The sequence below is a fragment of the Pseudophryne corroboree genome (assembly GCF_028390025.1).
Source record: "Pseudophryne corroboree isolate aPseCor3 chromosome 3 unlocalized genomic scaffold, aPseCor3.hap2 SUPER_3_unloc_21, whole genome shotgun sequence".
NCBI lineage: Eukaryota > Metazoa > Chordata > Amphibia > Anura > Myobatrachidae > Pseudophryne > Pseudophryne corroboree.
The window spans coordinates 535,012-1,111,727 of NW_026967510.1; the positions used below are offsets into that span (position 1 = coordinate 535,012).

The following is a 576,716-nucleotide window of genomic DNA, read 5'->3' on the forward strand; positions in this document are numbered from 1 at the left end:
TAACGGCGGGGTCTGCGCCACCTGTATTACGGTAACGGCGGAGTCTGTGCCATCTGTATTACAGTAACGGCGGGGTCTGCGCCACCTGTATTACGGTAACAGCGGGGTCTGCGCCACCTGTATTACGGTAACAGCGGGGTCTGCGCCACCTGTATTACGGTTACGGCTGGGTCTGCGCTACCTGTATTACGGTAACAGCGGGGTCTTGCGCCACCTCTATTACGGTGACGGCGGAGTCTGTGCCACCTCTATTACGGTAACGGCGGGGTCTGCGCCACCTATGTTACGGTAACGACGGGGTCTGCTCCACCTGTATTACGGTAACGGTGGGGTCTGCGCGACCTGTATTGCGGTAATGGCGGGGTCTGCGCCATCTGTATTACAGTAACGGCGGGGTCTGCGCCACCTGTATTACGGTAACGGTGGGGTCTGCGCCATCTGTATTACAGTAACGGCGGGGTCTGCTCCACCTGTATTACGGTAACGGTGGGGTCTTGCGCCACCTGTATTATGGTAACGGCGGGGTCTGCGCCACCTATGTTACGGTAACGACGGGGTCTGCTCCACCTGTATTACGGTAACGGCGGGGTCTGCGCCACCTGTATTACGGTAACGGCGGATTCTGTGCCATCTGTATTACAGTAACGGCGGGGTCTGCGCCACCTGTATTACGGTAACAGCGGGGTCTGCGCCACCTGTATTACGGTAACAGCGGGGTCTGCGCCACCTGTATTACGGTTACGGCTGGGTCTGCGCTACCTGTATTACGGTAACAGCGGGGTCTTGCGCCACCTCTATTACGGTGACGGCGGAGTCTGTGCCACCTCTATTACGGTAACGGCGGGGTCTGCGCCACCTATGTTACGGTAACGACGGGGTCTGCTCCACCTGTATTACGGTAACGGTGGGGTCTGCGCCACCTGTATTACGCTAATAGCGGGGTCTGCGCCATCTGTATTACAGTAACGGCGGGGTCTGCGCCACCTGTATTACGGTAACGGTGGGGTCTGCGCCATCTGTATTACAGTAACGGCGGGGTCTGCGCCACCTGTATTACGGTTACGGCTGGGTCTGCGCCACCTATGTTACGGTAACGACGGGGTCTGCTCCACCTGTATTACGGTAACGACGGGGTCTGCTCCACCTGTATTACGGTAACGGTGGGGTCTTGCGCCACCTGTATTATGGTAACGGCGGGGTCTGCGCCACCTATGTTACGGTAACGACGGGGTCTGCTCCACCTGTATTACGGTAACGGCGGGGTCTGCGCCACCTGTATTACGGTAACGGCGGGGTCTGCGCCACCTGTATTACGGTAACGACGGGGTCTGCACCACCTGTATTACGGTAACGCGAGGTCTGCGCCACCTGTATTACAGTAACGGCGGGGTCTGCGCCACCTGTATTAAGGTAACGGTGGGGTCTGCGCCACCTGTATTACAGTAATAGGACACTAGAGTGTCAGCCACCTGTACAGGGATAATGCAGCACCAGAGGCTGCTCCAGCTGCACTATAACAAGGCACCAGAGGCTGCTCCTCCTGTAGTACAGAACCTGACACCAGAGCTGCTCAGCCTATAGAATAATAATAATAAGGGCCCTCATTCCGAGTCGTTCGCTCGGTATTTTTCATCGCATCGCAGTGAAATTCCGCTTAGTGCGCATGCGCAATATTCGCACTGCGACTGCGCCAAGTATCTTTGCTATGAAGAAAGTATTTTTACTCACGGCTTTCTCATCGCTCCGGCGAACGTAATGTGATTGACAGGAAATGGGTGTTACTGGGCGGAAACACAGCGTTTTATGGGCGTGTGGCTGAAAACGCTACCGTTTCCGGAAAAAACGCAGGAGTGGCCGGAGAAACGGGGGAGTGGTTGGGCGAACGCTGGGTGTGTTTGTGACGTCAAACCAGGAACGACAAGCACTGAACTGATCGCACAGGCAGAGTAAGTCTGGAGCTACTCTAAAACTGCTAAGTAGTTTGTGCTCGCAATATTGCGAATACATCGGTCGCAATTTTAAGATGCTAAGATACACTCCCAGTAGGCGGCGGCTTAGCGTGTGTAACTCTGCTAAATTCGCCTTGCGACCGATCAACTCGGAATGAGGGCCAATATCATTACCTGCTGCCAGACACAGCAATGGCTGCTCTCTGCTCCTGCTGCCTTGTGGGAATGATAGAAGGAAGGCGGAGCTCAGACCAGGGGAATATGCCTTAGCCCACTTGATTCTAGCATCTACCAGGGGAATATGGCCGCCGCTCCTGACGTCACACGGCCAGGGAAACTATTGCTGCTGCCGGACTGGTCTACAAGAAAATGGCCGCCGGCCTCCTGCACTGAGGACATAAATGGTAATATTCATTACAGAGGGCGGGGGTATAGGAGGGGAGGAACCAGTCACTAGGAATCAGCTTGTGCCAATCACTCTTTACTTCCGGTCTGTGCGTTCCACCTTATTTCCGGACTGTGCGTTCCACATACAGGAAGTGTGTCTTACATACTTCGCAGTGTCTGTGGAGATCAGGTAATGGTGTCTTACTATACAGGGGGAGCAGCCTGTGGTGTCCTGTTATTATTATTATACAGGGGGAGCAGCCTGTGGTGTCTTGTTATTATTTATATACAGTGGGAGCAGCCTGTGGTGTACTGTTATTATTATTTTTATTATTATACAGGGGGAGCAGCCTGTGGTGTCCTGTTATTATTATTCTTATTATTATTATTATTATACAGGGGAAGCAGCCTGTGGTGTCCTGTATTTATTATTATTATTATTATTATTATTATTATACAGGGGAAGCAGCCTGTGGTGTCCTGTTACTATTATACAGGGTGAGCAACCTGTGGTGTCCTGTTGTTATTATTATTATTATTATTATTATTATTATTATTATTATTATTATTATTATTATTATGTCAGCTGCAGAGCATTACTACACCACTGGCAGTGTGTCAGCTGCAGAGCATTACTACACCACTGGCAGTGTGACAGCTGCAGAGCATTACTACACCACTGGCAGTGTGTCAGCTGCAGAGCATTACTACACCACTGGCAGTGTGACAGCTGCAGAGCATTACTACACCACTGGCAGTGTGACAGCTGCAGAGCATTACTACACCACTGGCAGTGTGACAGCTGCAGAGCATTACTACACCACTGGCAGTGTGACAGCTGCAGAGCATTACTACACCACTGGCAGTGTGACAGCTGCAGAGCATTACTACACCACTGGCAGTGTGACAGCTGCAGAGCATTACTACACCACTGGCAGTGTGACTGCTGCAGAGCATTACTACACCACTGGCAGTGTGACAGCTGCAGAGCATTACTACACCACTGGCAGTGTGTCAGCTGCAGAGCATTACTACACCACTGGCAGTGTGACAGCTGCAGAGCATTACTACACCACTGGCAGTGTGACATCTGCAGAGCATTACTACACCACTGGCAGTGTGACAGCTGCAGAGCATTACTACACCACTGGCAGTGTGACAGCTGCAGAGCATTACTACACCACTGGCAGTGTGACAGCTGCAGAGCATTACTACACCACTGGCAGTGTGACAGCTGCAGAGCATTACTACACCACTGGCAGTGTGACAGCTGCAGAGCATTACTACACCACTGGCAGTGTGACAGCTGCAGAGCATTACTACACCACTGGCAGTGTGACTGCTGCAGAGCATTACTACACCACTGGCAGTGTGACTGCTGCAGGCTGAGCCCCCTCATTGCCGTCCCCCCCAGCAGTCCCGTCACTATAATGGTGTAACATGTGAAATGCCCGCTAGGAGGGCGCCACACATATAACGACGGTCATCTGCTGTAGAGACACCGGATTGTATAATATAATGCCAGTATCAGAAGAGACTGATACATTTATTTATACTCATCATTTATATATCATACACCTCAGGGTAACACCCATTAGTATATGTTTTGGTCTATATTACTGTTTATATTGTTTTTATTTTCTTGTGTGTAATAAACAGTGTTTTCATTATTTTCTTGGTTGCATCAATTGGATAGAGCGCTTACCTGGTATTCCCCACATTTGTCTCTGTATGAGGAGGCCGGCTACCCCTCTCCAGGTGGCTGCTAATCCTAAGGTGTATTCCATCACAGACCTGCCCAGCGCCAACAAACCTTGTGTTTTCATGCTCTGTGCGCTGCCAACATCTGCACCCATGCAGCAAGTAGGGGAGGGCAGCATCTAGAAGCAGGCACAGAGATCGGCACTTACTCCTCCAGGGGGCTTCCTCGCTCATCCGGCTCAGGGGGCTCCCAGCAGCTCATCCTTCCTAGGCTGCAGAGGGTGTGGCTAGGAGGCAGGGGGCTGCGGGTCTAGCATGGCAGGAGCCTCTGGTATGGGAGGGCCGGGTTATAGCCTGCAGGCAGCTGGCACTGTACCCCGCTCGTGGCTGGTGCTGCTGACCCTGTCCGAGCCCCATCTCATGTTACTTCATGCGGCTTCTACCCTGTCTGTCTCCTGCCGCGTTTCCCCTGCCTGTCTCCTGCTGCCTTTCCCCTGTCTGTCTCCTGCCGCCTTCCCCCTGTCTGTCTCCAGCTGCCTTTCCCCTGCCTGTCTCTGGCTGCCTTCCCCCTGCCTGTCTCCTGCCGCCTTTCCCCTGCCTGTCTCCTGCCGCCTTTCCCCTGTCTGTTTCCGGCTGCCTTTCCCCTGCCTGTCTCCGGCTGCCTTTCCCCTGCTGTCTCCTACTGCCTTCCCCTGCCTGTCTCCTACCGCCTTTCCCCTGCCTGTCTCCTGCCGCCTTTCCCTGTCTGTCTCTGGCTGCCTGTCTCCGGCTGCCTGTCTCTGGCCGCCTTACCCCTGCCTGTCTTTGGCCGCCTTTCCCCTGTCTGTCTCCTGCCGCCTTTCCCCTGCCTGTCTCCTGCTGCGTTTCCCCTGCCTGTCTCCTGTCACCTTTCCCCTGCCTGTCTCCTGCCGCCTTTCCCCTGCCTGTCTCCTGCCGCCTTTCCAGTGCCTGTCTCCTGCCGCCTTTCCAGTGCCTGTCTCCTGCAGCCTTTCCCCTGCCTGTCTCCTGCCGCCTTTCCCCTGCCTGTCTCCTGCCTCTTTTCCCCTGCCTGTCTCCTGCCTCTTTTCCCCTGCCTGTCTCCTGCCTCTTTTCCCCTGTCTGTCTCCTGCCTCCTTTCCCCTTCCTGTCTCCTGCCTCCTTTCCCCTGCCTGTCTCCGGCCGCCTTTCCCCTGCCTGTCTCCGGCCGCCTTTCCCCTGCCTGTCTCCTGCCTCTTTCCCCCTGCCTGTCTCCTGCCTCTTTTCCCCTGCCTGTCTCCTGCCTCCTTTCCCCTGCCTCTTTTCCCCTGTCTGTATCCTGCCTCCTTTCCCCTGCCTGTCTCCTGCCTCCTTTCCCCTTCCTGTCTCCTGCCTCCTTTCCCCTGCCTGTCTCCTGCCTCCTTTCCCCTGCCTGTCTCCTGCCGCCTTTCCCCTGCCTGTCTCCGGCCGCCTTTCCCCTGCCTGTCTCCTGCCGCCTTTCCCCTCTCTGTTTCCTGCAGCCTTTATCCTCTCTGTCTCCTGTCGCCTTTCCCCTGCATGTCTCCTGCCACCACCTACCCTACAGCCTCATGCCAGTTTACTGCCACCCCCACCCTGCCACCCCCCTGCCTGTCTCCAGCCGCCTTCCCCCTGCCTGTCTCCTGCCTCTTTCCCCTGCCTGTCTCCTACTGCCTTCCCCCTGCCTAGCTCCTGCCGCCTTTCCCCTGCCTGTCTCCTGACGCCTTTCCCCTGCCTGTCTCCTGCCGCCTTTCCCCTGCCTGTCTCCTGACGCCTTTCCCCTGCCTGTCTCCTGCCGCCTTTCCCTGTCTGTCTCCTGCCACCCCTTATACTAACAGAACAAAATGTAAGTTGCTCAAATCAATTAGGAAGTACAATTCAGGTGCATGAAAGGGAGGGGGTAGTCTGGCTAGAAATACATTGGGGATAAACCCCTGGTGTCCCCCAGCACACCGAGCTGTACCTGTACCAAGACATGAAAGACTATATATATATATATAATAGAAATCCAGAGGTCTTAGTTACATACAGTTTGGGTCTGGGGTGCGGTTCCCCCTGGATTGGTGGGGCTGGGCTGCTCTGGGGTAGCACACTGCGAGATCTTATTTAGCACCCCCGTAACACATTTATTAATCCTTCTGGTCTTTTAATTACACTCTCACTAGTATATTAATTTTTGTATATAGATTTTGTTTTCCTTTTATTAACACATACTAACACTTTACCTTCTCGCGTTGTGCTGCCCTGGGGTAGCTGGCCTTTGCCGGTTTGTGGGGTTCTGCACCCTGGGCCCAGACCTAGAATTAGGGACCACCAGCATCAGAAGAGCCTTGTCGGGGCCTGGTGGCTTATCATACGTTTGCAAACTGTATGTAACTAAGACCTCTGGATTTCGATTATATGTATATATATATAGTATTTCATGTCTTGGTACAGGTACAGCTCGGTGTGCTGGGGGACACCAGGGGTTTATCCCCAATGTATTCCTTCCACCCCTTGCCTGTCTCCTGCCGCCATTCCCTTGCCTGTCTCCGGCCGCCATTCCCTTGCCTGTCTCCGGCCGCCATTCCCTTGCCTGTCTCCTGCCACCTTTCCACTGCCTTTCTTCTGCAACCTTTCCCCTGCCTGGCTTCTGCCGCTTTTCCAGGAGACCCTGTCCCTTCACAATGTACTGAACATCAGCTCATTGTGACTGCACCCACAGTAGTGCTACAATCTAGATCAGGCCCACTATGCAGTACAGCCTTATGGGGCTGGGTCACAGGAACCTCGGAGACACTGACCAGGACTCTATAGCTATGAGGGAATAGGAGACTTAATGGCCGCTCTATTCCACATTTACTATGTTACATGTGCAATATGTTTTATGTATTATGTTTATTCCAAGGAACTCCAGCTGTGAGGAACAGAGTCTTTATTACACATCACACGTTCTGTATTCTCTCTGATTCACCGAGGATGGACAAGGACAGGAGTCACAGGACTGAGAGGATAATAAATATCACCCTGGAGATCATCTACCTGCTGACTGGGGAGGTGAGTGGATCTGGGAGCGTCACAGTGACCTTATATCTATAGTAATAATACAGGGACATGACTGGGGAGGTGAGGGGAACTGGGAGCATCACTGTGACTACTTATATCTATAGTAATAATACAGGGACATGACTGGGGAGGTGAGGGGATCTGGAAGCGTCACAGTGAACTCATATCTATAGTAATAATACAGGGACATGACTGGGGAGGTGAGAGGATCTGGGAGTGTCACAGTGACATTACTTATATCTATAGTAATAATACAAGGACATGACTGGGGAGGTGAGAGGATCTGGGAGTGTCACAGTTACATCACTTATATCTATATTAATAATACAGGGACATGACTGGGGAGGTGAGAGGATCTGGGAGTGTCACAGTGACATCACTTATATCTATTGTAATAATACAGTGACATGACTGGGGAGGTGAGGGTATCTGGGAGTGTCACAGGGACATCACTTATATCTATAGTAATAATACAGGGACATGACTGGGGAGGTGAGAGGACCTGGGAACATCACTGTGACCTTATATCTATAGCAATAATACAGGGACATGACTGGGAAGGTGAGTGTATCTGGGAGCGTCGCAGTTACATCACTTATATCTATAGTAATAATACAGGGACATGACTAGGGAGGTGAGAGGATCTGGGAGCATCACTGTGACCTTATATTTCTAGTAATAATACCGGGACATGACTGTGTAGGTGAGAGGATCTGGGAGCATCACTGTGATATCACTTATATCTATATTAATAATACGTATATGACTGGAGAGGTGAGGGGATCTGGGAGTGTTACAGTGACATCACTAATATCTATAGCAATACAAGGACATGACTGGGGATGTGAGGGGATCTAGGAGAGGCACAGTGACGTCACTTATATATAGTAATAATACAGGGACATGACTGGGGAGGAGAGGGGATCTGGGAGCATCACAGAGACATCACTTATATCTATAGTAATAATGCAGGAACATGACTGGGGAGGTGAGGTGATCTGGGAGCGTCACAGTGACATCACATATCTATCGTACTAATACAGGGACATGAATGGGGAGGTGAAGGGATCTGGGAGTGTCACAGTAACATCACTTATATCTATAATAATAATACAGGGACCTGACTTGGGAGATGAGGGGATTTGGCAGCCTCACTGTGACATCACTTATATCTATAGTAATAATACAGGTATATTACTGGGGAGGTGAGGGAATCTGGGAGCATCACAGTGACATCACTTATATCTATAGCAATAATACAGGGACATGACTGGGGAGGTTAGGGGATCTGGAAGTGTCACAGTGACATCACATATATCTCTAGTAATAATACAGGGACATGACTGGGGAGGTGAGGGGATCTGGGAGCGTCACAGTGACATCACTAATATCTAGAGTCATAATAGAGGGACATGACATGGGAGGTCAGGGAATCTGGGAGCGTCACAGTGATCTAACTTATATCTATAGTAATAATACAGGGATGTGACTGGGGAAGTGATGGAATCTGGGAGCGTCACAGTAACCTAACTTATATCTATAATAATAAGGGGACATGACTGGGGAGGTGAGTGAATATGGAAGCGTCACTGTGATGTCACATATATCTATAGTAATAATTCAGGGACATGACTGGGGAGGTGAGGGGGATCTGGGAGCGTCACAGTGATATCACTTTTATCTATAGTAATAATTCAGGGACATGACTGGGGAGGTGAGGGTATCTGGGAGTGTCACAGTGACATCACTTATATCTATAGTAATAATACATGGACATGACTGGGGAGGTGAGGGGATCTGGGAGCATCACAGTGACTTCACTTATATCTATAATAACAGGATTTTAATACCTACCGGTAAATCCTTTTCTATAAGTCCATAGAGGATGTTGGGGACACCAAAAGAAACGTGGGATATAGACGGATCCGCAGGAGACATGGGCACTTTAAGACTTTTAAAGGGGCGTGACCTGGGTCCTCCCTCTATATCCCTCCCCAGACTCAGTTTGGAACTGTGCCCGGAGAAATGGACATTTTGAGGAAATTACTTAAAAAACAAGGTGAGCATCATACCAGCTCACGCCATAAACATGCCGAATAACATGGCATTCAACTGAACACATTTCAACGGACATGAACAAAATTCAGCAACAAGCTGAAGAAACCATAACACAGTATGTGTGTAACCAGAACTAAACTGCAGATACAGTATGCACTGGGACGGGCGCCCAACATCCTCTATAGACTTATAGAAAAGGATTTACCGGTAGGTATTAAAATCCCATTTTTTATTACGTCCTTGAGGATGTTGGGGACACCAAAAGAACCATGGGATCATACCAAAGCTCTATAACGGGCGGGAGAGTGCGGACAACTCTGCAGCACAGATTGACCAAACTTTAGGACTTCATCGGCCAAGGTATCAAACTTGTAAAACTTAGCAAACATGTTTGACCCCGACCAAGTAGCTGCTCGGCAAAGTTGTAATGCCGAGACACCCCGGGCAGCCACCCAGGACGAGCCCACCTTTCTAGTGGAATGGGCTTTTACCGATTTAGGTAACAACAAACTTGCCGTGGAATGAGCCTGCTGAATCGTGTGACATATCCAGCGGGCAATAGTCTGCTTGGAAGCAGGATACCCAAGTTTATTGGGAGCATATAGCACAGACAGAGACTCTGTTTTTCTAACTGGAGCTGTTCTGGCAACGTAAATTTTCAAAGCTCTTACGACATCCAGAGACTTTTCCTCAGCCAAAGTGCCAGTTGGTTAATATGAAAAGAGGAAACCACCTTTGGCAGAAATTGTTGCTGAGTTCTCAATTCTGCCAGTTTCGAAGAAGATGCTTCGCTTGTAGAAGGCCGTTGTAAATGGCCCTCAACTCCAGCACGTTTATGTGAAGAAGAGTTTCCTGACTTGACCATCTTCCTTGGAAGGTCACCCCTTGTGTGACTTCTCCCCAACCTCAGAGACTTGCATCCGTGGTCACTAGGATCCAGTCTTGGATCCCAAATCTGCGTCCTTCTAAGAGGTGAGAGCTGTGGAGCCAGCACAGGAGTGAGATCCTGGTGTTGGGGGATAGAACTCTCCTCCGGTGCATATGGAGGTGGGATCCAGACGATTTGTCTAACAGGTCCCACTGAAATACTCTGGCATGGAACCTCCCAAATTGGAGGGCCTCGTATGCCACCACCATTTTCCCTAGCAACCGAATGCATTGATGAATGGAGACTGTTGGTGGTTTCAGAATGAGTTTTACCAAACTCTGAATTTCCAGTGCTTTCTCCAGAGAGAGGAACACTCTCAGCTGGACCGTGTCCAGAAACATATCCAAAAATGACAACCGAGTTGTTGGAACTAATTGTGATTTCGGCAGGTTCAAGAGCCAGCCGTGCTGTTGTAGAAGCGACAGAGACAGTGTAATGTCCTGTACCAGTTTTTCCTTGGCCCTCGCCATTATCAGGAGATCGTCCAAGTACGGGATAATTGTAATCTTTTTCTGAGGAGAACCATAATTTCTACCATGACTTTTGTGAAAATCCTCGGAGCCGTGGACAGGCCAAATGGCAACGTTTGAAATTGGTAGTAAGTATCCTGGATTGCACACCTGAGATAACTCTGATGAGGGGGATACATGGGAACATGAAGGTAGGCATCCTTTATGTCCAACGACACCATGAATTCCCCCTCCTCCAGGCTGGAGAACACCGCTCGGAGAGACTCCATCTTGAATTTGAATTTCTTCAGGAAAAAATCTAGAGATTTTAGGTTGAAGATTGGTCGTACCGAGCCATACGGCTTTGGCACTACAAATAGGCTTGAATAAAAACCTTCCCCTTTTTGCTCCCGGGGGACCGGGATCACAACCTGATTTTGACATAACTTTTGTATTGCTCCACAGACTAGAGCTCTGTCTGGAAGCGAAACTGGTAAGGGTGATTTGAAAAAACGACGGGGGGGGGGGGGGGGGACGTCTTGAAATTCCAGTTTGTACCCTTGGGTCACAATTTGTAACACCCAAAGGTCCAGGTCCGAGCGAACCCAAACCTGACTGAAAAGCCTTAGACGTGTCCCCACCCGGCGTCATGCTGTTGATTTGGCGAAAGCCGAGGAGGACTTCTGTGAACTCGAGGAAGCGGGAGTTCTCTTGCCCCTTCCTCTACCTCTGGTAGCGAGGAAGAAGTTACCTCGGCCTTTTCTATATTTGTTGGGCCGAAAGCACTGCATTTGATAGTGTGGTTTCTTCTGTTGCGCAGGAGCATTAGGTAAATAAGTAGACTTACCTGCAGTGGCCGCTGATACTAAATCAGTAAGGCCATCACCAAACAGTTCCCCACCCTTAAAGGGAAGGGACTCCATGTTTGTCTTGGAATCCGCGTTAGCATTCCATTGATTAGTCCATAGCGCACGCCTAGCCGCAGTAGACATAGCATTAGCCTTAACCCCCAGGAGGCAGCATCTCTTGCAGCCTCTTTCAAGTACGCAGCCGCGTCCCTGATGTAACCAAGCGTCACTAGGATGCTATCTCTATCCAATGTATCCAAATCAGCAGATAAACTTTCAGCCCATTTTTCAATGGCGCTACTAACCCACGCTGACGCAATAAGCGGTCTAAGCTGCGTCCCCGTGGTAGTAAATATAGCTTTTAAAGTAGCCTCCTGCTTACGATCAGCCGGCTCCTTAAGAGTCGTCGACTGAGCTGCAGGGATCGCTACCTGTTTTGACAAGCGTGCTAGGGCTTTGTCTACTGTGGGTGGTGTTTCCCACTTATCCCTATCTGCTGCGGGAAAGGGGTACGCCACCTTGGTCCTATTAGGAATGAGAAATTTCTTATCAGGTGTATTCCAAATGCCATAAAAAAGGTCATTTAGTTCAAAACAAGGAGGAAAAGAAACCGAGCGTCTCTTTTCTTTGTAAATAAGGACCCTCGTTTCTGGTGTAAAGGGGTCCTCATCAATACGTAATATGTCTTTGACAGCCACAATCATATATTGAATACTTTAGCCAATTTAGGATCTAATCTAGAATCAGCATAATCGGCACCGGTATCAGAGTCAGTGTCGGTATCTGTGTCATCTAATTGGTCAACACTACGTTTCAGTGACCCTTGTAATAAAGCGTCATCTACTGATCTCTTCCAAATCTGCAGTTGAGAGTCAGATTCAGTAAACTTTTGATTTAACAGTGTAACATTAGCATTTAAAGCATTTAACCAATCAGCTGTCGGCGGTCCCGACAGGACCCCTAAAACATTTGGTGTCTCCAATAAATTATCCCCCTGAGAGGAAAATTCGGCCTCAGACATGTTGTCTCCCTAACAGCACCCAAAGAAAAGCCTGTGAGGGAACAAAAGGAAAGGAGCCAGCTCACACCACAGCGCCAAAGTGCAGTTCTGAAAACACCCTCAAGTGTCACAGAGCTGCAACGCTATATATCTGTATAGAAATAATCTGCCCCCCTCATTTTTATAGCCCCTGGTACTTGTCTGCTGTGAGGAAGGACCAGCGCTGCTGCTTGGAGGAGGAAATGGTGTCGAGTGAGCCTGGAGGAAGAAGCCCCGCCCCCAACATGGCGCGCTTCTTCCCGCTTATTTTTACATGTTCATCCTGGAGGGGGTTTGCGGGCAGTGCCAGGGCACTGTACAAATTTGCCAGCCTTATTTATGAGGTATTTCTCTTACGTCCTAGAGGATGCTGGGGACTCCGTAAGGACCATGGGGATAGACGGGCTCCGCAGAAGACATGGGCACTTTAAGAAAGACTTTAGGTATGGGTGTGCACTGGCTCCTCTGTGCCCCTCCTCCAGACCCCAGTTTGATACTGTGCCCAGAGGAGACTGGGTGCATTACAGGGGAGCTCTCCTGAGCTTCCTGTGAGAAAGTATATTTGTTAGGTTTTTTATTTTCAGGGAGCTCTGCTGGCAACAGACTCCCTGCATCGAGGGACTGAGGAGAGAGAAACAGACCTACTTCTGTGAGTTTCAAGGCTTTGTTTCTTAGGCTACTGGACACCATTAGCTCCAGAGGGAGTCGGAACACAGGTCTCACCCTGGAGTTCGTCCCGGAGCCGCGCCTCCGTCCTCCTCACAGAGTCGGAAGATAGAAGCCGGGTGAGCATGAGAAGAAGACTTCAGAGGCGGCAGAAGACTTCAGATCTTCACTGAGGTAACGCACAGCAGTAAAGCTATGCGCCATTGCTCCCACACACCTCACACACGGCAGTCACTGTAAGGGTGCAGGGAGCAGGGGGTGGCGCTCTGGGCAGCAATATAACCTCATTTTCTGGCAAAAGTAGACATATACAGCTAGGCACTGTATATATAAAGAGCCCCCGCCAGTTTTTTATATATTTTAGCGGGACAGAATCCTGCCGCTGAAGGGGCGGGGCTTCTTCCTCAGCACTCACCAGCGCCATTTTCTCCACAGCACAGCGCTGAGAGGAAGCTCCCCGGACTCTCCCCTGCTTATCCACAGTGAAAGAGGGTTTTAAAGAAGGGGGGGGGCACATAATTTGGCGCAAAAATAAATTTAGAGCGCTATCTGGGTAAACATATTGTGTGTTTTTCCCTGGGTCATTAGCGCTGGGTGTGTGCTGGCATACTCTCTCTCTGTCTCTCCAAAGGGCCTTGTGGGGGAACTGTCTTCAGATAAAAGGATTCCCTGAATGTGTGGTGTCTCGGTACGCGTGTGTCGGCATGTCTGAGGTAGAAGGCTCTTATAGGGAGGAGGTGGAGTAAATGACTGTGGTGTCTCCGTCGGCAACGCCGACACCTGACTGGTTGGATATGTGGAATGTTTTAGTGCTAATGTAAATTTATTGCACGGAGTCTTGGGAATGTACAGGCGTCAAACCCTGCCTTTCCCCTATGTCACAGGGACCTCCGGGGGCTCAAAAGCGCCCACTATCCAAAATAGTAGACACTGATGCCGACACGGATTCTGACTCTAGTGTCGACTAAGATGATGCAAAGTTACAGCCACAATTGGCAAATAGTATGCAATATGGACTTTCCAATGGGACCTACTGGACAAGTGGTCCGGGTCACATCTAAAAATTTATCAGTTGATCACTCTGTCCCCCAGAGCCAGGGTATCTCTCCTGTGGAGGCAACAGAGTGCTCACCTTCTAGAAGGCCGCAGGTTCGGCATTCAGGACTGGATCCTGATGACCACGGACGCGAGCCTCCGAGGTTGGGGAACAGTCACACAGGGAAGAAACTTCCAAGGTCTTTGGTCAAGTCAAGAGACTTGTCTTCACATCAATATCCTGGAACTGAGGGCCATATACAATGCCCTACATCAAACGAAGACCTTACTTCGCGAGCAACCAGTTCTGATCCAGTCAGATAACATCATTGCAGTGGCTCATGTAAACCGTCAAGGCGGCACAAGGAGCAGAGTGGCAATGGCGGAAGCCACCAGGATCTGTGCGGAAAATCATGTAAGCGCACTGTCGGCAGTGTTCATTCCGAGAGTGGACAACTGGGAAGCAGACTTCCTGAGCAGAAACGACCTGCATCCAGGAGAGTGGGAACTTCATCAGGAAGTCTTCGTACAGATTGCAGGTCAGGGGGGGACTGCCCCAGATAGACATGATGACATCCCACCTCAACAAAAAGCTACAGAGGTATTGCGCCAGATCAAAAGACCCTCAGGCAGTAGCTGTAGACGCCCTAGTGACACCGTGGGTGTTCCAGTCGGTCTATGTGTTTCCTTCTCTTCCTCTCTTACCCAAGGGTTGAGAATAATAAGGAAAAAAGGGGAGTACAGACAATTCTCATTGTACCAGATTGGCCGCGAAGGGCCTGGTATCCGGATCTGCAGAAGATACTCACAGAAGATCCGTGGCCTCTTCTTCTAAGGCAGGACCTGTTACAACAGGGGCCCTGTCTGTTCCAAGACTTACCACGGCTGCGTTTGACGGCATGGCGGTTGAACGCCGGATCCTAGCGGAAAAAGGTATTCCGGATGAGGTCACTCCTCAGCTAGGAAGGACGTGACAGCTAAACATTATCACCGTATATGGCGAAAGTATGTTTCTTGGTGTGAGGCTGGGAATGCTCCTACGGAAGAATTCTATCTGGGCCGTTTCCTTCACTTCTTACAAACTGGAGTGAATTTGGGCCTAAAAGTAGGCTCCATTAAGGTTCAGATTTCGGCCTTATCCATTTTCTTTCAGAAAGAATTCACTTCTCTCCCAGAAGTACAGACTTTTGTGAACCACTTCAAACGGTGGAGTTGAAATATCTCACTTAGAAAGTGGTCATGTTGTTAGCCTTGGCTTCGGCTAGGCGAGTGTCAGAATTGGCGGCTTTGTCTCATAAAAGCCCCTATCTGGTTTTCCATATGGATAGAGCGGAATTGCGGACCCGTCCTCAATTTTTACCTATCTTTTCATATGAACCAACTTATTGTGGTGCCTGTGGCTACACGTGACTTGGAGGATTCCGAGTCCCTTGATGTGGCCATAACGGCTAGAGTCAGAAAAACAGAAGCACTGTGTCCTGTATGCAGCCAACAAGGTTGGCGCTCCTGCTTCAAAGCAGACTATTGCTCGCTGGATCTGTAACACGATTCAGCAGGCTCATTCTACGGCTGGATTGCCGTTACCGAAATCGGTCAAGGCCCATTCCACGAGGAAGGTGGGCCCTTCTTGGGCGGCTGCCTGAGGGGTCTCGGCATTACAGCTGTGCCGAGCTGCTACTTGGTCGGGTTTAAACACCTTTGCAAAATTCTATAAGTTTAATACCATGGCTGAGGAGGACCTCCTGTTTGCTCAATCGGTGCTGCAGAGTCATCCGCACTCTCCCGCCCGTTTGGGAGCTTTGGTATAATCCCCATGGTCCTTACGGAGTCCCCAGCATCCTCTAGGACGTAAGAGATAATAAGATTTTAAACCTACCGGTAAATCTTTTTCTCGTAGTCCATAGAGGATGCTGGGCGCCCGTACCAAGTGTGGACTACTTCTGCAAGACTTGTATATAGTTTTGCTTACTAAAGGGTTATGTTATAGTTTAATCGGTCTCGGACTGATGCTACGTTGTTTTCATACTGTTAACTGGTTAGTATATACACAAGTTATACGGTGTGATTGGTGTGGCTGGTATGAATCTTGCCCTTAGATTAACAAAAATCCTTTCCTCGTACTGTCCGTGGCACAGTTTCTCTAACCTAAAGTCTTTCTTAAAGTGCCCATGTCTCCTGCGGAGCCCGTCTATCCCCATGGTCCTTACGGAGTCCCCAGCATCCCCTACAGACTGCAAGAAAAAGATTTACTGGTAGGTTTAAAATCGTATTTTTTTACCTCCCCAGGGCACCCCCCCCCCCCCAGCGGTGTGTACAGTCCAGGAGCCTGGCGCGCACTGAGCAAATCATGCTGCGCGATACCTCTATATGCCGTCTTTGTTGAAGAGAAGATGTCTTTTCCTCACATACTCACCTGTCTTCTGACTTCTGGCTTGAAGAGGGGGGACGGCAAGCTCTGGGAGGGAGCATCCAGGAGAGCCTGGCTTTCATCTCCCCTCAGTAGCTGAAGGCATCCTGTCAGCAGCAGCAGAGCCCTGAAACTCATTAGAAGTGGGTCTAGACTGCTCTCGCCTTTTTCCCACGAAGCAGGGAGTCTGTAGCCAGCAGATCTCCCCAAAATAAAAAACCTAACATTAAGTCTTTTCAGAGAAACTCTAAGAGCTCCCCCGAGTGCCTCCATCTCGCAGGGCACATTTTCTAAACTGAGTCTGGGGAGGGATATAGAGGGAGGAGCCAGGTCGCGCCCCTTTGAAAGTCTTAAAGTGCCCATATTTCCTGCGGATCCGTCTATATCCCATGGTTCTTTTGGTGTCCCCAACATCCTCAAGGACGTAATAGAAAATAAGAATAATAAGAATAATAATACAGGGACATGACTGGGGAGGTGAGTGGATCTGGGTGTGTCACACTGACATCACTTATATCTGTAGTAATAATACAGGCACATGAATAGGGAGGTGAGGGAATCTGGGAATGTCACAATGATGTCACATATAGCTATAGAAATACACAGGGACATAACTGGGGAGGTAAGGGGATCTGGGAGTGTCACAGTAACATCACATATCTATAGTAATAACACAGCGACCTGACTGGGGAGGTGAGGGGATCTGGGAGCCTCACTGTGACATCACTTATATCTATAGTAATATAACAGGTATATTACTGGGGAGGGGAGGTAATCTGACAGCATCACAGTGACATCACTTATATCTATAGTAATAATACAGGGACATGGCTGGGGAGGTGAGGGGATCTGGGAGTGTCACAGTGACATCACATATATCTATAGTAATAATACAGGGACGTGACTGGGGAGGTGATGGAATCTGGGCGCGTCATAGTAACAACTTATATCTATAGTAATAATACAGAAACATGACTGGAGAGGTGAGGGGATATGGAAGCGTCACTGTGATGTCAAATATGTCTATAGTGATGATACAGGGACATGACTGGGGAGGTGAGGGGATCTGGAAGCGTCACTGTGATGTAACTTATATCTATAGTAATAATACAGTGACATTACTGGGGAGGTGAGGGGATCTGGGAGCGTCACTTTGACATAGCATATTTATAGTAATAATTCAGGGACGTGACTAGTGAGGTGAGGGGATCTGGGAGAATCACAGTGATGTCACTTTTATCTATAGTAATAATTCAGGCACATGACTGGGGAGGGTATCTGGGAGTGTCACAGTGACATCACTTATATCTAAAGTAATAATACAGGGACATGACTGGGAAGGTGAGGCGATCTGGGAGCGTCACCGTGACATCACATCTATCGTACTAATACAGGGACATGACTGGGGAGGTGAGGGGTTCTGGGAGCACTACAGTGACATCACTTTTATATATAGTAATTATACTGGGACATGACTGGGGTGGTGGGATCTGGGAGCGTCACAGTGACATCACTAATATCTGTAATCATAATAGAGGGACGTGACTTGGGAGGTGAGGGAATCTGGGAGCGTCACAGTGACCTAACTTTTATCTATAGTAATAATACAGGGACATTAATGGGGAGGTGAGGGAATATGGTAGTGTAACTGTAACATCACTTATTTTTAGTAATAATACAGGGACATGATTGGGGAGGTGAGGGGATCTGGGAGTGTAACAGTGACTCACATCTATAGTAATAATACAGGGACATGACTGGGGAGTTGAGGGGATCTGGGATTGTCACTGTGACATCACTTATATCTATTGTAATAATACGAGAACGTGACTGGGGAGGTGAGGGGATCTGGGAGCGTCACTGTGAAGTCACATATCTATAGTAATAATACAGGGACATGACTGGGGAGGTGAGAGGATCTTGGAGAGGGGCAATGATGTCACATATCTATAGTAATAATACAAGGACATGACTGGGGAGGTAAGGTGATCTGGGAGTGGCACAGTGATGTCACTTATATCTATTGTAATAATACAGAGACGACTGGGGAGGTGAGGGGATCTGGAAGGGTCACTGTGAAGTCACATATCTATAGTAATAATACTAGGACATGACTGGGGAGGTGAGGAGATCTGGGAGCGTCACAATGACCTCACTTATATTTGTAGCAATAATGCAGAGATGTGACTGGGTGGGGTGAGGGGATCTGGAAGTGTCACAGTAATGTCACTTTTATCTATAGTAATAATACAGGGATATGACTGGGGAGGTGAGGGAATCTGTGAGTGTCACAGTGACATCACTTATATCTATAGTAATAATTCAGAAACGTGACTGGGGAGGTGAGGGGATCTGGGAGTGTCACAGTGACATCACTTATATCTATAGTAGTAATACAGGGTCATGACTGGAGAGGTGAGGGGATCTGGGAGCTATACAGTGACATTACTTTTATCTATAGTAGTAATACAGGGACATGACTGAGAAGGTGAGGGGATCCGAGAGCATTACAGTGACGTCACTAATATCTATAGTCATAATAAAGGGACATGACTGGGGAGGTGAAGGGATTTTGGAGCTTCATAGTGACGTCACTCATATCTATAGAAATAATACAGGGACATGACTGGGGAGGTGAGATGATTTAGAAGCGTCACTGTGAAGTCACTTATAGCTATAGTAATAATACAGGGACATTAATGGGGAGGTGAGGGAATATGGTAGCGTAACTGTAACAACACTTGTTTTTAGTAATAGTACAGGGACATGACTGGGGAGGGTGAGGGGATCTGGGAGTGTCACAGTGACATCACTTATATCTATAGTAATAATACAGGGACATGACTGGGGAGGTGAGGGGATCTGGGAGGGTCACTGTGACTCACATCTATAGTAATAATACAGGGACATGACTGGGGAGTTGAGGGGATCTGGGATTGTCACTGTGACATCACTTATATCTGTCACAACTGAGGGCCTGAGCTGACGGGAGGCAGCCTCAGTTGTAGGGGCTGAGATGTACCGGAACCTGGGAGGTTGTATCAGACCCCTGGACATGTAAGTAACATGAATAATAACTGCCCGAAGGCGTGACCACGACAACTTGGATAAAAGTCAATGATGTTTATTATGACAACTCCGCAACACAGCAGCAGTAAAAGAAAATGTAAAAGTCAGCAAAGAATAAATACAGTTCCTGAGTACTACAGGATGGCAGGAGCCACAGGGCACTGGTAGTGTGAGATAGTTCTTATGATCTTCTAGATGGAAAGTCCTTACCAGGCCCGACTGTAGCAATGGAGATAACCCAGGATTGTGCCAGCTGGTGTTCCAGGAAAAGCTGGGTTGCTGAAGGTAAAACAGCTGCTGTGGATACTGGCTGGAACCAGACTGTTGTTAGCACGGAGTGGATACTGGCTGGAACCAGTTAAATAATAAATGAACTTGGGAGCGATGAAATATGAACTGAAATGTAGAACTTGAGAGCGGAGAAATAATAATACCGGTGGAGAGTGGTAAAGTGTAGAAAGGACACCGGCCCTTTAAGGGAAGCTGTACTCTGCTGGAAGCTGAGCTGGAAGCAGGTAATGTTGTAGCTGGAAACAGATGAATCCACAATGGATTGGAGAGTCAGGCTACACCGCAGGTGGAATGCTGGTGCGGGTCTCTATGGTGGAAGTCTTGAGACAGGAGCTGGAACCTGGAAGACAATCACAGGAGAGAGACAAACAGGAACTAGGTTTGACAACCAAAGCACTGACGTCTTCCTTGCTCAGGCACAGCTTACTTATACCTGCAGCAAGGAAGGGGTTGGCTAGGCAATTATGCAAATCAACAATACAGACAGCAGATTGGTGGAAATGATCAGATGACAGAATCCAAGATGGCTGCGCCCATGCAGACACTTGGAGGGAAGTTTGGTTTGTAATCCATGTGGTCTGGGAAACAGTAATGGCGGCGCCGGCCACCGGAGACAGGAGACGCCAGGCTGATAGATGCACATTTAACCACGCGGGCACAGCGGAGGCCGCGGCTGATGAAAACACCACTCTGACACTCTGCATGTGGAAACTCAGGAACAGCGGAATCCGGTCCTGGAACGCTGAGCCCGCCTTAGGAGGCATCTGAAGGGTAAGTAATGGCGTCCAGATACCCGGATCGTGACAATATCTGTTGTAATAATACGAGAACATGACTGGGGAGGTGAGGGGATCTGGGAGCGTCACTGTGAAGTCACAGATCTATAGTAATAATGCAGGGTCATGACTGGGGAGGTAAGGGGATCTGGTAGAGGCGCAATGATGTCACATATCTATAGTAATAATACAAGGACATGACTGGGGAGGTAAGGTGATCTAGGAGCGTCACAGTGACGTCACTGACATCTATAGTAATAATACAGAGACGTGACTGGGGAGGTGAGGGGATCTGGGAGCGTCACAGTAATGTCACTTTTATCTATAGTAATAATACAGGGATATGACTGGGGAGGTGAGGGAATCTGTGAGGTCACAGTGACATCACTTATATCAATAGTATTAATACAGGGACATGACTGGGGAGCTGAGGGAATCTGGGAGCGTCAATGTGACATCACATATCTATAGTAGTAATACAGGGACATGACTGAGAAGGTTAGAGGATCCGAGAGCATTACAGTGACGTCACTAATATCTATAGTCATAATACAGGGACATGACTGGGGAGGTGAGATGATTTAGAAGCGTCACTGTGAAGTCACTTATAGCTATAGTAATAACAAAAGGACATGACTGGGGAGGTGAGGGGGGGGTCTTGGAGTGTATATATTGATATTTGATGTCTCCTCCATTACTCAGGATTACACAGTAGTGAAGAAGACATCCAATGAGTGTGAGATACTCAACAGCCATCCCCGTGTGTCAGGAGGACTGAGTAGAACCCAGAGCCCCATCCCAGTGCCTCCACCTGACTCACTAATACATGAGAGACCCAATGACCAAAAGATCCTGGAGCTAACCAACAAGATCATTCAGCTGCTGACTGGAGAGGTGACTGCTGGGAATGGGACATTATACAGTAACACCGGGGGACGTGTCTGGGTGATGACTGGAGAGGTGACTGCTGGGAATGGGGCATTATACAGTAACACCAGGGGACATGTCTGGTTGATGACTGGAGTGGTGACTGCTGGGAGTGGGACATTATACAGTAACACAAGGGGATGTGTCTGGGTGATGACTGGAGAGGTGACTGCTGGGAATGGGGCATTGTACAGTAACACCAGGGGATGTGTCTGGGTGATGACTGGAGAGGTGACTGCTGGGAATGGGACATTATACAGTAACACCGGGGGATGTGTCTGGGTGATGACTGGAGAGGTGACTGCTGGGAATGGGGCATTATACAGTAACACCAGGGGACGTGTCTGGGTGATGACTGGAGAGGTGACTGCTGGGAATGGGGCATTATACAGTAACACCGGGGGAGATGTCTGGGTGATGACAGGAGAGATGACTGCTGGGAATGGGATATTATACAGTAACACCAGGGGATGTGTCTGGGTGATGACTGGAGAGGTGACTGCTGATGATGGGGCATTATACAGTAACACCAGAGGACGTGTCTGGGTGATGACTGGAGAAGTGACTGCTGGGAATGGGACATTATACAGTAACACCAGGGGACGTGTCTGGGTGATGACTGGAGAGGTGGCTGCTGGGAATGGGACATTATACAGTAACACCAGGGGACGTATCTGGGTGATGACTGGAGAGGTGACTGCTGGGAATGAGGCATTATACAGTAACACCAGGGGATGTGTCTGGGTGATAACTGGAGAGGTGACTGCTGGGAATGGGGCATTATACAGTAACACCAGGGGATGTGTCTGGGTGATGACTGTATCACTGTGTGTGTCAGGTTCCTTTAAGGTGTCAGGATATCACTGTCTATGTCTCCATGCAGGAGGGGGAGTATATAGAGGAACACAGGGGTCTGTACAAGGACGTGATGATGGAGAATCACCGGCCCCTTACATCTCTGGATAAGAGGAGACTGTCATGTATTGTACAGGGGAGAGCAGGTATGGGGGCCCCTATATACACACATCACCTAATAATCACATATATACACTGTACTCAGTCACTGTGTGTCTCCTACAGATGGGCCCAGTAACAGAGATACCCCAGAGAGATGTCCCCGTCCTCTGTATTCCCAGGATTGTACAGAGGAGAATCACAGGATCCCACAGGAGGATCAGGTAGGTGGGATTTAGGGTCTCACCAATATACTAAAGTGACTGTCACTATATGATCTGTAGAAAAGCTGTGTGTGTATTATGCACTGATATTATACTGTTCCACCTCATTTTAATCTGACTGTATGCAAATGTTATTATAGTGTTTTTGTTTGTTTTTTAGGTAGAACGTCTGTCTGATATTAAAACAGAAGATACAGGGGGAGAAGAAGAGACGTATGTGACTGATATAAAGGCAGAAGATATAGAGGGAGAAGAAGAGACGTATGTGACTGATATAAAGGCAGAAGATATAGAGGGAGAAGAAGAGACGTATGTGACTGATATAAAGGCAGAAGATATAGAGGGAGGAGAAGAGACGTATGTGACTGATATAAAGGCAGAAGATATAGAGGGAGAAGAAGAGACGTATGTGACTGATATAAAGGCAGAAGATATAGAGGGAGATGTCCCCGTCCTCTGTATTCCCAGGATTGTACAGAGGAGAATCACAGGACCCCACAGGAGGGTCAGGTAGGTGGGCTCTAGGGTCTCCCCAATAAACCAAAGTGACTGTCACTATATTTGTGTAGAGGAGCTGTGTGTCATTATATTTGTCTTGTTTACATAGGGTGAAGCCCAATTAAATAATATTAAAATCAAAGATACAGAGGGAGAAGAAGAGACGTATGTGACTGATAAGAAAGCAGAAGATATAGAGGGAGAAGAAGAGACGTATGTGACTGATATAGAGGCAGAAGATATAGATATAGAAGGAGAAGAGACGTACGTGACTGATATGAAGGCAGAAGAAGAGACGTATGTGACTGATATGAACGCAGAAGATATAGAGGGAGAAGAAGAGACGTATGTGACTGATATAAAGGCAGAAGCTATAGAGGGAGAAGAAGAGATGTATGTGACTGATATAAAGGCAGAAGATATAGAGGGAGAAGAAGAGACGTATGTGAATGATATAAAGGCAGAAGATATAGAGGGAGAAGAAGAGCCGTATGTGAGAGGTGATCAGCAGTGTAAGGAGGAGGAGATCCCTACAGATATCAGCACAGGTGAGTAATAAATACTTATTACAGAAAAGAGTCACATATTCTCCTTCCTCAGTCACTACAGCAATCTCTTATCCTACAGCCTCCTCTGTCAGTACAAACTAATGAGGAATTTGTTTTTTCCCAGTATGGAGTCAGGAGCCATCACCTCTATTATACTCCTGCGTGTGTTACTGTGTGTTACCAGCCCAAAGATCTGACCTGTGTCTTCCCCACACTCTCTGGGGTATATTGTACATCAGTAGCCATCAGCCCCTATTATACTCTCCGCCTCACATCATGTCTGTGTGTTACCAGCCCAAAGATCTGACCAGTTTCCTCCCCACACTCTATGGCAGGCATTCCCAACCACGGTCCTCAAGGCACACCAACAGTGCAGGTTTTAGTGATATCCAGGCTTCAGTACAGATGGTTAAATCAAAATAACTGAGGTACTAATTAAGTCACCTGTGTTCAAACCTGGATATCACTAAAACCAGGACTGTTAGTGTGCCTATAGGACCGATGTTGGGAAACACTGCTCTATGGTGTATCTCATACATCAGAAGACTTCAGACCCTATTATACTCCAACTCTCCCCTTCACATCATGTTACTGTGTTACCAGCCCAGAAATCTGACCAGTCTCCTCCCCACACTCTCTGGTGTATCTCATACATCAGGAGCCTTCAACCCCTATTATACTCCTGTTCTCCCCTTCACATCATGTCACTGTGTTACCAGCCCAGAGATCTGACCAGTCTCCTCCCCACACTCTCTGGTGTATCTCATACATCAGGAGCCATCAGCCCCTATTATACTCCTGCTCTCACGTTCACATCATGTCACTGTGTGTTACCAGCCCAGAGATCTGACCAGTCTTCTCCCCACACTCTGGTGTATCTCATACATCAGGAGACATCAGCCCCTATTATACTCCTGCTCTCCCCTCACATCATGTCACTGTGTGTTACCAGCCCAGAGATCTGACCAGTCTCCTCCCCACACTCTCTGGTGTATCTCATACATCAGGAGACATCAACCCCTATTATACTCCTGCTCTCCCTCTCTCATCATGTCACTGTGTGTTACCTGCCCAGAGAACTGACCAGTCTCCTCCCCACACTCTCTGGTGTATCTCATACATCAGGAGCCATCAGCCCCTATTATACTCCTGCTCTCTCCCTCACATCATGTCACTGTGTTACCAGCCCAGAGACCTGACCAGTCTCCTCCCCCACACTCTCTGGTGTATCTCATACATCAGGAGCCATCAGCCCCTATTATACTCCTGCTCTCTCCCTCACATCATGTCACTGTGTGTTACCAGCCCAGATATCTGATCAGTCTCCTCCCTACACTCTCTGGTATATCTCATACATCAGGAGCCATCAGCCCATATTAATCCCATGGTCTTCTTATCATGTCACTGAGGTCGGGTAGGATTTGTTTTCTGTAACTAACATGGTGTTGAGTCTCAGCAATAAGAAGGCAAGCTGAGAACTGAGCTCTCTGCCCTAGAACGCCAGTCTCCTTTTTCAAGTAGGCCGTGACATTGGTCTTCAGCACACGGATCATAGTAGGAGGTCACTGTATTCAGTGGACCATGCTTAAATTAAGAATTGGAACCTCCTAATAGTTCTTATTTTCTAAAGCAGAGTAATGGGAAGTGTATGTGACAGGATGGTCTTCATTCCTTAATATAGGTACTCCATTCCTAGTATAAAAAAAACACTCTTAGTGCAGCGCCTAACGGTGGTATAAATAATAAAATACTGCTGAGACACTGCGCTTGCCTTGACCACTATGTGAAGAATGGAGAGAGTAGACTGAAACAACAAGAGAGGCTGCGCTGTGTGTCAGTAGTTAAGTACAAAGAGAGCAAACGTGTACTATGAAGGTATTAAATTTATTAAAAATGGCATGTGGTTAATAAAACAAACATAAAATAAGAGCACACCTGTATCTGTCTACAAGGTATATGGAATAGTGATAAATGGTAAATGGTATATGGCAATGAAGGTCCAATGTAAAGTTCAGAAAGAAAAAACTCAATGCGGTGCAGTCCCAGAGAAATGGTTACCTCGTATATGTCACCCGGCAGATGGTGATATATGTATATAGTACCTCTCCGATTGGGCTGGTATGAATTTCGGCCGAGCGTCCCCGGCCAAAACAATCCTGCTTTGCCCAAATTGCTGCACAGCGGAGGGACGATATCTAGTAGGCAGCCTGTCAGTAGTCACTCGTCGCGGTGAGGAGATGGTATAAGCTTGCGGCTGGATGGAAGCAAAGTCCGGTAATGCTCACCAGTTGCAGTGGTGAGATGGACGGCAGCCTGTACGGTGACGAGCCGGTAGTAGGCTGAAATTGGAAACCAAGGAGGGTTTGCACGGCAGTGTAACACCTTGGACCAGGTGTGCTAGTTTGGAGGCGGAGTCCTGACGCGTTTCGTCACGATCACGTGACTTTTTCAAAGGTATGATCCTGCCTTCACATTTACCAGTATTTAAAGCCTGAACTACTGATGACATACAGATGTCAGTGATTAACAATTAAGGCAACTGCCCCATGTAACACATTACATACACGTTCGCTCTAAAATAACACAGTTTAAAAAACACATTGTTATGGAAAACAATCGAAGCATATGGCAGAATTGACCCGTGAACAGAAACAATGTAAATCCACAGATTAACCCTCTGCATAGGGATTGCAATGTTGTGCAGAAGGTTTACTAATGGGCAATTACTACAATGAGAAGCAGGAGCTAATTAGCCGTCACCTGTGATGACATTTCAAAATTAAACATAGTTTACTTATTTGATGTTGACGATCTACTATAATTCTGAGCAAAGGACATATATTATCTAATAAAATAGGATAGAATAAAATAAACATATTTTAAAAAATAATAATAATAAATTGAGAGTAAAAATAGATAAAAAGATAAAGAATAAATGAATAAATGATTGAACTGCATCTATCTGACCATCATGGATTCGAACCAGTTATATTCACATGGTCGACCATGTTATGGTCGACAGTCATTAGGTCGACACTATTGGTCGACATTGACATGGTCGACATGGACACATGGTCGACACATGAAAATGGTCGACACATGAAAGGTCGACACGTGAAAAGGTCGACATGAGTTTTTTAACTTTTTTTTCTTTTGGGGAACTTTTCCATACTTTACGATCCACATGGACTACGATTGGAACGGTAAAGTGTGCCGAGCGAAGCGGTAGCGGAGCGAAGGCACCATGCCCGAAGCATGGCGAGCGAAGCGAGCCATGCGAGGGGACGCGGTGCACTAATTGGGGTTCCCAGTCACTTTACGCAAAAAACGACACCAAAAAAAGTAAAAAAACTCATGTCGACCTTTTCATATGTCGACCTTTCATGTGTCGACCATTTTCATGTGTCGACAATGTGTCCACGTCGACCATGTCAATGTCGACCAATAGTGGTCGACCTAATGACTGTCGACCATAACATGGTCGACCATTCATACCGGAACCGATTCGAACTGGGGTCTGTGGAGGGATGCTATTCAGTGGTCTAACTCAGTGTGCCACTGACCCTGCTGTGTGTGGAAGAGATTCAGACCTGTATTTGAAAGCTGACAGACACTCGGAAGTACATGTAGAACTTGATATTAAATATTATCTCCATAACTAAAATAAAATAAATATAGGAAAAAAGAAAGAGAGACACAAAGAGTGGTCAAAGTAAAACAAACGTCAGGGTAAAGGTCATGAGTTACCTATATTCTTATTAACTCATAACGTAATAAGTCCTTATGTCGCACGTGTATAAACGTGAGAAAAAAATAAAATACATTCTCCATTGGCTGCGCACTGGTGACTGCCATGAGTTCGTATCCCACGTCGAACCGAGGCACCAAATAGTGTCTCAACCCGACGTGCCACCGACCTCACTACAATCCAACATAGCTGCAAGAAGACTATTCATTATGGGTTCTCTTAAAATTTCACAAAGACTTAGGAAGAATGTCAAAATATAGTGCCCATCTATAACATTCATTAACAGAGATTGTGTAAAGGGTTTAAAACATAAAGAAACTGGGTACCCAAAACATCTAAAACATGATTTTTTGGTTAATAGATATTGACTATTCTCATCCTAGATCGAATTCAATGCATTCATTAAGGCCCTCCGGCATTAGGGTCCTCAACTTGTGGATCCAGTAGTTCTCCCTCAGGCATAACTTTCTATATCTGTCTCCTTCGCGCGCTGTCGGTAGTATTGTCTCAATGCCAATTAATTGTTTCTGATCACGGGTCAATTCGGGTCAATTCTGCCCTATGCTTCGATTGTTTTCCATAACAATGTGTTTTTTAAACTGTGTTATTTTAGAGCGAACGTGTATGTAATGTGTTACATGGGGCAGTTGCCTTAATTGTTAATCACTGACATCTGTATGTCATCAGTAGTTCAGGCTTTAAATACTGGTAAATGTGGAGGCAGGATCATACCTTTGAAAAAGTCACGTGATCGTGACGAAACGCGTCAGTACTCCGCCTCCAAACTAGCACACCAGGTCCAGGGTGTTACACTGCCGTGCAAACCCTCCTTGGTTTCCAATTTCAGCCTACTACCGGCTCGTCACCGTACAGGCTGCCGTCCATCTCACCACTGCAACTGGTGAGCATTACCGGACTTTGCTTCCATCCAGCCGCAAGCTTATACCATCTCCTCACCGTGACGAGTGACTACTGACAGGCTGTCTACTAGATATCGTCCCTCCGCTGTGCAACAATTTGGGCAAAGCAGGATTGTTTTGGCCGGGGACGCTTGGCCGAAATTCATACCAGCCCAATCGGAGAGGTACTATATACATATATCACCATCTGCCGGGTGACATATACGAGGTAACCATTTCTCTGGGACTGCACCGCATTGAGTTTTTTCTTTCTGAACTTTACATTGGACCTTCATTGCCATATACCATTTACCATTTATCACTATTCCATATACCTTGTAGACAGATACAGGTGTGCTCTTATTTTATGTTTGTTTTATTAACCACATGCCATTTTTAATAAATTTAATACCTTCATAGTACACGTTTGCTCTCTTTGTACTTAACTACTGACACACAGCGCAGCCTCTCTTGTTGTTTCAGTCTACTCTCTCCATTCTTCACATAGTGGTCAAGGCAAGCGCAGTGTCTCAGCAGTATTTTATTATTTTATTATTTATACCACCGTTAGGCGCTGCACTAAGAGTGTTTTTTTGTCTGGATATATTTGTTGTTTATGCAGCAGCCTTTCTTTATTGATTCTTTGTTGATTCTAATTATTGATATATACACTTGTGTTGTCGGTTGAAGCAATATGGCAGAGTTGACCTGTGTTTCTGAATGCGCCAGAAGGAGACAATGTTATGAAGCAGACTATATTGAAAACCCTGACACCACTGGATCCTCTTTTAGTACGAATGACCATGAAAAAGAATTTAATACTCTATTCTTCAAATTAGAAGATCAGATGAAAACAGAAACCCGCCATTGGTGGGACATGGTCACTTTGCAAAAATACATAAGAAACAAGAGGATACCAAGGGGTCTCAGGATCTTCAAAACTCTATCCTTTGTTGATGATCCCAATTTGAAAAATAAATGGGATTCTCTATTGGATGATTGTTCTTTCTCATTAATGGAGTTGTTAGTTAATTATCGTAGAGACAAAGTAACCTCATTAGCTTTAGAGATAGAAGACACTAAGAAGAAGCTTAGTTTGTTTTCTGGCCATCCTCAATTCAAACATAATGATCTGAAATTAAACAACAAAATACAGATATATGAGAAAGAGATCATAGATGGTAAGAATAGAAAATTCAATAGAGACATAGAAGACTACAGTTTAAACAAAGTTCGCAATTACAACAAACAACGCTACATGACCAATAGGGGTAGATCTAGGAGTATTTCAAATCGGAGATCCAAGAGAACTAACAGTTTCCATAACAGATCAGCCAACAGATATCAGAAACAAAATTCAGACAGGGAATTCAACTCCCCTCATGTCCATAAACAGATTGATGGACATCATCTTACACAGGCAGTCACGTCTACCGATGCAGCAGTGAGACCTAAAGGGGCATTATATCACAACTCCCCCACCAAACCTGGGTTTACAGGCACTTATGCTAACAATTTTTTAGAGAAGGATCAGAGGGTCCACAAATACAGACCAATAGACCACATGTCCAATCGATACGAAGTCCTAAGACACGAATCACCAAAGAGGGCCAGAGAAGAAAACACAGAGGATGCAGAGGAGGCCGTAGGTTACAAAGAAAAAAAGAGAGATTTGAGAACATAAGCACCGATAACATTTATAATTTATCCTCTGCTACTATTGGAGACTCAGAAATACGTCTTTTAGCCAAAGGTCTAAAATTTGCGCCTTCCAAACCCCCCTCCTTTTTCACCCTGTTCATTGAACTAAACACTTACATTCGCACATTAACACGAAAGAGATATTTTGCTACCAAAAGATTAGCACAACGAAAAATAGATGGATTCCCTATTGTACTGGATGATCAGGATAGGACCAGTTTAGAGACATTAGAATCCCTCCTCTGGGAGAATCCTTCATCTGATTCCACTGTTCCCATTTATAGTTTAGACCATAAGAATGAACGTCTCTCTAAATTCAAGAATAAATCACAATTTTTTCCTTTGCATTATAGAAGCCCACCCATAGAAATTTTTTATAAGAAAACTTTGGATGATCTGAATACTCTCTGTCAGAGGGAACATAGGAGATTTAAATTTAGACAAAATCTCACGGTCCAAGAGAGACTTGCTTTACAAAAATTGGTCAGTGACCCCTCCCTTGTCATCAAGCCGGCTGACAAGGGAGGGGCCATTGTCATACAAAACACAGATGATTATCTATTGGAAGCTTTCAGACAACTTAATGACAGTAACACATACACCAAATTACTCAATAACCCCTCTCAGAATTTTCACAGATCCTTGACTATTTTAGTCAAGGAAGCACTGGATAAAGATATTATCACTAAAGAGGAATATAGGTTCCTCATTCCATCACATCCCATCACCCCCACATATTATCATTTACCTAAGATCCACAAATCTCTCACTGCACCCCCTGGTCGTCCCATTATTTCTGGTGTTGGGTCCCTCACTTCTAATTTGTCACAATTTGTTGATTTCTTTTTATAGCCACTTGCATCGTCATTACGTTCACATATAAAGGACACAACTATGTTTCTCAATGCCATTTCTAAGATCAAATGGCAAAGCTCCTTTTTCTTTGTGACCTGTGATGTATAGGCACTATACTCCAATATTCCACATCAGAAGGGTTTATCCGTTATAGCAGATCACCTTTCTAAGACCAACCATGTAGAACCTGAGTTACAAAAATTTTTAGTGGACTCCATTTTTTTAATCTTGTCACACAATTTTTTTGTGTTTGACAGGAAATATTATTTACAAACACTTGGGACGGCCATGGGGACGAGGTTCGCGCCGCGCTTCGCTAACTTATACATGGGTGCCTTTGAAGACTGCCATGTGTGGGGGCGGAGCTTTGGCGCGGACCTCGTCTACTATGGCCGTTACATAGATGACATGTTTTTTGTTTTTGATGGTGATATCTCTCTTTCCTCTGAGTTGATCACACAATTAAATTCGAATGATTTTAATTTATGTTTTACTGGTGAGTCTAGTAATACATCCATCTCTTTCCTTGATATCTCAGTCAATATAGTGGATGGTAGAATTACTACTAAAACGTTCCGTAAAGAGGTTGACACTCTGAATTTTTTACATTACAAAAGTTCCCACCACAAACCATGGTTAAACAATATTCCATTTGGACAATTAAGACGTATTAAACGTAATTGCAGCAGTTTAACAGATTATCATTCACAAGCAGATGAGTTATCAATCGCATTTAAGAACCGAGGATATCCTGAATCCCTGATTAAATCAGCCAGAGATAGGGCAGACTCTATAGACAGGAAGGATTTATTGGTACATAAAGCACATCACTGCAAGTTTGATTCAGATCAACCACACTTTTTAACACAATTTAATAGCTCTTCATCCAAGGTCAAGGATATCATTAATAAATAATTATACTATACTTTTGACAGATCAGATTTTAAAAACAGAGTTGAAAGATAAACCGTCTGTTATTTTTAAAAAGTCTAACAATCTACAACATCTTCTTGCACCTAGTCTTTTTATAGACAAAAGGAAAACAGAGGCGAATATCAACTCCTCTAATATGGTCCAATGGCTCCCCAAAATTGTGGGATGTTTCAGATGTGGAGCCAAGCAATGTATCACCTGCTCATATATTTTAAACAATGTTAAAGTCTTCAACACTCCTAATTCCCTTAAGGTAGAGATCCGCTCACATATTAATTGTAACAGTTCTTTTGTGATATATCTATTGAGCTGCAATTGTGGTCTTATCTATGTGGGTAGGACGACACGAAAATTAAGAACTAGGTTTCTTGAACACAGACGCAATATTCAAAAAGGTTTTGTGTTCCATAGCGTCTCTAGACATTTTTCAGATAAACACCAAAAAAATCCAGAAGATATAAAATTAATTGGCATTGAGACAATACTACCGACAGCGCGCGAAGGAGACAGATATAGAAAGTTATGCCTGAGGGAGAACTACTGGATCCACAAGTTGAGGACCCTAATGCCGGAGGGCCTTAATGAATGCATTGAATTCGATCTAGGATGAGAATAGTCAATATCTATTAACCAAAAAATCATGTTTTAGATGTTTTGGGTACCCAGTTTCTTTATGTTTTAAACCCTTTACACAATCTCTGTTAATGAATGTTATAGATGGGCACTATATTTTGACATTCTTCCTAAGTCTTTGTGAAATTTTAAGAGAACCCATAATGAATAGTCTTCTTGCAGCTATGTTGGATTGTAGTGAGGTCGGTGGCACGTCGGGTTGAGACACTATTTGGTGCCTCGGTTCGACGTGGGATACGAACTCATGGCAGTCACCAGTGCGCAGCCAATGGAGAATGTATTTTATTTTTTTCTCACGTTTATACACGTGCGACATAAGGACTTATTACGTTATGAGTTAATAAGAATATAGGTAACTCATGACCTTTACCCTGACGTTTGTTTTACTTTGACCACTCTTTGTGTCTCTCTTTCTTTTTTCCTATATTTATTTTATTTTAGTTATGGAGATAATATTTAATATCAAGTTCTACATGTACTTCCGAGTGTCTGTCAGCTTTCAAATACAGGTCTAAATCTCTTCCACACACAGCAGGGTCAGTGGCACACTGAGTTAGACCACTGAATAGCATCCCTCCACAGACCCCAGTTCGAATCCATGATGGTCAGATAGATGTAGTTCAATCATTTATTCATTTATTCTTTATCTTTTTATTTATTTTTACTCTCGATTTATCATTATTATTTTTTAAAATATGTTTATTTTATTCTATCCTATTTTATTAGATAATATATGTCCTTTGCTCAGAATTATAGTAGATCGTCAACATCAAATAAGTAAACTATGTTTAATTTTGAAATGTCATCACAGGTGACGGCTAATTAGCTCCTGCTTCTCATTGTAGTAATTGCCCATTAGTAAACCTTCTGCACAACATTGCAATCCCTATGCAGAGGGTTAATCTGTGGATTTACATTGTTTCTGTTCACGGGTCAATTCTGCCATATGCTTCGATTGTTTTCCATAACAATGTGTTTTTTAAACTGTGTTATTTTAGAGCGAACGTGTATGTAATGTGTTACATGGGGCAGTTGCCTTAATTGTTAATCACTGACATCTGTATGTCATCAGTAGTTCAGGCTTTAAATACTGGTAAATGTGGAGGCAGGATCATACCTTTGAAAAAGTCACGTGATCGTGACGAAACGCGTCAGGACTCCGCCTCCAAACTAGCACACCTGGTCCAAGGTGTTACACTGCCGTGCAAACCCTCCTTGGTTTCCAATTTCAGCCTACTACCGGCTCGTCACCGTACAGGCTGCCGTCCATCTCACCACTGCAACTGGTGAGCATTACCGGACTTTGCTTCCATCCAGCCGCAAGCTTATACCATCTCCTCACCGCGACGAGTGACTACTGACAGGCTGCCTACTAGATATCGTCCCTCCGCTGTGCAGCAATTTGGGCAAAGCAGGATTGTTTTGGCCGGGGACGCTCGGCCGAAATTCATACCAGCCCAATCGGAGAGGTACTATATACATATATCACCATCTGCCGGGTGACATATACGAGGTAACCATTTCTCTGGGACTGCACCGCATTGAGTTTTTTCTTTCTGAACTTTACATTGGACCTTCATTGCCATATACCATTTACCATTTATCACTATTCCATATACCTTGTAGACAGATACAGGTGTGCTCTTATTTTATGTTTGTTTTATTAACCACATGCCATTTTTAATAAATTTAATACCTTCATAGTACACGTTTGCTCTCTTTGTACTTAACTACTGACACACAGCGCAGCCTCTCTTGTTGTTCCATTCCTAGTATGTCTGCAAGTAGAGACCTCATAGATAGAAAACTTCATACTTCATGAGCAAACAGATTGATTATGGGGAGAAGGTATCCAGACAATCCCTGTTATACAGAGTGGAGATCATGTAGAGAGGGATAGACACCTTGATAGAAGAATGGTCTGGTTACGCCCCTTGGCTAGAGGATCGGTCCGGTTACGTCCCTTGGCTAGAGGATCGGTCTGGTTACGTCCCTTGGTTAGAGGATCAGTCCGGTTACGTCCTTTGGCTAGAGGATCGGTCCGGTTACGTCCCTTGGCTAGAAGATCGGTCCGGTATTGCCCCTGCGCTAGAGGATCGGTCCGGTATTGCCCCTGCGCTAGAGGATCGGTCCGGTTTTGCCCCTGCGCTAGAGGATCGGTCCGGTTTTGCCCTTGGCTAGAGCAACAGTCCGGTTTTGCCCCTGGCTAGAAGAACGGTCCGGTCACGCCCCTGGGCAGCAGGTGATCACTAAAAAAGCCTAGTTAATTTTCAATTTATAGCGGATCTTTCTTCTGGAGAAAAATGAAATGATACTAAAATTCTCAGGTGAAAATGACTGTGTATTCTCATTATCTATAACGTCCGCAATTTAAAGACCTAAGAAACTGTAGGTTAGTAAGACATTACAATAAGAGACTACGGAGAAAGCCCTTTGAAATGTGTTCTTCTAGCACCACACAACTGCACAGTACGCAGACATTTGGCCACTTTATCAAAAATCAGTGAGAAATGGATAAAGTATTGAAATCCATCAGTATTCAAAGGGAAAAGTCTTTATACAGGACGCCATCAATCCTAGATTAGAGTTAAAGTCTATGCACGGTTGTCGACTGAATAAGTCTTCTCTACATCCTACAGATCAGAAAGGCTGAAAAAATACTCTCTCTAATATCCATTAAGGGATATTGGGGAATTAGTACGATGGGGTATAGATGGGGTCCAAAGGAGCCGTGCACTTTACATTTCTTCCCCTGGGTGTGCTGGCTCCTCCCCTCTATGCCCCCTCCTACAGCCAGTTTATAACAATGTGCCCTCAGGAGAGGATGCCGCTCTGGAGCTCCAGAGGATTTTCTTCCTTTTTATTTTGAACTTTATTTTCGGGATGCTGTTTGGGCGTCAGTATACCTGCACCGTGTGAGTTGGGGGGGGGGGTTCCAGTCTCTTCAGGCGTCAGAGCTGCCTCCCCGCTGCATGACACTGTCCTGAGAGGTTGTTGGTACCGCAGGGCATTGCGCCTTGTTGGTCGCAATTGCAGCATGCCGCACACCCCTAACGTAGCCTGAAGGTCAGAAGAGTGGTGAGTACAAACCGGGGGCCCCGCTAGGGGGGGTCCCCTGGTTCCCGGTGCGGCACTATGGAAGGGGCGGCATACAGGACCCTCCCTTAGGGGGACCCGCTATAGCCCCCCTGTGTACACTGGCAGGGGTGGTGAAATCAATGTGATGTTTTACACTTATAAGGATACTTTGCCAGTATAAATATCTACACAGCTCCGGCGCCATTACACGGTTCGGAGATACCCCAGAGCGGGACCAGCGGCGTTTTGGCGCCTTCCTCTGCTCACTGCTGCAGTAGCAAGGACACACAGTTCCTCCAGACAAATGGGGGAGAGCCGCTATTATTACACAATTAGAGTCCTGAAAAGGACAAGAACTCCGGTGTTCACCGTGATATAAACACAGCCTGCAATCTTACTGAGTCTGACAGGCTTGGGTGTGCTGTCCCTCTCACTCTCTGTCTCCTTCTCACATACAGTAAGGGCAGGCTTGCTATGTAATAACGTGTGTGTGTGTGTGTGTGTGTGTGTGTTGTCTACTCTAAACATGGTAAAACACCAATTATGCATTGTATGTCACAACAGATTCTCTCCTGCTACAGATGGTTCCCTATCATGTGAACAATGCAGTCAGTCTTCCCAAGTTAGTGAGGAGACTGGGGGGGGAGATCAGGCGTCATCCTGGCTCGGTGCCATAAAGACTATGATGGCAGACATGTCATCCCAGCTCACTGCTAATACTCAGAAGACACAACTGTAGCAGGCTGTAACAGACCTGATGCAAAGACCCCCCTCCCTAATTCAGGGCCACATAAACGTGGGCTGCCTGAGTTACTCAGAATCTGAGGAAGTGGTACAGGAGGAGGGGGAGGAATTAGATCCTACTACTGAGGATTCTACTTCTGCACAGGGTATTGAACCCCTCATTGCTATCAGGAATGTATTAAAAATCCCTTTGGATGATGCTGCAGTACCGCAGTCGTTTTTCCTAGCACAGAAAAAGCCACCTTCCCTGATTCTCCGGAACTAGATGACATATTTAAGCAAGCCTGGAAAAACCCTGATAAAAATAAAAAAATATCAGGTTACAAAACGGTTTTTCCACACTTCCCCATTTACACCTGAAGGTATTGGGAAGAACCCCCAGCTGTAGACATATCAGTCTCCCGTTTCTTAAAAAAGGTGGTACTACCAGCATCTGGCTCCTTTACATTATAGAACCCTGGGGATAGGAAAATATAGACTACACTAAAGTCTATTTACACAGCGGCTGGTGTATCACAAAGACCCGTGCTTGTGGGTTCCTGGATGACACATGCCAGTCATACATGGGCAACTCAAATTCAAGAGGGCCTTGCGGGGATATGCTCCTGGTCACTACGGTGACCCTCATAAAACACATTCAAGAGACTGCACGCGTCCTGTGTGACTCTCTCAAGCAGATAGGCGCTATTAATACTAGGACTACTGCCATGGCAGTGTCAGCGCGCAGAGCTTTGTGGCTGCGTCACTGGATAGTGGATGCAGATTCCTAGCACAGTGTGGAGTCTCTTTCTTAGGGGAGTTGGATACATAGATCTCTAAGGTTACTGCAGGAAAATCCACATTTCTCTTTTCTGGGGCCGTCTAACCAGTCCTTTTGGACAACAAGGTTTAGATCTAGAGTCAGAGGCACCTGCACTGCAGCGAGAGGCACCAGAAGTAAAGCAAGAAAACCAGCCGCTGCATGTTCTCAGGAACAAAGCACCAGTTCAGCTTCCACGAAGGCCTCAGCATGGCGGTGCCCCCCCACACACACGAGGGGATCTTGAGGTGGGACCTCGATTGCGTCACTTCAGCTGCATCTGGGAAAGCTCCTGCCGGGATACCTGGGTACAGGACCTCATTGCTCAGGGCTACAAGCTGGAGTTCAGCAGTGCTCCTCCCCAACGATTTTTCAAATCAAGCTTACCAGCATTGGAGAATACACGAGTTACGATGCAACAGGCCATCCTAAAGTTGGTCCAGTCCCAAGTCATTGTTCCAGTGCTGCTACTACAACAAAGAAAGGGTTACTACTCCAACCTGTTTGTGGTACCAAAACCAGACGGTTCGGTAAGGCCCATTCTGAATCTATAATCCTTGAACCCTTACCTAAAGGTTTTCAAGTTCAAGATGGAATCCTTGCAAGCAGTGATTGCGGGTCTGGAAGAATGGGAGTTCATGGTCTTGCTGGATATAAAGGGCGATTATCTCCATATCCTGATTTGGCCACCTCATCGGGCCTACCTGCGGTTAGCCCTGCTGAAGATCACTACCAGTTCCAGGCACTACCCTTCGTTCTGTCCACAGCTCCAAGGGTCTTCACAAAGTGATGGTGGAGATGATGTTCCAGCTCCGAATCCAGGGTGTCAATATTGTCCCTTACCTGGATGATCTCTTGATAAAAGTGACATCCAGGGAACTTCTAGTGCTCAATATAGACTGCACTATTCAGCTTCTGCCATAACATGGGTGGATCCTCAATTTACAGTTGTCCCACCTGGAGAACATTTCAATTGGATCTCCTGAGCAAGTGATCCGGATCACATCTTCAGATGCACTGGATAATACGTCTGTCACCTCAGGCCAGGATCTACCTCTTGTGGTGGGTACAGTCCTCAAACCTGCTGGAAGGTTGAAGTTTTGGGACTCAGAATTGGTTTCTTCTCATGACAGATATGAGTCTGAGAGGAAGGGGAGCTGTCACCCAAGGGGCTCAGTTCCAGGGCAAGTGATCAGCCCACGAAGCCCTACTTCTAATCAACTTTATGGAACGTCGGGTGATCTACAATTATCTGCTTCAGGCCTCTCCTCTGCTTAGGAATCTAGCGATCCAGGTTCAGTCGGACAACGCCATGGCGGTGGCTTACATAAATCGCCAAGGAGGGACAAAAAGCAGAGCCTGCATGCGAGAAGTGTCAAAGATACTCCTCTCAGAAGAAAGAAATGCAATGTCCGCCATCTTCATTCCGGGGGTGGACTACAGGGAAGCGGACTTCATGAGTCGTCACGATCTCCACCCCTCCCGGGGTGTCTCCATCACGAGGTGTTTTAACAGATAATTGACCTGTGGGGCTGCCCACAGATAGACATAATGGCTACTCGACTCAACAAGAAGCTTCGCTGGTATTGCTCAAGAACCAGGAACCCTCAGGCGAGGGCAATAGATTAGCTGACGTCCCCTTGGCCTTACTGGCTGGTCTACCTGTTTCCTCAATTCCATTGCTCCCGAGGGTGCTAAAGCGATTCAGAAATCAAGGAGTCCAGACAATTCTGATTGCCCTGGATTGGCCTCGGAGGACGTGGTACGCAGATCTTCTGGACATGTCCGTCTCAGACTCTTGGCCTCTGCCAATGAGACGATATCTTCTGCAACAAGGACCGTTCATCTACCCGATCTTACGGCGACTTCGTTTGACGGCATGGAGGTTGAGCGGAACATCCTAGCTCACAAAGGCCTTTCCAAAAAGATTATTGCAACCATGGTTCAGGCCAGAAAGCCTGTGACGTCAAAACACTATCATCATATCTGGAGGAGATATCTTTTGGTATGAGGAACGCACGTATCCACCTGCAGAATTCTTGTGCTTCCTGCAGGCTGGTGTGAATAAGGGCTTATGTCTGGGTTCCATTAAGGTCCATATTTCAGCTCTCTCAATGTTCTTTCAGAAGAAGTTTACAGTGTTGCCAGAAGTTCAGACCTTGGGGGTAATTTTGAGTTGATCGCAGCAGGAATTTTGTTAGCAGTTAGGCAAAATCATGTGCACTGCAGGGGAGGCAGATATAACATGTGCAGAAAGAGTTAGATTTGGGTGGGTTATTTTGTTTCTGTGCAGGGTAAATACTGGCTGCTTTATTTTTACACTGCAATTTAGATTGCAGATTGAACACACCACACCCAAATCTAACTCTCTCTACACATGTTAAATCTGCCTCCCCTGCAGTGCACATGGTTTTGCCCAACTGCTAACAAAGGCCCTCATTCCGAGTTGTTCGCTCGGTAAATTTCATTGCATCGCAGCGATTTTCCGCTTAGTGCGCATGCGCAATGTCCGCACTGCGCCAAGTAAATTTGCTATGAAGTTTGGTATTTTACTCACGGCTTTTGCTTCGCTCAGGCGATCGTAGTGTGATTGAGAGGAAATGGGTGTTTCTGGGCGGAAACAGGCCGTTTTATGGGCGTGTGGGGAAAAACGCTACCGTTTCCGGAAAAAACGCAGGAGTGGCTGGAGAAACGGGGGAGTGTCTGGGCGAACGCTGGGTGTGTTTGTGACGTCAAACCAGGAACGCCAAGCACTGAACTGATCGCAGATGCCGAGTAAGTCTGAAGCTACTCTGAAACTGCTAAGAAGTTTGTAATCGCAAAATTGCGAATACGTCGTTCGCAATTTTAAGAAGCTAAGATTCACTCCCAGTAGGCGGCGGCTTAGCGTGAGCAACTCTGCTAAAATCGCCTTGCGAGCGAACAACTCGGAATGACCTCCAAAGTTCCAGCTGCGATCAACTCGGAATTACCAAGAGAGTGTGTATATATATATATATATGTATGTGTATATATATATATATATAAATATATATATATATATATATATATATATATATATATATATATATGGAACAGAGAATAGCGCTTGATGGAAAAAAGCTGCCCAGATAAATTCTAGTGATTCCCAATCACAAATAACAGCTGATACACAACAAACAAATGAATACACCTTAGGCGCTAACACCATATGTGTGGATACCACATAGCAATACTAATGAAATGTTCAGAAAATGTCCTTCAGTGCTGATGAAATGTCCAAAGAAGAACTTATAATGGCTGTTACACTTCTTCAGGACTTTATTTCTCACAATTCTTCTAACTCCACTTCCTCCTCATGGACAAGTATTCACAATATGTAAACAAGAAGGAGAAATTGTATATAGTGTAGTCATTTAAAAATTTACAATTTATTTTTCATATTAAAACAATATAAGAACATTCATTCATCCAATGTAAAAGTGACAGCTTCACTTTAAAGTAAGAATTGGAACCGTACCGTGCAAAGCTCCCTGCAAGGAGCAATGGAAAGAGTATAAATGGGTGGTTCCGGAATTCCTCCCTCCTCCCTCCACGCTTATCTGCCGGCCACTAGACTTGGTAAGTTCCTCTGTAGTTATGGAGGCAGGTAGATGGATCAAAGTATGCCGCCAACGCGTTTCGAGTTATCCTTAACTCTTCCTCATGGCAGAATGATCCCTACCTGCATGCATCCCCTTTTTATACTAAAAATGACCTGGAAGTGAACTCTTCACTTCCTGTTTGTTCATATGTAAAAGATTTTAAAATATTAACATATCATGGTATCAGTGGACATAAAAGATGCCTACTTACATGTTCCCATTTATCCTCCGCATCAAGCTTATCTGAGATTCGCGGTACAGGATTGTCATTACCAATTTCAAATGTTGCCGTTTGGACTCTCCACGACACAGAGGGTCTTCACCAAGGAGATGATGGTCCTCCTTCGTCAGAAAGGAGTCAATATAATTCCTTACCTGGACGATCTCCTAATAAAAGCGAGGTCCAGGGAACGGTTGGTGCAGAATATTGCACTCTCCCCGACAGTGCTTTAACAACACGGTTGGATCATAAACATTCCAAAATCACAATTGGAACCTACAACAAAGTTATCCTTTCTGGGAATGATTCTGGACACAGAAGTACAGAGGGTATTTCTTCCAGTGGAAAAGGCTCTGGAAATCCAGAAAATGGTCAAACATATTCTGAAACCGACAAGACTGTCAATTCATCAATGCATTTGGTTGTTGGGAAAGATGGTAGCGGCCTTCGAGGCCTTGCAGTTTGGCCGATTTCATACCAGGGTATTCCAGTGGGATCTGTTGGACAAGTGGTCCGGATCTCATCTACACATGCACCAGAGGATAATCCTGTCATCAAAAGCCAGAATTTCGCTCCTGTGGTGGCTACACAGTGCTCACCTACTGCAGGGTCGCAGGTTCGGGATTGGGTCCTGGTAACCACGGATGCAAGTCTCCGAGGCTGGGGGGGCAGTCACACGGAGTAAGCTTCCAAGGAAGATGGTCAAGTCAGGAAACTTGTCTTCACATAAACGTTCTGGAGTTGAGAGCCATTTACAACTGCCTTCTACAAGCGGAGCATCTTCTTCAAGATCTACCCGTACAGATCCAGTCCGACAATGTAACAGCAGTGGCGTACATAAACAGTCAAGGCAGAATAAAAAGCAGAGCGGCGATGGCAGAGGCGACAAGAATCCTCCTCTGGGCGGAAAAACATGCAAGCACTCTCTGCAATTTTCATTCCGGGAGTGGACAACTGGGAAGCAGACTTCCTCAGCAGACACGATCTCCAACCAGGAGAATGGGGCCTCCACCCACACATCTTCGCAGAGGTGGCAGATCTTTGGTGAGTCCCTCAAGTAGACATGATGGCATCTCGTCTCAACAAGAAGCTTCAGAGATATTATTCCAGGTCGAGAGACCCTCAAGCAATAGCAGTGGATGCACTGGTGACACAGTGGGCGTTTCAGTCGGTGTTTGTCTTCCCTCCACTTCCACTGATTCCAAAAGTTCTCAAGATTGTAAGAAGAACAAGGGTTCGGGCGATCCTCATTGCCCCAGACTGGCCAAGGAGGGCTTGGTATCCAAAGCTTCAAGAGTTACTCATAGAAGATCCTCGATCTCTTCCTCTTCGCGAGGCCCTGCTGCAGCAGGGGCCGTGCGTGTATCAAGATTTACCGTGGCTACGTTTGACGGCATGGCTGTTGAACGCCAGATCCTACCCCGAAAGGGTATTCCAGAAGTAGTAATTCCCACTCTCATTCGGGCCAGGAAAGGAGTAACGTCTAAACATTACCACTGTATTTGAAGAAAATATGTATCTTGGTGTGAATCCAAGAAGGCTCCAACGGAAGAGTTTCACTTGGGACGTTTTTCTCCATTTTCTACAGGCAGATGTGGATGCGGGTCTGAAACTGGGCTCCATTAAGGTCCAGATTTCGGCCTTATCAATTTTCTTTCAGAAACAATTGGCCTCCCTTCCAGAAGTTCAGACGTTCGTGAAAGGGGTTTTGCACATCCAACTTCCATTTGTGCCTCCAGTGGCACCGTGGGATCTTAACGTGGTGTTGCAGTTCCTTCAATCACATTGGTTTGAACCTTTACAGGAGATAGAGTTAAAATTTCTCACTTGGAAAGTGGTCATACTGTTGGCCTTAGCATCCGCAAGGCAGGTGTCTGAGTTAGCGGCCTTGTCTCACAAGAGCCCTTACTTGATTTTCCATGAAGATAGGGTGGAGTTAAGAACTCGGCAGCAATTTCTTCCGAAGGTGGTCTCCTCTTTCCATATAAACCAGCCTTATATGGTGCCAGTGGCTACTGACACCTTCTCTGCATCAAAGTCCCTAGATGTGGTCAGGGCTTTGAAAATTTATGTCGCAAGGACAGCTCAAATTCGGAAAACAGAGGCTCTGTTTGTCCTGTATGCTCCCAACAAGATTGGGTATCCTGCTTTTAAGCAGACCATTGCGCGCTGAATCAGAGGTACGATTCAGCACGCTCATTCCACGGCAGGATTGCCGTTACTGAGTTTGGTGAATGCCCATTCTACTAGAAAGGTGGGCTCTTCCTGGGCAGCTGCCCGGGGTGTCTCGGCGTTGCAACTTTGCCGAGCGGCTACTTGGTCGGGGGCAAACACGTTTGCCAAGTTTTACAGGTTTGATACCTTGGCCGATGATGACCTCAAGTTTGGTCAATCAGTGTTGCATGGTCATCCACACTTTTCCGCCCGTTCTGGAGCTTTGGTATAACTCCATGGTTCTGAAGTGACCCCAGCATCCTCTAGGATGTATGAGAAAATAGGATTTTAATACCTACCGGTAAATCCTTTTCTCCTAGTCCGTAGAGGATGCTGGGCGCCCGGCCCAGTGCGTACTTTACCTGCAGTTGTTACTTGTTGTTACACAAGAGTTGTGTTACATTTCTTTTCAGCATGTTGCTGTGCATTTGTTCATGCTGTTGACATGTGTAACGTTGAATGCCCTGTTGTACGGCATGGTTGAAGTGTGAGCTGATATGACTCTAACCGTTAACTTTACAATAAATCCTTTCCTCGAAATGTCCGTCTCCCTGGGCACAGTTCCTATACTGAGGTCTGGAGGAGGGGCATAGAGGGAGGAGCCAGTCCACACTCTGGAAAAGTTTTAAAGTGCCCATGTCTCCTGCGCATCAATCTATACCCCATGGTTCTGAAGTGACCTCATCATCCTCTATGGACTAGGAGAAAAGGATTTACCGGTAGGTATTAAAATCCTATTTTTATTTTTATAGTATTACTATTTTTTTTTGAGTGGTCTTTGTAAAAAGCATCTTATACGCACCTTAGAGTCGCTCTAACAACTCCCCTCCTGGTCGCGACAATGCTTACCCACGTGTACAGTGAGGCAGGCACAGGTTCTGGTGAACCTTCATGGGCTACTTTGCACAGACATTATCCAATGTAGCTGAGCAGTTTATACCAGCTCCTATACCAGTGATAGGTTTCCCTATTAACCCTTACATGCAACATTCATTCTGAGGTTTATACACCTATGGAATTGTCAGCCTCTCAAAAAAGCAGGCTGAAAGGCTGGTGGTAAGTAAATCACATAGATATGATACAACATCTTCACAGTCTATACATGCTTTAAATGAGGATTCGTTGGAGGATGAGGACTCATTGCACTTCGGAAGGTCTCAGCTCAGTGAACATATCATCTGAGCTAATTAGTGCTATGTAAGCCATTCTATCCTTAGAAGAGGCAGCAGAGCCTGTGTTAAAAACTAAGGCAACTGTGTTTAAACATCCCAAAACAGCTGATGAAAATTTTGGGTTACGCCCAGTAGGAAGTTAGAATTCCAAGAAATGGAATTCCAATTATCCTCGTCCAGCTGGAGACTGTTTTTTTTAAAAAAAAAGGGAGGTGGCTCCCAAAGTAGATTCGCAGGTCTTAGATTGGTGCGAAAATCTACATTACTTTTGTTTTCAACATCAATAAATGATGTCACGGGGGGGTGTGGCCTGACTGGAAAGGCAGCAGGATAAAGGAGCTCCTGCTTATATAGGTCCTTTCTGCCTTTTATAGCTGTCCTACGGGCTCTTTCGGGCCCTTTCTTGCCCCTCTGTGTGTTTTGTAGGTTGCGGAGCCGGGGAGCCATTCATTTGGCTTTTGCAGGTTGCTGCGTACTCCCGGATCTGAAGCCGCGGACTGAAGTTGTGCAGTGATCCCACCGCGGACCGGACCTCAGCGAGGTAGCTCTGCTACTGACCGAGGGCTGTGCGCCCTGTCCACTCTTGTGCCTAGCCGTGCTGTTGGAGTCGTGTAGAGAGGCTGAATGGGGATCAGCGGTGACCGCGGCGGAAGACAAGGAGCTGCTCTCCCGGCATCTGATGCGGCGCATCCTACAGGGATTGGTGGGCTCAGCAGGGACACGTCAGGTTAGTCAGCTCACCCGGTCACAGCCTGCCTTCTCCTACTGTCCGGCCGTTGAAGCCCTGAGTCGTGGCAGCGGGGAATACACGGAGCGCTTGCCTATCATCACTCCAGCAGTGTCCCGGCATCTCCCCCTCTCCTCCTAACCCATGGTGCTATGGGGGAATCTGGCGGAGCTGTGTTTTATAGAGGACATACATGTGGGGTTCCTATGCAGCCAGATACACTACCCTGTGCCCCTGCATCCTAGTACCCTCTCCTCTCCTGCCTTATTACTGACCTGGTTCACCCACCATAGCCGGCCAGTTTCTTCTGATCTGGGCTTCCCTGCCAGAAGTGGCCATCTTGAAAACTGGCAATATAACCACATGCCCTCCTGAAACCATCCGCTTCTCTGGGAGCTACAGACACTGACAGCCCCTGATCAGTGCCCTTCACTACAGCCTCAGTGATTTCTGGCAGGGACTTCTGCCGCTGCGGCCCTACCTGGGCAGTAAGTGGTCGCCTGAACTGCTTTTATTATTATTATTGCCTGGCCTCCACTCCTGCTCTGTCGACTCCCTCTGGTGGCAGACTGTGCTGACTACATCCTCCATACTGTATGACTGCTGCTGGGGTTTTTTTCCCTCCTGCTCCCCTCAATCCCCGTAAGATCCAATTAGAGCTCTTGGGGCATCAGTATAGCTACGGCGTAACAGTCCATGTGCCCAGGACAGTAGCAGGCTCCAGTTGCTGGCTCCTATAAATTACTTTACCGCTCAAGGATGGCATCTGCTTCCGATTACCCATAAACAACTGACCTCACAATGTTTCTGTAACCGATGGCCACTGGGGGTCTATGCTCACTGATGTCTCCCTATTTCCACACTTCAATACTTCTGCTATGTCGCTACTGGCCTCCTGACCTTGTTCTCTAATCTCCGTAATGTTATGCTGAAGAATGGGCAGAACTGGAAAATCATCTCATAAGAAAGCTAAACCTCGTCCTCAACAGGAAACCTCTCAAACTGACTTGAGACCTTTTCTTCTTCCTAATCAACTAACATTGAGCCCCAGTCCTGATCATTCAGAATCTTCTCCCATTCTGTCTTCTCCTCCAAGTCCTTCCATGATGGCTTAAACCCATTGTTTAAACTCGTTGTTTAAACCCATGGCAAGCCAGGTGGGCTCTCTTCTTCTCTCGGTTCTCCTTCAAACTCTTTAACCGCCCAGGAACCTTAAATTGAAGAGCAGATGCACTTTCTCGTTCTTTTCAAATGGATGATTCACTCAACTCCTCTGAGAAACAATTTATTCTGAATCTGGCTTCATTTGCTTCAACTCGTACTGTTCCTCTACCTCCTCCGGGGAGAACTTTTGTAGCACCAACATTTTGCAGGAAATTGCTTACGTGGGCTCATGTTTCATCTTTCATGGGTCAAGCCGGTAGTCTTAAGACTCTCAAGTTCATTCAGCAATTCTACTGGTGGCCTCATCTTAAAACGGATGTCTTTGAGTTTGTAGCAGCCTGTTCTAAGTGTGTTCAACATAAAAGTCCACGAACATCTCCCTCGGGTCTTCATCCACTTCCAACACCTCAAAAGCCTTGGACTCGCATCTCTATGGATTTCATAACCGATTTGCCAGTCTCCAGAAGGCACAACACCATTTGGGTCATTGTGGAATGATTTTCGAAGATGGCTCACTTCATACCCCTCACCGGTCTTCCCTCTGCTCCTCAGCTATCCAAATAGTTTTTCTCATAGATTTTTCATTTGCATGGCCTTACACAGGAAATTGTTTCTGATCGGGGTCCTCAATTCTTCGCCAAGTTCTGGAAAGGCTCTGTCCTAGGAATCAAGTTGAACTTCTCTTCAGCCAACCATCCCCAGACTGACGGACAGACTGAAAGAGTCGACCAAGATCTGGAGACTTTCTTATGGATGTCCATGTCCCCTGCTCAGGAAGACTGGATGGATTACCGCCCATTTGCTGAGTTTGCATACAATAACCTATATCATTCTTCTACCAATTCCACTCTTTTCTTCATTAACTATAGTTTTCATCCACGAGTTCCTTCCTCCTAATCTCTCCCACCTCTTAAGGTTCCTGTTGCTGAATCCGCTCTTCATCAGTTCACTAAGATTTGGAGACAAATTAATAAGGCACTACTTAAGACTTCCCCGAAATAAAAGACCTACGCTGATCGGAAACATAGGGCTGTTCCTAGTCTCAAAGTGGGAGATCGTGTTTGGATATCTACCAGAGACCTCAGACTCAAAGTTCCTACCAAAAAGTTTGCTCCAAGATTCATGGGTCCGTATCCTATTAAGAGTGTTGAATCCTGTTTCTTACAAGGAGAAACTGCCTCTTATTTGAAAATTCCCAATGCCTTTCACATTTCTCTGCTAAAGCCTCTTGTACTAAATCATTTTCGGGCATCTTTCCCTAAACCTCCTAAGGTTCAAGCTGCTCAAAATGAGGAATTCGGGGTTCATAAGTTTCTTTACTTCCGCAAGAGGGTATGGTCGTCTCCAGTATCGCATAGATTGGAGAGGATATGGTCCGGAGGAAAGATCTTGGGTGGCTGCAGAGGATGTTCATGCTCCAAGACTGAGTTGTGACTTTCATGCCAAGAATCCCACTAAGCAGCATGGGTGTTCGGAGACCACCCTAAAAAGGGGGCACTGTCAGCATCCAGAGTCTTACCACCGGTTCTGGTCCCTGCGGCCTTCCTCTTAGCTGGCTGGTGTGGCTGCGATGGATAGGAGCTACAGCAGCAAGGGGTCCGGGTCCTGGGGAGCGGAGCATGGCAGCTGGAGGTGTCTGTTTCCAAGTGTCCTGTTGCTGGAGTGCGGCGTCTGGGAGGCTGAGGCCAGAGGTAGTGGCTGTGTGCTGGTACCACATGTGTCCTTTGTGCAGGGAGCCACCATGTTGGAGACCAATCCAAGTCAATAGGTATCCCAGTTCGCGTCCAGCCAATCCGGTACAGTCTTCCCTTATAAAGAGGGGTTGATGCTTAGCTATGTTGCCAGTACTTCAAGTTACTTGCTGCTGTAAGGTGCCCTGCGCTCTGCCCTTCCAGGTTAACCTCTGGTATCCTGGTTCTGTTTTGTCCGCCTGGTGGTCAGTTCTGTTATTGCAGTCCTGTCACGATCCGGGTATCTGGACGCCATTACTTACTCTTCAGATGCCTCCTAAGGCTGGCTCAGCGTTCCAGGACTGGATCCCGCTGTTCCTGAGTTTCCACATGCAGAATGTCAGAGTGGTGATTTCATCAGCCGCGGCCTCCGCTGTGCCCGCATGGTTAAATGTGCGCTTGTCAGTCTGGCGTCTCCTGTCTCCTGTGGCCGGCATCGCCATTACTGTTTCAATTCTCACATGGATTACAAACCAAACTTCCCTCCAAGTGTCTGCATGGGCGCAGCCATCTTGGATTTTGTCATCTGATCATTTCCACCTATCTGCTGTCTGTAATGTTGATTTGCATAATTGCCTAGCCAACCCCTTCCTTGCTGCAGGTATAAGTAAGCTGTGCCTGAGCAAGGAAGGCGTCAGTGCTTTGGTTGTCTAACCTAGTTCCAGTTTGTCTCTCTCCTGTGGTTGTCTTCCAGGTTCCAGCTCCTGTCTCCAGACTAATGCTACAGAGACCCGCACCAGCATTCCATCTGCGGTGTAGCCTGACTCTCCGATCCATTCTGGACTCACCTGTTTCCAGCTACAACAATCACCTGCTTCCAGCCCAGCTTCCAGCAGTGTACAGCTTCTCTTAAAGGGCCGGTGTCCTTTCTGCAGTTTGCCACTCTCCACCGGTATTGTTGTTTCACCGCTCTCAAACAATCACCTGCTTCCAGCCCAGCTTCCAGCAGTGTACAGCTTCTCTTAAAGGGCCGGTGTCCTTTTCTGCAGTTTACCACTCTCCACCGGTATTATTATTTCACCGCTCTCAAACTCCAAACTTCATTATTTTTTCATCGCTCTCAAGTTCGTTTATTATTTAACTGGTCCCAGCCAGTATCCACTCCGTATCAACAACAGTCTGGTTCCAGCCAGTATCCACAGCAGCCGTTTTATCTTCAGCAGCCCAGCCTTTCCTGGAACACCGGCTGGTACGATCCTGGGTTCTCTCCATTGCTACAGTCAGGCCTGGTAAGGACTTTCCAACTAGAAGATTATAAGAACTGTCTCACACTACCAGTGCCTGTGGCCCTTGCCACCCTGTAGTACCCAGGAATTGTATTTATCCTCTGTTGACTTTTATGTTTCCTTTTATCCTGGTTGTCGTGGTCACGCCTTCGGGCAGTTATTCTACATGTTACTTACATGTCTAGGGGTCTGATACAACCTCCCAGGTTGCGTTACATCTCAGCCCCTACAACTGAGGCTGCCTCCCGTCAGCTCAGGCCCTCAGTTTGCTCCCAGCCCACCTGCTCTTGTGGTTTAACCACTTGGTCCTCTATCTGGTAGAGGGTCTCCATTTGCTGATGGTGCTTACAGCGATCCTCTCTTCAGCATTGTTTAAAAATCACAAGTCATCTCTTCATTCAGTATTCTTCAGCATTGTTTACAAATCACAAGTCACTTCTTCATTCAGTGTTCTTCAGCATCAAGTCATGAACCTTTCGTCTTTCAGAATTCACTCAGACTTCTCTCCTAGTCGTTGTGTATAATTGAGGTCTCATTAAAACTGAATTCCTCTTTCTTCAGTGTATCATTCTCGGTCAGTGTCCTCATTGCCTACCCCTCTACATCTTCGGCCTAAGTCTTCAATCCATGAGTAAGAACTACATTCAGCCACCTCATTTCCTTCCTTTGCCGATAGCTGCCCTTCAGTCAATTATCAGTCAGATCCCCAACTCAACTCAAACCAAGTGTGACATGGAAGAAGGGGAATTCCTGGTTTCTTTGGCTATTAAGGATGCGTATCTTCACATCCCAATATGGCCGCCTCTTCAGGCTTACCTCAGGTTTGCACTGCAGGACAGTCACTACCAGGTCCAGGCCTTGCCTTTCGGTCTATCAACGGCACCGAGGGTGTTATCAGGGGTGATGGCAGAGATGTTGCTACAACTCCGCAAGCAGGAAGTGAACATTGTTCCATTCTTGGACAATCTCCTCATAATGGCTATATTCAGAGCACAGTTGATGGAAAAGATCAGCCTTTAAACACAACTACTCACAGATCATGGGTAGATTCTAAATCTGCAGAAACCCACCTAAAACCTACACAGAGGCTTCAGTTCCTGGTAATGATATTGGACACAGTGTCTCAGAAGGTGTTCCTTCCTATGGACAAGGCAAAGATAATTCAGACGATGGTATGTTCCATTTTGAAGCTAGGAAGATTCCATGCATGACCATTCCAGCTGGATCTGCTGGACAAATGGTCTGGGTCACATCTGCACATACGCCAGATGATATGCCTTTCACCAAACGCCAGGATTTCCCTCTTATGGTGGTTGCTTATTTCCCTCCTGGAGGGTCGACACTTCAGAATCCAGGATTGGATTCTGTTGACAACGGATGCAAGCCTCCATGGTTGGGGTGCAGTGACCCTAGAGGCTTGTTTCCAATGAAGGTGGTCTAATCAAGAGGCTTCCCTTCCGATAAAAGTTTTGGAACTCAGGGCGATTTACAATGCCCTTCTGCTGACCTCTTTTATATCCTTCTGTATCAGGCCATACAGGTATGGTTGGAAAACGCACCAACTGTGGCATACATAAACCAACAAGGAGGTCCAAACAGCAGAGCTGCAATGAGGGAGGTGTTACAGATACTCCTCTTAGTGGAGCGAAATCCCAAGGCCATTTCTGCCATATTAATTCTGGGAGTAGACAATTGGGGAGCAGACTTCCTCAGTAGACACTATCTGCACCTTGGGGAATGGGGCCTCTACCCGCAAGCAGATATTTCATCGATAGGGCTACCCGCAAATCAACTTGTTGGTTTCTCAGCTTACCAAGAAGCTTCTGCGTTACTGTTCTGGGACGAGGGATCCACAGGTCGCAGCAGTGGACACTCTGGCGACACCGTGGATTTACCGGTTGGTGTACTTGTTCCCTCCAGTTGCTGTAATTCCAAGAGTTCTCAAAAGACTTAAGGGGACAGGGTTCAGGCAATTCTGATTGCCCCAGACTGGCCCCGCAGGGCCTGGTATGTAGACATTCTAGCCTTATTACTCGTAGGCCCCTGGCCTCTGCCAATTCAGGATGATTGTCTTACACAAGGGCCGTTCGTCTATCCAGACTTACCACGGCTACGTTTGATGCATTGGAAGTATATTGGGAGGATTTTTGCCAGAAAAGATTCCGGGCAAGGTTATCTCGACTATGCTCCAAGCCGGCCAGATGGTCGCATCGAAACATTACCATCGCATATGGAAGAAATGTGTCTCTTGGTGTGAGGGTCAACAGTATTCTGCTGTGGATTTTCATTTGGGACATTTCTTGCACTTCCTGCAGGCTGTTGTCGATGTGGGCCTACGTTTAGGCTATATAAAAGTTCAAATCTCAGCCTTGTCTTTTTTTCTTCCAGGGAAGTAGATTATAGTGGTACTATATAATTAGAAGGTAGTTTCACCTCCAGGCAAATGCTTCAATTTAGTGTAGTGACCCTGTTCCAGCCGTCAGGACACTTATTTATATTAAACCTTATTGAAGGCAGAAGGCAAAGCATGCAATGGCCACGCACCAGGATCCAAAATGGCAGCCATTTCCCTCCCCAATATCACCGCTGGGCTCCGGTGACTGTGGGCAGCCCGTTCTGTCCCATGCAGTAGCAGGAGCTACGCACCTGTGTTATCTGGAGAGCAAGTACTCCCATCTGAGCCGAAGCGTGCAGGAAAGACTGGGCGCACATAGCCCCAGAATATAGCCCGTGGCTCCATAGGCGTCACTAGACTGTGACAGTGAACGGTGCCCAGAGTGAGCGGAGTGAGCCGCTATAGGGCAGTAGGAGTGGGGGACTTAATAGATTGGGTCTTGGTCCCAGCAGTGGCTGAGAGCTATCAGGTAGGGTAGATAAGAAGCCACTTAGTGAGGAGAGCTCCAGAAAACACGTCTGGATGGACCACGCTCCTCTTATTTATTATTTTATATACTAACAGGGGTGACAGGTGTGGTACATCCCTGCAAAGGCAGATCCAATCTCTTTCTCATCAGACTCTGCTGTCTTCCCTGCACTCTCACTCAGATGTTCACTGCTGCCAGTAGCACACGTATGAGAAGCAGAAGTATGGCGGCAGCTGTATAGATTCTGATATGTAATTCTCTATATCATACTTACCGTACACACATCATCCTTATTACTAGTGAGAGAATAGAGGTAAGACACTGATGATGGGTATGTAAAAATAGGATTTTAATTACCTACCGGTATATCCTTTTCTCGTAGTCTGTTGGGGATGCTGGGGTCCATTTAGTACCATGGGGTCTAGACGGGTCCTTTGGGACCCACTGGCACTTTAAGAGTTTAATAGTGTAGGCTGGCCACTCCCTCTATACCCCTCCTACCAGACTCAGTCTAGAAACTGTGCCCGAGGAGACGGACATACTTCAAGAGAAGAAAATACACAGATAGTGGTGAGATTTACACCAGCTCACACATAACAAAAAGCCAAACTAACCAACTTGGAACAATTCAGCAACGGCTGAACCAAGTAACAATGCAGTAATACGAAGCACAGGGCGGGCACCCAGCATCCTCTATGGACTACGAGAAAAGGATTTATCGGTAGGTAATTAATTCCTATTTTCTCTTACGTCCTAGAGGATGCTGGGATCCATTTAGTACCATGGGGATGTACCAAAGCTCCCAGTACAGGAGGGAGAGTGCTGAGGTTCCTGCAGAACTGATTGACCTCAGAGTCCAAAGTATAGAACTTGTAAAACTTAGCAAACGTGTTCGACCCTGACCAAGTAGCTGCTCGCCAAAACTGAATAGCCGAGACACCCTGGGCAGCTGCCCAGGAAGAACCCACTTTACGGGTAGAGTGTGCCTGAACAGATTTTGGAATTGGCAATCCTGCCATGGAATAAGCATGCTGGATAGTAAGCCTGATCCAGCCTGAAATTGTCTGCTTAGAAGCAGGACACCCAATCTTGTTGGGATCATAAAGTACAAATAGTGCGTCCGACTTCCTGTGATGAGTAGTTCTCTTCACATAGATTTTCAAAGCCCGCACGACATCCACGGACTTTGAGGTAATTGAAGTGTCAGTAGCCACTGGCACCACAATAGGTTGGTTGATATGAAAAGCCGACACAACCTTAAGGAGAAATTGCTGACACATTCTGAGCTCAGCTCTATCCTCATGGAAAATCAAGTAGGGGCTCTTGTGCGACAATTCCCCCAATTCTGACAGACGTCTGGCAGAAGCCAAGGCCAACAACGTGACCGCCTTCCAAGTCAGAAACTTTACGTCCACCTCCTGTAAAGGTTCGAACCAATCCGATTGCAGGAACTGCAGCACCACATTAAGATCCCAAGGTGCCATAAGAGGCATAAAGGGTGGTTGGATGTGCAGAATTCCTTTCAAGAAAGTCTGAACCTCAGGGATAGCAACCAATTGTTTCTGGAAGAAAATAGACAAGGCCGAAATCTGGAACTTGATGGAGCCCAAGCGTAGGCCAACATCCACACCCGCTTGCAGAAAGAGGAGAAAATGTCCCAGTTGAAACTCCACCGTAGGAAACTTCTTGGATTCACACCAAAACACATACTTTTTCCAAATCCGATGGTAATGCTTAGATGTTAACCCCTTCCTAGCTTGGATCAGAGTAGGAATAACTTTATTCGGAATGCCCTTCCGAGCTAAGATCTGGCATTCAACCTCCATGCCGTCAAACGTAGCCGCGGTAAGTCGTGATAGGCGAACGGCCCCTGCAGTAGAAGGTCCTCGCAAAGAGGAAGAGGCCTCGGAAGATCCGCGTGCCAAACCTGCCTTGGCCAGTCAAGAGCAATGAGGATCGCCGGAACTGTTTATCTTTTTATTAGTTTTAGAATCCTTGGGATGAGTGGAAGTGGAGGGAACACATACACTAACTGTAACACCCACGGAGTCACCAGGGCGTCCACCGTCACTACCTGTGGGTCTCGTGACCTGGAACAGTACCTCTGAAGCGTCTTGTTGAGGCGAGAGGCCATCACGTCTATCTGAGGTACACCCCATCGGCGTGTTACCTCTGTGAATACCTCCAGGTGGAGGCCCCATTCACCTGGAAGGAGATCGTGTCTGCTGAGGATTGAACGCCTACGGCGCCAGCGCGTGTCTTTCTGCCCAGAGGAGGATTCTTGTTACCTCTGACATTGCAGCCCTGCTCTTCGTTCCACCCTGCCTGTTTATGTAGGACACCGCTGTGATGTTGACCGACTGAACCTGCATGACTCAATATTGCAGAAGATGAGCCGCTTGTAGAAGGCCATTGTATATGGCTCTTAGTTCCAGAATGTTTATTGGAAGGACCGGTTCCTGGCTTGACCACTTTCCTTGGAAGTTTTCCCCCTGGGTGACTGCTCCCCAACCTTTGAGGCTTGCATCCGTGGTTAGAAGAATCCAATTCTGAATCCTGAACCTGCGGCCCTCGAGCAGGTGAGAAGTTTGCAGCCACCAGAATAGTGAAATTCTGGCATTCAACGACAGGCATATCCGTTGGTGCATGTGAAGATGCAATCCTGACCAGTTGTCCAGGAGATCCAGCTGGATGAAGCGTGCATGGAATCTTCCGTATTGTAGAGCCTCGTAGGAGGATACCATCATCCCCAGAAGGTGAATGCATCAATGAACCGATACCCGGGGAGGTTTCAAGACATCCCGGACCATTGATTGTATCACCAATGCTTTCTCCGCCGGTAGAAACACCCTCTGCATTTCTGTGTCGAGTATCATCCCCAGGAAGGTCAGTCTCCTTGTTGGTTCCAAATGTGACTTTGGAAGGTTCAGGATCCACCCATGATCCCAGAGTAGTTGAGTTGAGAGCGCAATACTCTGCAACAGCTTCTCCTTGGAAGATGCTTTTATTAGCAGATCATTCAGATATGGAATTATGTTCACTCCCTGTTTGCGTAGGAGTAGCATCATCTCCACTAGGACCTTAGTGAACACCCTCGGTGCTGTGGAGAGGCCAAATGGCAATGTTTGGAAAGGATAGTGACAGTCCTGTAGTGCAAACCGTAGATAGGCCTGGTGAGGTGGCCAGATCAGAATGTGAAGGTACGCATCCTTGATATCCAGGGATACTAGGAGTTCCCCCTCCTCCAGACCTGAGATCACCGCTTTCAGAGACTCCATCTTGAATTGTGAAACCCTCAAGTAGGGGTTCAACGCCTTCAGGTTCAATATAGGCCTTACCAAACCATCCGATTTTGGAACCACAAACAGGATTGAGTAATAACCCTTGGTTTTTGGGTGAGGTGGAACTGGAACAATAACATTTGTTTGTACCAGTTTTTGAATGGCTTCCTGTAGGATAGCACTTTCTGTCAGCGAAGCTGGTAAGCCTGATTTGAAGAATCTGTGAGGTGGGAGTACCTGAAACTCCAGTCTGTACCCCTGGGTAACAATATCCATCACCCAGGGGTCTAGGCATGATGACGCCCAGACGTGACTGAAATCTTTTAGTCTCGCTCCCACCTGTCTGATCTCCAGGCTGAGAGGTCCACCATCATGCTGAATATTTGGAGGAAGCAGAACCTAGATACAATCTCTGGGAACCTGTTGGTGCAGGTTTTTTGGATCTTCCCCGACCTCCTCTAAAGAAGGTGGGAGGGGGTTTGGATTTTTTAAATTTTGCAGTCCGAAAGGACTGCAGTGTAGGTGTAGGATAAGATTATCTACTTGGGGCTGCTGCGGAGGGAAGAAATGTTGTCTTACCCGCAGTCGCCGTGGAAATCCACGAATCCAATGCATCTCCAAATAGTGCCTGACCTTGAATGGCAGGTTCTCCAAACTTTTCTTGGATACTGTAGCCTGAGTCTTCTGCGTGCCGAGACAGCCATGGAAGTAGCAGGCCAATGTCCTTCATGGCCTCCACCATAAAACCTGCAGAATCCTGTATGTGACGTAAAAACAAGTCAATGTCACTCCTATCTATAGTATCAAAGTCCTCTAGTAATGTGCCTGAGCACTTTACTATGGCTTTAAAAATCCATGCACAAGCAATAGTGGGCCTTAAAGTATAGTATACTATCCGTCAAGTATACTATCCATCCATACCTGTGGTGCATTTTAGTTGTGCGCAGTATATATAGTAGGAGGACAGTGCAGAATTTTGCTGACCACCAGTATATAATATATAGCAGTACAGTACAGTAGGCCACTGCTCTACCTACCTCTGTGTCGTCAAGTATACTATCCATCCATACCTGTGGTGCATTTTAGTTGTGCGCAGTATTATATAGTAGGAGGACAGTGCAGAATTTTGGTGACCACCAGTATATATATATAGCAGTACGGTACAGTAGTCTATTGCTCTACCTCTGTGTTGTCAAGCATACTACAAAAGTACAATAAAATGACCCAAAAATCTAAATTAAAAGCATCTGATGAGAAGCGTAAACTTGCCAATATGCCATTTACGACATGGAGTGGCAAGGAACGGCTGAAGCCCTGGCCTATGTTCATGGCTAGTGGTTCAGATTCACATGAGGATGGAAGCACTCATCCTCTCGCTAGAAAACTGCAGTGCCACTCCTAGGTGGGCCAGGTGTTTGTGTTGGCCACTTGGGTCGCTTAGCTTAGCCATCCAGCGACCTTGGTGCACCTCTTTTTTTCTTTGCATGATGTGCTGTTTGGGGACTATTTTTTAAATCGCCCATCCTGTCTGACATTGCAGTGCCACTCCTAGATGGGCCAGGTGTTTGTGTTGACCACTTGGGTGGCTTAGCTTAACCATCCAGCGACCTTGGTGCACCTCTTTTTTTCTTTGCATCATGTGCTGTTTGGGGACTATTTTTTAAATTGCCCATCCTGTCTGACACTGCAGTGCCACTCCTAGATGGGCCAGGTGTTTGTGTCGGCCACTTGGGTCGCTTAGCTTAGTCATCCAGCGACCTTGGTGCAAATTTTAGGACTAAAAATAATATTGTGAGGTGTTCAGAATAGACTGGAAATGAGTGGAAATTATGGTTATTGAGGTTAATAATACTATGGGATCAAAATGACCCCCAAATTCTATGATTTAAGCTGTTTTTGAAAAAAAAAAAAAATCTAAAACACACCCGAATCCGTCAAAACATTTTCAGGGAGGTTTTGCCAAAACGCGTCCGAAACCAAAACACAAAACCTGAAAAATTTCCGGTACACATTACTACTCTTCAGGAAGTTGGTTTCTACCCCCCCCCCCCCCTCCGCCTAAGTCCCACGAAACAGGGAGGCTGTTGCCAGCAGCCTTCCTGTAACCTATCTCTAGAAAATAAAAAGCTAAGAAATCTCCTAGGAGCTCCCCTAGCTGTGACCGGCTCCTCCGGGCATATTTTCTAAACTGAGTCTGGTAGAAGGGGCATAGAGGGAGGGGCCAGCCCACACTATTAAACTTTTATAGTGCCAGTGGCTTCCAAAGGACCCATCTATACCCCATGGTACTAAATGGACTCAAGTGTCCTCTAGGACATAAGAGAAAGTAGAGTATAACCTAGCAGATGATGATGAATACAGGGTATTATATGGTGTATTGCATGTAAGGTACCTTGTTCCACACCTACTCTGCTGTAGCAATATACCTTATATAAGGGTGAGTAACACTTGTACAGGCTTACCAGCGTATGAGCGCACACATAAAGGAATGCTACCTTACCAATGTTTCCAGGAGTAACGTTAGGAGACATTTCTCTGATCCATCAGCTCATATGACTGATGTTATTGTTCATCTAGAATCTCCAATTTATACGATATGTTCCCCATCCATTGTTTTACATTGGTGCTGACATAGGACTTGGCGAGTGACTACATCTCCATTTATACTTCATGGTTAGTTACCAGGGTAAGAGAGAGATATATGTAAGTCTTATTATAATATTACATTTGTTATTGTGAGTGTTCTCAGGAGGGTGGACACAATGATAGTCTGAGACACAATATTATAAAGCCTTCATTAAAAATTATGTTTTATTATACACACACATTTACAATTAAGTGTCCCAGAGCGTCGTCTTCTCCTATTGTTTACAAGATTAATATTGTTACAGAAAATGTCACATTTCCATAATGTATTTTATTTCCAGCAGATGGACACACAAGCAGTAATATCTCAGAAGGACATCTAATGTTATCCCCGGATTGTGACATAAAAGATAATGACAGTAGAGAGGATTCTCCAGGAGATAACCCCATTACCCCAGTTATACATCCAGCTCTATCAGCTGATCCCTGTGATCCTGGGAAATGTTCTCCTGATCACTCTGATATTGGTGCATCTGTTACAGCTCTGAGAGTAGATTCAGTGTTTCCCTGTTCTATAGATGCCAAATGTTTTACACAGAACACCAAGCGTATTAACCCACACACAGGTAAGACAAGTGAGAAGGCATTTCCATGTTCTGAGTGTGAGAAATCTTTTACATACAAATCATATCTTCTTAGACATAACAGAAGTCACACAGGTGAGAAGCCATTTCCATGTTCTGAGTGTGGGAAAGGTTTTGCACACAGATCACAACTTGCTACCCATCAGCAAAGTCACACAGGTGAGAAGGCATTTCCATGTTCTGAGTGTGGGAAATGTTTTGCACACAAATCAGTTCTTGTTAAACATCATAGAAGTCACACAGGTGAGAAGCCATTTCCATGTTCTGAGTGTGGGAAATGTTTTGCACTTAAATCATATCTTGTTAAACATCATAGAAGTCACACAGGTGAGAAGCCATTTTCTTGCTCTGAGTGCGGGAAAAGTTTTACCTGGAAATCCAAACTTGTTGTACATCAGAGAAGTCACACAGGTGAGAAGCCATTTCCATGTTCTGAGTGTGGGAAATGTTGTGTAAGTAAATCAGAACTTGTTACACATCTGCGCAGTCACACAGGTGAGAAACCTTTTCCATGTTCTGAGTGTGGGAAATGTTTTGCATGTAAATCACATCTTGTTATACATCAGAGATGTCACACAGCTGAGAAGCCATTTCCATGTTCTGAGTGTGGGAAATGTTTTACACGTAAATCATATCTTGTTACACATCAGAGAATACACACAGGTGATCAGCCATTTTCTTGCTCTGAGTGCGGGAAAAGTTTTACCTGGAAATCCAAACTTGTTACCCATCAGCAAAGTCACACAGGTGAGAAGGCATTTCCATGTTCTGAGTGTGGGAAAGGTTTTGCACACAAATCACATCTTGTTACACATCAGCGAAGTCACACAGGTGAGAAGCCATTTTCTTGCGCTGAGTGCGGGAAATGTTTTACACAAAAATCAAATCTTGTTATACATCACAGAAGACATACAGGTGAGAAGCCATTTCTATACTCTGAGAAATAAATCATCTCTTGTTGCACACAATAGACATCACTCAGGTGAGGAACCATTTTAATCTTCTGGAGTATACTCATCAATGCCATGCATTGTTCTTCAAGGTTCTTATCCTATCTCCTATGCTTTTTGCAATATACATGTTACCACTGGGTGAAATAATCAGATGTCATGCCCTCATCTACCACTGCTATACAGATGACCTGTCTTTGCTCTAGGTACTGAGAGCCCAGTACCAATCCTAAATGGTTGTCTAGCTGAGCTCCAGGTGTGGGTGATGCCAGTTGGCTGTGATTCAGTCCTGGTGAAACAGGTCTTTAAGCTCACCACCAAAGGGCAGCGCTACAGTTCAGCTTTGCAAACCAACCAGACTTACGCTTGGGGGTTCAGAGTTACAAAATGCTGATCATGTGCAGAATCTTGGTGTCCTGGATAGTGGAGTGACACTTAGACATCAGTATCTGCCACTATCAGATCCTCATCTGAGGAACATAGCCAGACTCCAACACTTTATTCCCTCAGAAGATCTACCTACAGTCATACATGCACTTGTATCATCACACATAGACTACTGCAATGTCCTCTATCTGGGTCTCCCAGCAAAAGAGTTGCACCGCTTGTAGCTTGTACAGAATGCAGCAGACAGGCTGTTACCTAACCAGCCCGTTCCTGCCACATAATACCCATTCTCTGCTCCCTTCACCGGCTGCCTGTAAGATGGTGACTATTACATAATCTTACTGACTCCCAATCCTACATGACCAGGGTCCATGGTACCAGAAGCAGCTTCTGCCTCCTTACTGCCCTGTTTCTTCCATCTGCAGATGAAGGACTGTTACCAGCAGTACCAAGAATCCCCAAGAAGTTCTGAGATGTCAGAGGTGGAGACAGGGTGGGTGGCACTAGTGCCGTAGCGGGGGCTGCCGGAGGCACTATCTGTGGGTAATATTGTCCCCAAGCAGCGCTAAGGTGTCAGAGGGGAGACAGGGCAGTGGCAGTAGTGGGGGGAGATGGGGTGGTGGCAGTAGTGGGGGGATACAGGGCGGGTGGCAGTAGTGGGGGGGAGACGGGGCAGGTGGCAGTAGTGGGGGGAGACGAGGCGGTGACAGTAGTGGGGGGAGATGGGGCAGTGGCAGTAGTGGGGGGGAGACAGGGCGGGTGGCAGTAGTGGGGGGAGACGGGGCAGGTGGCAGTAGTGGGGGGAGACGAGGCGGTGACAGTAGTGGGGGGAGATGGGGCAGTGGCAGTAGTAAGGGGGAGACAGGGTGGTGGCAGTAGTGGGTGGAGACAGGGCGGATGGTCACAGTGCAGTACCGGGGGCTGCTGGAAGCAGTAAAGAGGTGTATGGGTTCCGCACAGAACTAGTTGATAATTAGACTTAATGATGGTTCTGCTTCCTTATGTCTAATTAATCCCTTGTATGTGTTACTGTTATTTGCTGTGTCAGCCTTTATGTGTGTTCTGTGTAATAATCCTGAAAGTAGTGCTGCTACCGATCTCATATCATTTGTAGTAACTTGGAAAAGATGAGATATGAGGTGCACTCTGGAAGCTTATAGGGGGTTATTCAGAGATGACCGCAGATGTGACATCATGCAGCCCCCCCCCCCCTGGAAAATGGTCCCGGCCCACCCGCGTTCACCCCTAGGGATGCGACCACAATGTGTGTGTCTGCGCAGCCGCTGCACATGTGCATTTTGTCACCACCAGCAAACTGCTGCGGGCCGCTTTTGCGGCTGGGTCTGAATGACCCCCATAGGCTTTTGGCTCTCCTGACATGTATCTGTTTTACTTACCTGCAATGCTATAATGTAACTTGAATTGTTTCTGTGCGTTAAGGATATTTTATCCATGTTGTGCAGAGTAAAGTATTTTTTAAGTGTAAAATATAGGGAAAAATCTGTGTATTAAAGATATGAAATAAAGTTGATAAAAACAAAATATTTCCGTTGAGTCTTTTTATGTGTCTGTGTATTATCTTATTTCCAGATAATTGTCGCTATGGTGACAGAAACAATTTCCTGTTAATGTGTCACTTGTATTGTTACTTTTGTGTCCATCGGGTGGGCTCGGAAATGTTATCCTTTTCCTCGCAGCCCCAGTTGCTGGAGAAAATGAAGGAGGAGCTGTTGGCGGGTCACGTTCCGCTTGAGCTGACAATTTTCTCACCAGCAGGTCTTTCCACCTCTGCAGACTTGTGTCCGGAAAGAGAGATACAACGTAGGCTTTAAACCTAGGATCGAGCACGGTGGCCAAAACGTAGTGCTCTGATTTCAACAGATTGACCACCTTTGAATCCTGGCAAAGTGAATGAAGGGCTCCATCCACAAGTATTTCCAGGGAAGACATTAAGTCTGAGGGACTATGCACAGGCCCAAATGATAATTGTTTTATGATCCTTCTATGTATGAACCAACCGATAGAGGGAATAATTCGAAAGTGTTAATACCAAAGATTAGCTAATCTGGTTGGAGGTGCGCCATTAAGCAAATTGCAATGACTGGTTAGGGGGTTTAGAAAAAAACGCTAGTGGGCTTATATCTAAAGAAGCCTTAATGTGTGGCACACTCTTTTCTTTATGTTTCATGAATAAATTAAAACATAACTTTAATTATTTTTATTTAAGAAAGATTTTTCAATAGGCATGACGTAAGGCAATTGATTGTCAGCCTGGAAAGACAAAAAATGAATGAAAGATATACAATAATTTATATACCAGCACTACCTATGTATGGGTATATGTGTAGAGCAATAATTGATATAAGCAAGTAAAATATAAAAGGAATTTAAACACAGGTTTTATTTATCAAATTTATGAGATCCTTTCACAACGAGATTGTGATCTCAGAAAAAAACTGTTTTACAGCTGCTCCCTGCAGAGCGTTACTACTGCATACAACCTAATTGCTCCCTGCAGAGCATCACTACTGCATACAACCTAAGTTCTCCATGCAGAGCGTTACTACTGCATACAACCTAAGTGCTCCCTGCAGATCGTTACTACTGCATACAACCTAAGTGCTCCCTGCAGAGCGTCACTACTGCATACAACCTAAGTGCTCCCTGCAGAGCGTCACTACTGCATACAACCTAAGTGCTCCCTGCTGAGCGTCACTACTGCATACAACCTAAGTGCTCCCTGCAGAGCGTTACTACTGCATACAACCTTAGTGCTCCTGCAGAGCGTTACTCCTGCATACAACCTAAGTGCTCCCTGCAGATCGTTACTACTGCATACAACCTAAGTGCTCCCTGCAGAGCGTTACTACTGCATACAACCTAATTGCTCCCTGCAGAGCATTACTACTGCATACAACCTAAGTGCTCCATGCAGAGCGTTACTACTGCATACAACCTAATTGCTCCCTGCAGAGCGTTACTACTGCATACAACCTAAGTGGCCTTTCCTGGTAACCACTACGTCTTACAATGACCACTTTGTTACTACCCGTAGCATATCACACGTTAAGACAGTGTTACTCCCTATACTGTATAACAGTGGGATCATACTCACAGGCACAAAGAAACATATATGTACAATTCAGCACATATGTAATAATATTGGGATTGAGAGGAAATGTTTTCCTATAACAAGTATATCATTGTAAAACCCTGTACCAGATCAGAATCCTCAATCACATGTGTTACCCATTCAGTACATATATAAATTGATAATTGACCACATCACAAAGATATGCACATGGAATAAAACAATATTGTTGGTAATAAAAGGTGTTCTCCTGTGACTGAGCATATCATGTGTAACCCTGTAACAGAGCACAGTTCTCTAAGGCATGCATATCCAATTCTACACATTTGTATCACTTCTGTGACAATATTGTTATTGAGAAGGGATATTCCCTGTAACAAGGTATACAATATGAAACCCTGTCACAGAGCGAGGTATACATTATATTATCCCAAGGTTAGTGCATAGATAATATCCAGCTTTCAGCCTGTTTCATTCCAAAGGCCTGCTAAGTTGTCCCAACATGTATCTACACAATACTATTGCCAATCACTGAGTGACGCCTGATATAAATATAAATCAGTCAGATAACGAGTAGTAACCAGTGACTAGTAATGACGTCTGTATGTAATGAGTCCACAAATCAGGAGAACCACCATTCTGTATCTCCAGCACCCGCTACAGAAATATAACATCTGAAGAATGAATGAGGCTGGGGAGAGAGTAGCAGCCTGTAATAATGATAATATATGCTGTTATATATGATAGAGATCCTTCCTCTGATAGATATAAAGAAGCTCTGGTGTATATAGGCTGAATCCCCCTTCTACTTTTATCCCATGTGCCGTGGGGCAGTGACTGGGAACAATGAGAGCAGGGAAAGCACCAGCACCAGAGCAGAAGGAAAGATAAAGTGCAGCAGCTTCTGCTGTCCCCGGGATCAGTCGCTTCCTCCCCTGTTGCGGGTACACATTGCAGAGGAGGTGAGCGGTGTCCTGGGAATGAGAGAGCCGCTCTGAGTACCTGCCCGAAATGGTGGCTGCAGTGTCAGAGCCGCTGGGGAATCTGTAGTGCTGTGCAGAGAGCGGTGTCAGTACCACTAGGAGACATGTAACGCTGCGCTGGGAGCTGCTCGAGAGCACAGACGCCGGGTCGGGTTTGAAATCCACACACCCAGAGAGAGTGTACGTCTGAGCTTCCAATGACGTACGTTTCATGTTTGCTTCATCACATCGGTGCCTGGGTTTTACAATGATATACTTGTTATAGGAAAACATTTCCTCTCAATACCAATATTATTACATATGTGCTGAATTGAACATATATGTTTCTTTGTGCTTGTGAGAATGATCCCACTGTTATACATTATAGGTAGTAACACGGTCTTAATGTGTGATACACTACGGGTAGTAACAAAGTGGTCATTGTAACACATAGTGGTTACCAGAAAAGGCCACTTAGGTTGCATGCAGTAGTAACGCTCTGCAGGGAGCACTGAGGTTGTATGCAGTAGTAATGCTCTGCAGGGCGCAGCTGTAAAACAGTTTTTTTTCTGAGGTCACAATCCCGTTGTGAAAGGATCTCATAAATTTGATAAATAAAACCTGTGTTTAAATCCCTTTTCTATTTCACTTGCTTATATCAATTATTGCTCTACCCATATACCCATACATAGGTAGTGCTGGTATATAAATTATTTTATATCTTTCATTAATTTTTTGTCTTTCCAGTGTGACAATCAATTGCCTTATGTCATGCCTATTGAAAAATCTATCTTAAATAAAAATAATAAAAGTTATGTCTTCATTTATTCATGAAACAAACAAAAAAGAGTGCGCCACACATTAAGCCTTCTTTAGATATTAACTCTCCATCCACAAGTCCCACATACTTACCGGAATTGCTCTGTCTTAGATACTCCTTCAATTTTTCCAGCTGCTTCTGCAAAATCCTGATGAGGGGAATGACCTGACTCAAGCTGGCAGAGTCTGAACTGACTTCACGTGTGACAAGTTTGAAGGGTTTGAGAACTTTGCAAAACACGGGAATCATTCTCCATTGCGCTTGAGTCAGGTGTATTCTTCCTCCTTTGCCTGTATCCAGTGGCGCAACTAGGGGTCCACAGCCACTGCGATCGCTTGGAAGTGCGCAGGGCTGCTGGGCGCCCTAGCTCCCACCACTCATTTTTGCTGGGAAAGACATGGAGGGCACATCGCGTGTCTCTCCTGTGTTCCTCCTGGATCTCCGGCGGCAGCGGCGTGTATGTTTAAGGAAGTGCCCATTTGTGAGCTCTGATTGGCTTACAAACTGGCACTTCATTTGACAGACACACCGCTGCCGCCGGAAACGCAGGAAGGACTCAGGAGAGGCGCAGCTGTGCCCTCTGTGTCCTCCTTCCCAAAACTCACAGCACGGCAGCGGGGATAGGGGGGTCCATGGCACGGGGGGAGCATATTTGTCACTAGGGGGCATATTTGGCACTTGGGGGAGCATATTTGGCACTGGTGGTATATGTGTACCTAGCACTGGGGTGGGCATATTTGGCAGCGGGGGTATATGTGTACCTGGCACTGTGGGGGAATATCTGGCACTGGAGGCATATGTGGCACTGGGAGCACAGCCCTTGCAACAATCATTACCCCCTGGTTACAAGCACAACACCCAGCTCATTAAATCCCAGGCAACAAACATTACCCCCTAGCAACGAGCATGACACCCAGTGCATGAAACCCCTTGCAACAAATATTATTACCTGGCAAAAAGCTTGAAACCCAGCACATGATACATCTGGCAACAAACATAACACCTACCGCATGAAATCCCTGGCAACGAGCATGAGACCCTGAGCATGAAACCCCTGGCAATGAGCAGGTAATTTAAAAGTAATTAGAAGCCTTACTTTAGGACTTAATGTGTAATGGGCATTACGGTGTGTGGCATAATGTATCACGGACATTGCGGTGTGTGTCATAATGTGTCAACAGGCATTACGGTGTGTGGCATACTATATCACGGGCACTGTGGTATAATTTCTCAGGGGCATTGCAGAGTGTGGCATAATGTATAATGGGCATTGCGGTGTGTGGCATAGGGTATAATGGGCATGCGGTATGTGTCACAGGAATTACGGTGTGTGGTATACTATATCATGGGCATTGTGGTATGTGGTATAATGTCTCGGAGTCATTGCAGTGTGTGGCATAATGTATCATGGACATTGCAGTGTGTGGCATAATGTATCAGGGGCATTGCAGTGTGTAGCATAATGTATAACGGGCATTGCGATGCCTGTCATAATGTGTCACAGGCATTACGGTGTGTGGCATAATGTGTCAGGGGCATTATGGTATGTGGCATATTGTGTCATGGGCATTATTGTGTGTGGCATAATGTCTAAGGGCCATTGCAGTATGTGGCATAATGTATCCTGGGCATTACTATATGGAGGTAAAATGGCAAATAATGTAAGGGGCATGAATCAGGAGTAATGTTTTCCTGTGGTAGTCAATGTCTGGGCGTGCAGGTTGCAAAACTGGGGTATAAGGTAGTCTTTTCCTGCAATGACACACCCCTTTATGCAAAGCCATGCCCCTTTTTGTGGTGCGCGTCTTTGCTAGAGCCAATTATGGGGGGTGGGGGAGGGGTGCCAGAGAATATTTTGGTTTGGGGGGGAAAAAATTCTAGTTACGCCACTGCCTGTATCATAGGTGGACGTATAGGCTTTAATGGCCTTTTGTTGCTCCTCCATCCTCTGAAGCATATAGAGGGTTGAATTCCCCCTCGTTGCCACCTCTTGTTTCAGATGATGGCAGGGCAGGTTCAGGAGTGTTTGCTGGCACTCCAGTCTTTGGCACACAGTGGCTGAATGTCAAAAGTGGCATGCAATTTTGTGGGCCATCGACAACATCTCCAACACGCCCCTGTCGATTTTAAAAAAATTCTGCACCACCAAATTAATTGTATGTGCAAAACATGGGATGTGCTGGAATTTGCCCAGATGTAATGCATGCACAAAATTGGCGGCATTGTCCGATATCACAAATCCCCAGGGGAGTCGTAGGAAAGTGGGGTAAGCCATTGTGCGATGATGTTCCTCAGTTTCCGTAAGAGGTTGTCAGAGGTGTGCCTCTAACAGAAACTGGTGATACACAGCGTAGCCTGCCTATGAATGAGTTGGCATTTGCAAGATGCTGCTACTGGTGCCGCTGCTGTTTTTGCTGTGGGAGGCAAAAAATCTACCCAGTGTACTGTCACAGTCATGTAGTCCTTAGTTTGTCCGTGGTTAAGTGGACATTGGGTACATCCGCATTTTTAAGGACACGGAGGACAACTTTTCTTAATGTCCCTGTACAGTCTGGGAATCGCTTGCCTAGTGAAGTGGAATCTAGACGGGATTTGGTACGGGGACACAGAATGTCCATCAACTGTCTGAAATCACAGTGCACTAATGGCAGATACCGGACGCACGTCTACCACCAGCATAGTTGTTATGGCCTCAGTTATCCGCTTTGCAACAGGGTGACTGCTGTCATATTTCATTTTCCTCACAAATGACTGCTGGACAGTCAATTGCTAAGTTTAAGAAGTACAAGTGGTCTTCTAACTTCGCCCCTGGGAAGACGATCGACTCCCAGCAGCAACAACAGCAGTGGAAGCAGCAGCAGTAGGCATACCACTCAAGGATCCCCCAGAGGAATCCTGGTTAGGAGAGGACTCGTCAGTCATGGCAGTGACATGGCCTGCAGGACTACTGACGTTCCTGACTGAGTAGGAAATTGACGTTGAGGGAGTTGGTGGTGTGGCTTGCAGAAGCTTGGGTACAACAGGAAGAAGGGATTTAGGTGTCAGTGGACTGCTTACGCTCTCACCCAAAGTTTCTGAACTTGACAATGACTTCTGATGAAAGAGCTGCAGGTGACATTTAAGGGAGGATGTTCCTAGGTGGTTAACATCCTTACCCCTACTTATTACAGATTGACAAAGGCAACACACGGCTTGACACCTGTTTTACAGATTTGTGGAGAAAAAATTCCAAACCGAAGAGGTGGCTTTTTTGTATTTTGCCCAGGCATGTCAATGGGCTTTCTCATCCCATGGACAACAACTGTCTCCACTGGTGCCTTATTCAAACCAACACATCATCATCAGAATCCTCATGGTCAACTTCCTCCTCAGCGCCAGCTACACCAATATCCTGCCCATCCTGGTGTACATCTTGTTAGGCGCGGCGGTCCGTGGCGCCCCTCCGACGGTTGCCGAGCGATGGTCACGGCCGCCGCACCTCCCTCTTCGCCCGCCTGGCACCTAGCAATGCCAGGGCGCCGTGCGTGCTGTAGCCGCCGGTTCCCTGGAAACGCTAGGACGCCAGGCGTCCACAGCCGCCGGGACCATGGCAACGGGGACGCCGCTGGCGGACCGCGTTCCCCGTTGCCAGATACTGATTGTACCTGATTAGTTGTTCGTGCAGCAGGGCAGCTGCACGACAACTATCATTTAGGGTCTGGGGGCTGGTCTTGCTGGCTCTTCTGTTATTGGTCAGCAGGGCCTTTTTATTGGAACCAGCACATTGCAGCCTCGCCGGTGATAGCTTCCTGTATGCTGTTCCTGCCCTGCAGAGTTCATTGTCCAGCGTGCTGTTATCTGGTCGATCCAGCTCCCTGTGGTCCTGAGTCCAGGAGTTCAGAAGCCGGTCGTGGGAATCTTTCCAGTTCTCTAGTCGAGTGTACCTGTAACAGTCATCGCGGGGTTCTCTCCCGGTTTCGTGAGTAGCGGCGTCTGACGCGTCTTGCGGCCTTGGTCGCTAAGTCCTTGTGTTAATTTGTTACTGGTGTTTTTGTGGAGGTTTCCGCTCTCACTGTCCTCCCCGGTACATGACGGTGCCGTGTAGGGTGTGGACAGTGGAACCTTTGTTGTTCTTCTTCTTTGGCGGCGTGCCGCACATATATTTAGTTTTAGGTTTCTTAGTAGCCCCTAGCTCTCTGTTTTGTTTAGTTAGAGGTCCCCTTGTTATTATCCCGTCTCGGTTCACGACTTGTCTCACATTAAGACCGGGGGGCATCGGAGTTGGGCAGACCTAATCCGCCCTCCAAACCAGGCTGCCGTAGGCCCAAGAAACCACAGTCTCACAGGCGTAAACTGACCACGTGGGTGAAACAACGGAGGTAGGTTGCTAGGGGTTACCATCACACCTGGCCATTATTTCAGCGTCACGTTCTGGTGCTTTGGAGTTGCTACACTACACCTCTTTGTTCAGAGCACCAAGAACGTAACAGTCAGAGGTACCGGAAGGTCCCTCTGCCTTCCTGCACTCTCCCCCTGTGTCTACCATGCTGCCGATCGCTAGTGATCGGTCAGCATGGCAGGATCTCCCCCTCCAGTGGCTGCAGACAACGGCAGCCGCTGGGAGTCGAAATTACCCCTCCCCCCCCAAAACCACCCCCAGACCCACCCTGTATACCTGCAGGCTGTACCGACTTTCAAAATGAAAGCTGTAATGTTCCGATGGTCGTGATGTTCCCGATCAATGTTTCGATGTTTGAAAAAATGTAAAAATAATAAGATTTTACTTACCGATAAATCTATTTCTCGTAGTCCGTAGTGGATGCTGGGGACTCCGTCAGGACCATGGGGATTAGCGGCTCCGCAGGAGACAGGGCACAAAAGCAAGCTTTTAGGATCACATGGTGTGTACTGGCTCCTCCCCCTATGACCCTCCTCCAAGCCTCAGTTAGGTACTGTGCCCGGACGAGCGTACACAATAAGGAAGGATCTTGAATCCCGGGTAAGACTCATACCAGCCACACCAATCACACCGTACAACTTGTGATCTGAACCCAGTTAACAGTATGATAACAATGAAGTAGCCTCTAAAAAAGATGGCTCACAACAATAATAACCCGATTTTTGTAACAATAACTATGTACAAGTAATGCAGACAATCTGCACTTGGGATGGGCGCCCAGCATCCACTACGGACTACGAGAAATAGATTTATCGGTAAGTAAAATCTTATTTTCTCTAACGTCCTAGTGGATGCTGGGGACTCCGTCAGGACCATGGGGATTATACCAAAGCTCCCAAACGGGCGGGAGAGTGCGGATGACTCTGCAGCACCGAATGAGAGAACTCCAGGTCCTCCTCAGCCAGGGTATCAAATTTGTAGAATTTTACAAACGTGTTCCCCCCTGACCACGTAACTGCTCGGCAAAATTTTAAAGCCGAGACCCCCTCGGGCATCCGCCCAAGATGAGCCCACCTTCCTTGTGGAATGGGCACTTACAGATTTTGGCTGTGGCAGGCCTGCCACAGAATGTGCAAGCTGAATTGTACTACAAATCCAACAAGCAATAGTCTGCTTAGAAGCAGGAGCACCCAGCTTTTTGGGTGCATACAATATAAACAGCAAGTCAGACTTTCTGACTCCAGCCGTCCTGGAAATATATATATATATATATCTATATATTTTTAGGGCCCCGACAACGTCTAGCAACTTGGAGTCCTCCAAGTCCCTAGTAGCCGCAGGCACCACAATATGTTGTTTCAGGTGAAACGCTGACACCACCTTAGGAAGAAACTGGGGACGAGTCCGCAGTTCTGCCTTGTCCGACTGGAAAAACAAATATGGGCTTTTTTTTAAGACAAAGCCCCCAATTCTGACAATCGTCTGGCCGAGGCCAGGGCCACAACATGGTCACTTTCCATGTGAGATATTTCAAATCCACAGATTTGAGCGGTTCAAACCAATATGATTTTAGGAATCCCAACACTACGTTGAGATCCCACGGTGCCACTGGAGGCACACAAGGGGCTGTATATGCAATACTCCCTTGACAAACGTCTGGACTTCAGGAATTGAAGCCAATTTTTTCTGGAAGAAAATCTACAGGGCCGAAACTTGAACCTTAATGGACCCCAATTTGAGGCTCATAGACACTCCTGTTTTCAGGAAGTGCAGAAAATCGACCTAGTCTAAAAATTTTTCGTGGGGCCTTCCTGGCCTCACCCACGCAACATATTTTCACCACATGTGGTGATAACGTTGTACGGTCACCTCCTTCCTGGCTTTGACCAGGGTAGGTATGACTTCTTCCGGAATGCCTTTTCCCTTAGGATCCGGCGTTCAACCGCCATGCCGTCAAACGCAGTCGCGGTAAGTCTTGGAACAGACAAGGTCCCTGCTGGAGCAGGTCCTTTCTTAGAGGCAGATGCCACGGTTCCTCTTGGAACAGACATGGTTCTTGCTGAAAGCAAATCCCATCTTAGCTCCCGAGGCCATTAGTCCTCTGTGAGCATCTCTTGAAGTTCCGGGTACCAAGTCCCTCTTGGCCAATCCGGAGCCACGAGTATAGTTCTTACTCCTCTACGTCTTATAATTCTCAATACCTTGGTTATGAGAAACAGAGGAGGGAACACATACACCGACTGTTACACCCACGGTGTTACCAGGACGTCCACAGCTATCGCCTGAAGGTCTCGTGACCTGGCGCAATACCTGTCCCGTTTTTTGTTCGGGCGGGACGCCATCATGTCCACCTTTGGTCTTTCCCAACGGTTCACAATCATGCGGAAAACTTCCCGATGAAGTTCCCACTCTCCCGGGTGGAGGTCGTGCCTGCTGAGGAAGTCTGCTTCCCAGTCGTCCACTCCCGGAATGAACACTGCTGACAGTGCTAACACATGATTTTCCCCCTAGCGAAAAATCCTTGCAGTTTTGACCACTGCCCTCCTGCTTCTTGTGCCGCCCTTTCTGTTTACGTGGGCGACTGCCGTGATGTTATCCCACTGGATCAATACCGGCTGACCTTGAAGCAGAGGCCTTGCTAAACTTAGAGCATTATAAATTTGCTCTTAGCTCCAGTATATTTATGTGGAGAGAATTCTCCAGACTTGATCACACTCCCTGGAAATTTTTTCCCTGTGTGACTGCTCCCCAGCCTCTCAGGCTGGCCTCCGTGGTTACCAGCATCCAATCCTGAATGCCGAATCTGCGGCCCTCTAGAAGATGAGCACTCTGTAATCACCACAGGAGAGACACCCTTGTCCTTGGATATAGGGTTATCCGCTGATGCATCTGAAGATGCGATCCGGACCATTTGTCCAGCAGATCCCACTGAAGAGTTCTTGTGTGAAATCTGCCGAATGGAGAAACACCTTTTCCTGGACTGTGTCCAGAATCATCCCTAGGACCAGCAGACGTGTCGTCGGAACAACTGCGGTTATGGAATATTTAGAATCCACCCGTGCTGTCGTAGAACTACTTGAGATAGTGCTACTCCGACCTCCAACTGTTCTCTGGACCTTGTTCTTATCAGGAGGTCGTCCATTCTCTTTGACGACGAATCCTCATTTCGGTCATTACCTTGGTAAGGACCCGGGGTGCCTTGGACAATCCAACGGCATCGTCTGAAACTGATAGTGACAGTTCTGTACCACGAACCTGAGGTACCCTTGGTGAGAAAAGCAAATTTTTGGGACATGGAGGTAAGCATCCCTGATTTCCCGGGACACTATATAGTCCCCTTGTTTGCTATCACTGCTCTGAGTGACTCCATCTGAATTTGAACCTTTGTAAGTGTTCAAAAAAATGTTTTCGATTTAGAATCGGTCTCACCTAGCCTTCTGGCTTCAGTACCACCATATAGTGTGGAACAATACCCCTTTCCTTGTTGTAGGAGGGGTATTTTTATTATCACCTGCTGGGAATACAGCTTGTGAATTATTTTCAATACTGCCTCCCTGTCGGAGGGAGACATTGGTACAGCAGACTACAGGAACCTGCGAGGGGGGAAACGCCTCGACATTCCAATCTGTACCCCTTGGATACTACTTGTAGGATCCAGGGGTCCTGTACGGTCCCAGCGTCATGCTGAGAACTTAGTAGAAGCGGCGAAGGGCTTCTGTTCCTGGGAATGGGCTGCCTGCTGCAGTCTTCTTCCCTTTTCTCTATCCCTGGGCAGATATGACTCTTATAGGGACGAAAAGACTGAGGCTGAAAAGACGGTGTCTTTTTCTGCAGAGATGTGACTTAGGGTAAATAACGGTGGATTTTCCAGCAGTTGCCGTGGCCACCAGGTCCCATGGACCGACCCCAAATAACTCCTCCCCTTTATACGGCAATACATCTTTGTGCCGTTTGGAATCTGCATCACCTGACCACTGTCGTGTCCATAAGCATCTTCTTGCAGATATGGACATCGCATTTACTCTTGATGCCAGAGTGCAATATCCCTCTGCGCATCTCGCATATATAGAAATGCATCCTTTAAATGCTCTATAGTCAATAAAATACTGTCCCTGTCAAGGGTATTAATATTTTTAGTCAGGGAATCCGACCAAGCCACCTCAGGTCTGCACATCCAGGCTGAGGCGATCGCTGGTCACAGTATAACACCAGCATGTGTGTGTATACTTTTTAGGATATTTTTCAGCCTCCTATTAGCTGGCTCCTTAAGTACGGTCCTATCTGTAGATGGTACCGCCACTTGTTCTGATAAGCGTGTGAGCGCCTTATCCACCCTGAGGGGTGTTTCCCAACGCGCCTTAACTTCTGGCGGGAAAAGGTATACCGCCAATAATTTTCTATCGGGGGAAACCCTTCATCACACACTTCATATAATTTATCTGATTCAGGAAAAACTACAGGTAGTTTTTTCACCTCACACATAATACCCTTTTTTGTGGTACTTGGAGTATCAGAAATATGTAACACCTCCTTCATTGCCCTTAACGTGTGGCCCTAAAGGAAAATACGTTTGTTTCTTCACCGTCGACACTGAAATCAGTGTCCTTGTCTGGGTCTGTGTCGACCGACTGAGGGTGTTTGAGACGCCTGGACAGATACTAATTTGTTCGCCGGCCCTCTCATGTCGTCAACCGGCTTACAGCGTGTTGACATTATCACGTAATTCCATAAATAAGCCATCCATTCCGGTGTCGACTCCCTAGAGAGTGACATCACCATTACAGGCAATTTGCTCCGCCTCCTCACCAACATTTACCTCATACATGTCGACACACACGTACCGACATACAGCACACACATAGGGAATGCTCTGATAGAGGACAGGACCCACTAGCCCTTTGGGGAGACAGAGGGAGAGTTTGCCAGCACACACCAAAACGCTATAATTATCCAGGGACAACCTTTATATAAGTGTTCCTCCCTTATAGCATTTTAATATATATGTACATATCGCCAGATCAGTGCCCCCCCTCTCTGTTTTAACCCTGTTTCTGTAGTGCAGTGCAGGGGAGAGCCTGGGAGCCTTCCCACCAGCATTTCTGTGAGGGAAAATGGCGCTGTGTGCTGAGGAGAATAGGCCCCGCCCCCTTTTCGGCGGGCTTCTTCTCCGGAGATTGTGATATCTGGCAGGGGTTAAATACATCCATATAGCCTCAAGGGCTATATGTGATGTATTTTTCGCCATACAGGTATTATACATTGCTGCCCAGGGCGCCCCCCCCCCCAGCGCCCTGCACCCTCCGTGACTGCTGTGAGAAGTGTGCTGACAACAATGGCGCACAGCTGCAGTGCTGTGCGCTACCTGATGAAGACTGAAAGTCTTCTGCCGCCTGGTTCCGGACCTCTTCATCTTCAGCATCTGCAAGGGGGGTCGGCGGCGCGGCTCCGGGACGAACCCCAGGGCGAGCCCTGTGTTCCGACTCCCTCTGGAGCTAATGGTGTCCAGTAGCCTAAGAATCCAATCCATCCTGCACGCAGGTGAGTTGAAATTCTCTCCCCTAAGTCCCTCGATGCAGTGAGCCTGTTGCCAGCAGGACTCACTGAAAATAAAGAACCTAAAAACTTTTTCTAAGTAACTCTTTAAGAGAGCCACCTAGATTGCACCCTACTCGGACGGGCACAAAAACCTAACTGAGGCTTGGAGGAGGGTCATAGGGGGAGGAGCCAGTACACACCATGTGATCCTAAAAGCTTGCTTTTGTGCCCTGTCTCCTGCGGAGCCGCTAATCCCCATGGTCCTGCCGGAGTCCCCAGCATCCACTAGGACGTTAGAGAAAAATAAATATTTTATTTCCTTTTTTTTTTTACTAAAATCTTTTGGAATAGGGTTAAATTCATGTTCTTCACCTAATTCACTCATAAAAAACCCGACAATTTCAGAGAGGTTTTCGGCTAAATAAATCGTCAGTTAAGTGGTTAATGAAGACAAAGATACCTTTATGCACACAGCTGGTGTGACTTATCTGTGAGCTGGGGTACGCTGTTTTTTACACACACCATCCTTCTCTTTCTGGGGATACGGTGGGCTGAGCCAAGACCATCTACTTGCAGACAATTCTACACATTGTGTGTTTCATTTTTTTCTTACGTCCTAGAGGATGCTGGGGTCCAATTTAGTACCATGGGGTATAGACGGGTCCACTAGGAGCCACTGGCAGACTCAGTTTAGAAAATGTGCCTGGAGGAGCCGGTCACAGCTAGGGGAGCTCCTACGAGTGTTCTTAGTTTTATTATTTTATTAAAGTTTAGAGTTTGTTGTTTTACAGGAAGGCTGCTGGCAACAGCCTCGCTGCTTCGTGGGACCTAGTGGGGGAGTAGGAACCAACTTAATGGAGAGATAATGGTTCTCCACTCCGCTGACAGGACACTGAGCTCCTGAGGGTGCTGATCACAAGCCCACGAGGTGACCGATCACTCCCGCAGCACAGCCGCCACCCCCTAACAGAGCCAGAAGACAGAAGAGTGGTGAGTATAGCGCCGGCGTCCCGGTTACTGGGTCGCTGGCGGGTATGGCGGCACAAGGGTTAGAGCGCAGCTCTGGCAAAGCTGTGCTCCTGGAAGGCTCAGCAACACACACATGCAGCGCTTAAGGGACGCCTGAGCCAGCACGTTAACCCTACACTGGTCACATAGTAACAGGGCCTAATCCCACTGTTATCACACACAAATCCTGAGGCCAGTATAAACAATAAGTGCGGGAAGACGTGCGCCATTACAGGGGGCGGGGCTTCCTCAGAGCGGATCCAACACTCACCAGCGCCATTTTCTCCCTGCAGATCATAGGAACATAATGCTGATGGGGAGCGCTGCCCTCCACTTAACTCCAGATATCCTCTGCGGTACTAGGGTGTTATAGACAGGGGGTAGTGTGATTATAGTACTAGTTACCCTATTAAGGTCAGTCAGCACCGGGCTTTTATCATAATAACTGCCTACAGGGGCGCTGTGTGGCTGGCTCCTTATACTCTGTGTCTCTCTGAAGGTACTCTGGGGGAAACTGTGTCCTTTTTCCTGTGTGTGTGTGTATATCCACATTACCATGTCTAAGGACTCTGTGTCCTGTGCTGCAGAGTCTGTATCTTCTCCTGAGGAGTCTATTCCATGTACTCAGGACTGCAATGTGCTGTCTCAGCCTTCTGAATCCGAACCCCCATGGGTGGATTATTTAAGGGGAATGATATACCAGACTTCAACAAGGATGTCACATACTGAGAAAGAGACGCAGGTTTTGAGACAATCTGTAGTGGGTTTGAAGTATTCAGCTCCCACTACTTCATCTAAAACCCAACCTACGTACCCCAAAAAACGTACACTTGCCCAGATAATGCAAGCTGACACTGATACCGACTCTGATACAGGGGACGGTGATGGGGATATGCAGGGGGGGAGGGGATGCATCCATTGCTAAAGGGGTGCAGCTAATGATTGAAGCCATTAGGGATGTTTTGCATATTTCTGAGAAGGTTCCGGAACAAGTAGAGGAATCTTATATTACAGTAAATAAGAAATCCTCACTTACCTTCCCGGCTTCTAAGGAGTTAAACTCCTTGTTTGAAAAATCTTGGGAAAACCCAGAGAAAAAATTCCAGATCCCTAAAAGAATTCTCGTTGCTTTCCCTTTCCCTGAAGAGGATAGGAAGAAGTGGGAAAACCCACCTATAGTAGTCGCTTCTGTATCTAGGCTGTCTAAAAAGGTGGTTTTACCTGTCCCTGGTTCAACCGCCAGAAAGGAGCCGGCTGACCGCACGATTGAGATTACGCTCAAATCACTATACACTGCTACAGGCATGGCTTTAAGGCCCATTATTGCTTGTGCGTGGATTTCTAAAGCCATAGTAAAGTGGTCAGGCACCTTACTAGAGGACTTAGATACTATGACTTGTTTTTACGTCACAAACAGGATTCTGCAAATTTCATGGTGGAGGCCATGAAGGACATTGGCCTGCTTAATGCAAGGGCTACTTCCATGGCAGTGTCCGCGCGCAGTGGACTCTGGGTACGCCAATGGTCTGCGGATGCAGAATCCAAGAAAAGTGTGGAGAACCTGCCCTTTACAGGTCAGGCACTATTTGGGGACGCATTGGATGTGTGGATTTCCACAGCGACTGCGGGTAAGTCGTAATTTCTTCCCTCTGCACCAACACTGGCTAGGAAATCTTATCCTACGTCTACACTGCAAAATTAAAAAAATCCAAACCGACCCCACCTTTAGAAGAGGAAATCCAGTAAACCTACACCAACAGGTTCCCAGGAACAGAAGTCAGGCTCTGCTTCCTTCAAATCTTCAGCATTACGGTGGACCTCCCAACCTGGAGATCGGGCAGGTGGGAACGAGACTAAAAGATTTCAGTCACATCTGGGCGTCATTGTGCCTGGACCCCTATGTGACAGATATTGTTGCCCAGGGGTACAGACTGGAGTTTCAGGAACTCCCACCTCACAGATTCTTCAAATCAGGCTTACCAGCTTCGCTGACAGAAAGTGCTATCCTACAGGAAGCCATTCAAAAATTGGTACGAACAAATGTCATTGTTCCAGTTCCACCTCACCAAAAAAACAAGGGTCATTACTCAAACCTGTTTGTGGTACCGAAACGGATGGTTCGGTGAGGCCTATACTGAACCTGAAGTCATGGAACCCCTACTTAAGGGTTTCCCAATTCAAGATGGAGTCTCTGAGAGCGGTGATCTCAGGTCTGGAAGAGGGGGAATTCCTAGTATCCCTGGATATCAAGGATGCGTACCTTCACATTCCTATCTGGCCGCCTCACCAGGCCTATCTGCGGTTTGCACTACAGGACTGTCACTATCAGTTCCAGACATTACCATTTGTCCTCTCAACAGCACCATGGGTGTTCATCAAGGTCATGGCGGAGATCATGCACCTTCTCCGCAAACAGGGAGTGAACATAATTCCATATCTGGACAATCTGCTGATAAAGGCATCTTCCAGGGCAAAGCTGTTGCAGAGTATTTCTATCTCAACTCAACTATTCCGGGATCATGGGTGGATCCTGAACCTTCCAAAGTCACATTTGGCACCGACAAGGAGACTGCCCTTCCTGGGGATGATACTCGACACGGAAGTGCAGAGGGTGTTTCTACCGGCGGAGAAAGCATTGGTGATACAATCAATGGTCCGGGATGTCCTGAAGCCAACCTGGGTATCAGTTCATCAGTGCATTCGCCTTCTGGGAAAAATGGTGGCCTCCTACGAGGCTCTACTATACGGAAGATTCCATGCACAGTTCTTCCAGCTGGATCACCTGGACAAGTGGTCGGGATTACATCTTCACATGCGCCAGCGGATATGCCTGTCACCGAAAGCCAGGATTTCACTCCTATGGTGGCTGCAAACTTCTCACCTGCTTGACGGCTGCAAGTTCAGGTTTCAGAACTGGATTCTTCTAACCACAGATGCAAGAGGTTGGGGAGCAGTCACCCGGGGAAAAACTTCCAAGGAAGCTGGTCAATTCAGGAATATGTCCTTCCGATAAACTTTCTGGAACTAAGGGCCATATAAACGGCCTTCTACAAGCGGCACATCTTCTGCAAGATTGTGCCCTTCAGGTTCAGTCAGACAACATCACAGCGGTATCCTACATAAACAGGCAGGGTGGAACGAAGAGCAGAGCCGCAATGTCAGAGGTAACAAGAATCCTCCTCTGGGCAGAAAGGCATGCGGTGGCACTGTCGGCGGTCTTCATTCCGGGAGTGGACAACTGGGAAGCATACTTCCTCGGCAGACACAATCTCCATCCAGGAGAATGGGGCCCCCACCCGGATGTATTCGCAGAGGTAACAAGCCGGCGGGGTGTACCTCACATAGACATGATGGTCTCTCGCCTCAACAAGAAGCTTCAGAGGTACTGTGCCAGGTCAAGAGACCCACAAGCAGTGGCGGTAGACACCCTGGTAACTCCGTGCGTGTTCCAGACAGTGTATGTGTTCCCTCCACTTCCACTCATCCCAAGGATTCTCAGACTGATAAAAAGAACAAGAGTTCAGGCAATCCTCATTGCTCCGGACTGGCCAAGACGAGTTTGGTATGCAGATCTTCTGGAATTACTGCTGGAGGACCCAACGCTTCTTCCTCTTTGCGAGGACCTTCTACAACAGGGGCTGTTCACCTATCAAGACTTACCGGTGCTACATTTGACGGCATGGAGGTTGAACGCTAGATATTAGCTTGGAAGGGCATTCCGAACAAGGTCATTCCTACTCTGATCCAAGCTAGGAAGGGGGTAACGTCTAAGCATTACCATTGGATTTGTAAAAAATATATGTGTCTTGATGTGAATCCAGGAAGTTTCCAACAGTGGAGTTTCAACTACAATGTTTTCTCCTCTTTTTGCAAGCAGGTGTGGATGTGGGCCTATGCTTGGGAACCATTAAGGTCCAGATTTTGGCCTTGTCCATTTTCTTCCAGAAACAATTGACTGCTCTTCCTGAGGTTCAGACATTCTTGAAAGGAGTTCTCCACTTTCAACCACCCTTTGTGCCTCCTACGGCACCTTGGGATCTTAATGTGGTGCTGCAGTTCCTGCATTCGGATTGGTTCGAACCTTTATAGGAAGTAGGCTTAAAGTTTCTTACTTGAAAGGCAGTCACTCTGTTGGCATTGGCATCTGCACAAGGGGTGTCAGAATCGGGGGCATTGTTGCACAAGAGCCCCTACTTGATTTTCCATGAGGATAGAGCTGAGCTCAGAACGTGTCAGCAGTTTCTTCCAAAGGTTGTGTTGGCTTTTCATATCAACCAATCTATTATGGTGCCAGTGGCTACTGACAACTTGATTACCTCAAAGTCCTTGGATGTTGTACGGGCTTTGATAATGTATGTGAAACAAACTGCTTGTCACAGGAAGTCAGACGCATTATTTGTACTTTTACGATCCCAACAAGATTGGGTGTCCTGTTTCTAAGCAGACCATTTCACGCTGGATCAGACTTACTATCCAGCATGCTTATTTCTACGGCGGGATTGTCGATTCCAAAATCTGTTCAGGCCCACTCTACCCGTAAAGTGGGTTCTTCCTGGGCGGCTGCCCGGGGTGTCTCGGCTCTTCAGCTTTGCAGAGCAGCTACTTGGTCAGGGTCAAACACGTTTGCTAAGTTCTACAAGTTCAATACTTTGGCCTCTGAGGACCTCAAGTATGGTCATCCAGTTCTGCAGGAACCTCAGCACTCACTCTCCTGTACTGGGAGCTTTGGTACATCCACATGGTACTAAATTGGACCCCAGCATCGTCTAGGACGTAAGAGAAATCAAGATTTATGGTAAGAACTTACCGTTATATCTCTTTCTGCGAGGTACACTGGGTTCCACAGGGAATAACATCGGGTGTAGAGTAGGATCTTGATCCGAGGCACCAACAGGCTAAAAGCTTTGACTGTTCCCAGAATGCATAGCACCGCCTCCTCTATAACCCCGCCTCCATGCACAGGAGCTCAGTTTTGTTAACCAGTACAGTGCAGTAGCAGGTAAAAGAGACAACAACCGTTAGAAGCCACATACACCACGGGGGTCATTCCGAGTTGTTCGCTCGCAAGCGGATTTTAGCAGATTTGCTCATGCTAAGCCGCCGCCTACTGGGAGTGAATCTTAGCATCTTAAAATTGCGAACGATGTATTCGCAATATTGCGATTACACACCTCGTAGCAGTTTCTGAGTAGCTCCAGACTTACTCGGCATCTGTGATCATTTCAGTGCTTGTCGTTCCTGGTTTTGACGTCACAAACACACCCAGCATTCGGCCAGACACTCCTCCGTTTCTCCGGCCACTCCTGCGTTTATTCCGGAAACGGTAGCGTTTTTTCCCACACGCCCATAAAACAGCCTGTTTCCGCCCAGTAACACCCATTTCCTGTCAATCACATTACGATCGCCAGAACGATGAAAAAGCCGTGAGTAAAATTCCTAAGTGCATAGCAAATTTACTTGGCGCAGTCGCAGTGCGGACATTGCGCATGCGCATTAAGTGGACAATCGCTGCGAAGCGAAGATTTTTACTGAGCGAACAACTCGGAATGACCCCCCACATTCTCACGACAGGAGAAGGTGTCCGCAGCTAATGCCATACCAACCCAAAGAAGCTAAGTGCGTCAGGGTGGGTGCCCTGTGGAACCCAGTGTACCTCACAGAAAGAGATTTAACAATGGTAAGTTCTTACCATAAATCTCATTTTCTGCTGCGGGGTACACTGGGATTCACAGGGTAAAACATTGGGGATGTCCTAAAGCATGGGAGGGGACGCACTGTAGCAGGCACAAGAACCCGGCGTCCAAAGGAAGCATCCTGGGAGGTGGATGTATCAAAGGCATAGAACCTTATGAACGTGTTCACTGAGTACCACGTAGCTGCCTTGCACAATTGTTCAAAGGTGGCACCACGGCGGGCCACCCAAGAAGGTCCACCAGACCGAGTAGAATGGGAATTGATAGTTGCAGGAGCTGGACGACCAGCCTGTACATAAGCATGTGCAATCACCATTCTAATCCATCGGGCCAGGGTCTGCTTATGAGCAAGCCAGCCATGTTTGCGAAAACCAAACAGTACAAAGAGAGAATCAGTCTTCCTGATGGGAGCTGTCCTCTTCACATAGATACGGAGAGCCCGTACCACATCCAAAGACCACTCTTTGGAAAACAATTCAGGAGAGACAAAGGCAGGAGCCACAATCTCCTGATTAAGGTGGAAAGAAGACACCACCTTAGGTAGGTACCCGGGACGTGTTCTAAGACCCGCCCAGTCACGGTGAATAAGCAGATAGGGGAACCTACATGACAAGGCACCCAAATCCGACACCAGTCTAGCAGAGGCAATGGCCAGTAGAAACAACACCTTAAGAGAAAGCCACTTAAGGTCAGCAGATTCAAGAGGCTTAAATGGAGACTCCTGTAATGCCTCCAGAACCACGGATAAATCCCAAGGAGCTACAGGCGGGATGTAAGGAGGTTGAATCTGCAACACACCCTGAGTGAAGGTATGAACATCAGGTAGAGTCACCATTTTTCTCTGAAACCAAACCAAGAAGGCAGAAATTTGAACCTTGAGGGAGGCCAGATGAAAGTCCAGGTCCTGTTGCAGAAAGGCCAAAAGTTTGGCCGTACTAAACTTGTAAGTGTCATGATTGTTAGTGGCGCACCAAGCAGAGTAAGAATTCCAGACCATATGATAAATCCGAGCAGAAGCCGGTTTACGCACCTTCAACATGGTATGAATGACCGCCTCAGAAAATCCTTTGGCCCTCAGAACCGAAGCTTTAAGAGCCACGCCGTCAAAGCCAACCAGGCCAAATCCTGATACACACAGGGGCCCTGAACGAGGAGATCTGGGCACTGCGGAAGTAGAAGGGGACGCTCTATCGAGAGACCGTGAAGACCGGAGAACCAATGCCGTCTGGGCCACGCTGGAGCGATCATAAGGAGGATTCCTCCTTCTTGCTTGAACTTCCTTATTACTCTGGGCAGAAGTGACACCAGAGGGAACACGTATGGCAGCCAAAAGTTCCATGGAATTGCCAGTGCATCTACGAATGCTGCTTGAGGACCCCTCTGAATACCGGAACCTTGTGATTGTGTCAAGACGCCATCAGATCCACATCTGGTAGGCCCCACTTGTCCACTAGGAGTTGAAAAACACTTCTGGATGAAGGCTCTACTCTCCGGCGCATACGTCCTGACGACTGAGGAAGTCCGCTTCCCAGTTTAGGACCCCCGGAATGAACACTGCCGATATGGCTGGTAGATGGCGTTCCGCCCACTGAAGAATCCTTGATACTCCCCTCATTGCCATGCAGCTTCGAGTGCCGCCTTGATGATTTATGTACGCCACCGTGGTGGCGTTGTACAACTATACTTGAACAGGTCTGTTTTGTACTAAATGCTGGGCCAAATTCAGTGCATTGAACACCGCCCGAAGTTCCAGAATGTTTATCGGGAGGAGAGACTCCTCCCTGGTCCACCAACCCTGAAGGGAGTGTTGCTCCAACACTGCGCCCCAACCTCGCAGACTGGCATCCGTCGTCAGAAGGGCCCAGTTGGAGATCCAGAAGGGATGACCCCTGCTCAAACAATGGTCCTGCAGCCACCAACATAGTGACAGACGGACCTCCGACGACAAGATTATGTGAGACCTGATCCGGTGAGGCAGGTCATCCCATTTGGCAAGAATCAGTTTCTGCAGAGGGCGAGAATGGAATTGAATGAAAGCCGACACCATGAGACCTAGCACTTGCATTGCCGGGTGTATCGACACTTGCGGACGAGATAGGAAGCATCAAATCCTGTCCTAAAGTTTCAGGACCTTTTCCTGAGACAAGAACAACCGCTGGTTGTGAGTGTCCAACAATGCCCCAAGATACACCATGCTCTGAGCAGGGACCAGGCTAGATTTCTTCCAGTTCATGAGACACCCGTGGGCTTACGTAAACTGGAGCGTCAAGTCCAGATGACGAAGGAGAACATCTGGGGAATTTGCCAGGATCAATAAGTCATCCAGATACGGGAGGATCCTGACCCCTTGATGGTGGAGTACAGCCGTCATTACCGCCATGACCTTTGTGAAGACTCGCGGAGCCGTGGTCAAACCAAAAGGTAAAGCCCGAAATTGATAATGGAGGTGGCCTAAAGCAAACCTCAGGTATTGTTGATGTGACATTGCAATAGTAATAAGCAGGTAACCATCCTGTATGCCCAGGGAGACCATATAATCCCCGGGATCCAAGGCCAGAACAATAGAGCGAAGAGTTTCCATACGAAACTTAGAGACTCTCACAAATTTGTTTAAGGACTTGAGGTTGAGAATGGGCTGAGAGGACCCATTCGGTTTCAGGACTAGGAACAGCGGTGAATAGTACCCCTTGCCTCTCTGAGCCAGAAGCATCTGTACCACCAGCCATGTGTCCAGGAGGGACTATACCACTGAATGCAGAGTTTTTGCCTTTACCTGATCCAAACGAACGTCTGTCAGGCAAAATCGATGAGGGGGACAATTCTTGAAGGATATGGCATAACCGTGAGTGACGACTTCCCATACCCAGGCATCGGAAGTGGTCTCCAACCATTCCTGGGTAAACCCTAGATGTCGGCCTCCCACCCTGGGATCCCCCCAGAGGGAGGCCCGTCCCATCATGCGGCAGGCTTGTCGGTTTTGGAAGCAGGCTGACGGGCAGCCCAGGCATGTTTAGGTTTGGGCTTAGGGGTTTTGGAAGTGCGGACCTGTTTTGGGTATGCTTGACCTTTTGCTTTACCTGAAGGACGAAAGGAAGTACTCTTAACCTTCGGCACCGAAGGGGCAGTACTTGGTAGACACACTGTTTTAGCAGAAGCTAAGTCAGCCACTATCTTGTTGAGGTCCTCTCCAAAAAGAATATCTCCCTTAAAAGGGAGCTACTCCAGGGTTTTCTTTGAATCCAGATCCACAGACCAGGACTGTAACCAGAGAATCCGGCGGGCCAAAATGGACATAGTAGAAGCCTTGGCCGCCAGAATACCGGCATCAGAAGCCGCCCACTTAATGTAATGAGAAGCTGTGACAATATACGATATACATTGTCTAGTATTATCAGAAAAGTTGGAAGGCAACTCCGCACCCACCTCCTGAGCCCACGCTTCAATAGCCTCTCCAGCCCATGTCGCTGCAATAGTGGGCCAAATGCACAGCTCCTGCTAGGGTGTAAATTGCCTTTAAGCAACTCTCCACACGCTATCCATCGGCTCTTTTAGAGAAGTGACGGTAGTTACAGGCAGAACTGAGGATACCACTATCCGCGCCACCTGCGAATCCACCGGCGGGGGTGTTTCCTAATTTTTACTTCGCTCAGCAGCGAGGGGATAGCGAGCCAGCATTTTCTTGTGAGGTGTGAACTGCTTACTCAAATATTCCCTGGATTTCTGACGTATGTCAACTAAATGGTCAGAGTAAGGTAAAACTTATGTAACAACCTTCTGACGTTTAAATCTGTCCGGTTTCTTAGAGGCAGCGTCAGGCTCTGGGTCATCAGTAACTTGAAGAATTAGTCTGATAGCCTCCAATAAGTCAGGAACATCCACCTGTGAGACAGATTCCCCATCAGAATTATCTGGATCAGTGTCTGTGGGGTCAGTATACACGCCATCCTGATCCAACGAGGTGTCTGGGACCTGGGTGGATTGCGAGGAAGTAATGGCTTGCTTAGAGGACCCCTTGGTCTTAGGCGGGCAAGAGGTAGATTTTTGTTTAGTCAATGAGTGGTTCACTTGCTGTAACTAAGTAGAACCTGAACCCTCTGCTGCAATATTTTCCTCCAATGTGTCTGCAGCATCACCACCACGCAATGTGTGATCAGCCCCAGCTCCGTCACCCTGTGTAGGTGACATATCTGAAAGCTCAATTTACGGGCAACCTAGTACAATATCAGCAATCTAATACCTTAACAAGAACCCCCTGTGCAGTGTATTAACACAGAGAACTCAAGAGGTATATGGTGACTGAAAATCACTGAGAAAAAACACACAATGGGGTTTATTTACTAAGATTCGTAATTTCCGAAAAAAGGTCAAAGTTCAATCACGAATGACATCGACAGTGTAAAACTGCAACTTTTTGAATTGATTACGACTAATTTACTAAGCTGTCGTATTCGTGTTTTTCTTTGCTTCCGATGTCGATGTCATTCGTGTTTTTTTTACCTAATTTTACGGCAGTGATTAGCAAAACACTGCCGTTTTTTTTTACAATCAATCTCGGCTGGATCTGTGTGATCCGTGCTGGGGTTCGTATTTTTTAAAAAAAAAATTAAATAATGTAAAATTTAAAAAAAAAATGCGTGGGGTCCCCCCTCCTAAGCATAACCAGCCTCGGGCTCTTTGAGCCGATCCTGGTTGCAGAAATATGGGGGAAAAAATGACAGGGGTTCCCCCATATTTAAGCAACCAGCATCGGGCTCTGCGCCTGGTCCTGGTTCCAAAAATACGGGGGACAAAAAGAGTAGGGGTCCCCCGTATTTTTAAAACCAGCACCGGGCTCCACTAGCTGGACAGATAATGCCACAGCCGGGGGTCACTTTTATATAGTGCCCTGCGGCCGTGGCATCAAAAATCCAACTAGTCACCCCTGGCCGGGGTACCCTGGGGGAGTGGGGACCCCCTCAATCAAGGGGTCCCCCCCCCCCAGCCACCCAAGGGCCAGGGGTGAAGCCCGAGGCTGTCCCCCCCCATCCAATGGGCTGCGGATGGGAGGGCTGATAACCTTTGTTGTAAAATAAAAGATATTGTTTTTAGTAGCAGTACTACAAGTCCCAGCAAGCCTCCCCCGCATGCTGGTACTTGGAGAACCACAAGTACCAGCATGCGGCGGAAAAACTGGCCCGCTGGTACCTGTAGTACTATTACTAAAAAAATACCCAAAAAAAGACAAGACACACACACCGTGAAAGTATAATTTTATTACATACATACACACATACATACATACTTACCTTAAGTTCCCACGCAGGTCGGTCCTCTTGTCCAGTAGAATCCAAGGGGTACCTGTTGAAAAAATTATACTCACGAGATCCAGTGGTCCAGGCTCCTCGGCAAATCCAGGGTTAATCCACGTACTTGAATAAAATAAAAAAACGCTGTCCCGACCACGAACTGAAAGGGGACCCATGTTTGCACATGGGTCACCTTTCCCCGAATGCAAGAAACCCACTTTGCCTTCTGGCTAAGTGGGTTTCTTCTGCCAATCAGGGAGTGCCACGTTGTAGCACTCTCCTGATCAGCTGTGTGCTCCTGTCTTCACTGACAGGCGGCACACGGCAGTGTTACAATGTAGCGCCTATGCGCTACATTGTAACCAATGATGGGAACTTTCTGCCCTGCGGTTGACCTAAAGTGAGGTCACCGCTGAGCAGAAAGTTCCCATCATTGGTTACAATGTAGCGCATAGGCGCTACATTGTAACACTGCCGTGTGCCGCCTGTCAGTGAGGACAGGAGCACACAGCTGATCAGGAGAGTGCTACAACGTGGCGCTCCCTGATTGGCTGAAGAAACCCACTTAGACAGAAGGCAAAGTGGGTTTCTGGCATTCGGGGAAAGGTGACCCATGTGCAAACATGGGTCCCCTTTCAGTTCGTGGTCGGGACACCGTTTTTTTGTTTTATTCAAGTACGTGGATTAACCCTGGATTTGCCGAGGAGCCTGGACCACTGGATCTGGTGAGTAGAATTTCTTCAACAGGTACCCCTTGGATTCTACTGGAGAAGAGGACCGACCTGCGTGGGAACATAAGGTAAGTATGTATGTATGTGTGTATGTATGTAATAAAATTCTACTTTCACGGTGTGTGTGTCTTGTGTTTTTTTGGGTATTTTTTTAGTGGTAGTACTACAGGTACCAGCGGGCCCGTTTTTCCGCCGCATGCTGGTACTTGTGGTTCTCCAAGTACCAGCATGCGGGGGAGGCTTGCTGGGACTTGTAGTACTGCTACTAAAAACAATATCTTTTATTTTTACAACAAAGGCTATTAGCCCTCCCATCCGCAGCCCATTGGATGGGGGGGGACAGCCTCGGGCTTCACCCCTGGCCCTTGGGTGGCTGGGGGGGGGGGACCCCTTGATTGAAGGGGTCCCCACTCCCCCAGGGTACCCCGGCCAAGGGTGACTAGTTGGATTTTTGATGCCACGGCCGCTGTATAAAAGTGACCCCCGGCTGTGGCATTATCTGTCCAGCTAGTGGAGCCCGGTGCTGGTTTAAAAAATACGGGGGACCCCTACTCTTTTTGTCCCCCGTATTTTTGGGACCAGGACCAGGCGCAGAGCCCGATGCTGGTTGCTTAAATATGGGGGAACCCCTGTCATTTTTTTCCCCATATTTCTGCAACCAGGATCGGCTCAAAGAGCCCGAGGCTGGTTATGCTTAGGAGGGGGGACCCCACGCAATTTTTTTTAGCAACAAAAAGCACTTTCCCACCCCTTCCCACTGATATACATGCACGGATCTCATGGATCCCTGCATGCATCTCAAATCACGAATAAAAAAAGCAGGTCTGTTTTTTTTTAGGACTTTTTTGCGAATTGTAATTTTTCACGGCAGTGTTTTGTGTTTTTTTGCTTTGCACTTCTTAGTAAATGACCGAGATTCGTATCTAAACAGGCGTAATTTGACCGATGGTGTATTCATTCGTAATTTTTTACCTGAACTAGCAAAAAATTACGAATGCCCTCATCACTGCCGTGATTAGTGTTTAGTAAATGACCGAGATTGACCGAGATGACACTTTGATGAAAAACGGCATCTCGGTCAAAATCGGGAGCTTTGTAAATATACCCCAATGAGTATATTCTGTGAAACACCTATATTAAACAATAACCCTGACGCACTTATCCCCCTCAGGACACAGAATATAGAGATAGCAGTATGAGTGAGATACACTGAGTAGATATCACACAGCAGCTATATGCACACACAGTCATATGTACAATGCAGAATTTATGACATGCAATAAAACTGCACTGGACTAGCAATACAAAGTAACACTAAGTACAGCTATACACTCAATAGATATAACAATGCACAGTAAATACTGGATGTATATAACATGGTACTTGTACTATATAACCCCGACTAACTGTTTCTTAACTAACACTGTCAGCAGACATGTAGAATACCTAAGTGTCCTGTAATATGCACAGCGCTGACAGGCAGGCGGCTTTACAGAGGAGGATTTGCCCAAACAGTCCCAGGATCAGCTCAGCATGTGGAAATGGCGCCCAGACGCTGACAGGGAGTGAGGGGGACAGAGAGATGCAGCTCCAGGGTGGGAACATTTAATCTAAATGGTGCCCTTGGGCTGGGGGAGGGGCTACAGGTCAAAGTCTTATCCCCCTTGCTGGACTTCACCACCGGGTACTGCAGGCCATGTAACAAATGTTCTTTTGTAAAACCAACCTGTGCCCCTGCCCTGGTGCTCTAGTGGGGTCCCTGTACTACAAACAGTGCCCACGCCAACGCGTGTGGCCCACCTCCCGCCGGCCGCGCCAGATCGCGGTTTCCAGCGGGTTCCGCCTGGGGGACCCTCTTACCTCCTCCCAAAGTGCGGTCACGTGATCCTGGAGAGCTGCGGTGGGGTGTGTGACTGAAGCAAACCAGAACCTTTGCTGTAAGTACCCGGCGACCAGGGCGCGGGAGTATACAGCGCCGCTGGAGGAGGTGATGGAGCTGCAGCAGGGGATGTCTGACTGACATCTAACACTCAGTGTCTCTGCTGCAGCCGTTGAAGTCTTCAAATTTCACTTAAGAAAGCTCTTCTGAGGGCTGCTGGAGCAGCCCACCTGTTGTATGCCTGCACTGCATGGCACCAACTACAAAACTGAGCTCCTGTGCACGGAGGCGGGGCTATAGAGGAAGCGGCGCTATGCATTCTGGGAACAGTCACAGCTTTTAGCCTGTTGGTGCCTCGAATCAAGATCCTACGCTACACCCGATGTTATTCCCTGTGGAACCCAGTGTACCCGCAGCACAAAATAGGATTTTAATTACCTACCGGTAAATCCTTTTCTCGTAGTCCGTAGAGGATGCTGGGCGCCCGCCCAGTGCTTCGTATTCCTGCTTTGTTACTTGGTAATGTATTGTTGGTTGCTGATCATTTCAAGTTAGTTAGTATGGGTTTCCTTTTATTCTGTGTGAGCTGGTGTGAATCTCACCACTATCTGTGTATTTCCTTCTCTCAAAGTATGTCCGTCTCCTCGGGCACAGTTTCTAGACTGAGTCTGGTAGGAGGGGCATAGAGGGAGGGGACAGCCCACACTATTAAACTCTTAAAGTGCCAGTGGCTCCTAGTGAACCCGTCTATACCCCATGGTACTAAATGGACCCCAGCATCCTCTACAGACTACCAGAAAAGGATTTACCGGTAGGTAATTAAAATCCTATTTTTTTCCATACATAATGAAACTGGGAGTCCATCTCTGAAACTTTGTGTGAATACAAGGAAAGTCCGGAGATGAAGGACATTACTGCTCAATATATAAGGAATGTATATCATCTTATTTAATAAGAGCGCTTATAGGAGTGTATTTTTGTAAAAATCACAGGTCAGCGAGACGTTATGGAGCCAATATATTATTTACTATTTGCTTCTAATTCCCCCAATACAACCGGACCTCCCAAATGTAAGTAGAAGGGACTGCAGCAGGTATCTTCCATACCTTCATACATGGACATTTCCAGGAAAGGGTCAGGTATGTTTATTTAAAATACAACAACCCTAATTCCCCTACAGGTAAAAAAAACAACAAAAAAACCTTTGAACAGAAATAAATAATAAAAAAATATACACACACGAATTTGGAAATGAGAGGAAATCACATGATGTAATTGCAGCTTCCTGCCAGGCCACTGCCCCCACTCCGCATAAACGCACTGATATAAAACGTCTGCCACTATTTATTTACACAGAAAGAGACCACCCCCTGTAATGTTACCTCAATATTCACATGAGCTGTCAAATTGGACATAGCCAAAATGGCAGCGTGTGTACCCACCTTTACACACCAGACGGGATATTTGTACACAGCAACACTGATATTATGTGGACACAAAAGTAACACTACAAGTGACACATTAACAGGAAATTGTTTCTATCACCATAGCGACAATTATCTGGAAATAAGATAATACACAGACACGTAAAAAGACTCAACGGGAATCTTTTGTTTTTAAACAACTTTATTTCATATCTTTAATACACAGATTTTTCTCTATATTTTAAACTTAAAAAATACTTTACTCTGCACAACAGCCTATGGGGGTCATTCAGACCCAACCGCAATAGCGGCCTGCAGCAGTTTGCTGGTGTTGGAAAAATATGCATGCGCAGCGGCCACGCAGACAAACACATTGCGGTTGCATCCCTGAGGGGTGAACGCGGGTGGGCCGGAACCATTTTCCGGGGGGCTGCGTGATGTCACATCTGCGTTCATCTCTGAGTAACCCCCTATAAGCTTCTGTACTGTACTATAAGTACTGTACTGCGGCCATCCACACTGTCTCCCCCCCACTACTGCCACCTGCCCTGTCTCCCCCCACTACTGCCACCTGCCCTGTCTCCCCCCACTACTGCCACCTGCCCTGTCTCCCCCCACTACTGCCACCGCCCTGTCTCCCCGCACTTCTGCCACCTGCCCTGTCTCCCCCCACTACTGCCACCGCCCTGATCCCCCCACAACTGCCACTGCCCTGTCTCCCCCCACTACTGCCACCCGCCCCGTCTCCCCCCACTACTGCTACCCATCTTGTTTAACCATCTATTGCCACCCATCCTGTCTCCCCCCCCACTAATGCCATCCACCCCATGTCTCCCCCATTACTGCCACCCGCCCTATCTCCCCCCACTACTGCCACCCGCCGTCTCCCCCACTACTGCCACCCGCCCTGTCTCCCCCCACTACTGCCACCACCTTGTCTTTCCCCACTACTGCCTCTGCCCTGTCTCCCCCACTGCCACCACCTTGTCTTCCCCCACTACTGCCTCCCACCCCGTCTCCCCCCTACTGCCACCCGCCCTGTCTCCCCCACTACTGCCACCACCTTGTCTCCCTCACTACTGCCACCGCCCTGCCTCCCTCCACAAATGCCACCACCCTGCCTCCCTCCACTAATGCCATTCGCCCTGTCTCCCCCCACTACTGCTACCCACCCTGTCTTTCCCCACTACTGCCACCGCCCTGTCTCCCCCACACTACTGTTACCCACCCTGTCTCCCCCCACTACTGCTACCCACCCTGTCTCCCCCCCACTACTGCTACCCACCGTCTCCCCCCACACTACTGCCACCGCCTTGTCTTCCCCACTACTGCTAACCGCCATCTCCCCCCACACTATTGCCACCGCCCTGCCTCCCTCCACTAATGTCATTCGCCCTGCCTCCCCCCCACTACTGCCACTCACCCTGTCTCCGGCCACTACTGCCACCCACTCGGTCTCCTTCCACCGCCCTGTCTCCGCTCACTACTGCCACCCGCCCTGTCTCCTTTCCACTACTTCCACCACCTTGTCTCCCCCTCTGACACCTTAACTCTGCTTGAGGACAAGATTCTCACACAGACACTGCCTCCTGCAGTCCCCACTACTGCCAGCCACCCTGAGTACCCCCTCAGCTATGCTTGGGGATAATATTACCCAGACAGTGCCACCCACCCTGTCTCCCCTCTGACATCTAAGCACTGCTTGGGGTTTCTTGGTATTGCTGGTAACAGTCCATCTGCAGATGGAAGCACGTAGGACAGTAAGGAGTCAGAAGTTGCTTCTGGTACCTTGGACCCTGGTCATGTAGTGCTGGGAGAGTCAGTAAGATTATGTAATAGAGTCACCATCTTACAGGCAGCTGGTGGAGGGAACAGAGAATGGGTGTTATGTGGCGTCTGGTTGGTAGGAAAAGCTGAGCTGTAGCCCTGCCGTTTATTGGTGAGCTTCTATCATAAGGACCTGTTTCACCAGGACTGCGTCACAGCCAACTGGCATCACCCACACCTGGAGCTCAGCTAGACAACCATTTAGAATTGGTACTGGGTTCTCAGTACCTGGAGCAAAAGACAGGTCATCTGTATAGCAGTGGTAGATGAGGACATGACATCTGATTTTTTCACCCAGTGGTAACATGTATATTGCAAAAAGCATAGGAGATAGGATAAGAACCTTGAAGAACAACACATGGCAATGATGAGAATACTCCAGAAGATTAAATGGTTCCTCACCTGAGTGATGTCTATTGTGTGCAACAAGAGCGGATTTATTTCTCAGAATATAGAAATGGCCTCTCACCTGTGACTTCTCTGATATGTAACAAGTTGTGATTTCTGTGTAAAACATTTCCCGCACTGAGAGCAAGAAAATGGCTTCTCACCTGTGTGACTTCTCTCATGGTTTCTAAGATCTGAATTGTGTGCAGAACATTTCCCACACTCAGAACATGGAAATATATTCTCATCTGTGTGAGTTCTCTGATGTCTAACAAGATGTAATTTCAGTGTAAAACTTTTCCCACACTCAGAGCAAGAAAATGGCTTCTCACCTGTGTGACTTCTCTGATGTCTAGCAAGTGGTGATTTCTGGGAAAAACATTTTCCACACTCAGAACAAGAAAATGGCTTCTCACCTGTATGACTTCTGTGATGTATAACAAGATGTGATTTATTTAAACAATGTTTCCCACACTCAGAGCAAGAAAATGGCTTCTCACCTGTGTGACTTCTCTGATGTTGAACAAGATTTGATTTCTGGGAAAAACATTTCCCACACTCAGAGCAAGAAAACGGCTTCTCACCTGTGTGACTTCTCTGATGTTGAACAAGATTTGATTTCTGGGAAAAACATTTCCCACACTCAGAGCAAGAAAATGGCTTCTCACCTGTGTGACTTCTCTGATGTATAACAAGATGCGATTTCCGTGCAAAACATTTCCCACACTCAGAACATGTCAGTGGCATCTCACCAGTGTGACTTCCCTGATGTATAACAAGATGTGATTTGTATGTAAAACATTTCCCACACTCAGAACATGGAAATGGCCTCTCACCTGCCTTAGCTGGCTGATGGGTAATAAGCTTTGTGTTCTGTGTAAAACATTTGGCATCTATAGAACAGGGAAACTCTGTATCTACTCTCAGAGCTGTAACAGATGCACCAATATCAGAGTGATCAGGAGAACATTTCCCAGGATCAGGGGGATCAGCTGATAGAGCTGGATGTATAATTGGGGTAATGGGGTTATCTCCTGGAGAATCCTGTCTACTGTCATTATCTTTTATGTCACAATCCGGGGATAACATTAGATGTCCTTCTGAGATATTTCTGCTTGTGTGTCCATCTGCTGGAAATAAAATACATAATGGAAATGTGACATTTTCTGTAACAAAATTAATCTTGTAAACAATAGGAGAAGACGACTCTCTGAGACACTTAATTGTAAATGTGTGTGTATAATAAAACATAACTTTTAATGAAGGCTTTATAATATTGTGTCTCAGACTATCATTGTGTCCACCCTCCTGAGAACACTCACAATAACAAAAGACTTAGATATCTCTCTCTCTTGTACTGGTAACTAACCATGAAGTATAAATGGAGATGTAGTCACTCGCCAAGTCCTATGTCAGCACCAATGTAAAACAATGGATGGGGAACATATCGTATGAATTGGAGATTCTAGATGAACAATAACATCAGTCACATGAGCTGATGGATCAGAGAAATGTCTTCTAACGTTACTCCTGGAAGCATTGGTAAGGTAGCATTCCTTTATGTGTGTGCTCATACGCTGGTAAGCCTGTTCATGTGTTACTCACCCTTATATAAGGTATATTGCTACAGCAGAGTAGGTGTGGAACAAGGTACTTTACATGCAATAGACCATATGATACACTGCAATCATCATCATCATCATCATCATCTGCTAGGTTATAATCCACTGTTACACCCCTATCATCAGTGTTTTACCTCTATTCTCTCAATAGTAATAAGGATGATGTGTGTACGGTATGATACAGAGAATTACATATCAGAATCTATACAGCTGCCGCCATACTTCCGCTTCTCATACGTGTGCTACTGGCAGCAGTGAACATCTGAGTGAGAGTGCAGGGAAGACAGCAGAGTCTGATGAGAAAGAGATTGGATCTGCCTTTGCAGGGATGTACCACACCTGTCACCCCTGTTAGTATATAAAATAATAAATAATAGGGGTGTGGTCCATCCAGACGTGCTTTCTGGAGCTCTCCTCACTAAGTGGCTTCTTATCTACCCTATCTGATAGCTCTCAGCCGCCGCTGGGACCAAGACCCAATCTATTAAGTCCCCCACTCCTACTGCCCTAAAGCCGCTCCCTCCAGGCACCGTTCACTGCCGCAGCCTAGTGACGCCGCTGAAGCCACAGGCTGTATTCTGGACATCTGACTTGGAGGTGCTTTTGGCTGCAGGGGTGGGATGGTTAGGGTTAGGCTGTGGGTAGGTAGGGGGTTAGAGTTAGGCATCCCCAGAGAGGGATAGGGTTAGGCTGCTAGGGTGGGGGGGCTAGGCTGTGGGGGAGGGAGGGTTAGGGACAGGATGTTGGGGAGGGAGGATTAGGCTGCAGGTAGGGGGTGTTAGGCATCCCCAGGGGAGGGTTAGGCTGTGAGGGAGATAGGCTGCGGATAGGGGGGGTTAGGCACCCCCCGGGGAGGGTTATGCTATGGGGGAGGGAGGGTTCGGTTGTGGGGGAGGGAGAGTTAGGGTTAGGCTTCAGGGAGAAGGGTTAGCACCGCTGGGTAGGGATAGGAACAGGCTGTGGGGAAGGAATGGTTAGGCAGCGTGTAGGGGGGGTTAGGCATCCCCCAGGGAGGGTTAGGCTGTGGGGGAGGGAGGGTTAGACCAGAGAGTGTTGGGAGGAGACTGGTCAGATGTCTGGGCTGGTAACACACAGTGACATGATGTGAGGGGAGAGCAGGAGTATAATAGGGGCTGATGTCTCCTGATGTATGAGATACACCAGAGAGTGTGGGGAGGAGACTGGTCAGATATCTGGGCTGGTAACACAGTGACATGATGTGAAGGAGAGAGCAGGAGTATAATAGGGGTTGAAGGCTCCTAATGTATGAGATACACCAGAGAGTGTGGGGAGGAGAATGATCAGATCTCAGGGCTGGTAACACAGTGACATGATGTGAGGGGTAGAGCAGGAGTATAATAGGGGCTGATGGCTCCTGATGTATGATACACCAGAGAGTGTGGGGAGGAGACTGGTCAGATCTCTGGGCTGGTAACACACAGTGACATGATGTGAGGAGAGCAGGAGTATAATAGGGGCTGATGTCTCCTGATGTATGAGATACACCAGAGAGTGTGGGGAGGAGACTGGTCAGATCTCTGGGCTGGTAACACACAGTGACATGATGTGAGGGTGAGAGCAGGAGTATAATAGAGGTGATGGCTCCTGACTCCATACTGGGAGAAAACAAATTCCTCATTAATTTGTACTGACAGAGGAGGGTGTAGGATAAGAGATTGCTGTAGTCACTGAGGAAGGAGAATATGTGACTCTCTTCTATAATAAGTGTTTATTACTCACCTGTGCTGATATCTGTAGGGATCTCCTCCTCCTTACACTGCTGATCACCCCTCACATACGTCTCTTCTTCTCCCTCTGTATCTTCTGTCTCTATATCAGTCACATATGTCTCTTCTACGCCCTCTATATCTTCTGCCTTTATATCAGTCACATACGTCTCTTCTTCTCCCTCTATATCTTCTGCCTTTATATCAGTCACATACGTCTCTTCTTCTCCTTCTATATCTTCTGCCTTTATATCAGTCACATACGTCTCTTCTTCTTCTATATCTTCCGCCTTTATATCAGTCACATATGTCTCTTCTTCTCCCTTTATATCTTCTGCCTTTATATCAGTCATATACGTCTCTTCTTCTCCCTCTGTATCTTCTGCCTTTATATCAGTCACATACGTCTCTTCTTCTCCCTCTATATCTTCTGCCTTTATATCAGTCACATACGTCTCTTCTTCTCCCTCTATATCTTCTGCCTTTATATCAGTCACATACGTCTCTTCTTCTCCCTCTATATCTTCTGACTTCATATCAGTCACATACGTCTCTTCTTCTCCCTCTATATCTTCTGCCTTTATATCAGTCACATACGTCTCTTCTTCTCCCTCTATATCTTCTGCCTTTATATCAGTCACATACGTCTCTTCTTCTCCATCTATATCTTCTGTCTTTATATCAGTCACATACGTCTCTTCTTCTCCTTCTATATCTTCTGCCTTTATATCAGTCACATACGTCTCTTCTTCTCCCTCTGTATCTTTGATTTTAATATTATTTAATTGGGCTTCACCCTATGTAAACAAGACAAATATAATGACACACAGCTCCTCTACACAAATATAGTGACAGTCACTTTGGTATATGGGTGAGACCCTAAATCTCACCTACCTGATCCTCCTGTGGGATTCTGTGATTCTCCTCTGTACAGTCCTGGGAATACAGAGGACGGGGACATCTCTCTGGGGTATCTCTGTTACTGGGTCCATCTGTAGGAGACACACAGTGACTGAGTACAGTGTATATATGTGATTATCAGATGATATGTATATATAGGGGGCCCCCATACCTGCTCTCCCCTGTACAATACATGACAGTCTCCTCTTACCCAGTGAGGTGAGGGGCCGGTGATTCTCCATCATCACGTCCTTGTACAGACCCCTGTGTTCCTCTATATACTCCCCCTCCTGCATGGAGACATAGACAGTGACATCCTGACACCTTATAGACACCTGACACACACAGTGATACAGTCATCACCCAGACACATCCCCTGGTGTTACTGTATAATGTCCCATTCCCAGCAGTCACCTCTCCAGTCATCACCCAGACACATCCCCTGGTGTTACTGTATAATGTCCCATTTCCAGCAGCCACCTCTCCAATCATCACCCAGACACATCCACTGGTGTTACTGTATAATGTCCCATTCCCGGCAGTCACCTCTCCAGTCATCACCCAGACACGTCCACTGGTGTTACTGTATAATGTCTCATTCCCAGCAGTCACCCCTCCAGTCATCACCCAGACACATCCCCTGGTGTTACTGTATAATGTCCCATTCCCAGCAGTCACCTCTCCAGTCATCACCCCGACACATCCCTTGGTGTTACTGTATAATGTCCCATTCCCAGCAGTCACCTCTCCAGTCATCACCCAGACACATCCCCTGGTGTTACTGTATAATGTCCCATTCCCAGCAGTCACCTCTCCAGTCATCACCAAGACACATCCCCCAGTGTTACTGTATAATGCCCCATTCCCAGCAGTCACCTCTCCAGTCATCACCCAGACACATCCCCTGGTTGTCCCATTCCCAGCAGTCATGTCTCCAGTCATCACCCAGACACATCCCCTGGTGTTACTGTATAATGTCCCATTCCCAGCAGTCACCTCTCCAGTCATCACCCAGACACATCCTCTGGTGTTACTGTATAATGTCCCATTCCCAGCAGTCACCTCTCCAGTCATCACCCAGACACGTCCCCTGGTGTTACTGTATAATGTCCCATTCCCAGCAGTCATGTCTCCAGTCATCACCCAGACACATCCCCTGGTGTTACTGTATAATGTCCCATTCCCAGCAGTCACCTCTCCAGACATCACCCAGACACATCCCCTGGTGTTACTGTATAATGCCCCATTCCCAGCAGTCATCTCTCCAGTCATCACCCAGACACATCCCCTGGTGTTACTGTATAATGTCCCATTCCCAGCAGTCACCTCTCCAGTCATCACCAAGACACATCCCCCAGTGTTACTGTATAATGCCCCATTCCCAGCAGTCACCTCTCCAGTCATAACCCAGACACATTCCCTGGTGTTACTGTATAATGTCCCATTCCCAGCAGTCACCTCTCCAGTCATCACCCAGACATATCCCCTGGTGTTACTATATAATGTCCCATTCCCAGCCGTCACCTCTCCAGTCATCACCCAGACACATCCCCTGGTTGTCCCATTCCCAGCAGTCATGTCTCCAGTCATCACCCAGACACATCCCCTGGTGTTACTGTATAATGTCCCATTCCCAGCAGTCACCTCTCCAGTCATCACCCAGACACATCCTCTGGTGTTACTGTATAATGTCCCATTCCCAGCAGTCACCTCTCCAGTCATCACCCAGACACGTCCCCTGGTGTTACTGTATAATGTCCCATTCCCAGCAGTCATGTCTCCAGTCATCACCCAGACACATCCCCTGGTGTTACTGTATAATGTCCCATTCCCAGCAGTCACCTCTCCAGACATCACCCAGACACATCCCCTGGTGTTACTGTATAATGCCCCATTCCCAGCAGTCATCTCTCCAGTCATCACCCAGACACATCCCCTGGTGTTACTGTATAATGTCCCATTCCCAGCAGTCACCTCTCCAGTCATCGCCCAGACACATCCCCTGGTGTTACTGTATAATGTCCCATTCCCAGAAGTCACCTCTCCAGTCAGCAGCTGAATGATCTTGGTGGTGAGTTCCAGGATCTTTTGGTCATTGGGTCTCTCATGTATTAGTGAGTCAGGTGGAGGCACTGGGATGGGGTTCTGGGTTCTACTCAGACCTCCTGACACACAGGGATGGCTGTTGAGTATCTCACACTCATTGGATGTCTTCTTCACTACTGTGTAATCCTGAGTAATGGAGGAGACATCAAATATCAATATATACACTCCCAGACCCCCCACCTCGCCTCCCCAGGTATGTCCCTTTATTATTACTATAGATATAAGTGACTTCACAGTGATGCTTCTAAATCATCTCACCTCCCCAGTCATGTCCCTGTATTATTTCTATAGATATGAGTGACGTCACTATGAAGCTCCAAAATCCCTTCACCTCCCCAGTCATGTCCCTGTATTATGACTATAGATATTAGTGACGTCACTGTAATGCTCTCGGATACCCTCACCTTCTCAGTCATGTCCCTGTATTACTACTATAGATAAAAGCAATGTCACTGCATAGCTCCCAGATCCGCTAACCTCCCCAGTCATGGCCCTGTATTATTACTATAGATATGTGATGTCACATTGACGCTCCCAGATCCCCTCACCTCCCCAGTCATGTCCCTGTATTATTACTATTGATATAAGTGATGTCACTGTGACACTCACAGATTCCCTCACCACCCCAGTCATATCCCTGTATTATTACTATAGATAAAAGTGACATTACTGTGACGCTCCCAGATCCCCTCACCCCACCAAGTCACATCTCTGTATTATTGCTACAGATATAAGTGAGGTCATTGTGACTCTCCCAGATCCCCTCACCTCCCCAGTCATGTCATTGTATTATTACTATAGATATGTGACTTCACAGTGACGCTTCCAGATCCCCTCACCTCCCCAGTCATGTCCCTGTATTACTATAGATATGAGTGACGTCACTGTGACGATCCCAGATCCCCTCACCTCCCCAGTCATATCTCTGTATTATTACTATAGATATAAGTGACGTCACTGTGAAACTCCCAGATTCCCTCACCTCCCCAGTCATCTCCCTGTATTATTACTATAGATATAAGTGACATCACTGTGCCACACCCAGATCACCTTACCTCCCCAGTCATGTCCTTGTATTATTACTATAGATATGTGACATCATTGCGCCTCTCCCAGATCCCCTCACCTCCCCAGTCATGTCCCTGTATTATTACTAAAGATATGTGACTTCACAGTGACGCTCCCAGATCCCCTCACCTCCCCAGTTATGTTCTCGTATTATTACAATAGATATAAGTGATGTCACAGTGACTCTCCCAGATCCCCCAACCTCCCCAGTCATGTCCCTGTATTACTAAAAATAAGTGATGTTAGTTATGCTACTATACTCCCTCACCTCCCCATTAATCTCACTGTATTATTACTATAGATATAAGTGACTTCACAGTGACGCTTCTAAATCATCTCACCTCCCCAGTCATGTCCCTGTATTATTTCTATAGATATGAGTGACGTCACTATGAAGCTCCAAAATCCCTTCACCTCCCCAGTCATGTCCATGTATTATGACTATGGATATTAGTGACGTCACTGTAATGCTCTCGGATCCCCTTCTCAGTCATGTCCCTGTATTACTAATATAGATAAAAGTCATGTCACTGTATAGCTCCCAGATCTGCTAACCTCCCCAGTCATGTCCCTGTATTATTACTATAGATATGAGTGACGTCACTGTGATGCTCCCAGATCCCCTCACCTCCCCAGTCACATCTCTGTATTATTACAATAGATATAAGTGACATCACTGTGCCACTCCCAGGTCACCTTACCTCCCCAGTCATGTCCTTGTATTATTACTATAGATAAGTGACATCATTGCGCCTCTCCCAGATCCCCTCACCTCCCCAGTCATGTCCCTGTATTATTACTATAGATATGTGACTTCATAGTGACGCTCCCAGATCCTCTCACCTCCCCAGTCATGTTCTCGTATTATCACAATAGATATAAGTGATGTCACAGTGACAATCCCAGATCCCCTCAACTCCCCAGTCATGTCCCTGTATTATTACTATAGATGTGAGTCACTATGACACTCCCAGATCCCCTCACCCTCCCCAGTCATGTCCCTGTATTATTACTATAGATATAAGTTAGGTCACTGTGACACTCCCAGATTCCCTCACCTCCCAAGTCACGTCCCTCTATTATGACTACAGATATTAGTGATGTCACTGTGAAGCTCCCATATCCCCTCACCTCCCCAGTCATGTCCCAGTATTATTACCATAGATAAAAGTGATGTCACTGTAGTGCTCCCAGAACCCCTCACCTCCCCAGTCATGTCCCTGTATTAGTACGATAGATATGTGATGTCACAGTGACGCTCCCAGATCTCCTCACCTTCCCAGTCATGTCCCTGTATTATTACTATTGATATAAGTGATGTCACTGTGACACTCACAGATTCCCTCACCACCCCAGTCATATCCCTGTATTATTACTATAGATAAAAGTGACATTACTGTGACGCTCCCAGATCCCCTCACCCCACCAAGTCACATCTCTGTATTATTACTATAGATATAAGTGATGTCACTGTGACACTCCCAGATACCCTCACTTCCCCAGCCATGTCCCTGAAATATTACTATAGATAAAAGTGACATCACTGTGATGCTCCCAGATCCACCCACCTCCCTAGCCACGTCCCTGAATTATTACTATAAATATGCTATTTCAAAGTGACGCTCCCAGATCCCTTCACCTCCCCAGTCATGTCCCTGTATTATTACTATAGAGATAAGTTACATCACAGTGACGCTTCCAGATCCCCTCACCTCCCCAGTCATGTTCTCGTATTATTACAATAGATATAAATGATGTCACAGTGACAATCCCAGATACCCTCAACTCCCCAGTCATGTCCCTGTATTATTACTATAGATGTGAGTCACTGTGACACTCCCAAATCCCCTCACCCTCCCCAGTCATGTCCCTGTATTATTACTAAAAATAAGTGATGTTATAGTTACGCTACCATATTCCCTCACCTCCCCATTAATGTCCCTGTATTATTACTATAGATATAAGTTAGGTCACTGTGAAGCTCCCAGATTTCCTCACCTCCCAAGTCACGTCCCTCTATTATGACTACAGATATTAGTGATGTCACTGTGACACTCCCAGAGCCCTTCACCTCCCCAGTCATGTCCCTGTATTAGTACGATAGATATGTGATGTCACAGTGACGCTCCCAGATCTCCTCACCTTCCTAGTCATGTCCCTGTATTATTGCTTTAGATATAAGTGATGTCACAGTGACACTCCCGGATACCCTCACCTCCCCAGTCATGTCCATGAATTATTACTATAGATAAAAGTGACATCACTGTGATGCTCCCAGATCCCCTCACCTCCCTAGTCACATCCCTGAATTATTACTATAAATATGCTATGTCAAAGTGACGCTCCCAGATCCCCTCACCTCCCCAGTCATGTCCCTGTATTATTACTATAGAGATAAGTTACATCACAGTGACGCTTCCAGATCCCCTCACCTCCCCAGTAATGTCCCTGTATCATCACTATAGATATATATGTGACATCACAGTGACACTTCCATATCCCCTCACCTCTCCAGTCATGTTTCTGTATTATTACTATAGATATAAGTTGTTACTGTGAAGCTCCCAGATCCCCTCACCTCCCGTCATGTCCCTGTATTATTACTATAGATATAAGCGATGTCACTGTGATGCTGTCAGATTACCTCACCTCCCCAGTAATATACCTGTATTATTACTATACATATAAGTGATGTCACAGTGAGGCTCCCAGATCCCCTCACCTCCCCAGTCAGGTCGCTGTATTATTACTATAGATATATGATGTTACTGTGACACTCCCAGATCCTCTCACCTCCCCAGTCATGTCTCTGTATTATTACTATAGATATAAGCGATGTCACTGTGATGCTGTCAGATTACCTCACCTCCCCAGTAATATACCTGTATTATTACTATACATATAAGTGATGTCACAGTGAGGCTCCCAGATCCCCTCACCTCCCCAATCAGGTCGCTGTATTATTACTATAGATATATGATGTTACTGTGACACTCCCAGATCCCCTTACCTCCCCAGTCATGTCCCTGTATTATTTTTATAGATATAAGTGATGTCACTGTGACGCTCCCAGATCACTTCAACTGCCCAGTTATATCCCTGTGTATTTCTATAGCTATATGTGACATCATTGTGACATTCCCAGATTCCCTCAACTCCCCAGTCATGTCCCTGTATTATTACTAAAAATAAGTGATGTCACAGTTACGCTACCATATTCCCTCACCTCCCCATTCATGTCCCTGTATTATTACTACAGATATAAGTGATGTCAGTGTGACACTCCCAGATCCACTCACCTCCCCAGTCATGTCCCTATAGTATTATTATTATTATTATTTTCTATTACGTCCTTGAGGATGTTGGGGACACCAAAAGAACTATGGGATATAGATGGATCCACAGGAGACATGGGCACTTTAAGACTTTCAAAGGGGCGCGACCTGGCTCCTCCCTCTATATCCCTCCCCAGACTCAGTTTAGAAAATGTGCCCTGCGAGATGGAGGCACTCGGGGGAGCTCTTAGAGTTTCTCTGAAAAGACTTAATGTTAGGTTTTTTATTTTGGGGAGATCTGCTGGCTACAGACTCCCTGCTTTGTGGGAAAGAGGGGAGAGCAGTCTAGACCCACTTCTAATGAGTTTCAGGGCTCTGCTGCTGCTGACAGGATGCCTTCAGCTACTGAGGGGAGATGAACGCCAGGCTCTCCTGGATGCTCCCTCCCACAGCTTGCCGTCCCCCCTCTTCAAGCCAGAAGACAGGTGAGTATGTGAGGAAAAGACATCTTCTCTTCAACAAAGACGGCATATAGAGGTATCGCGCAGCATGATTTGCTCTGTGCACGCCAGGCTCCCGGACTGTACACACCGCTGGGTGCAGAGCGCTGGGGGGGGGGGGGGGGGACTCTGGGGAGCAAAAAATACCTCAAAAATAAGGCTGGCATATCTGTACAGTGCCCTGGCACTGCCTGCAAACCCCCACCAGGATAAACATGTAAAAATAAGCAGGAAGAAGCGCTCCATGTTGGGGGCGGGGCTTCTTCCTCCAGGCTCACTCGGCGCCATTTCCTCCTCCAAGCAGCAGCGCTGGTCCTTCCTCACAGCAGACAAGAACCAGGGGCTATAAAAATGAGGGGGGGCAGATTATTTCTATACAGATATATAGCGCTGCAGCTCTGTGACACTTGAGGGTGTTTTCAGACCTGCACTTTGGCGCTGGGGTGTGAGCTGGCTCCTTTCCTTTTGTTCCCTCACAGGCTTTCTTTTGGGTGCTGGTAGGGAGACAACATGTCTGAGGCAGAACTTTCCTCTCAGGGGGATAATTTATTGGGGACACCAAATGTTTTGGGGGTCCTGTCGGCACCGCCGATGGCTGATTGGTTAACTGCTTTAAATGCTAATGTTACACTGTTAAATCAAAAGTTTACTGAATCTGACTCTCAACTGCAGATTTGGAAGAGATCAGTAGATGACGCTTTATTACAAGGGTCACTGAAACGTAGTGTTGACCAATTAGATGACACAGATACCGACACGGACTCTGATACCGGTGCCGATTATGCCGATTCTAGATTAGATCCTAAATTGGCTAAGAGTATTCAATATATGATTGTGGCTGTCAAAGACATATTACGTATTGACGAGGACCCCTTTACACGAGAAACGAGGGTCCTTATTTACAAAGAAAAGAGACGCTCGGTTTCTTTTCCTCCTTGTTTTGAACTAAATGACCTTTTTGATGGCATTTGGAATACACCAGATAAGAAATTTCTCATTCCTAATAGGACCAAGGTGGCGTACCCCTTTCCCGCAGCGTTTAGGGATAAGTGGGAAACACCACCCACAGTAGACAAAGCCCTAGCACGCTTGTCAAAACAGGTAGCCTTCCCTGCGGCTCAGTCGACGACTCTTAAGGAGCCGGCTGATCGTAAGCAGGAGGCTACTTTAAAAGCTATATTTACTACCACGGGGACGCAGCTTAGACCGCTTATTGCGTCAGCGTGGGTTAGTTGCGCCATTAAAAAATTGGCTGAAAGTTTATCTGCTGATTTGGATAATCTGGATAGAGATAGCATCCTAGTGATGCTTGGTTATATCAGGGACGCGGCTGCGTACTTGAAAGAGGCTGCAAGAGACGCTGGCCTCCTGGGTGCTAAGGATAATGCTATGTCGATTGCGCCTAGGCGTGCACTATGGACTCATCAATGGAATGCTGACGCGGATTCCAAGAAAAATAGGGAGTCCCTTCCCTTTAAGGGTGGGGAACTGTTTGGTGACGGCCTTACTGATTTAGTATCAGCGGCCACTGCGGGTAAGTCTACTTATTTACCTAATGCTCCTGGGCAACAGAAGAAACCGCACTATCAAATGCAATCCTTTCGGCCCAACAAATATAGAAAAGGCCGAGGTAACTTCTTCCTCGCTACCAGAGGTAGAGGAAGGAGCAAGAGAACTCCCGCTTCCTCGAGTTCACAAGAACAGAAGTCCTCCCCGGCTTCCGCCAAATCTACCGCATGACGCCGGGTCTCCCCTACAGGAGACCGCACTGGTGGGGGCACGTCTAAGGCTTTTCAGTCAGGTTTGGGTTCGCTCGGACCTGGACCCTTGGGTGTTACAAATTGTAACCCAAGGGTACAAACTGGAATTTCAAGACGTTCCCCCCAACCGTCGTTTTGTCACATCACCCTTACCAGTTTCGCTTCCAGACAGAGCTCTAGTCTGTGGAGCAATACAAAAATTATGTCAAAATCAGGTTGTGATCCCGGTCCCCCGGGAGCAACAAGGGGAAGGTTTTTATTCAAGCCTATTTGTAGTGCCAAAGCCGGATGGCTCGGTACGACCAATCCTCAACCTAAAATCTCTAAAAAAATTCCTGAAGAAATTCAAATTCAAGATGGAGTCTCTCCGAGCGGTGATCTACAGCCCGGAGGAGGGGGAATTCATGGTGTCTTTGGACATAAAGGATGCCTACCATCATGTTCCCATTTATCCCCCTCATCAGAGTTATCTCAGGTGTGCAATCCAGGATACTCATTACCAATTTCAGACGTTGCCGTTTGGCCTGGCCACGGCTCCGAGGATTTTCACAAAAGTCATGGTAGAAATTATGGTTCTCCTCAGAAAAAGAGGAGTTACAATTATCCCGTACTTGGACGATCTCCTGATAAAGGTGAGGGCCAAGGAAAAACTGGTACAGGACATTACACTGTCTCTGTCGCTTCTACAACAGCACGGCTGGCTCTTGAACCTGCCGAAATCACAATTAGTTCCAACAACCCGGTTGGCATTTTTGGGTATGTTTTTGGACACGGTCCAGGTGAGAGTGTTCCTCCCTCCGGAGAAAGCACTGGAAATTCAGAGTTTGGTAAAACTCATTCTGAAACTACCAACAGTCTCCATTCATCAATGCATTCGGTTGCTAGGAAAAATGGTGCTGGCATACGAGGCCCTCCAATTCGGGAGGTTCCATGCCAGAGTATTTCAGTGGGACCTGTTAGACAAATGGTCTGGATCCCACCTCCATATGCACCGGAGGAGAGTTCTATCCCTCAACACCAGGATCTCACTCCTGTGGTAGCTCCACAGCTCTCACCTCTTAGAAGGACGCAGATTTGGGATCCAAGACTGGATCCTAGTGACCACGGATGCAAGTGTCCGAGGTTGGGGAGAAGTCACACAAGGGGTGACCTTCCAAGGAAGATGGTCAAGTTAGGAAACTCTTCTTCACATAAACGTGCTGGAGTTGAGGGCCATTTACAACGGCCTTCTACAAGCGAAGCATCTTCTTCGAAACTGGCAGAATTGAGAACTCAGCAACAATTTCTGCCAAAGGTGGTTTCCTCTTTTCATATTAACCAACTGGCACTTTGGCTGAGGAAAAGTCTCTGGATGTCGTAAGATCTTTGAAAATTTACGTTGCCAGAACAGCTCCAGTTAGAAAAACAGAGTCTCTGTTTGTGCTATATGCTCCCAATAAACTTGGGTATCCTGCTTCCAAGCAGACTATTGCCCGCTGGATATGTCACACGATTCAGCAGGCTCATTCCACGGCAAGTTTGTCGTTACCTAAATCTGTAAAAGCCCATTCCACTAGAAAGGTGGGCTCGTCCTGGGCGGCTGCCCGGGGTGTCTCGGCATTACAACTTTGCCGAGCATCTACTTGGTCGGGGTCAAACATGTTTGCTAAGTTTTACAAGTTTGATACCTTGGCCGATGAAGTCCTAAAGTTTGGTCAATCGGTGCTGCAGAGTTGTCCGCACTCTCCCGCCCGTTATAGAGCTTTGGTATGATCCCATGGTTCTTTTGGTGTCCCCAACATCCTCAAGGACGTAATAAAAAATGGGATTTTAATACCTACCAGTAAATCCTTTTCTATAAGTCTATAGAGGATGTTGGGCGCCCGTCCCAGTGCGTACTGTATCTGCAGTTTAGTTCTGGTTACACACATACTGTGTTATAGTTTATTCAGCTTGTTGCTGAATTTTGTTCATGTCCGTTGAAATGTGTTCAGTTGAATGTCATGTTATTCGGCATGTTTATGGCGTGAGCTGGTATGATGCTCACCTTGTTTGTTAAGTAATTTCCTCAAAATGTCCATTTCTCCGGGCACAGTTCCAAACTGAGTCTGGGGAGGGATATAGAGGGAGGACCCAGGTCACGCCCCTTAAAAAGTCTTAAAGTGCCCATGTCTCCTGCGGATCCGTCTATATCCCACGTTTCTTTTGGTGTCCCCAACATCCTCTACGGACTTATAGAAAAGGATTTACCGGTAGGTATTAAAATCCTGTTATTATAGATATAAGTGAAGTCACTGTGATGCTCCCAGATCCCCTCACCTCCCCAGTCATGTCCCTGAATTATTACTATAGATAAAAGTGACATCACTGTGACGCTCCCAGATCCCCACACCTCCCCAGTCATGTCCCTGAATTATTATTAGATATATGTGACATCACAGTGACGCTTCCATATCCACTCACCTCCCCAGTCATGTCCCCTTATTATTCTAGATATGTTAGGTTACTGTGACGCTCCCAGATTCCATCATTCCTCGGTCACATCCCTGTAATATTACTATAGATATAAGTTAGGTCACTGTGACGCTCCCAGATTCCCTCACCTCCCATGTCATATCCCTCTATTATGACTATAGATATTAGTGATGTCACTGTGACGCTCCCAGATCCCCTCACCTCCCCAATCATGTCCCTGTATTATTACTAGAGATATATGTGATGTCACTGTGACACTTCCAGATCCCCTCATCCTCCCCAAGTCATATACCTGTATTATTACTATAGATATAAGTGATGTCACTGTGATGCTCCCAGATTCCCTCACCTCCCCAGTAATATACCTGTATTATTACTATAGATATAAGTGATGTCACAGTGAGGCTGCCAAATCCCCTCACCTCCCAAGTCAGGTCCCTGTATTATTATTATAGATATAAGTGATGTTACTGTGACACTCCCAGATCCCTTCACCTCCCCAGTCATGTCCCTGTATTAGTACGATAGATATGTGATGTCACTGTGATGCTCCCAGATCACCTCACCTCCCCAGTCATGTCCCTGTATTATTACTATAGATATAAGTGATGTCTCTGTGATGCTCCCAGATCCCCTCTCCTCCCCAGTCATGTCCCTGTATTATTACTATATATAAGTGACGTCACTGTGCCTCTCCTAGATCCCCTCACCTCCCCAGTCATGTCCTTGTATTGCTATAGATATTAGTGATGTCACTGTGACACTCCCAGATCCCCTCACCTCTCCAGTCATCTACGTATTATTAATATAGAAATAAGTGATGTCACAGTGATGCTCCCAGATCCTCTCACCTACCCAGTCATGTCCCGGTATTATTACTAGAAATATAAGGTCACAGTGATGCTCCCAGATCCTCTCACCTCCCCAGTCATGTCCCTGTATTATTACTATAGATATAAGTGATGTAACTGCGACGCTCCCAGATCCTCTCACCTCCCCAGTCATGTCCCTGTATTATTACTATAGATATAAGTGATGTCACTGTGACACTCCCAGATCCTCTCACCTCCCCAGTCATGTCCCTGTATTATTACTATAGATATAAGTGATGTAACTGCGACGCTCCCAGATCCTCTCACCTCCCCAGTCATGTCCCTGTATTATTACTATAGATATAAGTGATGTCACTGTGACACTCCCAGATCCTCTCACCTCCCCAGGCATGTCCCTGTATTATTACTATAGATATGAGTTAATTGTGATGCTCCCAGATCCACTCACTTCCCCAGTCATGTCCCTGTATTATTACTACAGATATAAGTAATGTCACTGTGACACTCCCAGATCCTCTCACCTCCCCAGTCATGTCCCTGTATTATTACTATAGATATAAGTGGTGTCACTGTGACGCTCCCAGATCCTCTCACCTCCCCAGTCATGTCCCTGTATTATAACTATCGATATGAGTTCACTGTGATGCTCCCAGATCCACTCACCTCCCCAGTCATGTCCCTGTATTATTACTACAGATATAAGTAATGTCACTGTGACACTCCCAGATCCTCTCACCTCCCCAGTCATGTCCCTGTATTATTACTATAGATATGAGTTCACTGTGACGCTTCCAGATCCACTCACCTCCCCAGTCAGCAGGTAAATGATCTCCAGGGTGATATTTATTATCTTCTCAGTCCTGTGACTCCTGTCTTTGTCCATCCTTGGTGAATCAGAGAGAATACATAACGTGTGATGTGTAATAAAGACTCCGTTCCCCACAGCTGGAGTTCCTTGGAATAAATATAATACATAAAACATATTGTACATGTAACATAGTAAATATGGAATAGAGTGGTCATTAAGTCTCCTATTTCCCCACAGCCATAGAGTCCTGGTCAGTGTCTCCGAGGTTCCTGTGACCCAGCCCCATAAGGCTGTACTGCATAGTGGGCCTGATCTAGATTGTAGCGCTATTGTGGGTGGAGTCACAATGAGCTGATGTTCAGTACACTGAGAAGGGACAGGGTCTCCTGGAAAAGCGTCAGGAGCCAGGCAGGGGATGGTTGCAGGAGAAATGCAGGGGAAAGGTGGCAGGAGACAGGCAAGGGAATGGCGGCCGGAGACAGGCAAGGGAATGGCGGCCGGAGACAGGCAAGGGAATGGCGGCCGGAGACAGGCAAGGGGTGGAAGTAATACACTGGGGATAAACCCCTGGTGTCCCCCAGCACACCGAGCTGTACCTGTACCAAGACATGAAAGACTATATATATATACATATAATAGAAATCCAGAGGTCTTAGTTACATACAGTTTGCAAACGTATGACAAGCCACCAGGCCCCGACAAGGCTCCTCTGATGCTGGTGGTCCCTAACTCTAGGTCTGGGCCCGGGGTGCAGGACCCCACAAACCGGCAAAGGTCAGCTACCCCAGGGCAGCACAACGCGAGAAGGTAAAGTGTTAGTATGTGTTAATAAAAGGAAAACAAAATCTATATACAAAAATTAATATACTAGTGAGAGTGTAATTAAAAGACCAGAAGGATTAATAAATGTGTTAAGGGGGTGCTAAATAAGATCTCGCAGTGTGCTAACCCAGAGCAGCCCAGCCCCACCAATCCAGGGGGAACCGCACCCCAGACCCAAACTGTATGTAACTAAGACCTCTGGATTTCTATTATATGTATATATATAGTCTTTCATGTCTTGGTACAGGTACAGTTCGGTGTGCTAGGGGACACTAGGGGTTTATCCCCAATGTATTTCTAGCCAGACTACCCCTTCCCTTTCATGCACCTGAATTGTACTTCCTAATTGATTTGAGCAACTTACATTTTGTTCTGTTAGTATAAGGGGTGGCAGGAGACAGGCAGGGGGAAGGCGGCTGGAGACAGGCAGGGGGAAGGTGGCTGGAGACAGGCAGGGGGGCGGCAGGGTGGGGGTGGCAGTAAACTGGCATGAGGCTGTAGGGTAGGTGGCGGCAGGAGACATGCAGGGGAAAGGCGACAGGAGACAGGCAGGGGAAAGGCGGCAGGAGACAGGCAGGGGAAAGGCGGCAGGAGACAGGCAGGGGAAAGGCGGCAGGAGACAGGCAGGGGAAAGACAGCCGGAGACAGGCAGGGGAAAGGCAGCCGGAGACAGAAAGGGGAAAGGCGGCAGAAGACAGACAGGGGAAAGGTGGCAGGAGATAGACAGGAGAAAGGCGGCAGGAGACAGGCAGGGGAAAGGCGGCCAGAGACGGGCAGGGGAAAGGCAGCCGGAGACAGGCAGGGGAAAGGCAGTCGGAGACCGACAGGGAAAGGCGGCAGGAGACAGGCAGGGGAAAGGCGGCAGGAGACAGGCAGGGGAAAGGCGGCAAGAGACAAACAAGGAAAGGCGGCAGGAGACAGGCAGGGGAAAGGCAGCAGGAGACAGGCAGGGGAAAGGCGGCAAGAGACAGACAATGGAAAGGCGGCAGGAGCCAGGCAGGGGGAAGGCGGCAGGAGACAGGCAGGGGAAAGCGGCAGGAGACAGGCAGGGGAAAGGCGGCAGGAGACAGACAGGGGAAAGGCGGCAGGAGACAGACAGGGGAAAGGCGGCAGGAGACAGACAGGGGAAAGGCGGCAGGAGACAGACAAGGGAAAGGCGGCAAGAGACAGACAGGGGAAAGGCGGCAGGAGACAGGCAAGGGAAAGGCGGCAGGAGACAGGCAGGGGAAAGGCGGCAGGAGACAGACAGGGGAAAGGCGGCAGGAGACAGACAGGGGAAAGGCGGCAGGAGACAGACAGGGGAAAGGCGGCAAGAGACAGGAAGGGAAAAGGCGGCCAGAGACGGGCAGGGGAAAGGCAGCCGGAGACAGGCAGGGGAAAGGCAGCCGGAGACAGGCAGGGGAAAGGCAGCCGGAGACAGGCAGGGGAAAGGCAGCCGGAGACCGACAGGGAAAGGCGGCAGGAGACAGGCAGGGGGAAGGCGGCAGGAGACAGGCAGGGGGAAGGCGGCAAGAGACAAACAAGGAAAGGCAGCAGGAGACAGGCAGGGGAAAGGCAGCAGGAGACAGGCAGGGGAAAGGCGGCAAGAGACAGACAGTGGAAAGGCGGCAGGAGCCAGGCAGGGGGAAGGCGGCAGGAGACAGGCAGGGGAAAGCGGCAGGAGACAGGCAGGGGAAAGGCGGCAGGAGACAGACATGGGAAAGGCGGTAGGAGACAGACAAGGAAAGGCGGCAGAAGACAGGCAGGGGAAAGGCGGCAAGAGACAGGCAGGGGAAAGGCGGCAAGAGACAGGCAGGGGAAAGGCGGCAGGAGACAGGCAGGGGAAAGGCGGCAGGAGACAGGCAGGGGAAAGGCGGCAGGAGACAGGCAGGGGAAAGGCGGCAGGAGACAGGCAGGGGAAAGGCAGCTGGAGACAGACAGGGGAAAGGCGGCAGGAGACAGGCAGGGGAAAGGCAGCAGGAGACAGGCAGGGGAAAGGCGGCAGGAGACAGGCAGGGGAAAGGCGGCAGGAGACAGGCAGGGGAAAGGCGGCAGGAGACAGGCAGGGGAAAGGCGGCAGGAGACAGGACAGGTGAAAGGCAGCAGGAGACAGGATAGGGGAAAGGCAGCTGGAGACAGGCAGGGGAAAGGCAGCCGGAGACAGACAGGGAAAGGCAGCTGGAGACAGACAGGGAAAGGCAGCCGGAGACAGACAGGGGAAAGGCGGCTGGAGACAGGCAGGGAAAGGTGGCAGGAGACAGGCAGGGGAAAGGTGGCAGGGGAAGGCAGCCGGAGACAGACAGGGGAAAGGCGGCTGGAGACAGGCAGGGGGAAGGTAGCAGGAGACAGGCAGGGGAAAGGTGGCAGGGGACAGGCAGGGGAAGGCAGCCGGAGACAGACAGGGGAAAGGCGGCTGGAGACAGGCAGGGGGGAGGTAGCAGGAGACAGGCAGGGGAAAGGTGGCAGGGGACAGGCAGGGGAAGGCAGCCGGAGACAGACAGGGGAAAGGCGGCTGGAGACAGGCAGGGGGAAGGCGGCAGGGGAAAGGTGGCAGGAGACAGACTGGGGAAAGGCGGCTGGAGACAGGCAGGGGAAAGGCGGCAGGAGACAGACAAGGGAAAGGCGGCAGGAGACAGGCAGGGGGAAGGCGGCAGGAGACAGGCAGGGGGAAGGCGGCTGGAGACAGGCAGGGGGAAGGCGGCTGGAGACAGGCAGGGGGAAGGCGGCTGGAGACAGGCAGGGGGAAGGCGGCAGAAGGCGGCTGGAGACAGGCAGGGGGAAGGCGGCAGGAGACAGGCAGGGGGAAGGCGGCTGGAGACAGGCAGGGGGAAGGTGGCTGGAGACAGGCAGGGGGAAGGCGGCTGGAGACAGGCAGGGGGAAGGCGGCTGGAGACAGGCAGGGGGAAGGCGGCCGGAGACAGACAGGGGAAAGGCGGCAGAAGACAGACAGGGGAAAGGTGGCAGGAGACAGGCAGGGGAGCAGCTGCATGGAGTAACATGAGATGGGGCTCAGACGGGGTCACCAGCAGCAGCCACAAGCGGGGTACAGTGCCAGCTGCCTGCAGGCTATAACCCGGCCCTCCCATACCAGAGACTCCTGCCATGCTAGACCCGCAGCCCCCTGCCTCCTACCCACACCCTCTGCAGCCTAGGAAGGATGAGCTGCTGGGAGCCCCCTGAGGCGGATGAGCGAGGAAGCCCCCTGGAGGAGTAAGTGCCGCTCTCTCTGTGCCTGCTTCTAGATGCTGCCCTCCCCTACTTGCTGCATGGGTGCAGATGTTGGCAGCGCACACAGCATGAAAACACAAGGTTTGTTGGCGCTGGGCAGGTCTGTGATGGAATACACCTTAGGATTAGCAGCCACCTGGAGAGGGGTAGCCGGCCTCCTCATACAGAGACAAATGTGGGGAATACCAGGTAGGCGCTCTATCCAAATGATGCAGCCAAAAAAATAATTAAAACACTGTTAATTACACACAAGAAAATAAAAACAATATAAACAGTAATATAGACCAAAACATATACTAATGGGTGTTACCCTGACGTGTATGATATCTCTGGTATAAATGATAATGAGTATAAATAAAGGTATCAGTCTCTTCTGATACTGGCATTATATAATACAGCCTGGTGTCTCTACAGCAGATGGCCGTCGTTATACGTGTGGTGCCCTCCTAGCGGGCATATCACATGTTACACCATTATAGTGACGTGACTGCTGGGGGGGCGGCAATGAGGGGGGCGGCTCAGCCTGCAGCTGTCACACTGCCAGTGGTGTAGTAATGCTCTGCAGCTGTCACACTGCCAGTGGTGTAGTAATGCTCTGCAGCTGTCACACTGCCAGTGGTGTAGTAATGCTCTGCAGCTGTCACACTGCCAGTGGTGTAGTAATGCTCTGCAGATGTCACACTGCCAGTGGTGTAGTAATGCTCTGCAGCTGTCACACTGCCAGTGGTGTAGTAATGCTCTGCAGCTGATATAATAATAATAATAATAATAATAAATAATAATAACAACAACAACAACAACAGGACACCACGGGCTGCTCCCCCTGTATAATAATAACAGGACACCACAGGCTGCTCCCCCTGTATTATAATAATAATATGTATAGTAATAATAACAGGACACCACAGGCTGCTCCTCCTGTATTATAATAATAATAATAATAATATGTATAGTAATAATAACAGGACACCACAGGTTGCTCCCCCTGTATAGTAATAATAACAGGACACCACAGGCTGCTCCCCCTGTATAGTAATAATAACAGGACACCACAGGCTGCTCCTCCTGTATAATAATAATAATAACAACAGTACACCACAGGCTGCTCCCCCTGTATAATAATAATAACAGGGCACCACAGGCTGCTCCCCCTGTATAATAATAATAACAGGACACCACAGGCTGCTCCCCCTGTATAGTAATAATAACAGGACACCACAGGCTGCTCCCCCTGTATAGTAAGACGCCATTACCTGATCTCCACGGACACTGCGAGGCTGCAGCAGTCTATGAAAACTCACTTCCTGTATGTGGAACGCACAGTCCGGAAGTAAGGTGGAACGCACAGTCCGGAAGTAAAGAGTGATTGGCACAAGCTGATTCCTAGTGACTGGTTCCTCCCCTCCTACACCCCCGCCCTCTGTAAGGACTATTAACATACATGTCCTCAGTGCAGGAGGCCGGTGGCCATTTTCTTGTAGACCAGTCCGGCAGCAGCAATAGGTTCCCTGGCCGTGTAGTGACGTCAGGAGCGGCGGCCATTTTCCCCTGGTCTGAGCTCCGCCTTCCTTCTATCATTCCCACAAGGCAGCAGGAGCAGAGAGCAGCCATTGCTGTGTCTGGCAGCAGGTAATGATATTATTATTATTATTATTATTCTATAGGCTGAGCAGCTCTGGTGTCAGGTTCTGTACTACAGGGGGAGCAGCCTCTGGTGCCTTGTTATAGTGCAGCTGGAGCAGCCTCTGGTGCTGCATTATCCCTGTACAGGTGGCTGACACTCTAGTGTCCTATTACCGTAATACAGGTGGCGCAGACCCCGCCGTTACCGTAATACAGGTGGCGCAGACCCCGCCGTTACCGTAATACATGTGGTGCAGTCCCCGCCGTTACCGTAATACAGGTGGCGCAGACTCCGCCGTTACCGTAATACAGGTGGCGCAGACACCGCCGTTACCGTAATACATGTGGTGCAGTCCCCGCCGTTACCGTAATACAGGTGGCGCAGACCCCGCCGTTACCGTAATACAGGTGGTGCAGACCAGTGCCGTAAGTAGGCATTTTAGCGCTGTGTGCAAGAAACGACAGTGGTGCCCCCCCCCCCATGTAAGATGGGGGCAGTTCACAGGGAAGGGGCGTGGCCACAAAATAATAGCAATTCATACTACGGTGCACAGTAGTCTACATTATTCAAATTACGCTGCACAGTAGCGCCACTACACCAGGTAGAGCCCCTTTTATACATTACAGCAGACAGTCTCCCTTTTAACACATTGCGGCAGCCAGTCCCCGTTCTTACACATTGCGGCAGCCAGTCCCCCTTTTTACACATTGCGGCAGCCAGTCCCCCTTTTTACACATTGCGGCAGCCAGTCCCCCTTTTTACACATTGCGGCAGCCAGTCCCCCTTTTTACACAATGAGGCAGCCAGTCCCCCTTTTTACACATTGCGGCAGCCAGTCCCCGTTTTTACACATTGCGGCAGCCAGGACCCCTTTTTACACATTGCGGCAGCCAGTCCCCGTTCTTACACGTTGCGGCAGCCAGTCCCCCTTTTTACACATTGCGGCAGCCAGTCCCCCTTTTTACACATTGCGGCAGCCAGTCCCCCTTTTTACACATTGCGGCAGCCAGTCCCCCTTTTTACACAATGAGGCAGCCAGTCCCCCTTTTTACACATTGCGGCAGCCAGTCCCCGTTTTTACACATTGCGGCAGCCAGGACCCCTTTTTACACATTGCGGCAGCCAGGACCCCATATTACACATTGCGGCAGCCAGGACCCCATTTTACACATTGCGGCAGCCAGGCCCCCTTTTTACACATTGCGGCAGCCAGTCCCCCTTTTTACACATTGCGGCAGCCAGGACTCCTTTTTACACATTGCGGCAGCCAGGACCCCATTTTACACATTGCGGCAGCCAGGGCCCCATTTTATACATTGCGGCAGCCAGGCCCCCTTTTTACACATTGCGGCATCCAGTCCCCCTTTTTACACATTGCGGCAGCCAGTCCCCCTTTTTACACATTGCGGCAGCCAGTCCCCCTTTTTACACATTGCGGCAGCCAGTCCCCGTTTTTACACATTGCGGCAGCCAGTCCCCGTTTTTACACATTGCGGCAGCCAGTCCCCGTTTTTACACATTGCGGCAGCCAGTCCCCGTTTTTACACATTGCGGCAGCCAGGACCCCTTTTTACACATTGCTGCAGCCAGGACCCCTTTTTACACATTGCGGTAGCCAGGCCCCCTTTTTACACATTGCGGCAGCCAGGCCCCCATTTTACACATTGCGGCAGCCAGGACCCCATTTTACACATTGCGGCAGCCAGGACCCCTTTTTATACATTGCGGCAGCCAGGACCCCTTTTTATACATTGCGGCAGCCAGGACCCCTTTTTACACATTGCGGCAGCCAGGACCCCTTTTTATACATTGCGGCAGCCAGGCCCCCTTTTTACACATTGCGGCAGCCAGGCCCCCTTTTTACACATTGCAGAAGCCAGGACTCCTTTTTACACATTGCAGCAGCCAGGCCCCCTTTTTACACATTGCAGCAGCCATCCCCCTTTTTACACATTGCGGCAGACGGTGTCCCCCTGAGAGAGAGAGAAAGAGAGATAAAGAAAGAGAGAGAGGGATATACTTACCTTCTCCCCGCTGACAGGCTCCTCATGCTGGCATCTCCCTCTCGGTGCAGGCAGTGAGATGAGAAGGAGGAGGATGCTGGGAACCGCATCCCAGCATCCATAGCAGCGCCGGGCAGCCAATACAGAAGGAGAGGGGGATGCTGCAGCGGCGCTTACTATCAATCAAATAGCGCTGCTGCGGCTCCCTGCTCCCCCTCCCTCCTCCTCCTTAAACGCTGCCCGGCGCTGGTCTCTTCTCCCTCCAGCGCGGCGCACACAGAGGCGGCATGTAATGAGTCAATTTGACTCATTACATGCCGCTGGCCATTGCGCCCTCAGGGCAACTGCGCTGTGTGCCAAGCCCACTTGGCACACACGTAGTTACGGCCCTGGCGTAGACTCCGCCGTCACCGTAGTAGAGGTAGCGCAGACCCTACCATTACCGTAATACAGGTGGTGCAAGACCCCCCCTTTACCATAATACAGGTGGCGCAGTCCCCACCGTTACCGTAATACAGAGGGCGCACACCCCGCCGTTACCGTGATACAGGTGGCGCAAACCCCTCCGTTACTGTAATTCTATAAACGGGACATTACAGGTGTTGTGTCCTGTGTCATTGTACTATACAGGTGGAGCGGCATATGTTGTATTAATATTCAGGGGAGCTGTATTAGAATACAGGGGAGTGGCATGTGTTGTCCTACTGTACAGGGGGAGTGACCTGGGGCATCCTCCTATACAGGGGTAGTGGATTATGACATCCTACTACACAGGGGGAGCAGCCTGTGTTGCCCTTTTATACAGGGGAAGTGGCCTGTGGTGTCTTGTTACTATTATTATATATGGTGAGCGACATGTATTGTCTTTCTATACAGAAGGAGTGGCCTGTGTTGTCATATTACAGGGGTAGCATCCTGTACGGTCATAGTATACAGGGGGAGCGGCCTGTGTTGTCATAATATACAGGGGCATCTTCCTGTGCTGTCATAGTATACAGGGGGAGCGGCATGTGTTGTCATAATATACAGGGGTAGCTTTCTGTGCTGTCATAGTATACAGGGGGAGCGGCCTGTGTTGTATTTATTATTTCTCTGACGTCCTAGTGGATGCTGGGAACTCCGTAAAGACCATGGGGAATAGCGGCTCCGCAGGAGACTGGGCACAAAAGAAAAGCTTTAGGACTACCTGGTGTGCACTGGCTCCTCCCCCTATGACCCTCCTCCAAGCCTCAGTTAGATTTTTGTGCCCGACCGAGCTGGGTGCAATCTAGGGGGCTCTCCTGAGCTTCTTAGGAAAAGTTAGTTTTAGGTTTTTTATTTTCAGTGAGACCTGCTGGCAACAGGCTCACTGCATCGAGGGACTAAGGGGAGAAGAAGCGAACCTGCCTGCTTGCAGCCAGCTTGGGCTTCTTGGCTACTGGACACCATTAGCTCCAGAGGGATCGAACACAGGCCCAGCCTCGGAGTCCGGTCCCAGAGCCGCGCCGCCGGCCCCCTTACAGAGCCAGAAGCAAGAAGAGGTCCGGAAAATCGGCGGCAGAAGACATCAGTCTTCACCAAGGTAGCGCACAGCACTGCAGCTGTGCGCCATTGCTCCTCATGCACACCACACGCTTCGGTCACTGATGGGTGCAGGGCGCTGGGGGGGGGGGCGTCCTGAGCAGCAATATAAACACCTTGGCTGGCTAAAATACATCACATATAACCCCCAGGGCTATATGGATGTATATTAACCCCTGCCAGATTCCAGAAAAAAGCGTGAGAAAAGTCAGCCGAGAAGGGGGCGGAGCCTATCTCAGCACACTGGCGCCATTTTCCCTCACAGCTCCGCTGGAAGGACGTCTCCCTGACTCTTCCCTGCAGTCCTGCACTACAGAAAAGGGTAAAACAAGAGAGGGGGGGCACTAATTAGGCGCAGTATAATAATAAAAACAGCAGCTATAAGGGGAAAAACACTCTGTATAGTGTTATCCCAATATATATATAGCGCTCTGGTGTGTGCTGGCATACTCTCCCTCTGTCTCCCCAAAGGGCTAGTGGGGTCCTGTCCTCTATCAGAGCATTCCCTGTGTGTGTGCTGTGTGTCGGTACGACTGTGTCGACATGTATGAGGAGGAAAATTATGTGGAGGCGGAGCAATTGCCTGTAATGGAGATGTCACCCCCTAGGGAGTCGACACCTGAGTGGATGGGCTTATGGAAGGAATTACGTGAAAGTGTCAGCTCTTTACAAAAGACGGTTGATGACATGAGACAGCCGGCTACTCAGCTTGTGCCTGTCCAGGCGTCTCAAAGACCATCAGGGGCTCTAAAACGCCCGCTACCTCAGATGGCAGATACTGACGCCAACACGGATACTGACTCCAGTGTCGACGATGAAGAGACGAATGTGACTTCCAGTAGGGCCACACGTTACATGATTGAGGCAATGAAAAATGTTTTACACATTTCTGATAGTACAAGTACCTGTACCACTAAAAAGGGTATTATGTTTGGTGAGAAAAAACTACCTGTAGTTTTTCCTGCATCTGAGGAATTAAATGAAGTGTGCGATGAAGCGTGGGTTTCTCCCGATAAAAAACTAATAATTCCTAAAAGGTTATTAGCATCATACCCCTTCCCGCCAGAGGATAGGGCACATTGGGAAACACCCCCTAGGGTGGATAAAGCGCTCACATGCTTGTCTAAACAGGTGGCACTGCCGTCTCCTGATACGGCCGCCCTTAAGGAACCTGCTGACAGAAAGCAGGAGAATATCCTAAAATGTATATACACTCACACGGGTGTTATACTGCGACCAGCAATCGCCTCAGCCTGGATGTGCAGTGCTGGGGTGGCTTGGTCGGATTCCCTGACTGAAAATATTGATACCCTGGATAGGGACAGTATATTACTGACTATAGAGCATTTAAAAGATGCATTTTTATATATGCGTGATGCACAGAGGGATATTTGCCGACTGGCATCAAGAGTAAGTGCGCTGTCCATATCTGCCAGAAGAGGGTTATGGACGCGGCAGTGGTCAGGTGATGCTGATTCCAAAAGGCATATGGAAGTATTGCCTTATAAAGGGGAGGAGTTATTTGGGGTAGGTCTATCAGACCTGGTGTCCACGGCAACTGCTGGGAAATCCGCATTTTTACCCCACGTAGCCTCTCAACATAAGAAGACGCCGTATTATCAGGCGCAGTCCTTTCGGCCCCATAAGGGCAAGCGGGCAAAAGGCTCCTTATTTCTGCCCCGTGGCAGAGGGAGAGGAAAAAGGCTGCAGCAAACAGCCAGTTCCCAGGAACAGAAGCCCTCTCCCGCTTCTGCCAAGTCCTCAGCATGACGCTGGGGCTCTACAAGCGGACTCAGGCACGGTGGGGGCCCCTCTCAAGAATTTCAGCGTGCAGTGGGCTCACTCACAAGTGGACCCCTGGATCCTTCAGGTGGTATCTCAGGGGTACAAATTGGAATTTGAGACGTCTCTCCCTCGCCGTTTCCTAAAGTCTGCCTTACCGACGTCTCCCTCCGACAGGGAGGCGGTATTGGAAGCCATTCATAAGCTGTACTCTCAGCAGGTGATAATCAAGGTACCCCTCCTGCAACAGGGAAAGGGGTATTATTCCACGCTGTTTGTGCTACCGAAGCCGGACGGCTCGGTGAGACCTATTTTAAATCTAAAATCTTTGAACACTTACATACAGAGGTTCAAATTCAAGATGGAGTCACTCAGAGCAGTAATCGCGAACCTGGAAGAAGGGGATTATATGGTGTCTCTGGACATCAAGGATGCTTACCTCCATGTCCCAATTTACCCTTCTCACCAAGGGTACCTCAGGTTTGTGGTACAGAACTGCCACTATCAGTTTCAGACGCTGCCGTTTGGATTGTCCACAGCACCCCGGGTCTTTACCAAAGTAATGGCCGAAATGATGATACTCCTTCGAAGGAAAGGAGTTTTAATTATCCCTTACTTGGACGATCTCCTGATAAGGGCAAGATCCAGGGAACAGTAGTGCTGCGGCAGCACGGTTGGATTCTCAATATCCCAAAATCGCAGCTGATCCCGACGACACGTCTTCTATTTCTAGGGATGATCCTGGACACAGTCCAGAAAAAGGTGTTTCTCCCGGAAGAGAAAGCCAGGGAGTTATCGGAGCTAGTCCGAAACCTCCTAAAAACCAGGCCAAGTATCCGTGCATCAATGCACAAGGGTCCTGGGAAAAATGGTGGCTTCCTACGAAGCAATCCCATTCGGCAGATTCCACGCAAGAATATTCCAGTGGGACCTGCTGGACAAATGGTCCGGATCGCATCTTCAGATGCATCAGCGGATAACCCTGTCCCCAAGGACAAGGGTGTCTCTCCTGTGGTGGTTGCAGAGTGCTCATCTTCTAGAGGGCCGCAGATTCGGCATTCAGGACTGGGTCCTGGTGACCACAGATACCAGCCTGCGAGGCTGGGGAGCAGTCACACAGGGAAGAAATTTCCAGGGCTGGTGGTCAAGCCTGGAGACATCACTTCACATAAATATCCTGGAGTTAAGGGCCATTTACAATGCTCTAAGCCAAGCAAGACCTCTGCTTCAAGGTCAGCCGGTGCTGATCCAGTCGGACAACATCACGGCAGTCGCCCACGTAAACAGACAGGGCGGCACAAGAAGCCGGAGGACAATGGCAGAAGCTGCAAGGATTCTTCGCTGGGCGGAAAATCATGTGATAGCACTGTCAGCAGTGTTCATTCCGGGAGTGGACAACTGGGAAGCAGACTTCCTCAGCAGGCACGACCTCCACCCGGGAGAGTGGGGACTTCACCCAGAAGTCTTCCACATGATTGTAAACCGTTGGGAAAAACCAAAGGTGGACATGATGGCGTCCCGCCTCAACAAAAAACTGGACAGGTATTGCGCCAGGTCAAGGGACCCTCAAGCAATAGCTGTGGACGCTCTGGTAACACCGTGGGTGTAAAGAAACCAGAAGAAGAAAGTATTCCCTATCATGGGCACACTCGGACCTTGTGACACAAAACTCAAAGTCAAATATCAAATTGACATTTGACCACTGATATTTAAAAAATAACTTTTATTTCGTATCTTAAAACATCTGCGAAAATATTGTGCATGTGAAATTAAGTGCAAAAATAATAAACAAAATGTGAAATAGAGTTAAAAATTCAGTCACTGCTGCCTTTTCATATTTCACTCTCTCAAGTGTTTAAGATGTATCCATTTTTGTTGCTGGAGGATCTTTTCTTTACTATCCTATTGGAAACATATTATCCTTTGAAAGTACCTCTGTGAGAGTTGTGAAGGACTAGATTGTCGTTCTAACTGACAGTCTCTCGTTTATGGTAGTGTGCGCACCACTTTAACCATAGATTGATCAAGTACTTATGCCCTATGTAATATTTATTATAATGGGTCCTTTATTGTGACTGTCTGTCTCACTGATTATACCAAATAGCCTCCTATCACCCAAATCCTAATTCCTAATGCAGTACAATATAGTAATTTGATAATTCTCTTCTACTATATTTGACTCAGCTTGAGATCATCTATTATAGATTTGTTAATATAGGTAATATAATTTGTAGTTAGACTAAAAATAGTCACAGCATGTGATACTGCTAAATCAGTGATCTCAAAGTGCTGTTTTTATATGCCTATATTAATGGTCTTAAATTGTGTCACCTGCATTTCTATCTCACCCGCTGGGAAGATATAGCGATGGTCTATTATTAATACGTTATAATGTTTATATATTATCCTTCTCTTACGTACCCCAGCTTATACCTGCTGGTCGTGGTAATGGTATGTTGTTAGTACGTTGTATCATATAATGCTTTTAGGCCAGGCTAATATTTCAACCTTCTGTAACGTACTCCAGCTTATACCTGCTGGTTATTGTTTGTATCTATGATACAACGTACTAACTAGTGTTGTAGTATGATACAACTAACTAGTCAGGAACCTCCTAAAACCAGGACAGGTCTCAGTACATCAGTGCACGAGGGTCCTGGGGAAAATGGTGGCTTCTTACGAAGCGATTCCATTTGGAAGATTCCATGCAAGAACGTTTCAATGGGATCTACTAGACAAATGGTCCGGATCGCATCTTCAGATGCATCAGCGGATAACCCTGTCGACAAGGACAAGGGTGTCTCTTCTGTGGTGGCTGCAGAGTGCTCATCTACTAGAGGGCCGCAGATTCGGCATTCAGGATTGGATCCTGGTGACCACGGATGCCAGCCTGAGAGGCTGGGGAGCAGTCACACAGGGAAGGAATTTCCAGGGCTTGTGGTCAAGCATGGAAACATCTCTTCATATAAACATTCTGGAACTAGGGGCCATTTACAATGCCTTAAGTCAAGCAAAACCTCTGCTTCAGGGTCAGGCGGTGTTGATCCAATCGGACAACATCACGTCAGTCGCCCACGTAAACAGACAGGGCGGCACGAGAAGCAGGAGGGCAATGGCAGAAGCTGCAAGGATTCTTCGCTGGGCGGAAAATCATGTGATAGCACTGTCAGCAGTGTTCATTCCGGGAGTGGACAACTGGGAAGCAGACTTCCTCAGCAGGCACGACCTCCACCCGGGAGAGTGGGGACTTCACCCAGAAGTCTTCCACCTGATTGTAAACCGTTGGGAAAAACCAAAGGTGGACATGATGGCGTCACGTCTAAACAAAAAACTGGACAGATATTGCGCCAGGTCAAGGGACCCTCAGGCAATAGCAGTGGACGCTCTGGTAACGCCGTGGGTGTACCAGTCAGTGTATGTGTGCCCTCCTCTGCCTCTCATACCAAAAGTATTGAGAATCAAAAGAAGGAGAGGAGTAAGAACTATACTCGTGGTTCCGGATTGGCCAAGAAGGACTTGGTACCCGGAACTTCAAGAGATGCTCACGGACGAACCGTGGCCTCTACCTCTAAGAAAGGACCTGCTACTACAGGGGCCTTGTCTGTTCCAAGACTTACCGCGGCTGCGTTTGACGGCATGGCGGTTGAACGCCGGATCCTAAAGGAAAAGGGCATTCCAGAAGAAGTCATCCCTACCCTGGTCAAAGCCAGGAAGGAAGTAACCGCAAAACATTATCGCCGTATTTGGCGTAAATATGTTGCGTGGTGTGAGGCCAAGAAGGCCCCTACAGAGGAATTTCAACTGGGTCGTTTCCTGCATTTCCTGCAAACAGGACTGTCTATGGGCCTAAAATTAGGTTCCATTAAGGTTCAAATTTCGGCCTTGTCGATTTTCTTCCAGAAAGAACTGGCTTCAGTACCTGAAGTTCAGACATTTGTGAAAGGGGTGCTGCACATACAGCCTCCTTTTGTGCCTCCAGTGGCACCTTGGGATCTTAATGTTGTGTTGAGTTTTCTAAAATCACATTGGTTTGAACCACTTTCCACGGTAGACTTAAAATATCTCACGTGGAAGGTGTCGATGCTGTTAGCCTTGGCTTCAGCCAGGCGTGTGTCAGAATTGGCGGCTTTATCATGTAAAAGCCCTTACTTCATTTTTCATTCTGACAGGGCGGAATTGAGGACTCGTCCTCAATTTCTACCTAAGGTGGTTTCTGCATTTCACATGAACCAACCTATTGTGGTACCTACGGCTACTAGGGACTTAGAGGACTCTAAGTTGCTTGACGTTGTCAGGGCCTTGAAAATATATGTTTCCAGGACGGCTGGAGTCAGAAAATCTGACTCGCTGTTTATCCTGTATGCACCCAACAAGCTGGGTGCTCCTGCTTTAAAGCAGACGATTGCTCGTTGGATTTGTAGTACAATTCAGCTTGCACATTCCGTGGCAGGATTGCCACAGCCAAAATCTGTAAAAGCCCATTCCACAAGGAAAGTGGGCTCATCTTGGGCGGCTGCCCGAGGGGTCTCGGCTTTACAACTTTGCCGAGCAGCTACTTGGTCAGGGGCAAACACGTTTGCTAAATTCTACAAATTTGACACCCTGGCTGAGGAGGACCTGGAGTTCTCTCATTCGGTGCTGCAGAGTCATCCGCACTCTCCCGCCCGTTTGGGAGCTTTGGTATAATCCCCATGGTCCTTACAGAGTCCCAGCATCCACTTAGGACGTTAGAGAAAATAAGATTTTACTTACCGATAAATCTATTTCTCATAGTCCGTAGTGGATGCTGGGCGCCCATCCCTAGTGCGGATTGTCTGCAATACTTGTATATAGTTATTGTTACAAAAAATTCGGGTTATTATTGTTGAGCCATCTTTTCAGAGGCTCCTTTGCATTTATCATACTGTTAACTGGGTTCAGATCACGAGTTGTACGGTGTGATTGGTGTGGCTGGTATGAGTCTTACCCGGGATTCAATATCCTTCCTTATTATGTACGCTCGTCCGGGCACAGTATCCTAACTGAGGCTTGGAGGAGGGTCATAGGGGGAGGAGCCAGTGCACACCACCTGATCCTTAAGCTTTTATTTTGTGCCCTGTCTCCTGCGGAGCCGCTATTCCCCATGGTCCTTACGGAGTCCCAGCATCCACTACGGACTATGAGAAATAGATTTATCGGTAAGTAAAATCTTATTTTTGTTTATTATTTTTGCACTTAATTTCACATGCACAATATTTTCGCAGATGTTTTAAGATACGAAATAAAAGTTATTTTTTAAATATCAGTGGTCAAATGTCAATTTGATATTTGACTTTGAGTTTTGTGTCACAAGGTCCGAGTGTGCCCATGATAGGGAATACTTTCTTCTTCTGGTTTCTTTATGTGTATAACTTATTCCCAGGAGCACCTCCCATAGAATTTGATTAATAGATGTACAACAAGATTTAAATATATGGGAAAGGACTTTGTGTGACTTATTGATAATCATTGATTAATATTTACACAGGTCTGTGCGACCCCTCCCCCCCCCCCCCCTCCCGTAACACCGTGGGTGTACCAGTCAGTATATGTGTTCCCTCCTCTGCCTCTCATACCCAAGGTACTGAGAATTATACGGCGGGGAGGAGTAAGAACTATTCTCGTGGCTCCGGATTGGCCAAGAAGGACTTGGTACCCGGAACTTCAAGAAATGCTCACAGAGGACTCGTGGCCTCTACCTCTGAGAAGGGACCTGCTCCAGCAGGGACCCTGTCGGTTCCAAGACTTACCGCGGCTGCGTTTGACGGCATGGCGGTTGAACGCCGGATTCTAAAGAAAAAGGCATTCCAGACGAAGTCATCCCTACCTTGATAAAAGCTAGAAAGGATGTAACCGCAAAGCATTATCACCGCATCTGGCGAAAATATGTTGCGTGGTGCGAGGCCAAAAAGGCCCCGACGGAGGAATTTCAACTGGGTCGATTCCTGAATTTCCTGCAAACAGGAGTGTCTATGGGCCTAAAATTAGGATCCATTAATGTCCAGATTTCGGCCCTGTCGATTTTCTTTCAGAGAGAACTGGCTTCAGTGCCTGAAGTCCAGACATTTGTTAAGGGAGTGCTACATATACAGCCTCCTTTTGTGCCTCCAGTGGCACCCTGGGATGAATGTTGTTTTGGGTTTCCTAAAATCACATTGGTTTGAACCACTCAACACTGTGGACTTAAAATATCTCACATGGAAAGTGGTCATGCTGTTGGCCCTGGCTTCAGCCAGGCGTGTGTCAGAATTGGCGGCTTTATCCTGTAAAAGCCCTTACCTGATTTTTCATACGGACAGGGCAGAACTGAGGACTCGTCCTCAATTTCTCCCTAAGGTGGTTTCAGCGTTTCACCTGAACCAGCCTATTGTGGTACCTGCGGCTACTAGGGACTTGGAGGACACCAAGTTGCTGGACGTTGTCAGGGCCCTGAAAATATATGTTTCCAGGACGGCTGGAATCAGAAAATCTGACTCGCTATTTATCCTGTACGCACCCAACAAGCTGGGTGCTCCTGCTTCTAAGCAGACTATTGCTCGCTGGATTTGTAGTACAATTCAGCTTGCACATTCTGTGGCAGGCCTGCCACAGCCAAAATCTGTAAAAGCCCACTCCACAAGGAAGGTGGGCTCATCTTGGGCGGCTGCCCGAGGGGTCTCGGCTTTACAACTTTGCCGAGCTGCTACTTGGTCAGGGTCAAATACTTTTGTGAAATTTTACAAATTTGACACTCTGGCTGAGGAGGACCTGGAGTTTTCTCACTCGGTGCTGCAGAGTCATCCGCACTCTCCCGCCCGTTTGGGAGCTTTGGTATAATCCCCATGGTCCTTACGGAGTTCCCAGCATCCACTAGGACGTCAGAGAAAATAAGAATTTACTTACCGATAATTCTAATTCTCGTAGTCCGTAGTGGATGCTGGGCGCCCATCCCAAGTGCGGATTATCTGCAATACTTGTACATAGTTATTGTTAACAAATCGGGTTATTGTTGTTGTGAGCCATCTATCCAGAGGCTCCTCTGTTATCATGCTGTTAACTGGGTTCAGATCACAAGTTGTACGGTGTGATTGGTGTGGCTGGTATGAGTCTTACCCTGGATTCATAAATCCTTCCTTATTGTGTACGCTCGTCGGGGCACATAATCCTAACTGAGGCTTGGAGGAGGTTCATAGGGGGAGGAGCCAGTGCACACCAGGTAGTCCTAAAGCTTTTCTTTTGTGCCCAGTCTCCTGCGGAGCCGCTATTCCCCATGGTCCTTACGGAGTTCCCAGCATCCACTACGGACTACGAGAAATAGAATTATCGGTAAGTAAATTCTTATTTTATTAGCAGTTTCTTATATAGCGCAGCATATTCTGTTGCGCTTTACAAAAGGAACAGCAGTAATAGAACGAAACTGGGTAAAAATAGACAGACATAGAGGTAGGAGGGCCCTGCTCGCAAACTTACAATCTATGGGGGAATAGGCATTGATACACAAGGATAGATGCTACCTGTTGCATAATGGTCCACTAGATTGCTAGGTTCTTAATGGGTTGTATGATATGATCACCCAGCAATGAGATGAGGTACAGACTGAGAACAACAGAGGACCCAAGACTGAGCCTTGCGGTACTCCAACTGATAGAGGTAGATAAGAAGAGGTAGAATCAGAGAAGTGACCACTGAAAGAGCGATTAGATAGGTAGGATGAGAACCAGGAGAGGGCCGTGTCCTGAAGACCTAAAGCTTGTAGTATTTGAGAAGAGAGTGGTCAACAGTGTCATAAGCAGCAGAGAGATCTAGAAGAATGAGTAGTGAGTAGTGGCCTTTAGATCTAGCAGTGACTAGATCATTCACTACTTTGGTCAGTGCAGTCTCTGTGGAGTGTTGGGCATGAAAGCCTGACTGAAGTGGGTCCAATAAATTGTGGGAGTTAAGAAATGTGTGAGGCGAGTGTAGGCAAGTCTCTCAAGTAGCTTGAAGGGACATGGTAGCTGAGAAATGGGACGGTAGTTAGAGAGTGTGTTTGGGTCATAGTTGTGTTTTTTTAGACTGGGTGTAATCACTGCATGCTTAAACAGAGAAGGAAAGATACCAGTAGAGAGAGAGAGATTACATATTTTAGTTAAGGTTGGGATAAGCACAGGAGACAAAGTTTTACTGACCTGTGAGGGTATAGGATCAAGAGAAGAATGTTGATACTTCATCTTCACTTGTGGGATCAAATGAAGAGAAAGTGCCAGAGGGTTCAGGTAGGGAATTGAGCAGGTCACTGGCTGAGGAAGAGCATACCATTTCATCTCAGATTTTATCAATGTTATCCTTGAAGTATGAAGCAAGTTCTTGTGCACTGATAGTAGCTAGTGGGGGAGGTGAGGGAGGGTAAATAAGTGATTTAATTGTTTTAAAAAGTCGCTTGGGGTTGGTGACATGAGAAGAGATGAGAGATTGGAAATATATTTGTTTGGCAGTGTCCAGGGTCTGATGATAGGAGTGGTAGGTGGTCTTATATGTGAGGAAGTCACTTGGATTCTGAGATTTACGCCACTGACGTTCTACTTTACATGACAGTTTTTGTAGGTGTCTTGTTGATTTAGAGTGCCATGGTTGACATCTAAGCCTACGTGGGGTGTGATGGGTAGCTGGAGCCACTTCATCAAGGGCACTCTCTAGGGTTTTGTGCAGGTGGGATACAGCAGTGTCAGGTGTGGTAAATGTAGAGATTGGTGAGAGCAGTTGTTGCAGAGAAGTGGAAAGTTGTTGAAAATGTATATTGTTAGTATTTCTGTGGGTTAGAGGAGGCTTGCTAGGTTTTAGTGTCATAGAATTTAGAGTAATAGAAGAGATTGTGAAGGTGATCAAGTTGTGATCAGAGAGAGGGAAAGGAGTCTTAATGAATTCAGAAACTGAGCAGAGCCTGGTGAACACAAGATCAAGGCAGTGGCCTTCCTGGTGAGTAGAGGAGTCAGACCATTGGGTGGGGCCAAGAGAGGAGGTTAGAGAGAGGAGTTTTGAGGCATGAACAGATTGTGGACTGTCAAGAGCTATATTGATATCGACCCATAATGATGGTGGAGATGTCAGAGAATAAGATGTGTGGGAGCCAGGCAGACAAATCTTCTAGAAATTGTTGTTTGGGTTGCCCAGGAGGGTGATAGATAGCTGCAACACACAGAGAGAAGGGGGTGAAAATCCTGATAGAGTGAACTTCAAATGATGTGAATGCAAGAGATGGAACCTGAGGTAGAACAGTGTATGTGAAAAATTGGGACAGTAAGATTCCAACCCCACCACCTTTACTATTACCAGGCCTGGGGGCGGGGTGAAGTGGAAACCACCGTGTGACAGTGCTGCAGGGGAGGCCGTGTCTGATTGTGTGAGCCAGGTTTCTGTTATAGTCAGCAGATTAAAGTTGTGAGATATGAAGAGGTCATGGATGGATGGTAATTTGTTACAAACAGAGCGTGCATTCCATAAGCCACATTTTAGTGACTTGGAGGGGGATTGGAGACACGTGATATTTATGAGGTTAGATGGATTTCTATGTAGTTTTGAGATAGCTTAGTGTGAGAGGGACAGGTGGTTGCGGCCTGGATTTTTGATATGGCACCAGCTAATAAAAGCAGAAGAGTGAGATAAATATTGGATGTCTGCGAGTGTTTATTCTGGTGGCCAATTGTGGTTGTCAAAGTACTAGCAGAGAAGTAAGTATAAAGCTCATGAGTGGTTAGAAGAGGGGAGTGGAGAATAGAAGCTGTAATGTGCACAGAGGGGTGAGTTTTAGGGTGAGTGTAGAATGTGTTACATTTGGTGAGAATTCCATGAATTGAAATAAGAAACAGTAGTTTGATGAACATGCTGTGGTCGTTTGTGAGATAATTTTGGGTTAACTAGTGTAGGAATAAGTTGTTTAAGTAAGTTACCTTTCCTTGATGGCGCTCAATGTATGTTCAGCTGTTTTTTTAAACTGTTCGGATAACACACTTCTGAATTCCACACTTATTGAATTCCACGCAAGCTACCCCCAGCAAGCTGACCCCTTGACATTATACAGTAACACCAGGGGATGTGTCTGAGTGATGAATGGAGAGGTGACTGCCGGGAATGGGGCATTATACAGTAACACCAGGGGGCGTGTCTGGGTGATGACTGGAGAGGTGACTGCTGGGAATGGGGCATTATACAGTAACACCAGGGGGCGTGTCTGGGTGATGACTGGAGAGGTGACTGCTGGGAATGGGACATTATACAGTAACACCAGGGGATGTGTCTGAGTGATGACTGGAGAGGTGACTGCAGAGAATGGGACATTATACAGTTACACCAGGGGACGTGTCCCTGTGATGACAGGAGAGGTGACTGCTGGGAATAGGGCATTATACAGTAACACCAGGGGACGTGTCTGGGTGATGACTGGAGAGGTGACTGCTGGGAATTGGGAGTGGGGCATTATACAGTAACACCAGGGGTTGTGTCTGGGTGATGACTGGAGAGGTGACTGCTGGGAATGGGACATTATACAGTAACACCGGGGGATGTGTCTGGATGATGACTGGAGAGGTGACTGCTGGGAATGGGGCATTATACAGTAATACCAGGGGATGTGTCTGGGTGATGACTGGAGAGGTGACTGCTGGGAATTGGACATTATACAGTAACACCAGGGGACATGTCTGGGTGATGACTGGAGAGGTGACTGCTGGGAATGGGACATTATACAGTAACACCAGGGGATGTGTCTGGGTGATGACTGGAGAGGTGACTGCTGGGAATTGGACATTATACAGTAACACCAGGGGACATGTCTTTGTGATGACTGGAGAGGTGACTGCCGGGAATGGGGCATTATACAGTAACACCAGGGGATGTGTCTGGGTGATGACTTGAGAGGTGACAGCTGGGAATGGGTCATTATACAGTAACACCGGGGGATGTGTCTGGGTGATGACTGGAGAGGTGACTGCTGGGAATGGGACATTATACAGTAACACCAGGGGATGTGTCTGGGTGATGACTGGAGAGGTGACTGCTGGGAATGGGACATTATACAGTAACACCAGGGGATGTGTCTGGGTGATGACTGGAGAGGTGGCTGCTGGAAATGGGACATTGTACAGTAACACCAGGGGACGTGTCTGGGTGATGTCTGGAGAGGTGACTGCTGGGAATGGGGCATTATACAGTAACACCAGGGGACGTGTCTGGGTGATGTCTGGAGAGGTGACTGCTGGGAATAGGGCATTATACAGTAACACCAGGGGACGTGTCTGGGTGATGACTGTATCACTGTGTGTGTCTGGTTCCCATAATATGTCTAGATGTCACTGACTATGTCTCCATGCAGGAGGGGGAGTATATAGAGGAACACAGGGGTCTGTACAAGGACGTGATGATGGAGAATCACCGGCCCCTCACATCACTGGGTAAGAGGAGACTGTCATGTATTGTACAGGGGAGAGCAGGTATGGGGGGCCCTATATACACACATCATCTGATAATCACATATATACACTGTACTCAGTCACTGTGTGTCTCCTACAGATGGGCCCAGTAACAGAGATACCCCAGAGAGATGTCCCCATCCTCTGTATTCCCAGGATTGTACAGAGGAGAATCACAGGATCCCACAGGAGGATCAGGTAGGTGGGATTTAGGGTCTCACCAATATACCAAAGTGACTGTCACTATATGATCTGTAGAGAAGCTGTGTGTGTCTTATACACTGATATTATACTGTTTCACCTCAGTTTAGTCTAACAATATGCAAATGCCATTGTATTATTTTTTGTTTTTTTAGGAAGAACATCTGTCTGATATTAAAATAGAAGATACAGGGGGAGAAGAAGAGACGTATGTGACTGATATAAAGGCAGAAGATATAGAGGGAGAAGAAGAGACGTATGTGACTGATGTAAAGGCAGAAGATATAGAGGGAGAAGAAGGAACGTATGTGACTGATATAAAGGCAGAATATATAGAGGGAGAAGAAGAGATATATGTGACTGATATGAAGACAGAAGATATAGAGGGAGAAGAAGAGACGTATGTGACTGATATGAAGACAGAAGATATAGAGGGAGAAGAAGAGACGTATGTGACTGATATAAAGACAGAAGATATAGAGGGAGAAGAAGAGACGTATGTGACTGATATGAAGACAGAAGATATAGAGGGAGAAGAAGAGACGTATGTGACTGATATAAAGGCAGAAGATATAGAGGGAGAAGAAGAGACGTATGTGACTGATATGAAGGCAGAAGATATAGAGGGAGAAGAAGAGACGTCTGTGACTGATATGAAGGCAGACGATACAGAGGGAGAAGAAGAGACGTATGTGACTGATATAAAGGCAGAAGATATAGAGGGAGAAGAAGAGACGTATGTGACTGATATGAAGGCAGAAGATATAGAGGGAGAAGAAGAGACGTATGTGACTGATATGAAGGCAGAAGATATAGAGGGAGAAGAAGATACGTATGTGACTGATATGAAGGCAGAAGATACAGAGGGAGAAGAAGAGACGTATGTGACTGATATAAAGGCAGAAGATATAGATGGAGAAGAAGAGACGTATGTGAGGGGTGATCAGCAGTGTAAGGAGGAAGAGATCCCTACAGATATCAGCACAGGTGAGTAATAAACACTTAATGCAGAAGTCACATATTCTCATTGCTCAGTCACTACAGCAATCTCTTATCCTACACCCTCCTCTGCCATCAGCCCTGTTCTCAGTAGGGTGTTTCTCTGACATCCTAGTGGATGCTGGGGACTCCGTAAGGACCATGGGGAATAGACGGGCTCCGCAGGAGACTGGGCACTCTAAGAAAGATTTAGGACTACCTGGTGTGCACTGGCTCCTCCCCCTATGACCCTCCTCCAAGCCTCAGTTAGATTTCTGTGCCCGGCCGAGCTGGATGCACACTAGGGGCTCTCCTGAGCTTCTAGAAAGAAAGTATAGTTTAGGTTTTTTATTTTCAGTGAGACCTGCTGGCAACAGGCTCACTGCATTGAGGGACTAAGGGGAGAAGAAGCGAACCTACCTAAGTGGTGGTAGCTTGGGCTTCTTAGGCTACTGGACGCCATTAGCTCCAGAGGGATCGAACACAGGACCCGACCTCGTCGTCTGTTCCCGGAGCCGCGCCGCCGTGCCTCTTACAGAGCCAGAAGCAAGAAGGTGGTTCGGAAAATCGGCGACTGAAGACTTCTGTCTTCTCCAAGGTAGCGCACAGCACTGCAGCTGTGCGCCATTGCTCCTCATGCACACCACACACTGCGGTCACTGATGGGTTTAGGGCGCTGGGGGGGGGGCGCCCTGAGCAGCAATACTAACACCTTGGCTGGCAAACTGGCACCATATATAGCCCCAGGGGCTATATAGGTGCTTATTAACCCCTGCCAGAACTTTTACAATAGCGGGAGAAAGCCAGCTGAAAAAGGGGCGGGGCTAACTCCCTCAGCACACTGGCGCCATTTTTCCCTCACAGCTCCGCTGGAAGGAAGCTCCCTGGCTCTCCCCTGCGGTCCTGCACTACAGAAAAGGGTAAAAAAGAGAGGGGGGGGGCACTAATTAGGCGCAGTATAACTATATTTATGCAGCTATAAGGGGAAAACACGTTTCTATAGGTGATATCCCTGTGATATGTAGCGCTCTGGTGTGTGCTGGCATACTCTCCCTCTGTCTCCCCAAAGGGCTTTGTGGGGTCCTGTCCTCTGTAAGAGCATTCCCTGTGTGTCTGCTGGGTGTCGGTACTGCTGTGTCGACATGTATGAGGAGGAAAATTATGTGGAGGCGGAGCAAATGCCTGTGAATGTGATGTCACCCCCTGAGGGATCGACACCTGTGTGGTTGGACTTATGGAAGGAATTGCGTGAAAGTGTCAACTCCTTGCACAAAAGGACAGCCGGCTACACAGCTTGTGCCTGTTCCAGCGTCTCAAATGTCATCAGGGGCTTTAAAACGCCCGCTACCTCAGGTGACAGATACAGACGTCGACACGGATACCGACTCCAGTGTCGACGATGATGAGACTAGTGTACCCTCCAATAGGTCCACCCGTTACATGATTGAGGCAATGAAAAATGTTTTACACATTTCTGATAATACCCCAGGTACCACAAAAAAGGGTATTATGTTTGGTGAGAAAAAACTACCTGTAGTTTTTCCTGCATCTGAAGAATTAAATGAGGTGTGTGAGGAAGCATGGACTTCCCCCGATAAGAAATTGATAATTTCAAAACGGTTATTGGCAGCGTACCCTTTCCCGCTAGAGGATAGGTCACGTTGGGAAACACCCCCTAGGGTAGATAAAGCGCTGACACGCTTATCAAAGAAGGTGGCACTACCGTCTCCGGATACGGCCACCCTGAATGAACCTGCTGATAGAAAGCAGGAAGCTACCCTAAAAGCTATTTACACACACACGGGCATTATATTGCGACCAGCGATTGCATCAGCTTGGATGTGCAGTGCTGCTGCTGCGTGGTCAGATTCCCTGTCGGATAATATTGATACCATGGATAGGGACAATATTTTGCTGACGATTGAACATATAAAAGATGCAGTCTTATACATGCGTGATGCACAGAGGGATATTTGCCGGCTGGCATCAAGAATAAGCGCTATGTCCATTGTCGCCAGAAGAGGGTTATGGACTCGGCAATGGTCTGGCGATGCCGACTCAAAGCGGCACATGGATGTTTTACCCTATAAGGGGGTGGAACTGTTTGGGGATGGTCTTTCGGACCTCGTGTCCACAGCTACTCCTGGGAAATCGACCTTTTTGCCACAGGCTGCCCCACAGCAAAAGAAAGCACCGGTATCAGGTACTGTCCTTTCGGCCCCAGAAAAGCAAGAGGGCTAGAGGCTCATCCTTTCTGCCGAGAGGCAGAGGTAGAGGAAAAAAGCTGCAACACACAGCTAGTTCCCAAGAGCAGAAGTCCTCTCCTGCGTCCGGTAAGTCCACAGCATGACGCTGGGGCTGCTCAGGCGGACCCGGGTACGGTGGGGGCCCGTCTCAGAAATTTCAGCGCACAGTGGGCTCTCTCACAGGTGGATCCCTGGGTCCTTCAGGTAGTACTTCAGGGGTACAGGCTGGAATTCGAGACGTCTCCCCCCGCCGTTTCCTAAAATCTGCCTTACCGGCAACTCCCTCTGCCAGGGAGGCAGTGTTGGTGGCTATTCAAAAACTGTATTCACAGCAAGTGATTGTCAAGGTACCCCTCCTTCAGCAAGGAAAGGGTTACTATTCCACAATGTTTGTGGTACCGAAACCGGACGTTTCGGTGAGACCCATCTTAAATTTAAAATCCTTGAACACTTATATCAAAAGGTTCAAGTTCAAGATGGAATCGCTCAGGGCGGTTATTGCGAGCCTGGACGAGGGGGATTACATGGTCTCCCTGGACATCAAGGATGCGTACCTACATGTCCCCATTTACCCTCCTCACCAGGAGTACCTCAGATTTGTGGTACAGGACTGTCACTATCCGTTCCAGACGCTGCCGTTTGGGTTGTCCACGGCACCGAGGGTCTTTACCAAGGTAATGGCCGAAATGATGATTCTCCTTCGCAAGAAAGGTGTTTCAATTATCCCGTACTTAGACGATCTCCTGATAAAGGCGAGGTCCAGGGAACAGTTGGTACTGGGGGTAGCACTTTCTCGGGAAGTACTACAACAGCACGGCTGGATTCTCAACATTCCAAAGTCACAGCTGGTCCCGACGACACGTCTTCTGTTCCTGGGAATGATTCTGGACACAGACCAGAAAAGACTGTTTCTTCCAGTGGAAAAAGCCGAGGAGTTGTCATCTCTAGTCAGAAACATCCTAAAACCGGGTCAGGTGTCGGTACATCAATGCACACGAGTACTGGGAAAAATGGTAGCTTCGTACGAGGCATTTCCATTCGGAAGGTTCCACGCAAGGACTTTCCAGTGGGACCTGTTGGACAAATGGTCCGGGTCCCATCTCCAGATGCAACAGCGGATAACCCTGTCGGCAAGAACAAGGGTGTCGCTGCTGTGGTGGCTGCAGAGGGCTCATCTACTAGAGGGCCGCAGATTCGGAATACAGGACTGGGTCCTGGCGACCACGGATGCCAGCCTTCAGGGCTGGGGGGCAGTCACACAGGAAGAAATTTCCAAGGACTGTGGTCAAATCAGGAGATTTCGCTTCACATAAATATTCTGGAGCTAAGGGCCATTTACAATGCCTTAAGTCAGGCAAGACCCCTGCTTCAGAACCGGCCGGTGCTGATCCAGTCAGACAACATCACGGCGGTCGCCATGTAAACAGACAGGGCGGCACAAGAAGCAGGAGGGCAATGGCAGAAGCCACAAGGATTCTCCGATGGGCAGAGAATCATGTGTTAGCACTGACAGCAGTATTCATTCCGGGAGTGGACAACTGGGAAGCAGACTTCCTCAGCAGGCACGACCTCCACCTGGGAGAATGGGGACTTCATCCAGAAGTTTTCTGAATGCTGGTAAACCGTTGGGAAAAACCACAGGTGGACATGATGGCGTCCCACCTCAACAAAAAGCTAAAACGGTATTGCGCCAGGTCAAGGGACCCTCAGGCGATCGCTGTGGACGCTCTAGTGACACCGTGGGTGTACCAGTCGGTTTATGTGTTTCCTCCTCGGCCTCTCATACCCAAGGTACTGAGAATAATAAGAAGGCGAGGAGTGAGAACTATTCTCGTGGCTCCGGATTGGCCAAGAAGAGCTTGGTACCCGGAACTTCAAGAGATGCTTGCAGAGGACCCTTGGCCTCTGCCGCTCAGACAAGACCTGCTGCAGCAGGGACCCTGTCTGTTCCAAGACTTACCGCGGCTGCGTTTGACGGCATGGCGGTTGAACGCCGGAACCTAAAGGAAAAAGGCATTCCGGAAGAAGTCATCCCTACCCTGATCAAGGCCAGGAAGGATGTCACCGCAAAACATTATCACCGCATTTGGCGGAAATATGTTGCTTGGTGTGAGGCCAAGAAGGCCCCAGCGGAGGAATTTCAACTGGGTCGATTCCTACATTTCCTGCAAGCAGGTGTGACTTTGGGCCTCAAATTGGGGTCCATTAAAGTCCAGATCTCGGCCCTGTTGATTTTCTTCCAGAAAGAACTGGCTTCACTGCCTGAAGTTCAGACCTTTGTCAAGGGAGTTCTGCATATTCAGCCTCCTTTTGTGCCCCCAGTGAGGGATCTCAATGTGGTTTTGGAGTTCCTAAAATCGCATTGGTTTGAGCCACTTAAGACTATGGATTTGAAATATCTCACGTGGAAAGTGGTTATGCTGTTGGCTCTGGCTTCGGACAGGCGTGTGTCAGAATTGGCGGCTTTGTCCTGTAAAAGCCATTATCTGATTTCTCTGACGTCCTAAGTGGATGCTGGGGACTCCGTCAGGACCATGGGGAATAGCGGCTCCGCAGGAGACAGGGCACAAAAGTAAAAGCTTTAGGATCAGGTGGTGTGCACTGGCTCCTCCCCCTATGACCCTCCTCCAAGCCTCAGTTAGGTTTTTGTGCCCGGCCGAGAAGGGTGCAATCTAGGTGGCTCTCCTAAAGAGCTGCTTAGAGTAAAAGTTTTTGTTAGGTTTTTTTAATTTTCAGTGAGTCCTGCTGGCAACAGGCTCACTGCAACGAGGGACTTAGGGGAGAAGAAGTGAACTCACCTGCGTGCAGGATGGATTGGCTTCTTAGGCTACTGGACACTAGCTCCAGAGGGACGATCACAGGTACAGCCTGGATGGGTCACCGGAGCCGCGCCGCCGACCCCCTTGCAGATGCTGAAGAGAGAAGAGGTCCAGAAATCGGCGGCTGAAGACTTCTCAGTCTTCATGAGGTAGCGCACAGCACTGCAGCTGTGCGCCATTGCTCTCAGCACACTTCACACCAATGGTCACTGAGGGTGCAGGGCGCTGGGGGGGGCGCCCTGGGCAGCAATGAAAGTACCTATGCTGGCTAAAAATACATCACATATAGCCTCTGGGGCTATATGGATGTATTTAACCCCTGCCAGGTTGTCAGAAAAACGGGAGAAGAAGCCCACCGAAAAGGGGGCGGGGCCTATTCTCCTCAGCACACAGCGCCATTTTCCCTCACAGAACTGCTGGTGGGAAGGCTCCCAGGCTCTCCCCTGCACTGCACTACAGAAACAGGGTTAAAACAGAGAGGGGGGGCACTTATTTGGCGATATTATTATATATTAAGATGCTATAAGGGAAAACACTTATATAAGGTTGTCCCTGTATAATTATAGCGTTTTGGTGTGTGCTGGCAAACTCTCCCTCTGTCTCCCCAAAGGGCTAGTGGGGTCCTGTCCTCTATCAGAGCATTCCCTGTGTGTGTGCTGTGTGTCGGTACGTGTGTGTCGACATGTATGAGGACGATGTTGGTGAGGAGGCGGAGCAATTGCCTGTAATGGTGATGTCACTCTCTAGGGAGTCGACACCGGAATGGATGGCTTATTCAGGGAATTACGTGATAATTTCAACACGCTGCATGGTCGGTTGACGACATGAGACGGCCGGCAAACCAATTAGTACCTGTCCAGGCGTCTCAAACACCGTCAGGGGCTTTAAAACGCCCATTTACCTCAGTCGGTCGACACAGACACGGACACTGACTCCAGTGTCGACGGTGAAGAAACAAACGTATTTTCCATTAGGGCCACACGTTACATGTTAAGGGCAATGAAGGAGGTGTTACATATTTCTGATACTACAAGTACCACAAAAAAGGGTATTATGTGGGGTGTGAAAAAAACTACCTGTAGTTTTTCCTGAATCAGATAAATTAAATGAAGTGTGTGATGATGCGTGGGTTTCCCCCGATAGAAACACCCCTTAGGGTGGATAAGGCGCTCACACGCTTATCAAAACAAATGGCGTTACCGTCTCCAGATACGGCCGCCCTCAAGGAGCCAGCTGATAGGAGGCTGAAAAATATCCTAAAAAGTATATACACACATACTGGTGTTATACTGCGACCAGCGATCGCCTCAGCCTGGATGTGCAGCGCTGGGGTGGCTTGGTCGGATTCCCTGACTGAAAATATTGATACCCTTGACAGGGACAGTATTTTATTGACTATAGAGCATTTAAAGGATGCATTTCTATATATGCGAGATGCACAGAGGGATATTTGCACTCTGGCATCAAGAGTAAGTGCGATGTCCATATCTGCCAGAAGATGTTTATGGACACGACAGTGGTCAGGTGATGCAGATTCCAAACGGCACATGGAAGTATTGCCGTATAAAGGGGAGGAGTTATTTGGGGTCGATCCATCGGACCTGGTGGCCACGGCAACAGCTGGAAAATCCACCTTTTTTACCCCAAGTCACATCTCAGCAGAAAAAGACACCGTCTTTTCAGCCTCTGTCCTTTCGTCCCCATAAGGGCAAGCGGACAAAAGGCCAGTCATATCTGCCCAGGGATAGAGGAAAGGGAAGAAGACTGCAGCAGGCAGCACATTCCCAGGAACAGAAGCCCTCCACCGCTTCTGCCAAGTCCTCAGCATGACGCTGGGGCCGTACAAGCGGACTCAGGTGCTGTGGGTGGTCGTCTCAAGAGTTTCAGCGCGTAGTGGGCTCACTCGCAAGTGGACCCCTGGATCCTACAGGTAGTATCCCAGGGGTACAAATTGGAATTCGAGACGTCTCCCCCTCGCAGGTTCCTGAAGTCTGCTTTACCAACGTCTCCCTCCGACAGGGAGGCAGTATTGGAAACAATTCACAAGCTGTATTCCCAGCAGGTGATAATCAAAGTACCCCTCCTACAACAAGGAAAGGGGTATTATTCCACACTATATTGTGGTACTGAAGCCAGACGACTCTGTGAGACCTATTCTAAATCTGAAATCTTTGAACACTTACATACAAAGGTTCAAATCAAGATGGAGTCACTCAGAGCAGTGATAGCGAACCAGGAAGAAGGGGACTATATGGTGTCCCTGGACATCAAGGATGCTTACCTCCATGTCCCAAATTGCCCTTCTCACCAAGGGTTCCTCAGGTTCGTGGTACAGAACTGTCACTATCAGTTTCAGACGCTGCCGTTTGGATTGTCCACGGCACCCCGGGTCTTTACCAAAGTAATGGCCGAAATTATGATTCTTCTTCAAAGAAAAGGCGTCTTAATTATCCCTTACTTGGACGATCTCCTGATAAGGGCAAGGTCCAGAGAACAGTTGGAGGTCGGAGTAGCACTATCTCAAGTAGTTCTACGACAGCACGGGTGGATTCTAAATATTCCAAAATCGCAGCCGTTTCCGACGACACGTCTGCTGTTCCTAGGGATGATTCTGGACACAGTCCAGAAAAAGGTGTTTCTCCCGGAGGAGAAAACCAGGGAGTTATCCGAGCTAGTCAGGAACCTCCTAAAACCAGGAAAAGTGTCAGTGCATCGAGTCCTGGGAAAAATGGTGGCTTCTTACGAAGCGATTCCATTCGGCAGATTCCACGCAAGAACTTTTCAGTGGGATCTGCTGGACAAATGGTCCGGATCGCATCTTCAGATGCATCAGCGGATAACCCTATCTCCAAGGACAAGGGTGTCTCTCCTGTGGTGGTTACAGAGTGCTCATCTTCTAGAGGGCCGCAGATTCGGCATTCAGGATTGGATGCTGGTGACCACGGATGCCAGCCTGAGAGGCTGGGGAGCAGTCACACAGGGAAAAAATTTCCAGGGAGTGTGATCAAGTCTGGAGCCTTTTCTCCACATAAATATACTGGAGCTAAGGGCAATTTACAATGCTCTAAGCTTAGCAAGACCTCTGCTTCAAGGTCAGCCGGTATTGATCCAGTGGGACAACATCACGGCAGTCGCCCACGTAAACAGACAGGGCGGCACAAGAAGCAGGAGGGCAATGGCAGAAACTGCAAGGATTCTTCGCTGGGCGGAAAATCATGTGATAGCACTGTCAGCAGTGTTCATTCCGGGAGTGGACAACTGGGAAGCAGACTTCCTCAGCAGGCACGACCTCCACCCGGGAGAGTGGGGACTTCATCGGGAAGTCTTCCACATGATTGTGAACCGTTGGGAAAGACCAAAGGTGGACATGATGGCGTCCCGCCTGAACAAAAAACTGGACAGGTATTGCGCCAGGTCAAGAGACCCTCAGGCAATAGCTGTGGACGTTCTGGTAACACCGTGGGTGTACCAGTCGGTGTATGTGTTCCCTCCTCTGCTTCTCATACCCAAGGTATTGAGAATTATAAGACGTAGAGGAGTAAGAACTATACTCGTGGCTCCAGATTGGCCAAGAAGGACTTGGTACCCGGAACTTCAAGAGATGCTCACAGAGGACTCATGGCCTCTGCCGCTAAGAAGGGACTTGCTTCAGCAAGTACCATGTCTGTTCCAAGACTTACCGCGGCTGCGTTTGACGGCATGGCGGTTGAACGCCGGATCCTAAGGGAAAAAGGCATTCCGGAAGAGGTCATTCCTACCCTGGTCAAAGCCAGGAAGGAGGTGACCGCACAACATTGCGTGGTGTGAGGCCAGGAAGGCCCCACGAAGAAATTTCAACTCGGTCGATTCCTGCATTTCCTGCAAACAGGAGTGTCTATGGGCCTCAAATTGGGGTCCATTAAGGTTCAAATTTCGGCCCTGTCGATTTTCTTCCAGAAAGAATTGGCTTCAGTTCCTGAAGTCCAGAAGTTTGTTAAGGGAGTACTGCATATACAACCCCCTTTTGTGCCTCCAGTGGCACTGTGGGATCTCAACGTAGTTCTGGGATTCCTCAAATCACATTGGTTTAAACCGCTCAAATCTGTGGATTTGAAATATCTCACATGGAAAGTGACCATGCTGTTGGCCCTGGCCTCGGCCAGGCGAGTGTCAGAATTGGCGGCTTTGTCTCACAAAAGCCCATATCTGATTGTCCATTCGGACAGGGCAGAGCTGCGGACTCGTCCCCAGTTTCTCCCTAAGGTGGTGTCAGTGTTTCACCTGAACCAGTTTATTGTGGTACCTGCGGCTACTAGGGACTTGGAGGACTCCAAGTTGCTAGATGTTGTCAGGGCCCTGAAAATATAGGTTTCCAGGACGGCTGGAGTCAGGAAAACTGACTTGCTGTTATCCTGTATGCACCCAACAAACTGGGTGCTCTTGCTTCTAAGCAGACGATTGCTAGTTGGATGTGTAGTACAATTCAGCTTGCACATTCTGTGGCAGGCCTGCCACAGCCAAAATATGTAAATGCCCATTCCACAAGGAAGGTGGGCTCATCTTGGGCGGCTGCCCGAGGGGTCTCGGCTTTACAACTTTGCCGAGCTGCTACTTGGTCAGGGGCAAACACGTTTGCTAAATTCTATAAATTTGATACCCTGGCTGAGGAGGACCTGGAGTTCTCTCATTCGGTGCTGCAGAGTCATCCGCACTCTCCCGCCCGTTTGGGAGCTTTGGTATAATCCCCATGGTCCTGACGGAGTCCCCAGCATCCACTTAGGACGTCAGAGAAAATAAGAATTTACTTACCGATAATTCTATTTCTCGTAGTCCGTAGTGGATGCTGGGCGCCCATCCCAAGTGCGGATTGTCTGCAATACTTGTACATAGTTATTGTTACAAAAATCGGGTTATTATTGTTGTGAGCCATCTTTTCAGAGGCTCCGCTGTTATCATGCTGTTAACTGGGTTCAGATCACAGGTTGTACAGTGTGATTGGTGTGGCTGGTATGAGTCTTACCCGGGATTCAAAATCCTTCCTTATTGTGTACGCTCGTCCGGGCACAGTATCCTAACTGAGGCTTGGAGGAGGGTCATAGGGGGAGGAGCCAGTGCACACCACCTGATCCTAAAGCTTTTACTTTTGTGCCCTGTCTCCTGCGGAGCCGCTATTCCCCATGGTCCTGACGGAGTCCCCAGCATCCACTACGGACTACGAGAAATAGAATTATCGGTAAGTAAATTCTTATTTTTCCATATGGATAGGGCAGAATTGAGGACTTGTCCTCAGTTCCTCCCGAAGGTGGTATCAGCTTTTCACTTGAACCAACCTATTGTGGTGCCTGCGGCTACTAGGGACTTGGAGGGTTCCAAGTTAGTGGACGTAGTCGGGGCCCTGAAAATATATGTTTCCAGGACGGCTGGAGTCAGGAAAACTGACTCGCTGTTTATTCTATATGCACCCAACAAGCTGGGTGCACCTGCCTCTAAGCAAACTATCGCGCGCTGGATTTGTAGCACTATTCAGCTGGCGCATTCTGCGGTGGGACTACCGCAGCCTAAATCTGTAAAAGTCCATTCCACAAGGAAGGTGGGCTCATCTTGGGCGGCTGCCCGAGAGGTCTCGGCTTTACAACTTTGCCGAGCTGCTACTTGGTCAGGGGCAAACACGTTTGCAAAATTCTATAAATTTGATACCCTGGCTGAGGAGGACCTGGAGTTCTCTCATTCGGTGCTGCAGAGTCATCCGCACTCTCCCGCCCGTTTGGGAGCCTTGGTATAATCCCCATGGTCCTTACGGAGTCCCCAGCATCCACTAGGACGTCAGAGAAAATAAGAATTTACTCACCGGTAATTCTATTTCTCGTAGTCCGTAGTGGATGCTGGGCGCCCATCCCAAGTGCGGATTGTATGCAATACTTGTAAATAGTTATTGTTACACAAATCGGGTTGTTATTGCGAGCCATCTGTTCAGAGGCTCCATTGTTATCATACTGTTAACCGGGGTTCCTATCACAAATTATATGGTGTGATTGGTGTGGCTGGTATGAGTCTTACCCGGGATTCAAAATCCTTCCTTAATGTGTCAGCTCTTCCGGGCACAGTGTCCTAACTGAGGCTTGGAGGAGGGTCATAGGGGGAGGAGCCAGTGCACACCAGGTAGTCCTAAATCTTTCTTAGAGTGCCCAGTCTCCTGCGGAGCCCGTCTATTCCCCATGGTCCTTACGGAGTCCCCAGCATCCACTACGGACTACGAGAAATAGAATTACCGGTGAGTAAATTCTTATTTTCTAACACAAGGCTATCCATGACAAATATCACATGTACAGAGTTATTACACACAACACTATAATGTTATTAAAAGTAACAAGCAGAAGTTAATTATTAGTAATTATATATAAATGTGTATATATGTATGTATATAATATAATTTGTATTGTTTTTTGTGGAGTGCCTAATTTATATGCATTTTGTTAGATGATGCAGGTATGAAATATTTCCTGCTATACAGTAGACCTGAGCTCACCAAATACAATTCGTATAAGATTCAGAAATACAATGACATTTGAATCTAGAACTACAAGTAAAACAGATTAAAATCTTATCACAAGTACATATCTGTATAATCATAAGACAAGCGTTTTGCACTTGTTGTCACCCTTGCATGGGCGGGCTTGTTCTTATCCACTCCACTCTAAATCCAAATTGCGTGTCAATAAACGCGTTTCATCAATAGTGACTTCTTCAGGGGTGTTTTCTGTTAAAGGCTTTATCCTGAAATATCAATTGTGTAGACTTGAAATAATTGTGTAACCTTCAGACGGTAATTGTGGACTTGTTCATGAGGAACACATTCCTAATTACTTGTGAATAATAGTTCCTGCTCTGTGCAGTTCTGAGGTTATGACTTTAGGGAATGTAATGGACAGATCCAATATTGCTCAATCTAAGGTCTCCCAGTAGCCTTACTACATACATAAATGTGTCTTGCACTCACTATATTAACTAACAATAATAAACAATGGAGTTTTAGTTAATGTATTGCTCAGTACATTTAAGCCTGCAGCCCCCGACAAGGGACCCCACTATACTGCAGGTCCTACTCTATTGCTCAAAATAATGACCATAAAAACAGCTAGTGTTAAACTTTAGGTATGCTCTCAGTGGCGGAATAGTTGATGAAAGGCTTGGATTGGTTTTCAGAGCACCAGTCTGATGTGCCACATATCACGTGGCCTTCCAATTTCCCCAGATCTGGGACTGCTTGGCTGGCTCTGGCATTGTACTGTTGGTGCAGTTCCTGATGCGTTTGGAACGATTGGTGGTTGCTAGGGGTCCTAAATGCCTGTGATCCCGATTTGTCATGATCTACTTTCGCCCACTGTTCCGCCGCTGAGATTCTTGGTGTCCATGCTTCTTCCACTGTAGATGGACACTACTCACTGTCTACAAGGGATCACCAATAAACAAATGCCGGTCTCGGCCACAACCAGTGGCTCCCTTTTGCCAGTTGCATCACGTGCACGACCCATGGTTCCATCTGAAAAAGAAACAATATCTCAACAAATTTGCATTGTATCAATACCTCAGACATCCACAATGATCATCCAGTAGTTTTAGTGTCACCATCTACACGCATGTACACGTCCCATGTCGTTAATATACCTGGTGGAACCGCCATGTCGCCAGCCGTCACGCGCTCCAGCGCATCAAAGTGACGTCATCTGACACACGCTATGTCCGGGGATATGGAGAGAACCTCGTCCACGTGATCTGTAGTAACCAATGAGGACAAAAGTATTAAGTAACCTACCGATCAAATTCTATCCTCTTAGATATATATATATATATCTTTCTCCGGCAGGGTCCACAGGTTATCCTTAGGATAACATTGGGATATGATGACGTGACAGCGGATTTGCACCAAAAGGTCAAAGCTTTCGGCCTCCCAGCATGCAACGGGCCTGTCCATATATTCCTGGCTCAGGCAAATCAGTTTTTTGTTTGGTGCGGCAGGAGCCGGACCATGGTCAGAGGGCTGCTGTTTTTTAGCAGCCATAAGTTTTCTTATTTTATTTTTATAGTATTACTATTTTTTTGAGTGATCTTTGTAAAAAGCATCTTATACGCACCTTACAGTCACTCCAACAAATCCCCGCTGGGTCGAGACAACGCTTACCCACGTGTACAGTGAGGCAGGCACAGGTTCTGGTAAACCTTCATGGGCTACTTTGCACAGACATTATCCAATGTAGCTGAGCAATTTGTACCAGCTCCTATACCAGTGAAAGGTTTCCCTATTAACCCTTACATGCAACATTCATTCTGAGGTTTATACACCTAGGAAATTGTCAGCCTCTCAAAAAATCAGGCTGAAAGGCTGATGGTAAGTAAATCACATAGACATGATACAACATCTTCACAGTCTACACATGTTTTAGATGAGGATTCGTTGGAGGATGAGGACTCATTGCACTTTGAAAGGTCTCAGCTCAGTGGACATATTATCATCTGAGCTAATTAGTGCTATGTAAGCCATTCTATCCTTAGAAGAGGCAGCAGAGCCTGTATTAAAAACTAAGACAACGGTGTTTAAACATCCCAAAACAGCTGATGGAAATTTTGGGTTATGCCCAGTAGGAAGTTAGAATTCCAAGAAATGGAATTCCAATTTCTCATACGTCCTAGAGGATGCTGGGGTCCACTTCAGTACCACGGGGTATAGACGGTTCCACAGGAGCCACGGGCACTTTAAGACTTTCAGAGTGTGAACTGGCTTCTCCCTCTATGCCCCTCCTCCAAACCTCAGTTTAGAAAATGTGCCCAGGCAGACTGGTCGCACTCTAGTGGAGCTCTACTGAGTTTCACTAAAAAGACTTTATGTTAGGTTTTTTATTTTCATGGAGGCTGCTGGCAACAGTCTCCCTGCTTCGTGGGACTTAGGGGGAAAAAGTAGGAACCAGCTTCCTAAAGAGTTTCATGGCTTTGCTTCTTGCTGACAGGACACCATTAGCTCCGGAAGGGTACTGAACACTAGCTGCGGCTATGCGCTCACTCCCGCAGCACGCCATCACCCCCCTTACAGAGCCAGAAGTCAGAAGACAGGTGAGTGTACAGAAGAAAGAATCTGCAGTCATCGTGACGGCTAAAAGGTACCGCGCAGCGGGCGGGAACGCTGCGCGCCAAGCTACCCATTACACAGGCACAGCAGGGTGCACGACGCGGGGGGGTGGCACTCTGGGCAGCATGAATCCTACTCAAAACTGGCTAAAAGGGGACATAAGATGCCGAGGCACATTCCTAGCCCTCGCCAGTATAAAAAATAGTGTTGAAATTTCTGAGGAGAAACGCACCATTACGGGGCGGGGCTTCCTCCTCAGTCAACCAGCACACTGCTCAGCGCCATTTTCTCCACACAGGCTGCAGGAGAAGAAACGCTGGTCCTTCACTACTGAACCAAGTATCAGGGTGTAAATAAGGGGGGGGCACAGTGTATTTGTATTGTATAATTTGACATTATAAAAGCGCTACAAGTCTCTGTGGACATTTTAGATTACACAGGGATTTAATATTGGCGCTGAGTTTTGATCTGGCTAATCCTTTCTGTGTCCTTCTGACAGATTTTACTGTGGGTCTGTCCCCTATAAGCCCCGGAGTGTCTGTGGTGTGTTTGTGCACGTGTGTGACATGTCTGAGGCAGAGAGCTCTCCCCTGAGGGAGCCATTTTAGGGACACAGAGTTGTAATGTGGTGGCGCTGCCGGCACACCATGAGCCTGAATGGGTGAAAGAATTACGTGATAGTGTGAATCATATCAGTAAGAGATTGGATAAGTCTGAGTCTCGTGCAGAAAACTGGAGAAAATCAGTCGAAGATGTGATTTTTAATAGTTCTGCTTATTCATCCACAGGGGACCCCTCTGGGTCACATAAAAGACCATTTGCACAAATAGTACATACTGATACCGACACGGACTCTGATTCCTGTGTCGACACTAGTGATTCCAGAGGAATAGATCCAAAATTAGCGAAGAACATTCAGTATATGATTGTTGCTATAAAGGAGGTCTTACAAGTTACAGAAGCCCCTCCTTTACCTCAGGAGAAGGCTTACTTTTATAAAGCATGAGCTGAACACTTTGAGGGAGTCTGGGTGAACCCTGAAAATAAATTTGATTCCCAAAAGAATTCAGGTTGCTTATCCTTTCCCGGCAGAGGACAGGAAAAGGTGGGAGTCACCCCCCGATTTAGACCGTGCCCTGTCACGTTTAACAAAAAAGGTGATTCTCCCTGCGCCTGGGATGGCTTCCCTAAAGGAGCCGGCAGACCGCAAGTTAGAGACTACGTTAAAATCTATTTATGTGGCCAATGGGACAGACCTACCATTGCCTGTGCGTGGGTGAGTAGTGCTATTGAAAAATGGTCAGAAAACTTGTCATCAGAGATTGACACAATAGGTAAAGGCCAGATTCTCCTAACGTTGGGTCATATCAAAGACACTGCTGCATATATGCTTGAGGCCATGAAAGATATTGGGCTTTTGGGATCAAAGCCGCTACCATGGCTATTTCAGCAAGGAGGGCATTGTGGATTCGCCAATGGAATGCTTATGCAGATTCCAAAAGAAATATGGAGGCTCTCCCATATAAAGGTGAGGCCTTGTTTGGAGATGAGCTGGATGCTTTAGTCTCTGCGGCTACCGCAGGTAAGTCGACATTCTTGACTTATGCTCCTGTGCCGGCGAAAAAGGCACACTCTCAGATGCAGTCCTTTCGGCCCAATAAATACAAAAAGGATAAAGGTTTCCCTTTCTTTGCATGTAGAGGGAGGGGAAGAGGAGAGGAAAAAAATTCAGCAGCGTCTCTGGGATCACAGGAGCAGAAATCAACCCCTGCTTCTGCCAAATCTTCAGCATGACGCTGGGGCTCCATTGCGGGAGTCTGCTCAGGTGGGGGCACGTCTGAAACTTTTCGGTCAGTTCTGGGTTCAATCTGGCCTGGACCCTTGGATTTTACAAATTGTGTCCTACGGGTACAAACTGGAGTTTCAAGACATTCCCCCAGGATGATTTTTCAAATTGGCCATACCAGCTTCGCTTCCAGACAGGGAAGTAGTAGCAACAGCAATACAAAAATTGTGTCCGGATCAAGTCATTGTCCTGGTTCCCTTGTCACAACAAGGAGAAGGGTTTTATTCAAGCCTATTTGTAGTTCCGAAGCCAGACGGCTCGGTCAAACCAATCCTAAACCAGTTCAAGATGGAATCTCTGAGGGCAGTGATTTCCAGTCTGGAGGAGGGGGAATTCATGGTGTCAGTGGACATAAAAGATACCTACTTGCATGTTCCCATTTATCCTCCACATCAAGCTTATCTGAGATTCGCATGCAGGATTGTCATTACCAATTTCAGACGTTGCCGTTCGGACTTTCCACGGCTCCGAGGGTGTTCACCAAGGTAATGGCGGAGATGATGGTCCTCCTTCGACAGCAAGGAGTCAATATAATTCCTTACCTGGACGATCTGATAAAAGAGAGGTCCAGAGAAAAGCTGGTGCAAAATATTGCACTCTCCCTGACAATACTTCAACATCACGGTTGGATCATAAATTTTCCAAAGTCATAGTTGAAACCGAGGACAAGATTGTCCTTTCTGGTGATGATACTGGACACAGAAGTACAGAGGGTATTTCTTCCAGTAGAAAAGGCTCTGGAAATCCAGGGAATGGTCAAACAAGTCCTGAAACCAACAAGAGTGTCGATTCATCAATGCATTCGGTTGTTGGGAAAGATGGTAGTATTCCAGTGGGACCTGTTGGACAAGTGGTCCGGATCCCATCTAAACATGCATCAGAGGATAATCCTGTCATCCAAAGCCATAATTTCGCTCCTGTGGTGGCTACACAGTTCTCACCTACTAGAGGGACGCAGATTCGGGATTCAGGACTGGATCCTGGTGACCACAGATGCAAGTCTCCGAGGCTGGGGAGCTGTCACACAAGGGGAAAGCTTCCAAGGAAGATGGTCAAGTCAAGGAATTTGTCTTCACATAAATGTTCTGGAGTTGAGAGCCATTTACAATGGCCTTCTACATGCGGTGCATCTTCTTCAAGATCAACCCCTACAGATCCAGTCAGACAGTGTAACAGCAGTAGCGTACATAAACCATCAGGGCGGAACGGAAAGCAAAGCGGCAATGGCAGAGGTGTCAAAGATCCTCCGCTGGGCAGAAAGACGTGCAAGAGCTCTGTCGGCAATTTTAATTCCGGGAGTGGACAACTGGGAAGCAGACACGATCTCCATCCAGGAGAATAGGACAGCCACCAAGAAGTCTTCGCAGAGTTGACAGGTCTTTGGGGAATTCCTCAAATAGACATGATGACGTCTCGTCACAACAAGAAGCTTCAGGGATATTGTTCCAGGTCAACCTCAAGCAATAGCAGTGGATGCACTGGTCGCCCAGTGGGTGTTTCGGTCGGTGTATGTCTTCCCTCCGCTTCCACTGATACCAAAAGTTCTCAAAATAATAAGAACAGGAGTTCGTGCAATCCTCATTGTCCCAGACTGGCCAAGGAGTGCTTGGTATCCAGATCTTCAGGAGTTGCTCATGGAAGATCCTCAGCCCCTTCCTCTCCGTGAGGACCTGCTGCAGCAGGGGCCGTGCGTGTATCAAGACTTAACGTGGCTACGTTTGATGGCATGGCTGTTGAGTGCCGAATCCTAGCCCGAAAGGGTATTCCCAAAGAAGTAATTCCCACTCTTATTCAGGCCAAGAAAGGAGTAACGTCTAAACCAGTGATTTTCAACCATTTTTTAAATCGCGGTACACCAAACAATATATTAAAATTGCCAAGGCACACCATCAGTTCCCCACAGAAAAAAAAACAACAAACACACATTGGCCCTAATAGTAAAAAAAAAAATCCACACATACATTGGCCTACACAGAAAAAACAATCACATTACTTCCCACATAAATCATATTGCTCCCTATATAAATCCTATTGCTCCCCACATGAATTATTCACATTGCCCCCCCCCCATAAATCCTTATTCTCCCCACATAAATCCTATTGTTCCCCACAGGAGAAAAAACAAACAAATATTAGCCCCTACTGGTCAGATGTCCTCCTCCATGTCCCTCAGTGGCGAGGGTTGTTCATAGTGGAGTGCTGCGAATACTGAGCAGCGGGCGGGCGGGCAGGTGTGGATGTGGGTGGGCAACTAAAGCTGTGTATGCAGGCAGGAAGTGGAAGATGTGTATGCAGGTGGGTGGGCTGGCTGGTCGGTGAGACGCGGCGGCCGTGACCTATGATATCACACCACCGTGTCTTCAAGGCATACGTCATGGCCGGAGCACGACTGATCCTCTAAGAAGAGCCTGGGCCAACAGTTCACTTTGAAGGTACAGGAAGCTGCTCTGGCTCCGCGGCACACCTTGCAGCTGGTCGCGGCACACTAGTGTGCCATGGCACACTGGTTTAAAAAGCCTGGTCTAAACATTACCACTGTATTTTGAGAAAATATGTGTCTTGGTGTGAAACCAAGAAGGCTCCAACGGAAGAGTTTCAGTTACGACGTTTTCTCCATTTTCTCCAGGCTGGTGTGGATGCAGGCCTACGATTGGGTTCACTCAAGGTCCAGATTTCGGCTTTGTCCATTTTCTTTCAGAAACAATTGGCCTCCCTACCAGAAGTTCAGACATTCGTGAAAGGGGTGCTACACATCCAATGTCCGTTTGTGCCTCCTGTGGCACCATGGGATCTTAACGTGATGTTACGATTCCTTCAATCAAATTGGTTTGAACCTCTCCAGGAGATAGAGTTATAATTTCTCACTTGGAAAGTGGCCAAGCTGTTGGCCTTGGCATCCGCAAGATGGAGGTCTGAGTTATGGGCCTTGTCTCACAAGAGCCCTTACTTGGTTTTCCATGAAGATAGGGCTGAGTTACGAACTCATCAGCAATTTCTTCCAAAGGTGGTTTCTTTTTTCCATATAAACCAGCCTATTGTGGTGCCAGTGGCTACTGACACCTTCACTGCTTCAAAGTCTCTGGATGTGGTCAGGGCTTTTAAAATCTATGTCGTCAGAATGGCTCGGATAAGAAAAACAGAGGCGGTGTTTGTCCTGTATGCTTCCAACAAGATTAGGTGTCCTGCTTCAAAGCAGATGATTGCGCACTGGGTCAGAGGTACGATTCAGCACGCTCATTCCACGGCAGGATTGCCGGTACCGAATTCAGTGACAGCCCATTCTACTAGAAAGGTGGGCTCGTCCTGGGCAGCTGCCCGTGGGGGTCTCTGCATTACAACTTTGCCGAGCAGCTACTTGGTCATGGGCAAACACGTTTGCTAAGTTTTACAAGTTTGATACCTTGGCCGATGAGGACCTACAGTTTGGTCAATCGGTGCTGCAGGGTCATCCACACTCTCCCGCCGGTACTGGAGCTTTGGTATAACCCCATGGTACTGAAGTGGACCCCAGCATCCTCTAGGACGTATGAGAAAACAGGATTTTAATACCTACCGGTATATCCTTTTCTACTAGTCCGTAGAGGCTGCTGGGTACCCATCCCAGTGCGTATTTTTCCTGCAGTTGTTAATTAGTTAAAAATGCTTTCAGCACGGTTGCTGTAATGTTCATGCCCGTTGGCATGTATTTTGTTGAATGCCATGTGTGCAGATGGTTGAAGTGTGAGCTGGTATGAATCTCACCATTAACTAAAAAAGTAAATCCTTTCCTCAAAATGTCCTGGGCACAGTTCCTATACTGAGGTCTGGAGGAGGGGCATAGAGGGAGGAGCCAGTTCACACTCTGAAAAAGTCTTAAAGTGCCCATGGCTCCTGCGGGACCGTCTATACCCCATGGTACTGAAGTGGACCCCAGCATCCTCTACGGACTAGGAGAAAAGGATTTACCGGTAGGTATTAAATCCCATTTATCCTCGTCCAGCTGGGGACTGTTTAAAAAAACAAAAAGGGAGGTGGCTCCCAAAGTAAATTTGCAGGTCTTAGATTGGTGTGAAAATCTACATTACTTTTGTTTCACCGAGGGCTGTGCGCCCTGTCCACTCTTGTGCCTAGTCGTTCTGTTGGAGTCGTGTGGAGAGGCTGACTGGAGATCAGCGGTGACCGCGGCGGGAGACACGGAGCGGAGCTCCTCTCCCGGCATCTGATGCAGTGCATACTACGGGGATTGTTGGCCTCAGCAGGGACGCGTCAGGTTAGTCAGCTCACCCACCTGCAGCCTACCTTCTCCTACTGTCCGGCCGTTGAAGCCCTGAGTCGTGGCAGCGGGAAATACATTGAGCGCTTACCTGTCATCACTCCAGCAGTGTCCCGGCATCTCCCCATCTCCTCCTAACCCATGGTGCTATGGGGGAATCTGGTGGAGCTGTGAATTATAGAGGACATACATGTGGGGTTCCGGTGCAGCCAGATACGCTACCCTGTGCCACTGCACCCTAGTACCCTCTGCTCTCCTGCCTTATTACTGACCTGGTTCACCCACCATAGCCGGCCAGTTTCTTCTCATCTGGGCTTCCCTGCCAGAAGTGCCATCTTGAAAACTGGCTATATTGCCACATGCCCTCCTGAAACCAGCCGCTTCTCTGGGAGCTACAGACACTGACAGCCCATGATCAGTGCCCTTCACTACAGCCTCAGTGATTTCCGGCAGGGACTTCTGCCGCTGCAGCCCTACCTGGGCAGTAAGTGGTCGCCTGAACTGCTTTTATTATTATTATTGCCTGGCCTCCACTCCTGCTCTGTCGACTCCCTCTGGTGGCAGACTGTGCTGACTACATCCTCCATACTGTTTGACTGCTGCTGGGTTTTTTTTCCCTCCTGCTCCCTTCAATCCCCATAAGATCCAATTAGAGCTCTTGAGGCATCAGTATAGCTATGACGTAACAGTCCATGTGTCCAGGACAGTAGCAGGCTCCAGTTGCTGGCTCCTATAAATTACTTTACTGCTCAAGGATGACATCTTCTTGCTATTACCCATAAACAACTGACCTCACAATGTTTCTGTAACCGATGGCCACTGGGGGTCTATGCTCACTGATGTCTCCCTATTTCCACACTTCAATACTTCTGCTATGTCGCTACTGGCCTCCTGACCTTGTTCTCTAATCTCCGTAATGTTATGCTGAAGAATGGGCAGAGCTGGAAAATCATCTCATAAGAAAGGTAAACCTCGTCCTCAACAGCAAACCTCTCAAACTTACTTGAGACCTTTTTCTTCTTCCTAATTAACTAACATTGAGCCCCAGTCCTGATCATTCAGAATCTTCTCCCATCCTGTCTTCTCCAAGTCCTTCCATGATGGCTTAAACCCATGGCAAGCCAAGTGGGCTCTCCTCTTCTCTCGGTTCTCCTTCAAACTCTTTAACCGCCCAGGAACCTTAAATCGAAGAGCAGATGCACTTTCTCGTTCTTTTCAAATGGATGATTCACTCAACTCCCCTGAGAAACAATTTATTCTGAATCCGGCTTCATTTGCTTCAACTCGTACTGTTCCTCTACCTCCTCCGGGGAGAACTTCTGTAGCACCAAAATTTTGCATGAAATTACTTACGTGGGCTCATTCTTCATATTTCATGGGTCATGCCGGTGGTCTTAAGACTCTCAAATTCATTCAGCGATTCTACTGGTGGCCTCATATTAAAATGGATGTCTTTGAATTTGTAGCAGCCTGTTCCAAGTGTGTTCAACATAAAAGTCCACAAACATCTCCTTTGGGTCTTTTTCATACACTTCCAACACCTCAAAAGCCTTGGACTCACATCTCTATGGATTTCATAACCGATTTGCCAGTCTCCAGAGGGCACAACACCATTTGGGTCATTGTGGAATGATTTTTGAAGATGGCTCACTTCATACCCCTCACCGGTCTTCCCTCTGTTCCTCAGCTATCCATATTGTTTTTCTCATAGATTTTTCATTTGCATGGCCTTCCACAGGAAATAGTTTCTGATCAGGGTCCTCAATTCATTGCCAAGTTCTGGAAAGCTCTCTGCTCTGTCCTAGGAATCAAGTTGAACTTCTCTTCAGCCTACCATCCCCAGACTGACGGACAGACTGAAAGAGTCGACCAAGATCTGTAAACTTTCTTACGGATGTTCATGTCCCCTGCTCAGGAAGACTGGAAGAATTACTTCCCATTTGCTGAGTTTACATACAGTAACCTATATCATTCTTCTACCAATTCCACTCCTTTCTTCATTAACTATAGTTTTCATCCATGAGTTCCTTCCTTATAATCTCTCCCACCTCTTGAGGTTCCTGCTGCTGAATCTGCTCTTCGAAAGTTCACTAAGATTTGGAGACAAATTCATAAGGCGCTACTTAAGACTTCCCAGAAATAAAAGACCCACGCTGATTGGAGACATAGGGCTGTTCCTCGTCTCAAAGTGGGAGATCTTGTTTGGATTGCCACCAGAAACCTCAGACTCAAAGTTCCTACCAAAAAGATTTCTCCAAGATTCATCGGTCCGTATCCTATTAAAAGAGTGTTGAATCCTGTTTCTTACAAGGTGACACTGCCTCCCTATTTGAAAATTCCCAATGCCTTTCACATTTCTCTGCTAAAGCCTCTTGTACTAAATCATTTTCGGGCAGCTTTCCCTTAACCTCCCAAGGTTCAAGCTGCTCAAAAGGAGGAATTTGAGGTTCATAAGTTTCTTGACTTCCGCAAGAGGTATGGTCGTCTCCAGTATCTCATGGATTGGAGAGGATATGGTCCGGAGGAAAGATCTTGGGTGGATGCAGAGGATGTTCATGCTCCAAGACTGAGTTGTGCCTTTCATGCCAAGAATCCCACTAAGCAGTGTGGGTGTTCGGAGACCACCATAAAAAGGGGGGTACTGTCAGCATCCGTAGTCTTACCTCCGGCTCTGGTCCCTGTGGCCTTCCTCTTAGCTGGCTGATGACGCTGCGATGGATAGGAGCTACAGCAGCAAGGTCCTCCGGTGCGGCTGCCGGGCATCTGGAGGCTCGGGTCCGGGTCCTGGGGAGCGAAGCATGGCAGTCGGAGGTGTCTGTTTCCAAGTGTCCTGTTGCTGGAGTGTGGCATCTGGGAGGCTGAGGCCAGAAGTAGTGGCTTTGTGCTTGTTCCATATGTGTCCTCTGTGCAGGAAGCCACCATGTTGGAGACCAATCCAAGTCAATAGGTATCCCAGTTCACTTCCAGCCAATCCGGTACAGGCTTCCCTTATAAAAAGGGGTTGATGCTTAGCTATGTTGCCAGTACTTCAAGTTACTTGCTGCTGTAAAGTGCCCTGCGCTCCGCACTCCCAGGTTAACCCCTGGTGTCCTGGTTCTGTGGTGTCCGCCTGGTGGTCAGTTCTGTTATTGCAGTCCTTTGCTCCCAGTCCACCTGCTCTTGTGGTTTAACCACTGGGCCCTCTATCTGGTAGAGGGTCTCCGTTTGCTGATGGTGCTCACAGCGATCCTCTCTTCAGCATTGTTTACAAATCACAAGTCACTTCTTCATTCAGTATTCTTCAGCATCGTTTACAAGTCACTAACCTTTTGTCTTTCAGAATTCACTCAGACTTCTCTCCTAGTCGTTGTGTATGATTGAGGTCTCATTAAAACTGAATTCCTCTTCAGTGTATCATTCCGGGTCATTGTCCTCATTGCCTACCCCTCTACATCTTCGGGCCTAAGTCTTCAATCCATCAGTAAGAACTACATTCAGCCACCTCGTTTCCTTCCTTTGCCGATAGCTGCTCCCTCAGTCAATTATCAGTCGTCAGATCCCCAACTTAAGCCAAGCGTGACATGGAAGAAGGGGAATTCCTGGTTTCTCTGGATATTAGGGATGCGTATCTTCACATCCCAATATGGCCGCCTCTTGAGGCTTACCTCATGTTTGCACTGCAGCACAGTCACTACCAGGTCCAGGCCTTGCCTTTCGATCTATCAACAGCACTGATGGTGTTATCAGGGGTGATGGCAGAGATGTTGCTACAACTCCACAAGCAGGAAGTGAACATTGGGGGTAATTCCAAGTTGATCGCAGCAAGATTTTTTTTAGTAGTTGGGCAAAACCATGTGCCCTGCAGGGGAGGCAGATATAACATTTGCAGAGAGAGTTAGATTTGGGTGGGTTATTTTGTTTCTGTGCAGGGTAAATACTGACTGCTTTATTTTTACACTGCAATTTAGATTGCAGATTGAACTCACCACACCCAAATCTATCTCTCTCTGCACATGTTATATCTACCTCCCCTGCAGTGCACATGGTTTTGCCCAATTGCTAACAAAAATCCTGCTGCGATCAACTTGGAATTACCCCCATTGTTTACAGAGCACAGTTGATGGAAAAGATCAGCCTTCAAACACGACTACTCACTGGTCATGGGTTTGATTCTCAATCTGCAGAAATCCCACCTAGAACCTATGCAGAGGCTTCAGTTCCTGGTAATGATATTGGACATGGTATCTCAGAAGGTGTTCCTTCCTATGGACAAGGCAAAGATAATTCAAACGATGGTATGTTCCATTTTGAAGCTGAACAAAATCTCTGTACATCTTTGCATACGCTTACTGGGAAAGATAATGACCTCCTACGACGCAGTTCGGTATGGAAGATTCCATGCATGACCATTCCAGCTGGATCTGCTGGACAAATGGTCTGGGTCACATCTGCACATGCGCCAGATGATATGCCTTTCACCAAACGCCAGGATTTCCCTCTTATGGTGGTTGCTGATCTCCCTCCTGGAGGGTCGACACTTCAGAAATCAGGATTGGATTCTGTTGACAACGGATGCAAGCCTCCATGGTTGGAGTGCAGTGACCCAAAGCATATGGAAGAAATGTGTCTCTTGGTGTGAGGGTCAATAGTATTCTGCTGTGGATTTTCATCTGGGACATTTATTGCACTTCCTGCAGGCTGTTGTGGATGTGGGCCTACATTTAGGCTCCATAAAAGTTCAAATCTCAGCCTTGTCTTTTTCTTCCAGGGAACAATTGGCTGTTCTCCCAGTGGTCCAGATGTTCTTGACAGGTGTCCTTCATATTAGACCACCCTTTGTGCTTTCCACAGTGCCATGAGTTCTCAATTTGGTTCTGGCCTTTCTCCAGTCGGTTTGATTGAACCTTTCCACAAGGTGGACATGGAGTATTTGACAGGCTATCATGTTGTTGGCCTTGGAATTAGGGGCCTTATCCTGTAAGTGTCCTTCTCTGGTGTTTCATGAGGATAGAGCGGTGCTTAAAACTCGCTGGACATTCTTGCCTAAGGTGGTGTTAGCATTTCATATCAATTGGCCGATGGTGGTTCTGGTTGTCACTGGCACGTCAATGGACGTGATTCGGGCTTTGGAGATTTATGTCAAGAGGCCAGCTTGTCTCAGAAAATCAGACTCGCTTTTTGTTCTCTATGATGCTTCAAAGTTTGGTTGTCCTGTTTCGAAGTAGTCTATTGTGTGTTGGATCAGGCTTACGATCCAACAGGCTCACTCTTCGGCGGCTTTGCCGCTGCCGAGGTCTGTTCTGGCCCACTCCACACGGTCAGTGGGTTCTTCCTAGGTGGCTGCCCGGGGTGTCTTGGCTTTGCAGTTATGCTGGGCAGCTACTTGGTTGGGTTCGACCACGCTGTTAAGTTTTAAAGGTTCAACACCTTGGCTACTGAGGACCTTCAGTTTGGTCAATCAGTTTTGATGGGGTCTCAGCACTCTTCCACCCGGTTTGGAGTTTTGGAACTTCCCCATGGTACTAAGACCATCCCAGTATCCCCTTGGACATTAGAGAAAATAGGATTTTAATACCTACCGGTAAATCTTTTTCTCGTAGTCCATAGGGGATACTGGGCGCCCGCCTCTGTGCTTTGATATTTTCCAGCACGAGTTGTTCTTGTGTGTTGTAGTTTGGGTCTGCTTTTGCTGTCCCTATTTTCAAGTTGTGGTTAGTGTTGCTATCCTCTTGTTATGTTGTGTGCTGGTTCGTTCTCTCACAACTTTCTTGTCTCTTTTCCGCCTTTCAAAGTATGTCTGTCTCCTCGGGCACAGTTTTCCTAGACTGAGTCTACAGGAGGGGCATAGAGGGGAGGAGCCAGCACACTCTGAAGAAGTTTTAAAGTGCCAGTGTCACAACTGAGGGCCTGAGCTGACAGGAGGAAGCCTCAGTTGTAGGGGCTGAGGTGAAGCTAAACTTTGGAGGTTTAATCAGACCCCTGGACATACGAGTAAGCTGTAGAAAGGTTGCCCGAAGGCGTGACCATGACAACCAGGATTAAAAGTCAATAAAAGTTTATTAACAGAACTCCATGTATTCACAGCAGTGATAAATTAATGAAAATATACAGCAGATATGATAAAACAGTTCCTGGATAACTATGGGTTTGGCAATGGCCACAGGGTACTAGTAGCAGTAGGTACATTTCTTAAGATGGAACGTCCTTACCAGACCCGTCCGTAGTATTAAGTGTAGCCAAGGAACACACCAGCAGATGTATCACTGGAAGCCGGTAACACTGTAGCTGAGGTAGCTGCTGTGGACACTGGATGGAACCAGCAGGTGTTAGCACATGGACTGGATGCTGGATGGAACCAGCCAAATAGTAGAATGAAGCTAGGGAGTGAGGATATAGGAACCGATGGTGTGCGGGTACCGATGGTTTGCGGGTACCGATGGTATGCAGGTAGCCGCTGGAGAAGCACCGGCTCTTTAAGGAAGTTGATCACTGCTGGAAGCAGATGAAACTGTAGCTGGAAGCTGGAGCAAACACAGAAGACTGCAGAGTCAGGCTGCACCGCAAGGTGGTAGGCTGGTGCGGGTCTCTTAGTGGTAACTGAACACAGGAGCTGAAAACCTGGAATGACAACAACCACAGGAGAGAGAGACTGGAAACAAGGTTTGACAACCAAAACACTGACGATTTCCTGGTGCAGGCTCAATCCCTTTATACCCTTAGGTATGCAGGGATTGGATGAACAATTAGGCAGACTTCAGCGGAGCTATGGATTGGAGGTCAGGATCATGTGACTGAAACTAAGATGGCTGCGCCCATACCGGCCAGTGGAGGGAAACCTTGTTTGTAACACCACATGGAGATTCCTCTGTAATGGCGGCGGTGAACACAGAGAACGCCGACTTGCGTCTCAAACCTCCAGCATGGATGGCCGCGGCCGCAGTAGGTCAAGAGTGCCACATACCCTGTAGTACGTTGAGAATAGGAGACGATGCCCGAGGCCCCGCCGGCAGGTAACGCCATGCCAGTCGCCCGGCATTGGAAAGACAATATCCATGGATCAGCAGGATGAGACATGACATATGAATGCTAGCAACATAGCTGGAAACCGGGCCTAGGACGCTGAGCCAGCCTTAGGAGACACCTGAAAGGTAAATAATGGCGTCCAGATACCCGGATCGTGACAGCACCCCCCCCCCCCCCCTTTAGGAGTGGCCCCAAGACACTTCTTAGGCTTCTGAGGAAATCTGGAGTGGAAATTCCGGACCAAGGTAGGAGCATGGACATCTGAAGCATTGGTCCAAGAGCGTTCCTCAGGGCCATAGCCCTTCCAATCAATAAGATATTGTAACTGACCATAACGGAAACGTGAATCCAGAATCTTGGCAACTTCATACTCAACTCCCCGTTGAGTCTGGACTTTAGGGGCCGAAGGTAGAGCAGAATGGAATCGATTCAGGATCAGCGGTTTCAGAAGGGAAACATGGAATGTCCTAGGAATTTTCAAGAATGGGGGTAACTGGAGTTTGTAAGCAACAGGATTGATAACTTGTTCAATTTGAAAAGGACCGATGTAACGGGGCGCAAACTTCATGCTTGGAACTCTCAATCTCAAATTCTTTGTAGACAACCACACACGATCACCCACTTTGAGGGCAGGAACTGCCCCACGCTTCTTATCTGCAAACTTCTTGTATCTAAATGATGTTTTGAGCAGGGCCGCTCGAACATTTTTCCAGTTGTCTGAAAACTGGCGCAAGGTTATAACAACTGCTGGTACAGAAGTCGCTGGAAGCGGTTGGAATTCTGGAACTTTAGGGTGAAATCCGTAGTTGATGAAGAATTGTGTTGAAGAAGATGAGGAATGATATTGGTTATTATGGCTGAATTCGGACCAGGGAAGAAGTTGAACCCAGCCATCTTGAGAGGAAGACACATAGATGCGGAGGAGGCCTCCAAGTCCTGATTCACCCTCTCAGTTTGACCATTGGTCTGAGGATGGTAAGCTGTAGAGAACTTTAATTTGACTTGGAGGGCTTGACACAAACTTCGCCAGAATTTGGCTACGAATTGTACTCCTCTATCAGAGATGATCTCCTCGGGAAGACCGTGTAATCGGAAGATTTCCTGAATGAATACTTGAGCCAACTTGGAAGCTGACGGAAGACCGGTGAGGGGAATGAAATGTGCCATCTTGGTAAACCGGTCAACCACTACCCAGATGGTATTAAACTTGTTGCACATAGGCAGGTCTGTGACGAAGTCCATCGACAAATGGGTCCATGGTCGACGGGGAACAGATAATGGAACCAGTTGCCCTGCAGGCGACTGGCGGGATACTTTGTGTTGGGCACACTTTGGGCAAGAAGCAATAAACTCCATGACGTCCTTCTTCAGAGTTGGCCACCAATAAGACCTAGAGATGAACTCAAGGGTTTTCTGAATGCCTGTATGTCCGGCAAAACGGGAAGCATGGGCCCAATGCATGAGCTTCTTCCTTAACACCGACTTCACAAAACTTTTCCCTGGTGGGGGCGTAGAGTCCATCCTTACCGTGGAAAATGCCAACGGATTGATAATAGGATGCTTGTCAGAAGACTCCGACTCATTTTCTTGCTCCCAATAGCGGGAAAGGGCATCGGCCATGCGATTCTGAGAGCCCGGACAAAATTGGAGTTTAAAGTCGAACCTAGAAAAGTGCCCATCTGGCCTGATGAGGATTAAGACATTGTGCGCCTTTCAAATACAAAAGATTCTTGTGATCGGTAAGTATGGTAACAGAATGAGAAGCTCCCTCCAGCAGGTATCTTCGCTCCTCCAGAGCGAGTTTGATTGCCAGCAACTCCTGATCGCCAATGGCATAGTTGCGCTCAGCTGGAGAAAACTTCCGGGAGATGAAGCTGCAAGGATGTAGATGACCATCTTTAGCTCTCTGGGATAGCACCGCCCCTACTCCAACGGAAGAGGCTTCCACCTCAAGGATGAAAGGTGAGTTGATGTCGGGCTGTTTCAAAACCGGAGCAGAGATGAATCGTTGCTTTAATAGATGAAAGGCTTGCATAGCTTCTTCAGACCACTTGGACGGGTTAGCACCCTTGATAGGTGCCACAATGGTGGAAAAGTCTCGTATAAACTTTCTGTAATAATTGGCGAATCCTAAAAACCTCTGGACCCCTTTAAGTGTTAAAGGTATCGGCCAATTCTGGATTGCTTGTAGTTTCTCAGGATCTATCTCTAGTCCGAAACTGGACACAATGTAGCCTAGAAACGGAATGGATTTAACTTCAAAAACACACTTCTCCAATTTGCAATAGAGATGATTGACACGGAGACGGGACAGAACTTCCTTTATCCAGAAACGATGTTCTTCCAGATTGTTGGCAAAGATAAGTATATCATCTAGATAAACCACGACATGGCGATATAAAATGTCTCTGAAGATCTCGTTCACGAAATCCTGGAAGACAGCTGGAGCATTACTTAATCCGAAAGGCATGACGAGGTACTCATAATGTCCATCAAGGGTGTTAAATGCGGTCTTCCACTCGTCACCCTCTCGGATCCGGATGAGGTTGTAGGCACCCCTCAAATCTAATTTCTTGAAGATGGTTGCTCCGCTAACTCGATCGAAGAGTTCTGTAATCAAGGGTAAAGGATATCGGTTCTTGACAGTGATGTCATTCAAGCCTCTGTAATCGATGCATGGCCGCAGTCCACCATCTTTCTTCTTAAGAAAGAAAAAACCTGCGCCAGCTGGGGAGGAAGAAGGTCGAATGAAACCCTTCGCCAGATTCTCCTTAATATATTCTTCCATAGAATGCGTTTCTGGTAAAGACAACGAATAGGTTCGGCCTCGAGGTGGAACCTTCCCCGGGATGAGATCGATTGGACAGTCCCATTCCCTATGAGGAGGAAGAATATCTGCAGAAGCTTTACTGAACATGTCCGTGTAATCTTGATACGGAGGAGGTGGAACATCAAACGACTTGGAGGAGGAAGAACATACAGGAAGCACTTTGGACAAACAGGTCTCAGTACAGGAAGGACCCCATGCCAGGATTTGAGTAGTCGTCCAGTCAATCGATGGGTTATGGAGACGAAGTCATGGAAGGCCCAAAACCGCTGGATGTGTGGCTCTTGGAATAACTAGAAAATAAATTAATTCTGAATAATGAACTCCTACTCTCAGACGAACTGGTAGAGTTCTTAAAGAAATAACTGCATCAAAAATCTTACTGCCATCCACGGCAGTCAAAGATATGGACGAAGAAAGTCTCTCAGTGGGTAGGGACCACCGTTTAACATATGCTTCAGTTATGAAATTCCCAGCTGCTCCGGAATCTAGGAGGGCAATGACGTTCCTATAACGTTGAGCAATTTGAAGCGAGACTGGGAGATTACAATCTTGAGGAGATGGAGAGGAGAGCATTACTCCTAGCCGGCCCTCTCGGCGGGCTAGGACTTGAAGTTTCCTGGACGTTTGGGACAGGCATTGATTACATGAGACGGAGCTGCACAATAAAGACAGAGGGACTCAGAAAGACGTCTTCGACGCTCAGCTGGAGATAGACGGGAATGACCAATTTGCATGGGCTCATCTTTGGATGGAGACGGTTGACGAGGAGGAGGAGCAGAAGATTTTGGGATAGATGACCTTCCTCGCTCGGTTGCTCTCTCTCTGAACCATAGATCAACTTTTGTACATAGAGATATTAGCTCATCCAACTTAGAGGGCAAGTCTCTGGTAGCTAATTCGTCCTTGATGCGTTCAGGTAAGCCATGCCAGAATGCAGCATACAGGGCCTCGTCGTTCCATGCCAGTTCGGATGCCAGGATCTTGAACTGTATTAGGTACAGTACGCGTTCCTTGGCGTAAACAAAGAATCTCAGAAGAGGCTGAAGTTACATGGCCTGGCTCGTCGAAGATGCGCCTGAATGTCGTTACAAAGTCAGTATATGAGGACAACAGGGTGTCGGATTTCTCTCATAAAGGTGATGCCCAATCAAGGGCTGAGCCACTGAGAAGGGAAATAATATAGACAATTTTAGTGCGTTCACTGGGGAAACTGCCAGGTTGTAGCTCGAAATGTATTTCACATTGATTGAGAAATCCCCTGCAAGATCTTGGAGATCCATCAAATTTTGCTAGCCTTGGAAGATGAAGACGTGGATCAGAAATGGGCAAGGTGGGTGGGGTCACAACTGGTGTCACTGTGGTGGACGCACCGGACGCCCCTGATCCACAAGCATCATTTGGATCCCATCCAGCCGAGTAGAGAGATCCTGGAGACAGCGGATGATGTTCGAGTCTGGCTGCCAGTTCTTGCATTGGCCTGGTCGCTTGATCCTGATCTCCGGCTGGATTCATATGGTCAGTGCTTACTGTCACAACTGAGGGCCTGAGCTGACAGGAGGAAGCCTCAGTTGTAGGGGCTGAGGTGAAGCTAAACTTTGGAGGTTTAATCAGACCCCTGGACATACCAGTAAGCTGTAGAAAGGTTGCCCGAAGGCGTGACCACGACAACCAGGATTAAAAGTCAATAAAAGTTTATTAACAGAACTCCATGTATTCACAGCAGTGATAAATGAATGAAGATATACAGCAGATATGATAAAACAGTTCCTGGATAACTATAGGTTTGGCAATGGCCACAGGGTACTGGTAGCAGTAGGTACAGTTCTTAAGATGGAACGTCCTTACCAGACCCGTCCGTAGTATTAAGTGTAGCCAAGGAACACACCAGCAGATGTATCACTGGATGCCGGTAACACTGTAGCTGAGGTAGCTGCTGTGGACACTGGATGGAACCAGCAGGCGTTAGCACATGGATTGGATGCTGGTTGGAACCAGCCAAATAGTAGAATGAAGCTAGGGAGTGAGGATATAGCAACCGGTGGTGTGCGGGTACCGATGGTTTGCGGGTACCGATGGTATGCAGGTAGCCGCTGGAGAAGCACCGGCTCTTTAAGGAAGTTGATCACTGCTGGAAGCTGACCGCTGGAAGCAGATGAAACTGTAGCTGGAAGCTGGAGCAAACACAGAAGACTGCAGAGTCAGGCTGCACCGCAAGGTGGTAAGCTGGTGCGGGTCTCTTAGTGGTAACTGGAAACAGGAGCTGGAAACCTGGAATGAAAACAACCACAGGAGAGAGAGACTGGAAACAAGGTTTGACAACCAAAGCACTGACGATTTCCTGGAGCAGGCTCAATCCCTTTATACCCTTAGGTATGCAGGGATTGGATGAACAATTAGGCAGACTTCAGCGGAGCTATGGATTGGAGGTCAGGATCATGTGACTGAAACTAAGATGGCTGCGCCCATACCGGCCAGTGGAGGGAAACCTTGTTTGTAACACCACATGGAGATTCCTCTGTAATGGCGGCGGTGAACACAGAGAACGCCGACTTGCGTCTCAAACCTCCAGCATGGATGGCCGCGGCCGCAGAAGGTGAAGAGTGCCACATACCTTGTAGTGCGTTGAGAATAGGAGACGATGCCCGAAGCCCCGCCGGCAGGTGACGCCATGCCAGTCGCCCGGGCATTGGAAGTACAATATCCATGGATCAGCAGGATGAGACATGTTGAATTCTCCTTGTGAGGATAACTAATTTTACCATCTTGTTGCTGTTTGGGTTGTTAGGTAAAATTAATGAATTGAAAATGGATTTATAAAAATCAATTATTATTTATTCAACGGGCCACGCCCGTATACAGGGAAGAGAGACATCCTCTCTTCCTGTGTCAAATCATTTTAACAACGACATACACGTATCAACAATGAGTTTTATATAATACAAAGTAACGCCCATTTTGTATATCCCTCCCATATGATTTCATTCTTCTGGAATACAATGTTAGGCAATAGAGTTATGCAATATTGGGACAATTATCAAGAATACTAAAATGATACTCGTGATCGTCAACTGTGTTCATATTAGGAATTACATCTGGTCTCTATGAGCTTTTAGAAAGTGCGTATGTGGAAACAATACTTAGCCAACAAAGTTGTTTTTCTCTCAGGGTGTGTATAAAGTTCAATATGAATTTGCTATATCATCTAACTAGAATCAAAATGGATTCTGTTATGCTTTCAGATTATACTAGTGAATATGAGAACCCTTTGCTTATTGAATGCCCTGTGATTATTGCGTGTATACATAATGGCCCTCATTCTGAGTTGATCGCAGCAGCAAGAAAGTTAGCAATTGGGCAAAACCACGTGCACTGCAGGGGAAGCAGATATATCATGTGCAGAGAGAGTTAGATTTGGGTGGGTTATTTTGTTTCTGTGCAGGGTAAATACTGGCTGCTTTATTTTTACACTGCAAATTAGATTGCAGATTGAACACACCCCACCCAAATCTAACTCTCTCTACACATGTTATATCTACCCCTCCTGCAGTGCACATGGTTTTGCCCAATTGCTAACTTTCTTGCTGCTGCGATCAACTCAGAATGAGGGCCAATATACGTACTATCCCGTAGTGCACACACATAACTGTTAGGCCTTCAGCCGGTTGCCTCAGTCACAGTATTCGACAGCTCCACCCTTTGATCAGGGACATTATCCATGTGCCCTGTCATCTCAGGAGAATTTCTGGGAACGTATAGTTCGCTAATAATCATTTCATGTAGTATTGCTATTCTGCGTTTGACAGTAGCCTTCTAAATACAACATAGGCCGCACCTGTATGCGGTGAACATCAAATGAATATCTATAATCACGTCGGGGTCACCAAAGAATAAACCTCATCACAGAATACATCATCACATACAATCACATACAATATATTTAAAAAACATTTTCCTAATCCTGAAAATTGAATACTAGGATTTAAACATTTATCTTTTCCAGTCCATATCATAATGCCTTGGTTAAAGTTCTTTTTTTATCATGGGCCTCCTTTATATACTTGGCATTACACGTATCAGGATCCGTAATGTCTTTGGTCAAATAAGCACAGCAGTAAGCTCAAAGTGCTGTATCCGGACATCAACAATATCCTCCAATTTGTGGTATTAAAAAAAAAATGTAGAACAATATGGTATCGTAATAGTTCATGTCCAATGTCCTGGAATCATCACAAATGTCCACAGTTCTGGAATATCCTATCATAAAGTTCAATCATGTTATCAATAGTTTAAACGGAAAAAAAACGTCAACTTCCAGTTGATTAATCATACGACTTCATTAGCCATAGGAGAACTTATTAGCCCCCTTTACCACTTCAAGGTTTTATTGATACTCTGGTGGCAGGAACATGTTTCCTGATTACTGAGTCAATTACTCTTTTTAGGAATAGTTCATCCTGCAAGAAAACTTTTCTCAAGTTAATATATGTTTTTGTATAAAATTGCTAAATCAATCTTCTTAAATACCAAACATTTTTAGAATTAATAGGTAACCAATTATATATCATGTCCTAAGGACATGGTGACAACTACCATTCCCCGTTATGTATGATATCTTCTTTTAACCTTTGAATCTACTCCTAGTAAAATACATTTATTAAATCATAAACTTTAATGAACATCCTATGTAACCATTACTATTTATATATATATATATATATAACTCATTATATCTAGCACATCTAGAAACCTTAGGTTAGTATATTGTAACAATCCTTTCACATTCCCTTAAATCAACCTTTTCTATCTACATAAGATCATTTTTTTTTTTTTTTTTGTATTATTGACCTATTTTATTTCCACTAACTGAAATACACCCGATATGTGTAGCTAATATTATCACCAGTGGTTATTTCTTGAGATACTATTGTATCTATACACATGTACCGTGTTTCACTATTATCACGACTCTATAAAGTTTTGGTAATCACATCAAATGTAACTTGCATAGAGAACTTTGGCCTGCTAGTGTCTATGTATACATATCTAACAATTATAATATTCTTAAATAATTATTAGCAATACAATTTATATAGCTGCAGTACTTAAAATCTTTCCAACAATTAATGGTATTGCTGGACTGGATACTCCTCAGAATAATATCCTAAATTATTTAAATTATCCATGCATTAATCTATACATCTGTCTTCAAGTGGAGTATAATACTCACAACCACGTTTTTCAAAGTATGTGTTCGTTACACCAGTCATAAATCCCTCTGGATTTCCTGCTTAGAAAAGAAAAGAGGAAGGAAGGGTCTTATTGAAATAATTCCCATCCACAATAATGGATGAGTACTCATACCTACACCACACGTTTGCTCGCTCTCTCTTCAAAGAAAAATAAATAAATTAAGTCCTAATGCTGTTATAAATAACGTCGCTCCCGTATACTTTCAAAAATGTTAAAAGTTCTGTAGGATATTAGCTTATAAGCACATAGTCTATTATCAATGATCATAATCATCTCTATCTTGATTGAAGGGTTCATTCAAATACAACTCTGTGGTAGTAACAGTAGTAACAGTCTCTGTATTGTATCTCCATACAATTGTTTTTAGTGTTAGGTTCCTTTAAGCTCTGGTCTCTGACCTTTTCATTTCATTGCAAGCTCATGGATCTAGGTGTCCTTCTTCTGCAGCCTTTGCAACGGCTGTATCAGAGTCAGCGGTACTTGCCCAGGACCATCCTATGCGATCTGTAATGGAACCAAAACATTAGCAACTTCTCATCATAACACCGTCTTCACTCTCTTTAGTGATTGTCCTGTGTGTTTTCGTGTTGGTTAAATATCTTTCCAAGGTTCTTGCAGCTTTTGATATTCTTGTAACTGTTTAAATAATTTGTGTGACACATTTGAATCATCAAATCATTTTGTAGTTTTGAATCAGTCTCTGGATAATATATCTTTGCGGGATAACATATCTTTGCTGGATTCCAAAAAGAATAACAAAAAAATGATATAGAAGAGAGACAAAGCAAAGGCTTAGGTGTAATTCTACCACTATTGAACCAACGATTGGACCATGCCATGATTCAAATTTTGCCTTTTCCTGTCTCTTTTGTAGATTAATAATGCTTAATTCTTTAAACTTTCCTTGTCACATTATGACTTTTTATTCTCAACATTACACATATTAAACACAAAATCTTTTTTTCAAACTCCTATAAACTCTTTCTATCAGTAAAGAAACTTTACTGTCTTTGAAACACTATCTCACACCTCTGGCCTTATTATTCATTTTTCAAATAACCCCTTAACACCTGTTACACATACTATAGTTCCTTTATAGCATTACACTATGTTGTATTAAAACAATGTTGTTTTTAATCAACCCAATCATCTGCAGTAAACATGCTATAGCTTTCTTTATCACCATCACAATCCCTCTTATTATCACATAAATTATTTTGGTCCCATGCCAAAACACAATGTACACTTCTCCATTAAACTTCATCCCACCATAGAAAGCTTGTGAATCTATTTCATGACATTTCCCCTTAATGAAAATTGGCAACAACACTTTATTATTAATAATACTAATTCACTAATTCACCATCCCATTATCCCCTATGGATGCTCGAGATGCTTTTTTTTTTTTTTTTTTTCAATTCCTTTAAATGCAATGTAAAATGCGATGTAATCATTATAATTGTCTTACTCATCCACATTATATTCCTTATACTCCCCACTTTTGGGGGTGAGGAAGACAAGTATGCAGCTGTATCTAAGTTGTGGTGGATCCTGTGAATCATTAGCAGGAAACACTCTGAGCTGGGCATCACTGTGCCACCAGAGGAAACCCTACCAGGATAGGTTCTTGGACAGGGGAATCGGGTGACGAGGGTCAGTGAAGCAAGTAATAGGACTGATACGCTGAATAAACCATCGGCGGTGGTGCCTAGGCTATTTTCAGCCTCGGACCCATGTTGCTTCTTTAAGCTAGCCCACCGCAATCCCATTATATGGTGAGAGATTTACATCTATCACACGGTCACTTTAACTGGTCCAGATTCACCCATGCACTTTATGTATGTAGTATGTCAGTGAGTTTATGTGTCCTAATAAACACATTTTTCATGGAACAAATCATTTGTTACAATTTCCCTGTTGGTTCATATATCCCCTATTGAGTGAAGGGATATATCTTTAAATCTGAAATCTCTCCGTAAGCTACACTATTGCATTTTATATTTAAGTTGTATACTGTCAGAGGTAAAATGTACACATCATATACTATCTACTGCTTAACCTCAGTATTAAACATATATGTTCTTGCTTATGCATAAGTGGATGGTTTGGCTCTGACTGTGTATCCATAATGTTTTATTCATGATAAAGTGTAATATTGTATTACCTTCTATAATTTCTTTGGTTATGAACTTAAATGTGAATGGAGGTAAATGGAACTCCTCACTAGTGCGCAGAATAGGCTGCCTTAACAGTATATATCGAAAGAGGACGTTCCCACTCCTCAAAAATATAATGCAGTAAAAATTTTGATATATACTATATGGGGCGCCAAATGACAACGAATAACACTTTACAGAATAAAAATATCGAGGTTTGATACGTCCCTTATGTATGCTTGGTTTTCAGGCACAAATCGGTTTCTTTATGTTCCTCTTATGTGGACCAGCTTATACAGTGGGGCTCCAAACAGCAGCATATGTGAATAGAAAGATTGGAGAAAGAATCTAGTGTAATACGATTTTTTTATTCATATAAAAAAAAAGGTATGAAATTCCTTTTTGAAACATCAAAAAACCAAAGTAAAAATGATCCCATAAAATAGAGCACATAGAACATAAAAGGTATTCTCCAGACTGTATGTGTAAAAATGAAGAATTACCGGATGGTTTGAGGATAAGAATATCCTCAAACAGGCGTGATCTTAATACCAGGCAACCTCCCGGGAAGCGGTGTCCTGGACTCTCCGGCAATACTCCTTTACACAGCCGTCAAAGAGATAACTCTGGATGCGCCGACGCGTTTCAGACCTCTCCGGGTCCTTCCTCAAGGCTAATGTGCTCAATTTAAAAACCGAGGTGTTTTTATTTCCAAATGCACCAATCATATCACTGATTGAGAGCAATTTGGAAAGTCACTATAAAACCTGTGCAAGACATGGCTGCCTCCATATGTTTACTTTTATTGTTATGGTTACCACTTCCTGTTTCGTAACCATAACCATTCCTGACACAAACAAACTTTCTGAATGTATATTCTATAAACCTAGTTTCCCCACATTTCGTCCTTGCTGTTGGACTTAACGTTAGATGTTTTTTTATTTATCGGTAATCACGAGATCCGATACACTTGATCGCTCCTTAGGTGCGGCTTCGTCCGGTTGCTAGGTGACGTCACTGGCCTGTTGCTATAGACGAGGCGTCACTTCCGTTTTCGGAGCTTTCTTTACAGACGGGACGTCACTTCCTCCATTGAGTCTCATTCTTCACTTGGGGACGGGACGTCACTTCCTCCAATGAGTCCCGTTCTTCACCCGGAACGTCACTTCCGCCCTTAGTGTAACATCAATAGATGTAAATGTCGTAGCATGATTACTGATTAGATAGTAGGACGTGGCGGGGGGCGTTTTATAAGATTTTACATACACCTTAGGGCAAAATCATGCCCTCTGTCTTTTCCTACCATTTTTCTTAAAGGATAAAGAAACCCAATCCTAACATATTGTTACTCCTTCTGATCTCTTTCCTTTTGTCCATGTGTAACAAATTGTTTATGATCAGAAAAAATTTATCAGAAAAAATTTTTTTACAATTAAAGTTCATAGTTCAAATCCATCCAATGTATATAGTGTATCTCAAAGTCCATGGTGAACCTACCAATTAAAAAAATGAGTTTTAATATAAAATCTTATCATAAAGATAAGAAATACAGTTAGCATCTAAACATTCATTGGGGCTTCCAAACTGAAAATATATATATTCCCCATAAGGTGCAGTTGAAATATTTCAAATAATAACGACAGTAAAAATGGACAAATTAATAATATTCACAGAAACCATTTGACCTCAAAGTCTGAATTGAGGCCCCCTGGTATTAATGTATTATATTTGTAAATTAATTGCATTTCTGTCTTAGCTAATATTTTGGACGTATTTTTTTGACGGTGGCTGGCTTCTATCCGTTTAATACCTACAAATCGTAGGATATGTCCTACATCACAATTATGTATTTTCTTGAAGTGGTTCGACAAGGCGTGGGTATCCAACCCTTTTCTCACGTTTCTCAAATGTTCACCTATACGTATTTTCAAAGGTCTGGATGTCCTGCCGATGTAAAACATATGGCAGGAACATTCTACAGCGTAGATCACATTCTTCACATTACATGTGATGAAGTCGGATATTTGATGTGTCTGTCCATTTATATCTAATTTTTCAAGTTTTTTCCCACTATCTGTTTTAATGGTTTTGCATCCTATACAGGACCCGCATCGGTGGAAGCCTTTAGTATTTATTCTCCCTTCTTTTTTTAGAGTGGGTAAGTCGCTTCTAACAAGGTTGTTTTTCAGGTTCGGCGCTCTTTTGTAGATAAATGCGGGTTTGTCTGGTAGAACTCCCATTAATATTGGGTCTTTTTTCAAGATAGTCCAATGTTTTCTAACAACCTTTTCCATGGCTTTATGTTGGATGTTATAATTGGTTATAAATGCGTATTCAAAGTTGTTTTGTTCACTTTTCGCTTGCTCTTTCAAAAGTTCTTCTCTGTTTAGTTCCATGGTTTGTTCTTTTATTTTTTTGACATGTTCCACCTCATATCCACTTCTTTGGAACCTTTTCTCCAGTTGCTCTGCTTGTTGTTTATAAGTGGCTTCTTCCGTACAATTGCGTCTAATTCTCTTGAATTGGCTATTCGGTATTGACTGAAGCCAATTCCTATGATGACAGCTATTCCTATTGATGTATGTTTGGGAATCTGTTGGCTTTGTGTAGGTTTTTGTATATAGATTACCCTCCTTGGTATATATAGTAACGTCCAAAAAATCTATACTTTCTACACTTATATTGAACGTGAGTTGGATATTGAATGGATTATCATTCAAATACCTACAGAAAAGGTCCAAATCTTCCCTTCTTCCCTTCCATACAAAAATGATATCATCAATGTACCGCCGCCATGACACCAGGTTCGCCCCAAATGGGTTCTTTGTTCCCCAGACATAGTCTGATTCCCAACTACCCATAAATAAGTTCGCATAACTTGGGGCGAACCTGGTGCCCATGGCGGTTCCAACCTTTTGGAGGTAGAAGTCATCATCAAACATGAAGTAGTTATTGGTCAAAATAAATCCAATTGCTTCAATGATAAAATTTTGTAGACCGACTTCCATCTCACTATTATTGAGAAATTCAGAAACTGCTTTTATTCCCACCTCATGGTCTATAATAGTATATAATGATTTCACGTCAGCTGTAATCATTAACATATCTTCCTCCCATTGGATAGTGGGTAAATGATTTAACAAGTCCTTGGTGTCCTTTAAATGAGACCTGTTTTTTAATACTAAAGGCTGTAGATGGTAGTCGACCATTTCTGACAGACTCGCAGTAATTGATCCAATTCCCGATACAATCGGTCGTCCTGGTGGATGTTGTGGATCTTTGTGAATTTTTGGTAATAGATAGATTACTGGAATGACGGGTTCCTTATTCAAAACGAACTCCTGTTCTTTCTCATTCAGCACCTTTAGATTACCATATTTTTTCACAAGAATTTCTAACTTTTCTTGAGTTTTTATTGTGGGGTCAGCTCTTAATTTGTGGTAGGTAGTCCTATCCGCTAGATGGAGTGTCACTTCATTGATGTACCATGTTCTGTCCATCACCACCACCCCCCCACCTTTATCGGCGGGTTTTATCACCAGATCTTTGTTATCTTTAAGTGATTTTAGTGCCGCCCTCTCCTTGAAAGTTAGATTACATTTTACCCCTCCAGTATTTATTTTTCTTATGTCGTCCTGAACCAGGGTATTGAAAGTCTCTATATAATTTCCTTTTACATGATGTGGGTAAAAAATGGACTTAGGTCTAAAAGGAGTATTAGACACCAACTCTATTTCACCCAAATCACGTACCGTCTCTTTGGTTAGAAAAAACTTCTTCAAACATAACTTCCGGATGAACTTTTGAACATCGATAAATGTAGAAAATTTATCGATCGATGCAGTGGGGGCATACTTCAGACCTTTTTCCAAAACCGAGACCTCAAACTTTGTTAAGACATGTGTACTGATATTAAATATCTTTGTTTTTCCTGTCTTATTTACTTCCTGATTGGGGTCTTCTATTAGGTCCAAGTTTTCATTCTCCTGATTGGCTATAAGTGAGGGATCCGGTATATTGATTTTCGGTTTATTCTTAATTTTCTTCTTTCTTTTTCGGTTTTTATTGATACCTCCCCTTTTTCCCCTGTGGGTCTTTTTATGTTGGTTCATCTCTGGTTGTATCGTGGACCTCGCCTCTCCAAAAAATGGTGATTTCTTCCCTCATTGGTGTCTAATGGTGCAAATCTATTCCGTTGTGGTAGTGGTGAGGCCTGTCTTTGTACGTCATCTTTTCTCCATCTTTGAAATCTCCCTCTATTTTCAAAACGAGTGTAATTAGACCTAACTGGAGACCTATAGACTCTCTTTCGTGACCTAAATGGGGAGTTGTCTGTAAATCTTTCGTTTCTTCTGTCTTGTCGATAAAAGGTCCTTGTTCCTTGGTCTCCTCTATATCTGTGAATCTGATTGAATTTGTTGTTTGCCTCTCTTCCATTTCTACTCCTTTCCCTTGAGATTCTTTCTCCTTGCTCTCCATTCATTCTTAATGGGGTGGGGCTTGTCGGTTCCCTATCCTCCTCGTCTTGATCCTCTCTGTGTTCCATATCCTCATTCTTTTGTTTTTTGTCCCTAATATATTTCCTAATTTTTCTGTCTATGATGGTTTTTTCTATTTTTTTAAAATTGGTCTCTATCCTCTGTTCTAGATCTTTGAAATCATTAAGATCAGAGAAAGGTACCACTAAATCTCTATAGATTTTAATTTCTTTGTCCAATTTTTCTAGATCTCTCCTTCTCTCTTCCACAATTAAGCTCATGAGGGAGAAAGAGCACTCACTGATTATTCTTTCCCATTCCTCCTTGAATTCTCCTGTTGAGCTTTCAAATGAAGCTTTCTTGTGGATCTGGAGACCTTTAGGGATTATTTTATTTTTGATATACTTTTCCAGCATAACTGTCTCCCACCATATTTTATTCTCTTTTAAAAGAGTTTTTTCCAGCTTCCGCATGATGTCCTCTAAATTCTCGTCTAACAACTCAATATGTTCACCGTCATCTTTAAATAGACTATCTAAGGTGGATCTTCTATTTTCCCTATAATTAAACATTATCACCGCTGCACTTTTGAGGTAGTTCCCTGGGAACCTGAAGTATTGTGAATGGAGGTAAATGGAACTCCTCACTAGTGCGCAGAATAGGCTGCCTTAACAGTATATATCGAAAGAGGACGTTCCCACTCCTCAAAAATATAATGCAGTAAAAATTTTGATATATACTATATGGGGCGCCAAATGACAACGAATAACACTTTACAGAATAAAAATATCGAGGTTTGATACGTCCCTTATGTATGCTTGGTTTTCAGGCACAAATCGGTTTCTTTATGTTCCTCTTATGTGGACCAGCTTATACAGTGGGGCTCCAAACAGCAGCATATGTGAATAGAAAGATTGGAGAAAGAATCTAGTGTAATACGATTTTTTTATTCATATAAAAAAAAAGGTATGAAATTCCTTTTTGAAACATCAAAAAACCAAAGTAAAAATGATCCCATAAAATAGAGCACATAGAACATAAAAGGTATTCTCCAGACTGTATGTGTAAAAATGAAGAATTACCGGATGGTTTGAGGATAAGAATATCCTCAAACAGGCGTGATCTTAATACCAGGCAACCTCCCGGGAAGCGGTGTCCTGGACTCTCCGGCAATACTCCTTTACACAGCCGTCAAAGAGATAACTCTGGATGCGCCGACGCGTTTCAGACCTCTCCGGGTCCTTCCTCAAGGCTAATGTGCTCAATTTAAAAACCGAGGTGTTTTTATTTCCAAATGCACCAATCATATCACTGATTGAGAGCAATTTGGAAAGTCACTATAAAACCTGTGCAAGACATGGCTGCCTCCATATGTTTACTTTTATTGTTATGGTTACCACTTCCTGTTTCGTAACCATAACCATTCCTGACACAAACAAACTTTCTGAATGTATATTCTATAAACCTAGTTTCCCCACATTTCGTCCTTGCTGTTGGACTTAACGTTAGATGTTTTTTTATTTATCGGTAATCACGAGATCCGATACACTTGATCGCTCCTTAGGTGCGGCTTCGTCCGGTTGCTAGGTGACGTCACTGGCCTGTTGCTATAGACGAGGCGTCACTTCCGTTTTCGGAGCTTTCTTTACAGACGGGACGTCACTTCCTCCATTGAGTCTCATTCTTCACTTGGGGACGGGACGTCACTTCCTCCAATGAGTCCCGTTCTTCACCCGGAACGTCACTTCCGCCCTTAGTGTAACATCAATAGATGTAAATGTTGTAGCATGATTACTGATTAGATAGTAGGACGTGGCGGGGGGCGTTTTATAAGATTTTACATACACCTTAGGGCAAAATCATGCCCTCTGTCTTTTCCTACCATTTTTCTTAAAGGATAAAGAAACCCAATCCTAACATATTGTTACTCCTTCTGATCTCTTTCCTTTTGTCCATGTGTAACAAATTGTTTATGATCAGAAAAAATTTATCAGAAAAAAATTTTTTACAATTAAAGTTCATAGTTCAAATCCATCCAATGTATATAGTGTATCTCAAAGTCCATGGTGAACCTACCAATTAAAAAAATGAGTTTTAATATAAAATCTTATCATAAAGACAAGATTTGTGCCTGAAAACCAAGCATACATAAGGGACGTATCAAACCTCGATATTTTTATTCTGTAAAGTGTTATTCGTTGTCATTTGGCGCCCCATATAGTATATATCAAAATTTTTACTGCATGAACTTAAATGTATGCATATAACATTTCCAAAAAAAAAAAATTACTGTATCTAGAGATTTATCATCTGGTCATACATATCTATCTATCCATAAATGTATACCAAGGCTCCACCCTCTAAGGGTTTTAACTATCTTTGGCCTAGTGCCAAAAATCATCTAGGTAGTTAACTATGTCAGCACACCGTTGACTTTTGTCTTTCGACACCGTGTGTCCTTTTCTGTAAGAAAACACAACTGTTTAGTACCTGACACCAATACTTCAAATAATTTGTAACACAAAGGTATATCATCCACATACTGGTTACATTTCTCAACATATCATTCAGACTGGCCAGTCCACACAACTGTACGTTTTTTTTTTTCATGCACACTCTTATTTGCTTCCAAGCAAACTTTTCTTGGACTGTGTCCATCCCATGGATGTTTTGGCACATATACATATTCACTGAAAAATCACTTACAAAACTGAACAACGCTCCTGCTCACATTTCTATCTGTATAACTATTCTATACAATCATATCCCCACACTTCCTGGCTACGGAACCTGGTTCATCACCGCATATTGTGCAGTCCACTAAGAACTTTTGCAATGTATTATATCGATGCCTATACAATGAGATGGATTTTAGCAAGCATATTTTTTTACCTCACGAACCCAGGGTAAGTGATATATAGATATGCTATGCATCCAACTTAATCTGTTCCTACTTTATTCTTCCTGGAATCTTTAGAAATACCCAGGGTAACTTTTAACATTAGGATTCTTCCAAATAACTTGGAAGAATTGTCTAAAAGTATGTTAATACTGGAATCGTAGTGATTAATTGCTTGTCGCAATGTTTGATTTACAGCATATACATTAAAGAATGCGTATTCCTTTATCTTTCCTTATGACTTTAGCTCACCAGAGATAGGGCGTTGTCTTCTTGACTGTCTGCCAGATGCAGATCTGTCAGCGATAACGCTGTTAGCGCTGACATCTCTAGCCCATATCTGTTGCTGGGATTTTTTTTTTTTTCTTATATTTTCTGATTACAGTTATGCTGTAGAAAGAAATTGGCAGCATTTTCTACAGATTATCTGGTAAAGATATTAGTTCTTATATTAAACTGGAGTAGATAGTTTGTATAACAAACATTTCTAGAGTATTGCTTATGCAGAGGTTCCCAAACTGTGTGCCGTAGCTACCCGGGGGTAGCTACCCGGGGTGCCTCGGACACTTGCAGGGGTTTCCTGGGTCGGTGGTCCAGGACCAATTCAAATTATCCAGTGCTGGTGGCTGCCAGTCATAAAATATGTGGCCAAACAGAAGCAAATATTGTCCCTCACCACACAACTGACTCCAAGGATGACATACAAACGCCATCCACCTAATGTAATATCTACCTTTACATTTCTCAATAATACATTCTCCTTTCCTAGGGGTGCTGTGAAAAAAAATTCTGATATTCTAGGGCCACATGATTAAAAAAAAATTTGGAATCACTGACTTATGCTTATTATGATCTATCTTGTTAGATGAAAAAAAATTAAAGCTCACTGAACACTTTTTTTTTTTTTACTGCGTCATGGCTTACACTGCTGCTGGAAAGGAGGGGGCACGATTCTGCGCTGTTACAGCCCCCTAGCTCTCTGTGCTTCACACAGCATTGGAAACTGAAGGGTTTTTTTTTTTTTTTTCTTTTTTTTCTCTTTTTGCTGGCAGACCTTCTCACAATATATTGCATTAAAGAATATTTACGTGTTAAACAATACCATATGGAAACTTCACTTCATAGTTAGATAGTAACATTAGATAAACACATATTTTTAACTACAGATCTGCCAAAAGCCATTTGAACACGGACATCAACTTTTGTTTCCTCCGTTCACAAATATATATATATATATATATATATATAAACTTTATTATTTAAAAACTTGTAACCATGCCAATCACAGACATAAGGTTTCTATTAGACCCAGATCTGAGAATATACTTAACTGAACATTATGTTCCACCCACAAAAAACCATAACACAAAAAATTTAAATAGTTTGCAAACTTCAATTTCTTACAGATTTCAACAGTTTTGCCGATTTCAAAATACGCTTAGTATTGGTTGATCAGGCCAATATTATACAGCATGATTGAAATGCAAAACATATACTGTACCCTTTGTCACAGTACTATACAAAATTTGTGCTTCTATGGAATATTTCTTCCATACATGATATGCACACTTAGGGTTAATCCTCCCTGCCCTTCCCATACGCTGGAAAAATTCGCAATCCCTGCAATTTTTCACACACGCGACACGTCTGTCACTGGGAAGCTGCAGTAGATCCTCTTATCACAGACTACTATCACAAAGCAACATGCTTAGGTTATGCTTAAAACAACCAGCAACTCTTAGCAGCTCAGTATTGCAATATATAGTTACACTCAATTACATATAATCCCTACAACCTCGGGTTGTTCACTCTATTTATTTCATGTATCCTTCTTACACGTATAGCTGACTAACAAGGGGAGGTGATCTATGTGCTTTTTACTTTATTTTATTTGGCTCTTGGTCCAAAGCACTTATTCACGCAATCATTCATAGAGTGAAAAACACAGGTCACTGTTTCTTTGCTCAAATCTTTGAATTCATTTTGGTATTCTTATTTACATGCAACAGCATCTGTCAATCATCATTTCCGAGTTACTTGGTCCTTCAACCGATTTGGACATAATTTTGGTATTAATTTTACAAACAAACAACAACAACAAACAGGTCCCTGACTTATTGTACTAGTTTGTCAATCTCTCCACTTATAATTCTCATATTATAAAAAATACAATCACACAGACAGCTGGCAGGTATAGAAACAGCATGTACTGGAATATAGCACATACCATGGTATTCTATACTTACCAGTGCTGTAATGACTTGGTATGTTCCATCCATCATCAGCTGCTGGCTGGCACACCCCTTTGAGAATTTGATGAAGAGATCGAGATCTATAGTTCCCGGACGAGCCCCCATCTTGTTGAATTCTCCTTGTGAGGATAACTAATTTTACCATCTTGTTGCTGTTTGGGTTGTTAGGTAAAATTAATGAATTGAAAATGGATTTATAAAAATCAATTATTATTTATTCAACGGGCCACGCCCGTATACAGGGAAGAGAGACATCCTCTCTTCCTGTGTCAAATCATTTTAACAACGACATACACGTATCAACAATGAGTTTTATATAATACAAAGTAACGCCCATTTTGTATATCCCTCCCATATGATTTCATTCTTCTGGAATACAATGTTAGGCAATAGAGTTATGCAATATTGGGACAATTATCAAGAATACTAAAATGATACTCGTGATCGTCAACTGTGTTCATATTAGGAATTACATCTGGTCTCTATGAGCTTTTAGAAAGTGCGTATGTGGAAACAATACTTAGCCAACAAAGTTGTTTTTCTCTCAGGGTGTGTATAAAGTTCAATATGAATTTGCTATATCATCTAACTAGAATCAAAATGGATTCTGTTATGCTTTCAGATTATACTAGTGAATATGAGAACCCTTTGCTTATTGAATGCCCTGTGATTATTGCGTGTATACATAATATACGTACTATCCCGTAGTGCACACACATAACTGTTAGGCCTTCAGCCGGTTGCCTCAGTCACAGTATTCGACAGACATGACATATGAATGCTAGCAACATAGCTGGAAACCGGGCCTAGGACGCTGAGCCAGCCTTAGGAGACACCTGAAAGGTAAATAATGGCTCCAATGGACCCCATCTATACCCCATGGTGCTAAGACTATCCCAGTATCCCCTACGGACTAAAAGAAAAAGATATACCGATAGGTATTAAAATCCTATTTTTTCAGAATAGCAGGGCCATCCTCGGTTGAAGGTATCACTGCAAAGGTGCCGTTTTGCATTACAATAACCTTAGTAGGAAATACCCATTTGTATTGTACATTTCCTTGGGTGGAATAGACGCCTTTTGGTCAGTGTCACAGGAGAAATATCTGCAGATTATCCAGTCACTCAGCTGTGGATGAGGAAGGCAAAGCAGCCTGTAAAATGTGTTCTTTAATATGATAAAAGTGGACCCTGAGCAGAGTGTCCCTCGGTGCTTGGATAGGGGCCTGTTTGGACTTTGGGAGTCTATGGATCCTATCAATAAGAAGGTCCGCGGCAGAAGCCTTCGGTGAAAGTTTCTGAAAAGAGAACCGTGGCATAATCATAAAGCTCAGCATTTGTAGCAGAATCCGGAGCGCCCATTATTCTGATATTATTTCTCCGAGACCTGTCTTCTAAATCAATGACTTTATCACGAATAGAGACCATGGGGTAAATTTACTAAGATGGGAGTTCTATTTAAGATGGGATGTTGCCCATAGCAACTAATCAGCTTTTACGTCTCATTAATCTAGCACCTTCTAGAAGATAATACCTGAAACCTGATTGGTTGCTATGGGCAATATCCTATCTTAAATAGAATTCCTATCTTAGTAAATTTAGCCCCATGTCTTCCTGAAGGGTGTCATGTGCTGAAATCAGATCTTTGTGAGATGCAACAATCTCTTTCATCTTAGTCTGTACGAGTGCCAATCTCACTGATATCTGACCTCAAAGCTTGAATATTAGAATTCAATTCTGAGATTATTTCAGTCCTTAAATGCAGATAACATAATGTATAGAGCACAGGTTCTCAAACTCGGTCCTCCGGACACCACATGGTGCATGTTTTGCAGATCTCCTCACAGAATCACAAGTGAAATAATTAGCTCCACCTGCGAACCTTTAAAAATGTGTCAGTGAGTAATTAATACACCTGTGCACCTGCTGGGTTACCTGCAAAACATGCACTGTGTGGGGTCCTGAGGACCGAGTTTGAGAACCACTGGTATAGAGCGTAGAGTAACAGGACCATCTAGGATGTCTTAAGATGTCTTCAGCCATTACAGCTGGGCTGTGCGTCTGACAAGAAGAAGCAGATGATGTAGCGGTCTCAGAAGGACCTCCTGAATTCGAAGTACCAAAGAGATGGACAGGTTGGGCCAATTTGGTACCTTTTAACCTTTTTTGGAGGCATGGTATACCGGCTACAAAGAGACCGACCTCTCAGAGATAGGAAAATACAAACGGTCTATAAATAAAAGGAGCAGTAGTACGCTGTCAGGAGGTTACATCAAGATGACTCAGTTCAAAATGACATTCTTAATCGGTGTGACGGGGGTATCCGAGCCAAAATTTCAAGTAAACATGATGTAATGCAAGTCAAATAACACAGTAATGACCGAGAAATTCCACTAGAGGTCAGCGTGATCACAGACGTGAAGTACTCAGCACAGCGAGACACAAATGGCAAAATATATTCAGTGAATAAATTCACAAAATAATATACTGTGAGGTTGTAATCAGAGTGTAATGAGCTGTACTCAGACGATACTTGATAGTGGGCTCTGCATGTAGACTGAGAGGAAGTAGATTATAGTGGTACCATATAAATAGAAGGTAGTTTCACCTCCAGGCAAATGCTTCAGTTTAGTGTAGTGACCCCGGTCCAGCCGTCAGGACACTTATTTATATTAAACCTTATTGAAGGCAGAAGACAAAGCATGCGATGGCCGGGCACCAGGATACAAAATGGCAGCCACCTTACTTCCCAATTTCACCACTTGGCTCCGGTGACTGTGGGCATCCCGTTCTGTCCCTAGCAGTAGCGGAAGCTGCGCACCCGTGTTATCTGAAGAGCAAGTGCTCCTGCCTGAGACAAAAGCGCCTTCAAGTCAGGTGTCTGGAGCGTGCAGGAAAGACTGGGCACACTTAGCCCCAGAATACAGCCCGTGGCTTCATAGGCGTCATTAGGCTGCGGCAGTGAACAGTGCCCGGAGTGAGCGGCTTTAGTGCAGTAGGAGTGGGGGACTTAATAGATTGGGCCTTGGTCACAGCGACGGCTGAGAGCTATCAGGTAGGGTAGATAAGAAGCCACTTAGTGAGGAGAACTCCAGAAACCACGTCTGGATGGACCACACCCCTCTTATTTATTATTTTATATACTAACAGAGGTGACAGGTGTGGTACATCCCTGCAAAGGCAGATCCAATCTCTTTCTCATCAGACTCTGCTGTCTTCCCTGCACTCTCACTCAGATGTTCACTGCTGCCAGTAGCACACGTATGAGAAGCAGAAGTATGGCGGCAGCTGTATAGATTCTGATATGTAATTCTCTGTATCATACTTACCGTACACACATCATCCTTATTACTATTGAAACTATAAAGGTAAGACACTGATGATGGGGATGTAAAAATTGGATTTTAATTACCTACCGGTAAGCCTGTAAATGTGTTATTCACCCTTATTTAAGGTATATTGCTACAGCAGAGTAGGTGTGGAACAAGGTACTTTACATGCAATACACCATATGATACCCTGTAATCATCATCATCATCTGCTAGGTTATAATCTACTATCTCTTACGTCCTAGAGGATGCTGGGGTCCATTTAGTACCATCGGCTAAAAATGGGTCCTTTGGTAGCCACTGGCACTTTAAGAGTTTAATAGTGTGGGCTAGTTTCCCTCTATGCCCCTCCTACCAGACTCAGTCTAGAAACTGTGCCCGAGGAAACGGACATACTTCGAGAGAAGAAAATACACAGATAGTGGTGAGAGTCACACCAGCTCACACATAACAAAAAGGAAAGCCAAACTAACCAACTTGGAACAATTCAGCAACGACTGAACCAACAATACTGACTCAAGTAACAATGCAGGAATACGAAGCACAGGGCGGGCGCTCAGCATCCGCTATGGACTACAAGAAAAGGATTTACCGGTAGGTAATTAAAATCCTATTTTCTCTTAAGTCCTAGAGGATGTTGGGGTCCATTTAGTACCATGGGGGTGTACCAAAGCTCCCAGTACAGGAGGGAGAGTGCTGAGGTTCCTGCAGAACTGATTGACCAAACTTGAGGTCCTCAGAGGCCAAAGTATAGAACTTGTAAAACTTAGCAAACGTGTTCGACCCTGACAAAGTAGCTGCTCGGCAAAGGTGAATAGCCGAGACACCCTGGGCAGCTGCCCAGGAAGAACCCACTTTAGGGTAGAGTGGGCCTAAACACATTTTGGAATTGGCAATCCTGCCATGGAATAAGCATGCTGGATAGTAAGCCTGATCTAGCATGACATTGGCACCACAATAGGTTGGTTGATATGAAAAGCCGACACAACCTTAGGTAGAAATTGCTGACGCGTTCTGAGCTCAGCTCTGTCCTCATGGAAAATCAAGTAGGGGCTCTTGTGCGACAATGCCCCCAATTCTGATACGCGTCTGGCAGAAGCTAAGGCCAACAACGTGACCGCCTTCCAAGTAAGAAACTTTACGTCCACCTCCTGTAAAGGTTTGAAGCAATCCGATTGCAGGAACTGCAGCACCACTTTAAGATCTCAAGGTGCCATAGGAGGCACAAAGGGTGGTTGGATGTGCAGAACTCTTTTCAAGAAAGTCTGAACCTCAGGGATAGCAGCCAATTGTTTCTGGAAGAAAATAGACAAGGCCGAAATCTGGACCTTGATGGAGCCCAAGCGTAGGCCAACATCCACACCAGCTTGCAGAAAGAAGAGAAAATGTCCCAGTTGAAACTCCACCGTAGGAAACTTCTTGGATTCACACCAAGACACGTACTTTTTCCAAATCCGATGGTTATGATTAGATGTTACTCCCTTCTTAGCTTGGATTAGAGTATGAATAACCGTATTCGGAATGCCCTTCCGAGTTAAGATCTGGCGTTCAACCTCCATGCCGTCAAACATAGCCGCAGTGAGTCTTGATAGGCAAACAGCCCCTGCAGTAGACGGTCCTCGCAAAGAGGAAGAGGCCTCGGATCCTCCAGCAGTAATGCCAGAAGATCCGCATACCAAGCCCGCCTTGGCCAGTCCAGAGCAATGAGGATCGACAGAACTTTTGATCTTTTTATTAGTTTGAGAATCCTTGGGATGAGTGGAAGTGAAGGGAACTTATACACTGACTGGAACACCCACGGAGTCACCAAGGCGTCTACCGCCACTGACTGTGGGTCTCGTGACCTGGAACAGTACCTCTGAAGCTCCTTGTTGAGACGAGAGGCCATCATGTCTATCTGAGGTACACCCCATCGGCGTGTTACCTCTGTGAATACCTCAGGGTGGAGGCCCCATTCTCCTGGATGGAGATTGTGTCTGCTGACGATGTCTGCTTCGCAGTTGTCCACACCCGGAATGAAGATTCAGACAGCGCCAGCACCTGTCTTTCTGCCCAGAGGAGGATTCTTTTTACCTCTGACATTGCAGCCCTGCTCTTCGTTCCACCCTGACTGTTTATGTAGGACACCGCTGTGACGTTGTCCGACTAAACCTGAATGGCTCGATCTTGCAGAAGATGAGCCACTTGTAGAAGGCCATTGTATATGGCCCTTAGATCCAGAATGTTTATTGGAAGGACCGATTCCTGGCTTGACCACATTCCTTGGAAGTTTTCCCCCTGGGTGACTACTCCCCAACCTTTGAGGCTTGCGTCCATGGTTAGAAGTATCCAATTCTGAATCCTGAACCTGTGGCCCTCGAGCAGGTGCGAAGTTTGCAGCCACCAGAGTAGTGAAATTCTGGCTTTCGGCAACAGGCATATCCACTGGTGCATGTGAAGATGCGATCCCGACCACTTGTCCAGAAGATCCAGCTGGAAGAACCGTGCATAGAATCTTCAGTACTGTAGAGCCTCGTAGGAGGCTACCATCTTCCACAGAAGGCGAATGCACTGATTAACCGATACCCGGGGAGGTTTCACGACATCCCGGACCATTGATTGGATCACCAAAGCTTTCTCCACCGGTAGAAACACCCTCTGCACTTCCGTGTTGAGTATCATCTCCAGGAAGGGCAGTCTTCTTGTCGGTTCCAAATGTGACTTTGGAAGGTTCAGGATCCACCCATGATCCCAGAGTAGTTGAGTTGAGAGCGCAATACTCTGCACCAGCTTCTCCTTGGAAGATTCTTTTATCAGCAGATCATCCAGATATAGAATTATGTTCACTTCCTGTTTGCGTAGGAGGAGCATCATCTCCGCCATGACCTTGGTGAACATCCTTGGTGCTGTGGAGAGGCCAAATGGCAATGTCTGGAACTGATAGTGACAGTCCTGTAGTGCAAACCGTAGATAGGCCTAGTGAGGCGGCCAGATCAGAATGTGAAGGTACGCATCCTTGATATCCAGGGATACTAGGAATTCCCCCTCCTCCAGACCTGAGATCACCGCTCTCTGATACTCAATCTTGAATTGGAAAACCCTCAAGTTAGGGGTTCAACGACTTCAGGTTCAACATAGATCTTACCGAAACAGCCGGTTTTGGTACCACAGGCAGGTTTGAGTAATAACCTTTGGTTTTTGGGCGAGGTGGAACTGGAACAATGACATTTGTTTGTACCAATTTTTGAATGGCTTCCTGTAGGATAGCACTTTCTGTCAACGAAGCTGATAAGCCTGATTTGAAGAATCTGTGAGGTGGGAGTTTCTGAAACTCCAGTCTGTACCCCTGGGTAACAATATCAGTCACCCAGGGCTCTAGGCATGATGATGTCCAGAAGTGACTGGAATCTTTTAGTCTCGCTCCCACCTGCCTGATCGCCAGGCTAAGAGATCCACCATCATTCTGAGTATTTGGAGGAAGGAGAACCTGGTTTCTGTTCCTGGGAACCTGTTGGTGGGGTTTTTTGGATCTTCCCCGACCTCCTCTAAAGAAGTTGGGAGGGGGATTGGATTTTTTAAATTTTGCGGTCCAAAAGGACTGCAGTGTAGGTGTAGGATAAGATTTCCTAGCTGAGGCTGCTGCGGAGGGAAGAAATGTTGACTTACCCGCAGTCACCATAGATATCCACGCATCCAATGCATCCCCAAATAGTGCCTGACCTGTGAATGGCAGGTTCTCCACACTTTTCTTGGATATTGCATCCGGAGTCCATTGGCGTAGCCAGAGTCCTCTGCGTGCCAAGACAGCCATGGAAGTGGCAGGCCAATGTCCTTCATGGCCTCCACCATGAAACCTGCAGAATCCTGTATGTGACGTAAAAACAAGTCAATGTCACCCCTATCCATAGTATCTAAGTCCTCTAGTAATGTTCCTGACCACTTTACTATGGCTTTAGAAATCAATGCACAAACAATAGTGGGCCTTAAAGCCACGCCTGTAGCAGTGTATAGGGATTTGAGCATAGTCTTAATCTTGCGGTCAGCCGGCTCCTTTAAGACGGTTGAACCAGGGTCAGGTAAAACCACCTTTTTAGACAGCCTAGATACAGAAGCGTCTACTACAGGTGGGTTTTCCCACTTCTTTCTATCCTCTTCAGGGAAAGGGAAAGCAATGAGAATTCTTTTAGGGAACTGGAATTTTTTCTCTGGGTTTTCCCAGGATTTTTCAAACAAGGAGTTTAACTCCTTAGAAGCAGGGAAGGTAAACGAGGATTTCTTATTTACTGTAAAATAAGATTCCTCTACTTGTTCCAGAAACTTCTCAGAAATATGCAAAACATCCCTAATGGCTTCAATCATTAGCTGCACCCCTTTAGCAATGGATGCATCCCCCCCTGCATATCGCCATCACCGTCCCCTGTATCAGAGTCGGTATCAGTGTCGGCTTGCATGATCTGGGCAAGTGTATGTTTTTGGGGTATGTAGGTGGGGTTTTAGATGAAGTAGTGGGAGCTGAATACTTCAAATCCACTACAGATTGTCTCAAAAACCTGCGTCTCTTTCTCAGTATGTGACATCCTTGTTGAAATCTGGGATATCATTCCCCTTAAAGAATCCACCCATGGGGGTTCGGATTCAGAAGGCTGAGACAGCACATTGCAGTCCTGAGTACATGGAATAGACTCCTCAGGAGAAGATACACACTCTGCAGCACAGGACACAGAGTCCTTAGACATGGTAATGTGGATATACACACACACAGGTAAATGTCAGACACAGTTTCCCCCAGAGTACCTTCAGAGAGTCACAGAGTATAAGGAGCCAGCCACACAGCGCCCCTGTAGGCAGTTATTATGATAAAAGCCCGGCGCTGACTGACTGACCTTAATAGGGAAGGCAGCGCTCCCTGTCAGTGTCCTAGTTCCTATGATCTGCAGGGAGAAAATGGCGCTGGTGAGTGCTGGATCCGCTCTGAGAGGAAGCCCCGTCCCTTGTAATGGCGCGCGGCTTCCCGCACTAATTGTTTATACTGGCCTGAGGATTTTAGTGATAACAGGGGGATTAGCCCCTGTTAGCTGCGTGACCAGTGTAGGGTTTATCCGCTGCTGGCTCAGGACGCCCCTCAAAGCGCCTACACTGTGTGTTGCTGAGCCTTCCTGGAGCGCAGCCTGTCAGAGCTACGCTCCCACCCTTGTGCCGCCATACCCGCCGGCGACCCGCAAACCGGGTCGCCGACGCTGTACTCAACACTTTCTTCTGGCTTTGTTAGGGGGTGGCAGCCGTACTGCGGGAGTGAGTTGTCGCCCGTGGGCTTGTGATCAGCACCCTCAGGAGCTCAGTGTCCTGTCAGTGGAGTAGAGAACCATTAACTCTTCAAGACGTTGGTTCCTTCCCCCTCCCTAAGTCCCACGAAGCAGGGATTCTGTTGCCAGCAGCCTTCCTGTAACCTAACTAACTCTAGAAAATAAAAAACTAAGAAAACTCCTAGGAGCTCCCCTAGCTGTGACCGGCTCCTCCGTGCACATTTTCTAAACTGAGTCTGGTAGGAGGGGCATAGTGGGAGGGGCCAGCCTATACTATTAAACTCTTAAAGTGCCAGTGGCTCCCAAAGGACCCGTCTATACCCCATGGTACTAAATGGACCCCAGCATCCTCTAGGACGTAAAATAAAGTAGATTATAACCTAGCAGATGATGATGATTACAGGGTATCATATGGTGTATTGCATGTAAAGTACCTTGTTCCACACCTACTCTGCTGTAGCAATATACCTTATATAAGGGTGAGTAACACTTGTACAGGTTTACCAGCGTATGAGCACACACATAAAGGAATGCTACCTTACCAATGCTTCCAGGAGTAACGTTAGGAGACATTTCTCTGATCCATCAGCTCATATGACTGATGTTATTGTTCATCTAGAATCTCCAATTCATACGATATGTTCCCCATCCATTGTTTTACATTGGTGCTGACATAGGACTTGGCGAGTGACTACATCTCCATTTATACTTTATGGTTAGTTACCAGTACAAGAGAGATATATCTAAGTCTTATTATAATATTACATTTGTTATTGTGAGTGTTCTCAGGAGGGTGGACACAATGATAGTCTGAGACACAATATTATAAAGCCTTCATTAAAAGTTATGTTTTATTATACACACACATTTACAATTAAGTGTCCCAGAGAGTCGTCTTCTCCTATTGTTTACAAGATTAATATTGTTACAGAAAATGTCACATTTCCATAATGTATTTTATTTCCAGCAGATGGACCCACAAGCAGGAATATCTCAGAAGGACATCTAATGTTATCCCCGGATTGTGACATAATAGATAATGACAGTAGACAGGATTCTCCAGGAGATAACCCCATTACCCCAATTATACATCCAGCTCTATCAGCTGATCCCTCTGATCCTGGGAAATGTTCTCCTGATCACTCTGATATTGGTGCATCTGTTACAGCTCTGAGAGTAGATACAGAGTTTCCATGTGCTATAGATGCCAAATGTTTTACACAGAACACAAAGCCTATTAACCCACACACAGGTAAGGCAGGTGAAAGGCCAATAATATGTTCTGAGTGTGGGAAATGTTTTGCACACAAATCAGCTCTTGTTAGACATAACAGAAATCTCACAGGTGAGAAGCCATTTTCTTGCTCTGAGTGTGGGAAATGTTTTGTACGTAAATCACATCTTGTTATACATTACAGAAGTCACACAGGTGAGAAGCCATTTTCTTGCTCTGAATGCGGGAAATGTTTTACACAGAAATCAGATCTTATTGCACATCAACGAACTCACACAGGTGAGAAGCCATTTCCATGTTCTGAGTGTGGGAAATGTTTTACACAGAAATCAGATCTTATTACACATCAGCGAACTCACACAGGTGAGAAGCCATTTCCATGTTCTGAGTGTGGGAAATGTTTTACACAGAAATCAGATCTTATTACACATCAGCGAACTCACACAGGTGAGAAGCCATTTCCATGTTCTGAGTGTGGGAAATGTTTTGCACACAAATCAGCTCTTGTTAGACATAACCGAAATCACACAGGTGAGAAGTCATTTTCTTGCTCTGAGTGTGGGAAATGTTTTGTACGTAAATCACATCTAGTTATACATTACAGAAGTCACACAGGTGAGAAGCCATTTTCTTGCTCTGAATGCGGGAAATGTTTTACACAGAAATCAGATCTTGTTAGACATCACAGAAGTCACACAGGTGAGAAGCCATTTCTATACTCTGAGAAATAAATCCGCTCTTGTTGCACACAATAGACCTCACTCAGGTGAGGAACCATTTTAATCTTCTGGAGTATACTTATCATTGCCATGCGTTGTTCTTCAAGGTTCTTATCCTATCTCCTATGCTTTTTGCAATATACATGTTACCACTGAGCTAAATAATCAGATGTCATGCCCTCATCTACCACTGCTATGCAGATGACCTGTCTTTTGCTCTGGGTACTGAGAACTCAGTACCAATCCTAAATGGTTGTCTAGCTGAGCTCCAGGTGTGGGTGATGCCAGTTGGCTGTGACTCAGTCCTGGTGAAACAGGTCTTTATGATAGAAGCTCACCAACAAAGGGCAGGGCTACAGCTCAGCTTTGCTACCAGCCAGACTTACGCTTGGGGGTTCAGAGTTACAAAATGCTGATCGTGTGCGGAATCTTGGTGTCCTGGATGGTGGAGTGACACTTAGACATCAGGTATCAGCCACAATCATATCCTCATCTGAGGAACATAGCCAGACTCCAGCACTTATTTCCCTCAGAAGATCTTCCTACAGTCATACATTCATTTGTATCATCACACATAGACTACTGCAATGTCCTCTACCTGGGTCTCCCGGCAAAAGAATTGCACCGCTTGTAGCTTGTACAGAATGCTGCAGCCAGGCTGTTACCTAACCGGCCCGTTCCTGCCACATAACACCCATTCTCTGCTCCCTTCACCGGCTGCCTGTAAAATGGTGACTCTTTTACATAATCTTACTGACTCTCCCAGCCCTACATGACCAGGATCCATGGTACCAGAAGCAGCTTCTGCCTCCTTACTGACTTACTGTAGGCCCCTATTACATAATCTTACTGACTTTCCCAGCCCTACATGACCAGGATCCATGTACCAGAAGCAGCTTCTGCCTCCTTACTGACTTACTGTAGGCCTCTATTACACAATCTTACTGACTCCCAGCCCTACATGACCTGGGTCCATGTACCAGAAGCAGCTTCTGCCTCCTTACTGACTTACTGTAGGCCCCTATTACAGAATCTTACTGACTCCCAGCCCTACATGACCAGGGTCCATGTACCAGAAGCAGCTTCTGTCTCCTTACTGACTTACTGTAGGCCCCTATTACATCATCTTACTGACTCTCCCAGCCCTACATGACCAGGGTCCATGTACCAGAAGCAGCTTCTGCCTCCATACTGACTTACTGTAGGCCCCTATTACACAATCTTACTGACTCTCCCAGCTCTACATGACCAGGGTCCATGTACCAGAAGCAGCTTCTGCCTCCTTACTGACTTACTGTAGGCCCCTATTACAGAATCTTACTGACTCTCCCAGCCCTACATGAGCAGGGTCCATGTACCAGAAGCAGCTTCTGCTTCCTTACTGACTTACTGAAGGCCCCTATTACATAATCTTACTGACTCTCCCAGCCCTACATGACCAGGGTCCATGTACCAGAAGCAGCTTCTGCCTCCTTACTGACTTACTGTAGGCCCCTATTACAGAATCTTACTGACTCTCCCAGCCCTACATGACCTGGGTCCATGTACCAGAAGCAGCTTCTGCCTCCTTACTGACTTACTGTAGGCCCCTATTACACAATCTTACTGACTCTCCCAGCCCTACATGACCAGGGTCCATGTACCAGAATTAGCTTCTGCCTCCTTACTGACTTACTGTAGGCCCCTATTACAGAATCTTACTGACTCTCCCAGCCCTACATGACCAGGGTCCATGTACCAGAAGCAGCTTCTGCCTCCATACTGACTTACTGTAGGCCCCTATTACATAATCTTACTGACTCTCCCAGCCCTACATGACCAGGGTCCATGTACCAGAAGCAGCTTCTGCCTCCTTACTGACTTACTATAGGCCCCTATTACATAATCTTACTGACTCTCCCAGCCCTACATGACCAGGGTCCATGTACCAGAAGCAGCTTCTGCCTCCTTACTGACTTACTGTAGTCCCCTATTACATAATCTTACTGACTCTCCCAGCCCTACATGACCAGGGTCCATGTACCAGAAGCAGCTTCTGCCTCCTTACTGACTTACTATAGGCCCCTATTACATAATCTTACTGACTCTCCCAGCCCTACATGACCAGGGTCCATGGCACCAGAAGCAGCTTCTGCCTCCTTACTGCCCTGTTTCTTCCACCTGCAGATGAAGGACTGTTACCAGCAGTACCAAGAATCCCCAAGAAGTTCTGAGATGTCAGAGGTGGAGACAGGGTGGTGGCACTAGTGCTGTAGCGGGGGCTGCCGGAGGCACTGTCTGTGGGTAATATTGTCCCCAAGCAGCGCTAAGGTGTCAGAGGGGAGACATGGCAGTGGTAGTAGTTGGAGGAGACAGGGCGGGTGGCAGTAGCAGAAAGAGAGGGTGGATGGTCACAGTGCAGTGCCAGGGGCTGCTGGAGGCAGTACAGAGGTGTATGGGTCCCGCACAGAACCAGTTGATAATTAGACTTAATGATGATTATACTTCCTTATGTCTAATTAATCCCTTGTATGTGTTACTGTTATTTGCTGTGTCAGCCTTTATGTGTGTTCTGTGTAATAATCCTGAAAGTAGTGCTGCTACCGATCTCATATCATTTGTAGTAACTTGGAAAAGATGAGATATGAGGTGCACTCTGGAAGCTTATAGGGGGTTAATCAGAGATGAACGCAGATGTGACATCACGCAGCCCCCCCGGAAAATGGTCCCGGCCCGCCCACGTTCACCCCTCAGGGATGTGACCACAATGTGTGTGTCTGTGCGGCCGCTGCGTACGTGCATTTTGTCACCACCAGCAAACTGCTGCACAACGCTATTGCGGCTGGTTCTGAATGACCCCCATAGTGTTTTGGATCTCCTGATATGTATCTGTTTTACTTGCCTGCAATACTATAATGTAACTTGAATTGTTTCTGTGCTTTAAGGATATTTTATCCATGTTGTGCAGAGTAAAGTATTTTTTTAAGTTTAAAATATAGAGAAAAATCTGTGTATTAAAGATATGAAATAAAGTTGTTTAAAAACAAAAGATTTCCGTTGAGTCTTTTTATGTGTCTGTGTATTATCTTATTTCCAGATAATTGTCGCTATGGTGACAGAAACAATTTCCTGTTAATGTGTCACTTGTAGTGTTACTTTTGTGTCCATTGAGTGGGCTCGGAAATGTTATCCTCTTCCTCGCAGCCCCAGTTGCTGGAGAAAATGAAGGAGGAGCTGTTGATGGGTCACGTTCCGCTTGAGTTGACCATTTTCTCACCAGCAGGTCTTTCCACCTAGTGTTCCCTCTAGGCTGTTTTAGCAGGGCGCCGCGCCCTGCCCGTTTTTTAACAGGCAAAACCCGCCCTTCCCCTTTTGCGGCGCCCTGCTAAAACAGCCACCCGCTCCCTGCCCTCCCGGCGTGTATAGATGCCGTGCGCATGCGCGCGGCATCCATTCACGCATTGGGAGAGGGCTGGGGGAAGCCCAGCACCGACGGAGGTGCTGGGCACGCCCCCAACAGTGACGTCGCCGGCCACAGACGCTCTCTATAGTAGCGTCTGTGGGTCGCACCGCCCCCTAAAATGACGGAGACGTGGCCACGCCCCCTAATTTGCGTGGCCGTGCCCCCATTTCGGGCGCGCGCATGTGCCCCCCTGAGTCCGGCGCCCTGCCCCAGTTCACTCCTAGAGTGAACACTACCACCTATGCAGACTTGTGTCCGGAAAGAGAGATACAACGTAGGCTTTAAACCTAGGATCGAGCACAGTGGCCAAAATATAGTGCTCTGATTTCAACAGATTGACCACCCTTGAATCCTGGCAAAGCGAATGAAGGGCTCCATCCACAAGTATTTCCAGGGAAGACGTTAAGTCTGAGGGACTATGCACAGGCCCAAATGATAATTGTTTTATGATCCTTCTATGTATAAACCAAGCGATAGAGGGAATAATCCGAAAGTGTTAATACCAAAAATTAGCTAATCTGGTTGGAGGTGCGCCATTAAGCAAATTGCAATGACTGGTTAGGGGGTTTAGGAAAAAACGCTAGTGGCCTTATATCTAAAGAAGCCTTAATGTGTGGCGCACTCTTTTTTTCTTTATGTTTCATGAATAAATTAAAACATAACTTTTATTATTTTTATTTAAGATAGATTTTTCAATAGACATGACATAAGGCAATTGATTGTCAGCCTGGAAAGACAAATGAATGAAAGATATAAAATCATTTATATACCAGCACTGCCTATGTATGGGTATATGGGTACAGCAATAACTGATATAAGCAAGTGAAATATAAAAGGGATTTAAACACAGGTTTTATTTATCAAATGTATGAGATCCTTTCACAGCGGGATTGTGATCTCAGAAAAAAAATGTTTTACAGCTGCGACCTGCAGAGCGTTACTACTGCATACAACCTAAGTGCTCCCTGCAGAGCGTTACTACTGCATACAATCTAAGTGCTACCTGGAGAGCATCACTACTGCATACAACCTAAGTGCTCCCTGCAGAGGGTTACTACTGCATACAAACTAAGTGCTCTCTGCAGAGCGTTACTACTGCATACAACCTAAGTGCTCCCTGCAGAGCGTTACTACTGCATACAACCTAAGTGCTCCCTGCAGAGCGTTACTACTGCATACAATCTAAGTGCTCCCTGCAGAGCGTTACTACTGCATACAACCTAAGTGCTCCCTGCAGTGTTAATACTGCATACAACCTAAGTGCTCCCTGCAGAGCATTACTACTGCATACAATCTAAGTGCTCCCTGCAGAGCATTACTACTGCATACAACCTTAGTGCTCCCTGCAGAGCGTTACTACTGCATACAACCTAAGTGCTCCCTGCAGAGCGTTACTACTGCATACAACCTAAGTGCTCCCTGCAGAGCGTTACTGCTGCATACAATCTAAGTGCTCCCTGCAGAGGGTTACTACTGCATACAACCTAAGTGCTCCCTGCAGAGCGTTACTACTGCATACAACCTAAGTGCTCCCTGCAAAGCGTTACTACTGCATACAACCTAAGTGCTCCCTGCAGAGCGTTACTACTGCATACAACCTAAGTGCTCCCTGCAGTGTTACTACTGCATACACCCTAAGTGCTCCATGCAGAGCGTCACTACTGCATACAACCTAAGTGCTCCCTGCAGAGCGTTACTACTGCATACAACCTAAGTGCTCCCTGCAGAGCGTTACTACTGCATACAACCTAAGTGCTCCCTGCAGAGCGTTACTACTGCATACAACCTAAGTGCTCCCTGCAGAGCGTTACTACTGCATACAACCTAAGTGCTCCCTGCAGAGCGTTACTACTGCATACAACCTAAGTGCTCCCTGCAGAGCGTTACTACTGCATACAACCTAAGTGCTCCCTGCAGTGTTACTACTGCATACAACCTAAGTGCTCCCTGCAGAGCGTTACTACTGCATACAGCATAAGTGCTCCCTGCAGAGCGTTACTACTGCATACAACCTAAGTGCTCCCTGCAGAGCGTTACTACTGCATACAAACTAAGTGCTCCCTGCAGTGTTACTACTGCATACAACCTAAGTGCTCCCTGCAGAGCGTTACTACTGCATACAACCTAAGTGCTCCCTGCAGTGTTACTACTGCATACAACCTAAGTGCTCCCTGCAGAGCGTTACTACTGCATACAACCTAAGTGCTCCCTGCAGTGTTACTACTGCATACAACCTAAGTGCTCCCTGCAGAGCGTTACTACTGCATACAACCTAAGTGCTCCCTGCAGAGCGTTACTACTGCATACAACCTAAGTGCTCCCTGCAGAGCGTTACTACTGCATACAACCTAAGTGCTCCCTGCAGAGCGTTACTACTGCATACAACCTAAGTGCTCCCTGCAGAGCGTTACTACTGCATACAACCTAAGTGCTCCCTGCAGTGTTACTACTGCATGCAACCTAAGTGCTCCCTGCAAAGCGTTACTACTGCATACAACCTAAGTGCTCCCTGCAGAGCGTTACAACTGCATACAACCTAAGTGCTCCCTGCAGAGCGTTACTACTGCATACAACCTAAGTGCTCCCTGCAGAGCGTTACTACTGCATACAACCTAAGTGCTCCCTGCAAAGCGTTACTACTGCATACAACCTAAGTGCTCCCTGCAGAGCGTTACTACTGCATACAACCTAAGTGCTCCCTGCAGTGTTACTACTGCATACACCCTAAGTGCTCCATGCAGAGCGTCACTACTGCATACAACCTAAGTGCTCCCTGCAGAGCGTTACTACTGCATACAACCTAAGTGCTCCCTGCAGAGCGTTACTACTGCATACAACCTAAGTTCTCCCTGCAGAGCGTTACTACTGCATACAACCTAAGTGCTCCCTGCAGAGCGTTACTACTGCATACAACCTAAGTGCTCCCTGCAGAGCGTTACTACTGCATACAACCTAAGTGCTCCCTGCAGAGCGTTACTACTGCATACAACCTAAGAGTGCTCCCTGCAGAGTGTTACTACTGCATACAACCTAAGTGCTCCCTGCAGAGGGTTACTACTGCATGCAACCTAAGTGCTCCCTGCAGAGCGTTACTACTGCATACAACCTTAGTGCTCCCTGCGGAGCGTTACTACTGCATACAACCTAAGTGCTCCCTGCAGAGCGTTACTACTGCATGCAACCTAAGTGCTCCCTGCAGAGCGTTACTACTGCATACAACCTTAGTGCTCCCTGCGGAGCGTTACTACTGCATACAACCTAAGTGCTCCCTGCAGAGCGTTACTACTGCATACAACCTAAGTGCTCCCTGCAGAGCGTTACTACTGCATACAACCTAAGTGCTCCCTGCAGAGCGTTACTACTGCATACAACCTAAGTGCTCCCTGCAGAGGGTTACTACTGCATACAACCTAAGTGCTCTCTGCAGAGCGTTACTACTGCATACAACCTAAGTGCTCCCTGCAGAGCGTTACTACTGCATACAACCTAAGTGCTCCCTGCAGTGTTACTACTGCATACAACCTAAGTGCTCCCTGCAGAGGGTTACTACTGCATACAACCTAAGTGCTCCCTGCAGAGCGTTACTACTGCATACAACCTAAGTGCTCCCTTCAGAGCGTTACTACTGCATACAACCTAAGTGCTCCCTGCAGAGCGTTACTACTGCATACAACCTAAGTGCTCCCTGCAGAGCGTTACTACTGCATACAACCTAAGTGCTCCCTGCAGTGTTACTACTGCATACAACCTAAGTGCTCCCTGCAGAGCGTTACTACTGCATACAACCTAAGTGCTCCCTGCAGTGTTACTACTGCATACAACCTAAGTGCTCCCTGCAGAGCGTTACTACTGCATACAACCTAAGTGCTCCCTGCAGAGCGTTACTACTGCATACAACCTAAGTGCTCCCTGCAGAGCGTTACTACTGCATACAACCTAAGTGCTCCCTGCAGAGCGTTACTACTGCATACAACCTAAGTGCTCCCTGCAGTGTTACTACTGCATACAACCTAAGTGCTCCCTGCAGAGCGTTACTACTGCATACAACCTTAGTGCTCCCTGCGGAGCGTTACTACTGCATACAACCTAAGTGCTCCCTGCAGAGCGTTACTACTGCATACAACCTAAGTGCTCCCTGCAGAGCGTTACTACTGCATACAACCTAAGTGCTCCCTGCAGAGCGTTACTACTGCATACAACCTAAGTGCTCCCTGCAGAGGGTTACTACTGCATACAACCTAAGTGCTCTCTGCAGAGCGTTACTACTGCATACAACCTAAGTGCTCCCTGCAGAGCGTTACTACTGCATACAACCTAAGTGCTCCCTGCAGTGTTACTACTGCATACAACCTAAGTGCTCCCTGCAGAGCGTTACTACTGCATACAACCTAAGTGCTCCCTGCAGAGGGTTACTACTGCATACAACCTAAGTGCTCCCTGCAGAGCGTTACTACTGCATACAACCTAAGTGCTCCCTGCAAAGCGTTACTACTGCATACAACCTAAGTGCTCCCTGCAGAGCGTTACCACTGCATACAACCTAAGTGCTCCCTGCAGTGTTACTACTGCATACACCCTAAGTGCTCCATGCAGAGCGTCACTACTGCATACAACCTAAGTGCTCCCTGCAGAGCGTTACTACTGCATACAACCTAAGTGCTCCCTGCAGAGCGTTACTACTGCATACAACCTAAGTGCTCCCTGCAGAGCGTTACTACTGCATACAACCTAAGTGCTCCCTGCAGAGCGTTACTACTGCATACAACCTAAGTGCTCCCTGCAGTGTTACTACTGCATACAACCTAAGTGCTCCCTGCAGAGCGTTACTACTGCATACAACCTAAGTGCTCCCTGCAGAGCGTTACTACTGCATACAACCTAAGTGCTCCCTGCAGAGCGTTACTACTGCATACAACCTAAGTGCTCCCTGCAGAGCGTTACTACTGCATACAACCTAAGTGCTCCCTGCAGTGTTACTACTGCATACAACCTAAGTGCTCCCTGCAAAGCGTTACTACTGCATCCAACCTTAGTGCTCCCTGCAGAGCGTTACTACTGCATACAACCTAAGTGCTCCCTGCAGAGCGTTACTACTGCATACAACCTAAATACTCCCTGCAGAGCGTTACTACTGCATGCAACCTAAGTGCTCCCTGCAGAGCGTTACTACTGCATACAACCTAAGTGCTCCCTGCGGAGCGTTACTACTGCATACAACCTAAGTGCTCCCTGCAGAGCGTTACTACTGCATGCAACCTAAGTGCTCCCTGCAGAGCGTTACTACTGCATACAACCTAAGTGCTCCCTGCGGAGCGTTACTACTGCATACAACCTAAGTGCTCCCTGCAGAGCGTTACTACTGCATACAACCTAAGTGCTCCCTGCAGAGCGTTACTACTGCATACAACCTAAGTGCTCCCTGCAGAGCGTTACTACTGCATACAACCTAAGTGCTCCCTGCAGAGCGTTACTACTGCATACAACCTAAGTGCTCCCTGCAGTGTTACTACTGCATACAACCTAAGTGCTCCATGCAGAGCGTCACTACTGCATACAACCTAAGTGCTCCCTGCAGAGCGTTACTACTGCATACAACCTAAGTGCTCCCTGCAGAGCGTTACTACTGCATACAACCTAAGTGCTTCCTGCAGAGCGTTACTACTGCATACAACCTAAGTGCTCCCTGCAGAGGGTTACTACTGCATACAAACTAAGTGCTCCCTGCAGAGCGTTACTACTGCATACAACCTAAGTGCTCCATGCAGAGCGTTACTACTGCATACAACCTAAGTGCTCCCTGCAGAGCGTTACTACTGCATACAACCTAAGTGCTCCCTGCAGAGCGTTATTACTGTGTACAACCTAAGAGTGCTCCCTGCAGAGCGTTACTACTGCATACAACCTAAGTGCTCCCTGCAGAGCGTTACTACTGCATACAACCTAAGTGCTGCCTGCAGAGCGTCACTACTGCATACAACCTAAGTGCTCCCTGCAGAGGGTTACTACTGCATACAACCTAAGTGCTCCCTGCAGAGCGTTACTACTGCATACAACCTAAGTGCTCCCTGCAGAGCGTTACTACTGCATACAAACTAAGTGCTCCCTGCAGTGTTACTACTGCATACAACCTAAGTGCTCCCTGCAGAGCATTACTACTGCATACAACCTAAGTGCTCCCTGCAGAGCGTTACTACTGCATACAACCTAAGTGCTCCCTGCAGAGCGTTACTACTGCATACAACCTAAGTGCTCCCTGCAGTGTTACTACTGCATACAACCTAAGTGCTCCCTGCAGAGGGTTACTACTGCATACAACCTAAGTGCTCCCTGCAGAGCATTACTACTGCATGCAACCTAAGTGCTCCCTGCAGAGCGTTACTACTGCATACAACCTAAGTGCTCCCTGCAGAGTGTTACTACTGCATACAAACTAAGTGCTCCCTGCAGTGTTACTACTGCATACAACCTAAGTGCTCCCTGCAGAGCGTTACTACTGCATACAACCTAAGTGCTCCCTGCAGAGTGTTACTACTGCATACAAACTAAGTGCTCCCTGCAGTGTTACTACTGCATACAACCTCAGTGCTCCCTGCAGAGCATTACTACTGCATGCAACCTAAGTGCTCCCTGCGGAGCGTTACTACTGCATACAACCTAAGTGTTCCCTGCAGAGCGTTACTACTGCATACACCCTAAGTGCTCCCTGCAGAGCGTTACTACTGCATACAACCTAAGTGCTCCCTGCAGAGCGTTACTACTGCATACAACCTAAGAGTGCTCCCTGCAGAGCGTTACTACTGCATACAACCTAAGTGCTCCCTGCAGAGCGTTACTACTGCATACAACCTACGAGTGCTCCCTGCAGAGCGTTACTACTGCATACACCCTAAGTGCTCCCTGCAGAGCGTTACTACTGCATACAACCTAAGTGCTCCCTGCAGAGCGTTACTACTGCATACAACCTAAGAGTGCTCCCTGCAGAGCGTTACTACTGCATACAACCTAAGTGCTCCCTGCAGAGGGTTACTACTGCATACAACCTAAGTGCTCCCTGCAGAGCGTTACTACTGCATACAACCTAAGTGCTCCCTGCAGAGCGTTACTACTGTATACAACCTAAGTGCTCCCTGCTGAGCGTTACTACTGCATACAACCTAAGAGTGCTCCCTGCAGAGTGTTACTACTGCATACAACCTAAGTGCTCCCTGCAGAGCGTTACTACTGCATACAACCTAAGTGCTCCCTGCAGTGTTACTACTGCATACACCCTAAGTGCTCCATGCAGAGCGTTACTACTGCATACAACCTAAGTGCTCCCTGCAGAGCGTTACTTCTGCATACAACCTAAGAGTGCTCCCTGCAGAGCGTTACTACTGCATACACCCTAAGTGCTCCCTGCAGAGCGTTACTACTGCATACAACCTAAGTGCTCCCTGCAGAGCGTTACTACTGCATACAACCTAAGAGTGCTCCCTGCAGAGCGTTACTACTGCATACAACCTAAGTGCTCCCTGCAGAGGGTTACTACTGCATACAACCTAAGTGCTCCCTGCAGAGCGTTACTACTGTATACAACCTAAGTGCTCCCTGCTGAGCGTTACTACTGCATACAACCTAAGAGTGCTCCCTGCAGAGTGTTACTACTGCATACAACCTAAGTGCTCCCTGCAGAGTGTTACTACTGCATACAACCTAAGTGCTCCCTGCAGAGCGTTACTACAGCATACAACCTAAGTGCTCCCTGCAGAGCGTTACTACTGCATACAACCTAAGTGCTCCCAGCAGAGCGTTACTACTGCATACAACCTAAGTGCTCCCTGCAGAGCGTTACTACTGCATACAACCTAAGTGCTCCCTGCAGAGGGTTACTACTGCATACAACCTAAGTGCTCCCTGCAGAGCGTTACTACTGCATACAACCTAAGTGCTCCCTGCAGAGCGTTACTACTGCATACACCCTAAGAGTGCTCCCTGCAGAGTGTTACTACTGCATACAACCTAAGTGCTCCCTGCAGAGGGTTACTACTGCATACAACCTAAGAGTGCTCCCTGCAGAGTGTTACTACTGCATACAACCTAAGTGCTCCCTGCAGAGGGTTACTACTGCATACAACCTAAGTGCTCCCTGCAGAGCGTCACTACTGCATACAACCTTAGTGCTCCCTGCAGAGCGTTACTACTGCATACAACCTAAGTGCTCCCTGCAGAGCATTACTACTGCATACAACCTAAGTGCTCCCTGCAGAGTGTTACTACTGCATACAACCTAAGTGCTCCCTGCAGAGGGTTACTACTGCATACAACCTAAGTGCTCCCTGCAGAGTGTTACTACTGCATACAACCTAAGTGCTCCCTGTAGAGTGTTACTACTGCATACAACCTAAGAGTGCTCCCTGCAGAGTGTTACTACTGCATACAACCTAAGTGCTCCCTGCAGTGTTACTACTGCATACACCCTAAGTGCTCCATGCAGAGCGTCACTACTGCATACAACCTAAGTGCTCCCTGCAGAGCGTTACTACTGCATACAACCTAAGTGCTCCCTGCAGTGTTACTACTGCATACACCCTAAGTGCTCCATGCAGAGCGTCACTACTGCATACAACCTAAGTGCTCCCTGCAGAGCGTTACTACTGCATACAACCTAAGTGCTCCCTGCAGAGCGTTACTACTGCATACAACCTAAGTGCTCCCTGCAGAGGGTTACTACTGCATACAACCTAAGTGCTCCCTGCAGAGCGTTACTACTGCATACAAACTAAGTGCTCCCTGCAGAGCGTTACTACTGCATACAACCTAAGAGTGCTCCCTGCAGAGGGTTACTACTGCATACAACCTAAGTGCTCCCTGCAGAGCATTACTACTGCATACAACCTAAGTGCTCCCTGCAGAGCGTCACTACTGCATACAACCTAAGTGCTCCCTGCAGAGCGTTACTACTGCATACAACCTAAGTGCTCCCTGCAGTGTTACTACTGCATACACCCTAAGTGCTCCATGCAGAGCGTCACTACTGCATACAACCTAAGTGCTCCCTGCAGAGTGTTACTACTGCATACAACCTAAGTGCTCCCTGCAGAGCGTTACTACTGCATACAACCTAAGTGCTCCCTGCAGTGTTACTACTGCATACACCCTAAGTGCTCCATGCAGAGCGTCACTACTGCATACAACCTAAGTGCTTCCTGCAGAGCGTTACTACTGCATACAACCTAAGTGCTCCCTGCAGTGTTACTACTGCATACACCCTAAGTGCTCCATGCAGAGCGTCACTACTGCATACAACCTAAGTGCTCCCTGCAGAGTGTTACTACTGCATACAACCTAAGTGCTCCCTGCAGAGCGTTACTACTGCATACAACCTAAGTGCTCCCTGCAGTGTTACTACTGCATACACCCTAAGTGCTCCATGCAGAGCGTTACTACTGCATACAACCTAAGTGCTCCCTGCAGAGCGTTACTACTGCATACAACCTAAGAGTGCTCCCTGCAGAGCGTTACTACTGCATACAACCTAAGTGCTCCCTGCAGAGGGTTACTACTGCATACAACCTAAGTGCTCCCTGCAGAGCGTTACTACTGCATACAACCTAAGTGCTCCCTGCAGAGCGTTACTACTGTATACAACCTAAGTGCTCCCTGCTGAGCGTTACTACTGCATACAACCTAAGAGTGCTCCCTGCAGAGTGTTACTACTGCATACAACCTAAGTGCTCCCTGCAGAGCGTTACTACTGCATACAACCTAAGTGCTCCCTGCAGAGCGTTACTACTGCATACAACCTAAGAGTGCTCCCTGCAGAGGGTTACTACTGCATACAACCTAAGTGCTCCCTGCAGAGCATTACTACTGCATACAACCTAAGTGCTCCCTGCAGAGCGTCACTACTGCATACAACCTAAGTGCTCCCTGCAGAGCGTTACTACTGCATACAACCTAAGTGCTCCCTGCAGAGCGTTACTACTGCATACAACCTAAGAGTGCTCCCTGCAGAGCGTTACTACTGCATACAACCTAAGTGCTCCCTGCAGAGGGTTACTACTGCATACAACCTAAGTGCTCCCTGCAGAGCGTTACTACTGCATACAACCTAAGTGCTCCCTGCAGAGCGTTACTACTGTATACAACCTAAGTGCTCCCTGCTGAGCGTTACTACTGCATACAACCTAAGAGTGCTCCCTGCAGAGTGTTACTACTGCATACAACCTAAGTGCTCCCTGCAGAGCGTTACTACTGCATACAACCTAAGTGCTCCCTGCAGAGCGTTACTACTGCATACAACCTAAGAGTGCTCCCTGCAGAGGGTTACTACTGCATACAACCTAAGTGCTCCCTGCAGAGCATTACTACTGCATACAACCTAAGTGCTCCCTGCAGAGCGTCACTACTGCATACAACCTAAGTGCTCCCTGCAGAGCGTTACTACTGCATACAACCTAAGTGCTCCCTGCAGAGCGTTACTACTGCATACAACCTAAGAGTGCTCCCTGCAGAGCGTTACTACTGCATACAACCTAAGTGCTCCCTGCAGAGGGTTACTACTGCATACAACCTAAGTGCTCCCTGCAGAGCGTTACTACTGCATACAACCTAAGTGCTCCCTGCAGAGCGTTACTACTGTATACAACCTAAGTGCTCCCTGCTGAGCGTTACTACTGCATACAACCTAAGAGTGCTCCCTGCAGAGTGTTACTACTGCATACAACCTAAGTGCTCCCTGCAGAGCGTTACTACTGCATACAACCTAAGTGCTCCCTGCAGTGTTACTACTGCATACACCCTAAGTGCTCCATGCAGAGCGTTACTACTGCATACAACCTAAGTGCTCCCTGCAGAGCGTTACTACTGCATACAACCTAAGAGTGCTCCCTGCAGAGCGTTACTACTGCATACACCCTAAGTGCTCCCTGCAGAGCGTTACTACTGCATACAACCTAAGTGCTCCCTGCAGAGCGTTACTACTGCATACAACCTAAGAGTGCTCCCTGCAGAGCGTTACTACTGCATACAACCTAAGTGCTCCCTGCAGAGGGTTACTACTGCATACAACCTAAGTGCTCCCTGCAGAGCGTTACTACTGCATACAACCTAAGTGCTCCCTGCAGAGCGTTACTACTGTATACAACCTAAGTGCTCCCTGCTGAGCGTTACTACTGCATACAACCTAAGAGTGCTCCCTGCAGAGGGTTACTACTGCATACAACCTAAGAGTGCTCCCTGCAGAGCGTTACTACTGCATACAACCTAAGTGCTCCCTGCAGAGCGTTACTACAGCATACAACCTAAGTGCTCCCTGCAGAGCGTTACTACTGCATACAACCTAAGTGCTCCCAGCAGAGCGTTACTACTGCATACAACCTAAGTGCTCCCTGCAGAGCGTTACTACTGCATACAACCTAAGTGCTCCCTGCAGAGGGTTACTACTGCATACAACCTAAGTGCTCCCTGCAGAGCGTTACTACTGCATACAACCTAAGTGCTCCCTGCAGAGCGTTACTACTGCATACACCCTAAGAGTGCTCCCTGCAGAGTGTTACTACTGCATACAACCTAAGTGCTCCCTGCAGAGGGTTACTACTGCATACAACCTAAGAGTGCTCCCTGCAGAGTGTTACTACTGCATACAACCTAAGTGCTCCCTGCAGAGGGTTACTACTGCATACAACCTAAGAGTGCTCCCTGCAGAGTGTTACTACTGCATACAACCTAAGTGCTCCCTGCAGAGGGTTACTACTGCATACAACCTAAGAGTGCTCCCTGCAGAGTGTTACTACTGCATACAACCTAAGTGCTCCCTGTAGAGTGTTACTACTGCATACAACCTAAGAGTGCTCCCTGCAGAGTGTTACTACTGCATACAACCTAAGTGCTCCCTGCAGTGTTACTACTGCATACACCCTAAGTGCTCCATGCAGAGCGTCACTACTGCATACAACCTAAGTGCTCCTTGCAGAGCGTTACTACTGCATACAACCTAAGTGCTCCCTGCAGTGTTACTACTGCATACACCCTAAGTGCTCCATGCAGAGCGTCACTACTGCATACAACCTAAGTGCTCCCTGCAGAGCGTTACTACTGCATACAACCTAAGTGCTCCCTGCAGAGCGTTACTACTGCATACAACCTAAGTGCTCCCTGCAGAGGGTTACTACTGCATACAACCTAAGTGCTCCCTGCAGAGCGTTACTACTGCATACAAACTAAGTGCTCCCTGCAGAGCGTTACTACTGCATACAACCTAAGAGTGCTCCCTGCAGAGGGTTACTACTGCATACAACCTAAGTGCTCCCTGCAGAGCATTACTACTGCATACAACCTAAGTGCTCCCTGCAGAGCGTCACTACTGCATACAACCTAAGTGCTCCCTGCAGAGCGTTACTACTGCATACAACCTAAGAGTGCTCCCTGCAGAGTGTTACTACTGCATACAACCTAAGTGCTCCCTGCAGAGCGTTACTACTGCATACAACCTAAGTGCTCCCTGCAGAGCGTTACTACTGCATACAACCTAAGTGCTCCCTGCAGAGTGTTACTACTGCATACAACCTAAGTGCTCCCTGCAGAGCGTTACTACTGCATACAACCTAAGTGCTCCCTGCAGAGCGTTACTACTGCATACAACCTAAGTGCTCCCTGCAGTGTTACTACTGCATACAACCTAAGTGCCCCCTGCAGAGCGTTACTACTGCATACAACCTAAGTGCTCCCTGCAGAGCGTTACTACTGCATACAACCTAAGTGCTCCCTGCAGAGCGTTACTACTGAATACAACCTAAGTGGCCTTTTCTGGTAACCACTATGTCTTACAATGACCACTTTGTTACTACCCATAACGTATCACACAATAAGACAGTGTTACTACCTATAATGTATAACAGTGGGATCGTTCTCACAGGCACAAAGAAACATATATGTTCAATTCAGCACATATGTAATAATATTGGTATTGAGAGGAAATGTTTTCCTATAACCAAGTATATCATTTTAAAATCCAGGCACCGATGTGATCAAGCAAACATGAAACGTACGTCATCGGACGCTCAGACGTACACTGTCTCCGGTCATACGTGTCGGTGCATCATTAAGATTATTAGCATTATCAGCAACATGGTAAGCACGGGATCCGGTGAGGATCCTGACAGTGTAAATACCTACACTGGAGTCCGACACTGCTTGGAATGCTAGTGTTGGTATTCCGAATAAGATTACAATCCCGGTGCCGGAATACGGACCGCCAGGATCCTGGATGTCTGTGTGGTGGGCCCCCGGAGAAGTAAGCTGCAGAGGGTGAAAGTGGGGGGTTGGAGGAGGTTAGGTTTAGGTTGCGAGGGGGGGTTAGGTTTAGGCTGTGGGAAGGGGGGGGGGGGTTAGGGTTAGGCACCGCTGGGGAGGGTTAGGCTGCGGGAAGGGGAGGTTAGGGTTAGACACCCCTGGGGAGGATTAGGCTGCGGGGTGGGGAGTGTTAGGCTTGGGGAGTGGGGTTAGGTATAGGCACCGTTGGGGAGGGTTAGAGTTAGGCTGCAGCAGGTTGGGGGGGTTATGGGTTAGGATTAGGCTGCTTAAAGGGAGGGTTGAGGGGTAGGGTAAACATACTTTTCTTCCCGTCGGGATTCTAACTATTGGGAACACCGGCATATCAGCCCCAACCTGTAAACACAGACAGGGGTTCAACAGGTATATGACAGGAAGATGTGTGGGGGCATTGCTATTATTAGTAACTGCAACATGGTGACTAGATGACAGAGGTTCAGCAGGTAAATGACATCTTTGTGACCTCCACGCCAAACATCAGGCAGAGCACCACCAGCAGCAGGTTCTTGTGCATGATATCTGGTCGAGAAGCATCTGCCGCCAGTTCTCCATCATCTGGCTTCCCCTTTTCGATTTTTCACAGAGACACCCTGCGGGCATTTGCAGGATATATATATATATATATATATATATACAAAAACAAAAATTGGCGGCACTCACTGACTTTTCAGAAGCTAAAGGACCACAGAAGCCTTCTAGCGCTATATAAAACCAGATCCATGAGTCTGGCACTCACAAGTGGTGACAGGTATACTTGCTACGGTGCCCTCCTGGGCATAGAGATGACCGTTTGCATTCTGCAGAATTGTTACCAGTTTAAAAAAGTCCTTTATTCATACATTTCGGTCCTGCATCCATCGGCAGGCACAATACTTTGATTGATAATGGGCGCAAGGCCGAAACATAGAAATATAGGGTGTCTACAGAGGCAAGCGGTCATCTTTATGCATATATATATATATTCTATTATGTGTACTATGGGGGTCATTCCGACCCAATCGCTCGCTGCAGTTTGTTGAAGCGCAGCGATCGGGTCAGAACTGCGCATGCGCCGGTACCACAGTGTGCTGGTGCATGGCAGCCGTCGTTGCCTAGCGATCACCTCTGAGGCTGAGGCGGTCGCTGGGCGGGAGCAGCGTTGACCGTTGCAGGGGCAGGCCGCGGTGGCTGTGTGACGTCACATGCAGCCGATGCGGGCTGGGGAGCGATGAGTAGCTCCCGGACAGCACGCTAAATCTGCGCTGGTCGGGAGCTGCTCTTGAAGTGCAAAGGCATCGCCGCTGTGTGGTACCTCTGCACTTCTGTGGAGGGGGGGGGGGGCTAACATGCGGCGTCCCCCCACATGTCAGTGTGCATGATCGTAGCTGCTACAATCAACTCGGAATGACCCCCTATATATGCCCACATCTTCCTATTATATATACATGTGTGTCTGTAAAGTCTGTCCAAGTCCATATATGTGTGTGTGTGTATATTTATATATATATATACACACACACACACACACACACACACACACTCTCAGCACATCAGCCCCTTAACGAACACCCCATCCCTTACATATGATCCCCCACAGATTAAATATTTAATGATCCCACCTCCTCCCCACCTTGTATATATTTCATTAACAGCACTCACTATCACTTATAGAATATATTTAATGAACCCCCCTCCCCCGTGTCCTCATACACTGACCTCTGCTGACTGGAGTGCACCCAAAGTCAGGCAGCTTCCCGCGCTCCTCCTCCACAGCCCCAATGTCAAATGCACAGCGCCGGCGTCTTCTTGTAGTCACCAGTGCTGCAGTAGCACCGGATCACAGCGCTGCCTCCCGCGGCGGGTACAGGGCCGGCATCGGGATGATTCTCCTTTCCGCCAGGCTCCACCGTCAGCAGCAGCTTCAACAGCAGCTTCCGCTGCTGCTGCTGGGAGTCTGCTGGATGATCCCTATACAGCAGCTCCGGGGAGCTCTTAGAGAGTAGGGCCCAGGGTACTTACCCCCTGGGACCCCCCTTAATCAGTACTGAGGAGGATACAGAGCTGTCCGCAGATGCGCAAGGAGGTGTCCAACCACAGCATTCCCAGTGCCAGCATGAGCGGGGGCAGAGGCGCTAGTACACATGTGCGTCACACCTAGCTGCCCGCCGCTCCTCTGCCCCAGTATTGACGCCTCTCCCATGTTTGGGGGGAGTGAGTTGCCCCCTTGCCCCCCCATTCCGACACCCCTGAGTGTGAACAAGTAATGCGTGTGGATGAGAGACGCAGATCTTGTGCAGAGCGGAGAGGTCGGGTAGGTAAAAATTTTGAGATGAGTGAAGAGATGTATTTTGGTGCAGTTTGGTTAATAGCCTTGTATGTCAGTAAAAGTATTTCTGCAGCGGGGTACACTGGTATAGGCACAGGGAATAACATCGGGGTGTAGAGTTGGATCTTGATCCGAGGCACCAGCAGGCTAAAACTTTGACTGTTCCCAGGATGCACCGCACTGCCTCCTCTATAGCCCCGCCTCCAGGCACTGGAGCTCAGTTTGTAAGATGGTGCCTGCAGTGCAGGTCACTAACAGGTGGGGCTGCGCTAGACAGACCTGACGAAGAGCTTTTAGAAGACTTCAAGGGTCACAGCACTAGTAATGTCAGTCTGATATTCTGTGCTGTGACTCAATCACCTCCCTCCACAGCGCTGCATGCTCCCGCAGCCTATTCCCGGGTACTTACAGCGGAGGCGCACCGGCTCCCATCAGGCACACACAGCGCTGCTGCTCTCCTGGGGGAGGAGGTAAGAGGGTCCCCCAGGTGGGACCCGCCGAAATCGTGATCCGGTGCGGTCTTAGGAGATGGACCGTGACGCTGGCATGGACACTGTGGCCGGGCAGGGACCCCACTATATCCACCAGGGCATGGGGCACAGGTCGGATTTATTCAAATCCTTTTATATTAGGCTCCACAGTACCCGGTGGTGAAGTCCAGCAGAGGGGATAAGGCTCTGACCTGTAGCCCCTCCCCCAGCCCCAGGCGCCATCTACAGCAGATGTTCCCACCCTGGAGCTGCATCCCTCCCTCTCCCTCTGCCTATCAGCGTTTGGGCGCCATTACACAGAGTGGCGCTGATAAGAATAATTTATTGTCACTATAGCATGAACATGTATAGTGGAAGTACATACAGTTTTTTTGTCATAAATAAAATTAGCAAAGCTGAGAATTCAAGCCAATAATCACAGAGGGGAAGATGCTATTCCTCAACCTGCTGGTTCGACATCCTAAACACCTATAACGTCTCCCCGATGGCAAGATGGAAAAACCACATTACAAGGATGACCCCTATCTTCAATCATCTTAATTGCCTTCAGCAGACTCCTTGCAGTGAGTACATCCGCCAACCTAGGCAAAGGTTGGCCAATGGTCCTCTCTGCAGATTTAATCACTCTATCCAAAGCAACAAGATCAGAACACTTGGCATTACCTGTTAGGCGCCGGGGTCCGCTCGTCGCTGCGGCCCGGCGCCTAGCAACCAGGGACGCCGTGCGCGTTCAGCCGCCGGGCGCACGGAGCCGCACGGACCCTAGCAACGGGGACGCCACTTGCAGACTGCGTTCCCCGTTGCTGGGTTCAATTGAATTAATTAGAGATCTGTTTTCCTGGCCATGCAGCTGGTCTTCCTGGCTTGGCAGCTGCATGGCATCTAATCCAATCAGCCTCCAAACAGCTGATTGGAGGACTCCCTGTTAAGAACACTTCCTGGGCTTCTCACAGACGCCGGTAATAGCTTCCTGTATGCTGTATCTGTTTGCAGAGAGTGTTCCAGTCCTGCTGTATCCGGTCGCTCCTGTCCTCAGTTGTCCAGTACTCAGAAGTTGTCATCTGTTCCTGGAGTCTGACCGAGCACCTTTTAACATCTCGTGGTGTTCGTGAGTCGCGGCGTAGCCGTGTGTTGCGGCTTGACCGCTTACTATTTATTATTTGTTATTTGTGTTTCGGAGCTTTTGCGGAGGATTCCGCTCCCACAGATCCACTCTGGTATCCAGCGGTGCTGGGTAGGAGTAACGGACTAGTGGATTTTGGTTGTTCTTTTCCCTGGCGGTTTGTCCGCACATACTTCTGGTTTTGTTAGTTAGCTTGTAGCCTCTGGCCTGGTTGTTTAGTCAGAGGGCCCCTTGTTATCACCCTGTCTCGGATTTCCCTTTGTCTCCCATTAAGACCTGAGGGGGCATCGAAGTTGGGCAGACATAATCCGCCCTTCAAACGCGGCTGCCATGGGCTCAAGCAACCATAGTCTCGCAGGGGATTTCTGATAACACGGGCGAGACAACGGAGTTAGGGTGCCAGGGGTTACTAGGCTCTCCTGCTCCCACAACCAGCATATCTTTCCAGTACTCAGACCTCTGCCATAAGATCTCCTCTGGTCAGAAGTACTGGAATCATAACATTACCATACTACACTGTGATCACGTACGCCAGCAAGCTCTCAATCACGCAGCGGTAGAAGTTAACCAGAGTCGATTGCTGCAGACCTGCTGCTCGGAGCTTCCGTAAGAAAAAAAGACGTTGCTGAGCGTTCCCTACCACAGACGTGATGTGTAAAGACCATGATAAATCCTCTGTAAATGTAATCCCCAATAATTTCACATTGGTAAGCCTGTTCACCTTCTCACCATTCAATATTAATGGGCAAAATGCTGGTTTTCTTAGATTTCCTGAAGTCTATCACAACCTGCTTAGTTTTCTTACCATTTAATAACAGGTTATTATTTACCCCCCACTCAGCGAGCCTTCTCACTTCCTCTCTGTAACCACTCTCATCTCCGCTAGTTATCAAACCCACTAAAGTGGTGTCATCCGCAGACTTTATCACAGATATTGTTCCGAATTAGACTCACAGTCGGAGGTATACAAGGAGTATAAAAAGGGGCTTAAAACACAACCCTGCGGAACCCCTACATTTAATACCAATTCCAAAGACAAGTCAGAGCCCAGTCTGACTGCGGGCGATCCGTCAGGAAATCCAACAGCCAATTGCATATGGCCATGTCATATCCGATCTCTAAAATCTTATTTATTAACACCGCCGGCATTACCCTGTTAAAGGCGGAACTGTAATCCACGAATAACAGTCTAGCATAGGAGTCTCTGTTTTCAAGGTGACAGAGTACCCTGTGAAGCACCATAAGAGCTGAGTCTTCAGATGATCTGTTCGGACGATAGGCAAACTGATTGGGGTCAAATCTCAATGGTATAACGCTTTTCAGATGGGCCAGAACAATTCTCTCCAAACATTTCATAATCAATGTAGTGAGATTGTCCTGGGACTGCTGGGCTCTGTCTCCTCTGTAAAGCCACCTGTCTCATCAGCGCTGTGCATTTACAGGACACTTACGTATTCTACAGGTTATGTTATTTGATAGGAGAGGAGGCTGCGCTCACAATGGGGGGTATTGGCTAAGAGTGCAGCTGACCTGGAGGTGTCCCACCTCCTATTGAAATTCGTATTTGGTGTTGGTCAGCGCGCTCTGTGGGGGATAACGAGGGGTTTGTTTGATATGGAGTGTGAGTGTTATCTAGTTGGATGATGTGTTATCTGTGTACCTCATGTGGAAGGATGCGATAATGATCACTCAGTATTGATTATATCACAATGATTTATTAATGAATGTAAACGGATCTGAGTCCTATAATGTCAGTAAGTATTTGTCCCAGGTTTCCTCACCACTTTCAGGTATGTCCTGCAGACTACCCTTTTTCCCAGTATACCCTCCTGATGGTATACTGATGAGGCTACAGCTCAGGAAAAATGTCAGGTGTGCCCTATGGGCCACCTTTACCATAGGTGTGGTTATGCCTATGTGTCCTCTGATGCTGTGTCTAATTACGAGGTTTGTGGTGTGACTAGTGCGGCGTCCCGCCTGTCAGACCCCTCTAATGTGCGGCAGTGAGCGGTGTGGTCATGGGCTGTGTTATACACACTTACCGCCGGGGGCAGGTGCTGCCTGCCGCCGGTGACCGAGTTTCTGCCGTCCTCAAGCCTGCTCTCCTATGTCCGCTTTCTCTGCGTGTCCTCCGTGTCTGTTAGACCGCACACTCCGTTTACAGTTGCCGGTCTCCTCCGTCTTAGGTCCCGTCCTGTGGCTTCCTGGTTCGCGTGTCACGTGCCGGGTCACGTGAGCGCGCTGTACACAGAGATTGCCGCTGTGTCTCCTTCTCCAGCCGGAGAGAGGAGAGTGAGTGTTGGCAATGTAGGTAGTGATGTCTGTAGATTTCCAACGCGTTTCAGCACGAGTGCCTTTTTCTAGAAAAAGGCACTCGTGCTGAAACGCGTTGGGAATCTACAGACATCACTACCCACATTGCCAACACTCACTCTCCTCTCTCCGGCTGGAGAAGGAGACACAGCGGCAATCTCTGTGTACAGCGCGCTCACGTGACCCGGCACGTGACACGCGAACCAGGAAGCCACAGGACGGGACCTAAGACGGAGGAGACCGGCAACTGTAAACGGAGTGTGCGGTCTAACAGACACGGAGGACACGCAGAGAAAGCGGACATAGGAGAGCAGGCTTGAGGACGGCAGAAACTCGGTCACCGGCGGCAGGCAGCACCTGCCCCCGGCGGTAAGTGTGTATAACACAGCCCATGACCACACCGCTCACTGCCGCACATTAGAGGGGTCTGACAGGCGGGACGCCACACTAGTCACACCACAAACCTCGTAATTAGACACAGCATCAGAGGACACATAGGCATAACCACACCTATGGTAAAGGTGGCCCATAGGGCACACCTGACATTTTTCCTGAGCTGTAGCCTCATCAGTATACCATCAGGAGGGTATACTGGGAAAAAGGGTAGTCTGCAGGACATACCTGAAAGTGGTGAGGAAACCTGGGACAAATACTTACTGACATTATAGGACTCAGATCCGTTTACATTCATTAATAAATCATTGTGATATAATCAATACTGAGTGATCATTATCGCATCCTTCCACATGAGGTACACAGATAACACATCATCCAACTAGATAACACTCACACTCCATATCAAACAAACCCCTCGTTATCCCCCACAGAGCGCGCTGACCAACACCAAATACAGGTTATGTTAGACAGTGTTAGTTATGAACAAGTGCTCTGCTATCTGAATATTTAGTACACGTATTCTGTGATCAGGAGCGGTTCTTGGTGCTGGCAAGCAGTGCTGCGGCCACAGTCACCCTGCAGGTGCCCGCCGCCAACCCGCACCTTGCTCCCCGGCTGCAGCAGATGCCTTGGGCTGTGCGGGCGTCCGCTGCAGGCGGTGCACCTGTCAGACGCTAGAGGTCATTATTGACCTCTAGTGTCTGTGTGGCGCTGCTATGGGAGAGACATCATGACATCTTTCCCATAGAGAGGAGCCACAGGAGGCCAGATGGACGGAGCAGCAGCAGCAGTTGGGAAACAGGAGCGGGGCAGTGGTAAGTATTTTTTTATGTGTGTGTTTGTAAGCGGCTACTAAGTGACACAACTACTGGGGGCACAGTGACAGGGGGCATAACTACTGGGGCAAATCTACTCTATGCAAATCTACTGGGGGCATATCTAGTGGGGGAAAATCAACTGGGGGGCACAACTACTTGGAGCAAATCTACTGGGGGCCCAGGTACTGTGGGTATATCAACTGGGTCGCACAGCTACTTGGGGCAAATCTACTGGGGGCACAGCTACTATAGGGAACAACTGTGGGCACACCCCTCCCCTATGAAGCCACGGCCCTCATTTTTTGCACGCGCCTTTGGTGCACACTAACTGTTTTACCGCGGCTGTCAGAGATAAGCCTCCTTCTATCAAGTCCCTTCAATTGTCTGTTCGATACCGTTTGTTTACCAATGCATTGGGAATCCCAGGAAGCAGACAACACACAGGGATATGTCGGCAAGATGAGACTAAAGCTCATTTATTCAGCAAAGCATTATATAGCAAAAAGTTACTTGCATGGAAACTTGATACACGTCACAGAGTAAAACAAGATGCATCTTCTCTCAGAAATCCTCCCTAGCTGGCCCTCTCCTTTGTGTCCTTCAGGAGAAGTCTAAACTCATGAGAAACTGTCTGATAACATATTTCCAAGACTATAGCTACAACCTTGCTTCTCACAGAATGTACCTACTATGAAATGTCAGCATTCTTACGACTTCTTAACAAAGCATCTTTCTTATTCACTACAACATGGCTGCTACTTATACAAAATGGCTGATAGCTGCACAAGCTTAATAAATCTCAGTCCCTCCTTTCATAATAATATGACATTACAGTTGAGCTACAAGGCATTACACAATCTCTACCTAAAAGAGTCTAGGCAAACAGTCTAGCTATAATGGTGCTAAAGGCTATGTTCCCATAGGACGGTGCTTGTCACTCTATCCCACGGAAGGTAAAGAACCGTTTGCTTCATATCCATTAAGATAGACTGCTCACGGCTCCTTCTTGCCAAGCTCTTCTGTATTTTCTTAAACTTGGAGGTTTCACATCTTTGAGTTTACAGACTTCTTACAAGCTGAAAGGAAACAAAATAGCATCTTAAAACACAGATATATAAAAATTGCTAAGCCAACAATTTTTAATAAAAAAAAACAATTTCATCCCATTAAACCAATTGGCAGGATTAACCCAGGAGAGGAAAACCATCCTCCCTTTCTACCAAGTCCCCTCCAGGAAGTTAGGGGTATTATGTTTGTTGGCATATGCCTACCTTTGAGTTTCCACTTCTTGGACATATTTCTAAACCATAAAACAAAAAGTGTGGGGTGGTGTATCTGGGGCGCCCTCCTTCTGTTGTCATAAGCTTGGACCAGAGTGATGGTAGCTTAACCAAACAAATGGTGGAAAATGCAAGAAATTTTGTATATTGGGAACATTCAAGTTAAAACATGTTACACAGGTTTAATACAATCTCATACATATAAAACAATATACACAATAAAAAGCATACCAAATTGGTAAGCTAGGAGCCGCAGGTGGTAATGATGCAGGGTGGTTCAAACTTCACCCTGCTCTGGCTCCTAAGCTTATAGGGGTCTTCTACCCTGGATGGTGTTCAAAATGTTCAGGAAAATTCAAATTGTGCTTAAATGAAAGAAAGCATATCGGAAAGATATGTTCCCAATATACTACATTTCTTGCATTTTCCACCATTTCTTTGGTTAAGCTACCATCACTCTGGTCCTAGCTTATGACCACAGAAGGAGGGCGCCCCAGATACACCACCCCACACTTTTTGTTTTATGTTCTAATTTTGGGGATAAGAGGAGAAACCCAGAGGTGTACCCTAGGCTGCCCCCTTTTGCTTCTTGCACCCAATAAGCTTTCCCACACCCTTCAGCAATATTTCTAAACCACTTCTTGCGCATTATCTATTCCATTAGTGATAAATGTACAACACATTCCTGGAGTTCTTTTCATACACATTTTAAAAATGTCACTCTATTTTGTAGTATGTATTTACTTCAAAGAAATCTAAAACCCCTATATGCTTCTATGTAGTGGGGACAAATGTCTATTACCCTCCTTTTCCAGGTGTGGGCCCATGTGATCCCAGCATCTCTTAACTAACTGGTATCTTTGAAATCCTTGAGATTTCATGATCTTTACTTTAATTTGCTTAACACAAGATCTAGTGGCTTTGATGCCACACTTCTTACATACTAAACACTGGTATGTAACGTTGGATTGATGGACATGCCAATCCCTGCCCTCTCCTATGAGGGATATAGAGTATATTATGATTACAATGAGTACTGAAGTTCCCAATATAATGACCCATAGTGGCCTGTCTAGTTTAGGTCCAATTAGCCTCTGCATGTTTGTGTATTTCATTGTTCAAACTTAATTTGAGCAAATTTGCAGTGGAACCCAAGTCTCTCTCTCTCCTTAATTTTCACAGAAGTGGGCGTGGTCAACAACATTTGATATGGACCATCAAATCTGGGCTCAAGTGACGTTTTCACGTGTCTTTCCAGATACATCCGATCTCCTGATTAAAGCTTGTGGGGATTCAGTTCTGCTCCTGGAACTGGGAGAGAGGCAAAAAACTAGAGAATACAGAGGTGTCAGTTTCTTCAGTAAGACTTTTTACATATGCAGTCAAATAACCATATTTATGCTGTAACTCTTGTGGATAATAACATCCTATCTTAGGTATGCTATCAAACAATATGTCATAAGGTGAATAACCTGGGGTTTTACTGAGTATGGTTCTACTATTAACCAGTACTAAAAATAAACACGTTTCTGTGACACATTCACTAATCTGCGGACGATACAACACATGGAATGCCTGTTGTATCCCCAAATCATACGTTATGTACTACATTATTTCTTCAATGAAATGAATACCGCTATCTGCTACTATAACTTCTGGTATTCCATATCTGCAAGTAACTTTTAGCTATTGATTTTGCTGTGGCTTTTGCCATTGGCCAATAACTGAAAATGTCTGTGGCTACCAATACATCTTTGGCAGTTAGATATAGTCAATTTGCAGTCTTTTAAATGGAAAATAACTTTTGGGGATTGCTCCAAGGGTTGTCTTGACCTTCTGTCCTGGATTGGACATTTACTCATATCCAGTAGGCACGTACAAACTTGGTTGCGTCTGGACAAAATTCTGGAGCTATCCATCTTACATTAACTAAATTTCCCATTTGATCCTTTTCTAGGTGTGTGAGTCTATGGCTGACTTGACACATAGGTGGATATAAGCTTCTGGGTAAGAATAACTTCTCTTCTAATTTCCATAAGCTAGTTTCTTCTTCTTGTCTGGCTCCTCTTCTCTGCCATGCTGCTTTTTCTTTAGGACCTGTTTGTTCCTGAAATTTCTTCAAATTCTGTAGATCAGGCATTTGAGGCTTTACTTCTGTTTCTTCTGTCTGTGTGGTGTAGACTGCTACCTTCACTGGTTGTTTGGTTGTGTAGTGTAGATTGCTACCTTCACTGGTTGTTTGGTTGTGTAGTGTAGATTGCTACCTTCACTGGTTGTTTGGTTGTGTAGTGTAGATTGCTACCTTCACTGGTTGTTTGGTTGTGTAGTGTAGATTGCTACCTTCACTGGTTGTTTGGTTGTGTAGTGTAGATTGCTACCTTCACTGGTTGTTTGGTTGTGTAGTGTAGATTGCTACCTTCACTGGTTGTTTGGTTGCTTTTCTTTTTTCACAGGCTTCTTTCTCACCCTCTCCTGCTTGGTTCTGAAGTTCAATCAGTGTAGCATAATCAGGCATTTGGTCTGGCACTGGAATGGTTACTCTATAGGTTTGCCTTTTCTGCTGGGGGCATCTTGTTACCCTCTTGGCTTCAGCATCTTGCCAGATTGTTGCCGCTTGTTTCAGGAGTGTCGTTTCTTGCGTGTGCCTGGATCTTCATTACTGCAACCTTTTCTGTGGCCCTTGCAGAGCTCTGAACCGGTGTCTGATCAGTGAAGCATGTTATATGTCTTCGTCACTTGCCACCTTGAATCCTCTGCTTTTCCATATCTGGCCCACAATCCTGTGCTGGGATGGTAAGTATCCTGAATCCACAACTTCATGTTCAGTGGTTACTGCATATCCTGTATAAGGAATCCCATCCTCATAGTACCTTGATCCATTCACATATGCTCATGCTAAGCATAAGGTAGTTCTTGTTCCAGTAAAGCCACACAATCATGGGAATTTATTTTTTATTAGAACTATCACCATCCCTCTAGTCCTGCATCCATAATGATCTGTCTGTATCTTGCTCTTCTGGACCACCTTCCTGGTCCTCATCATCATCTTCTTGCTCTCTCCCCCCTTTTGAATCTTGATATTCAACACCTTTATTAATGCTGGTAAAAGGGTTGCTGGGTTGAAGGTAGAACTCTTCTGATGGTTACATTGTTTGCACTTAGCAGTGCTACTTCATACTTGGTCAGCTGTGCTGCTGACAGGTGTTTGGTTCTTGCTTGTTGAAGCTTCTCTGTACCTGCATGTGGTACCTGGATGATAAGCTCATGGTTCAGCACTATATCCGTGCTCTTGTCCTCTTCTAGGACTGCTGCTGCTGCCACTGCTCTGATGCCGGTAGGTGCCCCTTGAGTAATGTTGTCAAGCTTGCTTGAGTGGTAGGTCACTGGTCTTTGCCTCAGTCCATATTTTTGCATAAGGACTCCCATGTATGGCCTCCTTCTTCTATAGTCAGGTAGTCCTAGGGCTGGAGATGAGGAAACTGCTGCTTTCAATTGTTCAATTGCTTCATTCATCTTTTGCTGTGTAGGATGTGGACCCACTCTCCCTTTCGGTGTTGTTAATGCTTGCATGTAGACTGATGCTAGAGGTATCCATTCTTTTCAGTATCATACTAAGCCCAGGAATGTTCATCTGACTTGCTTGACACTAGTTGGCATCTTTAGCTTGCATTATGAATTTCTTTCCCTTTTCTGTTAGATGTCGGGTACCTTGAGAATCCTAGGAAGATTACCTTTTGCTTTGCTAGCTGCAATTTCTCCTTTCAAGGATCTGCAGTCTTGCTCTTCCAGAAACTTCAGTAAGGACACTGTCTCTTCTTGGCACCTTTTTTTAGTGGTGGTGGCAATCAGCAGGTCATCCACATACTGTATTAGCTGTGTGTCTTCTTGATAAACCACCTGGTGATATAGCCCCTCCCTAGGCTAATCTGGTCTAGCAGTATTGCACCTTTTCTTTCACAACTGGTATTGCGGGAATGAGCCAATACTGAACTTCTGTTCCAACTTGCTTCTAAATGGATCCATACCTCCTTTGATAAGTTACTGGAAAGTTCAACTTCAGCTGGTGTGTACTTTATTCTAGCTTGGATAAGCTTCAGTACATTGTGTCCCAGCAAAGTCACTGGACATGTACTTGAGGTCAAGAACTGGATTAGTATTGGTGACTGTAGTTCTTGCATCTCCTGTCCCTCCAAGTGTTTTTGATATTATGAGTTTCTGTGATACCTCCCTCTGCTGTCTTCTGCTGGCTCCAGTATGATTAGACACAAACATTCTTCTCCAGTGGGCAAGGTGCCTGGACCATACCTACTGTCATTTCCTCTGGAGACATAATGTTCACTGGGAGGTACCTGGAGAAGCCTGCACTTCATGATGGCAGAAGAAACATCATTCATTTGTCTTCTGGGGCTTCTTCTGTCTTGTTCCTTATTATTTGCTTTAATTTGGGAGCTGCTGGTGCTTCAAATTTTCTGATCATGGCATCATGTCTGTAATCTTGCCATGTAATACTGACCAATGTCACTGACCTCCTAATCCAGTTGCTTTGATGGCCTGATCTGTAAGTAAATGTGGAGGAATGTGGTTGTGCATAAAAACAGTTCTAGAAGCCCCTGTGTCTCCTGTGAGTAAAGTCACTGTAATGGTACCTTTTGTAGAAATGTCAGTGGTGGCTGCTGCTGACACAGGGGTTGTACACTATCATACTCTGTCATCTCATGTGTGCTACTTCACATATGGCTGGTCAGAAGCCTGTTGCCGTGCTCTTAAAACCTGTTCTAAATCTACATAACAGGGTCTATATATATATATATATATATATATATATATTCTACAATTGTTGTATTTGCTTAAAGAATGCAGCAGGATTCCTTTTACTCATATCTGGTAACTCATTTACAATTCTTAACATATTAGACTGAAACCCCATGGTATGTAATGTTCTCAATCAATATGTCTGGGGTTGTAATGCCTAACTTATTTTCCCCTGCATTAAAAATGCATTACCAGAACTTTTAGTATTTCAAGTAATAGCAAAGTCCTAACAGCTGAGAATTATTTTCTAAAACAAAACTAAACTACACACTGCATATATGTAAAATGACTTATGGAAGTGTGTATATATATATATATATATATATATATAAAACAATCCACTGTAGGCGGCACACTGGTCACAAAAGATACAATACAGTAGGTTGCAGCAACAACGTTTCGAAGTTTATTCTTCGTCCTCAGGTTACAAAATAACAGCAAAACAACATACCTTTTTATTCCCCCTGCACATGTGCAGTGAGCTCCGGCGTGGTTCTGGCGTTCTGACGCCCATCAGTGACATCTTTCAGCCTCCCCGCTTACCAGAAGCATCACACTAAGATAGTATCAAAATACCATCTACAAGTAAATTGGTGAAAATGACTCAAAATATATTTAAAAACATTTCAAGACTCACATTTAAAAACAACACATAAAACAGTCACAGATACGGTATATATGCAAAACAGCTTGTGCAGTCACCTTCTAAACTCCACAGCAACCTCCACAGGTGCTGATAATCGTCAAAGCTTTCACATTAACTCATTCAATGCTGCACACAAAGGGTACTCACTGCATTGGCTATAGAAAACTAACAAATTTCTTTTTTTTTGTAAAACTGTTTTTATTTTCTCATTTTTGTAATATAAAATCTTTACATACAGTGGTGATTCAACAAGAAGAAAGATATGAATGACCAAGATAGATACATACATACATATATTGCAGCATCGACAGCATTATGGACATCTCTGTACTTTGCAGCATGTATCGCTTAGTATCGCGTAGTCTATGCTAATAACCCTTAATCTGTTGTCATCCACATATTAATATCTTAAAACAATAAGGGGAAACAGAAAAAAGATACAAAGGGAAGAGGGGGAAGGAGACAAGACAATACATTTCACTCCTTAGGCGTGTGGCTTACATACCTACACAGCTTCCATCCATGCCCTCATCAGCCCTTATATTACAAGTTGCCAGCTCTACAAGTTAGCATCTACGTGTTTAAGGAGGACCCAGGAGGTATTTTCAAAGAGCTTTTCTATATGACCCTGTGTGTCTATGTCTAGACTATTGATGTACGGCTCCCATTTCGAGTAAAAGCGAGTGACACCCCTCTCAATGTCTGGTAAGGTGGCTTGTCTCTCAAAATAGAGAACCCGTAGAAGTACATTTTTTAGTTCCCCCATAGAAGGAGATGACTTTTTCGTCCAATGATTCAGTATAACCTTATTAGCCACCGTAAGTATGACTGTGAGAATGGGTGTGACTCGCTTCCTATCCGGACCCAGGGCCCAGCCCTCAAAGCAGCTACATAGACAGGCTACGGGGTCCTTAACAACCCTCAAAGAGAAAATTCTGTTGATGAACCCAATGACTTTATTCCAGAACGTGGCTATCTTACTACATGTCCAAAAGCAGTGGAAGAAGGAGGCCCTTGCTATGTGGCATTTTAAACATTCGCTATTCCCGTCCGGGATCATATGTGCTCTTTGGGCCGGGGCTATGTAGGCCCTATGTAGTAACTTAAAGTACACTTCCTGCAGCTGAGCTGAGTGTAGATATTTAAATGTATACTGACACGATTTCAATAGAATTGGTTGTGCCGGGAAGTCCGGTATATCCCCTTCCCAAGTGGAAACCGTACGTTTCCATAGCTTCTCCGCTTGTATCACCCTTATGTGGTCATAAAAATAAGATAAACGATAAGCCGAGGCCTTTGTGATAGTAAGGAGGGTGGCTATGGGGTCCTGTTTGTCTGGTGAGATCATAGGGGCCGCCATAGTGATAACAAAATGTCGGGCCTGCAGGTACATGTAAAAGTTTGAGTTCGCTATACCATACTTAGATTTCAAATCCTCGAAGGAGAGCATATGCTTCCCTCCCGGATCGAATACGTCTCTGATAGAGGAAAGTCCCCGCTCCCTCCACTGTTTAAAGTTGGCATTTTCCAGCCCAGGGCTGAAGCAGGGATTCCCCCAGAAAGTTGTGTAGCGGGAGGAGGTCGGGTTTCGATGTGATTTTGAATTAGAATAATGCCATGCTCCATATGTATCTGTGAGAATAATATTCGCCTTGAGCGAGGCCGGCAGCTTGTGCCTTGGGGTGTGAAGGATGGCGCTAGGAGAGAAGGGGGCAAACAATTCCTCCTCCAATGTATAATTGGTGAAGCAAGAACGCTGCCATAACCAGTCTGTAACATAGCGGAACATCACCGCTCTGCTAAACGTGTCTAAGTCTGGGATCCCTAGCCCCCCCTCCGCCTTTGGCATCTGAAGTTTGGCATAGGAGATTCTTGGTCCCCCCCCCCCCCCCCATAAAAATTTCGAGAACATGGAGTTCACTAACCTACAATCTTTTTTTGTAAGGCGTAATGGCAGCATCTGTAGAATATAGGAAAGTTTCGGGACCACTACACTTTTAAGGACCGTGGCTCTTCCCAACAAGGAAAAGGGCAAATTAACCCACCCGTCTAGGAGGGCTCGGATCGCCGACAGGGCCGGGTCAATGTTAACTGTATACAGCTTTTCCAGTGATGTGGGTATCTTTGTCCCCAAATACTTAAGAGTCCCCTGGGTCCTAGGGAATTGGGACAATATCTGATGTTTGGTAAAGAGGGACGCATCTCCCGATAGAGGCATTAGTTCTGATTTAGAGAGATTAACCTTGTAACCCGCAAAGGATCCAAAGCTATCAATGATAGAGACTATTGGTCCTATCGACCTGCTGGGGTCTGCGATGAATAGCAACATATCATCAGCAAACAGCGCTATCTTAACCTCCAGGAGGAAATATAGCCATTACCTAGTACCTGCGTGGCCGGCTCAGTGTACAGGTGGGCCAACACCTCCACAAAGGCCGGCGGGGTTCCGAATCTATGTAAGGTATCAAATAAATGGTCCCATGTCACCATGTCAAACGCCTTTTCGGCGTCAAGTGATAGAATGACGTTAGTGCCCGTATCTGAAGAAGATTGTAACCTCTGCATTACTGTTAGGACTTTTCTTATATTAACCACCGCCTGGCGTCCCCAGATGAATCCCGACTGATCTGGGTGGATAATGGAGGGTAATATGAGTTTTAACCTGTCAGCCAAAATTTTGGTAAACAGCTTATAGTCCGTATTCAGCAGGGAAATAGGTCTATAAGATTCTGGGAGTTCCAGATCTCTACCAGGCTTCGGCAACACCCTGAGGAAAGCTGAGTTGAAAAAATCAGGCAGGGCCCTGCCGGAGAGTAACTATTAAAACATACCAGCAGTGTGTTCCGAATATGGGGTAATAGTATTTTATAATAATCATTAGAAAGGCCATCTGGACCAGGTGCCTTTCCTGTCTTCAGTGCCTTAATCACCCTCTCCACCTCCTCCCCCAAGATGGGTGCCATAAGGGACGAGGCCTGGCTATCAGACATCTGAGGTAAGCACGTATCAGCCCAAAAGGCCTCTTTGTTGGGTAAATTACTGGGAGGCTGAGAATATAGTTGGGCGTAAAAAGAACTCAGCACTTCAGTTATCTTGGCATTAGACCTGACCCTAGTACTGTCACCAGCTCGGAGGGATTTGATTACAGAGGAAGCATGGCGCCCTTTCAATAAGAATGACATTAATTTCCCCAGTTTATTACCATATCTATGAAAAGAAGCATTCCTATAAAAAGTGTGCTTGGCCTCTAAGTGGTTCAGAATGTTATCAAACACAGCCTTTTTGTTATTATAATCAGCTCTATTAGTTGGAGTAGGTGTATGCTTAAACTTCTGAAAGGAGGTCGTTAAATTACCCTGAACCTCCAGGTATGAACCGTCTAATTGCCTATCCCTGTGTGCATAGTACGACATAATCACCCCTCTCATGACTGGCTTTGATGCCTACCAAAATGTCAGAGGCTTCTCGGACTCATGGCTTGCATTATTACTCTTATAGTCTAGCCACGCCGCCTCCAGCATGTTATGAAATTTCAATGAATTAGCCAGATGTGCCGGGAACCGCCACTGTCGCACTGGGCCCTTATCCACCTGCACCGCTAACTTAATCCAACATAGGGCATGGTCCGAGATACTTATAGGTTCAATCCCAGCATCCATAACCTTAGGGAACATATGCTCCGACAGCAGCAAGTAGTCAATGCGGGAGAGCGTGCCATATGCAGCCGACAGGCAAGTATAATCCCGTTCCAGTGGATAACACGCCCTCCACACAACCACCACCCGCAGCCGGCGGGTCACATAATTTATTCCCACCTTAGGGTCACTAAGCCCTCGGCTGGAGGCCACATTTCTATCCATAACATGAGACGCAACCACATTAAAATCCCCCCCTAACACAATATTAGAATCTATATGACCATACAGTTTGTTCAGTGTTTCGAGAAAAAACCCTTTGGGGCGAGTATTCGGAGCATATATGTTACATAACAATAGGTGAGTGCATTCAACTGTTACATCTGCAATAATATACCGACCCTGCAGGTCCACCTTTACAGAATGACCGTCATAAGCAAGAGACTGTCTAATTAATATGGCTACTCCCCGCGCCTTTGACGAATATGGGGCCGAAGCCATCACCGACCACCTAAGTGTGTTAAGTTTGGCCATCTCTATAGGGAGGAGGTGTGTTTCCTGCAGGAAAGCTATATCCGTACGGAGCTTGTTCATATACATAAGGATTTTTTTCCTCTTAGCCGGGGAATTAATACCCCCCACGTTCCATGTGCTTATTTTTAAAGACGATATATAGTCATTCTAAATATGTCTATTAAGAGAAAGACGAGCACATAAATGCAGTGGCGGACCGGCCACCACTGCCCTACCCACCACACTACCTGAGCAAACATACAGGGGGGATTAGACAAGACACATAAGGGGTAACAACATATAACAACAAAAAAGCAGAACAGAACAGGAGGCACCAACTCGCCTCCATCATTCAAGAAATAGGGGCTTCCAGCCATGTAGAAATCTGTGCTTTTAACTGCAATAATGCTAACCCCTAGCACCCCCCGGTCAATATCAACCTTTAATAAAAATATTTGAAACTCCCAGCTTCTCCGCAGCCTAACGAAACAAACTGAGCTGAGATTAAGGAAAAGAGGGTGATCATCAATGTTAGACTAGAAGAGTGTCACTCAAGCAACATTTTCCCCGCCAAGGGAAATCATACAAGTGTCAGGCATATAAGCATTCCCAGCCGGGGCTACCAGGCCTCTCAACGATTAATGCAGGACTCTCCCAGCTCGGGACCTATAATGCAGAATGTGGAGAGGCAGGGGAGGAGGAATGTCCTGACCGTCTTCCTTCAGACAGGAATCCCGCTGCATCAGCCGCATTGGAAAAGTCACGAAAAGAATCCCCTTCAAAGAGCCGTAATCTCGCAGGGTACAGCAATGCAAATTTCTTGCCCTCCTGGACCAGGCGTGAACATATCTGGGAAAAATCTCTGCGGGCTTGGGAAACTTCTGCAGAGTAATCTTGAAAGAGACGAATGTCCTTGCTGTCCCATGCCAGAGTCCTGTGTTTCCTGGACGCTGACCAAATAGCTTCCTTATGTAAAAAGTTTAAACATCGAAAAATTACTACCCGCAGCCTCGTGTTCTGACCCGTCCTGGGCGGTCCAAGACGATGGGCCCTCTCCACTACCATGTCTGCACATGTATCCTTTAAGCCCAGCAACTCCGGAAGAGATTCCTGTAGAAAACGATATAGGTCTGGCCCTTTAAGAGTTTCTGCTAGGCCCATAACGCTGAGATTATTTCTTCTCAATCTATTTTCTAGGTCGTCTAATTTATTCATAACCTGATAATAAGATTTTTGCATGGTGTCTGCATTCGTTTTCAATTCTGCCACATCTTGGAACACTTCCCCCAGTCACTGTTCTGTGGCTAATACCCTCTGGGACAGCTGTTTCATCTGAGATTTAATGTCCTGTGCCACCTGTGTTAACTTAGCAGCGTGTGTGTCCATGAGTGGTCCCATCGTTACCTTGATGGCTTTCACAATGTCCTCATATGAGACTGGAGCTGTAAGATCTGGGGAGACAGGCCGGGACCTATCCTCTAGCTGCGGGCCTTCCTGCGTGTCTGGTGCGGCGGCCATGTTGGATTCTGCTCGGCGCCGCTCAGAGCGAGATCTTTGCTGCTTTGCCGGCATTGAGGGAGTGAGGAACTTCTCCATATGATGTAGGAGACCTTCCCCTCGCTGAGGCTGCGGGAATCGCCGGGTTTGTGTCCGCGAATGCGGCTCTGCTTGCTGTGCTGGCCGGGGTTGCAACGGAGCTCACACGCCGAGCTCCCGATCACATGGGAGCCGGAACCGGAAGTCATAAAACTGCATCTTTAATATGCTCTACGGTTAGCAATATAGTGTCCCTGTCTAGGGTGTCAATATTCTCCGACAGGGAATCTGACCACGCAGCTGCAGCACTGCACATCCATGCTGAAGCAATAGCTGGTCTCAGTATAATGCCTGAGTGTGTATATACAGACTTCAGTATAGCCTCCTGCTTTCTATCAGCAGGTTCCTTTAGGGCGGCCGTATCCGGAGACGGTAGTGCCACCTTTTTTGACAAGCGTGTGAGCGCTTTATCCACCCTCGGGGGTGTTTTCCAACGTGACCTATCCTCTGGCGGGAAAGGGTACGCCATTAGTAATCTTTTAGAAATTACCAGTTTCTTATCGGGGGAAGCCCACGCTTCTTCACACACTTCATTTAACTCCTCAGATGGGGGAAAAACCACTGGTAGTTTTTTCTCCCCAAACATAATACCCGTTTTTGTGGTACCTGGGGTAACATCAGCAATGTGCAACACATTTTTCATTGCCTCAATCATGTAACGAGTGGCCCTATTGGACATTACATTAGTCTCCTCGTCGTCGACACTGGTATCAGTATCCGTGTTGACATCTGTGTCTGCCATCTGAGGTAGCGGGCGTTTTAGAGCCCCTGATGGCCTTTGAGACGCTTGGGCAGGCACGAGCTGAGAAGCCGGCTGTCCCATATTTGGTATGTCGTCAAACTTTTTATGTAAGGAGTTGACACTTTCACGTCATTTCTTCCACAAGTCCATCCACTCAGGTGTCTGCCCCGCAGGGGGTGACACCACATTTATCGGCATCTGCTCCGCCTCCACATAAGCCTCCTCATCAAACATGTCGACACAGCCGTACCGACACACCGCACACACACAGGGAATGCTCTGACTGAGAACAGGACCCCACAAAGCCCATTGGGGAGACAGAGAGAGTATGCCAGCACACACCAGAGCGCTATAATAATACAGGGATTAAATGAATTATTTCCCCTTATAGCTGCTATATAAATTATACTGCGCCTAAATTTAGTGCCCCCCCTCTCTTTTTTACCCTTTGTAGCTTGATACTGCAGGGGAGAGCCAGGGAGCGATCCTTGCAGCGGAGCTGTGAGGGAAAAATGGCGCCAGTGTGCTGAGGGAGATAGCCCCGCCCCTTTTTCAGCTGACTTCTCCTGCTTTTTTCAGGAATTCTGGCAGGGGTAATTTATCACATATATAGCCTCTGGGATTATATATTGTGATGATTTTCCAGCCAAGGTGTTTATATTGCTGCTCAGGGCGCCCCCCCCACTCAGCGCCCTGCACCCATCAGTGACCGGAGTGTGAGGTGTGCATGAGGAGCAATGGCGCACAGCTGCAGTGCTGTGCGCTACCTTGTTGAAGACCGAAGTCTTCTGCCGCCGATTTTCCGGACCATCTTCTTGCTTCTGGCTGTAAGGGGGATGGCGGCGCGGCTCCTGGACCGAACGATCGAGGTCGGGTCCTGTGTTCGATCCCTCTGGAGCTAATGGTGTCCAGTAGCCTAAGAAGCCCAAGCTAGCTGCAAGAAGGTAGATTTGCTTCTTCTCCTCTTAGTCCCTCGCCGCAGTGAGTCTGTTGCCAGCAGATCTCACTGTAAAATAAAAAAACTAAAATATACTTTCTTTCTAGGAGCTCAGGAGAGCCCCTAGTGTGCATCCAGCTCGGCCGGGCACAAGATTCTAACTGAGGTCTGGAGGAGGGTCATAGTGGGAGGAGCCAGTGCATACCAGGAAGTCCTAAAGCTTTCTTTAGTTGTGCCCAGTCTCCTGCGGAGCCGCTATTCCCCATGGTCCTTACGGAGTCCCAGCATCCACTTAGGACGTCAGAGAAATATAAATTAACCCCCAGGAAATCATCCCTGTTCACAGAATTATAAGGGTAAGTGATTGTAACAGTCTTATCAACAACAAGCTAAGGAGTTAAAGTGTAGATTGGAAAAAAGTGGCTATGACAGTAAGAGAATTGAGTAAGCACTGGGTGATGTAGAGGTACTGGACAGAAAAACTCTATTATTAGGTAATGATATAAAACATCATAAGAAAGGAAATTATGAATGGGCTTTTATTACAAGTTTTAACACACAACATAAGTTATTAGAAAGGTCTTTTAGAAAAACTTGGAACATGCTAAAAAAGGACCCAATAGTTGGGGATGTAATTCCAGACCACCCTATTTTTATTTATAAAAAAGCCCTGAATCTGAAAAACTCCTTGGTAAGAAGATATCTCCCACCAAAAAGGAGAGAAGGCAGGATTTTAACAAAAGGGTTTCACCGATGCGGGATTTGCATCGGGTGTAGGGAAATAAAATATGACGGTTCCAAGAAATTAGATTCAATATGCATTAATGGGAAAACTGCCAAAATACATGATTATATAACTTGTAATGTTAAGAATGTTTTATATTTTATTGAGTGCTCTTGTCATTTATTTTATATTGGCCGTACCACCAAACCACTCAAAGTACGAATAAGCGAACATTGCAGAAATATAAAAAAAAATGGATTGACTACACACGCTCTGTTTAACCACTTTAAAATCCATCACTACAAATCTCTAAACCACATCATTAGATTTGCGGGTTTTAAATTAATTAAATGCACCAACAGACAAAGGGATAATATGTCGTTTTTAGCGAAAACTGAAATGCAGGCTATATATGAATTTAATACACTACACCCATCTGGACTGAATAATGATTTTGAATTGAAATGGTTTTTATAATTTTTTAATAAAATGTATTTTTATGCATTTATTTCTGGATATTTATGTTTGTCTTTTAAATTCTAGCCTATCTGGACAGAAGCCAAGAAGAAACTCTCTTACAGTCCCCTTTTTAATTTTGGAAGTATGTTCTATGAGGGCTGATATGATTGTGAAGAGGCACTTCCGGGTTTGGTTGGCAATCCTGCTCCCAGAATGGTTGGCGGAAGCAGGGATCATCTAAACCACAGCCCTTCCAGCCTTGGTTGGCGCAACAAGGCGGGCGGAAGTGAATGGCCGGGATCATCCAGCCTCAGTTCACCATGGATACCATCGGCGGGGCTGACGGAAGCCGGTGCCCGAGACTTCCAGTTGGCGAACATGCACTGGGGAGGTTGGCGGAAGCGGGGACTAGACTACCAATAAGGGAAAGAAATAGTCCTTTCGATAGATGTGATTGGCCTCCACAGCCTCCCCAGAAGGGACACGACGCAATCGTGATCAGCCCCTTAATATGATTGGAGGAGATTGTGACTATGGGAACACACATTAAATAAATAAAATAACCGCGCTGTGACTGGGATTTAAGTGCTTTAGCTGCTTTGTATGGAAAAATAATTAGTAAAAGTTGTAAAACAAAGCGCTTGAGATTGTATGTAAACAATGTGTGTGAGTTGTAACCGTTAAAAAGTGTAAATGATTAGTGCAATACCTGAAAAAAAAAAAAGGGTTAGATAAATGTTTACAGCCCTTTTTAATAAAATGTGCTGCGGTCTCCAGATGGAATTCTGAGGTTCCAAGTATGCCGTTTAAGTAAAGGTAGATCTAGGTATAGTCCCGGTCACCTAACTTTCCGTATACTAGCAACCTTAGCAAGGTGGTGAAGTCCGTCTACTTCTGTCCTCCTCCGGCTGGTTCCCCCGCTCCGTCTTCCTGCTTTCTCCGGCCGCCCGACTCGTGCGCTGTGCAGTGCTTGATGACTAATTGCTGTCCCGGTCTGAAAGGCGGCTTTTGAAGAGAAACCAGCAGTGTGCTGGTGAAGAAGCAAAGGAGTCTTTGTTTTGTTGTGGAGTCCGTGAAAATCAGCGCTTCCTCCAACGCGTTTCAGGCTGCAAGCCCTTAATCATCTGGAGACCGCAGCACATTTTATTAAAAAGGGCTGTAAACATTTATCTAACCCTTTTTTTTTTTCCAGGTATTGCACTAATCATTTACACTTTTTAACGGTTACAACTCACACACATTGTTTACATACAATCTCAAGCGCTTTGTTTTACAACTTTTACTATGGGAACACACAGCTGTTCAAAATAATTGCACAAAAACGAGGATTGGTTGAACATGTTTAAATTCTGTATCATCAGACTGCCCCTCATCTCACCTTGAAAAAGACCTGCAGCAAAGCAGGTGGAAACGCGTTGGTTATTGAGGGACCAGCAGTGGACCTTGCAGCTTCTTTGGTACATTTGGGTTGCAGAACTTTTGCCAAGAACGGAGTCCGGTCCGCTTATCCGGAGAGGCGACTGGACATTTTAAGAACTTGTTTGAAAACTATTTCATTGGTTCTCAGACCTGCTGGTAATTTTTCTGACTCCCCTCATACTGAGACTGGTCCTTTCTTGTTATATTTGCATATCTATGTCATGTTTGTATGTCAGTATTAAAGTGTTGTTACTGTGCTACACATGATATTTCTTTCTCTTTTTCACATGTGAACCTGTGAATTGAAATATATTCATTGAGGAAAAATTACACCTGGCTATCTATTTTCAAGATAAGAAATTCTTTTATTGCTTCACCTTGTTCACTATAATGCTGGATTTGTGATTTCACTTAGTCACTCTAATAAGTTAAGATCATCATTAGCGCCTGAGGTGATACATCCCCACCAGCCATATATACCCTTGTGACTTTGGCGTTATCTGGAGAAAGACTCCGCAGGGTTTGTTTTACCTCTGGGCTGCTTCATTTTTGGTTTGTTGCGCGATTCCAGATTGTCCAATTAGAACATTCCTATATTGTATGCAGTATAGATATTGCCAGTCTGTACACCGTCATTCCCAGTGAGGCTGGTATATGCGCTGTACGAAAATTACTGACAGGCAACACGTTATATGTTGGTCCAGATATTGAGTTTGTACTAGATCTTCTAACTATGACGCTAACATATAATTATTTCAGTTTCTATGGCAGGTTTTACCTGCGGACAGCAGGTTGTGCAATGGGGTCCCCTGTGGCCCCATCATATGCAAATGCTTACATTTTCTCTGCAGAGCAAGATATCTTTTTCAGTGACAGGTCTGTCTCGGAATCCATCGTCGTGTACTTACGGTACATAGATGACGTGTTTGTCATTTGGTCACAGTCAAAGATGTTCCGGGAATTTATGAATTTTCATAACTCTACGGAACATCCAATCAAATTTACCTTTAATATCAGCAAAGAGTGTGTCAATTTCCTTGATGTACTAGTACAGTGTAAGAAGGGCATTTTGTCCACCGACCTGTATCACAAAAACACTGACCGCAATACGCTGCTTCACTTTGAAAGTTTTCACCCCCTCTCATGCAAATTGGCTTTACCCTATTCTCAGTTCCTGTGGGCGGTGAGAATTTGCAGTGATAAATCCAAAGCTACCATACAAATCAACATGATTAGCAAATTTAGACAGAGGGGATACCCTCTTGAAACGTTTTTTGCGCTAAGAACAAAGCTCTCAATATGAATCGGGATACTTTATTGGCCAAAAAGAGAAAAAAATTGGCAGCACCCGGTTTCCATGGGTTAATCACTATAATGTTAACAGTAGGGCAATTGCCAAAACTACCAAATCCCTGTGGCCCATGGTAGAGACTGACAAGGATCTGAATCTTATGGGAACAGCCATCATGCCCACATACACGAGAGGTTGTAATTTACGTGACTGGCTAGTCAGATCTGATGTGACTGGTCTGAACTCCAAACAAAGTGAACAAAACATCTTTTTGTCTTTACGAAAGGTTGCTTTAGATGCCTTGATTGCACCACATGTAGATCTCTCCTTACCGGGAGCACGTTCAGGCATCCGTTCAGTGGCAGAAAATACACCATTAAGCATAGGGTCACGTGCACTACTAGATTTATTATATATCTTATCAGCTGCCCATGCGGATTGCATTATGTCGGTGTAACCGACTGTACACTAAGGGAACGTATGGCTAATCACAAATTGGTCATTCGAAAAGGCCATACAAAGTGGGACTAGCACCAGCCGGTTGCTCGACACTTTGCCCTAGCCAAACATAACATCGCCTGTTTAAAATATATCATTATAGATCACAAACCTGCGAATCTGAGAGGTGGGAATAGATCACTTTATTGCAGAAAGAATCCAGATGGATTCATGAGCTGCAAACTCTTTCTCCCAAAGGCCTTAACGAGTCTCTTGGTCTTCATTACTTTTTATAATGATGTATAGATGTGGTCAGCAACCTTTATATTCATAATCATCTAGAAGTATGTATCTACATATATGATCTGTATTTATTACATGGCATCTGTACTTGTTCCTGGTCTGTTTAAATTTTGTGTATAACAATTCTTGTTTCTATGTTTCAGTTTGTATCTATTATGAAATCTCCGGTAGGCGGGGCGGCATGATGACATCATCTGTGGGCGTCAGAACGCTGCAACCACGCCGAAATTCATTGCACATGAGGGGGGATATAAGGTATGTCTGTTTGTATTTTCTGTGACCTGAGTGCCGCCCATTGCTTTGTATGTTTGTCCCGTCGCTGCACGGGTACCGGACTTTAACTCATGTCGTGGGAGTGCTGCCACAAATTGACTTATTTATATAATTGTGCCCAAGGCTGATTACTGCATATACAACAGATATAGGGGCTTATGTGACAGCCTGTGAGATACAGATGTGGGGCGACACTGGCACAGCTGCCCATATGTAAAGTGGCACTCATTATTTGGCAGAGCGGAGGTGTAGCAGGAACATGACAATCAGACCGTATCCCTATCATTAGGTAATAAGCGCTCACCCCCGTCACCTCCAGGATGGTACTCCCACACTCCTCTGGGTGATCCAGTTCCAGAAACTACCACTCATGCTAGAAAGTGACCCCCCCCTCCCCTCACACAATGACAGCAGGAGATCTTACAGAACAGGTAACAGGGAAACAACAGAAACATAAAACTACAGGTATAAGATGTAATGTAACACAAGTGATAGATGTGAGAGGTCACATAGAGCCGGGATCAGGATACCTTGTGTAATGAGAGGTCAGAGAGAAAGCTTCCCCTATGTTGGTTGGTAACGCCTTGCCCTTTGTAGGTGTGACTTCTCTCATATCTAACAAGATTTGATTTTTGTATAAAACATTTCCCACACTCAGAACATGGAAATGGTTTCTCACCTGTGTGTATTCTCCCATGTGTAACAAGTTCTGATTTCTGTACAAAACATTTCCCACACTCAGAACATGGAAATGGCTTCTCACCTGTGTGACGTCTCTCATGTCTAACAAGTTGTGACTTAACTATAAAACATTTCCTACACTCAGAACATGGAAATGGTTCTTCACCTGTATGACTTATCTCATGTCTAACAAGTTGTGACTTATGTATAAAACATTTCCCACACTCAGAACATGGAAATGGCTTCTCACCTGTGTGACTTCTGTGATGTGTAACAAGATATGATTTCTGTACAAAACATTTCCCACACTCAGAACATTGAAATGGTTTCTCACCGGTGTGTTTTCTCTCATGCATAACAAGATGTGATTTCTCTAGAAAACATTTCCCACACTCAGAACATGGAAATGGTTTCTCACCTGTATGACTTCTTCTCTCATGTCTAACAAGATGTGACTTATCTATAAAACATTTCCCACACTCAGAACATGGAAATGGCCTATCACCTGTATGGATTTTCACATGTCTAAGAAGATGTGATTTCAGTGTAAAACATTTCCCACACTCGGAACATGGAAATGGTTTCTCACCTGTGTGACTTCTCTCATGTATAACAAGAGCTGATTTTTGTATAAAACATTTTCCACACTCAGAACATGGAAATGGCTTCTCTCCTGTGTGACTTCTCTCATGTCTTACAAGAAGTGATTTGTATGTAAAACATTTCCCACACTCAGAACATGAAAATGGCCTCTCACCTGCCTTAGCTGGCTGATGGGTAATAAGTTTTGTGTTCTGTGTAAAACATTTGGCATCTATAGAACAGGGAAACACTGTATCTACTCTCAGAGCTGTAACAGATGCACCAATATCAGAGTGATCAGGAGAACATTTCCCAGGATCAGAGGGACCAGCTGATAGAGCTGGATGTATAATTGGGGTAATGGGGTTAGCTCCTGGATAATCCTGTCTACTGTCATTATCCTTTATGTCACAATCCGGGGATAACTTTAGATGTCCTTCTGAGATATTCCTGCTTGTGTGTCCATCTGCTGGAAATAAAATACATTATGGAAATGTGACATTTTCCTGTAACATTAATCTTATAATGAAAAATGTCTGTTTACTATAAAATGAGTAGACGAGACCCAGGGTGTTACAGTGTACAATATATAATTATATAAGTGACATTATTACATGTAAGCATTGCGGTTATGTTTATTATTTTTTTAAACTAGGATGATTGGACTGGAGTATAACTAACACTGAGAGATAACGTGGGATTACTACAGGTGACATGAGCTGCTGCCATAATGTCTACTTGAAGAAGCCCAAATCTTTCTATCAGTAGCTGGAAGACTTCCTGATGTAGGGACCAGTCCCTTGGAAAATCCTGCCTCAGTCTCAGCTATTCGGCCACTCTATACTCTTAGCCTGCTACATGGAACGCGTGAGGTGACTCTCTCTACACAATATATCAGCTTTCCCACCTCTGCCATAATCCCATTGCTTTCCTGGCACACCCAGTGTCTGAGAATACTCGGAGAAGCTTCTCCAGTAACTACTGATGGAAACATTGATCTACTGTCCATGCTGCTCTGATGTACATTACATTTATGTGACACATCTCTTCCCGTGACTATATACCTTATACTATCGTCCTGTAACACACAGTGACATGATGTGAGGGGAGAGCAGGAGTATAATAGGCGCTGATGGCTCCTGATGTATAAGATACACCAGAGAGTGTGGGGAGGAAACTGGTCAGATCTCTGGGCTGGTAACACATAGTGACATGATGTGAGGGGGAGAGCAGGAGTATAATAGGGGCTGATGGCTCCTGATGTATGAGATACACCAGAGAGTGTGGGGAGACTGGTCAGATCTCTGGGCTGGTAACATAGTGACATGATATGAGGGGGAGAGCAGGAGTATAATTAGGGCTGCTGGCTCCTGATGTATGAGATACACCAGAGCGTGTGGGGAGTAGACTGGTCAGATATCTGGGCTGGTAACACACAGTGACATGATGTGAGGGGGAGAGTAGGAGTATAATTGGGGCTGCTGGCTCCTGATGTATGAGATACACCAGAGAGTGTGGGGAGGAGACTGGTCAGATCTCTGGGCTGGTAACACATAGTGACATGATGTGAGGGGGAGAGCAGGAGTATAATAGGGGCTGCTGGCCCCTGATGTATGAGATACACCAGAGAGTGTGGGGAGACTGGTCAGATCTCTTGGCTGGTGACACACAGTGACATGATGTGAGGGGGAGAGCAGGAGTATAATAGGGGCTGATGGCTCCTGATGTATGAGATACACCAGAGAGTGTGGGGAGGAGACTGGTCAGATCTCTGGGCTGGTAACACACAGTAACATGATGTGAGGGGAGAGCAGGTGTATAATAAGGGCTGATGGCTCCTGATGTATGATATACACCAGAGAGTGTGAGGAGGAGACTGGTCAGATCTCTGGGCGGGTAACACACAGTGACATGATGTGAGGGGGAGAGCAGGAGTATAATAGGGTCTGATGACTCCTGATGTATGAGATATACCAGAGAGTGTGGGGAGGAGACTGGTCACATCTCTGGGCTGGTAACACATAGTGACATGATGTGAGGGGGAGAGCAGGAGTATAATAGGGGCTGCTGGCCCCTGATGTATGAGATACACCAGAGAGTGTGGGGAGACTGGTCAGATCTCTGGGCTGGTGACACACAGTGACATGATGTGAGGGGAAGAGCAGGAGTATAATAGGGGCTGATGGCTCCTAATGTATGAGATACACCAGAGAGTGTGGGGAGGAGACTGGTCAGATCTATGGGCTGGTAACACACAGTAACATGATGTGAGGGGGAGAGCAGGAGTATAATAGGGGCTGATGGGTCCTGATGTATGAGATACACCAGAGAGTGTGGGGAGGAGACTGGTCAGATCTCTGGGCAGGTATCACACATTGACATGAAGTGAGAGGGGAGTGCAGGAGTATAATAGGGGCTGATGGCTCCTGATGTATGAGAAACACCAGAGAGTGTGGGGAGGAGACTGGTCAGATCTCTGAGGAGGTAACACAGTGACATGATGTTAGGGGGAGAGCAGGAGTATAATTGGGGCTGATGGCTCCTGATGTATGAGATACACCAGAGTGTGTGGGGAGGAGACTGGTCAGATCTCTGGGCTGGTAACACACAGTGACATGATGTGAGGGGAGAGCTGGAGTATAATAGGGGCTGATGCCTCCTGACTCCCTCACAGGGCAGATACATTTCCCTCATTAGTTTGTACTGACAGAAGAGGGTGTAGGATAAGAGATTGTTGTAGTGACTGAGGAAGGAGAATATGTAACTCTGTTCTGTAATAAGTGTTTATTACTCACCTGTGCTGATATCTGTAGGGATCTCCTCCTCCTTACACTGCTGATCACCCCTCACATAAGTCCCTTCTTCTCCCTCTATATCTTCTGCCTTTATATCAGTCACATACGTCTCTTTTTCTCCCTCTATATCTTCTGCCTTTATATCAGTCACATACGTCTCTTCTTCTCCCTCTATATCTTCTACCTTCATATCAGTCACATACGTCTCTTCTTCTTCCTCTGTATCTTCGGCCTTTATATCAGTCACATACGTCTCTTCTTCTCCCTCTATATCTTCTGTTTTAATATCAGAGAGAAGTTGTACCTAAAAAGAAAAAAAACACTATAATGACATTTGCATACAGTCAGATTAAACTGAGGTGAAACATTATAATATCAGTGTATAAGACACACAGCTCCTCTACAGATCATATAGTGACAGTCACTTTGGTATATTGGGGAGACCCTAAATCCCACCTACATGATCCTCCTGTGGGATCCTGTGATTCTCCTCTGTACAATCCTGGGAATACAGAGGACGGGGACATCTCTCTGGGGTATCTCTGTTACTGGGCCCATCTGTAGGAGACACACAGTGACTGAGTACAGTGTATATATGTGATTATCAGGTGATGTGTGTATATAGGGGTCCCCATACCTGCTCTCCCTTGTACAATACATGACAGTTTACTCTTACCCAGTGATGTGAGGGGACGGTGATTCTCCATCATCACGTCCTTGTACAGACCCCTGTGTTCCTCTATATACTCCTCCTCCTGCATGGAGACATAGTGACATCCTGACACCTTATAGACACTGGACACACACAGTGATACAGTCATCACCCAGACACATCCCCTGGTGTTACTGTATAATGCCCCTTTTCCAGCAGTCACCTCTCCAGTCATCACCCAGACACGTCCTCTGGTGTTACTGTATAATGTACCATTCCCAGCAGTCACCTCTCCAGTCATCACCCAGACACTTCCTCTGGTGTTACTGTATAATATCCCATTCCCGGCAGTCACCTCTCTAGTCATCACCCAGACACATCCCCTGGTGTTACTGTATAATGTCCCATTCCCAGCTGTAACCTCTCCAGTCATCACCCGGACACATCCCCTGGTGTTACTGTATAATGTCCTATTCCCGGCAGTCACTTCTCCAGTCATCACCCAGACACGTCCCCCGGTGTTACTGTATAATGCCCCATTCCCAGCAGTCACCACTCCAGTCATCACCCAGACATGTCCCCTGGTGTTACTGTATAATGTCCCATTCCCAGCAGTCACATCTCCAGTCATCACCCAGACACGTCCCCTGGTGTTACCGTATAATGTCCCATTCCCAGCAGTCACCTCTCCAGTCCTCACCCAGACACGTCCCCTGGTGTTACTGTATAATGTCCCATTCTCTGCAGTCACATCTCCAGTCATCACCCAGACACGTCCCCTGGTGTTATTGTATAATGTACCATTCCCAGCAGTCACCTCTCCAGTCATCACCCATACACATCCCCTGGTGTTACTGTATAATGTCCCATTCCTCTCCAGTCATCACCCGGACACATCCCCTGGTGTTACTGTATAATGCCACATTCCCAGCAGTCACCTCTCCAGTCATCACCCGGAAACATCCCCTTGTGTTACTGTATAATGCCCCATCAATATCATTGTAAATACTACCAGATCCCCTCACTTCCCCAGTCATGTCCCTATATTATTACTATAGATATAAGTGATGTTATTGTGACACTCCCAGACCCCCTCTCCTTCCCAGTCATGTCCCTGTATTATTACTATAGATATAAGTGATGTCACTGTGACACTACCAGACTCCCCCGCCTCCCCAGTCATGTCCTTGTATTATTACTATAAATATAAGTAACATCATTGTGACGCTCCCAGATCCCTTCACCTACTGTCATGTCCCTGTATTATTACTATAGATATAAGTGATGTCACTGTGGCACTCCCAGATCCCCTCACCACCCGTCATGTCCCTGTATTATTACTACAGTAGTAAGTGATGTCACTGCGACTCACCTCCCCAGTCAAGTCCCAGTATTATTATTATAAAAATGTGATGTCACTATGATGCTCCCAGACCCACTCACCTCCCCAGTCATATCCTTGTATTATTACTAGATATATAAGTGATGTCACTGTGACACTCACAGATCCCCTTACCTCCCCAGTCATGTCCCTGTATTATTACTATAGATATAAGTGGTCACTGTGATGCTCCCAGATCCCCTCACCTCCCCAGTCATGTCCCTGTATTATTACTATAGATATAAGTGCTGTCACTGTGACACTTCCAGATCCCCTCACCTCCCCAGTCATGTCCCCGAATTATTACTATAGATATGTGATGTCACAGTGACACTCCCAGATCCTCTCACCTCCCAGTCACGTCCCTGTATTATTACTATAGATATAAATGATGTCACTGTGATGCTGCCAGATCCACTGACCACCCCAATCATGTCCCTGTATTATTATAGATATTAGTGATGTCACTGTGACACTTCCAGATCCCCTCACCTCTCCAGTCATGTCCCTATATTATTACTATAGATATGAGTGATGTCACTGTGACACTCCTAGACCCCCTCACCTCCCCACCTCCCCAGTCATGTCTCTGTATTATTATTATAGATATAAGTGATGTCACTGTGACACTACCAGACTCCCCCACCTCTCTAGTCATAATCTTGTATTACTATAAATATAAGTGACATCATTGTGACGCTCTCAGATCCCTTTACCTCTCCAGTCATGTCCATGTATTAATATAGATATAAGTGATGTCACTGTGGCACTCCCAGATCCCCTCACCTCCCCAGTCATGTCCCAGTATTATTATTATTATTACATATATAAGTGATGTCACTGTTACATTACCAGATCCCCTCACCTCCCCAGTCATGTCTCTGTATTATTACTATAGATATAAGTGATGTCACAGTGACATTCCCAGATCCCCTCACCTCCCCAGTCATGTCCTTGTATTATTATTATAAATATAAGTGACATCACTGTGATGGTCCCAGATCCCCTCACCTCCCCAGTCATGTCCCTTTATTATTACTATAGATATATGTGATGTCACTTTGACACTCCCAGATCCCTTGACCTCCCCAGTCGTGTCCCTGTATTATTACTAGAGATATAAGCAACGTCACAGTGATACACCCAGATCCCCTCACCTCCCCAGTTATGTCACTTGGATACTAAAGTTTCAACAATAAATGGATACAAAGTATTTAAAAGAAACAATAATGGTGAATTTTATCAGTTAAAGAAAACTATTTAGTATTATCCTGTATTTATAAGGTGCCATAAGGGATCCACAGCACCCATTACACAGTACATAAACAAATGAGCAAAAATAAAATAAACTTACAGTTTGAGACAATATAGGAAAAATACAAGATATATACAGAATACCCGGGGGTTAGGTGCCATCAAAGGGAGTATGGAGTATAAGATAGTGTAAGTAAGAGAAGGCAAGGCACATGATGGAGAAGGCCCTACTCTTGCGAGCTTACAATCTAAAAGATGAAGGGCTAAGACACCAGGGTGACATAGAAGGGTTAGACTGTGAGCGTGGACAAACGGTTAGGAGGATAGTTGGCTGGGGTTGGTGAAGAAGTGGGTCTTGAGAGCCCAATTGAAGATTTGTAGGAAGGTGGAGAGTCGGATGGGGAGAGGTAGAGAGTTCAAGAGAAAGAGAGCAGCTCTTGAGAAATCTTGTAGGTAGGAGTGGGAGGAGGTAAGGAGGCGGCGTGCATTAGCAGAGCGAAGAGGACAGGTGGTGGTGTAAAGGGAGATAAGGTCAGAGATGTAAATGGGAGAGGAGTGGGTGAGTGCTTTGTAAGTGAGTGTGAGAAGTTTGAATTGGATTCTGAAGGGGAAGGAGAGCCAGTGAAGGGCTTGTAGGAGAGGGGAGGTGGACGTAGTACATTTGGTGAGGAAGATGAGCCAGGCAGCAGCATTGAGGGTAGATTGGAGTGGAGTTATGTATGTGTTAGGGGTGCCAGTCAGGAGGAGATTACAGTAGTCCAGTCTGGAGATGACCGGTGAGTGGCTCAGGGTCTTGGTGGAATTCTGGGTGTGAAAGGGTCTAATCTTGGAAATATTTTTTAGATGAAAACGGCAGCACCGTGAGAGATGCTGAATGTGTGGTGTGAAGGAGAGGGAGGATGGAAGGATTACTCCAAGACAGCGCACTTGGGGGCTAGAGGAGATAGTAGTGCCATCAATAGATAATGAGATTGTAGGAGGTGAGGTTATGCGGGAGGGAGGGAAGATGATCAGCTCGGTCTTAGACATGTTAGGTGTAATAAAGCGCTGGAACATCCAGAGACAGTTGGAGATACGAGTAAGGAGAGCAGGAGAGAAGTCCGGAGAGAGGAAAGATAGATTTGAGTGTCATCAGCATAAAGATGATATTGGAAATCAAAAGAACTAATGAGCTTACCTAGTGAGGACGTATAGAGAGAGAAAAGAAGAGGACCAAGGACAGAACCTTGGGGGACACCTACAGTTAGGGGAAGAGGGAGGAGCTGGAGTCATGAGAGGAGACAGAGAAAGAATGGTCAGAGAGGCAGGAACACAGCCAGGAGAGGGCAGTATCACGCAGACCAATGGAGTGAAGGATTTGCAGTAGGAGAGGGTTGTCCACAGTGTCAAAAGCAGCAGAGAGGTCAAGAAGAACAAGTAGAGAGTAGGATTTAGCAGCATGGAGGTCATTGCAGACTTTTGTAAGGGCAGTTCACTGGAGTGGGGAGGACGGAAGCCAGACTGGAATGGGTCAAGCAGTGAGTGTGAGGAACGAAAAAAAGTAAATATTATAACACAGGCCGCTGCCCCTGTAGAGTAGGATGCCACAGGCCGCTCCTCCTGTCTATTATGACAACACAGGCCTCTCCTCTTCTCTATTATGACAACACAGGATGCTACCCCTGTATATTATGACAACACAGGCCGCTCCCCCTGTATATTATGACAACACAGGCCACTCCCCCTGTATACTATAACACAGGATGCTACCCCTGTAAATTATGACAACACAGGATGCTACCCCAGTATACTATGACAATACAAGATGCTACCCCTGTATATTATGACAAGACAGGCCACTCCCCCTGTATATTAGGACAATACAGGCCGCTCCCCCTGTATACTATGACAACACAGGATGCTACCCCTGTATACTATGACAGCACAGGATGCTACCCCTGTATATTATGACAACACAGGCCGCTCCCCGTTTACTATGACAGCTCAGCATGCTACCCCTGTATATTATGACAGTACAGGACACTCCCCCTGTATATTATAACAACACAGGCCGCTCGCTCTGTATACTATGACAACACTGGCCGCTCCCCGTGTATACTATGACAGCACAGGATGCTACCCCTGTATATTATGAAAACACAGGCCACTCCCCCTGTATATTATGACAGCACAGGATGCTACCCCTGTATATTATAACACAAGCCACTTCTCCTGTCTATTATGACAACACAGGCCACTCCTTCTGTATAGAAAGACAATACATGCCACTCACACTATATAATATTAGTAACAAGACACCACAGCCCCCTTCCCCTGTATAGTAGGACGTCACAATCCACTACCCCTGTATAGGAGGATGCCACAGGCCACTCCCCCTGTAGAGTAGGAAAACACATGCTGCTCCCCTGTATATTAAACAGCTCCTCTGTATATTAGAACAACACAGTCCACTCCCTCTGTATAGTAATAAAACACAGGCCCCTATCTCTGTATAGCAAGACAATACAGGTCGCTACCCCTGTATAGTACAATGCCACAGGACAGAACACATTAATGTCTTGTGTGTGCGGTAACGGTAACGGCGCGGTCCGCGCCACCTGTATTGCGGTAACGGCGGGGTCTGCGCCACCTGTATTACGGTAATGGCTGGGTCTGCGCCACCTGTATTACGGTAACGGCGGGGTCTGCACCACCTGTATTACGGTAACGGCGGGGTCTGCGCCCCCCTGTATTACGGTAACGGCGGGGTCTGCGCCACCTGTATTACGGTAATGGTGGGCTCTGCTCCACCTGTATTACGGTAACGGCGGGGTCTGCGCCCCCCTGTATTACGGTAACGGCAGGGGCTGCGCCACCTGTATTACGGTAACGGCGGGGTCTGCGTCACCTGTATTACAGTAATAGAGTAACTAGAGTGTCAGCCACCTGTACAGGGATAATGCAGCACCAGAGGCTGCTCCAGCTGCACTATAACAAGGCACCAGAGGCTGCTCCCCCTGTAGTACAGAACCTGACACCAGAGCTGCTCAGCCTATAGAATAATAATAATAATAATAATAATATCATTACCTGCTGCCAGACACAGCAATGGCTGCTCTCTGCTCCTGCTGCCTTGTGGGAATGCAATGATAGGAGGAAGGCGGAGCTCAGACCAGGGGAAAATGGCCGCCGCTCCTGACGTCACTACACGGCCAGGGAACCTATTGCTGCTGCCGGACTGGTCTACAGGAAAATGGCCGCCGGCCTCCTGCACTGAGGACATGTATGGTAATAGTCATTACAGAGGGCGGGGCGTGGGATGGGAGGGGCCAGACGCCAGGAAGCAGCCTGTGCCTATCATTCCCTACTTCCGGCCTGTGCGGTCCACCTTACTTCCGGTCACTGTATTCCGTTCCACACAAAGGAAGCCTCAGTGTCCGTAGAGATCAGGTAATGGCGTCTTACTATACAGGGCATACTTGCCTACCTGCCCCTCTCCATGAGGGAGAAAATGCTCTGTCAGGTAGGTATGATACAGGGGGAGCAGCCTGTGGTGTCCTGTTATTATTATTATTATTTTTATACAGGGGGAGCAGCCTGTGATGTTCTGCTAATATTATTATACACGGGGAGCAGCCTGTGGTGTCCTGTTGTTGTTATTATTGTTATACAGGAGGAGCGGCCTGTGGTGTCCTGTTATTATTGTTTTACAGGGGGAGCGGTCTGTGGTGTCCTGTTATTATTGTTTTACAGGGGGAGCGGTCTGTGGTGTCCTGTTGTTGTTGTTGTTGTTATTATTATTATTATACAGCGGGAGCAGTCTGTGGTGTCCTGTGATTGTTTTACAGGAGGAGCAGTCTGTGGTGTCCTGTGATTGTTTTACAGGGGGAGCAGCATGTGCTGTACTGTTGTTGTTATTATTTTACAGGGATAGTGGCCTGTGGTGTACTGTTATTAATATTATACAGATGGAGCTGCCTGTGGTGTCCCGTTACTATTATTATTATACAGGGTGAGCTATCTGTTGTGTCCTGTTGTTGTTATTATTATATAGGAGGAACAGTCTGTGGTGTCCTGTTGTTGTTGTTGTTGTTGTTGTTGTTGTTGTTGTTGTTGTTGTTATTATAATAATAATACACGGGGAGCAGCCTGTGGTGTCCTGTTATTATACACGGGGAGCAGCAGTGGTGTCCTGTTATTATTATTGTTATACAGAGGGAGCGGCCTGTAGTGTCCTGGTGTTATTATTATACAGGGGGAGCATCCTGTAATGTCATTTTATTATTACTATAAAGGAGAGCAGAATGGGGTGTCCTGTTGTTGTTGTTATTAGTGCTGTACGGGGGGGGCATTTTTTTTTGTACGGTTATTATTTTACAGTGACAGCAGCTTGTGGAGTCCTGGTATTATTATTACTATTATTAATTTTATTATGTAATTGTTGGGATTGAAAATATTGCTAAAATTCTAGATTATATTAAAGCAGAGACCATAATATCCCTGGCATGTGTAACAGATGATAATTGGAGCAGTATGAAGCAAATGTATATCATACTCCTGGGAATGTCACTGTGACATCGCTTATCTCTATAGTAATAATACAGGGACATGACTAGGAAGGTGAAGGGATCTGGGAGTGTCACAGTGACATCACTTATATCCATTGTAATAATACAGGGACATGACTGGGGAGGTGAGGGGATCTGGGAGTGTCACATTGACATCACTAATATCTACAGTAATAATACAGGGACATGACTGGGGAGGTGAGTGGATCTGTGGGTGTCACAGTGACGTCACTTATATCTATAGTAATAATACAGGGACATGACTGGAGAGGTGAGGGATCTCGGAGCATTTACATTGATATTGATGTCTTCTCCATTTTTCAGGTTAACAAAGTAGTGAAGAAGACATCCGGTGAGTGTGAGACACCCAGCAGCCATCGCATTGTGTGTAGGACTAAGCAGGACCCAGAGCCCCATCACGGTGCCTCCACCTCAGTCACTGATACATGAGGTACAATAACCAGAAGATCCTGGAACTCTCCAACAAGATCATTCGGCTGCTGACTGGAGAGGTGACTGCTGGGAATGGGGCATTAAACAGTAATACCAGGGGATGTGTCTGGGTGATGACTGGAGAGGTGACTGCTGGGATTGAGACATTATACAGTAACACCAGGGGACGTGTCTGGGTGATGACTGGAGAGGTGACTGCTGGGAATGGGACATTATACAGTAACACCAGGGGACGTGTCTGGGTAATGACTGGAGAGGTGACTGCTGGGAATGGGTCATTATACAGTAACACCAGGGAATGTGTTTGGGTGATGACTGGATAGGTGACTGCTGGGAATGGGGCATTATACAGTAACACCAGGGGACGTGTCTGGGTGATGACTGGAGAGGTGACTGCTGGGAATGGGACATTATACAGTAACACCAGGGGATGTGTCTGGGTGATGACTGGAGAGGTGACTGCCGGGAATGGGACATTATACAGGTGCACCAGGGGACGTGTCTTGGTGATGACTGGAGAGGTGACTGCTGGGAATGGGACATTATACAGTAACACCAGGGAACGTGTCTGGGTGATGACTGGAGAGGTGACTGCTTGGAATGGGACATTATACAGTAATGCCAGGGGACGTGTCTGGGTGATGACTGGAGAGGTGACTGCTGGGAATGGGACATTATACAGTAACACCAGGGGACATGTCTGGGTGATGACTGGAGAGGTGACTGCTGGGAATGGGACATTATACAGTAACACCAGGGGACGTGTCTGGGTGATGACTGGAGAGGTGACTGCTCGGAATGGGACATTATACAGTAATACCAGGGGACGTGTCTGGGTGATGACTGGAGAAGTGACTGCTGGGAATGGGGCATTATACAGTAACACCAGGGGATGTGTCTGGGTGATGACTGGAGAGGTGACTGCTCGGAATGGGACATTATACAGTAACATCAGGGGACGTGTCTCGGTGATGACTGGAGAGGTGAATGCTGGGAATGGGTCATTATACAGTAACACCAGGCAATGTGTCTGGGTGATGACTGGAGAGGTGACTGCTGGGAATGGGTCATTATACAGTAACACCAGGGAATGTGTCTGGGTGATGACTGGAAAGGTGACTGCCGGGAATGGGACATTATACAGGTGCACCAGGGGACGTGTCTGGGTGATGACTGGAGAGGTGACTGCTGGGAATGGGACATTATACAGTAACACCAGGGAACGTGTCTGGGTGATGACTGGATAGGTGACTGCTGGGAATGGGGCATTATACAGTAACACCAGGGGACGTGTCTGGGTGATGACTGGAGAGGTGACTGCTGGGAATGGGGCATTATACAGTAACACCAGGGGATGTGTCTGGGTGATGTCTGGAGAGGTGACTGCTGGGAATGGGTCATTATACAGTAACACCAGGGAATGTGTCTGGGTGATGACTGGAGAGGTGACTGCCAGGAATGGGTCATTATACAGTAACACCAGGGAATGTGTCTGGGTGATGACTGGAGAGGAGACTGCTGGGAATGGGGCTTTATACAGTAACACCAGGGGACGTGTCTGGGTGATGACTGGAGAGGTAACTGCCTGGAATAGGGCATTATACAGTAACACCGGGGGATGTGTCTGAGTGATGACTGGAGAGGTGACTGCTGGGAATGGGTCATTATACAGTAACACCAGGAGATGTGTCTGGGTGATGACTAGAGAGGTGACTGCTGGGAATGGGACATTATACAGTAACACCAGGGGGATGTGTCTGGGTGATGACTGGAGAGGAGACTGCTGGGAATGGGACATTATACAGTAACACCAGGGGATGTGTCTGGGTGATGAATGTATCACTGTGTGTGTCAGGTTCCTATAAGGTGTCAGGATGTCACTGTCTATGTCTCCATGCAGGAGGGGGAGTATATAGAGGAACACAGGGGTCTGTACAAGGACGTGATGATGGAGAATCACCGGCCCCTCACATCACTGGGTAAGAGGAGACTGTCATGTATTGTACAGGGGAGAGCAGGTATGGAGGCCCCTATATACACACATCATCTGATAATCACATATATACACTGTACTCAGTCACTGTGTGTCTCCTACAGATGGACCCAGTAACAGAGATACCCCAGAGAGATGTCCCCGTCCTCTGTATTCCCAGGACTGTACAGAGGAGAATCACAGAATCCCACAGGAGGATCAGGTAGGTGGGATTTAGGGTCTCCCCAATATACTAAAGTGACTGTAACTATATGATCTGTAGAGAAGCTGTGTGTTTTATACACTGATATTACACTATCAGAAATCAGACATTATTAATGTATATTGTTTTGTTGGCTATTTAGGATGACTGTCTGACTGATATAAAGGCAGAAGATATAGAGGGAGAAGAAGAGACGTATGTGACTGATATAAAGGCAGAAGATATAGAGGGAGAAGAAGAGACGTATGTGACTGATATAAAGGCAGAAGATATAGAGGGAGAAGAAGAGACGTATGTGAGGGGTGATCAGCAGTGTAAGGAGGAGGAGATCCCTACAGATATCAGCACAGGTGAGTAATAAACGCTTATTACAGAAGTCACATATTCTCATTGCTCAGTCACTACAGCAATCTCTTATCCTACACCCTCCTCTGTCATAGTAACATAGTATCTGATGTTGAAAAAAGACAATTGTCCATCGAGTTCAACCTATTTGTGGTGTCCTATGCATGATGGTTTGACTAAAATTTCTGACTGATGCTGCTGTCAGCCGTTGCATTTTATCCCTTTTTATAGTAACTATAATGTATGACTATGCACCATACCCCTGGATATCCTTATCCAGTAGGAATATTTATCTAACCCATTCTTAAAGGTGTTGACAGATTCCGCCATTACAACTCCCTCGGGCAGGGAATTCCAAACACGTATTGTCCTTACCGTGAAAAAGCCTTTACGCCGTATTGTGCGGAATCTCCTCTCCTCTAACCTGAGTGAGTGTCCACGAGTCCTCTGTGTTGATCTAACCAAAAACAGGTCCCGTGCAAGCTCTGTGTATTGTCCCCTTATATATTTGTAGATGTTGATCATATCCCCTCTTAGGGGTACATTTACTAACATTCGTAATTTCCGAAAATAGGTCAAAGTTCAATCACGAATGACATCGACAGTGTAAAACTGCAACTTTTTGAATTTATTACGATGGATTTACTAAGCTGTCGTATTCGGGTTTTTCTTTTCTTCCGATGTCGATGTCATTCGTTTTTTTTTACCTAATTTTACGGCAGTGATTAGCAAAACACTGCCGTTTTTTTTAACAATCAATCTCGGCCGGATCTGTGTGATCCGTGCTGGGGTTTTTTTTTTTTTTTATTTTTAATTAAACAATGTAAAATCCCCAAAAAAAATGCGTGGGGTCCCCCCTCCTAAGCATAACCAGCCTCGGGCTCTTTGAGCCGATCCTGGTTGCAGAAATATGGTAAAAAAAATGACAGGGGTTCCCCCATATTTAAGCAACCAGCATCGGGCTCTGCGCCTGGTCCTGGTCCCAAAAATACGGGGGACAAAAAGAGTAGGGGTCCCCCGTATTTTTAAAACCAGCACCGGGCTCCACTAGCTGGACAGATAATGCCACAGCCGGGGGTCACTTTTATACAGCGCCCTGCGGCCGTGGCATCAAAAATCCAACTAGTCACCCCTGGCCGGGGTACCCTGGGGGAGTGGGAACCCCTTCAATCAAGGGGTCCCCCCCCCCAGCCACCCAAGGGCCAGGGGTGAAGCCCGAGGCTGTCCCCCCCCATCCAATGGGCTGCGGATGGGAGGGCTGATAGCCTTTGTTGTAAAATAAAAGATATTGTTTTTAGTAGCAGTACTACAAGTCCCAGCAAGCCTCCCCCGCATGCTGGTACTTGGAGAACCACAAGTACCAGCATGCGGCGGAAAAACGGGCCCGCTGGTACCTGTAGTACTACCACTAAAAAAATACCCAAAAAAACACAAGACACACACACACCGTGAAAGTATAATTTTATTACATACATACACACATACATACATACTTACCTTATGTTCCCACGCAGGTCGGTCCTCTTCTCCAGTAGAATCCAAGGGGTACCTGTTGAAGAAATTCTACTCACCAGATCCAGTGGTCCAGGCTCCTCGGCAAATCCAGGGTTAATCCACGTACTTGAATAAAACAAAAAAACGGTTGCCCGACCACGAACTGAAAGGTGACCCATGTTTGCACATGGGTCACCTTCCCACGAATGCCAGAAACCCACTTTGCCTTCTGGCTAAGTGGGTTTCTTCAGCCAATCAGGGAGTGCCACGTTGTAGCACTCTACTGATCAGCTGTGTGCTGCTGTCCTCACTGACAGGCAGCACGCGGCAGTGTTACAATGTAGCGCCTATGCGCTACATTGTAACCAATGATGGGAACTTTCTGCTCAGCGGTGACGTCACTTTAGGTCAACCGCAGGGCACAAAGTTCACATCATTGGTTACAATGTAGCGCATAGGCGCTACATTGTAACACTGCCGTGTGCCGCCTGTCAGTGAAGACAGGAGCACACAGCTGATCAGGAGAGTGCTACAACGTGGCACTCCCTGATTGGCTGAAGAAACCCACTTAGCCAGAAGGCAAAGTGGGTTTCTGGCATTCGTGGGAAGGTGACCCATGTGCAAACATGGGTCACCTTTCAGTTCGTGGTCGGGCAACCGTTTTTTTGTTTTATTCAAGTACGTGGATTATCCCTGGATTATCCGAGGAGCCTGGACCACTGGATCTGGTGAGTATAATTTATTCAACAGGTACCCCTTGGATTCTACTGGAGAAGAGGACCGACCTGCGTGGGAACATAAGGTAAGTATGTATGTATGTGTGTATGTATGTAATAAAATTATACTTTCACGGTGTGTGTGTCTTGTGTTTTTTTGGGTATTTTTTTAGTGGTAGTACTACAGGTACCAGCGGGCCCGTTTTTCCGCCGCATGCTGGTACTTGTGGTTCTCCAAGTACCAGCATGCGGGGGAGGCTTGCTGGGACTTGTAGTACTGCTACTAAAAACAATATCTTTTATTTTACAACAAAGGCTATCAGCCCTCCCATCCGCAGCCCATTGGATGGGGGGGGACAGCCTCGGGCTTCACCCCTGGCCCTTGGGTGGCTGGGGGGGGGGACCCCTTGATTGAAGGGGTTCCCACTCCCCCAGGGTACCCCGGCCAGGGGTGACTAGTTGGATTTTTGATGCCACGGCCGCAGGGCGCTGTATAAAAGTGACCCCCGGCTGTGGCATTATCTGTCCAGCTAGTGGAGCCCGGTGCTGGTTTTAAAAATATGGGGGACCCCTACTCTTTTTGTCCCCCGTATTTTTGGGACCAGGACCAGGCGCAGAGCCCGATGCTGGTTGCTTAAATATGGGGGAACCCCTGTCATTTTTTTCACCATATTTCTGCAACCAGGATCGGCTCAAAGAGCCCGAGGCTGGTTATGCTTAGGAGGGGGGACCCCACGCAATTTTTTTTAAAAAAATAAGCACTTTCCCACCCCTTCCCACTGATATACATGCACGGATCTCATGGATCCGTGCATGCCTATCCAATCACGAATAAAAAAAAAAGGTCTGTTTTTTTTTAGCACTTTTTTACGAGTTGTAATTTTTCACGGCAGTGTTTGTTCTTTTTTGGCTTTGCACTTCTTAGTAAATGACCGAGATTCATACTTAAACAGCCGCGTTTTGACCGATGGTGTATTCATTCGTAATTTTTTACCTGAACTTGCAAAAAATTACGAATGCCCTCATCACTGCCGTGATTAGTGTTTAGTAAATGACCGAGATTAACCGAGATGACACTTTGAAGAAAAAACGGCATCTCGGTCAAAATCGGGAGCTTAGTAAATATACCCCTTAGTCTCCGCTTTTCCAATGTAAACATGCCTTTCCTTGTATTCCATCGTCTCCATGCCCTTAATTAGTTTGGTCGCCAGTCAGTACAGACTAATGATGGAAATGTATCTGCCCAGTGGTGCAGTCTAGGACCATCAGCCCTGTTCTCAGTTGGGTGTTTATAACACAAGGGGTGATATTCAATTGTAATATCGCGCCCGATCTCACGTCTACAGTGACAGGAGTTTGCGGGGCAATATTCAACTGTCCCCCATTCTTCGGCATATCTTGCCCATAGCAGTCTGGATTAGCTTTGTAAAGCTACTTAACCCAACTAACGTCATGGGCGCGATCACGAAAAGTTTTGCGAATTTCAGCTCGCCTCCCCCGGGGGTGGTGATCTGAAATGCTAATATTGTGTCCGTCGGCAGCAACATTTGTATCGGGTGTTTTCTGTTAAGGGCGTTTTCTTCTTTAGGGTCCATAGTGATCCACAGTCCTTACATCGGGGTGTAGGTGGTAGGAGTCGACCGGGCATCACACAGTTAAGCTTTTATTTCCCAGGATGCTCCGGACCTTCTCCCCATGTACCCCGCCCCTGGCCAGTGGGCAGTTTTAGTGTTAGTGCTGGCAGAAGCCGGAGCACCGGTCACACAGCGGAGAGGAATGAATGAGCAGCGCTGGGAGTCTCTCTGAGCGCCACCGCTGCTGCTCCAACAATCCCCCGCTGGTGCCGCAACGTCAGTGAGGCTAAGAGACTGATGATTCCGGCGTGGTTACTTCCTGATCGCCGCGCTAATACAGCATCCAGGACCCAGGACTACAGCCGGAGAACAGGTAAGGCATTCTCTGGCACGTGGGACTCACAATACATGCAGTCCGTGCTTCCGCAGGCTCTAATGTGATCCCTGGCTGCTGCTACGGGTTACACTAGACCACCAGGGCATGCATATAATACATATATAGGATAATGGAGGCCAGGGTGCCTGGTGGGTGATGTCAGCCAGGGGAGGTAGGTCCTCTCCCAGAGCCAGATTCCACAGCTGGGATTCCCTCTCGGCTGCCCCTCCCCCACATGCTTCCCTTATAAGAGTCTCTGAGTGACATTCCAATGGGAATGAGTGTGATGCCAGGCTCTGGGAATGCTGGGTTCTGTCTCCAGAAGTGGCCAGGTTATACATGCACTAGTCCTACCTACCAATGTGGTGCGAGGAGATGACTTCAGTGCCCATTGTAATTGTTATGTACTTGTGTGTGACTGGTGCTAGCTCTGCTGTGTGACTGCATTGTATCTGTCCCTTAGTGATCGCGCTGAGCCCCAAAAAAAGTGGGTCCCAGGGACCCCTCACTTTTAAAAATTGGGGTCCTACCGGTCCTTTTCTGGGTCCCATCGGAATTCAGGTTTTTATTCATCTTAATCTTGTTTGGACACTACAAAAGTGTTGGGCTGTGTAACATGCAGGACACCCTGCACCAGAGCTGTGTAACTAGACATTTTGGTGCCCTTTGACAGAAAGTGAATTGGAGCTCCACCTCCCAGACTCAAAACTACAGGCGGTGCGCGCCGAAGGCGCGCTGCAAAAATTTAGGGGCATGGCTTCATGGGGAAGGGGCGTGGCCACATAATAGTGGCAATCCATATTACACCACACAGTAGTGTCGCTTATACACATTGCACCAGGTAGAACCTCCTATGCACACTGTGCCAGGTAGAGCACATTATACACATTGCACCAGGTACAGCGCATTATACACATTGCACCAGGTAGAGCATGTTATACACATTGCAGCATGTAGAGTATGTTATACACATTGCAGCAGGTAGAGCACGTTATACATATTTTGCCCCAGGTAGAGCACGTTATACACAATGCGCCAGGTAGAGCACGTTATACACATTGCAGCAGGTAGAGCACGTTATACACATTGCACCAGGTAGAGCACGTTATACACATTGCAGCAGGTAGAGCACGTTATACACATTGCAGCAGGTAGAGCACGTTATACACATTGCAGCAGGTAGAGCATGTTATACACATTGCAGCATGTAGAGTATGTTATACACATTGCAGCATGTAGAGTATGTTATACACATTGCAGCAGGTAGAGCATGTTATACACATTGCAGCATGTAGAGTATGTTATACACATTGCAGCAGGTAGAGCACGTTATACACATTGCACCAGGTAGAGCACGTTATACACATTGCACCAGGTAGAGCACATTATACACATTGCACCAGGTACAGCGCATTATACACATTGCACCAGGTAGAGCATGTTATACACATTGCAGCATGTAGAGTATGTTATACACATTGCAGCAGGTAGAGCACGTTATACACATTGCAGCAGGTAGAGCATGTTATACACATTGCAGCATGTAGAGTATGTTATACACATTGCAGCAGGTAGAGCGCGTTATACACATTGCACCAGGTAGAGCACGTTATATACATTGCAGCAGGTAGAGCACGTTATACACATTGCAGCAGGTAGAGTATGTTATACACATTGCACCAGGTAGAGCACGTTATACACATTGCAGCAGGTAGAGCACGTTATACACATTGCACCAGGTAGAGCACGTTATACACATTGCGCCAGGTAGAGTGCGTTATACACATTGCACCAGGTAGAGCATGTTATACACATTGCAGCAGGTAGAGCACGTTATACACATTGCACCAGGTAGAGCACATTATACACATTGCAGCAGGCAGAGCACGTCATACACATTGCGCCAGGTAGAGCACGTTATACACATTGCGCCAGGTAGAGTGCGTTATACACATTGCACCAGGTAGAGCATGTTATACACATTGCAGCAGGTAGAACACGTTATACACATTGCACCAGGTAGAGCACGTTATACACATTGCGCCAGGTAGAGTGCGTTATACACATTGCACCAGGTAGAGCATGTTATACACATTGCAGCAGGTAGAGCACGTTATACACATTGCAGCAGGTAGAGCACGTTATACACATTGCAGCAGGTAGAGCACGTTATACACATTGCAGCAGGTAGAGCACGTTATACACATTGCAGCAGGTAGAAAACGTTATACACATTGCGCCAGGCAGAGCATGTTATACACATTGCTCCAGGTAGAGCACGTTATACACATTGCAGCAGGTAGAGCACGTTACACACATTGCACCAGGTAGAGCGCGTTATACACATTGCAGCAGGTAGAGCACGTTATACACATTGCAGCAGGTAGAGCACGTTATACACATTGCAGCAGGTAGAGCACGTTATACACATTGCACCAGGTAGAGCACGTTATACACATTGCGCCAGGTAGAGCACGTTATACACATTGCAGCAGGTAGAGCACGTTACACACATTGCACCAGGTAGAGCGCGTTATACACATTGCAGCAGGTAGAGCACGTTATACACATTGCTCCAGGTAGAGCACGTTATACACATTGCACCAGGTAGAGCACATTATACACATTGCAGCAGGCAGAGCACGTCATACACATTGCACCAGGTAGAGCACGTTATACACATTGCGCCAGGTAGAGTGCGTTATACACATTGCACCAGGTAGAGCATGTTATACACATTGCAGCAGGTAGAGCACGTTATACACATTGCAGCAGGTAGAGCATGTTATACACATTGCAGCAGGCAGAGCACGTTATACACATTGCAGCAGGTAGAGCACGTTATACACATTGCAGCAGGTAGAGCACGTTATACACATTGCAGCAGGTAGAGCACGTTATACACATTGCAGCAGGTAGAGCACGTTATACACATTGCAGCAGGTAGAGCACGTTATACACATTGCGCCAGGTAGAGTGCGTTATACACATTGCACCAGGTAGAGCATGTTATACACATTGCAGCAGGTAGAGCACGTTATACACATTGCAGCAGGTAGAGCACGTTATACACATTGCAGCAGGTAGAGCACGTTATACACATTGCAGCAGGTAGAAAACGTTATACACATTGCGCCAGGCAGAGCATGTTATACACATTGCTCCAGGTAGAGCACGTTATACACATTGCAGCAGGTAGAGCGCATTATACATATTGCAGCAGGTAGAGCACGTTATACACATTGCTCCAGGTAGAGTGCGTTATACACATTGCTCCAGGTAGAGTGCGTTATACACATTGCAGCAGGTAGAGCGCATTATACACATGGCAGCCACCACCTCAGATCCCCCCCAGACACAGTGATCGCGGGTGTCAGCGGGGGAAGGGGGTGCCCACAGTCATCGCAGGTGTCCGTAGAGGTGGTGCCATGTGTTACACTGCATGGAGCTAAAAATTGTCCCTCTTGAACAGACTTCTGTGGCTCTGTTGTGGAACTACATGTCACACAACACCCTGAGGCGTGTAATTCAAGAATATCTAGAAAACCACAGAGCAGTGATAGAACAGAGATCACTGAGGTTGGAGTTGGTATCTTTACATTGTACATCTCACTAGGGGTGTACTACATAGTGGCTGCACTACTGTAATCGTAGGCATGCGCAGACGCTGACATACGGGTGCCGCTCCGGACTCCCCCCCCCCCCCCCTCCCTCCGCCAGGTAACTGACTACGTCCTCCACCCCTTCCACTGGGACATAAGACTGCTCACCTGGGCCGCCCAGGACAGGGGAGGTGAGAGTAAACTATAATGCCGCGGAGGGGGAGAAGTCCGGAGCTGCACCTGTATGTCGGCGTCTGCGCACGCTTATGACTGTAATGTTTCTGGATGCCAGATGGCAATTAAAGTGTGAGCTTTGGGGGTGATATTGGATCTGACGCATCAGGAAAACTATCCACACAGACTCCCCACCCCCTGACATAGCGCTGAGCATCCAGACAGGGACGGATCAAGCCCTCAGCGGGCCCATGGCATCAAAGACAGGAGAGCCCCCGCCGACTATCAGTCCGTCCCCCCTCCCAGTCCCCCCGCTGCATATCTCCCGCAGTGACAGGCAATGGGAGCCGTGCTGCAGAAGGGGGAGAAGATTAGACACCAGGCTGCCGAGGCATCCAGGGGGTAGGAGTTCGGCTGTGCATGCGGCTTCCTCCCCCTCCTCTCGGGCAGCACGGCCGGGGACTGAGTCCAGCGTCTGCCGCCAGCAGCATCTCTCCTGGCAGCAGCGAAGGCTGGAGATTGCTTGACCGTGCTGCCCGAGAGGAGGGGGAGGAAGCCGCATGCACAGCCGCACTCCTACCCCGGCAGCGCGGATCCCTCCTGCCCCGGAGTTGCAGAGCTCTCTCCCCCCCCCCCCCCCCCCTTCAAGCCACCGGAGCACCGACCCCTCCCCCTTCCACCTGCAGGAAAACTATGTACACAGCCACCCCCCCCGGAGCACTGAGCATCTGGACTCCTCCCAGTCAGTGACACGGACCACACAGACTCCTGCCGCTGAGTAAGCTCCCTGCTGCCGGAGGGCTTGGTCCCCGCCACCGCCACACAAAGTTCTGCCGGCGCTCCATTAACAGTCAGCGCACACACTCACCCCTGCTGCCACGCCAGGACATAACCAGAGAGCATCCGATTGGCTGTAGCAGAGCGCGTCCTCAGGGACCCGCCCACTTTTAAAATGTGAGTCCCTGATCATCAAAACAGGGTAAAATACACGCTATAGCGCGTTTTTGCGAACACTGATATTCCCTTACATGTGAGTGCAGGTGTTCCGGGCTGTGTGACTGCATTGTATTTATCCCTTACATGTGAGTGCAGGTGTTCCGGGCTGTGTGACTGCATTGTATCTATCCCTTACATGTGAGTGCGGGTGTTCCGGGCTGTGTGACTGCATTGTATCTATCCCTTACATGTGAGTACGGGTGTTCCGGGCTGTGTGACTGCATTGTATCTGTCCCTTACATGTGAGTGCAGGTGTTCCGGGCTGTGTGACTGCATTGTATCTGTCCCTTACATGTGAGTGCAGGTGTTCCGGGCTGTGTGACTGCATTGTATCTATCCCTTACATGTGAGTGCAGGTGTTCCGGGCTGTGTGACTGCATTGTATCTATCCCTTACATGTGAGTGCAGGTGTTCCGGGCTGTGTGACTGCATTGTATCTATCCCTTACATGTGAGTGCAGGTGTTCCGGGCTGTGTGACTGCATTGTATGTATCCCTTACATGTGAGTGCAGGTGTTCCGGGCTGTGTGACTGCATTGTATCTGTCCCTTACATGTGAGTGCAGGTGTTCCGGGCTGTGTGACTGCATTGTATCTGTCCCTTACATGTGAGTGCAGGTGTTCCGGGCTGTGTGACTGCATTGTATCTGTCCCTTACATGTGAGTACAGGTGTTCCGGGCTGTGTGACTGCATTGTATCTATCCCTTACATGTGAGTACAGGTGTTCCGGGCTGTGTGACTGCATTGTATCTGTCCCTTACATGTGAGTACAGGTGTTCCGGGCTGTGTGACTGCATTGTATCTGTCCCTTACATGTGAGTACAGGTGTTCCGGCCTGTGTGACTGCATTGTATCTGTCCCTTACATGTGAGTACAGGTGTTCCGGGCTGTGTGACTGCATTGTATCTATCCCTTACATGTGAGTACAGGTGTTCCGGGCTGTGTGACTGCATTGTATCTATCCCTTACATGTGAGTGCAGGTGTTCCGGGCTGTGTGACTGCATTGTATCTATCCCTTACATGTGAGTGCAGGTGTTCCGGGCTGTGTGACTGCATTGTATCTATCCCTTACATGTGAGTACATGTGTTCCGGGCTGTGTGACTGCATTGTATCTATCCCTTACATGTGAGTACAGGTGTTCCGGGCTGTGTGACTGCATTGTATCTATCCCTTACATGTGAGTGCAGGTGTTCCGGGCTGTGTGACTGCATTGTATCTATCCCTTACATGTGAGTGCAGGTGTTCCGGGCTGTGTGACTGCATTGTATCTATCCCTTACATGTGAGTGCAGGTGTTCCGGGCTGTGTGACTGCATTGTATGTATCCCTTACATGTGAGTGCAGGTGTTCCGGGCTGTGTGACTGCATTGTATCTGTCCCTTACATGTGAGTGCAGGTGTTCCGGGCTGTGTGACTGCATTGTATCTGTCCCTTACATGTGAGTGCAGGTGTTCCGGGCTGTGTGACTGCATTGTATCTGTCCCTTACATGTGAGTACAGGTGTTCCGGGCTGTGTGACTGCATTGTATCTATCCCTTACATGTGAGTACAGGTGTTCCGGGCTGTGTGACTGCATTGTATCTATCCCTTACATGTGAGTGCAGGTGTTCCGGGCTGTGTGACTGCATTGTATCTATCCCTTACATGTGAGTGCAGGTGTTCCGGGCTGTGTGACTGCATTGTATCTATCCCTTACATGTGAGTGCAGGTGTTCCGGGCTGTGTGACTGCATTGTATCTATCCCTTACATGTGAGTGCAGGTGTTCCGGGCTGTGTGACTGCATTGTATCTATCCCTTACATGTGAGTGCAGGTGTTCCGGGCTGTGTGACTGCATTGTATCTATCCCTTACATGTGAGTGCAGGTGTTCCGGGCTGTGTGACTGCATTGTATCTGTCCCTTACATGTGAGTGCAGGTGTTCCGGGCTGTGTGACTGCATTGTATCTATCCCTTACATGTGAGTACAGGTGTTCCGGGCTGTGTGACTGCATTGTATCTGTCCCTTACATGTGAGTGCAGGTGTTCCGGGCTGTGTGACTGCATTGTATCTGTCCCTTACATGTGAGTGCAGGTGTTCCGGGCTGTGTGACTGCATTGTATCTATCCCTTACATGTGAGTACAGGTGTTCCGGGCTGTGTGACTGCAATGTATCTGTCCCTTACATGTGAGTACAGGTGTTCCGGGCTGTGTGACTGCATTGTATCTGTCCCTTACATGTGAGTACAGGTGTTCCGGGCTGTGTGACTGCATTGTATCTATCCCTTACATGTGAGTGCAGGTGTTCCGGCCTGTGTGACTGCATTGTATCTGTCCCTTACATGTGAGTACAGGTGTTCCGGGCTGTGTGACTGCATTGTATCTATCCCTTACATGTGAGTGCAGGTGTTCCGGGCTGTGTGACTGCATTGTATCTATCCCTTACATGTGAGTGCAGGTGTTCCGGGCTGTGTGACTGCATTGTATGTATCTCTTACATGTGAGTGCAGGTGTTCCGGGCTGTGTGACTGCATTGTATCTATCCCTTAAATGTGAGTGCAGGTGTTCCGGGCTGTGTGACTGCATTGTATGTATCCCTTACATGTGAGTGCAGGTGTTCCGGGCTGTGTGACTGCATTGTATGTATCCCTTACATGTGAGTGCAGGTGTTCCGGGCTGTGTGACTGCATTGTGTCTGTCCCTTACATGTGAGTGCAGGTGTTCCGGGCTGTGTGACTGCATTGTATCTGTCCCTTACATGTGAGTACAGGTGTTCCGGGCTGTGTGACTGCATTGTATCTATCCCTTACATGTGAGTACAGGTGTTCCGGGCTGTGTGACTGCATTGTATCTGTCCCTTACATGTGAGTGCAGGTGTTCCGGGCTGTGTGACTGCATTGTATCTATCCCTTAAATGTGAGTGCAGGTGTTCCGGGCTGTGTGACTGCATTGTATGTATCCCTTACATGTGAGTGCAGGTGTTCCGGGCTGTGTGACTGCATTGTATGTATCCCTTACATGTGAGTGCAGGTGTTCCGGGCTGTGTGACTGCATTGTGTCTGTCCCTTACATGTGAGTGCAGGTGTTCCGGGCTGTGTGACTGCATTGTATCTATCCCTTACATGTGAGTACAGGTGTTCCGGGCTGTGTGACTGCATTGTATCTGTCCCTTACATGTGAGTGCAGGTGTTCCGGGCTGTGTGACTGCATTGTATCTATCCCTTAAATGTGAGTGCAGGTGTTCCGGGCTGTGTGACTGCATTGTATGTATCCCTTACATGTGAGTGCAGGTGTTCCGGGCTGTGTGACTGCATTGTATGTATCCCTTACATGTGAGTGCAGGTGTTCCGGGCTGTGTGACTGCATTGTGTCTGTCCCTTACATGTGAGTGCAGGTGTTCCGGGCTGTGTGACTGCATTGTATCTGTCCCTTACATGTGAGTACAGGTGTTCCGGGCTGTGTGACTGCATTGTATCTATCCCTTACATGTGAGTGCAGGTGTTCCGGGCTGTGTGACTGCATTGTATCTGTCCCTTACATGTGAGTACAGGTGTTCCGGGCTGTGTGACTGCATTGTATCTATCCCTTACATGTGAGTGCAGGAGTTCCGGGCTGTGTGACTGCATTGTATCTATCCCTTACATGTAAGTGCAGGTGTTCCGGGCTGTGTGACTGCATTGTATCTATCCCTTACATGTGAGTGCAGGTGTTCCGGGCTGTGTGACTGCACTGTATCTGTCCCTTACATGTAAGTGCAGGTGTTCCGGGCTGTGTGACTGCATTGTATCTATCCCTTACATGTGAGTGCAGGTGTTCCGGGCTGTGTGACTGCATTGTATCTATCCCTTACATGTGAGTACAGGTGTTCCGGGCTGTGTGACTGCATTGTGTCTGTCCCTTACATGTGAGTGCAGGTGTTCCGGGCTGTGTGACTGCATTGTATCTATCCCTTACATGTGAGTACAGGTGTTCCGGGCTGTGTGACTGCATTGTATCTATCCCTTACATGTGAGTACAGGTGTTCCGGGCTGTGTGACTGCATTGTATCTATCCCTTACATGTGAGTGCAGGTGTTCCGGGCTGTGTGACTGCATTGTATCTATCCCTTACATGTGAGTACAGTGTTCCGGGCTGTGTGACTGCATTGTATCTATCCCTTACATGTGAGTACAGTGTTCCGGGCTGTGTGACTGCATTGTATCTATCCCTTACATGTGAGTACAGGTGTTCCGGGCTGTGTGACTGCATTGTATCTATCCCTTACATGTGAGTACAGTGTTCCGGGCTGTGTGACTGCATTGTATCTATCCCTTACATGTGAGTACAGGTGTTCCGGGCTGTGTGACTGCATTGTATCTATCCCTTACATGTGAGTACAGGTGTTCCGGGCTGTGTGACTGCATTGTATCTGTCCCTTACATGTGAGTGCAGGTGATCCGGGCTGTGTGACTGCATTGTATCTACCCCTTACATGTGAGTACAGGTGTTCTGGACTGTGTGACTGCATTGTATCTGTCCCTTACATGTGAGTGCAGGTGTTCCGGGCTGTGTGACTGCATTGTATCTGTCCCTTACATGTGAGTGCAGGTGTTCCGGGCTGTGTGACTGCATTGTATCTATCCCTTACATGTGAGTGCAGGTGTCCCGGGCTGTGTGACTGCATTGTATCTATCCCTTACATGTGAGTACAGGTGTTCCGGGCTGTGTGACTGCATTGTATCTATCCCCTACATGTGAGTACAGGTGTTCCGGGCTGTGTGACTGCATTGTATCTATCCCTTACATGTGAGTACAGGTGTTCCGGGCTGTGTGACTGCATTGTCTCTATCCCTTACATGTGAGTGCAGGTGTTCCGGGCTGTGTGACTGCATTGTATCTATCCCTTACATGTGAGTACAGGTGTTCCGGGCTGTGTGACTGCATTGTATCTATCCCTTACATGTGAGTGCAGGTGTTCCGGGCTGTGTGACTGCATTGTATCTATCCCTTACATGTGAGTACAGGTGTTCCGGGCTGTGTGACTGCATTGTATCTATCCCTTACATGTGAGTACAGGTGTTCCGGGCTGTGTGACTGCAGGTGTTCCGGGCTGTGTGGCTGCATTGTATCTATCCCTTACATGTGAGTACAGGTGTTCCGGGCTGTGTGACTGCATTGTATCTATCCCTTACATGTGAGTACAGGTGTTCCGGGCTGTGTGACTGCAGGTGTTCCGGGCTGTGTGACTGCATTGTATCTATCCCTTACATGTGAGTGCAGGTGTTCCGGGCTGTGTGACTGCATTGTATCTATCCCTTACATGTGAGTACAGGTGTTCCGGGCTGTGTGACTGCATTGTATCTGTCCCTTACATGTGAGTGCAGGTGTTCCGGGCTGTGTGACTGCATTGTATCTATCCCTTACATGTGACTGCAGGTGTTCTGGGCTGTGTGACTGCATTGTATCTATCCCTTACATGTGAGTACAGGTGTTCCGGGCTGTGTGACTGCATTGTATCTGTCCCTTACATGTGAGTGCAGGTGTTCCGGTCTGTATGACTGCATTGTATCTGTCCCTTACATGTGAGTGCAGGTGTTCCGGGCTGTGTGACTGCATTGTATCTGTCCCTTACATGTGAGTGCAGGTGTTCCGGGCTGTGTGACTGCATTGTATCTATCCCTTACATGTGAGTACAGGTGTTCCGGGCTGTGTGACTGCATTGTATCTATCCCTTACATGTGAGTACAGGTGTTCCGGGCTGTGTGACTGCATTGTATCTGTCTCTTACATGTGAGTGCAGGTGTTCCGGGCTGTGTGACTGCATTGTATCTATCCCTTACATGTGAGTACAGGTGTTCCGGGCTGTGTGACTGCATTGTATCTATCCCCTACATGTGAGTACAGGTGTTCCGGGCTGTGTGACTGCATTGTATCTATCCCTTACATGTGAGTACAGGTATTCCGGGCTGTGTGACTGCATTGTCTCTATCCCTTACATGTGAGTGCAGGTGTTCCGGGCTGTGTGACTGCATTGTATCTATCCCTTACATGTGAGTACAGGTGTACCGGGCTGTGTGACTGCATTGTATCTATCCCTTACATGTGAGTGCAGGTGTTCCGGGCTGTGTGACTGCATTGTATCTATCCCTTACATGTGAGTACAGGTGTTCCGGGCTGTGTGACTGCATTGTATCTATCCCTTACATGTGAGTACAGGTGTTCCGGGCTGTGTGACTGCAGGTGTTCCGGGCTGTGTGGCTGCATTGTATCTATCCCTTACATGTGAGTACAGGTGTTCCGGGCTGTGTGACTGCATTGTATCTATCCCTTACATGTGAGTACAGGTGTTCCGGGCTGTGTGACTGCAGGTGTTCCGGGCTGTGTGACTGCATTGTATCTATCCCTTACATGTGAGTGCAGGTGTTCCGGGCTGTGTGACTGCATTGTATCTATCCCTTACATGTGAGTACAGGTGTTCCGGGCTGTGTGACTGCATTGTATCTGTCCCTTACATGTGAGTGCAGGTGTTCCGGGCTGTGTGACTGCATTGTATCTATCCCTTACATGTGACTGCAGGTGTTCTGGGCTGTGTGACTGCATTGTATCTATCCCTTACATGTGAGTACAGGTGTTCCGGGCTGTGTGACTGCATTGTATCTGTCCCTTACATGTGAGTGCAGGTGTTCCGGTCTGTATGACTGCATTGTATCTGTCCCTTACATGTGAGTGCAGGTGTTCCGGGCTGTGTGACTGCATTGTATCTGTCCCTTACATGTGAGTGCAGGTGTTCCGGGCTGTGTGACTGCATTGTATCTATCCCTTACATGTGAGTACAGGTGTTCCGGGCTGTGTGACTGCATTGTATCTATCCCTTACATGTGAGTACAGGTGTTCCGGGCTGTGTGACTGCATTGTATCTGTCTCTTACATGTGAGTGCAGGTGTTCCGGGCTGTGTGACTGCATTGTATCTATCCCTTACATGTGAGTGCAGGTGTGTGACTGCATTGTATCTATCCCTTACATGTGAGTGCAGGTGTTCCGGGCTGTGTGACTGCATTGTATCTATCCCTTACATGTGAGTGCAGGTGTTCCGGGCTGTGTGACTGCATTGTATCTATCCCTTACATGTGAGTGCAGGTGTTCCGGGCTGTGTGACTGCATTGTATCTGTCCCTTACATGTGAGTACAGGTGTTCCGGGCTGTGTGACTGCATTGTATCTATCCCTTACATGTGAGTGCAGGTGTTCCGGGCTGTGTGACTGCATTGTATCTATCCCTTACATGTGAGTGCAGGTGTTCCGGGCCGTGTGACTGCATTGTATCTATCCCTTACATGTGAGTACAGGTGTTCCGGGCCGTGTGACTGCATTGTATCTATCCCTTACATGTGAGTGCAGGTGTTCCGGGCTGTGTGACTGCATTGTATCTATCCCTTACATGTGAGTACAGGTGTTCCGGGCTGTGTGACTGCAGGTCTTCCGGGCTGTGTGACTGCAGGTGTTCCGGGCTGTGTGGCTGCATTGTATCTATCCCTTACATGTGAGTACAGGTGTTCCGGGCTGTGTGACTGCAGGTGTTCCGGGCTGTGTGGCTGCATTGTATCTATCCCTTACATGTGAGTACAGGTGTTCCGGGCTGTGTGACTGCAGGTGTTCCGGGCTGTGTGACTGCATTGTATCTATCCCTTACATGTGAGTGCAGGTGTTCCGGGCTGTGTGACTGCATTGTATCTATCCCTTACATGTGACTGCAGGTGTTCCGGGCTGTGTGACTGCATTGTATCTGTCCCTTACATGTGAGTGTAGGTGTTCCGGGTTGTGTGACTGCATTGTATCTATCCCTTACATGTGACTGCAGGTGTTCCGGGCTGTGTGACTGCATTGTATCTATCCCTTACATGTGAGTGTAGGTGTTCCGGGTTGTGTGACTGCATTGTATCTATCCCTTACATGTGAGTGCAGGTGTTCCGGGCTGTGTGACTGCATTGTATCTATCCCTTACATGTGAGTACAGGTGTTCCGGGCTGTGTGACTGCATTGTATCTATCCCTTACATGTGAGTGCAGGTGTTCCGGGCTGTGTGACTGCATTGTATCTATCCCTTACATGTGACTGCAGGTGTTCCAGGCTGTATGACTGCATTGTATCTATCCCTTACATGTGAGTGCAGGTGTTCCGGGCTGTGTGACTGCATTGTATCTGTCCCTTACATGTGAGTGCAGGTGTTCCGGGCTGTGTGACTGCATTGTATCTGTCCCTTACATGTGAGTGCAGGTGTTCCGGGCTGTGTGACTGCATTGTATCTATCCCTTACATGTGAGTACAGTGTTCCGGGCTGTGTGACTGCATTGTATCTGTCCCTTACATGTGAGTACAGTGTTCCGGGCTGTGTGACTGTATTGTATCTGTCCCTTACATGTGAGTGCAGGTGTTCCGGGCTGTGTGACTGCATTGTATCTGTCCCTTACATGTGAGTGCAGGTGTTCCGGGCTGTGTGACTGCATTGTATCTATCCCTTACATGTGAGTACAGTGTTCCGGGCTGTGTGACTGCATTGTATCTATCCCTTACATGTGAGTGCAGGTGTTCCGGGCTGTGTGACTGCATTGTATCTATCCCTTACATGTGAGTGCAGGTGTTCCGGGCTGTGTGACTGCATTGTATCTGTCCCTTACATGTGAGTACAGTGTTCCGGGCTGTGTGACTGCATTGTATCTGTCCCTTACATGTGAGTACAGTGTTCCGGGCTGTGTGACTGTATTGTATCTGTCCCTTACATGTGAGTGCGGGTGTTCCGGGCTGTGTGACTGCATTGTATCTGTCCCTTACATGTTAGTGCAGGTGTTCCGGGCTGTGTGACTGCATTGTATCTGTCCCTTACATGTGAGTACAGGTGTTCCGGGCTGTGTGACTGCATTGTATATATCCCTTACATGTGAGTACAGGTGTTCCGGGCTGTGTGACTGCATTGTATCTGTCCCTTACATGTGAGTGCAGGTGTTCCGGGCTGTGTGACTGCATTGTATCTATCCCTTACATGTGAGTACAGGTGTTCCGGGCTGTGTGACTGCATTGTATCTATCCCTTACATGTGAGTGCAGGTGTTCCGAGCTGTGTGACTGCATTGTATCTATCCCTTACATGTGAGTACAGGTGTTCCGGGCTGTGTGACTGCATTGTATCTATCCCTTACATGTGAGTACAGGTGTTCCGGGCTGTGTGACTGCATTGTATCTATCCCTTACATGTGAGTACAGGTGTTCCGGGCTGTGTGACTGCATTGTATCTGTCCCTTACATGTGAGTGCAGGTGTTCCGGGCTGTGTGACTGCATTGTATCTATCCCTTACATGTGAGTGCAGGTGTTCCGGGCTGTGTGACTGCATTGTATCTATCCCTTACATGTGAGTGCAGGTGTGCCGGGCTGTGTGACTGCATTGTATCTATCCCTTACATGTGAGTACGGGTGTTCCGGGCTGTGTGACTGCATTGTATCTATCCCTTACATGTGAGTACAGGTGTTCCGGGCTGTGTGACTGCATTGTATCTATCCCTTACATGTGAGTGCAGGTGTTCCGGGCTGTGTGACTGCATTGTATCTATCCCTTACATGTGAGTACAGGTGTTCCGGGCTGTGTGACTGCATTGTATCTATCCCTTACATGTGAGTACAGTGTTCCGGGCTGTGTGACTGCACTATATCTATCCCTTACATGTGAGTGCAGGTATTCCGGGCTGTGTGACTGCATTGTATCTATCCCTTACATGTGAGTACAGGTGTTCCGGGCTGTGTGACTGCACTATATCTATCCCTTACATGTGAGTGCAGGTGTTCCGGGCTGTGTGACTGCATTGTATCTATCTCTTACATGTGAGTACAGGTGTTCCGGGCTGTGTGACTGCATTGTATCTGTCCCTTACATGTGAGTACAGGTGTTCCGGGCTGTGTGACTGCATTGTATCTGTCCCTTACATGTGAGTACAGGTGTTCCGGGCTGTGTGACTGCATTGTATCTATCCCTTACATGTGAGTACAGGTGTTCCGGGCTGTGGTTCCTCACAATGACTGTGTGATTTGTGGAGGCCGTCACATCTGCAGTTGCTAGAGCTGGACATTGTGTGTGCTTAGCTTCTGGTCTTCCAAAGTGTAAGAAAGAGGATAATGCACCTATGCTGGTTCCATGTAAGGCCTGTGCGGCAGCGTTATCTCCACAGGACCTTGTGCAGGAACATTTGTGATAAATGCTGTGTGCCAAACCTACAACGGCTGCTCCAACCAGGCCCTGTGCAGGAACCACCCTGGGTGGCTTCTTTTGCACAGGTGGAGCGATTGGTGCCTCCTGCTTTGCTGCCTAATGTGGGGTTTCTGCAGCAATTGCCCCATGTATTGCATTCCCCGGGGTATTCTCCATGGATGAACTTATTGACCTACTCAGACCACACGTCGGCCACCTCTCAGCAGTTGCTGCAGCAGACAGTCCTCAGATGAGTATGGCACATAAGCGCTCTCTGTTATCCTTACAGTCTAGACAGTGGTCAGACTCTGGAGTCCTCAGAGGAAGAGTTGGACACCTCTCTCTCTCTGTTATCCTTACAGTCTACACAGTGGTCAGACTCTGCAGTCCTCAGAGGAAGAGTTGGACACCTCTCTCTCTCTCTCTCTCTCTCTCTCTCTCTCTCTCTCTCTCTCTCTCTCTGTGTGTTATCCTTACAGTCTACACAGTGGTTAGACTCTGGAGTCCTCAGAGGAAGAGTTGGACACCTCTCTCTCTCTGGCTCTTTGTCGGGTGAGGAGGATCATCTTTAAGCGTCAGAAGGTGGTTAAGGCTGAGTTCCCTCACTGAGTATCATGCTGAACTCCTTCAGGAAGCTTGGAATGCTCCTAGTAAGAAGGTCCTGGTACCCTTTACCACAAGGAGAGTGTGCTAAATGGGAAATTCCCCCTCGTGTGGATGTTCACGTGGCACGCCTGGTGCACTCCTCCACATTAATTGTGCTGATGCACTAGAGGACAGTCTGAAGTTAGATGGTTCCATAGACCAGCTGTCTCTTATTGCTAACCTCAAGCAATCAGCCCGATATATAGAAGAGGCATCCTGGGATACGAGTCTGTTGGCTTCCATGGCCTCGACTACTTCAGTGGTAGCTCGCTGTGTACTCTGGCTACACTCCTGGATGGTGGATTCAGAGTCTAAAAGGGCGTTGGAAGTTCTGCCTTTCGCTGGAAACATTCTGTTTGGTGCAGAATTGGATAATATTGTGTCTACACTGTCCGCTTCTAAATCTGCTTTTTTGCCGTCAGCATCTAACCCCAAGGCTGGGATGTCTTTCTTTTGGAATTTTCGGTTTCAAGGCAAAGTGAAAGGGCAGGCTTTTCCATGGTAGGTTGTCTCCAGCAAGGCAGCTAAGTCGCAGACTAAGTAAACCTGGATGGCCAGATTCCCCGAACCCCAAGCAGAGGGATAAGCCCTCCACCTGACGAGGCGGGCCTACTCCTATGGGACCCCAGGGTGGCAGGCATACTTCTGCGATTCGCAGTCTCATAGCTCCAGTCAACTATAGACGCCTGGGTGCGAGAAGTGACCTCACGGGTATCCCCTCTCATTTGTGAGACCGCCACCCCAGCAGTTTTTTTGCACGACTCCTCCATTGGATCAAGGCGCAGCCATGGCGCTCCAAGGAGCTGTTAATTTTTTACTGAACGTAGGGGTTATTATCCCTGTTTCTCAAGAACAACAGAGGAAGGGTTTTCACTACCCCCTTTTCCTGATTCAGTAACCCAATGGGACCTATCGGCATATCCTCAGTCTGAAATCTCTTAACAAGTTTTTGCGGGTGCCCAGATTCTGTATTTAAACAATACGGTCTATTGCTCTGATGTCAGAGCCAGGGGACTTTATGGTATCCCTGGATACTCAGGATGCCTACCTACATGTTCCTATAGAACCTACTCATCAGAGATTCCTCCGCTTTGCTGTTCTGCCACAGTATTACCAGTTTCAGGCACTACCCTTTGGGCTGGCTACGGCTCCATGGGTATTTACCAAGCTAATGGCGGTGATTGGTGCTCAGCTGCGTCGTCAAGGGATCAGTGTGCTCCCATATTTGGACGACTTGTTGCTCCTGGCACAATCTGAGGAAGTTTTGCACTGCTATCTTCAAATAACCATTGCCTTTCTACAGACCCACGGGTGGCTGATCAATTGGCAAAAGCCCTTCCTTGTCACTTCACAACAGATGTTGCATCTAGGGGCTCTCCTTGATTTGTGGGAACAGAGGCTCTTCCTGCCAGTGGACAAAGTTACCAAACTGCAGTCAATGGTCCACAACTTACTGCACAATCTCCGGGTGTCCATACATTCCGCAATGCAGGTTCTGGGGTCCTTGGTCTCCACCTTCGATATGGTGGAGTATGCTCAGTTTCACTCCAGGCCCCTACAACATATGATCCTTTCCAGGTGGAACAGGCAGTATCGTTGGATCAGGGCTGAGAAGATGGTACTATCTCTGGAGGTACATCTGTCTCTCACCTGGTGGCTAGAGATGTCACACTTGGACAAAGGATGTCCTTTTATGGATTCTGGATTGGGTGGTCCTCACGTCTTTCCGGGTCGGTGGTCTCCAGACGAAAGTTGCTTGCCAATCAATGTCCTAGAACTTCGGGCAGTCTACAGAGCTTTCGTTCAGGCTCAGGATCTCCTCCAAGGCAGGCCTGTTCAGATTTAGTCCGACAATGCCACTGCCACCAAGGGGGCACTCACAGCCATCTGGCTATGGCAGTGGTGGAGCGCATGCTCCAGTGGGCCGAAACTCGCCTTCCGGCCATCTCGGCTGTGTTTCTGCCAGGAATCCTCAACTGGGGAGCAGACTTCCTCAGTCGGCAGGATGTCCACAGCGGCGAATGGTCTCTGCACCCTGAAGTGTTCCAGAACCTGGTAAACAGATGGGGTCTGCCGGATGTAGACCTGATGGACTCGCGTCACAATCACAAGGTCCAAATCTATAGATCCAGGACCAAAGATCCGCAGGCAGCTTTCGTGGACATTTTAGCAGTACGGTGGACCTTCCTTCAGAGATACCTGTTTTCTCCAGTATCGCTGTTACCCAGATTTCTTCGCAAGTTTAAAGAGGAAGGAGGCCCCATTATACTGATTACTCTGTATGGCCCAGGCACCATTGGTTCGCCGATCTCCAAAATCTATCCATAGACATGCCATTCCTACTGCCACAGCGAGCAGACTTGTTGTCTCGGGGTCCCTGTCTGCATTGGAACCTGGCTCCACTGTCTTTGACGGCTTTGCTCTCGAGTCATCAGTTTTTAGAGCGAATGGGTTCTCGGATGCAGTGATATAGAAAATCTGTGTCTTCAACCCACATCTATTACCAGATTTGGCACGCTGATTTTCAGTGGTGTGCGCCTAGGCGCTATGACCCTCCTACCTTTTTAGGGTCTCCAGGGTACTGGCCTTTCTACAAGCAGGGTTAGACCTTGGTCTTTGCCTAGCATTCCTGAAAGTACACGTTTCTGCACGATCAGTGTGGTTTCAATGACAGATCGCTCCACTACAAGATGGGCGTGCCTTTTTTCAAGGAATACTCCATATCCAGCCTCCCTTTGTACATCCAGTGGCTCCTGGGATATATCCCTAGTCCTGCAAGCTCTTAAGACTTCCCCATTTGAGCCTTTAGAGTCAGTGGACCTTAAGTGGCTGGCTGTAAAGGTGTTATATCTCCTAGCTATTGCCTCTACGAGAAGGGGGTCTGATTTAGGAGTGCTTTCCTGTCCTCCTTCGTTTCTGACCTTCCATCAAGATAGGGCAGTTCTCCGGACCAAGGTGGGACACCTTCCTAAGATGGTGTCCAAGTTTCATCTAAATACAGAGATATTGGTTCCAGCCTTTTAGTCCTGTTATTGGTGAGGCCTTATTGGATGCGGTTCGTGCACTAAGGATTTATGTGGAAAGTACCAGAGTGATCAGGAAAACGGATTCTCTATCTGTCCTGTATGGATTCTATAAGCAAGGCTGGCCAGCTAGTAAACAAACGCTGTCCAGGTGGCTTTGCATGACTATTGCAGAGGCTTACATTCGAGCTGATCTTCCTGTTCCGGTCTCTGCTCATTCGATACGTTCAGCAGGTCCCTCATGGGTGGCTTTCTGAGGTGCTACTGCTGATCAACTCTGCAAGGCAGCTACGTTGTCTTCTATTAACACGTTCCTGAGGTTTTTATGCCTTTTGATACCTTTACCTCTCAGGAAGCTTCCTTAGGACGTTGGATTCTCCTGTCTACTCAGGAGCGTCCCCACCCTTAGGGGAAACTGCTTTAGGACATCCCCTATGTAAGGACTGTGGATCACTATGGATCCTGATGAAGAAAATAAGAGTTATGTTAGACTTATCATGGTGAACTCTTTTTCTTTAAGGTCCATAGAATCCAGAGGGCGCCCACCAAGACACATCCTGTCTTGGGGAAATACTTTTCTCTTACGTCCTAGAGGATGCTGGGGTCCACATTAGTACCATGGGGGTATAGATGGGTCCACTAGGAGCCATGGGCATTTTAAGAGTTTAATAGTGTGGGCTGGCTCCTCCCTCTATGCCCATCCTACCGGACTCAGTTTAGAAAATGTGCCTGGAGGAGCCGGTCACGCTTTGGAGAGCTCCTGAAGAGATTTCCATTTTTTTAATTTAATGTTTATTTTCAGTCAGGTCTGTTTAGGCAGCAGACTGACTTCTTCGTGGCACTTAGGGGGGAGAACGGCCCAAATTCCTAGAGAGTTAATGGTCCCGTTTCTCAGCTGACAGGACACTGAGCTCCTGAGGGAGCCATTCGCAAGCCCCACCACGGCACAGCGTACCCTCCCGCAGCATTCCGCCACCCCCTAACAGAGCCTGAAGACAGAAGAGTGGTGAGTACAGCGCCGGCGTCCCGGTTAGTGGGTCGCCGGTAGGAATGGCGGCACAAGGGTAGGAGCGCAGCTCTTCATGCAGGCTGTGCTCCAGGGAGGCTCAGAAGGACGCACGCTGCAGCGGGTCCCACTGAGAGGGCCGCACTGAGACTCCTATAATATCCACACTGGCCACACTGTGCTAACAGGGATTTTAATCACTTGGTTAGACATTTAGTTCCTTAGGCCAGTATAAAAAATGCGGGAAGCTGCGCGCCATTACAGGGGGCGGGGCTTCACTCAGAGCGGATCCTACAGCTCTCCAGCACCATTTTCCCTCTGCAGCTCATACAGGAAGCATTCACAGGGAAGCGCTGCTCCTCCACAAGGACTCCAGGTCCCCTCAGTGGTACCAGGGGGTCTTAGTGAAAGGGGGGGTGGGTGTAAATTTATAAAGCTCTACTAAAGTGCCTGTTATTGTGACCCAGCTCAGTTTAACTTTGCTAAAGGGGCGCTGTGTGTCTGGTTCTGATTTCTGAGGACCCTGCCTACATATACTGTGTTTCACGTGTGTATGTGTGTGTGTGTGTGTGTGTGTGTGTGTGTGTCCCTTTCACAATCATGTCCATGGACTGTGTCTCTTGTACTGCAGAATGTCTCTCATCCCCTGAGGACTCACTACCCTGCACCCACGATTGTGCTCCCTCTCCAGCTAGTGGGGCTGAACCCCCGTGGTTGGCTTCCATTAAAGGGATAATTTCTAATATTTGCACTAAGCTATCTCATAATGAAAGGGAGACACAATTCTTAAGGCAGTCTATGGATGACCTGATCAACAAAGATTCAGCTCCCATACCTGTGTCTCAATCCCTCGCCATTTGCCCACAAAAGCGTACTCTGGCCCAACTCATGCAGGGTGACACTGATCCGGATCCGGATGATATGGATGCCAGTGGGGGGTGTGTGCTGTCCTGGCACAGAGTATCCCTCATAGAGGCGGTTAGAACTGTCTTACATATTCCTGTCAGGGCAGAGGAAGTAATTGAGGAATCTTACTTTAATACAAAAAAGAAATCCTCAGCTACTTTTCCGGCTTCAAATGAGTTAAATGTCCTCTTTGAAGAAGCTTGGGTGAACCCTGACCAAAAATGTCAGATCCCAAAAAGGTTAATTTCTTCCTTCCCCTTTACTTTGGAGGATAGTAAAAAATGGGAAAACCCGCCGATAGTGGACGCATCTGTGTCCAGGATGTCACGTAAGATAGTCTTACCGGTTCCCGGGGCGGTGTCCTTAAAGGACGCGGCTGACTGTAAGAGTGAGACCACTCTCAAATCTATGTACTTGTCGGCTGGGCTAGCCCAGAGACCCAATATTGCTTGTGCATGGATCACTAGGGCAATTGCAAGATTGTCTGATAATCTAATTGAAGATTTAGATTCACTAACCAGGGATGACATTAACTCCTACAGCACCTCCAAGATGCTGCTAACTTTATGGTGGAGGCCATAAAAGAAATTGGTTTACTCAACGCATGCACCACTGCCATGGTAGTGTCAGCACGCAGGGGCTTGTGGCTACACTAGTGGACTGCGGATGCAGATTCCAGAAAAGGCGTGGAGAGCCTACCATTCACGGGCGCGGCTCTGTTTGGAGATTAACTAGATACTTGGATATCTAAGGTCACTGCGTGTAAGTCTACATACCTTCCTTCTGCAGCGACCCTCTGCTCTGACTTTGCAGTCCTTTCGGACAGCTAAATTTAAAAACAAGTCCAAGGATTCTTCTATAGCATTCAGAGGCGGTAAAGGTAAACCCAGAATAGCCGTAGCTGCAGGTTCTCAGGAACAGACCTCTGGTTCTGCTTCCTCAAAGCCTTCAGCATCACAGTGGACCACACTGCCTAGAAGAGAGGCAGGTGGGAGCCCGGATACGTTATTTCATTCACATCTGGGCAACGTCATGCCTAGATACCTAGGTGAAATATCTTATCGCACAGGGATAAAGACTGGAATTTCAAGAACTCCCACCTCCCAGATTCTTCAAATCCGGTTTACCAGCTTCTGCAGAAGCAACCTTGACTTTACAGGCAGCAATTCAACAACTGGTACAGGCTCAGGCCATTGTTCCAGTTCCACCTCACCTACAAAATAAGGGTTATGATTCCAAACTGTTTGTAGTGCCGAAACCGGACGGTTTGGTATGACCTATTTTAAACCTCAAGTCTCTGAACCCATATTTAAAGGTGTTTAAATTGAAGATGGAGTCTCTAAGAGCGGTGATCTCAGGTCTGGAGGATGGGGATTTCCGGATGTCTCTGGACATCAAGGATGCGTACCTTCATGTCCCGACTTGGCCGCCTCATCAGGCTTATCTCAGGTTTGCGTTACAGGAATGCCACTACCAGTTCCAGGCACTGCCATTTGGACTCTCCACGGGTGTTAACCAAGGTAATAGCAGAGTTGATGTTGCTCCTCCGTTTGCGGGGAGTGAACATAATACCGTACCTTGATGACCTACTAATCAAAGCACCGTCCAGGGAGAAGTTGTTACACAGCATTGCCCTCTCAACGATGTTACTCCAGGATCATGGGTGGATTCTAAGCCTGCCTAAATCTCACCTGGAACCAACACGGAGGCTTTCGTTCCTGGGAATGATACTGGATACGGAGGCGCGGAGTGTATTCCTCCCAATGGAAAAGGCATTGGTGATCCAGTTGATGGTACGGGATGTTCTAAAGCCGACCCGAATTTTGGTGCACCTGTGCATTCGCCTCTTGGGGAAAATGGTGGCCTCTTACTGATCTCTGCAATATGGAATGTTTCATGCAAGGCCCTTCCAGCTGGATCTGTTGGACAAATGGTCCGGATCGCATCTCCACATGCACCAGAGGATACGTCTGTCGCCAAGAGCCAGGATTTCTCTTCTGTGGTGGCTTCAGACTTCTCACCTAACCGAAGGCCGAAGGTTCGGGATTCAAAATTGGATTCTGCTACCCACAGACGCAAGCCTCAGTTGGGTAGCAGTCACCCAAGGGGAACAGTTCCAAGGAAAATGGTCAAGTCAAGAATCTATTCTTCCGATCAACATTCTGGAACTCAGAGCCATATACAACGCCCTTCTACAGGCATCCCATCTTCTTCAAGATCAGGCCATACAAGTTCAGTCGGACAATGTGACGGCAGTAGCGTACATAACCCGACAAGGCGGAACGAAAAGCAGAGCGGCAATTTTGGAGGTAAAAAGGATTCTCCTCTGGGCATAAAGACATGCGGTGGCGTTGTTGGCAATCTTCATTCCGGAAGTGGACAACTGGGAAGCGAACTCCCTCGGCAGACACGACGTCCATCCAGGAGAGTGGGACCTTCACCCGCAGGTGTTTGAGTCCCTGGCACGTCGGGACTTCCCCAAATCGACATGAGGGCCTCTCGTCTCAACAAGAAGCTCAAGCCATATTGTTCCAGGTCGAGAGACCCGCAAGCAGTGGAGGCGGACTCTCTGGTGACTCCGTGGGTCTACCAGATGGTCTACGTGTTTTCACCACTTCCGTTAATCCCAAGGATTCTCAGAAGAATAAAAAGGGAAAAGGTTCAAGCATTTCTCATTGCTCTGGACTGGCTAAGAAGGGCCTGATACGCGGATCTACTGGAGTTGCTCCTGGAGGACCTGTGGCCTCTTCCTCTTCGAGAGGATCTTCTGCAACAGGGGCCGTTCGTCTATCAAGACTTACCGCGGCTAAGTTTGACGGCATGGAGGTTGAACGTCAAATTCTAGCCCAGAAAGGGATTCCGGATAAGGTTATTTCAACCTTGATCCAAGCCAGAAAGGGGGTAACGTCTAAACATTACCGCCGTATTTGGAAGCAGTAAGTCTCTTAGTGTGAGAACAGGAAAATTTCTGCGACGGAATTTAAGCTGGGACAGTTTCTCCTTTTTCTGCAGGCAGGAGTGGATGTGGGCCTCCGTTTGGGCTCCTTGAAAGTCCAGATTTCGGCCTTGTCCATTTTCCTCCAGAAGCAATTGGCGTTTCTTCCTGAGGTTCATACTTTTTTGAAGGGTGTTCTGCACATCCAACTGCCCTTTGGGCCTCCTATGGCACCTTGGGATCTCAACGTGGTGTTGCAGTTCTTCCAATCGGATTGGTTTGAGCATTTACAGGCAGTGGACGTAAAGTTTCTTATGTGGCAGACATTTACACTGTTGGCCCTGGCTTCAGCCAGGCGCGTGTCGGAACTGGGGGGCATTGTCTCACAAGAGCCCCTACTTGATTTTTCATGAGGATCACGCTGAGCTCAGAACTCGTCAGCAGTTTCTTCCTAAGGCGGTGTCTGCATTTCACATCAACCAACCTATTGTGGTTCCGGTGATTACCGACACCTCTGCTTCTTCAAAGTCCTCAGATGTTGTGAGGGCTTTGAAAATGTATGTGAAGCGGACGGCTTGTCACAGAAAATCTGACTCGCTGTTTGTTTTCTATGATCCCAATAAAATTGGGTGCCCGGCTTCAAAGCAGTCTATTGCTCGCTGGATCAGGCTTACTATCCAGCATGCTTATTCTACGGCAGGCTTGCCGGTTCCAAAATCGGTTCAGGCCCACTCTACTCGGTTAGTGGTTTCTTCCTGGGCAGCTGCCCGGGGTGTCTCGGCTTTACAGATTTGACGAGCGGCTACTTGGTCAGGGTCGAACACGTTTGCTAAGTTCTACAAGTTCGATACTTTGGCCGCTGAGGACCTTCAGTTTGATCAATCAGTTCTGCAGGAACCTCCGCACTCTCCCACCCGTTTTGGGAGCTTTGGTGCATCCCCATGGTACTAAATGGACCCCAGTATCCTCTATGATGTAAGAGAAAATAGGATTTTAATTACCTACCAGTAAATCCTTTTCTCGTAGTGCGTAGAGGATGCTGGGCACCCGCCCGGTGCTTCATTTTTCTGCACTGTTACTTGGTTAAGTATTTTTATAGTTGGTTCAGCCATTCCTGTTCGTTTTCAAGTTTGGTTAGCATGGCTTTCCTCTTGGTTGTGTGTGCTGGTTCGAATCTCACTACTGTTCAGTTAAATCCTTCTCTTGAAGTATGTCCGTCTCCTCGGGCACAGTTTCTAGACTGAGTCTGGTAGACTGAGCATAGAGGGAGGAGCCAGCCCACATTATTAATTTCTTAAAGTGCCCATGGCTCCTAGTGGACCCGTCTATACCCTATGGAACTAATGTGGACCCAAGTATCCTCTACGGACTACGAGAAAAGGATTTACCGGCAGTTAATTAAATTCCAATTTTTTCCCCCCTTTGATTTTTTCTACTCTGCAGGATAGTGTGTCTTGTATGTTCAAGTCTTCCTTTTCTCCTGAAATCCAGCTCCTGCCTTTTGACTTGTTAACAAAACTAGCTTCCCTAGGCCGGAGGCGGGGTATATGAGAAGGAGGTCCGGTGCATCATGGGAGCTAAAATCTTAACTGTGTGGTCCTCGGTTAACTCCTACCACCTACACCCCAATACAAGGACTGTGGATCCTGTGGACCTCAAAGAAAAAAATGTCCTTCTATATATATTTTCACATCATTTGGATATCCATCATTGATATTACATTGTTTGTACATCATTCACTGTATCATTTATGTATTGTGGCCCTCATTCCGAGTTGATCGCTCGCAAGGCGAATTTAGCAGAGTTGCTCACGCTAAGCCGCCGCCTACTGTATCTTAGCGAAGAAATTTACCGAGCGATCAACTCGGAATGAGGGCCTGTATTGGATAGCGCGTATAGGTGGTAGTACCTTTTTTCTCAAAGAAAAAGAGTTAACCCTGGTAAGTCGACCATAAGTCTTGTTATCTTCAAATATCAATTGTGTAGACTTGAAATGATTGTGTAACCTTCAGACGGTAATTGTGGACTTGTTCCTGATGAACACATTCCTAATTACTTGTGAATAATAGTTACTGCTCTGTGCAGATCTGAGGTTATGACTTTAGAGAATGTAATGGCCAGATCCAATATTGCTCAATTCAAGGTCTCCCAGTAGCCTTACCACATACATAAATGTCTATCTCCTGGTGTGTGCAGATCTACAGGTTACATAGGAGAATGAATATATATATATATATATATATATATATATATATATATATATTCTTTTTGTTTATTAGATTAGTTTTTCATTAATCTTTTTGTGGTCACCTTCTCTCATGCACTCTGATTTAAGTTAATAATAGATTGTGTCCGCTGTTCTCCTGGGTGCTTTACATTAGGTGTGTAGGTAACGGTCTCACCTATATAAGGTAAGCTGCTGTGAGCTTTACACCAGGTAGCAGCATACCTAAAGTGTAACACTAATGTGATAGCTGTTTTTCTGGTAATTATTTTAAGCAATAGAGCAGAGCCTGCAGTATAGTGGGGTCCCTTGTCGGGGGCTGCAGGCTTAAATGCATTGGTCAGTAGGTGAACTAAATCTCCCCTGTTTATTATTGTTAGTTATTATAGTGAGTGCAGAGCCCAAGTGAGATAGATATAGGGCCATATGCAATTGCGGTCGAATTGCCGCAAATGTCGAAAAACGGGGCATTTTCGACACATCTGATTCAACATTGCAATACAGTACTTTTCGACAAAAAAACGTCCGTTTCAGATTCGACTTTTTGCAATTCGACATGTCTGCAATGGTTAAATTGCGGCTTTTCGACAAAAGTATATTCAAATTTTAAAAACATTTTTTTTTTGGTGTTTTTTTTTTATTGGTAATAGCATATCTATTTATATTAGAAGGGATTATCTACTTGGTTTGTCTATTTAGGAGCCACAAGTATTATTTAATATATTTTTTTTAAATATTTTTAGTTTTTAAACTGACTAAAATATTATGGAGAGATCTGAGCATGTTTTTCTGTTGGAATGGGTTAGTCCTGGTGCCAAAAATATGGGGGACAAAAGACGTAGGTCCCCCGTATTTCTCTAACGTCCTAGTGGATGCTGGGGACTCCGTAAAGAAGACAGGGCACTTTAAGAAAGAATTTGGATACTAGTGTGCTCTGGCTCCTCCCTCTATGTCCCTCCTCCAGACCTCAGTTTGAATCTGTGCCCAGACGAGCTGGGTGCTGTTTAGTGAGCTCTCCTGAGCTTGCTATAAGAAAGTATTTTGTTAGGTTTTTTTTATTTTCAGGGAGATCTGCTGGCAACAGACTCCCTGCTACGTGGGACTGAGAGGAGAGAAGCAGCCCTACTCTCTGCAGATAGGTCTTGCTTCTTAGGCTACTGGACACCATTAGCTCCAGAGGGATCGTACACAGGATCTCACCCTTTGTCGTCCGATCCCGGAGCCGCGCCGACGTCCCCTTCGCAGAGCCGGAAGACAGAAGCCGGCTGAAAGAAGCAAGAAGACTTCAAAATTGGCGGCAGAAGACTCCAGTCTTCAAACTGAGGTAGCGCACAGCACTGCAGCTGTGCGCCATTGCTCCCACACTACACCCACATACTCCGGTCATTGTAGGGTGAAGGGGAGGGGCGCCCTGGGCAGCAATTAGGACCTCTTGGCAAAAGTTGGGCATATATACAGTTGGGCATATATACAGTTGGGCACTGTGTATATGCATGAGCCCCCGCCATAATTGTGTACAGAAACGCGGGACAGAAGCCCGCCGCTGAGGGGGCGGGGCTTCTTCCTCAGCACTCACCAGCGCCATTTTCTCTCCACAGCTCCGCTGAGAGGAAGCTCCCCAGGCTCTGCCCTGCAGATTCACGGTAGAAGAGGGTAAAAAGAGAGGGGGGGCACATAAATTAGGCGCAAAAACATATTATACAGCAGCTACTGGGTTAACACTAAGTTACTGTGTGATTCCTGGAACATATAGCGCTGGGGTGTGGGCTGGCATACTCTCTCTCTGTCTCTCCAAAGGGCCTTGTGGGGGAACGGTCTTCAAAAAGAGCATCCCCTGTGTATGTGGTGTGTCGGTACGCTTGTGTCGACATGTTTGACGAGGAAGGCTATGTGGAAGCAGAGCGGGAGCAAATGAATGTGGGGTCGCCGCCGACGGCGCCGACACCTGATTGGATGGATATGTGGAAGGTTTTAAATGATAATGTTAATTCCTTGCATAAAAGGTTGGATAAAGCTGAAACCTTAGGACAGTCGGGGTCTCAGCCCATGCCTGATCCTATGTCGCAGAGGCCGTCAGGGTCTCAGAAGCGCCCACTATCCCAAATTGTTGACACAGATACCGACATGGATTCGGACTCCAGTGTTGATTGCGATGATGCAAAGTTACAGCCTAAATTGGCTAAAGCCATCCGTTATATGATTATAGCAATGAAGGATGTGTTGCACATCACAGAGGAAACCCCAGTCCCTGACAAAAGGGTTCACATGTATGGGGAAAAAAGGCAGGTGGTGACCTTTCCCGCTTCACATGAGCTAAAAGAGTTATGTGAAAAGGCTTTGGAATTTCCAGATAAAAAACTGCAGATTTCCAAACAGATGCTTATGGCGTATCCTTTCCCGCCAACGGACAGGTTACGCTGGGAATCCTCCCCTAGGGTGGACAAAGCTCTAACACGCTTATCCAAGAGGGTAGCCCTGCCGTCACAGGATACGGCCACCCTAAAAGATGCTGCGGATAGAAAACAAGAGGGTACCCTGAAGTCCATTTATACACATTCAGGTACCTTACTAAGGCCTGCAATTGCGTCGGCCTGTGTGTGTAGTGCTGTAGCAGCATGGACGGATACCTTATCTGAGGAACTTGATACCTTGGACAAGGATACTATATTAATGATCCTGGGGCATATAAAAGACGCTGTCCTATATACGAGAGATGCTCAAAGAGACATTAGCCTTCTGGGCTCTAGAATAAATGCAATGTCGATTTCTGCCAGAAGGGTCCTGTGGACTCGGCAATGGACAGGCGATGCTGACTCAAAAAGGCACATGGAGGTTTTACCTTACAAGGGTGATGAGTTGTTTGGGGAGGGTCTCTCAGACCTGGTCTCCACAGCTACTGCTGGAAAGTCAAACTTTTTGCCATATGTTCCCTCACAACCTAAGAAAGCACCGTATTACCAAATGCAGTCCTTTCGATCACAAAAACACAAGAAAGTCCGAGGTGCGTCCTTTCTTGCCAGAGGCAAGGGCAGAGGAAAGAAGCTGCACAACACAGCTAGTTCCCAGGAACAGAAGTCCTCCCCGGCTTCCACTAAATCCACCGCATGACGCTGGGGCTCCACAGGCGGAGCTAGGCCCGGTGGGGGTGCATCTCCGAAATTTCAGCCACAAGTGGGTTTACTCCCAGGTGGATCCATGGGCAATAGAGATTGTGTCTCAGGGATACAAGCTGGAATTCGAAGAGAGGCCCCCTCATCGATACCTCAAATCGGCCCTGCCAGCTTCCCCCTTAGAGAGGGAAATAGTGTTAGCTGCAATTCACAAATTGTATCTTCAGCAGGTGGTGGTCAAGGTTCCCCTCCTTCAACAAGGGAAGGGTTATTATTCGACCATGTTTGTGGTACCGAAACCGGACGGTTCGGTCAGACCCATATTGAATTTAAAATCCCTGAACATATACCTGAAAAGGTTCAAGTTCAAAATGGAATCGCTCAGAGCGGTCATCGCAAGCCTGGAAGGGGGGGATTTTATGGTGTCTCTGGACATAAAGGATGCATACCTTCATGTCCCCATTTATCCACCTCATCAGGCGTACCTCAGATTTTGGGTACAGGATTGTCATTACCAATTCCAGACGTTGCCGTTTGGTCTCTCCACGGCACCGAGAATATTTACCAAGGTGATGTCGGAAATGGTGGTGCTCCTGCGAAAGCAAGGGGTCACAATTATCCCATACTTGGACGATCTCCTTATAAAGGCGAGGTCCAGAGAGCAGTTGCTGATCAGCGTAGCATGCTCTCGGGAAGTGTTACAACAGCACGGCTGGATTCTAAATATTCCAAAGTCGCAGTTGATTCCTACGACTCGTCTGCCCTTCCTGGGCATGATTCTGGACACAGACCAGAAGAGGGTTTATCTCCCGATGGAGAAGGCTCAGGAGCTCATGACACTGGTCAGAGACCTATTAAAACCAAAACAGGTGTCTGTGCATCACTGCACGCGAGTCCTGGGAAAGATGGTGGCATCATATGAGGCCATTCCCTTTGGCAGGTTCCATGCGAGGACCTTTCAATGGGATCTGTTGGACAAGTGGTCCGGATCACATCTACAGATGCATCGGCTGATCACCCTATCCCCCAGGGCCAGGGTGTCTCTCCTGTGGTGGCTGCAGAGTGCTCACCTTCTCGAGGGCCGCAGATTCGGCATTCAGGACTGGGTCCTGGTGACCACCGATGCAAGCCTCCGAGGGTGGGGGCCAGTCACACAGGGAAGAAATTTCCAAGGTCTGTGGTCAAGTCAGGAGACTTGCCTTCACATCAATATCCTGGAACTAAGGGCCATATACAACGCCCTACGTCAAGCGGAGACTCTGCTTCGCGACCAATCGTGCTGATTCAGTCGGACAACATCACCGCAGTGGCTCATGTAAACCGCCAAGGTGGCACAAGGCGCAGGGTGGCAATGGCGGAAGCCACCAGAATTCTTCGCTGGGCAGAGAATCACGTAAGAGCACTGTCAGCAGTGTTCATTCCGGGGGTGGACAACTGGGAAGCAGACTTCCTCAGCAGGCACGACCTCCACCCGGGAGAATGGGGACTTCATCAAGAAGTCTTCACGCAGATTGCAAGTCGGTGGGAACTGCCACAGGTGGACATGATGGCATTCCGCCTCAACAAAAAGCTACAAAGGTATTGCACCAGGTCAAGAGACCCTCAGGCAATAGCTGTAGACGCACTAGTGACACCGTGGGTGTTCCAGTTGGTTTATGTATTCCCTCCTCTTCCTCTCATACCCAAGGTGCTGAGAATCATAAGAAAAAGAGGAGTGAGAACAATACTCATTGTTCCGGATTGGCCAAGATGGACTTGGTATCCAGACCTGCAAGAAATGCTCTCAGAGGACCCATGGCCTCTGCCTCTAAGACAGGACTTGTTGCAACAGGGGCCCTGTCTGTTCCAATACTTGCCGCGGCTGCGTTTGACGGCATGGCGGTTGAACGCTGGATCCTAGCAGAAAAAGGCATTCCGGATGAGGTCATTCCTACGCTGATAAAGGCTAGGAAGGACGTGACGGCTAAACATTATCACCGTATATGGCGAAAATATGTTGCTTGGTGTGAGGCCAGGAATGCCCCCATGGAGGAATTCCAGCTGGGCCGTTTCCTTCACTTCCTACAGGAGGGACTAAAATTGGGTTCCATTAAGGTCCAGATTTTGGCCCTGTCTCTATTTTCTTTCAAAAAGAACTGGCTTCTCTGCCTGAAGTTCAGACGTTTGTAAAGGGAGTGCTGCATATTCAGCCCCCTTTTGTGCCTCCATTGGCACCTTGGGATCTTAACGTGGTGTTGAGTTTCCTGAAGTCACACTGGTTTGAGCCACTTAAAACCGTGGAGTAAAAATTTCTCACGTGGAAGGTGGTCATGCTATTAGCCTTAGCTTCAGCTAGGCGTGTGTCAGAATTAGCGGCCTTGTCATAAAAGCCCCTATCTGGTTTTCCATATGGACAGGGCAGAATTGCGGACCCGTCCACAATTTCTGCCAAAAGTGGTGTCATCTTTCCATATAAACCAACCTATTGTGGTGCCTGTGGCTACTCGTGACTTGGAGGATTCCGAGTTACTAGGTGTGGTCAGGGCTTTGAAGATTTGGGCACTGCTTCTAAGGCTACTGGACACCATTAGCTCCAGAGGGAGTCGGAACACAGGTCTCACCTGGGGTTCGTCCCGGAGCCGCCCCGCCGTCCTCCTCACAGATGCCGAAGATAGAAGCCGGGTGAGTATTGAGGAAAATACTTTAGGCGACAGAAGACATCAGATCTTCATGAGGTAAGTAGCTGCGCGCCATTGCTCCCAGTCACACACACACACACAAGAGGCACTGTAGGGTGCAGGGGGGGGGGGGGGGGGCGCCCTGGGCAGCAATAAACCTCAATTTGGGCATAAATATGTTGGATTAGGCTGTGGGACAGTAAATCCACAGACCCCTTCCATTTTCTTACAATATCATGAGGGGACCAAAGCCCGCCGCCGGCACTAATCAGCGCCATTTTCTCCGCAGAGGCTGCATGAGAAAACGCTGGCTCCCTGTTCTCTCCCCTGCTGAGCTTCACAGGCTGGAAAAAAGAGGAGGGGGCACATTGGCGACGCAGTGAGTGGAGATTAACATTATAAATATATAAAAGCGCTGTCTGGTCATATATTCCAGTGTTTGGGCGCTGGGTGTGTGCTGGCATTCTCTCTCTCTGTCTCCCCTAAGGGCCTGGTTGGGGATTTATCCCCTTATAGGTAACCCCCTGTGTGTGTGGGGTGTCGGTAAGTGTGTCGACATGTCTGAAGCGGTAGGCTTCTCCAAGGAGGAGGTGGAGCAAATGAGTGGTGTGTCCCCATCGCTGGTGCCGACTCAGGATTGGATGAGCATGTGGCATAGGTTAAATGCAAGTGTGACATCTTTACATGAAAGGCTTGATAAGGCTGAATTAAGGGGAACATCAGGGGGTCAATCCTCGGATTGGACCGATTCACAGGGCCTGTCGGGGTCTCAAAAACGTCCCTTAACACGACACTACTACCGACACGGGCTCTGATTCCAGTGTCGACTATGACGAAGTAAAATTGCACCCTAGGGTGACTAAAACCATTCAGTGTATGATTGTGGCTATTAGGGATGTCTTGCATATTGAGGATGAACCCTCGGTCCCCGACACAAGGGTACACATGTTTAAGGAAAAGAAACAGATTATTCATTTTCCCACATCTCATGAATTACATGAATTCTTTATAAAAGCTTGGGAGACTCCGTAGAAGTGGCTGCAGATCCCCAAAAGAATTTATATGGCATACCCCTTCCCTAAACAGGACAGGGAGATTTGGGAATCACCTCCCACTGTGGACAAGTCCCTGGCGTGCTTGTCCAAGAAGGTGGCGCTACCGTCTCGTGACACAGCTGCCCTTAAGGACCCTGCAGATCGCAGGCAAGAAACTACCTTTAAAGTGTATTTATTCTCATATGGGTGCTGTACTACGACCGACGATTGCGTCGGCATGGGTGTGTAGCGCAATTGCAGCTGGACAGATGAGCTGACAGATAATTTTGAAAATATGGATAAGGATACTATATTCTTAACTCTAGCCCATATAAAAGATGCAGTCTTATTTATGAGGGATGCTCAAAGGGACATTGGATTGCTGGCTTCTAAGGCCAATGCCATGTCGATCTCAGCGAGACGATCCTTATGGACTCGCCAATGGACGGTTGATGCGGATTCCAAAAAGCATATGGAAGTACTACCCTATAAGGGAGATGTATTGTTTGGGGATGGGCTGACGGACCTGGTTTCCACAGCTACAGCAGGTAAATCAAATTTTTTACCATATATTCCCCAACAGCAAAAGAAAATGCCACCCTATCAGATGCAGTCCTTTCGGTCGCACAAGTCCAGAAGAGGTCGGGGATCCTCCTTCCTTGCCAGAGGTAAGGGCAGAGGCAAAAGAGCACCTGCTTCGGCAGGGGCCCAGGAACAAAAGTCCTCCCCGGCTACTCCAAAACCCACAGCATGACGCCGGGACTCCCCTGAGGGAGTCCGCGCCGGTGGGCGCATGTCTTCAACTTTTCAGCCAGGTCTGGGTCAGCTCAGGCCTGAATCCCTGGGTGTTAGAAATAGTTTCCCAGAGTTACAAACTGGAATTCAAAGAGGTGCCCCCGCGCCGATTTTTCAAGTCGGTTCTACCAGTTTCCACGTCGGAACGGGATGTAGTGTTAGCTGCAATTCAAACGCTGTGTATACAGCAAGTGATAATCGGGGTTCCCATGAACCAGCAGGGAAGAGGTTACTACTCAACCCTCTTTGTGGTCTCGAAACCAGAAGGTTCGGTCAGACCTATATTGAATCTGAAATCCCTAAACCTGTACATAAAAAGATTAAAATTCAAAATGGAATCGCTCAGTGCGATAATAGCCAACATGGAGGAGGGGGAGTTTATGGTGTCTCTGGACATAAAGGATGCGTACCTTCATGTCCCCATATATGCCCCCCATCAAGAATTCCTGAGATTTGCTGTACAGGATTGTCATTATCAGTTTCAGACGTTGTCGTTTGGACTTCCATGGCCCGAGGATTTTCACCAAGATAATGGCGGAAATGATGGTGGTCCTGCGCAAGCATGGAGTCACAATTATCCCATACTTGGACGATCTCCTGATAAAAGCGAGATCAAGAGACAAATTGCTGAGCAGTGTGGCGCTCTCTCTGAGAGTGCTCCCAGCAACACGGTTGGATTCTAAATCTACCGAAGTCACAGTTGATTCCGACAACTCGACTACCGTTCCTAGGTGTGATACTGGATACGGAACAAATGAAGGTCTTCCTTCCAATGGAGAAAGCCCAGGACATCCAGAACATGGTCAGAGACCTGCTGAAACCGAAAAGGGTATCTGTTCACCAGTGCACTCGAGTTCTGGGATAAATGGTGGCGGCCAACGAGGCCATTCCATTCGGAAGGTTCCATGCAAGGACTTTTCAATGGGACCTTCTGGACAAGTGGTCCGGGTCTCATCTACACTTACATCGAAAAATTATTCTGTCACCATGGGCCAGGGTGTCTCTCCTGTGGTGGTTGCAAAGTGCTCATCTACTGGAGGGTCGCAGATTCGGAATTCAGGATTGGATCCTGGTTACCACGGACGCGAGCCTCCGAGGATGGGGAGCAGTCACACAAGGAAGAAATTTTCAGGGACTTTGGTCAGACCAGGAGTCATGTCTACACATCAATGTGTTGGAACTCAGGGCCATATACAACGGCCTTCGACAAGCGGAGAGTCTTCTTCAAAACCTACCGGTTATGATTCCGTCAGACAATCCCACCACAGTGGCTCATGTGAACTGCCAAGGCGCGACAAGAAGCAGAGTCGCGATGGCGGAAGCCACCAGGATTCTTCGCTGGGCGGAAAATCACGTGAGCGCTCTGTCGGCTGTCTTCATTCCGGGAGTGGACAACTGGGAAGCAGATTTCCTCAGCAGACACGATCTCCATCCAGGAGAGTGGGGACTTCATCAAGAAGTCTTTGCAGACATAATACATCTTTGGGGAACTCCTCAATTAGACATGATGGCGTCACGCCTCAACAAAAAACTTCGGAGGTATTGTGCCAGGTCTCGGGACCCTCAGGCAGTAGCAGTAGACGCTCTGTTAACACCGTGGGTGTTCAAATTGGTCTACGTGTTTCCTCCTCTTCCTCTCATCACAAAAGTGTTGAGGATCATAAGACAAAGAAGAGTACAGACGATACTCGTTGTCCCAGACTGGCCACGAATGGCCTGGTACTCAGATCTACAAGAGATGCTCACAGGAGATCCCTGGCCTCTTCTGCTGAGGGAAGACCTGTTGCAACAGGGGCCCTGTCTATTTCAAGACTCACCGCGGTTACGTTTGACGGCATGGCGGTTGAACGCCGAATCCTAGCAAAAAAGGGGATACCGGAAGAGGTCATCCATACTTTAATAAAGGCTAGGAAGGAGGTGACGGTAAAACATTATCACCGTATCTGGCGAAAGTATGTGTCTTGGTGTGAGACCAAGAATGCACCTACGGAAGAATTTCATCTGGGTCATTTTCTCCACATTCTACAAACAGGAGTGGATATGGGCCGGAAATTAGGCTCTGTTAAGGTTCAGATTTCGGCCCTCTCGATTTTCTTTCAGAAGGAATTGGCTTCTCTTCCAGATGTTTGTAAAGGGAGTGCTGCACATCCAGCCCCCTTTTGTGCCTCCACCATGGGACCTCAACGTAGTGTTGCAGTTCCTAAAATCACACTGGTTTGAACCGCTAAACAAGGTTGAGTTGAAATTTCTTACTTGGAAGGTGGTCATGTTGTTGGCCTTGGCATCAGCAAGGCGAGTATCAGAATTGGCGGCTTTGTCACACAAAAGCCCCTACTTGATTTTTCATGTGGATCGAGCTGAATTGAGGACACGACCGCAATTTTTGCCTAAGGTGGTTTTTTCATTCCATGTGAATCAACCTATTGTGGTGCCTGTGGCTACAAGTGACCTGGAGGATTCCAGATCCCTGGACGTAGTCAGGGCCTTAAAGATTTATGTAGCCAGGGCGGTTAGTATTAGGAAAACAGAGGCCCTGTTTGTCCTGTATGTGGCCAATAAGATTGGCACACCTGCTTCGAAGCAGACTATTGCTCGCTGGATCTGTGACACGATTCAGCAGGCTCACTCTACGGCTGGATTGCCGGTACCAAATTCGGTTAAGGCCCATTCCACTAGGAAGGTGGGCTCTTCTTGGGCGGCTGCCCGAGGCGTCTCGGCATTACAACTTTGCCGAGCGGCGACTTGGTCGGGGTCAAACACTTTTGCTAAATTCTACAAGTTTGATACCCTGGCTGATGAGGACCTAGCGTTTGCTCAGCCGGTGCTGCAGAGTCATACGCACTCTCCCGCCCGATTGGATGCTTTGGTATAATCCCCATGGTCCTTACAGAGTCCCTCTAGGATGTAAGAGAAAATAAGATTTTAAACCTACCGGTAAATCTATTTCTTGTCAAAGTCGAAAAATATTGTGATTCACAATGCCTTGTACTAACCCCAATGCACATGCCCGCTGCTCGTGCACCCACTCCCCCGTGCGTACGCATCCCCTCAGGTTGCGTAGGGGACGCTCCTACGTCTCCTGCACATTGAGATGTGTATTTACGGTGGAGTTTGTGAGCGTCTAGCGAGCGACTCGATCGCTACATATTTAACCAATATAGTGTGTTTTGTAGATAATATTCCCCTAAATAATGTCTGCGAGTATGTATAGTGTAAATGGTTCGTGGACATGGGGATTCCTCTTTGCATGATACGAAGGGTCAGACAAAGGTTGAACTATGGTGTTTAGTATCAATCTGCAGAGTATTTTATTAGAAACATTCCGGTGTTGGTTAGGAAGAGATTGTTCGCTGCTGCGTATAGTTATGTATAAAAGTAGTTTACAGACATTTACTGTATTTGCAGTTCATTATCCATGCGGCGGGAAGCCTGAGGATACCTCCCACCTGAGCAGTTTGTAATAGTCACAGCCCACCTGTTCGAATCCACCTATGACCTTTTGTTATAATGCAGAGACACATTCCTGTGTCCAATGGACAATGAGATTGTAGGGACCATTGTATTGTACTGTAGGGTGTGTATATAAAGGCCACTGTTCCCTGACCGGCCAGTACTCTCTCTCATCAACGATCATCTGCTTGATATCGGAGGTCTGGGTCCGGGTTGCGCATGCGAGTATTCCCACGTATGGTATGTTCTCTGTAGCCACTTTGTTACCTTTTGTGTATGCCATTCATTCTCACTCTGTGTACTTGTGTTTACGATCGTTCGCTATTGTTTATATTTGTTTCATGTTATTCTGTTTAGTTATTAATGTTAGGTCTGTAGTGTATAAGCTGTAACTGTTTTTCTCTGACGTCCTAGTGGATGCTGGGAACTTTGAAAGGACCATGGGGAATAGCGGCTCCGCAGGAGACTGGGCACAACTAAAAGAAAGCTTTTAGACTACCTGGTGTGCACTGGCTCCTCCCACTATGACCCTCCTCCAAGCCTCAGTTAGATTTTTGTGCCCGGCCGAGCTGGATGCACACTAGGGGCTCTCCTGAGCTCCTAGAAAGAAAGTATATTTTAGGTTTTTTATTTTACAGTGAGACCTGCTGGCAACAGGCTCACTGCAACGAGGGACTAAGGGGAGAAGAAGCGAACCTACCTGCTTGCAGCTAGCTTGGGCTTCTTAGGCTACTGGACACCATTAGCTCCAGAGGGATCGACCGCAGGACCCGTCCTTGATGTTCGGTCCCGGAACCGCGCCGCCGTCCTCCTTACAGAGCCAGAAGCAAGAAGAGGTCCGGAAAATCGGCGGCAGAAGACTTCAGTCTTCACCTAGGTAGCCAAAGTAGCCATTGCTCCTCATGCACACCTCACACTCCGGTCACTGGTGGGTGCAGGGCGCTGGGGGGGGGGGGCGCCCTGAGCAGCAATAAAAACACCTTGGCTGGCTAAATAATCACAATATATAGCCCCAGAGGCTATATATGTGATAATTACCCCTGCCAGAATCCATAAAAAAGCGGGAGAAAAGTCTGCCGAAAAAGGGGCGGAGCTATCTCCCTCAGCACACTGGCGCCATTTCTCCCTCACAGCTCCGCTGGAAGGAAGCTCCCTGGCTCTCCCCTGCAGTCTGCACTACAGAAGGGTAAAAAAGAGAGGGGGGGCACTAAATTTAGGTGCAGTATAAAGATTATAGCAGCTATAGGGGATATAATTCAGTTAGTCCCTGTATTATATAGCGCTCTGGTGTGTGCTGGCATACTCTCTCTCTGTCTCCCCAAAGGGCTTTGTGAGGTCCTGTCCTCTGTTAGAGCATTCCCTGTGTGTGTACGGTGTGTCGGTACGGCTGTGTCGACATGTTTGATGAGGAACATGTGGAGGCGGAGCAGTTGCCTATAAATGTGATGTCACCCCCTGCGGGGCAGACACCTGAGTGGATGGACTTATTGAAGGAATTACGTGCAAGTGTAGACTCCTTACATAAAAAATTTGACGACATGCCAAATGCGGGACAGCCGGCTTCTCAGCTCGTGCCTGCCCAGGCGTCTCAAAGGCCATCAGGGGCTCTAAAGCGCCCGCTACCTCAGATGGCAGACACAGATGTCGACACGGATACTGATACCAGTGTCGACGATGAGGAGTCAAATTTAATGTCCACTAGGGCCATTCATTGCATGATTGAGGCAATGAAAGAGGTATTACACATTTCTGATATAAACCCAGGTACCACAAAAAAGGGTATTATGTTTCGGGAGAAAAAACTACCAATAGTTTTTCCCCCATCTGAAGAATTAAATGAAGTGTAAAGAAGCGTGGGCTTCCCCCGATAAAAAATTGGTAATTTCTAAAAAGTTACTAATGGCGTACCCTTTCCCGCCAGAGGATAGGTCACATTGGGAAACACCCCCTAGGGTGGATAAAGCGCTCACACGTTTGTCAAAAAAGGTGGCACTACCATCTCCGGATACGGCCACCCTGAAGGAGCCTGCTGATAGAAAGCAGGAGACGATCCTGAAGTCTGTATATACACACTCAGGCATTATACTTAGACCAGCTATTGCTTCGGCATGGATGTGCAGCGCTGCAGCTGCGTGGTCAGATTCCCTGTCGGAAAATATTGACACCCTAGACAGGGACACTATTCTGCTAACCATAGAGCATATAGTCTTATACATGAGAGATGCACAGAGGGAGATCTGCCGGCTGGCATCTAAGATAAGTGCATTGTCCATTTCTGCTAGGAGAGGCTTATGGACTCGGCAGTGGACAGGGGATGCAGATTCGAAAAGGCACATAGAAGTTTTTCCTTATAAGGGTGAGGAGTTATTCGGGGATGGTCTCTCAGACCTAGTTTCCACAGCAACAGCTGGGAAGTCAGCTTTTTTGCCCCATGTTCCCTCACAGCCTAAGAAAGCGCCGTTTTATCAGGTACAGTCCTTTCGACCCCAGAAAAACTGGCGGGGAAAAGGCGGGTAGGGGAAAAAGGCTGCAACAAACAGCAGGTTCCCTGGAACAAAAGTCCTCCCCCGCTTCTACCAAGTCCGCCGCATGACGGTGGGGCTTCACAGGCGGAGCCAGGTACGGTGGGGGGCCGCCTCAAAAATTTCAGCGATCAGTGGGCTCGCTCACAGGTGGATCCCTGGATCCTCCAAATAGTATCTCAGGGGTACAAGCTGGAATTCGAGGCGCCTCCCCCCTGCCGTTTCCACAAATCTGCCTTGCCGATTACTCCCTCAGGCAGGGAGGCTGTGCTAGCGGCAATTCACAAGCTGTATTCCCAGCAGGTGATAGTCAAGGTGCCCCTACTTCAACAAGGACGGGGTTACTATTCCACACTGTTTGTGGTGCCGAAACCGGACGGTTCGGTGAGACCCATTTTAAATTTGAAATCCTTGAACACATACATAAAAAAAATTCAAGTTCAAGATGGAATCGCTCAGGGCGGTTATTGCAAGCCTGGACGTGGGGGATTACATGGTATCTCTGGACATCAAGGATGCTTACCTGCATGTCCCCATTTACCATCCTCCACCAGGAGTACCTCAGATTTGTGGTACAGGATTGCCATTACCAATTCCAGACGCTGCTGTTTGGACTGTCCATGGCACCGAGGGTGTTTACCAAGGTAATGGCAGAAATGATGATACTCCTTCGAAAAAAGGGAGTTTTAATTATCCCGTACTTGGACGATCTCCTTATAAAGGCGAGGTCCAAGGAGCAGTTGTTGGTCAGGGTAGCACTACCTCGGGAAGTGCTATAACAGCACGGATGGATTCTAAACATTCCAAAGTCACAGCTGGTTCCTATCACACGCCTACTGTTCTTGGGGATGGTTCTGGACACAGAACAGAAAAAAGTGTTTCTCCCGATGGAGAAGGACAAGGAGCTGTCATCTCTAGTCAAAGTCCTCCTGAAACCAAAACAGGTATCGGTGCATCACTGCACACGAGTCCTGGGAAAAATGGTAGCTTCCTACGAAGCAATTCCATTCGGCAGGTTCCATGCAAGAACCTTTCAGTGGGACCTCTTGGACCAGTGATCAGGATCGCATCTTCAGATGCATCGGCTGATAACCCTGTCTCCAAGGACTAGGGTATCTCTGCTGTGGTGGCTGCAGACGGCTCATCTTATAGAGGGCCGCAGATTCGGCATACAGGACTGGGTCCTGGTGACCACGGATGCCAGCCTACGAGGCTGGGGGCCAGTCACACAGGGAAGAAATTTCCAAGGACTTTGGTCAAGTCAGGAGTCGTCCCTACACATAAATATTCTGGAACTGAGGGCCATTTATAATGCCCTAAGTCAGGCAAGGCCCCTGCTTCAAAACCAGCCGGTTCTGTTCCAATCAGACAATATCACGGCAGTCGCCCATGTAAACCGACAGGGCGGCACAAGAAGCAGGATGGCGATGGCAGAAGCCACAAAGATTCTCAGATGGGCGGAAAATCACGTCTTAGCACTGTCAGCAGTGTTCATTCTGGGAGTGGACAAATGGGAAGCAGACTTTCTCAGCAGACACGACCTACACCCGGGAGAGTGGGGACTTCATCCAGAAGTCTTCCAACTGATGGTAAACCGTTGGGAAAGGCCACAGGTGGACATGATGACGTCTCGCCTAAACAAAAAACTAGAGAGATATTGCGCAAGGTCAAGGAACCCTCAGGCGATAGCTGTGGACGCCCTAGTGACACCGTGGGTGTACCAGTCGGTTTATGTGTTCCCTCCTCTGCCTCTCATACCAAAGGTACTGAGAATAATAAGAAGACGAGGAGTAAGAACGATGCTCGTGGTTCCGGATTGGCCAAGAAGAGCTTGGTACCCAGAACTTCAAGAAATGATATCAGAGGACCCATGGCCTCTACCGCTCAGACAGGATCTGCTACAGCAGGGGCCCTGTCTGTTCCAAGACTTACCGCGGCTGCGTTTGACGGCATGGCGGTTGAATACCGGATCCTAAAGGAAAAGGGCATTCCGGATGAAGTCATTCCTACGCTGATAAAAGCCAGGAAAGAAGTAACTGCAAACAATTATCACCGTATTTGGCGAAAATATGTTGCGTGGTGTAAGGCCAGGAAGGCCCCAACAGAGGAATTTCACCTGGGTCGATTTCTGCACTTCCTAAGTAAGCTAAGCAGATCCAAAGCCCCTTCTATACCTACTGGGAACATCCCTGCCAGAACCGCGGAATCGGGGAGCACCTCCCGGAGCTCCCGCGGATTGCGGCCTGCAGGCACCCATTAGACCGGGCCTCAATTTACACCTCAGGCCTTCCGGGACCGGAGTGGCTGTGCCGCGGATCGCCCCACTGTCTCTGAGAGACGGAACAGACGCTGGAACTGACCTGAGGTGGACACTGAAGAGCGGCGGCTGTGCTCGCGATCCGGCCGGCCAGGGCCGTCGGCGGTGGACCGGAACTGTGCGGCGCCCGGCAGACATACGGGAGGAGAGCCTCGCTCCAGGCTTGGAGCTTAGACCCGCACTCACCTTGACGACGCACGCTGCCCGCGGACCTCCGGAGGCGGATCGCACACATCGTGCAGAATTACACCACCGGGCAGGGGGTCAGCGTGTCGGAGCTGCTTCTCTGGGAAGCTCACCCCGGTAAGATTGTGCAAGAGCGTTGCTTCAGCACCCTAGTACCCACACGGGTCTGGGACTCAGGGTCGACACACTTTAGGTCGACACCAATTGGTCGACACACATTAGGTCGACAGGGTCAAAAGGTCGATAGGGTCAAAAGGTCGACAAGAACAAGGTCGACATGGAAAAAGGTCGACATGAGTTTTTTATGTTTTTTTGGTGTCGTTTTCTTCGTAGAGTGACCGGGAACCCGAATTAGTGCACCGCGTCCCCTCGCATGGCTCGCTTCGCTCGCCATGCTTCGGGCATGGTGCCTTCGCTCGGCACACTTTACCGTTCCAATCGTAGTCCACGTGGATCGTTAAGTATGAAAAGGTTCAAAAAAAGAAAAAAATTGTGAAAAAACTCATGTCGACCTTTTTCCATGTCGACCTTGTTCCTGTCGACCTTTTGACCCTGTCGACCCTTTGACCCTGTCGACCTAATGTGTGTCGACCAATTGGCGTCGACCTAAAGTGTGTCGACCTTTGTGCTGTCGACCTGGAGTCCGGATACCTACCCACACATAGCTACTGGCCCCAGCGGACCCTGGTGACTCACGGGCTCCTAAATATAAAACGTATTTACGGGACTGCAATACTTCACCCAGCTCCGGGTGCTGTTAATCAACCCCCCAGCTGCTTCCGACTAGAGCCGGCCATCTTGTTGACATAACCTATACCTCCCCTCGAGAGGCCGCTGCACTCATAAGTCGCAACTCCACGCATAAATATGTGAAACCTCAGCTAGTTGCTCGGCTGATGTGACTGCTGGCCTGATGTTTCCTTAGAGCCATGTGGGGGGGCTACTGCACGGCGACGGCCCAAATAATTCTACATCACCTGGGATAAGTAAATGTGACACATCATACCACCTTTCTTTCTAATCCGATGTCATGGTGAGAGGCAAGAAGAAAAATAAGGCGAAGACCAGGCCAGATGAGACTCCAAACTCGACGGCCCGCCGTTCCTCAGATCTACGTCAATTCTTGACTACACCCATAACAAGCCCGACCTCTACCCACGCCCTCCCGGACTCTCCAATCATTAATACGCAAACGGAAGTCATGTCGACTCCTTCGACCCCACAACCGCCACTGTCCGCATCCTTGACAACTGATATTGGTGAGATACTTTCACATGTTAAGTCACTTCCTACGAAACAGGATTTCTCAGCTTTAGAGACCCGTTTACTGTCTACCATCAAACGGGAAGTGACCGCGCTGCAACAAGATATGTCGCAGATAGCGACCCGTGTCGATGTCTTGGAACGCCATGAGACAGCTAGCTTATCCTCTTTAATGGGTTTTCAGGAGGTGATTTCCCAACAGAGGAGAGATATAGCCTTCCTTAAGTCAAGAGTCGAAGATATGGATAATCGTGGGAGGCGGAAAAATATCAGGGTTAGGGGGCTCTCGGAAAGTATCCAACAGGCTGATCTGGCGAATGCGCTGACAAAGATATTTGGAGAGCTTATCGACTTGGATTTGAGTGAGGACATTATGATTGACAGAGCGCACCGGGCTCTCCGACCTCGGAGTATACCATCGGACAGGCCCAGAGATGTGATTTGTAGGCTCCATTACTATGCGCAAAAGGAAGAGATAATGAGAAAGGCCCGTCAACTGGATAACATAGATTTCCAAGGCGATAAGGTTCAGTTGTTCCCAGACCTGGCGTGGTCAACACTACAACAACGCAGAACCCTGAAACCCCTTACAGATTCCCTTTGGAAACTTCAGCTAAAGTACAGATGGGTTTTCCCTTTTTCTCTTCAGGTCTCCCACAATGGCAAGATAGCAATGCTCTCCAAACCACCTGATCTACCGGCCTTTTTCGCAACTCTGGGCGTCCCACCAATCCAATTACCTGAGTGGGACTCTTACCATCACCAGCCCACTATACCAATCATGACTCCTCCAGATGACGCGTGGCAACAAGTACGATCCCAGCGTGGACGGGAGACTCCGCCTACAAGTTCACGTTCTTCAAAGCCTCCATGAGTAGGACACCTTACCTGCATTGAGATGATAGTTCCTATATCTACTGACACATCTGTCGTTCTTTAAATACGTGATATACCATGTTTCTAAAATGCGCGGCCTGAAATGTTTAATGTTTAAAGTTCCTTCAGTTAGGTGGTTTCTTTCTTTTCACCATTGCTACTGCAATGGAAACGTGTTCAGATTACTTCTTATAGGTTCTTTGTCACGTTTTCTCGCAACATTTAGCTCTCACGGTTTAGTGTTTTGAATGATGCTTGTAATTTTCCCTAGGTGATTATTATTATTGTCTATTCGTATTTGTGTTTCTCTTTTTTTCTTCCTTAAAAAATACATTTGTGATTCAAGGGCGGTCGCTGCCCTTGGCCCCCCCGTAAGACCCCCACCATGCTGCATCCCCTTTTCTCCAGGGTTGGGAGTCGGCGGTCTACCGCTTCCACCCCATTTGCAGCATTTTTCATTTTCATGATGTTACTCACAAAGTTTAATACTAATGCATCTCGCAATGTATCTTTCCACATTGCTTCTCTTTTCTCCACTTTTCACGGTTTCCTTTCCAAACTAACAAAGGTTCTTAATACCCTTACCTATTCCCTCTGTATCCCTGTGGTAGGAAGGTTTATTGTCAATGTGATACAACTTCAATCACAATGGGTCCAGACACAATACGGGTAACTACCCTTAATGTAAAGGGCCTGAATATTCCTGAAAAAAGATCTAAACTCCTTAAGTGGCTCAGAGACGAGAGATTGGATGTTGCCCTGCTGCAAGAAACACACTTTAGGATTGGTTGCGTCCCATCACTTAAAAGTCACTATTACCCCCATGTTTTCATGGCTAACAATCCCAATGGGAAGACGTTGGGTGTAGCTATTCTCTTGGCCCGTCACTTACCTGTCCTAAATGTTTCCTCCCATAGACTGGTAGAGGGTAGGGGTTTGTTGGTTAAGTGTGAAATTCATGGCCAACGCTTTTCCTTTTTAAATGTTTACGCTCCCAACTCTAAACAACCCTCTTTCTTGACTTCGGTGTTGGAAACTGCTGAGCCTCTTCTTGAGGGAGTGGTGGTGATGGGAGGAGATTTAAATTGGACGCTTGATCCCCTTTATGACACCTCTAGGAAGATTGCCCTCCGACCAGAGAAGGAGTATAGGAGAGTGCGACGTGCCCTGCTCGACCACCAACTGATTGACTCATGGAGACTGACACATCCCTCTGAGGTAGATTTTTCTTTTTATTCACATCCCCATCAAACATTCCAGAATCTATTTCTAAGTCATCGCCACCTACATTTGATTTCAGAATCCTCGATAGGACAAATTGTCTGGTCAGACCATGCCCCGGTTAATCTTACTATTCGTCTCCCATCATATACGAGACGTCAATGGTTATGGCGTTTTAATGATACTCTGTTGCAAGACGTAGTATGTCGTTCGCAACTGGAATTGGCCCTAGACTCCTATATTGACACTAACGACATGGAGGATATCTCTAAAATCTCAGTATGGGAGGCACACAAATGTGTCCTGCGGGGGGGGTGTATCCAACTAGGCTCAGTACGTAAAAAACAGAGGGAAAAACTTCGAGAAGACTTGCTATCCAAGATAAAATCTCTAGAACTCCTTCATAAAAAATCTCAAACTCCCCAACACTACTATGACCTTGAGGTCGCCCGAGCCGACTTGAATAAATTGCTCTCTGACAGGGTTAAATTTTCCTATAGGAAGTGCCGCAGCAGATATTACCAATGGGGCAATAAACCGGGGAAATTGTTAGCTAAGGCCCTTCGCGAGCAACGTGCACTCACCTTTATTCACCTAATTAAGGATAACAAGGGTCGCCCCCAACATGAGACTATTAAAATTGCTAAAGCCTTTCAGGAATACTATTCCACATTATATAACCTTTCGGGGCCATCTGGGCGGGCAGATAAGATATCCCATCAGGCAGCCATATCTTCTTATTTGAGATCCCTAGACTTCCCGACATTGTCCAAGGCAGATGCCGATGACCTGGACGTGCCCTTTTCGGCAGAGGAGGTCATGAAAGCTATTGATTCCTCGCCCAATGGTAAAAGCCCAGGCCCAGATGGATTTACTATTGCCTATTACAAGGCTTTCAGGGAGAGGCTAGTGCCTCTCCTTGTGAGAGCCTTCAACACTATCTCTGATACGTCCCATTTCTCCTCTCAGTCCCTCGAAGCACACATTACAGTGCTACCCAAAGAGGGCAAAGATCCCAGTCTTTGTGCTAGTTACCGACCGATTTCGCTGCTGAATATTGATATAAAACTTTTTGCTAAATTAGTAGCTAACCGTCTTAAGCATCTGTTGCCGGCGTTGATTCATGGAGACCAGACGGGTTTTGTTTTGGGCCGTGAAGCCAGGGATAACACATCCAAAGTACTAAATATGATACACTACGCTAACCAGTCCGCGTCCCCCTCGATCCTGTTATCCACTGATGCAGAAAAGGCATTTGATAGGGTGGGCTGGGATTTTTTGTTTGGTATTTTGAAACACCTGGGGCTGGGCAACGCATGTCTTCATAGGATCCTATCACTATACACTACCCCGTCTGCTAGAATAAAGATCAATGGCTCCTTATCAGATTCCTTCACTATCTCGAATGGCACAAGACAGGGCTGTCCACTATCCCCATTACTTTTTGTTTTGTGCATGGAAGCTTTAGCTAGAAGTATACGGGCAAACCAAAATATTTCTGGTCTGCTGGTGAGAGGGAGGGAATATAAATTGGCCCTCTATGCAGATGATTTATTAGCTTTGATTTCGAACCCGGTTACCTCGCTCCCTAACCTGATGATGGAATTTGATAGGTTCGGAGCCCTTTCTAATTTCAAGATTAATTACTCCAAATCTATAGCACTACATTTGACTACCTCCCCTACTGTGGTAACGGGCTTGAAGTGCTCGTTCCCCTTCACTTGGCATGACCATAAGTTGAAATACTTAGGGGTTATATTATCTAATGACATGTCCAAATGTTTTTCCCTAAATTTTGACCCCTTGTTGAAAAAACTCTGCATAGATTTTCAAAAATGGAGGAAATTGCGACTATCCTGGTTTGGTAGAATTTAACGTAGTTAAAATGAATGCCTTACCTAGGATATTGTTTTTTCTCCAAACCCTCCCCATATACATTCCCCCCCAATGGTTTAGGGACATCCAAGGTCTTATTCGAGCTTTTGTCTGGGGTAGCAATACACCTAGATTTAAGCACGATATATTATTTCGGAGAAAACATCAGGGAGGACAACAACTTCCACACATCCCCAGTTATTATCATGCAATACACCTGAATAGAGTCCTGGAATGGACACGGGCAAAAGACTGTAGACAATGGGTGCTCCTAGAGGAAGGCTGCCTCCCACACTATATAGAAATCACGCCATGGCTACCAGTCCTCCCAAAGGTGTCCCATCCCACAGTATCCCCCACACTTAAAGTGTGGAGCTCACTTAGGTTGAGAGGTCACATATCTTCCAAATGGTCACCATTGACTTCTTTCATCTCTAATTCTGAGTTTACTCCGGGTCTCCAAGGAACGGCCTTCGCCTCATGGGCAGAGAAGGGGCTTTTCAGGGTCGGTCAGCTGGTGAGTTCGAGTAGGGTACGTTCGTTTTCAGATATTCAATCCCTCTGGACAATAACGAAATCTGATTTTTGGAAATTCTCCAGGTTCATCACTTTGTAACATCCTCCAAACATCTCTCTGATATGACCAGAGAACTCACCGCTTTTGAAAAGATGTGCGTTTCCCCTCAAGCTCCCACACACACCATTTCCCAGATTTATGTGATCATTATAGAGGACCTCTTTCCTCAACCCCCTACTTTCATGAGTGCCTGGGAGAAAGTAATGCCGATGCTGGCTTCACAATCTAATTGGGAATTGATATTTCGCAACACCCAGGCAAGTGCGCTATGTTTGTCGACAATGGAAACTCTTTATAAACTGATTTATAGGTGGTACAGGACTCCTTTGGCGCTTAATAAGATGTTTCCGACCCTTTCAGGCCTTTGCTGGCGATGTAGAGGAGCCCCAGGAAGCTTTCTGCATATATGGTGGGAATGTCCTCTCATAATGCACTTTTGGAGGGAGGTTTTTAAATGCTCAGAATTGATACTAGGAGGTACCGTCCCCAGAGACCCGGAGTTTTGGCTCCTCAACCTCACTCCCAGAGGTTCATATTCCTATAAGGGTTCACTATTACGCCATCTTAATAATGCAGCCAAAGCCGTCATACCAATCCTATGGAGATCATCCTCATCTTCTTCAATTAAACAATGGTTCAATAAGATTGATTATTTTCTAGACATGGAGGATCTAGTTTCCTTCTCATTGGGAAGATCAGTAGACTTCACAGCCACTTGGTTCCCATGGTATGAGTTTAAGGAATCATCCGTATATAGGACATACATATCAACCTAAACTATATACTTAAAGGAGTGATCCCGAAATCCTCCCGTCTCATCTCTCATCTCAGGCCCCTAGACGATTACGCTCCTTGCCTTTCTTATTCTAGGACTCATTTATGTTTTTTACGTTTTTAAACAATTACCTCTATTCTAAACATACGACTTGCTACCTTCCTTCCCCCTCCCCCCCTCTCTCTCCACCTCTTCCTTCTTTTCCCCCCCTTTTTTTTTCTTACATTAACCTCTTATGCTACGCTGTTTTACCATATGGTTATTTCTATGTTTGTTTGAGACTAAAAATAGACAATGTTTTCATGTATGTTAGAGGACTTAATTGTGATTGATTGCTGTTTGATTGGCAAGGATTTTGTCTTCTAAGGTCATTCTTTTGTTGTTTAACCTGTATAACCATTGTCGCAATAAAAAACAGTTTACGTAAAAAAAAAAAAGAGAGGGGGGGCACTAAATTTAGGCGCAGTATACATAATGTAAGCAGCTATAAGGGAAAAAACACTCAGTTATAGTGGGATCCCTATGTTATATAGCACTCTGGTGTGTGCTGGCATACTCTCTCTCTGTCTCCCCAAAGGGCTTTGTGGGGTCCTGTCCTCAGTCAGAGCATTCCCTGTGTGTGTGCGGTGTGTCGATACGGCTGTGTCGACATGTTTGATGAGGAGGCTTATGTGGAGGCGGAGCAGATGCCGATAAATGTGATGTCACCCCCTGCGGGGCCGACACCTGAGTGGATGGACTTGTGGAAGGAATTACGTGAAAGTGTTAACTCCTTACATAAAAGGTTTGACGACATACCAAATATGGGACAGCCGGCTTCTCAGCTCGTGCCTGCCCAGCCGTCTCAAAGGCCATCAGGGGCTCTGAAACGCCCGCTACCTCAGATGGCAGACACAGATGTCGACACGGATACTGATACCAGTGTCGACGATGAGGAGACAAATGTAATGTCCAATAGGGCCACTCGTTACATGATTGAGGCAATGAAAAATGTGTTGCACATTTCTGATCTTACCCCGGGTACCACAAAAAGGGGTATTATGTTTGGGGAGAAAAAACTACCAGTAGTTTTTCCCCCAGCTGAGTAATTAAATGAAGTGTGTGAAGAAGCATGGGCTTCCCCCGATAAGAAACTGGTAATTTCTAAAAGGTTACTAATGACGTACCCTTTCCCGCCAGAGGATAGGTCACGTTGGGAAACACCCCCTAGGGTGGATAAAGCGCTCACACGCTTGTCAAAAAAGGTGGTATTACCGTCTCCGGATACGGCCGCCCTAAAGGAACCTGCTGATAGAAAGCAGGAGGCTATCCTGAAGTTTGTGTATACACACTCAGGCATTATACTGAGACCAGCTATTGCTTCAGCATGGATGTGCAGTGCTGCAGCTGCATGGTCAGATTCCCTGTCGGGAAATATTGATACCCTAGACAGGGACACTATATTGCTAACCATAGAGCATATTAAAGACGCAGTCTTATACATGAGAGATGCACAGAGGGATATTTGCCGGCTGGCATCTAAAATAAGTGCAATGTCCATTTCTGCCAGGAGAGGGTTATGGACTCGGCAGTGGACAGGGGATGCAGATTCTAAAAGGCACATGGAAGTTTTGCCTTATAAGGGTGAGGAGTTGTTCGGGGATGGTCTCTCAGACCTCGTTTCCACAGCAACAGCTGGGAAGTCAACGTTTTTGCTCCATGTTCCCTCACAGCCAAAGAAAGCACCGTATTATCAGGTACAGAAAAGGTGCGTCCTTTCTGCCCAGAGGCAGAGGTAGGGGAAAAAAGCTGCAGCATACAGCCAGTTCCCAGGAGCAAAAGTCCTCCCCCGCTTCCTCCAAGTCCACCGCATGATGGTGGGGCTCCACAGGCGGAGCCAGGTACGGTGGGGGGCCGACTCAAAAATTTCAGCGATCTGCGGGCTCGCTCACAGGTGGATCCCCCCCGCCGTTTCCTCAAATCTGTCTTGCCGACAACTCCCTCAGGCAGGGAGGCTGTGCTAGAGGCAATTCACAAGCTGTATTCTCAGCAGGTGATAATCAAGGTACCCCTACTTCAACAAGGATGGGGTTACTATTCCACACTGTTTGTGGTACCGAAACCGGACGGTTCGGTGAGACCCATTTTAAATTTAAAATCCTTGGGCACATATATAAAAAAATTCAAGTTCAAGATGGAATCGCTCAGGGCGGTTATTGCAAGCCTGGATGTGGGGGATTACATGGTATCTCTGGACATCAAGGATGCTTACCTGCATGTCCCCATTTACCATCCTCACCAGGAGTACCTCAGATTTGTGGTACAGGACTGTCATTACCAATTCCAGACGCTGCCGTTCGGTCTCTCCACAGCACCGAGGGTATTTACCAAGGTAATGGCCGAAATTATGATACTCCTTCGAAAAAAGGGAGTTTTAATTATCCCGTACTTGGACGATCTCCTGATAAATCGAGGTCCAAGGTGCAGTTGTTGGTCGGGGTAGCACTACCTCGGGAAGTGCTACAACAGCACGGTTGGATTCTAAACATTCCAAAGTCACAGCTGGTTCCTACCACACGCCTACTGTTTTTGGGGATAGTTCTGGACACAGACCAGAAAAAAGTGTTTCTCCCGGAGGAGAAAGCCAAGGAGCTGTCATCTCTAGTCAGAGGCCTCCTAAAACCAAAACAGGTGTCGGTGCATCACTGCACGCGAGTCCTGGGAAAAATGGTAGCTTCATACGAAGCAATTCCATTCGGCAGGTTCCATGCAAGAACGTTTCAGTGGGACCTGTTGGACAAGTGGTCCGGATCGCATCTTCAGATGCATCGGCTGATAACCCTGTCTCCGAGGACCAGGGTGTCTCTATTATGTTGGCTGCAGAGTGCTCATCTTCAAGAGGGCCGCAGATTCGGCATACAGGACTGGGTCCTGGTGACCACGGATGCCAGCCTTCGAGGCTGGGGGGCAGTCACACAGGGAAGAAACTTCCAGGGACTATGGTCAAACCAGGAGATCTCCCTACACATAAATGTTCTGGAGCTGAGGGCCATTTGCAATGCCCTAAGTCAAGCAAGACCACTGCTTCAAAACCAGCCGGTACTGATTCAGTCAGACAACATCACGGCGGTCACCCATGTAAACCGACAGGGCGGCACACGAAGCAGGATGGCGATGGCAGAAGCCACAAAGATTCTCAGATGAGCGGAAAATCACGTGTTAGCACTGTCAGCAGTGTTCATTCCGGGAGTGGACAACTGGGAAGCAGACTTCCTCAGCAGGCACGACCTCCACCCGGGAGAGTGGGGACTTCATCCAGAAGTTTTCCAAATGATTGTAAACCATTGGGAAAGGCCACAGGTAGACATGATGGCGTCCCGCCTAAACAAAAAGCTAAAAAGATATTGCGCCAGGTCAAGGGACCCTCAGGCGATAGCTGTGGACGCTCTAGTGACACCGTGAGTGTACCAGTCGGTTTATGTGTTCCCTCCTCTACCTCTCATACCCAGGGTACTGAGAATAATAAGAAGACGAGGAGTAAGGACTATACTTGTGGTTCCGGATTGGCCAAGAAGAGCTTGGTATCCGAAACTTCAAGAAATGATCTCAGAGGACCCATGGCCTCTGCCGCTCAGACAGGACCTGCTGCAGCAGGGGCCCTGTCTGTTCCAAGACTTACCGCGTCTGCGTTTGACGGCATGGCGGTTGAACACCGGATCCTAAAAGAAAAGGGCATTACGGAGGAAGTCATTCCTACGCTGATTAAAGCCAGGAAAGATGTCACTGCAAAACATTATCACCGCATATGGTGGAAATATGTTGCTTGGTGTGAGGCCAGGAAGGCCCCAACAGAGGAATTTCAGCTGGGTCGATTTCTGCACTTTCTACAGTCAGGAGTGACTATGGGCCTAAAATGGGTTTCATTAAGGTCCAGATCTCGGCTCTGTCGATTTTCTTTCAGAAAGAACTGGCTTCACTGCCTGAAGTTCAGTCATTTGTTAAAGGAGTGCTGCGTATTCAGCCCCCTTTTGTGCCTCCAGTGGCACCTTGGGATCTCAACGTGGTGTTGGGTTTCCTAAAGTCACATTGGTTTGAGCCACTAAAAACCGTGGATTTGAAATATCTCACGTGGAAAGTGGTCATGCTGTTGGCCTTGGCTTCGGCCAGGCGTGTGTCAGAATTGGCGGCTTTGTCATGTAGAAGCCCTTATCTGATTTTCCATATGGATAGGGCAGAATTGAGGACTCGTCCTCAGTTTCTCCCTAAGGTGATATCTGCTTTTCATTTGAACCAACCTAATGTGGTGCCTGCGGCTACTAGGGACTTGGAGTATTCCAAGTTACTGGACGTAGTCAGGGCCTTGAAAATCTATGTTTCCAGGACGGCTGGAGTCAGGAAAACTGACTCGCTGTTTATTCTGTATGCACCCAACAAGCTGGGTACTCCTGCTTCAAAACAGACTATTGCTCGCTGGATCTGTAGCACAATTCAGCTTGCGCATTCTGCGGCTGGACCGCCGCATCCTAAATCTGTAAAAGCCCATTCCACGAGGAAGGTGGGCTCTTCTTGGGCGGCTGCCCGAGGGGTCTCGGCTTTACAACTTTGCCGAGCTGCTACTTGGTCAGGGTCTAACACTTTTGCAAAATTCTACAAATTTGATACCCTGGCTAAGGAGGACCTTGAGTTCTCTCATTCGGTGCTGTAGTGTCATCCGCACTCTCCCGCCCGTTTGGGAGCTTTGGTATAATCATGGTCCTTATGAAGTCCCAGCATCCACTTAGGACGTCAGAGAAAATAAGATTTTACTCACCGGTAGATCTATTTCTCGTAGTCCGTAGTGGATGCTGGGCGCCCATCCCAAGTGCGGATTGTCTGCAATACTTGTATATAGTTATTGTTAACTAAAGGGTTATTGTTGAGCCATCTGTTACGAGGCTCCGTTAATATTTCATACTGTTAACTGGGTATAATATAACGAATTATACGGTGTGATTGGTGTGGCTGGTATGAGTCTTACCCGGGATTCAAAATCCTTCCTTATTGTGTCAGCTCTTCAGGGCACAGTATCCTAACTGAGGTCTGGAGGAGGGTCATAGTGGAAGGAGCCAGTGCACACCAGGTAGTCCTAAAGCTTTCTTTAGATGTGCCCAGTCTCCTGCGGAGCCGCTATACCCCATGGTCCTTACGGAGTCCCAGCATCCACTACGGACTACGAGAAATAGATTTATCGGTGAGTAAAATCTTATATTTATTACTTTATTCAGCTCTTTATACACTTAACTTTGTGTTTAATATTTCAACGATTTATCTTACATACTTTACTGTACTTAATAAAGGTTATATATTATTTATTAGTGCGCAAACAGGACAGCACTTTCTCTTCTTTGGTGTTTTTTTATAGCAATGTCCATGTCACCTCTAGTAATCCCACATGAGCATCCATGTCACCTCCTAGTAATCCCACATGAGCGTCCATGTCACCTCTAGTAATCTCACATGAGCGTCCATGTCACTTCTAATAATACCCTATGAGCGTCCATGTCACCTCTAGTAATCCCACATGAGCGTCCGTGTCACCTCTAGTAATCCCACATGAGTGCCTGTGTCACCTCTAGTAATCCCACATGAGCGCCCATGTCACCTAGTAATCCCACATGAGCGTCCATGTCACCTCCTAGTAATCCCACATAAGCGTCCATGTCACCTCTAATAATCCCACATGAGTGCCCATGTCACCTAGTAATCCCACATGAGCATCCATGTCACCTCTAATAATCCCCATGAGCATCCATGTCACCTCTAGTAATCCCACATGAGTCCCTGTGTCACCTCTAATAATCCCACATGAGCGCCAATGTCTCCTCTAGTAATCCCAAATGATCGTCCATCTCACCTCTAATAATCCCCCATGAGTGTCCATGTCACCACCTAGTAATCCCACATGAGCGTCCATGTCACCTCTAATAATCCCCATGAGCATCCATGTCACCTCTAGTAATCCCACATGAGTCCCTGTGTCACCTCTAATAATCCCACATGAGCGTCCATGTCACCTCTAGTTATCCCACATGAGCGCCCACGTCACCTCTAGTAATCCCACATGAGCGCCCACGTCACCTCTAGTAATCCCACATGAGCGTCCGTGTCACCTCTAGTAATCCCATATGAGCGTCCAGGTCACCTCTAGTAATCCCACTTGAGCCTTCCATGTTGATCAAGATCCAGTCTAAGCATCCTAGCTTTTTTGTTTTTTTAATAAACATAAAAGCAATGATTACAGGTAAAAGAAAATGGCAGTTATAGAATTATATATTGTATCCTGTAACATCCTGGGTCTTGTCTGCTCATTTTATATATTAATGTATTTTATTTCCAGCAGATGGACCCACAAGCAGGAATATCTCAGAAGTACATCTAATGTTATCCCTGGATTGTGAAATAACAGATAATGACAGTAGACAGGATTCTCCAGGAGATAATACCATTACCCCAATTATACATCAAGCTCTATCAGCTGATCCCCCTGATCCTGGGAAATGTTCTCCTGATCACTCTATTACAGCTCTGAGATTAGATACAGAGTTTCCCTGTTCTACAGATGCCAAATGTTTTACACAGAACACAAACCGTATTACTCATCAGCCAGCTAAGGCAGGTGAGAGGCCATTTCCATGTTCTGAGTGTGGGAAATGTTTTACATATAAATCAGATCTTGTTAGACATCAGAGAAGTCACACTGGTGAGAAGCCATTTCCATGTTCTGAGTGTGGGAAATTTTTTACAAATAAATCAAATCTTGTTACACATCAGAGAAGTCACACAGGTGAGAAGCCGTATTCCTGTTCTGAGTGTGGGAAATGTTTTACACAGAAATCGGATCTTTTTATACATCAGAGAAGTCACACAGGTGAGAAGCCGTATTCCTGTTCTGAGTGTGGGAAATGTTTTGCATCTAAATCATATCTTGTTACACATCAGAGAAGTCACACAGGTGAGAAGCCGTATTCCTGTTCTGAGTGTATGAAATGTTTTCCACAGAAATCAGATCTTGTTACACATCAGAGAAGTCACACTGGTGAGGAGCCATTTCCATGTTCTGAGTGTGGGAAATTTTTTACAAAAAAATCAAATCTTGTTACACATCAAAGAAGTCACACAGGTGAGAAGCCGTATTCCTGTTCTGAGTGTGGGAAATGTTTTGCATCGAAATCAAATCTTGTTACACATCAGAGAAGTCACACAGGTGAGAAGCCGTATTCCTGTTCTAACTGTTGGAAATGTTTTAGACAGAAATCAGATCTTGTTACACATCAGAGAAGTCACACAGGTGAGAAGCCATTTTCCTGTTCTGAGTGTGGGAAATGTTTCACACAGAAATCAGCCCTTGTTAAACATCAGAGAAGTCACACAGGTGAGAAGCCGTATTCCTGTTCTGAGTGTGGGAAATGTTTTACATATAAATCAGATCTTGTTAGACATCAGAGAAGTCACACTGGTGAGAAGCCATTTCCATGTTCTGAGTGTGGGAAATTTTTTACAAATAAATCAAATCTTGTTACACATCAGAGAAGTCACACAGGTGAGAAGCCGTATTCCTGTTCTGAGTGTGGGAAATGTTTTGCATCGAAATCATATCTTGTTACACATCAGAGAAGTCACACAGGTGAGAAGCCGTATTCCTGTTCTGAGTGAATGAAATGTTTTCCACAGAAATCAGATCTTGTTACACATCAGAGAAGTCACACTGGTGAGGAGCCATTTCCATGTTCTGAGTGTGGGAAATGTTTTGCATCGAAATCAAATCTTGTTACACATCAGAGAAGTCACACAGGTGAGAAGCCGTATTCCTGTTCTGAGTGTATGAAATGTTTTCCACAGAAATCAGATCTTGTTACACATCAGAGAAGTCACACTGGTGAGGAGCCATTTCCATGTTCTGAGTGTGTGAAATGTTTTAGACAGAAATCAGGTCTTGTTACACATCAGCGGTTTCACAGGTGAGAAGCCGTTTTCATGCTGTGAGAGAAATAAATCCGCTCTTGTTGAACATATTAGACATTACCCAAGCACGGAACCATTTAAATCTTCTGGAGTATAATTATCACTGTCATGCAATGTTCCTCAAGGGTCAATCCTATCTCCTATGCTTCATGCAATATACAGTCTGGTCCATATATATTGGGACATCAACACAATTATCATATTTTGGGCCCTATACACCACCACAATGGATTTGAAATGAAACAAACAAGATGTGCTTTAACTGCAGACTTTCCGCTTTAATTTGAGGGTATATACATCAAAATCAGGTGAATCGTGTAGGAATTAAAAGGTTTTTATATGTGCCTCCCACTTTTTAAGGGACCAAAAGTAATGGTACAAACTAAACAATCCTAAATCAAATATTGTAAATCAGTAGATCAGTGCGCTCGTCCAGTTCAACAAAAAGTACTTTACTACTTAATGTGGTCGCAGCCCGGATCAGTGTTTCGTGAATTGAGCTTTGACATATTTTCCAAGGGCGATCTGATTACCATCTCCTAGATGAAGACCTGGATACAATATCCATACTGATATGCAAATATTTATTTATCTGGTACGCATATAAATTTTGTGTGATAACTGAATTTAATCCCAGATACGGAAATATACTACGCTATATAGCGATTCTTTGTGTCTCCTAGCAGCATTTAGATCCCAGTAGTAACCTGGACTAAAGAATGGGGGACTGATATGCCATGTGTCAAGCCGTAATCCGTACGCTATAATATTCTTGCGTGTGACAAAACTAGTGATGAGCGGATTCGGTTTTACTCTGTTCTCAAAACGGCATCTTATTGGCTTACAGATGTCGTGTTTTGGATAGCCAATAAGATTCTGTTTTGAGATCTGAGTAAAACCGAATCCGCTCATCACTAGACAAAACTGATTGAAAAATACTACACCATAGTCGCTCTCTTGTTTCTTCCTTTGTTTCCAGAATCCTTAATTAAACTTTTACTTTTTAATACTTTGTTGCAAATCCTTTTGTCAGTTACAGCCTGAAGTCTGGAAAGCATAGACATCACCAGATGCTGGGTTTCATCCCTGGTGATGCTATGCCAGGCCTCTACTGCAAATGTCTTCAGTTTCTGCTTATTCTTGGGGCATTTTCTCTTCCGTTTTGTCTTCATGAAGTGAAATGCATGCTCAATCGGATTCAGGTCAGGTGATTGACTTGGCCATTGCATAACATTCCACTTATTTGCCTTAAAAAAACGCTTTGGTTGCTTTCGCAGTATGTGTCGGGTCATTGTCCATCTGCACTGTGAAGCACCTTCCAGTGAGTTCCGAAGCATTTGACTGAATATGAGCAGATAAAATTGCCCAAAACACTTCAGCATTCATCCTGCTGCTTTTATCAGCAGTCACATTATCAATAAATACAAGGGAACCAGTTCCATTGGCATCCATACATGCCCAGGCCATGACACTACCACCACCATGCTTCACTGATGAGCTGGTAGGTTTTGGATCATGAGCAGTTCCTTTCCTTCTCCATACTCTTTTCTTCCCATCACTCTGGTACAAGTTGATATTTGTCTCATCTGTCCACAGGATGTTGTTCCAGAACTGTAAAGGCTTTTTTAGATGTTGTTTGCAAACTCTAATCTGGTCTTCCTGTTTTATTGCTCACCAATGGTTTACATCTTGTGGTGAACCCTCTATATTCACTCTTGTGAAGTCTTCTCTTGATTGTTTACTTTGACACATATACACCTATCTCCTGGAGAGTGTTCTTGATCTGGGCAACTGTTGTGATGGGTTTCGTGCTATTTAGTACACTAGTAGTGTACTAAATAGCACGAACAGCTTGTAACGTAGAGTGGCAAGTTTAATCTTTCTATGTATAATGGAGAGAAATAAAAGCTCCTCCCTAAGTTCCTGGATGCCAAATCACTGTCCTTAGTATCTCTGTACAGTTTTTTCTATTAGAGTACTAATTAGCAGGAACAGCTTATAATGTACAACACAGATTCTCTAATGCCGACGATCTACAGTACTGTGTTGCCCGAACAGTTAGTTGCGTCAGAATACACTAATTTATATTTACTGGTATGCCTATACGTGCTCATTACCGCTGTGTATTTTAGATAGTGAATGAGTCACTCCTGCAGATTTACCCCGATTTGTGTGAAACCTGTGTGTACCCTTCTGTTGAATGTTTTACAATGGATTACACAGAAAAAATAATAAAGTGAATGTCACTGGAACACAAAAAAAATTGACACTTTGGGAATCGAACCCGGTACTCAGCGTGGCAGACCGGAGCCTTCATCGCTAGCCCACAGCACTGCATGGAAGATTCTCAAGTTCATGTGTAAAAGTACTGCCAAGAGCGATTCCTCCCCATTGGTGTTTGTTTATGCCGTTAGGGGACTCGGACGCTCATTTTGTGCACTGTACATACTGTAAAGTCAATGAGCTACATTATTCCTTTCACACATTAGTTGTGTCTGCATACACAAGTGTTTTAACACGTTCATTTGCATCTGTATAAACTATACACACAGGGATTTGGCATCCAGAAACTTAGGGAGGAGCTTTTATCTCTCCCCATTATACTTAATACTACGGAATTTGGACACTCGCATATCCCTAACATCAATAGACCATACTGTATCTGTAACACGTTAATTTGCATCTGTATATGCTGTACTATTTGCACCTGTACTGTATATACTGTCATAGACTTTGACATACTGTAGCATAATGTAGAGTAATGAGATGCACCAGTAAAGTAGTTCTTACGCTGTAGTTTAGTATTGTATTTTAATGGAGACCACACGCTTGGGCATTGGTGATTTATAAAAGCGACATCTGGTGGATGATCTTAGGTATTACACTCAAAGGTAACGCCAAACGCTCTGTGTGCCTTCCTACGACTAGGTGCGCCTCCTTGCGCCCAGGTACGCTGCGTATGCCTGATCGCGACTAATGCCTCAGCCAGCCAAGATAACGGAGGACCCGTCTGTATATTTACTTCCTAAATAATACATCCCAAATGCTTAGGTCTTTTTTCTGCTGTTTATTTTGTATCTTGTGCTTTGTGTAAATGTGAATGTCTAATACCAGTTTGCACAATCTGTATTGCTGCACGACAATATGGCGGCCATAGGAACGTGTTTTCACTTCTAGTTTGCCTAACTTGTTGCAGACACTCATCTTGATCAGGAGTGCCGAGTGTTTTCTGATACAAGATCCTGTCCATATATACCCTGTACATTACCATGTGCATTAGAGTCACCCGGGTTCCATCTACGGTGGTTTGTTGTATGTTACATCTATATGGTGCGGATACTCCCCTGTATTTCATAATAAAAGCTTTTGTTTGCATCTAATTATTACATTAAAGCTTTTATTTTTTATTCTGTTTTATATTCCCGTCTGAGTAATTACACCATAATAAAAAGGATGGATAGGAATAAGATACCACCGGGTGCCACAAATTTAATAAATAGAATAAGATGGGTATACAATACGTCCCTTATGTAGCTGGATTCAATTTCAGATGACCAGACTTGTCTCCTCATTTATTAATATATTCACATGTGAAATATAAAACAGAAAATACCATCATGTGCAGACAGTATAAAATTTAATAAACATCATGCAAGATGTAAACATGTAATAAGAATAAAAAACGGATGACAGCTACAGTGGAAACACGAAATAATTACCAGATGGTCTGAGAACCCAATAGAAGTTCTCAGACAAGCTCTTAAATCACCAACGACCACCCGGATCAGGAAGCTGGGAACAGGAATCTGGTCCTTATTAAGCAGGATCGACTGGCTGGTGAGATGTGCAGAGGTTATTCTCAGACCATCTGGTAATTATTTTGTGTTTCCACTGTAGCTGTCATCCGTTTTTTATTCTTATTACATGTTTACATCTTGCATGATGTTTATTAAATTTTATACTGTCTGCACATGATGGTATTTTCTGTTTTATATTTCACATGTGAATATATTAATAAATGAGGAGACAAGTCTGGTCATCTGAAATTGAATCCAGCTACATAAGGGACGTATTGTATACCCATCTTATTCTGTTTATCAAATTTGTGGCGCCTGGTGGTATCTTATTCCTATCCATCCTTTTTATTTGTAACTTTGGTGTCTGGGGAGAGGCATCTACATTGGTGTAATTGACCCTAGGGCCGCCCTCCATTGTCTGCTTGTTGCGCTGGGTGTGGTGCACAGAAATTATCTTTTTCCAATTACGCCATAATGTCTAATCTCGGAGTGGACCCCAGAAGATGTACAGAAACCTTGTAACTGTTCCATCATTCTGTTTTGTGTAAGCATACAGGTAAGTGATGGCACGGTGGTCACTGACTGTCACATTCAGGTGGTATAATGGAAGTGGACTATCTGGGCTTATTCTAGTCTACTGCAGAAATAAAAAAACTCAGCCTTTATCCTGCTTAAAAAAATGACAAAGCCCATAAATCAAGCTTGGTCGGACAAGACAGTGTCCACATTAATGGTGGCACATCATATAGGCTGAGGACCCATGCTTCTGCTATATATGGCATAACCCTCTTTGTCGACAAAAACCTTCCCTTCACCATTCACAATGTCCACCATTGCCCTTTCAGAAGGGACACAACTTTGCTTGTTCCACCTACTTCACAGAGCCCAGGCCCATCTCCATGACCATGTCATGTTGATCTGGGAGGTTCATGGCCTGAGATGACCACAGAACCACCAAGTAGTTGCCAAGGAGAGAGAGGGGCAGCGCTGTCAATAGCAGCTGGTAAGAGGGGTGGTAAATCCCCTGGTGGATAAATATACAGCAAAAGAAAAGAATTACCAGCGCTGGCTGATCATGTATGATTAATAGGTACTATACATCCGAAAGGCTTAGTGAATTAAAAACCACAGTTATTCCACATGTAAAAACACACACAAAAAAAAAAATAACATTGAGAAATAAATTATTAAAAATTAGAACATGCCACAATATGCCTGTGTTGATGATTTAGATGTCCACATGAACTGCTAGTGATGGACATTTCCAGTGACATTGGTCCTCTGAGTGTCATTAGCCGTTGATGTGGACATCTAAATCATCAACTCAGGCATATTGTGGCATATTCTAACTTTTAATAATTTATTTCCCAATTTTTTTAATTTTTTTTAATGTGTTTTTACATGTGGAATAAATGTGGTTTTTAATTCACTAAGCCTTTCGGATGTATATTACCTATTAATCAGACATAATCAGCCAGTGCTGGTAATTCTTTTCTTTTGCAGTGGCCAAGAAGAACCCAGACTCCCCAGGAAGTGGAGAGTCCAAAGATCCACCCCGCATGAGGTAAAGAAGGGACAACCACAGGGTCTGGCTCACCTATTTCCTTCCTAAAAGCTGCTCTTTACCCAGTTTGGTACCTGTGGGATCCCACTCCAATTTCCCTTGAGAGTCCTTACCCTCACTAATCCCTTCTGAACCTACCAGTTCCTTCCCCTTCCAACCACTCCTCATTTTTAAGCTTTTCACCACCTGCTGTGTGAGTCCCATCCAACTACTCCATTCCTTGACTCATTGGTGTAGCAACCCCCTTCTCCCCACCCCCACCACACTGCTACACTGCAGTTAAGCTGTGAGACTTGCTGCTAGCAGTACTCACTACTCAGCACACACACTCACATCATGATTACACAGCTGTGCCAGAGACTCTGTCTCACTGACAACCAGGACGAGACACTCCCAGAAAGGCATGTATGTATGAGTACGGAGAGAGTGGGCGCAGTGGGGCTTCATGACTGACAGCTGAGCCTGTCACATCAGTGAGGTGGATGGGGCATCCCATTCCCAGCTGGAACAGCACAGTATTTGTAAGAGCCGGAGCGGAGCTGGGCTACTGGCTGACAGCCTATCATCTCGGTGCAGCCGCAGAAGTCTGTAAATGATGGGAAATAACATCTGGCCCATGGCTACTGTGAGGAAATGAGAGGTCTGTGACAATATAGCTATGCCTCATTTCTCATGTCAGATATGTACTTTTTATCCCCATATCCCTATACATTAAATTTATCTGTTTCCTCATTCTCCATAACATGTCCATTACTGCTCACCCAATATTGTTTAAATCAACCTTAATATTGTTAATATATGCAATTGTGTTACGTTATCTGTTACCCTTTGGATAATGTATTCAAGTTAGACCTAGTTTTCTATTGTTTACTACCACCACAGTGGACACTCAAGGATACGTCATATAAGGTACCATTGTCCCTTCTTATTTACTCCCTATTGTCCAACAGTGAGCTGACCAGACATGGTGGCTCTCTGGCTGATGTAATCACCTTGATTAGAATATGTATTGTATTCCAATGCTGTAAGATCCTTAGACAAAGAAGTCACACACACTCCATGTAATATGAAGCTTCTGGGGGTATAAGTAGAGCTAACCAGAGAGCTGAAAGAGAGATTCTATGCTCCTTGACTAAGAAATTATATTGTGTCAGGAGTTTGTGGTGGGAATTGTCATGTAGAATTGGATTACAGAGGTGTGCTGAGCGGTTTATAGCCCATTCTGTTCAATAATCCACTGTTGGTTTTTCATCTACCACTGTGCTTGAGTGATTTGGAACCCAGTATCTTCACAGCTACTATCGATGGCGGATAACTACCTGGCTCTCTGCCTTTGATGGTAAAACTAGTTATCATCAGATATGAACCATCAATGATTCCTGATCATGAATAGTTGATGGCCAATCCTAGACCAGACCCTGAGAGACCACAGCCACCACCAGATCCCCAATGTGTACCTAGAAGCTTCCACATCTGGCACTTGTTCACCCACCATCAGATCTACCTTCTCCTAGAGAGCCACCTCCACAGCTTTCCACATCTAAGCTGCAGCTGCTGTATAGTTCCTGTGATATCCTCGAGCTCATTAACCAGCTGCACCAGCTCCTCATTTCATGTAACTCTCCCAGCTGCTGTAACAGTTTTTTCTCCTGCAGGGTCCACAGGTTATCCACAGGATAACATTGGGATATGATGATGCGACAGTGGATTTGCACCAAATGGTCAAAGCTTTTGGCCTCCCAGCATGCAGTGGGCCCGTCCACCTCCTGGCTCAGGCAAATCAGTTTTTGTTTGGTGTGGCAGGAGCCAGTCCATGGTCAAGAGGGCTTCTAGTTTTTAGCAGCTATAAGCTTTCTTATTTTTTTTTTATAGTCTTTTTCTTGAGTGATCTTTCTAAAAAGCGTCTTACACCTACCTTAGAGAGAGTAGCTCCAACAATGCCCCGCCGAGTCATGACAACGCTTACCCACATGTACAGTGCTGTTTTGGCGGGAGTCTGCATCGGATATACTAGCAAGTCCAGCAGAAGTTACTTGGCTGTGACCGGAGCATGGGGAGAAGGTAAGGCATCGGTTCTGCTTAGAGGGGGAACACGGACACAGCCGCACTGTTTTGGAGGAGACTACCAGTCACTGATGCTGCTGCCACCTAGGGTGCACCGTGCTAGGCTCCAGAGGTAGTATGAGGCGACCATCCCTGGGATTGATGTCAGCTGTGGGGAGTCAGACGCTCCCCTGCTCACCCCTCCCATGAACCATTTTCGGCTTCCATCTGAGACACTGTGTATCTAAAAGGACCCAGTCGCAGCATAGGCAGCTGTGTGACTTGTGCAGCTTTGTTCACTTGGGCATCTGTGTTCACTGTAGGTTCACGGGGCGAGTGTGTACACTATTAGTGTCTGGATCCACTCAGCGGTCGCTAACGTATTGATCGGTCCTGGAAGTGAGGTGAGTCTCGTCGTATCCCACTCTCTGTGAGCTGGGTAATACAGCACTAAGTATCTAACTACCTTTTGAGTATGAATAGTTGGATATGTGCCTAATGCATACGAGTCTAATAATTATTACTGTTGTTTCTTTTGCTATGCGTCTGAATATGGCTAAACTCCTATATAAGGTAATAGTCACATAGTTACATAATTAGTGAGGTTGAAAAGAGGCAAAATGCCCATTGGGTTCAACCTGTATTCTGTGATCAGCTGATCATATTATAATGTACCTGCTGATGTAATGCTTAGTACCAATTGACAACAATGACTCTTACCACTCCCAGATTAATGTCACTGTGGTAAATGCTATAACCCTGGATACTCTTTCCAGTTAGAAATTTGTCTAATCGGTTTTCAAATGCATTTACAGAGTCTGCCATTACTATCTTCTCCGGCAGGAAGTTCCAAATTTTTATTGCCCTTACCGTGAAGAACCCTTCCCTACGCTGTATACGGAAGCCTTTCCTCGTACTCCAGTGTCTCTAACCATTTAATCAGTTTAGTAGCCCGCCTTTGAACCCTTTCTAGTTCTCCTATATCTGTTTTATAATATGGTGCCCAGAACTGAACACAATATGCCAGATACAGACGTACCAATGATTTGTACAGTGGCAGGATTACATCCTTGTCCTTGGTCTCAATGCCCCGTTTTATGCATGCGAGCACTTTACTTGCCTTTTTTGCAGCATTTTGACATTGTGTACTGTAAGCCTATTATCCATGAGCACCCCCAAATCTTTTTCCACCACAGTCACCCCTATTTCTCTAACGTCCATGGGGAATAGACGAGACTGGGCACATCTAAAGAAAGATTTAGGACTACCTGGTGTGCACTGGCTCCTCCCTCTATTCCCTTCCTCCAGACCGCAGTTAGAATCTGTGCTCGGCCGAGCTGGATGCACACTAGGGGCTCTCCTGAGCTCCTAGAAAGAAAGTATATATAGGTTTTTTATTTTACAGTGAGATCTGCTGGCAACAGGCTCACTGCACCGAGGGACTAAGGGGAGAAGAAGCGAACCTACCTGCTTGCAGCTAGCTTGGGCTTCTTAGGCTACTGGACACCATTAGCTCCAGAGGGATCGCACACAGGACCCGACCTCGTTGTTCGTTCTCGGAGCTGCGCCGCCGTCCCCCTTACAGAGCCAGAAGCAAGAAGGTCCGGAAAATCGGCGGCTGAAGACTTCTGTCTTCTCCAAGGTAGCGCACAGCACTGCAGCTGTGCACCATTGCTCCTCATGCACACCACACACTGCGGTCACTGAGGGTGCAGGGCGCTGGGGGTGGCGCCCTGAGCAGCAATATTAACACCTTGGCTGGCAAACTTACACCATATATAACCCCAGAGGCTATATAGGTGTATATTAACCCCTGCCAGATATATTAAAATAGCGGGAGAAAGACCGCCAAAAAAGGGGCGGAGCCATCTCCCTCAGCACACTGGCACCATTTTCCCTCACAGCTCCGCTGGAAGGATTGCTCCCTGGCTCTCCCCTGCAGTCCTGCACTACAGAAAGGGTAAAAAACAGAGGGGGGGGGGGCACAAATTTAGGCGCAGTATTATATATATATGCAGCTATAAGGGGAAAACACTCTTTATAGGTGATATCCCTGTGGTATATAGCGCTCTGGTGTGTGCTAGCATACTCTCCCTCTGTCTCCCCAAAGGGCTTTGTGGGGTCCTGTCCTCTGTCAGAGCATTCCCTGCGTGTCTGCTGTGTGTCGGTACGGCTGTGTCGACATGTATGAAGAGGAAAATGATGTGGAGGCGGAGCAAATGCCTGTGAATGTGATGTCACCCCCTGCGGGGTCGACACCTGTGTGGTTGGACTTATGGAAGGAATTATGTGAAAGTGTCAACTCCTTACACAAAAGGTTTGACGACATAGAACAGCCGGCTACTCAGCTTGTGCCTGTTCCAGCGTCTCAAATGTCATCAGGGGCTTCAAAATGCCCGCTACCTCAGGTGACAGATACAGACGTCGACACGGATACCAACTCCAGTGTCGACGACGATGAGACTAGTGTACCCTCCAATAGGTCCACCCGTTACATGATTGAGGCAATGAAAAATGTTTTACACATTTCTGATAATACCCCAGGTACCACAAAAAAGGGTATTATGTTTGGTGAGAAAAAGCTACCTGTAGTTTTTCCTGCATCTGAGGAATTAAATGAGGTGTGTGAGGAAGCGTAGACTTCCCCCGATAAGAAATTGATAATTTCTAAATGGTTATTGGCAGCGTACCCTTTCCCGCCAGAGGATAGGTCACGTTGGGAAACACCCCCTAGGGTAGATAAGGTGCTGACACGCATATCAAAGAAGGTGGCACTACCGTCTCCGGATACGGCCGCCCTGAAGGCGCCTGCTGATAGGAAGCAGGAAACTACCCTAAAAGCTATCTACACACACACAGGCATTATATTGCGACCAGCGATTGCATCAGCTTGGATGTGCAGTGCTGCTGCTGCGTGGTCAGATTCCCTGTCGCATAATATTGATACCATGGATAGGGACAATATTTTGCTGACGATTGAGCATATAAAAGATGCAGTCTTATACATGCGTGATGCACAGAGGGATATTTGCCGGCTGGCATCAAAAATAAGCGCTATGTCCATTGCCGCCAGAAGGGGGTTATGGACTCGGCAATGGTCTGGTGATGCCGACTCGAAACAGCACATGGATTTTTTGCCCTATAAGGGGGTGGAACTGTTTGGGGAGGGTCTTTCGGACCTCGTGTCCACAGCTACTGCTGAGAAATCGACCTTTTTGCCACAGGCTACCCCACAGCAAAAGAAAGCACCGTATTATCAGGTACAGTCCTTTCGGCCGCAGAAAAGCAAGAGGGCTAGAGGCTCATCCTTTCTGCCGAGAGGCAAAGGTAGAGGAAAAAAGCTGCAACACACAGCTAGTTCCCAAGAGCAGAAGTCCTCCCGCGCGTCCGGTAAGTCCACAGCATGACGCTGGGGCTGCTCAGGCGGACCCGGGTACGGTGGGGGCCCGTCTCAGGAATTTCAGCGCTCAGTGGGATCTCTCACAAGTGGATCCCTGGGTTTTTCAAGTAATATCTCAGGGGTACAGGCTGGAATTCGAGACGTCTCCCCCCCGCCGTTTCCTAAAATCTGCCTTACCGGCAACTCCCTCTGCCAGGGAGGCGGTGTTGGTGGCTGTTCAAAAAGTGTATTCACAGCAAGTGATTGTCAAGGTACCCCTCCTCAAGCAAGGAAAGGGTTACTATTCCACAATGTTTGTGGTACCGAAACCGGATGGTTCGGTGAGACCCATCTTAAATCTAAAATCCTTGAACACTTATATCAAAAGGTTCAAGTTCAAGATGGAATCGCTTAGGGCGGTTATTGCGAGCCTGGACGAGGGGGATTACATGGTATCCCTGGACATCAAGGATGCGTACCTGCATGTCCCCATTTACCCTCCTCACCAGGAGTACCTCAGATTTGTGGTACAGGACTGTCACTATCAGTTCAATACGCTGCCGTTTGGGTTGTCCACGGCACCGAGGGTCTTTACCAAGGTAATGGCCGAAATGATGATACTCCTTCGCAAGAAAGGAGTTTTAATTATCCCGTACTTGGACGATCTCCTGATAAAGGCGAGGTCCAAGGAACAGTTGGTAGTGGGAGTAGCACTTTCTCGGGAAGTGCTACAACAGCACGGCTGGATTCTCAATATTCCAAAGTCACAGCTGGTCCCGACGACACGTCTTCTGTTCCTGGGAATGATTCTGGACACAGACCAGAAAAGAGTGTTTCTTCCAGTGGAAAAAGCCGAGGAGTTGTCATCTCTAGTCAGAGACCTCCTAAAACTGGGACAGGTGTTAGTACATCAATGCATACGAGTCCTGGGAAAAATGGTGGCTTCGTACGAGGCAATTCCATTCGGAAGGTTCCACGCAAGGACTTTCCAGTGGGACCTGTTGGACAAATGGTCCGGGTTCCATCTCCAGATGCAACAGCGGATAACCCTGTCGGCAAGAACCAGGGTGTCGCTGCTGTGGTGGCGGCAGAGTGCTCATCTACTAGAGGGCCGCAGATTCGGAATACAGGACTGGGTCCTGGTGACCACGGATGCCAGCCTTCAGGGCTGGGGTGCAGTCACACAGGGAAGAAATTTCCAAGGACTGTGGTCAAATCAGGAGATTTCGCTTCACATAAATATTCTGGAGCTAAGGGCCATTTACAATGCCCTAAGCCAAGCAAGACCACTGCTTCAGAACCGGCCGGTGCTGATCCAATCAGACAACATCATGGCGGTCGCCCATGTAAACAGACAGGGCAGCACAAGAAGCAGGAAGGCAATGGCAGAAGCCACAAGGATTCTCCGATGGGCAGAGAATCATGTGTTAGCACTGACAGCAGTGTTCATTCCGGGAGTGGATAACTGGGAAGCAGACTTCCTGAGCAGGCACGACCTCCACCCGGGAGAATGAGGACATCATCCAGAAGTCTTCCAAATGCTGATACACCGCTGGGAAAGACTACAGGTGGACATGATGGCGTCCCGCCTCAACAAAAAGCTAAAAAGATATTGCGCCAGGTCAAGGGACCGTCAGGCGATTGCTGTGGACGCTCAAGTGACACCGTGGGTGTACCAGTCGGTTTATGTGTTTCCTCCTCTGCCTCTCATATCCAAGGTACTGAGAATAATAAGAAGGCGAGGAGTGAAAACTATTCTCGTGGTTCCGGATTGGCCAAGAAGAGCTTGGTACCCGAAACTTCAAGAGATGCTTGCAGAGGACCCTTGGCCTCTGCCGCTCAGACAAGACCTGCTGCAGCAGGGACCCTGTCTGTTCCAAGACTTACCGCGGCTACGTTTGACGGCATGGCGGTTGAACGCCGGATCCTAAAGGAAAAAGGCATTCTGGAGTCATCCCTACCCTGATCAAGGCCAGGAAGGATGTCACCGCAAAACATTATCACCGCATTTGGCGGAAATATGTTGCTTGGTGTGAGGCCAAGAAGGCCCCAACGGAGGAATTTCAACTGGGTCAATTCCTGCATTTCCTGCAAGCAGCTGTGACATTGGGCCTCAAATTGGGGTCCATTAAGGTCCAGATCTCGGCTCTGTCGATTTTCTTCCAGAAAGAACTGGCTTCACTGCCTGAAGTACAGACATTTGTTAAGGGAGTTCTGCATATTCAGCCTCCTTTTGTGCCCCCAGTGGCACCTTGGGATCTCAATGTGGTTTTGGAGTTCCTAAAATCGCATTGGTTTGAGTCACTTAAGACTGTGGATTTGAAATATCTCACGTGGAAAGTGGTCATGCTGTTGGCTCTGGCTTCGGCCAGGCGTGTGTCAGAATTGGCGGCTTTGTCCTGTAAAAGCCCTTATCTGATTTTCCATATGGATAGGGCAGAATTGAGGACTTGTCCTCAGTTCCTCCCGAAGGTGATATCAGCTTTTCACTTGAACCAACCTATTGTGGTGCCTGCGGCTACTAGGGACTTGGAGGGTTCCAAGTTACTGGATGTAGTCGGGGCCCTGAAAATGTATGTTTCCAGGACGGCTGGAGTCAGGAAAACTGACTCGCAGTTTATTCTATATGCACCCAACAAGCTGGGTGCACCTGCTTCTAAGCAAACTATCGCGCGCTGGATTTGTAGCACTATTCAGCTGGCGCATTCTGCGGTGGAACTACCGCAGCCTAAATCTGTAAAAGCCCATTCCACAAGGAAGGTGGGCTCTTCTTGGGCGGCTGCCCGAGGGGTCTCGGCTTTACAACTTTGCCGAGCTGCTACTTGGTCAGGGGCAAACACGTTTGCAAAATTCTATAAATTTGATACCCTGGCTGAGGAGGACCTAGAGTTCTCTCATTCGGTGCTGCAGAGTCATCCGCACTCTCCCGCCCGTTTGGGAGCTTTGGTATAATCCCCATGGTCCTTACGGAGTCCCCAGCATCCACTAGGACATTAGAGAAAATAAGATTTTACTCACCGGTAACTAACATTACATCTGCACTAACATTTTTTGAGACAGGAGCCATTAGAAGAAAACAGACACAGGATGGAAAAAAGAAAATAACAGAGAAAAAGGTGACCGAGCCGAGAATGCAAAGAAGAGAAGGAAAGGATGTGTGAAAAGAACAGATATATTCAAATATGCAAACCCGAGACAAATGACAAATAGATTCTCATCTCATTTCGCAGAAGAAATATGGGTCTTGTATGCCTCAGAGGTCTTCTATTCTATCCAAGGCAGCCATATAGCAATAAACTCAGACCGTCTATCCGCAGCACTCAGTAATATATCTTCCATATTCATATAATAATCCAGTCTGGAGAACCAGGTATGCCACGTAGGAGGATTGGAGGACATCCACAGAGTGGGAATTACTGCCCGGGCGGCATTGCCAAGGTGTCGTAGTAGAGATGACTTATAGGTAGAGAGTGGGGTAGTGGAATGGATCAACAACCAAATGGCCGAGTCAGATGGGACAGGAGCATGAAGGATAGCACTGAAAATGGAAATTACATCACCCCAAAAAGTTTTAATAAGGGGACAGGTCCACCAGATGTGTAACAAAGAGCCTAAATCTTTATGACATCTCCAACAGGCAGGTGAGATAGATGGAGAAATGGCGTGTAGGAGGATAGGGTGTCTGTACCATCTCATCAGAATCTTATATTGCGTTTCTCTTACCTGTATGCATATGGAACTCCCATGGGCTTTAAGAAAAATAGAGTCCCATTCCCTGTCTGAGAGTGAGATGTTCAGATCTCTTTCCCATTTCTGGGTGAAAGGAGGAGGGGCCAAGGAGTCAGATGCATACAGGAGTCTATACAAGGTGGACACCGTGTGTACGGGGTTCTGGGGCGCAACACACATCCTTTCAAATGGAGTCAGCTCCCGGGATGCTTGCCGGTATATATTATCCATATATAGGAAGTGTCGAACCTGTAAGAACTTCCAGAAATCAGCCTGCGGGATCTCCCATTTTGCTGGAATATCTAAAAAATTGCTTAACCCCGGATGGTTGAACTAGCTGACCTACTCTGAAAAGTCCCTCCAGCGCCCAGTTTTGGTAATAGACAAGGGAGAGGCCAGGTGGGAAAACCGGGTTACTCAAAAAGGAAGTTAGGGGGCCAAAGACCGAGAAGAGGGACGGTCGACGTCTTATCCCTCTCCAAAAGGAGAGCGTAGGAGAAATAGTAGGGTGGGGTTGCGGAAGTTTGGGTAAGGTCGGGAGCCAAGGGAAAATTTCAGGGTATAGATTAACATATAGGCCTTCCAAGACCACCCATTGTTTAACCTCCCGACTCCTGGTCCAGTCCAAGACCCTATTCAAGAGGATTGCATTGTAATAGTTTTTAATATCTGGGAGTTGAAATCCACCTTTTTTAGGCGGGCGAGTCAGGACTGATCTATCAATTCTGGGCCTCTTACGGCGCCAAATAAATTGTTGGATCAAGGATCTTACGGTCTGGAACCAGGAATCTGGGATTCGGATTGGTAAAGTCTGGAGGAGATAGAGCAATTTGGGTAATGTGTTCATCTTTACAACATTAATTCTGGCTAGCCATGAAAGATTATGGTGTTGCCATCTGCAGTAGTCATTTCTAATGGCTTGGAGAATAGGGTAGAAGTTCAGGGACAGCAGATGCAATAAATCGCTGGGAAGCTGGACTCCTAGGTACGTGATGTGGGAATCTCTCCATATAAATGGGAAAGTGGATTTCAAAAAAGTTAAAATCGTATGAGGTGTTGAAATATGAAGGGCATAGGATTTGGATGTGTTGACTTTAAAACCGGAAAGTGAACGAAAGATGTCCAATTCACACATGAGGTGAGGGAGTGAGTGGGTGGGTTGTGTGACGACTGTCAGCAGATCGTCTGCAAACATAGCAAGTTTGTATTCCATGTCACCTACTTGAAGCCCTTTAATGCAATCATTCGCTCTAATAGCCCTAGCCAAGGCTTCGATACAAAGAACGAAAATCAGGGGGGACAAGGGACAGCCCTGTCTCGTTCCATTACTTAAAGTAAAGTTGTCAGAAAGAATCCCATTAACCCGCACTCGAGCCAATGGCCGTGTATAGAGGGATAATATCCTGTGGAGGGCTTGTGGACCCAACCCAATGTGCTCCAGTACCGCCCTCATAAAGTCCCAATTGACTCTGTCAAAGGCCTTTTCGGTGTCTGTAGACAGCAACACAGTAGGTGTCCTACTGTTAGAGGCCTGATGTATAAGGTTGAGGATCTTTGTCGTATTATCTTTTGCTTCACGGCCCGGGACAAAGCCCACCTGATCACTGTGAATAAGTGAGAAACTTGTTCAAGCTTAAGGGCCCTACACACTTAAAGATTATCTGTCCAATCTGGCTGATTGGAAAGAAAATCTGGCAATGGCTGGGAGCAAATGACAATCAACAATTTGCTCCCAAAATCAAGAAAATGAACAAAAACAGTTCAGATAAATTGGTTTAATGAAACAAACTTAACCAATTTGTCTTAAAGTCCATTTTTGTCTGTTTTCCAATGTTTGAGAGCAAATAGTCAATTGCCATTTGCTCCCAGACATTGCCAGATTGTCTTTCCAATCAGACAGATAATCTTTTAGTGTGTAGGGCCCTTAAGAGCCATCAATTTCGCAAAAAGTTTGAGATCCACATTAAGCAAAGAAATGGGCCTGTAACTGGAACACACTGAGGGGTCCGTCCCTTGTTTAGGAATCACAGTAATTTGAGCCTCCAGGGACTGACGTGAGAAATGTGTATCAGCTGAGATGGAGTTAAAGGCCTGTAATTATCTAGGGGCGAGAGTCTCTTTAAACGTCTTATAATAAATGGCGGTAAAACCGCCCAGGCCCGGACTTTTACGTAAGGGCGTGGAGGAGATAACTTGTTCAACCTCAGTTAAGGTAAAGGGTGCTTCCAGGGAGTCACAGTCAGAGAGTGACAACTGAGGGAGCGCCACTTTAGCTAAGTATTTCCTGGATCTCAACATATTAGAAAGGGAATCGTGGGTCGGAGAGGGATCACCTAGATTATATAAGGTGTTATAATAATTTTTAAAGCACGCTGCTATCTCCGGTGTCTTAAAGCATACGGAGCCCGCGCTATTTTTCATAGAGGGGATAAGAGGCCATTCTCTGGGATCTAAGTGCCTGTGCTAACAAGCGCCCTGGCTCATTTCCCCACTTATAGTATTTGCTGTTACATTTACGCAGAGAGGCCTGGGTTTTGTTATTGAGGATTTTCTGGAGGTGCGTCCGGGCTTCGAACAGATCCACCAAATCGGAGGGAGACAGGGAGGATTTATGGCGGGCCTCCAAAGAATGGATTTTATGCAACAATGCGGTGGTTAAGGCCAGTCTATTTTTCTTCACAAAAGAGCCTAATTGGATCAATTTACCCCGTATAACACATTTGTGGGCCTCCCAGACCGTAATTTTGGATAATTCCCCTGTATCGTTACAGATAATGCCTTATCTAGTTCAGATTTGCAATACTCATCATATAGGAGGGATTCATTAAAGCGCCAGGTCCAAGGGCCGGGGGATCGAGAGGGGACTGAGAGAGACAAGAATACCGGGGCATGGTCTGACCAAGTAATGGAGCCACTATTAAGGGGAGGAGTTTATGGCTCAGAAACAAGTAGTCTAGATGTGAGTAAACCTGATGTGGGTGCGAGAAGAATGAGAAGTCTCTGTCAGCGGTGTGTGTGACCCTCCAAGAGTCAGCAAGTTGAAATTCGTGGAAGACCTTCCTAACCTGTCTATGTTTTCGTTCAGAGAATTTAGGGGCTGGCGGGGAGGTGTCAATGGAGGGGTCCATGGATCAGTTTAAGTCGCCTCCCAAAACAGCAATACCTGTCATGAGGGCTTCAAGCCGGGGAAGTTGGGAACGGAAAAAGGACAGTTGGCCCTGATTTGGAGCATAGAGGGCTATGAGAGTGTACGCCTGAGAAAATATATTGCATTGGACCACCAACAATCTCCCAGGAACTAATTTATGGACTGAGACATCAGTCACTTGTAGGGCTTTAGAAAAAAGTATAGCGACCCCCTTGGATTTACTTTCGGGGTTGTTGGAGTAGTAAACGAGTGGGAATCTATGATTTACTAAAGAGGGCCTGTGGGCAGAGATCTTAAAGTGTGTCTCCTGTATCAGAGCCACATCTACTCCGTCCGACCGCAGTATCCAAAATAAATGGGACCTCTTCTCAGGGATGTTAAGACCTTTGGCGTTGATAGAGGCAAATTTAAGTGTACCTGGGGCAGACATCAAATCGTATCACAGTACAGGATAGCAGGAGACTCGGACAGGTCACTAAAGAAAGTGAGAGACAATACAGAAGAGAAAGAAAGGAAAAAGAGCAGGTCACGGAGAATAGGAACATCAGGAACAAAGAAACACCTGCAATGGGAGAGCTGGTAAGTATGTATACCAAAGGAGAAAAAGAAAGCTCTGGTGTGGGCGCACTCTTGAAAAAAAGAAGGAATCAAAGATAATCCTTTGAATATAAGTTGAGGAATATAAAAGCAATGTTTATTGAAAAAATAATTAAAATCTAATAATATCCCACTGTGATCAAAAAAGTTTTTTTGTTAATTAAAGATAATTTGATTATTTTTATATATTATATTAATCTTTATTGAGAACAATTAATAAAGGTATTGGACAAGAAAAAATTATATAATAAGTAAAATAAATGTTCTGGTCTCGGAAATCGCGCAAAATGAAATGGAGAGGTTACAGACACTTGATAGTCTAGCAACCGTTTCTCCTGACCAGCACAGAAAATCTGTGTTGCTGAGAACAGGAAGATCAAATATTATGTCTTTGAAAGACCAATAGGGGGTCAATGTCGGACAAATTACTGATCACAGGTGTACCTAGGTCACAAATTCAATTTAAAGACATATAATAAACACTTTTAGAACATGCTGCAAACATGGCCGTGATGGGTGGGGAGAGAGGGAGGGGGGGTTTTTGGGGGAGGAGGGGGTGGAGCGGGGGAAGGGACAGGTGGAAGGGGGATGGGGAGGGGGGAGGTGAAAAGTGGTGATACTGCTGTTGGTGTCCACCCTTCTGTTGAAGGGGAATAGTGTCCTTCTCTACAACACCAGGTATTCCCAAAAAGTCTCCTTTGAGGTACTGACCTGGCCCAACGCTGCTTAGCTTCCAAGATCGGACGAGATCGGGCATTAACAGCGTGGTATGATAGTAGAGAGGCTATCTACCAATGAGAGTGCATCTATATAAGAAAGGTGAATGGAAATGTGGAGAAAAGGGAGGGGTGAGAAAAAATGTGGATCTGCTTTCCTCGTTAGGCGGGGTGACTCATCTGTCCGTTTGGCCAGCGATACACCCTGGATCGTGGATGAGAGTCCACGGAAAGGGCTGGGTAAATGAAGAGTGTCGGGCGGGATTAAAGGAATGGGAGAATGGTGTTGCTGAGCAATTGTGTGAATGGTCACGGATGGATTGACCGGGGAGACGAGAAAGACCACCTATTGTCTGTGTTGAGCAAAGAAGTTTTTTGGCATGTCATTCAAAAAGCATAAATAGACGGTTCCTATGAAATGCTGGAACCAAATATGTCCTGTGCATAGGTACATAAGAGTACAGGGGTATGGTTTCACTGTTTTTACACAGAGCTTAGCATACTATCTGATGCATATTAAGATAAATTCCTATATACTGATGTCAGATATGCTAAGTGTATGTGAGCCTGTAGAGAAATAACACAAATTTGCTTGTGGATGCAAGAAACAGTGCACACCTTATTAAACCTGGCCGGGTAACCTTTACATGCAGCAAATGATAACCTGTGCAGTAGGTGGAAAATCCACCAAATTGAGACTGCCAAATCCCTTAACATCTATAAGGTAGGAAAATAGCCAAGTTTGATACTCATGATATGTGGATATCACATTCAGAGAGCCCCCGGGCTTGTTGGGCTTGAAGTGAACAAGCCCAGCGGGTGAAACGCGTTTTCCACAGGATCTGAACAGGAGATTCTCCTATGGATGCTTACTGAACGCCGGGGGCTCTCGGATTGTGACATCCACACATCATGAGTATCAAACCTGGCTATTTTTTACCTTATTAATGTTTAGCTTAACCATGCTTTAGAGATTTAGCAATCTCAATCAGGTGGATTTTCCACCCACTGCATAGGTTATCATTTGCTGCATGTAAAGGTTACCCGGTCAGGTTCATTAAGGATCTGAACAGGTGATTTTTCTATTGATGTTTACTGAACACCGGGGGCTCTCTGAATGTGATATCCACATATCATGAGTATCAAACTTGGCTATTTTCCTACCTTATAGATGTTAAGGGATTTGGCAGTCTCAATTTGGTGGATTTTCCACCTACTGCACAGGTTATCATTTGCTGCATGTAAAGGTTACCCGGCCAGGTTTAATAAGGTGTGCACTGTTTCTTGCATCCACAAGCAAATTTGTGTTATTTCTCTACAGGCTCACATACACTTAGCATATCTGACATCAGTATATAGGAATTTATCTTAATATGCATCAGATAGTATGCTAAGCTCTGTGTAAAAACAGTGAAACCATACCCCTGTACTCTTATGTACCTATGCACAGGACATATTTGGTTCCAGCATTTCATAGGAACCGTCTATTTATGCTTTTTGAATGACATGCCAAAAAACTTCTTTGCTCAACACAGACAATAGGTGGTCTTTCTCGTCTCCCCGGTCAATCCATCCGTGACCATTCACACAATTGCTCAGCAACACCATTCTCCCATTCCTTTAATCCCGCCCGACACTCTTCATTTACCCAGCCCTTTCCGTGGACTCTCATCCACGATCCAGGGTGTATCGCTGGCCAAACGGACAGATGAGTCACCCCGCCTAACGAGGAAAGCAGATCCACATTTTTTCTCACCCCTCCCTTTTCTCCACATTTCCATTCACCTTTCTTATATAGGTGCACTCTCATTGGTAGATAGCCTCTCTACTATCATACCACGCTGTTAATGCCCGATCTCGTCCGATCTTGGAAGCTAAGCAGCGTTGGGCCAGGTCAGTACCTCAAAGGAGACTTTTTGGGAATACCTGGTGTTGTAGAGAAGGACACTATTCCCCTTCAACAGAAGGGTGGACACCAACAGCAGTATCACCACTTTTCACCTCCCCCCTCCCCATCCCCCTTCCACCTGTCCCTTCCCCCGCTCCACCCCCTCCTCCCCCAAAAACCCCCCCTCCCTCTCTCCCCACCCATCACGGCCATGTTTGCAGCATGTTCTAAAAGTGTTTATTATATGTCTTTAAATTGAATTTGTGACCTAGGTACACCTGTGATCAGTAATTTGTCCGACATTGACCCCCTATTGGTCTTTCAAAGACATAATATTTGATCTTCCTGTTCTCAGCAACACAGATTTTCTGTGCTGGTCAGGAGAAACGGTTGCTAGACTATCAAGTGTCTGTAACCTCTCCATTTCATTTTGCGCGATTTCCGAGACCAGAACATTTATTTTACTTATTATATAATTTTTTCTTGTCCAATACCTTTATTAATTGTTCTCAATAAAGATTAATATAATATATAAAAATAATCAAATTATCTTTAATTAACAAAAAAACTTTTTTGATCACAGTGGGATATTATTAGATTTTAATTATTTTTTCAATAAACATTGCTTTTATATTCCTCAACTTATATTCAAAGGATTATCTTTGATTCCTTCTTTTTTTCAAGAGTGCGCCCACACCAGAGCTTTCTTTTTCTCCTTTTGTATGCACAGATACCTCCTAGCTCTGGGCGCACCGCCAATAAGGACTATAATTGGAAAGTTTTTCTTTTCTAACAATTGTCCACTTTGGTTTTTCCTATCTTATTATAAAATATACCGGTGCCAGGTCTCCCCTTTTTCTTGTAAGTATGTATACCAGCAACCCCATAGGGCACAATGGCCGTGAGCGGGACCGGGGCAAGGGAGTCACCCCCTCAGGCACTATATCTACTATGAACATTTTAAGAAAAAGAACGAAAAAACAAAAGCAAACCATTAGTATTAACCGGCAGTAACAACTAACTGTCTACTAGTATAGTCTCAATACTAAGCTCCAGGTTTGAAGGTGAAGCCGGGGAGAACACGGTGAAACGGGGCAGAAGTGGCACGAGGCCACATAGGATGTGTCTCACCCGGCATGCCACAGCCGGAACATTCAACCCTCCTGCAGAAAACAAGAAGATCCAGTTTGCAGGGCAGTAACAATGTCGTCAGGTAGCGGAGGAGTCCTGGCACACGGGGAGGGTTTTGGAAGCTTTCTTCTGAGAGCTACGTACAACTTGCCATGACGCTCCAGTCCCCGCAGGTTGAGGCGGGTGCAGATCCGGGAGGATGAAGTCCCAATCCGGAATCTTCGGGGGTGGGAGACCGAGACCGGAGCAGAAAGTGGGGAGGTTGGAGGGAGTATGTAGGGTGTGTAACTTTCCCGAAGCGGAGACCTGTAGACTGAAAGGGAAACCCCATCGGTATTTCAGTTGTCGTTTACGGAGTTCCTCCGTAAGGGGATGGAGGGTCTCTCTTTGTTGAAGCGTATGCCAGGAGAGGTCCTGGAAGATGGAAATTGGGTTGCCATTAAAGTCCAGGCCATCCAGGCGGCGCACTCTGCATTACTACTCTCAGAAAGAGGAAATAATGAGCAATCAACATATGACGTCCCGAGGTCGGTCGGAGGAGAGCCCTCTTGGTTTGAGGGCACGGTGAGCTCTGTCAAAGATTATGGCGTTAGCCGGGTCCTTACCCAGAACTGCATTGAATATTTTCGTCAGGGCATCTACTAGGCCTGTCTGGGGGACATCTTCGGGAATACCTCTCACCCGGACATTGTTTCTCCTACCTCTATTGTCCAAATCCAACACACGGGTCCACAGCGACCGGATTTCATCTCATTGAGCTTTTGATAACATCCGTTAGGGACCCCATAAAGACATCAGCGGAGTCACGATGGTCCTCCAGTGCTGTTACCCTATCCGAGAGCTGCTAGATATCATGTTTGATAGATGCCAACTCTCTACGCATGGTGTCTTGGAGGTCCTGCTTAGTTGGAAGCGTTTTCATAAACTTCAAGATGTCTTGAAGAGCATTATCACTGTGAGCGTGGGGGCGGGTTGCTCCATCGCTAAAGGGGAGGCAGGAGAGGCGGAATGACAGGAAGAGGGGCTTGAGGGAGAGAGATCTCCAGAAAGCGTTGCGGGAGTGGGTTGTAGGAATGATCTCATTCCCGGCTGGGTCATGGTCTCCCTAGATTGCGTAGTATTACTTTTCTTTTTCCAGATCTGACCATGCTGAGAGGACAGATGATTAATCGATAGCATGTGATAGCGAGACTATATGCACGGTGCTGCTCAATATGCTGTGAAGTGCCTACAGCATGGTGACTCCCAGTGGAATGGCACTAGCACGCCATTAATCAGATTTCAGCCATTATGGTAACAAGCACACAGTGGGCATCGGTTTCCGCATCCCCGGAAAGAGAAGGGCGGGTGCTGAAACGTCCGTTTTTTTATCGAAAAGTACTGTATTGCAATGTCAAATTTAAAATGCCCCGTTTTTCGACATTTGCGGCAATTCGACCGCAATTACATATACCCCATCATTACAGTACTGCCAGCAGGAGAACTGCATAGCAACACTGTAACAAATGTGTTACACCGCAGCCTGCTCTCCCTCTGTGAAGGGAAGGATTTAAGCCGTATCAGCTACAATCAATGTCAGAGTATGTAGCAATTGGATAAGCAACAATGTATAAAGAAATCTTCTAGAGTGAGGTTCTTTTCAATCCACCTTTCAATAACAAGCTTTTACATGATATGTACTTCTACTACTTCATTTATGTTTAAACTATCTCACGATTTGAGTCATCCACAAATGAAATGATATGTTCAGAATGACTTATGAGCTGTTTATTTAAACAGTTCAGACAACCAATTAGGTTGAGAACCCCATAATGAGAAATGGTAATATACCCCAATATTAGGAGACTATAGATAACTCCTTGGCTGGATTAATCACTCAATACTGTAAAACACCATACATGAATGTGACTGTCACCCCTTGGTATATATAAAAAAATGACCACAGGTATACCACAAGGGACTAATGATATATTATAATATAATCCTAAGGGAAGAGATAGAACAGTAAATGTAATATTGTGACACATCCCATAATATTCTATTGAACACAGAACTGCATAGGTGGTACTACTTGTGTCAATTCATATATTAAGTGTGGGATTGTGGGATCATTACTCAAGGGGTTTGGACTTACAGAACATTAATACAACTATAGCTTATATAACAATGATTACAGACATACTGTAAGGGATTTAGGACATATTATGGGATCCGAATAACTTGCTCAATATTGTGATCTATCCCACAGTAATGTGTTGGACCTAGAATTGTATAGGTGGTATTACCTGAGATAGTTGATATACTACGATTGGGGATGATTAACATTAAAAGTTATATTTTATACAAATTAATAATTTTCTCTCTATTTTAGTGCGCCAACAAAGAGACAATCTTCTCTTTCTTACCTTTCCCTACACCATGAGCCATAATGGCTTAAGGAAAATAACATAAACATATAGTATGTTCCCCACACTGACCATGTCATATGAAGATATAATGACACTAGGAATATGTACAAAATGATGTTTTGATAAGATACTGATGAATATGTACTTGAGCAGAAGAAGAAATATATCACTTATCAATGGAGACACGCTTACCAAAAGTATCTATTTATATCTCGTGGTTATAGAGCTAAAATACTATGATTTACAATTAATTTACTATAAAAAATACCCTTACTGATATGCTTTTTGGCTTGCTATATAGACTTGTGATAGACCTAGGAAGTTTTACTTTTATGGACTAGCTAAAAATATAAAGGCTACAAGCACCTCTATAGGACTCATTAATGAAGAACTGAGAGACATTAGAGAATGTATGATTCAATATCCAGTAGCCATCCATTAGTTACTGCTCAGAGAAGGTAGCGGATGGGAACAATTTAAAGGAATGTGTTGTTTTAATATCTCAGATAATTACAATCCCATTGAACAGAAGGTTAAGTTACTACAAGATATACAGGAACACATGAACCAATCGGCTGATTGGGATCTTTTTGGATGGATGGGAGCTAGTATTTCTAAGTGGCTATATCAAGTGTTACATTAGGTCATGATGATAATTCTTATAATTCTCATAATCTATGTAAGCATCAAATGTCTGCCGACCCTTGGTCATCAGTGTGGCAAAATACTAACACCCCAAAGAAAGCCAAAAACTAATCTTATGGTGATGACCCCGGTTACCTACACTGCGGTAGCCCACACATGATCACACTAACAGAAATATACACTTAATAGGTGCTTACATGCTTTTGCTTCATACACACACATAGCAAGAAGAACCTCAACCTATAGCCAGGGTAAAGAAACCACATGTTCTGTCGCTACCTCTTCCATTTCTCTTATCTATACAAGTTTTTTGGAGGGTTGAGGCTTTTCGCATCGATACTCAGTGGACTAGTGCCAGCGATTGTATCCAGAGAACGGGTTTTCCTTATTCTATCTCACATCTCACACTACTCCACTCATCACCAGACAAATCATTTACACATGGTGAGTATTTGATTTATTATATGATAGTTGTTTAGAGATTAAACAAAACAGTGGAATGTTGAAGTTATATCAAATATCCTGTATTGTCTCATTAAATTGTGCTATGATTATTGATATTCTAATGTTCCCTTAAACAGTGTCTTCTTTTAGTATAGAGTTAATATGCAGAGTAATATTCTCCCTCAACCCTTGAGCATCATTTGATTAGGTGTTTATGTGGCTAGTAGCAAGGCCTGTGTGTAGATAACGAGTGCTCAATGATATTGTATGAGACTTTGTGGCAGAACAAGAAGGACATATCATGGAATATCTGATGGACCTTCACTTTGGACAACAACACGTTATTATGAACAAGAATGACCTTTATGACAACGAAGCCTATTAGAGAACCTAATTGTTATATATAGGAGATTCAAGATTCATGGACAAGTCTGCCATCTTATGGATAAAACCACTCTCTTTAATTAGCTAATCTGACCATATTTGGCATTTCCCCTTATTGTTCATCAACCAATGTATCTCCATTATTTAATCTATATGTACGCCTTGTTTGTAAATAAGCTCTGAATAATTGTATAATGTTATGGTATAAATAATGTAAAGTCAGTGTTCTAAAGACACAGGCTCATTGATGAATTCTGTCTTGGTCCACACTCCTCTGCACAGAATATTGGGAGTGGTTCCCTCTTTGATAATAAATTCTATATGCTGAATATCATCACAATGGAGAACTCTCTATTATTATTATTTATTAAAATTAGGCTTTTACACCAGACTTCTTGTATTGGGACTGTTTGCCATCTCCTTTTGTTTTTGCTTGAGATGGAAAGGGCTGAAAAGCCAGAACTTTAGGCTTGAATTGTATTTGGAAGGAAACTTCACTTTTTTGGAGTCTGCTTCTGACTCCAAGATACTGATTCATTCTTTACCAAAAAGAATATCTCCAGTAAAAGGTAAAGACTCCAAAACCTTTTTTGGATTCTGAATCAAGTTTCCATGTACATAGCCAAACCCCTCTGCGAGCGGCTACTGCTGAAGCTGATGCCTGAGAGGCAATTGTGACCATATTCAAGGCTGCTTCTTCCAAAAACATAGCCGCCTGTTTAATATGTGCTACATGAGAGTTTTGCTCTCTAGATGCAACTGAAAGATCCCCTTCCAATGCATCAGCCCAGGCAGCCACTGCTTTTGACAGCCAGGCTGAAGCCATAACTGGTCTTATGATTGCCCCAGACAGGGAAAAAATGTTTTTTTAGAAAACCATCAACTCTCCTATCCATGACATTTAATGATGTTGAAGGCAGAGGTAATATAGATATTCCCACTAATAGAATGACATGCGTATCTACTTTGGGGGACACCTCCCTGTTTAAACAGTCCTCAGCTTGAAGAGGATAATTGGAATTCCATTTTGCTTGAATTCTACATTTACTGGGAGTAGCCCAAGCCACTTCTATAATTTCCTTCAGCTGTTCTGACCCAGAAAACACAGTCTTGTTTTGAGACATTTAAACACAGATGTCTTGGATTTTAACACAGGCTCTGCTGATTCTTCTAAGGATAGAATGGCTTTCATCACAAATTAACTCAGATATGTCCACTTAGCTGAGACCTCCTTCCTCATCTTCATATGCAGAACCGGAGTGTAATGAGTCTTCATTCTCCAACGAATCCTCATCTGAAACATGTGTAGACTGTGAAGATGTTGTTTCATGTCTATGTCTTTTACTTACCACTGGCCTTTCAGCCTGTTTTTGTTGAGAAGCTGCTGCTTCCCCTGCTGGATGTGATAAACCCCAGGTGGAATGCTGCATGTAAGGGTTAATAGTGTAACCTATCCCTGGTACAGGAGTTGGAATTATCCACTCAGCTATACTGGATAATGCCTGTACAAAGGTAGCCCATGGTGATTCAACCTGCACCTGTGTCCTCCTTGGATTTTTCAAGATACTTAGGTGAAAGCTAAAAAATTTACACACAAACTATTCTGAACTAGATCCTGAGAGTTCAACCCAGTTTTGCATGACAGACATGATGAGTATTGGTGCTGCTGTGAGTGTATTTTCCTCACCCTTGCTGCTCTTAGACATGATAAATAATCACACACTTGCACAGTGTACTACACAAATTGTGCTGTAATCACTTTAAATGTTGTCAAAGTGACATAAAATCCGACCCTACCCTGCTTTGTACAAGCATTAAAGATCGGAATAGACAGAAAAAACTGACAGAATTATAGTAAATGCAGCAGTCACAGGTTATACATTAGTATAATAATCAATATGAGCACATAATCAACTACAAATACATTTCAAGTATGTATGAGAAACCTATTACTGAGATAGAGCATCGAGCGACTGGAACCGGAAGTGACGCTGGGTGCGCACACATAAGGGCGCACACAAGGACGGAGCGGCAAGGTGCTAGAGCCGCAAGCCAGGGGAGCCAGAAGCCGGCAGCAAGGGGGAAGCCAGCAGCCAGGAGGAAGCAGCGGCCTGAGGGAGCCAGAAGCCGTCAGCAAGGGGGAAGCCAGCAGCCAGGAAGAGCCAGCAGCCAGGAGGAAGCAGTGGCCGGAGGGAGCCAGCAGCCGGTGGGGAAGGGAGCCTGCAGCCGGGGAGAACAACTTCTGTGCACAGATCAGTGGAGCAGATAAGTATTAACTTTCCCTATTAGCTTTTCCCACTGTGTTGTATAACTGATTGTCTTCCTTTGTCCATTACTGTATTTTATTGTTGAGTCCCTGTATTTGTACTAAATTTATCCTTATCCTATCCATTTATATATATATATATATATATATATATATATATTTTTTTTTTAATTGTCCCTTATTCCTTTATTTTATTTATTTATTGTTCTGTATATATATTGATTGTCCCACTCGTTTTGATTTTATGAAGGTAACAGGGAGTTAGCACTAATTAAAAAATGGGTGTGGCCGAGATTGGTAATCTCACGCAATGCATGTCGTGCATGATGTATGCGCACCTGGCACAACAGTCCGAGTGCGGGTACATCTGTGCGAGATGTGAGCGTACGGCCGCCCTGGAAGCCCAGGTAACTGATCTAGAGCGGACCGTTATGCGACTGAGGAGCATTCACAATCTCAAGCAAAGGTTAGATAGAATGGTGGTGGAGTTACAGGGGGATCACTGGTAGATTAGGAAGATCAGGTAGACAGCTGGGTCATGGTTAGAAGGAAGAAGAAGAGGGGGAGGGGAAGACAGGACACCTCAGATCTGCCAAACCCCCATAAATTCGCCCGATTGGACGAAGATCCTGAGGATTACAGCGTGGAAATAATGGAACCAAAGGAGACCATTTCCTCTGGCAACCAGAGGAGCGGTCCCTCCGATGCAGATGGGAAAAAAGATAGTAAGGTAACTAGTCAGATTGTGGTGGCAGGGGATTCTATTATCAGGAAGACAGGGCAATCTGCTACCGGGACCATGATCGCCGTAGTCTGTTGTCTTCCGGGTGCTCAGGTACGGCACATAGCGGACAGGGTAGATAGATTGTTGGGCGGGGCTGATAAAGACCCGGTGGTCTTGGTGCATGTTGGCTCCAATGACAAAGTTAGTGGTAGGTGGGATGTCCATAAGAAAGACTATAGGGACTTAGGCAAGAAACTTAAGGCAAGGACATCTAGGGTAATATTCTCTGAAATATTACAAGTGCCACGCGCTAGTCCAGGGAGATTAGGGAGGTAAATGTGTTGCTTAGAGACTGGTGTAGGAAGGAAAGGTTTGTGTTCCTGGAACACTGGGTGGGCTTCTCAGTCAGACGTCATGTTTTTGTTGCAATGGATTGCACCTGAATGAAGAGGGGGCTGCGGTGCTGGGGAGTAGGATGGTTAGAAGGTTGGAGGAGCTTTTAAACTAGGAGCCTGGGGGGAGGGTTTAGTTAGAAGCTGCAAGTTAATTAGGGAGAGGAGTAAGGATGGGGGTAGTGAACAATTGGGGATGGAGAAGGGGGGAACGTAAAAGCAGATGGCATGGGTATTTGCATGGGTATTGACACCGGAAATACTGACACAGGTATTGCCCAAGATATTCCCAATGTATTACCTAATGACGAATATGGCTCAGCAATACGGTATATAGAAAATAATGTGCATAGCATAAGGGAGGATACTAACATCAGGGGGGGGGGGGGTTTAGAAAGTCTTATAGGTCAGATAGAGATAGTAGAGAGGAAAGCTGTATTAAGCATGATGGGGTGGAAAGGGAGGGAGGAGAATAACAGTCAGTAAGGTTAAGTCTAGAAAGGCTCTTGTAAATATAGGTAAGATACCACTAAAACAAACGGGCAATGGAGAGGCTAAGCTAAGATGTATGCTTGTGAACGCAAGAAGCCTATTGGGTAAAATGGAGGAATTACTTGGTCTAGGATATACTATTTGTACATGGATAGGTAATTGGCTGGATAACAGAGTACAACGAGTAGCGGTCAACGGGATGTTCTCCAGCTGGGCACCAGTAGTCAGTGGAATGCCACAATGGTCCGTACTTGGCGCGCTACTGTTCAATAAATTTATCAACGATCTAGGAATAGTCCTGGAAAGCACAGTGTCAATCTTTGTGGATGATACTAAGCTGTGTAAGGTATTTAATTCAGATAGCGATGTGGAGCCTCTACAAAATGACTTATTTAAACTAGAAGCCTGGGCATCTAAATGGGGAATGAGGTTCAATATAGAAAAATGCAAAATTATGCATTTTGGGACAAAAAACACTCAAGTATCGTACACTCAAAATGGGGAAATTATAGGGGTAACTGTGGTGGAAAAAGATTTGGGGGTGCTCATGGATAATAGGCTTATCAGTACACAATGTCAAAATGCTGCAAAAAAGGCAAGTAAAGTGCTTGCATGCATAAAACGGGGCATTGAGACAAGGGACGAGGATGTAATCCTGTCGCTGTACAAATCATTGGTACGTCTGTACCTGGCATATTGTGTTCAGTTCTGGGCACCATATTATAAAACAGATATAGGAGAACTAGAAAGGGTTCAAAGGCGGGCTACTAAATTGATTAAAGGGCTAGAGACACGAGTACAAGGAAAGGCTTGCTAAGTTAAAACAGGATTTTAATATACCTACCGGAAAATCCTTTTCTCGTAGTCCATAGAGGATGCTGGGGTCCATTTTAGTACCATGGGGTATAGACGGGTCCGTAGGAGCCTTCGGCACTTTAAGACTTTTTAACAGTGTGAACTGGCACCTCCCTCTTTGCCCCTCCTCCAGACCTCAGTATAGGAACTGTGCCCGAGGAGACGGACAACTTCGAGAGAAGGATATATTTAAGTGAGTGGCGAGATTAACACCAGCTCACACCGTTCAGCCATGCCGCACAACATGGCATACAACAGAAAACATGCCAGCGAGCATGAATAACATTACAGCAACTGCTGAAGAACAACTCAACACATGTTAACATAATGCAAGAAAAAGGAGCACTGGGCGGGCGCCCAGCATCCTCTACGGACTACGAGAAAAGGATTTACTGGTAGGTATATTAAAATCCTATTTTCTCTTACGTCCTAGAGGATGCTGGGGTCCATTTTAGTACCATGGGGATGTTCCAAAGCTCCCAGATGGGTGGGAAGGTGCGTTAGTTATTGCAGAACTGACTGACAAATTGAAGGTCGTCAGCAGCCAAGGTGTCAAACTTGTAAAACTTAGCAAACGTGTTTGCCCCTGATCAAGTAGCTGCTCGGCAAATCTGTAAAGCCGAGACCCCCTGGGCACTCGGTAACCACAAACCTGCCGTGGACTGAGCATGCTGAATCGTACTTCTGATCCAGTGTGGAATAGTCTGCTTAGAAGCAGGACACCCAATCTTGTGGGGATCATAGAGGATAAACAATGCTTCTGTTTTCCTTACACGAGCTGTTCTCGTGACATAAGTCCTCAGAGCTTTGATGGTATCCAAGGACTTAGAAACAGCTGAGGTGTCAGAAGCCACTGGCTCCACAATAGATTGGTTCAAATAGAAGGAAGATACAACCTTAGGATGAAATTGCTGACCCGTCCGCAGTTCAGCCCTATCTTCACAAAAGATCAAATAAGGGCTCTTGTGAGACAAAGCCGCTAACGCAGACACCCTTCTGCCTGATGCCCAGGCCAACAGCATGACCATTTTCCAAGTGAGAAACTTTAACTCCACCTCCTGTAGAGGCTCAAACCAATCAGATTTAAGGAACTGCAACACCACGTTAAAATCCCATGGTGCCGCAGGAGGCACAAATGGTAGTTGGATGAGCAGAACCTCCTTTATGAACATCTGAACCTCAGGAAGTGAAGCCAATTGCCTCTGAAAGAAAATGGACAAGGCCGAAATCTGGACCTTGATAGATTTCAATCTTAAACCTGCATCCACACCAGCCTGTAGAAATAGGAGAAGATGCCCTAATTGAAACTCCTTGGATTCACACCAGGAGACATTTTCTTCAAATGCGATGATAATGTCTAGACATTACTCCTTTCCTGGCCTGAATAAGTGTGGGAATTACTTCATTGGGAATACCCTTTTGGGCTAGGATCTGGCACTCAACAGCCATGCCATCAAACGCAGCCTCGTTAAGTCTTGATAAAGCAATGGCCCTTGCTGAAGCAGGTCCTCTCGAAGAGGAAGAGGCCAAGGATCTTCTACCAGTAACTCCTGAAGATCGGGAATATTCTTAGCGCCGTGGAGAGCCTGAAAGGTAACATCTGGAACTAATAGTGGCAGTCCTGAACCGCAAACCTCAGGTATGCTTGGTGTGGAGGGTAAATTGGAACATGCAAATAAGCATCCTTGATGTCCACTTACACCAAAAATTCCTTCTCCTCCAAACTGGAGACCACCGCTCTCAGGGATTCCATCTTGAATTTGAATCTTCTTAAATAAAAGGTTCAGAGATTTTAGGTTTAGAATCGGTCTGACCGAGCCTTCCGGCTTTGGTACCACAAACAGGCTTTAATAAAATCCCTGTTCCTGGTGTAGTACAGGAACCAAGGAAATTACTTTGTCATGACATAATTTGTGTAATGCGTCCAGGACCTTTCCTCTGTCTTGAATAGAAACTGGTAAGGCTGATTTGAAAAATCGGCATGGGGGAGCTCTTGAAACTCTTACTTGTAACCTTGAGATAATATTTGTATTATCCAAGGATCCAGATCTGAGTGCACCCAGACCTGATTGAAGATCTTTAGACGCGCCCCCACCTGATCATACAGCAGGGGAGTCCCAGCATCATGCTGTGATTTTTGCAGAAGCAGCGGTTGATTTCTGCTCCTGCAAGCCTGATGGTGTGGTAGGCTTCCTACCTCTTCCCCGCCCTCTTCCTGCGGAGAAGCTGGCATTTTTGGCCTTTTTATATCTGTTGGGCCGAAAGGACTGCATTGTATGAGAATGAGACGCTTTCTTAGCGGTTGCTGCTGCAGAAGGGAGAACTGCTGATTTGCCTGAGGTAGTTGTTGAAATCATGGCATCCAGCTTGTCGCCAAAGAGGACCTCACCATTGTAGGGAAGCGCCTCAATATTTCTCTTTGATTCCGCATCTGCATTCCATTGGAGAATCCACAGTGCTCTACGAGCCAAAATTGCCATAGCTGAGGATTTGGAACCCAGCAAACCAATATCCTTCATAGCTTCTGTGAAGATACGGATTCTCAGATCACTCAGGTAAACAGTTTAGTAAAGTGGCAAATGCCCTTTATTGTAAAAATACACCCACAGTACACAAAACAGTAACTATTACATGCCAGGATGGTATCCTACTTACTAAATCCCCACAGTAGTTTAGAATTAGTCTCCTGATGTCACATGCCAGCAGTAGTTCTGTGTCCCCTGGTCTGGGATACCAGCTCACACAGTGCCCTTTGCCACTGACGGCACCGCAATGCCTAGTCAGTGTCTCCACTCCAGAGGTACAGCCACTCTCTCTGTCCTTCTGTGTAGATCTCTCCCTCAGAGCACGTCCAGTAGCCTCTTGAAACCAGCAGATCCCAACAATGCTTCTAGGCCTCAGCACACTGGCAGCACTATCTTACCAGTAGCTTTCAGAAGCCAAACACATCACTCCTCTCAGGCCAGGAACTTCCGTGCACTCTCTGTTTCAATGGCCTCTGTTATCCTCAAACCTTTGTCTGTCCTACCATAAGGCGACACCTTCTGGCTCTGTATTGGGTGGGTTACATTAAAGGGGCTGACTACAGAACACTTTCAGATAGACCTACTTTCACATGTCCAGGCATGTCCTCTAGCACACAATAGATGTTAACTAAATTAACCTTACTTAATCTGATTGTGTGGCCTGGAATCCATTGTGTGGGGAAGAATGAGGGGGGTGTATGGACTGACATCTGAGACTGGCTGTATCTCCAATAGCAAACAAACAGGTTATCAAAGCAGTCACATGGGGGGGGGGGGGGGGAACGACGACATTATTTTACAAACTATAATACAATAACCAATACATTCATATATATACATCTTCATATGCATTCTGTACAAAACATCAGGCTAGACATATTATTCCCTGATAAACACAAACACATATAACAGAGGGATGATGTTTCACAATAATATGTGATGTCCAGTTCTATTGGGAATCCAGGCAGCATGCTGTATTGGTGATAACCAAGTTCTTTCCTGTCTCTTTACACTAATGCACTGAATCCAGAAACAGGCTGGCAAAAAGTACTCCTCATGAGCCAGCTGGGGCTGTGTCCGTTACAAACCTCCCCTACTTTTTCCAGCTGCTGCGATTCAGTGACAAGAGTAACCCATTTGGGATGGGCAGACATCACATCTGGACCGCCTGGGTCAAACAAGTGTGGGCTTACATTTCCATCTGGCAGTGGAGGGTCTGGGCTCAGCAGTTCACAGTTTTTAAGACCCCCTCCAGTATCCCAGGCACTGTGTTGAACAGCCTGATTTGTGGTGGGTAACCCCTATCATCAGAGGTGCTTCCCTCACCACCCTCCTTTTTAGGTGACAACACTCCCTTTATATTTGGCGCATAAGAGTGGGGAGTGAGCTGCATCAACAAAATCTGGTCTCTGGGGTCCTCACTCTCCCTCCCCAACACTATATTCCCTGGGAACTCCACCTCCATCACCTCTGGTGCATCTGGTCAGTGGTTTGCCTCCCCCTCCCCTATTTTGAGTGACATTACTCCCTCTACTTCTGAGATATCACAGGGTAGCACAATCTGCATCACCAGGCTTGCATCAGGAAACCTGGCAGGGATAGTCAGTGGCTGGGGCCCTTCTTCTGCACTTAACCACTGGGATGAATTTGGCTGCAGGGGAGCAGCGAGTATCTGTAATTCTTCTACACGTGCTCCCCCCTCAAAAGCCTCTACCCCCTCCCTTGGGTCTGAAATGTCTTCTACGCCCTCAATTGATAATTTCTGGGCCTCCCCTAGCATAGCAAACTGGACAGCTGGTTCAGGTGCCACTGACAGACTAGACCTCACCTGCAGCGGTGAGTCCTCAGCCCTTATCAGCTCCTTGGTACCCTTGACACCAACATCTTCTTGGTACTGGCATTCGTTCACCAGTTCCTCATCTTCCATCTCTGAAAATGAAAAGCCTGGAAGCTGCATTTCTCCCAGGTCTATTGCTGTATCAAGCAGATCATGACTCTGCGTCTTGTCCTCTGTGTGTGGTGCATTGAGCCCTCCCACCACAGGTACCTTAGCTGACTGGTTAGTCCTTTGTAAAGGAATGCTGTAACTCAGCTGTTCCTGATATATTCCTTGCATAGGGTAGCACAGGGTAGCATTCACTGCACTTACCCACACTGTATGGTCCAGACTCCATGTACGCCTTTCTGGGGATAACTGCCTCCTGAAGTGATCCAACACACCCTGCTCACTGGTCTGTTCATGCCACCTTAGAGTGGATTCCATCAGCCGACTGCTCGAGCTATCCATCCTCTGACCCAGTCGCTGGCTTGGCAAATCTCCTCCATGCAAAACTTCAGACACCAGGTTGGGTTGCTGGCCCATTTCCTGGAGCACATCCTGTTCAGACAGGGGAGTCTGTAGAGTATTGAACACTGTAGGACTGTTGTCTAGTAATCCCAGGACCTCCTTTATTACCCGCATCCGATCCTCGGATGTCGCGCCATCTCCCAGCGCTTCTAGACGGGCCTGTAATACCTCCGGTGTCCTTTCAAAAGTTTCTCCAACCTTCCCTTCTCCAAGGGCTTTCAGACGGGGTTGTACTAACCCTCGGGATCCCACCTCCGATCCTCCGCTCTCCCTGCGGTTACTGGCATCGAATGTCCCGGCTGTAGGTCTCTACCATTCCGTCACTTGTTCCTCATTGTCTGACTCCTCAGAGTCCTCCTCCTCATCACAAGGGTGTTCTTGATCCCATTTCAGCAATTTCACAATTAATGATTCCTTTACATCTGTTACGGTCACCTTAATACCTCGTGCTCGACAGACCATATGCAGGAATCTCTTGTTGAGGTTTTTGTACACCTCTGTTTCTGCCTCCATACTGCTGACTTTCAAAATGTACTAACAACTTTTCAGCAAGATACCTGGCTACTGTGTGCCAAACTGTTTACAAGGCTCTTAGGTGCCCTCCGCTGACACCACTCGCAGCCTTACCCAGGGTAAACTGGGACTGAGTAATCCCACTGCTGCCACCAATTGTGTGGATACGGATTCTCTGATCACTCAGGTAAACAGTTTAGTAAAGTGGCAACTGCCCTTTATTGTAAATATACACACACAGTACACAAAACAGTAACTATTACATGCCAGGATGGTATCCTACTTACTAAGTCCCCACAGTAGTTTAGAATTACAGTCTCCTGATGTCACATGCCAGCAGTTCCATGTCCCCTGGTCTGGGATACCAGCTCACACAGTGCCCTTTGCCACTGACGGCACCGCAATGCCTAGTCAGTGTTTCCACTCCAGAGGTACATCCACTCTCTCTGACCTTCTGTGTAGATCTCTCCCTCAGTGCACGTCCAGTAGCCTCTTGAAACCAGTGGATTCCAACAATGCTTCTAGGCCTCAGCACACTGGCAGCACTCTTTTACCAGTAGCTTTCAGAAGCCAAACACATCACTCCTCTCAGGCCAGGAACTTCCGTGCACTCTCTGTTTCAAATAGCCTCTGTTATCCTCAAACCTTTGTCTGTCCTACCATAAGGCGACACCTTCTGGCTCTATATTGGGTGGGTTACATTAAAGGGGCTGACTACAGAACACTTTCAGATAGACCTACTTTCACATGTCCAGGCATGTCCTCTTGCACACAATAGATGTTAACTAAATGAACCTTACTTAATCTGATTGTGTGGCCTGGAATCCATTGTGTGGGGAAGAATGAGGGAGGTGTATGGACTGACATCTGAGACTGTCTGTATCTCCAACAGCAAACAAACAGGTTGTCAAAGCAGTCACATGGGGGGGGGCATTATTTTACAAACTATAATACAATAACCAGTACATTCATATATATATATATATATATATATACATCTTCATATGCATTCTGTACAAAACATCAGGCTAGACATATTAGTCCCTGATAAACACAAACACATATAACAGAGGGATGATGTTTCACAATAATATGTGATGTCCAGTTCTATTGGGAATCCAGGCAGCATGCTGTATAGGTGATAACCAAGTTCTGTCCTGTCCCTTTACACTAACACACTGAATCCAGAAACAGGCCGGCAAAAAGTACTGCTCAAGAGCCAGCTGTGGCTGCGTCCGTTACAGCTTCCACCAAGTAACCAGCAGAATCTTTTATGTGATCTAGAGTTAAGACCATTTCATCTTTATCAACTGTGTCTATATTTGCAAGCACGTTGTCTGACCATTTTTCCACAGCGTTACCGACCCATGCACAAGCAATCGTGGGTCTAAGTAACGTTCTGGTAGCCATATAAAGGGACTTCTAATTTACGGTCAGCAGGTTCTTTTAACGAAGCCGACCCTGGGGCAGGTAAAATAATTTTCTTAAAACAGCCTAGAAATTGAAGTGTCTACCATGGGGGGTGATTCCCATCTGTTCCTGTCCTCTTCAGGGAAGGGGTACGCTAAACGTATCCTTCTAGGAATAATAAGATTTGAAACCTACCGGTAAATCTTTTTCATGTAGTCCGTAGAGGATGCTGGGGACTCCGTAAGGACCAAGGGGATAGACGGGCTCTGCAGGAGACATGGGCACTAAGAAAGACTTCAGATTATGGGTGTGCACTGGCTCCTCTCTCTATGCCCCTCCTCCAGACCTCAGTTAGAGAAACTGTGCCCAGAGGAGATGGACAGTACGAGGAAAGTATTTTAGCAATCCAAGGGCAAGATTCATACCAGCACACACCAAACACACCATATAACTAGGAACACAAGAACCAGTCAACAGTATGAAACAACATAGCATCGGCACAAAACCGATGAAACCATAACATAACCCTTATGTAAGCAAAACTATATACAAGTCTCGCAGAAGTAGTCCACACTTGGGACGGGCGCCCAGCATCCTCTACGGACTATGTGAAAAAGATTTACCGGTAGGTTTAAAATCTTATTTTCACTAACATCCTAGAGGATGCTGGGGACTCCGTAAGGACCATGGGAATTATACTAAAGCTCCCAAACGGGCGGGAGAGTACGGATGACTCTGCAGCACAGATTGAGCAAACAAGAGGTCCTCCTCAGCCAGGGTATCAAACTTGTAGAACTTTGCAAAATGTGTTTGAACCTGACCAAGTAGCAGCTCGGCACAGCTGTAATGCCGGGACCCCTCGGGCAGCCGCCCAAGAAGAGCCCACCTTCCTAGTGGAATGGGCCTTAACCGATTTAGGCAACGGCAATCCAGCCGTAGAATGAGCCTGCTGAATGGTGTTACAAATCCAGCGGGCAATAGTCTGCTCTGAAACAGGAGCGCCAACCTTGTTGGCATCATACAGGACAAACAGTGATTCTGTTTTTCTGACTCTAGCCGTTCTGGCCACGTAAATCTTCAAAGCCCTGACCACATCAAGGGACTTGGAATCTTCAAAGTCACGTGTAGCCACAGGCACCACAATAGGCTGCTTCATATGAAAGGATGATACCACCTTAGGCAGGAATTGAGGACGGGTCCACAACTCCATTCTATCGACATGGAAAACCAGATAGGGGCTTTTATGAGACAAAGCCGCCAATTCCGATAGTCGTCTAGTCGAAGCCACGGCTAACAATATGACCACCTTCCAGGTGAGATATTTTAACTCCACTGATTCCAGCGGTTCAAACCAGTGCGACTTTTGAAAACTCAACACCACGTTAAGGTCCCAAGCTGCCACCGGAGGTACAAAAGGAGGCTGAGTATGCAGCACTCCCTTCACAAAAGTCTGTACTTCTGGGAGAGAAGCCAATTCTTTTTGAAAGAAAATGGATAAGGCCAAAATCTGAACCTTAATGGAGCCTAACTTTAGGCCCAAATTCACTCCTGTCTGTAGGAAGTGCAGGAAACGGCCCAGATGGAATTCTTCCGTAGGAGCATTCCTGGCCTCACACCAAGAAACATACTTTTACCATATACGGTGATAATGTTTAGCTGTGACATCCTTCCTAGCCTTAATTAGAGTAGGAATGACATCATCCGGAATGCCTTTTAGAGCTAGGATCCGGTGTTCAACCGCCATGCCGTCAAACGTAGCCGCGTTAAGTCTTGGAACAGACAGGGCCCCTGTAGTAACAGGTCCTGTCTTAGAGGAAGAGGCCACGGATCTTCTGTAAGCATTTCCTGCAGATCCGGATACCAGGCCCTTCGTGGCCAATCTGGAACAATGAGAATTGTCCGCACTCCTCCTCTTCTTATTATCCTCAACACTTTGGGAATGAGAGGAAGAGGAGGAAACACATAGACTGACTGGAACACCCACGGTGTCACTAGGGCGTCCACAGCCACCGCCTGAGGGTCTCTTGACCTGGCGCAATACCTGTGTAGCTTTTTGTTGAGGCGGGATGCCAACATGTCTATCCGTGGCAATCCCCACTGACTTGCAATCTGTGCGAAGACTTCCTGATGAAGTCCCCACTCTCCTGGATGCAGGTCGTGTCTGCTGCGGAAGTCTGCTTCCCAGTTGTCCACTCCTGGCATGAAGTCTGCTGACAGAGCGCTTACGTGATTTTTCGCCCAGCGAAGAATCCTGGTGGCTTCTGCCATTGCCACTCTGCTCTTTGTCCCGCCCTGGCGGTTTACATGAGCCACTGTGGTGATGTCTGACTGGATCAGAACCGGTAGATCGCAAAGCAAGGACTCCGCTTGACGAAGGGCATTGTATATGGCCCTCAGCTCCAGAATGTTGATGTGAAGACAAGTCTCTTGACTTGACCAAAGACCCTGGAAGTTTTTTCCCTGTGTGACTGCTCCCCAACCTCGGAGGCTCGCGTCCGTGGTCACCAGAATCCAGTCCTGGATGCTGAACCTGCGACCCTCTAGAACAGGCATTCCCAACCGCGGTCCTCAAGGCACACCAACAGTACAGGTTTTAGTGATATCCAGGCTGCAGCACAGGTGATTAAATCAAAATAATTGAGATACTAATTAAGTCACCTGTGTTCAAACCTGGATATCACTAAAACCAGGACTGTTAGTGTGCCTTGAGGACCGTGGTTGGGAAACACTGCTCTAGAAGATGAGCACTTTGTAGCCACCACAGTAGAGATACCCTGGTCCTGGGTGACAGGGAGATCAACTGACGCATCTGTAGATGCGACCTGGACCACTTGTCTACTAGGTCCCATTGGAAGGTCCTCGCATGTGTTATGATTCCAGTACTCCTGACCGGAGGAGATCTAATGACAATGGCCAGAGTACTGGAAGGGGAATACTGGTTACGGGAGCAGGAAAGCCTAGTTGCCCCTGGCGCCCTAACTCTATTGTCTCACCCGTGCTTTCGGAAATCCCTTGCGAGACTATGGTTTTTTGAGCCCCTGGCAGCCACGTTTGAAAGGCGGATTATGTCTGCCCAACTCCGGTGCCCCCCGATCTTAGTGAGAGACAAAGGGAAATCCGAGGCAGGATGCTGACAAGAGGACCTCTGACTAACAACAGGCCAAGGGCAACAAGCTAACTAACCAAACTTAAAGTATGCGCGGAAAAACCGCCAGATAAAAGGACAACCAAAATCCACTAGTCCATACTCCTACCCAGCACCGCTGGATACCAGAGTGGATCTGTGGGAGCGGAATCCTCCGCAAAAAAAGCTCCGAAACACAAATAATAAATAATAAGTAATAAAGAGGCCAAGCCGCAACACACGGCTACGCCGCGACTCATGAACACCACTGGATGTTTAACGGTGCTCAGACAGGACTCCAGGAACAGATGACGACTTCCGAGTGCAGGACAACTGAGGACAGGAACGACCGGATAAAGTAGGACTGGAAACACTCTCAGCAAACAGATACAGCATGCAGGAAGCTATTACCGGCGTCTGTGAGAAGCCCTGGGAGTGTACTTAACAGGGAGTCCTCCAATCAGCTGTTTAGAGGCTGATTGGACTAAATGCCGTGCAGCTGCCTTGCTGCACGGCCAGGAAACAGGTGCCCTTATTATTCTAGATGGACCCAGCAACGGGGAACGCGGTCCGCCAGTGGCGCCCCCGTTGCTAGGGTCCGTGCGGCTCCGTGCGCCCGTCGTCTTGCGTTGCCAGGGAGCCGGCGGCTGTACGCGCACGGCGTCCCTGGTTGCTAGGCGCTGGGCCGCACCGACGAGCGGACCCCGGCGCCTAACAGCATGGAACCTGCCGAAGGGAATGGCCTTGTAAGACGCCACCATCTTCCCTAGGACCCGAGTGCAGTGATGAACTGACACCTGTTTCGGCTTCAAGAGATTCCTGACCAGAGTCATGAGTTCCTGGGCCTTTTCTGTCGGAAGATAGACCTTTTTCTGGTCTGTATCCAGAATCATACCCAAGAAGGGTAGACGAGTCGTAGGAACTGCGACTTCGGGAGATTGAGAATCCAGCCGTGTTGCTGTAACATCTTCAGTGAAAGCGACACGCTGTTCAACAACTGTTCTTGCGATCTCGCTTTTATGAGGAGATCATCCAAGTACGGGATAATTGTGACACCTTGCTTTCGCAGGAGCACCATCATTTCTGCCATTACCTTGGTTAAAATCCTTGGGGCCGTGGAAAGCCCAAACGGCAACGTCTGAAATTGGAAATGACAATCCTGTACCGTAAATCTTAGGAATGCCTGATGAGGCGGATATATGGGGACATGAAGGTATGCATCCTTTATGTCCAGGGATACCATAAAATCCCCCCCTTCCAGGCTGGCGATGACCGCTCTGAGCGATTACATCTTGAATTTGAACCTTTGCAGGTATAGGTTCAGGGATTTTAAATTTAAAATGGGTCTGACCGAGCTGTCCGGCTTCGGGACTACAAACAGGGTTGAGTAATAACCTTTCCCTTGTTGGAGTAGTGGAACCTTGACCACCACCTGTTGAAGACATAATTTTTGAATTGCATTTAAGACTATCTCCCTTTCCGGGAGGGAAGACGGTAGAGCCGATTTGAAAAACCGTCGAGGAGGCATCTCTTCGAATTCCAGCTTGTAACCCTGGGAACAATTTCTATTGCCCAGGGATCCACCTGTGAGTGAACCCAGATGTGGCTGAAAAGACGAAGACGTGCCCCCACTGTGGCGAATTCCCGTAGTGGAGCCCCAGCGTCATGCGGTGGATTTAGTAGAGACCGGGGAGGACTTCTGTTGATGGGAACTAGCTGTGGTCGGCAGCTTTTTCCCTCTGCCCTTACCTCTGGCAAGAAAGGACGCACCTTGTACTCTCGTTTCTCGGTGGCCGAAAGGACTGCATATGATAATGTGGTGTTTTCTTAGGCTGTGAAGGAATAAAAGGCAAGAAATTTGAATTACCCGCCGTAGCTGTGGAGACCAGGTCCGAGAGACGCTCCCCAAATAATTCCTCACCCTTGTAGGGTAAAACCTCCATGTGCCGCTTCGAGTCGGCATCACCAGTCCATTGCCGGGTCCACAGGACACGTCTAGCAGTGATCAACATAGCGTTGACTCTAGAACCCTGTAGGCTAATGTCCCTTTGAGCATCTCTTACATATAAGACAGCATCTTTAATGTGTCCTAGGGTCAATACAACTGTATCCCTATCTAGGGTATCAATACCCGTCGACAAGGTATCAGTCCACGCTGCTACCGTGCTACAAACCCAAGCCGACGCTATCTCCGGTCTGAGTAAGGTACCAGAATGTGTGTAAATGGACTTTAAAGTAGCCTCCAGCTTGCGTTCAGCAGGATCCCTGAGGGTAGCCATATCCTGGGATGGCAGCGCTATCTTTTTGGATAAGCGCGTCAATGCTTTGTCTACGCGTGGGGAAGATTCCCACCGTATCCTGTCCTTAGCTGGGAAAGGATGCGCCATAAGAATCCTCTTGGGAATCTGCAGTTTTTTGTCTGGAGACTCCCAAGCCTTTTCAAATAACTCGTTCAGCTCGACAGAAGGGGGAAAGGTAACCTCAGGCTTCTTTCCCTTATACATAAAGTACCCTCGTGTCTGGGACAGGGGAATCCTCTGTGATATGCAGTACATCTTTTACGGCAATAATCATATATTGAATACTTTTAGCCAATTTTGGCTGTAACTTTGCATCATCATAATCCACACTAGAATCAGAGTCCGTGTCGGTATTTGTGTCAACTAGTTGTAATAGTGGGCGCTTCTGAGACCCTGAAGGTCCCTGTGACATAGGGGCAGGCTGGGGTTGATACCCTGCATGCACCCTTGCCTCAGTTTTGTCCAACCTTTTGTGCAATAAATTTACATTAGCGCTTAAAACATTCCACATATCCACCCAGTCAGGTGTCGGCGTTGTCGACAGAGACACCAAAATCATTTGTTCCACCTCCTTCCTAGGAGAGCCTTCAACCTCAGACATGCCGACACACGTGTACCGACACACCACACACTCAGGGAATCCTCTTATCTGAAGATAGTTCCCCCACAAGGCCCTTAGGAGAGACAGAGAGAGAGTATGCCAGCACACACCCCAGCGCTATATGACCCAGGAAAAAACACCTAATAAAATGTTTACCCAGATAGCGCTGTTTACATATATGGAAAACGCCAATTATGTGCCCCCCTCTCTCCTTTAAACCTTCTGACCGTGGATAAGCAGGGGAGAGTCCGGGAGCTTCCTCTCAGCGCTGTGCTGTTGAGAAAATGGCGCTGGTGAGTGCTGAGGGAGAAGCCCCGCCCCCTCGGCGGTGGGCTTCTGTCCCGCTCAAAATTAATAAAAACTGGCGGGGGCTCTTCTTATATACAGTGCCTAGCTGTATATAAGATTATTTTGCCAGAAAGGTGTTTTATTGCTGCCCAGGGCGCCCCCCCTGCGCCCTTACAGTGACTGCTCTGTGTGAGGTGTATGGGAGCAATGGCGCACAGCTGCGCTGCTGTGCGTTACCTCAGTGAAGAACATGAAGTCTTCTGCCGCCTCTAATGTCTTTTCTTCTCATACTCACCTGGCTTCTATCTTCTGGCTCTGCGAGGAGGAATGGTGGCGCGGCTCCGGGACGGACGGCGAGGGTGAGACCTGCGTACCGATCCCTCTGGAGCTAATGGTGTCCAGTAGCCTAAGAAACAGAGGCTACTTAAAGTAGGTCTGTTTCTCTCTCCTCAGTCCCTCGCTGCGGGGAGTCTGTTGCCAGCAGAGCTCCCTGAACATAAAAAACCTAACAAAATACTCAGGGGAGCTCCTGTAATTGCACCCATCTCCTCTGGGCACAGTAATAAACTGAGGTCTGGAGGAGGGGCATAGAGGGAGGAGCCAGTGCACACCCATTCTAAAGTCTTTCTTAGTGCTCATGTCTCCTGAGGAGCCCGTCTATCCCCATGGTCCTTACGGAGTCCCCAGCATCCTCTAGGACGTTAGTGAAATAAAATTTATTTTCTGTGTTAGACCAGGAATCTTCAAAGAATGTATTCAATTCCTTTGAAGGAGGAAAAGTCACCACATATTTTTTTTTTTTCAAATGAAAATAAGTCTTTTCCTCAGGTTCAGGTGTTGCATCTGTAATCTCTAACACCTCTTTAATAGCGATTATCATACATTGTATGCTTTTAGCTAATTTGGGGTCTACCCCTCTCAATTCCCCAGTGTCGACTTCAGTGTCAGAATCTGTGTCTGTGTCCCCTTGTATAACCTGCGCCAGAGACCTCTTTGGGAACTGGAAGGGTCCCAAGTGGATGACGTGGATGGGTCAGGAAAAAGTACATCCTCCACAGACTCTCCAATACTTTGTCTGTTGTTCAGACTCAGAGAATTTTTTAGCAAGCTTTGACATATTACTTTGCAATTTTCTCATCCACATCGGCTCCTTCTGAGAAGGAAGGGCCACTACATTACCCTCCTGTGTATCTAGAATGGGTTCCTCTGGGGAAGAGCTCTCTCCATTGTCTGACATGTTACACACGTGTACACACACACCACTATCACACAGGGGAGCTATCGGAGACAGACTCACACTAAGGTCTGTCAGAGAAACAGAGGGATTTGCCAGTCCACACACTGCGCCTAATAAGTAGAATATGTATAATAACTACACAAAACTACAGCGCTTTTTCCAATATTAGGTACACTGACCTAATGTAATAAAACACTCCCTCCCCCCTCTATAACAACCTGGTACTTGTGTCAGCGTTGTTATGAGGAGAAGACAGCGTTCAGCAGCATCCCTGTGGCAGGAGAAAATGGCGCCTAGTGAGTATCCTGGCAAGCTGAGAAGTCACGCCCCCTGTAATGGCGCGATTTTGCCTCAACAATATGGAATATTTTTATACTGGCCGAGGTAGGCAAACCAGCGGCTAACATGTATTTGCGATGTGGCCAGTGAGAGTAAGGATTTTTCATATCGCCCACAGCGCACCCTCTCTGTGCGCTCTGCACACCGAGAGACATGGCTGCGCAGCGTCCCGCCACTGCGCTTGTACCTGTGAGCCGCCAACGATGACCGGAGGACTCCTCTCTGGTAGGACTCCGGTAATAGACTCACAAGTCTTCTGACTTCTGGCTGTTAGGGGGTGGCGGCAGTGCTGTGGGAGTGAGCGCTGGCCAGGCTTGGGCTTCAGGACCCTTCAGGAGCTAATGGTGTCCTGTGCGCGGAAGCAGAGCCATTGAACTAAATGAGAAGTTGGTTCCTACTTCCTCCCCTAAGTCCCACGAAGCAGGGAAGCTGTTGCCAGCAGCTTCCCTGAAAATAATAAACCTAACAATGTCTTTTTCTAGCAGAACTCTGTAGAGCTCCACTAGTGTGCATCCAGTCTACCGGGCACATTTTCTAAACTGAGGTCTGGAGGAGGGGCATAGAGGGAAGAGCCGGTTAGGCACTTTAAGACTTTTTAACAGTGTGAAGGCTCCTGCGGACCCGTCTATACCTCATAGTACTAACATGGACCCCAGAATCCTCTAGGACGTAAGAAAAATATGTATACACTAGAAAAGCGGCAACTAAGAGGAGACATTAATATCTACAAATATGTAAAGGGTCAGCACAAGGAGCTAGCAGCGGATTTGTTTATTAAAAGAACTTTGTATAGGACACGTGGGCACTTGCTGAGGCTAGAGGAGAGAAAATTCCATATACAACGTAGGAAAGGGTTCTTCACGGTAAGGGCAATAAAAATTTGGAACTTCCTGCCGGAGAAGATAGTAATGGCAGACTCTGTAAATGTATTTAAAAACCGATTAGACAAATTTCTAACTGGAAAGGGAATCCAGGGTTATAGCATTTACCACAGTGACATTAATCTGGGAGTGGTAAGAATCATTGTTGTCAATTGGTACTAAACCATTACATCAGCAGGTACATTATAATATGATCAGCTGATCACAGAACACAGGTTGAACCCGATGGGCATTTTGCCTCTTTTCAATCTCACTAATTATGTAACTATGTAACTATTACCTTATATAGGAGTTTAACCGTATTCAGACGCATAGCAAAAGAAACAACAGTAATAATTATTAGACTCATATGCATCCGGCACTTATCCAACTATTCATACTCAAAAGGTAGATAGAGACTTAGTGCTGTATTACCCGTGCTCAGTAGAACAGGGAGACTCACCCCGCTTCCAGGACTGAACAATACATTAGCAAACGCTGAGTGGACCCAGACGCTAATAGCGTACACACTCGCCTCGTGAACCTACAGTGAACACAGACGCCTATGTTACGACTGTGTCTTTTTATATACACAGCGTCTCAGGCGAAAGCGGGAAAATGGTTCATGGCGGGAGACTCGGATGAAACTGGTCATGAACCGGGGGGAGGGGTGAACAGGGGAGCATCTGACTCCCCACTGGTGACATCAATCCCATACTACCTCAGTAGCCTATGATGCCTAAGGCCTAGCGCTGGTGCACCCTAGGTGGCAGTAGCATCAGTGACTGTTTGGTAGTCTCCTCAAAAACAGTGCGGCTGTGTCCGTGTTCCCCCTCTAAGCAGAACCGATGCCTTACCTTCTCCCCATGCTCCAGCCACAGCCTGATAACTTCTGCTGGACTTGCTAGTATATCCGACACAGACGCCTGCCAAAACAGCACTGTACTCATGGGTAAGCGTTGTCTCGACCCGGTGGGGAATTGTTGGAGCGACTCTTTCTAAGGTACGTATAAGATGCTTTTTAGAAAGATCACTCAAGAAAAATAGACTATAGAAATAAAATAAGAAAGCTTATGGCTGCTAAAAACCAGCAGCTCTCTGACCATGGTCCGGCTCCTGCTACACCAAACAAAAAACTGATTTGCCTGAGCCAGGAGGTGGGGACATATGGACGGGCCCACTGCATGCTGGGAGGCCAAAAGCTTTGACCGTTTGGTGCAAATCCACTGTTGCGTCATCATATCCCAATGTTATCCTGTGGATAACCTGTGGACCCTGCAGGAGAAAAAACTTGCAGCAGCTGGGAGAGATTTACATGAAATGAGGAGCTGGTTAATGAGCTGGAGGAAATCACAGGAACTATACAGCAGCTGCAGCAAATAGAGTCAAAAGTTATCATAATGCTGCTTCCATTGAACTGTGTGAGGCTGGCCGGGATGCTGATGCAAAAGGAGATCCAAGCAGGTGGTGAAGGAAACCTGCAGAGTTCCAGCCTAGATGTGGAAAGCTGTGGAGAGGTGGCTCTCTAGAAGTAGGTAGATCTGCTGGCAGGTGACAAAGTGCCAGATGTGGCAGCTTCCAGGTACACATTGTGGATCCGGAGGTGGCTGTGGTCTCTCAGGGTCCGGTCTAGGATTGGCCATCAACCATTGATGATCAGGAATCATTGATGGTCTACCTAATGATACCTAGTTTTACCATCAAAGGCAGAGAGAGCCAGGAAGTTACCCGCCATTGATAGTAGCTGTGAAGATACAGAGTTCCAAATCACTCAGGCACAGTGGTAGATAAAAAAACAACGGTGGTTTATTGAACAGAATGGGCTCTAAACAGCTCAGCACACCTCTGTAATCCAATTCCACATGACAATTCCCACCACAAACTCCTGACAGAACATCACTTCTTAGTCAGAGAGCAAAGAATCTCTCCTTTCAACTCTCTGGTTAGCTCTACCAGTAGCTTCATATAGCAGGGGTGTGAGTGACATATTTGTCTAAGGATCTTACAGCATTGGAATACAATACATATTCTAATCAAGGTGATTACATCAGCCAGAGAGCAACCATGTCTGGTCAGCTCACTGTTGGACAATAGGGAGTAAACAAAAAGGGACAATGGTACCTTATATGACTCACCCTTTGAGTGTCCACTGTGGTGGTAGTAAACAATAGAAAACTAGGTCTAACATGAATACATTATCTAAAGTTGTAACAGATAACGTAACACAATTGCATATATTAATATTAAGGTTGATTTAAACACAATATTGGGTGAGCAGTAATGGACATGTTATGGAGAATGAGGAAACAGATGAATGTATAGGGATATGGGGATAAAAAGTACATATCTGACATGAGAAATGAGGCATAGCTATATTGTCACAGACCTCTCATTTCCTCACAGTAGCCATGGGCCAGATGTTATTTCCCATCATTTACAGACTTCTGCCGCTGCACCGAGATGCTAGTCTGTCAGCCAGTAGCCCTGCACCGCTCCGGCTCTTACATATAGTGTGCTGTTCCAGCCGGGAATGGGATGCCCCATCCACCTCACTGACGTGACAGGCTCAGCTGTCAGTCATGCAGCCCCTCTGCGCCCACTCTCTCCGTACTCATACATACATGCCTTTCTGGGAGTGTCTCATCCTGGTTGTCAGTGAGACAGTGTCTCTGGCATGTCACAATCCGGGTATCTGGACGCCATTACTTACCATTCAGATGTCTCCTGAGGCTGGCTCAGCGTTCCAGGGCCGGATCTCGCCTGCATTGCTGATGTCCATACTGTACATCTCCCTCCTGTCACTCTAAAGCGCTGTCACAAGCGGCTTCATAGAAACATAGAATTTGTCGGCAGATAAGAACCACTTGGCCCATCTAGTCTGCCCCTTTTTTTTTTTTTATATATTATTTTTTTTTTATCACTAACCTTATTTGTTCCTTATTTCTTTGTAAGGATATCCTTATGTCTATCCCATGCATGTTTAAATTGCTCTACTGTCTTAGCCTCTACCACCTCTGATGGGAGGCTATTCCACTTGTCCACTACCCTTTCTGTGAAATAATTTTTCCGCAAATTTCCCCTGAACCTCCCCCCCTCCAGTCTCAGTGCATGTCCTCGTGTCCTATTGCTTCTCTTCATTTGGAGAATGTTTCCCTCCTGGACTTTGTTAAAACCCTTCATATATTTGAAAGTTTCTATCATGTCCCCCCTTTCTCTTCTCTGCTCCAAACTATACATATTGAGATTTCTTAGTCTTTCTGGGTATGTTTTGTGATGTAGGCCATGCACCATTTTAGTTGCCCTCCTTTGTACAGTTTCTAATGTATTAATATCCTTTTGAAGATATGGCCTCCAGAACTGAATACAGTATTCTAGATGAGGCCGTACCAATGACCTATACAGTGGCATTATTACTTCTTTCTTTCTGCTGCTGATTCCTCTCCCAATGCAGCCAAGCATCTGACTAGCCTTCCTCATTGCCTTGTTACATTACTTACCTGCCTTTAAGTCATCTGAAATAGTGACTCCTAGATCCCTTTCCTCCTCAGTAGTTTCCAGTATAGTGCCATTAATACTGTATTTAGCTTTAGGATTTTTGAGACCCAAGTGCATGATTTTGCATTTTTTGGCATTAAACTGTAATTGCCAGACTCTTGACCATTCCTCTAGTCTACCTAGATCCTCAATCATTTGTTTTACCCCACCTGGTGTGTCTACCCTGTTGCATACCTTTGTGTCATCTGCAAAAAGGCATACTTTCCCTTTAATCCCATTTGCAATGTCACCAATAAAGATATTGAAAAGCACTGGTCCAAGTACAGATCCCTGGGGTACTCCACTGGTAACATTTCCCTCCTGTGAATGCACTCCATTTACCACAACTCTCTGTTTTCTATCCTTCAACCAAGATCTTATCCATTCAATAATCCTAATATCCAATCCCAAACTTTCAAGTTTATTTAGCAGTCTGTGATGTGGAACTGTGTCAAAAGCCTTACTAAAGTCAAGATAAGCTATATCCATGGCTCCACCTTTATCCATCACTTTAGTCACACAATCAAAAAAGTCAATAAGATTTGTTTGACATGATCTTCCCCCAGTGAATCCATGCTGTTTGGGATCCAGTAAATTGCCGGATTTGAGATGATCTACAACTCTTTCTTTTAAGAGTGTTTCCATCAATTTCCCTACTACTGATGTAAGACTCACTGGTCTGTAGTTGTTTGCCTCTTCCTTGCTTCCACTTTTGTGCAGTGGGACTACGTTTGCTCTTTTCCAGTCCCCTGGAATTTCTCCTGTAGCTAATGACTGGTTGAATAATTCTGTCAATGGTGCTACCAGCACCTCTTTAAGTTCTTTTAGTATCCTTGGATGTATCCCATCTGGCCCCATAGATTTGTCCACTTTCAGCTTTGAGAGTTCTGTTAGGACCTTTTCCTCTGTAAATGTACTTGTTTCATTTTCCTGAATATCCCTGCAACTTAACTGTGGCCCCTTCCCCTCTCTTTCAGTAGTAAATACTGAGCAAAAATAATCATTAAGATGATCTGCTATTAAATTGTCTCCCTCAACAAGATTCCCAGTGTCCGTCTTTAGTTTTATAATTCCGCCTTTTGTTTTTCTTTTTTCGCTTATATACCTAAAAAAAGTTTTGCCTCCTTTACCCACTGACTGGGCCATTTTCTCCTCAGCTTGTGCCTTTGCACATCTGATTACCTTCTTTGTCTCCTTCTGTCTAACAAGATATATCTTTTTGTCTTCATTATTTTGTGTCTGCTTATATTTCCTAAAAGCCATCTTTTTTGCTCTCACAATATTTGCTACTTCTTTTGCAAACCACACTGGCTTCCTTTTCCTTGTGTTTTTCCTAACAGTTTTGATACAAAGGTCTGTTGCCTTCAATATTGCACATTTGAATGTTTTCCACCTCTCCTGCACTGTTTCCAAGTTCCTCCACTCTGCCAAAGAATCGCTTACACATTTTCCCATCCCTACAAAATCAGCCTTCCTAAAATCCAACACCTTTGTTTTTGTATGGGACGAGTCAGTCTCTGTCTTAATGCTGAACCATACTGCTTGATGATCACTGGATCCGAGGTTTTCACCCACTTTTACGTCTGATAATCTGTCTCCATTTGTAAGTATTAAGTCTAATATTGCGTCTTTCCGAGTGGGCTCCCTCACCAATTGGTGGAGGGATGCTCCCTGAAGGGAATTTAAAATGTTCCTACTTCTAGTGGAACTAGCAACAGACACCTCCCAGTTTACATCAGGAAGATTAAAGTCTCCCATGATTATTACCTCTCCTTTTAATGCCATTTTAGTTATGTCCTGCAATAGGTTCTTGTCAAGTTCCTCTTCCTGACCTGGTGGCCTGTATATCACGCCAATACGAATAATCAACTTTTCCCCTGTTTCTATGGTCACCCAAAGGGCCTCAGTTTTTTCTTCAATACATTTTTTACATACATTGCTACCCCTCCCCCGATTTTTCCAATTCTGTCCTTCCTAAACAAAGTATATCCCGGTATAGCTATGTCCCAGTCATGATTTTCATTGTACCATGACTCTGTAATTGCCACAATGTCTAGATCATCCCTTGTCATTATTGCAGTTAGTTCTGGGATTTTATTTCCTAAGCTCCTAGCATTTGCACACATAGCTTTTAGAGTTTTGTTTGTGCTTTTTCTGTTCCTAGCTATGTTCTTCTCTCTGCCTATTTTTATTTGGTTTTGATCTGAATTATCTTCTGTTGCTGTGGATATGCTTCCTATTCCCTTTGCCTGCAGAAACAATACCTCTGTGTTGGGGGAGCAGATTTCTTTATTCCTATTTGGTTCACTGCCCCCCTTTGTTAGTTTAAATAGCTCTTGATGAAGCATCCAAACTGTTCAGTTAGTATTTTCGTTCCCGTTGAAGATGGGTGCAGGCCGTCACTTTTGTATAAGCTCCTATCTTGCCAGATGGTGTGACTATGGCCTATAAATCCAAATATCTCCTCATTGCACCATGTCCTTAGCCAAACATTGAAGTTTCTGATGCAATGAGTTCTGTCTTCCCCTCTGTGTACTGGCAATACTTCTGAAAAAGATACAGTGGTTGCCACCTGCTTCAGAGCAGTCCCTAACTTCCTAAATTCATCTTTTACAGCAATGAGTTCTGCATTTGCCAGGTCATTTGTCCCTAGGTGGACAATGACATCCACCTCCCCATCTTTTCTTGCTGCCTTCACAATTCTTAGCATGCGCTCTTTATCCCTTGGAGCTGTGGCTCCAGGTAAGCACCTTACTTGTTTCTCTACTTCATTTGCATTTCCCAGATGTATTCCTCTAATAATGGAATCTCCCAAAAGAAGTGCAGTCCTTTTTGGAGATTCAATTTTCCTGTTCCATTTCCTGTTCCTATGGTTGGTAGATGTCCCCATATCCTCCTGTTCTGTAGTGCCTCTATTAGTTGTATCTTCCAGCCCTGCAAGAGTAGCATACGAGTTTTGCAGTGTCACCGCTTGCGGGAGGTGTCTGTGTCCCTCTGGAAACCTCTGCCCTTGAGAGCCCACAGTAGTCCAGGCAGAATGTCTTCTGGTGGCTCTCTGAGGCAGTGGAGGCTTCAAAGACACAGACATCTTACAAATCTCAGCATGCAGTTTTGCTATCTCCTCCTTCAGCAGAGAAAATTGCTCACAGATTGGACAGCAGCTGAGTCTCCACGCTGCCTCTTTCCAAACAAATGCTTTACATCCATTGCACTGCACAAGGCCAAACATTGGCCCTCATTCCGAGTTGTTCGCTCGGAGATTTTCATCGCATCGCAGTGAGAATTCTCTTAGTGCGCATGCGTAATGTTCGCACTGCGCATGCGCCAAGTAACTTTACTATGAAGAAAGTATTTTTACTCACGGCTTTTTCGTCGCACCGGAGAACGCATTGTGATTGACAGGAAATGGGTGTTACTGGGCGGATGTACGGCGTTTTAGGGGCGTGTGGCTGGAAACGCTACCGTTTCCGGAAAAAACGCAGGCGTGTCCGGAGAAACGGTGGGAGTGCTTGGGCGAACGCTGGGTGTGTTTATGACGTCAGCCGGGACCGAAAAGCACTGAACTGATCGCACAGGCAGAGTAAGTCTGAAGCTACTCAGAAACTGCTAACTTGTTAGTGATCGCAATATTGCGCATACATCGGTCGCACATTTAAGAAGTTTAGATTCACTCCCAGTAGGCGGCGGCTTAGCGTGTGTAACTCTGCTAAAATCGCCTTGCGAGCGAACAACTCGGAATGAGGGCCATTGTATCAGATGTGAATGGTATTGCAAATTTGTGTGTTACTTGGTGTATTTTAAAACTCACCTGTTGCTGTATTCTAACTCACCTGCTGCTGTTACAAACTCACTTAATAAGCCAAGCCTCACTTTATAATGCACGCCTCTCACAAGAGCACAGCTCACAGAGTCTGGTCACTGTTTATATAGTTTCTCCTCAGGTAGCTGTTCTATTCAGCCCCTCCTCCTAATCACTTTACACCTAGATTCAGCCACTCCTCCTCCTAGTTTCTCTTCACACTCTAAGACAGCACAAGTGAAAGCACAGAGACAAACACAGCCAAATTCTCACTCCTTTTTCCCACAATATTACAATCCCTATATGGATAGATAGAGAATACTCACCTGCTGCTGTTACAAACTCACTTAATAGGCCAAGCCTCACTTTATAATGCACGCCTCTCACAAGAGCTTCATGTTAAGTCTTAGAATGGCATCTCCAGCCCTCCGTGGCCTCTGCCGCCGTTCCTGTGTTTCCAGTATACAGATTCATCAGTGTGGCGTCTCATGCCTGCAGCGGCCTCCGCTGTCATCCATGTGTTTCCAGTATGCAAGTTGTCAGTGTGGCGTCTCCTGCCCTCCTCGGCCTGCACCGCCATTACTGCTGAATCTCCACATGGTTTCTCAAACTAGCTTTCCCTCCAAGTGCTAACATGGGCACAGCCATGTTGGTTTCTATCATATGCCTCAGTTTCCACCAATCCGCTGCTCTACTGGAATCTGCATAATTGTTCAGCCAATGCCTGCCTTGCTGCAGGTATAAATATCCTGTGCCTGAACCAGGAAATCGTCAGTGCTTTGGTTGTCAAACCTTGTTTCCAGTCTCTCTCTCCTGTGGTTGTTTTTCCAGGTTTCCAGCTCATGTCTCCACTAAGAGACCCGCACCAGCCTACCACCTGCGGTGCAGCCTGACTCTGCAGTCCTCCGTGACTACTCCAGTTTCCAGCTACAGATCCATCTGCTTCCAGCAGAGATCAGCTTCTCTTAAAGTGCCGGTGCTTTTCCTGCAGATTTCCACAAACCACCGGTACCAGTATTTCATCGCTCCCAAGCTTCATACGATCATTTGGCTGGTACCATCCAGCATCCACTCCGTGTTAACACCTGACTGGTTCCAACCAGTACCCACAGCAGCTACATCATCAACAGCGGACCAGCTTTCCAAGGAACATCAGCTGGTGTGTTCCTGGGCTATTCTCACTACTACAGTCGGGCCTGGTAATGACTTTCCATCTCAAGGTTAATAAGAACTGTACCTAATTCTACCAGAGCCCTGTGGCCATTGCCAACCCATAGTACCCAGGAACTGTGATATACTTACTGTTGATTATAGTATTTATTTTACCACTGCTGTGACACATGGAGCTTGTTTAATAAATGATTATTGACTTTTACTTTGGTTGTTGTGGTCACGCCTTCGGGCAATCTTCCTACATGTACAGTCCAGGGGTCTGATTCAACCTCCCAGGTTCCACTACATCTCAGCCCCTACAACTGAGGCTTCCTCCCGTCAGCTCAGGCCCTCAGTTGTGACATGGCACAGCTGTGTAATCATGATGCGAGTGTGTATGCTTAGTGAGTACTGCTAGCAGCAAGCCTCACAGCTTAACTGCAGTGTAGCAGTGTGGTGGGTGTGGGGGGGAGAAGGGGGTTGCTACACCAATGAGTTAAGGAATGGAGTAGTTGGATGGGACTCACACAGCAGGTGGTGAAAAGCTTAAAAATGAGGAGTGGGTGGAAGGGGAAGGATCTGGTAGGTTCAGAAGGGATTAGTGAGGGTAGGGACTCTCAAGGGAAATTGGAGTGGGATCCCACAGGTACCAAACTGGGTAAAGAGCAGCTTTTAGGAAGGAAATAGGTAAGACAGACCCTGTGTTTGACCCTTCTTTACCTCATGCAGGGTCGATCTTTGGACTCTCCAGTTCCTCAGGGGGCTGTGGATCCTTTTTGCCCACTACCTGGCAGTTCTGTGGTCATCTCAGGCCATGAACCTCCCAGATGCCAGGCCTCCAGAGAAACATGAAATGGTCATGGAGGTGGTCCTGGGTGCTGTGAAGGAGGAGGTGGAAAAAGCAAAGGAAAGTTGTGACCCTTCTGAAGGGGCAATGGTGGACATTGTGAATGGTGAAGGGAAGGTTTTTGTGGGTGAAGAGGGAGTTATGCCATATATCCCAGAAGCATGGGTCCTCAGCCTATATGATGTGCCACCATTAATGTGGCTTCTGTCTTGTCTGACCAAGCTTGATTTATGGGCTTTGTAATTTTTATAAGCAGGATAAAGGCTGAGTTTTTTATTTCTGCAGTAGACTAGAATAAGCCCAGACAGTCCCACTTCCATTATACCACCTGAATGTGACGGTCAGTGACCACCATGCCATCACTTACCTGTATGCTTACACAAAACAGAATGATGGAACACTTACACGGTTTCTTTACATCTTCTGGGGTCCACTCCGAGATTAGACATTATGGCGTAATTACTCAGACGGGAATATAAAACAGAATAAAAAATAAAAGCTTTAATGTAATAATTAGATGCAAACAAAAGCTTTTATTATGAAACACAGGGGAGTATCCGCACCATATAGATGTAACATACAACAAACCACCGCAGATGGAACCCGGGTGACTCTAATGCACATGATAATGTACAGGGTATATATGGACAGGATCTTGTATCTGAAAACACTCAGACACTCCTTATCAAGATGAGTGTCTGCAACAAGTTAGGCAAACTAGAAGAAGTGAAAACACGTTCCAATGGCCGCCATATTGTCGTGCAGCAATACAGATTGTGCAAACTGGTATTAGACATTCACATTTACATAAAGCACAAGATACAAAATAAACAGCAGAAAAAAGACCTAAGCATTTGGGATGTATTATTTAGGAAGTAAATAGAGGTACATTAATGAAAAGCGTGAGTAACAGTCATCAGTCTGTTTGTGAAGGTCTCTAGAGTGGAGGCCTCTTGGACTGTGCAAGGCAGTGAGTTCCATGGTCAAAGCTAAACGTTCAACCCATAAATGAATGACAGGAGATTCTTGGTACTGCTGGTAACAGTCCATCTGTAGAAGCAAGCAAGCAAGCAGGGCAGTAAGGAGGCAGAAGCTGCTTCTAGTACCTTGGACCATGTAATATTGGGCTGGGAAGGTCAGTTAGCCAATTATGAAATAGATTTGTCATCTTACAGGCAGCCAGTGAAGGGAGTAGAGAATGGGTGTTATGTGGCAGGAATGAGCTGGTTAGGTAACAGCTTTGCTGCTGCATTCTGTACTAGCTGCAAGCTCTGTAATTCTTTTGCTGGGTGACCCAGGTAGATGGCATTGCAGTAGTCTATGAACTTCTGAGGGAATCAAGTGCTTGATTCTGGCTATGGTCCACAGATGGAAGAATTAGGATTAGTATGTGGCAGATACCGGATGTCTGTGTCAGCCACATACCAGGACAACACAAAGATTCAGCACATGTTTAGTATTTTGCAATTCTGAACACCAAAGCAAAAATCCAGATGGTTGGTAAAGCTGTAGTCTTGTCCTTTGTTGGTGAGCTTCTATTATGTTTCACAAAGACTGAGTCACAGCCAACTGGCATCATCAACCCCAGGCGCTCAGCTAGACAACCATTTAGGATTGGTATTACGTTCTCAGTACATGGTGCAAAAAGCAGGCAATCTGCATAGCAGTGGTATACCAGGCCATGACGTCTGATTATATCACCCAGTGGTAGCATGTATATTTTATAAAGCATAAGAGATCGGATTCACCCTTGAGGAACATTGGACGGCAGTGATAATTATACTCCAGAAGATGTAAATGGTTCCGTACTTGGGTAATGTCTAATATGTTCAACAAGAGCAGATTTATTTCTCTCACAGCATGAAAATGGCTTCTCATCTGTGAAATCGCTGATGTTTAACAAGAACTGATTTCCGTGCAAAACATTTCCCACACTGAGAACAGGAAAATGGCTTCTCACCTGTGTGACTCCTCTGATGTCTAACAAGATGTGATGTCGATGAAAAACATTTCTCACACTCAGAACAGGAAAATGGCATCTCACCTGTGTGACTTCTCTGATGTATAACAAAATGTGATTTGTGTGCAAAACATTTCCCACACTCAGAACAGGAAAATGGCATCTCACCTGTGTGACTTCTCTGATGTATAACAAGATGTGATGTCGATGAAAAACATTTCCCACACTCAGAACAGGAAAATGGCTTCTCACCTGTGTGACTTCTCTGATGTATAACTAAATGTGATTTGTGTGCAAAACATTTCCCACACTCAGAACAGGAATACGGCTTCTCACCTGTGTGACTTCTCTCATGTCTAACAAGAGCTGATTTCTGTGTAAAACATATCCCACACTCAGAACAGGAATATGGCTTCTCACCTGTGTGACTTCTCTGATGTATAACAAGAGCTGATTTCTGTGTAAAACATATCCCACACTCAGAACAGGAATATGGCTTCTCACCTGTGTGACTTCTCTCATGTCTAACAAGATCTGATGTCCATGAAAAACATTCGCCACACTCAGAACAGGAAAATGGCTTCTCACCTGTGTGACTTCTCTGATGTTTAACAAGATGTGATGTCGATGAAAAACATTTCCCACACTCAGAACAGGAAAATGGCATCTCACCTGTGTGACTTCTCTGATGTATAACAAGATGTGATGTCGATGAAAAACATTTCCCACACTCAGAACAGGAAAATGGCTTCTCACCTGTGTGACTTCTCTGATGTGGAACAAGATGTGATTTCAGTGCAAAACATTTCCCACACTCAGAACAGGAATATGGCTTCTCACCTGTGTGACTTCTCTGATGTATAACAAGAACTGATTTCCGTGTAAAACATTTCCCACACTCAGAACAGGAAAATGGCTTCTCACCTGTGTGACTTCTCTGATGTATAACTAAATGTGATTTGTGTGCAAAACATTTCCCACACTCAGAACAGGAATACGGCTTCTCACCTGTGTGACTTCTCTCATGTCTAACAAGAGCTGATTTCTGTGTAAAACATATCCCACACTCAGAACAGGAATATGGCTTCTCACCTGTGTGACTTCTCTGATGTATAACAAGAGCTGATTTCTGTGTAAAACATATCCCACACTCAGAACAGGAATATGGCTTCTCACCTGTGTGACTTCTCTCATGTCTAACAAGATCTGATGTCCATGAAAAACATTCGCCACACTCAGAACAGGAAAATGGCTTCTCACCTGTGTGACTTCTCTGATGTTTAACAAGATGTGATGTCGATGAAAAACATTTCCCACACTCAGAACAGGAAAATGGCATCTCACCTGTGTGACTTCTCTGATGTATAACAAGATGTGATGTCGATGAAAAACATTTCCCACACTCAGAACAGGAAAATGGCTTCTCACCTGTGTGACTTCTCTGATGTGGAACAAGATGTGATTTCAGTGCAAAACATTTCCCACACTCAGAACAGGAATATGGCTTCTCACCTGTGTGACTTCTCTGATGTATAACAAGAACTGATTTCCGTGTAAAACATTTCCCACACTCAGAACAGGAAAATGGCATCTCACCTGTGTGACTTCTCTGATGTATAACAAGATGTGATGTCGATGAAAAACATTTCCCACACTCAGAACAGGAATACGGCTTCTCACCTGTGTGACTTCTCTGATGTATAACAAGACCTGATTTACATGCAAAACATTTCCCACACTCAGAACAGGAATACGGCTTCTCACCTGTGTGACTTCTCTGATGTCTAACAAGATATGATTTATATGTAAAACATTTCCCACACTCAGAACAGGAATACGGCTTCTCACCTGTGTGACTTCTCTCATGTCTAACAAGATATGATTTGTATGTAAAACATTTCCCACACTCAGAACATGGAAATGGCCTCTCACCTGCCTTAGCTGGATGATGAGTAATAGGCTTTGTGTTCTGTGTAAAACATTTGGCATCTATAGAACAGGGAAACACTGTATCTACTGTCAGAGCTGTAACAGATGCACCAATATCAGAGTGATCAGGAGAACATTTCCCAGGATCAGAGAGACCAGCTGATAGAGCTGGATGTATAATTGGGGTAATGGGGTTAGCTCCTGGAGAATCCTGTCTACTGTCGTTATCGGTTATTTCAGAATCCAGGGATAACATTAGATGTCCTTCTGAGATGTTCCTGCTTGTGTGCCCATCTGCTGGAAATAAAATACATTAATATATAAAATGAATAGACAATACACAGGGTGTTACAGGACACAATATATAATTCTATAACTGACATTTTTTACCTGAAATCATTGCTTTTATGTTTATTAAAAAACAAAAAAAAAACTAGGATGCTTAGACTGGAGCTTGATCAACACTGAACGCTCATGTGGGATTACTAGAGGTGACACGGACGCTCATGTGGGATTACTAGAGGTGACATGGACGCTCATGTGGGATTACTAGAGGTGACATGGACGCTCATGTGGGATTACTAGAGGTGACATGGACGCTCATGTGGGATTACTAGAGGTGACATGGACGCTCATGTGGGAGTACTAGAGGTGACAAATGCAAAATCATGCACTTGGGTCTCAAAAATCCAAAGGCTAAATATAGTATTAATGGCACTATACTGGAAACTACTGAGGAGGAAAGGGATCTAGGAGTCACTATTTCAGATGACTTAAAGGTAGGTAAGCAATGTAACAAAGCAATGAGGAAGGCTAGTCAGATGCTTGGCTGCATTGGGAGAGGAATCAGCAGCAGAAATAAATAAGTAATAATGCCATTGTATAGGTCATTGCTACGGCCTCATCTAGAATACAGTGTTCAATTCTGGAGGCCATATCTTCAAAAGGATATTAATACATTAGAAACTGTACAAAGAAGGGCAACTAAAATGGTGCATGGCCTACATCACAAAACATACCCAGAAAGACTAAGAAATCTCAATATGTATAGTTTGGAGCAGAGAAGGGAAAGGGGGGACTTGATAGAAAACTTTCAAATATACCAAGGGTTTTAACAAAATCCAAGAGGGAAACATTCTCCAAATGAAGAGAAGCAATAGGACACGGGGACATGCACTGAGACTGGAGGGGGGGGTTTCAGTGGAAATTTGCGGGAAAATTACTTCACAGAAACGGTAGTGGACAAGTGGAATAGCCTCCCATCGGAGGTGGTAAAGGCTAAGACAGTAGAGCAATTTAAACATGCATGGGATAGACAAAGGATATCCTTACAAAGAAATAAGGATCAAACAAGGTTAGAGATAAAAATAACATAAAAAAAAAAAAAGGGGGCAGACTAGATGGGCCAAGTGGTTCTTATCTGCCGTCAAATTCTATGTTTCTATGACATGGACGCTCATGTGGGACTACTAGAGGTGACATGGACGCTCATGTGGGATTACTAGAGGTGACATGGACGCTCATGTGGGATTACTAGAGGTGACATGGGCGCTCGTAGGTTTACTAGAGGTGACATGGGCGCTCATGTGGGATTACTAGAGGTGACATGGACGCTCATGTGGGATTACTAGAGGTGACATGGACGCTCATGTGGGATTACTAGAGGTGACATGGACGCTCATGTGGGATTACTAGAGGTGACACGGACGCTCATGTGGGATTACTAGAGGTGACACGGACGCTCATGTGGGATTACTAGAGGTGACACGGACGCTCATGTGGGATTGCTAGAGTGGACATGGATGCTCATGTGGGATTACTAGAGGTTACATGGACGCTCATGTGGGATTACTAGAGGTGACATGGACGCTCATGTGGGATTACTAGAGGTGACATGGGCGCTCATATGGGATTACTAGAGGTGACATGAACGCTCATGTGGGATTACTACAGGTGACATGGGCTTTGCAATAATAAAACAGCAAAGAAGAGAAAGTGCTGTCCTGTTTGCGCAATAATAATAGGATTTTAATATACCTACCGGTAAATCCTTTTTTCGTAGTCCGTAGAGGATGTTGGGGATGCATCAAAGACCATGGGGTATAGACGGGTCCTGTGGAGCCTTGGGCACTATAAAATTTGAATAGTGTAGGTTGGCTCCTCCCTCTATGCCACTCCTCCAGACCTCAGTTTAGGAACTGTGCCTGAGGAGATGGACAACCTCGAGAGAGGATACTACAAAATTGTGTGGTGAGATTTCACCAAATCACACTGAATTTATAACATGCAACCACATGTAACTCAATGAAAACATGTCAGTATACATGACCAAAGAGTGGCAACAAATGCTGCCATTACTGAACAAGTAACAACCGTACAGGAAAACATCAGCACTGGGCGGGCGCCCAACATCCTCTATGGACTACGAGAAAAGGATTTACCGGTAGGTATATTAAAATCCTATTTTCTCTTATTTCCTAGAGGATGTTGGGGATGCATCAAAGACCATGGGGCCTATACCAAAGCTCCCACTAGGGGAGGGAAAGTGCTGATGTACCCTGCAAACTAATTGACCCAACTGGAGGTCATCAGAGGCCAAAGTATCAAACTTGTAGAACTTAGCAAATGCGTTTGATCCTGCCCACGCAACTGCTCAGCAAATTTGTAGTGCCGAGACACCTTGGGTAGATGTCCAGAAAGAGCCCACTATACGAGTTGAGTGATGCTTTACCGATTTAGGTTCTGGCAAACCTACCGCAGAAAACATGCTGAATAGTACATTTGATACAGCGAGAAATAGTCTGCTTAGAAGCAGCACACCCAATTTTAATCGGGATCATGAAGTACAAACAATGCTTCCGACTTTATAAGAGGAGCAGTCCTCTTCACATATACCTTCAAAGCCCGGACCACGTCCAAGGACTTACTGAAGTAGAAATGTCAGTAGCCACTGACACCACAACAGGTTGGTTGATATGAGAAACCGACACAACCCTTGGAAGGAATTGTTGACGCGTCTTTAGCGCAACTCAAAACTCATGAAAAAACAAAGAGGGCTCTTGTGAGATAAGGTCCCACATTCCAACACCCGCCTTGCGGATATCAATGCTAACAAAGTGATCAGCTTTCATGTAAGAAACTGAAATTCTGCCTCTCATAAAGGTTCAATGAATCTGAATGCAGGACTTGTAACATAACAGCAACATCCTATGGCTCCGTAGGAGGCACACAAAAAAAAAAAGAGGCTGTATCCACAGAATCCCTTTCAAGAACGTCTGCACCGCAGGAAACGCAGCCAATGGTTTCCGGAAGAAAAAACAAACAAGGCCGAAAACTGAACCTTGAGCAAGCCTAATCATAGGCCCACAACCACACGGGACTGTGGAAAGAGAAGGAAAAGACCTAAGTGGAACCCCACTAAAGGAAGTTTCTTGGACGTACACCAAGACATCTTTCCTCCAATAACTATGGTAAAGTCTTGACGTGACTCCATCCCCTGCCTGAATAGCATAGGGATGACTTTGCTCGGAATACCATTCCGAGCTAATATCAGCCGCACAACTTCCATATCATCAAACTGATATGCGGTAAGTGTTTATTAAGAACTGACCCCTGCATACGCAGGTCCTTTTGACGATGCGGAAGCCTTCAAACCTTTGAAAGTAACCTGAGAGCCTGAAAACAAGCTCTCCTTGGCCGTCCCAGGGCAATGAGGGACGCCAGATTTTATGTTCCATTAAGTGTAACTGGAGAGAACACCTCCACTGACTAAACGCCCCTGGAACCAACAGAGGGCTGACTGCCACTGAATGTGGGTTTGTTCTGGAACCCAGTGTTCAAAACTTTATTTTGAGATAAAACATTCGTTCCACCCTACAGAGGAACGTACCAAATGTTTTAGTTTTTTGACGTAAACTATGTCAGTCCGACCTTCGTTACAGAATGCTTGTGCGAAGAAGTCAGACAAGTCGTGGAAGTTCTCCCCTTGCGCGAATGTCTGTCAAACTTTCTCCTGAGAGAGGAGGATCCAGGTCCGACTTCTGAACCTGCGTTCCTCGAGTAGATGGAACCATTTTACCCCTTTTCAGGGAATGAAATCTAGGTGGAAGCTCAACGGCGTGCTCACTGTTACATCCCAAGATGTGCTCTGAACACTTGTCCTAGAGATTTCACTAGAAGAACTCGTTCTGGAATCGTTAAATTACGCCACAGCAGTGCTGTGAGATATTACGGGATTAGGGAAGATGTTAACATCTGGACAAGGATCCTCTGCAACTACGAGAGGCCTAAGAACCTCCGGAACTGATCTAACAGTGTCGCATTGCCAACCATATGTAGGTATGAAGCAAAGGTCAAGTGGGAAGCGGGCCTAGCCCCGCCAGTCGTAGAGACTGCCTTTCCAAATGGAAATTAGAGATTTAGTTTCCAAATTTCTTTTGATAATTCCGCCAGGTGGGAGCCAGTTAAGTCATTGACTTGCGACTGTAGGTAATGCATACCCGTAGCGGATCCCTGTCTCCCACCTGAGTGGACTTCCAGGGGGAAGCGTCATGCGAAAATAGTAGGTGGAACAGATGTCATATTCTGTTCCTGCCCCTCCTTTCCCGAAAAAAAGGCGGGGACCTCGGGACCTTACCGTTATCCAGCCCCTAGGGTCAAGAAAAGAGCATCCCTACCAATCGAACATTTATATACATATATAAAATTCTAACAGAGGTCCTGCATACTTTCCAATAGTACTGGAAACCCATGCACCCACAATAGGTGGCCTGAAGACAGTTTTACTGGCCGAGTATATAAATGGGAGTGTAGGCTCAAGTATGCAGCCAGCCTGTTCTTTCAGTGAAGCTGAACCGGGGACGGGTCAGGTAATAGTAATCTGATAATCTGGACACAGCGGTGTGCACCACAGGAGAAATCTCCCAATATGTCTTATGCTTTTCAGGACACGGCTAAGCCGTGAAAATACCCTTAAGAATCAGGACTTATGTGCCTGGGATTTTCCAGGTGTGTTCAAACATAGCATCAGAAATAGGGGATGTTATCACAGGCTTCGTATTTATAGTAAAATAATCTCTTATCTCCTGTACAGGAGTGTAACAGCGATTTCTAACTCTTCCCCGAAGTTTGCATCATAGTTTGAATACACTTTGCTAGGATAGCATTCTGTCTACAGATCCCCTCTCACGTCCCCGTGTCGACATCTGACGACTTGCATTATACGTGTAAAAGCATGCTTCGAGGGACATGAAGGGTCTGAAGAAGTTTTTAGACTGTATAAATATATCATTCAACTGAGAAATTATAAACTTAACTTCTCTAAATCCTCATCATGGGGACCAGGAGACATGACACCGTCCTGTCTTACTGACATGAAGCAATAGCTGAATTACATTCTGCATTGACTGATGTATATATATATGTTCCTTATAGACATGATATACTGTAATGTTACACATACACAGATACACAGTTTGTATACTGATTTATCAGATTAATAGGACAGGAATTCATACAGTCCACATCCTCTGATATACTCTTTAGACTGATAATGTGAACTTTCACCCTCATACCAAGATGGTCTGCAACATTTACCTCAGAGAATAATCAGATCAATACAGAAGTATGAACCAGCCACATACCAGCGCTACTAGAAACTTTTTTTATAACCTTCTACTGAATTAAGTAATACATTAACATCATCCCAAAATACATCCCCCTATACTTATAACACCCTGTTACCAGTGAGTTATGAGCAGCGGTGCAAGTATGCGGGTACGGGCAGGAACGGCGTACCCTTAAGAATTTAGCCGTGGGTATGCCGTACCCACACCGACGGGCCACCGCTCCTCTTCCCTCCCTGCCTCTGCTGCTCCCCGCACCACCGCTGATGTGAGGGGAGGAGAGTGCAGCCTGCGCCTCTCCTTCCCCTTAGTCTCCGGCGGGTACAGGTGCCTTTGTTCAAGTCAGCACTGCCCGTGAGCCAATCAGAGCTCGCGGGACCGATCCTCCCGAAGAAGTAAGGGCCATGGATCTTCCAGCAGAAGATCCAGCAGATACGCATACCAACCCCTCCTTGGTCTGTCCCGAGCAATGAGGATTGCCAGAACCTTTGTTCTTCTTACAAGTTGAAGAACTGTTGGAATCAGAGGAAGTGGGGGGGAACACATACACTGACGTGAACACCCACGGTGTTACCAGTGTGTCCACTGCCAATGCCTGCGGGTCTCTCGACCTGGAACAGTACCTCCACAGCTTCTTGTTGAGATGGGAGGCCATCATGTCTATGTGAGGTACCGCCACCAATCAGGTTACCTCATCGAACACCTCAAAGTGGAGGCCCCTCTCTCCTGGATAGAGATGGTGTCTGCTGAGGAAGTCTGCTTCCCAGTTGTCTACTCCCGGAATAAAGATTGCAGACATCGCCACTGCGTGCCTTTCTGCCCAGAGGAGGATTCTTGACACCTCTGACATTGCAGCCCTGCTCTTTGTTCCACCTTGTTGGTTTATGTAGGCCACTGTTGTCACATTGTCCAACTGCACCTGAACAGCTCGATCCTGTAAGTGGTGTGCTGCTTGAAGAAGGCCATTGTACACGGCCCTTAGCTCAAGGATGTTTATTGGGAGAAGAGATTCTTGATACGAACACCTTCCTTGGAAGGTTTCTCCCTGAGCGACCGCTCCCCAACCTCTTAGACTTGCATCCGTGGTTAGAAAAATCCAGTCCTGAACCCCGAACCTTCGGCCTTCCAGAAGGTGTGGTAGTTGTAGCCACCAGAGGAGCAAAATCCTGGCTCATGGTGACAGACGTATCCTCTGGTGCATATGTAGGTGAAATCCCGACCACTGGTCCAAGAGATCCATCTGAAAGGATCGAGCATGAAACCTTCCATGCTGCAGAGCCTCGTAGGAGGCAACCATCTTCCCCAGAAGGCAGATGCACTGATGAACCGATACCCGGGAAGGCTTCAAGACACCCCGGACCATTGTTTGAATCACCAATGCTTTTTCCACCGGTAGAAACACCCTCTGCACCTCCGTGTCGAGGATCATTCCCAGGAAAGACAGGCTCCTTGTTGGCTCCAGGTGAGACTTTGGAAGTTTCAGTATCCAACCGTGCTCCTTGAGCAGAGTGTCGTGAGAACAATGGATCTTAATAACTTCTCCCTGGATGAAACCTTGATCAGGAGATCGTCCAGATATGGAATTATGTTCACCCCCTGCTTGCTGAGGAGAACCATCATCTCTGCCATCACCTTGGTGAAGACCCTCGGTTGAAACAGATAGTGATCGTTTAACAGTGCAAACCTGAGATAAGCCTGATGCGGCGACCAAATGGGAATGTGGAGGTATGCATCCTTGATGTCCAGGGACACCAGGAATTCCCCCTCCGTCAGTCCGGAGATGACAGCTCTCAGAGACTCCATCTTGAACTTGAACTCCCTGAGATAAAGGGTCAAAGACTTTAAACATAGAATTTGTCGGCAGATAAGAACCACTTGGCCCATCAGTCTGTCCCATTTTGTATTACATTATTTTTATCTCTAACCTTATTTGATCCTTATTTCTTTGTAAGTATATCCTTATGTCTATACCATGCATGTTTAAATTGCTCTACTGTCTTAGCCTCTACCACCTCTGATAGGAGGCTATTCCAATTGTCCACTACCCTTTCTGTGAAGTAATTTTTCCGCAAATTTCCCCTGAACCTCCCCACCTCCAGTCTCAGTGCATGTCCTCGTGTCCTATTGCTTCTCTTCATTTGGAGAATGTTTCCCTCCTGGACTTTGTTAAAACCCTTGATATATTTGAAAGTTTCTATCATGTCTCCCCTTTCCCTTCTCTGCTCCAAACTATACATATTGAGATTTCTTAGTCTTTCTGGGTATGTTTTGTGATGTAGGCCATACACCATTTTAGTTGCCCTTCTTTGTACAGTTTCTAATGTATTAATATCCTTTTGAAGATATGGCCTCCAGAACTGAATACAGTATTCTAGATGAGGCCGTACCAATGACCTATACAGTGGCATTATTACTTCTTTCTTTCTGCTGCTGATTCCTCTCCCAATGCAGCCAAGTATCTGACTAGCCTTCCTCATTGCCTTGTTACATTGCTTACCTGCCTTTAAGTCATCTGAAATAGTGACTCCTAGATCCCTTTCCTCCTCAGTAGTTTCCAGTATAGTGCTATTAATACTGTATTTAGCCCATGGATTTTTGAGACTCAAGTGCATGATTTTGCATTTTTTGGCATTAAACTGTAATTGCCACACTCTTGACCCTTCCTCTATTCTACCTAGATCCTCAATCATTTGTTTTGCCCCACCTGGTGTGTCTACCCTGTTGCATACCTTTGTGTCATCTGCAAAAAGGCATACTTTCCCTTTAATGCCATATGCAATGTCACCAATAAAGATATTAAAAAGCACTGGCCCAAGTACAGATCCCTGGGGTACTCCACTGGTAACATTTCCCTCCTGTGAATGCACTCCATTTACCACAACTCTCTGTTTTCTATCCTTCAACCAAGATCTTATACATTCAATAATCCTAATATCCAATCCCAAACTTTCAAGTTTATTTAGCAGTCTGCGATGTGGAACAGTGTCAAAATCCTTACTAAAGTCTAGATAAACTATATCCATGGCTCCACCCTTATCCATCACTTTAGTCACACAGTCAAAAAAGTCAATAAGATTTGTTTGACATGATCTCCCCCCAGTGAATCCATTGTTTGGGATCCTGTAAATTGCCAGATTTGAGATAACCTACAAGTTTTCCTTTTAAGAGTGTTTCCATCAATGTCCCTACTACTGAATGTAAGACTCACTGGTCTGTAGTTGTTTGCCTCTTCCTTGCTTCCACTTTTGTGCAGTGGGACTACGTTTGCTCTTTTCCAGTCCTCAGGAATTACTCCTGTAGCTAATGACTGGTTGAATAATTATGTCAATGGTGCTACCCGCACCTCTAAGTTCTTTTAGTATCCTTGGATGTATCCCATCTGGCCCCATAGATGTGTCCACTTTCAGCTTTGAGAGTTCTATTTGGACCTTCTCCTCTGTAAATGTACTTGTTTCATTTTCCTAAATATCACTGCAACTTAACTGTGGCCCTTCCCCTCTCTTTCAGTAGTGAATACTGAGCAAAAATAATTATTAAGATGATCTGCTATTAAATTGTCTCCTTCAACAAGACTCCCAGTCTCTGTCTTTAGTTTTATAATTCCACCTTTTGTTTTTCTCCTTTCGCTTATATACCTAAAAAAAGTTTTGCCTCCTTTACCCACTGACTGGGCCATTTTCTCCTCAGCTTGTGCCTTTGCACATCTGATTACCTTCTTTGTCTCCTTCTGTCTAACAAGATATATCTTTGTCTTCATTATTTTGTGTCTGCTTATATTTCCTAAAAGCCATCTTTTTCTTTCACAATATTTGCTATTTCTTTCGCAAACCACACTGGCTTCCTTTTCCTTGTGTTTTTCCTAACACTTTTGATACAATGGTCTGTTGCCTTTAATATTGCACATTTTAATGTTTATCACCTCTCCTGCACTGTTTCCAAGTTCCTCCACTCTGCCAAAGAATCGCTTACACATTTTCCCATCCCTACAAAATCAGCCTTCCTAAAATTCAACACCTTTGTTTTTGTATGGTTTGAGTCATTCTCTGTCTTTATGCTGAACCATACTGCTTGATGATCACTGGATCCCAGGTTTTCACCCACTTTTACGTCCGATATTCTGTCTCCATTTAAGTATCAAGTCTAATATTGCGTCTTTCCGAGTGGGCCTCTCACCAATTGGTGGAGGGATGCTCCCTGAAGGGAATTTAAAATGTTCCTACTTCTAGTGGAACTAGCAACAGACACCTCCCAGTTTAAATCAGGAAGATTAAAGTCTCCCATGATTATTACCTCTCCTTTTAATGCCATTTTAGTTATGTCCTGCAATAGGTTCTTGTCGAGTTCCTCTTCCTGACCTGGTGGCCTGTATATCACGCTAATACGAATAATCGACTTTTCCCCTGCTCCTATGGTCACCCAAAGGGCACCGTCTTTTCTTCAATACTTTGTATTTATGCTTTTTTTTTTACATACATTGCTACCCCTCCTCCGATTTTTCCAATTCTGTCCTTCCTAAATAAAGTATATCCCAGTATAGTGTTAGCGTCTCCTGCCCTGTGCTGCCACGTCGTCATGGCAACCGGGAGACAAGTGCTAGTGGAGTAACCTGAGCGCAGCTGATACTCCGGTTCGGGTCTTTTGCTGTGCAGTGGTTATAGGCTCTGTGCACGGCAGGGGATCCGGTGCTGGTTTTTGTGCTCACAGTCTGTGAGGTCTGAGTGGGGCGTGGCCAGCACCTGCTTTATAAGGCCTCTTTTCAGAGTAAGCAGATGCTGCTGAATCTTTGTTGGTTAGTCAGTTCATGAAAGTTAGCCAGTACTGTGTAGCTTTGTATTTGTTTGTTGCTTACTGCAAATAGGCCTGGGGATTTGGTATTACACTCTGCCAATCCAGACCTAGCAGTAAGACTGGAGTTAGTCGTTTAGCTTGCTGGGGTTCTGTTACTACTCTGTGAACTTAGCAAGTTTGCGGCTGTATTCTAAGACTTGCCTGTCTAATCCTGTCTCACTGTGCTAGGTGTCAGGGGTCAGTTTAGTGGCAGTAAGCTAAAACCTGTGCACTGCAAGTGAGAATTAGGATTGTGGAGACTCTCCTTGTGTCTATCATTCCATCTCTGACCAAGGAGTTTACTGCCACACCCGTTGGTAACCCTTTAGGGTTTTGCTGTTGCCCTTAGCAACAGCATTTCGGGTTCTCTACGTATTAAAACACAACATCTTGCTTTTTCCATCTGAGCAGTTCTAATACAAGGGAGATACCCAGTTCCTTAGCCTCTGGGCTTCTCTGTTCACTTTGTGTGTATTTTGTTACCCTATCACCTTCTGTGTACGTTATGTCATATTCTCCAGTTTGTCTGTGAGTCCATTTGTTTTGCATAACAGTTCAAACACCAGTACATTCCTGCAGACACTGGAGTGCATAACAGTTCTGACACCAGTACTTTCCTTCAGGCACTGGTGTGCATAACATATAGCTATGTCCCAGTCATGATTTTCATTGTACCATGACTCTGTAATTGCCACAATGTCTAGATCATCCCTTGTCATTATTGCAATTAGTTCTGGGATTTTATTTCCTAAGCACCTAGCATTTGCACACATAGCTTTTAGAGTTTTGTTTGTGCTTTTTCTTTTCCTAGCTATGTTCTTCTCTCTACCTATTTTTATTTGGTTTTGATCTGCATTATCTTCTGTTGCTGTGGATATGCTTCCTATTCCCTTTGCCTGCACAAACAATACCTCTGTGTTATTCCTGTTTGGTTCACTGCCCCCCTCTGTTAATTTAAATAGTTCTTGATGAAGCATCCAAACTGTTCAGTTAGTATTCTCGTTCCCCTTGAAGATGGGTGCAGGCCGTCACTTTTGTATAAGCTGCTATCTTGCCAGATGGTGTGACTTTGGCCTATAAATCCAAATCTCTCCTCATTGCACCATGTCCTCAGCCAAACATTGAATTTTCTGATGCGATGAGTTCTGTCTTCCCCTCTGTGTACTGGCAATACTTCTGAAAAAGATACAGTGGTTGCACCTGCTTCAGAGCAGTCCCTAACTTTCTAAATTCATCTTTTACGGCAATGAGTTCAGTATTTGCCAGATTTATTTGTCCCTAGGTGGACAAGGACATCCACCTCCCCAAGTTCAGAATTGGCCATACAGAACCTTCCGGCGTCGGTACCACGAAAAGGTTCGAATAGTAACCCTTGTTCCACCGATGAGGCGGAACTGGAACAATAACCTCGGACACTACCAATTTTCGGATAGCTTCCAGAAGAATAGCTCTGTCTGCCGGCAAAGCCGGTAAGCCTGATTTGAAGAAACGGTGAGGTGGGAGAGTTTGAAACGCCTGTCTGTACCCCCTGGACACTATATCCTATATCAAAGGGTCCAGGCCAGATGACACCCAGACATGACTGAAATGCCGGAATCTTGCTTCCACCTGACCTTCCTCCAGGCTGTGCGGTCCACCGTCATACGGAGAACTTGGGGGTACCAGAAGCAGGCTTCTGGTCCTGGGAACCTGCAGGAGCAGGCTTTTTTCCTTTAGCACAACCACCTCTGAAGAAGGTGTGAGAAGGCTTGTTCTTTCTAGGCCTCGCGGGCCGAAAGGCCTGTGACGTGACTGGTGTAAAAGGCTTCTTCGTAGCCGGTGCAGCTGAGGGGAGAAAAGGAGACTTACCCTCGGTAGCCATGGCAATCCACGCATCCAGCGCCTCCCCAAATAAAGCCTGACCTGTGTAGGGTAGGCCCTCCACGCTTTTCCTGGATTCTGCGTCTGCAGACCATTGGCGCAGCCTAGGACCCCTGCGAGCCGAGACAGACATGGAGGAGATCCCCGTAGCCGTGGAACCCAGGTCCTTCTTGGAATCTACCAGGAACGCTGCAGAATCCTGAATGTTACGTAAGAATAAATCATTGTCACCTTTATCCATTGTAGTCAAGTCCTCCTGCAGAGTGATTGACCACCTGGCTGCAGCTTTAGAAATCCATGCACAGGCAATAGTAGGCTGCAGTATAGCCCCTGAAGCCGTATATATGGATTTGAGCGTAGCATCCACCTTGCGATCAGCCGGGTCCTTCAACGTGGTATATCCCGGGACTGGTAAAACCACTTATTTTGACAGCCTGGAAACAGAGGCGACCACTATAGGTGGAGACTCCCATTTCATTCTATCATCCTCTGGGAATGGAAAAGCAACCAAGACCTTCTTAGGGATCTGTAATTTTTTCACTGGATTTTCCCAGGCCTTTTCAAATATAGCATTTAATTCCTTAGATGCTGTAGAGGTGAGAGGGGCTTCTTACTGTCCGTGAAAAAGGCCTCCTCTACCTGCTCAGGAGGAGTGTCCAAAATACGCAACACATCCCGTATGGCCTCAATCATCAACTGCAACCCCTTAGCAAGTGACGCCGTCCCCCACGACACATCCCCGTCACCGTCTGCAGTGTCAGAATCGGTGTCCGTGTCATCCTGCGTAATCTTGGCAAGCGCACGTTTGTGAGAATGAACCGCAGGGGACCCCGAGGGAGCAGTATCAGACCATACAACCATAGAGGATTGCAGTACCTGAGTTGCATGCTCAGTTCTTGTAACCCTCTCAGAAATCTGAGAAATAGTCTCCCTAAGAGAGGCTAACCACTCCAGTTCTCTAGCTGGGATCTGCGCTACAACAGTGCAATCCTGACTACATGGGATGGGATCTTCCCGAGAAGATAAATCCTCTGCAGCATATGAAAGAGTCTATAGACATGTTTGCTGTTACACACTACTCACCTCACATACACACAGGGTACTGGCAGACAGAGTTCTCCCCCAAAAAATGGCAAAGACACAGAGATTGGAGCCAACCCACACACAGCGCTATTTTAGGTATAGGGAGACCCCAAACCAATGCTGACTGTGTCCCTTAATAGGTGACACAGTCTTACACAGCCTCCCCTCCTTCTACAACCCCCCGGTACCGTACAGATAGCTGGAGTTGCACTGGAGGGACTGATCTTCCACTTGGCCTGAGGTTGTGTGTGCTGGCTGAGATCCGCAGACCCCGACAGGCTGGAATGGTCAGTGTAGGGTCAGGCGCTGACTCGGGGTGCCCCTCACAGCGCCGCACCTAGGTACCGCTGAGCTGTCCGGGAGCGGTTAATACTGCGCTCCTACCCTATAGCCGCCATCTTCACACCGACCCCCTGCTTGTTAGGGGGGGACGGTGACTCAGCGCCACACTTCAGCTCTGCAAGGGGGTGGCGGCATGCTGCTGGGGTGAGCGTTCCCCTGTGGCCGGGAGCAATCTATCCCCTCTGGAGCTCAGTGTCCAGTCAGCGGAGACAGTGGCTCAGACCCCGCAGGGCGGACACTGCTCCCCCCCTCAGTCCCTCGATGCAGGGAGACTGTTGCCAGCAGCCTCCCTGTAATATAAAAACTCTAAGAAAAACTTTTACTAAGAACGCTTTGTAGAGCTCCCCTAGCTGTGACCAACTCCTCCGGGCACATTTTCTAAACGGAGGGGCAGAGGGAGGAGCCAGCCCACTCTATTAAACTCTTTAAGTGCCAATGGCTCCTGGTGGACCCGTCTATACCCCATGGTACTAATATGGACCCCAGCATCCTCTAGGACGTAAGAGAAAAGACAATTTGTCCATCGAGTTCAACCTATTTGTGGTTTCCTGTGCAGTATTATTTTTGGACTAAATTTTGTCTGATGCTGATGTCAGCCGTTGTGTTTATTCCTTTTTTTCTAATAACTATAGTGCCTGACTACGCACCATAATCCTGGATATCCTTATCCATTAGGAATTTATCCAACCCATTCTTAAAGGTGTTGACTGAGTCCGCCATTACAACTCTCAGGCAGGGAATTCCAAACACGTATTGTCCTTACTGTGAAAAAAAACATTTCCCCGCTTTATGCGGAATCTTCTCTCCTCTAACCTAAGAAGGTGTCCACGAGTCCTCTGTGCTGATCTTACCAAAAACAGGTCACGCGCAAGCTCTGTGTATTGTCCCCTTATATAATTGTAGATGTTGATCATATCCCCTCTTAGTCTCCTCTTTTCCAGTATAAACATGCCTAGCCTAGCAAGCCTTTCCTCGTATTCCAGAGTCTCCATGCCCTTAATTAGTTTGGTCGCCCGCCTCTGAACCTTTTCTAGCTCCAGGATATCCTTTTTGTAGTACGGTGCCCACAACTGCACACAGTATTCAAGATGTGCCACAATAAAAGAAAAAATGGAAAGCGTAACTTATCCTGCGCTCGTCTTTGTTTCCATCGACAGTATTCAGATGCTCAGTGCAAATTATATTGGTGCATAAAATTTTTTAAAGAAATCGATATAGTGAATCACAATTTAATACATATAAAATACACTTATAAAATCCATACACATATTCATAGCAGCAAAACTTTCATTAAATAGATTGCACAGAAATCCTCATGGGCAGAAAAGAGACTGGTGGATAATTACCAATGTGTATAGAACTGTGAAAACAGTTCTAAATCAGTACAAGGCAGCAGGAGCAGAGAGCAGCCATTGCTGTGTCTGGCAGCAGAGTTCCTGAATCACTGAACATCACACCTGAAAAAGACTCCGGTCTGGAGTAGAAACGCGTCGGTGGAACGCACAGGAGCCGTGGGACATTTTACTGGAGGACTTGCCATTCTGTTCCAGGGATTCCTGGGATCCTCCAAAACAAAAACCTGCATGCTGGTTTAGAACTGTTTTCACAGTTCTATACACATTGGTAATTATCCACCAGTCTTTTTTCTGCCCATGAGGATTTCTGTGCAATCTATTTAATGAAATTTTTGCTGCTATGAATATGTGTATGGATTTTATAAGTGTATTTTATGAATTTTATACTGTCGATGGAAACAAAGACGAGCGCAGGATAAGTTACGCTTTCCATTTTTTTCTTTTATTGTGGCACTTATGGTTAAGGGAGAAGAATCCTTCAGGAAAGTGTGTCTCTTCCAGCAGCTAGATTGCACACAATTTTTTTCCCTTAAACTATTGTTACAGTATTCAAGATGTGTCCTCACTAGTGATTTATATAACGGGAGTATAATACGCTCGTCCCTAGCATCAATTCCCCGTTTTATGCATGCTAATATCTTATTAACCTTCTTTGCTGCACTCCTACTTTGGGTACTGCTGCTTAGCTTGCTATCTATGAGGACACCTAAGTCCTTTTCCAGTACAGAATCCCCTAATATTACCCCATTTAGTAGGTAGGTGTAATTTTTGTTCTTGCTATCACAGTGCATTAACTTACACTTGTCTGTGTTGAAGCTCATTCTCGATTTGGCTGCCCATGCTTCTAGTTTAAGCAAGTCGTTCTGAAGACTCAGCACCCCCCTCAGTTATTTATAACCTTACACAATTTGGTATCGTCTGCAAAAATTGACACCATGCTCCATAGACCTTCTGACAGGTCGTGAACAATAGTGGTCCTGGTACAGACCCTTGTGGCACACCACTTAGCACTTCAGTCCAATTCGAAAATGATCCATTAACCACAACGGGCTGCTCCCTATTATCTAACCAATTACTGACCCAAGTGCATATTGTGCTCCCTAGCCCTATTCCTTGTAGCTTATAGATAAGACGCATGTGTGGTACTGTGTCGAAAGCTTTGGCAAAGTCTAAAAAGATGACATCCACCACCTTACCTTGATCAAAGATCGCACTTACTGTTTCATAAAAGCCAAGTAAGTTGGTTTGACATGATCTGTCCTTCACAAATCCATGTTGGTTCCTTTTAATGACCTTATTGAACTTCTGAATACTATCCCTTAGAATACCTCCCAATACTTTCCCCATTATAGATGTAAGACTAACTGGTCTATAATTACCTGGTTCAGCTTTACTCCCCTTTTTGAATATTGGCACTACAGATGGGTCCACGTTTATCTTGACCTTTAATAGGATTAACTGAGACTGGCCAGTCGGACTTAATCCCCTGCTGTATTGTTCTCTGTATTGTATTGCTGCTGAGAACAATAGATGAAGGGTTTATGCTAATAAGTCATGTTGTGCCTAGGTGCAGAAAACTAGTCAATATAACACTAGACCCATCTGTACTTCCGCTATACGCCAGTCTTTGGGAACCATACCTGATATAACTGAATCTTTAAAGATCAAAAATAGCGGCCTTGCAAGTTCAGAGTGAAGCTCCATAAGAACTCTTGGGTGAATTCCATCGGGACCCGGTGACTTATTAATCTTTACATTTATTAATCGGTCACAGACTACCTCCTCACATAAATAAGCACTTAGCAGTGGGACATTATCTTTGGTGACATTGTGTGTTAGTCCCTGCATTTGGTCTTCTCTTGTACATACAGTTGAAAAAAAACTAATTTAGTTTGTCCGCTATGTCATTATCATTTTTGATTAAGACTCCCAATTTGTCTTTTAAAGGGTCTATAGCAGGAATTCCCAAACGCGGTCCTCAAGGCAGGTTTTAGTGATATCCAGGCTTCAGCACAGATGGTTACATCAAAATAACTGAGGTACTAATTATGTCACCTGTGTTCAAGCCTGGATGTCACTAAAACCAGGACTGTTAAGGCACGTACACACTGGTCGATATATCGGCCGTTGTTTTGAATATATCGCGGGACCGTCGGCCAGTGTGTACGGCCGATACGCCTGTGAACTCCGTCGTTCACAGACGTATCGCGTCGGCCGCGCAGCACAGCCGACAGCCAATATATCTACCGATATATTGACGCGTCGCTGTGTGTGTACGGGGCGGTTGGCCGACCGCCCGTACACATGCTGCGGCGGCCGGCGGTGATTGACAGCTGGACTGGGCGGGTGTGTGTACATGCCCGCCCAGTTCATGACGTCAGTCCCCAACGGATCGGGCAGTGTGTATGCTGAACACACTGCCCGATCCGTCCATAGATATATCTGCAGATCAATTGATCTGCAGATATATCTATTAGTGTGTACCCACCTTTAGTGTGCCTTGAGGACCGTGGTTGGGAAACACTGGTCTATACTCTCCTTTAATATCTTGCTGTTGATATACTTAAAAAAAAATGGGATTTGCTTTGCTTTCCTTCGCTACTAGTTTTTCAGTTTCTACTTTAGCCGCTCTTATTTCTTTTTTGCATATTTTGTTACAATCCTTGAGCCAGTATAGGACTGCTTATGAACGCTGATATTGAATGAGACCATATCGTGGTCGCTGTTTCCTATGGGCTCCCCTACTATAATATTTGATACCAATTCCCCATTGTTTGTTAATACCAGGACTAAGATTGCATTGTACCAGTTGGTTCCTCGATTAATTGAATGAAGTAGATATCATTAGTGTGTGTAAAAACATATTGCCCCTAGCAGTATCACATGAATGGATTTTCCAGTTTATCTCTGGATAGTTAAAGTCTCCCATCACTACTATGTCTCCTACTCCTGCTGCTCTTTCAATTTGCTTCAGTAACAATTCCTCATCAGACACATTAATACCAGGCGGCCTGTAGCATAACCCCAATAACTTTTTTATTGCTTTACCCCCGCATGCAATTTCTACCCATAACGTCTCAATAGTATTTACAGTCCCCTCTTGAATATCTTCCCGTATATGAGGTTTTAATAACGGCTTTACATAAAGACATACCCCTCCACCCGTTTATTTAAGCGGTCTCTCCTGAACAGCGTATAACCCTCTAGATTGACTGTCCAATAATGAGATTCGTCCCACCAAAGTTTCAGTAATGCCTATAGTATCATACTGTTTGCTTGCTGCAAGGATTTCTAGTTCCCCCTTTTTCCTGTAAGGCTTCTTGCGTTTACATACATACAATTAAGATCAGTATTTCCCCCTGTGCTAGGAGCATCATTCTCTTTATGCAGCAACGGTGACCCATAATCATTATTACTTAGTGTTGTGGTAAAAACTTTAATACCCAAGTTAATACTCTTGCCGGCTGCTCTTTCCCTACCCCCTACTCCTCCCCCCTTTCATTCACTACCGCCACCCCACTATTCTCACTGCATGGTCTTACTGACCTATAGTTTCCTACAGTATTGTTTTACTGACTTATAGTTTGCTTCTTTATTGTCTTACTGACCTATAGTTTCCTACAGTATTGTCTTACTGACCTATAGTTTCCTTCAGTATTGTCTTAGTGACCTATAGTTTCCTTCTGCATTGTCTTACTGATCTATAGTTTCCTTCTGTATTGTCTTACTGACCTATAGTTTCCTTCCATATTGTCTTACTGACCTATAGTTTACTACTGTATTGTCTTACTGACCTATAGTTTCTTCTGTATTGTTTTACTGACCTATAGTTTCTTCTGTATTGTTTTATTGACTTAGTTTCCTTCTGTAATGTCTTACTGACCTATAGTTTCTTACTGTATTGTCTAACTGACCTATTATTTCTTACTGTATTGTCTTACTGACCTAGTTTCCTACTGTATTGTCTTACTGACCTAGTTTCCTACTGTATTGTCTTACTGACCTATAGTTTCTTCTGTATTGTTTTACTGACCTAGTTTCCTACTGTATTGTCTTAATGACCTAGTTTCTTAGTGTATTGTCTTACTGACCTATAGTTTCCTACTGTATTGACTTACTGACCTAGTTTCTTCTGTATTGTCTTACTGACCTATAGTTTCTTCTGTATTGTCTTAATGACCTATAGTTTCTTCTGTATTGTCTTAATGACCTATAGTTTGTCTTACTGACGTATAGTGGCTTACTGTAGTCTTTCTGACCTATAGTTTCCTTCTGTATTGTCTTGCTGACCTATAGTTTATTCTGTATAGTTTTACTGACCTATAGTTTCCTTCTCTATTGTCTTGCTGACCTATAGTTTCTTCTGTATTGTCTTACAGACCTATAGTTTCCTATATACATAGTTTTCCTGTCTATGTATGGTAGGTATGGAAGGGATACCTACCATACATAGACAGTATATATAAGCCTCAGCGTCTCCCTTCTGAAAATGATAATGAATAAGGTGTGTGTGTGTGTGTGTGTGTGTGTGTGTGTATACCATGCACATGTAACTGATTCTATTTACAGGAAACAATAGGGAGAGCCCACGGCTGTCTGGCATTGTTCTAGATGGTAAAGTATTACACATATGAATATATTTCTTCTAAATAAAATACTTTTCACCCTGATTGATATAATACTAATAGTAATCTTTCTTTTAATTAAGTAGGATCAATTTATATGAATTTTTAGTGAATATTTCCTAAAGGTTATATTTTATTTGCAATTAAATTAACAAGAGTGCTCCCAAAAAAACGTCCGAACTTACAGTCTACGGACCCAAAGGTATCAAACTTGTCAAATTTCACGAACGTGTGGGCTGAGGACCACGTCGCCGCTCTGCAAAGTTGAGTAGTGGAATTGAATGGGAGCAGCATTTGGAAGGCATGCTGTTCCTTGTAGTGCCAATGGGAGATCCTGGGGGTGACTCCAGGGTAAGTTAGCTCTCTGTCTGGAAGTGTTTTAGTAATAGCCTTTATCATGAGGCCTACTGTGACAAATTACATGGCCCTATGTGGGCATTGCTATTATGTAGGTTAGGACTGCTGTATCAGAGAAGGCGTGACGTGGCTCAGCAGCTAAACATGTGTTTGCAAACATTTGTGACTAATTCTCTGAATTTTATTAACAGATAGGTTCAGGTATGGTTACAGGGTAATTTTCAGTGTGCGGAAGGGAATTTAGGGGGGAGGGAATTTGCACCTACTCCTCTTTGTCTGTTGAGTAGTGGAAACACGTCTGGCAGCCGCCCATGAGGCACCCACTGATCTGGTGGTATAAGCACCCGTCTGAACCGTAACCTGTTTGCCACAGGAAATATAAGCTTGCCGAATGGCAAGTCGAATCCATCTAGACAAAGGCTGCTTAGATGCTGGCACCCCTTCTTTGGCCCATCATAAAGAACAAACAATGGTCCGACTTTCTGAAGGACGACGTAACTTGTACATATACCCTTAAAGCTCAGACAACATCCAAGGACACTTCCCCATCTGCGAGACCCTGAAAAGATGGGACCACAATTGGCTGGTTTACGTGAAACAAACCTTAGGAAGGAAACCTGCTCTTGTTCGGAGTTCTGCCCTATCCTCATGAAACATTCATAGGACTCTTACACGATAAGGCTCCCAACTCAGAAACCCGCCTGGCCGAAACCAAGGCAATCAATAATGTGACCTTCCAAAAGAGATATTTCAGGTCTGTTCTTGCTAACGGCTCAAAAGTTGGAGATCTCAAAAATTCCAACACCAAATTTAAGTCCCATGGCGCAGTGGTAGGACGAAAAGGGGGTTGTATCCTCAGAACCCCCTGTAAAAAGGTTTGAACCTCTGGCAAGAATGCTAACCGCTTGTTGAAATAGTATAGAGAGAAACGAAATTTGAACCTTCAGAGGGCCTAGCCTCAGTCCTACATCTAGACCGGCCTGAAGGAAAAGTAGAAGTCTGGATAAGTGGAAGATCGTTGAATTCCACCCACATTCTTGACATAAGTCCATGTACCTCTTCCAAATCCTGTAGTAGTGCATGGCTGTGACCGGCTTCCTAGCGGCAAACATTGTAGGAATGGCCGTTCTTGGTATCCTTCTGTTTCTTAAGATCCGGGTTTCAATAGCCACGCCGTTAAATGCAGCCTGTGCAGGTGTGGGTGTTGGAACAGTCCCTGAGATAGCAGGTCCTCCCTCTGAGGTAACCGCCAAGGATCTTCCACTAGTAACCCTCGCAGGTCTGAGTACCAACTCTTGCGGGGCTAATCTAGTGCGATTAGAAATGCCCACACTCGTTCTCGTTTCAACCGTTTCAGAACCCTGGGTATGAGTGGGAAAGGTGGAAAAATGTAAACCCTCCTGTAACACCAAGGAAGTGTTAATGCGTCCACTCCTTCTGCTGCTGGATCTTTTGTCCTGGACAAGCAGCTGATGGTTTTGCCAAGACGCCATTAGATCGACTTGAGATAGACCCCATCTCCTCACCACCATTTCAAAAATCCGTGGATGTAGGCACCACTCTCCCGGATGCATGTCCTGGCGGCTGAGATAATCTGCTTCACAGTTTTCTACACCTGGAATGAACACTGCCGAGAGGATGATGTTTCGCCTTTTTGCCCACAAAAAGATCTTTGTGGCTTCCTTTAACGCCATCCTGCTCTTTGTTCCTCCTTGATGGTTTATGTAAGACGTCATCGTGACATTGTCCGACTGTATCTTTAAGTGTTGACCCATGACTAGGTCTGCGGCTAAGAGAAGCACATTGTAAACTGCTCTCAGTTCGAGAATGTCTATGGGTAGGCTGCTCTCCTGTAACGTCCATCCTTTATGTCCATGGATACCATGACCCCTCCATGTTCTAAACCCACAATAACTGACTGGATTTATTCCATCTTGAATCTGCAAACCATTAGGAATTTGTTCCACTAGGACGGCACCGCAACCTCTGAGAGTGGCGTCCGTTGTCAGGATCCTCCAATCCCAAATGCCGAATCTCTTGCCTGCTGCGAGATTCTTGTGCAACGACCACCAAATCAAGTAGGTTCGTATGTGTGGTGGAAGCTGGATTCTTCGATGTAGAAGCCAGTGCGAACCTGCTCCCTGAGCAATGAGTTTCATCTGGAATGGTCAGGAATGAAGTCCGCCGTACCGGAGAGCTGCGAACGGCGCCACCCTCTTCTCGAGAAGTAGCACAGAGGTGTAGAGAACCCGTCTGTGTCCTTAGTACCTGAGTCACTAACCTCTGTGGGTCCTAGATCTAGTTCTCTGGTAGGAATACTCTTAATTGTATCGTGTCCAAGATGAAATCGAGGAAATGAATCTGTGGAGTTGGCATGTGGTTGGATTTCTGGAGGTTCACAATCCACCCATGTTGAATGAGAAATTGATGAGATGCCTGAGCATCCTTTATCAGCTGTTTCTGAGATGAGGCCTTGATCAGTAGATTGTCTAGATAAGGTATGATCGTGACCCCTGTCTCAATCCTGTCACCACTATTGCTTTGATCTTTATAAAGATTCTTGGAGCTGATGATAGACCGAATGGCAGGGCACTGATTCGGTAGTAATCCCACACCGGTGCAAATCTTAAGTAAGCTTGGTGAGGGGTCCAAATCGGGATATGAAGGTATTTTGCACTACCAAAAGTTTTGAATAAAATCCTGTTCCTCATTGAGGATATGGGACTGGCGACTTAACCCTTTGTATGCAGGAATCTTTGAAGTTGCCTCCTGTAACGCTCCTGCTCACAACGGGCACCTAGGCCCTCGCGCTGCAAATAAATGGACTGTGTGGACGCTCTTGTAACTATCCTGTAACCCTGGGAAATATCTGGATGATCCAGACGTCTGGTGATGTTTTGGTCCAGGCGTCCCGAAAACCTTCCAACTCTGCGCCCCCCAAGGGGGACCCCAGGTGAGCAGGAAAACCATCATACCACGGGTTTGTCAGGTCTGTCCTGCTTTTCTGGTGTCGACTGTGAATGACCTCTACCTCTGGTTCCACGAGTCTGTTGCTCCAAAACCTCTTCTGGCTCGGTATGACAGCGATCAAATGAATTTAAACACTGGTCCCGAGCAACCTCCTCTAACGTGTGACGTGGTGCTCGAGTAAGAAGTAGGTAGAAACGTAGATGTCACTGCAGTTGCTTGCGAAATCCACTTGTCTAACTCATCAAACATCATCTAACCCCCAAATGGAATAGCCTCTACTCTCTATAAAAGGGGAGCGGCGGAGGAGCTGCGCTGCTAGCCTACCAGGTCTTAAGTTATAAGGCAGCAGCGTATGAGAAGCCGCTGCTGCTCGTTCCCCCGTCATCTTTTCCAGCCCTCCGCGCCCTCGTACTAGCGCCGACGGTGGGAGGAAGTGTGCGGGGGATATAGCCCGGGTCCCGGCGAGTGCAGGAGAAGCTGCGGCTGCAGCCATGAGAGATATGTCGTTTCAGCGGGCGGCGGCGCTCTTTTCAAGCGCCCCGATGTGTGTTTAAGAGGCGGCGGTATACGCTGCCGCTGACAGCCGCGCTGCTTCTCCCTCAGCCCTCTGTCGGTAGAGGAAGGAGGGCGGGGGAGCTGACATGAAGCGGGAGTGTATAGCCGGCCAGGGAGTGTTTCAGACCGATTGTTCTGTCACAGCGGCAGCGGAAGGAGGGCTGCTGAGTCCCAGGGCTAAGAGCCAGAAGGTAGCAGCGTTGTGTGCGGTCCGTGGGAGGAAGTCTGTCAAACTGCCTCCTGGATCCATGAAGAAGCTATGGTTACCGTAAGTTTAACTGTAACTAGGGCCCCTTTACAACCAGTACTCACTGCTGACTCTGTGCTCCGGATTTTCTGAGGAGAGATGCAGATACTTTAGTAGGGATCATTGTCTCTCTATTCTTAAGACTTTCGTCCCCCTTTACATTAGGTTAACTCAGTCTCAGTACTGAAATGGAGGAGGAGCTCCCTTCTTGTGCTTGTACCTCCTTGGCACAATTTTTCAAACTGAGGGATGTGAAGGGGGAGGAGCCGGCTGTGCAGACAATACTAATTTTTAGATTGTGCCACACCTCCGGTTGCAAGCTTCACACCCCTACTGTATAAGACTCCAGTGTCCCCTAGTGGATGAAAGAGAAAGGATGTTTACTTCTTTCTTTCCCGACCGCTTTTCTATGCAGAAGGGAAATATCTGCTGTTTATTGAGAGATGCTCCCTGTAAGGAATATAGAAATTTGCCACTTGTAGCTGAACTTGCAAAAGACCCCTCCCAATTTGCATCAGTTAAATTAAAGTCTCCCATGATTATGACTTCTCCCTTTAAAGCCATTTGAGTGATGTCCAACAATAGATTCCTATCCAAATCCTGCCCCTGGCCAGGTGGTCTACAGATCACCCCAATGCGAATAATGTCCTTCTCCACGGTTTCTGTGGTGACCCAAAGGGCCTCAGATTTTCTTCAATGTTTTGTATTAATTGAAGTAGCATTTATGCTTTTTTCCCACATACATTGCTACCCTTCCTCCTATACTGACTATTCTATCCTTCCTAAATAAATTGTATCCTGGTATAGCTATGGCCCAGTCATGATTCTCATTGCACCATGACTGTAATTGACACAATATCCAGGTTATCCTTGGTCATTATCACAATTAGCTCTGGAATTTTGTCTCCTAAGCTTCTAGCATTTACACACATAGCTATAAGAATTATGTCTGTGCATCTGTTATTAGTAGCCATGTCCAGACAGTACAAAATAAATGACAAGTTTAAAGTTGAAATTACCTGTTTGGTGATGTTGCTCTGTATTTGGTATTTGTTTTTTTAACTAATCAGGAATCACACTCTGTCCTTTACACCACGACTACACCTCGCTAAATGTAAAGATATAGTAAACCTACAGAAGATAGTGGGCGCTGGTTTAAAAATAAATAATCAAATAATATAATTTCTACTGAATGATATTGTTCTATTTTTCTAGCTGCCCACAATTGGGGATCTGGATATCCCCTAAACTAGAAACAGCCAAAATATACACAATAATGTGGGCGCTCTGAAAAATAAAATTACAAACAGCTGCTGGTCTTGTAAAATATAAAGATATTTTTATTAATATAACTCCTGGTTGGTTTCTAAATCTCATATGTATCACAATAAAACATTTATCCCTTTAATAAAACATTTAAGAAGAACCAATGTCCCAAATGCTCAAGACTTGCTGACAGTCCTGCAAGTAAGCTGGTGGTTAATAAAGTTAGTATATGAATGCCGGCTGTTAGTAATTAAGCATGCAATTTTTGGCTTGGTACCAAATTAGTATAGGCAGTTCGTTGTTTAAATAACTTTTTATACTTCACCAAGTCCGGACTGGTCGGTTGGATCCAATATTATGTGGCATATGTTATGAACAGTTCCACATCTGCGTTATAACTGGATATTAAATCTCACTCATATTTCCAGACAGATCGCTCGGTGGTACTTCCCCGATGCTGGGGGATTATTTCAAGAGGTAGTGGTGATCTGTACCTTCTTACACCGCTTAGCTGTCTGGTAGAGCGGTAAGGCAGCAAGCCCTGGGTTGCAGAGGACGCCGTGCTTGGCCGCGGTTCGCGGCTTCCGGGTTCGGTGCTTCCGGCTTCCGGTTTTTGCGTTCCACCTGCGTTCCACGTCCAAAGATCAGTCACCTGACGCGTTTCTCCGCCTCTTTAGGGGGCGGTTTCATCAGAGGTATGACTGACAGTGTTTCCAAGGCTCTTTTTATACCGACTTCAATTACCTAATTGGTTACCATTCAGGAAAGTTTTAACTCATTCATAACTTTTATCAGCAAGTATATAGCGATATAAATAACCAGCAGTTAGACAATACTTAGGTCACATTTGTATTATGTTCTAGGGACATTCCGTCCTCTATATACTTTTATACCAGTAAGAACGGTTTACATAAAACATATATTTAAAAAATACATATTCTTTATTCCAAAACTATAACCATAAGTAAATATGACTAAAAGGCCACATCGAGGTGCCTGACAGATGTAGACAGAAGACCGGAAACTAAAATAGAATTATAAAACACATATAGACAAATAGATAGTTAATTCAGTATTTCTATGATTTCATAATTATTTGAACTTATTAATATGGCCATTTTAAATATATAAAAATATATACCGGCATTCGTAATACTGGTGATCTCCATCTCCCTATATTTTATATATTCATTCCGGTTTTGAATATTCATATCTATATATGGTCAGCTTTTATGCCAGTATAGGTTGAACAAGCAGAGAGATAAACGTAAGTACAGGAACCATAACTTGTAAACAGTATGTTTTTCATACATATTTAGTGCTCATAGGTTGCTTTATCTTAGTATATTCATATATTAATTAATTAATCGTTAATTCGGGTCTTTAGGTTTGGTGCTCTTAATCTAGAATGACCCATATCCTATATATATATATATACTCTAGACTTATAATTAATAGTTCTATAATATATAGGTGTGAAAAGAGAGGTATTTCTTAATATTCGAATATGCTGGTCACCGGCAGATCGTAGTGAACCCGACAGGAGCGGCCCATGTTGTCATAATATACAGGGGTAGCATCCTGTGTTGTCATAGTATACTGGAGGAGCATCCTGTGTTGTCATAGTATACAGGGGGAGCAGCCTGTGTTGTCATAGTATACAGGGGGAGCAGCCTGTGTTGTCATAGTATACAGGGGGAGCAGCCTGTGTTGTCATAAAATACAGCGGTAGCATCCTGTGCTGTCATAGTATACGGGAGGAGCGGCCTGTGTTGTCATAGTATACAGGGGGAGCTGCCTGTGTTGTCATAGTATACAGGGGGAGCAGCCTGTGTTGTCATAGTATACAGGGGGAGCAGCCTGTGTTGTCATAGTATACAGGTGGAGCAGCCTGTGTTGTCATAAAATACAGCGGTAGCATCCTGTGCTGTCATAGTATACGGGAGGAGCGGCCTGTGTTGTCATAATATAAAGGGGTAGCATCCTATGTTGTCATAGTATACAGGGGGAGCTGCCTGTGTTGTCATACTATACCGGGGGAGCAGCCTGTGTTGTCATAAAATACAGGGGGTAGCATCCTGTGCTGATATAGTATACATGAGGAGCGGCCTGTGGTGTCATAATATACAGGGGTAGCATCCCGTTTTGTCATAATATACAGGGGGAGTGGCCTGTGTTGTCATAGTATACAGGGGGAGTGGCCTGTGTTGTCATAGTATACAGGGGGAGTGACCTGTGTTGTCATAGTATACAGGGGAGCAGCCTGTGTTGTCATAATATACAGGAGGAGCGCCCTGTGTTGTCATAAAATACAAGGGTAGCATCCTGTGCTGTTATAGTATACAGTAGGAGTGGCCTGTGTTGTCATAATATACAGGGGTAGCATCAGTGGTCGAAGTGGAAATTTTAAAGTGGGGGTAAGCAAAAGTCAAGGACTCAATCATGTGCGTGCGCTCCAGAAAAGGGGGCGTGATCACTTAAAAGGGAGCGTGTCTCGTGTAGTAGAACCCCTTATACTATCTAGTACTGGTGCCCCTTTCACATTATAGCACACAGTACGATCCGAAATTCACATTGTAGCACACTGAATGAGCTGAAATTCACATTGTAGCACACTGAATGAGCCGAAATTCACATTGTAGCACACTGAATGAGACGAAATTCACATTGTAGCACACTGAATGAGCCGAAACTCACATTGTAGCACACTGAATGAGCCGAAATTCACATTGTAGCACACTGAATGAGACGAAATTCACATTGTAGCACACTGAATGAGCCGAAACTCACATTGTAGCACACTGAATGAGCCGAAATTCACATTGTAGCACACTGAATGAGCCGAAATTCACATTGTAGCACACTGAATGAGCCGAAATTCACATTGTAGCACACTGAATGAGCCAAAATTCACATTATAGCACACTGAATGAGCCAAAATCCACCTTGTAGCACACTGAATGAGCCGAAATTCACATTATAGCACACTGAATGAGCCGAAATTCACATTGTAGCACACTGAATGAGCCAAAATTCACATTGTAGCACACTGAATGAGCCGAAATTCTCATTATAGCACACTGAATGAGCCGAAATTCACATTATAGCACACTGAATGAGCCGAAATTCACATTATAGCACACCGAATGAGCCGAAATTCTCATTATAGCACACTGAATGAGACGAAATTCTCATTATAGCACACTGAATGAGCCGAAATTCACATTATAGCACACTGAATGAGCCGAAATTCACCTTGTAGCACACTGAATGAGCCGAAATTCACATTATAGCACACTGAATGAGCCGACATTCACATTGTAGCACACTGAATGAGCCAAAATTCACCTTGTAGCACACTGAATGAGCCGAAATTCACATTATAGCACACTGAATGAGACGAAATTCTCATTATAGCACACTGAATGAGCCGAAATTCACATTATAGCACACTGAATGAGACGAAATTCTCATTATAGCACACTGAATGAGCCAAAATTCACCTTGTAGCTCACTGAATGAGCCGAAATTCTCATTATATGTGTATAGTGCCCTCCATGTGTGTATACCGCCCCCTCTGTGTGCATACCGCCCTCTGTGTGTACACTGCCCTATATGTGTTTACCACCCCCTATGTGTGTATAGTGCCCCCTGTGTGTATATACCGCCCCCCTATGTGTATATACCGCCCCCATATGTGTATATTCTGGCCCCTTATGTGTATATACCGCCCCCCTATGTGTGTATACCACCCCCTATGTGTGTATACCACCCCCTATGTGTGTATACCACCCCCTATGTGCGTATACCGTCCTCTATGTGTGTATACCGTCCTCTGTGTGTATACTGCCCCCTATGTGTATACCGCCCCCTATGTATGTATGTATGTATACTGCCCCAATGTGTTTATACCCCATGTGTATATACCGCCCCCTATGTGTGTATAACTCCCCCCTATGTGTGTATAGCGCCCCCTATGTGTAACAACCTTGTATCAGCAGTGACATCAATGTGTGCAGTGATGTGTGTGTATGACACTGGTAATATACACTCCATGCACCACACACTGCAGCACATACACCCTGCCCGGCAGGAGAGGGGGCGGCGGCCATTACCTGGAGGAGGAGGCGGCAGCAGAGGAGACTGGGGGAGGAGCTCTGTGTATAGGAAGGGGCGGGGCACTGTTTCCGGGTCACTATCTGCATAGCGTATGGGATTATGGGTAGGGACAGCCGCAGTCACTAAGCAACCAGGAGCAGCCCCGCCCAGTCTCCCGACACAGGCCGCAGATACCCATCACTCATCATCCAGCCCCGCCCTATCTACCCGCCATTGGTCGGAGCGTCCCATCACTTATCGTGACGTTTTGAGAACAAGAGGGGGCTGGACTGCGAACAGTGAGCAGGAGAAAAGTGACTGGACTCTGCGACCAATAGCTAGAGTCAGGGGCGGGGCTGGCTGAGTGACGGGATGCTGCAGCCTATGAGAGAGTGGGCCGGGCTGGTGGCTGATCCTATGCGCTGTGTAGGAGGCAGCTGTGGGCGGGGACTGTGCTGCTGCCAATAGGAGGGATAGGGGGTGGGGACAGTGCTACAGTGTATGGGAGTAAGAGGGGGCGGGGCTATGACATATGGGAGGAAGAGGGGGCGGGGCTGCGGCGTATGGGAGGGTGAGGGTAGTGATGGGAAATCTAGTTCACTTTGGTGATTAGTTCATTATGATCTAGTTCACTCAGAAGATTAGTTCCTGTAGTTCATCCTGTCACTCACTGACTCTGAGACTGAGAGGAGTGATTGGATGTAGAACTAGTCTAGACTATTACACATAGAGCAGGGATTTCTAATACTAGCTCATTGTAGGAGTAAATGATCAGATGTGTGTAATATGTCAGATTGTTTTATATGTAAGAAAAGCAATAAGTTATATAGCAACCTTATAGTGACATACGTATCTCTGCCATATTACTCCCATTGGTGGTACTCCTTTTTACTTCATAATATGCAAGTGACCCAAATTCAGAGTAACCTCATAAGTCACTTTTAGTTTTTTCTGCTTTTAAAATACAATAATTAAAAGAAAAAAAAGTCCCTTTGCCCCAATGTAACAGACCTTAGAGAGAGAGAAAGTGGAGATGTTGTAAAGTAACCAATCAGCTTCTGTCATTTATCTTCAACAGTATATAAAGTGACAGAAGCTGATTGGTTGCTAGGGGCAACTGCTCCACTTTATGTTACTTGAAGGGGCATAGTACATATCCCCCTGTGTCTTGTGTGGAGTCATCTGACCCTACAGGGACTCAGCGCTGTGTCTTTAGCTGATTGGGAGTGTAGCCTGTCACCTAATATACTGGGGGAATGAATCATGGCTATATGCAGCTCAGCATCAGCTCCATACAATGCATATGCCTGTGCACAGCAGTGCCACACATGGTAGCTTAGAGGTACTGCACTGACTTGTATGGCTGTATGAGTCATTGAGTCAGTGAGCTGATCAGTGATCTGTAATGAATCACTGAACTGCTGAACTACTTGCAAGGAGAGTGACTCATGAGTTGTCAGGACAATGCAGCTCAGTATCAGCTCCATACAATGCATATGCCTGAGCACAGCAGTGCCACACATGGTAGTTTAGAAGTACTGCACTGACTCGTATGGCTGTATGAGTCATTGAGTCAGTGAGCTGATCAGTGATCTGTAGTGAATCACTGAACTGCTGAACTACTTGCAAGGAGTGACTCATGAGTTGTCAGGACAATGCAGCTCAGTATCAGCTCCATACAATGCATATGCCTGAGCACAGCAGTGCCACACATGGTAGCTTAGAGGTACTGCACTGACTCGTATGGCTGTATGAGTCATTGAGTCAGTGAGCTGATCAGTGATCTGTAATGAATCACTTAACTGCTGAACTACTTGCAAGGAGAGTGACTCATGAGTTGTCAGGACAATGCAGCTCAGTATCAGCTCCATACAATGCATATGCCTGAGCACAGCAGTGCCACACATGGTAGCTTAGAGGTACTGCACTGACTCGTATGGCTGTATGGTATGAGTCATTGAGTCAGTGAGCTGATCAGTGATCTGTAATGAATCACTGAACTACTTGCAAGGAGAGTGACTCATGAGTTGTCAGGACATTGCAGCTCAGCATCAGCTCCATACAATGCATATACCTGTGCACAGCAGTGCCACACATGGTAGCTTAGAGGTACTGCACTGACTCGTATGGCTGTATGAGTCAGAGATCTGATCAGTGAACTGTAATGAACTACTGAACTACTTGCAAGGAGAATGACTCGAGTCGTCAGGACAATGTAACTCAATCGGCTCCACAGAGTGAGTCCACTCCATGTCTGAGCACAGCAGTGACCCCTGTGGCAGCAGAGATGTACTGACTCATGAGTATTGCTGAGTGAGAGCTGAATAACAACAGTGCTGCTGCAGCTGCACCTACACAACACCCAGCAGAAGGTTTAGCACAGCAGTATGCACAGAAGCCAGTAGTACCAGAAGTAGCAGCAACTGTTTGGACATCTGGACTAATAGGACAGTGATTATATCACAGAAAGGTGAGCAGCATGACCACACATGTCACTCACAGACACACATAGACTTTGGCTAGGCAATGCAGATGCTATTTGTTTAGGGTGTGGTATTGAAAGTCGACAGTGTCTAGGTCGACCACTATTGGTCGACAGTAACTAGGTCGACAGGGTGTCTAGGTCGACAGGGTGTCTAGGTCGACATGTTCTAGGTCTACAGGTCAAAAGGTCGACATGAGTTTTGAATGTTATTTTGGTGTCGTTTTGTTCGCTCGGCACAGATTACCGTTCCAATCGTAGTCCACATAGATCGTTAAGTATGAAAAGGTTAAAAAAAAAAAATTTGTGAAAACCTCATGTCGACCTAAAGACCCTGTCGACCTAGACACCCTGTCGACCTAGTCACTGTCGACCAATAGTGGTCGACCTAGACATTGTCGACCTAGTTACTGTCGACTTTCAGTCCGGATCCCATCTTTTTATTAGATCTGTATTGCTGGGCTGTGTTGTACTTTTACCTTTCATTTCACAGCATCAGATTCAGGAAGTGAAAATCCAGTGAGTGAATGAGACAGTGAGAAGCCTAATGCAGCTGCTGGCTCTATTCTGTCTGTGTCTGACTTCTCCTTCCTGATGAACTAATCTTTGCCAAAGCTGTGACCTGAACAAACTAGTTCACTTTGAAGATTAGTTCATTTTGAACTAATCATTCATGAACTACCCATCACTAGAGAGGGCGGAGCTGGGTCTAACAGTGACTGGAGCTGCGGCCTATGGGCAGCGAGTGGGCGGGGCAGCTCCTGGTTGCTGAGTTACTGTGGTAGTCACTACCCATAATCCCATGTGCTATGCTGACGATGTCTCGGAAATACCGCCCCGCCCACTTCCAGTACATATTCCTCCGTCCAGGGTGTGACCTCCTGCCCCCTCATCCTCCAGGTAATGTCCACTAATCCCACCTGTCCCCTGTCCCAACCTCTCCTAATACCCCCTCTCCTGCCCCCAACCTCTCCTAATACCCCCTCTCCTGCCCCCAATCTCTCCCAATCGCCCCTCTCCTGCCCCAAGCCTCTCCTAATACCCCTTCTCCTGCCCCAACCTCTCCTAATACCCCCTCTCCTGCCCCAAGCCTCTCCTAATACCCCCTCTCCTGCCCCATCCTCTCCTAATACCCCCTCTGCTTACCTAACCTCTCCTAATACCCCTTCTCCTGCACCCAACCTTTCCTAATACCCAATCTCCTGCACCCAACCTCTCCTAATACCCAATCTCCTGCCCCTACATTCTCCTAATACCCCTCTCCTGCCCCCATCCTCTCCTAATACCCCCTCTCCTGCCCCTATCCTCTCCTAGTACCCCTCTCCAGTCCCCAACCGCTCCTAATACCCAATCTCTTGCCCCTACATTCTCCTAATACCCCCTCTCCTGTCCCCAACCTCTCCTGCCCCCAATCTCTCCCAATCCCCCCTCTCCTGCCCCAAGCCTCTCCTAATACCTCCTCTCCTGCCCCATCCTCTCCTAATACCCCCTCTTCTGCCCCAACTTCACCTAATACCCCCTCTACTGCCCCAACCTCTCCTAATACCCCCTCTACTGCCCCAACCTCTCCTAATACCCCCTCTCCTGCCCCCAACCTCTCCTAATACCCCCTCTCCTGCCCCCAATCTCTCCCAATCGCCCCTCTCCTGCCCCAAGCCTCTCCTAATACCCCTTCTCCTGCCCCAACCTCTCCTAATACCCCCTCTCCTGCCCCAAGCCTCTCCTAATACCCCCTCTCCTGCCCCATCCTCTCCTAATACCCCCTCTGCTGACCTAACCTCTCCTAATACCCCTTCTCCTGGCCCCAACCTCTCCTAATACCCCCTCTCCTGCCCCAAGCCTCTCCTAATACCCCCTCTCCTGCCCCATCCTCTCCTAATACCCCCTCTGCTGACCTAACCTCTCCTAATACCCAATCTCCTGCCCCTACATTCTCCTAATACCCCTCTCCTGCCCCCATCCTCTCCTAATACCCCCTCTCCTGCCCCTATCCTCTCCTAGTACCCCTCTCCAGTCCCCAACCGCTCCTAATACCCAATCTCCTGCCCCTACATTCTCCTAATACCCCCTCTCCTGTCCCCAACCTCTCCTGCCCCCAATCTCTCCCAATCCCCCCTCTCCTGCCCCAAGCCTCTCCTAATACCTCCTCTCCTGCCCCATCCTCTCCTAATACCCCCTCTTCTGCCCCAACTTCACCTAATACCCCCTCTACTGCCCCAACCTCACCTAATACCCCCTCTACTGCCCCAACCTCACCTAATACCCCATCTCCTGCACCCAACCTCTCCTAATACCCCATCTCCTGCCCCTATCCTCTCCTAATACCCCCTCTCCTGCTCCCATCCTCTCCTGCCCCTATCCTCTCCTAATACCCCCTCTCCTGCCCCTATCTTCTCCTAATACCCCATCTCCTGCCCCCAACCTCTCCTAATATCCCCTCTCCTGCCCCCAAGCTCTCCTAATACCCAATCTCCTGCCCCAACCTCTCCTAATACCCAATCTCCTGCCCCTACATTCTCCTAATACCCCCTCTTCTGCTCCCAACCTTTCCTAATACCCCCTCTCATGCCCCTACATTCTCCTAATACCTCCTCTCCTGCCCCCAACCTCTCCTGCCCCAACATCTCCTAATATCCCTCTCCTGCCCCTGACACTCTCCTAATACCCCCTCTCCTGCCCCATCCTCTCCTAATACCCCCTCTTCTGCCCCAACTTCACCTAATACCCCCTCTACTGCCCCAACCTCTCCTAATACCCCCTCTACTGCCCCAACCTCTCCTAATACCCCCTCTCCTGCCCCCAACCTCTCCTAATACCCCCTCTCCTGCCCCCAATCTCTCCCAATCGCCCCTCTCCTGCCCCAAGCCTCTCCTAATACCCCTTCTCCTGCCCCAACCTCTCCTAATACCCCCTCTCCTGCCCCAAGCCTCTCCTAATACCCCCTCTCCTGCCCCATCCTCTCCTAATACCCCCTCTGCTGACCTAACCTCTCCTAATACCCCTTCTCCTGGCCCCAACCTCTCCTAATACCCCCTCTCCTGCCCCAAGCCTCTCCTAATACCCCCTCTCCTGCCCCATCCTCTCCTAATACCCCCTCTGCTGACCTAACCTCTCCTAATACCCAATCTCCTGCCCCTACATTCTCCTAATACCCCTCTCCTGCCCCCATCCTCTCCTAATACCCCCTCTCCTGCCCCTATCCTCTCCTAGTACCCCTCTCCAGTCCCCAACCGCTCCTAATACCCAATCTCCTGCCCCTACATTCTCCTAATACCCCCTCTCCTGTCCCCAACCTCTCCTGCCCCCAATCTCTCCCAATCCCCCCTCTCCTGCCCCAAGCCTCTCCTAATACCTCCTCTCCTGCCCCATCCTCTCCTAATACCCCCTCTTCTGCCCCAACTTCACCTAATACCCCCTCTACTGCCCCAACCTCACCTAATACCCCCTCTACTGCCCCAACCTCACCTAATACCCCATCTCCTGCACCCAACCTCTCCTAATACCCCATCTCCTGCCCCTATCCTCTCCTAATACCCCCTCTCCTGCTCCCATCCTCTCCTGCCCCTATCCTCTCCTAATACCCCCTCTCCTGCCCCTATCTTCTCCTAATACCCCATCTCCTGCCCCCAACCTCTCCTAATATCCCCTCTCCTGCCCCCAAGCTCTCCTAATACCCAATCTCCTGCCCCAACCTCTCCTAATACCCAATCTCCTGCCCCTACATTCTCCTAATACCCCCTCTTCTGCTCCCAACCTTTCCTAATACCCCCTCTCATGCCCCTACATTCTCCTAATACCTCCTCTCCTGCCCCCAACCTCTCCTGCCCCAACATCTCCTAATATCCCTCTCCTGCCCCTGACACTCTCCTAATACCCCCTCTCCTGCTTCTATCCTCTCATGATGCCCCCTCATATGCTGCCCCTTAGAATTCTCCTAATGTCACCTCACCTGCTGCCCCTGACATTCTCCTAACGCCCCCTCACCTGCTGCCCCTGACATTCTCCTAACGTCCCCTCACCTGCTGCCTCTGACATTCTCCTAATGCCCCCTCACCTGCTGCCCCTCCACTTTCTACTAATGCCCCCTCTCCTGCTGCCCCTGACATTCTCCTAATGCCCCCTCACCTGCTGCCCCTGACATTTTCCTGATGCTCCCTCATTTGCCACCCCCTGTCTGTCACCTGGTGCCCCTGGCATTCTCCTAATGTCCCCTCACCTGGTGCCCCTGGCATTCTCCTAATGCCCGCTCACCTGGTGCCCCTGGCATTCTCCTAATGCCCCCTCACCTGGTGCCCCTGGAATTCTCCTAATGCCCCCTCACCTGCTGCCCTCGGCATTCTCCTTATGCCCCCTCACCTGCTGTCCGTCTGTCATCTGCTGCCCCTGACATTCTCCTAATGCCATCTCGCCTGCTTGCCCTGTCTATCACCTGGTGCCCCTGACATTCTCCTAATACCCCCCCCCCATGCATCCTCTGACATTCTCCTAATGTCCCCTCACCTGCTGCCCTATATCTGTCCCTGCTGCCTTTCTGACCTGCCGCTCCCTGTCATTCTCCTGTTGCCCCTTCACCTATCTCCTGCCACACCCCAGTCTTCTACCACCATCACTTTGAGACAGTATTCCATGTCTGGTTTCCGCATGGAATAATGTTGAAAGTGTCCCACCCAAAATGGCCACCGCCTCAGAGGAGACACTTCTGACAGTAGCTAGAGGAGATGGCGACCATTTTTGGAGGGACATTTAAAAGACTGGCAGACGCGAACAGCATCCCCACCTGTCTCAACTGCCGCTCTCATCCTCTAGATAATGGCTGCCGCTTCCCTTCCCCACCTGTCTCTCCTGCCGTCACCCTCCTCCATTTCCTGCCGCTCTCATCCTCCAGGTGATGGCTGCTGTATCCCATCTCACCCTGCAACCCCCCTTACCTGTGGCCTACTGCCACCACTTTCTGCTGCCCCCTACCTGTCCCTTCCCAGTCTCCAGCCGCTCCCCACCTGTCTACTGTTGACCCCCTCACCTGCTCCTTTCCTCACCTGCTGACCATTGTCTCCTACCCCCCCCCCACACATGCAGCCCCCTGCCTGTCATTACCCCGTCTCTACTGCAACCCCTCCTCACCTACCGGATCCCCCCATCCTACCACCTCACCTGCTGCCACCTGTCTTCTACAACCACCCTTTCCTGCTATCACCAGTCTGTTTCCCACTGACCCTACACCTGCCATCCCGTCTGCCCCTGCTGCCCCCTCACCTTCCGACAGCCTGTCTCCTGCTGCCCTCCTTCTTGAGGTGAGGGGATCTGGGAGCGTCACAGTAACATCACTTATATCTATAGTAATAATACAGGGACATGACTGGGGAGGTAAGGAGATCTAGGAGTGTATGCAATGATATTTGGTGTCTCCCGCATTTCACAGGAATACACAGTAGTGAAGAAGACGCCCAGCTATCCCCACGTGTCAGGAGGACATAGGAGGACCCAGAGCCCCATCCCGGTGCCTCCACCTCACTGATACATGAGGGAGACAATGACCAGAAGATCCTGGAACTCACCAACAAGATCATTCAGCTGCTGACTGGAGAGGTGACTGCTGGGAATGGGACATTATACAGTAACATCGGGGGACAGGTCTGGGTGGTGACTGGAGAGGGGACTGCTGGGAATGGGGCATTGTACAGTAACACCAGGGGACGTGTCTGGGTGATGACTGGAGAGGTGACTGCTGGGAATGGGACATTATACAGTAACACCAGGGGATGTGTCTGGGTAATGACTGGAGAGGTGACTGCTGGGAATGGGACATTATACAGTAACACCGGGGAATGTGTCTGGTTTGTGACTGCCGGGAATGGGTTATTATACAGAAACACCAAGGGACGTGCCTGGGTGATGACTGGAGAGGTGACTGCTGGGAATGGGACATTATACAGTTACTTCGGGGGACATGTCTGGGTGATGACTGGAGAGGTGACTGCCGGGAATGGGGCATTATACAGAAACACCGGGGGGCGTGTCTGGGTGATGACTGGAGAGGTGACTGCTGGGAATGGGACATTATACAGTAACACCGGGGGACGTGTCTGGGTGATGACTGGAGAGGTGACTGCTGGAAATGGGACATTACACAATTACTCCAGGGGATGTGTCTGGGGGATGACTGGAAAGGTGACTGCTGGGAATGGGGCATTATACAGAAACACCAGGGGACGTGTCTGGGTGATGACTGGAGAGGTGACTGCTGGAAATGGGACATTACACAGTTACTCCAGGGGATGTGTCTCGGGGATGACTGGAAAGGTGACTGCTGGGAATGGGACATTATACAGTAACCCCAGGGGGCGTGTCTGGGTGATGACTGGAGAGGTGACTGCTGGGAATGGGGCATTATACAGTAACACCAGGGGACGTGTCTGGGTGATGACTGGAGAGGTGACTGCCGGGAATGGTGCATTGTACAGTAACATGGGGGGACGTGTCTGGGTGATGACTGGAGAGGTGACTGCCGGGAATGGGGCATTATACAGAAACACCAGGGGACGTGTCTGGGTGATGACTGGAGAGGTGACTGCTGGAAATGGGACATTACACAGTTACTCCAGGGGATGTGTCTCGGGGATGACTGGAAAGGTGACTGCTGGGAATGGGACATTATACAGTAACCCCAGGGGGCGTGTCTGGGTGATGACTGGAGAGGTGACTGCTGGGAATGGGACATTATACAGTAACACCAGGGGACGTGTCTGGGTGATGACTGGAAAGGTGACTGCTGGAAATGGGACATTACACAGTTACTCCAGGGGATGTGTCTGGGTGATGACTGGAGAGGTGACTGCTGGGAATGGGGCATTATACAGTGACACTGGGGTATGTGTCTTGGTGATGACTGGAGAGGTGACTGCTGGGAATGGGGCATTGTACAGTAACACAGTTGGACGTGTCTGGGTGGTGACTCGAGAGGTGACTGCTCGGAAATGGGGCATTGTACAGTAACACTGGGGGACATGTCTGGGTGATGACTGGAGAGGTGATGCTGGGAATGGGACATTATACAGTAATACCAGGGGCCGTGTCTGGGTGATGACTGGAGAGGTGACTGCTGGGAATGGGACATTATACAGTAACACCAGGGGACGTGTCTGGCTGATGATTGGAGAGGTGACTGCTGGGAATGATGCATTATACAGTAACACCAGGGGATGTGTCTGGGTGATGACTAGAGAGGTGACTGCTGGGAATGGGACCTTATACAGTAACACCAGGGGACGTGTCTGGGTGATGACTGGAGAGGTGACTGCTGGGAATGGGGCATTATACAGTAACACCAGGGGACGTGTCTGGGTGATGACTGGAGAGGTGACTGCTTGGAATGGGGCATTATACAGTAACACCGGGGGACGTGTCTGGGTGATGACTGGAGAGGTGACCGTTGGGAATGGGACATTATACAGTAACACCAGGGGACGTGTCTGGGTGATGACTGGAGAGGTGACTGCTGGGAATGGGACATTATACAGTACCACCAGGGGACGTGTCTGGGTGATGACTGGAGAGGTGACTGCTGGGAATGGGACATTATACAGTAACACCAGGGGACGTGTCTGGGTGATGACTGGAGAGTTGACTGCTGGGAATGGGGCATTATACAGTAACACCAGGGGACGTGTCTGGGTGATGACTGGAGACGTGACTGGAATGGAACATTATACAGTAACACCAGGAGATGTGTCTGGGTGATGACTGGAGAGGTGACCGTTGGGAATGGGACATTATACACTAACACCAGGGGACGTGTCTGGGTGATGACTGGAGAGGTGACTTCTGGGAATGGTGCATTGTACTGTAACACGGGGGGACGCATCTGGGTGATGACTGGAGAGGTGACTGCTGGGAATGGGACATTATACAGTAACACCAGGGAACGTGTCTGGGTGATGACTGGAGAGGTGACTGCTGGGAATGGGGCATTATACAGTATCACCAGGGGATGTGCCTGGGTGATGACTGGAGAGTTGACTGCTGGGAATGGGACATTATACAGTAACACCAGGGGAAGTGTCTGGGTGATGACTGGAGAGGTGACTGCTGGGAATGGGACATTATACAGTAGCACCAGGGGATGTGTCTGGGTGATGACTGGAGAGGTGACTGCTGGGAATGGAACATTATACAGTAACACCAGGGGATGTGTCTGGGTGATGACCGGAGAGCTGACTGCTGGGAATGGGACATTATACAGTAGCACCAGGGGATGTGTCTGGGTGATGACTGGAGAGGTGACTGCTGGTAATGGAGCATTATACAGTAACACCAGGGGACGTGTCTGGGTGATGACTAGAGAGGTGACTGCTGGGAATGGAACATTATACAGTAACATCAGGGGATCTGTCTGGGTGATGACTGGAGAGGTGACTACTGGGAATGGGACATTATACAGTAGCACCAGGGGATGTGTCTGGGTGATGACTGGAGAGGTGACTGCTGGGAATGGAACATTATACAGTAACACCAGGGGATGTGTCTGGGTGATGACCGGAGAGCTGACTGGAATGGGACATTATACAGTAACACCAGTAGATGTGTCTGGGTGATGACTGGAGAGGTGACTGCTGGGAATGGGACATTATACAGTAACACCAGAGGATGTGTCTGGGTGATGACTGGAGAGGTGACTGCTGGGAATGGGACATTATACAGTAACACCAGGGGACGTGTCTGGGTGATGACTGGAGAGGTGACTGCTGGGAATGGGACATTATACAGTAACACCAGGGGACGTGTCTGGGTGATGACTGGAGAGGTGACTGCTGGGAATGGGACATTATACAGTAACACCAGGGGATGTGTCTGGGTGATGACTGTAGAGGTGACTGCTGGGAATGGGACATTATACAGTAACACCAGGGGACGTGTCTGGGTGATGACTGGAGAGGTGACTGCTGGTAATGGGACATTATACAGTAACACCAGGGGACGTGTCTGGGTGATGACTGGAGAGGTGACTGCTGGGAATGGGACATTATACAGTAACACCAGGGGATGTGTCTGGGTGATGACTGGAGAGGTGACTGCTGGGAATGGTACATTATACAGTAACACCAGGGGTTGTGTCTGGGTGATGACTGGAGAGGTGACTGCTGGGAATGTTACATTATACAGTAACACCAGGGGATGTGTCTGGCTGATGACTGGAGAGGTGACTGCTGGGAATGTAACATTATACAGTAACACCAGGGGATGTGTCTGGCTGATGACTGGAGAGGTGACTGCTGGGAATGTAACATTATACAGTAACACCAGGGGATGTGTCTGGGTGATGACTGGAGAGGTGACTGCTGGAAATGTAACATTATACAGTAACACCAGGGGATGTGTCTGGCTGATGACTGGAGAGGTGACTGCTGGGAATGTAACATTATACAGTAACACCAGAGGATGTGTCTGGGTGATGACTGGAGAGGTGACTGCTGGGAATGGGACATTATACAGTAACACCGGGGGATGTGTCTGGGTGATGACTGTATCACTGTGTGTGTCAGGTTCCTATAAGGTGTCAAGATGTCACTGTCTATGTCTCCATGCAGGAGGAGGAGTATATAGAGGAACACAGGGGTCTGTATGAGGACGTGATGATGGAGAATCACCGGCCCCTCACATCACTGGGTAAGAGGAGACTGTCATGTATTGTACAGGGGAGAGCAGGTATGGGGGCCCCCTATATACACTATACACTGTACTCAGTCACTGTGTGTCTCCTACAGATGGACCCAGTAACAGAGATACCCCAGAGAGATGTCCCCGTCCTCTGTATTCCCAGGATTGTACAGAGGAGAATCACAGGATCCCACAGGAGGATCAGGTAGGTGGGATTTAGGGTCTCACCCATATACCAAAGTGACTGTAACTACATGATCTGTAGAGGAGCTGTGTCTTACACACTGATATTATACTGTTTCACCTCAGTTTAATCTGACTGTATGCAAATGTCATTAGAGTGTTTGTTTGTTTGTTTTTTAGGCACAACGTCTGTCTGATATTAAAATAGAAGGTACAGAGGTAGAAGAAGAGACGTATGTGACTGATATGAAGGCAGAAGATATAGAGGGAGAAGAAGAGACGTATGTGACTGATATAAAGGCAGAAGATACAGAGGGAGAAGAAGAGACGTATTTGACTGATATAAAGGCAGAAGATACAGAGGGAGAAGAAGAGACGTATGTGACTGATATAAAGGCAGAAGATACAGAGGGAGAAGAAGAGACGTATGTGACTGATATAAAGGCAGAAGATATAGAGGAAGAAGAAGAGACGTATGTGACTGATATAAAGGCAGAAGATACCGAGGGAGAAGAAGAGACGTATGTGACTGATATAAAGGCAGAAGATATAGAGGGAGAAGAAGAGACGTATGTGACTGATATAAAGGCAGAAGATATAGAGGGAGAAGAAGAGACGTATGTGACTGATATAAAGGCAGAAGATATAGCGGGAGAAGAAGAGACGTATGTGACTGATATAAAGCAGAAGATACAGAGGGAGAAGAAGAGATATATGTGACTGATATAAAGGCAGAAGATATAGAGGAAGAAGAAGAGATGTATGTGACTGATATAAAGGCAGAAGATATAGAGGAAGAAGAAGAGACGTATGTGTCTGATATAAAGGCAGAAGATATAGAGGGAGAAGAAGAGACGTATGTGACTGATATAAAGGTAGAAGATATAGAGGAAGAAGAAGAGATGTATGTGACTGATATAAAGGCAGAAGATATAGAAGGAGAAGAAGAGACGTATGTGAGGGGTGATCAGCAGTGTAAGGAGGAGGAGATCCCTACAGATATCAGCACAGGTGAGTAATAAACACTTAATACAGAAGTCATATATTCTCATTGCTCAGTCACTACAGCAATCTCTTATCCTACACCCTCCTCCGCCATCAGCCTTGTTCTCAATTGGGTGTTTCTAACACAAGGCTATCCATGACAAATATCACATGTAGAGAGTTTTCTCATACGTCCTAGAGGATGCTGGGGACGCTTTGAGAACCATGGGGTAAAGACGGGATCCGCAGGAGACATGGGCACTTTAAGACTTTAAAAGGGCTGTGAACTAGCTCCTCCCTCTATGCCCCTCCTCCAGACTCCAGTTAGATTCTGTGCCCAGCGAGACTGGATACACTTAGGAGCTCTCCACGGTTTCTCAGAAAAAAGACTTTAGGTTTATAATTTTCAGGGAGACCTGCTGGCTACAGGCTCTCTGCATCGTGGGAGTGAGGGGGGAGAAGCAGGACCTACTTCTGTGCGTTTAAGGGCTCTGCTTCTTAGGCTACTGGACACCATTAGCTCCAGAGGTTCAGATCACTTGGTGCGCCTAGCTGCTTGTTCCCGGAGCCGCGCCGTCACCCCCCTCACAGAGCCAGAAGACAGAAGCCGGATGAGTAAAGGAAGATCAGAAGACTTTAGTGATGGCAGAAGACGGCAGTGGGATCCGACGACACGCCTGTCGTTCCTGGGTATGATTCTGAATACAGAATTACGGAGAGTTTTTCTTCCAGTGGAAAAGGCTCTGGAAATACAGAACATGGTAAAACAGATTCTGAAACCGGCAAAAGTGTCAGTTCTTCAATGCACTCGATTGCTGGGCAAGATGGTGGTGGCCTACGAAGCCATTCTGTATGGCAGGTTCCATGCCAGGGGTGCTTCAGTGGGACCTGCTGGACAAGTGGTCCGGGTCTCACCTGGACATGCACCGGAAAATACTCCTATCTTCCAGGACCAGGATCTTCTTTCTGTGGTGGCTGCACAGTTCTCACCTTCTGGAGGGACGCAGGTTCGGGATTCAGGATTGGATCCTGGTAACCACAGATGCAAGTCTCCGAGGCTGGGGAGCAGTCACACAGGGGTGAAACTTTCAGGGAAAATGGTCAAGCCAGGAAGCTTGTCTGCACATAAACATTCTGGAATTAAGGGCCATTTACAACGGCATTCTGCAAGCGGAATATCTTCGCGTTCTGCCCGTCTTGATTCAATCAGACAACATAACAGCAGTGGCGTACGTAAACCGCCAGAGCGGAACAAATTTCAGCCTTATCAATTTTCTTTCAGAAAGAATTGCCCTACCTTCCGGAAGTTCAGACCTTCGTCGGGTGTGCTGCACATACAACCTCCATTTGGGCCCCCAGTGGAACCATGGGATCTTAATGTGGTGTTGCAGTTCCTGCAATCTCCTTGGTTTGAACCTTTACGTAAGGTTGAGTTAAAATTCCTTACTTGGAAAGTAGTCATGTTGTTGGCCTTGGCGTCATAAAGGTGAGTTTCTGAATTGGCGGCTTTGTCTCACAAAAGACCCTATTTAATCTTCCATGCTGATAGAGCGGAGTTGAGAACTCATCAGCAATTTCTACCAAAAGTGGTTTCCTCATTTCACGTAAACCAGCCTATTGTGGTGCCAGTGGCTACTGATGCCTTGGCGGAATCGAAGTCTCAATGTGGTCAGAGCTTTGAAGATCTATGTCGCCAGAACGGTGCAGATTAGGAAAACAGAGGCTCTGTTTGTCCTGTGTGCTCACAACAAGATTGGGATTCCTGCTTCCAAGCAGACTATTGCGCGCTGGATCTGTAATACGATTCAGCAGGCTCATTCTACGGCAGGGTTACCGTTACCGAAATCGGTGAAAGCTCATTCTACCAGAAAGGTGGACTCATTCTGGGCGGCTGCCCGAGGGGTTTCGGCATTACAACTTTGGCGAGCTGCTACTTGGTCGGGTTCAAACACCTTTGTGAAGTTTTACAAGTTTGATACCCTGGCCGAGGAGGACCTCTTGTTTGATCAGTCGGTGCGGCAGAGTCATCCGCACTCTCCCGCCCTTTCTAGAGCATTGGTATAAACCCCATGGTTTTGAAGCATCCCCAGATTCCTTTAGGACGTATGAAAAAATAGGATTTCTCTGACGTCCTAAGTGGATGCTGGGACTAAAGAAAGCTTTAGGACTAACTGGTGTGCACTGGCTCCTCCCACTATGACCCTCCTCCAGACCTCAGTTAGATTTTTGTGCCCGGTTGAGCTGGATGCACACTAGGTGGCTCTCCTGAGCCTGCTAGAAAGAAAGTTAGAATTAGGTTTTTTATTTTCAGTGAGACCTGCTGGCAACAGACTCACTGCTACGAGGGACTAAGGGGAGAAGAAGCGAACCTACCTGCTTGCAGCTAGCTTGGGCTTCTTAGGCTACTGGACACCATTCGCTCCAGAGGGATTGAACGGTATCCGGACTCCAGGTCGACAGCACAAAGGTCGACACACTTTAGGTCGACACCAATTGGTCGACACACATTAGGTCGACGGGGTCAAAAGGTCGACAGGAACAATGTCGACATGGAAAAAGGTCGACATGAGTTTTTCATGATTTTTTTCTTTTTTTGAACCTTTTCATATTTAACGATCCACGTGGACTACGATTGGAACGGTAAAGTGTGCCGAGCGAAGCGGTAGCGGAGCGAAGGCACCATGCCCGAAGCATGGCGAGCGAAGCGAGCCATGCGAGGGGACGCGGTGCACTAATTCGGGTTCCCGGTCACTCTACGAAGAAAACGACACCAAAAAAACATAAAAAACTCATGTCGACCTTTTTCCATGTCGACCTTGTTCCTGTCGACCTTTTGACCCTGTCGACCTTTTGACCCTGTCGACCTAATGTGTGTCGACCAATTGGTGTCGACCTAAAGTGTGTCGACCTTTGTGCTGTCGACCCTGAGTCCCAGACCCGGATTGAACACAGGGCCCGACCTCGATCGTCCGGTCCCGGAGCCGCGCCGCCTTCCCTTACAGAGCCAGAAGCAAGAAGTGGTCCAGAAAATCGGCGGCAGAAGACTCTCAGTCTTCAACAAGGTAGCGCACAGCACTGCAGCTGTGCGCCATTGCTCCTCATGCACACCTCACACTCCGGTCACTGATGGGTGCAGGGCGCTGGGGGGAACGCCCTGAGCAGCAATAAGACACCTTGGCTGGCAAATATACACCATATATAGTCCAAAAGGCTATATAGGTGTAAATTAACCCCTGCCAGATTTCCAGAAAAAGCGGGAGAAAGTCCTCCGAAAAAGGGGCGGGGCTATCTCCCTCAGCACACTGGCGCCATTTTTCCCTCACAGCTCCGCTGGAAGGACGCTACCTGGCTCTCTCCCCTGCAGTCCTGCATACAAAAGGGTAAAAAAGAGAGGGGGGGCACTAAATTTAGGCGCAGTATATATTATATAAGCAGCTATAAGGGAAAAACACTCATTTATAGTGGGATCCCTGTGTTATATAGCGCTCTGGTGTGTGCTGGCATACTCTCTCTCTGTCTCCCCAAAGGGCTTTGTGGGGTCCTATCCTCTGTCAGAGCATTCCCTGTGTGTGTGCGGTGTGTCGGTACGGCTGTGTCGACATGTATGATGAGGAGGCTTACGTGGAGGCGGAGCAGATGCCTGTAAATGTGATGTCACCCCCTGCAGGGTCGACACCTGAGTGGATGAACTTATGGAAGGAATTATGTGAAAGTGTCAACTCCTTACATAAAAGGTTTGACGACATGGGACAGCCGGCTTCTCAGCCTGTGCCTGCCCAGCCGTCTCAAAAGCCATCAGGGGCTCTAAAACGTCCGCTACCTCAGATGGCAGACACAGATGTCGATACGGATACTGACTCCAGTGTCGACGACGATGAGACAAATGTAACTTCCAATAGGGCCACACGTTACATGATTGAGGCAATGAAAAATGTGTTGCACATTACTGATATTACCCCGGGTACCACAAAAAAGGGTATTATGTTTGGGGAGAAGAAACTACCAGTAGTTTTTCCCTCATCTGAGGAATTAAATGAAGTGTGTGAAGAAGCGTGGGCTTCGCCTTATAAAAAATTGGTAATTTCTAAAAGGTTACTAATGACGTACCCTTTCCCGCCAGAGCATAGATCACGTTGGAAAACACCCCCTAGGGTGGATAAAGCGCTCACACGCTTGTCAAAAAAGGTGGCACTACCGTCTCCGGATACGGCCGCCCTAAAGGAGCCTGCTGATAGGAAGCAGGAGGCGATCCTGAAGTCTGTATATACACACTCAGGTATTATACTGAGACCAGCTAATGCTTCAGCATGGATGTGCAGTGCTGCAGCTGCGTGGTCAGATTCCCTGTCGGAAAATATTGATACCTTAGACAGGGACACTATATTGCTAACCATAGAGCATATAAAAGATGCAGTCTTATACATGAGAGATGCACAGGGGGATATTTGCCGGCTGGCATCTAAAATAAGTGCAATGTCCATTTCTGCCAGGATGGGTTTATGGACCCGGCAGTGGACAGGTGATGCAGATTCAAAAAGGCACATGGAAGTTTTGCCTTACAAGGGTGAGGAGTTGTTCGGGGATGGTCTCTCTGACCTAGTTTCCACAGCGACAGCTGGGAAATCAGCATTTTTACCCCAGGTTCCCTCACAGCCAAAGAAAGCACCGTATTATCAGGTACAGTCCTTTCGGCCCCATAAGGGCAAGCGGGTTAAGGGCGCGTCCTTTCTGCCCAAAGGCAGAGGTAGGGGGAAAAAGCTGCAACATACAGTTCCCAAGAGCAAAAGTCCTCCCCCGCTTCCGCCATGTCCGCCGCATGACGCTGGGGCTCCACAGGCGGAGCCAGGTGCGGTGGGGGCCCGTCTCAGAAACTTCAGCGATCAGTGGGCTCGCTCACAGGTGGATCCCTGGATCTTTCAAGTAGTATCTCTGGGGTACAAGCTGGAATTCGAGACGTCTCCCCCCCGACGTTTCTTAAAATCTGCCTTACCAACGACTCCCTCAGACAGGGAGGCTGTGTTAGAGGCAATACACAAGCTGTATTCCCAGCAGGTGATTGTCAAGGTGCCCCTCCTTCAACAAGGACGGGGTTACTATTCCACAATGTTTGTGGTACCGAAACCGGACGGTTCGGTGAGACCATTTTAAATTTGAAATCCTTGAACACATATATAAAAAAATTCAAGTTCAAGATGGAATCGCTCAGGGCGGTTATTGCAAGCCTGGAAGAGGGGGATTACATGGTATCACTGGACATCAAGGATGCTTACCTGCATGTCCCCATTTACCATCCTCACCAGGAGTACCTCAGATTTGTGGTACAGGATTGTCATTACCAATTCCAGACGTTGCCATTCGGTCGGTCCACGGCACCGAGGGTATTTACCAAGGTAATGGCCGAAATGATGATACTCCTTCGAAAAAAGGGAGTTTTAATTATCCCGTACTTGGACGATCTCCTGATAAGGGCGAGGTCCAGGGAGCAGTTGTTGATCGGGGTAGCACTATCTCAGGAAGTGCTACAACAGCACGGTTGGATTCTCAATATTCCAAAGTCACAGCTGGTACCTACGACACGTCTACTGTTCCTGGGGATGGTTTTGGACACGGACCAGAAAAAAGTGTTTCTCCCGGAGGAGAAAGCCAAGAAGCTGTCATCTCTAGTCAGAGGCCTCCTGAAACCAAGACAGGTGTCGGTGCATCACTGCACGCGAGTCCTGGGAAAGATGGTAGCTTCCTACGAAGCAATTCCATTCGGCAGGTTCCATGCAAGAACTTTTCAGTGGGACCTGTTGGACAAGTGGTCCGGATCGCATCTTCAGATGCATCAGTTGATAACCCTGTCTCCAAGGACCAGGGTGTCTCTGCTGTGGTGGCTGCAGAGTGCTCATCTTCTAGAGGGCCGCAGATTCGGCATACAGGACTGGATCCTGGTGACCACGGATGCCAGCCTTCGAGGCTGGGGGGCAGTCACACAGGGAAGAAACTTCCAAGGGCTGTGGTCAAGTCAGGAGACTTCCCTACACATAAATATCCTGGAACTAAGGGCCATCTACAATGCCCTAAGTCAAGCAAGACCCCTGCTTCAGGACCAGCCGGTACTGATTCAGTCAGACAACATCACGGCGGTCGCCCATGTAAACCGACAGGGCGGCACGAAAGGCAGGATGGCGATGGCAGAAGCCACAAGGATTCTCCGTTGGGCGGAAAATCACGTGTTAGCACTGTCAGCAGTGTTCATTCCGGGAGTGGACAACTGGGAAGCAGACTTCCTCAGCAGGCACGACCTCCACCCGGGAGAGTGGGGACTTCATCCAGAAGTCTTCCAAATGATTGTAAATCGTTGGTAAAGGCCACAGGTGGACATGATGGCGTCCCGCCTCAACAAAAAGCTAAAAAGATATTGCGCCAGGTCAAGGGACCCTCAGGCGATAGCTGTGGACGCTCTAGTGACACCGTGGGTGTACCAGTCGGTTTATGTGTTCCCTCCTCTTCCTCTCATACCAAAGGTACTGAGAATAATATGAAGGAGAGGAGTAAGAACTATACTCGTGGTTCCGGATTGGCCAAGAAGAGCTTGGTACCCAGAACTGCAAGAGATGATATCAGAGGACCCTTGGCCTCTGCCGCTCAGACAGGACCTGCTGCAGCAGGGGCCCTGTCTGTCCCAAGACTTACCGCGGCTGCGTTTGACGGCATGGCGTTTGAACACCGGATCCTAAAGGAAAAAGGGCATTCCGGAGGAAGTCATTCCTACGCTGATTAAAGCTAGGAAGGATGTTACAGTAAAACATTATCACCGCATATGGCGAAAATATGTGGCTTGGTGTGAGGCCAGGAAGGCCCCAACGGAGGAATTTCACCTGGGTCGATTCCTGCACTTCTTACAGTCAGGGGTGACTATGGGCCTAAAATTGGGTTCCATTAAGGTCCAAATTTCGGCTCTGTCGATTTTCTTCCAGAAAGAACTGGCTTCACTGCCTGAAGTTCAGACTTTTGTTAAGGGAGTGCTGCATATTCAGCCCCCTTTTGTTCCCCCTGTGGCACCTTGGGATCTCAACGTGGTGTTGAGTTTTCTGAAGTCACATTGGTTCAAGCCACTTAAGACCGTGGATTTGAAATATCTAACGTGGAAAGTGGTCATGCTGTTGGCCTTGCCTCGGCCAGGCGTGTGTCAGAATTGGCGGCTTTGTCGTGTAAAAGCCCTTATCTGATTTTCCATATGGATAGGGCAGAATTGAGGACTCGTCCCTAGTTTCTCCCTAAGGTGGTATCTGCGTTTCACATGAACCAACCTATTGTGGTGCCTGCGGCTACTAGGGACTTGGAGGACTCCAAGTTACTGGACGTAGTCAGGGCTTTGAAAATATATGTTTCCAGGAAAACTGACTCGCTATTTATCCTGTATGCACCCAACAAGCTGGGTGCTCCTGCTTCGAAGCAGACTATTGCTCGCTGGATATGTAACACAATTCAGCTTGCGCATTCTGCGGCTGGACTGCCGCATCCTAAATCTGTAAAAGCCCATTCCACGAGGAAGGTGGGCTCTTCTTGGGCGGCTGCCCGAGGGGTCTCGGCTTTGCAACTTTGCCGAGCAGCTACTTGGTTGGGGTCAAATACGTTTGCAAGATTCTACAAGTTTGACACCCTGGCTGAGGAGGACCTAGAGTTCGCTCATTCGGTGCTGCAGAGTCATCCGCACTCTCCCGCCCGTTTGGGAGCTTTGGTATAATCCCCATGGTCCTTACGGAGTCCCAGCATCCACTTAGGACGTCAGAGAAAACAAGATTTTACTCACCGGTAAATCTATTTCTCGTAGTCCGTAGTGGATGCTGGGCGCCCATCCCAAGTGTGGATTGTCTGCAATACTTGTATATAGTTATTGTTAAACTAACGGGTTATTGTTGAGAAGCCATCTATTGAGAGGCTTCGTTGTTTTCATACTGTTAACTGGGTATAGTATCACGAGTTGTACGGTGTGATTGGTGTGGCTGGTATGAGTCTTACCCGGGATTCAAAATCCTTCCTAAATTGTGTCAGCTCTTCCGGGCACAGTATCCTAACTGGGGTCTGGAGGAGGGTCATAGTGGGAGGAGCCAGTGCACACCAGTTAGTCCTAAAGCTTTCTTTAGTTTGTGCCCAGTCTCCTGCGGAGCCGCTAATCCCCATGGTCCTTACGGAGTCCCAGCATCCACTACGGACTACGAGAAATAGATTTAGCGGTGAGTAAAATCTTATTTTTAATACCTACCGGTTACAGACCTAGTCTCTACAGCTACTGCTGGAAAATCGTCATTTTTACCTTATGTTCCCCCAAAACATAAGAAAACGCATCATCAAATGCAGTCCTTTCGGCCCAATAGATACCGAAGAGGAAGAGGCTCTCCCTTCCTTGCTGCTAGAGGCAGGGAAAGAGGTAAAAGAAACCCAGGCTTCTCTGCCTCCCAAGAACAGAAGTCCTCCCCAGCTTCTGCCAAGTTCACCGCATGACGCTGGGGTTTCCCTGCGGGAGTCCTCGCCGGTTGGGGCACGTCTCAAGCTCTTCAGCCAGGTCTGGGTTTGCTCGGGCCTGGAACCTTGGATTTTAAAAATTGTGTCAGAAGGGTACAAACTAGAATTTTAAGACGTTCCCCCTCGCCGATTTTTAAAATCAGCCTTGCCAGCTTCTCTGACCGGCAGAGCGGTAGTGTGCGACGCAATACAAAAATTGTGTCAGAACCAGGTCATTATCACGGTTCCCCTGCGCAACAGGGACAAGGCTTTTATTCCAACTTATTCGTGGTTCCGAAGCCGGACGGCTCGGTCAGACCGATCCTCAACCTTAAATACCTAAATTTCTTTCTGCAGAAATTCAAATTCAAGATGGAGTCTCTCAGAGCAGTGATCTCCAGTCTGGAGGAAGGGGACTTTATGGTCTCCTTAGACATAAAGGATGCCTACCTACATGTTCCCATTTATCCTCCTCATCAGGCCTTCCTGCGCTTTGTGGTTCAGGATTGTCATTACCAATTTCAGACGTTGCCATTTGGGCTGTCCACGGCTCCGAGGATTTTTACCCAAGTGATGGCGGAGATGATGATTCTTCTTCGCATGCAAGGTGTCATGATTATCTCATACTTGGACGATCTCCTGATGAAAGCCAGATGCAGGGACAAGTTGTTACAGAACATTGCACTGTCCCTGAAGGTGTTGCAACAACATGGCTGGCTCCTCAACCTGCTGAAATCTCAGTTGATCCCTACGACCCGCCTGTCGTTTCTGGGGATGAATCTGGACACAGAACTACAGAGTTTTTCTTCCGGAAGAAAAAGCTCGGGAACAAATCTTAAAACCAACCAGAGTGTCAATACATCAATGCACTCGCTTGCTGGGAAAGATGGTGGCGGCCTACGAGGCCATTCAGTTTGGCAGATTCCATGCCAGAGTATTCCAGTGGGACCTGTTGGACAAGTGGTCCGGTTCCCACCTACACATGCAACGGACGATAGTCCTGTCCTCAAAGACAAGAATATCACTGCTGTGGTGGCTGCACAGTTCCCACCTCATCGAGGGACGCAGGTTCGGTATTCAGGATTGGATTCTAGTGACCACGGATGCAAGTCCCCGGGGTTGGGGTGCAAGGAAGATGGTCAAGTCAGGAGACTTGTCTCCACATAAACGTTCTGGAATTAAGGGCGATTTACAACGGCCTTCTACAAATGGAACGCCTTCTTCAAAGTCGACCCGTCCTCATCCAGTCGGAGAATGTAACAGCAGTAACTTACATCAACAGCCAGGGCGGAACAAAAAGCAGAGCAGCAATGGCAGAAGCCACAAGGATTCTCCGCTGGACGGAGAAACATCTAAGCGCTCTGTCAGCTATCTTTATTCCAGGAGTGGATAACTGGAAAGCAGACTTCCTCAGCAGACACGATCTCCATCCAGGAGAGTGGGGACTTTATCCAGAAGTCTTCACAGAAGTGACAAGTCGCTGGGGTACTCCCCAAGTAGAGATGATGGCGTCTCGTCTCAACAAGAAACTCCAAAATTAGGGACCCTCAAGCCATAGCGGTGGACGCTCTGGTGACACCGTGGGTGTTTCAGTCGGTATGTGTTCCCTCCACTTCCTCTCATTCCGAGAGTGTTAAAAATTATAAGAAGAAGAAAGGTTCCGACGATCCGCATTGTTCCAGATTGGCCAAGGAGGGCTTGGTATCCCGATCTTCAGGATTTACGCATAGGAAATCCCTGGCTGCTTCCTCTACGAGAGGACCTGTTACAGCAGGGGCCGTGTCAGTATCAAGATTTACTGCGGCTACGTTTGACGGCATGGCGGTTGAATGCCAGATTCTATTCCCAGTGAAGTCATTTCCACTCTTATTCAGGCTAGAAAGGATGATACGGCAAAACACTATCACCACATTTGGAGGAAATATATTTCCTGGTGCGAGTCCAAGAAGGCTCCTGCGGATATTTTTTAACTTGGACGTTTTCTCCACTTTTTACAAGCTGGAGTGGATGCGGGCCTTAAATTAGGATCCATTAAAGTACAGATTTCTGCATTGTCAGTTTTCTTTCAGAAACAATTGGCCTCACTTCCTGAGGTGCAAACGTTTGCAAAAGGGGTGTTACACATCCAACCTCCTTTTGTGCCTCCTGTGGCACCTTGGGACCTTAACGTGATGTTACAGTTCCTTCAATCTCACTGGTTTGAACCTTTTTCAAAAGGTGGATTTGAAATTCCTCACTTGGAAAGTGGTAATTTTATTGGCCTTGGCATCTGCACGGCGGGTGTCCGAATTGGCGGCCTAGTCTCACAAGAGCCCTTATTTGATCTTCCATGAAGATAGAGCAGAGTTGAGAACTCGTCAACAGTTTCTGCCGAAGGTGGTTTCTTCTTTTCATATAAACCAACCTAATGTCCGTCTCCCTCGGCACAGTTCCTATAACTGAGGTCTGGAGGAGGGGCATAGAGGGATGAGCCAGTTCACGCCCTTATTAAAGTCTTAAAGTGCCCATTTCTCCTGCGGATCCTGTCTATACCCCATGGTTCTATTGATGACCCCAGCATCCTCTACGGACTCAGAGAAAAGGATTTACTGGTAGGTATTAAAATCCTATTATTTATTAGTGCGCAAGCAGGACAGCATTTTCTCTTCTTTGGTGTTTTATTATTACAACCATGTCACCTCTAGTAATCCCACATGAGCGTCCATGTCACCTCTAGTAATCCCACACGAGCGTCCATGTCTCCTCCAGTAATCCCACACGAGCGTCCATGTCACCTCTAGTAATCCCACATGAGCGTCCATGTCTCCTCCAGTAATCCCACACGAGCGTCCATGTCACCTCTAGTAATCCCACATGAGCGCCCGTGTCACCTCTAGTAATCCCACACGAGCTTCCATGTCACCTCTAGTAATCCCACGTGAGCGTCCATGTGACCTCTAGTAATCCCACATGAGCGTCCATGTCACCTCTAGTAATCCCACATGAGCGCCCGTGTCACCTCTAGTAATCCCACATGAGCGTCCATGTCTCCTCCAGTAATCCCACACGAGCGTCCATGTCACCTCTAGTAATCCCACATGAGCGGCCATGTCACCTCCAGTAATCCCACACGAGCGTCCTTGTCACCTCTAGTAATCCCACACGAGCTTCCATGTCTCCTCCAGTAATCCCACATGAGCATCTGTCTCACCTCTACTAATCCCACATGAGCGGCCATGTCACCTCTAGTAATCCCACATGAGCATCAGTGACACCTCTAGTAATCCCACATGAGCGTCCATGTCACCTCTAGTAATCCCACATGAGCGTCCATGTCACCTCTAGTAATCCCACACGAGCTTCCATGTCACCTCTAGTAATCCCACATGAGCGTCCATGTCACCTCTAGTAATCCCACATGAGCGGCCATGTCTCCTCCAGTAATCCCACACGAGCGTCCTTGTCACCTCTAGTAATCCCACATGAGCATCAGTGTCACCTCTAGTAATCCCACATGAGCGTCCATGTCACCTCTAGGAATCCCACATAAGCGTCCATGTCGCCTCTAGTAATCCCACATGAGCGTTCAGTGTTGATCAAGCTCCAGTCTAAGCATCCTATCTTTTTTTTTTTATATACACATAAAAGCAATGATTACAGGTAAACCATGTCAGTTATAGAATTATATATTGTATCCTCTAACACCCTGGGTCTTGTCTACTCATTTTATATTTCCATAATGTATTTTATTTCCAGCAGATGGACACACAAGCAGAAATATCTCAGAAGGACATCTAATGGTATCCCAGGATTCTGAAATAACAGATAATGACAGTAGACAGGATTCTCCAGGAGATAACCCCATTATCCCAATTATACATCCAGCTCTATCAGCTGATCCCCCTGATCCTGGGAAATGTTCTCCTGATCACTCTGATATTGGTGCATCTGTTACAGCTCTGACAGTAGATACAGAGTTTCCCTGTTCTGTAGATGCCAAATGTTTTACACAGAACACAAAGCTTATTACCCATCATCCAGCTAAGGCAGGTGAGAGGCCATTTCCATGTTCTGAGTGTGAGAAATGTTTTGCATGCAACTCAAATCTTGCTACACATCAGAGAAGTCACTCAGGTGAGAAGCTGTTTTCCTGTTCTGAGTGTGGGAAATGTTTTGCATTTAAATCAGTTCTTGTTACACATCAGAGAAGTCACACAGGTGAGAAGCCGTTTTCCTGTTCTGAGTGTGGGAAATGTTTTACACAGAAATCAGGTCTTGTTACACATCAGAGTAGTCACACAGGTGAGAAGCCGTATTCCTGTTCTGAGTGTGGGAAATGTTTTACACAGAAATCAGGTCTTGTTACACATCAGAGTAGTCACACAGGTGAGAAGCCATTTTCCTGTTCTGAGTGTAGGAAATGTTTTCCACGGAAATCAGCTCTTGTTGCACATCAGAGAAGTCACTCAGGTGAGAAGCCGTTTTCCTGTTCTGAGTGTGGGAAATGTTTCGCATTTAAATCAGTTCTTGTTACACATCAGAGAAGTCACACAGGTGAGAAGCCGTTTTCCTGTTCTGAGTGTGGGAAATGTTTTACACAGAAATCAGCTCTTGTTACACATCAGAGTAGTCACACAGGTGAGAAGCCATTTTCCTGTTCTGAGTGTAGGAAATGTTTTCCACGGAAATCAGCTCTTGTTGCACATCAGAGAAATCACTCAGGTGAGAAGCCGTTTTCCTGTTCTGAGTGTGGGAAATGTTTCGCATTTAAATCAGTTCTTGTTACACATCAGAGAAGTCACTCAGGTGAGAAGCCGTTTTCCTGTTCTGAGTGTGGGAAATGTTTCGCATTTAAATCAGTTCTTGTTAGACATCAGAGAAGTCACACAGGTGAGAAGCCGTATTCCTGTTCTGAGTGTGGGAAATGTTTTGCATTCAAATCACATTTTTATATTCATCAGCATACTCACACAGTTGAGAAGCCGTATTCCTGTTCTGAGTGTAGGAAATGTTTTGCACGGAAATCAGATCTTGTTACACATCAGAGAAGTCACACAGGTGAGAAGCCGTTTTCCTGTTCTGAGTGTGGGAAATGTTTTGCATTCAAATCACATTTTGTTATTCATCAGCATACTCACACAGGTGAGAAGCCATTTCCATGTTCTGAGTGTGGGAAATGTTTTACACAGAAATCAGTTCTTGTTACACATCAGAGTAGTCACACAGGTGAGAAGCCATTTTCCTGTTCTGAGTGTAGGAAATATTTTCCACGGAAATCAGATCTTGTTGCACATCAGAGAAGTCACACAGGTGAGAGGCCATTTCCATGTTATGAGTGTGGGAAATGTTTTACACATAAATCAGCTCTTGTTAGACATCAGAGAAATCACACAGGTGAGAAGCCATACTTCTGTTCTGAGTGTGGGAAATGTTTTGCACGGAAATCACATCTTGTTCTACATCAGAGAAGTCACACAGGTGAGAAGCCGTATTCCTGTTCTGTGTGTGGGAAATGTTTTGCATATAAATCAAATCTTGTTACACATCAGAGGAGTCACACAGGTGAAAAGCCATTTTCATGCTGTGAGAGAAATAAATCCGCTCTTGTTGAACATATTAGACATTACCCAAATACGGAACCATTTACATCTTCTGGAGTATAATTATCACTGTCATGCAATGTTCCTCAAGGGTCAACCTTTTCTCCTATGCTTTATGCAATATAAATGCTACCACTGGGTGATATAATCAGACGTCATGGCCTGGTCTACCACTGCTATGCAGATGACCTGCTTTTTGCTCCATGTACTGAGAACCTAATACCAATCCTAAATGGTTGTCTAGCTGAGCGCCATGGGTGGATGATGCCAGTTGGCTGTGACTCAGTCTTTGTGAAACATAATAGAAGCTCACCAACAAAGGACAAGACTTTACCAACCATCTGGATTTATGCTTTGGTGTACAGAATTGAAAATACTGAACATGTGCTGAATCTTTGTGTTGTCCTGGTATGTGGCTGACACAGACATCAGGTATCCGCCACATACAAATCCTCATTCTTCCATCTGTGGACCATAGCCAGAATCAAGCACTTGATTCCCTCAGAAGTTCATAGACTACTGCAATGCCATCTACCTGGGTCTCCCAGCAAAAGAATTACAGAGCTTGCAGCTAGTACAGAATGCAGCAGCCAAGCTGTTACCTAACCAGCCCGTTCCTGACGCATAACACCCATTCTCTACTCCCTTCACCGGCTGCCTGCAAGATGACAAATCTATTTAATTATTGGCTAACTGACTTTCCCAGCCCAACATTACATGGTCCAAGGTACTAGAAGCAGCTTCTGCCTCCTTACTGCCCTGCTTGCTTGCTTCTACAGATGAAGGACTGTTACCAGCAGTACCAAGAATCTCCTGTCATTCATTTATGGGTTGAACGTTTAGCTTTGACCATGGAACTCGCTGCCTTGCACAGTCCAAGAGGCCTCCACTCTAGAGACCTTCACAAGCAGACTGATGACTGTTACTCACGCTTTTCATTAATGTACCTCTATTTACTTCCTAAATAATACATCCCAAATGCTTAGGTCTTTTTTCTGCTGTTTATTTTGTATCTTGTGCTTTGTGTAAATGTGAATGTCTAATACCAGTTTCCACAATCTGTATTGCTGCACGACAATATGGCGGCCATTGGAACGTGTTTTCACTTCTTCTAGTTTACCTAACTTGTTGCAGACACTCATCTTGATAAGGAGTGCTGAGTGTTTTCTGATACAAGATCCTATCCATATATACCCTGTACATTATCATGTGCATTAGAGTCACCCGGGTTACATCTGCGGTGGTTTGTTGTATGTTACATCTATATGGTGCGGATACTCCCCTGTATGATTTCATAATAAAAGCTTTTGTTTGCATCTAATTATTGCATTATAGCTTTTATTTTTATTCTATTTTATATTCCCGTCTGAGTAATTACGCCATAATGTCTAATCTCGGAGTGGACCCCAGAAGATGTAAAGAAACCGTGTAAGTGTTCCATCATTCTGTTTCGTGTAAGCATACAGGTAAGTGATGGCACGGTGGTCACTGACCGTCACATTCCGGTGGTATAATGGAAGTGGGACTGTCTCGGCTTATTCTAGTCTACTGCAGAAATAAAAAACTCAGCCTTTATCCTGCTTAAAAAAATTACAAAGCCCATAAATGAAGCTTGGTCAGACAAGACAGTGTCCACATTAATGGTGGCACATCATATAGGCTGAGGACCCATGCTTCTGCTATATATGGCATAACTCCCTCTTCACCCACAAAAACCTTCCCTTCACCATTCACAATGTCCACCATTGCCCCTTCAGAAGGGACACAACTTTCCTTTGCTATTCCACCTCCTCCTCTACAGAGCCCAGGACCATCTCCATGACCATTTCATGTTTATCTGGAGGCCTGGTATCTGGGAGGTTCATGGCCTGAGATGACCACAGAACCACCAGGTAGTGGGCAAGAAGAATCCACAGCTTCCTGAGGAACTGGAGAGTCTAAGGATCCATCCCGCATGAGGCAGAGAAGGGTCAACCACAGGGACTGGCTCACCAATTTCCTTCCTAAAAGCTGCTCTTTACCCAGTTTGGTACCTGTGGGATCCCACTCCAATTTCCCTTGAGAGTCCTTACCCTCACTAATCCCTTCTGAACCTACCAGTTCCTTCCCCTTCCAACCACTCCTCCTTTTTAAGCTTTTCACCACCTGCTGTGTGAGTACCATCCAACTACTCCTCCTCTCCTTGACTCATTGGTGTAGCAACCCCCTTCTCCCCTCCACCCCCACCACACTGCTACACTGCAGTTAAGCTGTGAGACTTGCTGCTAGCAGTACTCACTACTCAGCACACACACACTCACATCATGATTACACAGCTGCGCCAGAGACACTGTCTCACTGACAAATAAATAAATAAAATAAAGGAATAAGAGACAATAAACAAATAAAAACAAATATATATAAATAAATGGATAGGATAAGGATACATTTAGTACAAATACAGGGACTCAACAATAAAATGCAGTAATGGACAAAGGAAGACAATCAGTTATACAACACAGTGGGAAAAGCTAATAGGGAAAGTTACTACTTATCTGCTCCCTGCTCCACTGATCTGTGCACAGAAGTTGTTCTCCCCGGCTGCAGGCTCCCTTCCCCACCAGCTGCTGGCTCCCTCCGGCCACTGCTTCCTCCTGACTATTGTCTCTCCCCGGCCGCTGGCTTCCCCCTTGCTGCTGGCTTCCCCCTTGCTGCCGGCTTCTGGCTCCCCTGGCTCACGGCTCTAGCACCTTGTCGCTCCATCCTCGTGTGCGTCCTTGTGTGTGCGTGCCCAATGTCACTTCCGGTTCTAGTCGCTTGATGCTCTATCAGTAATAGGTTTCTCCAACATACTTGAAATGTATTTGTAGTTGATTATGTGCTCATATTGCTGATTATACTAATGTATAACCTGTGACTGCTGAATTTACTATAATTCTGTCAGTTTTTTCTGACTATTCCGATCTTCAATGCTTGTGCAAAGCAAGGTAGGGTCGGACTTTATGTCACTTTAACAAAATTTTAAGTGATTACAGTCACAAATTGTGTAGTACACTGTGCAAGTGTCTGATTATTTATCATGTCTAAGAGCGGCAAGGGTGAGGAAAATACACTCACAGCAACACCAATACTCATCATGTTTGTCAAAGCTGGGTTAACCTATCAGGATCTGGTTCAGAAACATAGTTTTAGCTTTCATCAAAGTCTTGACAAATCCAAGGAGGACACAGGTGCAAGTTGAACCCCCATGGGCTACCTTTTTATAGACATTATCCAGTGTAGCTAGGCGGATAATTCCAACTTCTGTACCAGGGTTAGGTTACACTATTAACCCTTACATGCAGCATTCCACCTGGGGTTTATCACATCCAGCAGGGGAAGCAGCAGCCTCACAACAAAAACAGGCTGAAAGGACAGTGGTAAGTAAATCACATAGACATGAAACAATATCTTTACAGTCTACACATGCTTCAGATGAGGATTCGTTGGAGAATGAAGACTCATTACACTCTGGTTCTGCATACGAAGCTGCGGCGGAAGGTCTCAGCTCAGTGGACGTATCAGAGTTAATTAATGCGATGAAAGCCATTCTATCCTTAGAATAATCAGCAGAGCCTGTGTTAAAATCCAAGTCACCTGTGTTTAAATGTCACAAAACAGTCAGGACTGAGTTTCCTGGGTCAGGACAGCTGAAGGAAATTTATAGAAGAGGCTTGGGTTACACCCAGTAAGAAATTTAGAATTCCAAGTAAATGGAATTCCAGTTATCCTCTTCTGGCTGAGGACTGTTTAAACAGGGAGGTGTCCCCCAAAGTAGATACGCATGTAATTCTATTAGTGGGAATATCCACATTACCTCTGCCTTCAACATCATTAAATGGTGTCATGGATAAGAGAGTTGATGGTTTTTGGCCAAAAAAAATATTTTGCCCCGTCTGGGGCAATCATAAGATCCATCAAAGCTTCAGCCTGGCTGGCAAAAGCAGTGGCTGCCTGGGCTGATGCATTGGAAATGGATCTTTCAATTGCATATAGAGAGCAAAAATCTCAAGTAGCACATATCAAACAGGCTGCAATGTTTTTGGAAGAAGCAGCCTTGAATATGGGTAATATTGCCTCTCAGGCATCAGCTTCAGCAGTAGCCGCTCGCAGAGCAGTTTGGCTACGTACATGGAAAGCTGATTCAGAATCCAAAAATGTTTTGGAGTGTTTACCTTTTACTAGAGATATTCTTTTTGGTAAAGAATTAACCAGTATCTTGGAGTCAGAAGCAGACTCCAAAAAAGTAAAGTTTCCTTCCACATGCAAATTTAAGCCTAAAATTCCAGCTTTTCAGCCCTTTCTGTCTCAAGGGAAAACAAAATGAAAAGGAGATGGCAAACAGTCCCAATACAACAAGTCTGGTGTTAAAGCCGAATTATAATAATAATAGAGAGTTCTCCATTGTGATGATATTCAGCATATAGAATTTATTATCAAAGAGGGAACCACTCCCAATATTCTGTGCAGAGGAGCCTGGACCAAGACAGAATTCATCAATGAGCCTGTGTCTTTAGAACACTGATTTTACATTATTTATACCATAACATTGTACAATTATTCAGAGCTTATTTACAAACAAGGTGTACATATAGATTAAATCATGGAGATACATTGGTTGATGAACAATAAGGGGAAATGCCAAATATGGTCAGATTAGCTAATTAAAGAGAGTGGTTTTATCCATAAGATGGCAGACTTGTCCATGAAGCTTGAATCTCCTATATATAACAATTAGGTTCTCTAATAGGCTTCGTTGTCATAAAGGTCATTCTTGTTCATAATAATGTGATGTCCAAAGTGAAGGTCCATCAGATATTCCATGATATGTCCTTCTTGTTCTGCCACAAAGTCTCATACAATGTCATTGAGCACTCGTTATCTACACAAAGGCCTTGCTACTAGCCACATAAACACCTAATCAAATGATGCTCAAGGGTTGTGGGAGAATATTACTCTGTGCATATTAACTCTATACTAAAAGAAGACACTGTTTAAGGGAACATTAGAATATCTAGAATCATAGACAATGAGACAATACAGGATATTTGATTTAACTTCAACACAGTGAACTTTACATCACTGTCCGCAAGGGATATGTCTACAAACAGGACACTTAACCATTAGGCTGCCAATGTTTTTGTACAGCAGGGAGACTTTTCTCAAGGTGTATTCTGAGACTGTTACCACTTTCAGGTGAAAAATTACCAAAACTATAAACACGGGTCGAACCAGTGATTCTGAGATCACTGACTGTGGTGTACATCAATGAGGGAAGGCCACTTAACCATTAGGCTATGGAGCCTGCACAGGAATTTGCAAAGCAGAGAGACTTTTCTCAAGGTGTATTCTGAGACTATTACCAATATCAATATCATATGGAAAATAACCAACATTGTCGAGTCGAATTCCTGGATTCGAACAGGTGATCCTGAGCCTGCCCATGTTTTTACACAGCAGAGAGACTTTTCTCAAGGTGTATTATGAGACTGTTACCAATATCAATATAAGGCGGAAAATTACCAATACTATAAACACAGGTCGAATACCGTGATTTGAACTAGTGACCTTAACATCACTGTCTGCAGAGAACATCACTGTGGATAGGAAACTTAACAATTAGGCTATGGAGCCTTCCCATGTTTTTGCACAGCAGAGAGACTTTTCTCAATGTGTATCTTGAGACTGTTACCAATATCAATATCAGGCGGAAAATGACCAATACTACCAGGTTGAACATCACTGGAGGAAGGACACTTAACCATTAGGCTATGGAGCCTGTACATGTATTAACAAAACAGAGAGACTTTTCTCAGTGTGTATTCTGAGACTGTTACCAATATCAATATCAGGCGGACAATAACCAATACTATCAGGTCGAACCGATGACCCTGATATCACTATCTGCAAGGAATATTATGGTGGGCAGGACATTTAACCATTAGGCTATAGAGCCTGCCTATGTGCTTGCACAGCAGAGAGACTTTTCTCAAGGTGTATTCTGTGTATTTAATGTTGATGTTGAAATGTAATAAAATCAATAATAATAAACACAGTGCAACATCCATCTGAGGATACAATCATCATCCACAAGCCTAGGGTACTCTAAAGGGACCAACACACTAATAGAATAAGAACTCATTCATATCGTTTAGTGTGTAGGCACCAATGATGAACGATGCATGGACTCGTGCTCGTCCATCGTTGGTGCCCCGTCGCTTATGCATGCAGGCCAATATGGATGTGATTGTCCATATTAGCATGTACTGCTATGGACCTGGGTGATGGGGGGAGTGAAGAAACTTCACTCCATCACCTCCTCCCAACTGCCGGGTTGCCCGTCGGCCAGCTCGGCGACATATCAACAAATTTGTTGGGTCTTTAGCCATGTGGAAACATTTCCAAGGTACTCACTGAGCCACCACATGGCCAAGCATGTTCTGAGACTGTTACCACTATCAGATGGAAAATAAATACTATGAAGTTGAACCAGGGATTCGAGCCAGTGACCTTGACATTACTGTCTGCACGGTACATCACTGTGGGAAGGACACTTAACCATTACACTATGGACTTTTCTCAAGGTGAATTATGAGACGGATATCAATATGAATACTAGGTGGAAAATGACCAATACTTTAAAAGCAGGTCAAACCAGCAACCCTGACATCACTATCTGCAGTGTATATCACTGAGGGCAAGAAACTTAACCATTAGGCTGCAGAGCCTACAAATGTTTATGCACAGCAGAGATACTTTTCTCAAGGCGTATTCTGAGACTGTACCAATATCAGGCAGAAAATGACCAATACTATAAACACAGGTTGAACTCAGGATTTGAAGCAGTTACCCTGACATCACTGCTATTTAGGATGAATGTCAGACTGATATTAAGACAGAGGGAGAAGAAGAGACTTATGTGACTGATATGAAGGCAGAAGATATAGAGGGAGAAGAAGAGACGTATGTGTCTTATATATGGTAGAAGATACAAAGGGAGAAGAAGAGACGTATGTGACTGATGTGAAGGCAGAAGATATAGATAGAGAAGAAGAGACGTATGTGACTGATATAAAGGCAGAAGATACAAAGGGAGAAGAAGAGACGTATGTGACTGATATAAAGGCAGAAGATACAAAGGGAGAAGAAGAGACGTATGTGACTGATATAAAGACAGAAGATATAGAGGGAGAAGAAGAGATGTATGTGGCTGATATAAAGACAGAAGATATAGAGGGAGAAGAAGAGACGTATGTGACTGATATAAAGGCAGAAGATACAGAAGGAGAAGAGACGTATGTGACTGATATAAAGGCAGAAGATACAGAAGGAGAAGAGACGTATGTGACTGATATAAAGGCAGAAGATACAGAAGGAGAAGAAGAGACGTATGTGAATGATATAAAGGCAGAAGATACAGAGGGAGAAGAAGAGAGACGTATGTGACTGATATAAAGGCAGAAGATTTAGAGGTAGAATACGAGACATGTGAGGAGTGATCAGCAGTGTAAGGAGGAGGAGATCCCTACAGATATCAGCACAGGTGAATAATAAACAATTATGACAGAAAAGAGTCACATTCTCCCTTCTCATTCACTACATCAGTCTCTTATACTACACCCTCCTCTGTCAGCTCAAACTAAGGGAAATGTATCTGCCCAGTGGGGGAGTCAGGAGACATCAGCACCTATTATACTCCTGCTCTCCCCCTCAAATCATGTCACTGTGTGTATCTAGCCCAGAGATCTGACCAGTCTCCTCCCCACACTCTCTGGTGTATCTCATACATCAGGAGCCATCAGCACCTATTATACTCCTGCTCTCCCCCTCACATCATGTCACTGTGTGTTACCAGCCCAGAGATCTGACCAGTCTCCTCCCCACACTCTCTGGTGTATCTCATACATCAGGAGCCATCAGCCCCTATTATACTCCTGCTCTCTCCCTCACATCATGTCACTGTGTATTACCAGCCTGGAGATCTGACCAGTCTCCTCCCCAAATTCTCTGGTGTATCTCATACATCAGGAGCCATCAGCCCCTATTATACTCCTGCTCTCCCACTCACATCATGTCACTATGTCACCAGCCCAGAGATCTGACCAGTCTCCTCCCCACACTCTCTGGTGTATCTTATACATCAGGAGCCATCAGCCCCTATTATACTCCTGCTCTCCCCTCACATCATGTCACTGTGTTACCAGCCCAGAGATGTGACCAGTCTCCTCCCCACACTCTCTGGTGTATCTCATACATCAGGAGCCATCAATCCATATTATACTCCTGCTCTCCCCTCACATCATGTCACTGTGTGTTACTAGCCCAGAGATCTGACCAGTCTCCTCCCCACACTCTCTGGTGTATCTCATACATCAGGTGCCATCAGCCCCTATTATACTCCTGCTTTCCCCCTCACATCATGTCACTGTGTGTTACCAGCCCAGAGATCTGACCAGTCTCCTCCCCACACTCTCTGGTGTATCTCATACATCAGGTGCCATCAGCCTCTATTATACTCCTGCTCTCCCCATCACATCATGTCCATAGGTGTGCGCAGGGGGGGTGCCTGGTGCGCACAGGCACCCCCTATTGTCTGCCCCCCCAATCTCACATGACTGATGCAGTGATCGCTGAGCAGGCTTATTACTGTCCCCTCTGCACTGCACCCTGTCAGGACTGCATTACTGGCTGGATGCCTGGGTTAATCAAGTATGCCACCGCCCACCCGTCACACCCACCACATGCCCACCTCTCTCCTTCTATGTTATGCCAACGCCAACCTCTGATGAGGAGCAACATGCAGCCAGCATTCCTCTTAGGAAGACAAATTCAATACTGGCAGGCGGCCGGCAACAGCATTGACACGTCACTCGTTTTTCCAGCAGCAGCAGTTCTAGTCTGCGACTGTCAGTGTCAGTGAGTGAGTGACTTGTAAGTAAGCTGCTGCAGCTTGCAGGGGAAAGAGAGGGGCAGCCAGACCAGGCTGAGGAGGAGCAGTGTAATTGCAGTGAGTGCCATCAGGGTCATTTGTTTGGGGCACACCACAACATCTGACAATGTATCTGCTTTATTGGGATTGCTACAAGGGTGGATATTTTATATTGCATTGACGTCAATAGATGGTGCTAGACACGCCGAAAAGGCGGTGCTAGACACACCCCTCCGATAGTGCACCCCCTAATAAAATGTGCTGTGCACGCCTATGATCATGTCACTGTGTATTACCAGCCCAGAGATCTGACCAGTCTCCTCCCCACACTCTCTGGTGTATCTCATACATCAGGAGACATCAGTCCCTATTATACTCCTGCTCTCCCCCTCACATCATGTCAATGTGTGTTACCAGCCCAGAGATCTGACCAGTCTCCTCTCCACACTCTCTGGTGTATCTCATAGATCAGGAGCCATCAGCCCCTATTATACTCCTGCTCTCCCACTCACATCATGTCACTGTGTGTTACCAGCCCAGAGATCTGACCAGTCTCCTCCCCACACTCTCTGGTGTATCTCATACATCAGGAGCCATCAGTCCCTAATATACTCCTGCTCTCCCCCTCACATCATGTCACTGTGTGTTACCAGCCCAGAGATCTGACCAGTCTCCTCCCCACACTCTCTGGTGTATCTCATACATCAGGTGCCATCAGCCTCTATTATACTCCTGCTCTCCCCATCACATCATGTCCATAGGTGTGCGCAGGGGGGGTGCCTGGTGCGCACAGGCACCCCCTATTGTCTGCCCCCCCAATCTCACATGACTGATGCAGTGATCGCTGAGCAGGCTTATTACTGTCCCCTCTGCACTGCACCCTGTCAGGACTGCATTACTGGCTGGATGCCTGGGTTAATCAAGTATGCCACCGCCCACCCGTCACACCCACCACATGCCCACCTCTCTCCTTCTATGTTATGCCAACGCCAACCTCTGATGAGGAGCAACATGCAGCCAGCATTCCTCTTAGGAAGACAAATTCAATACTGGCAGGCGGCCGGCAACAGCATTGACACGTCACTCGTTTTTCCAGCAGCAGCAGTTCTAGTCTGCGACTGTCAGTGTCAGTGAGTGAGTGACTTGTAAGTAAGCTGCTGCAGCTTGCAGGGGAAAGAGAGGGGCAGCCAGACCAGGCTGAGGAGGAGCAGTGTAATTGCAGTGAGTGCCATCAGGGTCATTTGTTTGGGGCACACCACAACATCTGACAATGTATCTGCTTTATTGGGATTGCTACAAGGGTGGATATTTTATATTGCATTGACGTCAATAGATGGTGCTAGACACGCCGAAAAGGCGGTGCTAGACACACCCCTCCGATAGTGCACCCCCTAATAAAATGTGCTGTGCACGCCTATGATCATGTCACTGTGTATTACCAGCCCAGAGATCTGACCAGTCTCCTCCCCACACTCTCTGGTGTATCTCATACATCAGGAGACATCAGTCCCTATTATACTCCTGCTCTCCCCCTCACATCATGTCAATGTGTGTTACCAGCCCAGAGATCTGACCAGTCTCCTCTCCACACTCTCTGGTGTATCTCATAGATCAGGAGCCATCAGCCCCTATTATACTCCTGCTCTCCCACTCACATCATGTCACTGTGTGTTACCAGCCCAGAGATCTGACCAGTCTCCTCCCCACACTCTCTGGTGTATCTCATACATCAGGAGCCATCAGTCCCTATTATACTCCTGCTCTTCCCCTCACATCATGTCACTGTGTGTTACCAGCCCAGAGATCTGACCAGTCTCCACCCCACACTCTTTCAGTGTATGTTATACTCCAGTCCAAACTTCATTGTATTTTTAATTAAACATAAAAGCAATGCCAGAACTATAGAACTGGTTATTGTCAATTACAGAATTATATAATGTACCATGTAACATCCTGTGTCTTCTCAACTTATTTATAGTAATTTGCCATTTTTTAACATAAATTATACAATATTTAATTTGCTTCATATGTGCACAATGTATTTTATTTCCAGCAGATGGACACACAAGCAGGAATATATCAGAAGGACATCTAATGTTATCCCCGGATTGTGACATAAAAGATAATGACAGTAGACAGGATTCTCCAGGAGATAACCCCATTACCCCAATTATACATCCAGCTCTATCAGCTGATCCCCCTGATCCTGGGAAATGTTCTCTTGATCACTCTGATATTGGTGCATCTGTTACAGCTCTGACAGTAGATACAGTGTTTCCCTGTTCTGTAGATGCCAAATGTTTTATACAGAACACAAAGCTTATTACCCATCAGAGAGCTAAGGCAGCTGAGAGGCCATTTCCATGGTCTGAGTGTGGGAAATGTTTTACATATAAATCATATCTAGTTACACATCAGAGAAGTCACACAGGTGATAAAACCATTTCCATTCTCGAAGTGTGAGAAATAAATCAGCTCTATGTTGCACACAATAGACATCACACAGGTGAGGAACCTTTTCTATCTCCTCACCATTGCCATGCAATGTTCCTCATGGTCCTGTCCTATCTCCTATGCTTTTTGCAATATAACTGCTGCCACTAGGTGAAACAATCAGACGTCATGCCCTTGTCTACCACTGCTGTGTAGATGATCTGTCTTTTGCTCCGGGTACTGAGAACCAAATGGCAATCTTAAATGGCTGTCTAGCTGAGCTCCAGGTGTGGGTGATACCAGTTGTCTGTGACTCAGTCCTGGTGAAACAGAGGTCATTATCTTAGAAGCTCACCAACAAAGGGTAGGGCTACAGCATTGCCCATCAACTGAACTTATGCATGTGGGAATCGTAGGAGTCATAGAAATTGTAGTGAGATAACCAAAAGTCAGAAACAAATAGAATTTTATGGCAAATGCTTTTTAGAAAATTGATATCCAAAAAAATGTAGTTGAACAAGCATCAAAAGAGGCCCTAAGTCTGAGCAGGGAGGAATTATTAGAATATAAAAATAAACCTGATAATAGACCAGAAGGGAAAGACACTTTATTAGTCATTACGAGGTATAACACTTATGAAAAGCTCATCAAAGAGGTCCTGAAAAAGCATTGGAATAATTTACCCCTAGACCCCGGACTTGGAGGTGTATTACCACATGAACCTCAGGTGGTCTTCAGAAGGGCTCAGAATTCTATGGAGGTTATGGCTCCAAGTAAGGTCACTGCAAGAGAGAGGAGGAAGCCCTTAGATTGTCATGGGTGTTTCCAATGTGGTAAATGTATCATCTGTAAGCATATTGGGGGGAATTCAGACCTGATCGCTGCTTGGTATTCACATCGCAAGTGGCGGGTTTTAGCCAAATGCGCACGTGTGAAGCCAGAAGTGCACATGTGCCGGGCTCGCTGTGTGATGAATGTGCAGCAATACACATGGATCTTCTGTTCACTGTCAGGCAACGACAAAGAGGCGTGGTGAAGGCGGTGCGGGGGCGTGGCTACGCAGGATAGTGAAAAGTGGCGTGAAGGTGGGTGTCTTGCAGGGGAGTGTGCTGGGGACTGCAGGCGTGGTTTTTACACAGCTGCAAAGCAAATCGCTGCTAGTGCACACTGGGCGTTCACAGCTGGCGAGTAAGTCTTGGGCTGCGCACGACTGGCAAACGCTCAGCGCGGGTGTCCTGTCCGGCATCTCCCAGAGATTAGTTGTAAATCACACACACCTGTATGCAATTCATCTGCCTCCACAGCTCATTTCACCTGCAGCTCCCTCTGATATGGTATGTAGGTTATGAAACCCTGCAACACACAATCTGCAACACACACAACACACCCTGCAACACACACGTGCAACACACACCACACCCTGCAACACACACAATCTACACATGTCTGTTTCCAAATATTACATGTTTACTGCACATGTACATGTGTTATTTGACAAGCAATTGAATACAATACACACAACTGTTTGTTATTTGGAAGGCCCTTTTTCTGTGGTCACATTGCTTTGTGATGACACATTGCTTTGAGTTGTCTATTAAACTGCATTATACATCCAGAATACACGTACTGCATTTCTATATCCCACATACATGCCATGTTTTCTTGATTAATACATTTGTGTGTGTTCCATAACACAACATTCCCACCATAATGCTCCTTTACGGTGACCATATGAACCCTTTTCCTGCCTCACACATGGATTACACAGGTTCTGGGGCTGGCTCACTTCACACCTACATTTCAGCTGGTAACTGTGCTGCAGATCTGTAACAATTGTGTTTCCTCTTTTCCATCTTGTGGAGATGTACTAAATTAGAATTGGGCAGGAAAAACAAGAAGTCATCTGTACCGTTGATGCACTTGGACAGAACCAATTATATCATAAGAAAATAAGATTTTACTCACCGGTAAATCTATTTCTCGTAGTCCGTAGTGGATGCTGGGGACTCCGTAAGGACCATGGGGAATAGACGGCTCCGCAGGAGACTGGGCACATCTAAAGAAAGATTTAGGACTACCTGGTGTGCACTGGCTCCTCCCACTATGACCCTCCTCCAGACCTCAGTTAGGACACTGTGCCCGGAAGAGCTGACACAATAAGGAAGGATTTTGAATCCCGGGTAAGACTCATACCAGCCACACCAATCACACCATATAACTCGTGATAGGAACTCCGGTTAACAGTATGATAACAATGGAACCTCTGAACAGATGGTTCGCAATAACAACCCGATTTGAGTAACAATAACTATTTACAAGTATTGCAGACAATCCGCACTTGGGATGGGCGCCCAGCATCCACTACGGACTACGAGAAATAGAATTACCAGTGAGTAAATTCTTATTTTCTCTGACGTCCTAGTGGATGCTGGGGACTCCGTAAGGACCATGGGGATTATACCAAAGCTCCCAAACGGGCGGGAGAGTGCGGATGACTCTGCAGCACCGAATGAGAGAACTCCAGGTCCTTCTCAGCCAGGGTATCAAATTTGTAGAATTTTGCAACGTGTTTGCCCCTGACCAAGTAGCAGCTCGGCCAAGTTGTAAAGCCGAGACCCCTCGGGCAGCCGCCCAAGATGAGCCCACCTTCCTTGTGGAATGGGCCTTTACTGATTTAGGATGCGGCAGTCCAGCCGCAGAATGCGCCAGCTGAATTGTGCTACAAATCCAGCGCGCGATAGACTGCTTAGAAGCAGGAGCACCCATCTTGTTGGGTGCATACAGGATAAAAAGCGAGTCAGTTTTCCTGACTCCAGCCGTCCTGGAAACATACATTTTCAAGGCCCTGACTACGTCCAGTAACTTGGAATCCTCCAAGTCCCTAGTAGCTGCAGGCACTACAATAGGTTGGTTCAAGTGAAAAGCTGACACCACCTTAGGGAGAAACTGGGGACGAGTCCTCAATTCTGCCCTATCCATATGGAAAATCAGATAAGGGCTTTTACATGACAAAGCCGCCAATTCTGATACACGCCTGGCCGAAACCAAGGCCAATAATATGATCACTTTCCACGTGAGATATTTTAGATCCACGGTTTTTAGTGGCTCAAACCAATGTGATTTTAGGAAACTCAACACCACATTGAGATCCCAAGGTGCCACTGGAGGCACAAAAGGGGGCTGAATATGCAGCACGCCTTTTACAAATGTCTGAACTTCAGGTAGTGAAGCTAGTTCTTTCTGAAAGAAAATCGACAGAGCCGAGATCTGTACCTTAATAGAGCCTAATTTCAGGCCCATAGTCACTCCTGCTTGTAGGAAGTGTAGAAATCGACCCAGTTGAAATTCCTCTGTTGGGGCCTTTTTGGCCTCACACCAAGCAACATATTTCCGCCATATGCGGTGATAATGCTTTGCAGTTACATCCTTCCTGGCTTTAATCAGCGTAGGAATGACTTCCTCCGGAATGCCCTTTTCCTTTAGGATCCGGCGTTCAACCGCCATGCCGTCAAACGCAGCCGCGGTAAGTCTTGGAACAGGCAGGGCCCCTGCTGTAGCAGGTCTTGTCTGAGCGGCAGAGGCCATGGGTCCTCTGAGATTAACTCTTGAAGTTCCGGGTACCAAGACCTTCTTGGCCAGTCCGGAACAATGAGTATAGTTTTTACTCCTCTTTTCCTTATTATCCTCAGTACCTTGGGTATGAGAGGAAGAGGAGGGAACACATAAACCGACCGGTACACACCCACGGTGTCACTAGAGCGTCCACAGCTAGCGCCTGAGGGTCCCTTGACCTGGCGCAATATTTTTCTAGTTTTTTGTTTAGGCGGGACGCCATCATGTCCACCTGTGGCTTTTCCCAATGGTTTACTATCTGTAGGAAGACTTCTGGATGAAGTCCCCACTCTCCCGGGTGAAGGTCGTGTCTGCTGAGGAAGTCCGCTTCCCAGTTGTCCACTCCCGGAATGAACACTGCTGACAGTGCTAACACGTGATTTTCCGCCCATCGGAGAATCCTTGTGGCTTTTGCCATCGCCGCCCTGCTTCTTGTGCCGCCCTGTCGGTTTATATGGGCGACCGCCGTGATGTTGTCTGACTGGATCAGAACCGGTTGGTTTTGAAGCAGGGCCTTTGCCTGACTCAGGGCATTGTAAATGGCCCTCAGTTCCAGAACATTTATGTGTAGGGAAGTTTCCTGACTTATCCAAAGTCCTTGGAAGTTTCTTCCCAGCGTGACTGCCCCCCAGCCCCGAAGACTGGCATCCGTGGTCACCAGGACCCAGTCCTGTATGCCGAATCTGCGGCCCTCCACGAGATGAGCACTCTGCAACCACCACAAGAGAGACACCCTGGTCCTTGGAGACAGGTTTATCAGCCGATGCATTTGAAGATGCGATCCGGACCATTGGTCCAGAAGGTCCCACTGGAAAATTCTGGCATGGAACCTGCCGAATGGGATTGCTTTGTAGGAAGACCAAAACAAAACCAAAAACCTGGCGCTGTGATTTATACAAATGTTATACAGCTGCTCTCTAAGGGGCTATTGGTATATACGCCCCTAATATAAAGAACAATAAAGAAAAACCAAGAGAGCGCTAGTTCACATTTGATGTGGATTTTTTATTTATATTAAATGAAAAAACAATGTCTAAAACAATTATACTTATTGTCGGCCGACAGAAACACTCTTATCCCATAAAAAACAATGATTCTAAAACAGGATAACTCCCCTATATATAAAAAACAATATGCATGAATCTATAATTGGACTAACTATGTTCCAATGAATGTATACTTCACAAATTAGCCATAATCTATAAATATATTGCACTGAACATGGATACAATATTGGTTTTATATTATAAATATACAGATCTCTCCAAATGAATGAAACCTAGATGGTATAGCTCTTTCCAATCTTGGTTATATTGTAACAGTCCATGTATCAGAATGTGACCAGATGATAATGGTTTTCCTGTAAGTATTTATACGAACAAAAAGTCTCCTATTTGTTGGCTTTCAAATGAGCTATATGATTGGTGTCAATTGTTCTGACTATTAATCATCTGCTCCTCATTTATTGCAAATGTTACGCCCGTTCTCTTCACCACATATTAAAGTCAATAAACTGTGGCATATACTGAATGGTGTGGAATGAACATAATGTGTCATGCAAATGTCTGAAGATAATCACACTGCGTGTGATGGTGCTCCCGGCTAATTGACTCACCGATCACCCGTTATATGTGGAACTTATGTTTCTCACGGTATAGATGAATCGTCCTCCCGGCCCTTAGCGGTATTTGCTTGTACCTGCAGCCTTATCCGGAGTCCGTGTATCTGACCAGATTGTGAAGTTCCTTTCTCGGGTGTCGGTTCACACCGTCAGCTGGTGTGAATGCTTTCGCTCTGATGTGCGGGCAGTGAAAGACAAGACATACGCGTTTCTCCGCCTACTTCTCAGTATCGGCGGCTTCCTCAGTGTCATGAAACGCGTATGTCTTGTCTTTCACTGCCCGCACATCAGAGCGAAAGCATTCACACCAGCTGACGGTGTGAACCGACACCCGAGAAAGGAACTTCACAATCTGGTCAGATACACGGACTCCGGATAAGGCTGCAGGTACAAGCAAATACCGCTAAGGGCCGGGAGGACGATTCATCTATACCGTGAGAAACATAAGTTCCACATATAACGGGTGATCGGTGAGTCAATTAGCCGGGAGCACCATCACACGCAGTGTGATTATCTTCAGACATTTGCATGACACATTATGTTCATTCCACACCATTCAGTATATGCCACAGTTTATTGACTTTAATATGTGGTGAAGAGAACGGGCGTAACATTTGCAATAAATGAGGAGCAGATGATTAATAGTCAGAACAATTGACACCAATCATATAGCTCATTTGAAAGCCAACAAATAGGAGACTTTTTGTTCGTATAAATACTTACAGGAAAACCATTATCATCTGGTCACATTCTGATACATGGACTGTTACAATATAACCAAGATTGGAAAGAGCTATACCATCTAGGTTTCATTCATTTGGAGAGATCTGTATATTTATAATATAAAACCAATATTGTATCCATGTTCAGTGCAATATATTTATAGATTATGGCTAATTTGTGAAGTATACATTCATTGGAACATAGTTAGTCCAATTATAGATTCATGCATATTGTTTTTTATATATAGGGGAGTTATCCTGTTTTAGAATCATTGTTTTTTATGGGATAAGAGTGTTTCTGTCGGCCGACAATAAGTATAATTGTTTTAGACATTGTTTTTTCATTTAATATAAATAAAAAATCCACATCAAATGTGAACTAGCGCTCTCTTGGTTTTTCTTTATTGTGCTTTGTAGGAAGCCACCATCTTTCCCAGGACTCGCGTGCAGTGATGCACCGACACCTGTTTCGGTTTTAGAAGGCCTCTGACTAGAGACGACAGCTCCGTGGCTTTCTCCTCTGGTAAAAACACTTTTTTCTGGACTGTGTCCAGAATCATTGCCAGGAACAGTAGACGTGTCGCAGGAACCAGCTGTGACTTTGGAATATTCAGAAACCAACCATGCTGGTGTAGCACCTCCTGAGATAGTGCTACGCCCACTAACAACTGCTCTCTGGATCTCGCTTTTATCAGGAGATCGTCCAAGTATGGGATAATTAAAACTCCCTTTTTTCGAAGGAGTATCATCATTTCGGCCATTACCTTGGTAAATACCCTCGGTGCCGTGGACAGGCCAAACGGCAACGTCTGGAATTGGTAATGACAATCCTGTACCACAAATCTGAGGTACTCCTGGTGAGGATGGTAAATGGAGACATGTAGGTAAGCATCCTTGATGTCCAGGGATACCATGTAATCCCCCTCGTCCAGGCTTGCAATAACCGCCCTGAGCGATTCCATCTTGAACCTGAATTTTTTTATATATGTGTTCAAGGATTTTAAATTTATAATGGGTCTCACCGAACCGTCCGGTTTCGGTACCACAAACATTGTGGAATAGTAACCCCGTCCTTGTTGAAGTAGGGGTACTTTGACTATCACCTGCTGGGAATACAGCTTGTGAATTGCCTCTAACACAGCCTCCCTGTCTGAGGGAGTCGTTGGTAAGGCAGATTTTAGGAAACGGCGTGGGGGTAATGTCTCGAATTCCAGCTTGTACCCCTGAGATACCACTTGAAGGATCCAGGGATCTACTTGTGAGCGAGCCCACTGATTGCTGAAGTGTTTGAGACGGCCCCCCACCGTACCTGGCACCGCCTGTTGAGCCCCAGCGTCATGCGACGGACTTAGCAGATGAAGCGGGGGAGGACTTTTGTTCCTGGGAACTGGCTGAATGCTGCAGCTTTTCCCTCCGAAAGACCATCCCCGAACAACTCCTCACCCTTGTAAGGCAAAACTTCCATGTGCCTTTTAGAATCTGCATCCCCTGTCCACTGCCGGGTCCATAACCCTCTCCTGGCAGAAATGGACAGTGCACTGATTTTAGATGCCAGCCGGCAAATATCCCTCTGTGCATCTCTCATGTAAAAGACCGCGTCTTTAATATGCTCTATGTTAAGCAATATAGTATCCCTGTCTAGGGTATCAATGTTTTCCGACAGGGAATCTGACCACGCAGCTGCAGCACTGCACATCCAGGCTGAAGCAATAGCTGGTCTCAGTATAACACCAGTGTGTGTATATAGTCTTCAGGAGAGCCTCCTGCTTTCTATCAGCAGGTTCCTTTAGGGCGGCCGTATCCGGAGACGGTAGTGCCACCTTTTTTGATAGACGTGTAAGCGCTTTATCCACCCTAGGTGGTGTTTCCCAACGTGACCTATCCTCTGGCGGGAAAGGGTACGCCATTAGTAATTTTTTTGAAATCACCAATTTTCTATCGGGGAAGCCCATGCTACCTCACACACATCATTTAATTCTTCAGAAGGAGGAAAGACAACAGGTAGTTTTTTCTCCCCAAACATAATACCCTTTTTTGTGGTACCTGGGGTTACATCAGAAATGTGTAAAACATTTTTCATTGCCTCAATCATATAACGAGTGGCCCTAGTGGACATTACATTTGCGTCATCGTCGTCGACACTGGTATCAGTATCCGTGTCGACATTCGTGTCTGCCATCTGAGGTAGCGGGCGCTTTAGAGCCCCGGATGGCCTTTGAGACGCCTGGGCGGGCACGAGCTGAGAAGCCGGCTGTCCCGCATTTGGCAGTCGTCAAATTTTTTATGTAAGGAGTCGACTCTTTCGCGTAATTCCTTCCACAAGTCCATCCACTCAGGTGTCTGCCCCGCAGGGGGTGACATCACATTTACAGGCATCTGCTCCTCCTCCACATCAGCCTCCTCATCAAACATGTCGACACAGCCGTACCGACACACCGCACACACACAGGGAATGCTCTGATAGAGGACAGGACCCCACAAAGTCCTTTGGGGAGACAGAGTGAGAGTATGCCAGCACACACCAGAGCGCTATATAATACAGGGATTAACTAAATTATATCCCCTTATAGCTGCTGTATATGTATATTGCGCATAAATTTAGTGCCCCCCCTCTCTTTTTTACCCTTTCTGTTGTGTAGTCTGCAGGGGAGAGCCAGGGAGCTTCCTTCCAGCGGAGCTGTGAGGGAGAAATGGCGCCAGTGTGCTGAAGGCGATAGCTCCGCCCCTTTTTCGGCAGACTTTTCTCCCGCTGTTTTCTGTATTCTGGCAGGGGTAATTATCACATATATAGCCCCTGGGGCTATATATTGTGATATATTTGCCAGCCAAGGTGTATTTATTGCTGCTCAGGGTGCCCCCCCCCCAGCGCCCTGCACCCTCAGTGACCGAAGTGTGTATGAGGAGCAATGGCGCACAGCTGCAGTGCTGTGCGCTACCTTGGAGAAGACTGATGTCTTCAGCCGACGATTTTCCGGACTCTTCTTGCTTCTGGCTCTGTAAGGGGGCCGGCGGCGCGGCTTCGGGACCGAACATCAATGGCCGGTTCTATGCGGTCGATCCCTCTGGACCTAATGGTGTCCAGTAGCCTAAGAAGCCCAAACTACCCAAAGTTAGGTAGGTTCGCTTCTTCTCCCCTTAGTCCCTCGTTGCAGTGAGCCTGTTGCCAGCAGGTCTCACTGTAAAATAAAAAACCTAAATTATACTTTCTATCTAGGAGCTCAGGAGAGCCCCTAGTGTGCATCCAGCTCGAGCCGGGCACAGGATTCTAACTGGATGAGGGTCATAGTGGGAGGAGACAGTGCACACCAGGTAGTCCTAAATCTTTCTTAGATGTGCCCAGTCTACTGCGGAGCCCGCTATTCCCCATGGTCCTTACGGAGTCCCAGCATCCACTTAGGACGTCAGAGAAATTTATGTTAAGTGAAATCTCCTGTTTGGACGACAGTCCTTTGAATTTTATTCCCTGTGTGACTGCACCCCAGCCCCGAAGGCTGGCATCCGTGGTCACCAGGACCCAGTCCTGTATTCCGAATCTGCAGCCCTCTAGTAGATGAGCCCTCTGCAGCCACCACCGCAGCGACACCCTGGTTCTTGCCGACCGGGTTATCCGCTGCTGTATCTGGAGATGGGACCCGGACCATTTGTCCAACAGGTCCCACTGGAAAATCCTTGCTTTTCCGAATTGAATTGCTTCGTACGAAGCTACCATTTTTCCCAGGACTCGTGTGCATTGATGTACCGACACCTGTCCTGGTCTTAGGAGGTTTCTGACTAGAGATGACAACTCCTCGGCTTTTTCCATTGGAAGAAACACTTTTTTCTGGTCTGTTTCCAGAATCATTCCCAGGAACAGAAGACGTGTCGTCGGGACCAGCTGTGACTTTGGAATTGAGAATCCAGTCGTGCTGTTGCAACACTTCCCGAGAAAGTGCTACCCCCTTACCAACTGTTTCTTGGACCTCGCGTTTATCAGGAGATCGTCCAAGTACGGGATAATTAAAACTCCCTTCTTGCGAAGGAGTATCATCATTTCGGTCATTACCCTGGTAAAGACCCTCAGTGCCGTGGATAATCCAAACGGCAAAGTCTGGAACTGATAGTGACAGTCCTGTACCACAAACCTGAGGTACTCCTGGTGAGGAGGGTAAATGGGGACATGCAGGTAAGCATCCTTGATGTCCAGTGATACCATGTAATCCCCTTCCTCCAGGCTTGAAATAACCGCCCTGAGCGATTCCATCTTGAACTTGAATCTTTTGTTATATGTGTTCAAGGATTTTAAATTTAAGATGGGTCTCACCGAACCGTCCGGTTTCGGTACCAGAAACATTGTGGAAAAACAACCCTTTTCCTGTTGAAGGAGGGGTACCTTGATAATCACTTGCTGTGAATACAGTTTTTTGGATAGCCACCAACACTGCCTCCCTGGCAGAGGGAGTTGCCGGTAAGGCAGATTTTAGGAAACGGCGGGGGGAGACGTCTCGAATTCCAGCCTGTACCCCTGAGATACTGTTTGAAGAACCTAGGGATCCACCTGTGAGAGAGCCCACTGTGCGCTGAAATTTCTGAGACGGGCCCCCACCGTACCCGGGTCCGCCTGAGCAGCCCAGCGTCATGCTGTGGACTTACCGGACGCAGGTGAGGACTTCTGCTCTTGGGAACTAGCTGTGTGCTGCAGCTTTTTCCCTCTACCTTATCCTCTTGGCAGAAAAGATGAGCCTCTAGCCCTCTACTTTTCTGGGGCCGAAGGGACTGTACCTGATAATACAGTGCTTACTTTTGCTGTGGGGTAGCTTGCGGCAAAAGTTTTGATTTCCCAGCCGTAGCTGGGGAAACGAGGTCTGAAAGACCATCCCCAAACAGTTCCACCCCCTTCTAGGGCAAACTTCCATGTGCCGTTTTGAATCGGCATCGCCCGACCATTAACGAGTCCATAACCCCCGTCTGGCGGCAATGGTTTTACATAGCGCTTATTAGTGATGCCAGTCGGCAAATATCCCTCTGTGCATCACGCATGTATAAGACAGCGTCTTTTATATGCTCTATTTTCAGCAAAATATTGTCCCTATCTATAGTATAAATATTATCCGACAGGGAATCTGACCACACAGCTGCCGCACTGCACATCCATGCCAAGGCAATAGCTGGTCTCAATATAATGCCCGTGTGTGTGTATATAGCTTTAAGGGTAGTTTTCTGCTTTCTATCAGCAGGTCCTTCAGGGCGGCCGTATCTGGAGACGGTAGTGCCACCTTTTTTAATAAGCGTGTAACCGCTTTATCTACCCTAGGGGGTATTTCCCAACGTGACCTATCCTCTGGCGGAAAAGGGTACGCTGCTTAGAAATTATCAATTTCTTATCGGGGGAAGTCCACGCTTCCTCACACACCTCATATCAATTCCTCAGATGCAGGAAAACTACTGGTAGTTTTCTGTCACCAAACATAATACCCTTTTTTGTGGTATCTGGGGTATTAATCAGAAATGTGTAATACATTTTTCATTGCCTCAATCATGTAACGGGTGGCCCTATTGGAAGGTACACTAGTCTCATCGTCGTCGACACTGGAGTCGGTATCCGTGTCAACATCGGTGTCTGCCATCTGAGGTAGCAGGCATTTTAGAGCCCCTGATGACATGTGAGACGCTTGGACAGGCACAAGCTGAGCAGCCGGCTGTCCTATGTCGTCAAACCTTTTATGTAAGGAGTTGACACTGTCACGTAATTCCTTCCATAAGTCCATCCACACCGGTGTCGACCCCGCAGGGGGTGACATCCCATTCACAGGCATTTGCTCCGCCTCCACATAATTATCCTCATCATGCATGTCGACACAGCAGTACCGACACACAGCACACACACAGGGAATGCTCTGACAGAGGACAGGACCCCACAAAGCCCTTTGGAGAGACAGAGGGAGAGTATGCCAGCACACACCAGAGCGCTATATATCACAGGGATATCACCTATAGAGAGTGTTTTCCCTTATAGCTGCATAATATATTTATACTGCGCCTAATTTGTGCCCCCCCTCTCTTTTTATCCCTTTTCTGTAGTGCAGGACTGCAGGGGAGAGCCAGGGAGCGATCCCTTCAGCAGAGCTGTGAGGGAAAATGGCGCCAGTGTGCTGAGGGAGATGGCTCCGCCCCTTTTTCGGAGGGCTTTCTCCCGCTATTGTAAAATTACTGGCAGGGGTTAATAAACACCTATATAGCCCCTGGGGCTATATATGGTGTCAGTTCGCCAGCCAAGGTGTTAATATTGCTGCTCAGGGCACCCCCCCAGCGCCCTGCACCCATCAGTGACCGCAGTGTGTGGTGTGCATGAGGAGCAATGGCGCACAGCTGCAGTGCTGTGCGCTACCTTGGAGAAGACAGAAGTCTTCAGCCGACGATTTTCCAGACTCTTCTTGCTTCTGGCTCTGTAAGGGGGACGGCGGTGCGGCTCCGGGAACGGACGACTAGGTCGGGTCCTGTGTTCGATCCCTCTGGAGCTAATGGTGTCCAGTAGCCTAAGAAGCCCAAGCTACCACCACTTAGGTAGGTTCGCTTCTTCTCCCCTTAGTCCCTCGGTGCAGTGAGCCTGTTGCCAGCAGGTCTCACTGAAAATAAAAAACCTAACATATACTTTCTTCCTAGGAGCTCAGGAGAGCCCCTAGTGTGCATCCAGCTCAGCCGGGCACAGAAATCTAACTGAGGCTTGGAGGAGGGTCATAGGGGGAGGAGCCAGTGCACACCAGATAGTCCTAAATCTTTCTTTAGAGTGCCCAGTCTCCTGAGGAGCCGCTATTCCCCATGGTCCTTACGGAGTCCCAGCATGCACTAGGACGTCAGAGAAATAACCTTTATTAGATATACATTAAAATGAGACATACGTTGATATGTTTATCCCAAACTCGCAGTGAAACATAAGATTTAAAATCACAAAACAAACATGTGAATAGAAAAAATAAAGAAATGTGAATGAAAGATTAAAAAAACGTGTCCACGTGTGATTCTTTGCTGTACCAGTTTCACGAAATTATTTTGCTATGTTGTAAATATTCAAATGACTTGATGGTGTGATGTTACAAAATATCTATTCAGTCTACAATATGACCTCTAGAGCTTGTCATTGGTATACCATTCACTAAATATAAATTAACCCCAAGGAAATCTTCCCTGTAACCGTCTTATCAACAAAAAGCTGAGGAGTTAAAGTGTAGATTGGAAAAAAGTGGCTATGGCAGTAAGAGAATTGAGCAAGCACTGGGTGATGTAGAGGTACTGGACAGAAAAACTCTATTAGGTAATGATATAAAACATCATAAGAAAGGAAATTATGAATGGGCTTTCCTTACAAGTTTTAACACACAACATAAGTTACTAGAAAGGTCTTTTAGAAAAAATTGGAACATCCTAAAAAAAGGACCCAATAGTTGGGGATGTAATTCCAGACCCAGGGGTGTATCTTCGTATTGGCCAGGATGGCACTTGCCAGGGGCGCCGGCCAAAGGGGGGGCGCCACCTGGCAGTGCCACCCGCACCAGGGGGTAGAGTGACATAGTAGTTCTCACTGAGTACATCCCTTAGCAGTGCTCATCCACTACCGGACTCTCAGAAGCGTATTGCAGTCTGACACTCTCTGTGGCTACAGTCACAATGATAGTGAATATGGCCGGGGAGTGGCGAGGCACCTCCTCTTCCTCATCCGCTCCCCTTCTCATTGGTCCCACTCGGTCTGTCACCAAACAGCAGCCACTACAATCAGCACCAGTCAGCAGTGCAGGATGAGCACACCTGTACATTTTCTGCGGTACCATAGCCGCACTGCATGGTCTTTTCTGGTAGTCTGGATCACAGGTTACAAAGAGCTCTGTATGGAGAGGTATCTAGACCAGTGACTGCCTGTCCAGCTGTGTTGAGACTATAAGTCCCAGCACACCTTGTCAACTGGATTTGCTGGGACATGTATTGTCATCACACCTAGGGAGGAGTTTCTAACTGTATGTATGTGTGCATATAGCCCCTTGATGTCCCTGTCCACATCCTCCTTGTAATGCCCCCTCAGTGTCCCTGCCCGCCCCATCCATGCAACTGCCCCCTAAGTGATCCTGCCCATACACTCCTGTAATTCCCTCTCAATGTCCCTGCCCGTACCCTTCCCATAATTCCCCCTCAGTATCCCTGCCCGCACCCTCCCCATAATTCCCTCTCAGTGTCCCTACCCGCACCCTAACCATAATTTCCCCTCAGTGTCCCTACCTGCACCCTCCTCGTAATTCCCTCAGACTACCTGCCTGCACCCTCCCCGTAATTCCATCTCAGTGTCCTTACCCGCAACCTCCTCGTAATTCCTCCTCAGTGTCCCTGCCTGCACTCTCCCTGTAATTCTCCCTCAGTGTTCCTGACCTCAGCCTCCCTGTGACTCCCCATCAGTGTCCCTACCTGCACACTCCTGTAATTCCCCCTCAGTGTCCCTGCCTGCACTCTCCCTGTAATTCTCCCTCAGTGTTCCTGACCTCAGCCTCCCTGTGACTCCCCATCAGTGTCCCTACCTGCACACTCCTGTAATTCCCCCTCAGTGTCCCTACCTGCACACTTCTTGTAACTCCACTTTGTCTCCCTACCTGCACCTTCCCCGTAATTCCATCTCAGTGTCTCTGCCGGCACCCTCCTCATAATCCCTCCTCAGTGTCCCTGCCTGCACCCTCCCTGTAATTCCATCTCAGTGTCCCTGCCCGCACACTCCTCGTAATTCCCTCTTTGTCTCCCTGCCTTTACCCTCCACGTAATTCCATCTCAGTATCCCTGCCCGCACCATACTCGTAATTCCTCTGCAGTGTCCCCACCTGCACCCTCCCTGTAATTGTCCCTCAGTGTTCCTGACCTCAGCCTCCCTGTGACTCCCCCCTCAGTATCCCTGCCCCCATCCTCCTGTAATTCCTCCTCAGTGTCCCTGCCCGTACCCTCCCCATAATTCCCCCTCAGTGTCCCTGCCTGCACACTCCTGTAATCCCCCCTCAGTGTCCCTGCCTGCACACTCCTGTAATCCCCCCTCAGTGTCCCTGCCCGCACACTCCTGTAATTCCCCCTCAGTGTCCCTGCCCACACCCTCCTGTAATTCCCCCTCAGTGTACCTGCCCACACCCTACCTGTAATTGCCCTTCAATGTCCCTGACTTCAACCTCCCTGTAAGCCCTCCACCTCATTGTCCCTACCCACACCCACCCTGTAATTCCCCCTCAGTGTCCCTGACCTCAGCCTATCTGCAACTCCCCCCTTTGTGTCCATGGATGGGGGAGGTGGGGGACGCCAGTTCCTTACTTTGCCAGGGGTGCTCAGACCCCTAGATACACCCCTGTCCAGACCACCCTATTTTTATTTATAAAAAAGCCCCGAATCTGAAAAACTCCTTGGTAAGAAGTTATCTCCCACTAAAAAGGAGAGAAGGCAGAATTTTAACAAAAGGGTTTCACCGATGCGGGATTTGCATCGGGTGTAGGGAAATAAAAAATGACGGTTCCAAGAAATTAGATTCAATATGCATTAATGGGAAAACTGCCAAAATACATGATTTTATTACTTGTAATGTTAAGAATGTTTTATATTTTATTGAGTGCTCTTGTCATTTATTTTATATTGGCCGTACCACCAGACCACTGAAAGTACGAATAAGCGAACATTGCAGAAATATAAAAAATAAGATTTTACTTACCGATAAATCTATTTCTCGTAGTCCGTAGTGGATGCTGGGACTCCGTCAGGACCATGGGGAATAGCGGCTCCGCAGGAGACAGGGCACAAAATTTAAAAGTTTGACCACTAGGTGGTGTGTACTGGCTCCTCCCCCTATGACCCTCCTCCAAGCCTCAGTTAGGATACTGTGCCCGGACGAGCGTACACAATAAGGAAGGATTTTGAATCCCGGGTAAGACTCATACCAGCCACACCAATCACACCGTACAACTTGTGATCTGAACCCAGTTAACAGTATGACAAACGTAGGAGCCTCTGAACAGACGGCTCACAACAATAACAACCTGATTTTTTTGTAACAATAACTATGTACAAGTATTGCAGACAATCCGCACTTGGGATGGGCGCCCAGCATCCACTACGGACTACGAGAAATAGAATTATCGGTAAGTAAAATCTTATTTTCTCTGACGTCCTAGTGGATGCTGGGACTCCATCAGGACCATGGGGATTATACCAAAGCTCCCAAATGGGCGGGAGAGTGCGGATGACTCTGCAGCACCGAATGAGAGAACTCCAGGTCCTCCTTAGCCAGGGTATCAAATTTTTAGAATTTTACAAACGTGTTCTCCCCTGACCATGTAGCTGCTCGGCAGAGTTGTAATGCCGAGACCCCTTGGGCAGCCGCCCAAGATGAGCCCACCTTCCTTGTGGAATGGGCCTTGACAGATTTAGGCTGTGGCAGGCCTGCCACAGAATGTGCAAGTTGAATTGTGCTACAAATCCAACGAGCAATCGTCTGCTTAGAAGCAGGAGCACCCAGCTTGTTGGGTGCATACAGTATAAACAGCGAGTCAGATTTTCTGACTCCAGCCGTCCTTGAAATATATATTTTTAATGCTCTGACAACGTCCAGCAACTTGGAATCCTCCAAATCGCTAGTAGCCGCAGGCACCACAATAGGCTGGTTCAGGTGAAACGCTGAAACCACCTTAGGCAGAAAGTGAGGACGCGTACGCAGTTCTGCCCTGTCCGAATAGAAAATCAGATATGGGCTTTTATACGATAAAGCCGCCAATTCTGACACTCTCCTGGCTGAAGCCAGGGCCAGTAGCATGGTTACTTTCCATGTAAGATATTTCAAATCCACCGATTTGAGTGGCTCAAACCAATGGGATTTGAGAAAATCCAAAACTACATTAAGATCCCACGGTGCCACTGGGGGCACAACCGGGGGCTGTATATGTAGTACTCCTTTTACAAAAGTCTGGACTTCAGGAACTGAAGCCAATTCTTTCTGGAAGAAAATCGACAGGGCCGAAATTTGAACCTTAATGGACCCTAATTTGAGGCCCATAGACAATCCTGTTTGCAGGAAATGTAGGAATCGACCCAGTTGAAATTCCTCCGTCGGGGCCTTCCTGGCCTCACACCACGCAACATATTTTCTCCAAATGCGGTGATAATGTTGTGCAGTCACCTCCTTCCTGGCTTTTACCAGGGTAGGGATGACCTCTTCCGGAATGCCTTTTTCCCTTAGGATTCGGCGTTCAACCGCCATGCCGTCAAACACAGCCGCGGTAAGTCTTGGAATAGACACGGTCCCTGCTGAAGCAGGTCCCATCTTAGAGGTAGAGGCCACGGATCTTCCGTGAGCATCTCCTGAAGTTCCGGGTACCAAGTTCTTCTTGGCCAATCCGGAGCCACGAGTATCGTTCTTACTCCCCTTTGCCGTATAATTCTCAGTACTTTTGGTATGAGAGGCAGAGGAGGAAACACATACACTGACTGGTACACCCATGGTGTTACCAGAGCGTCTACAGCTATTGCCTGAGGGTCTCTTGACCTGGCGCAATACCTGTCCAGTTTTTTGTTGAGGCGGGACGCCATCATGTCCACCATTGGTCTTTCCCAATGGACCACAATCATGTGGAAGACTTCTGGATGAAGTCCCCACTCTCCCGGGTGCAGATCGTGTTTGCTGAGGAAGTCTGCTTCCCAGTTGTCCACTCCCGGGATGAACACAGCTGACAGTGCTAACACATGATTTTCTGCCCAGCGAAGAATCCTTGCAGCTTCTGCCATTGCCCTCCTGCTTCTTGTGCCGCCCTGTCTGTTTACGTGGGCGACTGCTGTGATGTTGTCCGACTGAATCAACACCGGCTGACCCTGAAGCAGAGGTTTTGCCAGGCTTAGAGCATTGTAGATTGCTCTTAGCTCCAGTATATTTATGTGAAGAGACGTCTCCAGGCTTGACCACACGCCCTGGAAGTTTCTTCCCTGTGTGACCGCTCCCCAGCCTCTCAGGCTGGCATCCGTGGTCACTAGGACCCAGTTCTGTATTCACCATAGCAGAGACACTCTTGTCCTTGTGGACAATTTTATCCGCTGATGCATCTGCAGATGCGATCCGGACCATTTGTCCAGCAGATCCCACTGAAAAGTTCGTGCATGGAATCTGCCGAATGGAATCGCTTCGTAAGAAGCTACCATTTTTCCCAGGACTCTTGTGCATTGATGCACAGATACTTTTCCTGGTTTTAGGAGGTTCCTGACTAGATCGGATAACTCCCTGGCTTTCTCCTCCGGAAGAAATACCTTTTTCTGAACAGTGTCCAGAATCATCCCTAGGAACAACAGACGTGTCGTCGGGATCATTGGGATTTTGGAAAATTCAGAATCCACCCGTGTTGTTGGAGCACTACTTGGGTTAGTGCTACTCCGACCTCCAGCTGTTCTCTGGATCTTGCCCTTATCAGGAGATCGTCCAAGTAAGGGATAATTAAGACGCCTTCTCTTCGAAGAAGGATCATCATTTCGGCCATTACCTTGGTAAAGACCCGGGGTGCCGTGGACAATCCAAACGGCAGCGTCTGAAACTGATAATGACAGTTTTGTACCACGAACCTGAGGTACCCTTGGTGTAAAGGGCAAATTGGAACATGAAGGTAAGCATCCTTGATGTCCAAGGACACCATAAAATCCTCTTCTTCCAGATTCGCTATCACTGCTCTGAGTGACTCCATCTTGAACTTGAATTTTTGTATGTACAGGTTCAGAGATTTTAGATTTAGAATCGGTCTTACCGAGCCGTCCGGCTTCGGTACCACAAATAGCGTGGAGTAATACCCCTGTCCCTGTTGTAGGAGGGGTACCTTGACTATCACCTGCTGAGAATACAGCTTGTGAATGGCCTCCAATACCGTCGCCCTGTCGGAGGGAGACGTTGGCAAAGCAGACTTTAGGAAACGGCGAGGAGGGGACTTCTCGAATTCCAACCTGTAACCCTGAGATACTACCTGCAGGATCCAGGGGTCCACCTGCGAGTGAGCCCACTGTGCGCTGAAATGTTTGAGGCGACCCCCCACCGCTCCTGAGTCTGCTTGTAAGGTCCCAGCATCATGCTGAAGCCTTTGTAGAAGCCGGGGAGGGCTTCTGCTCCTGGGAAGGAGCTGCTTGTTGCAGTCTCTTACCCTTTCCTTTGCCTCGGGGCAAATAGGAATGTCCTTTTGCTCGTTTGTTCTTATAGGAGCGAAAGGACTGCGGCTGAAAAGCCTGCGGCTTTTTCTGCTGGGAGGTGACCTGGGGTAAAAAGGTGGATTTTCCGGCCGTTGCCGTGGCCACCAGATCCGATAGACCGACCCCAAATAATTCCTCCCCCTTATACGGCAATACCACTGGCGCGTCCATAAACTTCTTCTGGCAGATATGGACATTGCACTTACTCTTGATGCCAGAGTGCAAATATCCCTCTGTGCATCTCGCATATAAAGAAATGCATCCTTTAACTGCTCTACAGTCAGTAAAATACTGTCCCTATCCAGGGTATCAATATTTTCAGACAGTGACTCCGACCAAGCCACCCCAGCACTGCACATCCATGCTGATGCGATAGCTGGTCGCAGTATAACACCAGTATGTGTGTATATACTTTTTAATGTATTCTCCAGCCTCCTATCAGCTGGATCCTTGAGGGCGGCCGTATCAGGAGACGGTAACGCCACTTGCTTTGATAAGCGTGTGAGCGCCTTATCCACCCTAGGAGGTGTTTCCCAGCGCGCCCTAATCTCTGGTGGGAAAGGGTATAATGCCAATAACTTCTTTGAAATTAGCAGTTTTCTATCTGGGTTAACCCACGCTTCATCACACACTTCATTCAGTTCCTCTGATTCAGGAAAAACTATCGGTAGTTTTTTCACACCCCACATAATACCCCTTTTTGTGGTACTTGCAGTATCAGAGATATGCAAAGCCTCCTTCATTGCCGTGATCATATAACGTGTGGCCCTACTGGAAAATACGTTTGTTTCTTCACCGTCGACACTGGATTCAGTGTCAGTGTCGACCGACTGAGGTAAAGGGCGTTTTACAGCCCCTGACGGTGTCTGAGACGCCTGGACAGGTACTAACTGGTTTGCCGGCTGTCTCATGTCGTCAACCGACTTTTGTAGCGTGCTGACACTATCCCGTAATTCCATAAACAAAGCCATCCATTCTGGTGTCGACTCCCTAGGGGGTGACATCACCATTACAGGCAATTGCTCCGCCTCCACGCCAACATCGTCCTCATACATGTCGACACACACGTACCGACACACAGCAGACACACAGGGAATGCTCTGATAGAAGACAGGACCCCACTAGCCCTTTGGGGAGACAGAGGGAGAGTTTGCCAGAACACACCCAAGCGCTATAAATATATATAGGGACAACCTTAATAAGTGTGTTCCCTTTATAGCAGCTCAAATATTATAAATATCGCCAATAAGTGCCCCCCCTCTCTGTTTTTACCCTGTTTCTGTAGTGCAGTGCAGGGGAGAGTCCTGGGAGCCTTCCTCGCAGCGGAGCTGGGCAGGAAAATGGCGCTGTGTGCTGAGAATAGGCCCCGCCCCCTTTTCGGCGGGCTTCTTCTCCCGGTTTTTTTGGAACCTGGCAGGGGTTAAATACATCCATATAGCCCCAGGGGCTATATGTGATATATTTTAGCCAGAATAGGTATATTACATTGCTGCCCAGGGCGCCCCCCCCCCCCCCCCCCAGCGCCCTGCACCCTCAGTGACCGCTGGTGTGAAGTGTGCGGAGAGCAATGGCGCACAGCTGCAGTGCTGTGCGCTACCTCATGAAGACTGAGACGTCTTCTGCCGCCGGTTTCTGGACCTCTTCTCTTTTCGGCATCTGCAAGGGGGTCGGCGGCGCGGCTCCGGTGATCCATCCAGGCTGTACCTGTGATCGTCCCTCTGGAGCTAGTGTCCAGTAGCCTAAGAAGCCAATCCATCCTGCACGCAGGTGAGTTCACTTCTTCTCCCCTAAGTCCCTCGTAGCAGTGAGCCTGTTGCCAGCAGGACTCACTGAAAATAAAAAACCTAACAAACTTTTTCTAAGCAGCTCTTTAGGAGAGCCACCTAGATTGCACCCTGCTCGGACGGGCACAAAAACCTAACTGAGGCTTGGAGGAGGGTCATAGGGGGAGGAGCCAGTACACACCACCTAGTGGTCAAACTTTTAAATTTTGTGCCCTGTCTCCTGCGGAGCCGCTATTCCCCATGGTCCTGACGGAGTCCCAGCATCCACTAGGACGTCAGAGAAAATGGATTGACTACACACGCTCTGTCTAACCACTTTAAAATCCATCACAACAAATCTCTAAACCACATCATTAGATTTGCAGGTTTTAAATTAATTAAATGCTCCAACAGACAAAGGGAAATTATGTCGATTTTAGCTAAAAATGAAATGCAGGTTATATATGAACTTAATACACTACACCCATCTGGACTGAATAGTGATTTTGAATTTAAATGTTTTTTATAATTTTTTAATAAAATGTATTTCTCTGACGTCCTAGTGGATGCTGGGAACTCCGAAAGGACCATGGGGAATAGCGGGCTCCGAAGGAGGCTGGGCACTCTAGAAAGATTTATGACTACCTGGTGTGCACTGGCTCCTCCCACTATGACCCTCCTCCAAGCCTCAGTTAGATTTTGTGCCCGGCCGAGGTTGGATGCACACTAGGGGCTCTCCTGAGCCCTTAGAAAGAAAGATAGACTTAGGTTTTTTATTTTCAGTGAGACCTGCTGGCAACAGGCTCACTGCAGCGAGGGACTAAGGGGAGAAGAAGCGAACTCACCTGCTTGCAGCCGGATTGGGCTTCTAAAGGTGTGTGCACACGGTGAGATCCTTGCTATGTCCTATTTTTTCTTGAGATTTCCCTTGAACTCCCCGGAGGCCAGATAGGACAGATTTTGACTAACTTTTCTTGAGATCTGTGTTTGTGTGCTTAAGATTTTGGCTTATGTGAGATTTCGGCTTATGTGAGATTTTGACTATCTCATTATAATAGTGGGATGGCATTACAGGGTTGGGGGGAGTGTCTTTTTCGACTGTCAGCCATTTTTAAAACAGCGCATTTCTGCTCTGTGGCTGATTTTTGTTGACATTTTTTTCCAGTGAACCTATGGATTCTACATGGACAAGAGGACCGAGGGGCTGCGTGGGACACTAGGTAAGTATGTGCGAGTGTGTTGGTGTGTGTGTCAATAAACTTTTACCTTCACGGTGTGTGTGTTTTGTCTTTCTTGGGGTATTTCTTTTGTTGTGGAACTATAGGTACCAGCAGGCCTTTTAATTCTCTGCATGCTGGTACGGAGCCGCTGTGACCCGGCCAACGACGAGTAGCTCCCGCCTAGCACGCAAAAGTTGTGCTGGCTGGGAGTTACTACTGAAGTGCAAAAGCATTGCGGCTGTATGATGCTTTTGAACTTATGTGGGCCTGACATGCGGGGCAGACTAGCCCTGTGCTGGGCGTCCCCCTGCATGTCAGTGTGCCTGATCGTAGCCCTGTGCTGAGCATCCCCCCCACATGTCAGTGTGCCTGATCGTAGCCCTGTGCTGAGCATCCCCCCCACATGTCAGTGTGCCTGATCGTAGCCCTGTGCTGAGCATCCCCCCGCATGTCAGTGTGCCTGATCGTAGTCCTGTGCTGAGCGTCCCCCCCACATGTCAGTGTGTCTGATCGTAGCCCTGTGCTGGGCGTCCCCCTGCATGTCAGTGTGCCTGATCGTAGCCCTGTGCTGAGCATCCCCCCCACATGTCAATGTGCCTGATCGTAGCCCTGTGCTGAGCATCCCCCCCACATGTCAGTGTGCCTGATCGTAGCCCTGTGCTGAGCATCCCCCCCACATGTCAGTGTGCCTGATCGTAGCCCTGTGCTGAGCATCCCCCCGCATGTCAGTGTGCCTGATCGTAGTCCTGTGCTGAGCGTCCCCCCCACATGTCAGTGTGCCTGATCGTAGCCCTGTGCTGAGCATCCCCCCACATGTCAGTGTGCCTGATCGTAGTCCTGTGCTGAGCATCCCCCCACATGTCAGTGTGCCTGATCGTAGTCCTGTGCTGAGCATCCCCCCCACATGTCAGTGTGCCTGATCGTAGCCCTGTGCTGAGCATCCCCCCACATGTCAGTGTGCCTGATCGTAGCCCTGTGCTGAGCATCCCCCCCACATGTCAGTGTGCCTGATCGTAGCCCTGTGCTGAGCATCCCCCCACATGTCAGTGTGCCTGATCGTAGCCCTGTGCTGAGCATCCCCCCCACATGTCAGTGTGCCTGATCGTAGCCCTGTGCTGAGCATCCCCCCCACATGTCAGTGTGCCTGATCGTAGCCCTGTGCTGAGCATCCCCCCCACATGTCAGTGTGTCTGATCGTAGCCCTGTGCTGGGCGTCCCCCTGCATGTCAGTGTGCCTGATCGTAGCCCTGTGCTGAGCATCCCCCCCACATGTCAATGTGCCTGATCGTAGCCCTGTGCTGAGCATCCCCCCGCATGTCAGTGTGCCTGATCGTAGTCCTGTGCTGAGCGTCCCCCCCACATGTCAGTGTGTATCCCCCCCACATGTCAGTGTGCCTGATCGTAGTCCTGTGCTGAGCATCCCCCCCACATGTCAGTGTGCCTGATCGTAGCCCTGTGCTGAGCATCCCCCCCACATGTCAGTGTGCCTGATCGTAGCCCTGTGCTGAGCATCCCCCCCACATGTCAGTGTGCCTGATCGTAGCCCTGTGCTGAGCATCCCCCCCGCATGTCAGTGTGCCTGATCGTAGCTCTGTGCTGAGCATCCCCCCCACATGTCAGTGTGCCTGATCGTAGCCCTGTGCTGAGCATCCCCCCACATGTCAATGTGCCTGATCGTAGCCCTGTGCTGAGCATCCCCCCCACATGTCAATGTGCCTGATCGTAGCCCTGTGCTGAGCATCCCCCCCCGCATGTCAGTGTGCCTGATCGTAGCCCTGTGCTGAACATCCCCCCCACATGTCAGTGTGCCTGATCGTAGCCCTGTGCTGAGCATCCCCCCACATGTCAATGTGCCTGATCGTAGCCCTGTGCTGAGCATCCCCCCCACATGTCAATGTGCCTGATCGTAGCCCTGTGCTGAGCATCCCCCCCACATGTCAGTGAGCCTGATCGTAGCCCTGTGCTGAGCATCCCCCCCACATGTCAGTGTGTCTGATCGTAGCCCTGTGCTGAGCATCCCCCCGCATGTCAGTGTGCCTGATCGTAGCCCTGTGCTGAGCATCCCCCCCCCCCACATGTCAGTGTGCCTGATCGTAGCCCTGTGCTGAGCATCCCCCCCCGCATGTCAGTGTGCCTGATCGTAGCCCTGTGCTGAGCATCCCCCCCACATGTCAGTGTGCCTGATCGTAGCCCTGTGCTGAGCATCCCCCCCACATGTCAGTGTGTCTGATCGTAGCCCTGTGCTGAGCATCCCCCCCACATGTCAATGTGCCTGATCGTAGCCCTGTGCTGAGCATCCCCCCCACATGTCAGTGTGCCTGATCGTAGCCCTGTGCTGAGCATCCCCCCCACATGTCAGTGTGTCTGATCGTAGCCCTGTGCTGAGCATCCCCCGCATGTCAGTGTGCCTGATCGTAGCCCTGTGCTGAGCATCCACCCCACATGTCAGTGTGCCTGATCGTAGCCCTGTGCTGAGCATCCCCCCCACATGTCAATGTGCCTGATCGTAGCCCTGTGCTGAGCATCCCCCCCACATGTCAATGTGCCTGATCGTAGCCCTGTGCTGAGCATCCCCCCCACATGTCAGTGTGTCTGATCGTAGCCCTGTGCTGAGCATCCCCCCCACATGTCAATGTGCCTGATCGTAGCCCTGTGCTGAGCATCCCCCCCACATGTCAGTGTGCCTGATCGTAGCCCTGTGCTGAGCATCCCCCCCACATGTCAGTGTGTCTGATCGTAGCCCTGTGCTGAGCATCCCCCGCATGTCAGTGTGCCTGATCGTAGCCCTGTGCTGAGCATCCACCCCACATGTCAGTGTGCCTGATCGTAGCCCTGTGCTGAGCATCCCCCCCACATGTCAATGTGCCTGATCGTAGCCCTGTGCTGAGCATCCCCCCCACATGTCAGTGTGCCTGATCGTAGCCCTGTGCTGAGCATCCCCCCCACATGTCAGTGTGTCTGATCGTAGCCCTGTGCTGAGCATCCCCCCGCATGTCAGTGTGCCTGATCGTAGCCCTGTGCTGAGCATCCACCCCACATGTCAGTGTGCCTGATCGTAGCCCTGTGCTGAGCATCCCCCCCACATGTCAGTGTGCCTGATTGTAGCCCTGTGCTGAGCATCCCCCCACATGTCAGTGTGCCTGATCGTAGCCCTGTGCTGAGCATCCCCCCCACATGTCAGTGTGCCTGATCGTAGCCCTGTGCTGAGCATCCCCCCCGCATGTCATTGTGCCTGATCGTAGTCCTGTGCTGAGCATCCCCCCCACATGTCAGTGTGCCTGATCGTAGCCCTGTGCTGAGCATCCCCCCCACATGTCAGTGTGCCTGATCGTAGCCCTGTGCTGAGCATCCCCCCCACATGTCAGTGTGCCTGATCGTAGCCCTGTGCTGAGCATCCCCGCCCCACATGTCAGTGTGCCTGATCGTAGCCCTGTGCTGAGCATCCCCCCCGCATGTCAGTGTGCCTGATCGTAGCCCTGTGCTGAGCATCCCCCCACATGTCAGTGTGCCTGATCGTAGCCCTGTGCTGAGCATCCCCCCCACATGTCAGTGTGCCTGATCGTAGTCCTGTGCTGAGCATCCCCCCACATGTCAGTGTGCCTGATCGTAACCCTGTGCTGAGCATCCCCCCCACATGTCAGTGTGCCTGATCGTAGCCCTGTGCTGAGCATCCCCCCCACATGTCAGTGTGCCTGATCGTAGTCCTGTGCTGAGCATCCCCCCCACATGTCAGTGTGCATGATCGTAGTCCTGTGCTGAGCATCCCCCCCACATGTCAATGTGCCTGATCGTAGTCCTGTGCTGAGCATCCCCCCCACATGTCAGTGTGCCTGATCGTAGTCCTGTGCTGAGCATCCCCCCCGCATGTCAGTGTGCCTGATCGTAGCCCTGTGCTGAGCATCCCCCCCACATGTCAGTGTGCCTGATCGTAGCCCTGTGCTGAGCATCCCCCCACATGTCAGTGTGTCTGATCGTAGCCCTGTGCTGAGCATCCCCCCCACATGTCAGTGTGCCTGATCGTAGCCCTGTGCTGAGCATCCCCCCGCATGTCAGTGTGCCTGATCGTAGCCCTGTGCTGAGCATCCCCCCCACATGTCAGTGTGCCTGATCGTAGTCCTGTGCTGAGCATCCCCCCCACATGTCAGTGTGCCTGATCGTAGTTCTGTCCTGAGCATCCCCCCCACATGTCAGTGTGCCTGATCGTAGTTCTGTCCTGAGCATCCCCCCCACATGTCAGTGTGCCTGATCGTAGCCCTGTGCTGAGCATCCCCCCCCACATGTCAGTGTGCCTGATCGTAGCCCTGTGCTGAGCATCCCCCCCCACATGTCAGTGTGCCTGATCGTAGTCCTGTGCTGAGCGTCCCCCCCACATGTCAGTGTGCCTGATCGTAGCCCTGTGCTGAGCATCCCCCCCACATGTCAGTGTGCCTGATCGTAGCCCTGTGCTGAGCATCCCCCCGCATGTCAGTGTGCCTGATCGTAGCCCTGTGCTGAGCATCCCCCCACATGTCAGTGTGCCTGATCGTAGCCCTGTGCTGAGCATCCCCCCCGCATGTCAGTGTGCCTGATCGTAGTCCTGTGCTGAGCATCCCCCCCGCATGTCAGTGTGCCTGATCGTAGCCCTGTGCTGAGCATCCCCCCCACATGTCAGTGTGCCTGATCTTAGCCCTGTGCTGAGCATCCCCCCCACATGTCAGTGTGCCTGATCGTAGCCCTGTGCTGAGCATCCCCCCCACATGTCAGTGTGCCTGATCGTAGTCCTGTGCTGAGCATCCCCCCCACATGTCAGTGTGCCTGATCGTAGTTCTGTCCTGAGCATCCCCCCCACATGTCAGTGTGCCTGATCGTAGTTCTGTCCTGAGCATCCCCCCCACATGTCAGTGTGCCTGATCGTAGCCCTGTGCTGAGCATCCCCCCCCACATGTCAGTGTGCCTGATCGTAGCCCTGTGCTGAGCATCCCCCCCACATGTCAGTGTGCCTGATCGTAGCCCTGTGCTGAGCATCCACCCACATGTCAGTGTGCCTGATCGTAGCCCTGTGCTGAGCATCCCCCCCGCATGTCAGTGTGGCTGATCGTAGCCCTGTGCTGAGCATCCCCCCCACATGTCAGTGTGCCTGATCGTAGCCCTGTGCTGAGCATCCCCCCCGCATGTCAGTGTGCCTGATCGTAGCCCTGTGCTGAGCATCCCCCCCACATGTCAGTGTGCCTGATCGTAGTCCTGTGCTGAGCGTCCCCCCCACATGTCAGTGTGCCTGATCGTAGCCCTGTGCTGAGCATCCCCCCCGCATGTCAGTGTGCCTGATCGTAGCCCTGTGCTGAGCATCCCCCCACATGTCAGTGTGCCTGATCGTAGCCCTGTGCTGAGCATCCCCCCACATGTCAGTGTGCCTGATCGTAGTCCTGTGCTGAGCATCCCCCCACATGTCAGTGTGCCTGATCGTAACCCTGTGCTGAGAATCCCCCCCACATGTCAGTGTGCCTGATCGTAGCCCTGTGCTGAGCATCCCCCCCACATGTCAGTGTGCCTGATCGTAGTCCTGTGCTGAGCATCCCCCCCACATGTCAGTGTGCCTGATCGTAGTCCTGTGCTGAGCATCCCCCCCACATGTCAATGTGCCTGATCGTAGTCCTGTGCTGAGCATCCCCCCCACATGTCAGTGTGCCTGATCGTAGTCCTGTGCTGAGCATCCCCCCCGCATGTCAGTGTGCCTGATCGTAGCCCTGTGCTGAGCATCCCCCCCACATGTCAGTGTGCCTGATCGTAGCCCTGTGCTGAGCATCCCCCCACATGTCAGTGTGTCTGATCGTAGCCCTGTGCTGAGCATCCCCCCCACATGTCAGTGTGCCTGATCGTAGCCCTGTGCTGAGCATCCCCCCCACATGTCAGTGTGCCTGATCGTAGCCCTGTGCTGAGCATCCCCCCCACATGTCAGTGTGCCTGATCGTAGTCCTGTGCTGAGCATCCCCCCCACATGTCAGTGTGCCTGATCGTAGCCCTGTGCTGAGCATCCCCCCACATGTCAGTGTGCCTGATCGTAGCCCTGTGCTGAGCATCCCCCCACATGTCAGTGTGCCTGATCGTAGCCCTGTGCTGAGCATCCCCCCCACATGTCAGTGTGCCTGATCGTAGTCCTGTGCTGAGCGTCGCCCCCACATGTCAGTGTGCCTGATCGTAGCCCTGTGCTGAGCATCCCCCCCACATGTCAGTGTGCCTGATCGTAGCCCTGTGCTGAGCATCCCCCCGCATGTCAGTGTGCCTGATCGTAGCCCTGTGCTGAGCATCCCCCCCACATGTCAGTGTGCCTGATCGTAGCCCTGTGCTGAGCATCCCCCCCGCATGTCAGTGTGCCTGATCGTAGCCCTGTGCTGAGCATCCCCCCACATGTCAGTGTGCCTGATCGTAGTCCTGTGCTGAGCATCCCCCCACATGTCAGTGTGCCTGATCGTAGCCCTGTGCTGAGCATCCCCCCGCATGTCAGTGTGCCTGATCGTAGCCCTGTGCTGAGCATCCCCCCCACATGTCAGTGTGCCTGATCGTAGCCCTGTGCTGAGCATCCCCCCCACCTGTCAGTGTGCCAGATCGTAGCCCTGTGCTGAGCATCCCCCCGCATGTCAGTGTGCCTGATCGTAGCCCTGTGCTGAGCATCCCCCCCACATGTCAGTGTGCCTGATCGTATCCCTGTGCTGAGCATCCCCCCACATGTCAGTGTGCCTGATCATAGCCCTGTGCTGAGCGTCCCCCCCGCATGTCAGTGTGCCTGATCGTAGCCCTGTGCTGAGCATCCCCCCCACATGTCAGTGTGCCTGATCGTAGTCCTGTGCTGAGCATCCCCCCCACATGTCAGTGTGCCTGATCGTAGCCCTGTGCTGAGCATCCCCCCCACATGTCAGTGTGCCTGATCGTAGCCCTGTGCTGAGCATCCCCCCGCATGTCAGTGTGCCTGATCGTAGTCCTGTGCTGAGCATCCCCCCCACATGTCAGTGTGCCTGATCGTAGCCCTGTGCTGAGCATCCCCCCGCATGTCAGTGTGCCTGATCGTAGCCCTGTGCTGAGCATCCCCCCGCATGTCAGTGTGCCTGATCGTAGCCCTGTGCTGAGCATCCCCCCCGCATGTCAGTGTGCCTGATCGTAGCCCTGTGCTGAGCATCCCCCCGCATGTCAGTGTGCCTGATCGTAGCCCTGTGCTGAGCATCCCCCCCACATGTCAGTGTGCCTGATCGTAGCCCTGTGCTGAGCATCCCCCCACATGTCAGTGTGCCTGATCGTAGCCCTGTGCTGAGCATCCCCCCGCATGTCAGTGTGCCTGATCGTAGCCCTGTGCTGAGCATCCCCCCGCATGTCAGTGTGCCTGATCGTAGCCCTGTGCTGAGCATCCCCCCCACATGTCAGTGTGCCTGATCGTAGCCCTGTGCTGAGCATCCCCCCACATGTCAGTGTGCCTGATCGTAGCCCTGTGCTGAGCATCCCCCCACATGTCAGTGTGCCTGATCGTAGCCCTGTGCTGAGCATCCCCCCCACATGTCAGTGTGCCTGATCGTAGCCCTGTGCTGAGCATCCCCCCCACATGTCAGTGTGCCTGATCGTAGCCCTGTGCTGAGCATCCCCCCCACATGTCAGTGTGCCTGATCGTAGCCCTGTGCTGAGCATCCCCCCCACATGTCAGTGTGCCTGATCGTAGCCCTGTGCTGAGCATCCACCCCACATGTCAGTGTGCCTGATCGTAGCCCTGTGCTGAGCATCCCCCCCGCATGTCAGTGTGCCTGATCGTAGCCCTGTGCTGAGCATCCCCCCCACATGTCAGTGTGCCTGATCGTAGCCCTGTGCTGAGCATCCCCCCACATGTCAGTGTGCCTGATCGTAGCCCTGTGCTGAGCTTCCCCCCACATGTCAGTGTGCCTGATCGTAGTCCTGTGCTGAGCATCCCCCCCACATGTCAGTGTGCCTGATCGTAGTCCTGTGCTGAGCATCCCCCCACATGTCAGTGTGCCTGATCGTAGCCCTGTGCTGAGTATCCCCCCACATGTCAGTGTGCCTGATCGTAGCCCTGTGCTGAGCATCCCCCCGCATGTCAGTGTGCCTGATCGTAGCCCTGTGCTGAGCATCCCCCCCACATGTCAGTGTGCCTGATCGTAGCCCTGTGCTGAGCATCCCCCCACATGTCAGTGTGTCCTGATCGTAGCCCTGTGCTGAGCATCCCCCCCACATGTCAGTGTGCCTGATCGTAGCCCTGTGCTGAGCATCCCCCCCACATGTCAGTGTGCCTGATCGTAGCCCTGTGCTGAGCATCCCCCCCACATGTCAGTGTGCCTGATCGTAGCCCTGTGCTGAGCATCCCCCCCACATGTCAGTGTGCCTGATCGTAGCCCTGTGCTGAGCATCCCCCCCACATGTCAGTGTGCCTGATCGTAGTCCTGTGCTGAGCATCCCCCCCACATGTCAGTGTGCCTGATCGTAGCCCTGTGCTGAGCATCCCCCCACATGTCAGTGTGCCTGATCGTAGCCCTGTGCTGAGCATCCCCCCACATGTCAGTGTGCCTGATCGTAGCCCTGTGCTGAGCATCCCCCCCACATGTCAGTGTGCCTGATCGTAGTCCTGTGCTGAGCGTCCCCCCCACATGTCAGTGTGCCTGATCGTAGCCCTGTGCTGAGCATCCCCCCCACATGTCAGTGTGCCTGATCGTAGCCCTGTGCTGAGCATCCCCCCGCATGTCAGTGTGCCTGATCGTAGCCCTGTGCTGAGCATCCCCCCCACATGTCAGTGTGCCTGATCGTAGCCCTGTGCTGAGCATCCCCCCCGAATGTCAGTGTGCCTGATCGTAGCCCTGTGCTGAGCATCCCCCCACATGTCAGTGTGCCTGATCGTAGTCCTGTGCTGAGCATCTCCCCCACATGTCAGTGTGCCTGATCGTAGCCCTGTGCTGAGCATCCCCCCGCATGTCAGTGTGCCTGATCGTAGCCCTGTGCTGAGCATCCCCCCCACATGTCAGTGAGCCTGATCGTAGCCCTGTGCTGAGCATCCCCCCCACCTGTCAGTGTGCCTGATCGTAGCCCTGTGCTGAGCATCCCCCCGCATGTCAGTGTGCCTGATCGTAGCCCTGTGCTGAGCATCCCCCCCACATGTCAGTGTGCCTGATCGTAGCCCTGTGCTGAGCATCCCCCCCACATGTCAGTGTGCCTGATCGTAGCCCTGTGCTGAGCATCCCCCCACATGTCAGTGTGCCTGATCGTAGCCCTGTGCTGAGCTTCCCCCCACATGTCAGTGTGCCTGATCGTAGTCCTGTGCTGAGCATCCCCCCCACATGTCAGTGTGCCTGATCGTAGTCCTGTGCTGAGCATCCCCCCACATGTCAGTGTGCCTGATCGTAGCCCTGTGCTGAGTATCCCCCCACATGTCAGTGTGCCTGATCGTAGTCCTGTGCTGAGCATCCCCCCGCATGTCAGTGTGCCTGATCGTAGCCCTGTGCTGAGCATCCCCCCCACATGTCAGTGTGCCTGATCGTAGCCCTGTGCTGAGCATCCCCCCGCATGTCAGTGTGCCTGATCGTAGCCCTGTGCTGAGCATCCCCCCCACATGTCAGTGTGCCTGATCGTAGCCCTGTGCTGAGCATCCCCCCCACCTGTCAGTGTGCCTGATCGTAGCCCTGTGCTGAGCATCCCCCCGCATGTCAGTGTGCCTGATCGTAGCCCTGTGCTGAGCATCCCCCCCACATGTCAGTGTGCCTGATCGTAGCCCTGTGCTGAGCATCCCCCCCACATGTCAGTGTGCCTGATCGTAGCCCTGTGCTGAGCATCCCCCCACATGTCAGTGTGCCTGATCGTAGCCCTGTGCTGAGCTTCCCCCCACATGTCAGTGTGCCTGATCGTAGTCCTGTGCTGAGCATCCCCCCCACATGTCAGTGTGCCTGATCGTAGTCCTGTGCTGAGCATCCCCCCACATGTCAGTGTGCCTGATCGTAGCCCTGTGCTGAGTATCCCCCCACATGTCAGTGTGCCTGATCGTAGTCCTGTGCTGAGCATCCCCCCGCATGTCAGTGTGCCTGATCGTAGCCCTGTGCTGAGCATCCCCCCCACATGTCAGTGTGCCTGATCGTAGCCCTGTGCTGAGCATCCCCCCACATGTCAGTGTGTCTGATCGTAGCCCTGTGCTGAGTATCCCCCCCACATGTCAGTGTGCCTGATCGTAGCCCTGTGCTGAGCATCCCCCCCACATGTCAGTGTGCCTGATCGTAGCCCTGTGCTGAGCATCCCCCCCACATGTCAGTGTGTCTGTCAGTGTGCCTGATCGTAGCCCTGTGCTGAGCATCCCCCCACATGTCAGTGTGCCTGATCGTAGCCCTGTGCTGAGCATCCCCCCCACATGTCAGTGTGCCTGATCGTAGTCCTGTGCTGAGCGTCCCCCCCGCATGTCAGTGTGCCTGATCGTAGCCCTGTGCTGAGCATCCCCCCCACATGTCAGTGTGCCTGATCGTAGCCCTGTGCTGAGCATCCCCCCCGCATGTCAGTGTGCCTGATCGTAGCCCTGTGCTGAGCATCCCCCCACATGTCAGTGTGCCTGATCGTAGCCCTGTGCTGAGCATCCCCCCGCATGTCAGTGTGCCTGATCGCAGCCCTGTGCTGAGCATCCCCCCCACATGTCAGTGTGCCTGATCGTAGCCCTGTGCTGAGCATCCCCCCCACCTGTCAGTGTGCCTGATCGTAGCCCTGTGCTGAGCATCCCCCCGCATGTCAGTGTGCCTCATCGTAGCCCTGTGCTGAGCATCCCCCCCACATGTCAGTGTGCCTGATCGTAGCCCTGTGCTGAGCATCCCCCCCACATGTCAGTGTGCCTGATCGTAGCCCTGTGCTGAGCATCCCCCCACATGTCAGTGTGCCTGATCGTAGCCCTGTGCTGAGCATCCCCCCCACATGTCAGTGTGCCTGATCGTAGCCCTGTGCTGAGCATCCCCCCCGCATGTCAGTGTGCCTGATCGTAGTCCTGTGCTGAGCATCCCCCCGCATGTCAGTGTGCCTGATCGTAGCCCTGTGCTGAGTATCCCCCCACATGTCAGTGTGCCTGATCGTAGTCCTGTGCTGAGCATCCCCCCGCATGTCAGTGTGCCTGATCGTAGCCCTGTGCTGAGCATCCCCCCCCACATGTCAGTGTGTCTGATCATAGCCCTGTGCTGAGCGTCCCCCCCACATGTCAGTGTGTCTGATCATAGCCCTGTGCTGAGCGTCCCCCCCACACATGTCAGTGTGCCTGATCGTAGCCCTGTGCTGAGCCCCCCCCACACATGTCAGTGTGCCTGATCGTAGTCCTGTGCTGAGCATCCCCCCCACGTCAGTGTGCCTGATCGTAGCCCTGTGCTGAGCATCCCCCCCACGTCAGTGTGCCTGATCGTAGCCCTGTGCTGAGCATCCCCCCCACATGTCAGTGTGTCTGATCGTAGCCCTGTGCTGAGCATCCCCCCCACATGTCAGTGTGCCTGATCGTAGCCCTGTGCTGAGCATCCCCCCCGCATGTCAGTGTGCCTGATCGTAGTCCTGTGCTGAGCATCCCCCCCACATGTCAGTGTGCCTGATCGTAGTCCTGTGCTGAGCATCCCCCCCACATGTCAGTGTGCCTGATCGTAGCCCTGTGCTGAGCATCCCCCCCACATGTCAGTGTGCCTGATCGTAGCCCTGTGCTGAGCATCCCCCCACATGTCAGTGTGCCTGATCGTAGCCCTGTGCTGAGCATCCCCCCACATGTCAGTGTGCCTGATCGTAGCCCTGTGCTGAGCATCCCCCCCACATGTCAGTGTGCCTGATCGTAGTCCTGTGCTGAGCGTCCCCCCCACATGTCAGTGTGCCTGATCGTAGCCCTGTGCTGAGCATCCCCCCCACATGTCAGTGTGCCTGATCGTAGTCCTGTGCTGAGCATCCCCCCCACATGTCAGTGTGCCTGATCGTAGCCCTGTGCTGAGCATCCCCCCCACATGTCAGTGTGCCTGATCGTAGCCCTGTGCTGAGCATCCCCCCACATGTCACTGTGCCTGATCGTAGCCCTGTGCTGAGCATCCCCCCACATGTCAGTGTGCCTGATCGTAGCCCTGTGCTGAGCATCCCCCCCACATGTCAGTGTGCCTGATCGTAGTCCTGTGCTGAGCGTCCCCCCCACATGTCAGTGTGCCTGATCGTAGCCCTGTGCTGAGCATCCCCCCCACATGTCAGTGTGCCTGATCGTAGCCCTGTGCTGAGCATCCCCCCCACATGTCAGTGTGCCTGATCGTAGCCCTGTGCTGAGCATCCCCCCCGCATGTCAGTGTGCCTGATCGTAGCCCTGTGCTGAGCATCCCCCCACATATCAGTGTGCCTGATCGTAGCCCTGTGCTGAGCATCCCCCCGCATGTCAGTGTGCCTGATCGTAGCCCTGTGCTGAGCATCCCCCCCACATGTCAGTGTGCCTGATCGTAGCCCTGTGCTGAGCATCCCCCCCACCTGTCAGTGTGCCTGATCGTAGCCCTGTGCTGAGCATCCCCCCGCATGTCAGTGTGCCTGATCGTAGCCCTGTGCTGAGCATCCCCCCCACATGTCAGTGTGCCTGATCGTAGCCCTGTGCTGAGCATCCCCCCCACATGTCAGTGTGCCTGATCGTAGCCCTGTGCTGAGCATCCCCCCACATGTCAGTGTGCCTGATCGTAGCCCTGTGCTGAGCATCCCCCCCACATGTCAGTGTGCCTGATCGTAGCCCTGTGCTGAGCATCCCCCCCGCATGTCAGTGTGCCTGATCGTAGTCCTGTGCTGAGCATCCCCCCGCATGTCAGTGTGCCTGATCGTAGCCCTGTGCTGAGTATCCCCCCACATGTCAGTGTGCCTGATCGTAGTCCTGTGCTGAGCATCCCCCCGCATGTCAGTGTGCCTGATCGTAGCCCTGTGCTGAGCATCCCCCCCACATGTCAGTGTGTATCCCCCCCACATGTCAGTGTGCCTGATCGTAGCCCTGTGCTGAGCATCCCCCCCCACATGTCAGTGTGTCTGATCATAGCCCTGTGCTGAGCGTCCCCCCCACATGTCAGTGTGCCTGATCGTAGCCCTGTGCTGAGCCCCCCCCACACATGTCAGTGTGCCTGATCGTAGTCCTGTGCTGAGCATCCCCCCCACATGTCAGTGTGCCTGATCGTAGCCCTGTGCTGAGCATCCCCCCCACATGTCAGTGTGTCTGATCGTAGCCCTGTGCTGAGCATCCCCCCCACATGTCAGTGTGTCTGATCGTAGCCCTGTGCTGAGCATCCCCCCCGCATGTCAGTGTGCCTGATCGTAGCCCTGTGCTGAGCATCCCCCCCACATGTCAGTGTGCCTGATCGTAGCCCTGTGCTGAGCATCCCCCCCACATGTCAGTGTGCCTGATCGTAGTCCTGTGCTGAGCATCCCCCCCACATGTCAGTGTGCCTGATCGTAGCCCTGTGCTGAGCCCCCCCCACACATGTCAGTGTGCCTGATCGTAGCCCTGTGCTGAGCATCCCCCCCACCTGTCAGTGTGCCTGATCGTAGCCCTGTGCTGAGCATCCCCCCGCATGTCAGTGTGCCTGATCGTAGCCCTGTGCTGAGCATCCCCCCCACATGTCAGTGTGCCTGATCGTAGCCCTGTGCTGAGCATCCCCCCCACATGTCAGTGTGCCTGATCGTAGCCCTGTGCTGAGCATCCCCCCCACATGTCAGTGTGCCTGATCGTAGCCCTGTGCTGAGCGTCCCCCCCACATGTCAGTGTGCCTGATCGTAGCCCTGTGCTGAGCATCCCCCCGCATGTCAGTGTGCCTGATCGTAGCCCTGTGCTGAGCATCCCCCTCACATGTCAGTGTGCCTGATCGTAGCCCTGTGCTGAGCATCCCCCCCACATGTCAGTGTGCCTGATCGTAGCCCTGTGCTGAGCATCCCCCCGCATGTCAGTGTGCCTGATCGTAGCCCTGTGCTGAGCATCCCCCTCACATGTCAGTGTGCCTGATCGTAGCCCTGTGCTGAGCATCCCCCCCACATGTCAGTGTGCCTGATCGTAGCCCTGTGCTGAGCATCCCCCTCACATGTCAGTGTGCCTGATCGTAGCCCTGTGCTGAGCATCCCCCCCACATGTCAGTGTGCCTGATCGTAGCCCTGTGCTGAGCATCCCCCCGCATGTCAGTGTGCCTGATCGTAGTCCTGTGCTGAGCATCCCCCCCACATGTCAGTGTGCCTGATCGTAGCCCTGTGCTGAGCATCCCCCCACATGTCAGTGTGCCTGATCGTAGCCCTGTGCTGAGCATCCCCCCCACATGTCATTGTGCCTGATCATAGCTCTGTGCTGAGCATCCCCCACATGTCAGTGTGCCTGATCGTAGCCCTGTGCTGAGCATCCCCCCGCATGTCAGTGTGCCTGATCGTAGCCCTGTGCTGAGCATCCCCCCCACATGTCAGTGTGCCTGATCGTAGTCCTGTGCTGAGCATCCCCCCCACATGTCAGTGTGCCTGATCGTAGTCCTGTTTGAGCATCCCCCCACATGTCAGTGTGCCTGATCGTAGCCCTGTGCTGAGCATCCCCCCTGCATGTCAGTGTGCCTGATCGTAGCCCTGTGCTGAGCATCCCCCCCACATGTCAGTGTGCCTGATCGTAGCCCTGTGCTGAGCATCCCCCCGCATGTCAGTGTGCCTGATCGTAGCCCTGTGCTGAGCATCCCCCCCACGTCAGTGTGCCTGATCGTAGCCCTGTGCTGAGCATCCCCCCACGTCAGTGTGCCTGATCGTAGCCCTGTGCTGAGCATCCCCCCGCATGTCAGTGTGCCTGATCGTAGCCCTGTGCTGAGCATCCCCCCCACATGTCAGTGTGCCTGATCGTAGTCCTGTGCTGAGCATCCCCCCCACATGTCAGTGTGCCTGATCGTAGTCCTGTGCTGAGCATCCCCCCCCCACATGTCAGTGTGCCTGATCGTAGCCCTGTGCTGAGCATCCCCCCCACATGTCAGTGTGCCTGATCGTAGCCCTGTGCTGAGCATCCCCCCCACATGTCAGTGTGCCTGATCGTAGACCTGTGCTGAGCGTCCCCCTGCATGTCAGTGTGCCTGATCGTAGTCCTGTGCTGAGCATCCCCCCCACATGTCAGTGTGCCTGATCGTAGCCCTGTGCTGAGCATCCCCCCACATGTCAGTGTGCCTGATCGTAGCCCTGTGCTGAGCATCCCCCCACATGTCAGTGTGCCTGATCGTAGCCCTGTGCTGAGCATCCCCCCCACATGTCAGTGTGCCTGATCGTAGCCCTGTGCTGAGCATCCCCCCCGCATGTCAGTGTGCCTGATCGTAGCCCTGTGCTGAGCATCCCCCCCGCATGTCAGTGTGCCTGATCGTAGCCCTGTGCTGAGCATCCCCCCACATGTCAGTGTGCCTGATCGTAGCCCTGTGCTGAGCATCCCCCCCACATGTCAGTGTGCCTGATCGTAGTCCTGTGCTGAGCATCCCCCCCGCATGTCAGTGTGCCTGATCGTAGCCCTGTGCTGAGCATCCCCCCCGCATGTCAGTGTGCCTGATCGTAGTCCTGTGCTGAGCATCCCCCCCGCATGTCAGTGTGCCTGATCGTAGCCCTGTGCTGAGTATCCCCCCACATGTCAGTGTGCCTGATCGTAGCCCTGTGCTGAGCATCCCCCCACATGTCAGTGTGCCTGATCGTAGTCCTGTGCTGAGCATCCCCCCCCCACATGTCAGTGTGCCTGATCGTAGCCCTGTGCTGAGCATCCCCCCCACATGTCAGTGTGCCTGATCGTAGCCCTGTGCTGAGCATCCCCCCCACATGTCAGTGTGCCTGATCGTAGTCCTGTGCTGAGCATCCCCCCCACATGTCAGTGTGCCTGATCGTAGATCTGTGCTGAGCATCCCCCCCACATGTCAGTGTGCCTGATCGTAGCCCTGTGCTGAGCATCCCCCCCACATGTCAGTGTGCCTGATCGTAGCCCTGTGCTGAGCATCCCCCCCGCATGTCAGTGTGCCTGATCATAGCCCTGTGCTGAGCATCCCCCCCACATGTCAGTGTGCCTGATCGTAGCCCTGTGCTGAGCATCCCCCACATGTCAGTGTGCCTGATCGTAGCCCTGTGCTGAGCATCCCCCCCACATGTCAGTGTGCCTGATCGTATCCCTGTGCTGAGCATCCCCCCACATGTCAGTGTGCCTGATCGTAGCCCTGTGCTGGGCGTCCCCCCCGCATGTCAGTGTGCCTGATCGTAGTCCTGTGCTGAGCATCCCCCCCACATGTCAGTGTGCCTGATCGTAGTCCTGTGCTGAGCATCCCCCCCACATGTCAGTGTGCCTGATCGTAGCCCTGTGCTGAGCATCCCCCCCACATGTCAGTGTGCCTGATCGTAGTCCTGTTCTGAGCATCCCCCCACATGTCAGTGTGCCTGATCGTAGCCCTGTGCTGAGCTTCCCCCCACATGTCAGTGTGCCTGATCGTAGCCCTGTGCTGAGCATCCCCCCCACATGTCAGTGTGCCTGATCGTAGTCCTGTGCTGAGCGTCCCCCCCCACATGTCAGTGTGCCTGATCGTAGTCCTGTGCTGAGCATCCCCCCCGCATGTCAGTGTGTATCCCCCCCACATGTCAGTGTGCCTGATCGTAGTCCTGTGCTGAGCATCCCCCCCACATGTCAGTGTGGCTGATCGTAGCCCTGTGCTGAGCATCCCCCCCACGTCAGTGTGCCTGATCGTAGCCCTGTGCTGAGCATCCCCCCCGCATGTCAGTGTGCCTGATCATAGCCCTGTGCTGAGCATCCCCCCCACATGTCAGTGTGCCTGATCGTAGCCCTGTGCTGAGCATCCCCCCCGCATGTCAGTGTGCCTGATCATAGCCCTGTGCTGAGCATCCCCCCCACATGTCAGTGTGCCTGATCGTAGCCCTGTGCTGAGCATCCCCCCACATGTCAGTGTGCCTGATCGTAGCCCTGTGCTGGGCGTCCCCCTGCATGTCAGTGTGCCTGATCGTAGGCCTGCAAAATAATTCAGGGCTACGATCAGGTCTGAATTAGCCTCTAATAAAACATGACCCCAAAAAAACATAAAAAAAAAAAAAAAAGAAGGATGTGGTTTTCGGCGGTATCCCCCCCACCCCCACCTCAGCAACACTCAACTCCCATCCACCCCCCCCCCCCCAAAAAAAAACAACAACCCCCCCCCCTAAAAATGCTACAGGGCGTTTTCACTACCTGCCGATAACACAATATAAGCCCCTTTACATTTTTTAAAAAAATACACCACACAGTTTGTTTTTTATAAACTTTATAAAAATATTAAATGCCAACGCCAACTCTGGCCAGGATTCATAAGCTGTACAATGAGAACGAGTGCCTTTGGACAGGGACTATGCCAACAGAACAGGAAACGGGCATATCCGAGTACAGTAGAGGTAAACAGTGCAATTTTGCCTTGGGTGAAGAACATCATCAAATTTCCAAACAGTCTGGAAGGAACACAAGAAGTGCAGTCTTCACAACGATCCGTAGTCCGGGACAGTGAGGACACAAAACCGACGCTGCAGTACTAATGACCTCAATACAGTTCACTTTGAGCAAGAGCGTAGGATAAGGTCACCAGCAGATTTTTCTAACAAAACTAAAAAACCGGGTCCAAAAAACTAATTATAAATGAAAAACGCGTGGGTCGCCCAGCACAGAGGACTGTGTACTCTGCATGTCAGAGTACATGCCACTGGACGAGGTGCTAGATTGGGGGGGAGGGGCTGGGCTGTGTGGCTCCCGAAGGAATAAAATACGGTTGCTGAGAGGGGTTTACCGGCGCATGCTCCATGGGGGGGTTGTTTGGGAAGGGGGGACGGGACAAATTTGGGTGATACCAAGGGTCAGTTGGCACTATCTCACATGCCGACACCAGTGTTTGGCGCCTGCCACGTGAGACAATCTCATTGACTAACCGTTGGACGATGAATTTTTGATCATCCGTCATCAGGCGCATTTCCGATGCAATAAAATTGCCAAATTGTTGTTCGGCATCCGGGGGCCTATGCAAAACCTCCTCAGCGCGTTGAAAAAACTGCTGGGAGCCAGAGGGGGTGCTAAAGGGTGCAGAAGTGGTCCTCCTTGCCGTGCGCCTCGGTCTTCCTGGGCGCGCCACCGGCTCCTCCACTTCTGCCCCTTGGCCTGTGGTAGGCTCCACCTCCAGCTCCAGGGTAGCATCCTGCAATATAAGAAAAACAAAAATTAGGTCTATGTCAAAATTGGTGGGTGGCATATGAAACAAATGTGTGTGTACTTACCAGATCCAGACTCTCCTGGGCCTCCTCTTCGACAAGAACTGGAGACTCTGGATCTAGAGCGTCCCGTGACCTTACCCGCGCCTCTTGCTCTATAATGAACTGAATTTGGTCATAGTACCACAGCGTCGGTTTATAGACCTCATCAGTCCCGGCTCCGGATCGCTGTGAATCTTGCACCTTCTTGCGTTCCTTCACGAATACTGTTCGGAAATGTGAAATTTTTTTCTTCACCCAATTGACATCAACATCAGAGTTTTTGCCTCTACTGTACTCAATAAGCTGCTGATATGCCCGATTCCGCTTGATTCTGTTGGCATAGTCCGGGCTTCTGACACGCCACAGGCACTCGTTCTGACGGTACAGATCAATGAATCCTGACCAGAATTGGCGGTACTCCTCAGATGACATTGCTGGTTGAAAATAAAATAACACAATTAGCCGACAAAATACAACCGCCACATACAAAAAGTCTAAAAATACTATCTATCTATCTATCTATCTATGGGGTATATGCAATTGTGGTCGAATTCCCGAAATTGGCGAATTTCGGGTCATTTTCGACCAAAAAAAAAAATTCCCCTATGCAATGCAGTGCTTTCCGACCAAAAAACGGACCTTCAAATTCGACTTTTTGAAATTCGACTTTTTGCAAATTCGACTTTTCTGCAATGATACAAGTGCTGCAATTCGACCAAAGCATATTCAATTCAAGTTTGGAAATTCGACAGCAGTGCTTTTAGACAGCAAATTCGTCATTTTCAATCCGCCACACTTTGGAGGGTGAAAACAAATAAAAAAATTTTAAACATGTTTTTTTTTGTGTTTTTTTTTTTGGGAATAGCAGATCTATTTATATTAGAAGGGATTAGGTATTTTTTTTTTTTTGGGGGGAGGCACAAATATTATTTATATATTTTTTAAAATATTATTTTTTTTTTTTTTTATTGCTGGAACGGTAAAATCAGAAAAAAAAATGGCGTGGGGTCCCCCCTCCAAAGCATAACCAGCCTCGGGCTCATTGAGCTGGTCCTGGTTCTAAAAATGCGGGGGAAAAATTGACAGGGGATCCCCCGTATTTTTAAAACCAGCACCGGGCTCTGCGCCTGATGCTGGTGCCAAAAATACGGGGGACAAAACGAGTAGGGGTCCCCCGTATTTTTAACACCAGCATCGGGCTCCACTAGCTGGACAGATAATGCCACAGCCGGGGGTCACTTTTATGCCGTGCCCTGCGGCCGTGGCATCAAATATCCAACTAGTCACCCCTGGCCGGGGTACCCTGGGGGAGTGGGGACCCCTTCAATCAAGGGGTCCCCCCCCCCCAGCCACCCAAGGGCCAGGGGTGAAGCCCGAGGCTGTCCCCCCCCATCCAATGGGCTGCGGATGGGAGGGCTGATAGCCTTTGTGTAAAAAAAAAAGATATTGTTTTTTCCATTAGTACTACAAGTCCCAGCAAGCCTCCCCCGCAAGCTGGTACTTGGAGAACCACAAGTACCAGCATGCGGGAGAAAAACGGGCCCGCTGGTACCTGTAGTACTACTGGAAAAAAAATACCCAAATAAAAACAGGACACAGACACCGTCGACAGTAAAACTTTATTAGACACTGCCGACACACACATACTTACCTATGTTCACACGCCGACATCGGTCCTCTTCTCCATGTAGAATCCCGGGGTACCTGAAAAGCAAAGTTCAATATACTCACCTTAACTAGGCTCCAGAGATAAATCCACGTACTTGGCAAAAAAAGAAAACGCATTTACCCGCTCCATAACGGACTGAAAGGTGTCCCATGCTGACACATGGGACACCTTTCCACGATTAAGATCTGTCAGTGACAGTTGTCACTGACAGGTCTCTAAGCCAATCAGGAAGCGCAACTTCGTTGCGCTCACCTGATTGGCTGCTCGCTGTGACAGCGCATCGCACAGCTCCCTCCATTATATTCAATGGTGGGAACTTAGCGGCTAGCGGTGAGGTCACCCGCCGGTCAGCGGCTGACCGGCGGGTGACCCCACCGCTAGCCGCTAAGTTCCCACCATTGAAAGTAATGGAGCGGCTTTGCGAGGCGCTGTCAGAGTACAGACGGCGTCCAGCCAATCAGGTGAGCGCCACGGCAATAGCGCTTCCTGATTGGCTGAAGGGACGTCAGTGACAGGAGTCACGTGATGTCCCGACATTCGGGAGAAAGGAGTGTAATGTGAAAACATTACACTCCTTTCTAGTCCGGTATGGCTCGCTGATCGTTTTTTTATTTTACAAAGTACGTGGATTTACCTCTGGACCTGGACCTCTGGACGCTGGAAGGTGAGTATAATTTTTTGACAGGTACCCTCGGATCGTCGGAGATCGTTGCAGTCGGCGTGTCAACACAGGTAAGTATGTGTGTGTCGGTGTATGAAATAAAGTTTTACTATCAAGGTGTCTGTGTCCTGTTTTTATTTGGGTATTTTTTTCCCAGTAGTACTACAGGTACCAGCGGGCCCGTTTTTCTCCCGCATGCTGGTACTTGTGGTTCTCCAAGTACCAGCTTGCGGGGGAGGCTTGCTGGGACTTGTAGTACTAATGGAAAAAACAATATCTTTTTTTTTTACACAAAGGATATCAGCCCTCCCATCCGCAGCCCATTGGATGGGGGGGGACAGCCTCGGGCTTCACCCCTGGCCCTTGGGTGGCTGGGGGGGGGGGACCCCTTGATTGAAGGGGTCCCCACTCCCCCAGGGTACCCCGGCCAGGGGTGACTAGTTGGATATTTGATGCCACGGCCGCAGGGCACTATATAAAAGTGACCCCCGGCTGTGGCATTATCTGTCCAGCTAGTGGAGCCCGATGCTGGTGTTAAAAATACGGGGGACCCCTACTCGTTTTGTCCCCCGTATTTTTGGCACCAGCATCAGGCGCAGAGCCCGGTGCTGGTTTTAAAAATACGGGGGATCCCCTGTCAATTTTTCCCCTGCATTTTTAGAACCAGGACCAGCTCAATGAGCCCGAGGCTGGTTATGCTTTGGAGGGGGGACCCCACGCCATTTTTTCCCCTGATTTTACCGTTCCAGCAATTGGGCAGGAAGGCGAATTCAGTACGCCCACTGCTCGCCGATTGGCCGGAATCCGCCTGCGGGAGGGGCGAATCATTTTTTCATTGCATATTGCGAATCCAGGGTCCCGGCGACAGGGCTGCGGCTGGCGATAGCGGGCGAATCACACAGAGGCGGATCTAATGCCGCGATTCGCCCGCTATTGCATATACCCCTATATATATATATATATATATATATAAAGTATGGTATGTAGGCGGCACTCGTGGACTTAATTCAAATAAGAAACCCGGACACTCCAGTGTCCGGGTTTCTTATTTGAATTAAGTCCACGAGTGCCGCCTACATACCATACTTATATCAAACTCAGAAGGAAGGCACGGGGCAAGATGTCTACATTTATTTAGCGGAGTGCCGAGTGTATCTTTACTCTATATATATATATATATATATATATATATATATATATATATATATATATAATCTATCTCTATATATATCTATCTACCCCAAAAATGCATCCCTTAATGTGTCGCCAGCATCCCCCCCGGCAAGGGGGCGTGTCCTCATTATTTAAATGTGCTGGCCTCATTTTAATGGGCGTGCCTCATCTGAAAAGACTACCTCAAACCCCAGTATTTGACCGTGTACCAACAGATCATGCCCACCATAGGGAAATAAAAATTCAACCATCTTAAGCCCCACACAGTAATGCCCCCTGCACCATATTATGCCACACTCCGCAATGCCCTTGATACATTAAACCCCCACATTATGGCAGGCAAGAGTCCACATTTTATACATTACTGCAGGCAAGTGTCCCCCTTTTTACACATTATGGCAGGCACGTGTCCCCATTTTATACATCAGGGCAGAATGCCCATTTTATACATTACTGCAGGCAATTGTCCCCATTTTATACATCACGGCAGGTAAGAGTCCACTTTTTACCAGTGGCGTGCGGTGAGGTCAGTGGCTAGTGAGGCACTACAGCCATAATGTTCACCGAATCCTGCCGATGACCCCTACCGCTGCCGAGCCAATGCCCACTACTGCCTATGAGCCGATGTGCACCCACCATCAACTCACCCAGCCCTCTGCCACTAATTTGCATCTCCAGGCCTGCCTGCTCATCATACTAGTAATATATTGTACATTTTTATAGAATAAATAATAATTACTGATTGGGAAGGGAGTGGGAGGAGGACATGAATGCAATGTTGTTGTCCAGGGCTTCCATTAACTTAATGGAGAAGGGTCCGAGTGTGTTAAAAAAGGAAAAAAAAAATGCGTGGGGTCCCCCCTCCTAAGTATAACCAGCCTCGGGCTCTTTGAGCCAGTCCTGGTTGTTTAAATACTGGGAAAAAATTGGACAGAGGTTCCCCGTATTTCGACAACCAGCACCGGGCTCTTAGTCCGGTCCTGGTTCCAAAAATATGGGGGACAATAGATGTAGGGGTCCCCCATATTTTTAAAACCAGCACCGGGCTCCACTAGCCAGGGACATAATGCCACAGCCGGGGGACACATTTATGGAGGTCCCTGCGGCCGTGGCATTACCCCCCAAACTAGTCACCCCTGGCCGGGGTTCCCTGGAGGAGTGGGGGACCCCTTAAATCAAGGGGTCACCCCCCCCTCCAGGCACCCAAGGACCAAGGGTGAAGCACGAGGCTGTCCCCCCCCCATCCGTGGGCGGTGGATGGGAGGCTGATAGTCATGTGTTTAAAGAAGAGAATATTGTCTTTTGTTGTGGAACTACAAGGCCCAGCAAGCCTCCCCCGCTTGCTGGTACTTGGAGAACCTCAAGTACCAGCATGCAGGGAAATAACGGGGTCGCTGGTACCTGAAGGTCTACAAAAAAATAAAAAAAATAAAAAAAACACAACTCGCACACCGTGACAGTAAAAATTTATTAAAACACACTTACACACTCACACACTCACACATACTTACCTACATCCCACGCCGGTCACGTCCACTTGTCCAGTAGAATCCAATAGGGTAGGGGTACCTGTAAAAATAAAAATTATACTTAACTAACTAACCTGCTGCTGCTGGGGAGAGCCGCATACACTGCAGGGCCATGCCGCTGCTCCTGTCAGTGGGAGGACGGAGCCGGCGGAGGAGGGTGGAGATCCGCATGTGGGAGAGCCCCCCCATTGCCAGATACATTGCCCCACAGTGCCAGATACGGTGCCCCCCCAGTGCCAGATACGGTGCCCCCCCAGTGCCAGGTTACATTGCCCCACAGTGCTAGATTTGCCCCCCCAAGAGCCAGTATAGCCCTGTGCCAGATATGACCCACAGTGCCAGGTTACATTGCCCCACAGTGCTAGGTATGACCCACAGTGCCAGGTTACATTGCCCCACAGTGCCAGGTTACATTGCCCCCCAGTGCCAGGTATGACCCACAGTGCCAGGTTACATTGCCCCACAGTGCCAGGTTACATTGCCCCACAGTGCCAGATATGCCCCCCCCCCAGTGCCAGTATACATTGCCCCACAGTGCTAGATATGCCCCCCCAAGTGCCAGTATACATTGCCCCACAGTGCCAGATATGACCCACAGTGCCAGGTTACATTGCCCCACAGTGCCAGATACGGTGCCCCCCCAGTGCCAGGTTACATTGCCCCACAGTGCTAGATTTGCCCCCCCAAGAGCCAGTATAGCCCTGTGCCAGATATGACCCACAGTGCCAGGTTACATTGCCCCCCAGTGCCAGGTATGACCCACAGTGCCAGGTTACATTGCCCCACAGTGCCAGATATGCCCCCCCCCCCCCAGTGCCAGTATACATTGCCCCACAGTGCTAGATATGCCCCCCCAAGTGCCAGTATACATTGCCCCACAGTGCCAGATATGATCCACAGTGCCAGGTTACATTGCCCCACAGTGCCAGATACGGTGCCCCCCCAGTGCCAGGTTACATTGCCCCACAGTGCTAGATTTGCCCCCCCAAGAGCCAGTATAGCCCTGTGCCAGATATGACCCACAGTGCCAGGTTACATTGCCCCACAGTGCTAGGTATGACCCACAGTGCCAGGTTACATTGCCCCACAGTGCCAGGTTACATTGCCCCCCAGTGCCAGGTATGACCCACAGTGCCAGGTTACATTGCCCCACAGTGCCAGATATGCCCCCCCCCCCCAGTGCCAGTATACATTGCCCCACAGTGCTAGATATGCCCCCCAAGTGCCAGTATACATTGCCCCACAGTGCCAGATATGACCCACAGTGCCAGGTTACATTGCCCCACAGTGCCAGATACGGTGCCCCCCCAGTGCCAGGTTACATTGCCCCACAGTGCTAGATTTGCCCCCCCAAGAGCCAGTATAGCCCTGTGCCAGATATGACCCACAGTGCCAGGTTACATTGCCCCACAGTGCCAGGTATGACCCACAGTGCCAGGTTACATTGCCCCACAGTGCCAGATATGCCTCCCCCCCCAGTGCCAGTATACATTGTCCCACAGTGCTAGATATGCCCCCCCAAGTGCCAGTATACATTGCCCCACAGTGCCAGGTATGACCCACAGTGCCAGGTTACATTGCCCCACAGTGCCAGATATGCCCCCCCCCCAGTGCCAGTATACATTGCCCCACAGTGCTAGATATGCCCCCCCAAGTGCCAGTATACATTGCCCCACAGTGCCAGATATGACCCACAGTGCCAGGTTACATTGCCCCACAGTGCCAGATACGTTGCCCCCCCAGTGCCAGGTTACATTGCCACACAGTGCTAGATTTGCCCCCCCCAAGAGCCAGTATAGCCCTGTGCCAGATATGACCCACAGTGCCAGGTTACATTGCCCCCCAGTGCCAGGTATGACCCACAGTGCCAGGTTACATTGCCCCACAGTGCCAGATATGCCCCCCCCCCCCCCAGTGCCAGTATACATTGCCCCACAGTGCCAGATATGACCCACAGTGCCAGGTTACATTGCCCCACAGTGCTAGATATGCCCCCCAAGTGCCAGTATACATTGCCCCACAGTGCCAGGTCGCTGGTACCTGAAGGTCTACAAAAAAATAAAAAAAATAAAAAAAACACAACTCGCACACCGTGACAGTAAAAATGTATTAAAACACACTTACACACTCACACACTCACACACTCACACATACTTACCTACATCCCACGCCGGTCACGTCCACTTGTCCAGTAGAATCCAATAGGGTAGGGGTACCTGTAAAAATAAAAATTATACTTAACTAACTAACCTGCTGCTGCTGGGGAGAGCCGCATACACTGCAGGGCCATGCCGCTGCTCCTGTCAGTGGGAGGACGGAGCCGGCGGAGGAGGGGGGAGATCCGCATGTGGGAGAGCCCCCCCAGTGCCAGATACATTGCCCCACAGTGCCAGATACGGTGCCCCCCCAGTGCCAGATACGGTGCCCCCCCAGTGCCAGGTTACATTGCCCCACAGTGCTAGATTTGCCCCCCCAAGAGCCAGTATAGCCCTGTGCCAGATATGACCCACAGTGCCAGGTTACATTGCCCCACAGTGCTAGGTATGACCCACAGTGCCAGGTTACATTGCCCCACAGTGCCAGGTTACATTGCCCCCCAGTGCCAGGTATGACCCACAGTGCCAGGTTACATTGCCCCACAGTGCCAGATATGCCCCCCCCAGTGCCAGTATACATTGCCCCACAGTGCTAGATATGCCCCCCCAAGTGCCAGTATACATTGCCCCACAGTGCCAGATATGACCCACAGTGCCAGGTTACATTGCCCCACAGTGCCAGATACGGTGCCCCCCCAGTGCCAGGTTACATTGCCCCACAGTGCTAGATTTGCGCCCCCAAGAGCCAGTATAGCCCTGTGCCAGATATGACCCACAGTGCCAGGTTACATTGCCCCCCAGTGCCAGGTATGACCCACAGTGCCAGGTTACATTGCCCCCCAGTGCCAGGTATGCCCCCCCCCCAGTGCCAGTATACATTGCCCCACAGTGCTAGATATGCCCCCCCAAGTGCCAGTATACATTGCTCCACAGTGCCAGATATGACCCACAGTGCCAGGTTACATTGCCCCACAGTGCCAGATACGGTGCCCCCCCAGTGCCAGGTTACATTGCCCCACAGTGCTAGATTTGCCCCCCCAAGAGCCAGTATAGCCCTGTGCCAGATATGACCCACAGTGCCAGGTTACATTGCCCCACAGTGCTAGGTATGACCCACAGTGCCAGGTTACATTGCCCCACAGTGCCAGGTTACATTGCCCCCCAGTGCCAGGTATGACCCACAGTGCCAGGTTACATTGCCCCACAGTGCCAGATATGCCCCCCCCCCCCACAGTGCCAGTATACATTGCCCCACAGTGCTAGATATGCCCCCCCAAGTGCCAGTATACATTGCCCCACAGTGCCAGGTATGACCCACAGTGCCAGGTTACATTGCCCCACAGTGCCAGATATGCCCCCCCCCAGTGCCAGTATACATTGCCCCACAGTGCTAGATATGCCCCCCCAAGTGCCAGTATACATTGCCCCACAGTGCCAGATATGACCCACAGTGCCAGGTTACATTGCCCCACAGTGCCAGATACGTTGCCCCCCCCCAGTGCCAGGTTACATTGCCCCACAGTGCTAGATTTGCCCCCCCAAGAGCCAGTATAGCCCTGTGCCAGATATGACCCACAGTGCCAGGTTACATTGCCCCCCAGTGCCAGGTATGACCCACAGTGCCAGGTTACATTGCCCCACAGTGCCAGTATACATTGCCCCACAGTGCCAGATATGACCCACAGTGCCAGGTTACATTGCCCCACAGTGCTAGATATGCCCCCCCAAGTGCCAGTATACATTGTCCCACAGTGCCAGGTATGACCCACAGTGCCAGGTTACATTGCCCCACAGTGCCAGATATGCCCCCCCAGTGCCAGTATACATTGCCCCACAGTGCTAGATATGCCCCCCCAAGTGCCAGTATACATTGCCCCACAGTGCCAGATATGACCCACAGTGCCAGGTTACATTGCCCCACAGTGCCAGGTTACATTGCCCCACAGTGCTAGGTATGACCCACAGTGCCAGGTTACATTGCCCCACAGTGCCAGGTTACATTGCCCCCCAGCGCCAGGTATGACCCACAGTGCCAGGTTACATTGCCCCACAGTGCCAGTATACATTGCCCCACAGTGCTAGATATGCCCCCCCAAGTGCCAGTATACATTGCTCCACAGTGCCAGATATGACCCACAGTGCCAGGTTACATTGCCCCACAGTGCCAGATACGGTGCCCCCCCAGTGCCAGGTTACATTGCCCCACAGTGCTAGATTTGCCCCCCCAAGAGCCAGTATAGCCCTGTGCCAGATATGACCCACAGTGCCAGGTTACATTGCCCCACAGTGCCAGGTATGACCCACAGTGCCAGGTTACATTGCCCCACAGTGCCAGATATGCCCCCCCCCCCCAGTGCCAGTATACATTGCCCCACAGTGCTAGATATGCCCCCCCAAGTGCCAGTATACATTGCCCCACAGTGCCAGGTATGACCCACAGTGCCAGGTTACATTGCCCCACAGTGCCAGATATGCCCCCCCCCCAGTGCCAGTATACATTGCCCCACAGTGCTAGATATGCCCCCCCAAGTGCCAGTATACATTGCCCCACAGTGCCAGATATGACCCACAGTGCCAGGTTACATTGCCCCACAGTGCCAGATACGGTGCCCCCCCCAGTGCCAGGTTACATTGCCCCACAGTGCTAGATTTGCCCCCCCAAGAGCCAGTATAGCCCTGTGCCAGATATGACCCACAGTGCCAGGTTACATTGCCCCCCAGTGCCAGGTATGACCCACAGTGCCAGGTTACATTGCCCCACAGTGCCAGATATGCCCCCCCCCCCAGTGCCAGTATACATTGCCCCATAGTGCCAGATATGACCCACAGTGCCAGGTTACATTGCCCCACAGTGCCAGATATGCACCCCCCCAGTGCCAGTATACATTGCCCCACAGTGCCAGATATGACCCACAGTGCCAGGTTACATTGCCCCCCAGTGCCAGATATGACCCACAGTGCCAGTATACATTGCCCCACAGTGCTAGATATGCCCCCCCAAGTGCCAGTATCCTTTCCCCCACAGTGCCAGGTATGACCCACAGTGCCAGGTTACATTGTCCCACAGTGCCAGATATGCACCCCCCCCAGTGCCAGTATACATTGCCCCACAGTGCTAGATATGCCCCCCCAAGTGCCAGTATACATTGCCCCACAGTGCCAGATATGACCCACAGTGCCAGGTTACATTGCCCCACAGTGCCAGGTTACATTGCCCCACAGTGCTAGGTATGACCCACAGTGCCAGGTTACATTGCCCCCCAGTGCCAGGTATGACCCACAGTGCCAGGTTACATTGCCCCACAGTGCCAGATATGCCCCCCCCCCAGTGCCAGTATACATTGCCCCACAGTGCTAGATATGCCCCCCCAAGTGCCAGTATACATTGCCCCACAGTGCCAGATATGACCCACAGTGCCAGGTTACATTGCCCCACAGTGCCAGATATGGTGCCCCCCCAGTGCTAGATTTGCCCCCCCAAGAGCCAGTATAGCCCTGTGCCAGATATGACCCACAGTGCCAGGTTACATTGCCCCACAGTGCCAGGTTACATTGCCCCCCAGTGCCAGGTATGACCCACAGTGCCAGGTTACATTGCCCCACAGTGCCAGATATGCCCCCCCCCCAGTGCCAGGTTACATTGCCCCACAGTGCCAGATACGGTGCCCCCCCAGTGCCAGGTTACATTGCCCCACAGTGCTAGATTTGCCCCCCCAAGAGCCAGTATAGCCCTGTGCCAGATATGACCCACAGTGCCAGGTTACATTGCCCCACAGTGCCAGGTTACATTGCCCCACAGTGCTAGGTATGACCCACAGTGCCAGGTTACATTGCCCCACAGTGCCAGGTTACATTGCCCCCCAGCGCCAGGTATGACCCACAGTGCCAGGTTACATTGCCCCACAGTGCCAGATATGCCCCCCCCCCAGTGCCAGTATACATTGCCCCACAGTGCTAGATATGCCCCCCCAAGTGCCAGTATACATTGCTCCACAGTGCCAGATATGACCCACAGTGCCAGGTTACATTGCCCCACAGTGCCAGATACGGTGCCCCCCCAGTGCCAGGTTACATTGCCCCACAGTGCTAGATTTGCCCCCCCAAGAGCCAGTATAGCCCTGTGCCAGATATGACCCACAGTGCCAGGTTACATTGCCCCACAGTGCCAGGTATGACCCACAGTGCCAGGTTACATTGCCCCACAGTGCCAGATATGCCCCCCCCCCCAGTGCCAGTATACATTGCCCCACAGTGCTAGATATGCCCCCCCAAGTGCCAGTATACATTGCCCCACAGTGCCAGGTATGACCCACAGTGCCAGGTTACATTGCCCCACAGTGCCAGATATGCCCCCCCCCCCCCCAGTGCCAGTATACATTGCCCCACAGTGCTAGATATGCCCCCCCAAGTGCCAGTATACATTGCCCCACAGTGCCAGATATGACCCACAGTGCCAGGTTACATTGCCCCACAGTGCCAGATACGGTGCCCCCCCAGTGCCAGGTTACATTGCCCCACAGTGCTAGATTTGCCCCCCCAAGAGCCAGTATAGCCCTGTGCCAGATATGACCCACAGTGCCAGGTTACATTGCCCCCCAGTGCCAGGTATGACCCACAGTGCCAGGTTACATTGCCCCACAGTGCCAGATATGCCCCCCCCCCCAGTGCCAGTATACATTGCCCCACAGTGCCAGATATGACCCACAGTGCCAGGTTACATTGCCCCACAGTGCTAGATATGCCCCCCCAAGTGCCAGTATACATTGCCCCACAGTGCCAGGTATGACCCACAGTGCCAGGTTACATTGTCCCACAGTGCCAGATATGCACCCCCCCCAGTGCCAGTATACATTGCCCCACAGTGCCAGATATGACCCACAGTGCCAGGTTACATTGCCCCACAGTGCCAGGTTACATTGCCCCACAGTGCTAGGTATGACCCACAGTGCCAGGTTACATTGCCCCCCAGTGCCAGGTATGACCCACAGTGCCAGGTTACATTGCCCCACAGTGCCAGATATGCCCCCCCCCCCCAGTGCCAGTATACATTGCCCCACAGTGCTAGATATGCCCCCCCAAGTGCCAGTATACATTGCCCCACAGTGCCAGATATGACCCACAGTGCCAGGTTACATTGCCCCACAGTGCCAGATACGGTGCCCCCCCAGTGCCAGGTTACATTGCCCCACAGTGCTAGATTTGCCCCCCCAAGAGCCAGTATAGCCCTGTGCCAGATATGACCCACAGTGCCAGGTTACATTGCCCCCCAGTGCCAGGTATGACCCACAGTGCCAGGTTACATTGCCCCACAGTGCCAGATATGCCCCCCCCCCCCAGTGCCAGTATACATTGCCCCACAGTGCTAGATATGCCCCCCCAAGTGCCAGTATACATTGCCCCACAGTGCCAGATATGATCCACAGTGCCAGGTTACATTGCCCCACAGTGCCAGATACGGTGCCCCCCCAGTGCCAGGTTACATTGCCCCACAGTGCTAGATTTGCCCCCCCAAGAGCCAGTATAGCCCTGTGCCAGATATGACCCACAGTGCCAGGTTACATTGCCCCACAGTGCTAGGTATGACCCACAGTGCCAGGTTACATTGCCCCACAGTGCCAGGTTACATTGCCCCCCAGTGCCAGGTATGACCCACAGTGCCAGGTTACATTGCCCCACAGTGCCAGATATGCCCCCCCCCCAGTGCCAGTATACATTGCCCCACAGTGCTAGATATGCCCCCCCAAGTGCCAGTATACATTGCCCCACAGTGCCAGATATGACCCACAGTGCCAGGTTACATTGCCCCACAGTGCCAGATACGGTGCCCCCCCAGTGCTAGATTTGCCCCCCCAAGAGCCAGTATAGCCCTGTGCCAGATATGACCCACAGTGCCAGGTTACATTGCCCCACAGTGCCAGGTTACATTGCCCCCCAGTGCCAGGTATGACCCACAGTGCCAGGTTACATTGCCCCACAGTGCCAGATATGCCCCCCCCCCCCCCCAGTGCCAGGTTACATTGCCCCACAGTGCCAGATACGGTGCCCCCCCAGTGCCAGGTTACATTGCCCCACAGTGCTAGATTTGCCCCCCCAAGAGCCAGTATAGCCCTGTGCCAGATATGACCCACAGTGCCAGGTTACATTGCCCCCCAGTGCCAGGTATGACCCACAGTGCCAGGTTACATTGCCCCACAGTGCCAGATATGCCCCCCCCCCCAGTGCCAGTATACATTGCCCCACAGTGCTAGATATGCCCCCCCAAGTGCCAGTATACATTGCCCCACAGTGCCAGATATGACCACAGTGCCAGGTTACATTGTCCCACAGTGCCAGATACGGTGCCCCCCCCAGTGCCAGGTTACATTGCCCCACAGTGCTAGATTTGCCCCCCCAAGAGCCAGTATAGCCCTGTGCCAGATATGACCCACAGTGCCAGGTTACATTGCCCCACAGTGCCAGGTTACATTGCCCCCCAGTGCCAGGTATGACCCACAGTGCCAGGTTACATTGCCCCACAGTGCCAGATATGCCTCCCCGCCAGTGCCAGTATACATTGCCCCACAGTGCCAGATATGACCCACAGTGCCAGGTTACATTGCCCCACAGTGCTAGATATGCCCCCCCAAGTGCCAGTATACATTGCCCCACAGTGCCAGATATGACCCACAGTGCCAGGTTACATTGCCCCACAGTGCCAGGTTACATTGCCCCACAGTGCCAGATATGACCCACAGTGCCAGGTTACATTGCCCCACAGTGCCAGATATGACCCACAGTGCCAGTATACATTGCCCCACAGTGCCAGATATGCCCCCCCCAGTGCCAGATTACATTGCCCCACAGTGCCAGATATGCCCCCCCCCAGTGCCAGTATACATTGCCCCACAGTGCCAGATATGACCCACAGTGCCAGTATACATTGCCCCACAGTGCCAGATATGCCCCCCCCAGTGCCAGGTTACATTGCCCCACAGTGCCACATATGACCCCCAGTGCCAGGTTACATTGCCCCACAGTGCCAGATATGACCCCCAGTGCTAGGTTACATTGCCCCACAGTGCCAGATATGTCCCCCCCACGGTGCCAGATATGTCCCCCCCACGGTGCCAGATATGTCCCCCCACGGTGCCCCCCAGTGCTGCCCCCCAACCCCGCTGCTGATATACTTACATGTCCTTGGATGGTTTTCTCCTCCACGTGCTGCCGCTGCTGCTGCTCCTTTCTTCCTCCGCGCTGTGAAGAAAATGGACCGGCGGGGAGTGGCCACATGATGCTGATCGGCATCGCAAGGTACTAGAAACACTTGCTATATGAACTAGATAGGACACCGATCTAGCAAGGATTGACTTACCAGCACGGTCTATCTTTTCTTGCGATGCCGACCTGGCGGGGACGCGCATCGGGATCGGATAAGGATCGCAAGGTGACTTTCACCTTGCGATCTGCACTATCTTTTCTTCCGATTCTGACTATATATAGTCAGAATCGGAAGAAAAAATCGTACCGTGTGTACACACCTTTACCCATACTTGTCTCTGCAATATCAACAAAACCAAAATCCAAGATAATATCCTTCAGGATTTTCCCAGTAATATCAACAACTACCTCCCCTCTCCCAATCCTACCTTCCTTCTCTATAATACAATTCATATCACCTACAAGCAATGTAGGAATTCTTCCAGACAAAAAAAAACTTTAATTTTTCAAAAAGACATTTCCTCTCTTTCTTCTCTGCTGGAGCATAAACACAAAACACCCTAAATCTCCAGCCTCTATATTTAGCAATTACAGAGATAGCTCTCCCCTCTTCTATCACCAAATAACTTTCTATACTAATTTCTTTATTTTTAAACAAAATACCCACCCCTGCATTCCTGTTACAGCTAGAACCAGACCATATAGCCTCCCCATAGCCCCATTCCTCTTTTTTCGGTATATGAGACAATCCACATTCCTGCAAACAAATAATATCAGCATTTCTTGCTGCCACATATTCTAATACTGCCGATCTTCTGGCTTTACTTGTGATTAATCTCACATTCAGAGAGAATATTTTTAAATTAAACATTTGAAACAAAATAAAACAAACAGACAAAAAAAAAAAAGAAACTTTAGAAAACAAAAAACATTAGACATCCACTATGCACTGTTAGCATCACAGCACGTAAACAGAGGTTCACCCTAAAAAACATCAGGGAGCTAATTAAGCAGCCCAAGGTACAGCACAAAAAATAGCTAATTTTGACCACCATCTCTTTAGCTGAGATCTAAAGCAGTCCTCCTCACCCTATACCTTGCGGCCCCTTGTAAGAGGCACACTTCTTTAAAATAAGATTTTACTTACCGATAAATCTATTTCTCGTAGTCCGTAGTGGATGCTGGGACTCCGTAAGGACCATGGGGAATAGCGGCTCCGCAGGAGACAGGGCACAAGAATAAAAGCTTTAGGATCAGGTGGTGTGCACTGGCTCCTCCCCCTATGACCCTCCTCCAAGCCTCAGTTAGGATACTGTGCCCGGACGAGCGTACATAATAAGGAAGGATATTGAATCCCGGGTAAGACTCATACCAGCCACACCAATCACACCGTACAACTCGTGATCTGAACCCAGTTAACAGTATGATAAAATGAAAGGGAGCCTCTGAAAAGATGGCTCACAACAATAATAACCCGAATTTTTGTAACAATAACTATATACAAGTATTGCAGACAATCCGCACTTGGGATGGGCGCCCAGCATCCACTACGGACTACGAGAAATAGATTTATCGGTAAGTAAAATCTTATTTTCTCTGACGTCCTAGTGGATGCTGGGACTCCGTAAGGACCATGGGGATTATACCAAAGCTCCCAAACGGGCGGGAGAGTGCGGATGACTCTGCAGCACCGAATGAGAGAACTCCAGGTCCTCCTCAGCCAGGGTATCAAATTTGTAGAATTTAGCAAACGTGTTTGCCCTGACCAAGTAGCTGCTCGGCAAAGGTGTAAAGCCGAGACCCCTCGGGCAGCCGCCCAAGATGAGCCCACCTTCCTTGTGGAATGGGCTTTTACAGATTTTGGCTGTGGCAGGCCTGCCACAGAATGTGCAAGCTGAATTGTACTACAAATCCAACGAGCAATCGTCTGCTTAGAAGCAGGAGCACCCAGTTTGTTGGGTGCATACAGGATAAACAGTGAGTCAGATTTTCTGACTCCAGCCGTCCTGGAAACATATATTTTCAGGGCCCTGACAACGTCAAGCAACTTAGAGTCCTCCAAGTCCCTAGTAGCCGCAGGTACCACAATAGGTTGGTTCATGTGAAATGCAGAAACCACCTTAGGTAGAAATTGAGGACGAGTCCTCAATTCTGCCCTGTCAGAATGAAAAATTAAGTAAGGGCTTTTATATGATAAAGCCGCCAATTCTGACACACGCCTGGCTGAAGCCAGGGCTAACAGCATCGTCACCATCCATGTGAGATATTTTAAGTCCACAGTGGTGAGTGGTTCAAACCAATGTGACTTTAGGAAACTCAACACAACATTGAGATCCCAAGGTGCCACTGGAGGCACAAAAGGAGGCTGTATATGCAGTACCCCTTTTACAAATGTCTGAACTTCAGGCACTGAAGCCAGTTCTTTCTGGAAGAAAATCGACAGGGCCGAAATTTGAACCTTAATGGACCCTAATTTTAGGCCCATAGATAGTCCTGTTTGCAGGAAATGGAGAAAACGACCCAGTTGAAATTCCTCTGTAGGGGCCTTCTTGGCCTCACACCACGCAACATATTTTCACCAAATGCGGTGATAATGTTTTGCGGTTACGTCCTTCCTGGCCTTGACCAGGGTAGGGATGACTTCATCTGGAATGCCTTTTCCTTCAGGATCCGGCGTTCAACCGCCATGCCGTCAAACGCAGCCGCGGTAAGTCTTGGAACAGACAAGGCCCCTGCTGGAGCAGGTCCTTTCTTAGAGGTAGAGGCCACGGTTCGTCCGTGAGCATCTCTTGAAGTTCCAGGTACCAAGTCCTTCTTGGCCAATCCGGAACCACGAGTATAGTTCTTACTCCTCTCCTTCTTATGATTCTCAGTACTTTTGGTATGAGAGGCAGAGGAGGGAACACATACACTGACTGGTACACCCACGGCGTTACCAGAGCGTCCACCGCTATTGCCTGAGGGTCCCTTGACCTGGCGCAATATCTGTCTAGTTTTTTGTTTAGACGGGACGCCATCATGTCCACCTTTGGTTTTTCCCAATGGTTTACTATCAGGTGGAAGACTTCTGGGTGAAGTCCCCACTCTCCCGGGTGGAGGTCGTGTCTGCTGAGGAAGTCTGCTTCCCAGTTGTCCACTCCCGGAATGAACACTGCTGACAGTGCTATCACATGATTTTCCGCCCAGCGAAGAATCCTTGCAGCTTCTGCCATTGCCCTCCTGCTTCTCGTGCAGCCCTGTCTGTTTATGTGGGCGACTGACATGATGTTGTCCGATTGGATCAATACCGCCTGACCCTGAAGCAGGGGTTTTCGCTTGACTTAGGGCATTGTAAATGGCCCTTAGTTCCAGAATGTTTATATGAAGAGATGTTTCCATGCTTGACCACAAGCCCTGGAAATTTCTTCCCTGTGTGACTGCTCCCCAGCCTCTCAGGCTTGCATCCGTGGTCACCAGGATCCAATCCTGAATGCCAAATCTGCGGCCCTCTAGTAGATGAGCACTCTGCAGCCACCACAGAAGAGACACCCTTGTCCTTGGCGACAGGGTTATCCGCTGATGCATCTGAAGATGTGATCCGGACCATTTGTCCAGTAGATCCCACTGAAACGTTCTTGCATGGAATCTTCCGAATGGAATCGCTTCGTAAGAAGCCACCATTTTTCCCAGGACCCTCGTGCACTGATGCACTGACACCTGGCCTGGTTTTAGGAGGTTCCTGACTAGCTCGGATAACTCCCTGGCCTTCTCCTCCGGGAGAAACACCTTCTTCTGGACTGTGTCCAGAATCATTCCTAGGAACAGTAGAAGTGTCGTTGGAATCAGCTGCGATTTTGGAATATTTAGGATCCACCCGTGCTGACGTAACACTACCTGAGATAGTGCTACTCCTACTTCTAACTGTTCCCTGGACCTTGCCCTTATCAGGAGATCGTCCAAGTAAGGGATAATTAAGATGCCTTTTCTTCGAAGAAGAATCATCATTTCGGCCATTACCTTGGTAAAGACCCGAGGTGCCGTGGACAACCCAAACGGCAGCGTCTGAAACTGATAATGACAGTTTTGTACTACAAACCTGAGGTACCCTTGGTGAGAAGAGTAGATTGGGACGTGGAGATAAGCATCTTTGATGTCCAGAGACACCATATAGTCCCCTTCTTCCAGGTTCGCTATCACCGCTCTGAGTGACTCCATCTTGAATTTGAACCTTTTTATGTAAGTGTTCAAGGATTTCAGATTTAAAATTGGTCTCACCGAGCCGTCCGGCTTCGGTACCACAAACAGCGTGGAATAATACCCCTTTCCCTGTTGTAGGAGGGGTACCTTGATTATCACCTGCTGGGAATACAGCTTGTGAATGGCTTCCAAAACTGCCTCCCTGTCGGAGGGAGACTTTGGTAGAGCAGACTTCAGGAACCGGCGAGGGGGAAACGCCTCGAATTCCAGTTTGTACCCCTGCGATACTACCTGTAGAATCCAGGGGTCCACTTGCGAGTGAGCCCACTGCGCGTTGAAATTCTTGAGACGGGCCCCCACCATGTCTGAGTCTGCTTGTAAAGCCCCAGCGTCATGCTGAAGACTTGGCAGAAGCAGGGGAGGGCTTCTGCTCCTGGGAAGCGGCTGCATGGTGCAGTCTTTTTCCTCTTCCTCTGCCCCGGGGCAGAAAAGAGTGGCCTTTTGCTCGCTTGTACTTATGGGAACGAAAGGACTGAGTTTGAAAAGACGGTGTCTTTTTCTGCTGATGTGAAGTGACCTGGGGTAAAAAGGTGGACTTTCCAGCCGTTGCCGTGGCCACCAGGTCCGATAGACCAGCCCCAAATAACTCCTCCCCTTTATACGGCAATACTTCCATATGTCGTTTGGAATCCAAATCCCCTGACCACTGTCGCGTCCATAACGCTCTTCTGGCAGAAATGGACATAGCACTTACTCTTGATGCCAGGGTGCAAATATCCCTCTGTGCATCACGCATATATAGTAATGCATCCTTCAAATGCTCTATAGTTAACAATATATTGTCCCTATCCAGGGTATCAATATTTTCAGTCAGGGAATCCGACCACGCGACTCCAGCACTGCACATCCAGGCTGAAGCGATTGCTGGTCGCAATATAACACCAGTATGTGTGTATATACTTTTTAGGATATTTTCCAGCCTTCTATCAGCTGGTTCTTTGAGGGTGGCCGTATCAGGAGACGGTAACGCTACTTGTTTAGATAAACGTGTGAGCGCCTTATCTACCCTAGGGGGTGTTTCCCAACGCGTCCTAACCTCTGACGGGAAAGGATATAGTGCCAATAATTTATTAGAAAATAGCAGTTTTTTGTCGGGGGAAACCCACGCTTTATCACACACCTCATTTAATTCATCTGACTCAGGAAAAACTATTGGTAGTTTTTTCACACCCCACATAATACCCTTCTTTGTGGTACTTGTAGTGTCAGAAATGTTCAATGCCTCCTTCATTGCCGTGATCATGTAACGTGTGGCCCTACTGGACATTACGTTTGTCTCCTCACCGTCGACACTAGACTCAGTATCTGTGTCGACCCACTGAGGTAACGGGCGTTTTAGGGCCCCTGACGGTGTCTGAGACGCCTGGACAGGCACTAATTGATTTGCCGGCTGTCTCATGTCATCAACAGTTTTTTGCAAAGTGCTGACATTATCACTTAATTCTTTAAATACGATCATCCAGTCAGGTGTCGACTCCCTAGGGGGTGACATCACTAACCCAGGCAATTGCTCCGCCTCCACATCATTTTCCTCCTCATACATGTCGACACACACGTACCGACACACAGCACACACACCGGGAATGCTCTGATAGAGGACAGGACCCCACTAGCCCTTTGGAGAGACAGAGGGAGAGTCTGCCAGCACACACCAGAGCACTATATATATATATATATATATATATATATATATACAGGGATAACCTTATATAAGTGTTATTCCCTTATAGCTGCTGTTTATATTATTATTAGCTGCCAATAGTGCCCCCCCTTCACCAGCGTTCTTCTCTACAGCTTGGTAGGAGAGAAAATGGCGCTGAGCAGTGTGCTGGCTGACTGAGGAGGAAGCCCCGCCCCCTGTAATGGCGCGTTTCTCCTCAGAGATTCCTATTCTAATTTTTATACTGGCGGGGGTAGTACTGTGCCTCAGCAACTTATGTCCCCTTATTAGCCAGTTTTGATTAGGATTCATGATGCCCAGGGCGCGCCCCCCCCCCCTCCCCCCGCGTACCCTGCAGTGCCTGTGAGTGAATGGTAGCATGGCGCGCAGCGTTCCCACCCACCTGGGCACATTTTCTAAACTGAGGTCTGGAGGAGGGGCATAGAGGGAGGAGCCAGTTCAGACCCTTGAAAAGTCTTAAAGTGCCCATGGCTCCTGCGGAACCGTCTATACCCCATGGTACTAAAGGGGACCCCAGCATTCTCTAGGACGTATGAGAAAAGGCCTCCTCAACTTGCTCAGGGGTTGTGTCAGCAATATTCAACACATCTCATGGCCTCAATCATCAACTGCACCCCCTTAGCAAGTGATGCCGTCCCCCTCAACACATTCTCCATGCGTAATGTGGGCAAGATCACGTGTGTGAGAATGTACCGCAGGGGACCCCGAGGGAACAGGACCGGGCCATACAGCCATCGAGGACTGTAATACCTGAGTGGCAGTATCAGTCCTAGCAACACGGTCAGAAATCTGAGAAATAACCCCCCTAAGAGAGGCTAACCACTCCGGTTCCCTAGCCGGAATCTGCGCTACAACAGTGCAATCCTGATTACATGGGATGGGATCTTCCTGTGAAGAGATATCCTCTGCAGCATATGAGACAGAGTCTCTAGACATGTTTGCTTCTACACCCCACATACACACAGGGTACTGGGCAGACAGAGTCCCCCCCCCCAAGAATGGCAGAGAGACGCAAAGATTGGAGCCAATCCACACACAGCGCTATTAGAAGTATAGGGAGACCCCAAACCAGCGCTGACTGTGTCCATTAATAGGTGACCCTGCCTATATACAGCCTCCCCCCCTTCTACCGTACAGATAGCTGGAGTTGCTCTTCACAGGCACCGTGGATGCAGACAGGAAAATGGCGCTGAACGCTGCTGGGTCCGCTCTGAGAAGCTCCGCCCCCATAATGGCGCTGTCTTCCCGCTCTTGAAGATTATACTGGCCTAAGGATTTTTGTTGCTGGCTGAGATCCAGGGACCCCGACAGGCTGTGTGGTCAGTATAGGGTGTAGGCGTCGGCTCAGGGTGTCCCACACAGCGCCGCACCAAGTGCTACTGAGCCCCGGAGCGCAGTTATCACTGCGCTCCCTACCCTGTTGCCGCCATCTTCACATCGGCTCCACGCTTGCCAGGGGCAGACGACTCTTCAGCTCTGCAAGGGGTTGACGGCATGCTGCTGGGGCGAGCGTTCCCCTGCGGCTGGGAGCGATCTATCCCCTCTGGAGCTCAGTGTCCAGTCAGCGGAGATAGTGGCTCAGACCCCGCAGGGCGGACACTACTCCCCCTCAGTCCCTCGATGCAGGTGGGATGTTGCCAGCAGCCTCCCTGTAAAAAAACAAACTCTAAAAAATGTTTTACTAAAGAAGCTCAGTAGATCTCCCCTAGCTGTGACCGGCTCCTCCGGGCACATTTTCTAAACTGGGTCTGGTGGGGCGGGGGGCATAGAGGGAGGAGCCAGCCCACACTGTTGGACTCTTGGGGTGCCGGTGGCTCTTGGTGGGCCCGTCTATGCCCCATGGTACTAATATGGACCCCAGCATCTGCTAGAACGTAAGAGAAAAGTGGTTTATATACAGACCATTGTGTGCTAATAGTGACACTCTCAGGGCATGTAATACCATAGGAAGGGGTACTGCTAACACACAGTATGGCTTCTGGAGACACACAGTGACATGATGTGAGGGGGAGAGCAGGAGTATAATAGGGGCTGATGGCTCCTGATGTATGAGACACCAGAGAGTGTGGGGAGGAGACTGGTCAGATCTCTGGGCTGGTAACACACAGTGACATGATGTGAGGGGGAGAGCAGGAGTATAATAGGGGCTGATGGATCCTGATGTATGAGATACACCAGAGAGTGTGGGGAGGAGACTGGTCAGATCTCTGTGCTGGTAACACACAGTGACATGATGTGAGGGAGAGCAGGAGGATAATAGAGGCTGATGGCTCCTGATGTATGAGATACACCAGAGAGTGTGGGGAGGAGACTGGTCAGATCTCTGGGCTGGTAACACACAGTGACATGATGTGAGGGGGAGAGCAGGAGTATAATAGGGGCTGATGGATCCTGATGTATGAGATACACCAGAGAGTGTGGGGAGGAGACTGGTCAGATCTCTGTGCTGGTAACACACAGTTACATGATGTGAGGGAGAGCAGGAGTATAATAGGGGCTGATGGATCCTGATGTATGAGATACACCAGAGAGTGTGGGGAGGAGACTGGTCAGATCTCTGGGCTGGTAACACACAGTGACATGATGTGAGGGAGAGCAGGAGGATAATAGAGGCTGATGGCTCCTGATGTATGAGATACACCAGAGAGTGTGGGGAGGAGACTGGTCAGATCTCTGGGCTGGTAACACACAGGGACATGATGTGAGGGGGAGAGCAGGAGTATAATAGGGGCTGATGACTCCTGATGTATGAGATACACCAGAGAGTGTGGGGAGGAGACTGGTCAGATCTCTGGGCTGGTAACACACAGTGACATGATGTGAGAGGAGAGCAGGAGTATAATATGGGCTGATGGATCCTGATGTATGAGATACACCAGAGAGTGTGGGGAGGAGACTGGTCAGATCTCTGGGCTGGTAACACTCAGTGACATGATGTGAGGGGGGAGCAGAAATATAATAGGGGCTGATGGCTCCTGATGTATAAGACACACCAGAGAGTGTGGGGAGGAGACTGGTCAGATCTCTGGGCTGGTAACACACAGTGACATGATGTGAGGGGGAGAGCAGGAGTATAATAGGGGCTGATGGATCCTGATGTATGAGATACACCAGAGAGTGTGGGGAGGAGACTGGTCAGATCTCTGGGCTGGTAACACACAGTGACATGATGTGAGGGAGAGCAGGAGGATAATAGAGGCTGATGGCTCCTGATGTATGAGATACACCAGAGAGTGTGGGGAGGAGACTGGTCAGATCTCTGGGCTGGTAACACAGTGACATGATGTGAGGGGGAGAGCAGGAGTATAATAGGGGCTGATGGCTCCTGATGTATGAGATACACCAGAGAGTGTGGGTGAGGAGACTGGTCAGATCTCTGGGCTGGTAACACACAGTGACATGATGTGAGGGGGAGAGCAGGAGTATAATAGGGGCTGATGGATCCTGATTTATGAGATACACCAGAGAGTGTGGGGAGGAGACTGGTCAGATCTCTGGGCTGGTAACACACAGTGACATGATGTGAGGGAGAACAGGAGGATAATAGAGGCTGATGGCTCCTGATGTATGAGATACACCAGAGAGTGTGGGGAGGAGACTGGTCAGATCTCTGGGCTGGTAACACACAGGGACATGATGTGAGGGGGAGAGCAGGAGTATAATAGGGGCTGATGACTCCTGATGTATGAGATACACCAGAGAGTGTGGGGAGGAGACTGGTCAGATCTCTGGGCTGGTAACACACAGTGACATGATGTGAGAGGAGAGCAGGAGTATAATATGGGCTGATGGATCCTGATGTATGAGATACACCAGAGAGTGTGGGGAGGAGACTGGTCAGATCTCTGGGCTGGTAACAAAGTGACATGATGTGAAGGGGAGAGCAGAAATATAATAGGGGCTGATGGCTCCTGATGTATAAGACACACCAGAGAGTGTGGGGAGGAGACTGGTCAGATCTCTGGGCTGGTAACACACAGGGACATGATGTGATGGGTAGAGCAGGAGTATAATAGGGGCTGATGGCTCCTGATGTATGAGATACACCAGAGAGTGTGTGGATGAGACTGGTCAGATCTCTGGGCTGGTAACACACAGGGACATGATGTGAGGGGGAGAGCAGGAGTATAATAGGGGCTGATGACTCCTGATGTATGAGATACACCAGAGAGTGTGGGGAGGAGACTGTTCAGATCTCTGGGCTGGTAACACACAGTGACATGATGTGAGGGAGAGCAGGAGAATAATAGGGGCTGATGGCTCCTGATGTATGAGATACACCAGAGAGTGTGGTGAGGAGACTGGTCAGATCTCTGGGCTGGTAACACAGTGACATGATGTGAGGGGGAGAGCAGGAGTATAATAGGGGCTGATGGATCCTGATGTATGAGATACACCAGAGAGTGTGGGGAGGAGACTGGTCAGATCTCTGGGCTGGTAACACACAGTGACATGATGTGAGAGGAGAGCAGGAGTATAATATGGGCTGATGGATCCTGATGTATGAGATACACCAGAGAGTGTGGGGAGGAGACTGGTCAGATCTCTGGGCTGGTAACACTCAGTGACATGATGTGAGGGGGGAGCAGGAGTGTAATAGGGGCTGATGGCTCCTGATGTATGAGATACACCAGAGAGAGTGGGGAGAAGACTGGTCAGATCTCTGGGCTAACACACAGTGACATGATGTGAGGGGGAGAGCAGAAGTATAATAGGGGCTGATGGCTCCTGATGCATGAGATACACCAGAGAGTGTGGGGAGGAGACTGGTCAGATCTCTGGGCTGGTAACATAGTGACATGATGTGAGAGGTAGAGAGCAGGACTATAATAGGGGCTGATGGCTCCTGATGTATGAGATACACCAGAGAGTGTGGGGAGGAGACTGGTCAGATATCTGGGCTGGTAACACACAGTGACATGATGTGAGGGGGGAAAGCAGGAGCATAATAGGGGCTGATGGCTCCTGATGTATGAGATACACCAGAGAGTGTGGGGAGGAGACTGGTCAGATCTCTGGGCTGGTAACACACAGTGACATGATGTGAGGGAGGAGCAGGAGTATAATAGGGGCTGATGGCTCCTGATGTATGAGAAACACCAGAGAGAGTGGGGAGGAGACTGCTCAGATCTCTGGGCTGGTAACATAGTGACATGATGTGAGAGGGAGAGAGCAGGAGTATAATAGGGGCTGATGGCTCCTGATGTATGAGATACACCAGAGAGTGTGGGGAGGAGACTGGTCAGATCTCTGTGCTGGTAACACACAGTGACATGATGTGAGGGAGGAGCAGGAGTATAATAGGGGCTGATGGCTCCTGATGTATGAGATACACCAGAGAGTGTGGGGAGAAGACTGGTCAGATCTCTGGGCTGGTAACACACAGTGACATGATGTGAGGGGGGAAAGCAGGAGCATAATAGGGGCTGATGGCTCCTGATGTATGAGATACACCAGAGAGTGTGGGGAGGAGACTGGTCAGATCTCTGGGCTGGTAACACACAGTGACATGATGTGAGGGAGGAGCAGGAGTATAATAGGGGCTGATGGCTCCTGATGTATGAGAAACACCAGAGAGAGTGGGGAGGAGACTGCTCAGATCTCTGGGCTGGTAACATAGTGACATGATGTGAGAGGGAGAGAGCAGGAGTATAATAGGGGCTGATGGCTCCTGATGTATGAGATACACCAGAGAGTGTGGGGAGGAGACTGGTCAGATCTCTGTGCTGGTAACACACAGTGACATGATGTGAGGGAGGAGCAGGAGTATAATAGGGGCTGATGGCTCCTGATGTATGAGATACACCAGAGAGTGTGGGGAGGAGACTGGTCAGATCTCTGGGCTGGTAACACACAGTGACATGATGTGAGGGAGGAGCAGGAGTATAATAGGGGCTGATGGCTCCTGATGTATGAGAAACACCAGAGAGTGTGGGGAGGAGACTGGTCAGATCTCTGGGCTGGTAACATAGTGACATGATGTGAGAGGGAGAGAGCAGGAGTATAATAGGGGCTGATGCCTCCTGATGTATGAGATACACCAGAGAGTGTGGGGAGGAGACTGGTCAGATCTCTGGGCTGGTAACACACAGTGACATGATGTGAGGAGGAGAGCAGGAGTATAATAGGGGCTGATGGCTCCTGATGTATGAGATACACCATATAGTGTGGGGAGGAGACTGGTCAGATCTCTGGGCTGGTAACACACAGTGACATGATGTGAGGGGAGAGCAGGAGTATAATAGGGGCTGATGGCTCCTGATGTATGAGATACACCAGAGAGTGTGGGGAGGAGAATGGTCAGATCTCTGGGCTAGTAACACAGTGACATGATGTGAGGGGGAGAGCAGGAGTATAATAGGGGCTGATGGCTCCTGATGTATGAGATACAAATGAGAGTGTGGGGAGGAGACTGGTCAGATCTCTGGGCTGATAACACACAGTGACATGATGTGAGGAGGAGAGCAGGAGTATAATAGGGGCTGATGGCTCCTGATGTATGAGGTACACCAGAGAGTGTGGGGAGGAGACTGGTCAGATCTCTGGGCTGGTAACACACAGTGACATGATGTGAGGGGGAGAGCAGGAGTATAATAGGGGCTGATGGATCCTGATTTATGAGATACACCAGAGAGTGTGGGGAGGAGACTGGTCAGATCTCTGGGCTGGTAACACACAGTGACATGATGTGAGGGAGAACAGGAGGATAATAGAGGCTGATGGCTCCTGATGTATGAGATACACCAGAGAGTGTGGGGAGGAGACTGGTCAGATCTCTGGGCTGGTAACACACAGGGACATGATGTGAGGGGGAGAGCAGGAGTATAATAGGGGCTGATGACTCCTGATGTATGAGATACACCAGAGAGTGTGGGGAGGAGACTGGTCAGATCTCTGGGCTGGTAACACACAGTGACATGATGTGAGAGGAGAGCAGGAGTATAATATGGGCTGATGGATCCTGATGTATGAGATACACCAGAGAGTGTGGGGAGGAGACTGGTCAGATCTCTGGGCTGGTAACACTCAGTGACATGATGTGAGGGGGGAGCAGAAATATAATAGGGGCTGATGGCTCCTGATGTATAAGACACACCAGAGAGTGTGGGGAGGAGACTGGTCAGATCTCTGGGCTGGTAACACACAGGGACATGATGTGATGGGTAGAGCAGGAGTATAATAGGGGCTGATGGCTCCTGATGTATGAGATACACCAGAGAGTGTGTGGATGAGACTGGTCAGATCTCTGGGCTGGTAACACACAGGGACATGATGTGAGGGGGAGAGCAGGAGTATAATAGGGGCTGATGGCTCCTGATGTATGAGATACACCAGAGAGTGTGGGGAGGAGACTGTTCAGATCTCTGGGCTGGTAACACACAGTGACATGATGTGAGGGAGAGCAGGAGAATAATAGGGGCTGATGGATCCTGATGTATGAGATACACCAGAGAGTGTGGGGAGGAGACTGGTCAGATCTCTGGGCTGGTAACACTCAGTGACATGATGTGAGGGGGGAGCAGGAGTGTAATAGGGGCTGATGGCTCCTGATGTATGAGATACACCAGAGAGTGTGAGGAAGAGACTGGTCAGATCTCTGGGCTGGTAACACACAGTGACATGATGTGAGGGAGGAGCAGGAGTATAATAGGGGCTGATGGCTCCTGATGTATGAGATACACCAGAGAGTGTGGGGAGGAGACTGGTCAGATCTCTGGGCTGGTAACACACAGTGACATGATGTGAGGGGGAGAGCAGGAGTATAATAGGGGCTGATGGCTCCTGATGTATGAGATACACCAGAGAGAGTGGGGAGAAGACTGGTCAGATCTCTGGGCTAACACACAGTGACATGATGTGAGGGGGAGAGCAGAAGTATAATAGGGGCTGATGGCTCCTGATGCATGAGATACACCAGAGAGTGTGGGGAGGAGACTGGTCAGATCTCTGGGCTGGTAACATAGTGACATGATGTGAGAGGTAGAGAGCAGGACTATAATAGGGGCTGATGGCTCCTGATGTATGAGATACACCAGAGAGTGTGGGGAGGAGACTGGTCAGATATCTGGGCTGGTAACACACAGTGACATGATGTGAGGGGGGAAAGCAGGAGCATAATAGGGGCTGATGGCTCCTGATGTATGAGATACACCAGAGAGTGTGGGGAGGAGACTGGTCAGATCTCTGGGCTGGTAACACACAGTGACATGATGTGAGGGAGGAGCAGGAGTATAATAGGGGCTGATGGCTCCTGATGTATGAGAAACACCAGAGAGAGTGGGGAGGAGACTGCTCAGATCTCTGGGCTGGTAACATAGTGACATGATGTGAGAGGGAGAGAGCAGGAGTATAATAGGGGCTGATGGCTCCTGATGTATGAGATACACCAGAGAGTGTGGGGAGGAGACTGGTCAGATCTCTGTGCTGGTAACACACAGTGACATGATGTGAGGGAGGAGCAGGAGTATAATAGGGGCTGATGGCTCCTGATGTATGAGATACACCAGAGAGTGTGGGGAGAAGACTGGTCAGATCTCTGGGCTGGTAACACACAGTGACATGATGTGAGGGGGGAAAGCAGGAGCATAATAGGGGCTGATGGCTCCTGATGTATGAGATACACCAGAGAGTGTGGGGAGGAGACTGGTCAGATCTCTGGGCTGGTAACACACAGTGACATGATGTGAGGGAGGAGCAGGAGTATAATAGGGGCTGATGGCTCCTGATGTATGAGAAACACCAGAGAGAGTGGGGAGGAGACTGCTCAGATCTCTGGGCTGGTAACATAGTGACATGATGTGAGAGGGAGAGAGCAGGAGTATAATAGGGGCTGATGGCTCCTGATGTATGAGATACACCAGAGAGTGTGGGGAGGAGACTGGTCAGATCTCTGTGCTGGTAACACACAGTGACATGATGTGAGGGAGGAGCAGGAGTATAATAGGGGCTGATGGCTCCTGATGTATGAGATACACCAGAGAGTGTGGGGAGGAGACTGGTCAGATCTCTGGGCTGGTAACACACAGTGACATGATGTGAGGGAGGAGCAGGAGTATAATAGGGGCTGATGGCTCCTGATGTATGAGAAACACCAGAGAGTGTGGGGAGGAGACTGGTCAGATCTCTGTGCTGGTAACACACAGTTACATGATGTGAGGGAGAGCAGGAGGATAATAGAGGCTGATGGCTCCTGATGTATGAGATACACCAGAGAGTGTGGGGAGGAGACTGGTCAGATCTCTGGGCTGGTAACACACAGTGACATGATGTGAGGGGGAGAGCAGGAGTATAATAGGGGCTGATGGATCCTGATGTATGAGATACACCAGAGAGTGTGGGGAGGAGACTGGTCAGATCTCTGGGCTGGTAACACACAGTGACATGATGTGAGGGAGAGCAGGAGGATAATAGAGGCTGATGGCTCCTGATGTATGAGATACACCAGAGAGTGTGGGGAGGAGACTGGTCAGATCTCTGGGCTGGTAACACACAGGGACATGATGTGAGGGGGAGAGCAGGAGTATAATAGGGGCTGATGACTCCTGATGTATGAGATACACCAGAGAGTGTGGGGAGGAGACTGGTCAGATCTCTGGGCTGGTAACACACAGTGACATGATGTGAGAGGAGAGCAGGAGTATAATATGGGCTGATGGATCCTGATGTATGAGATACACCAGAGAGTGTGGGGAGGAGACTGGTCAGATCTCTGGGCTGGTAACACTCAGTGACATGATGTGAGGGGGGAGCAGAAATATAATAGGGGCTGATGGCTCCTGATGTATAAGACACACCAGAGAGTGTGGGGAGGAGACTGGTCAGATCTCTGGGCTGGTAACACACAGTGACATGATGTGAGGGGGAGAGCAGGAGTATAATAGGGGCTGATGGATCCTGATGTATGAGATACACCAGAGAGTGTGGGGAGGAGACTGGTCAGATCTCTGGGCTGGTAACACACAGTGACATGATGTGAGGGAGAGCAGGAGGATAATAGAGGCTGATGGCTCCTGATGTATGAGATACACCAGAGAGTGTGGGGAGGAGACTGGTCAGATCTCTGGGCTGGTAACACACAGTGACATGATGTGAGGGGGAGAGCAGGAGTATAATAGGGGCTGATGGATCCTGATTTATGAGATACACCAGAGAGTGTGGGGAGGAGACTGGTCAGATCTCTGGGCTGGTAACACACAGTGACATGATGTGAGGGAGAACAGGAGGATAATAGAGGCTGATGGCTCCTGATGTATGAGATACACCAGAGAGTGTGGGGAGGAGACTGGTCAGATCTCTGGGCTGGTAACACACAGGGACATGATGTGAGGGGGAGAGCAGGAGTATAATAGGGGCTGATGACTCCTGATGTATGAGATACACCAGAGAGTGTGGGGAGGAGACTGGTCAGATCTCTGGGCTGGTAACACACAGTGACATGATGTGAGAGGAGAGCAGGAGTATAATATGGGCTGATGGATCCTGATGTATGAGATACACCAGAGAGTGTGGGGAGGAGACTGGTCAGATCTCTGGGCTGGTAACAAAGTGACATGATGTGAAGGGGAGAGCAGAAATATAATAGGGGCTGATGGCTCCTGATGTATAAGACACACCAGAGAGTGTGGGGAGGAGACTGGTCAGATCTCTGGGCTGGTAACACACAGGGACATGATGTGATGGGTAGAGCAGGAGTATAATAGGGGCTGATGGCTCCTGATGTATGAGATACACCAGAGAGTGTGTGGATGAGACTGGTCAGATCTCTGGGCTGGTAACACACAGGGACATGATGTGAGGGGGAGAGCAGGAGTATAATAGGGGCTGATGACTCCTGATGTATGAGATACACCAGAGAGTGTGGGGAGGAGACTGTTCAGATCTCTGGGCTGGTAAAACACAGTGACATGATGTGAGGGAGAGCAGGAGAATAATAGGGGCTGATGGCTCCTGATGTATGAGATACACCAGAGAGTGTGGTGAGGAGACTGGTCAGATCTCTGGGCTGGTAACACAGTGACATGATGTGAGGGGGAGAGCAGGAGTATAATAGGGGCTGATGGATCCTGATGTATGAGATACACCAGAGAGTGTGGGGAGGAGACTGGTCAGATCTCTGGGCTGGTAACACACAGTGACATGATGTGAGAGGAGAGCAGGAGTATAATATGGGCTGATGGATCCTGATGTATGAGATACACCAGAGAGTGTGGGGAGGAGACTGGTCAGATCTCTGGGCTGGTAACACTCAGTGACATGATGTGAGGGGGGAGCAGGAGTGTAATAGGGGCTGATGGCTCCTGATGTATGAGATACACCAGAGAGAGTGGGGAGAAGACTGGTCAGATCTCTGGGCTAACACACAGTGACATGATGTGAGGGGGAGAGCAGAAGTATAATAGGGGCTGATGGCTCCTGATGCATGAGATACACCAGAGAGTGTGGGGAGGAGACTGGTCAGATCTCTGGGCTGGTAACATAGTGACATGATGTGAGAGGTAGAGAGCAGGACTATAATAGGGGCTGATGGCTCCTGATGTATGAGATACACCAGAGAGTGTGGGGAGGAGACTGGTCAGATATCTGGGCTGGTAACACACAGTGACATGATGTGAGGGGGGAAAGCAGGAGCATAATAGGGGCTGATGGCTCCTGATGTATGAGATACACCAGAGAGTGTGGGGAGGAGACTGGTCAGATCTCTGGGCTGGTAACACACAGTGACATGATGTGAGGGAGGAGCAGGAGTATAATAGGGGCTGATGGCTCCTGATGTATGAGAAACACCAGAGAGAGTGGGGAGGAGACTGCTCAGATCTCTGGGCTGGTAACATAGTGACATGATGTGAGAGGGAGAGAGCAGGAGTATAATAGGGGCTGATGGCTCCTGATGTATGAGATACACCAGAGAGTGTGGGGAGGAGACTGGTCAGATCTCTGTGCTGGTAACACACAGTGACATGATGTGAGGGAGGAGCAGGAGTATAATAGGGGCTGATGGCTCCTGATGTATGAGATACACCAGAGAGTGTGGGGAGAAGACTGGTCAGATCTCTGGGCTGGTAACACACAGTGACATGATGTGAGGGAGGAGCAGGAGTATAATAGGGGCTGATGGCTCCTGATGTATGAGAAACACCAGAGAGAGTGGGGAGGAGACTGCTCAGATCTCTGGGCTGGTAACATAGTGACATGATGTGAGAGGGAGAGAGCAGGAGTATAATAGGGGCTGATGGCTCCTGATGTATGAGATACACCAGAGAGTGTGGGGAGGAGACTGGTCAGATCTCTGGGCTGGTAACACACAGTGACATGATGTGAGGGAGGAGCAGGAGTATAATAGGGGCTGATGGCTCCTGATGTATGAGAAACACCAGAGAGAGTGGGGAGGAGACTGCTCAGATCTCTGGGCTGGTAACATAGTGACATGATGTGAGAGGGAGAGAGCAGGAGTATAATAGGGGCTGATGGCTCCTGATGTATGAGATACACCAGAGAGTGTGGGGAGGAGACTGGTCAGATCTCTGTGCTGGTAACACACAGTGACATGATGTGAGGGAGGAGCAGGAGTATAATAGGGGCTGATGGCTCCTGATGTATGAGATACACCAGAGAGTGTGGGGAGGAGACTGGTCAGATCTCTGGGCTGGTAACACACAGTGACATGATGTGAGGGAGGAGCAGGAGTATAATAGGGGCTGATGGCTCCTGATGTATGAGAAACACCAGAGAGTGTGGGGAGGAGACTGGTCAGATCTCTGGGCTGGTAACATAGTGACATGATGTGAGAGGGAGAGAGCAGGAGTATAATAGGGGCTGATGCCTCCTGATGTATGAGATACACCAGAGAGTGTGGGGAGGAGACTGGTCAGATCTCTGGGCTGGTAACACACAGTGACATGATGTGAGGAGGAGAGCAGGAGTATAATAGGGGCTGATGGCTCCTGATGTATGAGATACACCATATAGTGTGGGGAGGAGACTGGTCAGATCTCTGGGCTGGTAACACACAGTGACATGATGTGAGGGGAGAGCAGGAGTATAATAGGGGCTGATGGCTCCTGATGTATGAGATACACCAGAGAGTGTGGGGAGGAGAATGGTCAGATCTCTGGGCTAGTAACACAGTGACATGATGTGAGGGGGAGAGCAGGAGTATAATAGGGGCTGATGGCTCCTGATGTATGAGATACAAATGAGAGTGTGGGGAGGAGACTGGTCAGATCTCTGGGCTGATAACACACAGTGACATGATGTGAGGAGGAGAGCAGGAGTATAATAGGGGCTGATGGCTCCTGATGTATGAGGTACACCAGAGAGTGTGGGGAGGAGACTGGTCAGATCTCTGGGCTGGTAACACACAGTGACATGATGTGAGGGGGAGAGCAGGAGTATAATAGGGGCTGATGGATCCTGATTTATGAGATACACCAGAGAGTGTGGGGAGGAGACTGGTCAGATCTCTGGGCTGGTAACACACAGTGACATGATGTGAGGGAGAACAGGAGGATAATAGAGGCTGATGGCTCCTGATGTATGAGATACACCAGAGAGTGTGGGGAGGAGACTGGTCAGATCTCTGGGCTGGTAACACACAGGGACATGATGTGAGGGGGAGAGCAGGAGTATAATAGGGGCTGATGACTCCTGATGTATGAGATACACCAGAGAGTGTGGGGAGGAGACTGGTCAGATCTCTGGGCTGGTAACACACAGTGACATGATGTGAGAGGAGAGCAGGAGTATAATATGGGCTGATGGATCCTGATGTATGAGATACACCAGAGAGTGTGGGGAGGAGACTGGTCAGATCTCTGGGCTGGTAACACTCAGTGACATGATGTGAGGGGGGAGCAGAAATATAATAGGGGCTGATGGCTCCTGATGTATAAGACACACCAGAGAGTGTGGGGAGGAGACTGGTCAGATCTCTGGGCTGGTAACACACAGGGACATGATGTGATGGGTAGAGCAGGAGTATAATAGGGGCTGATGTCTCCTGATGTATGAGATACACCAGAGAGTGTGTGGATGAGACTGGTCAGATCTCTGGGCTGGTAACACACAGGGACATGATGTGAGGGGGAGAGCAGGAGTATAATAGGGGCTGATGACTCCTGATGTATGAGATACACCAGAGAGTGTGGGGAGGAGACTGTTCAGATCTCTGGGCTGGTAACACACAGTGACATGATGTGAGGGAGAGCAGGAGAATAATAGGGGCTGATGGATCCTGATGTATGAGATACACCAGAGAGTGTGGGGAGGAGACTGGTCAGATCTCTGGGCTGGTAACACACAGTGACATGATGTGAGAGGAGAGCAGGAGTATAATATGGGCTGATGGATCCTGATGTATGAGATACACCAGAGAGTGTGGGGAGGAGACTGGTCAGATCTCTGGGCTGGTAACACTCAGTGACATGATGTGAGGGGGGAGCAGGAGTGTAATAGGGGCTGATGGCTCCTGATGTATGAGATACACCAGAGAGTGTGAGGAAGAGACTGGTCAGATCTCTGGGCTGGTAACACACAGTGACATGATGTGAGGGAGGAGCAGGAGTATAATAGGGGCTGATGGCTCCTGATGTATGAGATACACCAGAGAGTGTGGGGAGGAGACTGGTCAGATCTATGGGCTGGTAACACACAGTGACATGATGTGAGGGGGAGAGCAGGAGTATAATAGGGGCTGATGGCTCCTGATGTATGAGATACACCAGAGAGAGTGGGGAGAAGACTGGTCAGATCTCTGGGCTAACACACAGTGACATGATGTGAGGGGGAGAGCAGAAGTATAATAGGGGCTGATGGCTCCTGATGCATGAGATACACCAGAGAGTGTGGGGAGGAGACTGGTCAGATCTCTGGGCTGGTAACATAGTGACATGATGTGAGAGGTAGAGAGCAGGACTATAATAGGGGCTGATGGCTCCTGATGTATGAGATACACCAGAGAGTGTGGGGAGGAGACTGGTCAGATATCTGGGCTGGTAACACACAGTGACATGATGTGAGGGGGGAAAGCAGGAGCATAATAGGGGCTGATGGCTCCTGATGTATGAGATACACCAGAGAGTGTGGGGAGGAGACTGGTCAGATCTCTGGGCTGGTAACACACAGTGACATGATGTGAGGGAGGAGCAGGAGTATAATAGGGGCTGATGGCTCCTGATGTATGAGAAACACCAGAGAGAGTGGGGAGGAGACTGCTCAGATCTCTGGGCTGGTAACATAGTGACATGATGTGAGAGGGAGAGAGCAGGAGTATAATAGGGGCTGATGGCTCCTGATGTATGAGATACACCAGAGAGTGTGGGGAGGAGACTGGTCAGATCTCTGTGCTGGTAACACACAGTGACATGATGTGAGGGAGGAGCAGGAGTATAATAGGGGCTGATGGCTCCTGATGTATGAGATACACCAGAGAGTGTGGGGAGAAGACTGGTCAGATCTCTGGGCTGGTAACACACAGTGACATGATGTGAGGGGGGAAAGCAGGAGCATAATAGGGGCTGATGGCTCCTGATGTATGAGATACACCAGAGAGTGTGGGGAGGAGACTGGTCAGATCTCTGGGCTGGTAACACACAGTGACATGATGTGAGGGAGGAGCAGGAGTATAATAGGGGCTGATGGCTCCTGATGTATGAGAAACACCAGAGAGAGTGGGGAGGAGACTGCTCAGATCTCTGGGCTGGTAACATAGTGACATGATGTGAGAGGGAGAGAGCAGGAGTATAATAGGGGCTGATGGCTCCTGATGTATGAGATACACCAGAGAGTGTGGGGAGGAGACTGGTCAGATCTCTGTGCTGGTAACACACAGTGACATGATGTGAGGGAGGAGCAGGAGTATAATAGGGGCTGATGGCTCCTGATGTATGAGATACACCAGAGAGTGTGGGGAGGAGACTGGTCAGATCTCTGGGCTGGTAACACACAGTGACATGATGTGAGGGAGGAGCAGGAGTATAATAGGGGCTGATGGCTCCTGATGTATGAGAAACACCAGAGAGTGTGGGGAGGAGACTGGTCAGATCTCTGGGCTGGTAACATAGTGACATGATGTGAGAGGGAGAGAGCAGGAGTATAATAGGGGCTGATGCCTCCTGATGTATGAGATACACCAGAGAGTGTGGGGAGGAGACTGGTCAGATCTCTGGGCTGGTAACACACAGTGACATGATGTGAGGAGGAGAGCAGGAGTATAATAGGGGCTGATGGCTCCTGATGTATGAGATACACCATATAGTGTGGGGAGGAGACTGGTCAGATCTCTGGGCTGGTAACACACAGTGACATGATGTGAGGGGAGAGCAGGAGTATAATAGGGGCTGATGGCTCCTGATGTATGAGATACACCAGAGAGTGTGGGGAGGAGAATGGTCAGATCTCTGGGCTAGTAACACAGTGACATGATGTGAGGGGGAGAGCAGGAGTATAATAGGGGCTGATGGCTCCTGATGTATGAGATACAAATGAGAGTGTGGGGAGGAGACTGGTCAGATCTCTGGGCTGATAACACACAGTGACATGATGTGAGGAGGAGAGCAGGAGTATAATAGGGGCTGATGGCTCCTGATGTATGAGGTACACCAGAGAGTGTGGGGAGGAGACTGGTCAGATCTCTGGGCTGGTAACACACAGTGACATGATGTGAGGAGGAGAGCAGGAGCATAATAGGTGCTGATGGTTCCTGATGTATGAGATACACCAGAGAGTGTGGGGAGGAGACTGGTCAGATCTCTGGGCTGGTAATATAGTGACATGATGTGAGTGGGAGAGAGCAGGACTATAATAGGGGCTGATGGCTCCTGATGTATGAGATACACCAGCGAGTGTGGGGAGGAGACTGGTCAGATATCTGGGCTGGTAACACACAGTGACATGATGTGAGGGGGGAAAGCAGGAGCATAATAGGGGCTGATGGCTCCTGATGTATGAGATACACCAGAGAGTGTGGGGAGGAGACTGGTCAGATCTCTGGGCTGGTAACACACAGTGACATGATGTGAGGGAGAGCAGGAGGATAATAGAGGCTGATGGCTCCTGATGTATGAGATACACCAGAGAGTGTGGGGAGGAGACTGGTCAGATCTCTGGGCTGGTAACACACAGTGACATGATGTGAGGGGGAGAGCAGGAGTATAATAGGGGCTGATGGATCCTGATTTATGAGATACACCAGAGAGTGTGGGGAGGAGACTGGTCAGATCTCTGGGCTGGTAACACACAGTGACATGATGTGAGGGAGAACAGGAGGATAATAGAGGCTGATGGCTCCTGATGTATGAGATACACCAGAGAGTGTGGGGAGGAGACTGGTCAGATCTCTGGGCTGGTAACACACAGGGACATGATGTGAGGGGGAGAGCAGGAGTATAATAGGGGCTGATGACTCCTGATGTATGAGATACACCAGAGAGTGTGGGGAGGAGACTGGTCAGATCTCTGGGCTGGTAACACACAGTGACATGATGTGAGAGGAGAGCAGGAGTATAATATGGGCTGATGGATCCTGATGTATGAGATACACCAGAGAGTGTGGGGAGGAGACTGGTCAGATCTCTGGGCTGGTAACACTCAGTGACATGATGTGAGGGGGGAGCAGAAATATAATAGGGGCTGATGGCTCCTGATGTATAAGACACACCAGAGAGTGTGGGGAGGAGACTGGTCAGATCTCTGGGCTGGTAACACACAGGGACATGATGTGATGGGTAGAGCAGGAGTAGAATATGGGCTGATGGCTCCTGATGTATGAGATACACCAGAGAGTGTGTGGATGAGACTGGTCAGATCTCTGGGCTGGTAACACACAGGGACATGATGTGAGGGGGAGAGCAGGAGTATAATAGGGGCTGATGACTCCTGATGTATGAGATACACCAGAGAGTGTGGGGAGGAGACTGGTCAGATCTCTGGGCTGGTAACACACAGTGACATGATGTGAGAGGAGAGCAGGAGTATAATATGGGCTGATGGATCCTGATGTATGAGATACACCAGAGAGTGTGGGGAGGAGACTGGTCAGATCTCTGGGCTGGTAACACTCAGTGACATGATGTGAGGGGGGAGCAGGAGTGTAATAGGGGCTGATGGCTCCTGATGTATGAGATACACCAGAGAGTGTGAGGAAGAGACTGGTCAGATCTCTGGGCTGGTAACACACAGTGACATGATGTGAGGGAGGAGCAGGAGTATAATAGGGGCTGATGGCTCCTGATGTATGAGATACACCAGAGAGTGTGGGGAGGAGACTGGTCAGATCTCTGGGCTGGTAACACAGTGACATGATGTGAGGGGGAGAGCAGGAGTATAATAGGGGCTGATGGCTCCTGATGTATGAGATACACCAGAGAGTGTGGGGAGGAGACTGGTCAGATCTCTGGGCTGGTAACACACAGTGACATGATGTGAGGGGGAGAGCAGGAGTATAATAGGGGCTGATGGCTCCTGATGTATGAGATACACCAGAGAGAGTGGGGAGAAGACTGGTCAGATCTCTGGGCTAACACACAGTGACATGATGTGAGGGGGAAAGCAGAAGTATAATAGGGGCTGATGGCTCCTGATGCATGAGATACACCAGAGAGTGTGGGGAGGAGACTGGTCAGATCTCTGGGCTGGTAACATAGTGACATGATGTGAGAGGTAGAGAGCAGGACTATAATAGGGGCTGATGGCTCCTGATGTATGAGATACACCAGAGAGTGTGGGGAGGAGACTGGTCAGATATCTGGGCTGGTAACACACAGTGACATGATGTGAGGGGGGAAAGCAGGAGCATAATAGGGGCTGATGGCTCCTGATGTATGAGATACACCAGAGAGTGTGGGGAGGAGACTGGTCAGATCTCTGGGCTGGTAACACACAGTGACATGATGTGAGGGAGGAGCAGGAGTATAATAGGGGCTGATGGCTCCTGATGTATGAGAAACACCAGAGAGAGTGGGGAGGAGACTGCTCAGATCTCTGGGCTGGTAACATAGTGACATGATGTGAGAGGGAGAGAGCAGGAGTATAATAGGGGCTGATGGCTCCTGATGTATGAGATACACCAGAGAGTGTGGGGAGGAGACTGGTCAGATCTCTGTGCTGGTAACACACAGTGACATGATGTGAGGGAGGAGCAGGAGTATAATAGGGGCTGATGGCTCCTGATGTATGAGATACACCAGAGAGTGTGGGGAGAAGACTGGTCAGATCTCTGGGCTGGTAACACACAGTGACATGATGTGAGGGGGGAAAGCAGGAGCATAATAGGGGCTGATGGCTCCTGATGTATGAGATACACCAGAGAGTGTGGGGAGGAGACTGGTCAGATCTCTGGGCTGGTAACACACAGTGACATGATGTGAGGGAGGAGCAGGAGTATAATAGGGGCTGATGGCTCCTGATGTATGAGAAACACCAGAGAGAGTGGGGAGGAGACTGCTCAGATCTCTGGGCTGGTAACATAGTGACATGATGTGAGAGGGAGAGAGCAGGAGTATAATAGGGGCTGATGGCTCCTGATGTATGAGATACACCAGAGAGTGTGGGGAGGAGACTGGTCAGATCTCTGTGCTGGTAACACACAGTGACATGATGTGAGGGAGGAGCAGGAGTATAATAGGGGCTGATGGCTCCTGATGTATGAGATACACCAGAGAGTGTGGGGAGGAGACTGGTCAGATCTCTGGGCTGGTAACACACAGTGACATGATGTGAGGGAGGAGCAGGAGTATAATAGGGGCTGATGGCTCCTGATGTATGAGAAACACCAGAGAGTGTGGGGAGGAGACTGGTCAGATCTCTGGGCTGGTAACATAGTGACATGATGTGAGAGGGAGAGAGCAGGAGTATAATAGGGGCTGATGCCTCCTGATGTATGAGATACACCAGAGAGTGTGGGGAGGAGACTGGTCAGATCTCTGGGCTGGTAACACACAGTGACATGATGTGAGGAGGAGAGCAGGAGTATAATAGGGGCTGATGGCTCCTGATGTATGAGATACACCATATAGTGTGGGGAGGAGACTGGTCAGATCTCTGGGCTGGTAACACACAGTGACATGATGTGAGGGGAGAGCAGGAGTATAATAGGGGCTGATGGCTCCTGATGTATGAGATACACCAGAGAGTGTGGGGAGGAGAATGGTCAGATCTCTGGGCTAGTAACACAGTGACATGATGTGAGGGGGAGAGCAGGAGTATAATAGGGGCTGATGGCTCCTGATGTATGAGATACAAATGAGAGTGTGGGGAGGAGACTGGTCAGATCTCTGGGCTGATAACACACAGTGACATGATGTGAGGAGGAGAGCAGGAGTATAATAGGGGCTGATGGCTCCTGATGTATGAGGTACACCAGAGAGTGTGGGGAGGAGACTGGTCAGATCTCTGGGCTGGTAACACACAGTGACATGATGTGAGGAGGAGAGCAGGAGCATAATAGGTGCTGATGGTTCCTGATGTATGAGATACACCAGAGAGTGTGGGGAGGAGACTGGTCAGATCTCTGGGCTGGTAATATAGTGACATGATGTGAGTGGGAGAGAGCAGGACTATAATAGGGGCTGATGGCTCCTGATGTATGAGATACACCAGCGAGTGTGGGGAGGAGACTGGTCAGATATCTGGGCTGGTAACACACAGTGACATGATGTGAGGGGGGAAAGCAGGAGCATAATAGGGGCTGATGGCTCCTGATGTATGAGATACACCAGAGAGTGTGGGGAGGAGACTGGTCAGATCTCTGGGCTGGTAACACACAGTGACATGATGTGAGGGAGGAGCAGGAGTATAATAGGGGCTGATGGCTCCTGATGTATGAGAAACACCAGAGAGAGTGGGGAGGAGACTGCTCAGATATCTGGGCTGGTAACACATAGTGACATGATGTGAGGGGGGAGAGCAGGAGTATAATAGGGCCTGATGGCTCCTGATGTATGAGATACACCAGAGAGTGTGGGGAGGAGACTGGTCAGATCTCTGGGCTGGTAACATACAGTGACATGATGTGAGGGGGAGAGCAGGAGTATAATAGAGGCTGATGGCTCCTGACTCCCCCAATGGGAAAATACATATTCCTCATTAGTTTGTACTGACAGAGAAGAGTGTAGGATAAGAGATTGCTGTAGTGACTGAGCAAGGAGAATATATGACTCTTTTCTGTAATAAGTGTTTATTACTCACCTGTGCTGATATCTGTAGGGATCTCCTCCTCCTTACACTGCTGATCACCCCTCACATATGCCTCTTCTTCTTCCTCTATATCTTCTGCCTTTATATCAGTCACATACGTCTCTTCTTCTCCCTCTATATCTTCTGCCTTTATATCAGTCACATACGTCTCTTCTTCTCCCTCTATATCTTCTGCCTTTATATCAGTCACATATGCATCTTCTTCTCCCTCTATATCTTCTGCCTTCATATCAGACAGACGTTCTACCTAAAAAACAAACAAACAAACAAACAAACACTAGAATGACATTTGCATACAGTCAGATTAAACTGAGGTGAAACAGTATAATATCAGTGTATAAGACACACAGCTCCTCTACAGATCATATAGTGATGGTCACTTTGGTATATTGGGGAGACCCTAAATCCCACCTACCTGATCCTGTGGGATCCTGTGATTCTCCTCTGTACAATCCTGGGAATACAGAGGACGGGGACATCTCTCTGGGGTATTTCTGTTACTGGACCCATCTGTAGGAGACACACAGTGACTGAGTACAGTGTATATATGTGATTATCAGATGATGTGTGTATATAGGGGGCCCCCATACCTGCTCTCCCCTGTACAATACATGACAGTCTCCTCTTACCCAGTGATGTGAAGGGCTGGTAATTCTCCATCATCACGTCCTTGTACAGACCCGTGTTCCTCTATATACTCCCCCTCCTGCATGGAGACATAGACAGTGACATCATGACCTTATAGGAACATGACACACACACAGTGATACAGTCATCACCCAGACACATCCCCTGGTGTTACTGGATAATGCCCCATTCCAAGCAGTCACCTCTCCAGTCATCACCCAGACACATCCCCTGGTGTTACTGTATAATGTCCCATTCCCAGCAGTCACCTCTCCAGTCATCACCCAAACACGTCCCCTGGTGTTATTATATAATGTCCCATTTCCGGCAGTCACCTCTCCAGTCAGCAGCTGAATGATCTTGTTGGCGAGTTCAAGGATCTTCTGGTCACTGTGTCTCTCATGTATCAGTGAGTGAGGAGGAGGCAGCATGAAGGGGCTGTGGGTCCTGCTTAGTCCAACTGACACACAAAGATGGCTGCCGGGTGTCTCACACTCACTAGATGTCTTCTTCACTACTGTCCCTGTATTATTACTATAGATGTAAGTGACGTCACAATGATGCTCCCAGATCCCTCACCTCCCCAGTCATGTCCCTGTATTATTACTATAGATGTGATGTCACTGTGATGCTCCCAGATCTCCTCACCTCCCCAGTCATGTCCTTGTATTATTACGATATAAGTGATGTCACAGTGATGCTTCCAGATCCCCCTCACCTCCCCAGTCATGTCCCTGTAATATTACTGTAGATATAAGTGACGTCACAGTGACACTCCCAGATCCCCTCTCCAGTCATTTCACTGTAATGATACGATCATACTGAAAATCTTGGTTACTAATGTTTCAACAATAAATGGATACAAAGTATTTAGAAGAAACAACAATGGTGAAATGTATCTGTCAAAAAAAAAACAATTTAGTATTATCTTTTATTTATATGGTGCCATAAGGGATCCGCAGCGCCCATTACACAGTACATAAACAAATGAGCAAAACAAAAACATTCAGAGTTTGAGACAATATAGGACAAATACAAGGTATATACAGAAAACCAGGGGTTAGGTGCCATCAATGGGAGGATGGAGTATAAGATAGTGTAAGAGAAGGCAAGGCACATGATGGAGAACGCCCTGCTCTTGCGAGATTACAATCTTAAAGGTGAAGGGCTAACACACCAGGGTGACATAGAAGGCGTAGACTGCAAGCGTGGACAAGAGGGTTAGGAAGATAGTTGGCTTGGGAGGCCAATTGAAGTTTTGTAGAGAGGTGGAGAGGTAGAGAATTCCAGAGACAGGGAGCAGCACGTGAGAAATCTTGCAGGTAGGAGTTGGAGGAGGTAATCAGTTGGCAGGAGAGTCGGCATGCAATAGCGGAGAGAAGAGGACAGGTGGGAGTGTACAAAGAGATGAGGTCACAGATGCAAGAGCGAGAAGAGTGGGTGAGGGCTTTGAATGTGAGAAGCTTGAATTGTATTCCAATTGGGAAGGGGAGCCAGTGAAGGTCCTGCATGAGAGGGGAGGTGGATGTAGTACGTTCGGTGAGGAAGATGAGATGGGCGGCAGCATTGAGGATAGATTGGAGTGGAGAGAGGCGTATGTCAGGGAGGCCAGAAAGGAGATTACAGTAGTCCAATCTGGAGATGACCAGTGAGTGGATGAGGGTCTTAGTAGCATTCTGGGTTAGAAAGGGTCTGATCCTGAAAATGTTTTTGAGATGGAAATGGCAGTACTGTGAGAGGTGCTGAATGTGTGGTGTGAAGGAGAGGGAGGAGACAAGGATGACTCCAAGACAGCGCACTTGGGGGCAGGAGGAGATAGTAAAGCCATCAATAGATAATTAAATTGTGGGAGAAGTTATGCGAGAGGGAGGGAAGATTATCAGCTCAGTGTTAGACATAAGTTTAAGAAAGCGCTGGGGAATTCAGGAAGAGATAGCAAAGAGATAGTTGGAGTTATGAGGACAGTGGGGGAGAGGTCCGAGGAGGAAAGGTAGATTTAAGTATCATTAGCGTAGAGATGATATTGTAAGCCAAGAGCTAAAGAGCTCACCTAAAGAGGATGTGTAGAGAGAGAGAAAAGGAGAGGTCCAGAACAGAACCTTGGGGACACTGCTAGAGGAAGTGGGGGAGGTGGAGTCATGAGAGAAGAAAGACAGAAGGAACCGTCAGAAAAGTAGGACAGCCAGGAGAGGGCAGTATAACGCAGAATAAGGAAGTATTTGCAGTAAGGAAGTAATTGCAGGAGAGGGTGGTCCACAGTGTCAATTGCAGCAGGGAGATCAAGAAGAATAAGTAGAGAGTAGTGGCCCTTAGATTTAGCAGATAGGAGGTCATTGAAGACTTTTGAGAGGGCAGTTTCAGTGGAGAGGACGGAAAACAGACTAGGATGGGCTAAGCAGTGAGTTGGAGGAAAGACAGGCAGTAAGGTGGTTGTAGACAACATGCTCAAGGAGTTTGGAGTCAAAAGAGAGGAGAGACATGGGTTTTAGTTGGAGAGATTGGTTGGATCAAGGGTAGGTTTTTTAAGAATAGGGGAGACAAGTGCATGCTTGAAGGCAGAAGGGACAGTGCCTGATGAGAGTGAGAGATTGAGTAGATAGGCAACATTGGAACAGGCAGGGAGGAAAGCGGAGAAGGCGTGAGGGAATAGGGTTAAGTGGGGAGGTGGGGGGTGTGAGGACTGGATGAGGACCATCACTTCCTCTCCAGATATAGGGAAGAAAGATGTCAGAGTTGGTAGGAGGGAAGGAGAGGGGGAGGAGGGGTCAGGAAATTGAAGAGGGGGGTTGCTCAGGTTCTGGTAGGATGTTATGTCCTGACGAATGGAGTCAATTTTGGAAGTGAAGCACCACAGACTCCTACCCCTGTATACTACTAATAACAGGACACCACAGGTCACTCCCCAAATATAATAATAATAATAATAATAAATAACAACAACAACAGGACACCACATGCTGCTCCTCCTGTATAATAAATAACAACAGGACACCACAGGCTGCTCCCCATGTATAACAACAACAGGATACCAGAGGCTGCTCCTCCTGTATAATAATAACAACAACAACAACAACAACAACAGGACACCACAGGTTGCTCCCCCTATATAATAATAATAATAATAATAATAATAATAAAAACAGGACACCGCAGGCTGCTTCCCCTGCATAATAATAACAGGACACCACAGGCTGCTCCCCGTATAATAATAACAACAACAACAACAAGACACCACAGGCTGCTCCCCATGTATAATAATAACAGGACACCACAGGCCGCTCCTCCTGTATAAGGAGATTTATGGTAAGAACTTACCTTTGTTAAATTTCTTTCTGCGAGATACACTAGATTCCACAGGAATAACATCAGGGAATAACATTGGGGTGTAGAGTAGGATCTTGATCCGAGGCACCAACAGGCTAAAAGCTTTGACTGTTCCCAAGATGCTCTCTATAACCCCGCCTCCGTGCACAGGAGCTCAGTTTTGTTAACCAGTCCAATGCAGTAGCAGGTAAAAGAGATGACAACAGTTAGCAGCCACAGACACCACATTCTCACGACAGGAGAAGGTATCAGCAGCTAATGCCATACCAACCCAAAGAAGCCAAGTGCGTCAGGGTGGCCGCCCTGTGGAATCCAGTGTACCTCGCAGAAAGAGATTTAGCTAAAGGTAAGTCCTTACCATAAATCTCCTTTTCTGCAGTGGGCTAGACTGGTATTCCACAGGGAATAACGTTGGGGATGTCCTAAAGCAGTTCCTTATGGGAGGGGATGAACTGTAGCGGGCACAAGAACCCGGTGTCCAAAGGAAGCATCTTGCGAGGCGGAAGTATCGAAGGCAAAGAACCTTATGAACGTGTTCACGGAGGACCACGTAGCCGCCTTGCACAACTGTTCAAGGGTCGCACCACGGCGGGCTGCCCAAGAAGGTCCAACAGACCGAGTAGAATGGGCTTTGATGGTAGCAGGAGCTGGAAGACCAGCCTGTACATAAGCATGTGCAATCACCATTCTAATCCATCTGGCCAAGGTCTGCTTGTTAGCAGGCCAGCCAGGTTTGTGAAAACCAAACAGTAGAAAGAGAGAATCAGACATCCTAACAGAGGCTGTCCACTTCACACAGATATGGAGAGCCCATACCACATCCAAAGACTGCTCTTTGGAGGACAACTCAGGAGAACTAAAGGCCGGAACTACAATATCCTGGTTCAGGTGGAAGGAAGACAACACCTTAGGTAGATAACCAGGGCACGTTCTAAGAACCACCCGGTCATGGTGAAAAATCAGATAGGGGGACTTACAGGATAAAGCACCCAAGTCTGAGACCTGTCTAGCAGAGACAATAGCCAGCAGAAACAATACCTTAAGAGAAAGCCACTTAAGGTCCGCAGATGCAAGAGGTTCAAACGGAGACTCTTGCAAGGCCTCCAGAACCACCGACAAATCCCAAGGGGCCACAGGTGGGACATAAGGAGGATGAATCCGCAAAACACCCTGAGTGAAAGTATGAACATCAGGCAGAGTTGCAATTTTTCTCTGAAACCATACCGACAAGGCAGAAATATGCACCTTGAGGGAGGCCAGACGAAGGCCTAAGTCCAGGCCCTGTTGTAGAAAAGGCCAAAAGCTTGGCCGTACTAAACTTGTAAGCGTCATGATTGTTAGATGCACACCAAGCAAAGTAAGAATTCCAGACCCTATGGTAAATCCGAGCAGAAGCCATGTTACGGCCTTCAACATAGTCTCAATGACCGCCTCAGGTAATCCTTTGGCCCTCAGTACGGAAGCTTAAAGAGCCACGCCATCAAAACCAGTTGGGCCAAATCCTTGTAGGCACAAGGGCCCTGAACAAGGAGGTCTGGTCGTTGTGGAAGTAGAAGGGGACGCTCTAGCGAGAGACCCTGTAGATGAGAACCAATGCCGTCTGGGCCACGCTGGAGCTATGAGAGACGTAGGATTCCTCCTTCCTGCTTGAACTTACGTGAATGTGTCGAGACGCCGTCAGGTCTACATCTGGAAGGCCCCACTTGTCCACTAGGAGTTGAAATACTTCTGGATGAAGGCTCCACTCTCCGGCGTGTACGTCCTGACGACTGAGGAAGTCCGTTTCCCAGTCGAGGACCCCCGGAATGAACACTGCCGATATCGCTGGCAGATGGCGTTCCACTCATTGAAGAATCTTTGACACTTCCATCATTGCCATGCGGCTTTGAGTGCCGCCTTGATGATTTATGTACGCCACCGTGGTGGCGTCTGACTGTACTTGAACAGGCCTGTTCTGTACCAGATGCTGGGACACTTTCAGAGCATTGAACACTGCCCGCAACTCCAGAATGTTTATCTGGAGGAGAAACTCCTCCCTGGACCACCGACCCTGAGGAGAGTGTTGCTCCAACACAGCGCTCCAACCCCTCAGACTGGCATCCGTCGTCAGAAGGACCCAGTTGGAGATCCAGAAGGGACAACCCCTGCCCAACCGTTGGTCCTGTAGCCACCAGGTCAGTGACAGACGGACCTCTGGAGACAAGGATATCATTTGAGACCTGATCCAGTGAGGCAGGCCGTCCCACTTGGCAAAAATCAGTTTCTGCAGAGGGCGGGAATGAAATTGAGCGTACTCCACCATGTCGAAAGCCGCCACCATGAGGCCTAGTACTTGCATCGCCGAGTGTATCGACACACGTGGACGAGAGAGGAAGCAACAAATCTTATCCTAAAGCTTCAGGACTTTCTCCTGTGACAAAAACAACCTCTGGTTGTGTGTATCCAACAACGCTCCCAGGAGCACCATGCTTTGGGCAGGGACCAGGGATGATTTCTTCCAGTTGATGAGCCACCCGTGGGCTTGCAGAAACTGGACAGTCAGATCCAGCAAGTCGTCCAGATACGGCAGGATCCTAATGCCCATACGGCGGAGTGAAGCTGTCATAACCGCCATGGCCTTGGTGAAAATTTGCGGAGCCGTGGTCAGACCAAACGGTAAGGCCCGGAATTGGTAATGGAGATTGCCAGTAGCAAACCGCAGGTATTGCTGATGTGACATGGCAATAGGGATATGCAGGTAAGCATCCTGTATATCAGGGATACCATATAGTCCCTAGTTCCAAAGCCAGCGCAATAGAGCAAAGGGTCTCCATACGAAACTTGGGAGACCCTCACAAATTTGTTTAAAAGATTTGAGGTTAAGAATGAGCCGGGAGGAACCATTCGGTTTGCGGACTAGGAACAGGGTTGAATAGTACCCCCTGCCCCTCTGAGCCAGAGGCACCGGCACTATCACTCCCGTGTCCAGGAGGGATTATATCACTAAATGTAGAGTTGTTGCCTTCACCTAATCCGAAGGGATGTCTGTCAGGCAACAGCGAGGAGGGGGACGTGTCTTGAAGGAACTAGCGTATCCGCGAGTGACGACTTCCCGCACCCAAGCGTCTGAAGTGGTCTATAACCATATCTGGGTAAACTGTAGAAGTCGGCCTCCCACCCTGGGATCCCCCAGAAGGAGGCCCGCCCTGTCATGCAGCAGGCTTGTCAGATATGGAAGCAGGCTGACGGGCAGCCCAGGCACATTTAGGCTTGGCCTTGGTGGTTTTGGAAGTGCGAGACTGTTTCGGGTATGCCTGACCCTTCGCTTTACCTGGAGGTCGAAGGGAACCAAAGGAAGTACTCTTAGCCTTCGGAGCCGAAGGAGTAGTACTAGGAAGACATGCAGTTTTAGCAGACGCTAAGTCAGCAACAATCTTGTTGAGATCCTCACCAAAGAGGATGTCTCCTTTAAACGGGAGCACCTCCAGGGTTTTCTTAAGAGTCCAAGTCCACTGACCAGGACCGCAACCAGAGAATACGGTGAGCCAAAATGGATGTCGTAGCAGCCTTGGCCGCCAGAACACCTGCATCTGAAGCTGCTTCTTTAATGTAATGAGATGCCGTGACAATATAAGAGAGATATTGTCTGGCATGTTCCGGAAAATTGGACGGAAACTCAGCCTCCATTTTCTGAGCCCACGCCTCAATAGCTTCTGCGGCCCAAGTAGCCACAATGGTGGGCCTATGCGCAGCCCCGCAAGGGTATATATAGCTTTCAAGCAACCCTCCACACGCTTATCCATCGGCTCCTTGAGAGAAGTGACGTAGTGACAGGCAGAACAGATGACACCACCAGCTGAGTGATTTGCGAGTCCACCGGCGGTGGCGTTTCCCAATTTTTTCTCAACTCTGCCGTAGGGGGATAGCAAGCTAGCATTTTCTTGTGCGGGGTGAATTTCTTTTCTGGGTTCTCCCAGGATGTCAGGAATCCACATTTTCCATTGCATCTCTGCTGTGGAACTACAGGTCCCAGCAGTTCCAGTTCTGGTCTTCAGTCTCCTGCAGCCCACAGCTCACCGTGCTCCATCTAACCAGTTCAGTTCTGTTCCAGTTCTGGTTTTCAGTCCTCTGCAGCCTGGAATGCTTCAGCCAACTCACAGCTGATCTGGACACCTAATCCAGCTAGTATCGCTGCCTGCAGTTTGTGTCCAATCACTGCTGGGCAGGAGGTATAACTTCCAGTTTGTGGCTCTCTCACATCGCCTTGGACAACACGTCACATCCCGTGAACAGACGGTTCCTGTTTGCAATCCTCTGAGTACAGAGATTTCCTTGTGTGTTAGACCTGTGGAACAACAGGTCCCAGCAGTTCCAGTTCCCAGTGGTTCCCTGTGTTCCAGTCTCCAGATTCCCTGTGTTCCAGTCTCCAGATTCCCTGTGTTCCAGTCTCCAGATTCCCTGTGTTCCTGGTTATCCTCCTGCATCTCTGTGGAACTACAAGTTCCAGCAATCACTCCAGCTCTCCTGCTGCATCCAGGGATTCCCTGTGTTCCAGTCTCCAGATTCCCTGTGTTCCAGTCTCCAGATCCCCTGTGTTCCTGGTTATCCTCCTGCATCTCTGTGGAACTACAAGTTCCAGCAATCACTCCAGCTCTCCTGCTGCATCCAGTGGTTCCCTGTGTTCCAGTCTCCAGATCCCCTGTGTTCCTGGGTCTCCTCCGTGTACCTAGCTATTCTCAAGAGACTTAGTACTCCTGGTTACTTCACTCTGCTCCGTGGAACTTCAAGTCCCAGCAATACCTGCATTCATCAAAAGGCTTCACACCCATCATTACCTGGTGTGCTTCAGCCTTGCAGTAGAGACTGACTCCAGGTGTGTTCCATCTCTCACCTGTGATACAGCTTGCTCGCTGTCAGTGCTTCTCCACCTGCACTGTGGACACAGTCAGACTCCTGCCTCTGCTATCAGGTTTGCCATACTACAAACATCACTGTTAAGTTCCATGATTCAACCTGCACTGGTTCCTATACCAGAATATTACTACAAGTTACCTTCCCATCTGTTTATTATCATTACTGGACATTATTTCTTCAAGTCATTATCCAACCTGTTTCAATAGACTTTCAGCTATCACGCTGTATAACTGACATTTGCATTTATTATCATTTCTGCTGCCGTATTGTTTACCTACTGTATAATAAATACCATTGTGCACATGCGCAGAGACCCAGTACTGCCTCCTCACTTCATTCTTCCATCCTACCTCCACTGACCCACTAGCGCCCCCTCCGGGGACACAAACCAGACCGAACCTGACAGTTTGTCCAAGGCCCATGGACTCGGATGGTGGTCAGAATGTGGGGTCAGGGGCCTTACAAAATCTGGTCTCCCGTTTGGATGGTCAAGAGGTGGCGCAGCAGCAGATGTTCCAGTTCCTACAGGGAATGTCTATCCGTTTGGATACCTTGCACCAATCCCTTCAAAGTTCTGTTGTTTCTCCAGTTCCTGTTCAAGTCACTCCTGCTCCAGTCATTTCAACTTTCCCTGCACAATCCGTTCCTGTGGATGGCTGTTGCTCAAGTCAGTCCTATGGCAGTCCCTTCGCAGCGAATTCTCCTGAGAGAGCGACTTCCTCCTTTGAAAGCTTCAAGATTCCTTTGTTGTCTGCTGTGAACTCTGAACCAATAAGCACACTTTATCATCTATTGGAACAACTTCAAAGTCTCCTAACAAAAATCATTCCAATAATGCCAGAAATCTTGGGCGGTGCTTTAAACGCAGTGAAGAGTACTGCTCAAAGTATTGAGACTAGTGCGACCTCCGTGTCAAAATTTTTTCAAACTAAAGTCTCTTCTATGCAGAGAGAGGGAAGATTCCAGAGCTACCCGCGCTCCAAACTCACGGAAGCTGAACGCCGACATCGCAGGCAGCTTCACCTCTGCTTTTACTGTGGAAGTTCTAGTCATCTTATTAAGGACTGTTCCTTCCGTAACTCAAAAGTTGGTGACAGGTCCCAGCATCACAGTGTTTTCACCTGCAAACCTTCCAACGTATCCTCTACAGTTTCAAGTTCCTTTACTCCGGACAGGAGTGTCCAAAAAGTATACGATTGGGGTCCTGTGACAAATAGACCCAATCCCAAGTTCAGAAATCAACAGAGACTATCTATGTTGCCCACAGCCCGAGAAGGGGCGTCTGTGCCTACAGCCCGAGAAGGGGCGTCCGTGCCTACAGCCCGAGAAGGGGCATCTGTGCCTACAGCCCGAGAAGGGGCATCTGTGCCTACAGCCCGAGAAGGGGCATCTGTGCCTACAGCCCGAGAAGGGGCATCCGTGCCTACAGCCCGAGAAGGGGCGTCCGTGCCTACAGCCCGAGAAGGGGCATCCATGTCTACAGCCCGAGAAGGGGCATCCGTGTCTACAGCCCCAGGTGGGGCATCTGATGTTGTGACCCCAGTAGGGGTATCTGATGTTCAGGTTCCAGAAGTGGCATCCGGGCATGCAACTCAAAGAAGTGTGTCTGATCTATTAACCCCAGGAGGGGTCTTTAGAGTTTCAGCCTCAAGTGAGGAATCCAGGGCCAAGATCCCAGGAGGAATTCTTAAAGTCACAGATACAGACATGAACTTTTGTTTGCCAACTTCAGAGAGTGCTACCAGCTCAGTACCACTCCAAAAGGGATCATCAGAACATCCGGATTCTGTCTATACAGAGTCAAGTGTCAATGGACCTAGCCCGGTTCCAGCCGTCGGTCCAAAGTCTCCACTGGTTCCAGCCAGCCTGAGTGGCTCCAATGATGGGCTACCTCCTTCGGTTCCAGCCGATTCCAGAATCCTCGGATCAAATCCGGTCCTATCCGTCAGTCCGAGGACTCCTTCGGTTCCAGCCGATTCCAGCATCCTCGGATCAAATCCGGTCCTATCCGTCACTCCGAGGACTCCTTCGGTTCCAGCCGATTCCAGTCTCTTCATATCAAATCCGGTTCCAGCCGGTTCAAGCTTATCTGGACCCAATCCGGTCCCATCCGTCTGTCCAGATCAGTCTCCACTGGTTCCAGCCAGCCTGAGTAGCTCCAATGATGGGCTACCTCCTTCGGTTCCAGCCGATTCCAGAATCCTCGGATCAAATCCGGTCCTATCCGTCAGTCCGAGGACTCCACCGGTTCCTGCCGATTCAAGCTCTTCCGGACCCAATCCGGTCCCATCCGTCTGTCCGGATCAGCCTCCTCTGGTCCCAGCCAGCCCGAGTAGCTCTGTTTCCAATGCTGAGCTACCTCCTTCGGTTCCAGCCGATTCCAGCATCCTCGGATCAAATCCGGTCCTATCCGTCAGTCCGAGGACTCCTTCGGTTCCAGCCGATTCCAGCATCCTCGGATCAAATTCGGTCCTATCCGTCAGTCCGAGGACTCCTGCGGTTCCAGCTGGTTCAAGCTTATCTGGACCCAATCCGGTCCCATCCGTCTGTCCAGATCAGCCTCTTACAGTTCAAGTACATTCAAGTAGTCCTGGACAAATCGCTGTTCCATCCGTTTGTCTAAAGTTGCCATCGGTCCCTACCGATTCCAGTTCCTCTGAACCCGGTGTGGTTCTCTCCAGTGTTTCAAGTAAACAACTCCTGTCGCTATGTCCAGAGTCTACAGTTCTTGCAGATGTTGCAGTTGCCTCAACCCAGATGGAGGCTCTACGCATCTCACCCCAAGATGAAGCTTCTAGCGTTCTGTCAACCTCAGCAGAGAATTCCCGTCAGTCAATCCAGGAGATGACGTCCTCTCTCCACCCTCGAGCATTTCAAGTTGATTCTACTCCTGCTTCTGAATGCTTATTCCAGTCCTCAACTCTCAAGTGTCCTACATTGTCTTCCGAGATTTCAACTGACATTCAGCCTTCCAAGTGTCCACCAGATACAAAAGCTCCAGTCTACTTTGATGGTGACTATGCTCAGTTTCCTGCAGTGGCGAGCCAATACCTCGCTTTTACTGAGTCTGAACCTTCAGTGACTATTTCTCCAGCCAATGCAATCAGATACTTCCTCCTGTTCTTCAAAGGTAAAGCATTGGACTGGGCGAATCCTCTCATTGAATCTAAAGATCCGCTACTGAGTGATCTTCCCGCTTTCTGCGAAGCCGTAAAACAAGAGTTTGCTCCAAAGTTTATGCAGTCAAAGTCATCTGGGCATTCCGGCCAATTTGTCAACAGTTTGTCTACTGCTAAATCCTCTCCAACATCTCTGTCTGTGCAAGATCAGGATACATTAGACCAAGCTATTAAAGATTTCCAAGCTGTAAAGTCAAGACAAGGTTCTCAGTTTTTCGACTCAATTCCTTCCAAACATGAACAGGTTCTGTTGAATCAATGTATCAGAGATTTCAAGAATCACAGGCTTTGGAGAGCTCCAGAATCAGTTCAAAGTCTACCATCTGACGTAAGTGTTGGCTATGCTGCCGTAAACCCTAGTCCTGGTGTCTCGCATAGCTTCAAATTCACTGGTCCACAGATTGTCTCAGATTCTGTTGTTCCTAAACAAAAGGCTCCCATGACCACACTAGACCTGGACTCTGACTCTGAAAGTGAGTTTGTTGATGACGACTCAAGTTACATTATGGGGGGTTCTATCCTTCCGAGTTATGCCTTCTCCCAGGAAGTAAAATCTGTCTCAAATGACCATGAATGGTCTACTTATTCTGAAGATGAAAGTTGGGAAGACTTTTGAGGACCTCTGCTTTTGTGTATTCCTAAGCTCTTTTTCAAGGATCCTCCAAGTTCCAGCGTGGGTGTTCGGTGCCCACCCATAAAAGGGGGGGTACTGTCAGGAATCCACATTTTCCATTGCATCTCTGCTGTGGAACTACAGGTCCCAGCAGTTCCAGTTCTGGTCTTCAGTCTCCTGCAGCCCACAGCTCACCGTGCTCCATCTAACCAGTTCAGTTCTGTTCCAGTTCTGGTTTTCAGTCCTCTGCAGCCTGGAATGCTTCAGCCAACTCACAGCTGATCTGGACACCTAATCCAGCTAGTATCGCTGCCTGCAGTTTGTGTCCAATCACTGCTGGGCAGGAGGTATAACTTCCAGTTTGTGGCTCTCTCACATCGCCTTGGACAACACGTCACATCCCGTGAACAGACGGTTCCTGTTTGCAATCCTCTGAGTACAGAGATTTCCTTGTGTGTTAGACCTGTGGAACAACAGGTCCCAGCAGTTCCAGTTCCCAGTGGTTCCCTGTGTTCCAGTCTCCAGATTCCCTGTGTTCCAGTCTCCAGATTCCCTGTGTTCCAGTCTCCAGATTCCCTGTGTTCCTGGTTATCCTCCTGCATCTCTGTGGAACTACAAGTTCCAGCAATCACTCCAGCTCTCCTGCTGCATCCAGTGATTCCCTGTGTTCCAGTCTCCAGATTCCCTGTGTTCCAGTCTCCAGATCCCCTGTGTTCCTGGTTATCCTCCTGCATCTCTGTGGAACTACAAGTTCCAGCAATCACTCCAGCTCTCCTGCTGCATCCAGTGGTTCCCTGTGTTCCAGTCTCCAGATCCCCTGTGTTCCTGGGTCTCCTCCGTGTACCTGGCTATTCTCAAGAGACTTAGTACTCCTGGTTACTTCACTCTGCTCCGTGGAACTTCAAGTCCCAGCAATACCTGCATTCATCAAAAGGCTTCACACCCATCATTACCTGGTGTGCTTCAGCCTTGCAGTAGAGACTGACTCCAGGTGTGTTCCATCTCTCACCTGTGATACAGCTTGCTCGCTGTCAGTGCTTCTCCACCTGCACTGTGGACACAGTCAGACTCCTGCCTCTGCTATCAGGTTTGCCATACTACAAACATCACTGTTAAGTTCCATGATTCAACCTGCACTGGTTCCTATACCAGAATATTACTACAAGTTACCTTCCCATCTGTTTATTATCATTACTGGACATTATTTCTTCAAGTCATTATCCAACCTGTTTCAATAGACTTTCAGCTATCACGCTGTATAACTGACATTTGCATTTATTATCATTTCTGCTGCCGTATTGTTTACCTACTGTATAATAAATACCATTGTGCACATGCGCAGAGACCCAGTACTGCCTCCTCACTTCATTCTTCCATCCTACCTCCACTGACCCACTAGCGCCCCCTCCGGGGACACAAACCAGACCGAACCTGACACAGGATTCCTGACGTAAAACGAATTTAGTAACCTTCTGACGTTTGAACCTATCCGGTTTCTTAGATGTAGTAGCAGGCTCAGGATCATCATCAATCTGAAGAATGGGCCTCTAAGAGGTCAGAAACATCCACCTGTGAAACAGATTCCCCATCACAAACGTCATGATCAGAATCTGTGAGGTCAGTATACACGTCATCTTCCTCGGAAGAGGTATCCGGGACAGGCGTGGATAGAGAGGAAGTAACAGCCCGCTTAGAGGACTTCTTAGGTTTAGTCAAAGGCGGGCGAGGGTCAGGAATACATTTATCCAAAGAGTTATTCAAGTGCTGTAACTGAGTGGACAGAGCATCTGTCCATGGCGGATTAACCGCAGGGACCATCTAAGGCTGATAAGGCACAGGAGGTCCCATAGGGGGCGTAAGTCTAGTTACCAGCGTAGTCAGTAAATTAGAAAAGGCTGACCAGGGCGATGTGCCCCTGTTGCTACAAACTGACTGGGGGGTACAAAACCCCCAAAACCTGAACCCTCCGCAGCCATGTTGTCCTCTAATGCATCTGGAACGTCATAACCGCACACAGCGGAATCAGTCCCAGACCCATCTCCCCCTGTAGCGGGATCGTGATTTTCAGCGGGACCCACCTGGGGGATCCTCTTACCTCCTCCCTGAATGCGTCCACGCGATCCCGGAGAAAAGCGGTGAGTGTGTGTGCCCTGGGTGAAACAGCGGAGGCTCCGCTGTAAGTACCTGACAACCAAGGACGCGGGAGTATACAGCGCCGCTGGGGGAGGTGATAGAGCTGCAGCAGCAGATGTCAGAATGATATCTAGCACTAGAGTGCCTCTGCTGCAGCCCTTGAAGTCTACTATTTCTTCTTAAAAAAGCTCTTCTCAGGGCTGCTGGAGCACAGAGGCGGGGTTATAGAGGAGGCGGCGCTGAGCATCTTGGGAACAGTCAAAGCTTTTAGCCTGTTGGTGCCTCGGATCAAGATCCTACTCTACACCCCAATGTTATTACCTGTGGAATACCAGTGTACCCCGCTGCAGAAAATAATAACAGGACACCACAGGCTGCTCCCTCAGTATAATAATAAAAGGACACCACAGACTGCTCCCCCTGTATAATAATAACAACAACAGGACACCACAGGCTGCTCCCCCTGTATAATAATAACAACAACAGGACACCACAGGCTGCTCCCCATGTATAATAATAACAACAACAGGACACCACAGGCTGCTCCCCCTGTATAATAATAATAACAACAATAGGACACCACAGGCTGCTCCCCCTGTATAACAACAACAACAGGACACCACAGGCTGCTCCTTCAGTATAATAATAATAACAAGACACCGCAGGCTGCTCCCTCAGTAAAATAATAATAACAACAACAACAACAGGACACCACAGGCTGCTCCCCCTGTATAATAATAATAACAACAACAGGACACCACAGGCTGCTCCCCCTGTATAATAATAATAACAACAGGACACCATTGGCTGCTCCCCCTGTATAATAATAACAACAGGACACCACAGGCTGCTACCCCTGTATAATAATAACAACAGGACACCACAGGCTGCTCCCTCAGTATAATAAAAATAACAACAGGACACTATAGGCTGCTGTATAATAACAACAAAACACCACAGGCTGCTCCCCCTGTATATAATTACAGGACAACACAGGCTGCTTTCCCTGTATAATAATAATAATAATAACAACAACAAATAAAAACATGACACCACAGGCTGCTCCCTCAGTATAATAATAATAACAGGACACCACAGGCTGCTCCCTCAGTATAATAATAATAATAACAACAACAACAGGACACCACAGGCTGCTCCCCCTGTATAATAATAATAATAATAATAATAATAACAACAGGACACCACAGGTAGCTCCCTCAGTAGAATAATAATAATAACAACAGGACACCACACGCTGCTCCCTCAGTATAATAAAATTAACAACAGGACACTATAGGCTGCTCCCTCAGTATAATAGCAACAAGACACTACAGGCTGCTCCCCCTGTATAATAATAATAGGACACCACAGGCTGCTCCCTCAGTATAATAATAATAATAATAATAATAGGACACCACAGTCTGCTCCCTCAGTATAATAACAACAACAACAACAACAACAACAGGACACTGTTATGATTATACTGAGGGAGCAGCCTGTGGTGTCTTGTTAATAATAATAATAATAATAATAATATTATTATTATACTAATAATAACAAGACACCACAGTCTGCTCCCTCAGTATAATAATAATAACAGTACACCACAGGCTGCTCCCTCAGTATAATAATAATAATAATAATAATAATAATAACAGGACACCACAGGCTGCTCCCCCTGTATAATAATAATAACAACAATAACAGGACACCACAGGCTGCTCCCTCAGTATAATAATAATAATAATAATAACAACAACAGGACACCACACGCTGCTCCCTCAGTATAATAAAATTAACAACAGGACACTATAGGCTGCTCCCTCAGTATAATAACAACAAGACACTACAGGCTGCTCCCACTGTATAATAATAATAATAATAATAATAATAATAACAACAACTATAACAGGACACCACAGGCTGCTCCCTCAGTATAATAATAATAACAGGACACCACAGGCTGCTTTCCCTCTATAATAATAATAATAACAACAACAATAACAGGACACCACAGGCCGCTCCCTCAGTATAATAATAATAACAACAACAGGACACCATAGGCTGCTCCCCCTGTATAATAACAAGACACCACAGGCTGCTCCCCCTGTACAATAATAACAGGACACCACAGGCTTCTCCCTCAGTATAATAATAATAATAATAATAACAACAGGACACTGTAGGCTGCTCCGCCTGTATCATAACAACAAGACACCACAGGCTGCTCCCCCTGAATAATAATAATAATAATAATAATAATAACAATAACAGGACACTACTGGCTGCTCCCCCTGCATTACCTGATCTCTACGGACACTGAGGCTTCGGTTGGTTCTATATCGGAGGGGCTGAAGGGACCTTGTGACGTATCGAGGGGAGGAGCTACGTCGCCAGGGGGAGGAGCTACGGGCGAACAGGGTACCCGAAAAGTACCCTCGCGGGCTCGCTTCGCTCGCCACGCTTCGGGCACGGTGGCTCGCTCCGCTCCGCTTCGCTCACCACCTAATTACTAAAGGTAATAGTTGGTGGCGTGGACAGTAGAGGAACTATCCCGCTGGCGTAGCTCCTCCCCCTTGTGTCGTAACTCCTCCCCCAAATGGAAAAGGTCCCTTAGCTGACTTGATTCTAGCATCTACCCTGAGGGCTTTCTGTGTGTGGAATGGAATGCAGTGACCGGAAGTAAGGTGGAACGCACAGGCCGGAAGTAGGGAATGATAATGACGCGACCTGCTTACCCTCCTACACCGTGGCCATAGCCCCGCCCTCTGTAATGACAATTACCATACATGTCCTCAGTGCAGGAGCCGGCGGCCATTTTCTTGTAGACCAGTCCGGCATCAGCAATAGGTTCCCTGGACGTGTAGTGACGTCAGGAGCGGCGGCCATTTTCCCCTGGTCTGAGCTCCGCCTTCCTTCTATCATTCCCACAAGGCAGCAGGAGCAGAGAGCAGCCATTGCTGTGTCTGGCAGCAGGTAATGATATTATTATTATTCTATAGGCTGAGCAGCTCTGGTGTCAGGTTCTGTACTACAGGGGGAGCAGCCTCTGGTGCCTTGTTATAGTGCAGCTGGAGCAGCCTCTGGTGCTGCATTATCCCTGTACAGGTGGCTGACACTCTAGTGTCCTATTACTGTAATACAGATGGTGCAGATCCCACCGTTACCGTGATACAGGAGGCGCATACCCCGCCGTTACCGTAATACAGGTGGTACAGCCCCTGCCGTTACCGTAATACAGGTGGCGCAGACCCCGCCGTTACCGTAATACAGGTGGCGCAGACCCCGCCGTTACTGTAATACAGGTGGCGCCGACCCCGCCGTTACCGTATTACAGATGGTGCAGATCCCACCGTTACCGTAATACAGGAGGCGCATACCCCGCCGTTACCGTAATACAGGTGGCACAGCCCCTGCCGTTACCGTAATACAGTGGGCGCAGAGCCTGCCGTTACCGTAATACAGGTGGCGCCGACCCCGCCGTTACTGTAATACAGGTGGCGCCGACCCCGCCGTTACCGTATTACAGATGGTGCAGATCCCACCGTTAACCTAAATACAGGTGGCGAAGACCCCGCCGTTACCGTAATACAGGGGGCGCAGAGCCTGCCGGTACCGTAATACAGGTGGCGCAGACCCCACCGTTACCGTAATACAGCTGGTGCAGATCCCGGCATTACCGTAATAAAGGTGGCGCAGACCCCGCCGTTACCGTAATACAGATGGTGCAGATCCCACCGTTACCGTAATACAGGTGGCGCAGACCCCGCCGTTACCGTAATACAGGAGGCACAGACCCTGCCATTACCGTAATACAGGGGGCGCAGTCCCCTCCATTACCGTAATACAGGTGGCGCAGACCCCGCCGTTACCGTAATACAGATGGTGCAGATCCCACCGTTACCATAATACAGGTGGCGCAGACCCCTCCGTTACCGTAATACAGGAGGCACAGACCCTGCCGTTATCATAATACAGGAGGCACAGACCCTGCCGTTACCGTAATACAGGGGGCGCAGAGCCCGCCGTTACCGTAATACAGGTGGCGCAGACCCCGCCGTTACCATAATACAGGTGGCGCAGACCCCGCCGTTACCGTAATACAGATTGTGCAGATCCCACTGTTACCGTAATACAGGTGGCGCAGACCCCGCCGTTACCATAATACAGGTGGCGCAGACCCCGCCGTTACCGTAATACAGATTGTGCAGATCCCACCGTTACCGTAATACAGGTGGCGCAGACCCCGCCGTTACCGTAATACAGATGGCACAGATCCCGCCGTTACCGTAATACAGGTGGCGCAGACCCTGCCGTTACCGTAATACAGGGGGCGCAGACCCCGCCATCACCGTATTACAGATGGTGCAGATCCCACCGTTACAGTAATACAGGTGGCGCAGACCCCGCCGTTACCGTAATACAGGGGGCGCTGACCCCACCGTTACCGTAATACAGGTGGCGCCGACCCCACCGTTACCGTAATACAGGTGGCGCCGACCCCGCCGTTACCGTAATACAGGTGGCGCCGACCCCGCCGTTACCGTAATACAGATGGCACAGATCCCGCCGTTACCGTAATACAGGTGGCGCAGACCCTGCCGTTACCGTAATACAGGGGGCGCAGACCCCGCCATCACCGTATTACAGATGGTGCAGATCCCACCGTTACAGTAATACAGGTGGCGCAGACCCCGCCGTTACCGTAATACAGGGGGCGCTGACCCCACCGTTACCGTAATACAGGTGGCGCCGACCCCACCGTTACCGTAATACAGGTGGCGCCGACCCCGCCGTTACCGTAATACAGGTGGCGCCGACCCCGCCGTTACAGTAATACAGGGGGAGCAGTCCCTCCGTTACCGTAATACAGGGGGCGCAGACCCCGCCGTTACCGTATTACAGGTGGCGCAGGACCCGCCGTTGCCGTAATACAGGTGGCGCAGAACCCGCCGTTACCGTAATATAGGTGGTGCAGACCCCGCCGTTACCGTAATACAGGAGGCACAGATCCTGCCGTTACCGTAATACAGGGGGCGCTGTCCCCTCCATTACCGTAATACAGGGGGCGCAGACCCCGCCGTTACCGTATTACAGGTGGCGCAGACCCCGCCGATACCGTATTACAGGTGGCGTAGACCGGGCCGTTACCATAATACAGGTGGCGCAGGACCCGCCGTTACCGTAATACAGGGGGTGCAGACCCCACCGTTACCGTGATACAGGTGGCGCAGACCCCACCGTTACCGTGATACAGATGGTGCAGATCCCACCGTTACCGTAATACAGGTGGCGCAGACCCCGCCGTTACCGTAATACAGATGGCACAGATCCCACCGTTACCGTAATACAGGTGGCGCAGACCCTGCCGTTACCGTAATACAGGGGGCGCAGAGCCTGCCGTTACCGTAATACAGGTGGCGCAGACCCCACCGTTACCGTAACACAGGTGGCACCGACCCCGCCGTTACCGTAATACAGGTGGCGCCGACCCCGCCGTTACCGTATTACAGATGGTGCAGATCCCACCGTTACCGTAATACAGGGGGCGCAGACCCCGCCGTTACCGTAATACAGGTGGCGCCGACCCCGCCGTTACCGTATTACAGATGGTGCAGATCCCACCGTTACCGTAATACAGGGGGCGCAGACCCCGCCAATACCGTATTACAGATGGTGCAGATCCCACCGTTACCGTAATACAGGTGGCGCAGACCCCGTCGTTACTGTAATACAGGGGGTGCAGAGCCTGCCGGTACCGTAATACAGGTGGCGCAGACCCCACCGTTACCGTAATACAGGTGGCGCAGATCCCGCCGTTACCGTAATACAGGTGGCGCAGACCCTGCCGTTACCGTAAACAGGGGGCGCAGGCCCCACCGTTACCGTAATACAGATGGTGCAGATCCCACCGTTACCGTAATACAGGTGGCGCAGACCCCGCCGTTACCGTAATACAGATGGCACAGATCCCACCGTTACCGTAATACAGGTGGCGCAGACCCTGCCGTTACCGTAATACAGGGGGCGCAGACCCCGCCATTACCGTATTACAGATGGTGCAGATCCCACCGTTACCGTAATACAGATGGTGCAAATCCCACCGTTACCGTAATACAGGTGGCGCAGACCCCGCCGTTACCGTAATACAGATGGCACAGATCCCACCGTTACCGTAATACAGGTGGCGCAGACCCTGCCATTACCGTAATACAGGGGGCGCAGACCCCGCCGTTACCGTATTACAGATGGTGCAGATCCCACCGTTACCGTAATACAGGTGGCGCAGACCCCGCCGTTACCGTAATACAGGGGGCGCAGAGCCTGCCGTTACCGTAATACAGGTGGCGCAGACCCCACCGTTACCGTAATACAGGTGGCGCCGACCCCGCCGTTACCGTAATACAGGTGGCGCAGACCCCGCCGTTACCGTATTACAGATGGTGCAGATCCCACCGTTACCGTAATACAGGTGGCGCAGACCCCGCCGTTACCGTAATGCAGGGGGTGCAGAGCCTGCCGGTACCGTAATACAGGTGGCGCAGACCCCACCGTTACCGTAATACAGCTGATGCAGATCCCGGCATTACCGTAATACACGTGGCGCAGACCCCGCCGTTACCGTAATACAGGTGAAGCAGACCCCGCCGTTACCGTAATACAGAGGAAGCAGACCCCGCCGTTACCGTAATACAGATGGTGCAGATCCCACCGTTACCGTAATACAGGTGGCGCAGACCCCGCCGTTACCGTAATACAGATGGCACAGATCCCGCCGTTACCGTAATACAGGTGGCGCAGACCCTGCCGTTACCGTAATACAGGGGGCGCAGACCCCGCCGTTACCGTAATACAGATTGTGCAGATCCCACCGTTACCGTAATACAGGTGGCGCAGACCCTGCCGTTACCGTAATACAGGGGGCGCAGTCCCCTCCATTACCGTAATACAGGGGGCGCAGTCCCCTCCATTACCGTAATACAGGTGGCGCAGACCCCGCCGTTACCGTAATACAGATGGTGCAGATCCCACCGTTACCGTAATATAGGTGGCGCAGACCCCGCCGTTACCGTAATACAGATGGCACAGATCCCGCCGTTACCGTAATACAGGTGGCGCAGACCCTGCCGTTACCGTAATACAGGGGGCGCAGACCCCGCCGTTACCGTAATACAGATTGTGCAGATCCCACCGTTACCGTAATACAGGTGGCGCAGACCCCGCCGTTACCGTAATACAGGTGGCGCAGACCCCGCCGTTACCGTATTACAGATGGTGCAGATCCCACCGTTACCGTAATACAGGTGGCGCAGACCCCGCCGTTACCGTAATGCAGGGGGTGCAGAGCCTGCCGGTACCGTAATACAGGTGGCGCAGACCCCACCGTTACCGTAATACAGCTGATGCAGATCCCGGCATTACCGTAATACACGTGGCGCAGACCCCGCCGTTACCGTAATACAGGTGAAGCAGACCCCGCCGTTACCGTAATACAGAGGAAGCAGACCCCGCCGTTACCGTAATACAGATGGTGCAGATCCCACCGTTACCGTAATACAGGTGGCGCAGACCCCGCCGTTACCGTAATACAGATGGCACAGATCCCGCCGTTACCGTAATACAGGTGGCGCAGACCCTGCCGTTACCGTAATACAGGGGGCGCAGACCCCGCCGTTACCGTAATACAGATTGTGCAGATCCCACCGTTACCGTAATACAGGTGGCGCAGACCCTGCCGTTACCGTAATACAGGGGGCGCAGTCCCCTCCATTACCGTAATACAGGGGGCGCAGTCCCCTCCATTACCGTAATACAGGTGGCGCAGACCCCGCCGTTACCGTAATACAGATGGTGCAGATCCCACCGTTACCGTAATATAGGTGGCGCAGACCCCGCCGTTACCGTAATACAGATGGCACAGATCCCGCCGTTACCGTAATACAGGTGGCGCAGACCCTGCCGTTACCGTAATACAGGGGGCGCAGACCCCGCCGTTACCGTAATACAGATTGTGCAGATCCCACCGTTACCGTAATACAGGTGGCGCAGACCCCGCCGTTACCGTAATACAGATGGCACAGATCCCGCCGTTACCGTAATACAGGTGGCGCAGACCCTGCCGCTACCATAATACAGGGGGCGCAGACCCCGCCGTTACCGTATTACAGATGGTGCAGATCCCACCGTTACCGTAATACAGGTGGCGCAGACCCCGCCGTTACCGTAATACAGGGGGCGCAGAGCCTGCCGTTACCGTAATACAGGTGGCGCAGACCCCACCGTTACCGTAATACAGGTGGCGCCGACCCCGCCATTACCGTAATACAGGTGGCGCCGACCCCGCCGTTACAGTAATACAGGGGGAGCAGTCCCTCCGTTACGTAATACAGGGGGCGCAGACCCCGCCGTTACCGTATTACAGGTGGCGCAGACCCCACCAATACCGTATTACAGGTGGCGTAGACCGCGCCGTTACCATAATACAGGTGGCGCAGGACCCGCCGTTACCGTAATACAGGGGGTGCAGACCCCACCGTTACCGTGATACAGGTTGCGCAGACCCCGCCGTTACAGTAATACAGGTGGCGCAGACCCCTCCGTTGCCGTAATACAGGAGGCACAGACCCTGCCGTTATCGTAATACAGGAGGCACAGACCCTGCCGTTACCGTAATACAGGGGGCGCAGAGCCCGCCGTTACCGTAATACAGGTGGCGCAGACCCCGCCGTTACCATAATACAGATGGCGCAGACCCCGCCGTTACCTTAATACAGATTGTGCAGATCCCACCGTTACCGTGATACAGGTGGCGCAGACACCGCCGTTACCGTAATACAGGTGGTGCACACACTACCGTTACCGTAATACAGGTGGCTCAGACCCGCCGTTACCGTAATGCAGGTGGTGCGAAACCCGCCGTTACCATAATACAGGTGGCGCAGACCCCGCCGTTACAGTAATACAGGGGGCGCAAGACCCCGACGTTTTCCGTAATACAAGTGGCGCAAGACCCCGCCGTTACCATAATACAGGTGGCACATACCCCGCCCTTACCGTAATACAGGTGGCGCAGGCCCCGCCGTTACAGTAATTCAATACACGGGACATTACAGGTGTTGTGTCCTGTGGCATTGTGCTGTACAGGGGGAGCGGCCTGTGTTGTCGTAGTTTACAGGAGGAGCAACCTGTGCTGTCATAATATACAAGGGAAGTGGCCTGTGTTGCAATAATATACAGGGGTAGCATCCTGTGTTGTCATAATAGACAGGAAGAGCAGCCTGTGGCATTGTACTCTACAGGAGGAGCAGCCTCTGGTGTCCTGTTGTTATTATTATTATACAGGAGGATCAGCCTGTGGTGTCCTGTTGTTGTTATTATACAGGAGGATCAGCCTGTGGTGTCCCGTTGTTATTATTATTATTATACAGGTGAGCAGCCTGTGGTATCCTATTATTATTATACAGGGGGAGCAGCCTGTGGTGTCCTGTTATTATTATTATACAGGGGAGTGGCCTGTGGTGTCCTGTTATTATTATTGTACAGGGGGAGCAGCCTATGGTGTACTGTTGTTATTATTATTATTATACAGTTGGAGCAGCCTGTGGTGTCCTTTAATTATACAGAAGGAGCAGCCTGTGGAATCCAGTTATTATTATTATTATTATTATTATTATTATTATTATAATACAGGTTGAGAAGCCTGTGGTGTCCTGTTGTTGTTGTTATTATTATTATACAGGAAGAGCAGCCTTTGTTGTCTTAATATTAATATTATAAAGAAGGAGTAGCTAGTGGTGTCCGCTTATTATTAATATACAGGGGGAGCAGACTGTGGCGTCCTGTCATTATTATTATTCAGGGGAAGCAGCCTGTGGTGTCCTGTTATTATTATTATTATTATTATTATTATTATTATTATTATTATAATAATACATTGGGAACAGCTTGTTGTGTCCTATTATTATTTTTTTGTAGAGGGGGCAGCCTGTGGTGTCATTTTATTATTACTATAAAGGGAGAGCAGATTGGGGTGTTCTGTTGTTATTAGTATAATACAGGGGTTGCAGGTTTTTGTGTATGGTTATTATTATACATGGACAGCAGCTTGTGGTGTCCTGGTGTTATTATTATTATTATTATTATTATTATACATTGGGAGTAGTGGTGTAGTCACAGTGACATCACTTTTATCTATAGTAATAATACAGAGACATGACTGGAGATGTGAGGGGATCTGGGAGTGTCACAGTGAAATCACGTATATATCTAAAGTAATAATACAGGGACATGACTGGGAAGGTGAGGGGATCTGGGAGTGTCACAGTGGCATCACTTTTATCTATAGTAATAATACAGACATGACTGGAGATGTGAGGGGATCTGGGAGTGTCACAGTGAAATCACGTATATATCTAAAGTAATAATACAGGGACATGACTGGTGAGGGGATGTTGGCATGACAGTTATTTTACTTATATCTACAGTAATAATACAGGGACATGACTGGGGAGGTGAAGGGATGTGGGAATGTCACAGTGATATCACTTATATCTCTAGAAATAATACAGGGACATGACTAGGGGGAGTGAGGGGGATGGGGGAGCGTCACATTTACATTACTTATATCTATAGTAATAATACAGGGACATGACTGGGGAGGTAAGGGTATCTAGGGGTGTCACAGTAACGTCACTTATAGCTATAGTAATAATACAGGGACGTGAGTAGGAGGTGAGAGGATCTGGGAGCGTCACAGTGACATCACTTATATCTATAGTAATACAGGGACATGACTGGGGAGGTGAGGGGATCTGGGATTGTCACAGTGACATCACTTATTTCTTTCTCATCCACTAGTGGGCACTGGAGTACTCTTGGGATATGGGTGGTGCGATAGCAGGGATAGGCACATTTAACTATTTTAATGAGTAACCCACCTCCCCCCTCCATACTCCCAAGATGCCTCAGTGTTTTATGTGCCTTCACCAGGGAAGGTCACATCATGGAGTTATTCCAGGGTTTACTTTTAATTTTTCAAAAGATTTTTTCTTTTATCAGTCACACTCCCTTCCCAGCTTATTAAGAAGCGTGGGTCCGGGAGTGTGTGCTGCTGTTGTGCAGCGAAGGCTTGTTTGTGCTTAGACAGAGAAGCCCCCCCATAGACCTTCATCAGCGTTAGCTGATTCAGCCATGGCTGCAGGAGCTGGACAGAGCTACGAGACATCCCGGCATTTGGCAGCGCAGCTCCAAACAGTGCTGCCGCTGACCTCTACAATCTGCCCCTCTAGACAACTGGGAAGCGGCTCCCGGCAGCACTGCTCACAGCAGCGGACAGATCACACTGCCGCTGCTGGGCGCCCGTCACATCACACATCTCCCTGCTCTCCAGTTTCCAGCAGTGCATAGACCACGGTGGGTAGCTGCTGCTGGGCGCCGTCACTCAGAGCCGGCGCTTAGTATATATTGCAGGGGTGTGTAGGTGGAAGAAGCTAGCCGCAACTCACTGCTTTATGCGGTGGGGGAGATCATGGAGGTCCGTAGTTCAGCGGTTCCCCTAAATATAAGGGATGGTGGCCAGGGCTATAAGGTACATAACAGGCTATTAAGCCTAGGTTATTAGTGCTTTTGGGAGTACATAGGTTATAGTCAGATGCACACGCTGGGACGCCCTTTTCACACACAGGTGACACACCTACTTCCTGCTTCTTCCTACAGCAATATGTCAGTCCTACAACACACGGCCACTGGAGGGGGCAGGGGTATTTAGTAGGTGACACAGTGACCATCATAGATTTCCTCTATGACACAGTGCGGTGCACGTGGTATTATAGACACTACAGTTATTTTCACTGAGTTGTGCGGACGTTGTCTCACTGTATTATTGTCTGTCTGTCTGCATGACAATATGAGAAACAGCAGCTTGTCTGTGATAACTGTGAGAATGCCTGATTTGCAGTCAGAGTTGTCCGCTGTACAAAAAGACTGTGAGGCGGCTAAGTCTTATTCATGGTTAATACCGTGTGAGCAGCCAGTGTGGGCTCAGGATGTTTCTAGAACTTTGCTGGCTTACAAAATCCATGTATAGTTCAATTTCTAAGAATGGTCATCGTTTGTCTCATAATTACATTCTGGCGATTCAATGCCAAATCTGATATCTCAACATTGGGTCAGGAGTCAGATAGTGAGGTCACTAATAGCCCGAGCTATGATGATCTCATTAGAGCGGTACGCCAGCTGCTAGGTTGCACTGAAACATATGAGGTTTTATTGCTAGCAGACTATGGGCGACTGCGTGTTTTTCTTATTCATATCTCTTAATAGGCATTTAATAGAAGCATGGCTAAATCCAGTTAAACACTTTTCTGGGACAACATGATTTCTGTCTAAATATCTTTTCCCACAAGCTATGACAACTAAATCGCCATCGGTGGAGTCTTCAGTTTCTAAACTTTCACTAAAATTAACTATTCCAGTCCCAGGTGCAGCTACGCTTAAAGACCCCTCGGAGAGTAAGCTGGAGGCCATGCTAAAGTCCATGTATACAGCAACAGGGGTGATGCTTATACCTGTTTAAGTTGGAGTTTGGGTTAACAAGGCTGTAGTTGCATGGGTGTAACAGCTCAGGTTAGGCCTACAACAGGGTTTTTCCTCAGACCAGCTTATGTTTCTTACCGATCACATTTGTGAATTGGTTGAGTATTTAGGTACGGCTTCGTTGGACGTTGGACAAGTTTGTTCTCGGCTTGCAGCCCAACAGCTGCTGTGGTTGCGTTCTTGACAGGCCGCCATGCAGAGGGACGTGATTTTCAACAAACCACTAACCATCGTCAGGACTCAAGCCAGTGGCATGACGGGCTTCCAGCCCATCTCGGCTCTTCAGTTGTGGGAGCACACCTTCAGAAGTTTCCCTTCGCGTAGTTTCAGACATCACAGATGGGTGGATCCGCAGTTTTGTTTTAAGAGGTTTCAATGAGTTTGATTGTCTACCACCGATGCGGTTTTTCAAGACAGGTCTGCCTGTGTCAGCAGACAAGTGGGCAGGTCTGCAGACCGCTGTTCAGTCTCTCGTACATTCAGCAGTTTTGGTTCAGGTTCCAGTACACCAACAAGGTCAAGGGTTTTATTCCAATCTTTTTGTAGTACCAAAGCCGGATGCCTCAGTCAAACCGATATGGAACCTAAAGGGGTTCAATCGGTACGTCACTTACTACACATTCAAGATGGAATCCCTACGGTCAGTGATTGCAGGTTTAGAACCACAGCAATTCATGATTTTGCGGGATCTCAAGGATGCGTACTTACACATTCCAATTTGGCCACCGCATCCGCATCAGGCGTACTTAAGTTTGCAGTACGACAAGCGCCTCGGGTATTCACAAAGGTGATGTCTGTGATGATAGTTCATCTCAGATCCCTGGGAGTGATAATCGTTCCGTACTTAAATGACCTTCTCATCAAGGCTTCGCCTCAACAAATTCTTTAACATGCCTTACTGTTGTACAGTGTACTAGTTCAGTACAGTTGGATTGTCAAAGAATTCAGTGTTAGGAATGATTCTGATTATGGTGGATCAATGCATTTACCTGTCACAACAGAAAGTACATGCTATTCGTCATCTAGTACTGCTAGTGCTCAAACCACGGACAGTCTCGGTGCATTTGTGCATTCGACTGGTAAGACAGATGGGGGCACCTTTCAAAACACTCCAGTTCGGAAGATTTCACTCAGGTCCTTTTCAACTGGATCTTCTCGCATAGTGATCCGACTCTCATCTACAAATTCATCAGATGGTTCGCTTGTCTCCAGGACAATATCATGTGGTGATGTTCGGCCCAATTGAGGATTCAAGCAACCTCTCGCATGGCCATGTGACTTTGAGTCCATCCCCTTTTTGTTGATGTATGCGACTTCTGCTGCGTTGTCCAACTGAACCTGAACAGTCTGAAACAGGAGCAAGTGAACTGCCTGACGCAGAGTGTTGTAAATTGCCCTGAGTTCCAGGACACTGATTGACAGTAATCCTGTGATAATGAGCTGCTGAAACTGGCTTCCTAACACGTAACATGGTTGGTATAACCAACTGTGGAATGCCCTCTCGTCTTGAAAGTGGTCTCAACAGCCACCCCGTAAAACGCAGTCGCGCTAAATCGGGGTAAAGGAACGACCCCTGCTGTAGTATAAATTGGAAAACAGTATTTCTCTTAGCCTTAGCTTCGGCAAGGCGTGTTGCACAATTGGGTGCCTTGTCATGCAAGCCACTGTATCTGGTATTTCATACTGACAGAGCAGAACTTTGGACAAATCACGCTTTTCTAAAACAGGTAATGTGAGGACACTGGGTTTATGTGCACTTATTATGGGAGCAGCCTTCAGAAAGGCTGCCCTTTACAGCTTTGTGCGGTTACCCCAGTGCCCGGTATGGGTCGGGAATCACACAGTAAGGACACAATAGCAAGGTACAAACTGCACCTTTATTTCATATTTAACATTGCATATGAAAACCATAACCAACTTTGTAACACACTATACGGGTAGCTCCACTACATAACAAACACAGACTAAACTACTATGAAAAACCACACAAGGAACTCTTCCCCCCTAAGCAGTTAAATAATCACCTCAGGCAATATGTGAGCTGGGCACAGCGTGCTGGGAGGGTCCTGCTGTCTGCAAAAAGGCCACTGGTGAGCTGGTTGTGAGTTCTGGCTGCTCGGCCTGCTGGTGATGTATCCCGGCCGCTTGGCCTGCTTGTGAGAGCGGCAAGCCCTGGATGTGTCTCTGCTGCTTGGTTATGCTGTTGGTCTGGCTGGAGTCAATAAGCCTGGCTGGGTCTGGAGGGACCTCAGCCTCCCCCACTCTGGTCCTGCCTCGCAAGGACAGTGACCAGGAACAGATCCAATCTGAAGAACCCAGAGCTTCTGCCTTACTCTTCCTTTTATCCCTCAGATCTGTACAGGGATTGGCTGGCTTTTCAATCCTGGGAATGTAAAACGTCCCTTGAGCAGCTTGGCTCCCTGCTGGGCTGGTGCCTGGGAGTCTGGAAACAATCCCTGGTAGAACAAAGCCAGGTAATTATGCTGATAAGGGGGTGGACCATAAGAGGATCATGAAATGAGTCACTGTTAACCCCTTGGAGTCATTTGTGATGTCACAGGGGGTTGTGTCAGCCCTGTACTTCCTGTACACATAGGTCCTTTAGTCACTGGGCTACGTTTAAGAACACACCTGTCTTGGGTTACGGGCCTGCATGGCTTAGGGGTGACTACCGTCTGATGATACGGGTGCAGGCCATGCAAGGATCATCACAGGTAGTATCTTCTTTCATATCAATCAACCAATCGTAGTTCCTGTTTTCCAGAAGATTCAGGTACTCCAGCTACATTGGATGTGGTACGTGCACTCCGCGTTTATGTAGCCCGAACATCAACTGTACGTATAACGGATACTTTGTTTGTTCTCTATGATGCAGTCAATATAGGTTGGCCAGCTTCCAAACAGACCTTGGCCAGATAGATTAACCTGACCATTCGTCAGGTACACTTTCAAGCTAGTCGATGGGAACGTCATGGGCAGCAGGCCTTAGAGCTTCTACGACGCAACCTTGCCGTGCAATTACATGGCCATCAGTGCACACGTTTGTGTGCTTTTACAAGTTTGATAGGTCCCAAGAGTACTCCAGTGACCCCTAGTGGATCAGAAAGAAAACAGGATTTTGATACTTACCAGATAAATCCTTTTCGTTGCACCCACAGGGGCACTGGACACCCACCCAGAGCAGTTTCACCTGGCTGGTGGTAAGTTCAGTAGTTCTTATGGTAACACATTTTCACCGACCTGTTCAAATGTGAAGGTGATTGTTATCTATTGTTGTGTCAACTTTCTAATTGTCCGTTATGTATCACTACTCTTGTGGCTCCACATACAAAATCTCAGTTCAGGAAAAAGGTTCGGAGTCTGGAATTGGATAATTCTGATGATGGAAGCAAGTCTCAAAGGTTGGGGAGCAGTGGTCCAACATTGTCAGTTTCAGTGTCTATGTTCAGACCGAGAAAGATTACTGTCAATCAATGTCCTGGAACTCAGGGCAATTTACAACGCTCTGCGTCAGGCAGTTCACTTGCTCCTGTTTCAGACTGTTCAGGTTCAGTCAGACAACGCGACAGAAGTCGCATACATCAACAAAAAGGGGATGGTCTCAAAGTCACAAGGCCATGCGAGAGGTTGCTCGAATCTTCAATTGGGCCGAACATCACCACGTGATATTGTTGGCGGTCTTCAATCCAGGAGTGCACAACTGGGAAGCAGATTATCTCAGTCGGCAGGATTTTCCTCCAGGAGAATGGTCCTTACATCCAGAAGTGTTCCAGATGTTAGTCCAATGGTGGAGTTACCCAAAGGTGGATCTAATGGCTTCTCGCCATAATCATCAGACAGTTATGTGTCCAGAACAAGAGATCCAAAGACAGTGGCAGTGGATGCTCTCACCATAGCGTGGCCATACAGCCTTGTGTATCTATTTCCGTTTCTCCTGCTTCCTCGGTTGCTAAAGTGGATCAAACGAGAGTCCAAGACCGTCATACTAGTGGCGACTCGTTGGCCTCGGAGAGTGTGGTTCTTGGATCTCCATGGTCTACTTGCAGATGATCCCTGGCTGATTCCGCTACGTCCAGACCTACTACAGCAGGGATCGTTCTTTTACCCCGATTTAGCTCTGCTGCGTTTTACGGGGTGGCTGTTGAGACCACTCTCAAGATGAAAGGGCATTCCACAGTTGGTTATACCAACCATGTTACGTGCTAGGAAGCCAGTTTCAGCAGCTCATTATCACAGGATTTGGCGAGCTTATATAGGTTGGTGTGAAGCTAGGATGTTTCCAACATATTCTTTCAAGTTATCTCATCTTTTGCTCTTTTTACAGACGGGGTTAGATGGAGGACTACGTTTAACAACAGTGATGGTGCAGGTCTCTGCCTTGTCAGTTTTCTTTCAAAGGCGTTTCGCTCTTTTGCCAACAGTTCACAATTTCCGGCAAGGTGTCCTTAGAGTTCAACCTCCATTCATTCCACCTACAGCTCCATGGGTCTTGAATGTAGTTTTGCATGTTTTTGCAGTCAAGTTTTGAACCCTTGCAACACGTGGATGTTACGTTTATAACTTGGAAAACAGTATTTCTCTTAGCCTTAGCATCGGCAAGGCGTGTTGCACAATTGGGTGCCTTGTCATGCAAGCCACTGTATCTGGTATTTCATACTGACAGAGCGGAACTTTGGACAAATCCTGCTTTTCTACCACAGGTAGTATCTTCTTTCACATCAGACAGCTCTTCCGCCCAAGGGGGAAACTTTGGTACGTCCCAAGAGTACTCCAGTGACCCCTAGTGGATTAGAAAGAAAACAGGATTTTGATACCAGATAAATCCTTTTCTTTGCATCCACAACGGGCACTGGACACCCACCCAGAGCAGTTTCACCTGGCTGGTGGTAAGTTCAATAGTTCTTATGGTAACACATATTCACCGACTTGTTCAAATGTTAAGGTGATTGTTATCTATTGTCATGTCAACTTTCTAATTGTCCGTTATGTTATAATGTTATATGTAATTCTCCGTTGTTCATCCTCTTTGTCGCTCCTATTTGGCTCAGCAAAAAAAACACTAAGGCATCTTGGGAGTATAGAGGGGGAAGGAGGGTTACACATTTACATTTTTAAATGTGCCTATCCCTGCTATCGCACCGTCCATATCCCAAGAGTACTCCAGTGCCCCCTGTGGATTCAAAGAAAAGGATTTATTTGGTAAGTACCAAAATCCTATTATCTATAGTAATAGTACAGGGACATGACTGTGGAGGTGAGGGGATATTTACAGTGATATTTATGTCTCCCCCATTTCACAGAGGTGTGAAGAAGACATCTGGTGAGCGTGAGACACCTAGCAGCCATGCGCAAGTGTCAGGAGGACTGAGCAGGTCCCAGAGCCCCATCACGGTGCCTCCACCTCACTCACTGATACATGAGAGACACAGTGACCAGAAGATCCAGGAACTCACCAACAAGATCATTCCACTGCTGACTGGACAGGTGACTGCTGGGAATGGAACATTGTACAGTAACACCAGGGGACGTGTCTGGGTGATGACTGCAGAGGTGACTGCTGGGAATGGGACATTATACAGTAACACCGGGGGATGTGTCTGGGTGATGACTGGAGAGGTGACTGCTGGGAATGGGACATTATACAGTAACACCGGGGGATGTGTCTGGGTGATGACTGGAGAGGTGACTGCCGGGAATGAGGCATTATACAGTAACACTGTGGGACGTGTCTGGGTGATGACTGGAGAGGTGACTGCCGGGAATGGGGCATTATACAGTAACACCAGGGAATGTGTCTGGGTGAAGACTGGAGAGGTGACTGCTGGGAATGGGACATTATACAGTAACAACAGGGGATGTGTCTGGGTGATGACTGGAGAGGTGACTGCTGGGATTGGGACATTATACAGTAATACCAATGTATGTGTCTTGGTGATGACTGGAGAGGTGACTGCTGGTAATGGTGCATTATAGTGTAACACCAGGGGACATGTCTAGGCCATGACTGGAGAGGTGACTGCTGGGAATGGAACATTGTACAGTAACACTGGGGGATGTGTCTGGGTGATGACTGGAGAGGTGAGTGTTGGGAATGGGACATTATACAGTAACACCAGGGGATGTGTATGGGTGATGATTGGAGAGGTGACTGCTGGTAATAGGGCATTATACAGAAACACCAGGGAATGTGTCTGGGTGATGACTGGAGAGGTGACTGCCGGAAATGAGACATTATACAGTAACACCGGGGGACATGTCTGGGTGATGATTGGAGAGGTGACTGGGAATGGGACATTATACAGTAACACCAGTGGATGTGTTTGGGTGATGACTTGAGAGGTGACTTCTGGAAATGGGACATTATACAGTAACTCCGTGGGACGTGTCTGGGTGATGACTGGAGAGGTAACTGCTGGGAATGGGAAATTATACAGTAACAACAGGGGATGTGTCTGGGTGATGACTGGAGTGGTGACTGCTGGGAATAGGGCATTATACAGTAACACTGGGGGATGTGTTTGGGTGATGACTGGAGAGGTGACTGCTGGGAATGGGGCATTATACAGTAACACCAGGGGATGTGTCTGGGTGATGACTGGAGAGGTGACTGCTGGGAATGGGACATTATACAGTACACCAGGGGATGTGTCTGGGTGAGGACTGGAGAGGTGACTGCCTGGAATGGGACATTATACAGTAACACCAGGGGATGTGTCTGGGTGATGACAGGAGAGGTGACTGGTGGAAATGGGACATTATACAGTAACACCAGGGGATGTGTCTTGGTGATGACTGTAGAGGTGACTTCTGGAAATGGGACATTATACAGTAACACCAGGGGATGTGTCTGGGTGATGACTGGAGAGGTGACTGCTGGGAATGGGACATTATACAGTAACACCAGGGGTTGTGTCTGGGTGATGACTGGAGAGGTGACTGCTGGGAATGGGACATTATACAGTAACACCAGGGGATGTGTCTGGGTGATGACTGGAGAGGTGACTGCTGGGAATGGGACATTATACAGTAACACCAGGGGATGTGTCTGGGTGATGACTGGAGAGGTGACTGCTGGGAATGGGACATTATACAGTACACCAGGGGATGTGTCTGGGTGATGACTGTATCACTGTGTGTGTCAGGTTCCTATAAGGTGTTAGGATGTCACTGTCTATGTCTCCATGCAGGAGGGGGAGTATATAGAGGAATACAGGGGTCTGTACAAGGACGTGATGATGGAGAATCACTGGCCCCTCACATCACTGGGTAAGAGGAGACTGTCATGTATTGTACAGGGGAGAGCAGGTATGGGGGCCCCCTATATACACACATCATCTGATAATCACATATATACACTGTACTCAGTCACTGTGTGTCTCCTACAGATGGGCCCAGTAACAGAGATACCCCAGAGAGATGTCCCCGTCCTCTGTATTCCCAGGATTGTACAGAGGAGAATCACAGGATCCCACAGGAGGTTCAGGTAGGTGGGATTTAGGGTCTCCCCAATATACCAAAGTGACTGTCACTATATGATCTGTAGAGGAGCTATGTGTCTTATACACTGATATTATACTGTTTCACCTCAGTTTAATCTGACTGTATGCAAATGTCATTATAGTGGTTTTTTTGTTTTTTAGGTACAACGTCTGTCTGATATTAAAACAGAAAATATAAAGGGAGAGGAAGAGACGTATGTGACTGATATAAAGGCAGAAGATATAGAGGGAGAAGAAGAGACGTATGTGACTGATATGAAGGCAGAAGATATAGAGGGAGAAGAAGAGACGTATGTGACTGATATAAAGGCAGAAGATATAGAGAGAGAAGAAGAGACGTATGTGACTGATATAAAGGCAGAAGATATAGAGGGAGAAGAAGAGACGTATGTGACTGATATAAAGGCAGAAGATATAGAGGGAGAAGAAGAGACGTATGTGACGGGTGATCAGCAGTGTAAGGAGGATGAGATCCCTACAGATATCAGCACAGGTGAGTAATAAACACTTATTACAGAAGTCACATATTCTCCTTGCTCAGTCACTACAGCAATCTCTTATCCTACACCCTCCTCCACCATCAGCCCTATTCTCAGTTGGGTGTTTATAAAACAAGGCTATCCATGACAAATATCACATGGAGAGTTATTACACACAACACTATAATGTTATTAAAAGTAGCAAGCAGAAGTTTATTATTAGTGATTATATATAAATGTGTATGTATGTATATAATATAATTAGTATTGTTTTTTGTGGATTGCCTAATTTATATGCATTTTGTTAGATGATGCTGGTATAAAATATTTCCTGCTATACAGTAGACCTGAGATCACCAAATGCAATTTGTATAAAATGAAATTTGAATCTAGAACTTCAAGTAAAACAGAGTAAAATCTTATCACAAGTACATATCTGTATAATCATAAGACAAGCATTTTGCACTTGTTGTCACCCTTGCATGGGCGAGCTTGTTCTTATCCACTCCAATTCACTCTAAATCCAAGTTGTCATCCAACGCGTTTTGCCAATAGTGACTTCTTCAGGGGTGTTTTCTGTTAAAGGCTTTATCCTCAAATATCAATTGTGTAGACTTGAAATAATTGTGTAACCTTCAGACGGTAATTGTGGACTTGTTCATGATGAACACATTCCTAATTACTTGTGAATAATAGTTTCTGCTCTGTGCAGTTCTGAGGTTATGATTTTAGGGAATGTAATGGTCAGATCCAATATTGCTCAATCTAAGGTCTCGCAGTAGCCTTACTACATACATAAATGTGTCTTGCATTACTATTTTAACTAACAATAATAAACAGTGGAGTTTTAGTTCATGTATTGCTCAGTGCATTTAAGCCTGCAGCTCCCGACAAGGGACCCCACTATACTGCAGGTCCTACTCTAATGCCCAAAATAATTACCATAAAAACAGCTATAGCATTAGTGTTAACCTTTAGGTTTGCGCTCAGCGGCGGAACAGTGGCCGAAAGGCTTGGCTTGGTTTTAAGAGCACCAGTCTGACGTGCCACCACATCTCACGTGGCCCTCCAATTCACCAGATCTGGGACTGTGGGACTGCTTGGCTGGGTCCGGCATTGTACTGTTGGTGCAGTTCCTGATGCATTTGGAACAATTGGTGGTTGCTAGGGGTCCTAAATGCCTGTGGTCCCGATTTGTCATGATCTACTTCGCCCAATATTCCCCCGCTGAGATTCTTGGTGTCCATGCTTCTTCCACTGTAGATGGATACTACTCACTGTCTACAAGGGATCACCAACAAACAAATGCCGGTCTCGGCCAAAACCAGTTGCTCCCTTTTGCCAGTTGCATCACGTGCAGGACCCATGGTTCCACCTGAAAAAGAAACCTAAAGAACATATTAAAGAATTAATAGCTGGTGCCCTCCAAACTAGGCTGCATCAGTTGGTGCAACGTAATGTAGAATCCATTCAAGGCGGCACTCAGAATAAATAGACCAGGCAGGTTTAGTGTACCAACTTTTCAATGCTCTATTCGCTGCATTTTCATCAGGGAGCAGAACACAAGAGACATACAACCACTCTCCTAATATACCCGGTGGAACTGTCCATGTCGCCATCCGTCGCGCACTCCAGCGCATCAAAGTGACGTCATCTAACACACGCTACGTCCGGGGATGCGGAGAAAACCTCGTCCACGTGACCAATAGTAACCAATGAGGAGAAAAGTATCAAGTAACCTGCCAACAAAACAGTGTAACAACACCGATCAAATTCTATCTTCTTAGATATATAGATATATATATATATATATCTTTCTCTGGCAGGGTCCACAGGTTATCCACAGGATAACATTGGGATATGATGATGTGACAGCGGATTTGCAACAAACGGTCAAAGCTTTCGGCCTCCCAGCATGCAATGGGCCTGTCCATATATTCCCCGCCTCCTGGCTCAGGCAAATCAGTTTTTTGTTTGGTGCGGCAGGAGCCGGACCATGGTCAGAGGGCTGCTGTTTTTTTAGAAGCCATAAGTTTTCTTATTTTATTTTTATAGTATTAATATTTCTCTTCCATCCTAGAGGATGCTGGGGACTCCAAAAGGACCATGGGGAATAGCGGCTCTGCAGGAGACTGGGCACAACTAAAGAAAGCTTTAGGTCACCTGGTGTGCACTGGCTCCTCCCACTATGACCCTCCTCCAAGCCTCAGTTAGATTTTGTGCCCGGCCGAGGTTGGATGCACACTAGGGGCTCTCCTGAGCTTCTAAAAATAAAGTATAGAATTAGGTTTTTTATTTTCAGTGAGACCTGCTGGCAACAGGCTCACTGCAGCGAGGGACTAAGGGGAGAAGAAGCGAACCTGCCTGCTTGCAGCCGGATTGGGCTTCTTAGGCTACTGGACACCATTAGCTCCAGAGGGATCGACTGCAGGCCCGTCCTTGGTGTTCGGTCCCGGAGCCGCGCCGCCGGCCCCCTTACAGAGCCAGAAGCAAGAAGAGGTCCGGAAAATCGGCGGCAGAAGACATCTGTCTTCACCAAGGTAGCGCACAGCACTGCAGCTGTGCGCCATTGCTCCTCATACACACTTCACACTCCGGTCACTGAGGGTGCAGGGAGCTGGGGGGGGGGGGCGCCCTGAGAAGCAATAAAAACACCTTGGCTGGCAAAACAATCACAATATATAGCCCCACAGGCTATATATGTGATAAATACCCCTGCCAGAATCCATAAAAAAGCGGGAGAAAAGTCAGCGAAAAAGGGGCAGAGCTATCTCCCTCAGCACACTGGCGCCATTTTCTCTTCACAGTGCAGCTGGAAGAAAGCTCCCCAGGCTCTCCCCTGTAGTTTTCAGGCTCAAAGGGTTAAAAAGAGAGGGGGGGGGGGGGCACTAAATTTAGGCGCAATATTGTATATACAAGCAGCTATTGGGGAAAATTCACTCAGTTATAGTGTTAATCCCCACATTATATAGCGCTCTGGTGTGTGCTGGCATACTCTCTCTCTGTCTCCCCAAAGGGCTTTATGGGGTCCTGTCCTCAGTCAGAGCATTCCCTGTGTGTGTGCGGTGTGTCGGTACGGCTGTGTCAACATGTTTGATGAGGAGGCTTATATGGTGACGGAACAGATGCCGATAAATGTGATGTCGCCCCCTGTGGGGCCGACACCAGAGTGGATGGATAGGTGGAAGGTATTAACCGACAGTGTCAACTCCTTACATAAAAGGGTGGATGACGTAACAGCTGTGGGACAGCCGGCTTCTCAGCCCGCGCCTGCCCAGGCGTCTCAAAGGCCATCAGGGGCTCAAAAACGCCCGCTCCCTCAGATGGCAGACACAGATGTCGACACGGAGTCTGACTCCAGTGTCGACAAGGTTGAGACATATACACAATCCACTAGGAACATCCGTGACTTGATCCCGGCAATAAAAAATGTGTTACACATTTCTGACATTAACCCAAGTACCTCTAAAAATGGGTTTTATGTTTGGGGAGAAAAAGCAGCCAGTGTTTTGTTCCCCCATCAGATGAAGGAGTGAAGTGTGTGAAAAGCGTGGGTTCCCCCGATAAGAAACTGGTAATTTCTAAAAAGTTACTGATGGCGTACCCTTTCCCGCCAGAGGATAAGTTACGCTGGGAAATATCCCCTAGGGTGGATAAGGCGCTCACACGGTTGTCAAAAAAGGTGGCACTGCCGTCTTAGGAACGGCCACTTTGAAGGTACCTGTTGATAAAAAGCAGGAGGCTATCCTGAAGTCTGTATTTTACACACTCAGGTACTAGACTGAGACCTGCAGATCGTGCTGCTGCAGCATGGTCGGTGACCCTGTCAAACATACTAGTTTGCTAACATGAGAACATATTAAAGACGTTGTCTTATATATGAGGGATGCACAGAGGGATATTTTGCCGGCTGGCATCCAAAATTAATGTAATGTCCATTCTGTCAGGAGGGTATTAGAGACCTGTCACTGGACAGGTGATGCTGACTTTAAAAGGCGCATAGAGATTCTGCCTTATAAGGGTGAGGAATTATTTGGGGATGGTCTCTGGGACCTCGTATCCACAGCAACAGCTGGGAAGAAATATTGTTACCTCAGGTTTCCTCACAGACTAAGAAAGCACTGTATTATCAGGTACAGTCCTTTCGGCTTCAGAAAAGCATGCGGGTCAAAGGCGCTTCCTTTCTGCACAGAGACAAGGGAAGAGGGAAAAAGCTGCACCAGTCAGCCAGTTCCCAGAATCAAAATTCTTCTCTGCTTCCTGTGAGTCCACAGCATGACGCGGGGGCTCCACAGGTGTAGCCAGGTACGGTGGGGGGCCGCCTGAAAAAAATTTCAGCGATCCGTGGGCTCGCTCACAGGTGGATCCCTGTTTCATTTAAGTAGTATTTCAGGGGTACAAGCTGGAATTCGAGATGTCTCCCCCCCGCCGTTTCCTCAAATCTGCCTTGCCGACAACTCCCTCAGGCAGGGAGGCTGTGCTAGAGGCAATTAACAAGCTGTATTCTCAGCAGGTAATACTCAAGGTGCCCCTACTTCAACAAGGACGGGGTTACTATTGCACACACCTTGGGGTAACGGAACCGCATGGTTCGGTGTGACCCATTTTATATTTAAAATCCTTGAACACATACATAAAAAAATTCAAGTTCAAGATGGAATCGCTCAGGGCGGTTATTGCAAGCCTGGACGAGGGGGATTACATGGTATCCCTGGACATCAAGGATGCTTACCTACATGTCCCCATTTACCATCCTCACCAGGAGTACCTCAGATTTGTGGTACAGGATTGCCATTACCAAGTCCAGACACTGCCGTTTGGACTGTACATGGCACCGAGGGTGTTTACCAAGGTAATGGCCGAAATGATGACAATCTCCTTATAAAGGCGAGGTCCAAGGAGCAGTTGTTAGTCGGGGTAGCACTATCTCGGAAAGTGCTACAACAGCACGGTTGGATTCTAAACAGTCCAAAGTCACAGCTGGTTCCTACGACACGTCTACTGTTCCTGGGGATGGTTCTGGACACAGACCAGAAAAACGTGTTTCTCCCGGAGGAGAAAGCCAAGGAGCTGTCATCTCTAGTCAGAGACCTCCTGAAGTCAAAACAGGTATCGGTGCATCATTGCACGCGAGTCCTGGGAAAAATGGTAGCTTCCTACGAAGCAATCCCATTCGGCAGGTTCCATGCAAGAACTTTTCAGTGGGACCTGTTGGACAAGTGGTCCGGATAGCATCTTCAGATGCATCGGCTGATAACCCTGTCTCCAAGGACCGGGGTATCTCTACTGTGGTGGCTGCAGAGTGCCCATCTTCAAGAGGGCCGCAGGTTCGGCATACAGGACTAGGTCCTGGTGACCATGGATGCCAGCCTTTGAGGCTCGGGGGCAGTCACACAGGGAAGAAACTTCCAGGGACTTTGGTCAAGTCAGGAGACTTCCCTACACATAAATATTCTGGAACTGAGGGCCATTTACAAGGCCCTAAGTCAGGCAAGACCTCTGCTTCAAAACCAGCCGGTACTGATCCAATCAGACAACATCACGGCAGTCGCCCATGTAAACCAACAGGGCGGCACAAGAAGCAGGATGGCGATGGCAAAAGCCACAAGGATTCTCCTATGGGCGAAAAATCACGTGTTAGCACTGTCAGCAGTGTTCAGTCCGGGAGTGGATAACTGGGAAGCAGACTTCCTCAGCAGGCACGACCTCCACCCGGGAGAGTGGGGACTTATGGACGCTCGAGTGACACCGTGGGTGTACCAGTCGGTTTATGTGTTCCCCCTTCTGCCTCTCATACCAATGGTACGGAGAATAATAAGAAGGAAAGGAGTAAGAAATACTCGTGGTTCCGGATTGACCAAGAAGGGCTTGGTACCCAGAACTTCAAGAAATTATATCAGAGGACCCATGGCCTCTGCCACTCAAACAGGACCTGCTGCAGCAGGGGTCCTGTCTGTTCCAAGACTTACCGCGGCTGCGTTTGACGGCATGGCGGTTGAACGCCAGATCCTAAAGGAAAAGGGCATTCCGGAGGAAGTCATTCCTACGCTGATTAAAGCCAGGAAAGATGTAACTGCAAAACATTATCACCGCGGAAATATGTTGCTTGGTGTGAGGCCAAAAAGGCCCCAACAGAGGAATTTCAACTAGGTCGATTTCTGCACTTCCTACAAGCAGGAGTGACTATGGGCCTGAAATTAGGCTCCATTAAGGTACAGATCTCGGCTCTGTCGATTTTCTTCCAGAAAGAACTAGCTTCACTGCCTGAAGTTCAGACGTTTGTGAAAGGAGTGCTGCATATTCAGCCCCCATTTGTGCCTCCAGTGGCACCTTGGGATCTCAACGTGGTGTTGAGTTTCTTAAAATCACATTGGTTTGAGCCACTTAAAACCGTAGATCTAAAATATCTCACGTGGAAAGTGGTCATGTTATTGGCCTTGGCTTCGGCCAGGCGTGTGTCAGAATTGGCGGCTTTGTCATGTAAAAGCCCTTATCTGATTTTCCATATGGATAGGGCAGAATTGAGGACTCGTCCCCAGTTTCTCCCTAAGGTGGTATCAGTTTTTCACTTGAACCAACCTATTGTGGTGCCTGCGGCTACTAGGGACTTGGAGGAGTCCAAGTTACTGGACGTAGTCAGGGCCTTGAAAATTTATGTTTCCAGGACGGCTAGAGTCAGGAAAACTGACTCGCTATTTATCCTGTATGCACCCAACAAACTGGGTGCTCCTGCTTCTAAGCAGACTATCGCTCGCTGGATCTGTAACACGATTCAGCAGGCGCATTCTGCGGCTGGACTGCCGCATCCTAAATCAGTGAAAGCCCATTCCACAAGGAAGGTGGGCTCATCTTGGGCGCTGCCCGAGGGGTCTCGGCTTTACAACTTTGCCGAGCTGCTACTTGGTCAGGGGCAAACACGTTTGCGAAATTCTACAAATTTGATACCCTGGCTGAGGAGGACCTTGAGTTCTCTCATTCGGTGCTGCAGAGTCATCCGCACTCTCCCGCCCGTTTGGGAGCTTTGGTATAATCTCCATGGTCCTTTCGGAGTTCCCAGCATCCACTAGGACATCAGAGAAAATAAGATTTTACTCACCGGTAAATCTATTTCTCGTAGTCCGTAGTGGATGCTGGGCGCCCATCCCAAGTGCGGATTGTCTGCAATACTTGTACATAGTTATTGTTAACTAAAGGGTTATTGTTGAGCCATCTGTTGAGAGGCTCAGTTGTTTTCATACTGTAAACTGGGTATAATATCACGAGTTATACGGTGTGATTGGTGTGACTGGTATGAGTCTTACCCGGGATTCAAAATCCTTCCTTATTATGTCAGCTCGTCCGGGCACAGTGTCCTAACTGAGGCTTGGAGGAGGGTCATAGTGGGAGGAGCCAGTGCACACCAGGTGACCTAAAGCTTTCTTTAGTTGTGTCCAGTCTCCTGCGGAGCCGCTATTCCCCATGGTCCTTTCGGAGTTCCCAGCATCCACTACGGACTACGAGAAATAGATTTACCGGTGAGTAAAATCTTATTTTTATTTTTATAGTATTACTATTTTTTTTGAGTGATCATTCTAAAAAGCATCTTATACGCACCTTAGAGTCGCTCCAACAACTCCCCGCCCGGTCGCGACAACGCTTACCCACGTGTATAGTGAGGCAGGCACAGGTTCTGGTGATCCTTCATGGGCTACTTTGCACAGACATTATCCAATGTAGCTGAGCAGTTTATACCAGCTCCTATACCAGTGATAGGTTTCCCTATTAACCCTTTCATGCAACATTCATTCTGAGGTTTATACACCTAGGTAATTGTCAGCCTCTCAAAAAAGCAGGCTGAAAAGCTGGTGGTAAGTAAATCACATAGCCATGATACAACATCTTCACCGTCTACACATGTTTTAGATGAGGATTCGTTGGAGGATGAGGACTCATTGCACTTCGGAAGGTCTCAGCTCAGTGGACATACCTGAGCTAATTAGTGCTATGTAAGCCATTCTATCCTTAGAAGAGGCAGCAGAGCCTGTGTTAAAGACTAAGGCAACTGTGTTTAAAACGTTCCATAACAGCTGATGGAAATTTTGGGTTACGCCCAGTAGGAAGTTAGTATTCCAAGAAATGGAATTCCAATTATGCTCGTCCAGCTGGGGACTGTTTAAAAAAAAAAAAGGAGGTGGCCCCCAAAGTAGATTCACAGGTCTTAGATTGGTGTGGAAATCTACATTACTTTTGTTTTAAACATCAATAAATGATGTCACGGGGGTGTGGCCTGACTGGAAATGCAGCAGGAAGCAGGATAAAGGAGCTCCTGCTTATATAGGTCCGTTCTGCCTTTTACAGATGTCCTACGGGCTCTTTCGGGCCCTTTCTTGGGATCAGCGGTGACCGCAGCAGGAGACACGGAGCGGAGCTGCTCTCCCGGCATCTGATGCGGCGCATACTACGGGGATTGGTGGCCTCAGCAGGGATGCGTCAGGTTAGTCAGCTCACCCGGTCACAGCCTGCCTTCTCCTACTGTCCGGCCATTGAAGCCATGAGTCGTGGCAGCGGGGAATACATGGAGCGCTTGCCTGTCATCACTCCAGCAGTGTCCCAGGATCTCCTCCTGTCCTCCTAACCCATGGTGCTACAGGGAATCTGACGTAGCTGTGTTTTATAGAGGACATACAAGTGGGGTTCCTATGCAGCCAGATACGCTACCCTGCGTCACTGCATCCTAGTACCCTCTCCTCTCCTGCCTTATTACTGACCTGGTTCACCCGCCATAGCTGGCCAGTTTCTTCTGATTTGGGCTTCCCTGCCAGAAGTGGCCATCTTGAAAACTGGCAAAATAGCCACATGCCCTCCTGAAACCATCCGCTTCTCTGGGAGCTACAGACACTGCCAGCCCATGATCAATGCCCTTCATTACAGCCTCAGTGATTTCGGGTAGGGACTTCTGCCGCTGCGACCCTACCTGGGCAATAAATTGTCGCCTGAACTGCTTTTATTATTATTGCATGGCCTCCACTCCTGCTTTGTCGACTCCCTCTGGTGGCAGACTGTGCTGACTACATCCTCCATACTGTTTGACTGCTGCTGGGTTTTTTTTTCCTCCTGCTCCCTTCAATCCCCGCAAGATCCAACTAGAGCTCTTGGGGCATCAGTATAGCTACGGCGTAACAGTCCATGTGTCCAGGACAGTAGCAGGCTCCAGTTGCTGGCTCCTATAAATTACTTTACCGCTCAAGGATGGCATCTTCTTGCGATTACCCATAAACAACTGACCTCACGATGTTTCTGTAGCCGATGGCCACTGGGGGTCTATGCTCACTGATGTGGTCTTAAGACTCTCAAGTTCATTCAGCGATTCTACTGGTGGTCTCATCTTAAAACAGATGTCTTTGAATTTGTAGCAGTCCACGAACATCTCCCTCTGGTCTTCTTCATCCACTTCCAACACCTCAAAAGCCTTGGACTCACACCTCTATGGATTTCTTAACCAATATGCCAGTCTCCAGAGGGCACAACACCATTTGGGTCATTGTGGAATAATTTTCGAAGATGGCTCACTTCATACCCCTCACCGTCTTCCCTCTGCTCCTCAGCTATCCAAATTGTTTTTTCATAGATTTTTCATTTGGATGGCCTTCCACAGGAAATAGTTTCTGATCAGGGTCCTCAATTCGTCGCCAAGTTCTGGAAAACTCTCAGCTCTGTCCTAGGAATCAAGTTGAACTTCTCTTCAGCCTACCATCCCCAGACTGACGGACAGACTGAAAGAGTCAACCAAGATCTGGAAACTTTCTTACGGATGTTCATGTCCCCTGCTCAGGAAGACTGGATGGATTACCTCCCATTTGCTGAGTTTGCATACAATAACCTATATCTTTCTTCTACCAATTCCACTCCTTTCTTCATTAACTATAGTTTTCATCCACGAGTTCTTTCCTTCTAATCTCTCCCACCTCTTGAGGTTCCTGCTGCTGAATCCGCTCTTCGTCAGTTCACTAAGATTTGTTGACAAATTCATAAGGCGCTACTAAATCATTTTTGGGTAGCTTTCCCTTAACCTCCCAAGGTTCAAGCTGCTCAAAATGAGGAATTTGAGTTTCATAAGTTTCTTGAATTCCGCAAGAGGTATGGTCGTCTCCAGTAACTCATAGATTGGAGAGGATATGGTCCGGAGGAAAGATCGTGGGTGGCTGCAGAGGAAGTTCATGTTCTGTGAAAGGCACAGACTGAGTTGTGCCTTTCATGCCAAGAATTCCACTAAGCAGCATTGGTGTTCGGAGACCACCCTAAAAAAGGGGGTACTGTCAGCATCTGGAGTCTTACCACCGGTTCTGGTCCCTGCGGCCTTCCTGTTAGCTGGCTGGTGTCGCTGAGATGCATAGGAACTACAGCAGCAAGGTCCTCCGGTGCGGCTGCCGGAGGTGTCTGTTTCCAAGTGTCCTGTTGCTGGAGTGCAGCGTGTGGGAGGCTGAGGCCAGAGGAAGTGGCTGTGTGCTGGTTCCACATATGTCCTCTGTGCAGGGATCCACCATGTTGGAGACCAATCCGAGACAATAGGTATCTCAGTTCGTGTCCAGCCAATCCAGTACAGGCTTCCCTTATAAAAAGGGGTTGATGCTTAGCTATGTTGCCAGTACTTCTAGTTACTTGCTGCTGTAAGGTGCCCTGTGCTCTTCGCTCAGACTTTTCTCCTAGTCGTTGTGTATGATTGTGGTCTCATTAAAACTGAATTCCTCTTTCTTCAGTGTATCATTCTCGGTCATTGTCCTCATTGCCTACCCCTCTACATTTTCGGGCCTGTCTTCAATCCATGAGTAAGAACTACATTCAGCCACCTCATTTCCTTCCTTTGCCAATAGCTGCTCCCTCAGTCAATTATCAGTCGTCAGATCCCCAACTCAAGCCAAGCGTGACATGGAAGAAGGGGAATTCCTGGTTTCTCTGGATATTAAGGATGCGTATCTTCACATCCCAATATGGCCACCTCTTCAGGCTTACCTCAGGTTTGCACTGCAGGACAGTCACTACCAGGTTCAGGCCTTACCTTTCGGTCTCTCATCAGCACTGAGGGTGTTATCAGGGGTGATGGCAGAGATGTTGCTACAACTCCGCAAGCAGGAATTGAACATCGTTCCATACTTGAACGATCTCATATTGGCTATATCCAGAGCACAGTTGATGGAAAAGATCAGCCTTCCAACACAACTACTCACAGATCATGGGTGGATTCTCAATCTGCAGAAATTCCACCTATAACCTACGCAGAGGCTTCAGTTCCTGGTAATGATACTGGACACAGTGTCTCAGAAGGTGTTCCATCCTATGGACAAGGCAAATTCGGACGATGGTCTGTTCCATTTTGAAGCTGAACAAAATCTCGGTACATCTTTGCATAAGCTTACTGGGAAAGATAATGGCCTCTTATGACGCAATTCGGTACGGAAGATTCCATGCATCACCATTCCAGCTGGATCTGTTGGACAAATGGTCTGGGTCACATCTGCACATACGCCAGATGATATGCCTTTCACCAAACGCCAGGATTTCCCTCTTATGGTGGTTGCTGATCTCCCTCCTGGAGGGTCGACACTTCAGAATTCAGGATTGGATTCTGTTGACAACGGATGCAAGCCTCCATGGTTGGGGTGCAGTGACCCATTGCATATGGAAGAAATGTGTCTCTTGGTGTGAGGGTCAACAGTATTCTGCTGTGGATTTTCATCTTGGACATTTCTAGCACTTCCTGCAGGCTGTTGTGGATGTGGGCCCACGTTTAGGCTCCATAAAAGTTCAAATCTCAGCCTTGTCTTTTTCTTCCAGGGAACAATTGACTGTTCTCCCAGTGGTCCAAATGTTCTTGACAGGTGTCCTTCATATTCGACCACCCTTTGTGCCTCCCACAGCGCTGTGAGTTCTCAATTTGGTCGGGCCTTTTGCCAATCGGTTTGATTGAACCTTTCCACAAGGTGGCCATGGAGTATTTGACATGGCAGGCTATCATGTTGTTGGCCTTGGCCTCAGTGAGGCGTGTTTTGGAATTAGGGGCCTTATCCTGTTAGAGTCCTTCTCTGGTGTTTCATGAGGATAGAGCGGTGCTTAAAACTCGCTAGATATTCTTACCTAAGGTGGTGCCAGCATTTCATATCAATTGGCCGATGGTTCTGGTTGTCACTGTCACATCTGTTACACCAATGTCCTTGGACGTGGTTCGGGCTTTGGAGATTTATGTCAAGAGGCCAGCTCATCTCAGAAAATCAGACTCTCTTTTTGTTCTCTGTGATTCTTCAAAGATTGGTTGTCCTGCTTCGAAGCAGTCTATTGCGTATTGGATCAGGCTTACGATCCAACAGGCTCACTCTTCGGCTGCTTTGCTGCTGCCGAGGTCTGTTCAGGCCCACTCCACACGGTAAGTGGGTTCTTCCAAGGTGGCTGCCCGGGGTGTCTCGGCTTTGCAGTTATGCTGGGCAGCTACTTGGTTGGGTTCGAACACGCTGTAAAGTTTTAAAGGTTCAACTCCTTGGCTACTGAGGATCTTCAGTTTGGTCAATCAGTTTTGATGGGGTCTCAGCACTCTCCCACCCGGTTTATAGTTTTGAAACTTCCCCATGGTACTAAGACCATCCCAGTATCCCCTTGGACATCAGAGAAAATAGGATTTTAATACCTACCGGTAAATCCTATTCTCGTAGTCCATAGGGGATACTGGGTGCCCGCCTCTGTGCTTTGATATTTTCCAGCAAGAGTTGTTCTTTTGTGTTGTAGTTTGGGTCTGCTTTTGCTGTCCCTATTTTCAAGTTGTGGTTAGTGTTGCTATCCTCTTTTTATGTTGTGCGCTGGTTCGTTCTCTCACCACTTTCTTGTCTCTTTTCCGCCTTTCAAAGTATGTTCATCTCCTCGGGCATAGTTTTCCTAGACTGAGACTATAAAAGGGGCATAGAAATGAGGAGCCAGCACACTCTGAAGAAGTTTTAAAGTACCAGGCTCCAATGGACCCCATCTCTACCCTATGGTATTAAGACCATCCTAGTATCCCCTACGGACTACGAGAAAAGGATATACCTGTAGGTATTAAAATCCCATTTTTTCAGAATAGCAGGGCCATCCTCGGTTGAAGGTATCACCGCGAAGGCACCGTTTCGCATTACAATAACCTTAGTAGGGGGTGGTATTCATGTGACCGGCGGTCGGGTGACCAATAGTCACATGACCTCCTCCACCATCCCGACCGCTCACTATCCCGATGGTCGGCATGCCAACCAACAGGGACTATTTCCACTCGTGGGTGTCCACGACTGCGGACGCCACCGAGCCCACAGCGTGGTGAGCGCAGCGAGCCTGCAAGGGGCTTGCTGCACTCGCCCCTCCCCGTCGGGATCCCGGCATCGGTGTGCTGCCGGGATCCCGGCGTCGGTAGCTGACCGGCGGTCTCCTGACCACCGACCAGCCACACTACACTCTTTAGTAGGAAATACCCATTTGTATTGTACATTTCCTTGGGTGGAATAGACGCCTTTTGCCCAGCGTCACAGGAGAAACATCTGGAAATATCTACAGATTATCCAGGCACTCAGCTGTGGATGAGGAAGGCAAAGCAGCCTGTAGAATTAGTCTTTAATATGAAAAAAGTGGACCCTTGTCAGTGTCCATCAGTGCTTGGATAGGGGCCTGTTTGGACTTTGGGAGTCTATGGATCCTATCAATGAGAAGGTCCGTGGCAGAAGCCTTCAGTGAAAGTTTCTCAAAAGAGAACCGTGGCATTATCATAAAGCTCAGCATTTGTAACAGAATCCGGAACGTCCATTATTCTGATATTATTTCTCCGAGACCTGTCTTCTAAATCAATGACTTCATCACGAATAGAGACCATGGGGTATATTTACTAAAATTCGTATTTTTCTGAATGAGCTTAAAGTTTAATCACGAATGACAACGAATGTGTGAAATTGCAACTTTTTGAATTTATTACGACTCATTTACTATGCTGTCGTATTCTGCATTTTCGAGTATTCCGATGTTGATGTCATTCATATTTTCATGCAGTGTTTTATGGGAGTGAATAGTAAAACACTGCCGACATTAACACAATGAATCTCGGCCGGATCTGTGAGATCCGTGCAGGGCTTCATTGTGCACCTTTAAAAAAAAATTAAAGTGTTAAAAATAAAATAAAAAATGCGTGGGGTCCCCCCTCCTAAGCAAAACCAGCCTCGGGCGCTTTGTGCCGGTCCTGATTGAAAAAATATGGGGGAAAAATGACAGCGGTTCCCCCATATTTGATCAACCAGCATCGGGCTCTGCGCCTGGTCCTGTTGCAAAAAATACGGATACAAAAAGCGCAGGGGTCCCCCGTATTTTTTGTACCAGCACTGGGCTCCACTAGTCAGAGAGATAATACCACAGCCGGGGGACACTTTTATATAGGTCCCTGCGGCCCTGGCATTAAATCATTATTAATAATAAAGTATATCATTCCCCTTAAAGAATCCACCCATGGGGGTTCGGATTCAGAAGGCTGAGACAGCACATTGCAGTCCTGAGTAGATGGAATAGACTCCTCAGGAGAAGATACACACTCTGCAGCACAGGACACAGAGTCCTTAGATATGATTATGTGGATATACACACACACACATACACAGGAACATGTCAGACACAGTTTCCCCCAGAGTACCTTCAGAGAGTCACAGAGTATAAGGAGTCAGCCACACAGCGCCCCTGTAGGCAGTTATTATGATAAAAGCCCGGCGCTGACTAACTAACCTTAATAGGGTACTCAGTACTATAATCACCCTCCCCCCCCTTCCCTGTCTATAACACCCTGGTACCGCAGAGGTATGCTGGATTTATGTGGAGGGCAGCGTTCTGCTCCTATGATCTGCAGGGAGAAAATGGCGCTGGTGAGTGCTGGACTCACTGTGTGTTGCTGAGCCTTCCTGGAGTGCTGCCTGTCAGAGCTGCGCTTCCACCCTTGTGCCGCCATACCCTGCCGCTTACCGGGATTCCGACGCTGTACTAACCACTTTTCTTATGGCTCCGACCCCCCTAAGTCCCATGAAGCAGGGATTCTGTTGCCAGCAGCCTTCCTGTAACCTAACTCTAGAAAATAAACACCTAAGAAAACTCCTAGGAGCTCCCCTAGCTGTGACCGGCTCCTCCGGGCACATTTTCTAAACTGAGTCTGGTAGGAGGGGCATAGAGGGAGGGGCCAGCCCACACTATTAAACTCTTAAAGTGCCAGTGGCTCCCAAAGGACCCGTCTATACCCCATGGTACTAAATGGACCCCAGCATCCTCTAGGACGTAAGAGAAAGTAGATTATAACCTAGCAGATGATGATGATTACAGGATATCATATGGTGTATTGCATGTAAAGTACCTTGTTCCACACCTACTCTGCTGTAGCAATATACCTTATATAAGGGTGAGTAACACATGTACACGCTTACCAGCGTATGAGCACACACATAAAGGAATGCTACCTTACCAATGCTTCCAGGAGTAACGTTAGGAGACATTTCTCTGATCCATCAGCTCATATGACTGATGTTATTGTTCATCTAGAATCTCCAATTCATACGATATGTTCCCCATCCATTGTTTTACATTGGTGCTGACATAGGACTTGGCGAGTGACTACATCTCCATTTATACTTCATGGTTAGTTACCAGTACAAGAGAGAGATATATCTAAGTCTTATTATAATATTACATTTGTTATTGTGAGTGTTCTCAGGAGGGTGGACACAATGATAGTTTGAGAAACAATATTATAAAGCCTTCATTAAACGTTATGTTTTATTATACACACACATTTACAATTAAGTGTCCCAGAAAGTCATATCCTATTGCCTGCAAGATTAATATTGTTACAGAAAAGTCACATTTCCATAATGTATTTTATTTCCAGCAGATGGACACACAAGCAGGAATATATCAGAAGGACATCTAATGTTATCCCCGGATTGTGACATAAAAGATAATGACAGTAGACAGGATTCTCCAGGAACTAACCCCATTACCCCAATTATAAATCCAGCTCTATCAGCTGATTCCTCTGATCCTGGGAAATGTTCTCTTGATCTCTCTGATATTGGTGCATCTGTTACAGCTCTGAGAGTAGATACAGAGTTTCCATGTGCTATAGATGCCAAATGTTTTACACAGAACACAAAGCCTATTAACCCACACACAGGTAAGGCAGGTGAGAGGCCATTTCTATGTTCTGAGTGTGGGAAATGTTTTGCACGCAAATCAGATCTTGTTAAACATCAGAGACGTCACACAGGTGAGAAGCCATTTCCATGTTCTGAGTGTGGGAAATGTTTTGCACACAAATCAGATCTTGTTAAACATCAGAGACGTCACACAGGTGAGAAGCCATTTCCATGTTCTGAGTGTGGGAAATGTTTTGCACATAAATCAGATCTTGTTACACATCAGCGAAGTCACACAGGTGAGAAGCCATTTCCATGTTCTGAGTGTGGTAAATGTTTTGCAAGCAAATCATATCTTGTTATACATCAGAGAAGTCACACAGGTGAGAAGCCGTTTCCATGTTCTGAGTGTGGGAAATGTTTTACAAACAAATTACATCTTGTTAGACATAACAGAAATCACACAGGTGAGAGGCCATTTTCTTGCTCTGAGTGTGGGAAATGTTTTATCCAGAAATCAAATCTTGTTAAACATCAAAGAAGTCACACAGGTGAAAATCCATTTCCATGTTCTGAGTGTGGGAAATGTTTTGCACACAAATCAGTTCTTGTTATACATCAAAGAAGTCACACAGGTGAGAGACCATTTTCTTGCTCTGAGTGTGGGAAATATTTTATCCAGAAATCAGATCTTGTTAAACATCAAAGAAGTCACACAGGTGAGAATCCATTTCCATGTTCTGAGTGTGGGAAATGTTGTTTAAGTAAATCACATCTTGTTAAACATCACAGAAGTCACACAGGTGAGAAGCCATTTCCATGTTCTGAGTGTGGGAAATGTTTTGCACACAAATCAGGTCTTGTTACACATCAGAGAAGTCACACAGGTGAGAAGCCATTTCCATGTTCTGAGTGTGGGAAAATTTGTTTCAGTAAATCACATCTTGTTATACATCACAGAAGTCACACAGGTGAGAAGCCATTTCCATGTGCTGAGTGTGGAAAATGTTTTGCACACAAATCAGGTCTTGTTACACATCAGAGATGTCACACAGGTGAGAATCTATTTTCTTGCTCTGAGTGTGGGAAATGTTTTACCCAAAAATCATATCTTGTTACACATCAGCGAAGTCACACAGGTGAGAAGCCATTTCCATGTTCTGAGTGTGGGAAATGTTTTGCACACAAATCAGATCTTGTTAAACATCAGAGAAGTCACACAGGTGAGAAGCCATTTCCATGTTCTGAGTGTGGGAAATGTTTTGCATACAAATCAGATCTTGTTATACATCAGAGAAGTCACACAGGTGAGAAGCCATTTTCTTGCTATGAGTGTGGGAAATGTTTTACATGGAAATCACAACTTGTTACACATCAGCGAAGTCACAAGTGAGAAGCCATTTCCATGTTTTGAGTGCTGGAAATGTATTGCACACAAATCAGATCTCATTAAACATGAGAGCAGTCACACAGGTGAGAAGCCGTTTTCTTGCTCTGAGTGCAGGAAATGTTTTACACAAATCACATCTTGTTACGTGTCAGCGAAGTCACAGGTGAAAATCCATTTCCATGTTCTGAGATTGAGAAATGTTTTGCACACAAATCATATCTCGTTAGACATAACAGAAGTCACACATGTGAGAAGCCATTTTCTTGCTATGAGTGCAAAATGTTTTACATGGAAATCACAACTTGTTACACATCACAGAAGTCACACAGTTGATAGGCCATTTTCTTGTTCTGAGTGAAATGTTTTACACAGAAATCACAACTTGTTAAACTTCAGCGAAGTCACACATACTCTGAGAAATAAATCAGCTCTTGTTGCACACAATAGACATCACTCAGGTGAGGAACCATTTTACTCTTCTGGAGTATACTTATCATTGCCATGCGTTCTTCTTCAAGGTTCTTATCCTATCTCCTATGCTTTTTGCAATATACATGCTACCGCAGGGTGAAATAATCAGATGTCATGCCATCATCTACCACTGCTATGCAGATGACCTGTCTATTGCTCCGGGTACTGAGAACCCAGTACCAATCCTAAATGGTTGTCTAGCTGAGCTTCAGGTGTGGGTGATGCCAGTTGGCTGTGACTCAGTCCTGGCAAAACATGTCCTTATGATAGAAGCTCACCAACAAAGGGCAGGGCTACAGCTCAGCTTTGTTACCAACCAGAATTACGCTTGTGGGTTCAGAGTTACAAAATGCTGATCCTGTGCGAAATCTTGGTATCCTGGATGGTGGAGTGACACTTAGACATCAGGTATCAGCCACAATCAGATCCTCATCTGATGAACATAGCCAGACTCCAGCACTTCTTTCCCTCAGAAGATCTACCTACAGTCATACATGCACTTGTATCATCACACATAGACTACTACAATGTCCTCTACCTGGGTCTCCCAACAAAAGAATTGCACCGCTTGTAGCTTGTACAGAATGCAGCAGCCAGGCTGTTAACTAACCAGCCCGTTCCTGCCACATAACACCCATTCTCTGCTCCCTTCACCAGCTGCCTGTAAGATGGTGACTGTTACATAATCTTACTGACTCCCAATCCTACATGACCAAGGTCACAGGTACCAGAAGCAGCTTCTGCCTCCTTACTGCCTGGTTACTTCCATCTGCAGATGAAGGACTTACCAGGAGTACCAAGAATCCCCAAGCAGTTCTGAGATGACATGGTGGGTGGCACTATTGCTGTAGCAGGGGCTGCCGGAGGCACTGTCTGTGGGTAATGTTGTCCCCAAGTAGTGCTAAGGTGGAAGAGGGGTGGCAAGCAGTAGGGGAGAAAGTGGCAGTAGTGGGGGGAGACGGTGGGTGGCAGCAGTGGGGGGAAGACAGGGCGGTTGGCAGTAGTGGGGGGGAGATGGTGGGTGGCAGCAGTGGGGGGAGACAGGTCGGGAGGCAGTAGTGGGTGGGAGACGGTGGGGGGAGACAGGGCGGATGGCCGCAGTGCAGTACCAGGGGCTGCTGGAAGCAGTAAAGAGGTTTATGGGTCCCGCACAGAACCAGTTGACAATTAGACTTGATGATTCTGCTTCCTTATTTCTAGTTAATCCCTTGTATGTGTTACTGTTATTTGCTGTGTCAGCCTTTATGTGTGTTCTGTGTAATAATCCTGAAAGTAGTGCTGCTACCGATCTCATATCATTTGTAGTAACTTGGAAAAGATGAAGAAAAGATGAGATATGAGGTACACTCTCGAAGTTTATAGGGTGTTAAAGATGAACGCAGATGTAACATCATGTATCCCCCTGGAAAATGGTCCTGGCCCTCAGGTATGCGGCCGCAATGTGCATGTCCACATGGCCGCTGCACATGTGCATTTTGCCAACACCAGCGAACTGTGCTGTGGGCCGGTATTGCGGCTGGGTCTGAATGACATGTATCTGTTTTACTTACGTGCAATACTATAATGTAACTTGAATTGTTTCTGTGCTTTAAAGGATATTTTATCCATGTTGTGCAGAGTAAAGTATTTTTTAAGTTTAAAATATAGAGAAAAATCTGTGTATTAAAGATATGAAATAAAGTTGTTTAAAAACAAAAGATTTCCGTTGAGTCTTTTTATGTGTCTGTGTATTATCTTATTTCCAGATAATTGTCGCTATGGTGACAGAAACAATTTTCTGTTACTGTGTCCCTTGTAGTGTTACTTTTGTGTCCACATAATATCAGTGTTGCTGTGTATAAATACCCGTCTGGTGTGTAAAGGTGGGTACACACGCTGCCATGGTGACTGTGCGATTTCCCTTGAACTGGCCGGAGCCCAGAACCATCAATAGTGACTGTATGTACTTGTGATTGTGGCTATGTCTGATTGTGACAGCTTATGTGAATAGTGGGATGACATTATGGGGGGGAGGGGGACTCTTTCTGTATGCGTTTCGAGTCTGAGGTGACTCAAGGCATGCCCTGAAAAAGAGTCACCCCACACTCGAAATGCGTTGCCCAAAGGAGGTCTTTACACAGGTGAGGTGAATGTGTGTCTCCCATGTAAGGTAAGACCTATTTTATTTCTATATATTTGGGATTTGGAGCTTCATTACTGGACCTCAGCTCAACAAAATCATATATTCTTCCTTGCTGGGACCTCGCACAACCCCCCTCCCCCTAAGGCTTGTATGTTTATTTTTTCAACCATTTTTAACCATTTGTAAAATAAATTGTATCTTTATTGCATCACTGTACAAGTCTATTTGATGCAAAGAGACCTTTATACATGGAGTTATGCTGTATTCATTGTGAGTAATGGTACGCTTGAGACGTACCTTATGATAACGATACCTTGATGTGTGTTATACTGTTCCTCACTATGTAAGTGAGGTATGCTGTTCCTAAGATCACCTGCATATCTTATTTATGGGGTTAAGATATAAAGAAACCATTATAAGGGTTATAGCACATTACATTGTGTAAGTGAGGTACGCCACCTCTAATCTACTAAAAAAAGATCATTCACTTTCATAAGGAGTACCGCATTATAATCTCATGTATGGAATAATCTTGAACATACAGTGGGGAAAAAAAGTATTTGGACAGCCACCGATTGTGCAAGTTGACCCACTTAAAAAGATGAGAGAGGTCTGTAATTTCCATCATAGACTTCACCTGTGAGAGACAGAATCTGTAGATCACATTGTATGATTGTTACACTATTTGTTTATTCTTGCGGAAAATAAATATTTGGACAATCAGAAAGTTTAACTCAATACTTTGTAATATAACCTCGGTTGGCAATTACAGAGGTCAAATGTTTCCTGTAGTATTTGACCAGGTTTGCACACACTGTAGCAGGTATTTTGGCCTACTCTTCCACCATGCAGATCTTCTCTAGATCTGTCATGTTTTGAGGCTGTCGCCGGGCAACACGACTTTCAACTCCCTCCACAGATTTTCTACTGGGTTGAGGTCTGGAGACTGGCTAGGCCACTCCAGGACCTTGAAATGCTTCTTACAGAGTCACTCCTTAGTTGCCCGGGCGGTGTGGTTGGGGTCATTGTCATGCTGGAAGACCCAGCCATGTTCTATCTTCAATGCTCTTACAGAGGGAAGGAGGTTTTAGCCCAAAATCTCACGATACATGGCCCCATTCATCCTCTCCTTAATACAGGTCAGTCGTCCTGTCCTATTTGCAGAAAAGCAGCCCCAAAGCATGATGTTTACACCCCCATGCTTCACAGTGGGTATGGTGTTCTTGGGATGCCATTCATCATTCTTCTCCCTCCAAACACGGCGAGTGGAGTTTATACCAAAAAGTTTGATTTAGCTCTCATCTGACCACATTACCTTCTCCCAGTCCTCCTCTGGATCATCCAGATGGTCACTGGCAAACTTTAGATGGGCCTGGACATGTATGTGCTGGCTTAAGCATGGGAACCTTTCGGGCACTGCAGGATTTCAATCCATGACGACGTGTGTTACTAATGGTAACCTTTGTGACTGTGGCCCAGCTCTCTTAAGGTCATTGACCAGATCCCCCCATGTAGTTCTTGGCTGATTCATCACCACCCTCAAGATCATTGATACCCCACGAGGTGAGATCTTGCATGGAACCCCAGGTCGAGGGAGATTGTCAGTGATCTTGTATTTCTTCCATCTTTTAATAATTGCACCAACAGTTGATCTCTTCTCACCAAGCTGCTTGCCTACTGTCGAGTAGCTCATCCCAGCCTTGTGCAGCTCTACAATTTTGTCCCTGGTGTCCTTAGACAGCTCTCTGGTCTTGGCCATGGTGGAGAGGTAGAAGTCTGACTGAGGGTGTGGACAAGTGTCTTTTATACAGATAACCAGTTCAAACAGGTGCCATTAATACAGGTAACGAGTGGAGGATAGAAGAGCTTCTTAAAGAATAGTAACAGGTCTGTGAGAGCCAGAAATCTTGCTGCTTGGTAGGTGTCCAAATATTTATTTTTCACAAGAATATACAAGTAAATTGTTTAAAAATCGTACAATGTGATTTCCTGTGTTTTTTTTTTTTTTTTTTACAGATTCTGTCTCTCACAGTTGAAGTGTACCTATGATGGAAATTACAGACCTCTCTCATCTTTTTAAGTGGGTAAACTTGCACAATCGGTGGCTGTCCAAATACTTTTTTGCCCCACTGTAGATACATCCAC

General features: G+C 47.6%; 6 protein-coding genes and 3 pseudogenes across 6 annotated transcripts; 5 read left to right on the plus strand and 4 right to left on the minus strand.

Moving 5' to 3' along the window:
* Positions 1-2,456: 2,456 nt before the first annotated feature.
* Positions 2,457-22,903, plus strand: LOC134983687 (oocyte zinc finger protein XlCOF29-like). Its single transcript, XM_063949346.1, has 5 exons — positions 2,457-2,526; positions 6,898-7,046; positions 21,324-21,515; positions 22,432-22,549; positions 22,887-22,903. The coding sequence occupies exons 2-5, from the start codon at positions 6,969-6,971 to the stop codon at positions 22,901-22,903; spliced, it is 405 nt and encodes a 134-aa protein (XP_063805416.1). The 5' UTR covers positions 2,457-2,526; positions 6,898-6,968.
* Positions 22,904-58,313: 35,410 nt separating this feature from the next.
* LOC134983700 (oocyte zinc finger protein XlCOF6.1-like) lies at positions 58,314-60,554 on the plus strand. The gene has a single exon (XM_063949357.1). It carries the CDS (start codon positions 58,352-58,354, stop codon positions 59,558-59,560), a length of 1,209 nt encoding a protein of 402 aa, XP_063805427.1. The 5' UTR covers positions 58,314-58,351; the 3' UTR covers positions 59,561-60,554.
* Positions 60,555-92,135: 31,581 nt separating this feature from the next.
* Positions 92,136-94,097, minus strand: LOC134983701 (gastrula zinc finger protein XlCGF17.1-like). Its single transcript, XM_063949358.1, has one exon. It carries the CDS (start codon positions 94,057-94,059, stop codon positions 93,049-93,051), a length of 1,011 nt encoding a protein of 336 aa, XP_063805428.1. The 5' UTR covers positions 94,060-94,097; the 3' UTR covers positions 92,136-93,048.
* Positions 94,098-132,565: 38,468 nt separating this feature from the next.
* LOC134983688 (zinc finger protein 850-like) lies at positions 132,566-426,022 on the plus strand (annotated as a pseudogene).
* LOC134983717 (5S ribosomal RNA) lies at positions 328,907-329,024 on the minus strand (annotated as a pseudogene).
* Positions 330,783-330,900, plus strand: LOC134983720 (5S ribosomal RNA; annotated as a pseudogene).
* Positions 365,946-376,274, minus strand: LOC134983697 (zinc finger protein 268-like). The gene is made up of 2 exons (XM_063949353.1): positions 376,244-376,274; positions 365,946-369,308 (listed from the first exon to the last, which is right to left on the minus strand). The coding sequence occupies exons 1-2, from the start codon at positions 376,272-376,274 to the stop codon at positions 367,339-367,341; spliced, it is 2,001 nt and encodes a 666-aa protein (XP_063805423.1). The 3' UTR covers positions 365,946-367,338.
* A 50,662-nt stretch (positions 426,023-476,684) lies between the features above and the next one.
* On the minus strand, positions 476,685-536,553 carry LOC134983714 (uncharacterized). Its single transcript, XM_063949366.1, has 6 exons — positions 536,175-536,553; positions 519,732-519,808; positions 519,514-519,612; positions 519,094-519,345; positions 477,696-478,105; positions 476,685-477,616 (listed from the first exon to the last, which is right to left on the minus strand). The coding sequence occupies exons 2-6, from the start codon at positions 519,763-519,765 to the stop codon at positions 477,143-477,145; spliced, it is 1,269 nt and encodes a 422-aa protein (XP_063805436.1). The 5' UTR covers positions 519,766-519,808; positions 536,175-536,553; the 3' UTR covers positions 476,685-477,142.
* Positions 536,554-536,810: 257 nt separating this feature from the next.
* LOC134983694 (zinc finger protein 260-like) lies at positions 536,811-573,388 on the plus strand. The gene is made up of 6 exons (XM_063949350.1): positions 536,811-536,847; positions 551,766-551,949; positions 553,653-553,731; positions 553,851-553,948; positions 554,106-554,457; positions 570,345-573,388. The coding sequence occupies exons 3-6, from the start codon at positions 553,698-553,700 to the stop codon at positions 571,979-571,981; spliced, it is 2,121 nt and encodes a 706-aa protein (XP_063805420.1). The 5' UTR covers positions 536,811-536,847; positions 551,766-551,949; positions 553,653-553,697; the 3' UTR covers positions 571,982-573,388.
* Positions 573,389-576,716: the final 3,328 nt, after the last annotated feature.

Excerpts from the sequence above, each read along its gene's own strand:
- LOC134983687 (XM_063949346.1), top strand. The coding sequence starts at position 6,969 with ATGGACAAGGACAGGAGTCACAGGACTGAGAGGATAATAAATATCACC. Across the intron at positions 7,047-21,323 it reads TCTACCTGCTGACTGGGGAG|GATTACACAGTAGTGAAGAA; the intron begins GTGAGTGGATCT and ends TCCATTACTCAG. Across the intron at positions 21,516-22,431 it reads TTCAGCTGCTGACTGGAGAG|GAGGGGGAGTATATAGAGGA; the intron begins GTGACTGCTGGG and ends GTCTCCATGCAG.
- LOC134983714 (XM_063949366.1), bottom strand. The coding sequence starts at position 519,765 with ATGATGGAGAATTACCAGCCCTTCACATCACTGG. Across the intron at positions 519,613-519,731 it reads CCAGCCCTTCACATCACTGG|ATGGGTCCAGTAACAGAAAT; the intron begins GTAAGAGGAGAC and ends TGTCTCCTACAG. Across the intron at positions 519,346-519,513 it reads GATCCCACAGGATCAGGTAG|AACGTCTGTCTGATATGAAG; the intron begins GTGGGATTTAGG and ends TTTTTTAGGTAG.
- LOC134983697 (XM_063949353.1), bottom strand. The coding sequence starts at position 376,274 with ATGGTTGCCTCCTACGAGGCTCTGCAGCATG. Across the intron at positions 369,309-376,243 it reads CTACGAGGCTCTGCAGCATG|AATCATATCTTGTTAGACAT; the intron begins GAAGGTTTCATG and ends GTTTTACATACA.
- LOC134983700 (XM_063949357.1), top strand. The coding sequence starts at position 58,352 with ATGTTATCCCCGGATTGTGACATAAAAGATAATGACAGTAGAGAGGAT.
- LOC134983701 (XM_063949358.1), bottom strand. The coding sequence starts at position 94,059 with ATGTTATCCCCGGATTGTGACATAAAAGATAATGACAGTAGACAGGAT.
- LOC134983694 (XM_063949350.1), top strand. The coding sequence starts at position 553,698 with ATGATGGAGAATCACTGGCCCCTCACATCACTGG. Across the intron at positions 553,949-554,105 it reads GGATCCCACAGGAGGTTCAG|GTACAACGTCTGTCTGATAT; the intron begins GTAGGTGGGATT and ends TTTGTTTTTTAG. Across the intron at positions 554,458-570,344 it reads CCCTACAGATATCAGCACAG|ATGGACACACAAGCAGGAAT; the intron begins GTGAGTAATAAA and ends TATTTCCAGCAG.